The 576,716-nt window shown below is 36.6% G+C and overlaps 1 protein-coding gene across 3 annotated transcripts; it reads left to right on the top strand.

The window, feature by feature from the left end:
• The first annotated feature begins 23,014 nt into the window (after positions 1-23,014).
• FSTL4 (follistatin like 4) lies at positions 23,015-482,363 on the top strand. Of its 3 annotated transcripts, none has more exons than XM_087924399.1 (16): positions 23,016-23,402; positions 39,088-39,223; positions 57,691-57,721; positions 184,380-184,628; positions 284,994-285,181; positions 294,172-294,292; positions 399,890-400,056; positions 430,284-430,404; positions 460,386-460,547; positions 462,307-462,441; positions 464,273-464,299; positions 468,113-468,231; positions 469,055-469,204; positions 471,247-471,354; positions 473,740-473,849; positions 477,930-482,363. In XM_087924399.1, exons 2-16 carry the CDS (start codon positions 39,098-39,100, stop codon positions 478,630-478,632), a joined length of 2,517 nt encoding a protein of 838 aa, XP_087780525.1. In that variant the 5' UTR covers positions 23,016-23,402; positions 39,088-39,097; the 3' UTR covers positions 478,633-482,363. The 3 variants fall into 3 exon arrangements, with proteins under 3 accessions (XP_087780528.1, XP_087780525.1, XP_087780527.1); XM_087924401.1 differs by lacking the exon at positions 23,016-23,402 and adding an exon at positions 23,821-23,904; XM_087924402.1 differs by lacking the exon at positions 464,273-464,299 and having other exon boundaries at positions 23,015-23,402.
• The last annotated feature ends 94,353 nt before the right edge of the window (positions 482,364-576,716 follow it).

Here is a 576,716-nt window from a genome sequence, read left to right on the forward strand (position 1 = left end):
TCTGCAAGTAAAAAGGAGAACTGGGAAGCTGGGAGCAATGCAAATATAGACTGGTGAAGTCTATATACTTGCTATATAGACTAGTCTATATACTTGCTATTCCTGGGAAAATACTATAGATCAGCGATGGAGAACCTTTTCGGCACCAACTGCCAAAAAGGGAGCATGCATGCGCTCGTTGGGGCCACAACCCAGAAGAGGAGTGGCCCAGGGGACATGCACATGCTGGGAAATGAACTTCTGGTTTCCAGCACTCGCATGTGCACTGGCCAGCTGGTCTTCCAGTTTCTGGCATGCATGCATGCGCAACGATTAGTTGGCTGGCACTCGTGTGCACTCCAGAAACCAGAAGACCAGCTGTTCCTGTTTCTGGCACTGCTACATGCATGAAGGCCAGCTGATCATTGTGCATCTATGCATGCCAGAAACCCAGAAGAGAAATGGGCGACACCATGTGTGCCAGGGGACATGGCTCCATGTGCCACTTCTGGCACATGTGCCATAGGTTTGCCATCATGGCTATAGACCTTCAAACTAGGCATACAGAAACAAAAGAAATGGTACAATATTAGAAACTATTAGAAAGCGACAGGGTGCCTGGAGTCTAATTAACAAGGATTCCTCATCAATAGTATTTCTAGTATAGGGTTTTCATGAATATTACAAAGCAATCATTTTGTTTATGTGTTTTGGGAAAAGCCAATGGAAAGAGAGGGTATAGGACAGATTAAGGCATCTTTTTAGCCAATGCAAAGTTTCACAAATTTATACAACTTGTATTAAAGACAAAATATTATTAACTTATTGCATTAAAAATGGTGTGGCAATGGACTAAAGTGGTAATCTATGCTGAAATCAAGGTAGATCAACTCACTTTCATTTCTGCGCAGAAAGTATGGAAAATACTTAAAAATACTGCCTTTTCTCATGTCAAAATTATATACAATAAATTATGGCTTCTCTTCTGAATGTTGGAGGAGTTGTAATATATAGAGGACTTTGGTTTGTACATATTTTCATTGCCCAGTTGTTTTAAATCAAGAAGGGGAATAATTGAAATCCTTATCAGCAAATTTCTTCTTCCAGTCTGAAACACAGATGGCTGTAATACAAACTTGCAGGTAGTTTGAAAGAGAAAATCACTGAAGAGAATACCATAGATATAAAAATAAATTGAGAAAAGAAGATACAACTCATCCCTCAGAAACCAAAGAAGGCCTGGAACATCTGATCAAGAAAATCAAAGAAGAAACTCAGAATTTTGGTCTGTTTTTGGACAGCAAATAGACTAAGCTCAGGACCACTGCAAGGAATAGAAACGTGGAATGTGCTGAGATGAGTAGATTGACTTTTGAAATTAGAGAGCAAGAAGATAAAAAATTTTATATAATTTGGGATCTTTTCTACCAATGGCTGAATGATGAAATACAAAAATAGAATATTTGAAATGCTAGATAAAAAGGAATAATATTGAATTTATTTTTCTTTTCTCATTTTTAGTATTGGATATTATATTAATATCATGGTTTTCTTTTTTTTTTTTCTTTTACTTTAGGATGGAACTGGCATGTTTATATGATTTGTTTTAGAATAAATTACTTAAAATATAGTTATCTCACAAAGGCATGATCGAACAAAAGTGTAGTTAAACTTCTTTTTTTTTAATAATGATATGATGATTTATAAGTTGGTATTGATAATAAGAGCTATTATATAAGGTAATTGTAATTGTGACTATGAAGTGAACGCACAAAACTGATGAACCAACCGACTCACTGTTTGTATATAAATATGGGGGAGCTGATGTTTTTATGTTTTGTCTGTTTGTTTGTATGTTAAAAAACAATAAAAACTTTTATTAAAAAAAAAAGAAATTAATGCTGGAGAGATAAAATGCATGGAAAAAAACACTTTCCTAAGATTGCAGATGGCTCAGAGCAATGAATACAGCCCAGAAATGAAACATCAGATTACATTGGATCACACCACATTGATGAACATAAACCGAATACCAAAAGCAAGAACATCAGCCTTGAAACCAACTGTAAGTTAATTTGCTCTATCATGTTCCCTGTAGCTACCTATGATTGTGAAAGTTGGACTTTAAAAAGCAAGACATGACAAAAATCATCTTGTTTGTGCTATGATGCTAGAGAAGGCTCCTGCAAATTCTTTGAACAGCAAATGTGACCAAAAAGCAAGTACTGAAGTGCTTGATACCAGACATGCCACTAGAAGGCAAATCACAAAACTATTGCCCAAAATGATGCTAATTCCAGTGTAATTTGTACATACCAATGTTGATGTAAATTGAGAAATAATTACAAGAATGTTAATTGATACATAATACATCACACTAGAGAGAAGTCTAAATTTATTCAGTAGTCATTTTCCCAGCAGTGCCCTTATATCTGCGTATCATCTAGAGCAGTGGTCGCCAGTGGGCTGTGAGAAAATTTTGGTGGGCCACAGAGAAATGTCACCCCCAGAGCACCCCCCCAAAGCAATTAATCCAGGCTGCATGGGAACAGAAGGCTGCGCCGCCCACATGGCCCTCCCCACCCACTCACTCTTTACCCAGCAAACTTGCCTGCTAAATTGCTATTTTTCCTTTTTCCAACCATCATCTATTCTGCTGTGCCAGGAGATTTAGATTAGCTAGGAAGCAGGAAATGGTTGGATTGCTTGCTTTCTAGCTAATCTTTAGATCTTCGGCTCTGCTTTTAAGCGTAGCCAAACCTCCCTTAGGACTGAAGGTTCTGTTATTCAGTGCAAACTCGTGGCAAGCAAATTTTATGTGAGAGACTGAGCTAGCCAATGGCAGATCGATCGATCACTGAATGAATCTGTGAATCTGTGAGCAACTCAATCTGCCTGCCTGCTTTGCCTGATTTTGGGTAGTTGTTCTTTTTTATATAAAAAAATAAATATTTATATAAATATTTATAATATTTACATACAAGCCATGCCCAGCCAATCACATAACCATCAAGCCACACCCACAAATTAGGTCACACCCACAGAACCGGTTAGTGGTCCCTGGGATTTAAAATTATGAGTTTAGTGGTCCCTGAGGTCTAAAAAGTTGGCAACCCTGATCTAGAGTTATCCAACCAAGTTTATGCCAAAATAGTAGCAATGAGACTTGCTTTGTATCCTTAGCAATGTCTGCCACACTTTCAAGTATAGACAAACCATTACAAACACGCACTTTTAACATATATGGCATTAAGAGTCATCTTTCTTTAGTATAACCATATGTGTATTAGTTTTCCTTGTCAGATCCATAGCTATTTGAAAATTTTTAACTGCATAAGCAAATTGCATGATGACTTTGAAATAGAGGGAGTGAGGTTATTTTTTTTTCTCTTCTTTCTATTGAATGTCTCTATAATATTATGAATCTAATTTTCCCAACCCATAGTCATGCAAGATACTTATTAGGAGTTACTTCTCTTTTGCTTTATATCCCGTCATACTAAAATTTTGGTATTCAAATCTTCTTAGTAGAACTCTCTTGAGTATTTTATATTATTTTTAAGGCAAATGTTTGGAATGTTTGTATGCTTATTTTTTTTAATTTGTCAGCCTTTAAGCTTTTACATATTGAGAGAGCCCCCAAAATATAACCATCATTCACTCATTTTATGATGGTCCTGTTTTCCTTCCAGATATATATACATTTGGCAACTTAGGGTTACTATTAGAATAAACAATTTTAAAATCTTGTCGATTGTTAGTGTCGTTACATTGCCTGTTTATTATTACATAGTCATCAATTTGCATAACATTTTACAGAGTATCAAGAAGTATAAATATTGCCTTAAGAGGATTGTAATCTAAATTTCTGGAACTGGTCGATGCAATAGCTGCATTCATTTATTTTGGAATAAATGAAAAATCAAGCTGTACATGTTGCATTTGCGGGATCCAATCTGAGTCATTCACTGGGACCACTGGGACCACTTAGCCTTTGAAGCTTTTGGACTTGTGTTGGAGCTCATCCTCAGGGAATTTGTTTGTGTGTGTGTGTGTGTGTGTGTGTGTGTGTACAGACAAAGAGAGAAAAATTCCCTGATGATGGGCTCTGACTGGATGGTGGAAATGGAAGGATTTATACTCTTTCAATTTATATTCAAGGAGTATAAATTCTTCCATTCCCCACCATCCAGTCAGAACTGGAGAAGCTTCTTGGATGAGAACTGGAAGATCTTCAAACAAAAAACAGAAAGTCCAGTTGCCTCTTTAAAAAGCACCTTTTGGACAACCATGACCTAAATAACTGAAAATCTCCATAGACATACAGATTGGGTGATTTTACTCAAAAAAATCAATGGACAATTATAATGTTTTATTTAAGTTAGGTTCTTTTTATTTAGTTTTATGATTTGCATGAAGAACAGATCATATTTCTCTCACATATTTCTTTGTGAAGAAATATTGAAAAATCAAAAAGATTCATATACTTTTAAGTGTCACTATATCCCCTGACTGGGTTTGGTGGTGCTTTTTGACTTATTTCTTTCTGCTATCTATGTTCAAGTGTATGTTCTTCACTCAAGAATAAGTATATTCTTTTTTGTATATATACATTTCTTTTATTTTTACTATTGATAGAAACAGCAACAATTTCAATGGCTATATAAACAGTGTGTTGTCTGGTTACAATTAGGTAGTTTAAGAAATCATCATCATAATATGCATTCATAGTAATCGTATAATGACAGCGGTTTCTCATCGTAACATTAATACTTATTTATTATTAATACTGATTAGCATTAATAATGATATAGTAATAAGCCATTATAATAAAATTAACCCTACTCTTATGGTTTTGAAAGTTCTAACTTCTGTTTCTGTCAGCTATCCATTGATAAAACAAGTCCCATATTTCAAAAAATTCAGTGTCTTCCTTCTTTTTAATTTCAAGTGTTAATCTATCCATTTTTATACATTCTAGTATTTTTTAAATTATCTTCTCTTCTGTAGGGATCTCCACATTCTTCCAATGTTGTGCAAATACAATTCTACAATGTTGTGCAAATACAATTCTAATCCGTGGTTAACACACGTAATACTAAGTACATATTCCCTTTATCATATTTTTCTGGTATGATACCCAACAGAAATATTTCTGGTTTTAAATCTATATGTTCCTTCATCATTTTTTCTATCCAAGTATGTATTTTTGTCCAGTATGCTTTTGCCTTTGAGCATGTCTACCACATGTGATAGTATGAGCCTAGAATCTGATTACACTTCCAACACTTAGCAGACATACCTTTAAACATTTTAGCTAGTCTTGCTGATGGAAAGTGCCACCTGTAAAACATTTTGTATGTTTTCTTTGTATGCAGTAGACATTGTTAATTTATAATTTCTATAATTCTGTAGAATAATCAAAGTTTTTAGCCCACACTACCATTGTTTCTTTTATTTGCTCTTTTTCCATTCTAATACTCAGTAGATAGTTACAATTTTTTTTAATTAGTTTCTTATCAGTTCCTGTTAGGATCTGGTCCAATTCTGTTAGTTCTTTATAAAAACCATGTGTTTTAGCATCTTTTTCATATCTTGATTGTATTTGTACATGTGGCCATAATGCTAAATCTATCCCTTGACTATTCAATTCCTGTTTGCTTTATAATTCCCCTTTCTCATTCAAAATATCTTTATATCTTATGATTTTTTTTTCTGTATCAACCACATTTGAATGTATCAGTGCCTCCATCATGAAGAGGCAGACTGGTATTTTCAAGTAGTGTTTTTCCTTAATTTTTGCCCATACTTAAAACAAAGCATTTCTAATATAATGTCCTTGTAAATATTTGTGTATTTTATTTTTTCCATACCATAGAAAGGTATGCCATGCCAGTTGCAAATTGTGTCCCTCCAAAGTTAATAATTATCTATGTCTCAAAGTTATCCATTCTTTCAGCCTCATAAGTGCAGATGCCTGGTAGTATAATTCCCAATCTGGCAACTCAAACCCTCCTCTATTACTAGAGCATTGTAGCAGTTTCAAACTTGGAATAAATATATTCTTAATATTACCTATTTGGGGTTTGGTTGCCACTAACAGGAAGCACTGTCAGAGCAGAGAGATGCTATTATGCCATGTATGGGGATTTAAATGACTTCCATCACCTTCTTAAAATGGAGGAATGTCTTTATTTTACACTGGCCTGGATGAATCACCATTAAAATATGTTGGTGGCTATCTGCTAGCAAAATCATATAGAGTATTTGCCTCTTCTCTTTTGTTCTTTTTCACCACAAATCCTTCAGTCATTGAAGTTAATAAAATGTGACCCTTTTAGCCACTGTTGGCTCATATTCTCTTTCCAATGTTTGGAGCAGTAAAAAGGTTGAAGAGTGATCATAAAAAACAAAGAAGGCAATGACCTAATGATTAGTTCAGGGGAGCAGAACCTGGGGGACATGGGAAAAGCAAGCTGGCTAAATCAGGTCAGGAAGAGACTTATGAGAAGCTATAGGAAAAACAAAAATTGTATGGAAAGCGGCTGATAAGAAAAGCACTAACTCAGAACAATCTCAGAGTCCTGCCTATGAAACAACACATACAAGAGTCAAATTAATGAAAATATAAAAATATCAAACAAAAGGATTTTACCTTACCACATTATTGAAAGTTAAACTTATTTCTAAAAAATATGAATTCTTAAAGAGTAAGAGTGATTTTTGTAATGACTTAAAATTTTAGATAGAAAGGAAATCTTTCTGTAGTAATGTAGGAAAATAAGAATAACTTTCCAACATTATTCTACATCAATAGCCAATTATTTTCCTCTGGATGTTCCGGCTGCCTGCTAATGGATTGACAGTGAATTATCATTTAAAAGAACCCTCAATTCAAAGACCATTTAATTTTGAACTATTACAGGAATTACATTCTTCACTTTTAAGAATTGTATATTAGCTAAGTCATTTTATCTCTCCTTGGACAAAGGTACCTCCTATTTCTAGTTACATTTTATAAATGTGTATTTTATAAATTGAGAACTTGCTGGCAATCCCGAGAGTGAGCAGAGAGAGTAAGCGAAGAGGCCAGGACACCATCCTGAGCAGGAAGTCCAAGACTTCATTCCGTAGGACACCATTCCGAAAGGGTGAGACCTGAAAGAACTGGGACTGGCGGATAGCAAATAGGGTGATTCCATGCAGAGAGAGAACAGCGGAAGTGATAAGAGCTGGGACGAGCTGTGATTAAATTGGAGTGGAGAGTGGAGAGCAGATAGAGATAAGAGCCAGGACGATCTGCGATTAGATGAGAGTATGATTCGGACACTTACAGAGAGACTGATTCTGAGACAGAGCCATTCTGAGTGGCATAGATTGACTGGTGGAGAGTGTGATTCTGAACTGCAGAGAAAGAGATGGAACTGACAGAGGGTGATCATAAACACCTGAAAAAGTGTCAGGATTAGAGGAGAGCAAGAGAGTGTAATTCTAGATGGCCATGAATTGCGGAGAACTGAGGAGACTCACAGAGAATCGATAGTCTCCATTTAAATCACCCAGCTGATTAGTCAGCCTGCATTTAAATTCCCACTCAGCTGACTGGACAACTTCCACTTAACCCCCACCTAAATCTCATCCATTCCAAACTCCCAAGTAGATGATTGGTGAGTTCATTCAAATCTTCTCCATACAAATCTATCAAATAGCAATGCTCCCTCTTTAAAAACAAAAACAAAACAAAACAAAAACCAAACAATGTGGTTTTAAGGAAAAACAAAGAAACTTTCCACTACAAACCTCCAATACTTCATTACCTCCACTATTTCAGTACCTCAAGACCAAATATTGAAAGATAATGCTTTGTCTAAAATAATTGATTTATCATCTAATAGTATAATAATTAATTGTTAAATGACCATTAATTTACTGATTCATTGAATTGATAGAGATTTAATATCATTGATTATCTAGTCAAATGATTGATTAATTGATTTTTAGTAATAAGTAACCTTACTTTTGATTTGTTCTCTAACATATCAATTAACATTTATTAATTACCAATGTTCATTAAGTAACTGTCTACCTATCACATTAATTAGCTATTGTAATTGTTTAGTGTACTATTGTCACTGACCATGCCAGCCAAAAACTCCAAATCCTCCGCTACCAAACAACAGCAACAAAAGAATAATATCTCTACCAATGACCTCCCAGACTCCTGCACATGCTTCAGATGTCTTGAAACCATCAATGAAAGTGCAAATAACATCAAATGCCATCTATGTAACAATCAAGCCCACCTTGCCTGCTTAAACTTGAACAAAAGCCTGGGCCTATCTGATCTCCTAAAAGCATCAGATACATTCTCTTGTCTATGTCCATCATGTTTTCCTAAGCTAAACAAACTAAGTACTCTGCCTGACAGAGTTGAAAGCATAGAATCACTCATTCACTCATAGAAGAATGCCTAGCAACACGTTTTGAAACAACTATACAAGCAAGCCTAATCTCTCTTGAAAAAAAAATACACACAGATAAGCGAATACCTATCAGCTCAAAACCAAATCCCAACTCAACAACCACTACCACAACTACTACCTCAACTACAATCACAACTACAACCAAAAATAACCACCAAACCACAGCCACAAATAATTACTATCCCATCAAATAATTCCACAAATGATATCCCCTTATTCATCAGAGACATCATGGAATGTGATCAGAAATGTCCAAATGCCATCTTATTTGGTCTTGAAGACACCAACATCTCCAAAGTTTGCAATATTATAAGTAACTCAAATACAACAAACATCTCTCCTGAAGATATCATTGAAATAACCAGAGATGGCCTTGAGTTCGAATATAATGACAGCTCGGTGGCCCCAAGATTTTGTAGAGTTGTTTGCAAAAATGAGTCCAGCAAATGTATATTCATTCATACAATAAATGCCATTGCAAAAACCAATCCCAACCATAAAAATTTCTCTCAAGACTAGACTTATCCATACTGCAAAGAATCTGCTCCCGTAAACTCCGCACACAATTCAAAAGATATCTAGACAATAGAGAGAAGGACCTATACATTGACTAACGTACTGATTCTATCAAAAGTAAGTCACACAACCCACAACTCCACATCCAACCCACCATCACTCAAAACTAAGCACGCATGCCCCTAACTACCTCAATCCCAATTACAACTGGCCTTAAATGCAAACTACTCAATGCAAGAAGCCTTGTAAATAAAATACTTGAATTTCTCCTCTTATGAAATATGGCTAAATTCGAATCATAGTTGTCTGTGAAACATGGCTTAATGCATCTCTCCTTGACTCCATTACCACACCAAGAGACTATCATGCTTACTGATCAGATTGTGAAATCCGTAGAGGATGTGGTGTTACTATCTTCTATAAAAAGTCCCTACATCTAAAAAAACATCCAAATTACCCAGGAGCTTGCTCTTCCTGAGATCATTGTCTGTGAACTGTCCTTAAATATCACATTTCAATTCTTATTATGTTACAGGGCTCCTGATTATGACATCGAACATGTAAACAAGTTAAATTCACTACTAACATGGGCAATATCCTGCCCACACTTTTATCTTTCTTGGTGACTTCAATCTACCTCATATTAATTGGACCCTAAACGAATGTAAAGCTGACCCCATACATGCAACCTTCTATAATTCTGTAACAAGTCTGGGACTGGAACAACTAGTAATCAACAATACTAGACTTAACAACTGCCTCAATCTCATCTTCTGCAATACTTTGAATTCAATTTATGGAATACAAATTAAAAAACCCTTTTCCAACAGTGACCACAACATGATTGACTTTTGTCTCAATATACATTCACACAAAAATCATAATAATGATGGGATCCCCAATTATAACTTCAAAAAAGGCAACTATGATCTTATAGACAACGATGTCTCATCTCTTGATTGGCAATTTCTATTCACTGGGTGCAATACTGTTGAAGATCATTACAACATATTTTTACTTGAAGTCAAAAGAGTCATCAAACTATATGTACCAATAACAACTCCCAAAACCAGAAAAAGCAAATTACCCATAATAATAAGGAAGCTTCAATCCAAAAAGAGATCACTTTGGTGAAAAAACAAATCTGGTCATGTTGCCAACTTCAAAAGCTGATACAAAAATTTATGCCACCAGATAAAGATAGAATGCACCACTTATCACATTAAAGGAAAACTTTCTACACACCAATTCCACACACGCTTTTTACAATTTTGTAAACATCAAACTAAAAGACTCAAAGTCCATTCCACCCCTGAAAGGACTTAATGGTAAAGACTGCAACAATGACACCATGAAAGCCAACCTCTTTAATATTTTCTTTGTCTCAGTATTTGTACACAGCAATGGTTCATGCCCAGTATTTCCTAGTCAAATCACAGACAACTACAATGATCTAATACATATCGATTTTAAAGAAGGCAATGTTGAAAAAGCACTACGCAATCTAAAACCATCTCTATCTATTGGACCAAACGGAATATGTGCCTACTTTTTAGAAAAGCTATCCACTGCCATAGCTGAACCTCTAAGCACAATCTTTGAAAAATCTTTCAGGATCAGCTCCATGCCAAACCTATGGTCACTAGCCACGGTCATCCCCATCTTCAAAAAGGGAGAACCCAGCCTAGTTGAAAATTACAGACCAATTTCTTTATGCTGCATCACCTGTAAAGTCATGGAATCAATTATTAACCAATCCATTATCCTCCACTTAGAGACAAACAACCTACTCTCTAATAAACAATTTAGTTTCGGGGAAAAAAACTACCCTGTAATCTGCAACTCTTACACTGCAAAAGCATATGGACTACACAACTCGATCAAGGCAAAGCAATAGACGCAATCTACATAGACTTCTGTAAAGCCTTTGATTCAGTGGTACACGATAAACTACTCCTAAAACTAAACTCTTATGGTATCTCTGGACACCTGCATAACTGGATAGAAGTATTCCTGTCAAATAGACAACAAATGGTCAAAATTGGGAGCATCTTATTATATTCTGTACCTGTCAACAGTAGTGTCCCCCAAGGCAGTGTTCTAGGACCAACTCTCTTCATACTCTACATAAATGACCTCTGTGCTCACATTAAGAGCAACTGGGTTCTCTTCGCTGATGATGTAAAGCTATTCAACACTGCCGACAATGCTGCTACCCTTCAAAAAAACCTCGACTATGTATCAGAATGGTCAAACAAATGGCAACTCCAAATCTCAACAAATAAATGCTCTGCAAAAAAAATCAGAAAATGGCAAAAAAATTCAGAAAATAAAATACAAGCTGAATAGTCAAGACCTTGCTGATGATCCAAGCTCTGTAAAGGACCTTGGAATACTCATCTCTAACGATCTAAGTGCTCGAGCCCAATGTTAGCCAAAAAGGCATTAAGAGTTGTTAACCTAATCCTATGTAACTTTTTCTCTGGTAATATCACACTACTAACTAGAGCATACAAAACATTTGCTAGACTAATACTTGAATACAGCTCATCAGTCTGGAACCTGCATTATGTATCTGTTATTAATACAGTCGAGAAAGTCCAGAAATATTTCACAAGAAGAGTTCTCCACTCTTCTACTCGTTGCAGAATACCTTATGCCACCAGACTTCAAATTCTGGATCTAGAAAACCTAGAATGGTCTGATCTAAGTATAGTATATAAAATCATACATTGCAATGTCCTACCTGTCAATAAATACTTCAGCTTCAACCATAACAATACAAGAGCACACAATAGATACAAACTCAAGGTAAACCACACCAGACTTGATTACAGGAAATACAACTTCAGCAACAGAGTGGTCAATGTCTGGAATACTCTACCTGACTCTGTGGTTTCTTCCCCAAACCCCAAAAACTTTAACCTTAGACTGTCTACTCTTGATCTCACCCCTTTCCTAAGAAGTCCGTAGGGGGCGTGCATAAGCGCACCAACGTGCCTACTATCCCTATCCTATCGTTTCTTTTTATTTTTCTTATATGTATCCATTTCATGTTATACTTATACCTGTTATCTTATAATTGCTTGAGAAAATAAATAAATAAAATAAATAAATATATGTCTGACTAGTTGTTATGCTCAAATTATTACTTTTTTCACTGTTTCTTTATTCATCAGTATGAATACATGTAGACTATGTGTGATTATTTCATAGTAATTGAGGGAATGTATAACTGGTGGCATCCTCCTCTAGCTACAAAATAGACCATGCTTAGAAACATTAAAAAAGAACATGATACTGCCAACAAACTCTTAAGGCCAGTATTTTATAATACTGTTTGCAAGAACTAAAGCAGTAACCTATCATTTAATAGGATGGAATATAGCTCTGTGAAACTTTAAATGATTTGGAAGAAGTGCTTTGGTTTTTGTGTTTGAAAATTTTCTATTATTAAAGTAGACATCTATAATAGCTTGAAAAAAATGTGTGTTCTTTAAGAGCCTTGCTTAAAATAGAGCTCCTTAAAGTCAAAGCAACTTTTTTTTCCAGACTTCTGTAGAAGCCAGAGCAGTAGAAGCATGTAGATGTGAGACAGGGAAAGGGATTCTTTTTAATGAACAGTAGAGAGATGCTTAGTTCCTGCTCACATGAAGTCCAAACTGGATAGTCTTCTGAATTTTCTTTTTTTTAAAAAAAAATTAAAAACAATTTTATTTACAAATTTAAAAACATACAAATTCAAAAATACAGAAACAATAATATGTGAATAACACATAATTCTTTACATTGGTTAGTCCTAAAAATCAGTACTGGCTAGTACTAATCACATCTTCATTCATTATCACATCGTAAGTGCTAATTAATTTACAATATACTCTATTTTCACGTTGGTTTATAACTACTCTTCTTTTACGGATACATTCATGTTTTTTAACTAGTAAACAAAGAAATATTATAAATGGCTAATAATAATAATAGTGGTAACAAAGAAAAGAAGATTTAAACCCCTTAATTGTTTTTATATATTTAGTATAAACCGCTGAATATAATTTGTATCTTAGGTTCATTTACGTGTTTCCCCTTTTATTATCTACCCACTTATACCATTTATCCCATATCCGGTAGTAATCTGTATCCTCCTTCCCATTTATTTTAAGAGTAAGCCTCTCCAATTGGGCACACTCATATGTTTTCTGAATAGCAACCTGTCTCAGTGGTACATTTGGGTTCTTCCAATATTGTGCTAGTGAAATACGTGCCGCAGTAAATAAATGGATGGTCAGATATTTTACTTTAGCGGGGTAATCCCCTTTGATCATTCCCAACAAAAATAATTCTGGTTTCCACTCCAGCCCACACTCTATAATTTCTTCTATCCACGTTTTTATTTTTAACCAATATTTCTTTATCTCAGGACAAGTCCACCATGAATGAAAATATGTACCAAACTGGATGTGAGGGTGATCTGGCTGCAACATCTGTCACCTCATTGATCACCAGGGTTGATTCGGCTGATCTGGATGGCTAGGCAGGTGTCCCCTTCCTCCCTCACTGTTCCATGTGTGTCCCTCATGAAGCTGCGCACTCGGTGGAAGAGGATGACCATCCCAGATAGGAGTGTACCAATCTTCGGTCAAGGGTAAACGATAGCTGCGCTCCCCTGCTAGAACTTCCAAACAAGCTCAAAGTCTTCTGAATTTTCATTACAAGCCTTAAGAACAAATGCATATAAAGCCAGAATTGAGAAGACAGCAACAGATAGCAAGTGCCATCTATGCAAAGAAGCTGAAGAAACAGTGGATTACCTGCTGTAAGAAGATTACAGACTGACTACAAACAAAGGCATGACAAAGTAGCAGCAATGGTGCATTGGAAGACCAACACAAAATATCATTTGTCTGCAAGTCAGAACTGATAGGACCATAAAACAGAGAAAGTCACAGAAAATGAAGAAGCTAAAGTGTTCTGAGACTTTGTGTTCTGTCTCTATTCAAAGAGACAGGCACCTGCCACTTAACATTCCAGATTTAACCATTGTCAATTGTTAATAAGAAAGATAAAAACAAGTCTGGATGTGACAGTATCTGGAGACAGCACAACAGAAGAGAAAGAAGTGGAGCAGATAACAAAATGCAAAGACCTGCAAATAGAAATAGAATGACTGTGGCAAAATAAAGCAAAGGTAATATTGATAGTAATAGGCTCCTTGAGTGCAATCCCAAAACAACTGGAGCACCATATGATCACCATCAGCATTGACAAATTCACCATCAGTCAATTGCAAAAGGCAGCTTTACTTGGAACAGCTTACATCCTGCAACGATATGTGTAACATCATCAAACATTCACACATGCCCCTCCTATAGGAAGGACTCAAAAGGAAGATAAAAATGTAAAATCCATTCTGAACATCTGGCTGACTATGCAATAAACCAATAATATAATATATAATATAATATAATATAATATAATATAATATAATATAATATAATATAATATAATATAATATAATATAATACAATATTTCCAATATGTTTTAGAAAATGTAGTAAATTACAGCAACTGTTCTCTAAATTTTAATTTAACCAAGGAAGTATTAGGTAACCAATTTTCTCAAATACATTTCCCAATAATATATATCTGAAGAAAATATTTATCTCTTAAAATATAAATAAATTATGAAGTGATATTCATTTTAATTACTGTAATTTTACTCATCAATTTTAATTCATTCTTAATACAATCTTCTTTAAAAACTTTTAATATATGTATTTAGAAATATTTTATGAATATAAAATCTGAAACAATATCTGTAATCTGTATAATCTTTACATTATTATAATGATACAATATATTAGAACCTAGCAGAAGTAAAAAAAATGTACCCTAGTTAGTGTTATATTAATAATACATTATATACATATATTATGCCGATCACATTATTACATTTTATCAGCATATAAAACAATTTCTATTCAAAATTCATTAATGTAATGCCAGTACTATCATTACAATGCCTAGTAGAAATGTCTACAGATTCAAAATTAAATAAAAAAATAACAACGGAGGGCAGCTCTGACAGGTACTATGCTGTATTTCAGAGGCCTGGAAAATCAATCAGACTGCAACAACTCTTGCACAGGGGTGCTGATATTCAATAAAATACCCCTAATCTAGGAATATTTTGGAAGCAAGAGCTAAAATTAGCAGTCCTTTCCATTGAATAAGGAAGTAGTTTTCTTTATTTATTACAAATGATTAGCTTCATGGTATATAATTTGTTATGTAAATATTAGGATCAGTAGGAAAAAAATATCAAGTTTGATTCAGGTGATTCATTATGGAACTCTAGGCTTGTTTTGGATCAACAAGCAGCTTTCCTGATATGTTTAAGTATATAACAAATAAATATTGAATTTCCTAACACTTCATATTTCAAAAGTTGCCCAATGGCTGATGGGTTTTTTTCTCAGAAATACTAGCTGTAGGTACATGCAAGGTGAATATCACTGTGCTCAGTATTTTGAGCTTAACATCTGTTATCCCATTCATATTCTCATCCTAGGCCCAATCGTATCAAATTGGAAGCAGCAGTGTAGAAAATTACGAACAAATCAGAAAAGACTACAGCTGTGAAATGAATCAAGTCACTGTTTCCACATTTAGTATTTCCTTGCGAATAAAAGACTTTAAACATATTTTGGGAGCTTACAACTATTCAGACAAGAATGTGTTTCTTTAATTACAGACTAATGATGTTACACAGTAAAGCTCACTCGTATTTTAATAACAACAGATGCATAAACATTTTTAAAACAATATTGTACAAAAATTGAAAGATTACATTGTTGACATAACTTAACATACAACTGTATTATGCAAAAATTGTAGTAAAAGATATTTTGCTACAGATATTGAGACTTACTCTTTTAACAGATTCAATTGCTAATGTTCTTAGAAAATAAAATGGGTAGGGTTTGTTTTTACTCTACTTTAATACCAACTTCTTTCACTGGGGAACATACACACACAAAACACCTCTCTCCAGATTTTGATACTTTTCTCACTCTAACATATTGAAAAAATGTTTCTGTATGTATGTGTATGGTTAATGTGTATTCAAAAGTAACTTAAAAGAAAACTTATAGGAATTAGCATATATTGTGAGAAAAAATCGACTATCTACCTCTGTCAGGAAGACCTAAGAAACAAAAAACATTTCATTGTTTGAACTGGTTGTTATCCAATCATTATTTTGTGGTTTGTACAGCTAGGTGGCAGCATCAAACCAGCCTTGGCAACCTTGAAATCCTAAAAAGGCTTAGAACAAGTTTGAATAGGAAACCACCAGGAAATCTCAGGTCTGATGGCTGGACTGAGAAGTTAAAAAGAAAATCCAAGGAAAAACAACATTTGTATTGTTGTCAAGACAACTAAGAGGACATAGCCACCAATATGAACATATTCCCATTTGTATAGTGGAAGAAGATTAGTGAGAACCATAGAAGAGTTCTAGAACAGGGGTGTCAAACTCACGGCCCGCAGGCCGCATGCATCACACACTGGCCACGCCCACCCCCTTTTTAGTGAAGGAGAAAAAGGTCACGATACATCACGTGATGACAACATGACAACGTGAGTTTGACACCCCTGATCTAGCACCTTCTCAAAAATATGCAAGGGAATGGAGAACCAGATTAAATATTTCCCAGTGCGTAAATACTAAAATATATGCCCACCCTCTTCCCCTCTTTCTCCCTCTCTCCCTCTCTCTCCTATATCTTAGTTGATTATTGTTAGTTGGCTTAGCATATGGTATGAAATATGGTTGTTGTAAACCTTCCTTTCCTGGCTGAACTTCATGACAATTTTTTTTCCCCCACACCATATTTTTTCTGTCGCCAATTGTAATGGAAATTGGTGAAATGGCATTCGTTATATCATAGGTAGATCATATTGAAGTATTAAGCTTCTCTTCCCTGGATGCAGAAATCTTAATAAGAATTCTTCTCAAATACCTTTCCAGGAATAATTTTTAAACAATCTTTTGACACAACTCTGAATCATGAAATTAATGAAAGTCCTTAATTGAAGTCCTAGAATTCACAGTTTGCAGGGAGTGGCAACTTTTCTATATTTCTGAAAACAGAAACAAAAAGCAAAGATTTGAATGATGTCTTCTTCTTTCTATATTTCAGTCAGGGGCTTCACTATAATATAGCAAAATATTAAAGTGATTTCTTTCCTATAATTTTTAAAATATCTAATACAAAATTAGTAAATTTGGAGGGGAGAAGAATCCACCTTCCAAATTAGCAGATTAATGTCAACAATTAGCTTCAACATGTCTACTCACCTAGAGTGATAGAATTGTGTTTAGCCTCATTAGTTAGGAGTACTTTTACATACTGACACAATGTAAAGAATATTAGTTTTTACTGGTTAAAAATTCAGAAAAAAAATCCTATTGCTTGGCAATTCAGCATCCTTTCAGCGTAACATACAATGCTTTTGATTTTCCTTCATTTTTCCTTATTTAGGTCCGATTCCAATTCCCATTTATGATGGAACCTGACTTCTAAAAACTCACCCATAATGCAGGTATATGAAATTCCTCCATTATTACCACAATGAATTTTCAAGTTTGGAAATCTTGGTTGATGAATGATTTAAAGAGGGCATAAAAAAATCTGATACTATGGTAACTAAAATCACTGTTCTTAGTAATATAATTGAGGTAGGCAGTAGCCATTAATTACCTTCTAGTCTAAACAAGAACAACACAAGGCATCTGTAGAACACAAGATGTTGAATGATTGATCCAATGCAGCAGGATTCATATGAACTACAGTCACCTTCTTGTCTGTCTTAATCACCACATACACATTTCTGTTAGGTGTTGCATGATGATTAATGGTAGTTCTAAAAATGTAAGTTCAGGAGATCAGACTTAGTCTAGACTCGAAATTTTCTTTCTTTGTATTAAGTCCTCCCCCTTTACATCAATGAACACTCACTCAGCTTCAATTTATTTGCCCAGTTATCCCTGCTTTAAGTCACCTAGGCATTGGGTCCTTTTCCTTCTTTTGGTCAGATGAAATATGAGAATAGATATTAAAAGTCAATAACAAATAAATACCTCATCTCACTTCTTTAGATTAACTGTCATCACTGCTTTCTTAACATCAGTGACTAAAATGTGACATATTACTGAATCATTTGACATGATTCCCTAACAATTCCTCTTATTTTTTATTTTTGTTTTCATTTTGACATTTATATTGTAGCAAATAGCTTTGGTAGGATCAGTGTGATGGCAAATAAGGTCTCTTACATAATCTCACAAAGCACAGCAGTGATTTACTTTGATGATTTATGTAAGAAAAATGGCATACTTTACGTTGCAGCTGCTGAAGTAGATCTTGGCAGTTCTGCAAATATAATAATAATAGAGGAGAAATGAAAGGAGAAAGTGGCTAGATAAAATAATGCCTCTAACCTCTCTAAACATGCTAGAAAAAAAATGAATGATTCAGAATGGTGCTGTACAATTTTCAGCCAAATTATTATTTCACTGAAATTAAGGATTCAATGGAACATCAGAAATCTGCATGTCAAATACAGTATATTAAAATAATGGTCCTCTACATCCCAATCACTAATACTACTACTTCTAATGAGTGCCATGGTGAGCTAGACATCCCTGCCAAAGTGGAACAGCATGTATGGCAGGTAGATGTTTGAACCTGGCCAGCGAAATCTCTGGAGAAAGGAGACATCTTGGAATAGACCACATATATTCCAAACAGTTGCTCTTCATGAGTAGATTACAGAAACTGAGGTTTTGCAGTCAGCTTATAAATTGAGTAGTGGATATTAAGGGGTACTATCTAAGTTACAGCCATAACACACAGGCTTTTGTAGACAAAATGCACAGCCAAACCTTATTTCTAAAATCACATTTAGAATTATCACTTTGGAAACATTAAATCACAAATTTTACCATATTTCCCTGAAAATAAGACCCTGTCTTATTTTTTGCCACCAAAAAAGACACCAGGTCTTATTTTTAAGGGTGAGATGTCATCCACTGATTCACCTCATTTGCACACGTTGCCCCTGGCCTCCTTTTTGCTGTCAGAAGCCTTCAGGAACTTCTTCAGCTTCAGATAGTTGCAGCCAGGCCGGACGCACCTCAGCCCATTTCTTCTGCAGCCAGCAAGGCTTTCCTCTGGATCTATCTGGAGCTCTGTTATCGGCTAGAGAGGCCTTCAGGAAAGGCTTTTAGAAAAGGCCTCTTTAGCAGATAACAGAGCTCCAGATTGATCCAGCATTTGTTAATCAGCTACAGATGCCTTCAGGAAAGCCTTGCCTGCTGCAGCAAAATAAATGGGTTGAGGTGTACTAGGCCTGGCTGCAACTAAGTTCTAGGACATTATTTGAAGGGACTAAAAAAAAGGTTGTTAAAAGTATAGGGAAGAAATATAGAGTTGATTTATTTGATCAAGGCTAAAATAGATATATAATTATTTTTGGTAACTCTTAATAGGCTTTTGTTAATAAGGAATAAATAGCAATATGTTTAGATTTTGTTTATATGGTAGTTAACAGGGAGAAAAACTGGCTGAGGAACTCTGGGAGTTGAAGTCCACAAGTCTTGAAGTTGCCAAGGTTGGAGACCCCTGGTATAGATGACTAAAACTTTACAGCTATAATTTACAAGAAAAGAGACATTCCTAATTAAGTAGTAATAGTGTATTACTTGGATTTACTTGTACCCAGTTAAAAAAAAAGTTGCATTTAAAATCTTCCTGTTTTCAGTTCTAGGGTTTCTAAAAAATATGTTTTCTATGACATCCTTCCTGCTTTGAAAACTATTTGTCTTCTGTACACTGAACATTAATCAATATAGATTTTATCTAATAGCCATCTTTATTATAAGAGATAATGCTTCTTTAAGCTGAGTTGGAGTTTTCAAACAACCATATTTCTAATTTAAATGCAGTCTAAAGCTGATTTATTGGGGCATACATGTCATTGACCTTAATGGGATTTGTTCCTGAGTAAACATTTATGTATTTACTTAAAAGATTTATATACCTCTCAGCAACACAATTTTCAGGATGGTTTATATAAAATGATACTGTAATTACTTAAGCAGCTGTTCTGAAAACATTGAAATCATATTGTAGTGACCTCATATATGACGTATTGAAATGATACTTTTCAAATATGAATACTTATAGCAATTATCCATATAATTATTTTACTACGATGAATAAATATGGACTGCTGTACACATTATATCATCATATCTATATCTTATCATTCAATTACATATCCAAATGCCAATGATAATATTGTATATCTAACATTCCTACTTTGGCACTTTTTAAACATTTGATGTATTTGTTTACATTCTAAATTAAAATGAGTGGAAAGTTTTTGTTTTATTTAAAAAAAATATTTAGAATACATTACATATAAGTAATAATGATCTGCTGCAGTTTTCTTTCTTTCCTCTCTTTCCCACCCCCTCTTTCTCCCTTTCTTCTTCTTTGTCTCCCTCTCTCATTTCTCCCTCTTTCCCTCCCTTTCTTTCTCTCTTTTTTTTCTTTCTTTTTCTTTTTTTCTTTCTTTTCTCTCTCTCTTTTTCTTTTGGCAGAGTTCTGAATATGAGAATCTCTTAAAATGTAATTCAATGATCCCAATCTTCCATGTTGCACTTGTAACAAGTCTCTTGTCTGCTCATATATGATACAGTTCTAGGGATGAAAGTGGAGATTGCAAGGGTCAACTATAACATTAACATGTGCTCCCTGTAGGTGTCCGATCTCTTTGGTTGTGTAGCAATCAAGACGTTATTCAGCAGAGCAGAAGCAGGTCTTCTCCCCTGCTTTCTCAGTTGTCCTCTCTCTTTCTGAGTGATAGGCAATTCGGCTAGGGATTGGCTCCACTCCATTCCATCTAACAAGAGATTTCACACTCAAATGAGTATGACAAGTTAACAGTTGCTCTCTCCAGCTGAAATTCCTTGCTCAGCCTCTGCCTGTTAATAATAGGATCAGCCCTGGATTAACCATTAAGCAAACTAAGCTTAGGGCACCAAGGGAAAGGGGACAACATGGAGTTTTCCCCCTGGCTATCATGCCCATAACTCTTTCAATATCATACTTGCCTTTAGTTTATTAACCTTAATGTCTTGCCAGTAGACAAGACATGAACAATAGAAAAGATGAAGGGGCTGAGCTTAGGACATCAGTTGACCTTAAACATGTAGTGAACAGGATGGGATTATGAGTCCTCCCTGGTGCTAAAGGGACAAAGGAGTAGACTACCAAAAGTTGAGAAAATTTGCTTTATTTACTTTAATAATAGTTTTCCAGAAGTCATAAAGTTACACATTCAATTAAACCTATCTCAGAACAATGCTATCCAATCCTGTTGTTTTGATGTTTGCTATTTCATTTTTGTTTGAGCTATGCCAGAGTGTCAGCTTTCCTTTTAATAAGTTATGTCTAACAAATGTTGCTTCAAAATGCACAAAATGGTTTATAATCTCTTTGTATATTTTTCAATTTATGAATTAGATGAAGAAAATATATGAAGCTGTTTATATCTTTACTAAAGCTTCTGCAAGAAGAGAGTTTTCTTAGCCAGTTTGGTCCAGTGCTTAATGCACCAGGCTAGAAAACAAGAGACTATGAGTTCAAGTTCTGCCTCAGTCATGAAAGCCAACTGGGTGACTTTGGACTAGTCATTCTCTTTCAGCCCAATCCACCTATTTTTGTTTTGTTTTGCAAGACCTGGGGTCTTTCAGATTTGCTTTTAGTTGCTGTCAATTGTCATCAGTTTCACAGTCACTCTCAGGGGTCCCTAATCTTCATGGTTACCCTGCATAGAGAGATGAGGCTTTCAACTTGCTCTTCCAGTACTTTAACTACATTACTCTTGCTGGATAATTCAGCTATTATGAGTCCATCAGGTCCAGTCTGTGTTGCCCAGAAAAAAAGCAATTGTTCAATCAAGAAAAGGGAATTGCCCCTTTCTGATATCTTTCCATTGCTGAGGAGCGACCTCTCAAATGGTCTCCATAACTTTTTTGTTTTCAAAGACAAAACCAAAAATCACTTTCCTTTTAAACATTTCAGCAACAAACCTTCCATTGCTTGGTTCCCCCCCCCCCAACAAAAAAATGGTGTTTAAACTAGATTTAGTGTATTCTAAGAGGCAGTTTGGCATTAGGATTAAGGCAGGAGGCTATAAACTGGAAGCTGGTTGAATTCTACCTTAGCCACAAAGCCAGTTGGCTGACCTTGGGCCAGTTTGTTCTTTTTCAGCTTTAGGAAGGAGACAACGGCAAACTACTACTCAAAAATTTATCAAGAAAACAGGGACTACTAATTCAAACAGTTGCCAGGACTCAACACTGGGTTGTAAATATATTGCATTCTACAATGATTTATTAAAAACTGTAAAGCCCAGTTTAATAAGGATGCATTTTGATTATGCTGCCATTAAACTCATTGAAATCACAGGGGACAGTTATTAACACAGAGGGAGAGATGCAGCAACAGCTGGCTTCCCTCGGTCTCTGAGAGGCAGCCAGTCCACATCTGAGGGAGCTGGCACTGCTCTCTCTCTCTCTCTGTCTCTCTCTCTCCTGAGGAGCAGGAAGTAAAGAAATAATAATAATAATAATAAAAACTTTCCCTGGCCTTTCCTACTAGCATCCACCTCTGAGGCAGAGGGGTTTTAAGCAAGTTCGTCCAAGGAAAGGCCGAGAGCCAGGGTGCCACGAGTCACGCAGTATCGGGCTGGGGCCCTTTGGAAAGCTATCCGCCGCCGCCGCCGCCTTCTTTGCCCTTGGCCAACTGAGCCTCTTCTCCCGACTCCCCATCTTCCCATCTGCCTGGGACTGTCGCCCTTTTCCCTCGCCCTCGGCATTTCTCCGATGTCCGCACAGGTGTCAGCGATTGGGTAGAATATGTAAATGCGCCGGTGACGTCACGCAGCGCTGGTCCAGACAGCAGAAATAGGGCAGGAATTCAGCAAAGCAGCATTTACACACCTCTTCGCGCCTGGATTGCGACTGAAGCTGCCGCTGCCTCGTCTTTCTTTTCCGCCTTTTTTTTTTTTTGGTTTTTGGTTTTTGTTTCGCTTTTCTTCCTTCCTTCTCTCTCTCCCCCCTCCCTTCCATCCCTTCTCCCTCCTCCTCCTCCTCTCAATTGAGGCCACTACCACCCCTTCATGATCTCCCCTCGCCGCCCTTCCCAGCGCTCCCGCAGGCTTCGCGTTGCTTTCCTCGAGGACGTTTTTCTTTCGAGAGCAAAAGCACCCCCAACTCTGACGTCTCCTTCCCTTCAGTCGCGCCGGGCTCTTTTCGCTGGAGGTGCGCCTGCCGCTCTCGGGCTACTCCAGGTAAACCTTCATCTCTAGCGCTGGTGGGAGGAAGCTGGGCGAGAGCAAACACGCTTGCTGTTCTTCTCCCCACCCCCCGCCGCCCACCAGGGGAAGGAACGACCCAAGTGATGCGCTCATCTCCACCACCCCGTCCACCCGCATGAACGGAGCAATTCGGGGGGTTGGGTGGCTGGGTGGGGGATGCTCTGCTCTTCTGTCCTCCCCCCCCTTTTTTTTTTCTGCGGAGGAGGGAAGAGCTCTGCAAGCGAGACTTTCCAACTTAGGAGGCAGTTAAAGCAAGGGTCGCCCGGAGCAAGCTGCGCTCTCGGAATGCAGCGGGCGGCGGGTTGGGGGATTAGGTGTGAGTGTGTGTGTCCACGCGAGCGGGGGCGGGGGGGAGAGGAGGAATCCAGCGAGCAAAAAAGAGAGGGGCAAGCTGTGGGAGGAAAGAGTTGGCCCGAAAAGCAGAAGCCACAAGCTCCGGAGGGAGCTCGCTCTCCCTTTCTCACTTGCTGGGAAGGTAGGTGGATGGCTGGATCGGGGAGGGAGGGAAGGAAGAGGCCCCCGGCGTGGAAAGTCTCTTGCGGGTGGCTAGATAGAAGAGCTGCAATTCCGAAACCCATTTCTCTGGGCGCTTTTGCTTTGGGGAGGCGGGGGAGGCTGGTTGGAGAACTTTGAATTGAATGAGTAGCTTGAGTCCCGCGATTGCGCATTGCCAATGGCCCGTGGAAGAGACTCCAGGAATCGGAGCGGCAGGCTTGGCCGAGCGCTAGTTTGAGGAGACAGAGAGAGAGAGAGAGATGCTCTCCTTTAGGACGAGTGGGGTGAAGGATGCGGAGATGCTCGGCTCGCTTTTCGTTTCCAGTCCTGCCCTCTCCGTTAGAGACCTCCCTCGGAGTGGGAAAAGGGAAGCTTTTCCTGTCCCACGATTAACGTGGCGGGTTCTCGGCCGCCCATTTGTCAGAAGAAGCACAGGTTGTCCTGCGGTGGGAACCCGGAACCTTTGGGTAGTAGGATCTGTGAGCTTATATAAATGCCTGTCCATCGCATTGCGCCCCAGTTATGTAAATATGAGAAAGGAAGTTAAAAAAACAGTGAGCCAAAGAAAATGCAAAGGTGAAATAAAATGTAGTGAATATACCAGTAGTTAGTTATACTGGCAGCAGTCCCTATACCTCGCCACTCTTTTCTTTCTTTGCAAATCAGCTATGCTTTTCACCTTTTCCATGCTATGCTTTTCTATACCCAGCCTGTACTTTTCTCACTTTCTGATGGTCCCATCCATTACATCCAACCACAACTTTCTCCGACTCCTTGCTCTCCTCAGTTTCGTATATTTGATTTGCAGTTCCATCCTAGGGCATACATCTTCTGTACTTTCATGTTCAGGTCACATTTTTTTTAATACTTCCATTGATTCTTGACCTTATCTAGATTACCACAAAACACATTTAAGTATTCCATTCCCAGTGCATTAAACTTCTATGTTTCTCTTAATATACTCAATTCTCACATGTAACAAGAGAAGCATAAGTTATTGCATATGAAATCATATTGGCTTCTTTCAACAAATGCCTTTTTTGGCAGGGGGCAACAGACTCTAACTAGCAGCATTTATTTAAAAAATGTTTCCATTCTCTCTCTTTGGTGACCATTATACCAAGGTATAACAAATTCATCTATCTAAATAAAATACTAGTTTTTTGACGTTTATGTATTATCTTTCAATTATTCACTCTATTTTCCTTGTCAATACTGTATATTGTTGGCTGTGACATGAATTTCAGAAGCTTTGTCCCTGTTGTATCACATGTTGCATCATATAACCTATGGGAAATTCATTGCAAAACATTTGGATTCTCAGCCAACAATCTGAATATATACTTTATTCGATATACAAACCAATCCACCTTTAACATTGTTACAAACATTAGTTTTACATTTGTTCATAAATACATTACATAAGCAAAGGGTACATCTTATATTTTTAATTTCCTGCTAATTTATTATGTATTCTATTAATTTTCCAGGATAATCCAGTTAGGTCCATCTTTTAACAGTTCTCCAGTTATACCATCTACACCTGTAGCCTTACTTAATTTTTTTTTCAAGTATCTTTTAGTTCCCTTCTTTCCCCTTGAATGCTTATATTCTATAATGTGTTGCTAATGTGTAGCATTTGTTTTAATTCCACTTGTTGACATGTTGCTATAATGTCTATATAAATCTGTAAAATACTCTGTCCTGTTGTGTTGGCTTCATTTTGGATTATTTCATTCAGGTTTTGATTCCATTTATTCTTCTGGAGGCTTCTTGTTTAGTTCTTTTCATTCAGTCCAAAACAAGTACTTATTCCCCAAAATATTATCTGCATTTTTCTGTTCTTAAAATCTCAATCATTCATTATGACTCCAATTCATCCATTTTAACTCCAATTAGTTCATGGCATTGCAAATTCTTAGTGGTTTCCATATATTTCCTTTTCTAAAATATACTTCATTAAATTTCTTCAAAAATTAAAAACCCAAAGAAAAGCAAAAAGAAAAATGGGGAAGGAGAAAGTGCAAAGGCATAAAGAAAAAAACAGAGCAACTTCCAACTTTCTTCAGTACAGTTACAAATATAAGATGCATTAACTTTTTGGTCTAAATTCAATATTTCTGTAATAGCAAGCCATTATAATAAATCCAAAAATTAATAAAGCACTTCTTTCAGTTTCTAGCACAAAGTCCCAAAATGGTTTCTGTGTAAAAACAAAGCTGGTCAAAGTCCTTTAATCAAAGTAGTTAATTTTACCATCTCAGTGAGTGCCATTAACTTCACCATCCATTTTTCCTTTGTAGGAAGCTGTAAGTCTTTCCATATCTGCATACAAAAGTCTCATTACATTTATCATATAGAACAGTGGTTCCCAACCTTTTTTTTGCCCCGCACCCCTAAAGAAATTTCACTCGAACCTCACACCCCGTGAAATAAATAATAAATAAAAATGCCAACATATAGCCAATATCCTATTATTTACCTGGACTTTTCTCGCACCCCAGGTTGGGAACTCCTGATATAGAAGAACAAGACCCATTTTGTTTTCTTCAACTGCTTATTCATCAAATTCATATCATATTTCCATCCATTCATTCTTGGAGATAAATCTGCATTTTTCTTATATTCCATTCCTTCAGTTTTATTTTTATTTTTATTCTGATTTCTTTTGCTTGTATGTTCATTTTCCCTGAGGCCAACCTTGATGCTACCCAAAAATGATTTGTCCTACAGTTACAATTATTTATCTCTTTTGTACTCCAGACTAATTATCCCAGTCTTTCATCATAAGTACATCAGTTATGAATTTTGGATTCATTCCTTTGCTAGGTGCTTGTTTGAAGAAATTTATATCTAAACCACATATTCAAAACAATGTTTTTCTTAAAGAGACTCACCTGTTTAATTTAATCTTGCATCTTCAAATTATTCAATCCTTTTTTGCTTCTTTTTTGTCACCTAGCTAGATTATTTACTGTCACATCATATTCCTTCAAAACATTGCACTATTTTTCCCAATGGTTATCACATAAACCCAAGTTCATGGTTTTTGTTTGGCATATATGTATAAAATAGCTATACCAACCATCTAGAGACTTTTAAAGTGTGATTATATAATATTCCAGGTTATACAGAGTACAAAAGACTTGATGCAGTATAGAGAAGTTCTAAAATATTTCAAATTCTCATTTCCCTTTAAAGTTCTCCTTTTTATTATTAAAAAATTATGTAAGAGCCAAGTTTGAAATGATGCAGTCTGTGTGACTTATAGTATCAGAGACTAAATACCATTGGGTTCAGAAGAAACTTATTTCTAAGTAAAAACATATTGAAATATACTTTTTTTTCCCTTTTTAAAATGTTGGTAGACATTATATAACAAGTCACTATGAAATCTCTCTGACGTGTTGTCATGTAAGACATCTTGGTATTCATGGTAAAGTTGTTTCTTATCCTACTAGGTTACTTGGAACTTTTATAGCAAAGATGAGCTGTCCATCAGTTGTAGTTCTGAAATCCTTGGAATTGCTGCTCTGATTTTCTCTTTATTTTGCCCCTAGGTGTCGCCTGTGCTGATTTTAAAATTCTGGAGAAAATGTTGCTTTATATTTTTATATATGTAGGTGTGTGTGTGTGTGTATACATACATATATAATCTCAAGTTGATTAACAAGGATAGACACCTTTCAGTGTTTGTCTTGCCTTCCTTCCATTAGCATTTTTTTTTCTATTTTGCACTGATAATTCTAAACACGCTTAGTAATGAATATAGTTTAAAATCTTACAGATATTCATAGGGAAATCAGTGAAGAAAGATAGTAGGACTTCCTTTTAGAGGAATACCATGGCTTGTTTTTTTAATGGATACCTTGAAAAGATAGTCCTATTATGTTCGACTGCCATGTATTTAATGAATCATGATGATAACTATCATTCATGTGAGATAGCAGCTGATTGAAGTTTATGGCCTTGAAGTGTCAATTTTGCTTAAAACTGCATCTGCAAAAAAGTCCTCTAAAATCCCTTTCACCATATTTTGTAAATAATTAATAGAACTATTACAAAGATTAACATTGATAATTAGAGCAGATGAGATAAGGTCATATGAGAATAACATTGAGTCAATTAATAGTCTAAAAATCCTGATGAAACTTAAAAGGAAAAAAATTGGCTGCATTAATATATTAATAATTACTGTAACTTTTAAATATAATACATATATTCTAAATAAACTTCCCAGAAGAGATTGCTTCACAGATGGTACAAATGAAAACACTTCCTATAAATTGCATTCCCTAAATTCAAAGGACATCCAGAGAAAATGATTCAAATAGGAGATCATTTTATGTAATTATTATTTTTAGACAGATGTAGTATCTTCTAGAAGTGATTAAACATTACTTCTTTGTAATATGCTGCATTACGTTTAAGATCTGATGCTCAGTCCTAATATATCAGAAATGAGTGCATCAGTATGGTGAAATTCACATCTCCCAACTACCTCATTTTCTAATCTCTATTCTATTTTCTGTTCTTGGAAAGCATTTTATTTTCATTATAAACTAAGTATGGCTTATAGCTTTTTCTTCATAATTCCGGGAAGGCAAATCATGGATTTTTGTGCTAATATTTTCTTTTCCTTTGTCTTTTGCTATCTGTCCTGATCTATTAAGGAGATCATAAAGGTTCTTGCTGGTCCAACTAGTTGTAACCAGTGATTTTTCTAGCAGTTTTAAAATATGAAATGATTCAAAACAGTTTGCTCAAAACGGTCATGATGGCATCCATACCATAGTGTTGAAGAAAGTTTTGTTAAACGAAAGCTGCAGTTTTTAAAAGCAAGATTAGCTTGACCTTTTAAAGTAAGTCATTCCCAAATTTTCTGTAATACAGTTTTAATATAATTAGAACAGATTCTATGGACCTCCAAATTTGGGCAGTGAAAAGAAAAGCAAAAGTTAAAATGCAAAAATTAGGAGCTTTTATTGCTTCAAGGTCACTTTAATTATGCAAAATTATAAGGAAGAAATTATGAGGAACTATAATGTTCTGGCACAGAAATGTGTTTTATCCTTTGGTCCAACATGCATGCTGTCATGTAGATTCAGGTTTGCTATTTGACAGTAATAACTAAATGAAGCATAGTATAGGGTTTGTACCTGTGTTAGGTAGCCCAAGGAAAATAGAGAAATGATTGGACTGAAATTTTTAGGAATGTGCTAAATTAATTACAATGAAATCAATGTGTCTTCTGTTAATGTTCTTATATAAAGAAGGCAAGACAGAGAATTAAACAAGACAGAGATTCAAACATGAATATACAACTCCCATTGAATGCATAAATAAATGTTTTTTTATTTATTCAAAAGCTTTCCCTATGGCAAGCAAAGCCATGATTTGTGATCGTCTAGTTATCTGGTTCTACTCACCATTTGTAAGTACAATAATAGCTAAAATGGAAAACACACTTATACTGTAGAAGGGAAAGCTTACTGTATTTCTGTTCTCCTAGCATATCCCTGAAGTATTTTTTTCATGGTTTCAAGAAACGAACAGTCTGCTCTTAAATAGGTAAAATAGAAAACATGAATTGGACTGTTATAGGACAACTGAATCAAAATTTGTCATAAGAAAGAAAAATGGTTTTTTTTTTCTTTTGTTCCATTTAGTTTGCTAGAAGTTATTAAAGGTTACACCACCTGATCTACTGTACTTTTGTGCCAGCATGAAATATGCCTTCCTAATCTCTATAGTCTGGTTTGGCTGTAGTATAACTCACTCAATTCCTTTTAAGTTTTCTGTCCCTCTTTTTTTTTTTTCCTTTTCATACCACCACTGATGATTTTTCAACAATTTAATGCAGTTCAAATAACTTCACTGTTACAGTTCAGATGGCATGAAGTTTATAATTTTGTATTTAAATGTGAATTTATATTTCTTTAATAATGCGGTGACTCGGTGGCTAAGATGCTGAGCTTGTTGATCAGTAAGGTCGGCAGTTCAGCGGTTCGAACCCTAGCGCCATTTAGTGGAGTGAACTCCCGTTACTTGTCCCAGCTTCTGCCAACCTAGCAATTCAAAAGCTTGTAAAAATGCAAGTATAAAAATAGGGACCACTTTGGTGGGAAGGTAATAGCGTTCTGTGCGCCTTCGACATTTAGTCCTGACAGCCACATGATCACGGAGATGTCTCTGGACAGTGCTGGCTCTTTGTAACGGAGATGAGCACCGTCCCCTAGAGTCAGGAACAACTAGTACGTATGTGCAAGGGGAACCTTTATCTTTAATAACATATATGGGTTTTTTTCAGTTGATTTTATACTGTTTATCTTTCCACTTAATTCTTAGCTATAATTCAGGACAAAGAGGGGATAAAACTTAATTTATTAATTTTTTTTAACACATTGAGACTAGGTGCAGTTAAGGCAACTCATCAAAACTGAGATTAATCTGAGATTATATAGATAATTAAGTGCAGAACTAATGGTATTTTATAAAACCAACAGGCAGTAAAATTATTTTTGAAATTACCCAGCAATACAGCTGCTGCAGCAAAATGGCTTTTAGAAAATGTGCCACAGGCTGACTGTTTTTATGAAAAAATATAAAGAAACTATTTACTAGAATGGTAGATCATGGAAGGGATATTTGAGGCATCAAGTTCAATGTAAGGATCTACATTATAACGTGCCTTTCATTTAAATGCATCCAGTGAAGGAATGTGTATCATCATGCGTGTAAATTGTTTCTTTTATCCAACCGCTTTTACTGATAATAAGTTTCTTCTAAGATAGAAGTATCTACAGAATGTTAGCAGTGTCACACCACAAGCTCTGACTCTTTGGCGCATAGGTATGATGCAGATAGAAAGGGGGTGTGGGCTTGCATTACAGTGGCATGATAATGGCTTGCTTTCCTCATTCTGTCTTTTCTATTCCATGACTGCTGCCAATCCAATATTTAACTGGAATTTGCCTGCCTGTAAGTTAAATCCATTAATCTCTATCTGGCATTTGGGATAAGTCAAAAACATATCTTCATCTTCTGCTATGTAATGTCTTTTCAGGTCTTTGAAAACGTTGTTTATATAGACATTAAAACTGTTGCTCTTTCTTTATATAGTAAAAATTTAAAAAATATTTTTAAAAAAGAAAACTCTATTTTGTATGAACACACACAAAACACACAATATGGGTAGTCCTTGACCTACAACACTTCACTTAATGACAATTCAAAGTTACAGCGGCACTGAAAAGGGTGACATTTTTCACACGATCATTTCAGCATCCCCATGGTCACACATTTTACATTTGGCTGCTTGACACCTGGCTCACATTTATGATGGTTGCAGTGTTCCAGAATCATGCAACCATTTTGCAATCTTCTGACCGGCAAAGTCAAAGTGGAAACCGGATTTATTTAACCACCACGTTACTAATTTAACAACTGCGGGGATTTACTTAACAAATGTTGCAAGAAAAGTCATAAAATGGGGCAAAACTCACTAAACAAATTTCTCACTTAGCAACATAAATTTTGGGCTCAATTGGGTTTGTAAGATGAGAACTATCTGTAAAACCTCAATTCCTTGTGTTTCTTGTAAAAGGGTTTAGTTTCTTTTTCCAATCAACCACTTCATCCTTCTTAAAACTGTATCAAGTAATGAAACTTTTTAAAGTATGGCCCCATAGCTGCGTATGATATTAAGATAAGGTCTTACCCATATAAATTAATGTAGAACCTTTAATGCCTTTTCTTTTCTTTCTGCATCACACTGGTGACTCATGCTTGTTGTGTCATTAGCTACTATTCTGAAATCTTTTTCATAAATATTATTACTGGGTTAGGTATTCTTATTGTATATCTCTACCAAAATAAGAATTGAATATGCTTTTATATTTTCTTTATTATCTTATTTTCTTTTATATTCTTTATTATCTGTTAGCATTTGTAAGCAGCTGATATATTGACATTTTGTTTAAAGCAGCCCTTTTTGTTTTTCTTTTTGCTGAACTATCCTACAATTCTGGTATGCTTATCTGTACTTTCCGTGGGTCACTGTCCCTCTTTCTATCTCTGGACAGTCTCTCTCTCTCTCTCTCTCTCTCTCTCTCTGTCTTTGTAAAAGATTTTTGCAGTCCCATTAACAACTTCTTTTATTTTTTCACTGTTGGCAATTGTGGCTTTTGGGTTTTTTAAAGAAACTTTCTTTCACTTTGAACTCTCTCTTCTCCTTCCATGAACTCTTTATTCTGAATTTGCTAAAATTCTCTTTCTTTGAAGTCCAAGATATGTGTTTGATTATATTGTGTTGGCTACATTGCTTTTGTATTAAAATCTTGAAATAACTCCAATGTTACATGGGTTTTTTTCTTCCTCCCACCCCTCAGCCCAGTTTTTCTGCTATTCCCACTTCCCCATAAGAAATTTTGCCTATGGATTAGTTTCAGGTTAGAAAGAGTCAGGGATGGCTGATCTTGCTCTACCCACGAAGAAGAAAATTGTCAGCAAGTCAGGACAATAATTTATTGGAAAAATCATCCTTGGCAGTGTGTCTCCAACAGATATCAAGGCAATTAAAGTCCCCCATCAGTACTATTTCATGCCTATATGAAAGAACCACAATTTGCTTTAGGAAAGCATGAGCTATATGTTTTATTTCATTGGGCAACATACGAACAACAGCTTTTTTAAAAAAAAATCTGTCCTCTATTTTAATTCAGATGCTCTCTCTTGATGCCTATCCCATTCACTGGAATGCATGGTCGATATTTTTAACCTATTGTTGGACATATCCTTTCCTGTTTATTAATCACATTTATATGTCTGTCAATCTTACACAATGTGACTCTGGGCAGAAACTACTTTATTTTTTTTTTAACAAATTGCATTTTTCACTTACTATATTTAAAAAAATTAAGCTCTATTTACATTGATTCTGTAAAAATCACGATTTCAAAATAATAGAGTGAGAACAAATATTCTGATTTTTACTTTGTAAAAGTATGCATCTGCTAAAAAAAAGGGCAGTGATATATTATAAATAATAAGAAACAGTATTAAAAATAAAGATACAATAACTCCTTTATATAAATCAATAGTAAAACTATCTGGAATCTAGTGTACAGTCCTGAACATTTTTTAAGGGATATAGTGGAGCTAGATAAGATTCAGAGAAGGACAATTAAGATTATCAAGGGGCTGGAGCAATTTCCTGGACTTCTGGGGAAGAAATGATAATCGGAAGATGGTTCTGCGATAATCAAAGCCAATGATTGTAGTAGAATGAAGGGAAGACAATCTCTTTGTAATTCTTCTCTTTACAAGGAGAGGACTTGAAAGAAAGTGCTCCAGAGAGTTGCTGCTCATGAGGAATTGCAAGACAGCAGTTTCTGGTGGGTTAAATGCTCTGGAAGCTGAGGGAATAGCCATCTTTTTGCTCAAATCATGGCCAGCATTTTCTAAAGGACACTGGCTTCACATATTTCCTTTTCTAATCGCTTTGGGAAATTGCTTGTTAACTGCTTTTTTCCCTTTAATTTATTCTTTTATTTTTTGTTTTTGTTTCTATTTTTTCCTGTTCTGTACTTTTTATTAGTTCCTTTTGTAATACTTTTTATTGTGGCAATCTTAATTTTTAATAAAATTATTAAAATCCCATGAGGAAAAGTTGCAATATTTGGGCCTTTTTAGAGAAAGAGGAGAATGAGAAGGGACAGGATTGAAGTATGCAGAATTATGCATGGCAGTTTGACTACTCTGAAAGCCATTTGCTGGGAGACGAATAGGCTTCCTTGTGCGGTCGGTTGGCCACCATGAGAAGAGATGGGTAGAGTAGATGGGTCATCTGTCTGGTCTAGCAAGGCATTGCTTATAGTCTTATGATTTTAAAAGCTGACTCTTGTTAACACTATGCATCTATTCATGTTTTTTTGTACTTTCCCTATAGAATAAAATGAAACTGATTCTCATACTAGTTCCATAGCAGAACACTATCAAAAATATCTTTTTTAAAAATAAATGCCTTTAATCTTTCTTACAAAATCCTCAATTTTGAATAATAGTTGACAGCTTGTTTTCCTGTATTATGAAAAAAAATCAAGACTAAACTCACTTCTGTATCAGACTGTTAAAATATTCCTCTTAGAAGCATTTTACAAAGAGTGGATCTTGCAATTGTATCTTAGGCATAGGAGAGAAGAAACATAGTTGGTTCCAGGGCATGCATTGTAGTATAAGCTTAATACAAAATTAATACATGAAATGAAATCATGTATTATTCCCATTTCCTCCAGAAGTACAAAGTACGTATTCTCCTCCCGTTTTTAATCTAACAACCCTGTCTAATAAACAGGGTGGAAAGAAATCTGGTGAGTTTTGGTGGTTAAGGGCAGAGTTTAACCTGAGTTTCGGTTGAATTAGCCCAGGACTTTAACTACTACATTATACTGGCATAGTGTTTAGAATGAAATAATGAACTAAGTGTGGATAATTTAATACAAGTAGTAGAGGTTCTCTAATGGTTAATGGAGTGGAATAAAATTTGACAACCCCCCCCCCAATCATCGGAAGACTACGGAATAGTCATTTTCTCCCACCTTAGCCTGACTGACTTCAAATAGGAGGAGGAAGCAGTTTATATGCTTTTCTCTTGAATGAAAGGCAGGATATAAGCCATATAATATTTATTTTAAAATGGTAATGGAGTGTAGATTACTTACAAATTGGCAGTGGGAGAGATAACTACTGTATATTACATATTTATGTAATATATGTATCTATTATGTATGTATCTTATGGATTTTTTTTTGATCAGATGTAGCCCAAGAATTCTGTGCAAACCAAAAGACTGCATGCCTCACCAAGACAGAGCTTACACTATTTCTATAATTAACAACTGGGATTGCAATTGGCTAAGTACCTAGGAAAAACAGGGAGCTAGCTGTATTTTAAAAAATTAAGTAGCACATAACTGAAATAAAGAACTAAAATAATGATGTCTTAAGATCCACCCATGCCATGCAGGTCATACAATTTACTATAAAAACACCAAAAAAAAAAATCACACAAACAGCAGAAAAGCCAAAGAATTCCTGGAAGCCTGGCACTCAAATAAATGAGTTACCAACCAATCAATAGAACTGGATACATTCTACAACCTAGCCAGTTACCTGATTCAGGCCACACACAGCAAGCAGATGAGGCTATTCAATCAAAGTAGTAACAACACCATTCACAGCAATCAATTAATCAGCAACTTCCAGGAAAATTCCAATCATTCCACCACCTCAACCCGACCCCTCATGTTCCAAACTTAACATGTCTACAAACACTAAAAGGCAATCCCCATTTTTGAACTGTTGTGCTGAGGAAATCTTCATAGGATCAGGGCAGAATCTATGATAATCTCACTACTGATCTCCCAAAGACCAGGCAATCCAACTACTTAGTATGAATATTGTATCTCTGTGGAGACCTTAAGGATCTATGGACCTGGCATAGGGCAGCGGTACCACTATCTGTCAGGGCAAGCTGATTTTGTAGGAATAGAGATAAATAGCTTGTAAACATCGATGATGTTTCTAAAAAAAAAATCAAGAAAAATAGTACTTAAGTTATCAATGCATGCTTGAACAATGAACGCAAAATGATTTTGTTTTCAATTGCAGTTATTTACTGTATTTACTCTTGCCTATGTTGTAGGTGTACTTATGAATGTTGATCAGAATTTGGTTAAAGTATTAAATGTTTGTAAGCTGATTTTCTAAAGTTTCTCAGGGAGCCTTGCCAAATTTTGAAAATATTTTTTTTTCTGAAAGGGATTAAAATTATAAGTAAAGACAATAGAAATATGTTGCATAAAGGACTATTAGTACAAAATTAAATATTAGGGCAATATACTAAAATAGGGGTGTCAAACTAAAGGCCCACAGGCTGAATCCAGCCTGTGGTATGCTTAGATCTGGCCCACAGGGCTGTGCTGGAAACAGGGTCAACCAGCGGTGCTTCTGCCATAGAAAACGGGCTCCCCGAGCTCCGTTTTTCAGCTGTAACAGCCTCCTGCAACTCTCTGCCAGTGAAAATGGAGCTTGGGAGAGCTGTTTCCTTTCCAGCTGCTCTATCACAGTTTCTTTGCCTGTTCCTGAAGCACCAATAGTGAAGCAGTAACACCAGAGACAGAGCCCTGCTCAGCCTGGCTGACTCACCAAGGCTGCCTATGCAGGACACCCGATCTGCTTTTGGAACACTGGGCAGCCATGTTGAATCTGAAGGAGCATGACATTGCATCCCCAAAGGCTGCCAGTCTCTGCGTCAAAAGACTGCTGGGGAAAATGGAGGCCTGCAGAGGTGCGAGATCCTCTGCTCCAAAACCTTTTGCAAAGAGGATTGAAACTTTGGGGGTCACAATTTCATGCTACTTCAGGCCTCCATTCTCTGCAACAAAACTTTTGCAAAGGTCTGTGGAGACCCAGTAGAGTAGGATAAATGGGGGAAGTAATTGTGGGGACACCAGGGGAGCATGAGGAACCTCAGTGGGTTAGGAGAGGCTTTGAGTAGTCTGAAGCAGGTGGCCTGTTCCAGCATTGGACCCCCCTGGTCTTCCCCACCTGAGATAATTCAAGTGCACTTAACAATGCAGGGGAAAGTCACGTCAAATGAATATGATCCAATTAATGAATCCTCAAGTTAAGAATTGGCGGGCTCTATTACATTAGTAACTTGAGGATTATCTGTATAGAGAACAAGGCTGCTGCTGCAATAAGTGTTTAGCATTTGCAGAGCTAAATGTGTATTAGAAACCATACAGAGAAAAAAAGATAACTGATGAAGTGACAAATTAAAAGAGAAAAATAACAGATAGTTTACTGAATTTTTATCTAAAACGTTTATAGTAAAAGTAGAAGTGGGGAGGGAGAAAAGTTCAGTTACCTAGGAGAAGAATAGTGAAATATACTATTAGCAATCTTCTCTTATGTACTAATGCATTTTCAGAAAGGTTCCTGACCATTCTATAAATTAGTATAAATATTTGTGTATATAAATTGACCTGTTTAACAGTATCATTAATCCCATTTGCAGTTTAGTCTATTACTGCTTCGTACATGATGCTTTTATGTTGTTATGATCTTTAATATAAGAATAGTCCTTGTCTTAATGACCACAACTGAGCTGAAAATTTCTGTGGGTAAGCAAAGCAGTTGTTAAGTGAATTTTGCCTCATTTTATGGCCTTTCAAGTTGTTAAGTGAATCACTGAATTTATAAAGTTAGTAACATGGTTATTAAGTGAATCTGGATTCCCCATTGGCTTTGCTTGTTGGAAGGTCCCAAAAAGTGATTAAATGACCTTGGGACATGTTAACTGTCATAAATAAGAGTCGGTTGCCAAGTGTCTGAATGTTGATCAATGTGAACATGGGAAGGTTGAAATGGTTGTAAGCATGAAAAATGGAGGTTGTGTGAAAAATGTAAGTGTGAAAAATGGTCATAAGTCCCTTGTAAGTGTGAAAAATGGTCATAAGTCCCTTTTCCAGTGCTGCTGTGACTTCGAACGGTCACTAAAAGAACTGTTGTAAGTTGAGGACTAACCATACAGTCATTTTAATTACAATGGAGGCATGCATGCATCTGTAACTCGGAGGAGTTTTAAAAAGTTTGAAGCTTGTGTTTATTTGGGTTTGGGAGTGGGTTTTTAAAATTCCTCTTCAAATTGTGCTGTCCAGCATTATAGCCAGGTAAGCAGAATAATTCAGATCTTTCAGGCTGGTAAGCAAAAGACATTAGCTGAGTCTATGTTCAGTAAAAATAAGAAAATAAATCAAGACTTTTATGTTTTTGAGTGACTATAATGAAACAATAGCCCTTCTGACACAAATGATTAAGTATTAAAAATGACCTTTGAAACAGAATGAATCTCTGTTCATTAGACTAGCAGTTCAATGACCCCTGAAACATTCATCACTCCAACCAAAAATGTAGTTACTTCTTAGAAAAATGCCTATCCCATTTCTGTAAATTTCTTCCAAGAACAATACACAGTCCTATCGGAAACCAAGGAACTGGAACCTGCCTACTGTTCTGAGACTAAATTTCTGATTATTTTTTATGGATTGGATTCTAGAGATCATTATTTCTTTATTCTTCAATATTGATATCATAGATTTCCATAACATTTCCAAGGTGGTAAGAAATTATGGTGAAAAATGAATACATAACTATAAGGTGATTTTCAAAAACAAAGTGATGATTCTGGAGGAAGGTGATGATGGAAAATGTCATTCTGATCTTACGTATTATTGACAGTGTGATTATTTCAACAGATGTTATTTGAAAGATTCACCCTGTTAATAAAGCATTTGGATTTCGTTCTTGTAGAACATTCTCACAGTTCAAAATGTTGACAGTTGAATACTTTACTTCATACCTCAAAAAAGCATTAGTATCCAAATTACCTTAAGCTTTATGCATTCTAAATATGCAAAGATTAATTATTTTTTAAAACACCAAATGTATGTGCCTGTAACATGTGATTATGATGTATACCACTTGTTCTTCAGTGTTCATGTTTTCTCTCAGTGAAATGATTGTAAGAAAAATAGTGATAAAAGGAGACTTACACACACACACACACACACACACACACACACACATACACATATATATTTGTTTTCTGAGGTTTTCGCGGGTATTTGTATGTGGATCTTTGGTTATTTGGATTTTCTCCCACGTAAAATTGGAAGTATTTTGGTGACGTTTTGACGAAATCTCATTTGTCATTTTCAGGCTTGTGTCTTTGGCTTTGTGCTTCTTGGAGTAATGTAAATAAAAGAAAAAACAGCTGCAAGCTCACATTACTCCAAGAAGCACAAAGCCACCAAAAATTTAATATTGTTTCATAAATAATCATACCCAATAAAGCCAAGAAAGGGTGGTGGTAGGGAAGTCTTATCTACTTCTGTAGTGTGGCCCCAATCTGCAGTATTGCTAAGCCACATTGCTTGATTCTCTCTACTCCATTGCAATCTGCAGTGCTCTTCTCTGGTTTAATCATTTGACATGGAGTATAAGCATAATCAAATATGGCTTATTCAATAGGGAATAGAATATTAACACAAACCACCAAGTATTAATTCTTCATGAAAATGCTTTCTCACTTTCTCTAGAATTAGAGCAATGAAATCAAGGAGCATCTGGTTATTCCTCCTATTGCTGGAAGTCTTCATATCAGTGGCTTGTGGATGGATGGAATCAAACTGGAACGGACAATTTTATTCTGATTCTGGGAGATTAACACAAGAGGTAAGATAACATTTAAAATTTACATTTGGGCAGGAGGATGTTGTGCTTCAGTGTTCCCAATGTATATTTTCCACTTCAAATTGAGATTTTTTTAAAAAATTACAAGAATTTTAATAATGTCAACAATTATTAGCAATAATTGAAAACCTGAGTTTTCATATTTTTCAAAAACAAACTTCCATACTTTTAAACACAAAAGATCAACTTTGTATTCTACACATTCTTTCTTTTATTCTTTATTCCTATAGAAGTTGCTGAATGTAGCACGTAGTTAGCATGGCCAGTGGTGAGGGATGCAGAAATCTGCAATTCACCAAAATTTCCATCAGTGCTGTAAGAAATTAAGTGGAGCTTACACATGATTCAGTCTTGGCCTTTGTTTTACCAACCACAAATACACAAGGAAATGTTGCCTTCCACAATATTACATAGTATGGTTCTTAACTAAAAAATAATGACATTACATTTCCCATGTTTAACTCAGAAAAATCATAATATAGCATCTTCTAATCTTTGGTCCAGGACTGATTTTCTTACTTTTAAAAAAAGAAACCCAAATCCATAAATTCCCCAACTATAAATCTTGATTAGTAGTAGTGATAAACTGAGTTGGGAAATAATAAAATTCAGTTCAATATGCTGTTCTACAGTTTGGTGGAGTTCTCTCTGTTGTCCATTCAAGTATGCAGGGTATATGTATACATCTGGTTCACAAGTGATCCTTTATAACTATAATGTCACATTATAAACGTTTGTTAGGAAGTATCTTGTTGGGATAATGAATGTACTTATTGTACATATATGCAATACAGCTGCCAAATTAAATTCTCAGAAAAAAGGCCATCAGCTATTTTCCCCCTTTGTCACATGCATACATTTGTGCACACAAGCTAATATACTAATAAATTGTTTAAATATTAGTGAAGGCTTTTCCAAGCTGGAGATAAGTAAGATAAAGAAGTTTAAACATGTTAAACTTATTTTTTTAAATCCAGATTATAGAAGGAAAACATCATATTTTTCCTCTCCCATCTTCAATGTATTGTCCAGGACTCTAAACTAGCCATTCAGATTGGGTCACAGTCCTGAAACACATGTTCTCTTCACTTATGTTCTTACCAATTATTTATGCTTATTTTTAAAATGTTTAACAGATAACATATTGCAAAATCAGTCCTTTCGATGCTAATAAACAGAGTGAGAGAGTTCTCCACCTTCTCTTTTGTGCTTAAGTAGCCACATGCTGTAATCTAAAGGATTACTAAAAACTACATAGGGCTGATGGCTTAATTGGCCTAAGATGACTTTGCGTTCTCTCTCTCATTTAACAGAATAGATTAATAGAAATCCTAATGTATTAATTATGAATCTACTCCTAATAGCAGTAATAATACTACAGTAGTTAAAGCAGCTATATATATATATTAGCATAATATTTTAAATTCTGTGCCTTGTGAAGGTAAAGGTCTCCCCATTAACAACCTGACATTTGAAAAAGAACACTGTGACTTGAATGAAATCAGTGGCTTGAAATGCCTTGGTAAATGATTTAGCTATAGTTTTTCATATGAAAATTGCACAGAAATATTTATCCACTTGATCTTCTTCTGCAACCCTAAAGTTATTATACAAATTACTTGTTTTGGGTTTATTAAGCATGGATACACTAGTCCACACACTTAACTATTTAACAATTGGAAGTGTATGAAAATTTGCAGCTCTAAGTGACCAGTTTTATATTGGTATTGATAGAGAACTCCCCCAAAGCCAGCCAAATTCTTCTCAATCATAGGTAGTTAGCAAATGCCATCTAAATCAGATTTCTCCAATCAGTGTAAAATTTCTAGTCTATGTGACTAATATTTCTAGAGGATACCATAGTGGAGAAAATTAAATTACAGATTTATCTTTAACTTACTATATATGCTTTTTATCTACTTCACAATTTACCTTTATCTTTAACTGAGGCTTTCCTGGAGTGTATTATAGAAATAAATAAGTTTTAACTACCAGCTTTACAATTCAAAAGAGTGGAAAAGAAGGTGAGAACAGAGGCTTGAAAAAAGGAAAATAAGACTCCTTTGTTTAATAAAATGAGCAGTACAACTGTTCAGGGAGAGAAGGAACCATTCTTTCAGCAGTTCTTAAAATAATCCTGCTTTCCTTCTTGTCTGCTTTAATCTCATTAGATTTAATGGATGCCAGTATTCTAGAAAGCTGAAACAATTCAGGCAGCTATTGATCTGATTTTAGCCTTGTGCTTGATATTTACTTCTTCACAGTAAGAGTTGTAGAATGGAGCCCACATTAGTAAGAAAAACCTAATATACAAACTGGTGAAGAGGGAAGCAGTGCTCAAGATTGGTTTGATTTTGAGTAAGGGAAAAATTGCTGAGTTCATGTATAATGAGAAATATTTAACTGGTTCTTATGTATCAAGAAGGCAAAATTGGTAGGTTCATACATCTCCCTAATGGCCAACGATGAAGAGGTACAAACTGGCACTGCACACAATGATGCGAATAATCACATAGTCTTTGGGAATCATATAGCTGGATCTTGTTATGAACAAAGACATTTCAAAGGCCTTCACAATTCCAGACAAAATGAGAGAAGTGAGGCTCTAGTGGTAGATTCCACATCAGAGCTGATATGGAATCCATCGTGAGACACTGAGGCAGGCACTTGCATTCAGCCCAGATGGCCAGCAGCCCCAAGGATGACCAAAAAAGCAATGAATGGGTTGCCTGCATGACAGTATGCGAGCCATAGGCATATACCCTGCGGATACTGCAGACCAAACAAAGTGGCAGGCGAAATACAAAACTCTGGACCTGGTGATATAATGGAATAACACAAACAACAACAACAACAAGATATATCCCACTAATTAAAAAAAAAACTAGCCAATCAGGTTGTGTATGATTTAGGGTGCCTAAATTGATTCTTACCTGCTAATTCTCCATTAAATCTACCTGAGTTTATTTCTGCAGAATACAAAGTTACATATAGGTGGTTAGCATGGGGGGAAACATGTCTACAGTAGAATGGCAATAGATTGGTTTGGCAGGAAAAAATGTAGAAGTAGAAAGCAGAATATCTTTCCTGCTTTTAATTTCTCAAAACGGACTTTTATTTTCTGGTGAAAGCAGTCATTAGGCTTTGGTTCCCTTTTGACTGCTAGATAAGATCTACGGACTGAAAAATAAATCTCAAAGTCTTTGTGTGTTAAAATTCAGATTTGTGTTGTTTCCCCCCAAAAGTGGGAGTAGGATTTAGTTCCTGGTATCTCTGTGGAACTGGAATTGGATTATACCTGTTTACAACTTATTTAGGCTAATCTTAAAGAGGATTTAAGTACTTTGTGCCGCATAGCCCTATGCAGATCAAACAAATGTAATTATTGGAGATAAACAAAGAAAAAGTTGATTATCTTGTTAATTGCTGTAGAAAATCCTGATCCTTTTATTCTCCCTGTTTCTTTTCTCCGAAAAGAAAATATCTTCTATTCTGGTAAAACACAAAACAAGCGAAGGGTCTTTCTGTCCAAACTTTTTAATGCTTTTTAAAACTTAAGTAAGAGAAGGCATTAGTTATGTGTTTTGTTGGAGACTAGAGCTATTTATGTTTCAAAAATGATTTGGAAGAAAGCTTTGGAATCAATAGGGCAGGGTGACTTCTTTAAAAAGTCACATTTTTTCAGACTCATGCAGAAAACTGAAAAAAGATACATAAAAGAAGTGTTGCATTTGTCCTCAGGAGTTTCAGAGTACCATTTCCAAATACATTTTGAAGACTGAACAATCATTATAGAAACTGTCTTTAGAACCTAATAAAATGCATAGATAGTACAATGGATTTTAATTTGTAATGATTTTTGATTTTGGGAGATAGGACTAATGCTTTAATTGTTTAATTTAGAAAAAAGAAAGTAATAAATATGCTTACTGATTAAATAAGTGATTTATTAAGAGCCCCGGTGGCAAGTGGTTAAACTGCAGTATTGCAGGCAAACTCTGCTCACAACTTGGAGTATGATCCTGAACATGACTCAAGATTAACTCAGCCTTCCATCCTTCCAAGGTCAGTAAAATGAGGACTCAAATTGTTGGGGGCGATATGCAAATAATGCTTCTACATTGTAAACCGCCCAGAGAATACTGTAAAGTGCTACGGAATAGTATATACTTTATGCTTAAATGCTATGCTTATTCAGTGTGGGTATTCTGGAGCACTGTCTATATCTATTCTCTCTTTCTTGCCCACCATCATTAATGCTAAAAATAGTTTATCTTAAAATTTCTGCAATTATTTTTTTAAAGTTAGGCTTTTCTTATCAAATGGTTGTGAGTTTATATTAGGCAGAATTTAAAAGCAAGGCCCCAAGCAGAGGTGGTATTCAGCAGGTTCTGACGAGTTCTGGAGAACCGGTAGCGGAAATTTTGAGTAGTTCGAAGAACTGGCAAATACCACCTCTAACTGGAGATTTTACAGTATCCCTCCCCTGCCACGCCCACCAAGCCATGCCCACAGAACCAGTAATAAAAAAAAATGAATCCCACCACTGGCCCCAAGACCACATTAGTCTGTTATAGTAACAGTGCACAGATATTAGCTACATCAGGGTCCCTCAAACTTGGCAACTTTAAGACTTGTGGACTTCAATTCCAGGAATTTGGGGAATTGAAGTCCACAAGTCTTAAAGTTGCCAAGTTTGGAGACCTCTGGGCTACATTTATTTCCCAGAATTGAATGGGCAGAGAGGGGAAGTATTAACTTTAGATCTGAGATGGATAGTTGATATAAATAAAAAAAATAAGCTTGAATTTTAAAGTTTGCTGCTTGTTTCCTTCATACCAACCTTTTTCCAGTTTCTTTGCTTATGAATGTCTGCTTGGGAGTCCTATAATTTCAATATTGGTCTGAGCAAAGCCTGTCAGTTGACCCTTTGTAATGCCTTATATTTTTTTAGACAACAAACAAAAATGGGGATTTAATTATCATTGATCACCTCAAATTTACCAATAGTTTCTGTGTACCTCACTCTCTAAAACCCTAGCAACTCAACCTGCAGCTGTCACCATTTTGTTTGAGACTATCTTCTTTACCAGTCAGAATAAGTATATTGTCCTTGCAGAGGATATAGTTTTTAATCTGTTTTGTTCTTTGTTGACATTGAAACTGTCATATTCTTCATGATCTTGTCTAGATTTTTCCTCCCCTTCCTCTGTTAATCTCTTTATTTTTCCAGCAAACCATTAATCTTTATTTACTCTTGAGTCCAAGGAAGAAAAAGCTATCACTCGTACTTATTTGTATTCAGTGGTAATGTCGCAAAGCATATATCATCATTTTTCATTTTTTTTACTTACATAATGTCTATTTCTTCCTTATTTTCAGTTAATGGAGTGTGTAAACTACATGTCTCAAATTCTCAATATTTCTAAAAATAAATTAAAATTTCCAGCTGTTATTATTTCTTATGATTTAGAAATTGCATTCTGTGATGCTATTTTTTTTGAAGTTGCTTCACACTCTTGCCTTATATTCCAACTGCCATTCCAAGATCATTTTCACAAGTGCTGTTACCAAGCCAAGTATCCCTATTCTACAGTACATACATGCATTTTACTCTTTTTCATAGATGATGAAATATGGACTTTTCTCTGGCAATTCCATTCTATTTCTTATACTATGAAGCTATGAAGATCATTTTGAATTTTTCTGAATTCTGTGGATTGCATCATTTGATGAACATTCATTCTAGTTTTTTGCCTTGTTTAGGAATTCTTACTATCTTGAACAAGCTCTTTTCCCCATCACTCTCTCTTGCATGTAGCATTTTTCCAAATTTATTAAAATGTCCTTCCTTCCTTTCTTTGAAGTCCTAGCCATGTGTTTGATTCATTTAGGTCTAATTCCCCTTAAAATTAAGGATTATACACTAATTTTCTCCATGTTTCTACTGCTTTGAATGCTCAACTCTATCTACCTGATAGAATTAATTAGCATCAAATCAAAGATAATGCCTTCTATCCTATTCTCTACCTTCTGTAGACTGTCAGACTAGAATACTGGGCGGTATCTAACAAAATGAAATTCAATGTAGAGAAAAGTAAAGTCCTACACTTAGGCAAGAAAAACTAAAAGACATATAAACTGGGTGAAACCAGGCTCAATAGTAGTAACTGTGAGAGGGATCTTGGAGTCTTAGTGGACAACCAGCTAAATATGAGCCAGCAGTGTGCAGCAGCTGCCCAAAAAGCTAATGCAATCCAAAGTTGCATTAACAGAGGGATACAATCAAGATCAGGTGAGGTACTAATACCACTCTATAAAGCCTTAGTAACTAGAGTACTGCATTCAGTTTTGGTCACCACATTATAAAAAATATGTTGAGACTCCAGAAAAAGTACAGAGAAGATCAACCAGGATGATTAGGGGACTGGAGACTAAAACATATGAAGAACGGTTGCAGGAACTGGGCATGGCTAATCTAGTAAAGAAAAGGACCAGGGGAGACATGATAGCAGTCTTCCAATATTTGAGGGGCTGCCACAGAGATGAAGAGGTCAAGCTATTTTCTAAAGTGCCTATAGGCCAGACAAGGAATAATGGATGGAAACTGAACAAGGAGAGATTCAATCTGGAAATAAGGAGAAACTTTCTGACAGCGAGAATAATGGGAACAGTTTCCCCTCAGAAGTTGTGGGAGTGCCATCACTTGAGACCTTCAAGAAGAGATTGGACTGTCATTTGTCAGAAATGGTGTAGGATCACCCACTTGGGCGGGGGTTGGACTAGATGATCTATAAGATCCCTTCCAACTCTGATTATCTTTTATCTGAGAAAGTTATCAGAAAGTCAGCTCAGGAATTTCCTCAAAAGATTATGCTTCTCAGAGTCTGTCTCCCATTTGATGTTGTAGTAATGAAAGCCTTCTGTTATTATGACTTCACAAATCCCTGAAACAAAATTCAGATTGCTTTTGATTGGGAGAGCAATAGAAGACATCAACATCAGTATTATGTTTATTATTATTTTCCTCTTCATTTTCAATTTTTTTTTAGAGATACTGAATAGTTCTAGTATATAACTCCATCCCGTTTCTTAATGCTTTTATTTTCTTCATTTGCTATATTTCAGTCAAGGGAATAATTCCATCGTATTTCTGTTCTACCTATTAAATCTTATTACTATTCAGTACTGAAGGTTCAAATGCATATTTGTTTTCTAGTCTCTGAGCTTTAGTACTTAAATAGTTGATAGATATGAACTTTGTAGGTCAGCCTTCTTTTTGATTTTTCTTATGTTATTTAGGAGGCCCCATTTCATTGCCATACCTATTTTCTGCAAGATACAAATCTTTACATGAATCCTTCATTTTTTATTTGCACCTCTAACAAGATTTAGTTCACACACACATACATGCACTAACTTCACCATGATTTGTCCTAACACACTTTTAATGGTTTTTATGAGTGGAATTCATCAAGTGCCAGCATAATCTAGACACCCCAGACCATTAAGCCAGAAATTAAAGCTCTCTTGTTAACATAATTCCCATAGTCAGTCATTGATTTCAGTATTTTTCTTTCTCTTTTTGTGTCATTGACTTGCCGTATGGATAGAATACCACTTCAATACTCACGGTCTTGAGTTCTCTTTCAAAATTTTCAAAGACTCTAGTAGTAAGGTTGCAGTTGTTTTCTGCACTTATCTTCACATGTATCAACAGGAAGGAACAATTTTCATTGACAGGTCTTATGCATACGATCTTCTTCCTAGCAGAGAGCATGCATTTATTTCATTTGCTTATAATAATACTAATACTTTATGAAGTAAAGGTGAATGTGTTTGAGAAGAACATGAATGTAAAATACTATATATCAACAAAAAATAAGGGAGCGATATAATTCATACATATATGTATTTAAATGAAAAAATGCAAAATGTGTAATTGAAGTATGTACCAATCATTCTGAGTTAGCTTTCGGTAATTGACCCCCAAAATTCTATTGCTAAGCAAGGCAGTTGTTAAGGGAGTTTTGCCCCATTTTATGACCTTTTGCTGCAGTCATTAAATGTTCACTGTAGTTGTGAAGTGAATCATGCAGTTGTTAAGTGAACCTGGCTTCTATACTGATACTATGAAGGGTGGAATTGAAATGAATGTCATAAATATTAATATCTAGAAAAACCTGATGACTAAGATGTAGTAAGTGCTGAAAAATATGACTTAATGTGTGTAAAGAGTAGAAAAATGCCTGTTATTATTCTCCTATACAAAGAGAAAGATAGCTAGAGAATTCAAAGAATCAGCTTATTATATGTTCCCAGGAATCTGTTTGGTAGCATTCTGACTGGAAATGTAGAAGAGAGGACAATGAACAAGGTTAAGAAAGTGCAATTCAATTTTATGCTGGGCAGGATCTGTACAGTTTTTACTCTTCCAAAACTGATCATGAAATGTTTGAATTTGAAAAAGTTTATTGTATATCATGGATTTAAAAAGAAGTCTATGATATAGTGGATAGGTTTAAATTATGGGATATTTTACATGAATATGGAGAGTACGTGACTTTTAAATATGGAAAGAATGATACCAAATAGAAGTAAATCATGTGTGAGCATAAATGGAATGCTTAGTGAATGGTTCAACACTGAGGCTGAACACAAGGCTATGTGATATCTGCTTTACTGGTGTACTTATCGACAACTGTGTAAGAAATGATTGTGTTGATAGTAGAAGTATGTGTATTGGATATGTGTGAGTATGTGTATATTTTTATATGCAGACAGTGATATAGCCTGAATGATTTGCTCAACATGTTTTATTATATGATGCAAAGGGAATATAGATCCAAAAAATCAATAGGTCAAAAACCAAGGTAGTTGTGTTTGAAATGGAAAGTGGAGTAAGTGAGCAGGAGAGAGTGAGAGAGAGAAAAAGAGAGAGAGAGAGAGAGAGAGAGAGAGAGAGAGAGAGAGAGAAGGGGGGAGAAATTACAGCAATTAGAGATGGATACATTTTAAAATGCGGATGTTGCTGGAAAGTTAGTAAGTAGCAAGCAATCTGTTGTGTAGGATGAATGGTGAAAGGAAAGTGGCTGGAATATAAGAAGTATGCTTCTGCATGGTTTGTTTTGAAAGTTATAGATTAGTATATCAATTTTCAATAAGTTGAAATGGAAATGATGTACTTAAGCAATCTGTATGATAAAACAAGAGATAGGGTCAAAAAATGAATTGGTCAGAAATGAGTGTGAATTGATTAGAAAAGTGAATCACCAATATGGGTAGCCCTCAACATATAACCATAATTGAGTTTAGAATTAAAAGCTTCAAAAAAGTTCATAAGTAGCCTGAGGTAGCTCTCAATTTGAGTGGTTGTTTACTGACTGGTTGAGGACTACCTTTATGGAATAAGTATGCTGAGATGGCTTGGTCATTTAGAGAGAATGAATGAGAATCTAATCAAAAGGATCAAGAGAAATGGAGTATAGACTGCACAGCAGAAACTAGTTAAAGCTGTGATTGAATGGAATTGACAAGTTCTCAAAAGAGATGAGAACTTTAAAGGACAAAAAGAAAAGAATAGTTGCATGAATGTAGTGGAAGCAATGATGTTTTGCAAGGATAGAAAGATATAGAGATATATACAGTAGTAAATGGCATTGATGTAAACTAGATTTAATTAGATTCTTCTCCCCTGTCTTTAATTTATTTGGCTCATTATATAACAGAGCAAAGTTTATTGCTCTGAAAAGGAATAGTGCATAGTGTGCATGTATGTTTCTTTCATAATATCCTGTTTTGAAAGCAACTTAGATCTTTCCCTTTTTGAAATGCTGTCAATATTTTTCTTGCTTAGTTTTTACAGAACCTTCCCATTGCTATTCATTTTCTGTTTTGCATAAATTAATCTGAAGCTGAATGGCCTTCTTCCATTGATCTAATATGCTGATTGTCCAGGTTGTCTGCACCTACTCTCTTTACTTTTCTATATTTGATACTAATAATTCACAGTCTTCTCCACAATCTGCACTTGGAAATATGCTGATTGACTGTTGTACTTTTTCTGTTTCCTGTTTGTTTTTCTGTTTTCTATTTACTTCTGTTTCCATATTTGATTTCCTTCCTGTGTTGTTCAACAAGTGAGGTCCAAATTTAGAATCTCTGTTTAGGTTGCTTGAATCAATGTTGGCAACAAAGAAATAAATTCTCTTCACAAAACTCTATTAATGTCTCTCCTGCTACAAGCCATTCCTCTTTCAAACATATTGTATTGGTCTTCTTGGAATCCGGATAATTTAAGCCTCGATAATTTAAGGGGTTGTTTGCCAGAGATAGATGTAAAAGTATGTATTTGGGAGAACTGCAAACTAAAATGAAAGTTGTTAGGACAAATTGTGCATCAATAATGGTTTATAGTCTAGGGCTGTAATCATAAATGATAGGATAATGCTTAACTATTTTATACAGAATGTAATATCTGAGAAATGCCATTTATTCAAATAGTTGAAATGTCAAATCCCTTTAATGCTAAGAGGTATATATTCTTCCCTGAAAAATGTATTGGTTTCACTGATACTTTTTATAAAGTATAAAATGACCACAAATATAAGCAACATAGGAATTCCTGTTCATAGAAATGAAATGAATTACCGTTACACATTTAGTCTAGTATGCATGTTTAATACGATTGGTGAAATAGCCACTTTCCCCTCTAACTTACCTTTACATTTTAATTAATTTCATTATCATGGTGGAAGGTTTAAGTATGGTTTAAGTATGGTTCAAAAGCTTATATTTTCTTTTTATAAAAGAGGCATCTTAGAAAATACTGATTGCGAGTTGCAAGTTTTCCTGCATGCACTCATATTGGCATTTATTTTTCAATAAAAAGATTGAGATCCATAATTGTCTTCAAAGTAGACTAAATACATGCAAGAATCTGTAATATGTTCTAATTCACTTCTGTACAGACAGTCCTCGACTTACAACTACAATTTCTGTGGCTGAGTGAGACATTTGTTAAGTGAATTTTGTTCCACCTTTCTTGCCACGTTTGTTACCTAAATCACTGCAGTTGTTAAGTTTGTAGCAAGGTTATCCAGTGAATCTGGGTTCCCCATTGACTTTGCTTGTGAGAAGGTCACAAAAGGTGATCTCCTGACCTTGGGATGCTGCAAACATTGTAAATATCGGTCAGTTGCCAAGCGTCTGAATTTTGATCATGTCACCATTGGGATGCTGCAACAGTCATAAGTATGAAAAAAAGACCATAAGTCATTTTTCTCAGTGCCACTGCAAATTTGAATGGTCATTAAATGGACTATTGTAAATCATGGACCACCTGTAGTTTACTTATGTGAAAGGATAATGACAGGTGCTCTAAAATTAAAGGGTTATGAAGATTAGTTCTTTGCCATTGTGAGATTGTTCCTGATTGATTTTACACTCATTGATACTGAAACCCTCCAAAGAGTGGGAAGACCGATTTGGACAAGGGCTTAATGGATCTGGACAGATTCCAAAGGACACTTTGAAAATCTTTGATTTTCTGAGACACTCTGGCAGAAATAAATGATGTGGCAGAAATAAATGATGCCTAGGGCACTGGTGAAAGAAGGCCAGGAGTGAATTGGACTGGATGCAAGCAAGAACACATGTTCAGGCCTATAGTGAGGCAATCATCTATTTAAAGTTGCTGACTGATTACTATAGGCCCTCCTCTTCCTCAAAGTATATGTGTGGAGATTATACGACATGCTTTTTCTGTGGTGTCCCACACAGCACACCTTTTACCAGAAGTACAAATGGTTTCCACCCTTACCTGAATTTTTAAAAATATTTTATTTATACATTTTTCTTTAATATACATTGGTGCTTGGCAAACAGTATATTGTCTGGGTCAATTTACTTTATTCATTGTAATTGTAGTAGTAATATTGTTTATACATATTAATAATCTTTCAACTTTCAACTTCAGCCTCTATTATCCAACCATTGATAGAACAAATCTCATGTTAAAAAGTATTCTGTATCTTCTTTACCCTTATCTGATTTTTTTAAAACAATTAAACCTATATTTTGGATCTTAACTGAGTTTGGATGTCAGTCATAGGAAAGTTGATCAAAAGGATGTTTTAATGGAATTTGCATTTTTGTTTCTAAATTATACTGTTATTAATCTACTGTTCCCCTCTCAGAGTCCATGTAGGTAGGGTATAAATAGTGTTAAATAAACAATAAAGGCTGACCTTTTTATGTTTGTAGATTGTGTACCTCACTGCCTTATATAGTGTTATTTACACTTTTGTTGGAAGTGGGAAGCAGAAATATTTTTTACAAGGGCTCTGGTAAGACCCTGGGGTAGCATTTTATGAATACAAATTTTCTAATTCACTCTGGCCTGAATTCCATATGGGCAAAGGTGAAGGAAGTGATTGAGGAGTATCTTGTTATGCTGTATTCACCTAGATTTTTTGATTCTGAGGAAGTGGATAGGGTGAATTATGATATGAGTTCATACTTTTCCAAACTTAATAACAGTTGCAGTAAGAACCATGACATCAAAAATATTTACATAATAAGAACCCAAAATTGAAATAATGGTCAGTATTTGCAACATCAAAGGCAGAATCTGAAGTATTGCCTATTAACAAATATCTGGGCAAATAGCTTGTTACTAAATCTGCCTCTCCACTAAAACTAAAACTGCTTCAGAACAGGAAATATAAATTTAAGACTCCTTTTTATAATTGGTTCCAAGATCGTCTCAGATCTGTTCTGTTTTGTCCTCTACATCTTTATGATTCAGCAAGTCAGTCATGGGCTATTCCTAAAGTATGATTAAAGCTTATAGTATTATATCTTGAGGTATAGAAAATTTACAACAGCTGGTAAATATCACATCCTGCACGTGTGTAATAAATTTTAAACATTTCTAATCCCATCTACTTCCTAAGTGATAAAGATTTCTGGTTTCTGCTAAATAAGAACTGAACATGCATTACAGTTCAAAAACATAATTCTTGTTACAGTGTATCAGACAGTAAAATTAAGAAGATGGAAAGAAGTATAATCACTTTGACTTTGAGACAAACATCATTAAACAATTTATAAAAAGTTGTTCCAAGAGATGTCTGCATAAAAGAATTGAGGCTTCTGTTATTACATAATTAGTTTTCATTTTTGTTTAAGAAATGGTAGCTAGATTCTTGGACCTAAAGGTTTTTCTAAAGTCAACTTTGTTAAGTTTAAAAGAGAAATAAAATGCAAAATAACAAAAAAAAATGGGGGAAAGGATTAAAAATGGAAAAAGTTAAAAAGTCACAAAAAAATTACCTTCTGACTTTTTTCATTATAGGTGCAAACATATAACCTTTTACTCTAAATTAAAATAAAAACGCAATGACATCATATAAAAATATAAAAACTTGACAATCAAAATAACAGTTATATAGAATTACATATGGTGGAATCACTAGTTAAAGGAGAAGGGGGTGTAAAGAGTGGGAAGAAACATCACAGAACAGACTAGTAACGCCTTATCTACTGATTCCCAAGGAAATGCAGCCAGTCTGGTGAGATTCTTGTAATATAGGTGATCAACAACAAAGAAATTACTTTGGCTTATTTACAATGTTTTTCTGATACATTGTGTCTGATATTATTTAATGAAATGATCACTTACTCTAAATTTATAAACATAAATATACATATACACAGTCTGTCTAACAGTAGTAATAAAAATGCACAATATTTTTATAATCATAACAAATCTAATAAATCCTAAAATCAAAATGTCATTCTTTACCCTTCTCAAGCAAAAAGTTCAAAAGTAATCTCCAATTAGAAACAAAGCTAAATAAGTTCTTGTCTTTCACTGAAGTAGTCAATGTCAGTCTCTTATCAGTTCCATTAATTTTACAATCCACTCTTCAGTTATGTATTTTCACCTCTGTGCATATAAAAATCTAGCTCCTGTTCTCATATATAGAAGTAATTCCCATGTTTTGCTAATATATGACACCTAAAAGAAAAGATTTCTGGTTTCAATTTTGCATTCATTTTTAATATTTTCTGAATCAAATGAAATATATAATCCCAATATTTCTTGGCAATCTTACATATCCACCAAATATGTTAAAAGGTACGTTTACACTGATTACATTTCCAACACTTATTTGAATTAAAAACATCATTTTGAAAGTTTTTTTTTTTCAAATTATAGTTCAATGAAAATTTCAGTCCATTAATCCAGATATTTTCCCATTGATCAAGCATAATTTCCAAAGGTTTTTTACTCATTTAATTATATACTCTTTCAGATTTATACTCCTGATTCATTTTCAACAACAATTTATATACCTTGGCAATGAAGTGTTTATCATTTGTACATAATTTCCTTCCAAAACCTGTTTTTTTATCTGGAAAAACAAAATGTTTTTTGTCCAATTTAAATCTTTCTGCTCATTGAGCATAGGCAAATCATTAACAATGGGCAGAAATATTTCCTTTTCTAATTCATATCTTGTTTTAATTTAGATTCTCAATAAAAACAATATAATAGCATAACTCAATCAAGTTTATATAACTCTCAAAAAGGTTTCCTGGGAGTGACAGTGCTTTATCTGTTTCAAATGCTCAGTATGGCATGTTTAACAAAGTAATTTTTAAATTTAAATAGACTTAAGGTTAGGAAATGTTTTAAATTTTCTTAATCTTAAGCCTATCTTACCAAAGATAGCTGTTGTGGCACCCAGATCATGTCCCAATAGCCATTATGAAAGGCAATAAAGCAAGCTAAACAGCCAATGTAAAGGGCTGAAGACCTACTTTTAACCATAGTATGGGCTTTTTTTTTAACCTAAGCCAGGGCTGTCAAAGTCGTGGCCCGTGGCCAGATTCATCACGTGCTGGCCACGCCCATGCCCAGGTTAGCAAAGGGGAAAAAAGTCACGATATGTCACATGATGATGCTGTGATGACATGAGTTTAACATCCCTGATTTAAGATGTTTTCTGAATGAGGTACACCTGAAATTTTAATTTTTATTCTCTATCTTAAAACATTGATAAAGTAATATAGTATATGTGAGAAGTGTATGATTAATCAGTTTTAAATATCTACCATAACATTAGCATTCTTTGCGTTAGGCAAAAATCCAAAACTGCTGGATCTCGAAGGATAACAGTGGCATTTTAGAACAGCTTGACAGAGCTTCTACTGTTTTCCTTAACTGTTTTTCTTATAACAGCTGTCACTGCTAAGTGGCTAATGATAATTACAATATAGGTTGAGAATGATCAGGTGCTTAGATATGTAAAAATAAGATGTTGTGTTTTATAGTAAATACATTTAGTTCTTCAGTTGCTTTTTGTATTCGGACATCTCTGTGTTCTCACAGTAATAGTATTGATGGAGATGGTTGAAACTGCCATAAAACTAGGTTGTAGAGACCATTGTGAGATACAGTGTCTCCCATTATTACATTAGACTGGAGATATTTTTATGTATGTATGTATGTTTGTATTTAATTTTTATTTTGTCTTATCTGATCCCCCTGGCTTCTGAACTTTAAGAAACACAAGAGAAACATGAGAGAAACACAAGTTTGATGGCTTTGCAAGTTATCCTCAGTAGGCTATATAAAATTAACTAGGGTTAAATTGACAGATGGGTAAAGTGCCAGCCCCTGGAATGGTTTTCCCCATTTGTGTAGAAATAAGATTTCTCTTGCTGTAAAAGCACAGGCAAATAAGAATGAGATATTTTGCAAAAAAATTTCAAAGCAATCAGATTATCTGGGTCAAGTATTCATTTCAAGTCAGCAGAAGCGAAAGCAATTGTGGATAACTTTTTGAAAGTTTGGGGATTAAAGACAAAAAGAATATAACAATGCTTTATGTCTGCTTAAGTGTCGCATTATTATTTGATTTATACATTTGACAGCAAACTGGTAGCATTTCTATCTAGAATTCTCTAATAATTTTAAATTTTGGGTAGCATACTGGCCTCAACTTGTAAGCATATTATATCTGTATCAGAATCAATAATATAATTAGAATGATGGTCAATGTATGTAATTATTGTAATTGGTCTCAATTTAATTTTTTATAGAATCCAGAATAAATCAACATGTTAATGTTCTAAATGTCAGTGTTCCAACTAATCAACTCCAAACCAATAAACTCTGAGACAAACATTCCCTCAAAGTTCCATTTTATTAAAACCTGAATTTGAGAGTTCCAAGTTTTTCCTTCCCAAAAGAAAATCAAAGATCCATCTCCTGCATCCATCAGTCCATCACATTGCCCAATCAAATCTTTGTCCCAACTGGAGACATCCCTCCAGTCACTCCCATCCAGGTGCAGGGCAACATGTCCTTGACTCTCTGAGAAAGAATGTTGTTGTGTCTAGATTTGTAATGGATCAGCCCCTTCTTTTGGAATAAGTGTAATGTAAGCTTCTGACCATGTTTTAGGTATCTTCTTATTTGACATAACTTCATTCATGACTTCTAGCAATGGAATGTTCAACGATTCTTGTAATGTTTTATAAAATTCTGCCGGTAGCCCATCTGGACCTGGTGCTTTTCCATTATTCTGTCTGTTAAGTGCTTTGGTTAGTTCCATCATTGTTATAGTACTTTCAAAATGCTAACCTACCTAAGATACCTGATGAGACTGAAAAAATGCTAGAAAGTACTATAACGTTGTTGTGTCTAATCTTCTACCTCACTATGAAATCCCCCCTCCCAAATTCCCAGGTGCTGAATGTGGAAGCCTCGAAGCTCTCAAGAGAAAAATGGCTTCCAAGGCTGACACTAGAAAGTGTTATAGCTAAGGAGCTGTGCAGAAAATATAACACAGCTGTTCTTTTCAGTTTAATGCTTCGTGGGTCCAGATAGTCAGATAGGTGCTTTGTATCATTTTCTATCACCATCATTACAGACCTGTTACGTGTTCTGCACATAATAGGAGACCTATTATTCAAGAGCTTACATGCTTAAATATTTGCTTCACTAAGTGTAGGTACATTGAGACAAATTTTCTGTTATATATATTCAACAGCTTTTATGAATGTTTTAGTTATTATGATTATATAATTTTTACTGAAACCATTACTAAATATTTCAAAAAAAATATCATAAGGCAGGAGCAAGAGCTATAAAAAAAACTTGCAAGTTTATGACCAGTATTAATATGGTGCCAGGATATCTGAAGAATCACCTTTTTCTTATTTTGTCCACCAAGCCCCATCTGGACTGGCAGGAGATGCATGTCCTGACTTATAACTATTAAAATACATTATCTAGAAGAGAGGTCGCCAACCTTTCGGACCTCAGGGACCACCAAACTCATAATTTTAAATCCCATGGACCAGAGACCTTGGGAAACTCCCCCAAAAAGTCTGCAGGAAAATTCCCCACCTTGTTTTCTTAACAATCGATCATTCTTTATTTGGGATCGCAGGATACTGTCTCCAGCTCTATTCTCAGGGAGGGGGAAAGAGAGAGACTGAGACTGAGACTGAGGCTTTTGGCTTCATGCAAGGAAAGCAGCAGAAGCAGCAGATATCTTTCTTTCTTTCCCCCAAACTCCACCAGAAATGAGTCTTTGTGAGACTTGTCGTGCCGGCACAACCTCTTGGAGCAGGCTGCCTTGCAAGAAAGACTCATTTCTGGTGGAGTTTGGGGGAGAGAAAGAAAGACTTTTGCTGCTTTCCTTGCGTGCAGTCAAAAGCAGAAGAAGAAAGAAGCGGAAAGAAGCAGCCTGGTGGTCAGACAAGGCACATGGGGCGAGAGGGGCAAGTCCCCCCCTCTGCCTTTCCCCCCCTCCCCTCACTATCTCATGTTGTTCTCAATGCAAGTGACACAAGCCTTGTGTTTCTGCGCAGCCTGGATTAATTGCTTTTGGGGGGTGCTTTGGAGGTAACATTTCTCTGCAGACCACCAACATTTTCCCACGGACCACCAGTGGTCCCCAGCCCACTGGTTGGCGACCACTGATCTAGGAGATCCCAGGAAGGGTGTCTTCCATTGTTGCACCTGTCCTCTGAATCACTATTTCCACTGAGATTAGGTAGCACCTATCTAATTTTTAGCACCTATCTTATTGTTCTCCCAGATATGGGAGATAAGAGTTTAGGTGAGCCTGTGAAATGTTGTTAATTTATTGCTGATGGTTATTTTCCTTTCCTCCTCCTTCTTTTGCTTTCTTTCTGTTGTGTATCTTGTTTCATTTTCCTTTCTCTATATTGTTATTTTTAACTGTGTCTACTGCCCAGCCATTTTAATAAGATGGGCAGATATCTAAATCAAATCATATAAGTAATATTAATATATAGTAATTATAAACTTTAATTACAAATGTATTTTGAAGTGATTGTCAAAAGTTGTCTGTTTTTAAGCAAAATATATAATAAAATACATATGTATATAATTTTCCTTACAGGAATCAAGAAGGACTGAAGTCACAAGAAAAGGTAAGCAAATACAAATTGTTATTTTTTAAAAAAAATAAGTTTATGGTTCCATCAGGTACACAGTTCTTCAATGTGAGTAAACTTAATTTGTTGTTAAAGACTAAAATGAGTTATTTGGGTTTTCAATTATTGTTGGACAGTGTATTTTTTTTAAAAAAATGTTGAAATGGAAATGTTCCGCTGATGTTTGATTTCTTGGTATACCTTTATAGTATGCAGTAAATTCAGAACTTTGTTGTGGCATATAAAAGTCTTTAGAGTCTCTTGAAGACTGACATAATAGTAGTAAGTATTTTATATACTGATAAAACACAATCTTTTCAAAGTGCTCAAGAACGGTATAAAATGGTGTGTGCCTGATGTTTCTTTAAATAATCTTTATTGAGGTGTTATTTTTTTAACAATATTGCAATATATCTTTAAAGTATCCAGTTTTAATAAATAATCCATCTTTGTTTAGTGTAGCCTTCTCAAATCTGGCAGTTGGGGATAGATATTCTGAAAAAATTGTTACAGCACAGTCAGATAGAAAGGCTGGACTAATGTAAATGACTAGTAGGTATAATTTAATTGCGTAGTTCAGATAGAAGAACAGGCTTCGTATTTCAGTCACAGCCAAGCTTCATTTTAACCATTTGCTTCACTTATTTTAACTTCGGAGTGAAGGAAGCAAGTGAAACTAGTATAGTGTAGCAGCTGCTCTGATTCCTTTTGTCAGCTGCCTCTTGAGTTAAAGCCAAAAGGTTATTGGCAAAATATCAAGACTGTTGTGTGATTGGGTTTTGATTGATGGCTGTCTAAGAATGTGGAAAGAGTCTTGAAGTGCTGAAAAACAGAAGCCACCCCATTTTTTCCTATTCAATGTGCTTTTCTCCTCCTACAAGCAAGAGGTTGCAGTTGGTAGACTGAGAGTCTGTTATGGGGTTAGGGGAGACACAGTGTTTCAAATTTCCTTTGTACAAAACTATAGTCCTTTAATACTAATTGGTAATGGTCAGATGTTGGTTGAAAATCAGCAGAGAATTTAAGGTTAATTTTTCAGTTGTGTTTAACAGATGTTCTTGTCAAGTTACAGGTTGAACAATATGTCTGTTTTTAGCAACACTTGGTTCTCAGGGTCAGTCTATCCCATTATTTATTTGTGTCAGAAGCACTTTCAAATTATAGACATAAAATATTCAACATTTAAAAATAGGTCATAGATGTATAGCACATGTAAAATGCATGTAAAATAAATAGGGTAAAACTAAATTACATTCACCCAGTAGTGGGCCACATCAACAGCATTTTCTTTTGCCAGCATTAGATCTTCCTCCATACATGTTGAAGGACAACATAAGTACTATAGCATATGTAAGATGGATTGTTCTTCTCCACATTCATACAGAAAATATCCCATACTTTAATCTCACAGAATACAATTATTTCACATTAGAAGCTTCTTGTAGGGCCCTATGTGCTTAGTTTCTACTTTTTTGATAGTATGGAGTAGTTCATGTCTACAAAGTTGAGGTTCATAAGTAAGCCAGAAAACTAGCATAAAAATGACATACACTACAGTAATAGACAAGTTTTGATACCATAGTCTGTATCTGCTGCTTTACATAAGTACACATTTCCATTAAACCCTTTTCTTAGAAAACTAGCATTGAACAATACTGATACAATTATGTTTTACAATTGATCTCTTGGCATTCCTGAACTGCCTAATCTATCTCAATTCTTTATTAAATAGAGCAATACTATTTCCAGTTTTGTTTGCCTAGCATTTTGAATTAAACCACATAGTACAATATTCCTTATAATTGAAAGGTTCCATCATAAAAAAAAAAAAAAACATCATTTGCCTGTTCTTGTGAGAGGTACTAACAAGGAAGTGAAAAATAATAAACTGACTGTTGTTGATTAGGCTTTTATTAATTTCAAGGGAATTTTCCAATCTTTTTTTAGAATGCTTTGCTGTACAGGATAAAAATGAATACTCAATAAGTGAGAGCCAGTTTGATGTAATGGTTAAAATATCTAGTTCTGCCTTAGACACAAAGTCAGCTGGGAACCTGAGGAAATCGTTTTTGAAAATCTTGTCAAGAAAACTGCAGACTTATCCAGGCAGACTCCAGGAGTCAATATTAAATCAACAGTATACATACATGTATACACATACACATGAACATACATATAAATTATTCATTAATAAAAGCATTTTAATCTGACACACTCATTATTGAAAGTCTGAAAGCTTACATATAGTTATAAGAGCATGCCTTTAGTATTGAATAAAATAATGAATCAAAAGAGGATGCGACTAAGTAGCAGAAATATAGGCATCCCAACGGTGCTTTTTCAAGAGACAACTGTTGGTCTTTTTCCAAAGACATTTTGCTTCTCATCCAAGCAGCTTCTTCAGCTCTGAAATGTCTTCAAAGAAAAACAAAGAAAGTCCAGTTGCCTCTTGAAATAGCACCTTTGGGACAACTATGACCTGGATGACTGAGGCACTTTGAAAGTATAATTATGATATAGCCATGGTAGAGGCTATTGTGAGAAGGTACACTTTCATGTCTCTAGTATCATCCTTCATATATTTCTGTCAGGTTTTTGTTGAACAATTAAAATTATTGTTTTGACATGGATGTTTACAAAAAAAAAAGTTTCTTACCAATTCTTAAAAGCATTGGTATTATGCAGATGTCAGCCATATCTAGGTACTGGATAGTCTTGCAAACAAACCATGTTACTCACAGTTTTGTTGGTGGATATTATGGGTTTATTTTCACAAATCCACCCCTGATAGGCAACAATGGAGATCCCAAGTATCGCAGCACTCTTTATAGCAGCAGCCCACCCACCAAACCTAACATTCGCACATTAACCTAATCATCCCCTGCGCTTCCTCCTTGTGCCTACATACGCCTAATCACAGCTCCTAACAGCCGTCCATTAACCTAATCACCCCCTACACCTCCTCCCCGTGCCTACATATGCCTAATTATCACAGCTCCAAACTAGTCCACCTTCACCCCTCAGCAAACATGCCAGTGTCAAAAACTCAATGCCAAAAGTAAACATAGCTAACATGCCGTTCTCTGACCCCTGTTGGCTTTGAAAATGCTGCGGAGTAGCTAATTCATCCTCCGCCCATCAGCTGGCTATAGAAGAGGCATGTGGAGGACATCTAGCTCTCCGATAATGTCATGAACCTGGCATGCTGCTTGAGCCTGATAAGCATCCCCCTCTACCATGCAAAACAAGGAACAGTATTAGATGATGCAATATACCCTACTTCAGCCCTCCCACCTGCCTTTGTGGGATTTTTATGATGAAAGATTCATTGCAGCCGTGGAGCCATGACATCATCATACCGCACTCATGATGCTTCCACTATAGGTTAGCCATTCCACCTGACAAGGTATTGTAAAAAATCCCTCAGTCTATGGGAAACCATTATTTCCTCTGCTTCATAGTAATTGTCTCACCAGGGGCTTTGAACCATGGTTCCAACCATGTCATATCTGTGGGTTTTAGGAGGCTGTGAAACACAGGATGTATCTGCTTAAATTGTGATGGTAAATGAAGTCGGAGGGTAACAGGGTTAAGTACCTGGATAACTGGGAATGGACCAATATACTTTGGTCCCAATTTCTCATATGCCAAGCACAAGTTTATATATTTAGTTGACAGATACACCCAATCCCCAACTGCAAAGGAAGTTGGGTCAGACCGTTTCTTGTCGGCTTGTGGTTTATATGCCTCTGCTGCCTTGGTTAATGTCTTTCTTACTCCTGTTCATCTATTTTATCATCAGTCCATTTAATGACTGTGACAGGATCAACAGATGGATGAGGCCATTCAGGTACAGGAATGAATTCTATTCCATGTACTATGTTAAATGGAGTATACCCTATAAATGGAGTATACCCTATTAAATGGAGTATATGGTATTATTACATGTTACCTCAGCAAAAAGCAACATTTGCACCCAGTTGTTCTGCTGATATGATATGTAACACCTTAAGTATTGTTCTATGGCCTCATTAACTTGTTCAGCCATTCCGTTTGTACACAGATGATACTTAAGCCCTGAGATGATCCAATTAAATGAATGAATTCCTGCCAAAGCCAGGCAGTAAATTGTACTTCCCTATCTGAGATATTACATCTGGGGACTCCATGCAGTCTTAATAAATAGACTGGCTAATCGTCAGGCTGGTGGAAGACCCCTACATGGTATAAAATGGGCCTGCTTCGAAAATAGATCAATTACCATCCAAATGAACATATACCCATGGTTCTCTGGTAGGTCCGCTATGAAGTCCATCCCAATGTCCTGCCAGAGTTGAGTAGGTTCAGTCACAGTTTTTAATAAACCAAGTGGCTTCCCAACACATATCTTAGTGGTTGCACATATGGAACAATCCTTTACATATTTTTCAGTATCAACTCTCATGGAAGGCCACCAAAACTGTCTCTTAGCCAGATGTAAAGGTTTTAAAAGCCTATAATGCCCAGCTTGCTTCACATCGTGGAAGCATTTCTGTACCATCCCTCACAATGAACTAGGTACATATAGTTTCCACCCTCCTCAGGCAAATCCATTTTGCATGTCGAGTTGGGTTTTGTTTTCCACTAACCAGCTAATGCCGCTGATAGGTCTGTTGACATAATTCTCGTTCTCAAGAAATCAATATGATCTAAATGTGGTATGAGAGGTTGTATTACATCATTCCGATTACTTTTGACCATAAAGTTCTTCCCTGCTGGCACATACTTCAAAACAAACTTAAACTGACAAAAATATAATGCCCACCTAACCTGTTTTGGGGATAAGCATCATGGTGTTTGGAGGGCCTCCAAGTTCTTATGATCCATCCACACTTCAAAAGAGTGTGGACCACCCTCTAACAGATTTCTCCTGGTAATCAATGCCCATTGAATAGTGAATGCCTCTTACTCCCTAATAGCATTCTGCTGGGCTTAACTTTCATGAGGTATAAGTGCACAGTTGTAATGTACCTGTCTGATTCCTTTGTAATAGGACAGCCCCTACTGCCACATCACTCGAATCCACTTGTACAATAAAGGGTTGGTTGGGATCTGGATCTTGCCGGTTCTCTGGCAAATAATCCCTTTAATTCATCAAAAGCTTTTTGGCAATCAGATGACCATGGTAACATCTTACTCAGTTTTGGTTTTTCTTTTCCTAAGTGTTTGGTTCGAAGTAAATTAGTCAGTGGAAGTGCAATATCTGCAAATTGTGGAATGAACGACCAGTAAAAGTTGGCAACCCCTCAAAAAACTTTGTAACTGTTTTCGTGTTGTAGGGGCTTGCCATACCAATACCATTTTCACCTTATTCTGATCCATTTCTATTCCATTTGCTAAAATGTGATATCCCAAATAGTCCAATTGTATGCTATGAAACTCACATTTGGAGAGCTTTACCTACAATTGTGCATCTGACAACCTTTTGTGCACCTGTCTTACTAATTGACTGTGTTCCTCTTTGGTTTCTGAATATATTAAGATGTCATCAAGGTTGACTAGAACTTCCCTATACAGATGCTCATGTAATATTCCATTGATTAGCTGCATAAAATCATCTGGAGCCCTTTGCAGTCCAAATGGAAACAATATGGTGAAACAATAACTTCCTAGTGGGCAATTAAATGTTGTTTTCCATTCGTCACCAGGACAGATTTGTACAAGTTAATAAGCCTCTCTTAGTTCAAGTTTGGTAAAAAATTGTCCTTTCACCAGAGTAGCCAATAAGTCTTTTATTAATGGCAATGGGTATAATGACTCCACACATACTGCATTAAGACCCCTGAAATCAACACACAAATGCAAACCCCCATGGAATAACACTGGAGTTGCTATATGTGAACATCCTGGTGTAATGAATCCTTGTTCTAGATTCTTGTCAATATATTTTCTCATTTCCTCCATTTCTTTGCGGGTCATGGAATACAAGCATGGCTTAGGCAATTTCGCCCCAGGAACCAACTCAATAGCACAATCAGTCAGTCTATGTGGAGGTAAGCTATTGGTCTCCTCCTCATTGAATACCTCCACTAAATCATCATATTCACTTGGATATGCTGGTGTCATGAAAGATAGTTTATCAGTGTTCAATGCATTGACCAATCTTTTTCCTGGTTCATCCATTCTCAATGGGTTTGGTCCAATTGCCAACCGAATTTTACGAAAGCCTCCTTATTGTTGGCTCTCATTTATCAAGCCAGGCCAATCCCAAAATTAATGCTTCAGTCATATGAGACACCATTACAAATGATATCCACTCGCAATATTCACCCATTACCATTTTAGCATATTCCATCTGATGAGTAGCTGGGACTCCTCCCAATAAAGGCCATTAACCTGTTCAAATTTAATTGCAGTAATCAATTGTATAACCCATAGCCCAAGTTTATCTACCACCGTTTTGGTTATTAAAACCGTGTACAACCCAAATCAATTAATGCTCCCAGCTCAGCCTCTTGATTGGTACGGTTATTCCACAACATGATAGAGATAATAAATGGACAAATAGGTCTATTCACCTTCAAATCATCAATATCTGTTTCCTCCATTCCACATTCATCCATCAGAGGGACTGGAGCTGGAGCCTCTGTCGATCTATCCATTTCCGATCTACTGTGTAATTAGGCTATCCCTCTAGTATGTTCTGGAGTCCGCTAACTTCAGGGTCCAGATCCCCAACCTCTACTCACCATTGATGTAGCCTGTGATACCCTTGGCATCGTCACTGGTGGTATGGGACAGTCCAGTGCTTGATGTTCAGGTTAGTTACACCGGAAGCATCTAAATATACTTCTGCCTCCTTGTCCCTGGACTAAAGGAGGACATGGACCTCATACTCCAGACCGACCTACAGGTCCAGCAGTCTTACGGGTAACTGGAATATCCTTAGGCTTCAGTCTTCATAATCTCAAATCTATTTCCATAACAATTTGGTACCGTTCTTGAAGGTCTTTGGCAATCTCCTATATAGACATTCCTGACTTAAATCATGATCAAGCCCTTCTTTGAATAAGTGGATCATCAACCTTTCAGGTCAGGATGGGAGTTTGCCAGCAACACGACAAAAGTCATGAACATAATCATAAGCTGGTCGACTGTTTTGTTTTATCATTAACAAATCTTCTTCTGCTTGCTGTCCACTGGACTTATCCTCAAAATGTGTTCTTAAAGCAGCTAGGAAAAGTCCTATATCATCGAGCTCAGATGAACATTGACTGTGTAAATCAGCTGCCCATTCATTGGCCTCCCCAACCAACACACCTGTCACCACCACTACCATGGCCCAATGGGATGGATAGTATTATCCATATAAATCTAAATGATTAGTCACTTGTCCTAAGAAAACAGCCACCCAGTCCGCATTACCATCGAAGGATGCATTCAGAGGAGGGGGTCCCCAGCCCCCCTGTTGTGGCATAACCCAATAGGGCATAGGACTTGCATAATCTTGATCCAACTGTCATGATCCCACTGGGGTCTGACTCCGTTCTCCAGATGATTGGCCCAAAGACCACTCAGGTGTGTCAGATGGCCCACCAGGTTCCCTTTAGTGACCATCAGGACAAGAAGCAGTCATACCTCTCACTGTATCCAAAACCCTAGACATCAATTCAGATCTCTGCAACCCGCTTCCAACACCCAGATCTTGAAATCCTATGGGAATAGAGCTATGTAAAGGATCACGAGCTGTTACAGAACTATGCCTGCAGTCCATCCACTCCTTGGAAGGTGATTCCTTCAGCGTCACATCTCCAAACTGCCTGCACAACATATCCAACATCTCACTACCAGGAACTGTTCATTGACTATCTTCCAACCCAGGTCATCTTCGCACCCTCCAATCTTTGGTTTGTTCCTGGGGCTGTTATTGCAAATTCCACTCTTCCCTTTCAATGTCCTCTTGGGCAAAGGGTTCACTCATTCTAACCTTTTTCCTTGCTTTAGACATCTTTGGTTTGATTACGGCTGGGAAACTCTAGGCACTGAAGGGTCCTCTTCCCTCTTTATCTCTTGGTTTTCTGGCATCTTCAATCACTTCCTCCACCACCTCAGTTTCCTCCCTCCACCGCTCTGCCATCCTTTCTACTCTCAAATATCAAAAGAGACAAGGGTGAGTGCTAGCTTTCTGTCAGCCTCAGCTGGGTACTGGATAGTCTTGCAAACAAACCACATTACTCACAGTTTTGTTGGTGAATACTATGGGTTTATTTTCACAAATCCACTCCTGATAGACAACACTGGAGATCCCAAGTATCACAGCACTCTTTATAGTAGCAACCCACCCACCTTCACCAAACCTAACATCTTCCCATTAGCCTAATAATCCCCCGTGCTTCCTCCCTGTGCCTACTTACACCTAACCATCACAGCTGTCCATTAACCTAATCATCCCCTGCGCTCCTCCCCATGCTTATGTATGCCTAATCATCACAACTCCAAACTAGTCCACCTTCCCACCCTCAGCAAACATGCCAGTGTCAAAAACTCAATGCCAAAAGTAAACATAGATAACACATTGTTCTCCAACCCCTGTCAGCTTTGAAAATGCTATGGACAAGCTAATTCATCCTCCACCCATCAGCTGGCTGTAGAAGAGGCATGTAGAAGCTCTCTGATAAGGTGTCGGGCTGCAGGCATGTCCCACGGAACCGGCATACTGCCTGAGCTCGACAGCAGACCTTGTTCATGGTACTCAGCCATTATACATGCTATGCTGTGCTCTTGGTTTTCCTCCACCTACATTCATTTTATGTAAAGTATGAGCAGTACTGCCTCAACAATCTACAGTGAAAGTACATGATGATGTGAAAATTTTTTATATGTAATATAAAGTGCTTATCTGCTCATGTAATATATGAACAATAATAATTGGAGACCAACAGCTCCCTCAAACAATAGTCTTATTTCAGACAATTTTTTGTGTTAGCAGTGTTAAGCCTTACTTGCAAAAACAATTAATAATATGAATAAAATGATTTAAAATCAGCAGTGACTGCAGATGACTAACTATAGTGGCTAACTAGGTCTCTTTGGTTCTAAATTCTTTATAAAGGAACCCCAGGATCCAAAGAATTAAGAGATTTTTTTTAAATTTAACAACTTCCAGAGAAATGAAAACACAGATTGTGAGCCATCAATAATTTTAGAGTAGGAAGCTATAAATAATGCTGTCTTTCAGCATTGAATTTTAATGATAAATACTAGCAAGGAAAGGAAACAATTTTCCCCCATCCTCAACATTTGCAGTTGTAAGTCATATTTTGCTGCATTGTGTTTGCTTCCATAAATCACTTTTTCCCAATACAATCTGTCAAAGTAAGCACTTTTGAATTGTAGACAGCAACACAAACAGTAGATTTGAAGAAATTCTTCAGTGCCAGTCTGAACTTTGCCTCTCTGTAATCAGAAAGTGTTTGAGGATTTACAAGCACTGGCACTGAAGTCAAGATTGGTAAATATATGGTTGATCACAGCTAATATCCCAGGGAATTTGTTAAAAAGATCAGGAGATACATGTTATATTAATAGACTTGGGTCACTTGTCTGCCCCTCAACTCTTCCTATGACAATATCCTATCTAAAATAGTCTGCATTTAACAAAAAAAGCAATATAAACAAGTACAGGTAGTCCTTGACTTACAACAGTTGGTTTAGTGACTGTTCAAAGTTACAACTGTGCTGAAAAAAGTGACTTATGATCACTTTTCACATTTACAATCACTGTAGCATCCCCAAGGTCCTTTGATTAAAATTTGAAAATTTGAAAATGTAACTGACTCACATTTCTGATTGTTGCAGTGTTCCAGAATCATGTGATCACCTTTTGTGACAAGCAAAGTCAACCAGGAAGCCAGATTCACTTAACAACTGTAGTATTAACTTAACAACTGCAGTGATTCACTGAACAAATGTGGCAAGAAAGATCATAAAATGGGCAAAATTCACTTAACAACTGTCTCACTTAGCAACAGAAATTTTGAGGTCAATTGTGGTCGTAAGTTGAGGACTACCTGAACTTCATTTTTATATTGTTTCATATCTCAGGCTAACTTAAAATGTGGAGCATTCTTGGTTTAGTAAAATCAAGTCACTTTTCTATATAAACCATGATGTCAGACTCCAGTCCCGACAACGCCTTGAGGTGTGGCGCTCCGTCATCCTGCTGTGCCAAGTGGAGGTGGCATTGCAGCTGAATACTGGGCTGCCACATTGCGTTGCCTTCATATTGATGTCCTGCCTGCGTCCCCCTGGATGAAGTTCTGTGCTTCCCTGGTGGCTCCTGTCCTTCCCTGACAGCTCCATTCCTCCCCATGGCCGTAATGAACAGTGGTGGTGATGCGGCTGTGCTTATACGGCCGCCGTGCTCATCTTCTATGCTGGGGTCTTGCTGGTGGGGAGGAGCGAAACCAGATGCTGCAGACTGTTTAGAATGTAGACTTGTTTCTTTAAGGCAGAGTTCTTTAAGGCAGAATGTTTAGGTATGGGGTGGAGGCATGTAAGGATTATTGCAGGGCGCGTGGATGTAATGATAGGGTTGTTATATGTTTATTGGATCACCGGGTGTAATAGCAGGGTTATTGTAAATTACAGGGTTAAGCTGTGTTAATTGTTATAAAGTCATTGTGAGGAGGTGCTTGCTCTCAACTTTGAACAGATCATTGTTACTGTCAATACTGAATGTCATCTGGAGATTCTACATTAAACCTTTTTCATTGTGTTTCACTGACTTGTGAATAACGTGATTTGTGGTAAATGTATCCGGTGCTTAGCAGGCTATGACACATGACTTAGTTCAGTCACTAAGTCATGACTGACTCTTTGCAACCTCAGACCATAGCATGCCAAACCTCCTGTCCTCCACTGTGTCCCCAAGTCTGTTCAGACTCATGCCCACTGCCACCAATGACACTATCTAACCATCTAATCCTCTGCTGTCCCCTTCTCCTTTTGCCTCCAGTCCTTTCCAACATCAGGGTAGCTTGGTGTAAACACATTATGGTTAAAGAAAACATGACCTTTTCATGAGAACACAAGTTTCACGTGAAAGTAGCAGGTTTATTTTGTGTTGAATTTCAGGAGGTTTTGGGAATAGTAACAAAAAATGATATTAAGTTGTGGTTGTCACAAAATCTAGTGACACTAAGCTCTTTCCTAAACTCTAGCATTTCACCCCTATACTAGGACTTATTTGGAATTAAGTCAGCTGGAATTAAACTGGAAGTTCCACACACCTTTTCTCCTGGTGCCAATATTATTCTAGGAACTTGTTTTGCATGACCAATATCTTTCTGTAATGCTTACTAAGAAATAAAACCCATTTGGCAAATGTCTGTTCATGTGGGCATTGGCAAATAGAGGTGGGAGATATACTGTGCAGAAAAAGATAGTGATTTAAAGTCCTGGTTTGTCTGATAATCACTAATTGACTGAGTTGAACTGATTGAATAAAAGGAGAAATAGATACATGTGCTGAATATGACATAGATACATTCCAAGTTCATGAAAAGGCTTGGGGAGAGGAGTCAGTGATGTATAAGAGAAGAGCAAAAAATAGCTTAGACCTCAACCAAAAATTATATTCTTCCCCAATATTTTGCTTGTGGAATCAGGACAGACTCCTCTTTTCTTAAACAATTCTTTCTGTATCGTTGTCCAGGAAGTGATATAACTAATTTGGTATCAGTTTGGATGGCCTCTAATCTACTTGCTCAATGTAAATCATATGAAGAACCAACGTAGATACTTTTCAGAGTTTACTGAAATGTTAGATAACTGCAAGTTACCGCTTAGATGTACTTAAATGTATTTTAGCTTTTTTCAAGAGTGGCAGATGGTCACATTATCCAATCTAATTAGTATTACCTTTGTGTTCCTCTTGGTTGTCACAAAATCTAGTGACACTAAGCTCTTGACTCAGCAGTACCTGCTGCTATCCTGTCTACTGTTTATTCAAGTGATTTCTCCTTTTGGAACAGTCTTGCCCTTTTTATTTTCCTATATGCTGATTAGCAGTTTTGCCGGATTACTCATTATTATTCTGCCTTTAATGGGTGCTACACTTATGTTCTGATTTTACCCTATTTTTCAGCTAGTGAAATAATCATGTTTCAATTTTAGACTAGTCATTAATGTTCTTCAGAGTTCCATGGTTGCATAAAACTGAACCAGTTCCTCTTTGTGGTGTATCTGAGTCTAGGCTCATAGCCATCCAAGACATTTTATTGCTTCAGGGAGAAAAAAACCAAAAATCTCACCTTCAATAGATGGAATTCACTGGTATAATTCAAAGTATAGCATTCTTCATTGCACCTGGATGTTACAGGCTACCTTGGAGGCATAGGATGTCTTCTCTGCTTTCCATTCTTTAGTAGTTGCTGCCTAGTGAGTCTGCATAATAAACCTGTCTAATGATGGGATTGGTTCCCATAGTTCAAGTGGGTGCCATTTTCTACCAGGCTGTTTCTTAAACTCTAGCATCTCACTTATGTTCATTTTTAAAAAAAAAAAAGGAAATCAATGAAATATTGAAATAGACAGGAATCTTTAAAATATTCAATTTACTTTCTATTGGATGAATTAATGTTTTCTGCTAAATTTCATATTTTAGCTTTCTTTTCCATAGTGCTTTGCAAGACATAGTGAGCACAACATGCTATACCAATGGTGACCTATCAAAGCACCCATTCAGTTGACTTATTAACATTTTTAGTGTCCAGTCTGCATATTTATTGTGAATCTGAAAAAAAGTTACTGACTTTTTTTGCTGATTTCAATGGAGGGTATTTGGAATTCTAAAGGATGACCTGCACCTCAAACAAACACACAAACAAACAACATATGGCTGTATAATTGTACTCAGTTTCTCAGTCTCTGCAAATTGCAGTGGCTATTTGTCAGCGAAGCTGCTAGATGTGTGACTCAGAGTCTTTGGGCATAATTATTTATTTGTTCTTATTTTGCTTGCAGACATTCAAGAAATTGATGTCAGAAGATGATTTTTTTTTAAGCCAGTCAGCCAAGAAATGATCAAACCAATCTTTCTATTGCTACTTATCTAACTTTAACAAATGGTATTTATTTGTAGGTTTACCAGCAGCCCTTTTCAGACTGAACTGTGCTGCTGAATGTGTGGCTCACAGCTTCAAAGCCTGATTTCTTAAATATGTTTAAAGCCAGGAAAACATATGCTGCAATTTAACCGTTGAATATCTAAAATGAACACATGCCCATTTTAACAAGTATTTATAATAAAGTGTTATTTGTTTTCTGGATCGAGTCGAGGGGATATAGGATGCCACTTGACCTTGATATCTCTAGTTGGCCTTGATGTCTATGACAGGAGGCCTTCCTGTAAGCATCTGTTGTATGGTTATTTCATCAGAAATGATGTATGATACTCCCATAATACACACTAATTAAGATTTGAAAACACTGAGTCCAAAAGCTGACATGGTTAATTCCCTGCAACGGTTATGGGGTTGGTGATAGGGAATTAAAATGGGAAAGTTTTTTTTTTTTTTAGGTGAGGAGAAAGAAAGGTAATGTTCTTTCTTCCAACATTGGCTCTAATGTTGAATGGATTGGATATTCATTCTTTCTCTTCTAAAATACTTCTGAACATGTATCCTTGAAGCCATGCTACAAAATTGAAGCAAAATTAATAATAGAGTAGCTTAAATGGAATAGAACAATGAATTGATCCACTTTGTTCATAAAACTACACCATATGCAGTCATAAATATTTCTTTTATTGAAAATGATATGCCATGCCTATTAGATTTTTCATTCTTGCTTAGAAATAAACATTGATTTCATCAAACCAGGTTCTCTTTGTTCCTGATATGCTGACATCTGCATATGATAAAATTCCAAATAAAACTCTTTTGCTCCAAAGAAACTGAAAAAGTAAAAGAAAAGTTTCAATTTTACTGTAAACCTCTTAGAATAATTGAATCAGGGTGTTGAGAGAATCCATTAGGCCATCAAGTTCCAACTTCTGCACAATCCAAGAATTTAAATTAAACATTCTTAATGGCTGGCTAGCTTGCCCAAACACATTCAGTAAAGCAGAGCACACCACATCTCTGGGTAATTCGTTCCACTGTCAAATTATTCCTACTATTTCTCTTAATGTATAATTGGAATCAAATGTATATATTTTTTGTAAATTAAAATCATTATTCCATGTCCAGTCATTGACCCTCTACTGCATAATACTGCATCCATGCAGGGAAGAAATTTCATATAAAAAGGTAATTGTAGTTGTGTTAGGTTTTTACTTAACATGGTTGAAGGAGGGAACACACTGATACCTGCAGAGCATTCTGCGACCACAGGAATAGTAGGATTGATGACATTCTGAATGATGGGTTGTTCCCAAACATAGCCTTTGTCATACCTATTATTATTAACACATACATCTATTCACATTTTCATTTGTGCATACAATACATATACCAATGAAATTTCCTTGAGATTTCCTTTAGGGGTGACACTTATACTCCTCAGTAATCCTGAACAAGGTTATTGTTTTCCACAACTTGAGAGTGGCCAATTCTCCTCATAGGAAATCTGAAAAATCATAACAACATACTGTTATGATCATTTTAATTCATAGAATTTGTAGAATTCGGCAGGATAAGTTTGATATCTGTGGATCCGGAACATGAACTGACTGAATTGCTTTATCATGAAGCAGTTGCGCCTCCGTTTCTTTGTGGGCGGGGGGAGAGAAATCACTAATATTTTGTAAACAAGTTAGATTTGCTTAAATCATGATCAGAAGAGGTTTGCTGATTCACAGTACGGCTGCAGGAATGGCTAGCTTAACAAAATACCACTTTAAGCATTTTTTTTTTCTCAAAGTTTTTTAATTTTTTGTATTTCATAAATTGTCTCTTTTAGTGAACAGTTTGGTTCCAGATTTTTACATTTACATACAAATATGACCTTAGTTACATCTTCACCTTTCATATTCAGTTTTATATTATATTATGACATGTATTTTCTATTAATATTTTAATTTTTCCATTTTTCTTCAAATATTCTCTTCTTAATACAGATTCTTTATACAATATTTAAAATTATACATTCATTTCATATCATATTGTTACATTTATAAATTCTATAAATTTTCTCTAATATTCTTCACATTTATTCCATATATTTCTATTCATGTCTTAACCTTTTCTATTTTTCTTCCAATTATTCTCATTATCCTTGTAATACACATTTCTTTATACAATTTTTAAAATTCTTATTTCTATTTCCTTGTACTTATACTTATATCTGTCATATTTGTAAATTCATCACATATTCTTCATTCATTATTCAAAAAAATCCATTATAACTCCAATAATTAATAAATACAAAGCCCTCTCCCTTTAATTACTAATTTGTGCCACCCCTTTATTTTACACATCATTCAATTAGTTCCCCTTGTTCATAATATAGTCATTATTTTAATTATCACTTTAAATTAATAATAATCTCTTAGCTATTACATAATGTATATATACTTAAAAAGGATTCCGCATGGTATTTACCATCTTCTCATTCAGTTATTCTTCCAAATATCATATCATAAAAACTGGTCTTAATTTAATTTGGTTTTTATAACAATCTTCATAGTACTTACATATCTTCCCCTTTTCATTTTTATTCCAATTGTATCTATGTATAATTTAAAATAGCAAATAATCCAATAACAATACAAAAAAACCCCATCAGTATAGCCACTTTCTAAATCATTTAACATTTCAAACATATTAATATTACTACCGATTACCTTGCAGAATCCCTTTTTTAAGTCCCTAGCTACCCATTATCTTTGTGTCTCGTGACTAAACAATTTCTTTTCATTTTTATTCAATTCCCATATCCCCTTTTTCTCTGGTTCTTTTTCTTATTGCCTCTTTTCCCCTTTGTTTTCCCCTCCCATTTCTTATTCTGTCTTTTATCTCCCTTCCTCTTTAATGCTTTCTTCTGTAATTCCCTTTTTTGCTGTTTCCTTTTTCTTTGTTTGGCTTTCCAAACTTTCTCTTTTTAATTATCTCCTCAAACCTCCAGGGTTCCATTTTCCCCCTTCCACTTCAGTGTTTGTTGTTCCATTTGCTGATGGCAGCTGGCATTTTCTGTAACTCACTCCTCCCTTTCTGGCACTTCTTGTTGTTCTTTGTTCTCCAAAATAGCCATTTCTATACATTGTAAGGCAGTGCAGCACATTTCTTCTCTTTCCTGTAATATTTCCTTTATATTTCTTAGTTCCACTTTTATTTTTAAAAAAGTTCTACCATTTTATACACTTCTTTTAGTCTTCTTCATTCCTTTCCTTAGTAATTAAGTCCAACTCAGTTGTCCAGTAATTTAATTCCACCAGCGTCTTTGATGTTTATTTCCAACATTAACTGCTATTAAATCCTTTGTTTCAAAAATTTCCCCCAGGTTGTTAAATAGTCCAATGTCCATAAATTCCATTTTAACTATAATTGCCAAACAGTCCCAAAGTATTTTCCCCCACTCTTCTTTAAACTTAGTATTCTTTGTTTCCACTTTCACTTTGCAGGATTCTATTTTATTGTAACAAAGCTCCTCTTGTTTTGCAACAAATTTAACTTTTTCAAGAACCAGACCTCTTTTTTTTAAAAAGGATCACTAATTTTCCTGGGGTACCTTATGTCCATTTATTGTGATTCTTTGATCCAGTCTCCACACTTTTCTCTCCTTCTCTGCTCCTGCACACTCTTTGTCCCAGTCAGCTCTTCCTCTTCAGGGTGGCCATTTTGCCACCACTACTGCCATCTTTGGAGGGGAGTAAAATGCCTAGCCAGGGAGGGAAGATGCGGCTCCCCTCGACCCAGCTGGCAGTCTCCCCCTTCTTCATCACCCCTACCGGGTGGTTCCAGCCCCCAAAACAGATGGACTGGGCTCTCCAACGGGATAACATGGATCAAAGCCATGGATGATCGCAGTCTTCAGTCAGTCTTCGAGGATGGCGCAACCGGAAGGCCCACTTTAAGCATTGATGATGTTGTCCTTGTAATATAACCTATAGCCTCCAGCCACCTTCCTTACTTTTATATTTTTAATTGGACAGTTGTGCAAATGAAACATTGGAGTGCAATAGCTCATCATTTTTTATGTTTAAAGAATGTGAATGAAGCCTATATGGACTCCAAAGGCATTTATGTAAATGGATATGATTGTTTTTCATTTTTAGCATTCTATTCTTTTAATTTTGTTTAAAATTAAAGAAACCAAAGTGTATGATGCTGGTCTCTAATTAGCCATATAGGATCCACTTGGTAAAGTACTTACCTTTTTTTGTCTACTGCTTGCAAAAAAAAAAGGGTGGGGGGGAGAAACAGCCATTTGTCTGAAATGGTATAGGGTCTTCTTGAGCAGGTGGTTTGACTGGAAGGTATCAAAGGTCACTTCCAACTCTGTTGTTCTTTTAACAATTTATTTTTATGAATTTGGCATCACAAATGGTACCATCAGCAACCCAGGAAAATTGCTTAGTAATTCAGGAAAGTAGAGAAAGAGAAAAGGATTGTTGTCCTTTCCTTACTGTGAGTTTTGCTATTTCTGCCAGCAAACACAATATTGCTGGAAATCTGATAATGTTATGGTTGTAATGTAACCCATAGTGTGAAGTGTTCCTGAACAATATAGTCAAATTGTAGTATAGGAAGAAAAGGGGTGGGGATAAGATTGTGAATCCTATAGTCAATAGATTATCTGAATCTCTTCAAGTGAAAAGCACACTCTGTTGCTCTGTAAACCAGCCATTCTTTTGGATTAAGGAACAGTTTATGCCAGAGTGATACCAGCCTCCCCAAAGAGAGAATCAAAACGTTTAAGCATTTAACAAGACAAATAGTACTAATGCAAAACTTTGCCATATACTAATTAATGCATTAATCATTCTGCCCACAAGTCAGGAAACACACACAACCCAGTGCAGATTGCTTTATCAAAAGGAAAAGCAATCATTTTTCTCATTATTTTGCAGCTGCTGTCACATTACAGCCACCCTCTTGGAGTTACTATTTTAAAAAAAGAAAACAAAAGATTACAATTCAAAAAAGGGATATTTAACAATGACAAAATAGTAAGAAATAATTTTTACTATTTGAATGTGTAAAATATTGTAACTATTTTTAATACTCCTTATTTTATATTGGTTCATAACTCATAATTAGGCAATCTCATTAAAACCTGTCAAACCTCCTGTACAAGTAAGGTCAGGTGCGTCCATAAGTATTTTTTCATTATTTTTAACCTGAGATCATGATGTTGTGAACAGCTGTCGGTTTCTACCTAACCATCCATTCATGTAACCACCAACCAATGGCTTCTATTAGGTCTTTGAAGACTCCTGTTGTATAGGATAATAACTAAGAAACTGGACTATGAATAAAAAACATATTCTGCATGGGATTTTGTATCATTCATGGTTTCAGTAAACAGCTTTAGGCAAATTTATTCTTACTCTCAGATTCTCCAATTTGCAATAAATGAGATGATGATGAATATAATATAATTGTACATAATTGATACATACATTTTAGGTAGATTGTATGCAATCCATTACAAACTTTTCAAAACTTTATAGGAAAATAAATAGTTTTTACATTATAACATGTTAAGAGTGCTCAGTTGAATGAACATTTTGCTTTCCCTGGTGAGGACAACTTTATAGAATTCTAGGCATCACCACCACCACCATCATATCATCCAACTAAATTTCCTTTCTTGGTCATATAGAAATCTGATGTTTTTGTACCTTTTACAATTATGAAAATAGTGAGCTTCTTGACTTAAAAGTTATTAGAAAGGTTTTGAGAAAGACACTGAATGATACTTCTCTTCATGAGAATATTGTGTACTACTCTAGGTACAATACCAGGTTTGGGATGTAGGGGGCTCCTAGGACAATACTGGCTGATGGTGCCACCTTCTGCTGATGTAAAAAATTCACATTTTTAGAATGATTTGGAAGAAGGGAGGAAAGTGGTGCCCCCAGAAGGCCCAGCAACCTAGGCCAGTGCCGGCTTAGTCTTAGCCTAAAGCTGGCTGTGCCTGTTTGTATCAGGAACACTGTTTTGAAGATACCAGAGAGTCTGTTTAAAATCAGATTGTTCATACCTTTCCTTCATTTCAGATATTATGAGAAAAATTCATTTGGGATATTATGAGAAGATTTCATTTGCTTGATCAATAACAAGATGAATGCCTACAGCATAATACTTTCTTATACCTACACACCCTTATGAACAAGGAAGAAACGTTTTATTGCCTTTTTTCCTCGAGTGAATAGCTAACTTTTTGTTTCCACATTTCTTCTATCACTTCTAATCTTTTCAGGTCAGGTCTGGTCAGAGTTTCTTTTCTCTCGTTGTTTCAGTCTTGCAAAAGGCTCTCACTTCTAATCATCTGCAGCTGATTTATGCATATTATGGAGTCCTTGACTTATAACCACAGTTGAGCCCAAAATTTGTGTTGCTAAGTGAGATGGTGAGGTGAATTTTACCCCATTTTACCTGTTTTATGAAGATTCTGGCCACAGTTGTTAAGTGAATCACTGGAGTTTCTAAGTTAGTAATGTGGTTGTTAAGTGAATCTGGCTTCCAAATTGACTTTGCTGATCAGAAGGTTGCAGAAGGTTGACCCTGGGCTATTGCAACCATCATAAACATGAGTCAGTTGCTATGCATCTGAATTTTGATCACATGATTGTGGGGATGCTGCAACAGTTGTAAGTGTGAAAAACTCATGTCACTTTTTTTCAGTGCCATTGTAACCTCAATCACTAAACGAACTGTTGCAAGTGGAGAACTACCTGTATTGACTTCTTCAGAAAAACCTATACATTCCTTCCTTTTGAAAATGAATCCATCTCTTTAAATATTCTTTATTTCCTCAGTATTAAACATTTAAATGTCCTAAATTTGAAAGACCTTTCTGTTACTGCAAAATTGCTCTGACTTAAATGAGAAAAATTTAACCTACTTATTGGAACAATGCTACCATATTTTTGTACAGGGAAGAACATATAGTGTATTGCAGTTCTTACCTGATCTGCAAGATGATTTTTAGCATGAAGTTTTGATTCCCTAAGAGAAACCATGTTTGGATCTCAGCATAGAAATTTGAGGGGAGGGGGGAATTGTTCTTAAATTGAAGCTTACATTGCAAAAGTTAATGTCACTGCATGCTTACAATCAATTTAAATGCTATTTAAATTCATTACATAGCAGTAATAAATTTCCAAAAGCAAAACTGTCAAAGGAGCTTTCCAGACCACGAGCCCATCCATTTACCTGGCTTTTAAAATGCACATTTAAATGAATTAGGAATACTTCTGAATTGGTAGCCTTCTTCTCCACCTGATTCATTTATTTAAACAAACAAGTTTCAAGTTCAAATCTAACAATCTTAGTTTGCCCTTCTACCCTCAATTCCCATAGTCCTGGAGAGTAATGTAATTTTCCAAACATAGCCAGGAGGTTGGATAAATTCCTTATCTTGCATTGCAAGTTGTTCCAAAGAATAAAGATATATACTGAAAAGGCACACCAATGAGCCCCAGTATCCCACAGCTCTTGCACTGTAAATATCCTCATTTTTCCCTCAATCACAGAAAATCATGGATGTCATTTTCCTGAGGTACCTGTACACTAAGTCATGTAGAGATTTAAAGATAATACCCAGCACCTTTAAATCGACCTAGTAGCACATAGGTAATAAATGCAGTGATTAATAGCAATAGCACTTAGACGTATATACCACTTCATGGTGCTTTACAGCACTGTCAAAATGGTTTACAGAATTAGCATATTGCCCCCCAAAATCTGGGTCCTCATTTACCGACCTCTGAAGGATGGAAGGCTGAGTCAACCTTGAGACGGTCAGGGTTGAACTGCTAGCAGTCAGTAGAGTTAGCCTGCAATACTGCATTCTAACCACTGTGCCACCATGGCATAGGTGTCACATAGATGTTACAATATTGAATGTACTACTCCCAAGTAGCAGGTAGGCTTCTAAATATTGAGCCAGCTATATCTCCAAGAACAATCTTATATAGAACATGTTACAATACAAAAGACAGCAAACTTGTGCATCACTGTTGCTAAGGAACCTAGGTGAAAAAAGACCCACAGTTTGTAGTAGCTGAACTCCCAAATCTGGGATGATCCCCAAGTTGCATTTCTGCTGCTTTGAGGAACCCCGACTGAGACCTAAAGTTGGGGCTTTAGTCAAGCTGGATCCATCATTGGAAAATGACACTCATGTTTTGTGTTGCATGATTTAAAGTGAGCTTGTTTTGATCTTTACATCCATCAAGCACCAGGTTAGAATGTTTACAGCATTCCCTTTGTTACCCTGGGGGGAGATGTGTAGATGGTTATCATCACTCTGTATTGACAGATTTTATCCCCTATAAACTTCATGTAAATCTTAAACAACCTGTGGAAATCTACAATGAAGAATGATAATTCTTCTAATCCTAACCCAGTCTTCCCCAGTCCAATAGCAGTTGGAAGGATTAGTGTCATTGCAATATAGTGCCTCTAAGTTCTAATATTTGCATATTATCAAGAAGGCTGAGATGTCTGATAGGAGCAGGAAGGCCACCACTGTTGTTCAGGTACATCTAACAGAAGAACAAATATAACAGTCTGATTGTTATCTTTGCTACATATTTTTTCTCACATATAAGAGAGAAAGCATTTCTCTGCCCTGAGTATTGAACCAATGCATCTTAATAAAAAATTGATTTGATAAATACATAAACAGAATATAATATGCTTCTCTAGATGGTACTTTATAAGACCTTTTGTTAGCCATGTTTGTTCAAACATATCTGTTTCCTATGTAAATGCTCTCTCCAAGCTGTATAATTGCAAACAGGGTCCTGACTTAGTAATTAGAGTCTGTGTTTGTGAAGAAATTTTTAATAAGTTAAATCTGTAAATGGTCTAGTCATTTTTTGGAGCCAAGGAGTGAAAAAAGTGCTGCATATTTAGTAGTATAATTACTTTTTCAAATAAACTTCATGAGTATTTTATTGTATGCTTAAATACATATTTACTGCACCAAGGCAAACCTGGATGATGAATTCTTACTGTGTTGAATTAATACAAATATTGAAAAGTCCCAGAGTTGAACTCAATTCAATTTCATCATTTCCTTCACTTGTTCTACAAATATGCACTGCTCAAAAAAAAAATAAAGGGAACACTTAAACAACACAATGTAACTCCAAGTCAGTCACACTTCTGTGAAATCACACTGTCCACTTAGGCAACAACACTGATTGACAATCAATCACATGCTGTTGAGCAAATGGAATAGACAACAGGTGGAAAGCATAGGCAGTTAGCAAGACATCCCCAATAAAGGAGTGGTTCTGCAGGTGGTGACCACAGATCACTTCTCAGTTCCTATGCTTTCTGGATGGTGGTTTGGTCACTTTTGAATGCTGGTGGTGCTTCCACTCTAGTGGTAGCATGAGACGGAGTCTACAACCCACACAAGTGGCTCAGGTAGTGCAACTCACCCAGGATGGCACATCAATGTGAGCTGTGGCAAAGAAGGTTTGCTTTATCTGTCAGTGTAGTGTCCAAAGCATGCAGGTGCTACCAGGAGACAAGCCAGTACATCAGGAGATGTGGAGGAGGCCGTAGGAGGGCAACAATCCAGGATCAGGACCACTACCTCTGCCTTTGTACAAAGAGGGACAGGAGGAGCACTGCCAGAGCCCTGCAAAATGACCTCCAGTGGGCCACAAATGTGCATGGTCAGAAACAGAGTCCATGAGGGTGGTATGAGGGTCTGACATCCACAGGTAGGGGTTGTGCTTACAGCCCAACACCGTGCAGGACATTTGGCATTTGCCAGAGAACACCAAGATTGGCAAATTCGCCACTGGCGCCCTGTGCTTTTCACAGATGAAAACAGGTTTACACTGAGCACATGTGACAAATGTGACAGGGTCTGGAGACGCCGTGGAGAATGTTCTTCTGCCTGCAACATCCTCCAGCCTGACTGGTTTGGCAGTGGGCCAGTAATGGTGTGGGTTGGCATTTCTTTAGGGGGCCACACAGCCCTCCATGTGCTCGCCATTAGGTACTGAGATATCCCCAGACCCTTGTGAGACCATATGCTGGTGCGGTTGGCCCTGGGTTCCTCCTAATGCACAACAATGCTAGACCTCATGTGGCTGGAGTATGTCAGCAGTCCCTGCAAGATGAAGGCATTGATGCTATGGACTGGCCCGCCCGTTCCCCAGATCTGAATCCAATTGAGCACATCTGGAACATCATGTCTCACTCCATCCACCAACGCCGTATTGCACCACAGACTGTCCAGGAGTTGGGGGTGTGGGAGGAGATCCCTCAGAAGACCTTCCGCCACCTCATCAGGAGCATGCCCAGGCATTGTAAGGAGGTCGTACAGGCACGTGGAGGCCACACACACTACTGAGCCTCATTTTGACTTGTTTTAAGGGCATTACATCAAAGTTGGATCAGCCTGTGGTGTTTTTTTCCACTTTAACTTTGAGTGTAACTCCAAATCCAGACCTCCATGGGTTGCTAAATTTGATTTCCATTGATAATTTTTGTATGATTTTGTTGTCAGCACATTCATCTATGTAATGAACAAAGTATTTAATAAGAATATTTCATTCATTTGGATCTAGGATGTCTTATTTTTTTGTTCCCTTTATTTTTTTGAGCAGCGTATTTTTCCTAAGCTTACAGATACATATTTATAAAAATATTTCCTAATTTTCCCTAATCTTATGGAATACACAGATACATACTCACACACACATATAGACACAAATAAGCATAATTTTAATTGTATAAAGTACAAAATCAACTAAAATGTGATGAGAATACACCTGAGTAGGCCCAAGCTCACTTTTCAAAAAATTCCATAATAAAAATAAAACCCAAACTGGACAGGAAAAAAAGCCTGCCTTGGATTGGACAATGGACTGAAATCTTAAGTGGATGAGACTAAGCAAATATTTGTTTACTGCAATTCTGTGCTTATTTACCTGTCTTTAGTCAGGGCAATTAGGCAACAATTGCCTAATTTTTAGCATGAAAATATTCAAATTAAAATGTGTGTATGTATGTATATTTTTGGGAGAAGCTCATAGATACCTCTTGAATAGTTAAAGCCTGGCTTGACCAAAGATTTTAATCTACTTTTAATTCATTAAAAAAAAGTTAAAATACAAACTTCCAATCTCCTTCAATGGTCTTAGGGAAAACCAATTATCACTTTTCTACTCGGTCAGTTTTCTGCTGTTGTGAAGGATTACAAGCGTCAACTTTGGGAAGGCACATGCAATCCACTCAGTTAGTTCAACGTTTGTAAGATCCATATTTCTTTCAATCTTCTTTACCAAATCAGCCACTTTTAAATCAAATTCCTTTTGGGAATCTGATTTATCTACACTTACTAGCAGCTGAACATTTTTTTTAACCATTATAATTTCAGCAAACTTCTTTTTAAAAAGCTTTCAACTAAAGATTGCAAGTTACCAAATGGATTTTTTTTTAAATGCCAGCTACATTTGCTTGTCTGTAATCTGATAATTGTGCTCTGTGTAACTTAGCAACAATAGATAAGAGAACATAGGAAACAGAGACCATTGAATTAATATTCCTCAGAGTGAAAAAAATAGATAAAGAAGCAGGGAAGATATTTTCTGGATATTTCAGTGCAAAACTAAAAGAAAAAAAATAAGCTTCAAACTTTTTGCAAGTTAATAAAATGCAAAATTCCTATGGTGAGAGTCCAGTATAGATGTAAATCAAATGAAAACACTTTCATTATGCGGGAATATACAGTGATTTTTTTCCCTTTCTGCGGAAGCAAAAGTTATTCAAAACAACAACTTAAATCAAAAGGAAAGGGGGAAAAACAGATAAAGTCCAGCAGGGGGTTAAAATAGATCAACACTGAACCAGGCAGTCAATTTTTAGAGTTAAAGAGCAAAGTGAAACAGAAGATTGAAAAAGTGAAGTTAAAACCCACATATACTTAAGAAAACAAACTGCTGAGAGGAAAGATAGATGATTGGGGACTTTCTGACAGCTCCCCCTGCAGTCTTCAAGATTCATTTTTCCAGGTGGGTCGATGACTCTGGAAGCCATCTTGAGTCTTTCCTAAATGCTCTCATTCAGATCCAGGGAGCAGCACTGCCAAAGAACCAGCTTTGGTAGTAAAATCAGCAAAACTTCAGTAGGAAAAAAGGAAAGTTCCTACTGTTTAGCAGTCATTTTGGGGAGGAGTCCTGAAAGCTAAAAGTTCTGACAACTAAACAAAGCATCCCTCATTACTAGCCATTTGTCCTGTTATCATTCAAGATCATTTGGTATGTCTTAAGTTACCTACTCCTGAGATACAGAGACTGCTAGCCTATGATTAGCACTGGTAATGTTACCCAGTTGGTTAATGAAAAATCAGATAAAATCAGATGTGGATTGCTGCTTGTACTATAAATTTGTCTAAGATTGCATTCCCCACTAGAGAAAAAGGCATCTGTAGTCTGACTGCAGTACAGGTTTGATTTTTGTGTGGAGTATCTTCTCTCTTGCAGGCAGGTGTTAATCCGTGCTGGCACTGAGGCAAAATAAGGAATGATTCTGTGCCAGAAATGTTTGGGGAAAGAGAGCACAGCAGTTCATAAGTATTGGAAGGATGTATCAATTAGAAGGACTGCTGAGTGAATGCATAGTCCTCACTGAGTGAAAAGGAAGTTGACAGCATGGTTCTAGGGTGTGCAATAGAGGGCTGCAGAATTTTCCATTAATTGTGAATATTAATGCCTTCAGCAAGCTCTTCTTTTGTTCATTAACGTTGCTTTAAATATGATACTAAGAGCCCTTGCAGAGCAGAAGATGATATGTAAACGAGAAGCTTTTAGCCAGCTCCCAATGCAATCAAGTAGCCAAATAGTTTTGGCTTGAGCTGCAGATACTTGGTAATGAGGTTTACCGTTTTTGCATTATGTGTTTCATTCGGCAAATGGCAGGTAGAAATAGCAACGTGGACTAATCCAGTGGGATATTAAGTGCATTCTAGCAATAAGGAATCCTGGATTTCTCTGACTTCGAGCCTGTTGCCCAAAGTGGGCAATGAAGAAAGGTGAATTATGTTGTTTATTCTGTATGACATTAGCATATTATATTTTTGTTTCATTAATTTATATCTTTAGCCAGAGTTAGAGTAAGTATAATTCATCATGGTTGATACATTAGAAAGATTATTGTGTTTATTCGAATCCTCAGTAGATTTACCACATCCATGATTTAATAGCTAAAATTCTGTAGACCATCTTGCTAAACTTCCTGAATTTATGGGCATCAGAAAAAGGATGGTACTATATAAACTAAATGCATGTTCACAGTAGCTAAGAAGTTAAAAAATTAAAGAAATATGAGCAGGAGACAGGAAAGTTTTCAGAATTACTTTTAACCAGGTTCCTGTCTTACAATATACTTCAAGAATTTCTGTTTTTAATCTGAGCAGAGCAGAACGATTTTTCCATTAAAAAACAGCAGTAACTAAGTGCTCTTTTTCAATGATATCAATTCATTTTTATTTCTCACTATCTGCCTTCTGTAAGATCAATAAAACGATAATTCATTACCAAAGTAGAAATGCTGAAAAGACTGATCATATCATTTGCATGTGAAAGGAAGCTTTTCTGTCTTGGGAGGCATTGTTTATGGGGGAAAGGTATGTATGAAGAGGAGGTTATACAGTATGTACAGTGTATGAGAAGGTGTTTTTTTGTAACTGCGTATATACCTGAACCTCACTTGCATATATGTGTCAGGCTCCACGATGGAGATGTTTTGGGAGCCTGACAATCAGGCGTGCTTGTCCTTCATGTCTGCTCCTCGCTTGCCCACTGGGGGCTCCTCGTTGCTAGCTGGGGGAACAGCCATCAGCTGTTCAGCGCAGAGAGAGAGTGGACAACGTGCAGAGGATCGGTAGCAATGGACATGCCTGCTATTCTGCAATGTTAAAGCAATGAAACTTCTAACTGGGCTTTCAGGTTGGTGGGGGTTGTAGATGATGGGTTTGTTGACATTAGGTGTAAGTAGATGCGGAGTGGAGGCGAAGATAGTAATGGACGGGTGCAGGTCAGCTGGGTGGGGTTGACAAGCAACTATAATAAGCACTGAGAGGCAGTTGCTCTCAGTGCTAGCTTTACTTGGAATTGATCCAGTGTTGCCTTTTGGGACTGTTGTGAGCTTAACTGAGAAAATAAACCCTGATTACTGTGAGTTACCATCGTGAGTATTGTGGTTGTTCAGAACAAATCCTTATCTACCCAGCAGGGCTGACATAAAAGCTGGCGCTCCCATTTTACTTAATATTGCTCTTTGAAGTTTGCTCTTTGAAATTTTTTGCTCTTTGAAGTTTTGAAGGAGTGGAAGTCATGGCAGAAGGTAAAGACCCTGGATGGAATGTGGAAGGGGAGGAAACTGAAGTAGCAGGGGAGGTGGTGGAAGATGAAAAGCAACAGTATGAAATGGAAGAAGAGGAGACCATTGAGTCTAAGACTATGAGTAAACCATGGCAGAAGGAAGTTGATGGAATATGGCTAGCCACACAGGGAGGAGGATGGAGGAGTAATCCCTGTTACCTCCCAGCTTGTAGTGAAGCCAAAAAGGAAAGAGGTTAGGCTAAGTGAGCCATTAGGAAAAAAAGGTTTGCATAAAGAGGAATGAGGGTTGCAGAGACAACAAAAGGTACAAGCACAAGATTGGAAAGTAGAAAGGTGGCCTAATTTTGAAGAGGGTCAATGGACAGCCCCTGGGAGTGAAACCCTGGAAATTTTGAGAAGACAATTTGGGGATGTTACTTTAAGAGAGACGTTACCTCCAGCCAAAGAACAGTTGGACTATAGACATAGTTATCTATTAGTTGGGGATCTTCTATTCAGTTCTAGTCATATGGGGTTTCAAGACACAAAAGTAGGTAGAGGACTTAAACATTCTGAGTTAGGAGGTCGGATATGGGGAGGGGTACTAACGTTACTCGGGTGGAGAGTCGTGATAGGGACCGAGGGGATTATAAATTATATGACCCCTATGAGTGGACCCCAGGGCACTCTGTTGAGAGGAGTCAGACTTCCCTTTGGTTAGTCATGCCAGACCACAATAGCAGGAGTCCTGTGGCCCTCGGGGTTGCCACCTCAGGGTGGGTGGGGGAGCCTCCCCCTTAAACACAACTTTTGATAGAAGGGTGGATAGAGTGGTCATTTTCCTGCGGCAAATACTAAATCATTTAGACCTGTATGGACACTATTATCCATCTCATTGGGCCATGGTAGTGGCAATAACAAGTGTGCTAGTCGGTGAGGAAGATGAATGGGTGGCCGATGTACACCTGCAACGATCTGCTGAGCTGGGTGATGTTGGTCTCTTTCTCACTGCCTTATGAGTTAGATTTAAAGATAGGCTAAGTGGACAACAAGCTGAGGAAGACGTATTAAATATTAAGCAAAAAGGAAGACCGGCATGTGATTATGTACAAGAATTCTGATGTGTTGCTGGTAAACTATCTGCTTGGCCTGAGAGACTGCTGATACATTTGTTTAAAGAGGGTTTGGACTATGACTTGGGGCACGCATGTCTTTATCACGCTTTGGCTAAAACATTAAAGGATTGGTATCAGATAGCCATCCAACTTGATGCAGGATTAAGAAGATTAAATATTAAGAGAGGGGGGACCACAGGTATAAGGAAGACTACTAGTCTCATATGTCAACCAGGAATGAGGCGCTCTTCTTCTTTGCCAGTCCAAAGTAGACAAGGGGATTTCAGGTGTTTTTGTTGTAACATGTCTGGTCATAGAGCACTGGATTGTCATATACCATCATTGTCATTGCCACAAACACCACAAACAAGAACAGTTCTAGGTTGGGGTAGTGCCAGACCTTGGGTTTGGAAAACCCATGATGATTCGAGAGGTCTGACCCAGTTGCAAAGCAGTATTGAGACAGATGGATCGAAGGACTCTTCAGTCCCAACAGATGAGTGTGGACCAGAACCCCAACTAGAAGATCCGATGGTAAATAATCCTATATGCCCATTTATAATACTACCACCTCTTACAGTACTAAACAACACAGTATCAACAGTAGAGACCTTCAAATTTCTAGGTTCTAATATATCACATGACCTAAAATGGACACCTAACATCAAAAACATCCTCCAAAAAGCACAGCAAAGAATGTTCTTTCTGCGCCAACTCAGAAAGCTCAAACTGCCCAAGGAGCTGCTGATACAGTTCTATAGAGGAATTATTGACCCATCTACACCTCTATAACTGTCTGGTTTGGTTCTGCAACCCAACAGGGCAGACACAGACTTCAGAGGATAATTAGGACTGCAGAAAAAACAATTACTACCGACCTGCTTTCAATTGAGGACCTGTATACTACACGAGTCAAAAAAAGGGCTGTGAAAATATTTACAGACTCTTCACATCCTGGACATAAACTACTTCAACTCCTTCCCTCAAAATGAGGGAACTGCACTGCACACCAGAACAACTAGACACAAGAACAGTTTTTTTCCCAAAAGCCTTCACTCTGCTAAACAAATAATTCCCTCAACACTGTTCAACTATTTACAAAGTGTACACTACTATTACTGTTAATCTTCTCACCACTCCTTATCACCCATCCCCTCCCACTTGACTGTTTCCTAGTATGATTTGATTGTTGATTGTACTCTATGACTATCATTAAGTGTTGTATGTTATGATTCTTGATTCTTAACAAATGTACCTTTTTTTTATGTATACTGAGAGTATTTACGTCAAGTGTGTCCAATTACACTTGGCCAATAAAGCATTCTATTCTGTTCTGTTCTGTTCTGTTCTATTCTATTCTATTATTTCAATTGTGGTGTGGAATACACATACGAATATCCATCATGATTCAAGAAGATACACCCTGTATTTCATAGCAGCCTCTTGAAACCCATGGATATGACTAGATTAGAACCCAGGCTTAGAAACAGGCTGGGCGTTATGGATTCCTGAAAACCTTGCACTTAGTTAAGAGACAATTCTGGTGGCCTTCTATGAGAAATGTTATGGAGAAATATGTCAGAGGGTGTCCTATCTGTGCAACAACAAAAATATGTGTGGGGAAGTCCTTAGGGTTACTCCAACCAGTAGCTGAATTCACCCAACCTCGCCGAGAGAAAAAACTTCTGAAGAAAAGCTGTTCCACTGTTTAATTGTCCTCATTGTTAGGAAGTTTCTCCTTAGTTCTAGATTGCTTCTCTCCTTGATTAGTTTCCATCCATTGTTCCTTGCCTTGCCTTCTGGTGCTTTGGGAAATAAATTATCCCCTCCATTTTGTGGCAGCCCCTCAAATACAGAATACTGCTATCACCTACCCACCTCGTCCTTCATTTCTCTAGACTGGCCATATTCAATTCCTGCAACCATTCTTCATAGATTTTTGTCGCCATGCCCTTAATCGTCTTAGTTGCTCTTCTTTGCACTTTTCCCAAAGCTTCAAAATCTTTTTTGTAATGTGGTGACCAAAACTGGTGGTCTTACTAAGGATTTATAAAGTGATACTGATACTTCACGTGGTTTTGATTCTATGCCTGTTTATACAACCCAGGATTGTGTTAGCTTTTTTGGCTGCTGCTCCATACTGCTGGTTCATGTTTAAGTGATCGTCCACTAGGACATTGCCAACATTACATTACTGTCTTTGAGTGTATCAAATGATTTTTGTTATTGTTATTCATTTGAGCCAGAGTTACTCTAGATGTCTGCCTGGAGTAATCCCTGCAGTTTTCTTAGCAAGAATTTTGGAAGTGCTTTATCATTGCCTTCTTAGAATTGAGAGTGTGTGACTGGCCCACGATCAATCAACTGGCTTTGTGCCTAAGGCAGGACTGAAACTCATGTCTAATCTCCTGATTTCTAGGCACCTTTTATCTGGCACCTTAACCATTAAACCAAATTAGTTCCCATCAAGTGAATATTGATCCTTAATTAATTAATTTAATTAACTAATTAATCCATTGCTCTTTTGGCCCATCTGTAACAGACAAAAAAGTCCTGAATGGGTGTAAATAGAACAATTCTAAAAATGTATTCAGAAGAAACAGTTCTGCTACATGGTTCTTCCCTGTCTAGCACTTGAAATGACAATATATAAGTGAATGGAAATCTGAATAGCAGAACGTAATCTGGAAAAAGTGTTTCAGGCCCTTATCAGACTCAAGTGGGAGCAAATATCCTGGCCACTCAATAAAGCATGCTGCATTTTTCTGCTCCCATGGGTGTCTGAAAAATAGGTATTGCTGGTGTAATGAGAGTCTCCATTCTGTGTGAATCTCCAAACTCACACAGAAACAGAAAGAAGGACTGATTTAAAGAATTCCAAAGAGGTGCTGGGCTTACTTGCGTTCTGAACAATCTTCAACCCACCCATAGTCATATAAAGAACTATTTTGAACACTGAAATTAAATAGGAGCCAAGTGTCCCACTGCTGTCTTCTGACCTGCCTAATTACATTCTGATTGGCAACGGCTTTTTGTCTTTTTAAAATACCTATATCTGAAGTGGCCTCACAATTTGTCACTCTGAAGCACTGAATTAAGAGTGATGTTTCCAAACTTGGCAACTTTAAGACTTGTGGACTTCAACTCCCAGAATATTTTGTAGAAAATATTGCTACTTAGCATCTCAGGGACTAGTAAATTATGATATCTTTTGATGCTTTTGTGATTAACTTTATAAATAAGCTAATTGAAATGTAATTTCCTCATTTAAGAAAGAACTGCAACAAAGTGTTAATAGCATACAATTTGCTCTGTAGTATTTCATGTAAGGAATTAGATACAGCTGGGTATGATAATGATACATTTTCCATTCTGAATTTATTTTACTGTAATGTCTTTAGATCTTTTTAATAAGCTGCCTTCAGAGTGTATTCCCAATAATGTTGGGAACCATAATAGTATTGCATTCAGAAAAGAATATTCTTTTTTTTTCTTCCAAATGAGAGGTGTGGAGTTGACTAAAATTTCTTGCATTTATAAGATCAGAGGCATTCAGAGAAAAACATTTAACTGCTTCTACAAGTTTCAGGAAATGAAAAAAAAAAAAAGAAAGTTTGTTCATTATTATATTGTATTGGTGTAATGACCATCTTGGACACTTGCATTGTCAATGCTGAAGCGATGGCTGAGGGCATCTTTGAGGCTTTAAGGTTGCCACCAACCTTAGGAGCAAGGACATTCCAACAGGCGGCTGGAAAGAGGAGGAATGGGGTAATCAAACTCTCTGAGATTCTCTTGCTTCAAGCAGAATGAAATACAACCAATCTGTATTCATTTATTATTGTTTAGTCTCTAAGTTGTGTCTGGCATGCCAAGCCCCACTATCCTCCACTATTTCCTGGAGTTTGCCCAAATTCATGTTCATTGATGACACTATATAACCGTATCATTTTTCCAAATATCAGGGTCTTTTCCAATGAGTCATCTCTTCTTATTTGGTGGCCAAAATAGTTGAATTTCAGCTTTAATATCTGAAATATAAGAATCAGAATAGAGCTGGAAGAGACCATGGAGGTCTTCTTCCAGCCCCTTACTCAAGCAGGAGATCCTATATCATTTCAAACAAGTGACTGTCCAGACTCTTCTTCAAACTTCCAGTGATGAAGCACTCACAACATCTGATCAGGTTGATTATCTCCTTGATTAGTTTCCATCCATTGTTTCTTGTCCTGTCCTCTGGTGCTTTGGAAAATAAATTGACCCTTTCATCTTTGTGACAGCCTCAAATACTGGAATACTGCTATCGTGTCTTTTTTTTTCCTCTAGACTAGCCAAACCCAAATTCTGCAACTGTTTTTTCATGCTTTAGCCTCCAGGCCTTTAATCATCTTAGTTGCTCTTCTTTGCCCTTTTTCCAAAGTCTCAACATCTTTTTTGGAATGTGACCAAAACTGGAGCCAGTATTCCAGATGTGGTCTTACCAAGTTTTAAAGTGGTACTAATACTTCATGTGATTTTGATTTTATGTTTCGGTTTATATAACCAAGGATTGTATTAACTTTTTTGGCTGCTGCAGTACACTGCTGACTCATGTTTAAGTGATTGTCCACTAAAACTCTCACAATTACTATTTTGGAGCCAGGTTTTGCCTAATCTATACTTGTACCTTTGATTTTTTTTCAGCCTGGGTGTAAAACTTTGCTTTTCTTCATGTTAAATTTCATTTTGTTGGATAGGGCCCATTGTTCAAGTTTATCAAAATCCTTTTGGATCCTGAGCTTGTCTTCTGAGCTGTTGGCTATTCCTACGATTCAGTGTCATCTGCAAATGTGATGAGTTCTCCTACTATTCCCATCTGCAAATGTGATGAGTTCTCCTACTATTCCCATCTGCAAATGTGATGAGTTCTCCTACTATTCCCTCATCTAAGTCATTTATGAAGATATTGAAGAATACTGGGCCTAAGACAAAACCTTGTGGTCCCCACTGCTTACTTATTCCATGTGGATATGGTACCATTAAGGACTACTTGTTGAGTACAGTTTGTCAGCCAGTTACAAATCCATAACCACTGAGTGGTCATGCTGTCTATCCCACATTTTTATAGCTTATCAAGTAGTAGGTTGTGGTCTACTTTGTCAAATGCCTTGCTGAAATCTAAATATATTATGTCCACAGCATTTTGCTGGTTCACTAATTCAATCACTTTGTCAAAGAATGAAATAAAATTGGTTTGATATGATCTGTTTTTAACAAATCCATGCTGGCTACTAGTTATAACAAATAGCCAGCACAGATTTGTTAAAAACAGAAGATGCCAAACCAATCTTATTTCATTCTTTGACAAAGTGACTAAATTGAACAACACCAGATAGTTATAACTATCTAGTTATAACTATCTCGTGCATTCACAACAGAGTTTTTTATATGTTCTTTGTAGAATACACAAAATGCTGAACATCAGTGTAGCAAATTGCCTCAGCACAAAGCCAGCAGAGAGAATAGGCCAATGCAGAAAATAAGAAAAAGGAAGACCTTAATAGTGTATCTTCAAACAATGCAACCCCCTGCAGTTCTTAATGCCTTGCTACAACAATCAATTGGAATCCCCTTCGTCCATCATTACATTTCTCTTGCAAACCAAACCTATAAAAAAGGAGATTGAACAACAAACACTGAATTAGATGGGTTGACCTCCTGAATAATATGGATAATAATACAAAAGCTACCTTGAAGACTGGCAAGATTTAGTCTGTCATCCATCATTCTGCTTTCTATAATGTATATAATGATGGACGTCGTCTATTTGCAATGTGGTGTAACTTTTTACAATGTTTAGCCTTGTAATCACTAGGATTTTTTTTTATCAAGATCTAGGTCAAAAATATTACAGAAATTATCTCTTGCTTCTACCTTTACTTGTGGATACATAACAGCAATAGCACTTAGACTTATATACTGCTTTATAGTGCTTTACAGCCTTCTCTAAGCGGTTTACAGAGTCACCATATTGCCCCCAACAATTTGGGTCCTCATTTTACCCACCTCGGAAGGATGGAAGGCTGAGTACTGTATATACTACTCTCAAATCAGATTTATAGTGGAAGTCTGTATCTCTTTTTGTTTTTTTTTGAAGGAGGCAATGATAATTTCCTAAAAGGGAAACTTTTAAAAAGCAAACCCTTTTGCAGATAATATGCCAATCATTGTTAGGACTTTCATTCATTGCCTAAAAAGCAGGATTGGATAGCACTTTGTAAGACAGTTTACATATGATCTGGGAATTGCTTTTTCTTAAAATAAAAGCTGAGAATTTGAGGACTGTGACTCATCAAAGAGACTGCTTCTACTTAAGAAAAGACATGATATATTTGTATAACTCCTTCCATTCTGGCTATTTTCTTTTAGAATTTCTCTCTTGAGTACTCTCAGCTATTTACCCATTTAAGGGGAATTTGTGTACTGAATTCCATCCTTTGGATGGAATATAAACTTAATATTCTAATATGGTAGAAAAAAAAATCTACTATACTGAAAGAGAAACAAACTAAAAGGCCTCGAAGAGAATAAAATACCTCATTTTTCACTTAAATTCATATTATCAAAACCACATACCACTGGATTTTTCTCTCATAATTGATGCAGGTCAATAGTAAATACATACATGTGATTTATTTTGTGCATGATCTTCAATGTGGATGTCTCTCTCTGCCAAATTAAGGTGAGATACATGTATTATCTTGCATCTTGTGTAAGGTTAAATTGCAATGACGGTCTGAGGATGGGTTTTTTTTTGACACAGTTGAATTTAATATTAACTAAATTCTTCAAATATAAATTTAGCTTTGCTTATCATGGAAACTAACACAACTGGCAGTGTGGAAGTTGATGCATTTTTATTTGCAAAACTCTAAACTGAATAACATTAATTAGAATTGAATAATAGCTAATTTAGGAATCAAATTAGATAAGTCTGATGAGTGTCAATTCTTGACTTTTTTTCCACAGCAGAGTCTGCTGTAACTCTACCATAAATAATAACAAAACCTTAGAATAAATCCCAGATTTTCAAAGTTCCATGTGATGGTATGTATGGTGACCTGATATAAAAAGCCAATATACATTTGGTTCAATGAGTGAAAAACCATTCATATTTATACTCTATGCTAGTGGAATTGGAGCAAATTCAATTTGTAACATCCAAGAATATGACTAAATTGTGGAGAACACTGCTTATAACTTTCTCCTCTTGACCTTGACAGCTTAATTTATAATTTCTACCCAGGAGGTTGAAAGAGCTTAGATAATTTCACAAATGTTTAAGGGAACCTAAGAAGTTTCATGTTTCAAGGGAACAATTACTGGACTTTTGTTCTTACAAAGAATCCATTTGATTTTTTTTTTTTGAGTATGGGCAATTACAGTATTGGTCAGCTATTAATTACCTATGAATGGGAAAATTGACTGAGAGAGCATGACTTCTCAACTGCAGGCAGTCCTATAGGAACATAACATTTTCTCATTTCATATTGGCCTCAGAATAGATTAATGGATAGAAACTGAGAAGAGCCCTCCAGAATGAATAATTTTCAAACAGTGAACTGCTGGCTAGGAAGAGATTAGCTGCAATATCATTTTGCTTTAAAAATGAATTGAATACATTTTGAATTATCTTGTTTAAGAATCCTTAAGAATTAAATTATTCCTTGATGCCTTTATAAATATACGGGCTTATTGAGACATGTAATAATTCTACTTCTACTTAATATTTTTTTCCTGATAAATGTTTATGAATTTTGCTTTCCTCAAGAGCTTTTTGTTTGTTTCTGATAAATTTATGAGCCGGTTGAACTTTTCTATAGTACTTGCTCTTAAGTGAGTTTAACCTCTAGAAAGTGGTCCTTAATGAAATTGCATTTTAAAATGCAATATAACTATGTTTGGAAATTAAAAAAAATAGATAAATTACAAGTTAAGATAGAAGAAATATGTAAAGAACATGAGAAAGAATGAAAGCTGTACTGAGAACAGTATCTCAAGCCTATTTTTTAAATTATTGCTATAGAATCTTTGTGTGTGTGTGTGTAGATGTTCTGTCTCACCTTTCCTCTTTTCCAAAATATGAAAGAGTACAAACTCACACCAACACAGGCAGGCAAGCTGGCTCGGACTTCACAGAGTTAATTCTTTGGAACTGATAATATTCTTGGCATTCCCACATGTCCTGCCTGCCAAGTCCGAACTGATAAAGTTTTACTCACAGAAAATCACAAGGCAGTCCACCAAAATAATCATTCACGAAGAAAATCTGAAGTAAGGTTAAACTTTGTCCCGTACAAAGTTTCAGGAGAAAACACACCTACTTTTATCCCCTGTGGGGTGTGGCTCAATGACTCAGCTCACTCTCTGACCCTCCCATGCCTCCTACGTTGCTGCTCACGTTTCTCCTTATGACGCTGCTTAGGATCAAGCCAACACTCTTCCTCTTTACTCCCTGTCAGGGGCTGCTCCGATATGCCTTCCTCCTGATTAATCTCAGGCTGTTCCTCTCGGTTGTCTGATGGAACCTGAGGCATTATCAGGGAGGAAGGTCCTGGGGAGGAAGGCATTCCCAGTTCCTCCTCCTCATCGGGGCCACAACATGTAGGTGTGTGTGGCAATGTCAATAATTATTTAAATATTAGCTATCCCACAACAGCTTGAGATATTGGGCAAATCCACATTGACTTATTGCTTCCCCTCCTTAAGAAAACGTTGACAACCATTTCTGGAGGAGAGAAATTGCTGACGTTGCCTTCTGTGCATTCTCCTATCAAAGCAATCTCAAGGCCCATTTTTCTGTTTAACTTCTGAAGTACCCTTTTCTGTGTGATGTCAACCTTGAGCATATGAATTCATTTTGAGTGATATATTTCAGTTTGTTGCAGGTTAATCTTGGCACTTCATTGGCTATTTGGCAGAGAAGGAATACTCTTTCAGCTGTGTCAACTATGTCTCATAATTTTTAGAGCTATCTTCACTAGAAGAGTTGGATGTGGTCATACTTGCCTTTTGGCTTTGAAATCCAGTGAAATTTGTCAACTTTATTGTTTTTATTATTATTATTTTTCTTTCCTCGAGATTCTTGCTTTTCCCTGTGCTTTGTTTTAAGGGGAAAGGTCCAGTAGTGCACTCTTTGGCAACCCTAAAAAGACCATATTGAAAAGTTATTTTTCTAGTGTAAGCATTGTTAAAAGAGATATATTTTATTTTGATATTACATATTATAGTATCTCTAGATATGAGTCAACTACACACAAAGTTACTTGAGAGGTCATTACTTTATCATCATCAGTTGCCAGCAGAAATGAATCTAAAGACATAATATTATGTCTTGGGCTTGAGTTCAAGGTAGTGTCATATTTGGTCAAAATGACAGATTTTTCAAGTTGAGAATATTGTGTACTAGATACAGTTAAGTATACAGAGGAAAACCAAGGTTTTTCTACTAAAAAAAGCATTTATTTACTGAATATGTCACAAACCTTGAGAGTTTGGCAACACAGTTACAGAAAAAAAGATCTGAGATTTTTGTCACAAAGCCAAAAGAGCCAATTCTTTCTTTATTGCTATGCTTAATTTTCCAAATATCCAGGTTTTTCACACTGTAGAGCTAATAACTATCTTGGGTTATTAGCAAGGTGGAATCAAAGGCAAAAAATGATTAGATTTCACCAACCAGGATTCTCCATTGGAAAGTATATATACTAAGCCTGGACAAATTACTAATTTTGATCAGTCTCTGATTAAGCCCTATTGGAGAAGTTAGAGGAAACAGGAAATATTCCAATCTTATCAAAAGGAACAGAAGTGCCAACCTTATCTGGATGTAACATCACTGACAGTGATTCTCAGTGTTACTCAGCTACAAGTAATAGGGCCATTTATTATGTGTTTGGCAATGGTCATGTAATATGAAATCAAAGCATCTTTTCTAATTGAATTCTCTGTAGTTTTCAAGAGTCCTGCTGCACCTCAATTCTGAATGTGGACTGGATTTGAAATGAGATTCAGATCCGTCCCCAGTGTTATCCTTTCTCCCAGGCCCTGCTTCCTAAGCAAAATTAACTTTATTAGTATTGGAATTACTGACATTGAGAAAGCCTTGGTAGTGATAGGAATATTACAATTATCTAAGTAATGGGATTTCAAGGGATTCAGTGCTACTTCTGGGCTTTGCTTTCCTGTGATTGAGGTCACTCGAGAAGGCTTATGGCATTTTTATGACATACCATTCTTTACCTATTTAAACATTTGAATAAAGATAGAGATTAATACTTTAAATCCTCTGGCAAATATTGCTTTTCAATCAGATGTTGGGGAGGGGAGCAGAGGTACTAATTGTTGTAGTGTCACTTAGCTTTCTTATCTGCAGCTTGACTCTTTGGTCAGATTTCCCACAATTGCAATGAGCTATGCTGCCCGTTCTTTCTATTCTTACCTGAACTATTTAGGGAATTTTTATGGAAACAGAAATTTGTGGGGAAACTATCTCTTAATTTAGAACTCAGCCTACAGTAGTGGATTGCAGCTTTTTCTTCACATATGAGAGCAGAGTCACAATGTGACTCATATCTCTTGTTCACTTCCTGCATTGATTGTTAGAAGGCTAGGACTTTCCATTATAACCGTGACTGAACAGGAACTTTCCAAGCAGAGGATTCCATGTAGCCTAGGGATGATGGGAGCTCTAGTGCAGCATATCTAGACAATATCATATTGTGGATGATACTCTAAAATACCATTTTATTTTATGCAGTATGAAGACTCAGTCCGCTGAGTTTTCTCATCCCTTGAATGGTGAATATACTCTGGAATATGGTTTACACCAGGGGTGTCAAACTGGATTTCTTGGAGTGCTGGATCAGCATTGTAGTTGTCTTCCCCAGGCTGTGGGGAGTGGGGGAGGAGACAGGACAGAAGCCCTCCTGCAGCACCCTGCTGGCCAAAATAGTGTGCAAGGGGGACACGGGCTGCTGCAGGAGGCTGTCCAGGCTGAAAATGGGCTGTATGTGGGGCTACCTGTGGCCCTCCCACACCCCATTTTAATTAGAAGAGGCACCATGGGCCGGCCCTTTACTATTTCCAGGCTAGCCTTGCAGGCTGGATCTAAGCACCCCATGGGTTGTATTCAGTCCATGGGCTTTAAGTTTTTGCACCATGAAGAAGGGAAGATGAAGTGCTGAGGAGATCTGAACAAGTAGGGTGATAATCTACTGAGGAAGAAGGGAGAGAGGATGCTATATGTAACAGCGTCACCTCCCTACCCCTCCACTGAGCCTCCCTTGACCGTTTCCTTAGCTGCTATCACTGCTGATATTCTTGGCTCTCTATCATACTATTTTCCCTAAACTGTTTCTTCCTGATCATCCCCATTTTGTTATGCACACAATTCTGTTCAATAAGCCAGCTATTTACAGAAGTCCCAGGAGAATGAAGAACCGATGATCCTATTCATTTATAATGTTAAACTTAAAATTCAGTCAATAAATTATACTGTACTGTGAATTAGTTATGGTTTGACCCACATGCTGTCATGTTCTGCTTCTCTTTCTCTCTTAGGCAAGGAAACAGGCTGCTTTTATGTGATATCCAAATCCAGAATGTTGGCTAACATCTTTTGTCATGCTCACTCATAATTTTTGTTTTTATATTTTATAATTTGGGAGAGTAGTTCTTATACTTTTTCTTGGTTTTTGTTTTTATCTCCATTGGTTGTTTCTTTTAAAATTCATATTGTATTCTAATTTGTCTGTTCTACTATAAGCCACCCAGAATTGTTCTGGAATTGTATGATGTCTAAACTGAATAAATTATTATTACTGATTTTTCAAAAACTGTTAAAAAACCTGGTTGTTCTACTGTGCTTGGGATAGAATGGTGGTTGAGCCCCTTTGGATTTTGTTTTTCTTTGGTATTTTTTCATATCCCTTTGATCTTTTGGGTTACAGGCTGATCTTCTGGTTCTATTAGAGGGTAATAGTTGTAATTCAAGGTTGAAATAAGGGTTCCTAGGCGCTCTCTTCCTTCGCTATTTTCTCTCAGTCATTTCATTGCCCAAACTAGGTAACATCGTCAGTGCTGGTAGGGACTGGAGTTTGGTCTCAATTTATATTCTAATGGCTTGCCCCTGTCTGGGTGTTTTTTTGGTTGGGTTGCTTACTCTTAATTTGTTTGACAATTCCTTGATTGGGATATTGTTCACTTCTTGATTGTTGGTCTGATGTTAATTTTGGTGTTAATCTGTTCATCTGGGTGTTGATTACTGGTGGGGAGGTGTTTTGGTCCTTTTGTCCCATTTTGGCATGTTGATTTGAATGGTATATAAATATTGCTTTATCTTTATGTGCTTATTGAGTGCTGGTTTGCTAGAGTAGCAGGCTTCCAGGAATTTTCTAGTGGATTTATAGCTTCTGTATTAAAAGCAAACAACAACAATGCAAATATGACAAGTGTGACATTGGTGAAATCACAAAAATCCTACTTTTACATACTTATGCCCTTATGAATACAAGTATGTAAGTCATCGTATTTGCATCATAATGTCATGACATGCATTCTATCATTTCCCCATTCTTGCTATCCACAAAGATGCCCATGGTTTATTTGTTATGTACAAGGTTAAGTCCTATCAATCCCAAATCCTACTAATTGCATGAACTAATTACTAATTTAGGAACTAAATAATGTAACATGTATGATGAGACAGGACATAAATGGGATAATTGATAATGGAAGGACAAGTTTTAAGTCATAAAGAAAAATCAGAAATGAAAAATAGTATTTCCAGCCTATTTTCAGTATGTAGCCTTATCTGTTAACTAGATAAGATAAGATAGGAGCTGATACAAAATGATGAGAGACATTCCAGTTCTTATAATAGGCTGCTGTTTAAACAGGATAGCTATAGTATGCTCTAAGTTTGTATTAGCCTCCACTGACTTTCTCTTTGATTTATGGTGATATTTTACCTAATAGTTTCTTTCAATATGTCTCATAGAAAGACAACTCTTTAAGTTAAACTAGTGATAAGATCACAGGATTTATGGCTTCTTCCATTACTTTTTCCCATGATTGCCGAAACTAAGTAAACAGCGTTATCATGCTATTTCATGCTATTTCCTAAAGATTTTCTGGATCAAATATCATCCCATTGCAATAGCAGGGTTTATTTTTGTATCCTGCTCTCTAAATTTACACTATAAAGTTTGAAGGAACACTTAAAAACTCTCAACCGTGTAGCTGAATCTCCATTTGAAGCTGTCCTTTAGTGTTCCAGTCATAAGTAGATTTTATTAGCTCAATTCTGAGGGGTGATTTGAAATGTTATAGAATATTTACTCAAATTCAGCTATGCCTTCACAAAGCACCATTCCATTATTATATTTTAAATGGATACCAATCAGGCTCCGAGACATAAATCTTTCCCACGCTGAAAAATAGCAAAGAGAAAAATAAAGTCAAATTGCAATTTTATTAAAAGATCTAGGGCAGGGTTCTCAAACTCGCATTTCTTGGGCCAGATACATCACAGTCTGGCCATGGCCATGGCTGGTTTAGCAAAGGGGGAAAATGTCCTGATACGTCATGTGACGCTGCCATGATAATGTGAGTTTAACACCCCTGATCTATAGAGTCCGCAAAGAACCATATTTTTATGATGCAAAAATCTTTTCTGTAACTTTTTTTCAAAATGCTTTTTCTTTTGAAATTCAATTGTTATTGCACTGGGCATGCAATTTACAGGGAGTAAAGTATTTTACATAAAGTTTTTTTAATAACACAAATCTGCAGGTGCTTGGAAAAGCTCCCTTGGAAAGATCTGATAATTTGATGCCACACTAGTATGGTCATGGACTTCAGAAAGATGCAGGTTTATTGTTAGGAAAATTGCATTTGAAAATTGTAAAACATGCAGATTTCAAGATACGCCTCAATTTCCTAGAAAAAAGAAAAATATTTTCCTGCTGATGTTCACATTGTGATTTTTGATGGCAAGCTTAATTTTGACTGCCACATGCAAGTAGGCATTAAATAATACAGAGGAAAGCTGCAATTTTGGGATCTTGATGCATTTTAAATGACACAGTTTGGCAGAGAGCAATTCTGGAAAATCAATCTGTAGAGGGAAAAACGCTTTTCCCTTGGATGAGAGCATTAGTTTTTGGTCCAAATTAGAAATTTGCCAAATTGCTAGTACATGCAATCTAACTTAGTAAAATTCACTTCTTCTAGTACTGAATGGATTTTTTATATGATTTGTGCAATCAGAATACATATTTCTATGGAGATTCCTCTACTTAAAAACATAATTCATTACATCTTATAGACTTTTAAAAAATTGCTATTCAATAAATATGGGGGGAAACCATGTAAGCAAAACTAATGGTATAGCATCACCCATTATGGGATGAAGTTGGAATAGGAAGGAAATCTATCAGCACTTCTGTGGGCATAGTGCCTTCAAATAAACATTATATGAGCTTTCTGGAAGGAGCCCAAGAGAAAGCAGAGTTGACATTACTGTAGCAAGTATGAATTGTGCATAGCATTGAAACATGGCATTGTATTTTCTTTGACTAAGCTAGTTGTGCTTACAGGGAAAAGGAATGATTACAAATTATACACAATGGCCCAAAAAGTAGAAGAAATTCATGAATGTGTGTGCCTTTATAGAATGTTTACTAAAGATAGGTAAATGGATGGAGAATTTCCTTAAGATCTGCAAATGTTATGGGAAGTAGCGAGCAGTATTTTCTCTTGTGCAAGAAATAAACATTTATCAAAAGAAGTCAAAATAGCTGAGAGCATGTATCTGCCAACTTTGCTATATGGATGTGAGAGCTTGGTATGTCAGGAGAAACATAAAAGTGAGCTGAATGTAGTAAAAATGGAATCTCAAAACAAGGACAGATAGGATCAAGAGATAGGGTCAATTCAGTTATTCCTTTTCAAGCCACCATTCCATGATAATATGTTATATGAAAACCAATCAGGCTCCAAGATATAAATCTTGACACAGCTTCCATTCCCACACTGAAGAATAGCAAAGAGAATAATAAAGTCAAATGTCAACTTTATTAAAAAAAAATCTATGCAAAAAGCCATATTTTTATGTTGCAAAATCTACTGGATGATTATGGACTCAATGAATAAAAGTTGAGTGACTGGTACTAAAGAAATACCTTGAGTTGGTTAGGACATTTTATTCATTCATTCAAATACATATGGGTGTAACTCACAGCGTGTCACATACAGATGGTGTGAATGAAAATCAAATTCTAAAACAAATGGATGAAAGAATGGATGCAGAAGGAGGGGAATATCAATAAAGCCATGGTTGCTTGAGGTTGCTAAGATTGTGAAAAAAAAGAGTGGTGAGACCTTTATGAAAGACAACCCTTGAATCAAGGTTAGACTTGCAAGATGCTGTTAATGTTGCATTACAATAAAGTAGAATTAGCCTGTCCTGTCTATTGGGAGGTTGGCATAACCATGCAAGTCTGTACTTTGTATCTCTTTCAAGAGACTGAGAAGAGAAATAAGAGACTGGACTGCCATCTGTCAGAAATGGTGTAGGGTCTCCTGCTTGGGTGGGGAGTTGGATTAGATGATCTTCAAGGTCCCTTCCAACTCTTTTAATCTGTTAAATCTCCTGCCATCACTTTTTATACCTCAATAAGTTAGGATAGATCCTTTCTAAGTTTTTTTTTCCTCTGCCCATTTTTCAGGCTCCTTCTCCTCTTATCTGATTGTTCCCTAAGTAGCATTTCTTCCCCTCATTTTCCAAGGATTTTCCCACATGCCATTACATGGGCCTTCCCTCTTCAGCTCAGGCCATCACACATCCCCACATGCACTCCTTGTCTGTCTGCTGAGGTTCCACAAACTGACTGTAGCTCACTGTCTCTTACCTCCTGCGAAGCCTGCTATGGCTTGCGGCATCTTTCCAACATGCTGAAGCTCACAGACAAGTTTTCCAGGAGCGCTTCCAGCATACATTGTGCAGCTCATATTGGAAGTGCTTCTGGACATCTACCCCATGGGAACCTCAGCAAAGGTCCAACATGAATGAAGCCTACCTTCAGGCTTTCTGCTTGCTCTCTTTCATACCAGTGGCTTCATGGCATGAAGTTGCAGCTGCCCTAGTCCAACTCTGCAATGCAAAGCCCCAGCTGCCCCAACCCAGCCAAGAGTACAAAGCCGCAGCCATCCCAGTCCAGCAGTGCAATGTAAAGCCATAGTTGCCTCAGCGCAGCACAGCACTCCAGCATGATATGGAGCCATAATTGCCTGCACTCGCCCTGCAGTCCCTCACTGGAGCTGATTCACTGTCTTGCTCCTTTTGCTTGATGAGACCACTCAGTCTGGCCCTCTGTGAGACAACTGCTGGCCAGATGAGATCCTTTTTCTGAGGTATTGAGTTAAAAGTACACATGGGACCATGGGAAGAGGGCCTTGCATGTCCAGTAACTGCTCACAAAGGGCCAGGCCATGAGCAATTTGTCAGCAGTATGAGCAGGAAATGACTGGGCCATCAGAGCACCAGGCAGCAAAGGGATTGAAATGCAGGGGGGGTGGGGGGCAAAAGGCAGAGATGAGAGAGAAGAAAGACAGATGGGATAGTTGAGGTGCCCCTGTGGTTGTAAATGCAGATGGTTGCCAAGCATCTGAATTTTGATCACATGACATAAGGGCATTGCACTAGTTATAACTTTGAGGAGTGGGCATAGATAGCTACCATTAATTCAATGCCACTGCAACTTTGAACAGTTGCCGAATGAATGAATGGTTATTAACCAAGGACTACTTATACTCTATAAATATTTAAATTTGTCTTATTTCATAATTATTTTGGTTCAATGTGACACTTGAAGGACTCTACACCAAGATGAAATTAATCGGGCTATCCTTGAGTAGGTAGTATTTAGCAGTATATAGAACAGGGGTGGGTTTCTACTGGTTCTGTCCACCTCTGTACAACCAGTAGCTCTGAAGAGCAGCAGACATAGAACTGGTTCCATGTCTGCTGATGTTTTTGCCAACCTGCCTGCCCGGGCTCTTACCTGATCTTTATTTCCTGATTTTTCAACTTCAGCTGCCCAGCGAGGCACAGCTGCAGTTAAAAAAGCAAGAAAAGAGGGCTGTTTCAAAGGCTGCTTCTCTGCAGGCAGCTGCTGAAGACGATTTACAGGCATGCAGCTTGCAGCCTGCAGGGAAGCTCATAAATCCCGAACCGGTAGTTAACCCTGTCGTATCCCACCCCTGATATAGAGCCAGTGAGGTGTTGTGGTTAGAGGTTGAATTAGCATCAGAGAGACCCAGTTATAGTTCACTCTTAGCAATAAATGTTTATTTGGATAATTTGGGACCAATCTCAAATTAGCCCAACCTATCCCACAGGATTTCTGTGGGGAAAATGGGAAGAGGGATCATTATGAACCGCTTTAAAGTTCTGAGGGAGCATTAGGCTTTCAGTTTAAGAAATAATAAGCATGAAATAGAACAATGCTTCTCTGGATTCATGTTTGTAACCACCTTTAGTACAGATTTTGCAATTAAGGTGATTAGTGCTAAAACTGTGTGAAGGAAGTTATTAATACATGCAAAAAAGATAGAATCAAAGAATAATTGATTGACAGGCTGATTGCTTATGTGCCATCAAGTGGGTGTCAACTCTTAGCAACACACAGCTAGATTTTGTCCATAGCAATCTGTTCATCTGATTCTGATCCTTTTCCAAAAATGCACTTATTGCCACTATAACTGAGTCCAGCCATTTTGTTGCTTCACCTTCATTCCCAAAGAATTATAGCTGGAAAAAAGGTGCAAGAAATACTGTTGTTAGGTTCAGAGTTTCATGAGATCCACCAAAAATTCCTTTTTGAAGCTTCTTCAATAAAAAGGATTATATAGCAACTTACACAATATATTTTTTCCTGTCATGTTTCAACCTAGAGGCAACAGCTACAAAGTGTGTTAGTGTGGAAAACTCAAACCTCTCCCCATCCATTCCTCAGGGAAAAAAATGGCCTGTAGAAAATGAGATTATCAGTCATCATAAACATAGACAAACACAACATTCGTAATTTTAAACCTTCAAAGAAGATATTTTATCTGGCAATAATGAGAGATTTGCCTTTGAATTATTATATTTTAAAGAGCGAAAAACATCTGCTGTCTAAAGGATTGGAGGATTAATAGCCCTTGTAACCAAATTTTCTCTTCCTTGTTTTGTAAACATAAATTTAATTACTTATACTTGAAAACATTTTACTTTGCAACACTTCTTTGTGTAATACCCTCCAGTATTTCAGATAGCCTTTTAAGCAAACAAGTAAATGAATAAAGAGAGATTTATGTGAAAGATTTTTCATTAAATAGCCAAGGAAACTAATATGCTCAGTTGCAATCAATGTAATATTTTGCAAAATAATACTATTTGAAAGCTTTAACTCAAGTATGAGAAATCCATTTAATAAATTGTGACAGAACTCTGCAGCACAGTTTTAAATTGAATGCATTACATTAAGTAGTATTTTGGTATAATATATATATTCTGACAAATCAAAAGTTTGATAAAAGACTATTTGATTTTATTTTCTTTAAATAGTTCTGCAGAGACAGAAACAATTCTCGTAATGCAAAAGAACCAGAATGGTATAGTTGCTAGCTCTCAGTCTAATCTACCTCAGAGGGTTGGACATGATTCATAGAATTAAAAAAAATTTTTTAACAGTAGCAGCTTCAGTAGAAGGCAGGTGAGAAAAGACCAAAGAGAACAGTTGTAATTCTCCCTGGCTATACATCTACAGACTTGGCTTATTCATTGATTTCCACAATAGCCACCTCCAACCTGGGGTCTTCCAAATGCTTTGGGACTACATTTTTCAGATCTTTCCATCCAACAGGAGAGGTGAAAAAGATATCCTATGAAATATTTAAATTATCCTAAAATCCATCTTGTTCTCCTAAAGAGTTTGCTATGAAGTAGGAAATGCTGCAATAAAATTGTTCTGATTATGACTGGGGATCTTAAACCAAGGAGGCTTTTCTATTACAATTTTCTATTACAATTCTATTTAACAATTTTCTGTGACTTATATTTTCCCATTTCAAGCTTTCTTGAATTACTGGAAAAATCAATAACATCAGTAATGTTTTTATGCTGAATATATGTTGAAGAGGAAAAACTGCTAAAAATGAAATGGTGCCTGCAGTCATTCTCTCTTATTTTAGTCCTCCCTCTGTTAGTTTTTTCATAGGATGCAGACAGTTAAAAAAGGAATACATTTAAAACAACCCCAGGCTAGTTGCTTATGAAATTTAGCTATATAAACTAAATTGCAATAGATCTGGGAAGTCCTGAAATTCATTTTGCTTTACCACTGTCACCTCAGAGATTATGTTTATTTTGTCATTTATAGTTTATTTCCCCGAATTCGTCCTGTAGGCTGAGGTGGGACCACAACTGAAATTATTTGGGAGGATTATTTTTTGCTTAGAAATAAGAAAGAAATTCAGTACTGTAGTAGCTTTTTAAAAAAGAGTTTTACCATATAACTATAATTGATATGGAACTATATATTAAACATATCCTTTCCTTCTTTGAAAGCCAAGTGAATGAACTTGGCAATGCACAGACAAAAACATCTGGATGAAAACAGTAGCAGCAACAACACATTTTGCTGTGTATCATTACCATCCCACTCAAGCCATCTTCTAAATGCAAACTAGTTGGAGAGCTGGTAACAAGAAAGCGTAAGTTCAGAATGAGGCTAGCAAAGGTTATTAATAAAAATGAAAAAAGGTTTACTTAGATACATGCAAAGTTAAAGGGAAGGAAAAATCATTATGCCTTCTGCTCCATGAAGAAAACACAATTCTAACAGAGAGGAAAGAAAAGGAAGATCTTATTTAACTGCTGTTTTGGTTCAGTTTTTAAAAAAGAAGAAAAAAAGCAGAAAATGTGTGTACCACCAGGAAATGATAAAGGCAAAAGTGAAGCTTGAAATGGATAGAAACAATGCAGGCAAAATTACTCATTTCAGAATAACAGAATAACAAAGGTGGAAGGGGCCTTGGAGGTCGTCTAGGCCAACTGCTTGCTCAGACAGGAAACCCTATATTATTTCAGACAAATGGTTGTCAGTCTCTTCTTAAAAACCTCTAGTGTTGGAGCATCCACAGCTTCTGAAGGCAAGCCTTTCCACTGATTAATTGTTCCGACTATTAGCAAATTTCTCCTAGGTTGCTTCTCTCCTTGATTATTTTCCTTCCATTGCTTCTTGTCCTGCCTTCAGATGCCCCTCTTCTTTCTGGCAATCCCTTAGCGTCAAATCTGTTAAATTTTCAGGACTGGATGAATTGCATACAGGGTGCTGAAAGAACTAGTAAATGATCTGGTTAAACACTTGTATAATATCTTTGAGAAATCCTGGTGAGTTGCTTGATGATAGGAACAAAGTAAATATTGTCTGTATTTTCAAAAGACAGAACATCAAACAAACGGAAACACCAGTGTCAGGCTATTTGGTCTGAACTCAGTAGAAGCTATCTAGACAGTCAGCATGACATGGTTGAACATGGAACTTCATTGTGTGTTAGCCAGAAGAAACCCAAAGCAATTATTCTCCTTCTGTCAACATGAGGGTACAGTTCTGACTTATGCCAGCTGCAGTTTCAGCTGCTGGTCCCTTCCTCCTTTCCCATGGTTTAAAGAAGCTCTTGGATTGCATTTTTCAAAGTTAGTACTAGGTAGTTCTTGTGGACATAATTGGCATTCCTGCTCTGGGGAACTCTGACCATGTTTTCAAAATGTTGTTCCTCAATCTAGGGGAAAAATCTAGACAACAAAAAGCTGAAATCAATAAGCTTGCCTTGAATTGCTCACGCCTTTCTTCCCAGATTCACTATAATTTTGTTTATTTGTTCCCCCTATCCTCCCCCAGACATGCTTATTTGAGCATGGCAAAGACATTCCGAGTGAATCTGCATGCAGTTTGAGAGCTTAACTATCTGCATGCAATAAATTATGAATGTGTTTTTTCTGACAATATTTTGTGTTTAAGTAAATGGTCAGAAAAGAAGACACAGGGGGAAAGAAACTGTTGATCTTTTTCTAAAGTTGTTACGAGTTTGTTGTGAGCATCTGCTAACTCAGTTTGTGTTGTTTACTTCTGTTTAAGGCAGGTGTGATTCCAGCAACCTCTAACTTCATAGTAAATCCCACTGAATCTAGACGAACATAGGATCCTATGCCACACAGTGGATGGGTTGGTATGACCTCCTCCCCACCACCCTGCCAAATGGCAGTCTGGAAGAACCAACTATTTTATTATTTGTGGGAGATTTTTTTGCTGAATGCTCTTTAAAGAGGCTACCTTTGTAGGCATGTTTATTTAGTATGGAAGAGTATACACTTGTATATACACAAGTTTAATTGGAGTTATCTGGTCTTGCACTCTCACCTGGGTATCCTAAAGAATAGTGTAGTCACTTGCTTCCCTTTGTTTGCTCAAGTCAGTAATCCTTGTGTAGATAAAGGAACAAGTTTAAATATCTAAAATATTTGACAGAGGAGCATAGGATTAGCCATCTAAACTAAAACATTTCTCTGGATTTTTAAACTACCTAATAGCTGAAGTTCTCTGGGAAATTTACAATACTTCTCTAGTTGCCTACATGAAGAGCATCAGGCTTGTACTACGTACTTTGTCTATTGAACATGAATTTTGATCTGGGTTAATTATATAGCTAGGAAGGGTGTGAAGTTCAAGAAACGTTTTATGCTATGCTATGTGAGTTAGATTAAAATAACTATTTCCTTATTTCTGATTCTGCAGTGTTAGAGGATACATAGGTTCATATGATACCACAAGGCAGTTCTGTTTTTTTTGAGGCTAAGGAAGTGCCTGATATTTGAACTGAGGAAAAGAAATGGGAAGATTATTATCAGAACAATAGATAATCCTTGAGTCAGTCTTAAAAGTTGTTTTGGCTTTAGAAACATCAAATAAAAAGTGTGCAGGATTTATAAGAAGCACTTCTGAGGATTGTGGTGGAAGAAACATCACACAGCTTTCATGAAGGAAGAGATTTGTATGTACAAAAGTTCCCCCCAAGAAAATAAAGGTTTGTAGAATTGAAAACTTGTGGGATTTAAAAGGAAATATTTCACAGTTTAGGCCTGGATAGGGTATGTTAGGAAAGTTGGCAGTCAGGATTGCTAGGCTGTTCCCTAAACAGGGATAGACTTTGCTGAAGCTTCCCAAAAATTTTACACAGCTAGATCTTTATTTTATCTCAGGACTGAAAACCATCACAAATAACTGAAAGTTGCTGAGTTGTTAAACTGATACTAGAATTTATATCTCCTTTGGATTGTAACTGAACACCATGGTTTCTTGTGTTTCCCTCTGTGTAATGGTAATTGAGCCTTTTATTTCCCATACTTTCTTATAAGTAGCAGTTGCATGTTTATATTTTCTACATTCTGCTTCAGAAAATTTCTAGCAGCTGATAGTGACTTTAGAGTGATGAACTAAAGCAGAGGTCTTCAAACTTGGCACTTTAAGACTTGTGGACTTAAACTCCCAGAATTCTACAGCCAGCATAACTGGCTGGAGAATTCTGGGAGTTTAAGTCCAAAAGTCTTAAAGTTGCCAAGTTTGGGAACCCCTGAACTAAAGGGTAGAAATCCTGATAGAAATAGAGCATCTCCTAAGATATTGAGGGCAACATATATCCATAGATATTGGCTAACCAGAGCTATGGCAGTTCTGTCTAATTGTCACCTTATGCAGTGCTGTAAGAGGAAAAACAGAAACCGGCAGCAGACATCATGCTGCAAATGATTGAAATATCCATTACAATCAATGAGATTTGTGGCAACATAAAGCTCCATGCTGGTCAATTCTTCTTGCTATCTCCTGTACTGGTAAAAGCAACACCCAAAACACCAAAAACATGGTAGCAGGAGTAGTAGTGAAGAACAAAAGGCAATGTTTTAAGTGGTTTAAGGAGCAAAGATTAAAAAAATAAAGGAGCTTGGTTAATGTGTTCCTGATACATCTCTGTAAGGTATAATGCTGCCCCAAAATTTCACTGGGTGATTGTTCAGCATAGTTCCACAGCCCATTTCTAATCAGTTTGTAGAGGTACTTCAGATGACTTTCTGCAAAAAGTGGTATTGTATGAACTAGCAGTAAAAGTGTAAAAACATTTTAAAGAGACCCATAATTGATTACTAGCGATTTAGTTCCAAAGCTTTCCTCCATAATTCACTAGAATGTGACACAGTGGCAATATAGAGCAGAATATACAAAAACGTTGATTCAGAAAGTTAAAAGGTGAAATAGCATCACTTAACAATATTATACTGTGTCTTTTGACATCCGTCATTTCAATTTGTTGAAGTTTAGCATGAACTGTCAGCTCGCAAGATTTTGGAAAGAGTACTGGGCATGCGTTAGTTAAGAAACTCAGCACACTTTTCTACCAAAACAGGCTGTACATAAAAGACAGTGGGGGCTGAAACAATTTCTGTTCCAGTTTTTTCCAGTGTTCCGGAAACAATTTTCTTCCTCCCTAATACAAAAGGACACAGTGATCAGTTTGGTTAGTTTCTTAGTCTGCCTCTTTCTTTCTAGATTATTGCTTCTTTATCTCTTAATAACATGTTCACTCCTATGAGAACTCTCAACCTTCTTTTGGTTTGGTTGAGATAGGCAATCATGCAAGTGGAAAGGTCAACAAGATGCATTAACAGAAAGAGGTGGTAATGATATTTGTTTCCTAATGAGCAGCCACTTCTAATTAGAGATTTTGGAAACACTATATTATGCCAACGAATTTGTTTATTTATCTTCAAAGCTGTACACAAAAACATCTTCAGTGTAGTGGCATTTTTATTATGTAACATTTATTGACAACCCACAGACCCTGTAGGTGGAAATGTTCCGTTACTTGATTGAATCACCATGCCCAGATTTCCAGCTTTCCAACAAATACCTTCTTGCACATACCATCAACTATTTGCTTTCAGACAGCCAATCGTATGAAGCACTGAAAATGAGGGGAAAATATAAGCAAAAGGAAAACTCTATATAGCTTCTTCAAACACCATTCTCTAGGACCCACTATTATTTTCTATCTTTGCTCCTACCATATCCTTAAACCACTTAAAATATTACCTTTTGTTCTTTCAACTTTTCACTGCTCTCTTTTTGTGGTTTCCATTTATTTTCCTTTCTTCTTGATCAATTCATTTTTGTGGTTTTGTGGTTCAGTTTTCATTCATTCCCTCTAAATTACCAAACTACTTCGCTATAGTTTTTTGTACTTGTCACACACTTCTGATTTTGGTCTATTATTCATTCCACACTCATATATTTTTGACCATGTTTCTTTTGCTTTACCACACACACTTCTTATCCCAGTCTTGTTGCATTCAAAAAGGAACTCCATTGGGGAAAATATATATATTTAATAAGGACAATGCTCAACATTTCAAGCCAGTGGCTGGGGAAACCGCACTAATTAAATATCTGTTCAAAGAAATCATTTACCAGAATTCCAAAGATAGTCTGAAAGGCTAATGGAAAATAGAGCCAGGGATGGTGTAATCCCATGTTAGGATGCTATTGTGCTATTTACACACAGTTTCTTTACCTCATATCATTTATTCCTGATTTATCTTAATTCCAACCTTATGTAAATTCTGCCTTTACCTATAATTTTCTAAGAGCTTAGATTTTTTTAAAGAGAACTAAATCCAGAGACAAACCCATAATCTCAACTCAGCATCAGTATTTAGGCCTATCTATTCTGGCTGCAGTTCCAGAATCATCTACATTGCACCTTGGCCTTTAGCTTGCTCTGATTGCCACTCAGCCTTTCTACTTCCTTAAACACCCAGCTTGCTGGTACCTGAGCTGGACCAAGGCCACTTGCTGATGCTTCTCAGTGCTGGAGAGGGAGCAGAGAGGAAGAGAAAACAGAAAACTGCTTTCCTTCCTGTTTTATCTAGGCTGCTTATGAGGGGCCACTGATGCTGCTCTCTGATGTGCCTTATCTCTTCAGTGTTTCCTGCTTCTTGTTCTTAACATTAAGCAATTATTTGTTGCAAGCTCCTAAAACTCTCAATCTCATGCTAAGACTTGTTTTGACATCTGACATTTTTCAAAGGGATTGGAGTGGTGTTTGTTTGTTCAAGTGAGGAGAGAACAGAAAAATGATAGGATTTGTGCTGCAAACTTTATCATTGGCTAGGTACAATTATCAACTGTTGGACCAAGAAAAATGTTTTATTTGGCCATGTACAGCTGAAATTTATCAGTACTGTGTATCATAAAGCCCCAATTTCACTGTTTTACTGGAATGGAGTTCCGAATGATATCACGAAAGATTAACTAGTAACATAGTTATTATCTTATGTAGAGCTCAAAAGGATAAATTACATGCCCTACCTCAACTTCATTATTTTTATTGCAAGTTGGCTCTTTATCAAGATGGGATGCATGGATATAGATTTTTTATTTTCTTCTTATTATCCAAAGTTCTAGCTTTTTGTAACTCTTCACTGATAATTATATATGTTCTTGAATGCAAATTAATCTCTTTTGTTAATTGTTTTAACCATCTCACAATATTTTATCTGCTTTCTTTTTTCTTTTTCCTGTGGTGCCTGATGATTTATGTACTGTTCTTGCATGGTACTCATCCACAATCCATTATGAGCTGTTATTTGCTAGCATGGTCAATGATCAGGTCTAAATTGAACTGTAAAGTTTATTTGCTCAGACATGATAACAGTAATCCTCAATCATTAATAACACAGAAGTCTGAGAAAAGATCCTCTGGAATGAGGTTGCACTGAAATTTCACATTGACATAAATTTTTAGGGTCACAAATCTAAAATGGGTACTAAGCTCCAAATAAGAAGTGAGTGGAATAATGATGATAAGACATTGTTAATTAAATGATTTGTGAGATGCCATGAATGCTGGAAATGAAATGATGTTTATTCGGACAGCCATTATGTTCTGAAATCGCAAATGCATATATGACAACATGTCCATGACAAATGCCTCAAGATTTCTGTGAGTCAGTTCAAATGATTTGAGGATATCTCAAGTGCTGTGGCCTCTTTTTCTAACTTCTCTGTCAAGATTGCAACACATTTTAATTTACAAGGAAAACATTGCCAGTGCAGCCTATATTTCATAAATATTAAATCAGCTGCTACAAGCATTGCTCATAGCTCAAAATGGAATTTGCATTTGGATGATTGATGACTGCATTGTCACAGATTAATTGCCTGTATTGTCACAGGTAAACAATTTCTAGGTGAGGGACAAATACGTACCTCATTTCATGTAGCAAAGCAAGACTGTCACATGCAAGAGGGGAACAGATAACAGAATAAAGATTAAGAACTAGAAATTAAAAGAAGATTCTAGTTTGATGTCTAGAAAAATGCCCTGACAGTAAAGCTGTTAAGTTCTAAAATCTTCTTAGAACAGTTGTCACTCCCTTTCACTAGAACTTTTCAAATAATGACCAAATGGTTGTATGTTGGGGATGAATGTGTGGACTGAGACATGTTCAATAAGATCCCATTCTATTGATACATCTGTTTTATAATACTTGCAAAAGGGATATAAAAGATGTTAATAAGGATTCCTGAAGAATGGAGAAAGTTATGGAGTGGAGAAATATAGCTATATTTTTATTCTTTTTTAAAACATTAAGTTCAAGTTAAAATCAACAATGGAAAGCAGTGTATCTTTAATGGAAAACCATACTTGCTGCAGAGAAGAGAAACAAAAAGATAACTACAGTAGTCAAAATTGTTAAAAACATCCCAGTGTATATGTCTCAATATATGTCTTGAAAATATGTTTTTAATGAAAGCATTAAAAACTTCAACTTCACTTTGCAATGAGCCTATTTTGTGCCATAGCACTGCTTTTTCACATATCCATGGAAAAACAGTTTGCGTTTGTTTTTGGATTAAGAGTTGAGAGTAGGGGGTTAGTTTCGATTCTTACAGTATTAGAAAATGTAATAGAGTCTGTTTACTTTCTGATTATTGATTACAATATGTGCTTAAGTTGGCTCAACTGTTATTCACTACCTAGATAGAACTTCTCTAGGATAATTTTTCCCCATATCTATCCATGTGCTTATACCTTCAACTCAGCCTTGACACTTGATGACTGCCTGGGCAAGTCTTTACAATTTTGTTGACAAAATGTCAAAAGTGGCTTGCCATTGCCTTATTTCTGGGGCTGAGAAAGTGACTGGCTCAACATCATCCTAAAGCTCATAGACTCCTGGTTTTTAACCTGGTGCTTTAACCATTACCCCAAACTGGCTCCCTAATAGAATATAGTATTTTTTTTATTCCTTCTCACTAGCTATATGGATAATGTCTGAGTATCATCAATGATCATCTGGTTCCAACTTTTTTTCTGTATTACTTCTACTTGATATAGGTGGCTTCATGTATTGGGTCACACTGATTGATACTCCTAATGTTCATTTCTCCTATCATCAACATTACTACTACCACTATGAGGCAGAAAAACAGTGTATTTGGCTTTGCTACATAATGCTAGAGAAGAGTAGAGAAATGAAAAGAGTGAAATCTCTTTAGCAATGCTGAAAAGTGGAAGAGCTGATTGCTGTAACAAGGTTTGGCTGATTACCCAAAACAATTATTTCACTCTGTGAAAACTAAATAAAATTTGTTGCAGAGAAGGGGGGAGAAAACTGGAACCTGTGTGGCCTTTGTCTGTTTCAATCAGATTCTTAAACCTGTGTACATACCCTACAACCCACCTGCCATCAATGCTGAAATAATGAAGCTTGTTGGGCAGGGATATAATTATTAAATTAAAAGAGAAACACTATTCCAATGGAGGAAATGCTCAAGATCTATGAGGCAGTAGAATAATGTTTATAGTCTGAAAGATTGGAATCAATTGTTCAGCAGGCTGTGAGGAGCAAGATTATTCTAGGGAAGAAATGCCTAAGGAAAGTTGCTGGTGTGTACTTTCTTTTACAATATAGTCACTACAAAGCAACTGGAAAGCTTGAAGGGACAGCAAGGGTGGAAAGATAGGGATGTTCATGGCAAGCTACATTGCCATATATGCTTTACACTGTATTTTTATTAAATATTGTACATATTACAAGTTACAAAACTGAGCTATCACATCAAATTAGCAAAACAATTGATTCCTTGAATGACTTCCATACTTTGCTGTCTGGGATTATAAATTCCCAAATGGTTATAGGAATGAAGTTAATGAGGTAGAAACCAACAATTCCCAGAGAAAACTTTTCTGCCAACATAATCAAGCTTCCAGTTCTTTGAAGAGAACCATAATCTGTTGACTTTGAAAAGTGGTAGGAAAGAGCTAGGATTTAACTCTGGGAGCATACACAGCAATAGCAGCCACATAACCCTAACCTTTTCTTCATCTTATTTTGTAGGAGCAAGGTAGAAACCCTAATTCATATTGCAGACCTGTAATGGATCTTCTATTATTATTATTATTATTATTATTATTATTATTATTATTATTATTATTATTATTATTATTATTATTATTAAAACTGAATTGTCAAACACCGATAACTTAAAGTAATTGGGGCTTCCTACTTTGATTTTTTTTAATAAAAGTTTTATTGGTTTATAAAGACAAACAAAAACAAACAAAACATAAAAACATCCAACTTTCTTTCATAAGTGTACAAGCTTCCTGCTTTGATTTTATTATAGTCACAATGTCATCTATTAGGATGATATGTCCATTACAGGCAGTCCTTGACCTACAACAGTTCATTTAGTGCCCGTTCAAAGTTACAATGGTACTGAAAAAAAGTGACTTATGACCATTTTTCACAATTATGACCATTGCAGCATCCCCTATGATCAGAATTTGAATGCTTGGTAACCGACTCATATTTATGACAGTTATAGTGGCCGGAGGCTATATAACCATCTTTTCAACCTTTTGACAAGCAAAGTCAATGGGGAAGCCAGATTCACTTAACAGCCATGTCACTAATGACTGGAGTGATTCACTTAACTGTGGCAAGAAATGTCATAAAATGGGGCAAACCTCAACAACTGTCTCACTTAGCAGCAGAAATTTTAGGCTCAACTGTGGTCTACAAGGACTACCTGTACTTGTATTTTGTCCCTTTGTATTCATTTTTAGATCCAGAAAATATTCATGTTTACAAAGCATCCTTCCTCCCTTTGTGGTAATCAGATGAACAGAAGAAACATCTATTTCATTTCCTTCTCTTTCTCCCATGTGCAGTTGCCATTGCAGTGTTCAGCACTCAAGGGTGTGATGCTTATTCAACCATATGTTTTCATTTTCCACATTACCAGAAGCAAAAATATGAAACTCACATGTTGTATTTATTAGATATCGGTTGTGTTTGAATAATTTTTAACCAGCCAACACCATATGTCTGTTTTCAGACTGTTATTTCCTACACTTTTCGGGATGGGTGGGTGGGGTGTTTTTCTTTAGAATAATGATTAAAAAGTAGAACTCTGCCAAATGATTTCTGCCTTTTTGACAAAAAAATATATTAAATGGATGGAATAATGAAAGAAACCAAACTCCTTTTTGTTTCTGACCGTTTACCAAGGTAGCCTAGTCAATTATGTAAGAAGAATTTCTCTGCTAATAAGCTCAGAGCCAAGGAAATAGATTCTAGATCCTAGTCTAGATTTGCAATTGCAATTGTAGGTGGAAAGGATGTAGGGGGATAGTTGGAAGACCTGCAGCCTAGGCAATGTTCTGATAAGGCAAGGGTCCCCAGCATGTGGTCCGTAGCCTGGTACCAGACCGCAGGTCAGTTTGATAGACGTCAATTGTAAATACCAAATATTTTGTTCAGTCTCAGTATTGAATAATTTTTTTAAAAATGTAGCTTTGATGGACTCAATTTATGTATTAAATCTGTGCTTTTGATGTCTGCTTTTACTTGGATGGGGCTTACTTGTTTGCCCCTACAGTTCTTTGATTAGTTTGTGGTACCTGCTTTTCTTTATTCTTCTTGTATCTGCACTTTTTTCTCCCTGGATTATTCAGCAACTTTTCTGGTGATTTCCCCCTTTTTTGCATTCAGTTTGTAGCAGCTTGTCCAACTTGAATTTTCTTGTTGAATTGCAAAGTTCTGGGTTTTTAATGGGTTTTCCCCCTTAAACTTTTCTTTAGTTTATTTCCCATTTCATTAGCCTTTGTTTTTAGTTTAACGCCTCCCTTGAGTACTTTTGTTTTTTGTTTCCTAGTTATTATTCCTATTTGCCCTTGGGAATATGGCCTACTGTAGGCGATGAATATTCCAATGGGATATCTTTTAGTGTACTTTTCCAATTATTGTTTTAAGCATCAATTCCATCGTTGTTTGTAGTAGGTCTTTGCACTCTGCTAAAAAGAATTTCATCATGGAAATGTCCTGGGCCCAAGTGTAGGTTAGGCCAGGAGTGGGATGCTACCGGTTCTGCCAGTTCTAAAGAACCGGTAGTTCTGAAGAGTAGCAGTAGTAACACTGGTTGAATCCCACCCCTGGGTTAGGCTATTTAGATCCTGTTGTTGTTTGATAAATATGTCCGTTAATGTTAGCAAACTTAATTTTAATGATTCACTAAAGCAGAATTCTGGGAGTTGAAGTCCACAAGTCTTAAAATTGCCAAGTTTGGAGACCTCTGCACAAGCTTGGAGTTCCAGGGTCACTTATATTCTCAGTCTCCTCATCTCCCAGCACAGTCCAATTCTTTTTTTTAATATAAATTTTATTTGAGTTTTCACACACAAAAAAAGACATAATACAAATAAAACATCTTTTTTTTGAGAGTAGCATGATCATGGATTGTCACTTCTTCATACAGACACAAACTCAATTTCATGTTCATCTTTGTGTTCTATTCCATGTCTTATTACTGTTTAACATTTTCTACATAGTTTTTCCCCACCTTTGATTTTCTCAATTTTATTTTAATTATCTCATATCTCAATTCAAATCATTATATTTGTACTTTTGTCTGTCCTGTTTCAATTTCATATTATCTTTTCTCATTAAACAAAATTTTCCCCTGTAGTTACTAATTGGAGTATGACACCTTTATATCTTTTGTTTTTTTCCATTCAATTCTTATTTAAACTTCAATTTATACCTTTAAGATTATAACATTCAATATAATACATAGCTTCCAATCAAATTCTGCTTGGTACATTCTTAAAATACACACTATATCCTTAATATATATATGTGTGTGTATAAATAAAACACTCATTCCATTCCAATTCAATTCTATCATTAATATTCATTAAAATCTTAACATCTTTTTCTTTTCAATTGAATATCATACTTCCTTGTGAACACTTATAAACTTTCCATAATTAATTCTTTTTTTTCATATTTCTCTTCACTTATATTTTTATAAATCATTAATAATAATTAAAATGTTCCCATCCTTTCCTAATTTCATTCTCATTCACTTTCTTTCATTTATTTATTAACAAACATTCCACTATATTACAATAAATATTTTATCCATCATTTTAGTCATCATATTTTCGAAAATTATTTCTTTCTAATATAACGATACTATCTTATGAACCTTTGCAAAATCCCCTTTTCAATTAAATTTTCACCCATTATCTCTGAACAGGTTTGTACTTTCAATCCTTATACCTTTTCCCTGTTTCTCCATATCTTGTTTCTATCTTTTATAACTTTTTTTCCTTTCCTTCTTCCCCCTCTTCTTCTCCGTCCCCTTTTTATCCCCTTGTCTCTCTACTTCTAATTCTCTCTTCTGTAATCCCCTCTTCTGTTGCTTTCTAATATTGTAATTATTTTTCAAACTATTCTTTTTTGGGGTGTTTTTTCAAATCTTAAACTTTTCACTTTTTTTCCCCCTTTCCTTTTTTTTCCCCACATAAAATTACTTGATCATTAAAGATGGCTTCTTCTTTGTCCAGGTCTTCTTGTTCTAGAAGGGTTTCTTGTTGTTTCTCATAGTTCCAGATCTCCATTTCTAAAAATTGAAATACGAAGCCAAAAGAACCTCTTCCTTCTTGTGCATCTTCTTTCTGTTTTTTAAGTTCCATTTTCAGTTCTTCTAGAAGTGATGCCATTTTAAACACTTTTAAACAACCACCTGATTGATTTTAGTCATTTAAATGCAATAGCCAAAAATCCAAAAATCAGCAAGTAATCCAAATAATCCAAAGCTGTTTCTTCTTGCTTCTTTTTTCACTTTCTCTTCCTGGGGTTCTATTATTTTGTTGCCAGGTTTCAGTTCAAATGTATCTTTTAGGAATCTTGTTAAAGTTTCACTGTAAATTCCTTTTAGTTCCAGGCAGTCTCCTCCATTTTGCCAGATCCTGCCCTTTTATTCTTTTTTCTCCTTTCCTGCTTTTAAAAGTTTTTAAATATCCAAAAATCTTTATTATCCCTTTGACATTTTATTTTCAGCTTAAATGCCTATTAATGTCAAAGTGGATTTTTATCAATGTCTTACTTAAGTCTCTTAGCTGTCATATAAGGAAGGGAGGAGAAAAAAAGCCAAATCTTTTCTCTTTCCTCTCTCCTTCGCCGCTTCAAAATCTTCTTTGGGAACAATATTATTTTTATAGTTTAAATTCCAGGGTACCTTATGTTGTTGCTTTTTCAATTTAACCCGGTCAACCAAAACTTTTTTTTCTTATCTTCCTCCTGCACTTTCTTTTCTGGTCGAGTTCTTCTTTGAGGTGGCCATTTCTGACCACCACTGCAACCACCTTCAGGAAAGGGAGTAATGGCCAGCTGGGGAGGAGAGATGCGGCTCTCCTCGACCCTGCTGGAGGTCTCCCCCACTCTTCACCACCTCTATGGGGTGGCTTAGCCCCGAAACCAGCTGGCTCGGGTCACTCCAGCAGTGAGCACAGATCAAAACCACGCATGATTGCGGATTTCAGTCAGTCACCGAAGGAGCTCAAACCGGAAGACCAGTCCAATTCTTCTTTATGGGAGTGTCATTTGTTGTTAATTCATAAGATTGATGTTCCTTGCGGGGGAAATACTATACTTAGGTTTACTCCAGTTTCAACAGGCTCTATTGTAAACATAGAGTGAGGCCCTAATGACCACTCATGGGATGACTTCACCACAGTGCCTTCATTTGGGATAATTGAGCCATTGTCTAAAGAAGAGTTAGGTGATGGTCTTGTTGAAAAGAAAAAAAAACAATCTGTAATCTTGGCTTGGCTTCCTTCTCTTATTCATGTTCTGCTACTCCAGGCTCTGGCTCTAATCCTAGTTTAGAGTAGCAACCTCTTGTGAGAGCCATTATACATAGTTAAATAATAATGGCCTCTCTTCTCATTTTGTTCTCAATCATTTGTCCATCTTCTTGCAGTACGTAATCATCTTTTCTAATTGTCTGCCTATATTATATTTCAGAGAATTAAAATAAATTTTGTGAGCTAAGATGCTTGGAATTCCACCTTTTAGTTAACATTTTTGTTATCAGCATACTGCACTTCTACAATAAACTTAGCTTGACACAGTCAAACCACAGCTCATATTGATGCTCTGTGCTTCAATTGAAAAAATTCCTAAAGTGTATCAGATGGTGCTCAGGTTGGAATATAAGTCTAAATGGTTTTTGCTACTTACAGCCCCCTGTGTAGCCTTCTCACCAGAAATACTGAATGTTGTAGGTTGTGGAGCTCATGATACAAAAGTAGATCAACTTCCAGCTCACCTGCTTTTATCTTGCCTTCCTTTGGTCTTTATCTATGTATGAGAATTAAGCCTGATAATTGAGTAAGATTGAATAAGAGTTTCTTACCAGTCTGGTTTGCTGTGAGAAGAGGCTTTTAAAACTCATTATTGTTCCTTTGAAACTATAGTTTTATTGCATGAAAAGCACTGATTAAATAGATCAGGAGAAAAAAAGCATCTAGCGCATGGGTGTCAAACTCAATCCCATCACATGACATATTGTGTTGTATCATGAAGTTTTTGCCTTTGCGGAGCCGGGGTGGGTGTGGCCCATGCTTGATGCATCCAGCCTGTAGGCTGCTAGTTTGACAGGCCTGATCTAGAGTCAGTGGGAGTATTTGCATAGCAGAAGGAAGGAAGAACCTGGGGGCTTGGAGTGAAAAGAATACCTACGTAGCTACACATACTTGACTGTTTACCCTTCTCTAATTCTAACCAGGTACTGACCATTAGTTGAGATGATTCCTGTGCATAGGTTTTACTAATAAATCAGCTAATCTGAACCTAGTCTTTCATGCCTGACAGATTGAATCACTATTAAAGTGACTAGGGGTTACTTAAAATAAATTCAAGATAAAATCCTTGTTGGAACTGATTGAAATCACACAGACTAAACTTGTCATCTTTAGCATGAATTTGGAGAGGCCTGTTGAAGGAATCCCTCAATGCCTGATGGTTCAAACTTATTAGGATGGAAAGGGGGAAGTTTATGACAGTTCTTACTTCAGTCATGTCACTGAATTGTTGGTCTCTTAATTTTTAATAAAGCATTTCCTTGTTAAACGTTTTATTGAAGAGCTTAACAATACTAAAGTAGAATACAGATTGAAATCGGAAAGAAAAAAGAATGAAAAGAAATACAAAGAATAAAATGCAAAAAAGGAAAAAGAAAAGAAAAGAAAAGAAAAAGGCACTTGTCTCTTGTCTCTCAGGCCCACAGATCAGCCACTACACTCCCCTGAGCAGGAGCAACCATCTGTAGCACAAATTTATTTATTTTTATTCATTTATTTATTTTTGTCAATTGCTTACAAGATAATAGGTATAAGTAAAAACATAGTTATGAATACATGGATACATATAAGAAAAATAAAAAATAAAAATAAAGGGAAACAATAGGACAGGGACGGTAGGCACATTGATGTGCTTATGCACGCCCCCTACAGACCTCTTAGGAAAGGGGTGAGGTCAATAGTAGACAGTCTAAGGTTAAAGTTTTGTGGGGGGGGGGGGAGAAACCACAGAGTCAGGAAGAGTATTCCAGACACTGACCACTCTGTTGCTGAAGTCGTATTTCCTGTAATCAAGTTTGGTGCGATTAACCTTGAGTTTGTATCTATTGTTTGCTCTTGTGTTGTTATGGTTGAAGCTGAAGTATTCATTGACAGGTAGGACATTGCAATGTATGATTTTATATACTATACTTAGATCGGACAGAAGGCGGTGTAGTTCTAGGTTTTCTAGGTCTAGAATTTCGAGTCTGGTGGCATAAGGTATTCTGCATGGATGATCTCTCATCCCATCCTTGCATGGAGAGGCTCTGTTGGATCAAATATATTGCTAGGTCATTAGTTTGGGCCACAGCATGATTTCCATCTCTGCTGTGACATCTTACTCACCATTGCCTACAGTGATAAAAGCAAAAAGTTCTTTAGGTCAAATCCGTTATAACAATTGTGAGATGGACGTACTTTCTTGGTAATAAATAAGCTTGAGTTATTTGTAAAAATAATAACAGTGGGATACTAATTAATTAATAAAAAATAACAATGTATCCTACTTTCATTATCATCTCTGAATTAAAATATAAATTCCTGAGTTGCATTGGCATCAGCTACATCCTTTTAGTTTTATTCTTTACATTTCCTTTTTGTCAATTTACATTAAAATTTCAGTTCGCTGATTTTACTATAAAAAAGACCACTAAATAGGTTAATAATTTCTTGCCATATTCAGCCAAGGCTAAAATATTTGTAAGGTGGTTCATATTTTAGCCAATCTGGCAGAGAAGAGATGAAAATGCATCTGCAGGAGCTCTTAAATTATCCCAATCCTTTTCTCTCTGAGGTTAGACCTGGGATTTGACATGTGATAAGATATTCTTGGTGACAAAGAGAAAAGCAAACCCTCATTAATGATTTTATAAACCTTGACACCTTCCTAATTATCAGTTACTCTATGAATGAGTCAGTTAATGCCACATCTAAATTATGTCATTCTTTGGTTCTATAAGCCATCCCTCAAAGAATAAAATTGAAGCAGTCTAGTGTAATTGTAATGTACACTCTGCATAGATTCATCCAGCAAGGATTTTTTTTGCTTTCGTCATTTTAAATTCATAGTACTTTTCTTCTGCCCTTGGCAAAATAATATCTAATCATTATTTTGAAACATTTTAATGTCAGTTCTGCTAACTAAGCTTTAATCAAAACCCCTCTACTGTATGTCTTTCTTTCTCTCTAATCACTTTTATCTAGTTTTCACTTACTAACATTTATTGATACTGGGGTTTTTATTTATTTCAGCATCATACATATGAGAAGTGTGTAACTTAAATGAAAACAGGCAGAGAGTGGTATAGATATACAGTATTTCCCTTTCATGGTCAATTGGAAGGCTCAATATAGGGAGCTTAAAACTGGTAAAATCTCATCAGCTCATACTGCAGCTGTGATTTTCAAAGTAACTGTTATAGATTTTATATCTTTTCAGTATAACTTATAGGACTGGGGTATTCAATTCCTTAGATTAGCAGAACACCAAAATTTAGAAAGAATAACTTTTTAAATGTCTGACACAAAACACTGATCTGAAACAATTTCTTGTAAGGAAAGATAATAAATCTTGTACCTCTAAGAAAATATCCTTGTCTTTTAACTATTCTGTACTGTTCCAGCCATGGGTAATACCAGCACTTTTTAATGTCACTATTTGTAAATATTAACCCACACCTTTTCTCTCTTGTTCAGCCCATCCATCTCTGTTTGGTCTCCTTATTTGCAATACACAGTTTGCAATACACATGTATACCTTATTTTGTACATTAAACAAGCACAATTTTGAATTGGAGAATGGCATGATACAATTTAGACAAAGTGTGAATGCTAAATTATGATTGTTGGTTTAACAACTGTGAATTAGGTAGTTTCTCATTAATATGTTAACATGTCTTTCTATTCCCAAACCAAGGTTTTTCTACATGGACATTCAAATATTTGTCTGTAATTCTTATTATAGATTATGATATCCAGGGAGTCTTTGGTAAATTGTAAGATGTAAGATATTCTGTTAACTAGTACAAGCCAAAATTGATGCTAATAACTAAAGACTTGTTTATTATAATTTTCACTATATTTATCAGTTATTCCAAACAATATTTCTATAATAATAACACTGGATATGAATAACTTATATAGTGAGGTTTCTATGGACATTGATCAATGGAAGTTATTAAACTTTACCTTCTAAAGTAGGATAAATAATCTTAAAATAAATGCAATGCCCATGATAGTTTATATTTTACATGGAATTCCTATATACATATCCAGAACATATTTTGAACACTATATGTACTCCTTTTACATTCCTTTAGGGTTTCTGAATTCCAAAGTTATATGTGGAAAAGATACTATTAATCTGAACTATATAGAATGCAAAGTTAATAGAATAAACATTGAGAGAATTCTTTAAGGGACATAAACATTTTACTTTTTAACCCCTGCTTTGCAAGTTGTTTTGTTTTGAAAGCAAAATATCCTATAGAGTAAAACTGATCTAATGTATTACAAACAGCTGGTAGAGAAAGACAAACAATGTGAAATGTATTAGGCTGGTCATATCTTTGAAGGGGTACTTTGATTCACTGAGGCACTTTCTCAAAGAAATCACAGAATAAAATGGTGGTGCAATTCTGGAGACTGGAGTGTAGTGGCTACATTACTTAGCTTCTTCACATGCTCAGATAGATGGAATCATAGCAGAGTGGTTCTGCTTTAACCTTTGTCAGGATGGAAAAATAAACCCCCATAAAGCATTTTCTTCATGAAAAATACAACATTCACATAAAAGAAGAAAAAGGCTAACACCTGAAGTTTTATCTAAGAAATACAGGATGCAGATGAAAGAGAAAGATGGGAAGATTTTTTCTAAATATTCCATTTACCATCTCTATCCTCCATTTATCCTCCTCTAGAATAACTTCTTAATTTAACTTTCTTTACTTTAATTAACTTATACACTAGATAGAAAGAAGCATCATTAAATTCAGTGAAATCATGTAAATAGCCTACATTAATTGAATGCAGGTTTGATCCTTGGTTGCTTAAAGCAGATCAGTGTTAAATGTAACCTATTTCCATCCCAACAATATAGAGACCATGGAGATTGTGTTCCAACAGCAACATTAATTATTTTATATCTATGAATTGGGGAAATAATTATAAAAAGCAGGTGAAATAATTTATTTTCTAGCCCTTTTTGTTCTCAGTGTAGTCCTATAGCAGAAAATAGAGAATTAGCCACTTTAAAAAGGCTGATATGTATCTGAAAAATATTTTGCCTTTTACACCTACATAATATAGATTTAAACTGGTAAAAATATTTTGCCTTTTACACCAACGTAATATAGATTTAAACTAGAGCAATGAAATAATAGTGTTTTGAGAGCTCTTACTACATAATTCCTAGAATGTTTGGGGAAGCTTTGCTGGTTGTACAAAGTCAATATAGATTGGAAAGGTAAATATGTCTCTTGTACAGGGGTTTGTGTCTTAGTCTGCAAACACTATGCCATGTGAAATTGCAAAATAGGTATTGATTAAACTAAGATTTGAAATTTACTCTCAATAGTCATATTAGTTAAGCACCATTAATTTAGAAGCAGTATTAATGATATGGCCCTGTTCCTTTTGGAACAATCTTCATTCTGCAGCGGGATGATTAAACCCAAATTGGAGGGGCAAAACACTTTGTTTTGGTTGTGCAATTGATGATAATCATTGAGCTGCCTGAGGTTTTAGTTAAGTCATTATTATTTTTTTTAACATGGGGTTTATCAGAAAGTCAATTCTTCAGTAGACATGGAAATTATTTTTTAAAATAATTACTTAGGCAATATATGCAGCCAAACATTTAAATCTATTTTAGTCTTTCTTCAGATGACTCTATGAAAGACATCCATGCATGTTCCACCACTATTTATATCTTCTAAATGTTTGCAACTTCTGAGCTTGTTTGTTTTTAAATATTTAAACTATGGAAAATGTAGCAAAGAGACCAACATAAATTTCATATTTATTCCATTATAAATGTGTATTCTAAGATAGGTTGAGCCAAAATTACTGGTGTTGGAGATTTTAAAGAGCAGGAACTAATTTTTAAGTGCTTCACTTAATTTATATTAAAGTAAGCTGTTCTTGAAATGCATCTTAAGTATTCTGAAAATTGCTACCTTATCATTTGAAGTCCAAAATACGTATGATATCAGTTGGTCCAGGAACTTATTTAAAGGGGATGGGTTCTAAGAAATCGATCCGGGCTGTATGGAATATGGAAAAGATAAGGAAGATCCAACCCTTTCCCTCCATGTTGTTCTCACATTTATAAAGACCTCACCACCACCTGGGAACCCACAGAATAATGTGGTTTATTAAAAGGGAAATATTTAATGACATGTTTTAATTGTTTTAACTGTGTGTGTGTGTGTGTATATATATATATATATATATATATATATATAATTTGTTTTCATAGATTTTCACGGGTACAGGTATGTAGGTCTTGGCGTGTTCAGGTCTTTTCCCATGTAAGATTGAGAGCATCTTGGCAACATTTCGATGAGGTCCCACTTGCCATCTTCAGGCTGGTGCTTTCGGCTTCATGCTTCATGCTCGCACAAGTAAGATACTACACAGGCATCACATCAAGACTGCCTTCAAAACAGACAGAAATATAGCAGCCATTCTAAGAAACCCCAAAGATAAAATTAACCTGGAAAACCAAGGCATATACGAAGTCCCCTGCACATCATGCCCTGCCACATACATCGGACAGACCAATAGAAGAACAAGTACCCGCCTGGATGAACACAAAAATGCAGTAAAAAAGCTGGATGAACACTTCCTCATTAGTCCAACACATGAAAGCTACAGGTCATAGCATCAACTTCAATAGTATCAAAACCCTAGCCACTAGAGAAAACCCCAGCTACAGAATTATCAGAGAAGCCATAGAGATCGAAAAAAGACCTGAAAGCATGAATAGAAGAGATGACTCCACCCGACTGTCAATTATCTGGAAGCCTGCACTCACAAACAAAAAAATCTCCACACCACAAGCCAAGCAAACACCTGGGCACAAACAGACCCCCACCCATACCTCCAGCTGAAACACACCCCAAACAGGCATCCAGATGAAACCTAGCTTCCTAATAAATGATAGCTGTCCATTTACTCGAAGCCAAGCCGCACTAAAAGCCTCCAATATAGAAAACACAATGTTGCCAGCCAATCAAGACAAAAAAATGCTACAAAACAGACAGAAGATATTAGAAACACCAATCAAGCAGAACACAGCAAACTCCAAGACCAATAAACACAGTCCAAGACTCCCAACCAATCAGGATGAAGAAAAAACCATTCTAACACAGCAGTAGGCTAGCACCAAATTTAAAACAGAAACGGCTGTGAAAGCCTGACTCACAGACAAACACAATACAGAAGCCTGATGATGGCAGATGAGATTCTGCTGAAACGTTGTTACAACTTTAAAAGTACAACTATAATGATGTGGGAAAATACCGAAACAAAGCTGAATACCATACATATAGATACCCGCAAAAACTTACATATATATGAATAGTTGTGTAGCAAAGTGCCTTGTAGTCAGAGAGGTGGGGAGCTGACTCATGAGTAACAACAAATACTATACTTCAAAGATGCAGAAAACTTGCCGCCATTTCTTCTTCCCAGACCCTTAAGCATTCAGGGTTAGGTGCTGAAAACAAAGCAGTTTCTTTGGAGTGTCAGGAGTCCAAACCATAACAAAAGAAATATTATCAAACATAAAATATCAAACCAAGAAAGAAACTGGAACAGGCAGCAGCAGCAGTTTGAGGCTTGTTATGTAAATGAACATATTAGCAGCAAACTCAAGGGAACAGACAAAAAGGTTTCCTCCTTGTTATCCTCCTCCTCACCAGCCTTAGCACACAAGCAAACAGATAATTTCCTACTTGTGAAGACTCTGGCCTCTTCCTTATCTCCCATAAGGAATTCCAATAGAGGAATCAGTTCTATTTAATGAAAATGAGCTTGGACCCAACTAGGTAGTATAGACAGCCCGGGAGTCTGTTTAAAGAGGCCTTGTCAAAGAAATTTCTAGCACTTTTTCAGCAGGTTTCTCTTTGTCATGATGTTCAGGTATCTGGCGTCTTTCTCCCCTTTCTTCTCCGACTCCATTTGTGCTCTTTCATCAGAGCAACCTTTAAGCTTAACCAGCCTGAATTCACAGGCACAGTTAAGAGCTGTGGCAATTCACTCCCTTCTATCCAAGACATAGCATAAAATTGTTGCTTGACCAGGATCCTCAGTATTGTCTGGGACACTCTGTATCCTCTTCACAACCTTTTAAACTTGTTACCTTCTGGAGGAGGCTTGTGATATCTGAAGCAGAACATCCAGATTCAGCCACAGTTTTGTAAAGTATCAATCTTATAAACTCTCAAGCTTATCTTTTTGCTATGTATTCAAGATAGTTGAATACCATCTTGATAGATAGATAGATAGATAGATAGATAGATAGATAGATAGATAGATAGATAGATAGATAGATAGATAGATAGACAGACAGACAGAGAGATATGTAGGTACAGTATTAAAATGTAAGGGTGTAGATATTTACATTTGTATGTATATAGCATGTATATATGTGTGTTATGTATGTGTACACTTGAGAGCAAGAAACAGATTTTCATTTTTAATCTGTGCCCACAGTAAAAAAAAAAAAAGACAATAAAGGTTCTCTTACATACAAAAAGTATTTTCCTTTTTCCCACCACCCTTCAGTTTCTTCTTCTGCTTTCCCAAACCTCAGACAACTGCTTGTTTAGAATTTAATATGCTCAGCACAGGATTCATAAAAGATGCTGGAAGTGCTTTTGCTGATTTAGACATCCTTACAAAATCCCATGAGGAAGGTCTGATTTAGTTGGTGGGATTTAAGGAAGTTGCATCCTCTCTACCATGCACTTCACCTCAGTTATTCTGATTGCTTGGAGATCACAGGGAAACAAGTGATCTGATTTTAAATTTAATTTTCTGGGTTTCATTTGATCTAGTTGATGCAAAACCTTGGAAGAAAAATGTAGCCAACATATTTTTGCATTGTTCTGATAGTCAGTGTCATTTTTAATCCACATTCATTCTATGAAAACAAGATTTTAAACTTTCTTCAACTGATAGCTTCTTCACTAATTCCTGAACATTATGTATTAATAGCATGATTTGACCATTAATGAAAGAGTATAGACAAGGTGAATGAGGTTATTAGCCTCATCATTTTCCCACCATCTCTTAGAGAATTAAAACAGAATTTGAATCACATTGGATAGGACAGTGTGCACAGATCTGCAGATTAGTAATAATGAATAGGATGAATTCAATTAGAGAGTTGATTATCTGCTATTATTTTATGAGATAGAATTATTTCTTCCAAAAATTATTCCACAGAAAATTCTTAATATCTAATTAGTATTAACTAATTTGCTCGTATCATTCTGATGAAGTCTCTTGTAATATCATTGCTTCATAATGAAGTTATATGAATTTCCCTGCTAAATAATAAGAAAAAAAATTAATAGCTCCTGTTTTCACAGATTTCATTCCAGATCTTGAAGTACAGTAAAATTCTCTGCTTCACTTAACAGAGCAGAACGAATGACCAATTAACCAAGTTTTTATGTGAACAAAGTAAATTACCACTTACAGTACTAAATAATTGTCTCCATTTATCCCAATGACGGTTAAATTGATTTAATACTATAGAGCAATCTTATGCTGTACTTTCTTAACTTGGTGCCCTCTAGATAAATTAGATTTTGACTTCCACAAAATCCCTAGTCATTATAGGCAGAGTCTAAAGATTATCGGATTGACACTTGATATATCCCCACAGAATCAGGTTAGAGAACAGCATTAGAAAGGATAGACTGAAATATTTGTATGACTTGATCTTAAGTCATCACAACAATTGTAATTCAGTCTTTAAGTATGTGAATTTTTGATATGGAGTTTACCTTAAAGAAATTTTTTTAAAATCAGCATTTAGGTACAATGAAAATCACAATATAACATCTGAAAGTGTGAAATATCAGGTATAGTATTTAAAGTTAATTCAGTGCTACTATAAATCTGTTGTGAAAGTGAATGGCCAAATCTAGTTGCAGTTCATGTTTTCCAATACATGTTTCAAAAGGAAACTTTAATATCTCCTCTGCTCCTTCTAGAATAGATCAATGGTTTTAAATTTGAGATACCCAACAAATCCTTCTCTATGTAAACAATTGGTGCAGAATCTGTTAATAAATACATTTTATGCAATACATTTTATTTGAACAAAATGTTACAATTAAAATTGTGATCATGCATTTTATATAATATAAATGGAAGTTGTCTTTGGCAATCTCTGGATGATTCTCACAGAACCTGGAGGTTCCTGGAAACACAGTATTGTGCTTGGGACTAATAAACAACATGATTGGCATATAATTTTCTTTAAAATACATTTTAAAGATATTTGCTATCATCTGAAGTAAATTGTGTTCACTGTCATCTGTAGTTAGATTATGGTTAGTTTTCAGAAATAAAATTGGATGAAATGAGGAATTATAAAGATGCATAATGAAAACAATTTTCCTCCAGAAAAGTTAATGAGTATTAAAGTTGATATTTTAAAAAATGCAATTAACTGTATAACGAAGTATTAAAGTTCCTCAAAAGGTCTTCAGTTAATAAGTAAAATGTCATACATCCATAAATAAAAGGTGTTCTGCATTTTCTTTTACTGATAACTTTCCCTTGTACAAAAATGAATATGCCAAGATCACTTTACTAAATGTTGTGATATTTTTGTTCTTAGCATCAGAGATAGTACCTAGGATCAAACACATATATGAAGAAATAACTAATCTGTGTATCCTTGAAGCTAAAGCTGATAGACTCCCACATCTGTTTTAGGAGTTATATTAAACTGACTACTGTATTGGATTCAAGTTTTAATGTTCATTTCTATTCCCAGATTTCACTCTCTTAAAATAACCAGAAAAATCAATCATGTTAATTCTTCATTGAGAGGTAGGAAAATTGGGGAAGGAACTTTAATGAAATGTTTTAATTACTAGTCTGTTCTCCAATATGATTCCTACAGCTTATCTCTCTCTTTTTCTGTCTTGCACACTCACTCTCATTTTTATAAGCTTGAAATAGATTTTTTTTAATGAATTTCTGCTTTGAACATTATTTATAGAATAATGGAAGAGGCTCTAATAAAAGCCATCTGCTTATAAATTGCCTACTTATGAATATCAGAGTGTAATATAAAATACTCAACTTTTGGATTCTGTAACTTATTGAAAGTGATTTGGCTGAAAAAAATCCAAACAGGAAATGGGTTGAATGATAGGTGATTCTCCATTGTGGTGGAGATAGCATCCAGGACTGGGTAATCAGTCACCGCTTGCTGATTGGACTGAGTCTGTCAAATGTTTGAGGACACTCCCCCCCTGTTGCTAAGGGTGTCCCAGAAATTGACTCAGTCAGCTAGCTGGGCGACGTGTTAATTTCTGCTCGTAAAAGAATCCAATTCAAATCAAATCAATTGGAAAATTAGGAAAAAAAAATAATCCTGGATACTATCTCATCTGAGAACCAGGCAACCCATTTGACAGCTGTCAAAGACAGAGCGGTTGGGGCTTCGGCCAGCAGATCGCCTGAGGGCCGATCTACAATGTATAGAGGTATTACAGCAGCAGGTGTGTAGAAATACCATCCACACCTTCTCTGCGTAGTTGGCTTGGGAGAGCTCTTAAAATGGCCATCACAGATGCCTTTTTACTGCGGCAGTGGTTAACGGGGGCTGAAGACATCAACAAAGGCAAGAAAATCCCTTTTGCAGCCTAGTAGAATAGTTGGAGTAGCATTCTGACTAGCGTAGAGCTAGGGAAGCTGCAGTAGTATTTTAGTGAAGATCCCAGTTTACAGCGTCGGGGAGGAAAATGGCACAATTGCCACAGAACGCTACCTGCGCAATCAGGAGAGTGGAGGAGATGGTTCATAGGCTGTCAGGCTATCTCAGCCCAGAGCCCCAGATCAGTTGTCTTCCTCTAACAGCCCCAAGTCAAGGGATAAGGCTGCAGGGGCTCAAAAGAACTCCAAGGCAGCTGAGCAGCACCAAAGAGATAAAGCTCTGGAGAAGTTGTGGACTAAGGGACATGAAACAGCCCAAAAGAGTTCAGAAATGTCACCCAACACAGTTTCCCGTCTAAATGAGGAGCGACCGTTACTGAGAGGAGACAGGCATCTGCAATCCGACAGGAGAGTAGTAACAGAAATGGCCACAGGGGGAGCAGAAGAGCAGGATTTGCTGCGGGAAGCCTCTGTGAAGCCTCTCTTTTCAGTCTGCCCAGCAACAGGGCAACTTCCAGTTACAGCCCAGAGAACCAGACTGGCCCCTGAGGCCACGTTTACTCCCATGTCAGCTGGACTTAGACCAGTGGGGGACAAGGGCCTGAATTCCAAATTAATATGCAGGCTCTTTTAGCTGAGGCAGTAAAGCAAGGTGTATCAGCAGTCTTGAAACAGACCAGGAGTTCGCCTTCAGAGGCTTCAATTTCATCTTCAATACGTAGTAGGAGACACAGGTCTCATTATGAGGATGATCTTTCCCTGCATTCAGGGTCAGGTTCTTATGCTCATGCTGAAAGCTCCCACTCCATCCCATCTGACAGTGGCCAACTGATGGACAGAAATTACTCTGATGATGACGGCCTGAACGATTCTGACCAAATCTCTATGCCAGGCCTATTCCAGCTGGCCATATTCAAGTCTCTCCTCTTCAAGGCTAAGAAGGCCACAGGGCAAGGCTTGGTTCTGAACCACAGGAGCCTACAGACCAGTGATGGGATTCAAATATTTTTGCCACCGGTTTGGTGAGCGTGGCTTGGTGGGCATGCTTTGCACGTATGCACACACTTTGCGTGCAGGCACACACCAAACACGCACTTTGTGCAGGTGCAGAGGCATTTGCACAGGAGCAGAGGCGTTCTAACTCACCTCTTGCAAGCCTGCATGATCTCAGTCACTTCAGCAGCTGCCACACAGCACTCTTTTGTGCTGCGCAAAGCAGCTGTGCTTCAAATTCAGCGGATAAAGGTGAGTATGGGAGCCCAGGCGGGTGGGTGGGTGGGCCCAACAGCAGAGCAGCAGAGAACCAGTTCAGTCTCCGCTGCTCATCACTACTTCTGGCTCACCTGAACCAGGCCGAATCAGTAGAATTCCACCACTGCTACAGACCCTTTGGAAGACCCCAATGACTCATTGTTTTCTGAGAAAATAGTTACAGCAGATGTCATCCCTGCACCGAAGATGTTCACCACAGTCATCCAAAGACAGTGGACATCTCTTGGGTTGGGTCCCAAGCCCTTCTTCCCTGGGCAGAAAGATGTTCAACATGGGAGCTGATCTCTCCGAGGCCCTGGAAGTGCCCGCTGTGGACGCCCGAGTTGTGGCCCTATAAGCCAACACTGATATTCCTGGGGAGCCCGAGGACTCACTGAAGACAAAGGACAAGAGGGCAGAACAAATGTTGCAGAGAACGCACCTGTCAGCAGAATGGGCAGTGAGGCCCTCCACGGCTGCATCCTTTTTTAACAGGGCCTCTCTCATCTGGCTTCAAGAGCTGCAAGAGAGAACTCCACTGGATGATGTCAGGTCACACCTGCATATAAACAAACTCTTAGCAGCAGTGGAGTTTTCTGCTGATGCCACCCTCATTACAGCCAGATTTGCATCTAGGGCAATAGTGGGGGCTGTAACTTCTCGCCTCCTGCTCTGGCTCAGGCAATGGCCATAAGTGGAGGTTGGCCATTGCCCCCTTCAAAGGGGAGAAATTGTTTGGAGAAGGCCTGGACAAGTTGCTGGTGGGCTCCAAAAACAAGGGGAAGATCTTACCCTCCAGATCCAGAAGGGGTAAATTCAGATCGACGCCCTATTTCAGACACTATATGACTATATACTATATGACTCCCAAAGCAGCAGGAGGTTTTTCTAGGCCCCAGAGGCCTTTTGTCCCCAGGCAGGATCAACCCCAGGACAGGACAGGTAGAATCGCCCATTCAGCAATAAGCAGCCCTTTCGAGGGGCTGGAGGTTGTTCCTTCCAACACCCCAGATAAATCTGATGTCAACCCTCCCATTGGGGGATATCTGGCCTTGTTTTCCAGACATTGGGAGAAAGTAACCACAGACACCTAAGTCCTGGAGACAGTCTGTTTGGGCCTTTCTCTAGAATTCCTCTCTATACCTCCGAGGTTTTTCATTCGTTATCCTGTTTCTAAAATCAGAGAGAGAAAGGTCCTTATGGAAACAGCTATTCAGCACCTGTTAGAAATCCAGGCTATTCAGCCAGTGCCTGAGGACAACAGGGCATGGGATTTTGTTCCATCTTGTTTGTAATCCCTAAAGCCTCAGGGGGATGGAGGGCAATTCTGGACTTGAAGACTCTTAACTGCTGGGTGAAATACAGGCAGTTTAAGATGCAGTCAATTCTGGAGGGAATTAGGGAGAGGGATTTCCTGACCTCCATAGATTTAATTGAGGCCTACCTTCATGTCTCCATTCTTCCGGCCCATAGACAATTCCTCAGGTTCTGCTATAATGGGAGGCATTATCAATACAAGACCTTACCCTTTGGGCTTTCATCTGCCCCCAGGACATTTACAAAGCTATTGGCAGCCCTAGCTGCCCATCTCAGGGCCATCCCAGTTAGAGTCCAGTGTTATCTGGATGACATTCTGGTCCAATCATCCTCCCCATCTAGAGCAACAGAGGACTTGGAGATCACCATTCAGGTGATCCAGGAGCATGGCTTCTCTGTCAATGAGGCCAAGAGCCACTTCACAAATAGTCTGTTCCATCTGGGAGCTTTAATAGATACCATTTCCTGCAAGGTGTCCTTATCCCAGGAATGTCAGAATAATATCAGGGAGTTAATTGGGCAAGTAAAATCTAAACATAGAGTATCCTTGGCTATGCTTTCTAAGCTCATGGACAAAATGATATCATGCATTAATATAGTTCCGTGGGCTAGATTGCATGCAAGGGCACTCCAATGGTTTCTTCTCCCTTATCAGAAGGCAGGTTGGAGTTGCTCCCTTTCACAGGTCAGATTAACTCTGCAGGTCTTTAAATCCTTGTGATGGTGGTCATCTGAGGCTCTTTCCCCGGGGCTCTTATTCAAGGACCATGGAAAGATTAGAACTGACCACCGATGCCAGTCTTTATGGCTGGGGAACCCATATCCAATCCAGGGTGGTCCGGGGACAATGGTCCCAGGGAAATTTGAGCTATAATATTAATTGGCTAGAGCTTAGGGCGGTCCATCTGGCCCTAAGGCACTTAGAGGACACAGTCTCAGATAAAGACATCCTGGTTTTGACTGACAATGTGTCAACCAAGACACATATTAACTCCCAAGGTGGGACACATTCATGGCCATTGATGCTGGAGGCAGAACAACTCTGCTTATAGGCAGAGAGACACCATAAGTGAGAGAGAGTTCTTTGCAGGTGTGGCCAATGGCTGACTGGCTTAGCAGAGCCACCATAGACCACACAGAGTGGCATTTGCATCTTGCTTTGTTTCAGGAGCTGTCGGAGCGTTTCGGAGTGCCAGCAATGGACCTCTTTGCTTCCAAGAACAACACACAACTCCTGAGATTCTACTCCAGGTTTGTGGTTCTGGGGATGCCTTACACAGCCCTTGGCCCAGGGAGCTTCTTAATGCCTTTCCTCCTCTGCCCCTGATCCTGAGGGTGATTCAGAAACTGTTGGGGGAAAGAGCAGAACTTATTCTTGTAGCCCCTCATTGGCCAAGAAGGCCATGGTTTGTGCACTTTGTAAACCTATCTGTGTCCCACCCTTGGAGGATGCCGGAGGACAGAGTGTCTCTCAGCCAGGGACCAGTATTAGATCTGGAGCCCCAGTGCCTTCAGTTGGCCACTTGGAGATTGAGCGGAGATCTCTGATCCAGGACCATTACTCCTCCAAGGTGATAAGAACCATCCAAGCCTCTAGGAGACCCTCCACCAATTGCATCTATGATGCAACCTGCAAGGCTTTCAGTGAATGGTGCTCTAGAGCTGACAGGGATCCTACTGGGGCCTCGATCACCCAGGTGATGGATTTTCTCCAAGATGGCCTAGACAAAGGACTTTCACCCAACACAGGAAGGTGGCAGCCTTGTCGTCAGTTCTCTCCTTGGGGGGAGTAGAATCATTATCTAGGCATCCCACTGACCACAGGTTTCTGAAGGGAGCTACAAACTTGAGACCTCCAGTGGTTCAGAGCTATCCGACATGGGACCTCTCTAAAGTATTCCATTCACTGACTGAGGCCCCATTTGAACCATTGAGATCTACTTCCCTGCAATTTTTATCTTGCAAGGTGGCCTTCCTAGTAGCAATTACTTCTGCTAGAAGGATTTTGGACTTGGCAGCCTTATCCATCAGGAAGGACCTTTGTGTGTTTCACACCAACCAAGTTGTGTTAAGACACTTTGTTCATGCCAAAGGTGAACTTGTGGTTCCACAGAGCCCAGGAGCTAATCTTGCCTGATTTTTGTCCACATCCTATACATTCCTTAGAAAAAAGATGGCACACTCTGGATGTTTGAAGGGCCCTATGTTAAGAGGACATCTCCCTTCCGGAGGTCTGAATCCCTCTTTATTTCTTTCCAAGCTTCTACTATGAGCTGCAAGGTTACTCTAACAACTGTGGGGAAATGGATAAGACTGTGCATATCCAAAGCCTACCAAGCCCAAGGACATCCTGTTCCTCCAAGAATAACATCCCATTTGACAAGAAGTACAGCCACATCAGTGGCATGGGCCACTCAGGCCTCTCTGGAGGAGGTTTTCAGGGTGGCAATCTGGGCCTCACCTTCTCCGTTAAGCTGGACTCTTTTGCTTATGCAGAGGCAGCATTTGGACGGAGAGTTCTTCAAAAGGTCCACCCTGTCTAGAGGATTCGGACAGCACCAGCCCCACCCATAGGATGGCCAGTTTTGGTATGTCACAATCCTGGATGCTATCTCCACCACAATGGAGAAGGGTCATTGGTTCTTACCTGATATGACCTTTCTCTTTGGGTGGAGATAGCATCCAGTCCCATCCTAATGTAGGTCTCTTCCGAACCTAATGGAGCATGTTATTGTTACAGGAGAGCATGTCAGTCCGTCATTATTCCTTTGCCAATTTCTGGGACACCCTTAGCAACAGGGGGGAGTGTACTCAAACATTTGACAGATAAAGTCTAATCAGCAAGCGGTGATTGATTACCCAATCCTAGATGCTATCTCCACCTAAAGAGACCTACCAATGTGGCTTGACTTCAGAATATCCAGCAGAAACTGGACTGAAACCATGACAACAAATGACTTTCTGTACCCAATCATATCCAGTGTACAAGTTTGTTTAGCAACATGTACTTCCTGTTCCAAAATGTCTTCTTAGTAAGTAGTAACTGTTTCTAGAAACCACAGGTGACTGTGAATGAATCCTATGCTTTTTTTAAAAAAAGAAATTGTTTTACTCATAAATAGCAATAGCACTTAGACTTATATATCGCTTTACATTGCTTTATAGCCCTTTCTAAGCAGTTCAACATATTAACAAATAACAGATAATCAGAGTTGGAAGGGACCTTATAGGTCATCTAGTCCAACCCCTTGCCCAAGCAGGAAACCCTACACCATTTCTGACAAATGGCAATCCAATCTCTTCTTGAGAGTCTCAAGTGATGATGCTCCCACAACTTCCGAGGGCAAGCTGTCCCATTGGTTGATTGTTCTCACTGACAGAAAGTTTCTCCTTATTTCTGGGTTAAATCTCTCCTTGTTCAGTTTCCATCCATTATTCCTTGTCTGGCCTACAGGTGCTTTAGAAAATAGCTTGACCCCTTCCTCTCTCCGGCAGCCCCTCACATATTGGAACACTGTTATCATGCCTCCCCTGGTCTTTCTCTTCACTAGTGATGCCCAGTTCCTGTAACCGTTCCTCATATGTTTTAGTCTCTAGTCCCCTAATCATCCTTGTTGCTCTTCTCTGTACTTTTTCTAGAGTCTCAATGTCTAACAAAATTTCATTTTGTTAGATATGGCCCAGTGTTCTAGTCTGTTCCAAATGGATCTTGAGCCTATCTTCTTGGGTGTTAGGTATTCCTGCCAGCTTAGTATCGTCTGCAAATGTGATGAGTTCTCCTTCTATTCCCTCATCTAAGTCATTTATGAAGATATTGAAGAGCACTGGGCCTAAGACAGAAGCTTGGGACACTCCACTGCTTACTTCCCTCCATGTAGACTTAGACCCATTAAGGACTACTCATTGAGTATGGTTTGTCAGCCAGTTGTGAGTCCATCTAGTGGTGATGCTATTTATTCCACTTTTTTCTAGCTTACCAAGAAGTAGGTTGTGGTCTACTTTGTTGAATGCTTTGCTGAAATCTAAATATATTATGTCCACAGTATTTCACTGGTCTACTAATTTAGTCACTATGTTGAAGATTGGTTTGGCATGATCTGTTTTTAAGAAACCTGTGCTGACTGCTAGTTATTACTCTATTTGTTTCAGTTGGCAGATCTGTTTTTATTGCCCCCAACGATCTGGGTTCTCATTTTACCCACCTCAGAAGGATGGAAGGCTGAGTCAACCTTGAGCCTGGTGAGATTTGAACTGTCAAATTGCAGACAGCTGGCAGGAAGCAGAAGTAGCCTGCAGCACTGCATTCTAACCACTGCACCACCATGGCTCAAATATTTGTAGATCCAGTAGAGCTTAGTTTTGAAATACCGGAAATACCGGAAGTGATGAAACAGGCCCATTTTTCGGCCTCCAAAAGGCTTCCCACAAGCCTTTAGGATGCTGAAAAAGGTCTCAAATGGGCCAAAAATCATCTGGGAGGCACGCACATGCACAGTGCAGGGATGGTGGTGGTGGTGGTGGGGAATCATGCATGCATGCCCAGGGGGGATAGGGGGCACACATTGCCTTCTGGGTGCTGGCACATGAGCACAGAAGCCCAAAAAGGTTAGCCATCACTGACCTAGGCTTTAGAGTGGCATAATTACTATTGATGTGTTCTTTACATAGGTATTTTGGTGAACTACTTTTGGTGAACATATATTTTATGTATGCTTCCATTGTAGATTTGTCTGTGTAATAATGTGAATGTGTGCTACTTTTGTACATCTGGATCTTGATTAAAAATCACAAATTAAATGACGAAACATTTTGTTCTGTTTTGAATCCTACTGCATTCTGTTGAATAGAAAATCAGCTTGAAAAGTCAAGATACGCTGCACAGTATATACTGTATATATGATTCATCCTTTCAACCAGTCTTGCTGAAGGAATTCTTACAGCTAAGGCACTTTGTGCTGTGATCTTGTCAGGTCCAATAAGCAACATGAGGTTGAAAGCACAAAGTATTTTGAGAGAAGACACTGCAACAAAATTAAAATGCCCTATATGAAGGAATATAGATTTCAAAGCTAGGGACAACTATCTCCAAGCCTCCCTATTTGTCCTTTGATATACATGCAAATAAATTGTTGCATTCATAAGAGTTTCTTTTAGTATAAAATGAATTCAATTTGTGCTTATGGTAACATCTGCAAGTAGACACCTGAAGGCTTTCACATCAAAAACATCATTAGCACTTTGAAAGATTCTCTGTAGTATGTTGGTACTATCCAACCTGAGGGGGGCCATCATTCAGCACTATATTATCAATCATTTCATATTTTCTATCAATGTGGTTTTAATGGTAAAACTACTGGAGTAGTTTGCCATTGCCTTCTCCCACCCAGTATGAATTGATGTCTTTACAATTCTTGCTGAAATGATTGTCTGCCTTTGGCATTTTCTTATATTGCTTCTGCCCAATATGAGTGCTGCTTGCTTTAGACCACAAATGCACACACACCTGCCAGGATGAGGCAGCCCAGCATAATTTGTGGGTTTGGGTGTGTGGTTGTGGATCTTTCAATTAACTTCCCATAAACTACTGGATTCAGAGAACCTCTCAAGGGAATTATGTGAGAATTTGCAGCATAAATTCAAATCCAGAAAACAGACCTATGACTGATTTTTCAGGATTCATTAACTTCTTTATATACATAATAACATATTGAAGTAAAGTTTACAATACCAGCAAAACACAAACAGCAGTTTCAGGAGCTCAGAACAGATTACTAGTTTCACTTTCAGAATTGAGAGCATGGAGCTAAGCCACGCCCAAACTCTCAGTCCCCAATTCAGCTCCTATTGGCTGACTTTGTTAACCATGTCTCTGCCTGTTCATGAATATTCTGCAAAATTGTCCTTGGTGTCAATATTTACATAAATCCTAAGGGTGTCAGCCCTTCAAAGTGATTCAGATAGGACTTTTATCCATTTCATAGTGGCCAGAGTTTCATGTATTCCAGATACCAGCTTGAAGGATTACATAATCACTACAGTAGGTGCAGATAAGCAATTCATTTTAATGAAATGTCAAATAGGATGCCCGTGAAGATGAATTTTCTTATGTTTTATCCCTCAGCAAAAGAATTGACAAGATCAGAAAGTTATGACAGAGATCTATGATTTAAATTCTTCTGCAACTATTGAAGAGAATAGGTAAATCATAGGTAAACCTAAATGACATGTTTACTGATTTCTATCCCCATCTTGCTCTTCTGTTTTAGAAAAATATAAATTTCTCAATATTTTTGGTGCTGAAGTTGATGTAGTTATATTTTAAAAGATCCACAGAATTGTATTTTAAGGTACCTTTTTTGTTTTTGTTTTTAATTCATTTCCTATTCTACCTTTCTTAGTATAAATGAGAAAAACAGAACTAATATAGAAATCAGAACCTAATCACTATAGATTCAGACTTGTTTACTATAACCTGGATAAATTAGAATCTGTTCTGAAGTAGCATCTTTCATGTAACCTAGGCTTTGGCAAAAATCTGATAGTAATGTATATTATGATACCAATAATAATGGGTGTTATGTGCACTATTAAATTGTTCCAGATTTAGTTGCTTTTGGTGTGTTAACTTTTCCACAACAAAAGTTATTTCTGAAGAGAAAAAACTGCAAAAGTCAGTACGACTAATTCATGGGATAAAATCACTTTAGAAAATGCTTCTTACATTACATATAAAATGCTTCTTATATTTGGCCAAAGCCAAAAATGATCTCTCTCTCTCTCTCTCTCTGTTACAAATAAGCTCCTTTACTGTTTCAGAAACTGCTTTGGAAAATACCCTCAGATCTAATAGCAGTTTGACATTTGGTATTTGCATTTTTAAAATTCTAATCAGTATTTTTGTATTAAAAAATATCTTGCCTTAACACATTTACAGTTCCATAGTTTGAAACATGTAAAATAATGAGGTAAGAAATTACATAGTTCTTTTTTTTTAAACTATAATTTGAATTTGCATGCACTAACCCAAATGAAAGAAATATAGTACACATATACAAAAATATCAATCCTGATATGTTGAGCAGAAAAACCTTTTCATAACATTTACAGTAGGTACAATATTAGTAAGTTATAATATACAATTGTGCTGAGCAGGGAAGGTTAAAATTCTTAATAACAACCAAGGGAATATACAGATCTAACAATGGTTCTGCTAATGCTTCTGCTCTGCTTTTTCTCCAAAGTATTCTTTTACTCCATGTATAGAAGTGTAAGATCACATCTAAAGATTTAATATAGAGTAAATGAGTCCAAGCAGAATGGAATATCAAAACTATTCTAAAAATCATAAGAGGAACTCAACCAAGCAAGACATATTACTTCCTTAATAGCTAATTAGGATTACTTTGTGCTAAAATAACAACAGGCGCAGTAAAAACTCTAGCACAATTATTTATCTCTTTATTTAAATATATCTGATTGCCCATCTTATATACAGGTGGCTAATAATTACAAAACAGAATAAAAGCATAATAAGAAACAAGTTTAAAAACAACAAAAATAACACAGTAGCCAAGAAGCTCAGTCAATACAATGTTAATGACAAACAAGAAAGGGGCTCTACATGCTATCAGAGACACGGGCTTGATGACAAAGCCAAATTATCAATGCCTAGGAAAAGGCCAGCTAGGTCTTAACAAGGCTCTGGGGGAATGATGTTCCAGAGGACAGGTGAGCACCATGACAGAAAATACTCTCTTCCTGGGTCCCACTAGATGGCACTCTCACAGTCAGGAATCAGAACCTTCCCCTGTGTCTCACGTGATAGGAAGACACCATTGAGAGAGAAAGTCCTATATTAGTCCATACCAAGCCATGAAGCACCTTAAAGGTAACCACCAGCACCTTGAATTGTACCCAGAAGCATACTAGTAGCCAATGCAGCCCACAGAGCAGATATATCACATGTGCCAGGCAACTAGCATCCGCAACTGCTCACACGACTGCATTTTGCACCAGCTTTTGAATATTCTTCAAAGACAGTCCCATGTAGATCACATTTCAATAATCCAAGCAGGAGTAAGGCATGACTGACTGTGAGCAAGACCACTTGGTCCAGGAATGGTTGCAACTGGCACAACATATTTATTTATTATTTTTATTTGTCAATTGCTTACAAGATAATAGGTATAAGTAAAAACATAGTTATGAATACATGGATACATATAAGAAAAATAAAAAATAAAAATAAAAGAAACAATAGGACAGGGACGGTAGGCACATTGATGTGCTTATGCACGCCCCCTACAGACCTCTTAGGAAAGACGTGAGGTCAATAGTAGACAGTCTAAGGTTAAAGTTTTTGGGGTTTGGGGAAAAAACCACAGAGTCAGGTAGAGTATTCCAGTCATTGACCACTCTGTTGCTGAAGTCGTATTTCCTGCAATCAAGTTTGGTGCAATTAACCTTGAGTTTGTATCTATTGTTTGCTCTAATGTTGTAATGGTTGAAGCTGAAGTATTCATTGACAAGTAGGACATTGCAATGTATGATTTTATAAACTATACTTATACATAAAGCTATGCAAAAGCCCTGTTGACCACAGTTATCACCAACCTTTGAGCAGGACCCACAAGTATCCCCAAATTGTATATAGAATCTGTCTGGAGTAGTGCAAGAGGTGGAATGTTCCCAAGCTAGATGTCCCCAAACCCAAATCTACTTAGTCTTACTAGAGTTGAACCAAAGACTGTTTTTCTCCATCCAAATCCTCATTGTTCAAGGCAATGAGACAGGACCTCAATGACAGTGATTTATAGCTGGGAATCATTAGTATATGTACTGATTATATCTCCCTCCAAACTGTCAGATGATTTCACCTAGAAGCTCCAGGTAGATGTTAAACAGGAGAGGAAATAGCATCAAACCCTGTGGAATGCAACATAACAGAAACTGCAGGCTGGACTTTCTTCCCCTATCAACATTGATTGGAAACAGCCACAAAAGAAGTAAAAAACCAGCACAACAACATGCTACCCACCCCCAATTCAAAACTGGTTCAGAAGGATATCATGATCAAAAGTCCCTGGGAGGTCAGGAAGATCAAGAACAGACACATCACTTCCATCCTGCTCTTGTCAGGAGTCACCCCAAAGTGCAATCAATGCTGTCTTAATCCTATATGTGGACTTGAATCCTGACTGAAAGAGTTAATTCATTAAGACCAGGGTTTGTACCTCTTCCCTTAAATGTAAGATTGTCTATGTCCTAGTTAAGACTTGAAGTATCAATATACTCAAAATAAAGTTTTGACATCAGGATCCAGAACAGTGTCAAAAAAGTCAAGATGCTAATCACAGCAGTGCAAGAAAATCTTGTTCCTTTTTTGTATATGCATCGATTCACATATCAAGGGAGTAGGTCTTCAATTGCACTGCTGCAACCACCATCTTGACTTTTTGGCCTCTCCCTGAAAATATTGCTGTTTGACATACACCAATTTCTTCCCCAGAAAGCTTTTCTACAAAAAACAAAAGCACATTTAATTGTGCAATTAGAAAGCAGGATATTTTTTCACTTGTTGCAGGATTGTTAGGCACTGATACCTTCACTGAGAGCATAATTCCTCAGCCATAAGGGCTGCAAAGGACTGTTATTACTATATCATATAATATGTACCTGTATCATGATAGATAGAGGTATATATATTACAACGTTGTATTGAAATGTTGTGCTGAAAGTACTACTTTAGTGAGAAAATAGCATAATTAGATACACGTGAACAGTCATAATGTACTGTATATATCACTCAGTCTTATTGGGGACCATATGTCTAGAACGTATAGCCAAAGTAATTTTTCCCTTAAGAGGTTGGTTGCTTTGTTGGGTTTTAAGTTGCCACCTTCACGTTTAGCCCTCTCAAGACAACAGTGAGGCTGATAAGTTGAAATCTTACTTTAGGGCATCTGTTAAGTCAAGCAGACAGGTGTGATGTTTTCATGGAGATGCTGAAGTCAGGAAAGGATTACTTCATGCTGTAATGGAGCTAATGGTGTTATGCTCAGGACAGCTGTGGGTACATCTGGTGTTAAGCTACCCTTATTTAAACTTTATGATGTGAGAGACTGCCAGCTCTTCTACTTGCAGCATATAAATTATGTTGATTGCTCATACACTTTTCCTAACCTCATTTCTCTTGAATTATGAATGATAGCAGGGCAAAAGCTTGCTTTTAACATTCCCATGTGTGGTCTGAGTGCAGTGAACAGCCATCATCTCACTGTACTCAACCAAAAGATGCATAAAATTGTGCAGGCTATGACCATGTAATGTGTATTTGAACCATGATGGTTCTTTTTCATTTCCAAACTGACACGACGTTTGGAGATACTGTGTGTTTATTTTCTCAAAAGAAAATAAGTCAGGGCCTTAGTTTTGTAGAAAACACCTTCACGTAGGATAAGAAATTCAGCTTTATGAATACCACGTATAATAATAATAATTTATTTAACTTCTTTGCCACCAAACTCCCAACAACTCTTTTGGCCTTGAATGCATCCATTTCTGAAAACAGAGATATTCCTTTCCTTGAAAGGAAAAATATACATGACCGGAAACAAAGCAGATAATTCAGAAGCTCCCACCAATGAGTTTTAGAACTGTACCAAATACAGAGATGCCCAGAATATTTTATATATTTTGTGGATATTTAATGATTATAATCATTGGAACGTATTATGTTCTGGGAAGATGCCATTATTGTTATGATCCTCCTCCTCCTGATGATGATGATGATGATGATGCTTCCTAATATTAAATTCTACCATTCTTAGCTTCATGACCAAAACAGGACCTGAGAGCAGTTTTATGACAGAAAGAGTAGTGAACTTACTGGGATTTATTTTTGACTTAATAATAAGTTACTGTAGAAGACATGCATTCAAACTTCATCCCATATAAAAACATGTCAGCATAGATACCAATTTAAAAATTGTAGTCAATTTAACTACAATCTTATACAGTGTACATCTTATAGATGCACTGTTGCTTAAAAGAAGATAACAAATCTTATAATTTAGTAAATTACAATCCTAAGAAACAAAGAGTATTCATTATCATATTTTATACGGTATTTTAGTAGCTCATCTTGATAAAGTAAGTATATGCTTTTTAACCAACTTTCAGTAATAGTGTACTAATATTTCAGTGTTCTGAGTCAGAGCTTTTGAAGAAAGATGAATAGTTAAGGGAAAAGCTGATATATTTTACATATACTTTTATCAGCCTGCTGCCTTGGAAATTATACCTGAGTGTGTGCTTTGTAATGACTGAAGGAAGAATAGCACTCTGCTATTTCAGAACTTTTTAGTTACTTAAACTGGCTATATTTGACTGCTCTTTGTTAGCTATTGGAGACATAATCATCACTTTTCCTGACTGAGGGAAAATTTACACCTGCGTGCATATCATTTGAACTATCGTTGCAATATATCTTGCAGATGAATATGTAGACTGCCTTTGTTCAAGCTTATTATCTCTGTGAATCAGTGCAGATGTTGATTAACCTTTCTAAAATAACTAGAGAGGCTGGTAAAGTTCATTTAAGCTGGCACCCCCCAAAATGGGGGTTATAAATGCTCACACAACCGAGAGATGAATGTGTAAAATCCTTCTTCCTCTCATGTCACAATTCAGGCTAATAATCAATTCCCTGTTCACCACCATTGCCCATTTCTGTCCCTGTCTCCCCCCACCCCCACCCGCTTTCAAATCCCCCAAATCCAAGTCTCAAATTCCCCTTCTCATTCTTTTAGAGCAGTGAAGTTGTTCACTCAGGCAGAAAGGAAGTGCTCCTCCTTCATTTCAAGCTATTTATTTACTCAAGTTCACTTGAAAAGTTGTAGAAAAGGCTGCAGAGACTGGCAGTTAATTTTCTTGTTCCTTCACTTTGACTTGGGGGGAAAATGGCAAGAGTTGTGATTTCTTTTCTTCTTTGCAAATTATCGAATGAGGAAGAATATTCCATGGCTTGTTTCTTCCCACGTTATATTACTCATACGCTGCCACTACAAGCACTTGTTTTGCTTGAATAACAGCTGCCTTGTTCTCACTTGAGTGGAGGTGAGATGAGCATTTTACAATACAATTTGATGTCTAGGGACATCATAATTCATAAACCAATTCTTAAGCTATTTTTCAGGATGGAATGTGAATTAGTTTGAAAGAAAAAAGATCAGGGACCTATGCTTTAGTTCCAAATATAAATGCTACTAAATGTTGTGTGTTGTGTCTGCAAACATGTCCAGTTGTATTGTGTATTGCATAAAAGAAAGCCAATTTGTACAATGGTTAAAAGGACCAGGATAGAAACTGGGAAACCATGAGTTTTAGTCCTGTCTTAGGCACAAAGCAAGTTGGGGGACCTTGAGCCAGTTACCATCTTTCAGCCTAGTAAGCAGGCAATGGGAAAGCACTTCTGAAGTCATGTGAAGAAAACTGCAGGAACTTCTCCAGGCAGTCGCAAGGACTCAACACTAACTTGAAGGCACAAAAAACAAACAAACAAAAATGAAACCATAAAAAAATGAAAATGATTGTAAAATATAAGCAAACAGTTAATGATAGATTTTTACATTATTCAGGATTAATTTTAGTTAAGCTTCTTTGGAGTACAGTCTAATTAATCAATATATCAATATATAACTTTAACAAGCTGAAAACATGCATAGTATCTCTATCCACAATGATATAGATTTAAAACCTGCAATCTAGAAGTTTATTGGTAATTTAGCAAAGATGAAGGTGCTCTAATAAAACCATACTTTTCTTTAAATGGGAAACCTTTTTCTTTTTTGGTATTGCAGCAAATCAGATTTACCTGACCAGCCCAGAAACTCCCATTCAAGTAAAAACTACTAAATAAAAAGTCTGCACTAAATTTTAAAGGTTACACTGGTGAGTTTAATATAAAATGCCTTGAAAAATGAATAATCAATTTTCCATTTTTTTGCAATGACTCATCAGTTTCAGTTTTCATTTCCTTATACCGTTTGGTACATTTGCAACTACGCCCAATTCTACCACCCAAAAGTGATGACATTATGAGTTGAATAAACCTATCTAATGTTATTAACTGATAACAAAAGAAAATAAATTCTGCAATGTCAGGAACAGTGAGTACATGACCTTGTTATTTAGTGCAGAGGTACTGTACCCCCTATGGCAATCAGTTTAAGTGCAGAATGTAGCAGGATCTTTCCAAGAGAAAGTCTTCTATTTCAACTCTTATCACCCTGTAACTCATTTCTTGATAGAAAATTTCCTTTCTATGATCTGTATACAAAAGATGTGGCAGCTAGGCCAAAGAAATTCATTTCTATCTTTTATAACACTTGTAGGAGCTTGCTGATTTCCTATAGCTCTGTGGTCTCTTTTGCTACTTAGCACATCAGCAAAGGTCATTCCTGCATTTAAAGCAGTAGAGAGAAATAGATTTTTTTTTCCCTACATAATTTAAAAAAAAAAACCTAGTTCACATGCAGTTAAGCGAAGATTGACTTGTATGAGAATGCAGAGGAACTTGGCAAAGCTTCTATATATTATAAAGCCATGCTCTCTCTGTCAACATCACAGCAACACATGTTTGGCTTAAGGCATGCCCACCTCTTTCAATTTGAAAATGTTGTCCCCTTTCCAGCTATGTGAGAAGCCAGTGCAGTACAATGCATTGCCTTTTTATGACTTGGGGAGGCTTAGATGGATATAAATTTAAACTTCCATGTGCCCCTCACTGCACATTCATCCTATATTATTTTTATGTGTGTATTATTACTTGCCCATTGAACTCAGTGAACAAGCAAACCTTATGATTTCATTTTAATAAGTAACTTCTTTTCCAGCCCCTCTGCTGTGAGTCCTGAAGAGGGCAAAGATTAAGGGATATTTTCCTCACCCTCCAGCTCCAATAAGACCCAGGGCACTTCTAGCTGGGAATGCATCTTTATTTATTTTTTTTATTTTTTTCCCATAACTGAAGATTGCATTAAGCAATATTAGCTATTGAACTCAGTAGAAAGGAATCCTTTCCTCTGCCCCCTGGTCTCAAAAGATTTGCTTGGATTATGTCTCTGTCTTTTTGTCATCCAAGACCCAAGTAGAGTGTTTTTTAAAATAATAAACGCCACATTGTAGAATTATTGGTGCCCTCTGGCCTTGGTTATTGCTGGCAAATATTTCATTACCTGATTCATCATTGCCAGGACTAATAATGACTTGCATTGATGATGTTTTCTGGCAGTGAAACATCTGTAAGCAAACAACCAAGCTCAGAGAGAATCAAGGGCTTCACAATTCAGTCCTGAGCTACATCTATTATCTTCTATTGCAGGGGTGTCAAACTCATGTTGTCATGGTGTCGTCATGTGATGTATCCTGACTTTTTTCCTCTTTGCTAAACCGGGCATGGGCATGGCCAGCACGTGATACATCTGGCTCACAGGCCGCAAGTTTGACAGCCCTGTTCTATTGGAATCATGTTCACATAATTTGACAACCTTATCTGTATTGCAAAAACCCTATGGGACAGTTTCCTCTCCCCTCTGTTGGCTGTTGAACCAATTCTGCTTGCATTTTCTTTCACAGACCCCAATCCCATCAGCTGATCATTGTTTTGTTTTTTCAATCCCAATCCACTCCCCAACTGTCAAACCCTGACAGTTCCTTACTAGCCATCCTCCCTACAGTGGACATATTAGACTGATTCCCTTCATGGGTGGAATTTCATCTAATTTCCTTGTACTCAGATCGTAGGCAAGCAACTCCTATGGGGCACACAGCAAAGATAAAACTTTTGGTGTCCTCCCTTAGTTCTTTTCATGAATAATCTTTGTTATATTTACTCTCTTAAGTGAAAGGCTTTGTCTATTATCTTCCTCTTGTCATATTAAACTGCCTAACCCATGAATAAGGCTGTATCTATCCTTTCTCCCTTATTTTCAAGTTTTAAAAAAACTCACTTCAAACCCTGGAATGCTAGCCACATACAGGTCATCCTTCATTTACAACAGTTCTCTTAGTGACCGTTCATAGGTTACTGAGAAAAGTAACCTATGACTATTTTTCACACTTATGACTGTTGCAGCATCTCCATAGTTGTATGATTTACATTTGGATGCTTAACAACTGACTCACATTTATGATGGTTGTAGTGTCCCAGGATTATGCAATCACCCTTGCAACCTTCTGATAAGCAAAGTCAATGGGTAAACCTGATTCATTTAACAACTGTGTTACTAATTTAACAACTGCAGTGATTCACTTAGCAAATGTGGCAAGAAAATTCATATAATAGGACAAGACTCACTTAACAAATTTCTCATTTAGCAACATAAATTTTGGGCTCAATTGTGGTCATAAATTGAGGAGTACCTGTATTTTCTTTTTCCCTAGTCATGGTTTCTAGGCTTGGTCATTTTCTGCTTAAACTTTTTTTGCATTAAATCCCTAGGTCTTTCTGTGTGCCTATTCGTCTCCTGCATGTGTATTTTTGATACATTTTTTTTTCTGGCCCCTTTCATTCTTTCACCTTCATGGGTGCCCTCTCACTCTTATCAGAAAGACCCAATTCATATTTCTTGGCAGGATCCCAACAGTCTGATCATAATTTCTTTGTATTATCCTGTAATAATCTGTGAAATTTACATTGTTTACCTCTGCATTCTCTGTTCACTATTCTGCTTCTTGGTAGTAACAATCCCTGTTCATCCAGGTTCTTAGCAGTCAGATGATTTCCTTGCTTAGCATAGTACATCCCTACCGGTTCACATCAGTTTCATTCATTTCTCCAACTATGCTTCAATCCTTTAGGTTACAACTACTTTTATGTTTATAGCCAGATAAAGGATCACCAGAATTTTTGTAATTAAAATACTGAATGTAGACAATTTCCTGACTCGTAAGTGTCAGAAAAATTATATTACATTATATAATATATAATAAAATTATATTATCTTGGTCAAGGGTATAATTAAAAATGCAAAGCATGAAGGACCAAAGCAAAGGTGAACAATAGTTACTGGCTCAAACCCAATGAGTTTAAACAAAGTGAATAACCAGATGAACTGGATGGCTGGATTTGACTGATTTCTAAACAAATATTAACATGCTTTTCTTCTTAGGAAAGTCTTCTGAGATATATTCAGATTCAACTACATGGAAGACAAAGGCTCATATTGTGAATTTTTATCCTTTTTTTCACTGGTAATTTTTTCATGCTTTTTTCTTTTGTTTTCATCCATCTGGAATTCTTGCAAGATATACAATTATACCCTCTTTGTTTCTCCAATGGCATTGCTGGCTGTGATTCTTGTTTGCATCAGTATGCTTGTTATGCAAACAATGTGTTCAAGGTAATATAATGCATTCTGATTTTAGTATATTAGGTGGTAAATGCATGTTGGGAATCCATTATTGTGATTAAATCCCAAGGACCTTGTATCATGTAAAATGATGTATGCTGCTGAGATTAATTAGTGGATAAATAAAACCAAGTTGTTTCATCTGACACAAAAGATGCATTGCCTATTTCAATCACAGCCATAAAGAATACTCTAAAATTATATACTATTATTTAGATAGGAAGATATTCTTCTACATTATTTCAAAATCTCATGCTGCTGTTTGCTCCTCGGGTAATTTATTCCTGAGAGATAGATGGTTTATTCTGACCCAGATTTAATCATCTTTACAATGTGTGAAAAGTGTATGGATTGAATGATTTTTCATAAATTCCTTTGTTTTCCAGGATTTAGAGCCATAAGGTTTACTTCACAAATCACTTTGATTTCTAAATATGTAGAATGAAACTGCCAGAATTTTCAACAATCATCATGCTGTCTGAATAAATTCCGAGTATTGAATTCCACTTAAGCAAGGGAAAATAATCAAGAATTCACAGATTCTTATAGGAGGATCTGTGTGTGAGAGGAGTGAGAGGAGAAGTGTGAGAGGAATTTTCATTGTGGTGTGAGTTCAATATGAGGGTGCAAAATGCAGGGAGGCTGTAGTAAAGAAGGTATGGGATACATGTGTGCAATTGCATGAGTGCGGGGTGCATGTATCCATTTGTGCAAGTGCATGGAAGCCGGGGACAGAAGATACAGGGTGTATGTGACTGAAGGAAGGGACATTTGGGGGGAGGGGGAGACTTACCTCCATGATTTGTCACCTTCCTTACCATCTTCCTCATTGACTTTGTGGGAAGCTGCCAGGAAAGGTCAGAATTGGTGATCCCATGACTGCATGGCATTGCAGTTGGTCCTAAGTACAAACTGGTTGCCACATGGTTTTCTTCATGTGACCATGGGGGGATTGTAAGAGCAAGAACTTTGAGTATGGGTCATAAGCTCCTTCATTCAGTGCTGTCGTAACTTGAATGATCATACTTTGAAGACTACCTGGTGGCTTGAATAAAAAGAAGCTTGGGAAAATGAAAAAAAAAAACTTGGGAAATTGATAGAGTTTTAGCCTACAACAAGAAGGCACTTCAGAGGGAAAGCCAACAAATGTAAACTATTATCATGAGAAATCCTACATAAGATGTATTTCATTCCAGTGGAAAGTGACAACATAAACTACCTATTAGCCTCACAGGGACAGATCACATAAAATCATTCTAAAATTTCCAGATTTCTCAGTCATTGTTGCTCAAGTTCCCAGGCAAGCTTCAGAACTAAATAGCAATTTGAATCCTGGTTACTTGGCTTTAAATTCAATCCTCTGACTACTATATGAAACTGTATAAATTTAGAATTGTTATTATAAATAAAATTGAAGAGCAAACAAAACTGTTGAATGTAAACAGTTAGACAACCTAACAGGAGTTTTTCTGTTCTGCAAATGTCTGCCCGAAACAAGACAGTCAGCAGAAAGACATTAATCTAATAGGTCCCCTGTTCCTAAAGTGCATTAACAGATTGATTTGATTGTGCATTAGAACTAAAAATCTACCATTCTCCCCCTCCCGTCTTGCCCCCCCCCCAAGAATTATATGGAGGACAACAAAAGTGCAACAGCATCCTAAGAAAGAGCAGGAACAGGTCAGTATAAGTGTGTGGCATGCCAAGCCAAATCAAAGCAGTCAGGCAAATATGGAAGAAATAGACTTTCAGTCCCTAGGCTCTTCATGAATTTAAGTTTCCTTGAAGTGAAGTCAACCACTTAATACCTGAATGAACAAATGTGATGCTAATGCCCTGTGCTTTGTTGTGTGTGATGATCTAATTGAGAATTGATGCATTCTCTTTTGTCCCTTGAATGAACTTGCCTGCACACTCCCTTTGGACAATGCAATACAACTTTATAACAGCAATTTGCTTTTTTAGAACCTTTTCCCCTCCAGCTCAATTTCCCCACCTAGATAGACATATAAACTCTTGTGACTTGAAGTACAAGCTGGGGGTGGGTGGGGACGACAGATAATGGTCTATCGGACAAAAGATTTTAGATTTGAAATAGGGATTGCTAAAATCACATTTATTTTAAAATAGTTCATTTAGCTGTGAAAGTTGTGTTGTTGCATGTTTTGCATTTAGGTTATCTAAGTAGCGACATTCATTAACTGTGCCACTGTTTAGTGTACTGCCTTCTCCTTTTTAATAGTTTTTTTTTTTAAAAAATGTGAATGTTCTTATATATTTTTATTTAAATCAGTGCTGTATGCCACCCAGGGCCACTTTCAAATGAAATGGGCAACAAATATAATAAATAAGCTCCAATGTGTGGATGAAAGAATGAGAGTTAAGCAAGACAAAGTTAAGTTTCTGGAAGTCTAAAAACACTCAAAACAAGGATGTTGAATAAGAAGCACAAGATAAAAAAGTTGCAATCTGGAACATTAAAATATGGATATATTAAGATATAAGATCTATATCTTATTTTAAGATATAAGATCTACTGAGGAAAACAAGGTCTTGGAAATGTGCTGCTTAGCTCCTAGAACCAATAAGAAGCAAGGAAACAGAATATGAACTCAAAATGTGATAGGCATAGCCTATAGTATGGGCAGGGAACCATAGTCTAGTGGAAGAATATAAGCAAAATAATTGCATGGATGTTGGATAAAGGAAAATGGATGCATCAACCCTGGAATGGGGTCTCTTCTGGTCTGTTTTGAAGGGAATAGAGCCTATTGCTTTGTAAAGAATTGTCTTAGGCTATTGCAGAAAGAGGGAACAGTAAAACAATAAAACATAATATTGGAAGGCTTTAAAAATTTGGCTATGTACCTGGGCCAGGTACATAACCAAAGTTTTAAAGCCTTCCAATGTTATGTTTTATTGTTTTACTGTTCCCTCTTTCTGCAATATTTGGCTATGTACCTGGGCTAAGCAGCACATTAAGGGCCCCATTTCTTGGTTTTACTGTTAGTTGTTTAATAATCTTGGCTGCTGTTTGTATTTATTTTGTTAATGTTTTTACTGTTTTAATGTTTTTAATTGCTTTAATTGTTTTGTAATTTTAGATTTGTAAGCTTCCCATAGTCACTTGGTTGAGTTGGGTGGCTATAGAAATTGAATAAATAAATAAAAGAAAAAAATAAATATAATGTAGCAAAACAACAGTAACTTGCCTTGGACAACAACCCCAAAATGTGAAACAGTGCTCATTTTCAGACCGTACTCACTTAATTGAACATAATTGCAACTGACAACCCAATACCTAAGTGATTTGGTCATTAAGCAAAATGTCTCATAATTGTTCTGCTTAGTGATGGACATTTTTGGCAATCCCAGTTACAGTCATTGAGTTAACAGCAGTCATTAGCTGAGGACGTAAGCCGTTCTTGAAAGTTAGATAGTGAAGTGTCTCACTTCAACTCTCCTCATACACATAACACCCTCCCCATCTCCCCACCTTTTTGGCTGCCCACCTACCCACTGTTTCCAGCTATCTTTCTACCTGGTCCTGCCTACCACCACTGAACCCACTGTTCCATGCACCACTATTGTACTGGCTGGAGCCTGCACTCACGAAAGGAAGACCTGATCAGCATGTGAGAGAAGGCCCTTGCATGAGAAAAGTTGACATGGAAAAGGGCTCCAGTCAGTAATGATGCACAATGCAGTGCAGCAGATCCAGGCAACTGGCAGCAGTGAGTAGGTGGGCAGCCGAAAAGCAGTCATAAATGTGGGTGGGCCTGAATTTTGTTTACGGGGCAAGGCATAATGTTACAGGGGCAAGGCAACAGTTGAACCCTTTGTTCACTGCTGTTGTAACTTCAAATGGTCGAATGGACTTTAATCAAGGACTATATGTACAGTATAAACAGTGAATATTTCTTGATAACTCTTGATAGAGTTATCTTTCTTGATAACTCAAGAAAGAATCATAGGGAAGCTTGTGTACCAATGCATCTTTTTTGTCCTGCCTCTTCTTTCTTCACCCAAAATGTTATTTATATGAAAGATTATGTTACTTAATCAAATGAGATAGGAATCAGAATATTGTAACTTCTGATCCATACAGATAGGTAAGTAGGTATTTAGATAATAGGTAGGTAGAAGATAGATAGATGGTAGATAGATAGATAGATAAACAGACACATATATACTATAAAATAGTGTGGTACGTTTGTATGTAGTTGTTTTTATATGTTACTCTATCATGCAGAACAGACTTTATCATTCTTCTTTATTTGAGAAACACAATCAGCTGATTAAAAATGCACTCACCAGGGTTGCCCCTGGTTGTTCAGTGAAGAGTAAATGGGGGACAGAAATCCATGCATTGACAACCTAATTGGATTTCTGACTTAGGGAGAGAATTTGATGCAGCTGAAATGGCTTAGTTAAGGATGAAGAGAGATCAGCACGCATTGTATTCTTCCTTATTCTGGCATAATGCCCAAACCAAATGATAATAAATCCTAATTATCCTATTATAAATTTATGAAATCAGAAGACTAATGGATATATGAAAGAAAAAGAGAAATTACTACCCTGGTTTCAGAAATTAGGAATAAATGGAAGTTTCATTACCATGTCTTTGCTGTCTCAAACGTTATAAACAGAGGTGCTTTCTGTAAATGTAAAATCAATATCTTGAGTGTATATGTAGCAATGATAGAGTTAATAATTACAGTTTTCATTTCCTAAGCAAATAATGAGTCTTCACTGTCACAAATAATTCTGTTTTTTGTTAAGACAGAAACATTTACTTTTTAAGGCTATCTTGCAAATAAAAGGCATACTGATAAAATCAAGGGCATATTTTCTTCCCAAAGGAACAGAGTTTTCTAATCCACATACATTTTCAAATGCATCTATTTACAGTAAATATCAGTGTGTCCAAATAATGGACTACAAACCTGGTCAGTTATTTATTTATTTAAAAACCACAGAAACTTAATTTTTTTCATTGACCAATATAAGCGATGCTTGAGCAGGGTACACTACACATGGGACGCTACACATTCTCTTCACAACTTGTTTTCCATGTTACCTTCTGGGAGGAGGCTTTATTTATTTATTTATTTGTTTTATTTTGTCAAATGCTTACAGTATAATAGAAATAAGAATAAACATAAGTTTAAATACATGAAATAGGAACTCATAATTGGGGACAATAGGACAGGGATGGTAGGCATGATTGTGCTCTTATGCACGCCCCTTATAGACCTCTTAGGAATCGGGTGAGGTCAATAGAGATTAGTTTGAGGGTAAAGGAATGGGGGTTTGAGCAGATGACAACAGAATCAGGTAGTGAGTTCCAGACCTTGACCACTCTGTTGCTGAAATTGTACTTCCTGCAATCAAGTTTGGAGTGGTTTACATTTAGTTTATATCTGTTGTGTGCTCTTGTGTTGTTGCGGTTAAAGCTGAAATATTCATTAACTGGAAAGACATTGTAACATATGATTTTATGTAACTATGCTTAAGTCCAATGTTAGCCGGCATAGTTCAAGGTTGTCTAAATCTAGAATCTCAATCTGGTGGTATAGGGTATTCTGTTGTGAACAGAGTAGTGTAGTACTCTTCTTGTAAAATACTTCTGGACTCGCTCAATTGTATTGATGTCTGATATACAGTGCGGATTCCAGACAGTGGAGCTGTATTCAGATATTGGTCTAGCAAAGGTTGCATATGCCCTAGTTTGCAAATCAGTATTATAAGAGGAGAAGCTGCATAAGATCAGATTTACAACTCTTAAAGCCTTTTTTGTGATGTTGCTGTGAGCTCTGGTGCTTGGGTCATTTGATATGAGAACTCCAAGGTCTTTGACAGAGTGAGGGTCATCAACGAGGTCATATCTGCCTAGCTTGTATTTGGTATATTGATTTTTTTTACCAATGTGTAGGACAGAGCATTGGTTGGTCGAGATTTGGAGTTGCCAACTGTTTGGCCATTCAGACACATAATCAAGGTCACTTTAAAGGATGGTAGCATTGTTGGTGGTGTTGAATAGTTTTACATCATCAGCAAAGAGGATGCAGTTACTTATAAGGTGATCACAAAGGTCATTTATAGAGTGCAAAGAGTGTGAGTCCTATAACGGTCTCATGGGGGACACTGCTGTTAACTGGTACAGAGTTTGATAAGGCATTTCCTATTTTTACTAATTGTTGCCTGCTTGACAGGAAGGCAGTAATCTACTTTTGAAGGGATCCGGAAATGCCATAAGATTTTAATTTTAATAGTAGTTTGTCATGTACCACTGAGTCAAAGGTTTTGCAGAAGTCTATTACAGAAGTCTATTACATCTATTGCTTTGCCCTGGTCAAGTAATGTTGTCCATATGTTTTTGCAGTGTAGAAGTTGCAAATTGCAGGACAATTTTCTTCTGAAACCAAATTGTTTTTTGGGGAATAGGTTGTTTGACTCTAAGTGGAAGGTAATGCATTGATTAATAATTGATTCCATAACTTTGCACATGACACAAGACAATGAGATTGGTCTGTAGTTTTTAACCAGGCAGGGGTCACCTTTTTTTGAAAATAAGGTGGTGCTAAAGACCATAGGTTTGTTAATGAGCTGGTTCTGAATAATATCTCATATATTATGCTTAGGGGTTATGCTATGGCAGTGGAGAGCTTTTTAAAGAAGTATGCACATAAACCATCAGGGCCAATAGTTAAGGATGGTTTTAGGTGACATAGTGCATTTTCTACATTATCTTCAGTAAAGTTAATATCATTGCAGATAGTTGTGGTATGATGAGGAAAAGTGGGGCATGAGCCATTACTGTTTACAAAGACTGAACTGAAGAACGTGTTGAAGAGGTTTCCCTTAACGGCTTTGTGGTATCTGAAGCAGAACATCCAGATTCAGTCACAGTTTTGTTCCATACAGCATCATTCTTGTGAACTCTCAAATTTCTTCTTTCTGCTATGCATTCAAAATGGACAAAAGTGATTTATATTTGTGTGTGTTTGTGTGTGTGGATGGATGGATGGATAGGTAGGTAGGTAGATAGATAGGTAGAAAGAAAGATAAAATGTGTATATGTGTGATATATATGTGAATGGGGTAGATATATACTTTCTTTTGAGAGCAGGCAACAGAATGGCATTTTTAATGTAGATTAGTGTGCTCACAGTAAAAAAAATGGACAATAAAGGTTACCCTATCCTATCTCTTATATCTTATTATTATCTATTATCTTATTATATCTTATTTATCTATTATCATCTTATCTTCTTATCTTGTACATTTAGTAAAGAAACAGCCCAAAACTATTTCCTAAGAATAAGAACTATTAGCAGCCATTTGTGGCTTCTATTTTGTTATTTCTACAGGTACACTCATCACTACTTGATTGCTTCTCTTTTTTTCCCTAAAATTTCTGAGGCACTCTAATAATTATTATTTGCTTTGTCTGCTAAAAATCAAGATACACTTACTTATCTAAAATTTGCAAGTTTTGCTCATTATGTTTAAGCTTCACCTACAAAATGTACTAAAATATGTTTACCAGAGTATTTTGCAGTAATAACATAGAAAATTGCTTTTCCATCCTTTTTTAGGATATTTGAAATGTTCTTTTTGACTAGGTAAATTAACTTTATGTGAAATAGTCATAAACAAATTCTCTTTTTAATGAGTCACAGTTTGGATATTAATTATGAACTAGCTTCATTAATAAATCACAAAATGGCATTTATTAAACTAGTCCATAACATTTCCTGTATGCATGTCCTCTTAGAGCAGTGTTGGTTAACCTTGGCAGCTTTCAGATATGTCGACTTCAACTCCCAGAATTCCCCAGTCAGCCATACACGTGAAAGCTGCCAAGGTTAAGAAACACCGTCTTAGAGCAACTTGGGAATTGAAGCAGGCAATAAAATAGCATGCCATTTTGTGCTACTGTAACCCTGTCCCTGATTGGCTAGAATCAGAATTAGAATGTGTTTATGAATGTGGCTTCAGTTGTTTTTCCATCTTGTGACTGTCACCCCCAAGCATCCACATCACTCACTGCTGTACCTTCAAATGTATTCTCGTACATTGAACTGGAACGGATGCCAGTAGATAGCACCTTCAATGCAGGATAGAAGGGAAATACTGAGGGTGACTGAATCATAGGGCTTAGTGGGTGAGGGAGCATAATGACTCAGATAATATAATGCTCTTTGCCTGAATTATAAATGTTTTACTTTTCGAAAATCATGGTTTATGTAGGGGAAGGCTCAACCTTTTCTTGTGCTTTACAGAGTTGAACCTTTCAGCAACTGGAACAGAGGCACCATAATTAGATTTAGAATTGAGAGGCTCATTTAGTATTATCTTTGAAGTAGCCTCCCAAAAAGGTTAATTTCCTCTCTGGAGTGTGATGTCTTAGTAAGCGAGTCTGATTAGTATCCATCATGTCTTTGTTCTCTCCACCATAACTAGCAAAAATTCCCATATTCTTAACATTTATAGTTCTCTTTAGTCATTTCTCCTTTCTTTGCTCTTCATCATTCATTCATTGATTTGAATGCCAGTTCTATCACTCTCAGATGCCAACCCTCCCACACTATCCCCTTTCTTGATGCAGTATATTTTCCTCAAAAGGCATTCTCCTTTTATAGAACTATTCCCTATCCTAGTTGCCCCATTGCCAACTACTTGACTGATATTTCTTCCTTCAGATCTGATTCAGAACCTATAGTATATTTTCTATGGAACCATTATCTTTATATAAATTTCTCAACTCTTGTCATGTCCATCTCTGTGTTGTTGCTGCCTCCTCCTCAACCATGTTTCAATTCCTTCCAACCCAATGGACCATAGAAAAGAAATTATGTTAAAGAGTTTTGAAATGTATCTGTCCTATAGCAGATAACTCTAATTTGGCAGGGCAGGAGAACCCAACAAATGAAATATTTTGTTAAAACTTTCCTGTGGGAAAAATATTCAAAAGAAATTTTTCTAATGCATCCCTATGGAAAAAGCATATGTCGTTGGAATTGGAAAGAATTTGAGAAACTGAATTATCTTATTCTAAACTATCTAATTTCTTCTATTTTTTTGAGACAAGAATTTCTTAAGAGTTTTTCAGACAATCAATTCAAATGCCATGCATGGAAAAACAAGTTAGTTCATATATGTATTGTGATGATTCAGTGAGCCACTGAGTGAACTTGTTGCATGCTTGTTTGTTTGTTTGTTTGTTGCTGCCCATCTTGTACCAACAACTCTGGTACAACATCAAAGCATTAAACATTAAAATAATCAGTCCTAGAAACACAGCCGATAAAATCATTAACAAATAAAATAATGGACATTGGATGGCAAAGGGGTTGCAACAATGATTACTGGCAATTTTTAAAAGTTTGCATAGATACAAGATGGGTATTAAATGACTCAGACTGACTGGTTCCTTCTGTTGGGATCCCAGTCCTTCCTAAACAGGTGTTTTAGAATTCTAAGTAAATATTAGGGCTGATTAGGGAACGTGAAATTTCGAAGAATTTGAAAAACAGTTCATCAACAGCACAATGAACACCATGGCAAAGCACCAATTAAAGCAGCCATCTCCTCAAGAAGATTTGCACAAGCTACTTCAAAGGCTGTCGCCAGGTGTCAGCAAGGTGCACTATACAGATTACATTATCCATTAAACCATCACCGAAGCAAAGCTTTCCAAGGGGAAGTGGCTGCGTTAACCTTTTGAAGACAGTTGTGAAGCGGCTCTTTCAAGTGCTTTGCACAGTCCAGCTAAATATTCTAGCAGCTAATGAAAAAGAAATGAATGTCACAAAATTGCTTCTAAAAATAGCCTAATAATAATAATAATGTCTATATTTAAATGTATGAAATTTGGCTTCTTTTGTGCAGAAAACAGATTGTGATGCTTAGCACCATCTCCACAGTGCTTCATTATATTAATTAGTTTTAATCATTTAAAATATTTTGTAGATTTTTTTTTAATACTTAAAACCAAAACAGGAATATAATCATTTGCTGCTTTTCTATTATAGTAAATGTATTATAACTATGACTCTTCTTCCTTGAAGTCTGCTGGCATATTATATATACATATTTATTTACACACACACACACACACACACACACACATTACTCATTGTAAATATACAATAATCAGGATGACAAGCTAATAGAAGCCTTGTTGGTGATATAGACATTATTGGCTTGGAGAACCAGTGGTCAGTGAGTTTGTAGTGACCCTTTGTAATGAGTGCTCTTTTGGCAACTGTAATGTGGTTTGGCATTCATGCAATGAAAGGAGAATCCAGGTAGAAATAAAAGTCAAATGGACATTTGTACATTATAAATACTGCAAAAGTCAGATAATCTTTTGAAGTGGTAACAGGTATTATAGCAAAATGCAGCATTCTAGAGCATTACTCTGAGGCTCTGTCTGCAAAACAAGTGCTCCCCAGGTTGCCACGTTTTTAGCAGCTTGAAGCCTTTTGGTGAACCAGCACAAGATTTTGATACAACAAACATCAACAGGCATTTACAAGAGCATGAAGAAGCCCTGAGATTTCTTGAGCTTGTTTCTTTTAGTATTCATAAGTATGTTTTTACAGCTTCAATCTAATCCAGGCTCAGTAAAATTATGTCGGCAGGTTGGGATGAGGTTGTCAAACTCAAACAAAACTTTGTGTAGTGACCACGTTGACTATGATTTACCATTGATTTGTTAATTAACAGAAATCAGTTCCACATCGTTAGTCTTATTTGAGATTCTGGGTGATTCCATACATTTAGTGGAAGTGTCTTGTGCAGACGTATGTTGCCCAGAAAATCTGTTTATTCTCACTACACCAAATTTATATTCAGATCATATCTCCCATTCTTAAAAGTATTTGAGAACTGGATAAATGATTTGTAGCCAAAAGTAGCCCATCTCTCCATGCTTTCCTATGATATTCCAGCCTTTCCTAGCATGATACTTGTCCAGAATTCCTAGCTGTTAGAAGGCTAGCTGATTTGGGTAAAATGTTACAGTGAAATTATAATTCAATTTTCTAAAATAGGTTATATTTAACCAAAACAAGTACAGCTGAATACAAAAGTCAATTACCAGCAAGCTGAGCATAAGATCGAATTTTGCAAAAGTTACGGCAGATGTAAAGACAATTGTCCCCTCAGAACAGTCTTTTTCACTGGCCATCAGTCTTCTGTTCATGTTTTCATTAGCTAGTATCTACCAAATGAAACTGTAACTTTTAAGAACCAGCCTATTTATTCAGTGACTCTTTGAACACCTACCTGAGAAGGAAGAGTATTGGATAATTTGCTATTCTAGACTCCTCTAAATGATAGATCAGGAAGGTGGGGAGGTGTCTTATTTTGATTTCTTCTCAAAAATCAACTTGAGGTTTGAGTATGGAATGTGTGATTTTACCTAGAGTTTTTCAACTCCTAAAGCATATGCTAAATTTAGGAATGATGTTCTGTTAAACAAATATTTGTGTTGCTTTCTAATGTAAAAATATATATATCCCTGAGATATTGATTCTGTAGAGTCCAGAATTCTGCATAGGAATTAGTATGCCATAAGTGATTTTTTTTCATAACAGGAACATCTGTATGGATAATCTGACTTACCTATTGTGTATAAGCTATAAATGGAAAATATGAGATATAATCATGATTGATAATTTGTCACACCAGGTTTCTTTTTTCAGCTATAATCATTATTGCTCCCAGGATTACTCCTCCGAATATAGGAATAGCTGTTTTAGACACAGAGGAATTTTAACTCTCTTCCAAAATGGTTAGTTTTAAATGTCAAATGAAGGCGGGAGAATGAGGAGATTTCTAGGCTGGTCTATGATACTACTATCCTATTTTCCATAATTTCTTATGACATGTTCCAAAAATGAGAAGTACAGATGGCTCTACTTTTGAAGATCTTGTCTTGCCACAATGTTCCTCTGCTGTGCATTTTTTGATCAGGCTATGAAAAGGAGAGTAAGAAATGTGATTCTTGCATCCTAGATTTAGCATTAGGAAATACACATGATATTTGAAGGGAAAAGTATCTACATTGTGCATGGCAATGGATATGAATTATATATTACCAAAAAAAATTAAATAATTTATTTGTATTTTCAATATTACCTTTTGGGGGACATCGTTAACGTTAATAGATTCTGCAAACTTTATAGCAAAACTGAGTTGTTAAGAGACAAGTGTAGATCAGAAATCCCCCTCTTTCCCTCTTTTCTATTGACATGAATTCACTGAGTGTTCTATCTCAATCATCTAATGTTGTATAGTTTGCCTGTAATAAAGTTGGAAAACATTTTATTCTGGGCTGAACAAATCCTTTCAAAAAGTTTTTTATTTCAAAAGTATACTTCCTAATAAATTATCTCTATAACAGGGGTGTCAAACTCATGTCAGCACGTCATCACGTGATGTATCAGGACTTTTTTCCCCTTCGGGTGTGGGTGTGGCCAGTGTGTGATGCATCCAGCCCATGGGCCAGGAGTTTGACAGCCCTGCTCTATAATATACAGTTTCATTTTTTCTTTTTTTATTCCCAGGAATTATTCTTACTTTTTCTCTGTGTTGTTCGATTCCACTCTCCATCCAATTCTACTCTATTTACCATTTATTGTCTATCTGTTTATTACAGTGGTGTATTCCAAAGTACACTAATATTTATCAATATAGTGATATATTGAAAGCATCCCAATCAACATTCCCTTTTTAACTTCTTCAAATTCTTCATTCCCTTCCCCCCACCCGCCCCACACAATCTTTTACCATAGCTTCTCACATGGTGTTCGTAGATTGAGCATCAACTAGAGTTAATGTCTCCTTCCTTCCTTCCTTCCTTCCTTCCTTCCTTCCTTCCTTCCTTCCTTCCTTCCTTCCTTCCTTCCTTCCTTCCCTGTGGATTTAGAATTCTCTATGCTTTTCAGTGGGGTCTTTTTCAATGGGTTTCTCTGCTTACATTACTAGAGCCAAACTGTATCTACTGCCATTCCCTCTTTCCCTCCTGCTCCCCAAGACTGAGGAAGACTAGCAGAAGAGAGACAAAGGAGGGAGCAGAGAAGCCATTCTTCCCAGAGTATAAGCAAGGCAGGGGATGAAATATCTACCATGGTATTAAGATCCATGATAGCAGGATGCATGTATGTAATGACATCCCAGCTTTTATTCAGGATCTTATGTGCAGATTTCCTTTCCTTTACTGCTCCAACATCCCTGGGAGCTGGATTAGGCTGAGAAAGAATGACTGGCCCAAAGTCAGGCAATCTTTTTTCATGGCTGAAGGTAGACCCAAGTATAGATTTCCTTAGAACTTTTTCACTATACCACATTAGTGGCTGTCTTATTTATTTATATTATTTACTAGCCAGTTCAAATGACAATTTACAGTAATAGCATTTTAAAATATCATCAACAATCAGGCCATTATATTTTTTCTCCATAGATGTAGGCTGCATTGACATTACTTAATTGAGAGTTGCCTTGTTCCTCACCTTATCTCTGAGCACTAGCAGCTCACATTTAGAAATGTCTCAGTCTGTCACCTGGTATCATAGAGTCTTTTCAGTTCTGGCAAAGGGGATTGTCATTTTCCTTCCAACTTCCTGGCTTATTTGTCTTGCTCCAGAAAAAAAAAGTGCCTGTCTAGAAATTAAACTTGGTGGCATAATGTAGATTAACCCTCTGTTTATCTATTAAGACACATTAATATTCATATGGCACATTAACCCCCTTTCCTTCCTCCTAGCTCAGCTGATATAAAAAGGGCCATAATAAATGTATGAATTGCAGAAGCAGAACTAATCAACTATATAAGCAGAAGTAGACACCATTGTATCCCTGGTTATTTCCTTTAATGCTTGACAGGTTTCCCACCTCACTTTACTTGAATTTAAATCTGTTCTGTTAAATCAAATGCTACAACGCACCATCCAGTGTCATGATATTTATTTATAAGAATGGTCCTAGGTTGTTATTGGTTCTGTAGACACTCCTATAGGAAAGGGCCCTGTCTGAAACCTGTGCTTTGTTCAATGGCTTTTTAACAGATATTCCAAGCCAACAAAAGAAGACTCTTCCCTTGCATGAGTCTCAGTGAATTCTGATTAGGAAGATTTATTAAATAGAATGGGATAAGATTATGACAATTCCAGCAACTGAATTGCTTTTCACTTAGCAGCAATTTACCCCTTGCACCATTCACATTAGGTTGGAGACTTTATATTATTTCTAACAACCTGTCTATGATACAGTGAAGAAATATCTTTATTGGTTTTGGAAAAGCTTGTAGCTGGCTATATACAAAACAATCTCCTGAAATGCTATCAGTCTGAGAATCAGCTGGGCAACAATCTACTCACTGAGACTGGTAAAAGAAAACAACCTCAGTATAAAGATTAGATGGCAGAGACTGCATTTTGTTGTTAAAATGGCATTTCTGTGACCAGTCTTGCCTGATGGGTCAGCCATTTTTATGAATGATTATTCTTCTGTGGTAACCATTTTTAAGAACATTTGAAATGCTTTCATATGTGTTCATTGACCCCACCCCAAAGGAATGCTTGCTACTGTTCTGGAGAAATCAAAGGCAGATAATAGTTTTATGAAATGATTTTATTATTGGTAAGTAGAAAGAGACCATCTGAACTTAAAACTATTAAAGATTTGGATAAAGAAGACATTTCTGAAGATTTGCTTGCTAATTTAAATCTTTTATATGTTTAAGCATTTTGGCATAAGTTCTTGCCAGAACAGTTTATAGATATGTTTCCTTTTTTAGATGTGGAATGTCAGACACATCAACAGGCAGATTAGATGCTTGGTCCCCCATTCTTTTTCTCATGATAATGTGTGTATGTGTGTAGAGAGTGGGGGGAAAGAGAGAGGGATGAGGGAATCAGTAAATGGTATATAAATGACAAACTAGATTTAAACTCCCCCCAAATATAACTGAACAATTATTAACAGATCAAAGGAGTTTTATTATCCGAAATAAAATATTCAGGGATGCAGAATTGGAAGATATTCATAAAAATTGTAAAAAACGGAATACCCAAAATAATACTAGAATAATAGAAGAAGCTCAGATAACAATAATTGGAAATAGAAAGGAAAAAGTTTAATTGTGGTTGAAAAAAAGACATTATAGATAATTAATATGGTAATATGGAATAGTAGAATAGAAGACAAAAAATTGAAGGCCACAGTGTATCAAAATTGAAGTTGTAAGATTATGACATAAAGTAGCCATGGTGGTTCCAGTGATTATTGACACACTGGGTGCCCTACCAAAACTTCTTGAATGGCAATTTCCATCTGTCAGTTACAAGAGGCCAAATTACCTCTATGTGTACCTGCACATATTACAACTTCCTAGGTTGGGAAGAACTTGATTCATAGGAATACCTACTAAAGAACTGGCAGCTATGATTTTCACATTATTGTGCATATAATAAACAGCAGGAGCAACCTTTGAATACCATTGTCTTTGACAAAATCACCATCAGTCAATTGCAAGAGGTAACTTTATTTGGAACAGCGTATGTTGTGTGAAAATACCTTTAGCAACATCAAACAACATCTCCCTATCCAAAATTATTGGGGAAAACTCAATAGGTAAATAAAAATATTAAATCAAGTCTAAACATCTGGCTGACTGTGTATGAACTGTAAAAATAATAAACCACCTCGCTTGGAACAGTCTGTATTCTTAGTCTACCTTAATATTATTAGGTCTTTGGTTAGGACTTGAATTACTGAGTTTTTCCACTCATCTTAGACTGTGGATCTAACTGTGGACTATCCTCAAATGCTAATAATAAAAATATGTAATCACATGACACTTTCTTTACTGTCCAATAGATCCTACCATGTAAAATGCAGTATCATATAGCTTTATATATGTGAAGGAAGGATTCCTCTAGATAACTTAGATGAGGAGAGAGGGGGGACTCACATAAGATGCAATTTATGTATCTGAATCAGAAATAAAATATGCTTTAGTTTTTGTACTAAAAAATACAACATTTGGGAAGAAACTCTGCTGTTGGAACAGTAAACATTATGAAAATTTCCCTTAGATAAATTACAGAAATTAGAATTTATTATATAGGTGTCTCCATACTATTTTTATATATTACCTTTCTGCCCCATGCCACTTTAAGAAAATGATTTGCTATCAGACATAATAAAAGAAGGAAAACTGATCTGCAGATATAATGCTTAGAAGGTTTCTGGCACAATCAAGAGCCCTGGAAAAAATCCAACATTTAAAAAATACGGCTACAAAACAATTAAGCCAGTGTCATTGAAAGAGAGCTCAACTCTCATTATCAGGAAGCATGAGAGGCACATCTGCATCTTATCAGATACTTGGCATATTAAATCCTAGGAGCAGGAAAACAAACTCTTGTGATTAGAAAACAGTATGTGAATCAGCCCAGCAAGACCTGAAACAAATGATTGAAGCAGAGCTTCTCCATCAGGAGAGCTGATCTCTATTCTCTTGAGCTTAGCACTCGATCAGCTGCCAGAGCCAGATGAATGTATAAAGGAATGAATGCATGAGTGAAAAGTGAGGACAACAAAATGTTCTGTTTTATTAACACTATCATAACCTATGGAATTTGTTGTGCTTTTGCTATTAAAAAGGTGCTTTTGCTTCTTTTTTAATAGTGTCAATAGGTAAAGGAATCCCATTGGCCATTGCATGGATTTTCTCTCTTCATGAATTCCCACGAGCCTTATCATTTTTAGCAGGGGAGGGGTAGACTGAGCAGTGTCTTCTTCTCAATTTTGATTCATGGGAACTGTCTGGACAAGCCCACACACTTTCCTTGGAAATATTTTTGGAAGTGGTTTGCTCTTGCCTCCTTTGAAGTAGGACTGGAACTCAGAGTGACTCAATTTTGTAGTCTAGTGCCTTTAACCCTACACCAAATTGGCTGTTCCTGCTTAGCACCATAACTGCACGGTTTTACCACTTTTAATAGTCATTGTCACTTGTGAACAGTTGATCAAAGTTAATAGGATATTGAACACCTGCTGAAAAAGCAAACAAAAGGGAGAGAGCTTACAAGACATGTGTAATTCATAAAACTATGGGATAAGTCAGAATTTTAAAGGAACAACTATGCAGCATTTCTCAGTGCTGTAACATCTAGGAAAAAAATGGGGAGAAGAAAGCAGCTCTAGCATCTACTTTCCTGGTTCTGTATTAGCCCAAAGTGAGAGAATCTAAAATCTAAAACTAGTGAGGGTACAGAACTTTAACGTGAACACTAGAAGCTGTTAAAATTAATGTAATAACCAAGAAATCAAAGCATCATATTTGATTTCATTAGAACCAGCAATGATTAGGTGTAGCAAAATACCTTTTTGTCCTCAGCATCTCACTTTGCCTTTATTCAAAATAAACTTCTTTCTTTCTTTCTTTCTTTCTTTCTTTCTTTCTTTCTTTCTTTCTTTCTTTCTTTCTTTCTTTCTTTCTTTCTTTATTATTATTATTTTTATACATTACTTATTTTTATTAACTCTGGAATGGCTCAAGCAATTTCAACCAAACTGATGACTTACCCTCTGGAAACAAATACTGTGAGGGTAGCCACCCCAACACCCCTTGAGTGTATGTGTGTGTGCCTTAAAATGGCTTCTGCCATGGTAACAGATTCACAGGGCTCCCTCTTGTGGAGGAATAGCAGAATTGCATGACAGGGAGTACAACAGTGTGAGTCCTGACTACTGGATTTTCTTGTCTAATACAGGATTGGGATAAATAAATACCCAGGCAACGTTGGATTATTAGCTAGTACATAATATTAAAGGTAAAGGTTCCCCTCCCACATACATGCTAATCATTCCTGACTCTAGGAGGTAGTGCTCATCTCCATTTCTAAGCTGAAGAGACAACACTATCTGATGACAATTCCGTGGTCATGTGGCCGGCATGACTAAATGCCAAAGGTGCACGGAACACCAAAGATGGTCCCTATTTTTCTACTTGCATTTTTACATGCTTTCGAACTGCTAGGTTGGCAGAAGCTGAGCCAAGTAACAGGAGCTCACTTTGTTACACAGTGCTAGGGATTTGAACTGCCGAACTGCCGACCTTTCTGAATCGACAAACTCAGAATCTTAGCCTCTGAGCCACTGCGTCGCCTCTATTAATACATAATATTACTCAAACCCAAAATGAATTCCAGGCCTGTAAAATAGGGTACTATTATGATAATTAGCTTTCAGAAAGCAAGCAGAATTTAGGGGAAGTGATCTTACAAAGATTAATATAAACCTCTGTATAAAGTAGTCTGAAGAGGGTATTTTTTCTTTTCTCTCCCTGCTAATTGACGTTATTATTCCAGCTCAGAATAATAGTGAAGGATGATCAGATTTCTTCTAGTATATATGTGTTAAATGTAAGAATAAATGAGCCTTCAAAATATTGAATTTGTGTTTGGAAAGGAAGGAAATCTATATGAGTAATGAAGTTAAATTGATACAATATATGTGGTGATTAATTAAATGTTGGTCTTGTTGACTGAGCTAATAAAACTATATCTGATAATTTCTACCAGCATCCAGATTAAATGATTTTTTTTTAAAAAAACACCTTTATTATCATACCACCAATGTTGTGCTATCTGCTCAGGATGCTAACAGTAAAGCAAATGAACTATTGATATCACACATTTTTAGAATAGCCCTTAATGTATAAGTACTCACTGAAATTGTCAAAGGGTAAAATATACCTGAAAAATAAGAGAAAAGAATGGATGGCCTTAGGGTTAAAAATGAAAGATATAAAATCAAGTCAAGCTTTGAGCAATCAGCTACAGAGATATTATATGCTTTTAGAAACATTTAGCTCTAACAGTTTAATTCCCAACTTTACCATGATCTATATATCCTGCTGCACAGCTAGATTTTTTTATATATGGGTAATCTCTATTTTTGTGATAAGGAGAAAAATAAATTGCATATATTAAATAATATGCTAACTTAATTGACTCACTGAGTTGCTGATTAAGCTTTACATTTATATATTTGGTAGTCAATTGAGTTCTGAAAAGACTTTCTGAGAAAAGTCAGTCAGCTGTAATTTTTCAATCCTGCCAGTAAGTCAATAATAATAGGGTTCTTTTTGGATTTAATTTAATAACATCTTCCTCTTTTGGGACTGAAGTCACAAGTGGAATTCTTCTTTTAGGACTTTTAGTGAACAGCTTGATTATTGTCCTATCTTTTATCAGTAAACCTTATTAAGTTGTTATATTTATCTTCATGGTGTAAATAACCCCAATTGCTTTTTTCTCCTGTTCTATTTACATTGAAAATCATAGAAACTAGATGGCTCATTTTGTGAGTTGGTTTGAGTTCTTCCCTTGGTCTTCAGATAGAATAATTCTATGCAAGGACTGTAGAAATTAACTTTATAATACAACGCTGTACATACTTCGCCCATAATACTGAGCAGCCATATATAGATATGCTCTGGTAGATGGCATTGCTCTATGTATTGCAATTGATATCCAATTCCACGTAACAGAAAAGAAATGATTCTTTCCCTTCCTTGTGTTTGCTCTATTGTATTTGTTTTGTAAGATCTAACAAATAGAACAGCTGTACATAATAGCCAATGAAAATAACAAAATAATACATGAAGTATATTAGGAACTCTCTTGGACTCAATTGGTTTGAGCATTTAAAATTATTCCCTGAGCATTGAGGATCGGAAAAAATAATTTGTGGCGTCCTTGTTTTCGCTGAACTTTGATGTTTTCTTGTAGATGTTTAATTACCAAACTAGGTAGCATCATTGGGACTAGCAAATATTATTTTTTATTAGTAAAAATATAGTAACCTAGTTCTCATTTTGTTTAATAGGAATGATTCTAATTTGACCATGGCAATGGTTTTCTTGTAGATGTTTGATTGCCAAACTAGGTAGCATCATTGGGACTAGCAAAATATATTATTTTTTATTAGTAAAAATATAGTAACCTAGTTCTCATTTTGTTTAATAGGAATGATTCTAATTTGACCATGGCAAACTGTCTGTCTAACTAATGGACATAAAAGAAGTAAACATTCTTGGGAGCTTTAAATTCCTAGAAGTAAAACTTTATTGGATACACCATTTCAACACTGAAGAATTAAAACCAGCTCTGCTTTTTCTGTGAAAAGGTTTGCTTAGTTCAGCTCCCCTTTCTCCCCACCCCTGGGTATTCACATTGGCCAATTATGAGACTTCCTTTTGTTATGGAAAAAATCTACCTCCTTCTCAGGCACCTGCAGTCATGACCTTGATGGTTTCCAGGTTCTCATGATTTGTGCACAAAACCTCAGCATTCCATTCTACTCTTCCCCCCCACAATTCAATAGCAAGTTGAATAGTGATAAGATTCAAAAGGAGCCAAGCAGTTCAATCTTGACACCTAGAGGAAAAATATGAAAGAAAATCATATACAAATGAAACAATTGATTAAAGATATCTCACAAATTCAAAAGATATTTGTTAAAAAAATCCTTTTCTTCTACAGGGTTTTGTGAGCGAATGCTAAATACAACAGCTGCTATCAGTTGCTGTTAGGTTTCACTAAGGTTGCTTTCCAGGCAGAAGAAAGCATTATTTTTGAATGACGCCTCAATAAATACTGAATCTGTAATCAAGAATTTCCTTAGCTATATTTACTGTATTGGAGAGATTCTTAGCCAAGTTTTAAAAGATTTGCAATTATTCCTACTATAATTCTGGGATGCTGGACATAAATTATTCTGCATGCAAATTCTACCTCACAATGTTGAAGTGACTTAATTTACTGGTTCTTATTTTTTTTTAAAAATAATGTAGCTATTAATAATGCTGGCCCTAGCAATAATAAATCTTCACCTGGATATGTACAAAAGATATGATGTGAAATTAATCAAAATTGCTTGCAAAATATTTTCTTGTTAACCAAATGAAGTTCTTGTTTGCAAAATTTGAAATTAATGCTAGGAAAGAAATTGTCTTACCATTTCTGTAAATTTAGGAAAGAAGCGGGAACTTCAGGGAGATGGAGCCAATTCAATCAACCTGCCCGAGGCATCTGATGGACCCAATGTGGTTTCAGAAGGTGCTTAGAGTTTTCTAAAACTCTGTTACATGGTTCAGTCAAGGCTCTTGTTGCAGCTTGTGCCTATGCAGATTCTGTGTGTATGGATCTCATAAAGCCTCATGGTTTACCAAGGGACTCAGAAAGATGAAGCGATATAAGACATGCTTAGATAGCCACTAGAGGAATACAAAGAGTGAAGGTGACTGGACACAGGTAAGAGCCTACATTAACTTCAATTTTGAGGCAATAAGAGCAGCAAAGCATAATTATTTCTATGCCCTTATGGTAGGTAGCCAACTGGCAGGCCTGTTTTGAGTAACCAGAGCTCTCCTGGGTAAGAAGAAACTAGGGGAATGTTTGCAGGGTTACTGTGAGGAATATTTTTGACAACTATCAGGTAAAGACACTCAACTTTTCTCAGCATTGGAACTGGCTGGGCAAATCTCTTGTAGGTGAAAAATTAAGATGTCATCATATAATGCCATTATGGTTTGCCTATAACTGAAGTACTGTGTCTAGCTCTGGTCCCCATATTTGAAAAAGAATTTATTCAGAATTGGAAAAGTACAGAAGACAGCAACGAAAAAGAGCAGGCACTCTAACATCCTCCATATGTGCAAAGATTTTTACTGAGGTTGCAAAATCATATATGACATGAAGAAAGTTGACAGTATTAGGACCAGGCATAAGCAGTGAACCTGACTGAAAGCATATTTTTAATAGACAAATGTCAGACAGTACATAATTAATTTATACTAACATTCATTGCCACAAAATATGATGATGGCCACTGACCTGGATGGCTTTAAAAAGGGTATTAAATAAATTCTAGCCCCATTAAGTCTATTAAGGAGGATAGGCTTGATGTGGACTGGACAATTCACTGTTACCATGGGTTGAGGACAGTACACCTCCAAATATCAGTTCAGTTTTCTTCACAGTATGAAAGAATATGTTACTGTTTTCTGCTTATGAGCATCTCAAAGATATCTCAAGAGGTCCTCTTCCAGATCTACTTAGAAAATAAAAATGGCAGGTGGCACTTTATTTTGAAGCTATATTCAGAAAAGAGAAAAAATAGATAGCGTATGCTAGCGGATGATGAGATGAAAATATGGAGTGTGTATATGTATAGAACCCTTGATATTACCTGAAATACTTTTGATATTTTACTTATGCCTATGTTGCAATTTTGAAGTCAGGGTAGAGTTTTCTGAGCCTCACCTTTTGTGTCCTCTTGGAAGGTCTGTATAGGATTGATATTTGGGTCTCTCACTTTACCCTTGCCTTGTATTCAGTATCTTGGCTCAGTTATTTGTCTTTGAGGCTCAACTATTTGCCTGCTGATAATTCGGGTTTTCCTGTTTTTATTCTATTTGGTTATTATGAGCCACTTTGGATCAACATGTGAGAAAGGCATCCATATAGGTTCTATGAATAAACCAACTATGTAATCTATCAGAGAACAATGCTTCTGAGTTTGGAATTCAGATATTACTTTTAATTTTTATTTTAGTTTTTAAGTATTTGTTTTAGTTTCCAGGTGTTGTGTGTGTGTGTGTAAATGTATGATTTGTGTCAGTATCAGTTATCATGATGGCTACATTATAAGTGTCATGATAATTTTCTTTTAACATTCTAGATGTACCCATTGATTCAAAAACTTTGGAAATTCTTGATCTAGGCAATGTAGAGAAACACGTATGCATTTTTGTGTACAATCTTCAAATTTGTGAACATATAATATAGATAGTTCTTTGAGTTCAAAGAAGATATACTGTTGTGCAATTCATCTGTGGACAGTTTTAGTCTGGAAGCAAAAAGGCTAGTACAATGGTGGAACTGGAAGTAATTGTTGTGATAACTGTGAGTATCTTTCTATAATGCCACTCGTGTTTTTTGTCAGCTTTTATCAGTGCCTGTCTTCAAATTCAATGGATGCTTCAAAGTACAAAGTTTGCCAGGGGCTTCTCTCATCAGCCACAGCTTCTACCATCCTCTTCTGGATGTCACAGTGGCATAGAATTTCCTTCACAGTGTTTTTTTAGTTCTACATGGACAATTTCAAGTTCTTTTCCCAGTCTCTACTATATTTGGAAGTAACTGGCAAGGAATAAAGTGGACATTCTGATTATATGTCCCACCTACTGCATCTGGGCTCTGACATTTAGGGACTCAATGCTGATAGACTTCATGCAATCTAGGACATCCATGTTGGAGACATGGTCCTGCCAACAAATGCCAAGGATGGAACAGAGAGGGTGCATGTGAAATTTCTTTAGTTGTTTGATGTGTCATCAGTACAGAGCCTGGGATTCACATCCATGTAGGAGAGGAGGGTTAACCACAGCTTTGTAGGTTTTAGTTTTGTGTAGATACAGATGTTGTTTGCAGTCACCCTAGAAAACTGGCTGGCCTTCTGATCCTGGACTCTGTTTCTTTGTCCAAAATCCCATTGCTCGAGAGTATACATCCCAAGTATTTGAAACTGTTTTATTTGTCAGCTGGGTGTCATGAATAATAATGATTGGTTCAACGAGGATGGTATTTGGCATGTGTTGGTAAAATACTTCAGTCTTATTCAGGCTAGTAGTCAGGCCAAAGAGCATAGCAGCATCTGAAATTTTGTTAAGCATCAACTGTAGATCATTATCTTTGTGTGCCAGGAATGCACAGTCATCAGGAAAGATGTTTCTTGAATAGACATAGATATGGAGGCATTTTATCTGTGCATTCAAGTAGCAAAGGTCAAAGTAAGAGAAGTCCAATCCATATCTGATGTATGTTCCCTTCATCAGACCCTGAACAGCATATGACGAGATGTAAGCAAAGAACAGATTGAACAGGACTGCTTCATCCTACTGGAAATGGCAAATGCAGCTTTGATATATCACCATTGTAAAGGTCCTGTCTTGTCATTCCATTGTGCAGTAGATGAATCATCTTCACAAATTTCCTGGGGCATTCATAATGTCACAGGATGGTTCAGAGAGCCTCCCTGTATACAATGTCAAATATCTTTGTCGGGTGAGGGAAGATAGAGGAAAGAAGTCTGTGCTGCTTTATGTACTTTTCCTTGATTTGTCTCATGGCAGATCCCATTTCTGCTGTACTACACTCTAGATGAAAGTCACACTGCTCCTCTGAGAGGTTCCTTTCTGAGACAATGGCAAGTCTGTTCAGAAGAATGCAGGAAAAAATCTTGCCTAAAATGGACAGCAATGAAATGCTGTAGTTTCCACAATCTGATTTGTTTCTCTTATTTTTATGAAGAGCCATGGTGGGGAGAACCATTACAGAAGTCACCAGGCATCTCATGTGTGAGACATGTGTCTTCTAAGATACTTAAGAATGCCTGAATCTAGTCATTGGATCTAGTGCTTTGTAGATATCAGCAGGAATGCCATCCTGCCCTGTTGCTTTGAGTTCATCTGCAATATTGCTTTCTTGATCTCATCAGTAGAGGGAGGCAAGTCTAGGACAGGCAAGACTTAGAGATGAGGAATATGCTGTATGACAGGGGTCTCCAAACTTGGCACTTTAAGAGTTGTGACCTTCAACTCCCAGAATTCCCCAGACAGCATGGCTGGCTGAGGAATTCTGGAGTTGAAGTCCACAAGTCCTAAAATTGCCAGGTTTGGAGACCCCTGCTCTACGACATCAAGGTTAACTCTGCATGGCCTATTGAGTAGATTGGAAAAGCCCAGCAGTTTTTCACTCCTTCATGTCTTTGATGAGATTTGCCCCATCAGGTGATGGCAAGGGGGAGATCATCCTAATTTAGAAGGACCTTAATCTGTCTTTATGGCATCAAAGAAGCCTTTGATGGCATGCATAACTGCATAGTGCTACATCTGCTCAACATTCTCTGATGCCATTTGTTTTGTGTTGCTTGCAATTCTGCATGTACTTTGGACTGCAGGTATTAAACTTGTCATTCTTTAAGACAGAATGGATCATTTTGCCAATCTGTATAGGAGTTGCTCTTGGCCTGGAGAATTGCTGAAATGTTTTTCTGGCTTTCATTAAATCAGCTTTAGGGCATCTGGGTTTTCAGTCCAAGTACAGTTGTTTGCAGGCTGCATGATGATACCTTTAAACTGCATCCACTTTTCAGAACAGATTCCTACAAGTGGTAAACTTGACAACATGTTTTTCATTAAGTACATCTTGAAAACGTTGGAAATGGCCCCAGTCTTTCATTGTGCCACTGCTGAATGATGTTCTGAGAATCCTTGGTTACTTGCAGTACATGCAGGTTGATGACCAAATGGATCAGGCTGCAGTCAGACCAGCACTCAACACTTCACTCAACATCACATGGGCTGGGTGATGGGGACATTTTTAAGGTTGTGCTGATATAGTATGACATGGTCAACTAGGTGCCAATGTTTGCACCTGGGGTGCATCTAGGTTGTTCTGTATTTATTTGGAAGACTGTTCGTTGTATTTGTGATGCACAGGTTGTGCTCAGCATATTTGCTCAGAAGTAAAAGGGCATTACTGTTTAGTTTTCCTACCCCATGTTTCCCAAGAACTTCATTCCAGTTGTTGCTATCTGTCCCCACCCTGAGTGAGCATATACCCCATTAGATCAAAGCTTGAAAATTACTGATCTAGGCAGTTTGTATATCTCTCTAAGCACCTATGTGTTTCATCCTCAGATTTGTTAACATAATCCTATAAATTATAGTTGAAAGTTTCTTAGTTCCTCATATAGCTTGTCATGTAATGTACACTGGTTCTAAATAATCTGTTCCCCTATTTCAATTCCCAGACAAGTCTTAAATTTTAAACAAAGCAGATAACATTCTGTTATTACCTCTGAGATTTCTATTATCGCTGTCCTGTATAATATTATTTAATTTATATATCAAATTTAGTGCCCATGTCACTTAGGGAAGGACATGTTGTTATCCTTTTCTGTATCTGATGTAGATAATATGCCTGAATGCATGTGACTTCCAAATTTCCTCACCACATGAAAGATTAGGCTGTACTTGTTAAACTAAAATCCTGTTGAACTATATAGAAGTGCAATATCATTGAACATGGAATGCTGGCTACTACTTTGTAAGTTTGCATAGTATAAAGCAAGAATTGCATTTGGTATGGATGTATTCTCCTTCTAAATTGGTATGTGATTGTTGCAAAGAAGAGTCATCCTGGATTTTTTTTGTTCCATTTGTATAATAATTGTATGTATTAGCATGATTTGCCTCTAATGTTAGACCTGAGGCACTTTTCAGAAATTATGTCTTTCTTTTCCTATGGCAGTGACAAAAAGGCATACTTTGGTTTGCTCCTTGAAAAGAAACAAGTTAAATTTACATATGACTAAATTTATAGTGTTCCAAAGCATCATTTTACCTGAGGAACAATTGTAAATATGCATTGCAAAGGAAACCAGAGAAGAAAGTTCCCTTATCAGAATCACTGGTTTGTTATCTTTATAAGCAAAGTAAATTATACAAGGCGAATACAATAGAGACATGCAAGATATTTAAATTTACTTTATCAGTAATTACTCTTTACAAGTAATTAATATGTAATGCATGCATGAGAAGCTTTCCTGCAATTAATGTTGTAATGCACACTGGTCTAGAGAAGATTGGTATTCCCAGTTGCCTTCTCTTCACCTTTTTCAAACAGGATACATCAGCCTGTTCTTACTGAAAATATATTTTCAAATGGGAGCTTTCCACAATTTCCTCATTTCTATCTAAGGACACTTCAGCGTCCCTCTAGTTTTAATGACAAGACTATCACTGTTCTATATGTTAGATTAGCCACTTGGTTATTATTTGAATAAAAATTTGGGGGATGCTTTTCCTAACTGGTGTTGGTGCTGTCTTTTAAATTCCTTTTTCATGATGGCTATCAAGAGGCTTCTGTATTAGTTGTTACTCAGTACAGATGTGTAAATCTTATTTATCTCTTGGATAATCAAATGAAGTACATTTTTGAAGCAGTGCCTGCAAAGCAGACTTCTAACCAATTGTTCAGTTTTTTTAAAAAAATAGTCAAATAAATATACATTTATTTATTTAACTTATATGCTGCCCATGTCACCAAAGAAAGCTATTATTTCTAGATTTAACAAATGGAGTTTTGCTAGTGTAAGCATATTAGGTTTATGAAGTTGTGCTATTAGAGAAATGAATAATGAGAAACTAAGCATATTGTTTATGTTCCTATAAAAAGCAATTAGAACAAATTATGGCTTCATTTGGGCTGGCTCATGCCAATTGAATTTAAACATACTTGTTACTAAAATCCAGATATAGTTAACCAGCATTAATCTGAAAACAAATATTTAATGGTACTTGATGAGGGAGGCAAAAGTTGCTTCCTATCATATGACAGAGAAACTCCTATCTTAGGCCATACTTCCTAAATTTAATTAGTGTTAAAAAGTGGCTTGTTTTGTAAGATGATCCATTTTTAACCCTAGAAAATTGCTTTCCTTATGACTAATAAATTAAACAAATTATATCTTTTTCATACACTGTGGTGGGCTCATAAATCCTTCAAGCAGTTAGCTACTAGTTCCACTTGATTACCTTTTTCATTACTGTTTTTTATAATCCTTGCAGGAGTGGGAAATTCATTCCGTTTTAATAACAAGAGAGAAAAATTGATGAGAGGCTTGTTTAATTAGTGAACTACATCCTGGGTTTTTTCATTGTCTCAGAAGCTGAGAAGTAAACTGATAGACAGATCATTTTTGTGTTTTGGCTGATAAGCTTACTCATCTCTTTTTCAACTATTCAAGTGTACTTCAGGAGGCACTATGCCTTTAAAGAGATGCATTCTGCTATAAACAGGCATCACCTGGGAGAGCAGGGCTTCTGAGACACTTTACCTAATAGAAGACTGAAGTCAAAAGTTAATTGAGAGCTGTTGCTCACCACTTCATTAACTAAGAATGCTTTTGAAAATCCTCTTCTGGAGCTTTTTGTAACAGGACCTTCCTGTTGTGAGACACAGCTAAAATAATTCTTATTGCCTGAGTAACATCTTCAAACCAAAGCTAGTTTTGTTTAGATATATATAAATATGTATGGTGTTTTTTTTTCGTACTAGGGTGTTCATTGTGTTACTTCATAAGGTACATATTTCTAAATTTCTTCTGTGTCTGAATATCTAGTTTTTTGTTTTTTTTTAATTAGAAGAGCCCATGACTTGAACATGCTTATATCTAACACAAAAATGGTGGCCGATAGAGACATCCAGGTGATTTCCTCCCATCATCCTTTCCCTCTCTGGGATTCATTTTCTTGCTTAAAATCTTACACTCTACTAAATTTGTGTACTGTTTTTTGCTGATCTGTTGGAGAAAGTCCATAAGTAGCCATCTCATTTCCCACTCCTTGTCCGTATGAATACAGAAGTGGTTGAGGGATTGTTAGAATTGTAATAAACCGAAGAGAAGCAAGCCAAAAGCGATTAGCTAAACACTGACTGAGGGTGACATTAGATAAGAGAAGTAAATTCTAAGTTAGCTTGGAAAAGAGAAAAAACAAACACTATATGGTTCAAAGTCTCCAAATTCTCATTTTATCATTTATTAGGTTTTTGGTCAGCTCAAAGTATCATGCATATCTGATGTTCCTGCCTATGTTCCACACAATAAGAATGTAATCAGGCAGGCTAAGAGAGGGTAACTTGGCCAAAGTCCCTCAGATATATTTCATGCCTAAGGGAGAACCAGAACTAGGAGAACCTGGTTTCTAAGTGAATATTTTAATCATTACACCAAACTGATTATCTATAACCTCTCTAAATCATTGGTCCTGGCTAGCAGCTGAAAGTAAAAGGACTTAGCTCCAAGTGGAACTATGTCTCACGCCACTTGCAGGAAGACAGCAAATGTTTCCTCTAGAACAGGGGTGTCAAACTCGCATCGTCACTGCGGCATCATATGACATATCAAGATTTTTTTCTCCCTTTCCTAAACCAGGCCAACGCATGACACATTCAGCCCATGGGCTACGAGTTTGACAGCCCTGCTCTAGAAGAATATGTTAGTTTGAGTTTATTCCTAATGGCAAAGTATGTGGACCATAAATGATTAAGTTAGGCTTTCTGCCTGTATGCTAATAAAATTCCAGAAGCATGTTTGGACTTCTGTAGAGACATGGTCATATGATCCATCAGCCCATTGTGGATGTATTATAATGATGCTTAACATTCTGGATTAGAGTTGGGTGGCAGAAAAGATTTAGGAAATTTTTGGTTGCTGTCTTATAATAGTTTAAAATAGTATTTCTCCACCTTAGCAACTTTAAGATGTGTGGACTTCAACTCCCAGAGTTCCGCAGAATGCCAATTTCAGAACTGATGTTAGAACTGAGCTGAAATTAAATATTTTCAAAGTAAAAAACCGAGAAAGTCCAGATGCCTTTTGGAAAAAAACACCTTGGTACAATGAACATACTAGTGCTTTATTGAAGTTACATTTTGCCCAACATTTTGCCTGTGGTCTACTTCATTTAACTAATAATTGAACCAGTATTTCTAGACCTGACTAGAGAAATATAAAGGATACCATTATTTCTTCAATATTTTTAAATGAGGAACATGATGTGTCTATGCAGATTTCTCCACAGCAATAAAAATAGAGTTATTTATGGACAGTCCCATAACAAACACTGAATTCTGGGCATTAGAAAAGATTTGGAAATCTTCCAACTTTCCAGTTTCTTATCTTTCTTTAACTCTCATCACCTGCAGGTGCTGTTTTTGAATGTTGTAGGTGACATTTTTTGATATGGGAAAATGCAGTAAGTTTATGCAAAATGTTCAAATGTGGAAATTTTCACCTGCATTTTCAAGGCCTCTCTAAAAAAATGGAACAGATGAGATGGATTAAAGTTCCTACCAGAGCATTTGTTTACTGAAATATTATATTGTGGCTCAGATATTTTCCAATATGGACTGGCATCTTGTTTTTGTCTTTTATTCTATCATTAATTTCCAGTGTGATGATACAAATTAATATGGCCTTGGGATTAGCAATGCTACATTTTTTCCCAATTAGCCAGTTGGCTGGTCTATTGGTTAAGGCTACAGGCTAGAAAGTAGGATACTGTGAATTCAAGTTCCTCCTTAAGTCATGAAAACCAGCTGGGTGATTTTTGAGCCAGTCACACACTCTCAATCCAATTCACCTCTCAGACTTGTTGTGGGAAAAATAGTAGGAGGAAGATGTATTGAGTAGGTTTGCTGCCTTGAGTTATCTGTAAAAATAATAAAAGTGGGATTCAAATAGAAAACAGAGTACAGGTCTCCCTAGATTCACAAACATTTGTTTAGTGGCTGTTCGGAGTTAGAATGTCACTGAAAAATGTGGTTTATGACTGTTTTTCACGCAGCTGTTGCATCCTGTGTTCATATGATCAGAATTTGCTTGGCAATTAGCATGTATAAATGATGGCTGCAGTGTCCAGGGGTCATGTTATCACTTTTTGCAACCTTCTGACAATTTTCTGACAAGCAAAGTCAATGGGAAAGCTAGATTCACCTACCAAACATGTTATTAACTTAACAACTGAAGTGATTCACTTAACAATGGTGGCAAGAAAGGTAGTTAGATAGGGCAAAATTAATCACTGTCTTGCTTCACAATGGAAATCTTGGGCTCAATTGTAGCTGTACGTTGAGGACTACCTATACATTGTAGGTAGACTTTTGCTGTTAAGTTGTAACTTCTTTTAAAAGTTAAGACCCTAAAGGTTAATTCCTTCATCTGTTGCTTCTTTTAAATATTCATTTCTTTCATTAAGCAGTGACATTCATTTCTTGTCATTAAGCAATGACCAAAATATTTTGATGAATCATGCAATTCTTCCTGAACACATATTTTTGAGGGGCTTCTGGAGAGATTTGGCAAGCAGCCCTCTCTCATCCTCCCTTCTCCAAGAAGATACTTTAGAGTTTCCCAAAGTCTATATTAGTCAAGAAACCAGCTTGAATGCATGTGCTGATTTTTTATTTAAAAAAAAATCTTCAGAAGTAATTATCATTTTTTTAGCATAATGATGAATTTGATGATTAATGCTGTGTTCATTTTCTTCTGAAGGGCTTCTGTATTCAGTACTGAACAATGTGTTTAAGCATTGTATATCCTGTAATTGGAAGTGACCTTGGCAAGTCAGATTGTATATAGGTTACTATTAGCATTTCCATGAATATTGTTTCAGGGGCACATTGAACAATTAGTAAAGCGAATAAAGGATATTCAGATATGCCACTCAGGGACTGTAATTTTCGTGCCACTTGGACACTTTGACCTTCTAGTTTATTATGATTCAGGAAAAATGTCAATACTCCTCAGCATCTCCAAGCCTTGTGGAATTTTAATGAGTTATTGAGTGAAGCAGTTAAGCCTCCAATACCAGATACCTTTCCTTTCAGTCCACAGTGATGAAAATAAATGTTTAACTATACTTGTCAGAAAAATATATACATTTTTCATTTTTAAACATGTAAAGCTATTGATCTATGTAATTTGATATATCAAATCAATATGGGCTTCAGTTAGATTAGAATCTCTGTCTTCTGCACTGAAGCTTTTTGAAACGACGACGTTAAAGCAAACAATATACTGAAAATCAACCATTGTTTTGTTTTTTACATCATCCTTTGTGATGCTCTAACACTTATTATAATTAGCAGTACACAATAATCTTCTAATTGTCAGAAATTATGCTAATGATTGGAGACTGACAATGTCAGTCAACTCAGTTGTATATTTAAAACAAAGCTGTTCAGGAACAACCCAATAGCTTTGTCAAATTCTTACTTTAAAATATTGATTTGGGGAGTGTGTCACCCCAATTTATTCCATCTGCATGAGCATTATTCAGAAACACTGTACATCCACTGCTCATAATATGCCACCAGTATAAAAATACATAAATGCTATAATAAAGCCGAATACCTCCTTTACTAGTCAGCATTTCCCATGTTGATCTGGAATGGCTGAAAATGAATTTCAGCCAAATTTGGCTAAACAGTTGCAACCTGCTTCCAGACCTTTTAGTTTGACATAATAAGTTCCAGAAATGGACTTCTGATTGTGTCAGGCAGTCCTTCCATGTTCCTTCCATGATGGATATTTGAATGCCTCATCGAAGCTTGATTATGGCAAATATTGTATTTGCTTAACATTTTCTGCAATAACTGCTGTTAATTGTTTGCTCCTTAAAAAGACTTGCAGTGCGCTATTATGGATTCCTGTTTTTTTTAAAAAAGCCCCACTTCTAAACTGAATGAACAAAAGATAATCTTTACTGTGTATGCTAGCATTGCAACTTTAAATATCCATAGGCTTATGGGTTTGTGTTTTGCTAATTAATTATTGATGACAATGAAAAAAAATAGTAACTATGTTGGAAGAAGGATACAAAAATACCAGGCCAATGGCCTGCCATTATTAATAAGAATAAGATGAAATAACAGATTAAATAGCATGGTAGGTTGCATAAGAAACTTAAAAAATACTATATTGTTATCTAAAGCCTGATGATATGGAATCTTTTCAAAAAGCCTCTTGTGTGATTTCACTGTTGAGTTTTCATATATATAGAAGCCTGAAGATGATGAATGAGACTTCATCGAAACGTTGCCTAGATACTTTGAATCTTACGCGGGAGAAAACCCGAACAACCAAAGATCCACATACAAATACCCTGAGAACCTCAGAAAACAAATATAATATATATATATATATATATATATATATATATATATATATATATATGGATCTTTGGTTGTTCGGGTTTTCTCCGCGTAAGATTCAAGTATCTAGGCAACGTTCGATGAAGTCTCATTCATCATCTTCAGGCTTCTGTCTTCGGCTCTTGCTTCTCAGAGTGATGTGAGATTGCAGCTGCTTCTTCCTTTTAACTGCTAGTGGGGGTGGGACTTGATTGGGTGGGGCTTGGCTGTCTTCTGATTGGGTGGGGGTGTGTTCTCATTGTAGGGGTTTGGCTGTGTTCTGATTGGTTGGGGGTTGGCCGTGTTCTGATTGGTTGGGCGTGTTCTGTTCAGGTGGGGGCTTGGTTGTGCTCAGGTTAGTCTTAGTTGCTGGGGGATTTGAGTTGGTGAGCTGTGATCTTGCTGTTTGGCTTCGAGTTTGTGGTCGTGCTACATCTTCATAGTGGGTGTCGGTTATGCAACACGACCACGAACTCGAAGCCAAACAGCAAGATCACAGCTCACCAACTCAAATCCCCCAGCAACTAAGACTAACCTGAGCACAACCAAGCCCCCACCTGAACAGAACACGCTCCAACCAATCAGAACATGGCCAACCCCCAACCAATCAGAACACAGCCAAACCCCTACCAATGAGAACACACCCCCACCCAATCAGAACACAGCCAAGCCCCCACCCAATCAAGTCCCACCCCACTAGCAGTTAAAAGGAAGAAGCAGCTGCAATCTCACATCACTCTGAGAAGCACAGAGCCGGAGACAGAAGCCTGAAGATGATGAATGAGACTTCATCGAAACGTTGCCTAGATACTTGAATCTTACGCGGGAGAAAACCCGAACAACCAAAGATCCACATACAAATACCCATCGAGAACCTCAGAAAACATACATATATATATATATATATATATATATATATATATATATATATATATCCTTATATATTAATATATACCTAATATAGATACCTTATTTATTAAGATGAAATCAACAGATGTGGTCTTGCATGTTACATGGATGCCACACTGTGGAACATGTCTGCATTCAATACATCTTCCTTGACATTAGCTCATCAATGCCTGTTGGATATACTATGATGCTCCGTTGCCATACAAGAAAAGTTTCCTCCAGTGATTCTGCTTGATTATTCATGCTGGAATTTTTTTCCTTCTTTTTAAGTGCTTTATGGGCAAGATGGGCTCCATGCGTCATGTGAAAAAAAGTATTGTGAACGGGGAAGTCAATGTATTGTGAACAAGGAGACTAATCAACCTGACTGTAGATGCATAGATGATTGCAAGCCCAGTTACATGCCAGTGTGTGGATCAGATGGCAAATTCTATGAAAATCATTGTGAACTGCATCGAGCTTCATGCTTGCAAAAGAAGAAAATTTACATTATTCACAACAAAGACTGTTTCTTCAAAGGTAAAGTACCTTTCTGTTTAGAAAATTTCTGCCGTTTTTTTCTTTTTTTTACATTTTATATCATATGGTGCATGATTCTGTCCATGATTAAGCCCAAAAAATATTAACTCATAAGAATTAGATGGTATTCGAATTAGTAGTTAACTTACTTGCATATATTGTATAGTAAAAATATTAACAATAAAAACAAGTGTTTTTATTATTTTTCTATAAAGTACTAAAGAAAAGCAGAAGAAATGTAGTATAATCAATTCCTATACATATATTTTGTATATGTAATATATATATATATATATATATATATATATATTAGCAGAATATAGCACAGAATATTATTTATATAACAGAGAATATGAAAGTATATGTATTTACATAGAATATAAAAGTATATGTATATTTCCTTTGAAATTAACCATGAAGATATTCTTATTTTTCCTGTAATCATGTCAACTTTTAGAACTCTATTCTTTTCTCCAATTATGATGCTCAGAATAAATCAGTTACTTTTTTCTATATTTAGTCTAGGAATGCATTTATAAGAGAAGCTGGACAAAGGCAAGTTTTTTTTTTCTGTTTTATAGGATTATGAGTTTAATTTGGCTGAATTCTGGTTCAAACTGGGACAGTTGAAGCTATTCTATCTTTGTGTGTGCACGGGTGTGTATGTATGAGTGAAAAGTAGTTCCCTCTGAAATATTGACAAATCCCAAGTTCACGAGCAATTTGTTGCTTTGGAGGAATCCAGAAGGATAAGTCTCTCTAGGAAATAAGGCTGTGTTGCTTTCACCTTTTCATATACAAGGGTAGACAACAAAAATTAACTAGACTACTTTATAGTCTCAGTGGGATTTTAGTTCCAGTGTTTTGGAGCTAAGTATTTAATTTTGCTGCAATCTGTTTTCTGCACAATGTGTTGGAACATTCAGAGAACTTTGACAGTGTTGGAGACAGGGAACAGTTGTTTAAAATCTATGAATTTTTCTTTATAGCTGAATGCAGTTTAGGAATATGCCTAAAAAATTGGATGCATAGTTACTATTAACATGCAGTTGTTTAAAAAGCTGAAATATGAAAACAGTGAATATGGTAATTAGAGAAATTTGGAAAGCCTTCCAGTTGACTCTGCTATTTTTTCCTTGCTGCAAACTTATTAATAAGTCCCCAAAATGATGGACTTATTAGATTTACAATTAAGCAAGGGAAGACAATCGTCTAACATTTTTACCTGCTTATGTTGTAAATGTTATAGCTTTTCAGCCATCATGGGCTTCTCTAAACCACTCTTTGAGCATTTGAAAATGAAAAGAATTCACTCTTACAGAGCAGAGGAAGTCTATATATAATCTCTAAATGTATCCAATTTCAGCTGGCAATTTCAGCTGTGTGAAAAAGTATTAAGAACTGTTGAAGTCAAAGGAAGTTCTGGAAAATCATGAAAAACCTTTGCTAGAACTGCCTGAAAGGTCAGATCTGCAAAATGATCACTACAAATTACCTACTCAGACCTTTAGCACTGGTGTAGTAGTAGTTTACAGTACAATGTTGCTTATACAATAATGGCTGTAATGGGAAAGTCACCACAAGGAATGTTTTTCCACTATTATGAGTTATTATCAAACATATGTCAACAACCCAACCAACAACCTCCCACCCACCCCCAATGCACGCATGCATGTCCATAAGTGCGCGTGCACACACCCACCCACACACCCCTTGATAAAATCAGCATCTTGATCATCCTGAAAAGTTTTGGAACAAAGTATTTGGGCCTAATGAAACTAAACTGAACTGTCCAGCGATAACAGATAGAATACATTTGTGGAAAAAAGGGTGACACATTTAAAGAAAGTATTATTAAATTCAGGGATAGCTCTACTGTGCTTTGGGATAGTGTGGCAACCAGTGGCCTAAGAAATATTGTATGGATAGAGGGAAGAATGGATCCAACTAATTATAAAACTTAATGTTCCACAATCATTGAAGAAATTGATGCTGAAAAAGATTGACTTAGTTCAGCAAGTCTTAAATATACCTTCAGCTCAACCATGAGGAATTTACAGAAAAGGGAAGTTAGAGGTTTTGGAAAGGGCTTCCCTGACTGATTAAAAGTTTTAGAATCCAAAATATCTTGTATGGTTCAATATCTCTAATATCCTTATGGTTGGATTCATTAACCCATACAATTGCTGGCACTTACAAACATTTATTTCAAATATTATAGCCTGTGTCTGCATGATCTAATTGAATGTAGTATTTGTTGATTTGGGAATGCTGAAAAATAATAAGACAAAAGAAAACAACTCAGATTGAAATAATAATTCCCAAAATCCTTGAAGGAAATACTTCAGGATCTAAACAGAGACCAGGCACATGCAAAATAGACTAAACAAAGATAATTAAAAGAACAAAGAATTAATAGCTTATTAGAATCCAATATGCAGTTTTACAACTTCATTTGGAAATTTCACTAATTGGAATTTTAAAAAAATATCAAATCCTGTAATTCTTCTTGATTGACTTATTTTGGAAAGAAATTGATGGAAGTTCTGATCAGATATCACACCCCATAGAAATAAATGATAGGTAATAGACAATAGATAATGATGATTGATGATAGATAGATGATAGACATACATACATACATACTTACATACGTACATACATACATACATTTTTGTATCTTTGATAAGCTAATGGATATTTAAACAAGGATATTTAATTTGCTTATGTGTATCAGAGAAAATTGTTTCATTTTGATCCTGTCTTCTCATCTTTAAATGTTTTGTTGAGTGTTGCAAGAGTGCCTTCCATATCTTACTTCAACTGAAACAATGGATTTGTAATTATAGGTGTGCAATGTAATTATAATTATTTTAGTAATTAAATATAGGCACTCATTTCTTTGTGTATTGTAATGAGATGTCATGGGAATACTGGAGATTCAAGTTGTACTCTAGTGATAAAAGGTACTTCAATTAGTTCTACTAAACCTATTTCCATAAATGTATAATCAATGCAAAACTCATTGAGATTTAGCTTCTTATAATAAGATATATGAATGAATATTATTCATTAAAATGTCTACCTACTTATTATAGCCTGAACTTGCTAAATATAACTGATTGATTTAAATTATGAAAAAGTGCCCAAAATTAAGGTTAGAGCTGCATTTCCTTGTTAACCTTCAGCCATATTCTGTGGATCCATAATGGTCAGCAGTTTGTGCACCAGTTCTTTTTCCTGTTAGAGCCAAGTAACCATTAGTCAGTGAGAATATATCAGAATAAGTGCAGTCAGAGCCAAAGGAATTTACAATAGTGTAGGGCAGTTTAAAGTAATTGAATTTTAATCTGGGGAATGGAATCATATGGTGCCTCTCACTCTTAAGCAGTTTGTCATAAATATGCATTTGCATAGTAATAATTGTTCAAGCTATATTTGTATATAAAATTATAGTTGTCAAATGTCTAAGAAACCTAATTCTGAAAGCCTATTAATTTCACTTCTTACACCTTCCCTATTTTGCATATCTATTGGGTCTATTTAAAATGCCTTTAATTGGAGAGTATTCCTGAGAGAGATATTGGCAATTGAAAAGACTGAGATAAGAATGAGTTAAGAGTTAATCTTGGAGTGTGTTGGTTTATATCAAGTAATTATATTCCACCAGCCCATCATCAACTTTGAAAGAACTCATAATAAATATAATATTTATTGTTCTGGAAGGAAAAAATGCAAAGTATTAGCAGAAGAAAAATCACCTTGTTACAACAATAAGAAAATATCTTAAAATTGAGAAACAGCTGTCAATTTCTATAGCAAGTAAACATTCCACACCAAAATCTTTCCCCAATTTTAGAGAAATTGCTATTGAGAATGGGAAATGAGCTTCTAAAAAAAAAAAAAGTTTAAGAATAAAGGTCTCAATGAAATGGCTTGGGGGAGGTTGAGGGTTACACAAGATCATCTTCAAATATCAACAGATGAGTTCATTTTTCCAGAAAAAGCAAAGTTCAAATATCTTCTTCCCAAACAATTTGAAGATTTAAAAGCCATCATTTGTGTTTTGAATCTATCAAAAAAGAATTGGAAGCCAGTGCAGATGTTCCACAGGAAATAATGTTCAACTCTTAATGATTTTACCTTTTACAACTATATAATCGTACAATTATACAGTTAATCGGGGGTGAGTAGCAAAGGATTGGTACACTAGGTATCCAAATCTTGTCTCTGTATCCCAATATTAAATATATGAAGTCACATTCCAATACCTCAGGAACATAATCCCTGACCACAGATAAAGTATTCCTTAGGATCCAAACCATGCCCCCAACCTAGGCATTGAGACAGCATCCAAATCAAAAATCTAGATGGACTTGCAGCAAAACAATATTGTCATCATCACCTAGCCACATTTTCATAATATATGCCAGATCTGCTGCCCTATTCACACCAGATCATAGATGAATATCATTTTGTTGCAGACAGATCTAGCATTAAAGCACCTGAGGCCAAGGCAGGGGTGGGATTCTACCGGTTCTGTCCACTTCTGTAGAACTGGTTGCTCTGAAGAGCAGCAGACACAGAACCGGTTCTATGTCTGCTGCTGTTTTGGCCCACCCACCCTCCCGGGCTCTTACCTGACTTTTATTTCCTGCGTTTTCAACTGCAGCTTCTTTGCGCGACAAAGAAAAAGCAGGAAAAAAGGGCTTTTCCAACTGCTGCACACTTGCACACAGCGCTGTTCAGCTGTCCGGGCAGCTCAGCAGGTCGTAAATTGCACTTGTGTGACTCAGGCGATGTAAGCGCACATCTGTGCGGGACGCAGAGTGACAGAACTGTTATATTGGTCGGATCCCATCCCTGGGCCAAGGACACTAACAATACAGCAACTGGGCTCCCAGAATATTCAAACTAGGTTGGAAGTTGAGATTACCATCAACTCAAAGTCTTCTCTTCCCCTAAATTACCATACTCACATAACGATTTCACACACCCTTTCTATATAATTGCAGTGCAAGTTCTTTACCCTTCAAGTGGCCTCTTGCTAATTCCTGAGCAGCTCAAGTTTCATCCCTATTTACCTTTCACCTCAAAACCTTCTCTCTGACTCTTCTTACCTGCAGTCAAGATCTCAGATTTGCAAATCAGTGCAGAAAATTTGACTGATAATAATACCAAGTAGACTCTGTTGGCCTCTATCTCCCAAATGAGCAGTTTGTTTTTATAATGTTTTATTACAGTAAAACATTGGATCTGAAGAGTAGATAATATACAAACTATATTATTATGGACTGAGATATATACATACATTTCAAGTCATATTTTTTTTAGACTTTTGAACTGTAATGCATGAATAAATGTAAGACCTCACAGTAATAAGTATCTAATTCAGTCATAATCCTTTCTTAGATGGTATTTTGGCTTGCCTGAGATTAAAATTGATGGTGTATCCTTTAATCAGAAAAGTGTACTATTTTAATTATTAAAATGCAGTTAAATATGATGGTTGTTGAAGGATTTCAGGTTGATGAAATAAACCTTCAATTTGTCCAAATAAGGCTGGAATTTTGATCATGTGACCATGGGGATCAGTGGTGGGCATGGCTTGGTGGGCATGGCAGGGGAAGGATACTGCAAAATCTCCATTCCCCCACCCCAGGGGAAAGGTTACTGCAAAATCCCATTCCCTCCCCACCCCATTAACCAGCTTTTCAGCTCCATTCTCCTGTGCAGGGCAACAAAAGAAGACCCAGCCAATCAGCTGGGACTCGGGAGGCAGAGAATAGATGGGAGTGGGGCCAGCCAGAGGTGATATTTGCCGGTTCTCTGAACTACTCAAAATTTCCACTACCAGTTCTCCAGAACTGGTCAGAGCTTGCTGAATACCATCTCTGGTGGGGATACTGTTACTGTTAGAATAGAATAGAATAGAATAGAATAGAATACTTTATTGGCCAAGTGTGATTGGACACACAAGGAATTTGTCTTGGTGTAAATACAGTCATTAAGTGTAGTAAGTGTAGTCATAAGTCACTTTTTTCAATATTGCTGTAACTTTGAATGGTCTCAAAACAAATGGTTATAACTTGAGAACTACTTGCATCTGGGACCAGGGGTGTGCAAAACATCTTGAATTCACACCGTTTAAAATTACCCCGTTTTGAGTTCCAAACAATTGTTTCATGATTCCTTGTGCCATTTTGAAAATGTTTTGTATTTGAGATAAGTTGTTCCAAGATTTGAAACATTTCTAAAACAATTTTGCCAAACTCAAGATTCAAGATAGAATGAATACAAAGTGTTTTGAATGCCACTTGTTGCGACTTTATTTTGTTGATACTGAAAACACTGGAGCCATGATTTAAAAGAGAAAAAAAAATCAATGCATTGGTTTCTTCTTATGTATTTGTTTGCATTGTTACTGAAATAATTGATTTCCATTTGAAAAGGAATTCAAAACTAGAAAGGGAAATCAGAAAGGATTAGTTTATCCACATCTCTATAATCCTGCATTATACAGGATTAACTAAATTGTTGTTCAGGATGAATGGTGTTAATTCTTAATGCTCACGCACACTCAGCCTAGTCAGACATTTTGAAAGACTTGAAGCCACTAAAATAAACATTGATAGGTGATAATGAATGTTTTCTTCATGTATTGCATTAACACTTGCAATGAGAGATGAAACTTACTACAGGGAAAGTGGGGAAATCAAAGCAGAAAATGTTAGTTGAGGTAGGCACTAACTGGTGTTCCTTTGAGAATACTTGTCTTATTATTCAGCACCCTCATGAAATGCAAGACTTGTAATTTACAAGGAAGGATAACATTCTGACAGTATACTAGACATTAAACCAAAGCCTGGCACATTTAATTACTTATTAGAACACTACTAAAATCTTTCAGTCACTTCACTCCTGTAATGTGATTTATATGGGCCTGCTATTGAAAGCAAAGCAGAAGTGACAATTGATGCACACTGCCGCCTTTGAAATATTATAGCAGCGCCCCAACCTTTTGGGCACCAGGGATCAGTTCCGTGGAGAGAGATTTTTCCATGGCTCAGAGGGGGTGTGGTTTTGTATACTGCCTGCATCCTGCAGATGGAGCTTTCCTTGTTTGTGGCAGGCCATGGCCTGGTGTTGGTCCATGGACTGGGGGTTGGGGACCCCTGTGTTATAGGGCTTAATATTCCCTTTCCATTAAATTTAATTGGCATCATTTGTACTGATGTCTCATTTGTTTCCAAGTCCAGTTTAAGATACACTGCTGGCATTAGGCTTTAACATACAAACAGCTTGGGATCAAACTATCTGAAGGGCCTCCCCTTCAGATAGCTTAATAGGTGGCTATTGATAGTCACTATAATAGCCCACCACACTTTAAGCTGAACAAGTGAGGTCCTGTTGTCTGGTTTCTGATAAATTAGAAAGAGATGGGCAAGCAGGTGGCCTATAACTAACGTTTTGTTAACTTAAAAAGAAGTTACCGCAGACTACAATAAAAATAATTAAATGCAGACTAAAATAAGGATTTTGGCATATTCAGCTGTTTATATTTCTTTCTTATATTGCTTCCTTAGTTGAGAACTAGTTCCTCAGCTTACTTATGCATTACATATTTGTTGCTTTCATGGTCTAATCATTCATCTTATCAATAAAGACTGTGAATCATTTCACAATCATGGCTGACAGGCTGAACCCTCTAAAAATTTTTTTGTTTATCTTCCATAGGAAGCTGAGAATAAAGAATTTTGCATGCATTTTGGTACTTCATGGAATCAAGTATTGCTGGTTGTTTAGCAGTTTTGTCTTATGTACTGAACAGGTTACTTATTCACGATACAATTTTATTTTTGTTCTTCCTGCAATGTTTATGTCAATTAGCACTATTGGTATAACAACTTACATTATAATTAACTTATTCTAACTATGGAAATTTATACCTATAAGTATCTCCCTGTGACTTAGTCATATATTCATGCAAGTGAGTTTGGTTAAAGTTGGGCTTATTGCCAAGTAAATATATTTTGGTTTCCTCTGTTAGTCATTGGACAGATTTTAAAATGTATTCTTACTTGTGCTGTATGGGTATATGCACAAACCATTACAGATCAAATAATGTCAAAGAGTTTTGTGATTATGTCATAGCAGTTCAAACAAAAATTGTTAGAAATCATCAGAAAGGTGCAAGCTGTGGTCGCATATATTAATGAGAGAGACTGCAAATATAATTGGTTTCTACCACCACTTCATTCAGGTAAAGTTCTCTTGTACAATGTTCTGTGAGTGATCCTCTCCCCACTTTTGTGCCTCCTCACAGGGCAAAGAAATTGCTTAAAATTATATCTTCCTGAGCAGTTTTTCTCCATAACCCCAGTGCTCCTCAAAAAATGTTAATTGCAAGTTAAGAAGCTCAGCTTGATGACCTTAATTAAATGATTAGAATCTGCTGCCTGAAACTGGCCAGACCTTAATCAGTTTCACATTGAAGGCTGAGAAGGTTTTTTGGCTGGGGGAGGGCAGCCACCAAGTACATTAGGCAAACAGCCAGTATCCATTCCACAAATCTTAATTTAAGTGTCAATACACAAATTATCAACATACAGCTGTGCCAGATTACACTCAATATTGTATGTGTTGTTAGGTGTACAAAATTTGGTTGTAAATGCATGCTTGGGTTAGAAAATTATTTTTATTATTTATTACCATCATATTGGATCACTAACTGAGGTAGTCGCTAAAGGAGGAGTGACTTTATTAGTGTTTAGATAGTGGCATTTTAGACATTAGGAATTATTTAGACATTAGGAATTATTTACAACTTATGAACACTGGCACATGGTGCTCACAGTTTAGTCACAGCTTTTTGAAGATTTCTAGCAAGTGGGTTGAAGGTATTCAGTAGTCAATTGTTAGTTATTTTGCTCACTTTATTTTTTAAAAAATGCATTTAGAGTACAGCATGAAATAGGCATTCTGTTTGGAGAAATGTGGAAAGAGTTATCTGATCAGTGAGTGGTTTTAGCAAATACCAAGTTGCATTGTATCTGTGGGGGAACAAAACTTTTTCTATGAGGTGTCCTGATTATTGGATATTCTTTCTCTCAATAATAGTAGCAAAGAACATTTTGAAGGGAGAAAAATGATGAACGACTCCAGCACTGCAATTGCAGTCAGTTGGAAAAGGTCAGGAAGCACATCAGAGTTCAATTATCCCCAAATTATCTGGTGCAGAACTTTTGATATCCTCATCTTCTCACAAAGGCTGGTCCAGGCACTAAAAATAGTGATGCTGTTATCATGTTCTATATAAATGAACAGATTCATCACAAAAAGAAGCAATATATTTGGCTGTACCTAGGGTGGCTGCTATCAAGATTTTAAAAATTTTCCTCTTTAGAAATTACAAAGCACATTGAAGTTTCTGCTATGCACCTTTTTTCCCCCTAAAGTAGCATTGCTTCAATGTGATATTGACTGTGCTGCTTAAGAGGGGAAGCTTTAAAAAAAATGATCAGTTTACTATTTGTGCATCGCAGTCCTGAAATCACATCTTGTATAATTCTTCACATTTATCCAAATTCAAGGTCTGACCTTGGCAGAAACACTAGTTTCAGGAATAAAAAAATTGTAAAAGTTGGGTATAGGTTCTGGAAGATGCTAATTTAAGTCATTGTCCTATGAAGATGTCATTGGAAGTAAAAAGGATCAGCTTCCTTTTATCATCATCATCATCATCATCATCATCATCATCATCATCATTTTAGCCATTGTCTATCCATTGCAGGATGAAAGCCTCTTCCACATGTTTCCAACCTACATGGTCCTGAGCCTTTTTTTTTTTTTTTTTTTGGCCAATTGGGCCGGCAATACATTGTCGATCCTAAAAACCATTGCTTTAGGTCTTTTTTGTGGACACTTTTTATCTTTTATTCTCTTGATGATATTGTATACTTTTGTTTATTCTCTAATCCATGTACAGGTCTGTCTATCTTGTCTTGTAATACTGAGCATGTGTCTTTCCATGGCTGTTTGTGCCACTCTTAGCTTTTGTATCGATCGTGACTTTAATGTCCATTTTTCACTAGCATATGTTAGAGCAGTTAGCACACTATTTGAAAACTTTTCTCTTCAAGCATAGGGTGGAATTGTTCTTGAAAATTATGCTTAGCTTGTTGAATGCCAGTCAACCACATTTAACTCACCTTTCAATTTCCTTTATTGTATCACCTTCCACTGAGATCCATTGGCCAAAGTATGTATAGTGGTCTTCTTCTCCAGATATTTTTCTTTCTTTCTTTGGTGAATTTATTAAATGTAACCTGGCTCCTTTTCAGGTTTATTTTAAATGAAATGGTTCTCCTGCTTTGTTCAGCTCTTGTATGTGCCTCTGTAGCTCTTTTGGGTCTTGTGAGACCATATCAGCTATATAAATGGTAAATGCTGATGATTTCCTGAGTGGAGGTATGTATGTGATATTTTTCACTGGAGTGAGAAAGTTATCTGAAAATTACCTTACAGTTTAATTTTTACTTACACAAACACCTTCATGTATTTATCTGTATGTAAGGTTTCATCCCTCCATAAGTGGCTGTCATGTCTGAAAATAGGATGCCAGAGTTTCTTAAACAAGCAAGCAGAAAATTAGAAATTAGTCACAAAGTACCCCAGAACAAAGTTTTAATTCAGAACAGAATCAGATGGGGGTTGAGGAGGGAGGTACTGTTTAAACTAAATAGGCCTCCTATTCACTAAAGTCAACTCAAAATTACAATTTGCAGTCACTGTAGAGTGCTGTGAGAAGTATTTTCTCCAAAATTGTATGGTCTCTTTTTGTATGGTTTATAATATGTCTGCATGAGAGGTTGTTCATAAAAGAAAATGGTCTAGTTATCAAGGGACTACAGGTAGTCCTTGGGTCGTGTTCATTTTTTCAGTGTTTTTCCAAAGTTACACAGTACTGAAAAAAATGGATGTACAACCAGTCCCCAAATTTCCAGCCATCGTAGCAACCCTGTTCTAATACTGACACTTGAGTCCTCAAATCATAATTATGAAATCTCAAGAAGCCGTGACCATATGATTCCCACAAGAACCAAGTTAATAAGGAAGCAAGAAGGGAAGGTTGCAGGTCACTCCAATAAATTGCTCCTTCCTGTAGGGTCTTGCCCACCCACCCTCCTCCAGCCTCTGCTGTCCCTTCCAGTGGTGGGATTCAATTTTTTTTACTACCGGTTCTGTGAGTGTGGCTTGGTGGGCCTGGCAGGGGAAGGATACTGTAAAATCTCCAGTCAGAGGTGGTATTTGCTGGTTCTCTGAACAACTCAAAATTTCTGCTACCAGTTCTCCAGAACCTGCTGAATACCACCTCTGACTGACTGAGAGATACATATGGGTGCCTCACTTAATGACTGCAATGTCTTGCAACCAAATTCTGGATCCAATTGCAGTCGTAAATCAAGGACTATCTTACTTCATTCCAGCAAACCCAGACCAAACTTTTCAGTTACCAAGGACTACTTGTACAGCACTCTGATATTCACAATGAAGATAGGGCATCCAGAAAAGTTTAAGCTGAAATTGTCTCCTATATGAGTGAGATTCAGTTTTTATAAACTACCATTTATCAAAAAAACCATGAAGCAGTCAGTGAGAGCTTAAATGGACTCTTGGGATGGTAGAGGACAGGAAGGCCTGGAAGAACATTGTCCATGGGGTCATGATGGGTCAGACATGACTTCGTAACTAACAACAACAATCAAAAAACAATTTATCATCCTGGGAATATAAATTAAAAGGGAGCACATATTCACAGAATGTCTAAATTCATATTGAGCAAGATTTTTGTAAATGTGCCTTCTAAAGCAGGGGTCGCCAACCTTTTGGACTTCAGGGACCATCAAACTCATAATTTGAAATTCCAGGGACCACTAATATAAATTTTGACTGACGGTGCATTCTGACGTTGGTGGGGGAGAGAGAGAGAGATCTGATCTAACCCCCCTTTCTCTCTCTCTCACACACACACACACAGAGGCAAGGGTGAGATTCAAATTTCTTAACAACTGGTTCTGTGGGCATGGCCTAATTTGTGGGTGTGGCTTGGTGGTCATGTGACTGGCTTGGCATGGTATATCTTATAAATATTTATATAAATATTGAATTTTTTTTATAAAAAAGAACAACTTTTACCCAAAATCAAGCAAAGCAGGCAGGCAGATTGAGTTACTCACATAATCACAGATTCATTCAGAGATCTGTGAAATCAGCTACCTGAGCCTGTCACATAAAATTTGCTTGCAAGCAAACCCATAAAATTAACTCATAACACGCCATGTATGTAAATATTGATTTTTTAATAAAAAAAATAGCAACTTCTACCCAAAATCAGGCAGAGCAGGCAGGCACATTGAATTGCTCACAGAATCACAGATTCACTTAGAGATCTGTCTTTCGGCCATCAACTAGATAAGTCTGCATTGCTTCAGTCCTAGGGAAGGTTTGGTTCTGCTAAAAAGCAGAGCCAAAGATCTAAAGATTAGCTAGAAAGCAAGAAATCTAACAATTTTCTGCTTTCTAGCTAATCTAAATCTCCCGGCACAGCAGACCAGCTGATGGTCAAGGAAAATAAAAAGGGAAAATGACAACTTAGCAGGCAAGTTTGCCAGGTAAGGAGTCAGTGGGCAGAGAGGGTTCCCACGGCCATGTGGGTGGCATAGCCTTGTGTTCCTGCACAGCCTGGATTAATTGCTTTGGGGAGGGGGTGCTCTGGGGGGGTGCTCTGCGGACTCTGCGGCCCACAGGTTGGCAACCACTGTTGTAAAGTGATTGGGAAATTAGAAGCTGATAAACTTTTAATTATGTGGAAGGAAGCTATGAATAATCTTATCAACACATGGCTTTGTACCAAGTGCGGCATGTTCCTGCTAATTAAACAAGCATCTGTTTTCTTCCTAACTTACTCTCTTAATGTTCATGCTGAAATCATGATTGTTACATGTGTCATGATGTGTGTCATAAATAATATATGTTGTTACCAACAAGGAGTCTTGTGGTAGAAATGGTACTTTAAAATAATCCTCTACTCCCAGCTAAATATTTTGAGGTTTTGAATAATTTAGTAGTCAGGAGACATAAACCAAGGTAGAAGAGAGAAAACCATTATTTAATTTTCAGAAAAAGAAGTATGGTCAAGAATTGAAAAGATAGAAGAAGAGGAGGAAGAAGAAGAGGAAGAGGAAAGGAGACTATTTGTCTAAAATCTGTGTTAATGGCAAGTGTTTAAAAAGCAAATAGGCAATCCTGATAAAGAAGCTATTACATCCTACAGTTCTCAAAAAAAAAAAAGACTATGTAGTTCTGTAGTTCACATGAAATATTCATGTTATCAGCTATGATATTGTCTGTGTTGTATCTGCTCCTTGGTTTAAACTGTACAGTAATCTCAAAACCTTTTGTTTCTTCATTAAATTGTATAACAATTTATGAACGAAGTAAAGATTAAGATTGTTAGTAGTAAAAGGAAGAAATTTTATATGGGTTTGTTTGTCCAAGATTAAAATAAGACATGTTTCCATAAAGTTCTGGGAATCCTTTACAGACTTTACAGGGAATCCTTTACAGACAAACCCAAAGGAAGATGCTAAGCTTGTTTTAAAAAGGAACCTGAGAATAACAACAGGAATAAAACGAATAGACTTCTGTGATTAGTCTGTGATTGAAGAGAAAGGAAACTAAACAAAGGAAAACTGAAAGCCTAGTTTGAATCTTGGAACTAAGTGGGCATAAAGTGGGAAAGCCTTAAAATATATATTTTAAAGATGCTGATTAAAAGCTATACAACACAAATGCTAATTTTCAAGGAGCATGCAAAGTGGAAATCTGAGGAGCAAATTTAAATTTTAAATACTGGGGAATACCGAAAGCCTCAGAGCTGCTGATGAAATTACTGGCTTAGAAACAAATTGTCTATCTCCTGTCTGAGTGCATTTAATTTCCAACTTTATAGATGTTTGACTTATTTTACTGTATTTGGTGGGAAGGGATGTTGAGTCAATGTACATTCAGAGGAAACAATCCTAGAGATGTCTGGGAATCAGAAAGATACTGTTTAAAATCAGTTCCCAACTAGAAATCTGCCTCATCAGCTGGTAAAATTCAAGGGCTGCCCTTCCTCTGTCTGTCTGCATATTGCATTAAAGTCATATTTTATTCAGAGGTACATTAAGCCCTCATGTTTAAGATGATCTGTCTGAAGGCTTCTTTTCTGATGTACAGAAAAATAATCTGACATGCTGATGCTTGACATATGGAATTAATAAATACTTCATGAGTTTCACATATCAGAAGCTTGGCTTCTGACAAATACCTTTGCTAGAGGACAGTTAAAAGTGTGCAGAATTTCAATTTAAAGCTGTGGGTTTTGGAAAGGATGACAATTAGGACCTTTGCATAGAGGATCTCTCCAAGAAGAAAACCTTGAGTCATCGTGCAGAGAGCCCAGGCTGTGTTTAAAGAGTGGTAAAACTGAAGAACCAATAGTAGCAGTCAATTCACACAGACAGGATGCAATTCTCAGTGATATTCACTGATGATAGTATACTCTTAAGAAAGAATAGCTGATTGGGTAGTTAATATACATATACATACATACATACATACATACACATACATACATACATACATATTCATATTCATACATCTTCAGTGGTAAAAGGAAAAGATTATTAGCACCTTTCTCTCTCTGCTCTGTTCTGTGAAAGCAGACATACAAATCCATTTACACTAATTTAGGGGAAATCAATCATCCATTCAAGCTGATGGCTTCCAAGTGAGACTTCAAAATAATGGCTTACCTTAATACATAATTATAGTTTATATTTTAGGTACTTTACTCATTAGCTGAGATCATATATTTCCCCGTATTTTACCAGAAAAGGAATCACAAAGGGGTTTTTAATGGAAAATGTATGGACTTCCACATTCTTCTTCATACTATCATGAACTATTTTATACACTATAAAATTGTAATGATCAATAATAATGTATTTTGTTTTCATTTTATGTAAAACTTTTTATATATGTATGCTGGGTTTCCACAACACACACAGACACACACACACACACTTACTGGGATCCCAAAGGTGCTTTTTCAAGAGGCAACTTAAAAAAGAGGCCTCTTGAAAAAGCACCTTTGGGACAACCATGACTTGGATGACTGAGAATATCCATAGACATTTTACTTCCTGCCATGTCAACAAAGTCCATCCATTCATCCATCTATCATCTTCTTAGCTGTTCATCTCCCTCATAGAGGGAGGACTAAAATCTACTGGTTAATTAGGTTCTTCCTTATGGGGACTTTATCACTGGATATGTTTCCTTTGCAGGAACCATTTCTGAGAACATTGTGGGGCATTTGGGATTTCCTGGGGAAAGTCACATTACTAAAAGTCACACAAGCAAAAGCTGTTCTGGGACCAGTAATGGGACTGCGTTATGAATGACCCATTATGCTGAAGTAGATCGAAAAGCTTTCTGCCATTATGTATGTTGTCTGCTGTTAAAATCAGCACCTAGGCTTTCCTACATCCTACTTGGAAGCAGCATTGCAGTGAAATGGCATTGCCATAAACCGTTCTAAAATTGGAAGAAGATATCCAAAAATCAAAAGGACTCACATTTCGTCAGTGTTAAGTGTGTGAATATTTATGAGTATTTATTGAGTATTTATGTATGCGACACTGTCCGTTCTGTTATTTTATTGAATTTGCTCTGCCTTCTGGTTTAATATATAGAATGTCTAACATCATTTATACCAGGAATATAAATACTGTAAATTTAGTTTATTTAAATACATCGTTGGTCTATATACGAACATGAAGCTTATTATTGAAATGTATATGCCACCTGACTCACAGCGACACTGTGGGCAGGCAGATACTTAAGCAGTTACATAAAGAATTTTCTTTGTGTTTTGATGTATTGGTATGGTATATTATAACCTAACACAAAGAAAAATAATGTGGATAAATGTCAAAATAAGTATATTTGTCTTTTCAGGAGTCTGAAAGTGGAGCTTAGATACTTAGCTTAGAATTTTGACAGGAATTTCTTGTTTTGGGATGTCAGTGTCAAGTTTTTAAAGTTTGCAAAATTCATTTGGAAATAATTCAAGTTAACAAGCAGAAAAAAAATTGTTTCCATATTCTGCTGAGAATCCTCTGTAAACAAGTGATTAAACATCTAAAAGTTTCACTTCTGATGTTTATAGTTATTTTAAGCATTTTTTTTTAAATGCAGTTTCACAACCCAGAGTGTCTGATTGCATAAACAATTGGCTGTCAGTCTTAGGAGGTAAAGGTGACAAATGTCTTAGCTGTTTCTATCTCAGAATCATTTTCTTTGATTTGGGAGTTTGTTGAAGAGTCTGTTTTCTTTCTGTCAAATCTCCTTTGGTAAGAAAACTGAAATGACATATTCAGGTATGACTGGAATACTATTGTAGGGCAAATGTTTACAGGAAAATGTCCCATTGAATGCAATGGAACTCACTTCTGAATTATCATTCTGAAGATTGTTATCAAATAAACTTTGTCAAAGTAAAACAAAAATTCAGTAAGAGACCAAAGAAAATGGGATACATTTTTCTTACAGTTCCTAAATGAAAATAAAGTTATGGGTACAGAAGAAGCTGCTTGCAATATATAGATATATTGCAGATATATCTGCTAGATTTTAACAGCAATAGTTCTAGTAGGCATGATCAAGCTAAATCAAGAGTAAACATTGAATATAAACAGCATTTTTGCATTGATTTCTTCCCTGACTTCTATTTAAGTTCTTACTGCAAATAGCCTGATGAGAAAATCTAAGATTAACCTGTTCATGGTAATCTGATTTTCCCAGAAAAATAATCTGATTGTATCTTCTTTCCTTTTATTTATATTCTTATATTTCTAAAAATGCCTTTGGACAGAATACTAAATAGTACTAGCAAAGATGAAGGGTTATTTTCTTCCATCTCAGCAGAGGAATGACAGGTGGGCAAAGTTTGAAGGAAAGAGTCTTCAAGCCTACCTCAACTTTCATTTGTTGTAGAATTGGATGGATGAGAAGAACCATTAGCAAAGGTTACAGATTATTTCACTAATTAAATAATTCGGTATTATACTATAGAAATATGTTTCCATGTTACTTACTTTTACTCCTAGAGACTTAAAACAGAAGTTCCTAGTAAAGTGCCATCAATATTTGCTCTTACCTCCACATAGAAACTTCCACATTCTCTTAGTATTTATAGTGATTGTAAATTTTCATAGCTGTAATCAATCAACCAACGATGAGCTTTTGAGTTGAATAACCATGGTCTTTTGTCCTGTTTCACCAGCATCTTCAGAGGCAAAGTGAACTACTTTGTGGTTTACCTTGTGCTGTACCCTCAAAGACACTTAAACTGTGTGGGCTGTTCTATTTGAACTTAACAGGCTGATTTCTGATTGGTCCACATCATGGGAATCCAGAAAACTGGTTTCTGATGGGTTCCTTATTTAGGTAGATGTCCAGTTGACAAGGAAGCAGTTCTCTTAGGGTTTCTTCAAAATGGACTAATTAGAGATGCCAGCCAGAGCTGCTGGAGAAATGTCAAGACAAAAGAAAACTAAGACTGTGGGCGTTCAGCCCAAAAGCCTATCATTGATTTATCCTTAACTTGGTTAAACGACAGAGTCAGTGTTGAATGTAGCATTGGATACTCACACCATCTAAAAATTGGGATTTTGGTCAATTGTGAAACATAAAATCAAATACTGCACTATTTCTATCACAGTGTGTTGAGCCCCTGCTCAGCTCCAAATATACAAAGTAGCCCCAGCATGCCATTATCTTTCCATCCACTTCCCAATATTCTAATGACAACTTGTTTTTCTTTTTATTAACCCCAAGTTTTGGTAACATATTTTATTTTTGGATTGGATCAAAGGGTGACCTAGCCTTTTCTCAGCCTCTTCCTCAGAATTGTGGAAAGGAGAGAGTTTCCCCTCCCCACTTCCTCTCATCCTTAGGTGATTTAGAGACAGGGCTGGCTTGTATAGTTAGCAGTCAGAGTCTTCTTTATCTTTCTTTACAACTCGTTTATAAGCATTTTCCTCCGACTGATTGATTTTCCCTTTTTTCCCCTAAAGTGCTTTTATAATAGATAATGCTGAAGGAATGCTGCTGTTCGAAAAGCTCCTGAGAGAACTTCAAAGTACTTTACTTTTATTACAGATTTCTGAAGTCCAGCTAAATTTATAAAAGATATAAAACCATATATGCTGAGAAAGGACCTTCCTTTGCTGCTACTGGGTCACCTACTCCAAGACTTGAGGCTTATATTTTGAGCTGCTTGTATCTTTCCTTTTCCTGTTTCCCTTCCTCAGTTCTCTGTCCTTCTCATTCTGTTCTTCTTGAGGCTTTTGTCTTCTTTCCCCTCCAATTGCTTGATGCCTCAGTCTGTCCTTTCTGCTCTTTGTTTTGTCTCTAGGTCATGAAAAGTAAATAATAACCCTTCCGTTTAATTTATACTAATATTTGCCTGTGTCAATATATGCAGAGGGATATGGACAGCAATATGGAATAATAAATTATATAATTACCTATAACATAAAACATAAATAAAATATAAAATAATAATATAAGCAATTGTTAAAAACAGTTCATTACAAATAAAATTTAGTGTCTGGGAAGTTTCATATAAATAGATTTTCAAGAGATACTTGGATTATAGCATTCTTGAGCCCTGACATACCTTCCATTACATCCCCATATAAGGTCCTGGAGAAGTTTGAATTCCTCCTTCTCACCCATTAATTCCTATTGTATGGTGTCTGTTATCTATGAATTAAGAAAAACAGGGACTTCCTACATTCAGGTCTTCAGTTTATCCTTCAAACACTTTCTCAGCTTCAGTGGCCTGAGAAAGAGCTATTGGGATTTGCAGAGGGTGGATGAATATGGTGTCCCTCAACTGTAAAAGAAGGAGAGAAAACTGTACCAGCATCCCTATTTTAACACAACATACAAGATATTTCTAAAGATGTAATATCTTTGAGCATGTATGGAGTGTATTTTCCCCTCAACATCATATGCTCACTATAATTTCAACTACACTAAGTCACTAAAACGAACATAAATCCTCACAGTGCTTTTAACAATCGGACCACATACATAAGTGATAGTAAAAGTAATGCTGAGTTGAATCTGATTCACCAAACCATTTAAAAGTGAAAGAGTAAAACATTGAGTAGGTGAGAAATAACTTACAGGTGAAGTTTGTATGGTGAAGGGTAGCCCAATTCATTCAGTACCTCTGTTTCAAAAAGTCTACAGAAAACTTTTCTCTGGATGGCATAATGCTGGCATTAACCTGTAAACAGGTTTCTTTTCAATTCTGCTCCAGCATTTATTGTTGCTGTGACAGGCTCCATAACAAACCACTTGGGTCTGAAATGCCTGGCTGAATAATTGTTTCTTGATCTAAAGGAGATGATAGCCTGCCCTGATCTTTAGGATAAGCCTTTTTATAGGGATGACACAAATATAGAAATGGCCTATTTGCAGCCTTTTCCCTCTGGAATTCAAAATATATCTTGGTCACACAGCACAGGTAGATGCCTTTTGGAGAAGACAGTCAGGCTATATAGAAGGGCGTCAGGCCAGGTAGAGTTTTTAGGTTAATAGCAACTGTCTGAATTTTACCCTGAAACCTAATGACCACCAGTGCAATGTACAGATAATGATTGTCATGCTGCTAAAATAGCTCTCCCCCACCAGCCAGTGGGCAGCTACTTTCTATATTTGGTTTTAAAGGAGACCCTCTTGGAGTATGTAACAATGGTCTAATCTCAAGATAATAAAGGCATGTGTCATTGTCCTCAAGGCATCCTACTTCAAAAAGGACTATAACTGGCACACCAGGCACTTTTAGACAAAAGTTTATCTGGCCATTGTCCCTATCTGCTGATCAGTTGTTGCTGTTTACATTTCTTGATTTTGTCCTCTACAAAAAATGGGAGGGAAGGAGGGGAAGGAAGGAAGGAAAGAAGGAAGGAAACTTTGTATGTCATCTAGAGGCTCTGGAGTGAGACAGTTTATAAATGTTATAAATATATAAGCAGATACTTATAAATATATAGTGGGAACCAGACAACTTTTAAATATAGGCTTCAAGAGAAGGCAAGATATGGGACTGGAACAACTAGTAACCAACAATACTAGACTTAACAACTGCCTCAATCTCATCTTCTACAATAATTTGAATTCAATTTGTGGAATACAAATTAAAGAACCCTTTTCCAACAGTGACCACAACATGATTGACTTTTGACTCAACATACGTCCACACAAAAATCAACACAACGATGTGATCCCCAATTATAACTTGAAAAAAGGCAACTATGACCTCATAGACAATGATCTCTCATCTCTTGATTGGCAATTTCTATTCACTGGATGCAATACTGTTGAAGACCATTACAACATATTTTTATTTGAAATCAAAAGAGTCATCAAACTATATGTATCAATAACAACTCCAAAAATGAGAAAAAACAAATTACCCATAACAATAAGGAAGCTTCAATCCAAAAAGAGATCACTTTGGCGGAAAAACAAATCTGGGCACGTTGCCAGCTTCAAAGCTGATACAAAAATTTATGCCACCAGATAAAGACTAAATGCACCAATTATCACATTAAACAAGAGGAAAACCTACGCAATTCCACCCACGCTTTCTACAATTTTGTAAACAACAAACTAAAAGACTCAAGGTCCATCCCACCCCTGAAAGAACCTAATGGTAAAGACTGCAATGATGACACCATTAAAGCCAACCTCTTTAACACATTCTTTGGCTCAGTATTTGTAAACAGCAATGGATCGTGCCCAGTATTTCCTAGTCAAACCACAGACGACTACAATGATCTAATGCATATCGATTTTACAGAAGACAATGTTGAAAAAGCACTACGCAATCTAAAACCATCTCTATCTATTGGACCAGACGGATATGTGCCTACTTTTTAAAAAAGCTGTCCACTGCCATAGCCAAATCTCTAAGCATAATCTTTGAAAAATCTTTCAGGACCAGCTCCTTGCCAAAACTATGGTCACAAGCCACGGTCATCCCCATCTTCAAAAGAGGAGACCCCAGCCTAGTTGAAAATTACAGACCAATCTCTTTATGCTGCATCACCTGTAAAGTCATGGAATCAATTATTAACCAATCCATTACCCTCCACTTAGAGACAAACAACCTACTCTCTAATAAACAATTTGGTTTCAGAAAAAAAAAACTATCCTGTAATCTGCAACTCTTATACTGCAAAAATATATGGACTACACAACTCGATCAGGGCAAAGCAATAGACACAATCTACATAGACTTCCGTTAAGCCTTTGATTCAGTGATACATGACAAACTACTCCTAAAACTAAAATCTTACGGTATCTCTGGACACCTGCATAAATGGATAGAAGCATTCCTGTCAAACAGACAACAAATGGTCAAAATTGAGAGCATCCTATCAAATTCTGTACTTGTCAACAGTGGTGTCCCCAAGGCAGTGTTCTAGGACCAACTCTCTTCATACTCTACATAAATGACCTCTGTGATCATATTAAGAGCAACTGCATTCTCTTTGCTGATGATGTAAAGCTATTCAATACCACAGACAATACTGCTACCCTTCAAAAAGACCTCGACTATCAGAATGGTTAAACAAATGCTCTGTCTTACATATTGGCAAAAAAAATCAGAAAATAAAATACAGGCTGAATAGTCAAGACCTTGTTGATGATCCAAACTCTGTCAAGGACTTTGGAGTACTCATCTCTAATGATCTAAGTGCTCGAGCCCGATGTAACTACATAGCCAAAAAGGCATTAAGAGTTGTTAACCTAATCTTACATAGCTTTTTCTCTGGTGATATCACACTACTAACTAGAGCATTCAAAACATTGGTTAGACCAATACTCGAATACAGGTCATCAGTCTGGGACCCACATTATGTATCTGATATTAACACAGTTCAGAAAGTCCAGAAATATTTCACAAGAAGAGTTCTCCACTCCTCTACTCATTGCAGAATACCTTATGCCACCAGACTTGAAATTCAAGACCTAGAAAACCTAGAACTAGACCGCCTTCGGTCCGATCTAAGTGTAGTATAAAAATCATACATTGCAATATTCTATCTGTCAATGAATACTTCAGCTTCAACCATAACAATACAAGAGCAAACAATAGATACAAACACAAGGTTAATTGCACCAAACTTGATTGCAGGAAATACGACTTCAGCAACAAAGTGATCAATACTCTACCTGACTCTGTGGTTTCTTCCCCAAACCCCCAAAACTTTAAACTTACACTGTCTACTATTGACCTCACCCCTTTCCTAAGAGGTCTGTAGGGGGTGTGCATAAGCGCACCAACGTGCCTACCGTCCCTGTCCTATTGTTTCTTTTATTTTTCTTATATGTATCCATGTATTCATAACTATGTTTTTACTTATACCTATTATCTTGTAAGCAATTGGCAAACCAAATAAAATAAATAAAGTAGCTCAAGGTTTAGGCTAAAGTTGAACTGTGGAATCCTTGGTGCTCTCTGATCTGCATGGTCAGTTCACTGATTATGTAACCCAGCTTGCAAGCAAACAACCAAGCTTAGAGAGTACCAAAGACTCCACAAATGCAGTTTTAGATTAGTCCTTGCTATCCCTTTGAAGTCAAGTTTGTGATGCTCAGAACAGTGTCATGCATGGAGTATTTTTAGTAGTTTCCACCGAAGTCAGTTCTTCCAAGGAAGCATATACAGGATTGCAAATTAGTTTTCTCCATGGTGGGTGGGAAAGTTCATTAAAAATAATTATGTAAATATTATGGCAGTTGAATGGAAGCTCTTGTTACTATGGGAACATTATGATCAATTACGAAGAGAAAATCTTTCCTTGATTAATAATGTTAATGAATAAGAGTGCTAGTTTACATTTCAACATGTTGCTTTGGTTCCTCACTGACAAATGAAGAAATGTTTCTGTACAAATAAAAATGAATAAGGCTATTTACATAAATAGTTTTATGCTTTTTAACCATCATTGGTTCTGTAGAAGAATTGAATTTTGATTCTTTGTTATTAAAGACCCTTCTGTGGTTCTTTCTTTTTCTTGGCAAATATATCACAAGCTGGCTTGGTCTTATAGTATGAGTGTTCCAAGAACACAGACTTCGAAATCATTCTATTTATTTCATCGAAACATACCATTCTTTGGCTAGGAAATTATCACTTTGTGATTGCTCAGCTATTATGTTTAGCAAATGCAAATTAGTGTTTTGAAAACTTTTCAAAGAAAAAACAATCCCTTTAAAAAAAGAACCTCATTGTTTTGAAGAATTATAATTCCAGAAGTTTTGGTCTCAGTCCTCAGCTAAAGATGAAAATGTCTCTATCCCACCTCAGGCCGAACTGGGAAAGGGGCAAGTCTAGAAAGCGAGAATTTCTTGCTGGACTCCCTTTTTGCTTGCTGGCATCCTACCTTCTATTCTAATAGTATGAATGCATTGAAATCACTATGAACTCTATGGCTACCTCCTCCATGTCAAGCTTCCATTTATTTATTGATACTTGTGTGGAATGGAACTCCAGTAAGTAGTAATTTAACATTATTCATTCACTCAACAAGTTAATATTAGATATTGTTGTAAGGTAAAGTTTACAGAAGAAAAAAATATAGGGTTTAAGTAGGTGTTCTATAACAATCAATGAAAATAAACAAAAATATTCTTGACTGAAAATACAAAATTGTCAGTGAATAGCTAAAACTGTTCTTTGGGCTATTAATACAATACTAACCTTTACATGAAATAAAACCACTGTATATGTGGATCTTTTATGTTCCGTTTTTGTTCTGCAGTTAAAGTGGTGGGTATTTATCTTCAGTGAAATCTATATATGTTAGGACTCACTTGTTTTCTTTGGTTTTGCCCATTTTAGCTGAGCCTCTGTCCCGAGAAAGCAAATCAGCAAAGCTGAGTTATTTTGTTTTGCTTTCCTTTGTTTCTCCTTTTCATTCCCTTAGTAGAACTGCTGAAGTCTGCAAAATCTATTAGGAAGATGACATGCATTTTGACTGCAGAGTTTCTGATATCCAAAAGAAGAAAACACTGCCAAGGTTTTGATAGCCAAGTTTTAGTAACTTTGATTAACTGCTTGTAGTCTAAGCTGTGTAGTGGTGTTCCTTTGGACAAGAGATACAGTAGATCTAAGAATCAGTTCAAAACCAAAAGCAGCACAGAGCCAGAATACCTGTTCATCCTCTAAGCAGCTACCTACTGATTCCATATTAAAATGTTCTAGACAATTGGAAGAATAATATAGCAATTTGTTTATTTTCAAAGGAAAGCACAATGCAACAATGCCTCTCAGTTTTCTCACTGCTTTCTACCAGATCAAATCCCACTTTCTAGACCTCCCTCCTTTTTCATTCTTCATGCCATTTTTCTTCACATAATCAAAAATATGTGAGACTGGGAAAATGGCACATTTTACCCCTGAATCCAAAAAAGACTGGATGTTCCAATCAATGTGAGTGTGACAGTTTAACACAGTTGAGGTTTTGCCATTATATTTTCTCCTAATGTCCTCTCTCTCACTCAATTGCACCTAATCTCTCCTTTTTAGTTATGTCAGTTTCTATTCTTTCCATTTGTCATCTCATCTAACCACTTAGAAAATCAGCACAATTGTGCCAATGTCACTGTCAAATCCAAGGCATGCTTTTATTCCTAGAGATCAGCTGAGGAACAAAAGATCACTTGTACCTAATGTAGGTCCTAAGAAGCTAGATTGAGATGCAGGTTATTTGGTGATTAAGCAAGTAGATAGCAACTTATCAAACATTTAACTAAACATATATGGTCTGAATTATTGACCCAAATAGCTGAAGCCAGTGTTCCCTTGATCTTGCTGTCAACTGGTCAGTCAATTCAAATGCTTCTTTGAAGATAAGTGAAGAAGGTAAACTGTTAAACTATGATTTGCTGCTTGAAGTCCCGGATCTGCAAAAACAGTCAAACAGAATAAACCTTGAAGGTCTTCTAGTCCAACCCACTCAAGAAGGAGACCCTATACCATTTCAGATAGGTGACTATCCAGTCTTTCCTTAAAAACCTCCAGTAATGAAGCCCCAACAACTTTTGAAGGCAAGCTGTTCCACTGGTTAATTGCCCCCACTGTTAAGAAGTTTCTTCTTAATTTCAGGTTGCGTCTCTCCTTGATTACTTTCCATCCATTGTTTCTTGTTTTGCCTTCTGATGCTTTGGAACATAAATTATTTGAGACAGCCACTCAAATACTGGAATGCCGATATCATGTCATCCCTAGTCCTTCTTTGCTTTAGAGTGGCCATACCCAATTCCTGCAATGTTGCTAGTCATCAAATTATTGTAATACCTTGAATAAAAACAAACAAACTTACTTTAATCAAGATGAGCAACCTCATTGGTACACAATGTAATTTGCTCTAGGAGTTGTTCTCCATGTTTCATCCATTTATTCATTTGCATCTCCCTATTAAAATACAGAACTTATATAACCCTATGAGAGAGTTGTGGGGGGAGGGAGGGAAGACTTTGGGGATCTCATAGATCAGTTAGGGTGCCACTAACCAATGCTACTGGAAATGTTCCAAACTTGTTCAGAAAGCCATCATTTGGTTGGGTTGGACCATTTTTGATATTTATATTGGCCATCAATCTAAAACTGACCAAGATTTGTCAATAACAATGGAATCACAAAAGGTCCCACCATCTCCAGTATCTCAAATTTTTTGCTGTTAGATATCATTTGGAACAGGTCTGTATTCATCTTAAGAGGACATTGAAGTCCGGAGCCGCTCTTGGTATGACAGTCTCAAAATCAATACTGAAATTCCTCAGGAAAAGTAAACTAGTGCACTTCAATAATATACCTAAGAGCCTCCCAGCTAGCTCAGAAATAAAGGCTATGTGAAGTTTGAAGGTGAACAGTTCATTAACAATGCCCTGCCCATCCAATACTTTCAGAATTAGAGAACTTCTATATGGAATGTCTAGTCAATGAGATGGGATTCTTATTTTTTTTCCTATTCTATTTATCTAAATAGGATGGGACAAAAGGATACGCACAGAAATCTTCGCATGCTTTATGTTGCCTGCTATATATTATGATATATACCACTTTGGGTTTAAATGAAACAAAATCAGCATCTTTTAAAGATCTCTGTCTGTTCTTCCTCTTGGAAATACATGTTCCTTCTTACTATTGGATTTCCTGGCCAGCAAGGCACCAGAAAATTAAATGTATGTATATAGTATGGATGTACTGTGTGACAAACTGACCAAAGGAAATGAAGACATTTATTTATAAAATTTATTGACAATAGTGTAACCCTGGGCAGGTTGCAGTCATAAAAATATATCTACATTAAAACATAAATAAATTAAAACCAAAGATTAAAATCTAAGGAAATGCGGTGAGGGTGGGGGCTGAATGGGAAAAGTAAGATCTGTTATTACTTGATCAACCATTTCCACTGGGCTATTCCCTCACTGAGCCCCCAGGTCAACTGGTAAAGCCAGGTCTTTCGGCCCTTACAAAAGGATAGGAAGATTGGGGCAATCCTCACATTAAGATGTTCCAGAGGGCAGGAGCCACAGAGCAGAAGGCCCTCCTCCTAGATCCTGCCAGCCAATAATCGGGCTGACTGGATCTGCAGCATAGCTCCTCTTCCAGCACGAGTGGGATGAACCAATCACAATGGGGTGAGATGTTCCCTCAAATAACCTGGACCCATGCCAAGAAGAGCTTTAATGGTGATCACAACACCTTGAATTGCACCTGGAAGCAGACTGGCAACCAATGCATAGAGCAGTGGTGTTACAGGGGCCATTCTTTGAGCCCCCAAAACTGCTCATGCTGCCATTTTCTGCATACCTATATCCTGCGAACGTTCTTCAAGGATAGCCCCATGTAGAGCGCATTACAATGGTCTGTGAGATGACTAGGGGCTAAATGACTGAGTGCAGGGATTCCTGAATCAAGAAAGGCTGCAACTGGTGCACAGTACAAAATTATGCAAAATCTCTCTAGGAGAACCTGCTACATTCTAGCAGAGACAGATATCAACATATTGCTCACTCCAAAAGGATAGTATCGGGTAGTCCAGGATGAAAAATCAGGCATCGTGTTAGGCCCAAACCAATAAAAACACACAGGGTTTTTTCTAAGCAGTTTTCTTTATTGTTCATCACCTACAATATAGTATAATCAAAAACCTTGCAAAACTAAAGGAAATTACATCATTAAATATATACTCTGAAAACTTCCAGGGAGGAGCTGCCTTGACTTTCTTCCTCCCAATCAAACTTTGCTGTCTCTTGTTTCTCTGAAATGCACTAATTCAGACTACATTCCACTATAAATGGTAACCTTGGGAATTTGGAGAGCCATGAATTAATCATTATTGGGGAAATTATTACAAATTTACTGGGCAATCTATGGTACAAATGTTATAAAGAAATAGACAAACATGCTATTATCACATGGACAAAATAATGCAGTGTTGTATAGCATGTTTGCAATATTTATTCGGTAACCTGACTATTCAAGCTACAGAAGAAAAATATATACTTAAATAATCAAAAAGTATTAATTAAGTTGTCATCAAGCCCACTATCTACACCTGGCTTATTGGAGCAGCTGCAATGAAGTCTTCTCTGGCTGAGGTTCCTGGCAACCTGATTGTTGACAGCTGCTTCCCCATCCCTACCCATTTAGATATTCCCATGAAGTCTCAAAATGAGCTGGCATTTCATTTGTGCAGATATATTTTCCATCTTTCCATCTAAATTGGACCCAGATTTTATCAATTATATGCAGTCTACATTGTATCTTACTTTACCTTGAAGTTATCTTCAAAGGCTGCTGTTGATTGATCAAGTGAAGTAAGCAGGTATTTCAATGGATTTCAGCTACAGGATTTCAAGGAATTTCAGGCAATATTTTCACTTTCCTTAAATGCACTTGGGTAATTCTAACAAGTATGCAACTGTACATTTTGAAACCTGCCTGGCAAATGACCCAAATTAAGTTTAATTTTGCACGGGGAACACCATTCCTTTCCAAACAAGCATTTTACTTCAACAAAAGTTTAATTTTGCAGTAGTACTTGGATGCTAGTCCAGCTGTCAGTCTTTAGGAATGAGAGTCTGAGAATTCCAAAGATTAAATCATGCTGATTTACAATGGCTTATGAAGTCTGCATGGAAGTCAGGAAAGCTGATCTTAGATGATCTTATAGAGTATATCTTAGTACAAAATAGGTACTTGGATATTTGAGTGGTCTTTAGGAATCATGTACATTGAAGAATTCTTAAAGAATGGCAGATCAACCATAAATGATGTCATCAGAAGCAACCTTTCTTAAATCAAAAGCATCTATAATTATCTTGCATCTTCTTTAATAAAATGAAGCCCCTTCTTTAATTTTAAAACCAAACTAATAACTATCCACCCATGGTCATTCTCTGTTTAGGTAAGAAAATATCTCTGAAACGATGACCTAATGGGTCACGTTTGCCTAGTGAGATACATTAGTGAAAATAACTTTCAGATATGCATTTGAATACAAAGGTCTTTTCAAATGTGTACAATAGGAGAAATGCTTGCAACAAAATTGTTTGTGTAGATTTTAATAAAATTCCATATTTATGTGGAAATAAAATGAAGACGGGGGAAAAGGAGACTTGGAGCAAACAAAAAGTGACAGATTCATTTACTCTTAGGCAAAACATTCACTTTATACCTAGTGAATATATTACAGAGTAGTTTCATTACATTTAAGACTCACCTAAATGGGGAATAAGTGGAAACTGATATTTAAAGTAAAGCCACCTTCTAGCATATAAAAACATCTTTGTTTGGGTATATTTTACAATATGAATAAATATTCCCCTGCCTTCCAACGAAGTAATCCAATATGTTGTCTTTTATAACCTTCTTACTAAAGAGATGGATGATATATTTTAAGAGCCATGAGGGGAACAACATATAACATTTTAGTGCCTTAACGATTGATCCAAAGTGAGAAAGGCCAGTTCTTCTAGAGTATTGGGGAATTTTTTTTAATATAAATTTAATTTGGGTTTTCACAAAAACATAATACAAATAAAACATCTTTTTTTGAGAATAGCATGATCCAGGGTTATCACTTCTTCATACAGACACAAACTCAATTTCATATTCATCTTTGTATTCTATTCCATATCTTATTACTATTTTAATATTTCCTCCATAATTTTCCCCTCCCTTGGTTTTCTCAACTTTATTTTTAATTATCTCATATCTAAATTCAAGTATATATCTTTTTCTAAGTTTCAATGTCTTTCCAATCATGATATTTATACTTTTGTCTGTCCTGTTTCAATTTCATATTATCTTTTCTCATTAAACAAATTTTCCCCTGTAGTTACTAATTGGAGTATAACACCTTTATATCTTTTAATTTTAACCATTCAATTCTTATTTAAAGTTCAATTTATGCCTTTAAAATTATAACATTCAATATAGTACATAACTTCCAATCGAATTCTGCTTGATACATTCTTAAAATACACACTATATCCATATATATATATATATGGATCTTTGGTTATATATATATATTTCTTAAGTTTTCGCGGGTACTTACATGTATGGCATTCAGCTTTGTTCGGGTATTTTCCCACGTCATTGTAGTAGCGCTTTTAAAGTTGTAGCGATGTTTCAGCAGAATCTCATCTGGCAGATGAGATTCTGCTGAAACGTCGCTACAACTTTAAAAGCGCTACTATAATGACGTGGGAAAATACCCTAACAAAGCTGAATGCCATACATACATACATACATACATACATACATATATATATATATACTGAGGTTTTTGCAGGTATTTGTATGTGGATCTTTGGTTATTCGGGTTTTCTCCCACATAAAATTGGAAGTATCTAGGCGACGTTTCGATGAAGTCTCATTCATCATCTTCAGGTTTGTGTCTTTGGCTTTGTGCTTCTCGGAGTAATGTGAGCTTGCAGCTGCTTCTTCCTTTTAACTTCTAGTGGGGGTGTGACTTGATTGGGTGGGGGCTTGGCTGTGTTCTGATTGGCTGGGGGTGTGTTCTGTTCAGGTGGGGGCTTGGTTGTGCTCAGGTTAATCTTAGTTGCTGGGGGATTTGAGCTGGTGAGCTGTGATCCTGTTGTTTGGCTTTGCGTTCGTGGTCGTGCCACATCTTCATGGTGGGCATCCGTTCACTTCATATATGGGTCAGAGGGGTTTGAAGTGGGTAGTGATGTAGCTGCGGTACGGCTTCTGCTCCGTGGTCATGTCTCATCATCTGTGTGGGTGTGAGTCTGCTTTCTACGTGGAAGTGTGGTAGTATCTTATGTGGCCCTCGTGGGTGTGGGTCTGGTGTCATTCTTTATGTTAGGTACTTGTTTGTTAATGAGGGCAGGTCCAAACAGCTGGTAGGCGGGAAGTATCATCTCATTTATTCATGCTGTGTGGGTGTTTTTCAATCTCTATGGCTTCTCTGATTATTCTGTTGTTGAAGTGTTCAGTTTTGGCGATAGTTCTGGTATTTTTAAAGTCAATCTCATTTCCTGTGGCTTTGAGGTGTTGGACCAGGGAAGAGGTCGGTTCTTCTTTTTGGATTGAGTTCTTGTGTTCCTCAATGCGTGCACTTATTCTTCTGTTGATTTGTCCGATGTATGTGGTGGGACAGGCGGTGCAAAGGCTTTCATATACTCCTTGGTTTTCTAACTCGATTTTGTCTTTAGGGTTTCTTAGGATGGTGGATATTTTTCTGTTTGTGCAGAATGCTGTCTTAATGTTGTGTTTTGGGAGGATCTTGCTGATTTTGTCTGTAGTGCCTTTTATATATGGGAGGAGGGCTTTGCCGTTCTCTTGTCCTCTGGGTTGGATTTTGGTTGGGGTTTCTTTTTGGATTAGGTGGGTAATCTTTCTTTGGAATCCATTGGCTGTTAGTATATTAGTGAGAGTGTGTAGTTTGGTTTTTAGGTGTTGTTCGTCGGCTAAGCATTTTGTTCTGGAGATGAGTGTCTCGGCTATGGAATTGATCTGTGCTGGGTGGTGGTGTGAGAGTGCGTATAGATAGCAGTTTGTATGTGTTTTCTTCTGCTAGATGGTGTGTCCTAGGGAGCCATTGGATTTTTTGTATACTAAGACATCTTGGATTGTCTGATTGTTAGCTTCTGTTTCCATGGTGAATTGTATTTTGGGGTGTAGGCTGTTGAGGTGTGTGAGGAAATTGTTCAGTTTTTCTTTCCTGTGTGACCAGATTATGAAGGTGTCATCTATGTATCTGAGCCAGAGTTTGGGTTTGTGATTATATTTTTCTAGAGCTTGTGTTTCAAAGTGTTCCATGTAGAGGTTTGCGATGACAGGTGAGAGGGTGATCCTTCTATTTGTTTGTATTTTTGTCCGTTGTAGGTGAAGTATGTATTGGATAGGCAGTGGTTGGTCAGATCTAGGATGTTCTTGGGGGGGTTGTATTTGTTTTGGATGGCTGTCAAAGCTTCTTTTATAGGCAGCCATCCAAAATAAATACAACCCCCCCTGCTGGTGGTCTCCCCCCTCTTCACCTCTACGGGATGGCTTAGCCCTGAGTCCAGGCAGTTCGGGGCACTCCAGCGGCGAGCACAGAACAAAAGCGTGCATGATCGCGGATTTCAGTCCGTCACCAAAGAAGCTCAAACCAGAAGTTTGGTATTTGGGAATTTTATAGTTGACATTATTGTATATGAACTCAGTTGTAGGATTTACATTGTAGTTTTTGTTGGTTCCTTCCTCAGTATGATGAAGTTCCACCAATTTCAGCCATTGTAGTTGAGAACTTTGAACTCCCCCAAATCCCTACTCAGGACTGTAGATTGCTACCCATGAGTTTATAGTTTCCATTCTGGGAGTTAAAGTTCACACATCTTAAAGTTGCTGAGGTTGACAAATGCTGTTTTATACATTGTATTAACACCAGTTTGTGATAATGCACATCAGAAATAAAAACCCATATTAAGACAAAGTGTGATTTAATTTATTCTTTAATGCAAATAATCAATTAAAGTCAAGTTAAAAATTACCAAGGAACCATTGTATTAGTAAGTAACAATGGTAAAGGGGGCCTTATATGTGTCATAGAAATTAATCCCTATTGGGAGTGAAAGTAGACCAAATGTTATGTTGTAAGATGATCCATATAGGATTACTTGCGCTATTGAGGCACTATTGACCTCACTCCATTCCTAAGAGGTCTGTAAGGGGCACCATCGTGCACCATCGTGCTTTCCGTCCCTGTCCTATTGTCTCCATTTATTCGTACCTATTTCCTGTATTCTTACTCATGTTTATACTTATACCTATTATCTTGTAAATGATTGACAAATCAAATCAAATAAATAAATAAATGAGAAAGAAAATAGCTATTTATCATATTCTCAAGTGCTTACTCTCTAGAGTTCTAACCTAGGAAAATATTTATTTTCTATACTTACACTGCACCATCAGCCTAAGAATGTTACATTTGTTCATGAATAGGTGAGCAGGGATGTGGTGCTCACATTGTACTAAACTGTAGTATTTTTCCATTGGGTTGCCATTGTGGGTTGTACTGTGCAAGTCATGATTTATAGTTTAGGATGCGTGACCAGGTTTTTACTGCTTTTTCAACCAATAGTGGTTACAACAAATCATGATTAAGAATCATGTCTAAACCCAGTCAGTTTGTACATGTTAATAGCACAGGGTAGATCTCCTGCAGATCAGGAAAGTCTACTTACTTTAGTTACTAGGAAGGAAAAAAAACAGTTTCTTTTTCAGTTCATGATGGCAGCACTGATATTGCTGATCCAGAAAAGTGATGGAATAAGCCATACAATTTAGACTGGGAGGAACTAAGGGAGGGGAAAAGAACAAAAGGCTAATTAAATGAATGGATTCCATGCTTATCAATTATATTTGGAAACTTTTTAAGATGAACTACAAGAGAAAGAGAAATTGGTAGCATGTTCACAGTATAATAAAAACAAACAATAAAGTTGAAAATTCCTGTGGACTATTTCTGGATAACAATCCCAGCAGATGGCATTATGAACCTTGGCTATGCTTGAAGAACACTTAGCAAGATTGAACTTGATTAATACTTAGAGGAAATTGTATCAGGGAATTTCAGAGGTGTAGGTTTCACTTACAATTTATAAAAAATACAATCGCAAAAGGAAATGCAAGCCTCTTCCATGATGTTACCAGGAAAATATTATGGAAGCAACCAACATAGATTTAATTTGTGAATGTTAATAGAAAGTAATGGCTGGTGTGTGGTATGTTGCAAGGATTGAATTTGGTTGAAGGAACTGAAAACAGTTGTGTATAAAAGTATGAGTATGGCAGGAGAAATATAAAAATAAGTTGAATATAGTAGGGATGCGGGACTTAAAAAATGTGTGTGATGAAAAACAAGAAGGCATAGAGCCAAGAATGAATGGGCAGTGAATTAAGGTAAATTGGACAGAAAAATGAATGATTAATCCATCCAGTGTCCATTCTAATAATTTTGTTCAGAAGTTTCATATGATGAGCTGACTATCTAATTTTCTATTGTGAAAGCATGGGCATTTTATTTGAAAATTTTTCATCTAAAAATGTGGTGATTATACTTACTAAAATCAAAGCCACTTTCAAAATATAGTCCTTTGATGCACTGCATTTCTAACAGATAATTTAATTGTTGAAATACAACTCTTTGCTGCTTCAACTTGGCAAATGTATTATATGGACAAGTCACTGGGACAGAATATGTCTTCCCTTTTGGCAAGAAAGTTGCTCAAACCCATCTCAAATTAGCACATTGTCTATCCAAATAAAAATGGTAGGCTTGATATTCATTCAAATTTTCTAAACTCGATTCTCTGTCATTTCAATATCACGGCAAATTGAAAATAGCACTTCACCTCAGTGCAATAAATTACTGAGGTTTTTCAAGCAGAGAGAAAGAAAGAAGAAACAATCAAGTCCTCTGTATCTTGTAGTCACTCCTTGATCTTCCACAAACTCTTTTTAGTTTGTGGAAAAACACAGGCACTGGGGCAGTTCTCAGCACAAACTGAGTTAGCCCTCAAGTACTACTAATACAAGAGCTGAGATAGAGCATTACCAAGGTAACTATAAACTGCAACAACTATGGCCTAGAGAGTGAATGTTTCTTACTCTTTATGTTAGTCAGGGTTTGTACAGCCTTTGGCTGCCAGAAACAAATCAGCCCTTTTAAAATGGTATAATGAACATATATCTGTACGTACACATTCCCTGCTTGTAAGTTCTGACTCACATTTGAAAGCCACTGAGAGAGCACTTTGTGGAAATAGGACCATAGTTAGCAGTGTAACATGCTGTCAGCTTCCTTCCAGCATCATTAAAGAGGATAGCAGCTATATTTGTTATTACTTCTGTTTTTTGTTTCCCTGCCCAAAAGCTTTTCATTGGTTGCCATGCAATGGACTGTAGCAACCATCAGGACAATAAAGCATCCCCCTTCCATAAAGAAATCTTATCGTTCTTCTTCAAAGGCACTATTGTCTGTTTCTTTCTTCTGCCCCCTCTCCCTTGTGAAAAGCTATTTAGGAAATAAATAAATAGTACAAATCAAGGAGTCATGATGGGAATCAAGTTGCACTTGCCTATTAGTAAAATATGAAAACATACAATATGTTGCTTTGTGGCTGGAATTGACCTCTTGCCATTTAAGTCTGAATAGGGCTTCTTGTGCGTTGAGAATTCAAGGGAGAGAAGAGATTCTAAAGTAAACAGCACAATAGATTTAGATGTTTGTCTCTTGTATTTTTGTGGATTGTAGTAAGCATGTCAGCATTTTGACTACTTCAGAAACAGAGGTTCAACATGTCACTGGCTTGGCAAAATCCATGTAGTCAAACCTTTGGGCCATTTATTGATCTGCTAGTTTGTTCCAGCAGTGAACTTTTTGGAGGTTCATAATATATCTACTCTACTTTATATAGACATCTCGGTCATGGCTTCTATCCATTTTAATATACAATAGAAATGTTGGGGATTTATCATCATCTTTATTTTTTTTTTTATTTTCCTTCCTCTTGTTTCTTTACTTAATCCTCCTTCAGAAATGTTTTGGAAAATTTGACAACTATTTTGTTGATTTGCTTGCCAAGACTATAGATATTGGACTCAGAAACTAAAGTGAAGGGGTAGGAATAAAAGAAAAACCATCTAAAAAGACAATGTGTATTCTATAACTCTGGCCTTTCCTGCTCAAATCACAGTCCAGGTGGAACAGGAATTCTTTGCCTTGACGCTCCACTGAGCAATCACCAGCACCAATTGCTGAATAAAGTAGGGTTCATTTCAAAGTAAGCATGCATAGAGGAAGGAAAATATATTGTTTGCTAGTCTTTAATCTGCATAAATGTTTATCATACCAGTAAAAATCATCTTTATCAGTTAATCAGAAACTACCTAAGCCATTCTCACTTACTTGCATAGTTAATAATTCTTATATCCCTTATTGTATGTCTTAAATATTTGTTATAGAGTTTACATTAGAATTTATCAGTTGTGCTGCAAGAGCATTTGTTTATATATTTAGTTCTTATAATAGTACTGGAATAAACTGTTTCACCTCAACAACAGTCATATGTGTTAATTGGTGAGAGAGAGAGAGAGGGAGAGAGAGGGGGGCAGGCAGGCAGCCAGGCAGCCAGGCTTAAAATGTTCAGAATGTCCATATCTGTCTGTCTGTCTGTCTATCTAGATAGACTGGCATGAAGCTGAAAGCACCAGCCTGAGGATGGCGAGTGGGACCTCGCTGAAACGTTGCCAAGATACTCTTATTCTTACACGGGAAAAGACCCGAACACACATAGACCTACATACCTGTACCCGTGAAAATCTACGAAAATATCATCAGGCTTCTGTATTGTGTTCGTCTGTGAGTCAGACTTTTACAGTTGTTTCAGTTTTAAATTTGGGGCTAGCCTACTGCTGTGTCAGAATGGTTTTTTCTTCATCCTGATTGGTTGGAGTCTTGGTCTGTGTTTATTGGTCTTGGAGTTTGCTGTGTTTTGCTTGATTGGTGTTTCTAATATCTTCTATTTCTTTTGTGGCTTTTTTTGTGTCTTGTTTGGCTGGCAACATTGTGTTTCTGTATTGGAGGCTTTTAGTACAGCTTGGCTCCGAGTAAATGGACAGCTATCATTTGTTAGGAAGCTAGGTTTCATCTGGGTGCCTGGTTGGGGTGTGTTTGAGCTGGAGGTATCAGGGGGATCTGTTTGTGCCCAGGTGTTTGCCTGGCTTGCCAAGACTCCCAACCAATCAGGATGAAGAAAAAACCATTCTGACACAGCAGTAGGCTAGCCCCAAATTTAAAACTGAAACAACTGTAAAAGTCTGACTCACAGATGAACACAATACAGAAGCCTGATGATGGCAGATGAGATTCTGCCGAAATGTTGCTACAACTTTAAAAGCACAACTATAATGAAGTGGGAAATACCCGAACAAAGCCAAATACCATACATGTAAGTACCTGCGAAAACTTAAGATATATATATATATATTTATATTTATATTTATATTTATATTTATATTTATATTTATATTTATATTTATATTTATATTTATATTTATATTTATATTTATATTTATATTTATATTTATATTTATATTTATATTTATTCATATTCTGAGGTCTTCGTGGGTGTTTGCATGTGGATCTTTGGTTATTTGGTTATTCTCCCACGTAAAATTGGAAGTATCTAGGTGACGTTTTGATGAAGTCTCACTCATCATCTTCAGGCTTGTGTCTTCAGCTTTGTGCTTCTCGTAGTAATGTGAGCTTGCAGCTGCTTCTTGCTTTTAACTGCTAGTGGGGTGTGTGACTTGATTGGGTGGGGGCTTGGCTGTGTTCTGATTGGCTGGGGGTGTGTTCTGTTCAGGTGGGGGCTTGGTTGTGCTCAGGTTAGTCTTAGTTGCTGGGGGATTTGAGCTGGTGAGCTGTGATCCTGTTATTTGGCTTCGCGTCCGTGGTTGTGCCACATCTTCATGGTGGGTGTCCATTCTCTTCATGTATGGGTCAGAGGGGTTTGAAGTGGGTAGTGATGCAGCTGCGGTACGACCACAGACCACACCCCCACTAGCAGTTAAAAGGAAGAAGCAGCTGCAAGCTCACATTACTCCGAGAAGCACAAAGCCGAAGACACAACCCTGAAGATGATGAATGAGACTTCATCGAAACGTCACCTAGATACTTCCAATTTTATGTGGGAGAAAACCCGAATAACCAAAGAGATACACACACACACTTTAAGTCTTTTTAAAAAATCACACCTTGTATTATTTTTATAAATAACTCAAGATAGTGAACATATCTAATACCCCTTCCTCCTTCTATTTTTCCCCACAACAATAACTATGAGATGCATTGGGCTGAGAGAGAGGGACTGGCCCTAGTTACCCAGCCACAGCTTTCATGACTAAAGTAAGACTAGAACTCACTGTCTCCTAGTTTTAGGCCAGCATCTTATTCACTATACCAAACTGAGCGAATTGAACATGTATTGTAATAACTGGGTTCCCAAGATCATTTTGTTTTGTAGGCTTGATCCTTTGATAATTGAAAATTAAATATTTATGATCACTGGCTCTATTATCTGTTCCCAACTATAAAGGTTAACATGGATAAAAACAGAGAATCTCTCAACCCTTCTCTTTTTGTGAGACTGCTGCTGGCTGAGGCAGCTGCAGTTTGGATTCTGAAGAAGGAATGGAAAAGAAGCACTAGAATCCAATTAGCAACTAAATCCAATTAGCAAAACTTGTTTTGAATCTCTATTTATACATAAGAGAATTCCTTTCCCAATCAGCTGCAATGAGTGCAAACAGCATGAGATGTCAGCCATGGCAAAACCATCCATAATGGGCTTCCTTTACTGGGCAACTTTTATAATCCTCCAACTTCCTCCACCCCCATCACCCCTTATCTTCAGGAGTTGTTTAGATTATTTTGGGGGAAATAAATCAGGAAATAGTTACGCAGTTTAGGCCACAGAAAAGAAAGATTGCATATTAGTGAAAATTAAATACACTCAGGTGGGATTCTACTGGTTTTGCCCAGCTCTGTAGAGCCAGTAGCTCTGAAGAGCAGCAGACACAGATCCGGTTCTGTGTCTGCTGCTGTTTGGCCCGCCCACCTGCCCGCACTTTTACCTGACCTTTCTTTCCTAGTTTTTCAACCTCAGCTGCTTTGTGTGGCACAGCTGAGGCTGAAAAATCAGTAAAAAAAGGCTTTTTTCAAATGCTGTGCGCCCACACGCAGTGCTTATCAGCTGTCCAGGAGGCACAGCTTCTATTATATTACACACATGCATAACACGCATCTGGCGCACATGTACACAAAGTGCACATGTACACGCAAAACGTAAGTACTGAACTGGTAGTAACACCGGTTGAATCCCACCCCTGGATGCACTGTTAATCTGGGATCTGGCAGTTAGATTAAAAAGCAAGAAAAACAACCAGCATCACAGTAGGAAAATGCTTATCACTAGTCTGGGACAAAGCAAAGAGTGTTTCTATGGGTTCGTGTAGAAAATAAGAAGAGACTAGGAAAGTCTTAGTGCACTAATTAAAGGTAAGGTTCATTCACAGTACACTGCCACAATCCAACTCTGTGGTAATGCAGTGTTGAGCTCCTGATAAATGGAGAAATGCATAACTCTTGAAGGAGGTCCAGCAAGAGGATAGAAATGCAAACCTTTGCACTTTTCCTTAAGTAAATTAAAATTTATTTCAAATTATGCCCTGTTGCTCTTCACCCTCTGGGTTCTAGACAAATCTATTCGATGCCACTAAAAATAATTTTATAGATTTATGGACTAAATTTATAGACTACTACATTGTCTATTCAACATAGACCTTATTAGATATTTGTAAGGCATAGTTATTGTAAGAAAAGTGTGTCAGTTCATGGAAGTAAAAACAAAACAGACATTTTGAAGCATCTTTTCACACTAATAATTTTTAGCAAAAAAGTCATTAAGTCATTAAGCTGCACCTCACTTCATCAGATGCCTAGAATGATTGTGCTGATGTAGGATTTGAATTTGGGAAAGATGTTGATGGGGGAATGAGGCACAGTTACAGGGAAGCAGATTGCACAAGAGATGAATTACAAGAAACTTTTAAATGAACTGTTGTAATATAGAAAAATACCATTGTTGCTAACCCAGGATTAGTAATTTATCAAAATCCTATTTTATCATGAGAACTACTATATAGGATTGGGTATGTCTATGTAATCATTTCTTTATAAATTTCTTTCTACAACATTCAAACTTTCTTACTTCAGACAATTTGCCATGTCTTTCAGTTAAATTTTCAGATTTTACTTAAATTCTATATTTATTCCCTTCTCACTGTGTTTATGATTTTTGATCTCATTTACAAATGGCTTTTTGATCCAAATTACAAATGCACACAAATTACACACACACACACACACACCCCTTATGATTTTTTTTAAAAAAGTGGGAATGCATCAAGTTTGCTATTTTGTGCTAGACTTCATTTATTTTGTGCTTCAATTATTTTATGCTACATTACATTACAGTATTTGTATGTACCTGCACATCTGAAACTTATGGGCGATTGTATATGCCATCCTAGAAAAAGATTAGAAATATTTACATTAAATCAGACTGTAGGCAGAATATAAAATCTCTGAACAATAAGGAAATGGATAGTAGGCTTCTCTTCACATAATACCTACTCCCCCGCCCACAGCCTCCAAATGCTGTTCACCATCAAGCACCATAAACAGATACTGCAATCTTAGACCCCGATGATTCAAATTTGGGAGAGGTTTGTGGGTTTTTTTGACAGCTTTTGTGTGGGTTCTATAATGTGTAAATAACCCCTAAATTGGGGCAAATTATATCACACAATTTGCAGTTGCAAACTGTAGCTTCACTTCAGTGAGCTGCTCCGCAGTGGACACTTTAAAATGCACTGCTAATTTGAGATCTGGAATATGCTGTTCCCAGAAACTCATTCATAAAATCCATACCTGGCTTTCATTTTGCTTGCCAATCTTCTTTCTGCAGCCATCTGAAAAGTAGCCAATTTCATCTCTGTATAAGTTCATGAACCTATATAATGAGCTGAAATTTATAATGCAGTTCCACAGCCCAGATAAAACATTTTAAGAAATCATGCTGCTCTGAGAAGCTGCTTGAGTGACACAAAGCAATATCCCAGGTTGTTTATTCTTTTTGTTACAAATAACAGAACAACAGAATGAGTAACTGAATGAATAATAGAATGACAGAAGAGTTGGAAGGGACCTTGGAGGTCTTCTAGTCCAACCCCTTGCTCAAGCAGGAGACCCTATACCATTTCAGACAAATGGCTGTCTAATCGCTTCTTAAAGATCTCCAGCGACAGAGCATCCACAACCTCTGAAGGCAAGCTCTTCCACTGGTTAATTGTTCTTACTGCTAGGTTACTCTTTAGTTGCATTACACTACAGCCTTTCTACAGACATCCCACTGTGTCTGAATATCAAAACCACAAGGATGCTTGTCATATGAACCTTCTTTTTCTTCTTCTCTGTGGAATGGTAAAAGTAGCAACCATGCAAATTGAACTTTATGTAAAAGACAACAGGTATAGCTTCTTTTCAAACTGAATGGCCTTCAGTCTGTTTCAGCTGTTCAACACAATATGTTTATGACTACGCCTGAGACATTTGCGTCTAAATACAAAATGTCTACAGTTACAAGGTCAAATCACTCTTTATTTAAATGTCTTTATTGTGCACCGGACCCAACATTTTTATTTTAAAATGTCACAAAGCAACAACAGCATTTAAACATCCCCTCCCCCGCCCCCCCCCAAAAAATTTCAGTCCAAGTCATTTCTCTGGATCTTGCTATTTCTATGGCCATTCATTAAAATGCATTCATTTTTTCCCCTTTCTCTCTAACAATGTAGATGGCAGATAAAAAGATCTCACTGTTCTTAACTGAAATTGCTCCCATAGTTTCAGGATGCAGTGCAAGCTTAAGACATATGTAGTTCCAGATCCAAATATTTCAGACTGAGTTAAACTATCTCAAAAGAGACCACAAAGATCTTGTATGCATGTTCAGGACTAGATTGAACATCAGTCTGATTACTAAATATGATCTCTCCAGTACTAACTTCATTTGCAAGTAATTTTGGATATTCTGGAAAAAAATATCTATGGATTCTATACCACTTCTTCAAATAGGTACAACTCACATGAAATACAATTATGATTTTTACATGCACTCCACATACTGCTATTCCAGAAACTAATGATAAACATTTATGAAACAGCAGACTAACTAAATAACTATTACCACTATTTAATGTAAACTTGATAAAAAAATAATCTGAACTTGAAGACTTTGAATAAAATAGGAATAGTGACTATAAAACATTAAGAACTTGTAATGCAGTAGGTGTAAAATATCCTAGTCACTCAGAAGAATTATGAAGTAGTATATTCTTTACAAGTTAAGAATGCCTAAATGTTAAAGTTATTGGAATACTCAGTTACTATGTTACTGGCATGGATAACCACTGATTTCATTTCTGAACACTGATATCACTAACCTGATATATCTGTCTCTCAGAATATCTTTCCAAATTGGCTTTTGATTTTTAAATAAATAAATCCCTTGCTTTATTTAAGCTTGTGTTAACAAAGCAGGAGTGTGATTAAAGCATTAATTATAATGAATAGAATAAATATGAGCTAGGTGAATAAAAATTTCCTTTAAAAGCTTTCTATGTTCTATTTTTTTCTTTTTCTTTCCCTCTTACTTATTACAGTATTATAATCTTGATGCATTATATTGTTTCAATGATGTTTTTATTATTATTAATTAAAATTATTAACAGTCTATTGTTAGATAATTTGGAATATCAAGAACAGAGAAAGAGAAAATGTATTAGTGTATCAATATCAATTACAGTTTAGGGTATTCATATTATAAGTATAAATTTATTTGCCTTTTTTCATACAAAATATGAAAGAAGGGTATAAATTTGTAGAAAAAAACTGCTGCAGATTACCTCAAAAATTTTGTTAGCTATCTAATACTAAAACACTTGTTGTCATGACCATTAACTAGGTGAAACAATGGAACATAGTAAACAATTTTTGAACAAAGATCTGAAATGGACTAATTCTAAAATCTAGAATCCATTAAATTCCAAGGAAATAAAATTTGGAAAAGCTTGGTTGCTTCAGTGCTATTGGCTGCTGCTGCAGTGATGTAATTTTTCATGTTGAATGCTCCATGACAGTTTCCCAGCCAGTCTTCACAATCCCCTGCTTTCTCCCCCAACTACCAACAGCCCTGTTAGTTTTTTAACTGGCCTCTTTTTGTACATCTTTTAATTTGCTATATTGTAAATACCTACGCCTCCTTAGAAGTCAAGCTGATTATATTTATCCTGTTGCATAATGTGCTTATTGTATGGGAATCATAGTTGCTTAAATTTGATTGGAATTATATATATGTGAATTTTTTCTTCATGGGTGTGTATTCTTCAAAGCTCCCAGTCAAACATTGCCTGAACTATATCTTCTAATGTGGAACAAAATTTATATTTGCTGCGGTAAGCATATAGCTCATTTAGCTATAATGTTTCTATTCAATTTTTTTTCTAAAATTATACCTAATAAAGAAACATTGTGGTTTCATTTCAAATTTAAATTTCAAAATTTTCTGCCTTGTACTAGGAATATCTTTTCAGGGTCCACCACATGTGATAAAACATTTCTTTTCTTTCACAGCATTTGCAACATTTATTACTGTATGATTAATTATTTCTTATTGTTTCACCTATAGAACACTTTGTACTAATCTTCCTTTAAGTTATGTGTAACTTTTGCAGATTTAGTTGAGATTTCTTTCCATTATTGTGTTGTAATAGTTTCTTTAAAGTTTTGATTCCTTTTGCCATACAGGTTTTTTTTAAAAAAATTCTTCTGCTCTGTATCAAGTCTAAGTAAAAGTTCATACATGTAGCCTAATGGGTGGTCTTGGTACTGTATGAGTGTTTCAATTTTTTTCTTAATATTTCTCCTTCCTTCTTGAAATCTGATTTTCTCCTTCCACCAGTTTGTAAGTACATCATCCTTGGTATCTTCCAGCCTCCAGTGAGTAGTTCTTACTGTGTTTTAATCTATTTGTAGAGTCTGAGTGAACCATATCTGCATATGTAATTGCATTTTTCTTGCTGTAATTGTCTCCAACATGAAAAGCATTTGAAGGGGAAGCTAAGGATGGAATTGTTGAGATTAGTATTCCCTTTTGCAGAATGCAATTGATCAAACTTAGTCTAATAATATATTCTTTTATATTTTTGTCCTTCTTTGTATCTATAGTACAAATATCTATGAACTCCATTAGCTATACTGGCTCTTTCCAAAATTGCCAAATACAAACATTTGTCTTCCTATCATTTGCTAACCTAACACTAATATCCAAACGTATCTCCTAATTTATAATGCTCCATTTCATATGGTCAAACACAAATAGCTCTCAAAAATTATCAAATGTTAACATTACAATGTGACTTTTATGGGCTTGTTTCTCTCCAGCCATGTAAGTATGTCATAAAAGGGAAAAGGAAATATCACATCAGTATTTGTGTAACTCTAATTCAAGGAGTGCAACCTGTGGCTCTAGGTCAATCTTTAATCCAGAAAATCTCAGAATGACCCCTAACCATAATCACTGAAAATTGGTGATACAGCTTCTTGTTATTTTGAACTAGGGAATGAATAAAAACTACATAAAAATCTTAAAATACTTACATCAATTAATGAAGCCTGCCTATCCCAACTCCAGTCCTTTTCATATTCACTTATGGCAATTTCTCTTTAAAGCATAGACTTCAGTGGCCATTTTTTGCTCCCAATATAGATTATTTTTACATTCTACATCTCCTATGTGAAAATTCTACATCTCCTATGTGTACAGTAGAGTCTATTTCAGCCTCTGTTGACTTTCCAGAAGCAGATAATCTGGAAAAGGCTTGGACACAACCATAAAAGATAATAAGTTCAAATGACATGCTTTCTCATTCCTGAGTCTCATCTTCATTCTGCTGTGATGAGACAGCTCCAGAAAATGGTTTGTAAAAGATCATCCAACTTTTAAAGAAATATTTCTTTCAGTCTCCTTTTCCCTTCATTCTTCTTCGCATCAAGAATGTCGTTTTCATTTTTCTACTTTACTGTCATGGAATCATCACTTTCTCTTATCAAATATAATCATCTCTCTCACAAGAGATTCTTGAATAAAAGTATGACAGTTAATGAATGAGTTATCCTATCCAAATACCCAATTGCTTTCCCATAATTGAAAACCAGTTGTCATTAGAGCTCTTCTTACCCACAGCCAAAGACAGGTAAACAACTTATAACACCATGTTCATGAACTTGAAAATTGAGAAGCTATTTTCACATTTTGGAAGCTTCCTTAGCTCAAATAGGAGAACAAATTAATGACTGTGAAATTGCTTTTCTGCTGTCATCAGCTCTTCCTTGTTACAACGGACCAGTAACTTTAAACTGAAGTTCTGTCGTCAAAGAAAGTGAAGTTGTCATTTATGAATCTTCTTGGTTCTTGAGTTATTTCATAATAAAATCCTGTCTTTTTTGCAACATAAATGTGATGTCTTTCCTCAATTTATAGTTGGGCATATAACAAGCAAGTGCTATTGGTTAGACTTGAAAGTATAAAGGAAGAACATTACTCTCCAGGGATCAGTGTATACAATTAGACTTCCACATGTAGAAAATTCAATTTAAGTAAACCAAAATAGCTTAAAAAACAAACAATGATTAGAAAATTATGGCACTCTATTTTAAAACCCTACTTGCTCATAAAAAGCTTTTATGACTTTATATAGCTCCAGGGAATGGTCAGGTCCTGGGCATTGTTTGAAAATAGAGACAACTTGCTATTTAATCAAAGCTGTGGAAAGTGCTTGGATGTAACAACAAATGTCTATTATTTTATAGTTTGTGTTTTATATTTTAGTGTATGTGTTGAGCATAAATTGAGAGATCAACTGTTATAAGGTCCAGTGCAACTCAGCGATGTATTGGGTATATCATTTATTTATATTCAATATTTTTTACAGAGCTGAAAGCATTGTATTCAGTCTATTTGTTTGATCTTCACAAGATTGCAGTCAGGTATTGTAGATAAATTTGCAAAATTGGCAAAGAAATTTGTCATTTGTCCAAGTTCACTCTGCAACTTTCTTTGACTGAATCACGATTTGAACCAGCATATCTTCTCGTGAGGAATTGTTGCTGAGAGCCTGCATTAAACTGCTTTTCTTTCTTCTCCTTCCCTGAGAAGTTGACTTTTTAAAAGATATTTTAGATTTCCTTTTTATGTTTTATAATCCTCATGTTCAGGAAAATGAATTGAAACATTTTAGCCATATTTGTGGAAGTTATATTGAAAGCAACTGTCCCCAGCTTCAAGCTCAAGAAGTACAAGACAAATTTATTAGTATGGCATGAAAACAAGTCAGGAAGAAAGAAAGAAGGGAGAGATTTAAATGGCAGTAGTTATAAGAGATTAGATGTTGATTTAGGGTCATTCATACTCTTAAAATGTCTGTGGCTGAGAAAGCAGTGGAGAGAAAATAATTCTCCTTAAAATGGGACATAATCAGTGTAATCCACAGATTAGGAGATTCCACAAATTATAGGGCCTGTTATGGAGAATTGATCTTCATAAAAACAATTGCAGAGACAAAGAACTTTAAGAGATACTGTGAACTAATGCAACAAAAGTCTTCAAAGCAATCTTAAATCTTGTTGCCCAACTTGTTAACATAACACAACTCCTTGTAAATACAATATCTTACCTATTGCTTGTCGTTGTGTTTTAGTAGCCTTATCCTATAAAATTAGTACTGGTAAAGTCTATTGCATAGACAGTGCTTCAGTTTCAAGAAAACACATTTTTCTAATGTTCCTATAGCTATACTTCAGAATCAGGATACTTAGAAAATTTGTTTCCAATCAGCCTAACATCAATACCTGGGAAGATACTGGAAAAAATAATAAAAAACCAGATCTGTCAACATCTAGAAACAAGTAAACTAATAAGTAGCAGTCAGCACGGGTTTGTTAAAAACAGATCATGCCAAACCAATCTTATTTCATTCTTCAACACAGTGACTAAATTAATAGACCAGCAAAATACCATGGACATAATATATTTAGATTTCAGCAAGGCATTCAATAAAGTAGACCACAACCTACTTCTTAGTAAGCTAGAAAAAAGTGGAACATTAGATGGATTCGCAACTGGCTGGTAAACCGTACTCAGCAAGTAGTCCTTAATGGGTCTAAGTCTACATGGAGGGAAGTAAGCAGTGGGGTGCCACAAGGTTTCATCTTAGGGCCAGTACTCTTCAATATCTTCATTAATGACTTAGATGAGGGAATAGAAGGGGAACTTACCAAATTTGGAGATGATACTAAGCTGGCAGGAATAGCTAACACCCAAGAAGATCCAGATGGATATTGACAGACTAGAACACTGGGCTGTATCTAACAAAATGAAATTCAATGTAGAGAAAAGTAAAGTCCTACACTTAGACAAGAAAAACCAAAAGTACACATATAGACTGGGTGAAACCAGGCTCAATAACAGTAACTGTGAGAGGGATCTTAGAGTCTTAGTGGACTACCAGCTAAATATGAGCCAGCAGTGTACAGCAGCCGTCAAAAAAGCTAATGCAATCCTAAGTTTCATTAACAGAGAGATACAATTGATATTAAGTGAGGTACTAATACCACTCTATAAAGCATTAGTAAGAACACACCTAGAGTACTGCATCCAGTTTTGTTCACCACATTATAAAAAAGATGTTGAGAGTCTAGAAAAAATAGAGAAGAGCAACCAGGATGATTAGAGGACTGGAGACTAAAACGAAGAACGGTTACAGGAACTGAGCTTGGCTAGTCTAGTAAAGAGAAGGACCAGGGAAGACATAATAGCAGTTTTCCAATATTTGAGAGACTGCCACAGAGAGGAAGGGGTCAAGCTATTTTCTAAAGCACCTGTAGGGCAGACAAGGAATAATGGATGGAAACTGAACAAGGAGAGGTTTAACCTGGAAATAAGGAGAAACTTTCTGTCAGTGAGAACAATCAACCAACGGAACACCTTGCCGTCGGATTGTGGGAGCACCATCACTTGAGACTTTCAAGAAGAGATTGCACTGCCATTTGTCAGAAATGGTGTAGAGTCTCTCGCTTGGGCGGGGGGTTGGACTAGATGACCTACAAGGTCCCTTCCAACTCTGATTATCTGTTATTTGTTACTTCAGAATCAGGATCCTTAGAAAATTTGTTTCCCTGATATCTTTATATTAGGGATGCTTTCTAAATTAGGTAATGACTGGTTTTGACAGCAGTAACCTGTTTCACCCAGATTTGACCAGTATACTAGTTTCTCATTGTGGATCTTTTCCAATAAGGAAAATATGCTTTATTCATGAGCCACAGCAGTGCATGCACTAACAGGACTATGGATGCAGATGAAGCAGTCATGTAGACAATAAAGGGAATGCAACCAACTAATAGATAGTAAGAGTGCAGGCTGCGAGCATGGAGGGTATGGAAGCAAACAGCCTGTGCCAGCTGCTGGAGATGGTGAGCTTTCTCTAGTTGGTCCCCTGTCTCTTACTCAGAGGAAGTAGAAGAACTTAAAAACCAATTTGCAAGAACCAGATGTAACTGGCTAGATAAGGCCGCTGGCTGAGATTTGAATGTAACACATTGGTGAAATAAGTACTTCTAGTCCTGCTGTTCAGTTTGTTATTTGGAAGAAAGTAAGGGATGAAAGACAAATCATGTGGACTTGCTTGTAGGTAGTGGATTAAAATGGAATAAAGTCCAGTTTTAAAGCAAATTAGCTCAAGTCTTATTCTGAACAGTTATATCTTTTTATTAAGGGACTTTGAAATTCTGGCTGATCATGACAGACTTTGCAATTCAGGGATATCATGACTGATGATAATGTTTCTCCCTGGTTCCCAGTGTATGTAACTAATAATGAGAAGATTATATGAATGCAGCTATTCTGTTTGTATGGGAACAATTTTCTATTGGCTTTACTTGCACTTTTATCCTGACATCTGTATATACACAGGGATATTAACACTTATGTATGAACCAAGCAAATAATTTATTAGATCTGTGATTGCTTTCAGCAAAACCTAGCAATTTATTTCGCTTCACACCTTGCATTTCTGTAAAAAAAATTTTTTCTGAAGGCTATGCAAGAAATAGTTCATGATGATGTGTGCATTGAATATATTCCAAACTGAGCAGCAAAGGGGTAAAAATAGATCAAGGACTCATAGTAACAGATTGGATTTTCTTTGCAGCACAGCAGATGGATGACAAATGACATATGTTATCATATGCCTTTGGTGGCAGTTTACAGCATATGTTAAGTACAAGATGGCATGAATTCAAATCACAGCTTAAAAAATGACCCTGTAAAGCAATTCCCAATCTTTCAAGGTTTCCATGAAGTAGAAGTAGGAGAAACAATCTCCAAGCGGAGAACCCAAATGGCAACATTATCTCTGTGAGTGCCTTCTCATAATTGGTGATTCAGAGAAGGACCATTTCAACACTATACCTTGAATATAACTCCTGATTATATTCAATATAACTCAAATACAGGAAATTACCCAGAAATAAAGAGTAGATTTTTTTTCTATGACATCATTATAATTCAAGACTTGCTAATGGGCTTGTAACAGATGAGAAGCGTACTGGCTATGCAACTATGTTTTCCAAAGCTTTGTTTCACCAGCATGAAAAGTAATCATTTTGGTTGTGTGTGTCACTTGTAGGGTAAATACTGTTATATCCATTTAGGTGTAGAATTGAATTATTATCAGCATTGTCTTTTGATAATAAAATTGTGTTTTGAATATGCAAATTACAACTGTCTTCTGTTATTGTGGAATATTGTGAGGAAACTTTAATGAGGAATCTCTGCAGTTTAGCTGTTTGTAAATGTTTTCAGTCCAAGTCTTTCCCGATAATTCAAAATTTGCCAATTTTGGCACGTCCCTTAAGAACAGTTTAACAAATTTATATTTTAGCACTTTAATTTTTTGTAATAAACTATTTTTTCTGCATGTAGTATGGTTGAAATTCAATTTTTCCCCCTCGTGGCAATTGAAGTTTATGTATAAATATGAAGCATTCAGGCAGTATCAGTAAATTATCTAAACATCAAGCTGGCCACACCCACCACATCCATGCCCATCCACCCCCCTGACATCAAATACAATCCTGATGTGGCCCTCAATGAAATTGAGTTTGCTTTATAATGTACTATAGCAGCGTCACCTTCTTTTTCTGCTGATCATTCCCAGCATGATTAACTTTTTGAGTGAGTCAGTTCTCATGACATGACCTAAGTATGACAACCTCTGTTTGGCTTCAAATTGTATTTAATAGTAAATATAAAAGCAGAGATATAAACCCTAGATGAAGAGGAAATAAAGAAGTCATCTAAGCATGTCTACTGTTCTTTCAGAACCCCAGGTCTGATGACAAAAAGAAGGTTTTTAGGGCCTTCATGAATGTCAAGCATTTTAATCATATTAAAAATATAAAAGAAAGATTGGGATCTTGTAAAAAGCTTCTAACATTTTTTTGCCATAGACGAAAGTTACAGTATACGCCACTGTCATGCAATTCCAGGAAAAAGTGTAGATGCTTTAAAGGCTTCAGGGCTGTATATTACCCTGAAGCAATATATTTTTGGGAATAGAATCTAGCACATTCCATAGTCTAATTAATTAATTAATTAATTAATTAATTGTCTTGGTTTTAACCAACATGTATTCAAACAACTTCAGTTGTAATAAATTTGTATAAACATTATTTTCCTTTTTTTTTTTTTACTCAGATTGGTACTGATCTCTGAGATCCGATTGTGGATGGAATTTCTTTTTTTATCCAATCAGACAATCTGGCATTAAAACACAAAGTTGATTTGCTTTTAATGTTATTGCTACCTTTGTGGTACATGGACATTATCAAGTTATTATGTCATTTTTGAAGAAATGTCCATAAGTGTGACAAAAGTAAAATGAAGTTATAGCAAATTTCATATGTTCATTAATTTCTTCCTAATTTAGGTTTCTTTAGCTAGGAATTTAGAAAATGTCTTGTATTTAATTAGTATTATTTAAAGCAACTGATCCATGAAAATTACCTCAAGAGATTAATTAACAGTTTCACTTTGCCCCTCATATTTTCCCACAAAGTAGGATCCTTTGAGCAATGAAAATTACTTGATAGTTTCTTACTATACACTATATAACTTAAAGCTTTTGTATATTGCTCAGATTTTTTTCACAGAATTCTCTTTACATTCATTCCATTGTATTTTGTTGTCTTTTATGTTGATGTTTAAGCAATTTATATTATGCTCATGACTGAATCTGATTTAACTGAGAGAATAAATCCTCATGTTCACTGAAATAAATTGGGAGCCTATCTTTTATTAACTGAGCACGAAGTGTACAGTATTAGAATTCAAAACTTTGGATCTGGTGTGGTTTCTCCTTTAATATGCTTCATATGAGCTCATGGGCACAGAGATACTGGAATGTAAATTTGAGTTAAGGAGATTTATTTATTTGTTTGTTTGTTTATTTTTATTTTTTATTTTTTTATTTATTTTGTCAAGTGATTATAAGATAACAGGTATAAGTATAAACATAGTTATGAATACATGAAATGGATACATATAAGAAAAATAAAAAGAAACAATAGGACAGGGATGGTAGGCACATTGGTGCACTTATGCACGACCCCCTACAGACCTCTTAGGAAAGGGGTGAGATCAATAGTAGACAGTCTAAGGTTAAAGTTTTTGGGGTTTGGAGAAGAAACCACAGAGTCAGGTAGCATATTCCAGACATTGACCACTTTGTGGCTGAAGTCGTATTATTATGATTATGATCATGAGGCAGCAGAAAGGTTTTGGCCTTACTCACTAAAACTTTGGCTCTGACTTCCATTGGAATATGAACAATGGGGCTCCATATAAAAAAATGGACAAAAAGTAGCAATTTTGCCATTCCTGTATTTCTTTTGATTTCTGATTCTGATTATTGTGCTGTTTTGTGTTTCTCATCGGTTGCCCTTATTCCTATTAAAAAACAGAAATATTAGGTGTGATAAGATGGCATACCTTATCCATCTCCAGTACAGAGGGAATACAAATCTCACTGTTTTTAAACTGCAAAGTTTAGTTACACTGTGAAAAAACTATTTTCACCTGTTACTCAAAATATTGGATTTTTTTCTGCTCCAGTCTTACTTCAGATTTAACTCCAGCTCTTCAGTCGCATACAGATTTCATATTAAATGTATCTATGTACTTACTTGCTATGTACTGTAATTAAGCATCTAATGTGGACAGGGGTAAATCTTTTATTAGGTAGGTTATATCACATATGGTTTACATTTTAGTCTCAAGCTTGTTTTTGCATGCAATGGAGTTGAGGTTAAGATTGGATTCTCCCTGGATAAACAGAGATAGTAAAAGTACTCTAGCCTCCTCACACCCATGTTTTTGCCCTTGCCATTGAAGTAGATCCCATCTGCCATTAGAGCCCATACTTAGGAATAACAGCTTGGGTGCAATGCTCTGGAAAAAAAAATTAAACTACCAAAAGATTTATTGTGCCAGTTAGGGCAATGTTATTGTCATTCCATTAGAAAAGGGGTGTCAAACTCACATCCTCACAGCACTGTCATGTGATGTATTGGGAGTTATTTCCCCTTCTCTAAACTGGGTGTGGGTATGGCCAGCATGTGACACATCTGGCTGGGAGTTTGACAACCCTGCATTAGAAAGTAGCTCAGGGTTGAAATGTGGAGTTCTTGTTGCTCTCTGCGCTTGGTTATTTGCACTATCACATTGATGATATTACCTAGCTGGGCAGTGAAACATCTCCAACCAAACAACCAAGCTCTGAGAGCATCAGGAATTCCACTGTGATTATCACTGCTAAGACGACAGTGACAAGGAAAATCTGCTGCCTTTCTACTGCACCCAACTACAGTACTTTGGATAGTTCATACTTGCTGTAGTTAAAGATTGCCTGAAGACAGCTCTCTGGCTAATCTGGAGCCTAAGGCTAATTTTAAGAGAATGTGAAAAATTGGCTTATTGTCACGATGCAAAAAGGTAGATTACATTTGTTCAACAATAAATTGATGTCTTTCTCAGCTTTGTATTAAGCAGGTCAGGATGGGGGTGGGTGGGGGTGGCAGGACCATGAGGCTTCATTCTGAAAGTAATACTAAATTCAGAGCTCATGAGCAACATGATTGATAATAGTCAAACAGCAATATTCAACTTCTTGCTTGAGGCTCCAGTATGGCAAGAAAAATTTACAAAGTTATATGACAATGCCAACAAAACATCTACATAAATAACCACCATATATGAGGGACGGGATTTGTACACTGGCTGGTTATAATTGCATCTTGACCAGAATAAACAAATTGTTTGCATTGAAAAGGGGCAGAAGGGAGGAATTTGTTATTCTGTACTTGATAACATGGCTGTCAGTAGTGCAGGATAAGAAAAGGATGGAAATAATGTAGCAATAATTGAGGACTAGGAGTAGCAGTAATGTTTCTTCAATAAGTGACCAGCAGCATTTACAAAATATACAACACAAAAGTCAGACCAAATGGATGAAATTAGATACCAACATAACAAGGAGTCTCTATAATAAAAGCGTCTCTAATAAAAGTGTAACATGAGCTGCTATAATCATATTCCAAGGAAGGTATACAATTACATCCTTACTGTATTGATAACAGATGAGTACTAGGATTTTAACTTGGCTTCACTTACAAAGAAGAAATGTGCAAGGAACATTGCCAAGGATTCTCCACCATATTTTTCTTTCCTACTTTGTTGTGTGAATGTACATATTTCTGGCACACACATTGTCTGTTACTTCAAGAATATGCAGTTTTGATCCATGAAACATCTGCAGATATTACCATGTTTAGTTTTCAAGAATCATTGCTATGTGTGCTTAATAGGCAGAATTTTTAGAACATTTTCTTTCTCACATTAGAGCAGGGGTGTCAAATTCATGACCTGTGGGCCGAATGCATCATGTGCTAGCCACACCCACCCCATTTTAGCAAAGGGGGAAAAAGTTACAATGCATCATTTGACAACAACTTGATACCACAATTTTGACACCCCTGCATTAGAGCATTGGAAATCAGACAATATTGATTTAATTTCAACACAGACTCCAACTAACTCCTATTGACATTCAGCAATTTACTCCATAAAAACAAGACAACTGTATACAAAAAAAGTATTTAATGGTTACAAGATGGCAAATCTGGTCAATAAGGTAAACATGTGAAACTTTCACAAGGCGCTCCAATTCATCTAACAAAAAACCTGGGAGAACAGTCAGTCTTTAAGTTCTTCCAGAACAGTCAGTCAGTCTTTAAGGAGTGACTATGAGAGGGAGAACCTCATCCAATGGTCAGGGATTGTAACAGAAAAGTCATGGTTCCAGAATCCTGATGAGTACCCTGTTTAATCAAAGGATCCCAGACTACACCAATCTGATGGGCTCAACCAATAAGGCTGACACTAGAAAAGACAGCAATCATGCCTTATGCCATGTAACGCTTAATTATAACCAGCATCTTATGTACCTGGAGCCAAATGGATACCCAAACCCAACGTGGTGAATAACAATACCCAATAGTTTCCGGAAGACCTTAAATAAGATGGAAGAGCAGAGCCCTGTTGCACCCCAGAAGGGACTTAAGTAGTGACTTTCCCTTGCCCACCAACTTTAACTGAAACCATAAAAGGAGGAAGGAGGTGAATCATTGTAAAACAGTGCCTCATATTCTCAACTTCAAAGGTGGCACAGAAGACTACTATGATTGATGTTATGGTAAGCCATTGAGAGATCAAGCAACACAAGGATGTAAGAAGCATCTCTAACCTGGTTGTGCCATTGATCATTTACAAGGAAAACCAATTTCCCACAATTTAAAAGCTACACTTCTAAAAGTAGAGCCTAAAATTGTATTTGTGTGGTGGGGGCAGCCATTTCACACATATCGTACTTCCATCTTATTTTCAGTTTGAAATAGGAACATCAGCAAACTAGCACAAAAAAGTCAGCAAAGTAGTAGCAACAGAACTATTGTTCACCTGAAGATTATACGACCATGAGCAGCATTTTCATCTTCTCTATACATTCCTTTGAGGATGCTACTGGTTTGTAACCAAACATTATTCCAAGATCATTTTTACAGTACAGTTGCTCAACCAGGGTTGACCCTGCTTTATACTACACTATATATTTGATTTCCAAGTCCTAAGTGAAGAACTTTGCAGTTGATTGATGGAATGTACATTTCTTTTGTCTCTATGAAATCTTATTTGCAGTCTATTATTATGAATCAATATTAAGATTCACTCTAGACTCTTAGTCCCTTATACAGTATAAAATGCAATAAAATATCTACAATAAATAAAACCAGATGCAATATATCATAAAAGAAAAAAAACAACTGTCTTATATCAAGACCATAACACAAAACATATTTATATCATAACAAAATGTAAAATTACTATAAAGAAAAACATATCAAGAGGACATAAAAGGACATTTAAGAAATGTCCTCTGGAAGGAGTTCATCTTCAGGAATAAGCCATTCTAGCTTTTATGGTGATATTGGTCCAGAGTTCTGAGCTATAATACAAAAACAATGCTTTCTGAATTTAGCAAGTCTCCCTTCACAGTTTAGGGGCATTTCTCCTAAACTGACAGATCATACAAATTTTATTTTTGCCTTCTATGAATTAATAATTGGGGTTAATTCACTGTGAAATATTTCAAATATTTTTTGGAGAGGGGGTGGAAGCTCAGACTGCTGGAGCACATACATCATACTTATAGAGAACCTAGTTCTATCTTTTCCTGGACTGCAACAACTAAAGCCACATGCAAACTAGACAAAAGATGTTTTTCATGTGCAAATAGCCCATTAAAGTACATTAAGATAACTGCATTTCCTGTTAAGGAATTTTGTCTCTTTAACAACAACTGAATGTAATGTTTGACAGTTATAAATCTGAGTTATGCATGCAATCACTTCTTAGATGCTCCAAAATAAATTTGTGTTTGTTTGTTTATGGGTCATTCTCAAACGTTGACAAATTTAAATTAAACTATCATCTGATGGCTGCTGTGGTTTTAAAATGATATATATATACATATCTTATAGCACAAAATAAATTTGTTTGACAGCCATAAAAACATTTCCTACTTGACTGAATATAGCTCAAAATTATGTGTAATATTATAGACTCTTGTCACATAAAGCATGACATTATATACTTTTTAAAGATTTCAAATGATTGAAGAGTATAATTTTGTTTGAAAGACATCTAGAAAATGTTTTACTTACCTGACTAAAAATTTATCTTCAACATTTTACATGCCTTTTTGAACAAAGAAAATAAATATTTATTTATTATATATATTATATTTATCTTGGGAATTGGTTATATCCAATGTGGCTTGCCATTCTTCATCAGAGAATAGATTTTGTATTCAAAATGTAATAGTTGTTTTGCTCTTCCCCTGTGCTTATTTTGTTTCCTATCCATGTATTATCTGCTAATCTATGGAAGCAATCTAGGTGACATTTATTATTTATCCTTCAATGAAAAATACAGGAAATATTAGAATCACATAAAATCTTTATCCCAACAGATTAGAAAAAGTTCATCCTGGATTGCATGTTATAGTTTCCCACTGGACAATTTCTTTGCTGCCCTCCCACTTTTCTGTTCCAGGAAAGAAATAGCCAATTGCTTTCCTTATTTTGGGAAGGAAGGGAGGGAGGAAAACACATTCTCACTTAATGTGGATAAATATGTTGAAACAAATTCAAATTATATTTATACATGTAAAATTAAAACAATAAATGCATATATGTGCAGGCACAACTGTTCTGTTTTAAGCTGTTTCATACATACACCAACTTGATTTGCAAATAATTTACTGGTGAGTAATTATGCATGGACACTTCAGAAATATATACAGAAGAATTATGTTTGCCTAAGACCTGGGTAGTTAAACAGTTCAGTCCAGAGTCAAAACATAGCCTGGCTTTACATATATAAGCATAGTTTATAAGAGTCCAAAAATCCATTCACCAAGGAATTTAGCTAGTTTAGGTCAAAGAATAAAGGTTCATGATGCAAGCAGAAATTAAAAACACAGGAACATGGATACCAGATCATCATAGTCAAAAGGCCAGATGCTGGTGATTGTTGTAAAATAGCTTAGTTGCAGGCATAGCTAAATTAAGGACATTTGCACTTTGCTTCTTAAGGAGCCAAGCAGAGCATCTCTGCTCAACACTATGTGATCCTAATACAACCACTGCATCCATTGGGCTATTAGTCACCAAAGATCAAGACCCTTTGCACCTGCCTCTTCACCGGCTGCCCTGATGATTGCTACCTGAATCAGCCTCAGGTAGTTCTTTGCTCTATGAAATCTGAGGCTGATAATCTACTAGACCACATCCCTTAACAGTTAACCCCTTTGAGTCAGAGGGCACCATAACACAGTTTGCTTTAAAATACAAATTCCTCTTTCTTGCATTCTGCTTTTCCTGAATAATGTATATCTGGCATAGTAATTGAACACCTGAAAGACCAGGTTATCACTGGAAAAAATCTATATGGTTACTAAAAGTTGATATTGACTTCATGGCATGTAGTCATCATAATCATTATAATACTTGCCTGATATGCAAGTAATTCTCTTGAATTATTGTTTATTTTTTCCCTAAGCTTCTTACTTTTCTGTTGGGCTTTTTTAATAAAAGAAAATAATTCCACCACTGCTATAAGTCCAGCACTTTTCCACCAGTGATTGGTTCAGATATGCAAAACTAGGTAAGTTTGCATGGAACCCAATAAATCTTTTCCACATGCCACAGCTCTGAATAATTATTTTAAACTAAATGACTTGGGCAGATATTTGCCTTGATTTGTCAGTTGAAACATTAAATTGGTTGTTGTTTTTTTTAAAAAAAGAAATAAATGTACAACATTTTAAACTATGTTTTCCATAGGAAACAGAGTTTCTCTTAAATTTAAAGAATTTAAACATTCCTTAAATTCATGCATGGACAGCAGATGTGGAATGCAGCATCCAAATAGTGAACAGCTCTAAGAAACGTTCCAATTATAAAATGTTTTGCTGATTTACATTTTCCTTTCATTTTGTTAGTCTTTGTCCTTAGTTATTAAAGATATTTCCAACAAACTGTAAAGGTTTTGTTTTTGAGTGAGTTCATATTTTAATTTCTCGGAGGCCTACATATTCTAAGTCATTGTGTAGCAAACAGTGGTAGTCTATCAGCTGACTATATTATGAAAAGACCAATAACATTCTGTCATTAACAAAATTTTGTGATGGATTTTAATGCTTGTGATTGTGATTATATCAACTTTTTTTATTTGAGTCATTATATAATGCTATTTTACATAAGCACCCATTTAGCCAGATCAGAAACAAAAAAACTACAAAGCAATGCCAAATTTTTCATGGGGGTCAAATTGACTTTAAAATTTCTCCTGCTGGATTTCTTTACAGAATTTGAAATTCTGCATGTCAGGTCTAATTTTAGAAATGAAAGCTATACATGGGGCACCCTCCATTCCCTTTTGAAAAGGTTTTGAAGTTTGCATTAGAAATGATTCTATAGAAATTTTCAGTGATTTCTGTTTCCATGCCCATTGACAATCAGAATCTGAAATTATACTGGTTAAGACTTGGGTGTTTGTTTGTTTTTTGAAATCTATTCTTCTTTTGTTTTCAAATTTGAAATAATATTCACTTTTATCCTTGCACTTTACACTATGTACTTCTTTCTCATCTCTCAGAGACAAAAGCTTCATCTTGGAAAAAGGGACTAAGGTAATAAATATTGGAGAACTTCAGAATGTAATCCTTAAAAGAAAAATAAGGAGACAATAAGTATTACGTCATAAAAGATATAACAAAGACAAAGTATAACAAATGCACAATCATAATTGCAACACAGAAAACACATAGGTCTAAACCCTATCCTAACATCTTACATTCCACACCAATAATGAATAATTTTAGGTAAAATTATCTGAACGTTATTGATCTCTAAATCATAATAGCAACATTTTAGATAGTAATTGCTACAATTTGTATTTTAGCAAAATTTAAATAAATTATATGTCAGTTCCTTGGTTTCCTTTGAATAGTGCACACACACACACACACACAGAGAGAGAGAGAGAGAGAGAGAGAGAGAGAGAGAGGCAAACTTCAAAAATCTTTTGTATTCTGTCATAACATAGTACTTGTGAATAATTTAATACTTATTGTGTTTTCTCCTCCTTTGGGAGATAACAGACTGATACTATCAGATTCATCGTCTCCAGAAGAAACATACTAAGAACGTAAGAGTAGTTTCCTACCAACAGAGAAACCCAATAAATCTCTTCTGTCTTCAGTATAATGTTTTCTCACATGCTATCATATGCATTTACCTAAGTGGAGGCATTTTTCCTCATAGAAAGGTGAATATAAAGATGAGCGAGGAAAACTGCTTAGCCATTGCTCTTAATTACAATATAATTTTTGGAGTAGCTCCACTAATTTTTTTAAATCAGTTAATGCCACCTCCTACCTCCGCAAGCTGGTATAGTTCTTTTATTTCCTACTCTGGCTTGAACTACCCAGTTTTGGTCCATCTGTGGTATGCTATTGTTATGGAGCCACATTGTGTCTTAATAATTGTAACCTTAATAACAATTGTTGAATCTAATGGACTTTCCACTTGCTTGCTAACCTAAAATAAACTTCAAAGCTCAACTGATGAACATTGATGAATAGATGCGCTTTAGGTGAAAATTCAAGAAAACTAATCAATGATAACCTGAACTTCAGCTGTCTAAGCTAGCCATGTTAACACTGGTGACACAGGTACTTTGGTACACTGAAAGCATATTGTCTCTACATGCAATATTGAAAGTTGAATTATATTGAATCAGGTCATTGGTCCTTCTTGACAAGTACTGTTAGTATATTTGGGGACCAGAGTTTCAAGGGGGATTTTTTGAAAACTGGATTGGAAGTACCTGGGAGTGAACTTTGGACTTTCTGCTTTTAACACATGTGATCAACCACACATCCATCTGCTTCCTTCTCACTAATCCATTCTAATACCACAAAAGGCCATCTAGGGAATAAAGTGTCTTTTATAGGTCTTGATAAATATTCTAATTTTGAACAAGTAATTTGGTTTCTTCGCAAATAGGAGTGAACCAAACTAATCAACACTGGCTAATAAAATGTTAATGAATTCCACATAACCTATTTCTGAGTTCCATATGGATAGAGACCATTCTGTACAAATAACATGATAAAGTTTTAAAAAATAAGGTACAATCCACAAGAGCAGCAGACATCAGGGATTGAAGATTAAATCACAGATAGAGAGCATCGTGCTTAATAGAGATGTCAGTGTTGCACAGTAGGGTTTCCTTAAACTAATTACATGTGATTTGCTGAAGCAAGGAGATAGAATCCCAAAACTCAGCTTATACAAATAACTTACTTGCAGCTTTCAGGATCTACAGAAGCATTTTCCTCTTGGTAAACAATCTGCTTTGTATGGAGAATATATTAAGAAATATTTAGAAAAGAATATTCTAGGGGCAGTAATTAGCATCCACATAAATAACATTGTGCAATGTCTGAGATGCTCTTTGGGTTTCACAGTTTTGAAATTGGAGGTTGTTGAAATCAGAGTTTGTCATTTTTTTAAGAGAATAGCTAACCAACATGAGATTTTGTTGGGCTCTCAACTTCGTTTCTGCAAAATTTATGGTGGGTTCTGTGACAAATAATTTCTATGAAAAAAGGACATTCCACAAGAAAACTCCTTACTATATATATAAAAAGACTTTCTTCCATAACACATGACTATTAATGACATGAAGCCCAGTATGAAAAACTGATATGTACTGAATACTAATTTGCCCACTCCTCAAGTAGTATCATATTTCATAAATGTGGCTCACAATTTTCTTGATATGAAGGACTTGAAACATCTGGGAAAGGGTAATAAAATTCATATTTAAATTAAGTTTATATAAATACAAGTGTAGAACCTTGAACTAATTCCAAGGATTATTTGAAGTAGATTTTATTCCTTCATTCATTCATTTAAAACATTTATGTGGCCATTCATCTTATACCAAACTGTGATATATTTTCGTTCTGTGAAGCAGAATGAATGCCTCTAACATTCGTGTCCCCATTGAAGACTTTCCATAAAACTTCAGTTTGCTATGGCATTGCCGAGCACTGACATGTTACTCAAAAGAGAAAAAAGAAATCATCATGGCACTTGGTACTCATCATTAATTGACTCTGGGAAGCGTTTTTGATAAGTACCAAAAATGATGAGTACCAATCAATTTTTTTGCAAAAGGAATAATGTAAATAATGTAATTCCAAATCAAAGACAATGCACATTTTAAGGCAATATGTAAAAAGATATGGTTGCATTTCATCACTTTACAGGAGAAATAAAGTAAAAGATAATACTTAGATTAAATAAAATAAAACTTCACTTTATGTATACCGATGAGAGAAAAAGATGAAAAATACACACAATGTCCACAGAAGCTAAGACAAGACTTCAAGGGGATGTCCACAGGGCAAGAGCTACCACATAACTAACATGTCACCCTTTTGGCTATAAGGCTATAAGTGAGTCATGAGGCAACTGACACCAACAAGTTCTAGCTTACATGTTGAATGCCAAACAAATGACAAGAACCAGGACAAAATTTTCTCATTAAAATGAGGATTACCAAATTCAATGAGTTTCAAAGGAAATGAGTACCAAGATACCACTGTATGAGTAAAAAGCCACGCAGGTTGGAAGGAAAGAACACTTTCTAAAGTGTTTCTTGCAATAAGAGAACCATCAGTCAACTTAATCAAAATATATTGAAGTATGATAAGTTTCATGGAGAAAGAGAGCATCGCTTATCTTAGACTTAATATAGAATTTTATTTTAATAAAAAAAAAATTGCAATCGAACTTCATGATTCTGGACTTTTCCTTTTTATGTTTAATTTAAACATGGACTTCTCATAAAGGATATCTTCTCCAAGACCTTTCAAAAAACAAACAAACCCTGTTCTTTGATAAAATAGGACTGATTTCTATTCTATGCTCACATGACCAGAACTGGAATCTGAGAATGATAGTAGTCCTTTCTTTTTGGAATGAGTTTTCTGTGTGAATGTTAGCATCATACTAAATTTCCCACTATCATTTGGTTTATCTTATTTTTCTTCTAAAATAATAATTAAATGCCTTCTGAGTTGACATTTAGTTTTTATAGGTTATACATTTCTACTTTTTAATATCATTTAAATCATTTCTATTTCACTAATTTATTCAGACTCTGCTGTCTGTTTGATATGAAACATGATATGAAAATGTGTACCACCCTAAGTGAAATATTTTTAAGCAAAGCAACTTCATTTTGGCATGTATTGTTAATTGAAATTTGTTATTAAGTATCAGTTGTATGCCTTTTAATGCTCATGGATTTACATTAAGCATCTGCTGCTGTTCAGCACAATTTTGATAAACTTACAGCAAGCTCATAAATTTAAAGCTGGAGTACAAGAGGTTTCAAATTCATAGGGGTTTAATGTTCTGAAAAATGGGATGGAAGATGACATGCTCCACTGAGAAAATCTGAAGTCACTGCATTTTGCCTAAATTTCAGGAACAGACAATTTTATTATAAAGTTCAGAGCAGCTTTACCTAACTGTGGAAGCAATGTATTAAGTTATTTTCCACACACTTCTAAAAAGAAAAGAATATATCAGAAATATGTCCTGCTCATTTATGCAGAATATCTTGTATGGCTGTGGTAAAGTATACTCTTCCTGCATAGTGAATAGTTAAATGATTTGATGTTCCTTGTCATTTTTAAATTTGAGATTTTTTTAAATTTCACTGGTTTTCTGTGATTAAGGAGTTTAGACTTTTAATTGTAGGACCTCAGGCTATAAAAAGGAGCATCATATGCAAGGAAGTAGATCAAAATTTACAAAATGGCAGGTGTGACATCGCAAACAAAGCCTCTTTTGACGTACAATAGCAATAGTACTTAGATGTGTATACCACTTTATAGTGCTTTACAACCCTCTCTAAGTGGTTTTACAGAGTTAGCATATTGTCCCCAACAATCTGGGGCTTCATTTTATCCACCTCAGAAGGATGGGAGACTGCGTCAACCTTGAGCCTGGTGAGATTCAACCGCCAAATTGCAGGCAGCCGGCTGTAAGCAGAAGTAGCCTGCAGTACTGCACTCTAATCACTGCGCCACCAAGGCTCTTATGCATCTGATGTTAACACACGTACAAAATGACCAGAGCTTGCAGAATTTGACCTCACTCCTGCCCCTCACTGCTGCTGATTTCATTGATATTTTGATCATTTAATAAAATATCATCCTGATCTTTTTTTAAAAAATAGCATCTCAGTTTAAAATGTTTGCATAAGCTAAGTACTTAACACAATAACACAAAGAGACATTTGCAGTGCATATGATCTGTTAGACAGGCTCTTTATTAGATATATAATAAGTATGAACAGATGCCATCATATGTACTGGGCTTGGTTGAGATTAGAGATAGAAGAGAAATTAATTGTGTTTACATATTAATGCTGATTCACCTAATTTACACTTGCCAAGCAATATCCACACAGACAGTTAATTATCCTTTGCTATTTGCTCTTTGGTCAAATTTGGCATTGTGATTTACAGTTTAAACATGGATATAAAATTATACTAGGAAATAGTGTAATTAAGAAATTGTATGCATTGGCAAAACAATGTGTGCTACCTTGTAACTGCAAAAATGATTATGGAAATATATATAGAAGGATATAAAGAAATGCATGCACTAAGAGAAATGCATGCAAAATGCATATGAATTCTCATACATATATCTTTTTAAAAGAACATTTCAAAGAAAAATGTGGAAAGATGAGAAACTGAACTTGACTGAGTCATCTGCTTATCATTTTATCTGCCCTGGCAATAAGAAGAGGATCAGACCACTGGTGCTGGATTTGTTGTGACTGTTTTCACTTGGTTACAAACTGATACCATACTTCCATCATTTTACCCTGGTGGAACAAAAATAAAATAAGTATGTTCAGTCAGTCAGACTCAACTGTCATTCGATACAGCACTGCTGCTGAACCATCTGCCTTTGCACCATCTGCTAAGCCCAACTGGTCAGTCCCATATAGGGCTTTAGTCTAAAGGTTCCTCAAATGTCACAGACCTGCCTCCTTTCTTCCCCAAAATATTGTACAGGTGAGATTTCACCATCTCAGCAGGCAGATAGCGATTATTTCCTACACCAAACATCTAACTCTGCAGATGCTGCAGTGTATCAGACAGACGTGGGATCTGACCAGCATAACAACTGGTTCGGGGAGCACGCGCATTTACCTTCTCCAACTGACGAGCAGCACTCAGCTGTGCCACGCAAAGCAGCTAAGGAGGAAAATGCAGCCACTAAAGGACAGCTTGAGCCCGGGCGGGCGGGCGGGCCAAACAGCAGACCAAAACCACATCCCATCAAACTGGTTCGATGCCAGCTGCTCTTCGGAGCTACTGGTTCTATAGAACCAGTCCGAACTGGTAGGATCCCACCCATGTTATCATATATGGCAGTCTTAACAGAAAGAGAGGTAGACAATATGTAGATATGGTATGAGCAGTTAGGAAACTAAGAATCAAGTGAAGACTTTAACTATCACCTCTTCTATCATGTGTGATAGGAGAAACATTTATCTTTTCAGAAACCAATGCGCAGTAAATAAAACAGATTGTATATTTGCAGAATGTGTATTTTTGGCTGCTGCTCCACAGTAATTTATTTTCTTATTTCTTATTTATTTATTTTTGTCAATTGTTTACAAGATAATAGGTATAAGTAAAAACATATTTATGAATACATGGATACATATAAGAAAAATAAAAAAAAATAAAAACAATAGGACAGGGACGGTAGGCACTTTGGTGCGCTTATGCACACCCCCTACAGACCTCTTAGGAAAGGGTTGAGGTCAATAGTAGACAATCTAAAGTTAAATTTTTTGGGGTTTGGGGAAGAAACCACAGTCAGGTAAAGTATTCCAGACATTGACCACTCTGTTGCTGAAGTCGTATTTTCTGCAATCAAGTTTGGTGCGATTAACATTGAGTTTGTATCTATTGTTTGCTCTTGTGTTGTTATGGTTGAAGCTGAAATATTCATTGACAGGTAGGACATTGCAATGTATAATTTTATATACTATACTTAGATCGGACCAGAGCGGCATAGTTGTAGGTTTTCTAGGTCTAGAATTTCGAGTCTGGTGGCATAAGGTATTCTGCAACGAGTAGAGGAGTGGAGAACTCTTCTTGTGAAATATTTCTGGACTTTCTCAACTGTGTTAATATCAGATACGTAATGTGGGTTCCAGACTGATGAGCTGTATTCGAGTATTGGTCTAGCAAATGTTTTGTATGCTCTAGTTATTAGTGTACTATTACCAGAGAAAAAGCTACGTAAGATTAGGTTAACAACTCTTAATGCCTTTTTGGCTATGTAGTTACAGTGGGCTCTAGCATTTAGATCATTAGAGATGAGCACTCCAAGATCCTTGACATAGTTTGGATCATCAACAAGGTCTTGACTATTCAGCTTGTATTTTATTTTCTGATATTTTTTTTGCCAATATGTAGGACAGAGCATTTATTTGTTGAGATTTGAAGTTGCCATTTGTTTGACCATTCTGATAACATAGTCAAGGTCTTTTTGAGGGGTAGCAGTATTGTCTGTGGTGTTGAATAGCTTTACATCATCAGCGAAGAGAACGCAGTTGCTCTTGATATGATCACAGAGGTCATTTATGTAGAGTATGAAAAGAGTTGGTCCTAGAACACTGCCTTGGGGTATACCACTGTTGACAGATACAGAATTTGAAAGGACGCTCCCAATTTTAATTCAAAATAAAGTTTATTTAAGATTCATATATTTAAAATATTTAAAAAGAAACAAAGAAACATATAAACAAATATATATACATATATACATTTTGCAGGAGGTATTGAGCATTGGTTACATTTTTTCTTTTCTTTTTTCTTTTACGCCATAACATTGACGTGATCTACCTTGTTACAATACCTTCCTCGTTCTTTTAATGTTTTAATTTCACAGAATACTTTATGATTAAACACATGTCCTTCATAGTTTCATAACTTATTCAGTTGTCAAATGTTGCTTTTTCTTTAATCATGCGTACCAATAGTTCCAGACTTTATAGTATTCACTATCTTTGTTGTTTTTTAGTAATTTGGTTAGGCTGTCCATCTCTGCACACTCGTAAATTTTTTTAATGACCATCTCATCTGAAGGGACAATAGATAGTTTCTAATTTTGAGCATAACTTATTATGGCTGCCGTTATATTGTGCAAGATTAAATATTGATTTTTTTTCCTATTTTTGAGTCTATCATACCCAGCAAAAAGGTTTCGGGTTCAAGCTTTACTTCTTATATTTAGAACTCAATTTTTGATATTTTTCCAAAACTTCTGAGCATATGGACAGGTCCACCACATATAGAAGTATGTTCCCTGGACAAAGTTACACTTCCAACAGTTTGGGGGGAGGTTCAGGAACATCTTAGCCAGTCTTGTGGGTGGCAAGTGCCAATGATACACCATTTTATAGATTCTCTTTGTATGAGGCTGACATAGTTAGTTTGTAATTTATTTCCCAAATATGTTCCCACTTGTCTAATTCAATTCTGTGGCCCACATTTTTTGCCCAAATTATCATACACTCCTTGACTGTTTCTTCTTTTAATTTATAATCCAATAGATATTTATATATTTTACTAATCAACTTCCTTTCCTCTCCATGCCAAATTTTATCTAATTCTTGGTAGGTCATGTTGAAACCAAATTGTTCTTTGTCTTTTTTGTAATGCGTTTGTATCTACACATAGGGCCACCATGCTATCTCTTTTCCTTGAATTTGTATTTGATTCCTACCCTTTAACTCTCTGGTTTGATGTAATAAATCTTTATATCTTACAATATTATCAAAATCTAGAACGTTTGGATGTGTAACTGCCTCCATTGTAGATAACCACAGTGGGACCTTACAGTAATGTACTTTTTTTTATCTTTTCCCAAATAGTTAGTAACACACTCCTTATATAATGCCTTTGAAAGTACAAGTGGTGTTTACTCTTTCCATCCCACATAAATGCGTGCCATCCAAATTGGAGATCGAAGCCCTCTAATGTTAAGATCCTTTTATTTATCAAATTAACCCAACCTTTGAGCCAGGTAGCTATTGCAGCATAGTAGTATGTTTCAAAATCTGGAAGACCAAAGCCTCCTTTCTTTCTATCATCCTGTAATAATTTATATTTTATTCTGGGTTTTTTGCCCGGCCATATAAATTTGGATATGTGTTTATTTAATTCTTCAAAAAAGAACTAAAGTTTTTCCAACTTGACTGGCACCGTCTGAAATAAGAACAACAATTTTGGTAAAATATTCATTTTTACTATTGCAATACGGCCTAATAGAGATATTTGTAATTTAGCTCAATTATCTAAGTCTTTAAATATTTGGATTGTTAATTTATCATAATTATCTTTTTTAATTGATGAGCACTTAGCTGTCAGCCATATCCCCTGATATTTTATTTTATTTACCACCTGTATCCCTAATCTCTTTGTTAGTTCTTCCTTTTGTTCATTTGTACAGTTTTTTGTTATCACTTTTGTTTTTTCTTTATTAATTTTTAACCCTGCCACCTTTCCATATTGTTCTATTTCTTAAATCAAAATAGGTGTCATTTCCAGGGGATCTTCCAGTATAAAGGCCATATCATCAGCAAATACTTGAAGTTTGTACTCCTCTTTTTTAGCTTTTAACCCCCTGATCTCTTGATTTTGTCAGATTTGTACCAGTAGTGTCTCTTCTGCTAATATATAAAGTAGGGGAGCCAAGGGTCCTTGTCTTACACCCTTATTTACCCTTATATTATCGGTATTTTCCCCATTTACTAATATTTTTGCAGTTTGGGTATTATATATTGTTTTATTGAATCCCCAAAAATTTTTTTGCCAAATTTCATGCCTGTCAGTTGTTCAATAAGAAATTCAAATTCAAATTGTCAAAAGCCTTCGGAGTGTCTAAAAACATCAATGCCATTGTTTTAGTTGTGTGTACTTCATAGAATTCTAAAACATCCATAATTATTCTTACATTTGTCTGAAGTATGAATAATCCTACTTTAATCTTTAATCTTTCTGCCAATATTGTGGCCAAAATCTTGTAATCTATGTTTAAAAGTGATATTGGCCTATAATCTTGACTTTTTTGTGGGTCTGATTGTTCTTTGTGAATAAGGGGTTATATATGCTTCAGTCCATGACTGGTATATGTTTGGAATATAAGTCACCTAATAGGTATTTGGGTTGGAAATATATAAACGAGGATAGAAATTTTAATACTGTCTCTTTAAGGGAATGCAAAAACTGCAAAACTGGTGTGATTCTGCAAATGGCCATAAGATGGAGCCAGAAACCTGGGTTGTTTAGTCTCACTTAGTCTCAGAAGAGAGTGAATCTCTGTTTCCTTCTGTTGGAAAGTATTGCCGTTCCTCCATTTTTTCTAATCGACTGGTATTCCTGGATTTGATGTAAGTCTGATACTGAACTGTTTTTGACACTGGACTTTGTTATTGGATTATCCCTGAATTGAAAACTGACTGATTTACCTGTGAATGACTTTGGACTGTGTTTGAACTTTGCTTAAACTTCTGGAAGTAAAAACCTACATTTACTGTACAGTGTATCTGTGTGCTGTGTGTGTGTATTATTCAAACACTGCTCTCAAATATGTCTCCCTGTATGCGCTCATTCTCCTAATGGGAAATTACCTCAACAGTATATTAGCACTATCCAAGGCTTCATTATATAGGTCTGTCATTAACTCCTCCAATAACTCTTGAACTCCTTATAGAATTCAGATGGAATTCCATCCAGGCCCCAGGTTTCTAATTTCTTCTGTGGATATTTTATTATTTAAAATACATTTCTCTTCATCCATAATTTCCGGTAATTTTTTTTCCTTCAAATATTGATTGATAAGTTTTTCTGGTACTTCTTGATTGTATAGATTTGTAAAAAAGTCCTTGGCAATATCTTTCTTTTCCTTAGCCTGAGTACACATTTTCCCTTCTTGGTCTTGGAGAACTACAATCATTCTTTTTCCTTGTTCTTTTTTTACTTTATGGGCTAACCATCTCCCTGCCTTATTTGCATTTTCAAAATAATTTTGTTTTACTAATTTAACTTTTTGGGCCAGGTCTTGCTGCATACTTAAATTTATCTTATGTTTTACCAAATCTATTTCTTTACTACCGTGTTTCTCCAACAATACGGCCTCTACCAATAGGAAGCCCCAGCATGATTTATTGGCATAAAATCAAATTAAGCCCCTCCCCCAAAATTAAGGCCCTTTTTAAACATGTGAAATGGGGGGGAGAAATGGCGGGGGGGCTTGCCGTTAGGAAGTACTTTGTTGCATGCCTGGATATGGTGCTGCCTGAGTTGTTGGGGCACTTCATATCGGGAGACTCAGTGCTCACGCTTTGCTCGGACGAGTGAATTGGAACATTTTGGGCGCCTCTGCCACCTCCTCCTCGCCTATTGCAGGTGGCGGCGGCAAGCAGTGGCTCTTCGCTGAGGGAAAAAAGAAGACAGCGCAGCCGCCTTGCTTGCTTTCCCATCTGCCTACCCCAGCTGGCCTCAGGAGCAGTGGTGGTGGCAGCAGGCGCGCATGCTCCTGCCAGGAAAGGGAGGAGAGGCGAGGAAAGAGAAGGGAGCGTGGCAATGGCGGCTGTCACGGTATCATCTCATAGTGGGGCAATGCTGGCAAGCTGAGGTGGCCGCACCAGAGAGCATCGCTGCCGACCCCGTCATGAGGATAAAGGAGCAGGATAGAGATTCAGTCAGACGTCAGCCTTGGCTAGAGAAAAGAGCCAGCCTCTCGGAGCACGCTGGCATCTTTCTCTGTGTGTGTGTGTGTATGAAAGAGCCCGCCTCGCTCAGAGCATTTGGCGAAGCACACGAGTTTCGCAGTGGGAGAGGGAGGCGGTGGTGAAAAGGACGCAGTGGCAATGGCAGGATGCTGCAATTGGGCAAGGTCAGGACCTTGCATTGAAGTAGCCCGGGGGGTGCAGCCACCTCCCTCCAACCCATCTTGAGGATTTGCCTTTTTTTGTTGGTATACTTGGCTTCAGGAGCTCCTGTTGCCGCCTTCCCTTTGCCTTCAAAGGCAAAGCGAATTATTTTAGAAACCTCCGCTCATCTCACCAGGGCCGCACCAGAGCTGTGCGGGCTGGGCAGAGCCAGGAAACACCCGCGGCTCGCTTTCCCGGCTCTGCCCAGCCAGCACGGCTCCGGTGCAGCCCTGGTGGGATGAGCAGAGGTTTTTAAAATAATTCACTTTGCCTTCGAAGGCAAAGGGAAGGTGGCGACAGGAGTGCCTGAAGCCAAGTGTCTCCTCGGGGCTCCGGTTGCAGGAAGGAGCCCTGACTGGCCGCACGTGGCTGCGCCAAATGCTCATCTCACCAGGGCCATGCCAGAGCTGGGCAGGCTGGGCAGAGCCAGGAAACACCTGCGGCTCACACGTGGCTGCGCCAAATGCTGCGGCATTGCTCTAACGCCATGGCAGCAAGGGAGAAGGGAAAGCAACGGTGGCAAAGGTCTCCCAAACATCCAAGCTGTCGCCACCCGCCCACCCGAGGATGCAAAGGGGGGGGGGGTTAAGTCACCCCTGAAAAGACAGCCTAGCTGTTTTTGCGGGGGTCAAAAAAAAAAAAGGCCCGGCCTTATTATGTGAGAAACACGGTAGTATTTTGATTATTCAGATCAATTTGTCTGCTTACTTCTAAATCTTTAAGTTTCTCTCTCCACTCATTTTGTTGTTGCCTTTTTTCTTTATTCTTTTTAATATGATAGCCAATAGTTAAACCTCTCATGTAAGCTTTTGTTGTATCCCAGAGATTTTGAAGGGATGTATGCTCTCTCTTATTTATTTCAAGAAATATTTTCATTTTTTTTCTCACCATTTCAATATATTCATTATCTTTTAGTGTACTATTATTAAATGTTCATCTTCCAATCATTCTCTTTCCTTTCCACTTAATTTGAATAGGGTTATGATCAGCCCATACATTTGGCAAAATCTCTATTTTCAGTGTTTTCCATTAAGCCTGGGTCCATCCAAATCTGATCTATTCTAGACTAAGAGCAATGGGGATTGGAAAAGTATATTGCTTTTTAGTTGGATATAGTTCTCTCCACACATCCTTCAAATTTAATTCCCTCACCATGTTATTAAAAGAAGATGGGAATAATCTCCTTTTATTTTTTTTTATTTTTTTAGAGCTTTTATAGTCCTTGTCCTTGTCTGAAACAGCATTTAAATCTCCTACAATACATACACTTGTATATTCAGTTTCTACTATCTTGTGATGGAGTTTATTATAGAATTCTTTTTGACTTACATTAGGGGCATATACTGTAACTAACAGAATCTTTTTCTGGTTTAATATTATTTCTATAAAAAACATTCTTCCTTCATCATCCTTATATACTTGTTTGTGTTGCAGCCAATCTTTTATATAGACTATGATGCCCCTTGTTCTTTGATTTGAAAGAGCCCAATACATTTTTCCCAAATTGGTATCTTTTAGGAGGTCTGCCTCTTTATCTATGATGTGTACTTCTTGTATACAAGTTATGTCTGCATTTTGTTTTTTAAGTTTTTCAAATGATTGTTTTCTTTTTAATGTTGAGTTTAAACTATTGATATTAACTGAAAATAAGGTGATTTCTCTGTTTGTGTTACTGTCTGCGTAGAGCGTTTTTTGTTTCTTTTCTTGTTCTGGGTTCTCTTGTACTTGGTCCTCTCTAAGTTTCTGAGATTCTGACTGTGGTGCAAATTCTTTCTCTTCGGAGAGTTGTTCTTCCTGACTTCTTGTATTTAAATCTCCACTTTCACGTTCTCCCTCAGGTCCCAGATATTGTTCGCGAAATTTCTCTATTGTATCAATTTTATACTTTTTATCCTGCCATGTTACTAGGAGCCCTTCTGGGGTGAACCATTTGAACGATATACCATTCTTAATTAACTGAGATGACAAAAACTGGTAGCCCCTTCTTTGCTCCCTAACTCTCCTAGATATTTGCTTCAATGTTACCACTTCATGATCTTTATATATCAGTGGCTCGTCTCTGGTCTTGCTGTATAACATGTCTCGTATCGTCTTTCTCGCAAATCTGATGTTGATTTCTCGGGGTAGTCTGTGTCTTCGGGTGTAATGGTTATATACTCTGTAGACCTCATCGATGTCATTCTCAATTTCTTGTTTGTCTTTCTATAGGGCTGTTGCTATCAAATTCGCCATTATTTCACATAGATCTTCCTTTTTATCTTCAACAACATTCTGGAATCTCAAATAAAATGATGCTTTTTCTAATTCTATATGCACCACAGAATCCCAAAGTTCACAATATAAGACTTTCCAATTTTGTTCCGATTCCTCTAATCTCTTTTCCACCACCTCTGTTCTTGCCTCTACTGTGTTTAATTTTTGTTCATTTTTTGTCCTTGTCTCCTGCATCTTTTCGATTTTGCTATCCAAATTTTTTATCTTGTTCTTCACTCCTCCTATTTCCGTTCTTATTTCTTTAAAAAAAAATGAACTTTATTGATTACAAAACCAAAATATAAACACAACACACAGAAGAAGAAAGAAAAGAAATAGAAAAAAAAAAAGAAAATGATTTAAAAAAACTAACAGTTCTACTATTGACAGTCTATGGTTCCTTGTTTGTTATCAATATTGGTGATACATGTACAAATACATCTTATTGAGAATATATAATTATGATTTACATTTTATGTTATTTATTAATATATTTTCTATTTTTGTTCTATCCAATCATACCAGCATTCCCAGCTTCTGTAATATTCTGATGTTTCTTTTTCCTTAAGTGCTAAGGTTAACTTGTCCTTCTCTGCACAGGCTGTTATCTTCTGTATAACCATCTCCTCTGTTGGAATATCGGCTTGTTTCCAACACTGTGCAAAGGTTATTCTGGCTGCAATAAGAATATGCAGTATTATATATTTGACATTTTAGGAATTTGTCTATTAAATATCCCCAATAGGAAGAATTCTGGTTTTAATTCAATTTGTTCCGCCATTATTTCCTCTAACCATTTTTTTATTCTATGCCAGTATCTTTGGGCTTCAGTGCAGGACCACCACATATGAAAAACTGTTCCCTGTTTCTTTTTACATTTCCAGCAATTCGGATTCATGTTAGGAGACATTTTCGCTATTCTCAAGGGTGAGAGATGCCATCTATAAAAAATTTTATAGGCATTTTCTTTATATGCTGCTGATCTTGTAATTTTATTATTCCTTGTCCAAACCTTTGCCCATTCTAATAATGTAATGCTACGTCCTATGTTTTTGCTCCAAGCTATCATGTTGCCTTTGACTACTTCCTCTTCTAATTCCATCTCTAGTAAATAATTATAAAATTTAATTATATCTTTTTTATCTGGACCTAATAAAATTTTATCCATTTGTTGTGACTTAGTATAAATTTCAAAATTTTTCTTGTCCTGGCTATATCTATTTTGAATTTGCAAATAAGCCCACCGGTCTACTTGTAGCCCCTGTTCTTGGAGATCTTGCCATGATTTTAAAGTTCCTTGCGCATCAAGAAGGTCTTTGTAATTTAGCATTTTATTAAGATCTAGATTGTTTGGATATATCATCGCCTCCATTGTTGAGATCCAAATTGGGATTTTTAAATAATGTTTTTTTTTTTGTACCAATTAGCCAATAAGGAATCTCTAATTATATGTCTGTGGAAATACTTCTGCTTAATTTTCCCAATGTCCCATAAAAATGCATGCCATCCCCTCTGTAAATCATGGCCTTCTAAAAATAAGATCCTTTTATTCGACAGATTTACCCACTCTTTCAACCAGAGTAAGGAGGCTGCACATAATTCCCAATTTGGGAGTGCCATACCTCTCCTGCTCTTCATATCTTGCATTGCCTTTAGGTTTATCCTCGGTTTTTTCCCTTGCCAGATAAATTTGGTGATTATCTTGTTAAGTTCCATGAAATAATTTTTATGTATTTTTATTGGTATTGTTTGGAATAAGTAAATAAATTTGGGCAGAATATTCATTTTTATAGTGGCCATCCTCCCTAATAAGGAGATTTGCAATTTAACCAAAATCTCTAAATCTTTTTAACTTGTTGTAATAATTTATTATAATTATTTTCCATTAGAATTTTGCATTGAGCCATCAACCAAATTCCTAGGTATTTAACTTTTTTTACAATTTGTAATCCCATCATCCTTTCCAATTTTAGTTTTTGCTTTTCTGTTAAATTTTTAGTCATTAATTTCATTTTTTCCCTATTAATTTGAAGTCCTGCAACTTCCCCAAATTGATCTAACTCTTTCAGTAATTCTTGATCTGTTTCAATTGGTTCCTCCATGAAAAATACCATATCATCCGCAAATGACTGGAGTTTATATTCTTCTTTTTTATTTTTTAGTCATTTTATTCCTGGGTTCTGTCTAATTCGTGTATAAGCAATGTTTCCAAAGATAATATGAAGAGCAGGGGGGATAATGGACATCCCTGCCTGACTCCTTTCTCTGTTTTTATTGAGCACATGTACTTTCCATTAATTATAATATTCGCCTTTTGTGAATCATAAATTGTAGTCACGATGTTTTCAAACTTAGTGCCTACATTCATATTGTAAATTTGTTGAATTAGGAATTTAAATTGTCAAAGGCCTTCTGTGCATCCAAGAATACAAGGGCTATTTGTTTTTCCGAGTGGGCTTCATAGTATTCCAAAGCATTTAATATTATCCTTAAATTATTCCTTATTTGTCTATTAGGAAGAAATCCATTTTGATCTTTATGTATATATTCATTCAATATTTTTTCAATCTATTTGCTATAACTGTAGTAAATATTTTATAATCAGTATTTAACAGGGAAATTGGTCTAGAATTTTGTATATGTCATGAATCTGAATCTTCTTTTGGAATCAACGATATCAGTGTCTCCTTTCATGAATCCGGCATTCTTGCTGCTAGTAGGACCTCATTATATACTTCCACCTTATTTGTTCTCCTATTTTTTTATAAAGTTCCCCTGGTATCTCGTCGGGTCCTGGGGTTTATTGTTCTTTTGGTTTTCTATTGCTGCTTTTAACTCGGGGCACGTAATATCTCTAATTAACATTTCCTTCATCTCCTCCTTAATTATTTTATCTTTAGTAATACCCAAATAGTTTCTTATCATATCCTCATTTACCTCCTTCTTTTTATAAAGATCTTCAAAAAATTTACATGCAATTTCTTTTTTCTGTTCTATCCCTTGTTGGGCATCCCCATTCTCATCTATTAATTGGTAGATCAATCTTTTTTGTTTTTCTTTTTTAAGTTTATAGGCCAACCACCTTCCTGGTTTATTGGCCTGTTCAAAAAATATCTGTCTGGCTGTATTTAACTTTGAGACTATTCCTTCTTTTTTTTTCCAAGCAAATTTTATTAATTTTACAAAACAATATACAAACAAAACATAAAATATAATAACGTAAGAAATCTTTTTCTAAAAAAACCAATACAACATCTTATTTAAGGACAGAATTATTCCAAATTATCACATTTCCATATAAACACAATTTAGTATATATATTTACCTTATCTATTCAACTTCATATCTTATCCCAACTTCTCTTTATTACTCCCTTTCCTTCTATTTATTCGAATTATAACTCTTTAACCTTAGATTGTATACATTTTTTATATCCATCTGTCTTATACAATTTCATTGTTCTCTTCCAATACACAAACAGACAAAACTTAAAACATAGAAACATAAAACATCTTCCGGTTTGTGGCGCTTCAGTGCAGGCAGGAATCTGCCACTGTGTGTGGTCCCTGCCTGTGTTCACTGCCTGAGTGTCCCAAGCCATTTGGCTTTGGGGCTAAGCCACCTTTGCAGAAGGTGGTGAAGACTGGGGTGCTCTGGCAGGGACGAGAGACATCGCATCTCTCTTCCTAGCCGGCTAAATCTCCCTCTCCAAAGGCAGCTGAGCGGCGGTCTGTAATGGCCGCCACATAGAAGAGCTCAGCCAGAAAAAGAAAGTGCTGCAGGAGCTGTGAAGAAGTGAAAGTGATCTTTGCTGACCGGGACAAAGTAACAGTGAAAATATCCTGATATTTAATACTTATTAAAGATACATCGTTCCCAGACTGAGTAAGCAGCAAATGGATATTAAAGGGAATACCTTTTTTCTTTTCACTCTCCTTCCAAACAGAACAGCTTTGAGAGAAATCAGAAAACCCGCATTGGAGGTATGCTAAATGCTAAAGACTAGGCTAATGCCAAAGGGATATGGATTTCTAAATATTTAAAGAAAATTTTTTCTTTTGCTGTGAGTGGGAAGGGAGAGGAAAAAAATTGAAGTAGAATTTGAAAATAAGGAGCAGACTGCCTAGAATTTTAAAGAGCCATTTGAACATTAATAAGACTTCAAAAAACATATTTCAATTGGAACTTTGTGATTTAATAGTAACCCCAGAAAAAGAAACAGAAGAAAGGAAAAAGTGCTAAAAGAAATAGTTTATCTGGATTGTTTGGTGACTTTGGATCTTTTGGGAAATCTTTTTTTTTCTTTGCTTAAAAACATTTGGGTGGTTGTTTTGGGAAAAACTTTTCCTCTTTATAATGGCATTATCCTTGGATGAATCCAAAACTGAATATCAAAAATACAAAAAGGAAGAACAAGACTGGAAAGATACTTTGGGCATTCTTTTTCAATCTCTAGAAATGGCGGTACGTTCTTATGGAGAATCGATTGTGCAGCAGGATAATTGGGACAAAGAAGAAATCATCTTTGATGAACATGTGATCCTATCTGGGGAGGAGAAGAAAGAGGAAAAGAAAAAAGGGATTTTAAGACCTAAAAAAACAGCCAAAAAAGATAAAAATGAGTTGAAAGGTGGATATAAGGTTAGAAAACAACAGAAAGGGGGAAAGCAGAAGAAGAAAAGGGAGGTGGAGAGACAAAGGGGTAAAAAGGGTAAGGAGAAGAACAAGCAAGGGAGAAAGGAAGGGGTGAGAAGTCTTAATGATGGGAAGCAAGATTTAAAGAAACAAAATTTATTTAGAGACAATGGGTAAATCTAATTGAAAAAGGGATTCTGTAAGGTACATAAGATTGTGTTATTATAGGCGTTTTAGAATAAAATGTTTAAGATATAAATGAGTATTAATATGTATGATTAAAATGGTATTGACAGGGGTACTAGCTAGATATCTATAAATCTGTCCTTTTGTTGTTGCTGTTCTTTCTTTTTTTTCCCCTTTTTTTTCCTATATAATACATTGTGTAATTTTAGGATGTGCTAAACAGAATCCCAATACAAGTTATATGTGATATTAAGTATTATTAGGTTAGGGGAAAAAGTTAAAGGCGTCATACTCCAATCAGTGTACAGGAGAAGTTTTATTTAAAGAGAAAAGATGAATGGATAGTTGAGAACAGACAAAGAATGACAAGTATTATGATTTGAACTGAGATGAGATAAGTAGAATAAAACTAAGAGAGTTAAAAGAAGGAAGAAGCTATATAGAAAATGGAAAACGGTAATAAGATATGGAATGGTATATAAAAGGAACATGATTTTTGAAGTTGTGTCTGTACGATGAGTTTTAATCCAGGATCAAGCAACTTTCAGAAGAGACTATTCCTTCTTGTTCAATTAAATTTAATTTATGTTTAGTTATTATCATCTGTTTTTTCAATTTGCAATCTTGTGGGGTGTTTTGCAGCTGAATTTCTAATTCTTTGATTCTTTGTTCTAATTTATTTTGTTGGGCATATTTTTCTTTATTTCTTTTAGCAGTATATGATATCATTATGCCTCTTATTACTGCCTTCATTGTATCCCAAATATTCTGTTTCGTAGTTGCCTCATTATTATTTTCTTTTAAAAAATAGTCTAATTCCTCATCAAGTTTATTCATAAATTCTTTCACTTTAATTAACTGTGTATTTAAGGTCTACCTTTTCCTTGGTTTGTTCCTGCCTTTCCACACAATCTGAATTGGGTTGTGATCTGCCCATTCGTTTGGTAAGATTTCAATCTCTTTTAATTCATTTACTAATTCACCATTCATCCACACCATATGAATTCGTTTCCATGATTGGCGAGGGTTGGAGCAAAATGTAAATTGCTTTTTCTCAGGATTTAATCTCCTCCACATGTCTATCAAATTTAGTTTAATCATCATTTCTTCACATGTTTTTGGTAGTTCTCTTTTTTTCTTCTCCCCCCCTACTATGATCTTTCTGGTGGTCCACAATAGCATTGAAATCTCCCAAGATACAAATATTCCTTTTATCTAATTCCACTAATTTCTCATGTAATTGTTTAAAAAATTCCTTTTGGTTATTGTTAGGGGCATAGATTACCACTAGTAGAATTAGAATTGAGTTAATCCAGACTTGTAACATCAGAATTCTTCCATTGGGATCTATCCAAATTGGTTCTGCTTTCATATCATCTTTCACATATACTGCTATCCCTTTCTTTTTCCTAAAATCTGCTGGCGACGTATACAACTTCCCTAGCTTGGGGCATTCTAAATATTTTTCTTCTTCCTTCCTTATATGAGTTTCCTGTAAACATATTATATCTGCACTTTGTTTAATTAATTTGGTTAATATTCTTTTCCTTTTTATCTTAGAGTTTAGGCCATTTATGTTAATTGATAGTATTTTTTTTCTTCATCCATCACCTAATTGACTCTTGCTCTTTGTCTTGTAGTTACTTCTGTCTCTCTTTGTGGCTGATTGTGCATCTTCTGTTCTTTTCTCTCTTGATGTTGTTTATTTTTTGAATTCCTACAATTTCCATCTCTATTTTTTTGGTCGTCTTGGTCATCTTGCGAATTTATTTCTAACTCGTCTCTACTATTCGATTCTTCATGGCCTATCAATTGTTCGTAGAATTCTTGGGCTTTTTCCACGGAGTCTACTTTAATTTTTCTTTCTTCCCAAGTGATTAGCATTCCATCTGGGATTAGCCATCTAAATATGATACCTTTTTGGTTTAATTGGTTCTCCAAGAATTTATAATCTCGCCTCTGCTCTCTCACTCTTCTTGGGATTTGTTTAAGCACCAAGATTTCTTTCCCTTTGTATGTAATTGTTTCTTCTCTAGAAATTTTATATATAATATCTCGAACTTTCCTTCTGGCAAATCTCACATGGACCTCTTTTGGATGTTTATGTCGTCTTGCATAATTTGTGCTCACTTCGTCTAACTCTTTCAGAATATCGTCCTTATCTTTTTCCAATAGGTCTGCTAATATTCCTGCCATCACTTGTTCTAAGTCCTCTTCTTTAGATTCCATTATATTTTGGAATCTTAGATATGCTGCGGCTTTATCCATTTCCAAATATACCAAGGAGTCGTCCATTTCTTTACTCACATTTCTTAATTGCTGACCAAGCATTTCCAGCTTCTTTTCCATTTTTTCCGTTTTTTTCTCAACCTCCTTTATTGTTGATTCATTCCTTTCTAGTGCTTGCTGTATTATTTCAATTTTTTGATCCAGGTTTAGAATGTCAAGTTTCATTTCTGTCTATAAGTTTCCCATCTCTTCTTTTAGTTCATTTGTGTCAGCTCTTGATTCAATATGATTTTTTATGGACTCTTGTAAAATAAGAAGGGTCGATTGAATATTGGCATTGATGATGATAGGTTGTTTTTCTCCAGATAAAGTTTCTTCAATTGTCTTTTGTGCCATCACTGAGGTTGAGGTCATTGAAATTGTTTGCATTGAAGAAGTCTTCTTTTCAGTTTTAAGCGTTGTATTAGTGACGGAAGTCATTTCTTGTAAAATTTGTTTTTGTTTTTGTATTATATTAAATACATTGTCCCAAATTAACATTCACTATTAAGAAATATAAACTATAAATGGCCACTACGCTAAATAATAAGATATGTTACAGGATTAACCTCTCTTATCAATATATGTATATTTTCCAGAACACATTTACAGCTAATTTCTAAATCAAATATCTGGATTTGTAATTCTTAATAATATATCAAATTCCTCTATTTAAATTTAAATAATATTAACCTGTATATCTATAAATACTATAGAATCCCAAATCTCAAAATAGTGTTATAAAATAATATTTCAAATATTTACAAATCTAAATATAGATATATCAACCTTACTATACAATAATTAATTAGTTAATTCATAATAATCACAATCACAATTAATTATTTAATTCAATCTACTCAATGCCTATAATCAAATATCTACACCTAAATAATTAATTAATTATCACCTCCCTTTTTTATGTGTGTTATAACCAAATATAAACTACAATATTACCAACTACAATATTACCAGTATCAATTAAATATATATAAATTACATTTACCACATTCAAAAATCAGTTAAGTTGGTGTCAAGGAATAATTGTTGCAATCCGCAAATTTAAATGCTTAAAGTGTCTTAATATAATTGTTCAGTTCTTCAAGATTCCTTCACCAAGCGCACCGGAAGTACAGAGTTGCTGAGTAATGTCTCTGATTTCACTATCTCACCACACTTTCCACTGTAGTCGTTTCTCCTTTCGTTTGAAAGTTTAACAAGTCAATTTTTAGATTCAAATAGTCTCTTTCTTTAATAAATCTTCTCCACTTACTACAGCTCCAGTCTAACAATCCAAAAGGAGACTAGTAAATTATTCAATTTTGTTTGTGGAATATTTAAAGTTGTAATTTAATTCCTTACTTCAAGTCTCCCCCCATCTCAAGTTCATCCTTCCAATTTTCCCCAAAGTCCACAATTCAAATCCTTCAAAGTTCCCTTAAATTAAATTATTGTTCTTTCTTTCTTCTTTTTTTCTCTCCCCCAATTATTATCAGTCTCTCAGATACCTCCGATTCTCTTATCTTCTCTGTCCGATCGCTCGCGTCCTTACCCTCTTCCATCTCACGAGCCCTTTCGCTTTCACGGCCGCTTGTATCTGCTTTGGCCGCTGTTTTCGGGATTCACTCCGACTAAGATACTCCAATATTCAATGCTCAATCAGGATCACAAATTCTTTAACTCACACTCTTTGTTCACCACAGTCTGTCACTCACTCACTTCCTCTTTAGGACTGCCATTGCTGACAGTCTCTTGTTGTCAGTCTCCACAGGGTTTCTCTACATCGCGATGAGAATTGCCTTTTCCACAACACGACTTGAGTCTCCCCACACTGGCACACTTTTCTACAAGATGCGTGCACTCCTAAGGGTCACTCCAACAGCAAGAAGAGATAGCATGAAACCCAGAGTGAGCTTCAGCACCTCCGTTCACCCATATCTCATCACCCTCCATTCTTATTTCTAATTTCATGTCTTTGTGATTCCTCGCTATCTGTTCATGGGTTTTTACCATCATTTCCTGCATCATAGCAAGGGTTGACTGTACTGCCTGAAAACTTTGGGTGGAACTTGTCTTTTCCGCCAGTAACATTGCGTCAATCGATCTCTGTCCCAGTGGTGAAGATGTCACTGTTGTAGGTTTCTTCCCTGATTTTACATTTGTAGTTATTGTTGCCATATTAATTATTTGTAGAAGTTCTCTCCAATCCACCATCAACTATCCCTAGTAGAGTTACATTGTCTTCTCCTTTAAATACAGTATACATATTTATACATATATTGTTAAATAAGAGTTTTCTATTATATATAGTCCCAGACAAATCTTATTTCTATTTCTTAACTGGTCAAATATTCTAAGGTTTAGAGAGTTAAATATTAATCCAATATATATATGTAGTTAATCCACTATAAATACAGTTAAATAGATACAAGTATGCTTAACCAGAAAACACCAAACCTATATAATCACGCAATTAATGTAAATAGTTAACACACCCAGCTCATTAATATATTTAAATATATGAATTTATTTCCTTGAGGATATATATTTAATCGAAGTAAATAAGTCTAATTACTTTTTTTCCCCCTAGATTTCTTATATAGTACTTTCAAACAAAAATTGATTGGTGTAATTGATCAGTAGAACAATAGAATGAAAATAATAATACTATATAATTATTCTTTGACCATCTAATTCATATGCTTATAGAATCACTTTCCAACAATTATTCAATTAATCCAAAAAGTTCAATCAGTATTAAGCAATATTCTGTATACAAATTTCTAATATATTTACCTCTATCAAATTAGTTTTCTACCAATGTCACTTAAATAGGTTTGTATCTTACCAAGATCTATTAAATCAGGTCCAGAGGTTGTTTTTTTTTTGTTAATTGTCTTACAACAACTCTTAATTCCAAATGTCCTCATTCCAAGTTGCACAGTCACTTTCTCCGTTTGTGTATTTTCTTGTTACTCTTTTGTTCTTTTATTCCCACACAGTCACAGTTCCACTTATGAACCTTAAACAAATATTTCTTATTTTGTTGTCAGAATTGTCTATTAATATTTATCCAATTAAAGTTTCTTTTCCCCAGTCCTTTCTTCTGATCTTTCAATGCGTCAAAAGTTCATTTCCAAGTTTTACATTCTTAATTGTCCTTTAGTTTTCCTATACCACTTAATCACTTTCACTTCTTCTTTCTTTCCCCACTTCTCAAATAAATGGACAATAAGGTTCTGTAGTTCACTCCTCCACTCGCAAAGCAAATGTTATTATCTCACTCTTCATATCCTCAGGTTTCACGATGCCATTAGTCAGAATAAATTTCTGCCATTGTTTCAGTAAGTGCTCCTATCATTAACTCCACCACTTCATCACATCACTCAATTCGGAGCTTCCTTTACAATATACACCAATATTCTGAAAATCTTCTTTAAATACACCTTTCCAGCACTCAGCCTGCTGTTTCCCTCTTTTCTCTTCTTTTAATTGGCTGGGCTGCTGTGGATGCTCCCAATTTTAACCATTTGTTGTCTGTTTGACAGGAATGCTTCTATCCAGTTATGCAGGTGTCCAGAGATACCATAATATTTTAGTTTTAGGAGTAGTTTGTCATGTACCACTGAATCAAAGGCTTTACAATTCCAGCATCCAACCTGTGAGCTAATTATAAAACCTGTTTTCAGTCTAAATGAGACTTTGAACCAAATACTGTAAGATACATATAGTAGCAGTAGTAATAGTAATAGTAGTAGAAGAAGAAGAAGAAGAAGAAGAAGAAGAAGAAGAAGAAGAAGAAGAAGAAGAAGAAGAAGAAGAAGAAGAAGAAGAAGAAGAAGAAGAAGAAGAAGAAGAAGAAACATTAAAATGCTATGATGTTGTGTTTCTGAAACCATTTTAAAACTCCGTGCTGATTTACGGGATTCAAGTTGTCCATTAGAGCAAGGGTCCCCAACCTCAGGATACTACCAGGCCGCAGCCTTGTCAAAACTGGGTTGTGTAGGCAGCAGGTGATCAAGTGTGCACATGCGAAGCTCCCCTCATACAAGCAGCAACCATCTTGTTCTTGCACAAAGTTTCCCTTGCACCACTGGCAGCTGTTTTGTGCTCGTGCACAAAACTTGCCTTATGCGAGTGGCAGCTGCTTGCACTCATGAGCGAAGCTCTCTTTACCTGTCTACCACTCACAAGCAACTATCCCCTCTTCCTCTCCCCCTCAGCCAGGCCTCCAAGCCAGAAAGGTTGGGGCCCACAGCATTAGAGATATTGGAAACCTTTAGACTCTAGAAGCAAAATCTACAAAGGATTTGATGGCTTGTCTTCAAATTTCTGAAGGGTTATTATGTAGAACATAGGCAATATTTGTTGAGTTGTACCAGAAGATAGGACAAGAAGCAATGGGTTTAAATTTACAAGGATTTAAATTTTGGTTGAACATCAGGAGCAATGGTAATGGGAAGAGCTACTCAACAGTGAAACAGATTGTTTCAGAAGATAGTTGACTTCCATTCATTGGAAGTGTTTTTGCAAAGACCGGATGGCTATCTGTCTTGGATTCTTTAGTTGTGGATTTTGGTACTTGATATTGAAGGCCCCAAATATAAGAAACTTAAACATTTTAGCTGCCTTTCCACTCAGTTAAATAACTTCCATATTTAAGTAAACTTGTGGTCCAACAAATATAGCAAGCAAAAATAGCTATAGTATAGTAGTGTGATCTGACAAAGAAATGATACATTAAAGGCAACACTTTTCATGCTGTTGAAAATATTCATCTTTAATGTTATTTGATATGCCAGGGATTCTAACTCAAACTCAGCATTAGAGGAGAGTCCAAGTATTATAGAAAAGCTGATGTTACGATAACTTCTCTCAAAAGGATAGCCTCCCTGCAATGAAGCCACGCAGAGCCCTCCCAATTCCTTTACAGCTGAGTATGCAGACAGATAATCCTGGATAATTTAGCAAGCAGGCTGGAGGTTGACAGCTTCTAATGCAATTCCCAGTCATGACATTCTAACTTAACAGTTTCAGAATACAATAAAAATGTGCTGAATTACCAAACTACAAATACGTAGAAATTGCACTGAAACTTCAAGAAAGATATATGTTTGCAAATGCCATTTAAAGGGATGTAGTATTTACATCCCACTAAGGTAGGTTATCCTTACATAAGTCTTTTAAAATGGGTCATCCTATAGAATATTTCCAAATGAAAATGAATTATTTTATTTAGAATTTGAATTGGTTCATACTTGTGTATCTATATGGAGGTGGGGGGGGGATGTTACATTTAATTTCTTCTGTGGTTGTAATATACAAATTCATCCAAAATAATGTGATAATAGGTGAATGGTGTCTGTGCAGATTTCTGAAATCGCCAAAGCATTTGGGGAAGTTCCTACAACCACTGGAAATGTTGCATTAAGATTGAGCCATGGTGGCACAGTGGTTAGAGTGCAATACTGCAGGCTACTTCTGCTGATTGCCAGCAGCCTGCAATTTGGCAGTTCAAATCTCACCAGGCTCAAGGTTGACTCAGCCTTCCATCCTTCCGAGGTGGGTAAAATGAGGACCCAAATTGTTGGGGGTAATATGCTAATTCTGTAAACAGCTTAGAGAGAGCTGTAAAGCACTGTGAAGTCGTATATAAGTCTAAGTGCTATTGCTATTTCCTTGCTATTGCCATGTTGCTTCATACAATCCTGCTAATTGAGAGAATTCCTTTAAATAATTAGCATAAAATGCCTCCCTATACAGTTATTTAATTCAATAACCAGTTGCTGGATAACAGTAATTATTCAAAATGCCAAAGGTCCCACATAAAGGATAATTCAGTAATGATTTAGTAGTAATGTTTTGATAACAACATTCTTCTTCCCCTGCCTAAATCAGATTGGAAAGTTTTACAATTGAAAACCTTGAAAACTAACTATGACTATGTTAAATGAAACATTGTGCTGATGAAGCTAGATTGATCAGCACTGAGCAAATAAACAGGAAACTAAGAGGAGTTTGCTAGGGAGTTCAACGGGAGGAGAAGAGAGTGGCCACAATAGTTCAAAAAAATTGTGTACTGAGCTGTGAAGCATAAAAATATCATATTCTGAATAGCTGCTGATTATAGGGAGTGAGTCTTGCGGAAATGAACAGAGATGTTCAACAGGATAGGAAGAGTTCCTTGTAATTTTTAAGGCTTTATACTTGGAAAATTTGAGAATAGACTGAGAGAAAGGGGAATAAAAGTCTTTTTTCATTGGTGATGCCCTAGGAAGAAAAAGGGAAGATGAATAACCAGAATTCTCTAGTTATGATCTGAAAAGTTTGTGAAATGTATGTTTCCTATCTGAAAGCAACCTGACATATATTTGCCATAAATGGAAGATTACAAAAGTCCTTGAGGAAGAAAAACAAAAAATGAAAGGATTGGAAAAGCAAATGGCTATCTTTCATCTGATGAGAAACAAAGATTTTATCAGTTCAAGAAATCAGCAACCATAAGAAATAAGAGAAGTTGAAGATCTTCTGCATGACTAGAAACTGGAAATGGTTTTTCTGGTGTAGGGTAAATGGAACCTGTTGATGTTTAACTATGAAGAGGAACCAATGTTAGACAGAGAGTAGTGAAGGACATATTTTGAGGTGATGCAATATGAAGGAACCGGAAGGGAGGAGTTAAGAAAAATAAAGCATTTTGTGTGCAGAGAACTCACGTGTTAGGAGTATTATTACAAAATATGACAGTTTTCAGCCCCTTGTAGATGAAATAGATTTTAAATTTTCAGATACTGCAGAACAAAAATTAGAAAACTGAATCCCTAAAGGGTAGAGATTATGCAACTATTCCCCATAAGAAAAGCAAAGAAAAACGTTCTCAGTTAAAAAAGCGACTGGTTATTACAAGGACTGAAATAAATATACATACCAACCAGACTAATCGGTATGTGAGTTATGCTGATTGCTAGAAAAATGATCACAAAAGTGACAAATTAACTTCCACTGACAATAGTTCCTTCTTGCTAATACATGTGGGAACAAGTATAATAATACTGTAATGGAACTTGAAAATCTTAAGAAGAATTTTAAGAACTTCAGTCTGGTAGTTTTCTCATCCCTCATTCCAGGCCATGGAAGAAGACTGAGAAGACAAACACTGAAAATCAGTGACTCACAAATAAATGGGTAAATATCTGGGACAAATCATTTTTATCAGTCCTGGTAACATGCCTGGAAAACTCCACAGCCAACCTGGCCACAGTGTCAAATAACCTAGGTAAGGAAGCTTCCAGGCAGCAGAGAGGCTGGTATAAAGCAGAAATTACATCTGATTCCTGGTATCCCACCTAATCAACAGAGTCTCACTTCTGATGTTCTTAGATGACAATTCCCTCGGGTCATGGCTGGTGCCATATCTGAAATCTGGGAGGGGACATTTCCAACTCTTGAGCTACCTCAGACTTCAGAGAAGCAGGTTGAAATCCCAGGCCATAAGCCTAGGGAACTCCACTGGCAATCAGCCAGAGAGTCAAGAACCCCAGGTAGAAATACTACTAGAAGTACTGAGGAAGATAAGCAAGCAGCAATCCCAACTCACCTCTACAGCTCAGATTCACAAAGAGAATCTCATATCTGGTTATATCTGGAGCAGGGCCCTGAAAGACAACTAGATGCCTAACTTACAATAGCTATTTCCCCATCCCTAACCCAGACTCATGGCTGGTATCATGCTTAATACCAGGGAAGTCACATTTCAGAGAGAACAACAATGTCTTCCCTTCCCAACCAAATTTCAGTGATGCAAACTAAGAGGAAAAATAACTTCTACTTTCAAGTGCTTCTTTGCTGTTATAGAAATAAAAACTTGATGTTGTAGTTTGGCAATTAAATCTATTGAGTAGTGGCTATGCTGGAAGGCTAGAATTTAAATTTACTAACATCTGTGCAATTAATCTTTGCAAGATGTTTAAAAAATATTCTGAACTCAATAATATTTTCACAGACTTCTGAATCCAAGAATGCAACAAAGGCTAAAAAAAAAGAATATATACAGTGTTTTAAAAAAAACCTTGTATGTGTCATGTTAAGCACAGGAAACAGCTCAGCAAACAAAACACCAAACTGGGCGGAGTGGGGGGAATGAAAAGAGATATGCCACATATTGAGAAGGCGCTGAATTCTTCCCTCTCTCCATTCCATTACAATGCTTTCCTGGGGAAAAACCTGTCATGAGCATTGTGTAGACTAGTTGTTGTCATGTTTTGATGATATTTAAATAATTGTGACTGTAACCCTTCATCCTGCTACTGAGAAGAAGCCCTGCTGAATTCAGAAAGTCTTGCTCCTGGCTCAGTTTGTTAAATCTGCCAGGACTGTGTCATATCCTGAAACTGATACTCATATATCTTTGAATGTTGAGATTAAAAAGAAAATCCTACCAGTTTTGGGTTTTCCACTCTTGGCATTCTGTTGGGGGCCGGGAAACGCAGTGGGTAAATAGTTTTTGTATTGTGATGGAATTTACTGTGTCTTCTGCAAATACAGAACCCTTAGCACCTATTGATTGATATTTGAATACGGTCAAAAGATTGGTGTGACTTGATTACAAAAAAAAAATCATTCCAAACATAGAAAAAAACCTGAAAAATACATGAATACAAAAAAAATGCAGGTTCTATAGGAACGTATTTGTTTAGCTTACTTCACATGAATCTTTTGGAGAGGAGGAAAATGTAACACATAGGAAGTTTCCACTCCAAGACAGATCATTGGCCAGAATGTTCAAGTTGAGATTTCCATTCATTTTTTGTCCCTTTAGGTTACTCTCATATTCTAGACACCAATAGTCAGGCATTTTGCTAAATGAAGTTTTGTAGAAAAGTTGATTGATTACATGAAAAAAAACATTTTGAATCCTGATTATTTGAGACAATATCAGGAGATTCTCTGTATTTGTAAAAATGATGCATTAAAGGCTTTAGTTATTAAAACTGAATTACAGAGAGAACTGAGGAAAAGAGATGTAAAGATAATGAAACTGTTTAATCTTTGCCTTAGATATCAAGTATAGCAAAAGATGGAGCAAATGAATATGAAACATGCAAAAGGCTTTGTAAATAAGCAGCAAACCTCGAGTTCATTCAGTAATTAGATGTTTCTCACTTTTCTTTTCTTTTTCTCAGAAAAATAAACATCTTTATTGCACAACAAAGGGGTGGAAGAGACCCAGAAGGCCGGGTGGAGGGGATAAAGGGCACCCCCAGACCATGGGATGAGGACCCCCATTAAGTTCCAAATGGGGTCCAAGAGGCAGATCCCAGGCCAGACCAAGAGAGATCTGTCTTTCTTCTTCTCCAGTGGCCAGAAAGGGAACCTACAGGCCCATAATCCAAATCCCTTCCCCCTTCAAGTCAAGGATATGGCTTCCTGCTCTGGACAACCTTCCATTAACTGACCACCGGAGGTCCAGAGATTGGATGGTCAGGGGCTGTACTACCTGCACAGCAGCTGCAGGGACTTCAGGCAGACCCCTCCTCCTTTTTTGGCTCTCCGGAACAGGACAGAACAAGGTTATCCACAACATCCCCCCCCAGGGCTGCAGCCCACTACTGTGTCTTGACCCTTTCTCACTTTTCTAATGGCATTGACTATACCTGCCCTTGATATTATTGCACACTGGGGCCATGATCTGGTTTTATGAGAAATGTATAAAAGGTGCTCAGAAAAGATATTTTAATAATTTGCATAGAAAAATCACAGCTCCTGGATTCTTCCTGTATTAATATGCTTTCAAATAGAAAATAAAAAAGCACATAGGTGGGTCTCCCTTCTCAACCTTAATGTTCACCTACATTCTTATTGATATAGAAGATGTTTCAGATGATGGGTTTAAGCTGAGCATCTCATTTAGTCGGGTCCACAGACTGCTGAACACTACTACCCCATAGAAGCCACAGCTGAAAATAAAGATTAAGATTAGCAGGGTAGAGTTTTTTTCTATTACTTCTCCCACAAATGAGAATAATGTTAAAACATGAAGAAAAATGATTTTAGCCTTGACAGTACCAACTATATAATTACAGTATAGCAAAATTTCAACAAGTACATTTTTATTGTTACCACTAATCAATATTCCTATGGCATAAACTCTATAATAGGAACAATCAAGTGGAGAGCAGTACGTGCAAATAAATAACGTTTAAAACATCAGCAGAATTTCTAAATCATCTCAAGCATAATAAAGAGAGAAAAATACTTCATTTTGGACAATGACCAGCCTGTAGAAAGATAAAATACCATCTTCTTGTTCTTTGTGTTATTCCAGCCATATTGTAGGGTCTGTGTTTTAGCTTCTTGTTGGCCACTTTGTCCAATCTGCACCATCCCGCATGTCTGCATCTCAAAAGTTGTGTCAGGTTTGGTGCACAATGATGTGACTTTGAAATCACAGCTGACTTGTCACAAATTCTGATGCCTCTTTTCTCATTTGGGCATGGGACCAGCCATGACAGAGTTGGGACTGGTAGTGACAGAGTTTATCTAGTAGAATATAGTAAAGGATTCATGCAAATATGAATAAAATGAACAAAATATGTAATTTCAAACATTACATTTATAAAATAAAATACATATTTATAAAATCTAAATAACAAAAATAATCAGTTAACTTGGTATATAAAAACCAACATTCATACTTAGGTGCTATAATATATGGTGTGTACATTATAATACCCAATAAAACAATATCTAACAGAGATGCCATTCTATACAGATTCTATAAAGATAAATGAATGCTTCCTTTTCATATCTGCAGACAACATAAAATTTATTTATTTATGTATTTATTTGATTTGTCAATTGTTTACAAGATAATAAGTATAAGTGTATACATAGTTTTGAATACATGAAATGGGTACATATAAGAAAAATAAAAGAAAAATAAAAGAAACAATAGGACAGGGACGGTAGGCACGTTGGTGCACTTATGCATGCATTTAGAGAGATTTGGAGAGACTGTATTGCTTCTCCTAGACAGTAGATACCAAATTTGAATGCATGTTATTTGAGGCACATCATGATACTTGGAAGATAATTCTCAGAAATGTAGACTGAAAGATCTCCACCAGTGAAATATATTTATAGGATCCTGTTGCTACAACATACTGAAGTTAGGTTTTAGAAATAAATAGTTAATTTATTATACATGCATTATTTATTATACATGCTGAGAACTTATGCACCGGAGAAAAATTCCTTGTGTGTTCCAATCATACTTAACCAATAAAGAATTCTATTCTATTCTGTTAGAAATAAATACTTTAATTTATTGTGGGGCATATGCTTCTCCGCAGGATCTATCAGATATTTGAATATCCAAAGTTTATCTTGGTTCATACGGTAGAACATATTCCAGCTTTCTATAGCATGGAAGACTCTTCACAAGGGTTGGATAATTGGATCTCATGTCCATTTAGCTTATATCTATGAATTTAAAGCACTTTGCAAAAACTGCAATTTTGGTTTTATAATAATTAATCTATGTGCATTATTCTACAAGGGAACATAACATCTCAGGCCAATCTGGATCAGTGCCACTATAATTACGGTGCATAGAAAGGATTAAAACATATTTATATGCCATTTTAGGAGGGATGATATGCCAAATTATACAAAGCTGAAATCAGACTTATATAAATGTTAACAGTTTAGGAGCCATGATATAGTTCTGTGAAGCTCCTTTAGTGATCAGGTTTTTCTTAATATAATGGGTCTGCATAGATTATTAAACTTTACCTTAGATGTATCTTTAGAGTTATAACATTTTTTTGTGTAATAATAGAAGCTAGCATCTACTGATGGAGGATTATTTCATTTGTGGCTGTTATAAATTAAGTTAAAGGATATTTAACACCTACAAAGGTAGTATATAACAGTGAATTAGGATTAACGATATATTTTTCAATCAAGTATCAAAACTTGGTTTATATGGGAGAAACCTTCCCCAAAGCCAGCATGCTCATCTGCCAATATGTGTTCTACTTCAACTTAATCCAATAGTTTCTCTCTTAATTGGATAGCATACATCTTGCTAATAACATTGAGCAAGCTAATAGATCAATAATTAGAAGGAACATTTTTTTTACCTTTTTATAAACAGAGAGTATTATTGCAAAACCACATCCCCAAGAGAATCTTGCAGTACTATCTTTATGTGTAAAAAAGAAAAGCTAATACAGGACTCCACCAATCTAATTTCCTATGTATAATTTCTGTAGTAATAAAATCATTTATCTACTGCTTGTGTTTGGCTTGAGATGAACTTCTTGCCTTTGGAAGAGCCATTATATTCTACAGATGTCAGATGAGTTTGGCTTCCAGCTACTGGGGTACAAGAAGCCATGTTTTGAACACAAATATTTATATGTGGGTATATATTGATATGTGTAGCATTATCTGATTCCTCACTAAAATATGGATTGGATCCAGAAATTTATTCAGTCCTAGAAATGGCCTTGAGTATAATTACTCAAAGAATACCCCTATTTGGTAGTCTTCACTGTCACATCCAGGGGTGGGATTCTACCAGTTCGCACCTATTCACTAGAACCGGTTGTTAACATTCTAAGCAGCTCACAGAACCGGTTGTTAGAAGGAATACCAGGCCTAATCCTGTAAGGAAGGCAGGAAGGAAACATTCTGGTGTTGCTTACATAAACTGCCTCTCCATTAACCCTTATTACATTCTTGGCAGGACTAGACTTCCTGTCTCAGGAACTTCTCTGGAGTTTTTTTTCTCCTCCTTTGCTGGTACCTTGCTTGTGTGGAGTGACCATTCAAAGTTACAATGGCACTGAAAAAAGTGACTTATGACCATTTTTTACACTTATGACTGTTGTAGCATCCCCACAGACATGAGAGGCCAGGCGAGGAGATGCATGCCTTGATGATATTGAGTTGACCATGCCCAGCCAATAATATGACCACCAAGCCACGCCCACCAACTAAGCCACACCCACCAACTAAGCCATGCCCACAGAACTGGTTGTTAAAAAATTTGAATCCCACCCCATCCCTAAGTTTTGCCTAAACCTCCCCAAAGGACATTTGGGTTCAAATAATACTACAGGGAATACAGGGCTGAAGGTTGCCTCCTTCCCTATTTATCTGTAAAATCATTCAAATTATGTGAAAGGCTGTCTGTCAAAAAAAGAGACAAAGCTCTCTGTCTAGGTAGGAAAAGAGAAAAAAGTTTCAATTCTGTCTCTGTTTAGGATGCCAGGTGGCAAACTTCAAAGATATACCCTAAAGATACAGCTTGTGGTGCTTCGGTGCAGGCAGGATTCCGTGACTCTGCACGGGTTCTGCCTGTGTTCACTGCCTGAGTGCCTCGAGCCATTTGGCTTCGGGGCTAAGCCACCTTTGTAGAAGGTGGTGAAGACTGGGGGGTTCTGGCAGGGACGAGAGACATCGCATCTCTCTTCCCTAGCCGGCTAAATCTCCCTCTCCGACGGCAACTGAACGGCGGTCTCATGGCCGCCATTTAGAAGAGCCCAGCCGGGAAAAGGAATGTGCTGGAGGGGTTTGTGAAGAAATGAAACTGATTTTGCTGACCGGGACAAAGGAACAGTGAAAGTATCCTGGTATTTAACACCTACTAAAGACACATTGCTCCCAGACTGAGTAAGCAGCGAATGGATATCAAAGGGAAAACTATTTTTTCTTTTCACTCTCCTTCCAAACGGAACAGCTTTGAGAGAAATCGGAAACCCGCATTGAAGGTATGCTAAATGCTAAAGACTATGCTAATGCCAAAGGGATATGGATTTCTAAATATTTAAAGAAAATTTTTTCTTTTGCTGTGAGTGGGAAGGGAGAGGAAAAAAACTGAAGTAGAAATTGAAAATAAGGAGCAGACTGCCTAGAATTTTAAAGAGCCATTTGAACATTAATAAGACTTCAAAAGACATACTATAATTGGAATTTTGTGATTTAATAGCAACTCCAGAAAAAGAAATGGAAGAAGAGAAAAAGTGCTAAATGAAATAGTCTATCTGGATTGTTTGGTGACTTTGCATCTTTTGGGAAACTTTTTTTTTCTTTGTTTAAAAACACTCGGGTGGTTGTTTTGGGAAAAATTTCTCCTCTTTATAATGGCACCACTTTTGGATGAATTTAAAACTGAATATCTAAAATATAAAAAGGAAGAACAAGACTGGAAAGATACCTTGGACATTCTTTTTCAATCTCTAGAAATGGCGGTGTATTCCTATGGAGAATTGATTGTGCAGCAGGATAACTGGGACAAAGAAGGAACCATTTTTGATGAACATGTGACCCTATTGTGGGAGAAGAAGGAGGAAGAGGAAAAGGAAAAAGGGATTTTAAAACCTAAAAAACCAACCAAAAAAGATAAAAATGAGTTGAAGGGTAGATATAAGGTTAGAAAACAATAAGAAGGGGGAAAGCACAAGGAGAAAAGGGAGGTGGAAAGGCAAAGGGGTAAAAAGGGTAAGGAAAAGAATAAGCAAGGGAGAAAGGAAGGGGTGAGAAGTCTCAATGATGGGAAGCAAGATCTGAAGAAACAAAATTTATTCAGAGACAATGGGTAAACTTAATTGAAAAAGGGATTCTGTAAAGTACATAAGATTGTGTTATTATAGGCATTTATAGAATAAAATGTTTAAGATATAAATATAAAAATAAGTATCAATAGGTACGATTAAAATGGTTTTGACAGGGGTACTACCTATATTATATATCTATAAATTTCTTTGTTGTTGTCGTTCTTTCTTTTTTCTTTTTATATAATATATGGTGTGACTTTAGGATGTGCTAAACAGAATCCCAATATAAGTTATGTGTGATATTAAGTATTATTAGGTTAGGGGAAAGAGTTAAAGGCGTCATACTCTAATTAGTCTACAGGAGAGGTTTTGTTTAAAGAGAAAAAATGAATGGATAGCTGAGAACAGACAAAGAATGTTAAATATTATGACTTGAACTGAGATAAGTAGAATAAAACTAAGAGAGTTAAAAAAAGGAAGAAGCTATATAGAAAATGGGAAATGGTAATAAGATATGGAATGATATATAAAAGGAACATGATTTTTGAAGAGGTGTCTGTACGATGAGTTTTAACCCGGGATCAAGCAACTTTCAGAAAAGATGTTTATGTTTTTATGTTTTATGTCTTGTTTGTTTGTTTTTATTGGAAGAGTAATGAAAATGTATAAGACAGATGGATATAAAAAATGTACACAATCTAAAGTTAAAGAGATATAATTTGAATAAATAGAAGGAAAGGAAGTAATAAAGAGAAGTTTGGGATAAGATATGAAGATGAACAGATAAGGTAAATATATATATCAAATTGTGCTTGTTTGGAAATGTGATAACTTGGAATAATTCTGTCTTTAAATAAGATGTTGTATTGGCTTTTTAAGGAAAAAAAAACTCTTATGTCATTATATTCTATGTTTTGTTTGTCTGTGTATTGTTTTGGAAAATCAATAAAATTTGTTCAAAAAAAAAAAAGATATACCCTAAAGATACAAAGTGAGTTAAGGTGTAGCTTCTGGGAGGGACTCCAAATATGAAATAATCTGGAGTCTCCAGAAGCTGTTAACAAGGTAAGCCAGCTGTGAGCTATCTATTAATAAGATATACCAATGAGGATTTTTTTTTTAATGAAATAAATTGTTAATAATGGCTTTCTGTTCTACACGGAAAAAAATGCTTGAGGGTAGTTAACAAAGCAGCTCCACAATGGAAACAAATGAGAGTACATGCAGTTGGTATTCCATTGTTTCCTTTATTTTAACCATCAGGACGAGAGTGCTAGAAAAATGTGCATGTGTTTAAACATGTTCCTACTAAATAAGATCTGGAAAAACCAGAATCTTTAGCAGATAAGATTTATGGGCTCCAACAGATTAAGAGAATTGCAAGTGCCTCTGATAATGGTAATGGCAAAGGGTCAAGGCAAATGATATGGCAAGAATAGTTTGCTAAACCCTGTACACACTCTTCAAATAGGATATTAGGAAGATTCATGTGAAGAAAAAGAAAGCTAAAAAAATCAAAGGAATCCATCTGACTGAATAATGGAAAGATACATTATTTCAATTTTAGAAATTAGGATAATGTTTTTGATGAAATTGAAGCTGGTTGATAAAATTGATACTAGGGCTATGCACACTTTGCAAATGATTCAGAAGTCATTTTAGGAAAAAAATGTTTTTATTCTCATGTGAATTTGTTCTGAAAATCTTGGATGAATATGTTAAAAATACGACATGATAGATGAATTACTGCTTCTTTTTTTGACAAAGTGACTAAATTAGGAGATCAAGTACAATGAGAATTCCTGAGGTTTTCAAAAAAATTCACCATAGCTTCTTTCTTTATAAAATAGAAAGATATGAGATAAATGTTCCCACTACCAGATTTGGAGTTGGTTGAATAATCATATCTGAGAAGGATATGGGTCTTCTGGTAATCTACAGATTAAATATGAGCCATCAGTATGCTGTAGCTCTAAAAGATATAGTGCAATCTTGGACAGATCAACATAGGTTTTGCAATAGTGATGAATATTCTAAATAGAATATCTATCAATCCATCTATATCTATATATTATAATTTCTATTTTCACACAAATCAATAAACAAAAACATTTAATGTGAGATATCAACCATCAAACTCTTCATACATTTTTTTTAAAGTGCTCAGTAAAAGAGAAGTATTATTGCACCCAGTGTGGTTAAAATATTATAATGTTTATCTGGAATCCCTCTCTCAAATAAAAAAATGAAGGTGAAAAATGATAGAACTCCAAATTAGGTTTGTGATGGATGCTGAAGTGATGTGGGGCCAGAATAGTTGACTTGTTCCATTCCAAAAATATCTCTTGTAAGTATATTTGTCATATCATAATCTACTAATTCATGATGCTTCTCATGAATTAGGTACTGATATATCTAATGTTCTTGCTGAAATATTCATAGGCCTGACCGCTATTAATCTCCAACTGTCTTATTCTCTCAGTGTGTGACTTTCAGGTAAATCAGTGGTCTGTGATCTGTGACTGCCACAGTAAATGAATGAAAACTGTTGACTTCCCTGGATCATAGGTTTGCATCATTTATTAAAAATAGCCAAGCCAAATTCAACCCACCAGTTCTAGTGTACTGATTGCCCTGATTGCATACTTTGGCATATAGCAAAAATGGACCACTGCATTTGATTTGTATGCAGGAGCAAGATGAGCCCATAGTTGATTTCTGTCTGCTTTTAAAATATTGGTTGACATTCCATATTCTATCACCATTGCTAGCCAATTGAAAAAACTTTGAGCAAAAAATTTGTCATAAATGCGACAGAGATAACCAGAGTTAGAAGTAGCAATGCATATTAACATGTAATGTGCAGAAATCTTGAGTTACCACATTTGGGCTGCAAAAATTCAAACAATTATTAAGTGGCAATAAGAAGTTAGAATTTTGTTCATCACTGTTCCAATATAGTACTTGTCTGGCAATCATAGAAAGTACCATGAAGACTAAAATTGCCTAAATTCACTGAAGATTTGGGGAAGAATGAGGCTGTGGTTTCTAGGCTAAGAACATGTAATTCTATGAGTTGGTGGTACATGATAGAAATATCATGTGTGCTTTCTTCTGTTTTGGTTGTCTCTTAGATACCAGGAGAAAACATTATTCTCTGTTATATATATACCATGGTGCCTTGGAGTACCACAAAAATGTTTCTACTTATTTTGACTTCTTTCCTATCAGTGCTATTCTTATTGTTACTTTTTGTTCTATTTTTAATTACCTTCTTACATTTATAAGACCACTGGCAGAGAAGGCCAGGTTGGATAAATTTCCAGCTCTGTCTAAACAACACATAAGTATTTTTTCCAAATCTGTAACTTTGTGGGGACATAAGTTTTAAATTCTTCTTGTAGCACGACTGGAAACAATCATAATCCTAGATCATCTCTCCTGGACATTCCCAATAATGACATAGTAGTTCACAGACAGACAGATACACAAATACACACATACACATACACACACACACAATTTGTCCAGAACAACCTCTCCACCTGGGTACTTTCCAGATGAGTGGGATGCAGTTCACTGATAATTGAATCCCAATCTTCTGGATAGTACCCAGTTGAGGAAACTGTTCTAGGCAAATTTAGTTTAAAACAGCTTTATGTGTGTGTGTATTCTACCATGTCTGTTGTTTCTCTTGCTTATTGCTATTTAGTTGAACAGTGAAGGGACAATTTCCCTCTTTTATTATCTCCTATGTTAATAATGATATATATTTTTTTTGCCATGGCCACACAAACAGTTCATGGCTAAAGTTTGACTGCCCTCAAATCCCAAAGCTAATTTGACCACTTTGTTTAAAAAACCCCATATTGATAATTCTCACAGCACTTCCGGGTTTATGTCATTTCTCAATACCAGCACTCTCATTGGATTGAGATACAATCCACCGCATATTTAATCAGTAATAAGCCTTGCTGAATTCAGTGCAGAATTCAGTGAATACAGTGTTTACTCCTTAGTAAGTATGTTTAGGAAGATAGCCTAAATGGTAATATGGCTGCCATTAGTCATGTGACTTGCAACCAATTAATGAAATTGTTAAGCAATTAGATTTAAATGGCTGAAATTATAGTTGCAAATTGCAACCATCTCAATAAATTTTGAGGTACTGTATATTGAAGGGTATAGTAATTTACAGCCTGATAAATCAATGCATATTTTAAATGATGGTTAGAGTATAAAGGGTGCCTTTTAATATTTTCTTTTTTTAATTCCCTATCAGTGACAAACTAGAGCTAAAATGGCATGTGTGCTGTTAATTCATGTTCACGCTGATGAAAATTGGAACTTACTGATTAGAAGTGGTGTCCTTTGATTAATCGCCTAAAGCTTTAGCTGATTAAGAAGCCAATTATAGCTTATAGCTCTACTTATTGTTGGAGTAGAGTTTATAAAGGAAGTGTTTTAGCTAACTTGGTATTCTTATGTACTCATGAATGGAATTTTACCAAGTGCAACCTGGAGGAGAATTCCATAACCAATATATCTCCCATAATGGGGAACCTGTAGCTATAAGTTTTAGGTATAAGCTTTAGCTACTATATAAGAAAAGAAATGGCACTCACTGATGCTTTCAAAGAATCTTATGCTGACTTTTTTTGTTCAAAAGCTCTTTTTCCTGTTGTAGTGAAATATATGGCTTATCTCTTAAACATGCAGATTTTGTATTCTTCTCATCTTTTGTCCTTTTCCCCTAAATCTCAGAGAAATGATATTTACAGATCTTATATATGGTAATAAGGCCATGTTTCTCATACTGAAGCTCAGAGTATCAGTGATAGATTTTATATCTATTACAGCAAGGAATACAATAGAATTTCATTCTCAAGACCAGGTATCTTAAAACAAAATAAGTTTACCCTCCAAACCTTTACACCAGATATTCACTAGAGAGTCAGTGAAACAGTGAAAATGGAAGGGAAGAAGCCTGAATGAAATCTAAATGAATCATAGAAGTAAATCTAAATAACAGAATTCTATGGTCTTTTAATCATTCTGGATATTAGATATGTTTTCAGTGGCCATTTCTCCAACCTCCATTGATGGGAGAAAGACAAAAGATTAACAATAGTCTAATATGAGTTTTCTAGGTAATAAAGAGCTGTGGTTGTACAGACGTTAAAATGCAATATTGCAGGCTGATTCTGCTTACTGTCAGGAGTTCAATCCTTACTCAAGGTTGACTCAGCCTTCCATCCTTCCAAGGTCAATAAAATAAGCACCCAGATTGTTGGGGGCAATATGCTGACTCTGTAAACTGCTTAGAGAGGACTGTAAATCACTGTGAAGGGGTTATATAAGCCTAAGTGCTATTGCTAGTAAATTATACTTGAGGTGACTGGTCATACAATTTTAATGCTGTGTTCTTGTATTCTAATCCTGAATTCATTCAGAAAATGTCTAGATAAAGCAAAGTGAGATGTTCAGATTGATGCATTGTGTTACCAGCTTTTATAGGAGGAAGTTGTTTTTGAAGCAATTACAATGTTCATCACCCAAAAAAGCCATTAGAACTTGTACTATACTGAATAGTCAAAATATATATCTTAACCCATCAGAAAATATGGAAAGTATGCTATGCCTTACAAAACAGGTCAGTGGAGATTTAAGTGTATGCTGGGTTGATTCAAATTATGACAATACTCTTCTCGCAAATACCAGCCGATTCCCACCCTTCTAGCCTTCAGAAAATCATGACAAACTGATTGTTTCTCCTGTTGCTGGGATAGGATGAGACTGGAGTCCAAGAATTATTTGATTTGAAAATTTGGATATTATGGGCTAGGTGTCTGGTTTTCTAGGTTTCTTGTCTTTGGTCTTATTATTTTATTTTTATTTATTATTTATTAAAATTTAATACCACCCATCTCCCCCATTAGGTGACTCTGGGAGTCTATTATTGCTGTGAGCCATTCAAAGATACAAGATATGCAGCCAATAAAGTCTTTTCAATAATAAAGAAAAAAGCACAGGCACCATAAAAAGTTGCAATGTATCGAAAGCATTCTCGTATTTTAAAATAAATTATTATTCCATAATAGCACGTGTCTGGAAAATTAAGGATTTTTCATTTGGAAATCTGAAGCCCAGCATTCAAGTTGTATTTTCAAAGGTGAACATAGAACTTGATAACTTAGTATTTACTTTTGATAATCACTGCTTCCTGCCTGAAGACCTAGAGCTCATTTTACTGATGTAAAAAAAAAAAGAAGCCATTCAGTAAGTCAGGAACATGAGTTCAAAGCCGTTGTAATTTTATTTTATTTTTTTGCAATACAGGGGGGTGGGAGTTGGATTGTGCCATGGTAATGCAGAAGTGCATTAAAACTGAATTTACTTAGGGGTGGGGGAATAAGGACAATCATCCTGAATCATATAATTTTGTTTTTGTCCTTCAGTCACACAATCTGTGTATTTACTTTTCAGAAATATCTACAGCAAATGTAATGCAACTTGCAGATTACTCTGTTTTAAATCTGTCTGCTGAGTACAGTTCTATAATTTGATGAACTTTCTTGGAAGCAGGGTTTAGAAGGGGGATTTTTTTTAAAAAAAAACACCTCATCTTTAAAGGAATGGATTTCTCACGGACAATCTTGAAATCTCATAGCAGCTCGTTTTATTTCTTGGGATCATAGCCTTGGAATTTGTCACACAGAAGCACATAGACAGGTAATGATGTCTTGTCTTTTAGGTGATGCTTGTACAATGGCAGACTACAGTCAACTAAAGGGGATCCTCCTGGATCTTCAGTCACATCGCCAGAGACAGCAAAACCAGCCAGGAGAAGACAGAACCCAAAAGCGCTTCTTAGTCGAAGATATGTTTAATTACTTGGATATAAATGGTGATGGGCACCTCAGCAGCTCTGAATTGGCTCAGGTTAGTTGCTGTTTGATGAAAACTGAATTAGGAAGTGGAATCGCCTTTTCCACCCAAGATGTAAACTGAATGTAAACTATTTCGATAATAGCCTTTTGTTAAATGCTGTTCAAAAATTAGCAACAAAATGCTCTCATTATTGCTGAAAGCTTTTTCTTGATTTTGTAGTAGTAGTAGTTTTTTATTTGATATTCATAGTTACAGGTAGTCCTCAACTTACTCTGAAAATTCCAGTCCCAGTTATGGCTGTAAGTCGTTGTGATCATGAGTCAAATAGGACCAGATTTTATGACCATTTTTACAGTGACATTAAGCAAATCACTGCAGTTGTTAAATGAATCAATCACCTGATCTTCAGGTAAATCCAGCTTCCTCAGTTTTTTGCCAGAACTCAGCCAAAAGGTGGCAACTAACAATTGTGTGACTGCAGGATGTTGCAATCAGTTGTAAATGTGAGTCAGTTGCCAAACATCCATATTGTGCTTATGTGACCATGAAGGTGTGTGACAGTTGGAAGTGGAAGTTCAGGTCTTAAATAATTTTTTCCAAGACTGTCCTAATTTTGAGCCATTGTTAAACACATGGTCATAACTCTAGGACTACATGTATACTATAAAATATGGAGTAGAATGTGACATTTTTCCTCTTTAGCAACAATTGATTGGTACCGGATTTTTTTTTCAAACATGTCTTCCTTCTTGAGAAATGTGTGTGTGTGTGTCTTTGCATGAAATTATATCAAAACTAGAACATAAGCTAATGTAAGAATTTCATCCTTTTCTAAAATAATTTAATATATAAACTTTACAACACTATTATTTATCATCTATATATACAATATCATTTTATGGTTAGAAAAGTGTTAATTAACTATAAAAAGAAAGCAGTGTTTCCAGAAATATTGTTTTTATACTGATCATGATTATACTGTGGCTCTAGCACTCTGAGCAATATCTGGTTATAGTCAGAAAGAGCATGATGGATTGCCCAGACCAGTTATCTTAACCATGTATTTATATACTATAATGAGATGACATCAGACACAAATCTTCACTACTACATGTGTGTCACATAGCAGATAATCCTTGTTGTTCCTAATTTTCCTCCTTATGCTATTATTATAATTATTGCTTCCTCCCTAACATATGAGAAAGCATATATGTTACAAAGTATTAGATCATCAAAACGTATTTTGAAGAATTAGCATTCCTTGATTTGAAGTTCAAACTTTGTTGAATTATAATAATTAATTACAAAATAAAGTCCTTTCCTGTTCCATATTTCAGATCCACTCATTTGCTTTCCATCCTCGTCCCTCCAATGATCTGTAGCTCTTCAATCATGCCACTTCTCACTTTGCTGCTACAAACTTCAAAAATAATCTCTGTGCTGAAAAAAAAAATCCATTCCATTCCATTCCATTCTTCCTTAATCTGGAGCAGAAAAGCTTTAAAAAAAATAGTGGATTTGGAATTGAACAATAGGTGGGAGACAAAGAAAAAGATTAGAAATTCATCGGGGGAAAGGATTAAATTATTTTGCAATCCTGATTGACAGAATAAGGAGGTCCAATTTTTTTGTCTCCCTGAATTTTTTTAAAATAATTTTATAATTTTAATTCTAAAATTTTACCTTTAACATTTTAATTTGTATATATTGTTTAGATTTTGATGCTGTAATGTATACCATGCAGAGTCCCTCAGAAATATGCTGACAAATTGAACAGATGTTGACACATGCAATAGAAATAAATAGAAATAAACAATGTACTCATACTTTGAATAAACCAATCTATAGCTCAATTGGGGGAGATGAACTGGTTTCCTTCGGTTCAAGAGAAATGAAAGGAGGGCCGATCATAATGAAGGCCTTAATGTATATGCAGAGTCTTGGAAGTAAAAATTAAAATCAGAATATTATCAAACAGTAAATTGGTTTTAACAGTATCCAAAGCAACACGTTCATTCTAGATCACAAAAGTAGTAGTAGTGTGAGCCGTGGTGGCACACTGGTTAGAATGCAGTACTGCAGACTACTTCTGCTGATTGTTGGCTGCCAGAAGTTTAGCAGTTCGAATCTCACCAGGCTCAAGGTTGACTCAGCCTTCCATCCTTTCGTGGTCAGTAGAATTAGGATTGTTGGGGGCAATAGACTGACTCTGTAAACCGCTTAGAGAAGGCTGTAAAGCACTGTGAAGGGGTATATAAATCTAAGTACTAAGTGCTATTGCTACTACTAGTAGCAGCAGCAGTGATATAATTTCTCATCTTTCATTCTATATCAAGATTTCATTACTAGTAGTATTTATAGAATTATTATGTATGAAAAAGAATAAAGCCTCAGGCAGGCATCCAAGAGTACAACCCCAGTGGAAAGTAAAGCAAAAGATTTGCAGATCATTCCAAACTCAGGCTTACACAGCCAAGTCATGATTATACCACATTTGGGACAATCAGATCATACGTCACTGCTTTTAGCACCAGCATACATCTCTCTTAAGAGACAGGCTCTGCCTATAATAAAGACAGTGAAATCTTGGCTAGAAGATGCTTCCCAACAACTTCAGGATTCTTTTGAGAACACAAATTGGGACATTTTTTACTACCCTGACCTAGAGGAACACACTGCAACTGCTCTGTGCTATATCAAACACTGCACAGATACTGTCACTGTGGATAAACGTATTAGGATCTATCCCAATCAGAAACCCTGGATGACAGGACCAAGGCCTTAGGTCCAGTGATGGGGCAAGATACAGTGTAGCCAGAGCTAATCTGAAGAAAGGTATTCGAAAAACCAAGACTGATTATAAGAAGAAGATTGAGGATAATTTTTATAGCAATAACATGAGGCAGCGGTGGCGAGGGATTCAACAAATTACCAACCATCAACCGACCAGTGTCATCCCTGCTCAGGGGAATGCTTCATTGGCAGAGGAACTGAATCATTTATTTGCTCGCTTTGAAGTGGAGACATCAGAGACAGCTAAAATACAATCATCAGCCAATTGTAGCCCCCACCTCATTGTGGAGGAACAGGAGGTAAGAAGTATTCTGAGAGCTGTGGACTCTAGAAAGGCTGCCGGTCCTAACGGTATCTCTGGCTGAGTGCTTAAAGGCTGATCAGTTGCTGCAGTCTTTACCAGGATCTTCAATCGGTCTTTATCCCAGTCCACTATTCCATCTTGTTTGAAGGCTTCCACCATTGTTCCACTGCGAAAGAAGTTCCCTATCAATAACCTCAACGATTACAGACCAGTGGCACTCACTCCTATCATCACGAAGTGCTTTGAGAAATTGGTCTGCTGGCACATCATTTCTGGTTTTCCACATACATTTGATAAACACCAGTTTGCATACAGAAGAAATAGATCTACAGAGGACGCTATAGTTATCACTCTTCATGCTGCTCTGATTCATCTAGAACAGCAGGGGGGCTATGTGAGGATGCTTTTTGTAGATTTTAGTTCTGCATTTAACACAATTCTTCCACATAGGCTAGTATCTAAACATCTGGAACTTGGATTTTCTTATTCAATCTGCCTTTGGATTATGAATTTCCTGCTGGACACTCACAGAGGGTCAGATTAGGTAATCATACCTCTTCAGCCCTTATTCTTAACACTGGTATGCCACAGGGGTTGCATGTTGAGTCCCTTACTCTATACTCTTTATGTGCATGACTGCATTCCCATTCATGTTAGTAATACCATTGCTAAATTTTCAGATGATACAACAGTGGTGGGACTTATCTCCAGGGGGGATGAGTCTGTCTACCGAGATGAGGTGGACCAGTTGCTTGCATGGTGTTGAGACAATAACATGGTCCTCAACACCAATAAGATCAAGAAACTTACAGTGGACTATAGAAGGAACAGATCAGACATCCAGCCTTTCCTTATCAATGGAGACCGAGTGAAGCAAGCAGCCAGTTTTACGTTTCTGGGTGTTACCATAAAAGAGGACCTGACCTGGGGTGCTTATATTGCAGCACTGGTCAAAAGGGCCCAGCAGAGATAATACTACCTGAGACTTCTCAGAAAACAACAACGGAAAGAAAAACTGCTGGTGACCTTCTACCGCTGCACCATAGAGTGTATCTTAACATACTGCACCTCTGTATAGCTTGCCAGTTGCACAGTGGTGGATAGGACAGCACTCCAGAAGGTTAACGTCCTTGCCCAGAAGATCATTGGTTGCCCTCTCCCCTCTTTGGAAGAGCTTTATAGCTCCCGTTGCCTTAAGAAAGTTCAAAACATTCTTAAAGATCCATCTCATCCTGTTTTTGAACTATTACCATCTCGCAGATGGTACAGAATAATAAAAACAAGGACAAATAGGCTGAAAAACAGCTTCTATCCCAGGGCAGTAGCTCTTTTGAATTCTGCTGTATAGTGCAGTGTTGGTGTGGTGTCGGGGGTTTCCAGTTCAATGTGTGAGGGGTGAAGGATGTCTGTTTGTGTTTATTATTTCATGGTCATGATGTGCACTGAAGATGGTGTTTGATTTCATTGTACGAGGTACAATGACAATAAAGTAAATTAAACTAAATTATATCTATGTACTTGAGGAAATGTGATCATATTTGTTCTTTCTGAGCAGTAAGCATTCTAGAAGTTGCACTACAGTGTTCATTTCCATTAGAATGAGGGAGTTTTAGGAGCATTATGGTAATATTTGTTATGTTTATAAATATTCAAGCAGCAGATCAGTTGGAAACAAATGTGTACTATTAAAAAGATCAGTAAATCATAACTAATTAATAATATGTCACTGTGTATTGGCACATTTACCAGGACTAAACAAATTCTGGAAAAGGAGTTTTAGAACTCAAACAAGTCTCTCTTGCTTGGTTTTTTTTTTTTTTTTTGAGGGGGGGGCGTAGCATATGGGATGTGTTAGCCAGGGATCACTGAGGTGGCTGACTACTTCTATGAAAGGAATTTTTCAAGTGGTGTTATCTTTACCTGTGGGACACCTGAATGCCAGTAAGCAATCGAGGGAGGCTCCTTGTCCCTACATGGTATTTTTGCTCATAGGAATTGAGCCACCAACATCTGTGGTGCGCAGGCCCAATGTGAGCCACCACAGCTCCCTAAGTAGTAATATTATTATTACTCTTGCTTGTGTCTCTCATTTATTCATTACAAGAGCCTTGTATATATGAGCCCATGTAAAATATTCCACTGCCTTAAAAGTCAAAAGCTTCCTTAAAGCAATGGCATCTTTTTTTTCAGGTTCGTGTGGTAACCTGAAGAAAGTCAGGTTACTAGAATGAATACCAGAGAAATGCTAAGTTTATTAAGGACATAAATCACACAAGCAAATATTTATACAAGCAAGCCAGACTTGGACAAGGTTCAAAGCTTTCTTTGGAGCTATTTTCAAAAGCCATGATATGACCCAACATGATCACCAGAAGCTCTGAAGACTCTCTGTAACAGCCAGAGGTTGACTTTGACAAAGTTCTCGTCAGATCTGACCTTCTAATTATGGAATGAGCTCCTGGAAAAGATTGTCCGGCATTTACATTAATGACTTTGCCTGTCATGTGAGGCAATAGGTTCATCACCCCTCATAATACCAAGTTAATGTCATTTTAACAATATTTTAATATATTTTAGAATCATTTAAAATGTAATACTTTTGGTATAATAATAAATAATAATTCTTTATTGTCATTGTACGTATATACACAATAAATTAATTGTGTATGTATATACACGATAAATTAACTAAAAGATACTGGTCTCTGGAGTGTCAAGCCACTGCACATACATGTGCCACCATCTTACTCATTTAACCCTGGTTAGGGCACTTAGCGCTTTTACCTTTAGTTAGTTTTCTCTAATGTGTTATTGTTTTATTCTTTACAAAATGTTGAAAAAATACTCTGTAAAGAGAATTAGGATTTGGTTTGTCTGTTTATTCACCTGTGCATCAGCAGGAAAAAGTCTCTGAAAACAGAACTTATTGGGGCCAAATTTGGTAGGGAAAGATAGAGTTCAAAATGGTTAACATTGAGTACTTTTAAGTGCTCTACAGAATATCAGAAGCAATTAGGGTCTCTTTTTTTGCTTCTTTTTCTATTCTTGCACTTTTTGCTTTCTCTTTATTTCTCTTATTTTTCTTTTTTCTTTACTGGTCTATTTGTGTCAGTTTCTAATTAAAAACTATACTTAAAATGATTAAAACGGAGCTATTTTTCCAAAATTCACCCTTGGCGGAAGGTAATTGGACAATGGATGGGACTCTTTCCAGCTGCTGCAGAAGTCCTGGTTCTACCTCTAATCTGATCATTTGTTCCAGAGCAAAGTTGCTATTGAAGGGTTGGGGATGGGAATTCCATGTTCTGCTGTGCAGGATGTCTGTACCTGGATTTATTATTATGGCAGTCATCCAGATGATTAGACTGGATTTGGCATTTTATCTACCTATTGAATTTTTCGCAAGAAGCTGGGATAGGCAGATGTTGTTTGATGTTATATTAAAAATACATTACTAATATTATTTATAATAGTATAGTTTGTTTTGTGGTTTGGGGTACATGTTATTTATGTTGTATGTTGATTTCACTCCTATCTAAACATCATACTTACATACAAAACTACCATGCTAAAGTCAAAAATCTATAACTGAGAATAAGTTTTATTATAAAGATGACCATAGTTGCTTTGCAACTTGTACACAAATGTTGGCAGTTTTATGTTAAATCTTTGAATTGAGAATGAAAGACACCAGAAAATTCTGTGTATTCCTAGCTTCAGTATTGGGAGATCGAAAGAAAACTGTTGGAAGACAGTAAAAATGAACTTTCATGATTGCCATTATATTTTTGCAAGAAATAGCAGCCAACTATTATGATTCCTCTCAGAAGCAATATATTTTTGTCTGCTATCTTTGGAAGGGATGGCAGGTCATCATTAGGAATTAGCCTCTGGTTAGGCCTATTCTGTTTAACTTTCCTGTTTAATTTCCCAATCCAGTGAATATACTTCCAAACTTTAATCATACACCCAGAGGATGATTTGTCAGACTGAACGTTATTGCTACAAACTTTGAGAAATCTTATTTTATTTTTAACAGTTAAAAAGGCCAGCATATTTACAGTAATGCTGAGATCTTTGAAAACAAGATATTTCTTTTGTTGGGCTTTCAGGCTGGTCTTTTAAACCACTTAGCAGTCATATAAATGTTTTAAATCTGTAAGTCAACACTTGCAGACTATCTCATGAAAATATTCTCATCAAAGTTAATTCTGCATCCTATGATCATGATGAATATTATTTGTCACAATGAGTACTGCAATATCATAATAAAACAGCAGCTCAAAGAATAAAGAATATGAATAGTCCATAGTAAAATGATAATTGACTCTAATAGACAGATAAATAGCTAGATATCAGCTGCTTTATGGTCTGAAAGTACTCATTTCAATCCTATCCAACTAGCTTTGGAAAGACAAGCTGCCCATCTTAATTATTATAGTAGCATGGCATACTTTGAGATGTTTTTAATGGGTTGTAGCAAAATCAGCTCCTTGGCTGAATCATTGTGATAGATCAAAGCAGGGCAAACTAACAGCCAATATGCCTTTTAACTCTTGACTGAACACTAATTGGTTGAACATATATGTGATAATATTTGTCTGGCTTAGAATACCACAAAATGACCTTGTACTGTGCGATTGAATTATAAAGCAAAGTGTAAATGTATTCTTACATTATGACCAACTATTATATAGTATAACTATACTAATAGAAAAATTGATCTTCATTATTTTATTGGCAAAATGCCCATCATTATAGTTAGAGTGTGTTAGTGGGTGCATTTGGAGAGAAGTTTATATATTGCTAGGCTGTTCTTTCATTCATTGTGATGGAGAGTGAGACAATCAGTGTCTTGACTATGAAGCTACACAATTTTACCTTTCCCCCCCTTATATAAGCCATTAATTAGAACTGAGGAAAGTAAAGTGGCACTAGTAAGCCAGATATAGTCCCTGGAGCTTCTCATTTCTGCTGTTGAGAATTCAACTTCCTTATATTTTGACGGCTAACTCCAGGTCTTTTCTTTCTCATCATTGTAGAGTAGTCTTCTCCAACTTGCCATTCTTCATATTTGTGCCCTATGGATTCCTGAGTTTGTTGCTCCAAATTATCTAAGAAACACCAGGCTAATGAATATCATACAATCTAATTTGAATCACAAATTATTTATGAGAAATGGAGAGAGAGAAGGGGAGAGAGAGAGAGAGGAGGAGGAGGAGTTGGATGTGTCATATTCATAATCTGTCAATATAAGTGCTGGGATGTGCTATGTGTCTAGTAAGGCCTTACAAGTATATATGTGTCATAGAACTTTCCTCTCTATGTGTACAACATGTTAAATGAATACATATGAGAGTTCCTGAGAGCAGGAATCTTGACTTAAGCAAGGATTAGCAAAGTAGATTTTATAACCACAACAAACAGTGGAAATATTTGCAAAAATACATTATAGGGGATAGGGAAAGCTATATACACTTAGCTAACTATTGGGAAGAAAGACATAAGGAAGTTATCTAAGATCAGCAGATAAGTAGGAAAAAAACAAAAAAGGACTCAAAGTAACTATCCCTCTATTTTCCGTCTTTCTCTTCTGCTCAATAAATCATGAGATGCTAAAGAATTGCATGACCAACAAGCTTATGGAACTTCTTAGCTCATCTCTCAATGACCTATTTTGAATATTTTTAATATTTTTAATTTTTCATGCATTTCCCATTCAGAGTTTTCCTTCCCTTTTCCTTCTTTCCTTCCTTCCTTTTCTTTCTTTCTTTCATTCTTTCTTTCTTCCTTCCCAATTCCATAAATGCTCTGCATGGATTAAAATATTTAAAATAGCAATAAATATTTAAATAATTTTAAGGAACATGACCCCCTGCCAATCATATAATTAAAATGATAGCCAAATGTGAATAATTATATTGCTATCTTTTTTTATTGATAGTTGAAAAAAAAGGAAGATCTGGAAGACGATTTCTTGAATTGTACTCCGGAAGATCTTCTTCGTTTTGATGATTACAACCATGATGGTTACCTAACCCTGCAGGAACTTTATACTGCATTCCGTAAGTAATAACTTATCTCTGTGTGTATCTTTCTCTTTCGCTGTTGCAGAATGCAGGGAGGATAGAAAATGGTCTTCTTTTCTTGTAGGGAGTCAGTAATATTTGTCTTCGTTGAACTTTCCCAGATCTTCCTAGGCAATGGTTAATGCATGTTTTGTGTGCCACCATTTTTAGTAGCAAATGGCTACCAGCAGTGAAGATCTGAGAAGGAGAGAGGATATTTGATTAGTGGAAGTAGATTAATACAATCAGTTCAAGGAGCTGTATGCTCACTTCCTGCCTTTGCTTTAGGGGCAAAGGGATGTTAAGAGATCATGCAGGGGAGAGGAAATCTGATCATCACTTTTTATTAATCAGTGAAGGCAAGCCAAATGTTCACTGTGGTTCAGAATTTCTTCTATAATTTTACTCAGTTCATATTCTTATTCTAATCTTATTTATTTATCTGTTTGTTTGTAGTAGCATATTTGGTAAGGTATACATTCTTCTTAAAGAATTATCGTATTTTTTATTGCCATTGCAAATGCAATTTGGCTTCTTTATGAATAAATAGCCATTTAAACATAGAGATATGGGAGTGATTTCAATAGTAAAATAGTAAAAATATATAGGACTCCTTTTTTTGTCAGCAGATGTATTGTTAATAATAATTTATGGAAACAGATGTCCATGGAAAATTGTTTTAGCAATAGCTTTGATTGTTATTGTTCACTGTTATTTGCAATATTTGCAATATTATGTAGAAAGTTATTTCTTGTTATACACATGGAAAAAACAATTTGCTGGTGTTAATGTTCAATTCTTCTTTGTCTACTAATATAAAGAATCTTTGTGGCACTTGGTTTGTTTTAGCACTGAAAAATATGAAAGTTTGCCAGGAGGTTTATGGGTTTTCTTTTAATATCTATCAGAGAATTGTGTCAATATAATTCTTTACTTGTCTATATTGTGAATAAGTAACAGTATTTCAAGAGCCCCTTAAACATGACTTTTTAAACAATTTTTATCCAATAAAAAAGCCATATTATTTTTATGTCAAAAGATCATTTTAATGTGATATTTAATGCTACAATGATGATGATTGAATCACTCTCCAGGGTTCACATCAACTTCAACTCTCATAAAATCCAAGTGTATTTCATAATAGATTTGTCCCTTTCCTAGTTACTGTGATCTGCACTCAATTAATTTCAGTTTTGAACTCTGATATTTTTGAATTATAGCTTCTATGGCCTCCTGGTTCACTTAATCTGGATCACATAATTACAGTGGAAAGTGCATTTAGACCTCACAGACAGCAAGAGTCTATTATTGTCACCCTGCTTCTATTCTGAATCCCTAGCATTACTGTATAAATTTGTTTTAGAAGAAGAATGGAGCATGGAAGGTTTACAGATACTTCCTCCCTTTGACTCTTCTTGGCAAATTCCCAGAAATATCACAACATTTTTGATAGTTCTTTAAGGAAGCAGAGAAATAAAACAAGATGAGTTCAGCCAGGCACAGTTATTTATCACTAGTTCAAATATTGCTTTGTAGAATTTAGGTCCCTAGAGAACTTAGTCAACTGTACCCAGAAGTATTTTCTGTAAGATTCTGATGTTAAGAATATATATATCTCAGGAAGACAATATTAATTTCTTTGAGATGTTTCTGCTTTAGGAGTTATGAAGACATACATTGATTTAGTCTCCCTTTGATGTTTGGAATTTGAAAATGAAAGTTCTACTTTTGCCCTGGGACTTATGTAACTAATGGTATTTTATATCATGAATACCTTCCTGTTCCAGATTTACCACGTAACCATGGAAAAGACTGTGATTTTAATCTTTTTTCCAATGCTTTGTGTTTTGTTCCAAATTATTCTCAGACAAAAAGAAAAGAGAAGCCTTTTGTTGTTATAAAGCCATTTAGAGGGGTTGTTTAAGGATCTGGAAAACTGTCGTGTTTAATTATCATACAGGATTTGTTTCATGTTTTTACGTGTTTTTATTACTGGAAATAATACACTGCCAGGTTTCTAGAATAAAAGCTATGGCACAAAAAAGGTTTTGTGATAAGGTGATATAAGAAAACACTTTGAATTGGAAATATTCTTTAAATGCTCTAAGTATGAATCAAAACACATCTTTTGAAAGTTTTATTTCAGGGTGCAAAAAGAACCCCACAGGGTGAGTAAAAAAATTGTGTGTTTTGAATCTTCTGGCTACTCTGAAGACTGTTGTAGTTGGGCTGTAGTTTTAGAGCTTGCAAGAGGCAACTCTTTTTCCATCCCAAACAGCAGCACTTGTCACATCACTGCTGCTATTGGCTTAGATTGGATAGGATGATGTGTTGGTAGGTCACTTAGAGGAAAAAGCACAACCAGACCAAAGAAAGCTGCTTGTAATTGCATGATTGCCAGCTTTTCTTGCAAGTGGTTGGATTTCTTTTTAATGCTGCAGGAAAGTTAAAATTCATATGAGTATATATCATGTATACATGCATGTATGAATGTGTTCCCCAGGTCAGTCTTGACTTCTGGCAACTGCCTGAACATATCTCAGGCAGTTTTCTTGGGAAGATTTTGTATCGGCTTCTTCTTTCTAGGGCTGAGAGGGATTGACTGATCCAAGATTACCCAGCTAGCTTTGTGCCTCAGACAGGAATAAAACTCATATAAAGCTAGCTTCGTACCTTAACCAGGCTAACACCAGACTGGCTCTCTTGTTGCTTATGTGATTATTGTTCTGTGTTGTGTTGTGTTGTGCTTTATTTTGCAGATAATGCAAATATGTCTCTACATTCTACTTTATTTCACATAGAAGGCTTGCTAATAACTGCAATGGTTTTGTAAAGATGATGCATTTTGGTTTGGTTGGTTAAAAAACCCTTTTCCATATTTTTGCAATAGGTGTGTACTTAGGAAGCACCAGCGGTATCTCCCACCCCCGCTTTTCTTTTATTATTTTGTTTACAGCCAGCAGCCATCCCTATGTGCAAAACAAAAAAAACAAAACATCAGGGAAAACAACACAACTCTTTTTGCTGGGCTTGTACATGGCAGGTAAACAGCAAAGCAAAACTATCTGTGCTTACAAAAAAAAATTGGCCAAAGACCTGGATTTTAAAAAATGATATAAAAAGCACACACATATTTAAAGATGTGTCAATTAAAAATGAATATTATTTAAAAAATTATCTGCTCCCTGTTATGGATTCCTCTCATTCTATCGTCAAGTGGGGGAAACTAGTGGATTCTCAGCATTGGGGTGGGAATGAACAGTTGTCAGTCTGCTGGGAGTTAGTTCAAACCCAGAACAAATGGCTGCTGATTCCGACAGTGAAGAGTTAAATCCTGCCTCAAGAAAGTCTTGCCAATGGAGATCTGAACAACTTCTGTAGGGAAAATGGCATAAAATTTCCTAACTAAGCAAACTGAGAAACATTGACTATATAAAAAAAATACTCCAGATACTCTCCCATTGTTGCAAAGGTCTCTTCCTGATTTCTGTTCATGTGTTCTCACTTTCCAAGTTGGTCCAGTTCTTTGTGAATGGACCTGTGGTTTGATAGTGACATGGCTTCTGTGGCTTTCTCTAGCTTGTTTCTCAAAGTTTGCTTCTCAGATCACTTTTCACTGCCCTCAAACCTTTCCAGTCCATATTCATTGTTATCTAAGTAAGAATTCTGTTGTGCCCTAAACAGATCTCTGCCTCATTTATGATTCTTTGAAATACATTATCTCTTCTCAGCTACTCTGAGTAATTTATGGTAACCCAATTAAAGCTAACAGAATTGTAAAGCACCTTTTTTTGGCCTGTTTTTAGCCAAAGCTTTGCACAGGACACTGCCCTTGTCCTATAATCTGTTGAATTAATGATTAAGAGGATTTATTTAAAGAAAATGAAATTATTTTTCTCTGTTCTTTCTGTTTGGAGGTGGAGTTTTTCTAATATCAGATTCAAAATCAAATAAATTTTTAGGTAAATATGATATAATTGTCTTGCCATTATTTTCTATAGGGATTTATTTTATTGTTTTCAAAAATATTTTAAAATTCATGCCCTCAGTCAGTCTTATGCAATTTTGATGTTAGGTAGCAGTACTATCTATGCTTATGGTATTGGAGTATATTTATATCAATAGTTCTCAAAGGGAAGGATAGGGTAGAGTGAGTTAAATTGCAACATTTTCAGTTTGTCTAGAAATAGGCAATGAAATCCGAACAAAAGTTCAAAAAGTTATGTAGAGCTAAAGTCTTAACATTATAAGTTAAACATAAAATGAACTGCAGTACCCTATTATGAGCTGTGATGGCACAGTGATTAGAGTGCAGTACTGCAGGCTACTTCTGCTGACTGCTTACTGACTAGTCTCATTGGCTCAAAGTTGACTCAGCCTTCCATCTTTCCGAGGTGGGTGAAATGAGGACTCAAATTGTTGGGGGCAGTAGGCTGACTCTGTAAACCACTTAGAGAAGGCTGTAAAGGGGTATATAAGCCTAAATGCTATTGCTGTTGCTAATAAATAATACTTGAGGTGATTAAATTAAATAAATAGTGCAACATTTAATGGAATCTCCAAACCCCCAAAGTCAAATAGAATAGCCACATTTTTATCACATTCCCAAACACTAAAAGTATAGAAGACATCTGGACTTCAGGAGTTAGACTATTTCAGAATAATGGAGCTATGACAGGAAAGCCTTGTTGCTGAGCTCATGTCCCTCTAAAATCTCCTGGTAAAGGGACTCAAAGCAATGATTCCCAGCCTAATACCATATAGCAGGCTGACTGTATTTGGCAAAGATAGTCAGTCCCCTAGGTGACATGGATCCAAGCCATATGATTTCATAAATCAAAACAAGAAATATATGTTCATGTAATGCAACATCTATCATATAAGAGCTGTGGTGTTGCAGTGGTTAGAATGAAGTATTGCAGGCCAATTCTGCCAAATGCCAGCAGTTCGAATCTCATCAGGCTCAAGGTTGACTCAGCCTTCCATCCTTTATGTTAAAGACTGCACTGAAAACTTTCACAGGACTATAGCAATAGGAATAGCACTTAGACTTATATACCACTTCACACTGCATATTACTATCATAGGACTATAGCATATCATATGACTATACCTTCTGAACTGATGGGATAGGGACAGAAGGATTGTCAAATATTTCTCTCCCAAATCTCTCTGTTTCTTTATCATCTGACTCCACCCTTGAGATATAGGCTAGCTAATTTTTATTTCCATCATCTATCTTCAGGGTGGGTGGGTACTCCATTTGGCATCTACCAAACCTACTTTTTAAAATTCTCATCACCTTTGTCTAGGGAGATTCTGAATCTTTCCCCATCATTCAGTCAGAACTGAAGAAACTTCTTGGATGAGAAGCTAAACATTTTCAAAGAAAAAAACCAAGAAAGTTGTGGAACTATGCTCTATATTGCAATCCACATGTTACATTATGTAACTTAAGAGTTATATGACTCAAGATTTCAGCATGTCTGCCCTATCCTTCAAGAGGTAGACTACACAGCCAGAAATAACTTTATATATATATACATACATATATACATATACATATACATATATATATATATATATACACACACACACACACATTTATATACATATATATATGGGGGGGAGACTGTAAAAATCATTTTAAATGTTAAATATTCAAAATGTTAACATTCAGCAGTGAAGTAGATACAGTAAATTAAAGTTCTATTCAAATTATGAGGGAAAACATGATTTAAAAAGAAAATTTTATTAGAGAAGATTGAATACTCCTAGGAGATCATACGATATCACTGCTCTTCCAATAAATGAGCATTCTCACAGGATCTATATAAAGATACGGGATGAAAATTTTAAATTAATTAAATATCAGAAAAGATTATAAAGAGAATTTATTTTTTCATGCACATCCTGTGGCTCTACATAAAAGCCTGAAATAAATCCAATTACTAAACTTGTTTGGAGAAATAAAAACAACAGGAAATGTTAGCACAGCACAGTAAAAGAAATTATTAGCACAGATTTCTGTCTAAACTTATTATCTATTTCTTAGAACTAACATATCCCTGAAACAGATGTCATTTCTATCTTTATTTACTGGGTATTCTCCAGTTCCCTGGCAAGTTCAAACTTTAACCAGAAGCTGTATTTTTTTGTAGCTTACAGCTTCTTTTTTCCCTTCCCTTCCCTAGTTCTGTCTTTGTCTCTCTGTTGTTGTTTTTTTAAGGATTTAAAGTTTCTATGTCCATCAGGAGCTGGGTAGCATCTCTCTCTGGCTACAAGACCAAAAAAGAAAAAGGCAAAAACAACAGGTCTCTTCAAGGCATTGTGCTGCAGGAGATGTTGATTAGGATTGTCTCTCTTTTGGAATGGAACTGTTATATGTTGACAACGTGGATGTTATGGTTCAGTGAATAGTAATAGTGGAACATAATTTGGAGATCAAAGGGGGAATCTTCTCTAGCAACAAAATCCTTCCCATTGGCAGGCAAGTTCTGTTGGATTTTATCCTGTTTTTCTTGCCCCATTACTCCACCAATCTTTCTTATAGCAGTTCCGCCTCCTATCTTTCCAACTAACCCCTTCCCTTCCACTCAAAGTCATCTTTTCATTCCTGATTAACTCAGTGGTAGAAATTCAAAAATAGCAGTTGGGATTTATCTCTACTTTTTCCTGTTCTTTTTCTTTTGGAGTGGAATGCAGTGCAGGTGACTGCCAACAGACTAGTAACAAGGAGTTGTTCCTAAGAACTTTCATGATGATATTGATGCAGAATAGAGAGAAGATAATAATAAAAAAAATGTGTATCAAGTTTGCTAGGTGTCAAATAAAGGAGGAAGCCTTCTATTTTTTAAAATATTTATACTGGAAAAGTATTTAGAAATCAGTGTCATATTTGAGACAAGAATTACAGCCTTAAGACACAAATATTCAAGTTCAGAAATGAAGTCTTGGAGACATGACAAAAATTGTTTTGGAAACTATTATCAGGAGAAAAACATTGCATAGTAAGTATCAGTGTTCAGCTCTATAATCTGTTTAATTCACTTGGAACAGAAATACAGTTGTCCAAAAGCTGTTCTTTCTGATTGTTTAGTTAGCATTATTTATGCTGTCGTCTCTTCCAGTTTTTAAAAAGGATAGTAAAGTATGCATTTTTTCCCACTACATTTCCGTGGTAGGCACAGGCCAGTTGAGAGCTATCATTGTTCATATGCATAAGGAAAGAAGTTGGCTTTACTTTTTTAAACATTGGCAAGTGCATTAAAAATAATTGCTCAGCAGTCGTTGAAATCTAATCTCAGTGACATCACCAATTTTCAAGGTTTCTCAAAGTTGCAGTCTTACACTTCTTTCCACCTGTTAACCTTTGTTACACTGCTATTCTTTGAAGGAAAAATGAAACTGGCCTTGTGGATTTGATGAGCAATATTATTCTTTTCCCCCCCACTACACTTGGTTTCTGAAATTTCCATTGTCTCTATTTGCAGATGAAATTGTGAGACTATACCTTAAAATGCCCTTTTGTTGTTTCCATTTTGGTATGAATCACTGTAAAAATTTTAAACAAAAGATGCGGCTTTGAAACACATCCACACTTGTTCCTAAACTGAGATACCAATTATCAACTTTAATGCCATAGTACCACTTAATAGCATCTACCAAAGAAGATGTTGTAAAGTGTATTTGTACTTTAGTTGCCTTCTCATGAGCTAATTGTCTGTGGAGATTCTCATTCATCCATGTCATGATTGTCCCAAAGGTGCTTTTTAATGAGGAAACTGGAAAAAACAAGAATTTTTTCTTTCACAACATTTTGCTTCTCATCCAAGAAGCTTTTTCAGCTCTGATTGAAGAAGTCAGAGCTGAAGAACGTTCTTGGATGAGAAGCAAAATGTTTTCAAAGAAAAAACAAGGAAATCCAGTTGCCTCTTAAAAAGTCATCTTTGGGTCATGACCTAATCTTTGAACAGACTTCCTGAATAAAAAAAAATAGATTATAATTCTTATTTTACTTAGATAATAATCATTATAAAAAACACTTAAATAGAAAGATAATGTAATAAACTGGCAGTGGTGGTCCCAGCAGTTACTGGCACACTGGATGCTACAAAAAGCCTTGGATAACATTTAGAAAATCTGCACATTGACAAAAATTCCTTCTGTCAATTGTAATGCCACACTGCTTGGATCTATGCATGTACTACGCCACTAGATTATGACATCCAATGTTCTTGGAAAGAACTTGATGAGTATGAAGACTAACACCAGCTAAAGAACTGGGAGCTGTGATTTCACAATTTTATGTATAGAATAGAGTAGAATTCTTTATTGGCCAAGTGTGATTGGACACACAAGGAATTTGTCCTGATGTAAATACTCTCAGTATACATAAAAGAAAACATAGTATATAATAATAATAAAAACAATAAAACATTTTTATACCACTAGACTCTCAGAAATTTTCATGGTTAGCATGACTATGAGTATTCTGCCTGGAAATGATACAAATTCTAATTCAGTATATCTGGAAGTCATCAGATTGATTGCCTGTTTATTGCACGATTTGCAAGCAGCATGGAGTTAGGGAATCCCTGGGTAGATAAAGGAAATCACCATAATCACCACCAGCCACCATAAAGAAAATCTATCACTCTCTGAGGCAATCTGTGCAACTTCTGAATAATCCACCATTATTCTGCTTCCCTTACTAGATAGGTGACACATATTTCTTGGTCATTGATTTTATTATTTTATTATTATGTCAAATATAACATAAAATGTTTGTGGTGTTTGGTTTTCAGACGTGCAAATCATTACTTTAGCTTGCAATCACAATATGATGACTGTGCATACATCAAACAACCTTTGTAGGTAGGCTGGTGATATAAAGTTGCCTTTTTCCATATTGGACCTAACAATGAAGAACAGCTAATAATAAATTAGAGCACAGAATAATCATAACTAACTGGCTTGGTAACAATGTAGTAATTTGAAAAGCTCATGGCTCAGCTGAGATAGACTTTAAATATGCTCAAATGACTGCTTTTGAATAAAGCTATTCCGATTAAATTTGACTGAGGGTCATTAAAATTAACCAAGTCACTTTTGACTTTAATTTTATATCAGTCTCTGATGAAATGAAGAGGGAAAATTTTTGGCAGATGGGATGTTCTGGCTGAAGAAATAATAATGCTGTCTTCCAATGCTAATCAATGTGGGCAGGTCAATTAGCAATACAAATGTGTCAGAAAGAAGGAAAACGTGTATTCAGTCACAATGATTCCATCTTGTCAACATAGTGGGAATTAATAACATATCATTAACTTGAAGTTAAAGTCTGCGTAAATTGTAACTCACTGCTCATTAGAATTCTCAAAAATGGCATTCACTTCTACCAGCCTGGGCCAAGCAACAGAATATTTACAGGAATTCAGAAGCTCATTAGAGTATATGATGACCTCCAATACATTTTAAAAGAAAACATTTTTCTTAATTGTAGCCACTGGTAACACAGTAAAGTAATCCATAGTTACAATATATTCCAGTTTACTTTTTTAAAAAAAAACAATGAATATGAACAGATTCAAATATAGTGTCGAATATATAGTTCAGGAGTGTCAAACTCACATTGTCATGGCATCATCATGTGACGTATCGTGACTTCGCTAAACTGGGCATGGGTATGGCCAGTGCGTAATGCAGCCGGGCTGCAGGCCGTGAGTTTGACACCCCTGATATAGTTCCTACAGAACATTTTACAGCTAGCTAGCTAGCTAGCTAGCTACTTATTTACTTACTTGCTTACTTACTTACTTTTGCAATTCCCTTCCCAACTAGTAATACTGTCAATTGATCATTTACCATCAGGCTGTTATCTACTCTTAGTGGCCACATGGGTAGATTTTCTCCATTATGTTCTGCCCTTAACTTGCTCCTTTAGATTTTTCAATGGTGCACTCATCACCATTGTAATCCATACAAGTGATCCTTTTCATCCCCTTCCTTCTATCTTTTCCAACACTGGAGTCGTCACCATAATGTATTCTAAAGTAGCATAATTTGAACCTGATCAGTTGCCTCAAATGAGAGTTCTGAATTAACTTGTTTGATGATCCATCTATTAGTTTTCATGGCTCTCCGTGATATTATCAAGAGTTTTCTGTAATACCAAAACTTTAAATACTTTTCCCACCTCTGATGATTTTAGAAAAGGATGTGTGAGGTCAAAATATCAGAAATAATAGGCCCAGAAAGAGTAATTCCTTCTTTCTTGAAAGCCTGCACTGAATGATTAGTCCCCATCTTCACCTGGATCTTTAATAAATCACTGGAGATGTATTATGTCCCATCTTACTTCAAACACTCTATCATCATCCTAAGAACTCCCCCCCTCCCCCCGCAATATGGGAGCTGAATGATTATAGGCCAGTTGCACTGACATCTGTAGTTACGAAGATCTTTGAGAGATCATTGCTGGGCCACTAAAAATCATCATGGAAAACCCTTGCAGTTTGCCTACTGAGCAAATAGGTTGGCAAATGATGCTGTCAATATGGCACTGCACTACATCTTTCAACATTTTGAATCCCTGGGGACCTATGCATGGGTCATTTTTGTAGACTTTAGCTTAGTATTTAATGCCATCATTCCAGAAATTCCACTCTAAACTGATTCAGCTAGCTGTGTCTCTTCACGCTTGTAGGTAAATTATTTGGAAGCAACAGGTAAAGCTAGGAAAAAATACTCAGCCAATTAGCACAAGCGCCACTCAGGGCTGTGTGTTCTCTCTATTGCACTTCTTTCTATATACCAATGATTATATCTGTAGGGAACCCTCTGTTACAGTACTGAAGTTTGTATTCAAGAATGATGGCCTCATTCAAGACTGTAATGTGTCTGCATATAGAGGCAAGGTTGAACAAATGACTGTGGTACAGCTGGAACAATGTGGAGCTGAACGTGTTTTAAACTGCAGAGATGAGACTGGATTTTAGAAGTAGCCTTTCTATTCTACCACCTCTTACTATATTAAACAGCACAGTATCAGCAATAGGTTCTTCAATGAGATCTTCTGAGATTCCATTGTTTTCTAAGCAGTTTGCATGGCTTGACGTAATCAACACCATGAAAAGGCCTTTCTATAATCAATGAAGAACATGCTACCTTCTCTTTGTATTCTTGGCTTTCTCAATTATGCAGCAGGCATCAGTAATGTCTTCTGTTCCTTGTGTCATCTTGAACATCTGGAATCTCATTTTCCTTGTAGAGTTCTAATCTTTGTTAGGTCACCTTAAAGATTAGAAATGGTCCAAAATATGTATAGCTTGAGTGGTAGATGTTGGTGGTGGTTTGTTCTGTTTTACGCATGGCTATTTTGAAGTTATATTCATTAAGTTAAATGGACTTCTTTCCAAGCAAATGTTTAACATCTTCAAAATATTTTATTTTCCAAATTATTCTGATAAAAGAATAAAAGGAGAACAATTTATACTATACACACATTCTTAATAGCTTTTGCAGCAAAATTGCCTGGTTGAAATTCTGACTGGGAAGATTTAGTTTCGGTGACTCTACCTGGCTAGGGGACTGGATTTTTTAACCCAGACTGTTTCATGCTTCATAATTTTACAACTTTGATGCATGAATAGAAAATTCTGATTTTCCTCTAGCAACCATAAAGTCATAGACACTACCATTCATCATCCAGATCCAATATTAATGAATGCCTAGGAAATATTTATGGAACTGTGGATTTGTGTGAAACACATTTGTCATTGCTGGTTACTGTGTTGTCTTTTTGTCCTTAAAAAGGCTGATTCTTTTATTTATCTTTTAGCACATAGTGGAGAGAATATGTATTCCAATTCTAATAACGATCCAGATGTTACAGCTAATGAAAACTGTAGGTGCTGTTTTTCTTAGAGAAAAAAGCTAAAGGGTTTATTAAAAATGATTTGGGAAAACATAAAACTCCTTCCTGATATTGGCTACCTAAATATTACTATTTATTTCATAAGCTCTAGAGAACGAAGTGAATAAAAGAGCTCATGACTAGTGGAATGAATTGTGTTTGCAAGCTAATCACTATTATGTGCATTTATTATAATTATTTGATATTATCATAGCACAATACACTGAAACATTATGTAAATGTTTCCAACACATGATTATCTGAATCAGGCCATTACATTCAAGAAATTAAGTTGGAATAATCATTAAACTCTGTACCTTTATATATATATAAACATAAAATATTATCACGGTTTACAGTGATTATATCTAATCTGTAGTAAGAAAAGTAAAAGTGTTTCATTAAACATTTTTAAAATAGATTCATCTATTTTAAACAGAGTTATAAGTCTTTTAATTTTCTTCACATGATTTTTATTAAGCAAAATGGATCAAAAAGATCTTTTTCCCCATGATTTTGGCTATTTACAAAACTGTTTCCTTGTCATGGCATAAATCACAGTATTTTGTTAAATGCAGTATTGTGACATGTGACACCACATAGATCAATTGCTACCAAATGAATTAGGCCAAAAATGGCAATGGCTTTAAGTACTTTTAGCACACTCATATCAGGAACAGAACAATTCATTCTTGACAGATCATTTGTTTATCCCACAACCCCACTAACATTGAAAAATAAAATGCTGAAAATTGAAGAAACAATTTTCCAGTTTTTCAATAAGTTATGTCAGTCTTTTGATGGACTGAAGACAACTATATTAATCTTAAAGCCAACACACTAAAAATTAAAGTAATAATTAATAATAAAAATCTAACCCATATTTTACTCTTGAAATTTTTTTTAAAAAAGCTTCTCCTTTGGGAATTAAAAGTGGTGTGTGCATAGCTCACTCTGTATAGATTAAGCTACCCCCACCCTCAGCAACAACATTGTGGTGGAAGTGGGGAGGTTAGGCAGACTGGCTGCCCCAAATCATCCAGTAAATTTCTATTGCTAACAGTAGGTTTAAATCTGAGACTTCGTGATCCTAGTTTACTTTAGCACTAGGCTGACCATCTCTGCTATGGGCAATCATAATTGTTTCAAGTGTTGCAATGCAAACTGCACTCATAGAAATAGGAAATAGCTTAGACTGCAGGAGTCTCCAACCTTGGCAACTTTAAGACTTGTGGGTTTCAACTCCCAGAGTTCTTAATGTTGCCAAGGTTGGAGACCCCTGGCTTAGAGCTTTATGATTGTATCAAATTAGCATTTGCCTATTAATGAAAAGGTTTTTTTGAAATCTGTTCTAAAAGTCTAGGAAAGTACAAGAGAAAGTCACATTTCATTTCATAAGCAACAACCTTTTTAAAAAAAAATAGGGTATCTCATCATCAAGGTATAGCAGAAAGGAATCGTTTGCCTTATCCAAAGTCTATCTGTGAACTCATCCAGACATCTTTAACATGCTTCTCTCCATTTCCTTTAGTTGGGAGAACACTGTGTCATAAATTGCACTGTTGTCACAGCCTTTTACCACACCTCACCAATGAGATTGTTGCTGACTTCACCCAACATAATGTAGGAGATTCAGGGCAGCAATGATAGATTCTCAACCAATCTTGCACATTCTACTTGTTGACCACTCCTGATAGAAAACCAGTCACCAATCACTGTACTGACTGATTGTGGTAGTGCAAAATTGAAGTACCTGGAATAATCCCATGCCCCCCTTATGGTTTACAGTCCAATTTGCCAGAATATTTTTCTAGAAACTAGTGGGTTGATTAGAGTGTAGATTGCACAAGCTCTTGATGATATGGAAGATAAAGAAGGTGAGAGTAGTGGCAGATAGGCTGATGACAGCAGCAGTATGATGTCATAGGAGATCATTTCCCAGATACCTAAAATTAGTATTGCTGCTGGAATTCCTGAAAAACAGTCAGGCCAAATCAATTCAAGCCTCTTCATGTCTTCCAATCAGCACTTATGAAAGAAGAGCAATATCAACCTTCTACAAGACTGATATCCCAATGTGAAAAGAAAGGACAACAGAGAAAAGAAAAGACCAGTCATTCTTGGAAAACCTCTTTGTCTTATTTGCCATCCAAAATTGACGGATGATCTGTTGACCTTTCCAGAATTGTAGGTAGAGGTGGGTATCATTTGATACTCCTGTTCTTCCTTGGAAAGAGGAAATGCCTCATCCAACCTGATTTCAAAGCTGTTGAATGATAGTGGCAATCACTATCAGAAAACTTGAATGAGACAGAATACTGTTTGGTCTTCCCATTTTAACACCAAAGTTTGAATTATCTATTTTCAATCTTTTAACAATAACTGGAATTTCAATTATGGAAGTTGGGGGGTGAATGCATGCTACGGGGAGCCTTTCCTACCATACCCTCCCACTCCAGAGCAAAAGCTCTGCTTCATGCAAGAATAAAATGTAAGCCAAACATTCCCTCTGCCAAGAAAGAAATATCAGGAATCAGGCCAGGAATCTGGTCTTTCTTACAGATAAAGCCAAAAAGGCCAAGGAGGACAGTGCACAAGGACAGTATCTTTTTCCATGCTGAGCAAACCAATCATTCTGAAAAAGATGCTTGAAGATCACTGCCCTATATTAACATAAATTGTCCAACTGAAAAATAAACTGTGTTATCTACTCTGTATTTCTTCAGTTTTATAAACTAAAGAGTTGGATTTGCTCAGATGTCTTTAATTCACCATCTTCTTTTGAAGAGAGGAAAAACCTGTTATTGGTTAGCCATGAAATAGGAAAGAAAAAGCTGTGGAAAGGAATGATCATCTGCCAGTCTGTTCTAGCATATGATTCTCCATTTCCAAAGCCAATTCTTCAATTTGAGCCAGTACATTTACTATTTGAATGCATGAATTGTGTATCTCTTATGTTCAGGCAGCCTGACAAATGCCATAATAAAGAGACTGATATTTCAAATCAAGTCCAATTCTGTACCTTTTGCAGTAAAAAGGGCCAACACATGTTCTTGCTATTTGAAGAATAGATATTTCTTTGGGGGAGGTGGGGGGAATAGTAAAACAACTTGTAGGCTTGAGGTGAGTTGAAGAACACTTGGGGGAAGGTTGTCATTCACATTGCTCACTAGCTCATGTAATCATTTGTTGGAAAAGAACTTAGTCTACTTCATAATGATGATGATAAGCATGAGATCAGCTGCCTAATGACTTACAGGTATTACCAAGTACATTAATCAAATATCACAAAGGAACTTAAAGAAGAAAAAACAAAAACCTGCTAAAAAGAACCTAAGAAAATATCAAAATATTGTTATTGTTGTTGATGATGATAATGCTTAACTATCAGAGAAAAGGTGCAAAATATATTCAGATGGATGCAAACTATAAAGAAGACGAAGAACAAAGCAAAAACAAAATAATTGAGATTTAATCTTTCTGTATTTCGTTTTGTTATATTATCTTCTTACCACCTTTCTTTTGTCTCTGAATCACATGAACTGTAAACTTGGCTTTAACATATCTTGCTTACTTAATTGGAACCCTAGCTCAGAGTTCAGATGCGTCACAACAGAATGATTTTACTAGTCTGAAAAACAGCCTCACGGATCTAAATGTGATTCTTCCCCTCCCCTTTTAGCTCAACTTCCACAAAATAAGGTCTCATTCAAAACATTATTCAATTCATGGGGATTGCCTGATTTGGAGTCATCTGTGGCAGCAGCTATATTTCTAGCTGGCAGTTGTGGCTTTCCACGGGTGAAGTATTGGTGGTTGAGCTCATCATACGATTACCATTTATTTATTTCATTATATTTTTGCAATTTATACAGCTGTCCAAATCACAAGAATTCACAGTGGCTTACAACAAATTCAGATGAATAATAAAACAATGAACAAATTCAAATGAATAATAAAACAATGAACAAATTCAAATGAATAATAAAACAATGTGTATCAAAATAAAGAACAACAATGCAATCCTGATTATTAATCTTAGAGTGGAAGAGGGGCAGAAATTGCAAGCTAGTATTCCGGAAACCGCAGCCCACTACAAAACTTGAAATGGAGGAACTTTTGCCCTGCTAGCTGTTGCTCTAATATCTGCCACCAGTGCCACAAGGGTGCAAGAGTGAGAAGGAGGGAGGCAGGGGAGAAATCCAGAATGTCTCCAATAACACAATTACTTTCTGTGGATGACCTTGATGTGACCTAGATTTTGAATCAGTTGTAGCTTCTCTTTGGTCTTCAAAGACCACCCAGAATGCTTTAATGCACTAATCCAAGCAGTAGGTGACTAAGGCATAAGTGATTCTGAGCAAGGAGTTCCATTGCAGAAATGGACATAATCAACATACATGATGAAGTTGTGCAAAGGCTCTCCTGGCCATGCATGCCATCTTCATTTTGATTAACTGCCACCTGCTCTTCCATGCTCCAAATTGTTCACTAGTTCTGCCTGAGGGAAAACCTCCAGAACTAATAATTGAAAATCCCTGGCATTAGAAGGACTTAATACCCAGAGAATGTACTAGCACTGAGCCAAATATATTCTTCTCCACGGCTTCCTGACTGAGAGAGAAACTTGATCACATCACTTGATCAACCAAGACTACAGATCAGGGCTACATCACGTGATGTATCAGGACCTTTCCCCCGCTTCACTAAACTAGGCATGGGTGTGGCCATCCAGCTGATGGGCTGGGAGTTTGACAGCCCTGCTATAGATGCATTACTGACTATGATCAGCATGTTGATGATACTGTTGTTCAACCAGGAAAAAAGTGTGGGGCCCATATCAGTTTTCCCACTTAACCAATCCAGGAGGTTGTGGAGGAGTAAACTAAGTCTCCAGTAAAATGTAATAGAAAAGTAGACTCCCGCAGGAAAGCTAAAAAAAAGGCAGCAGTTTTTTAACCCATATTATTTTTAGGTTACAATATGATGTACGTGTGTGTGAAAAAAGAGAAGTGAGGTTGTGTGTACTATCCCCCACACTCATGTTGGGGGAGGAGAAAAAGTAAGAATGTGATAATACCAGCTCACAGTTTTCATTTCCACCAAAAGCATATTTTGGGGTAAATGAATGGGTTCTAGTTGCCCATTAAAACCTAAGCTATCAGAAAATACTTTATATTTCAACAAGGATAGCGCAGAACAACAAATTGCAGCTGAAGAATTTATGTTTCCCAAGCACTATGAGGGAATAGGGAACATGAGGAGACATATGGATAATAAATAATATAATTGTCCTTGTTAATTAAATGGCCTGGGATCCTGTCAATATGAATCCTGATTCTAATACAGTGGAAGCAGTGCTAGTACTTAATCATTATGTGACTAAAGACCTAGCAAGTTGAAAATATATGGCTTCCTGGAATGAATGTTCTCTGAAAATAGTAGGCGATAATGAATTCCATTCTATTTTATGGAATAAATCAGTTAGGCAGAGTTGGCAGTACAATTGGGGGGCCCTTATTGAAAAGTTGCCAGGCCTTACCCAGCATCAACCATTACCAACTAAAATTTAAGATGTTCACTAATTGAATTGGCCTGTTAATTCACAGTCACTAGCACCTAATGGGGTCCAAAATCACTGGATGCTGTTGCACCCCAGTAGCTGCCAATCTTCTTTCTATTAAGGCTTATTAAATTTGAATGTGGCAGTTGTACAGTGTTCCCTGGCATTCATTTTCCTTTGTTTTTATTATTTTTAATTTTTATTATTTGAATTTATATGGTTATTCATCTTAAATTCATGACTCTAGGTGACTAACAGCAACTAAAACCTATGTGAAAAACAAAAAACAATATAAATATCATACAAATACAGTTAACAGCTGGAGTACAAAACCAAGAACATGGCCACTGCCGCAAATCCAGATTACCACCATGCCCAGTGACAGAACCATGTATTAGAAATGAAATTTATGAAAAACCAGTAGGGTATCTTCCTTTCTTTATGGAAAACCTCTGGATTAACAGATAATAGATATTCAGAGTTGGAAGGAACCTTGTAGGTCATCTAGTCCAACACCTTATCCAAGTAGGAGACCCTACACAATTTCTGACAGGCGGCAGTCCAATCTCTTTTTGAAAGTCTCAAGTGATGGTGTTTCCACAACTTCCGAGGGCAAGCTGTGCCATTGGTTGATAGTTCTCACTGTCAGAAAGTTTCTCCTTATTTCCAGGTTAAATCTCTCCTGGTTCAGTTTCCATCCATTATTCCATGTCTGGCCTTCTGGTGCTTTAGAAAATAGCTTGATCCCTTCCTCTCTGTGGCAGCCCCTCAAACACTGCTATCATGTCCCTGGTCCTTCTCTTCACTAGACTAGTCATGCCCAGTTTCTTCATATATTTTAGTCTCCAGTCCCCTAACCATCCTGGTTGCTCTTCTCTGTACTTTTTCTAGAGTCTCAACATCTTTTTTTCATAATGTGGTGAACAAAACTGGATGCAGTACTCTAGGTGTGGTCTTACTAAGGCTTTATAGAGTGGTATTAGTACCTCACTTGATCTTGATTATATCCCTCTGTTAATGCAACTTAGGCTTGCATTAGTTTTTTTTTTGGCGGCTGCTGCACACTGCTGGCTCATATTTAGCTGGTTGTCCACTAAGACTCCAAGATCCCTCTCACAGTTACTGCTATTGAGCCTGGTTTCACCCAGTCTATATGTGTACTTCGGTTATTTTTGTTGCCTAAGTGTAGGACTTTACTTTTCTCTATATTGAATTTCATTTTTTTAGATATGGCCCAGTGTATATATCTGTGTGTTTGTCTCTCTCTGTGTGTATGTGTGCATCAGCATAATCATCTGTTCCCTATTCTAGTGACCCTCATGTTTCCTGTGCATTCAATTGCCCTTGTTCCACAATGAGCAACCATGCTCTAAGGATTTTACTACCTAAGGTAATTCCATTACTTCTCATCCACTAGCAAATGTCTGCAAATGCCAATTCTCTATAGAGAATATACTATTATGGGAGTGAGACTTTTGCCTTTTCCTCCCATCCCCTTTCCTGGCTGAGAGAAAAGTGTTGATGTAATGCAAAAAATAGGATAACATTTCCATTCCACTTCTTGTGGAACCCATGGCTTTTAATAAGGCTAACATTCTGGGGGGAGGGAAGGAAATAAGGTCAATTCCTTAGAAATTTATAAGCTCATTTGTGACTATTGTTCTGGATACAAGCAGAGTGTAATTGCCCATAGAGCCTGGGTAATTGAACATTCATCTGAGCAGCTAGTTGTTTCACTGGGCAGTGGCAAATTGATAATGGTCTTTGCCTGTGGGAACACCTGCAGTTCTTTCTTTTCTAGGATGATGATATGTCCTTACTTATTCTGATTTACAAATAATGATTTCATCTCTATGTAATGTCCCATTATTTCTTTCAGATACACAACCACAGGTACACCCAGAAAGCAGCAAATTGTGCACTTTCGCTTTCTGTTTATAATGCTGTGATTTTTTTTTTGGGGGGGGGAGTCCTTTAAGGATATGTTCTTAACTATAAAGAAGTGTTACAATAAAAGAGCAATCTAGCCAGTATTAAAGAAAAGATAAAGTGGGAAATAAGCCATTAAAAAGAGGATAGGTTTGGTTGAGATAGTGTGAGCATGGTACATATTTCCTCACTGCATTAGCAAAAGAGGGGACAATATATCGCCTCTTTTATTAAAGGAAGATTCAAAGAAGACTTGTATCTTTTCTTTGTCCAAGTCCCTAGATGTCATTCCAAGTGTAGCTATGGCCTATATAAGCTGCCTCAAGGTATAAATCCATTTTTCTTGTACTTGCATACTTCAATAAAACCATGGACCTTTCAGATTTCATTGTTTTCAGAATATGTTAACTCTTATTGAGGTAGAAGTATGGTTTTTCCTTCCATTGCTGTGATCTTCAGGGGCAATCTTGTTCAAATATTGAAACTCTGTGTTGAGTTTTGTGCCTGAAAAGCTCAGAACAGTCAATACACTATGCCATTTTCTTTCCTTGCTGAAAGTCCACATTGGTAAGACAATTATATTTTAAAATTTCTTTTTAAAATGCCACTCACATTAATAAGTATTTGTTCTCATAACCACCCTTATGTGAATGGAAGGAGATGACTTCACAGTTGTATATAAATCAATGGATATGATCCTATAGTCATTTACTTTGTTCTGTCACTTCTATCTTGAAAGGCAAGATATAAATAGGATATTTTTTTTAAGTGACTCAGTATTGACACTTAAGGATGGTTATTGTTGTTACTGCTGTAAAATAGTTTATTATTTGAACATATCAGTAATGCAGTACTGATGGAGACACCCTTAATCAGAGCTGTGTGAATGCATCAGAGATAGGCTGTAATCTTATCCCATTCATTTTTGTGATCCCCCTGTTCTGGAAGAATCCCACGTGCTTAATAACAACAATAAATCTTTTTTGATGCCTAAAAAGAAAAGAGGTACCCTTGTGAATACAAATTGATAATGACAATAAAATGTTGCTTCCCTGTATAGAAAGTCAACAAACAAAGCCATCCAGAAAACAAATAAAAGCAGTTGAGGGCGGAAAAATAGAAAATAGAAAAAGGCATATGCAAACAGATACATTTTCAGGTATTTCTTTTTCAAAAAAGAATAAAGAGAAACTGGGTTATTTATTTAAGTCTGCAGATCATAATAAACAGCTCAGAAAATCTGAATAATTAAATGAAAGAAGGCATTCCCTTCCATTTACATGCTTTTTATGTTTTGCGGGGAACTGGTATATTTACCTTATATGCACCTCAAACCTGCCAAATCGTGAAGTCTGCATATTTCAGTCATGGCTTTTCTCAGCAGAAATGCCACACCCAGAAAATAAGATATATGTTTTTTTTGTTCATCATTGATATGTAGTTGGTATATTTTTTGCTGTAGTATCTTTATTCTGAAGAGCTCATCTACATCTATGAAAAATGTACCAGATATAAGATTACGTTGAAAATGTCAGAATGATTGCCTTACTGATCTGCAATCTACTTCCAAAACTTGTGTTTCAAAATTGATTATGCTCACGTTTCTACCTTCCCTGCCATCTTTAATAAATTAACCTATTAAGAAATTAAAATCATACCATAGAGCTGGAATATTCCTTTGGTAGAGACTTTGTTTGCATGTACTTACAGTCATTTCCATCATTGCAATCAAACATTTAAGAAAATAGTAGATGATGGTAGAGAAGCATCTGTTGCCATCAGAATTTTACCTCATGTTAGACAAAGGGAAGAAGGCAGTGTGCTATCATCTCATCTGCAGCTCTAGCAGTGGCTTGCCATTACTTTCTTCCTAGGATTGAGAGAGAGTGACTTGTCCAGGATCCCCCAGCTGTCTTTGTGCCTAAAACAGAATTAGAACTTAAAATTTTCTGGTTTTTAGCCCTGCTGTTTTTACCATCATTGCTCTTCTACTATGATCCTAATAAAACTTAGATCACTGTAACTGTTGCACTTAGAATTCTGTTCTAATGGTTGAACTAAGGGCACAAAATGAAAAAGAGTAGTTTGTCACAATACCACTGAGAAAGAAAAACAAAAAATCCAAGAAAAAACCAGCATGGCTACACAAGTCTCTTTGGTCTCTTTGGCAAATTGAAAGAAAAAAAGGACAAATAAGAAAAAATGAAAAAAAAAGACATACAACTAAGGCAGAATATCAGCAGATAGCCAGAATCTGCAAAGACAAAGTCAGGATAGCAAAGGCTCAGAACGAACAAAGACTTGCAACAAAAGTCAAAGATAATAAAAAAAAGTTTCTTCCAACATATAAATAACAAGAAAAAAAGCAAGGAAACAGTCGATCAACTAAAGAGAGAAGATGGCAAGGAAGTAACAGGCAACAGAGAGAAAGCAGAACTCATTCTTTGCCTCTGTCTTCATACACACACACACAAATTTGCTCAACCCATCAAAAACATAACTGTAAAAGACAGACCAGAAATAAAAGTTAAAATAAGCAAAAAAAAATAGTAAGAGAACACCTGTCTGATCTTGATGAAAACTAATCACCAAAAGTACAAAAACCAAAAGTACACATATAGACTGGGTGAAACCAGGCTCAATAGCAGTAACTGTGAGAGGGATCTTGGAGTCTTAGTGGACAACCAGCTAAATATGAGCCAGCAGTGTGCAGCAGCTGCCAAAAAAGCTAATGCAAGCCTAAGTTGTATTAACAGAGGGATACAGTCAAGATCAAGGGAAGTACTAATACCACTCTATAAAGCCTTAGTAAGACCACACCTAGAGTACTGCATCCAGTTTTGTTCACCACATTATAAAAAAGATGTTGAGTCTCTAGAAAAAGTACAGAGAAGAGCAACCAGGATGATTAGGGGACTGGAGGCTAAAACATACAATGAACAGTTGCAGGAACTGGGCTTGGCTAGTCTAGTAAAGAAATGGACTAGGGGAGACATGATAGCGGTCTTCCAATATTTGAGAGGCTGCCACAGGGAGGAAGGGGTCAAGCTATTTTCTAAAGCACCTGTAGACCAGACAAGGAATAATGGATGGAAACTGAACAAGGAGAGTTTTAACCTGGAAATAAGGAGAAACTTTCTGACAGTGAGAACAATCAACCAATGGAACTTTTAAAAGCTTTTGGTCAGGATTCTTCCCCATCCAGCATGCATTCTTTTTCCTCAGCTTCATTCTAGAAAACTAGATGTGCAAGTAGGATTCCTTTCCTAAGTAAAAGACCACATTCAATTTTCAGTTCCATGATTCTTGACCTAATTATGATTTTCAATGTTGCTACAGCTGAAGACAACCAAAGTGACTAAAATCATAATGAATTGGGAATAAAGTATGCCCTGCTCTTTATAGAAACCAAATCAGGACCCAATAGCCATAAAAATGACAAAAAGTGCAACAATACCTTGAACTTCTAGTTAAATCAAAATGACATGAGCATTTCTGAAGATGACCTTCCATTCAGAATAATTGACTTGGAGTGTTGGGATTCATTTATAAATGAGGCATATTGTTATATGAGCAATTCTAGGAGGACTTAGAATAATAGAGGTACTGAAAGGCACTTTTTAAAGAGTTTTGTTCTTTTTCTACCTATATGTTCAAATCATTTCAAATTACATTTCTCTGCTGAGCTGCCAATAAAAATATTGATTATTATGTATTCATAGCTCTGCATGAATCAAGACCATTAATACTTGCTTTCAAAATTTAAAGCCAACATTGCTTATCTTTTAAAATGTTAGTTGAAGCGCTGCTCATAGCAGTATCTAGCTGAAGTAAAAGAGCTTCTTTATTTCAAGGACTGGATTAAATTTCATTGTCACTTAGAATTAGGGAGTGTGAACGTTATTCAGCATAGGAATATTAAGTTAGACAGTAGCTCTGCTTTTTTTTGGAAGGTAAACAGTAGTCCATCAAGCATTAAACAAGCATTTTGTTAGGGACCAAAAAGAGAGAAGACAGAGAGGTTAACCTGAATTTTGAAAAAGCTGCATTTGACTGCTGTAGGAGATATTCTAGTGGAACCATAGAGGCAACAAATGATATATCTCATCCATCAAGATCAGGATGCCTAGTAGGACTTCACATACCAGCTGTGTTTTAGTTCAAAATGTTATTTCAGTTCAGTGATTCTTTCCAAAATAGTATTTGGATTAGAAAATAATGGGTGACACCATTTTTAAGCTTCAAACTTTTGAAGTGGTTTAAGTTGTATTATTCATCTTCATGATTTGGAGGTGAAGTGCACAAAATGCCCTACTGAGAGAATTGGACATGAAAATTCTATACTAGGTGATGCATTCAGTTCTGATGATCTGATAACTTATTAGGGAATCTTATTTTGGTTTTGATTTGTTTTGTACTTTTTTCACCAATCATTGTGGGTTTTTTGTCTATGGGAAAAAACTAGCCTTTTTATAAATTATTTCTAAAAAGGTAAGAAAATAAACAGTGGTATCTGCAATCACAAAGCAACTCTGATCTAAGCTGTTTTGTTATATTGAAGATGAAGGGTTAGACTTATATACTACTGATATTCTCATATCTGACTGTTTGTAACTTTCAGTTGGGTAAAAGAGGGCATCATAAGCAACAATTTTCCAACCAAGGTACCTCAAATGGATTAACTTACAGAATGCCTGGACCAATTATTCCCATGGGAATGAAATTTGGGAGAAGCTCTGACTGTTTCAGTGCCACCACACTGTTGCTGCTTACGTACTACCAAGCTACCACAGTCATCCACGGTCACCCAATTGTCATTTCTAATATTCACTCCCACAAAGGGAAAAAACAAAAAGTATAAACTTGTCTAAGATTGCCAGCTTGTCTTGCTTTGGGAAGCTCTGTTGCATTTAGCAACAGAGAAACTGGCAGGGAAGGTCACAATACTCAAATAAGTCTGCCTTACCTGTGCAACATCCCCAGCCTCTCAGTGCTCACACCATGGTGGCTACTCATACATCCCCATGCACCCTTGCTGACTGCACACTCTCTCCAATTTCTATGGCACCTCTCGCGTACTCTGATACACCTTTCCCAAACTGTGCTTCATGCCTGCATGCCCTCTCCAATCCACACTGTACCACTTGTGAACCTTGTTCGCTCTTTCAGACCCACGCTGCATTCCCATGCACCTTTTTGATCCAGGTGACATCTCTTACACACCCCCACTTATCTGTTCATCCCCCTTGACTTGCACAGCTTCTCTTATTCTTTATTGTCAATGGGGAAACTAACAGGAAATCCAAACTCAGTGTGGGTGGAAGGAGGAGGCAGGGAGAAAAAAGGGGTGACAGGAGAGGACAGGACAGGACAGCAGAGGACAGGGAGGTTTCCAATGTTCCATGCCAACTTCCCACTTGGAAACTTAATGGGAAAGTTGACCAGAAGTCAGAAGTTACTTCATTTCCACTTATTTTTCGCCCACCTGTGGTCATTCAGTTTCTCTGTTTAAGTTAGAAAATGTCTCTGAAACAATGATCCAGTGGGTCACAGGTTGTCTAGTATATCACTAGTGATAAACAGGAAATAAATTACAGAGTTAGGAAGATTTTGTTAAAGACTTTAACCTAAAATAAATAAAACTGTGACATCCTTTATATCACAATATAAAGGATGTCACATTCTATTTATTTTAAAATTTAAAAGGTGAAATACAGGTACACAAATATCCAAAACATTTTAAATCTACCTTCTTATTTTTTTAATATATAAATTAACTTGTCAATGAGTCTCAATCTTTTTCCTTTACTTTCCTTGATTTTCCAGATTTGAAAAAGTGAATTTTCCCCAACAAATGTTCCTTATATGGCAGCTGACAAAATCATATTTTACAATTTTCAAATTATCAAACACTAGATGTTTCCTCCCACACAGAGAGAGAGACAGAGACAAATAATAGTTGTTGAAGATATAACATCTTTTTGTCTTTGATCTTGACTTTTAAAAATTGACATTGCAAATGATAGGTTTCTAGGTAATTGTCATTTTGCATAAGTTTTGCATTCCTTTGTTCAAACTTATAGTTCGCAATTCTTTGTATCTTGTAAGAGTATTGGTGATTCAGAGGGGAGTTCCGGTTTGAAGTTTCTTCGGCGACAGACAGAAATCGTGATTGTGCGCGGTTTCGGTCTGGGCTTGCCGCTGGAGCGCCCCAAGCTGGCTGGTTTCGGGGCTAAGCCACCCCATAGAGGTGGCGAAGAGGGGGGAGACCGCCAGCAGGGTTGAGGAGAGCTGCATCTCTCCTCCTCAGCTGGCCATTACTCCCTTTCCCAAAGGCGTTTGCAGCGGTGGTCAGAAATGGCCACCACAAAGAAGAACTCAACCGGAAAAGAATGTGCAGGAGGAAGATAAGAAGTGAAAGTTTTGGCTGACTGAGTTAAATTGTAAAAGCAACAACTAAGGTACCCTGGAATTTAAACTTACAAAAAAATAACATCGCTCCCAAAGAAGAGTCAGAAGCAACGAAGGAAAGTGAAAAGGGAAAGGTTTGGCTTTTTTTTTCTCTTCTCTCTCCTTCCCTATACTAACAACTAAGAGACTTAAATAAGAAATTGGAAAAATCCTCTTTGACATCAATAGGCAATTAAGCTGAAAATAAAACAAAATGCCAAAGGGATAATAAAGATTTCTGGACACTAAAATTTTCTTTTTCATAAGCAGGAAGGGAGAGAAAAAGAATAAGGGCAGGATCTGGAAGCGGGAGGAGATTGCCTGGAATTAAAAAGAATCTACAGTAAAACTTCAACAAGACTTCTAAAAGATACATTTTAACTGAAACTTTGTAACTAAACAGTCACCCCAGGAAGAGAAAGTGAAAAAAAAGAGCAAAAAGAAACAGCTTGCATGTATTTGGATTATTTGGTGATCTTTGGATTCCTGGTTATTACATTTGAATGACTAAAATTAATTGGGTGGTTGTTTTAAAATTTATACAATGGCACCACTTCTGGATGAATTGAAAATGGAACTTAAAATGTACAAAGAAGATGCACAAGAAGGGAAGGGTTCTTTTGGCTTCATTTTTCAATTCTTAGAAATGGAGATTTGGAACTATGAGAAACAACAAGAAACGTCTGCAAAACAAGAAGGCTGGGACAAAGAAGAAGCCATCTTTAATGAACAAGTAATTTTATGTGGGGAAGAAAAAGGAAAGGGAGGAAAGAGAATGGAGAATTTAAGACTTAAAAAAACAACCAAAGAAAAATAATTCGAAAAATAAGTATAATACTGGAAAGCAACAGAAAAGGGCAATACAGAAGAGAGAAATAGAGGTAGAGAGACAAGGGGATAAAAAGGGGAGGGAGAAGAAGACAGGGAAGAAGGAAAGGAAAAGAAGTTGCAAAGGACCGGAACAAGATATAGGGAAACAGGACCTATTTAGAGATAAAGGGTGAAAATCTAACTGAAAAGGGGATTCTGTAAAGGTACATAAGATTGTATTGTTATATTAGTAATAGAAATAACTTTAGAAAATTGGAAACAACGTATGATTAAAATGAGGGATAAAATAGTTAGTGTAATTTAGTGAAATGTTTCTGAATAAAATAAGTAAAATAAAATAAATGAGAAAATTGAATTAGGAAGGAACAGGAACATTTTAATTAGTGTTTTATAAAATATAAGTGAAGAGGGGCGGAATTAATTATGGAAAGCTTATAATTGTTCCCATAGAAGTATGATATTTAATTGAAAAGTAATGTTAAAGAAGTTAAGACTTTAATGAATATTAATATTAATAATAGAATTGAATTGGAATGGAATGTGTTGTTTTAATTACATACATTTATAATTTTTTCTTTTTTAAAGAATATAGTGTGTATTTAAGAATGTACCAAGCAGAATCTGAATGGAAGTTATGTATTATATTGAATGTTATAACTTTAGGGTATACATTGAAGCCTAAATAAGAGTTAAATGGATAAACTTAAAAGATATAAAGGCATCATACTCCAATCAGTAACTACAGGAGAAATTTTGTTTAATGAGAAAAGATAATAGATAATTGAAACAGGACAGACAAAAAATATAAATACAATGATTTGAATTGAGATGAGATAATTAAAATTAAAAGAGGGGAGAAGCTATGCAGAAAATGTAAAATAGTAATAATATATGGAATAAAATATAAAAATGAGCATGAACCTGAATTTGTGTCTGTGCGAAGAAATGTAACCCGGGATTACGCTACTTTCAAAAAAGATGTTTTATTTGTATTTTTTTTTCTCTTTGTGAAAACTCAAATAAAATTTACAAAAAAAAAAAGAGTATTGGTGATTCAGTGGTTAAAGTGCAGTATTGCAGGCTAGCTCAGCCCACATCCTGTAGCTCAATCCATATGGGGCTTAATGTTGACTCAGTCTTCCACCCTTCCTAGGAATGAATGTTCTCTCTATAGTAATACTTCAGATTTTATCTGATACATTGATGATGTTAATAGAGTATTTATGATATAGATTATTTAAGTTATAATTGGAAATAGTATTGCTTAACCTGTTGACTCAACCTTCCATCCTTCCGAGGTTAGTAAAATGAGGGCCCAGATTGTTGAGAGCAATATGCAAATAAGGCTTTGACATTGTAAATCATCCAGAGCAGCAATCGCCAACCAGTGGGCTGTGGCTGTGGCTGTGGCCGACTGGTGGGCCATGAGAAAATTTTGGTGGGCCGCAGAGAAATCTCACTCCCAGAGCACCCCCCTAAAGCAACTAATTCAGGCTGTGCAGAAACACAAGGCTGCACTGCCCAGATGGCCCGCGGGAACCCTCCCCGCCCACTCACTCCTTACCCGGCAAACTTGCCTGCTAAATTGCTATTTTTCCTTTTTCCAACCATCACCTGTTCTGTTCTGCTGAGAGATTTAGATTAGCTAGGAAGCAGGAAATGGTTGGATTTCTTGCTTTCTAGCTAGTCTTTAGATTTTAAGCACAGCCGAACCTCCCTTAGAACTGAAGGTTTGCTTGCAAGCAAACACAGACTCACGGCAAGCAAATTTGAGAGACTGAGCTAGCCGATGGCAGATAGATAGATAGATAGATCACTGAAAGAAACTAATTCTGTGAGCAACTCAATCTGCCTGCTTTGCCTGATTTTGGGTGAAAGTTACTCTTTTGTTAAAATAAAAAATTCAGTATTTACATGCATGGTGTATTGTGAGTTAATTTTGTGAGCTTGCTTGCAAGCAAATTTTATGTGATAGATGGAGCTAGTCGATGGCAGATAGATAGATCTCTGAATGAAACTGTAATTCTGTAAGCAACTCAATCTGCCTGCTTTGCCTGATTTGGGGTGAAAGTTACTCTTTTTTAAAAATAAAAAATTCAGTATTTACATGCATGGTGTGTTGTGAGTTAATTTTGTGAGTTTGCTTGCAAGCAAATTTTATGTGAAAGACTGAGCTAGCCAATGGCAGATAGGTAGATCTCTGAATGAATCTGTGATTCTGTGAGAAACTCAATCGGCCTGCCTGCTTTGCCTGATTTTGGGGTAAAAGTTGCTCTTTTTTATAAAAAAATCAATATTTATATAAATATTTATAATATTTACATACAAGCCATGCCCAGCCAGTCAAATGACCACCAAGCCACACCCACAAATTAGGCCATGCCCACAGAACTAGTTAGTGGTCCCTGGGATCTAAAATTATGAGTTTGGTGGTCCCTGGGGTCTAAAAGTTTGGCGACCCCTGATCCAGAGAGTGCCGTAAAGCACTATGGGTGGTATATAAGCTTAAATGCTATTACTATCTATTAAAATTCAAATTAGAGATTGTCTGATAATTTCTAATAAATTCATTCTTTGGAATCAGGGCACTGATTGTGCAGGGACATGTTTTTCTTATAAATTCTAAATAACTCTCATCCACACTCCCTAATATGACTTCTTTTCACAATTCTGTTTCCTTCTAAAACTCTCATATAGTTGATAGTTATTTTCTGTTGACTTACAGGGAAGGTTCCCTCTGTTTGAAAGTTTTGGGGGCAAGGGAATTAACATTTGATAGCATATCTTGATACTCTTTCTTAGTGAGAAGTTGCAGAGTATATATTGCTATTTAAATGTTGTAGATATGTCAGTGTGCATTTCTCAAAATATGAACATGGAAGGAAAAAGGAAAAATGAGCATGGTTTGGCATATGACAGACCACTAAACCAAAGCCATAAAAACAGAGCAATAAAACAAAGTCTTTGCTTTATGTACAGAATGTACAAATTGGCATAAGTGAGTGTGTCTTAGATACATTCCTTGCTTGATCATGGGACTTACTGCTTTCTTTGGGATTAAGCCAGTTTGTTCATGAAACTCAGTGTTGCCTGTACATCAGTATCTCTTGTTTAATATCACATTGCATTAAAAGGTCAGATGTTATGTTTCCGTTTTTGCATCTGAGATAGTGAAACAGATTGCTTCTGTCTGGCCAAAGAGTAGAGATTCTTAGGAACAGCATAGATTCCAAGAGAGATTTGCCCTATTCTTAGATTTCTTCGTGAGATAGTAGCCACCAAAGGAAGGAAATGGCTGAGTGAGAATGCCCTATATGTCTGCCTTAAGATGAAGGACAGGATTACTGTATGTGCCTATTCCCTTTCTTGTACTGAAGTTATTGAATCTACCTGGAGGATTAAAAATTAGTGGTTGTCTGTTTTGCTCCCTAGGTAAGATAGAAGAGGGAGGGAGAGAGGGAGAGAGAGAGAGAGAGAATATGATCCTAGTGTCTTTTTAGCTTCTAAATTATTTGATATGCTTAATTTAAGCTTGTAATCTTGTTGGAAGAAATATCCTTCTGGGTTCAGTTCCAAGTGGGGAAGAAAGACACTGGAAACATGGTGACTGCTTGGAAAGATGCTTTGGAGCTCCTGGGTGAAAAGAGAAGAGATGCTGAGAATCCTTTGGTTATATAACTTCTGTGGGGCCCCACCTTAATATTTCCTGTTCCTGTGCAGGAAATATATCCCATTGGCTGTCAGACTCCCAGGGGTTAGCTAACTTTGTAGGCTTTGTCTGGACCACATGGCTTCACCTGAGTTCTGGCTGATGCAATCTTCCAGGCCAGGTGGTGAGATAGCCAGAGGCCTTATTATGTAGAAAACTCTGGCCTACAGGCCTTAATGGGCCACCCATTAACAAAGGTGGGGATGAGCTTCTGCTTCTGAGTTTCTACTTCTCTTTTTAGAGGAAATACTCCGCCTTTTTAATATTTCATTTTCCTAGGAGAGGGGCGGGTTTTAACTTCCAACAATCTGAATACTCATCTTTATAAGCAAGCATGTTAGAATTGCATTCAGATTGAACCTAGAGAAATATCTTGTTAATTGGAGGAGACTTTTTCAGGCCACAAATCACTTATATTGGAAAAAATTAGTAATGGATTACTGATTTCTCAGGCTAAGTAACTAATCAGGCTGATAGAAATATGTTTTTTCAAGAATGCTTCATAAATTGGTTGCTTAAAAATTAAAGTGCAGCCAACTATTTAGAAGGGCTGCATGATTATTATAACTTGAAAGTGCACACTTATGAGTACTGGTTGGGAACTTCTCAGGGGTTCCTGGTTGGTTACTGCAAAATCCTCAGTGCCGGACTAGTAAACTATGATGACTCATTATGACATTAGTTTACTGTTCTCTTCTTTCTCACCATTTCTGCTTTATGAGCAAATATGCATAGGTATGTGACAATGGAATGATTTATAGTGATAGATTTATTTACCAGTTATCCTCTCTTATCCTCATCCTCTTAATCCCTTGCAGGGTGGAGTCTGTCTGGGCAACTGAATGGAGTTGAGTGTTTACTGGATGGGTGCCCTTCCTATTGCCAATGCAGATATTTTTTTCAACAGATATATTTTCAGTGTGCCCAGGGAGAGAGATATCTGCCTCTACCTAGGATCAAACTCACAAACTCCTAATTGTGAGGGGAGAGCTCCAACCTCTAGGCCACCACACATCTCCCATTATCCTCTCTTATAAAATAAATAAATCCATGTCTAATTCAGCAGAAGGCACTTGGATGTAGATATTCCTCTCTCCCTTTGTGAGAACACTGAAGAATGTAAAAACAAAAACAAATGTATGTTTTGTTTCTTCAATAAAGCCCTCTTTATAATAGAATCAGTGATATTGTTACCATTGTTACATTTGTCCTTCATTGCCTTTTACATGAAGTTTGGCTTGGAAAGTTTCTGGAAATTGCATTACTGCAAAATTCAAGGGCCAGCCTGCTGATCTATGCAAAGTATAGGGATCATCTGTGTCTCCTCAAAAATCTGCACTTGCTGCCAATTACTTACAGTCAATTACTTAAGCACAATTTACTTAAGCACAATTTAAGGTTCTGATGTTCACCTTTATAGCCCCAAAGGCTGATGGCCGAGTTATATTAGAGAACGGCTGTTCTCTCACTATAAATCTGTTAGGTACTTTCTATCGGCTAGAAAGGTTATTTGAGTTTTGAGTATGTGGGAAGGAGCTTTTCTGTTCTCAGTAATGGAATGCATGTCCTAAGAAGGTACATTTGGTTCTTGCTGTTTAAGAAGATAGTAAAAGTTATCTATTTCCTCAAACTCTGAGTTGTTAATTTCAGTTATCAATTTGACTTGCATTAATTTATATTTATGTGGAAAGAAGACTGATTTCCAGACAATTATTTCTTTTTTCTGATGCCTATGATTCACACAAGAGAATCTTGAAAGCTACCAGGAGATGACTAAAAACACACGTGCTCTCATATGATGGCTGAAGCCATGATGTCAAAAACTCAGTTATGAAAAATGGCTATATGATTTGTTTTTGTTTTGAAAGCTGGCATGCAACAGACATTTAGGAACAATAAACCACACTCAAGATGCATGAAACCCTTTAACTAAACACGTGTTAAAGAAAGCCTTGGGCAAGCATGGGCTTCCACAAGAGGAACAAGTCGCTGGAAGAGGAATGATGAAATATGCACAGCAAGATTATTGTGCAAATGCCATGGCTTATGTATGCAAATATACTGGAAGAAAAATGTGCAAATATTTATTATTCTAAAGGAAAATTTCCATTCAAGCTTAAAAGAAATTCTGAGCTGATGTAGAAATGGGATAGAATCAGCTTAAAAGTGGGTGAACTGACTGATGAATCAATCTGCTCAATGCTGATATCAGCACTTGGCATCCCATGTTCTGGACAAGTGCATTACTGACAGCAGCCGGAGCAGTGCTGGGACTAATCACTACTTTAATTGTCTACAGTGCTTTCAATCTAGTATCATTCTGTTTCTTCCCGGCAGGAAAACTTTCCTGCTAACACAAAGGGTTAGACTAAACAGAAAGATGGTCGGGTCAGTTTTAAACTGGAAGTTGCTCCAGAAACTTAGTCTTTCTGACTCAGTTGCTGTAGAAGTATGACTCAGCATTTTCAAGTTACATCTCCAATCTCTGAGAAGAGTGGTGCGGTGGCCTAAAGGTGCAGCTTTTGCCTCACAATCAGGAGGCTACGAGTTCGATCCTAGGTAGTGGCAGATATTTCTCTCTCTGGGCACACTGAGAATATATCTGCTGAACAACACTCCGCATTGGCAACAGTAAGAGCATCTGGCCATTAAAACACTCTGCTAGCTCCATTCAGTTACCCAGACTCCACCTGAAAGGGATTTATTGGGTTGTTAAATGAAGATTATCTCCAGTCTCTGAGCAAACATATGCTATTAATCTGAAATTGCAAAAATAAAATCTGAAACTTAATCTTTACTCAACTTTACCTCTGGAAATGTAGGTAACAGGCAGGCAGGGATCTAGGTACAAAAGGAGCAAGAGAGTTCAAAAGCCACAGCTGGATAAGCTTAATTGCTGCTGCATCAAATTCCTTTATGTTCTATTAAACCAATTAGCAATGAGAAATTTGTAAAACAACAACCCAATAACCTGCAGAATCAGTTTGAAAATCAAACCCAGCTGAGTATGCTGCCTAGAGTAATATTTCAGATCAGATACATTGATGGACATTAATGGAATATTTACAGTATAGATTATTGAAGTTATAATTGGGAACAGCACTATTTAACATGTTTGCCTTTTTATTAAAAAACCTCACTTTTTTACTATGCTTGTTTATATTTGGCAGCAAATTATACTGACACTTCTATAAAGCAGTTTTTACAAACTTAACCACAAGCTTTTGGCTGTTCACAACTGATTATAGAACATTGTCAAGATAAAATGAAGTTTCTTCAGAACATCAGTATCCACAGGTGAGAATCCAAAGTTCCAAAGTTCAAATGCTCAAACAGGCAAACACAGACAGGGCAGAGTTAACTGCTTCTGTTTACACAGTCCTTGGCAGTCTTCCTGGAATCTGTCTGGCAAGTCCGAGATAACTATAAATCAAGACGCTGCAGCCAAAAGAGTCAGACGCATACTTCAATCAAAAGACGCTTTGCTTGGAACAAGGATTGAGAGCCAGCACGCCCCCTTATATCCCCTGGAGGGGCGTGTCAGTTTCTCTAATTAATCTCTGGCTTGATGTCTCCTTTCAGATTGTGATTGACGTTTCAATCTTCTTCTAGTCTTAGCATCAAGCCAGCATCCGTCAGTCTCGTCAGTCTCGTCATCACTCGAAGCCTCTGGCACGTTCTGTGGATCAGTTGCTGACACCTGAGGTATGAAGGAAGTAGAAGGTTCTGGAGATGATCGTGTCTCCAACACACTCTCATCCTCCTGGCTCACATCTGTGTCCTCTGATACATCAGACTCCAAACTCACAGCAGACTCAAACCTTCAGTCTTCAGATGCATCAGATTCAAAACTCACAGCAGGCTCAACCCTTCCAGTCACAACACAGTATTATAAAGAATTTTGTTTTACCTCTAACATTGTAAGGCCAACTACATACATCTCTGAAATGAGCACAAGGTTGAATTTATCCTTTATAAAAGTAAGATGAGGATTTGTCCCCAAGATAATATATTGATCTTTGATATTGTACATTGTTTTTGAGCAATGCTGAAAAATTTCAGCCTGGAATTATAGAACAGATTTGTTGATGTTAACTGGGGTTTTCCATTGAGAGAAAAATTTAAATATATGCTGCCTCACCCCAGAAAAACAGGTGTTTTGATTTATGATTCTACCATAAATGTTTCATTCTTGTTGGGCTTATCATTCAGGATTTAGCTTGGAAGAGGTTAAATTGTTATAAGAGAAAGAGCACAACTGACTTGATAGATTAATCTATAACTTGCTGTTCATTTGCAGTAGTAAATAGACTCAACAAGCTTCTTGTCTGGCCAACTGCTGAGATAAAACTCTGTTTCATTCATTTAGCGTATTCACATTCACACAGGGTAATACCAAATAATTAATCTATGGGTGGCTTTTGTGGCATATACAAACTCTTTGCCTCAAACACAAGAAATTTGTGTGGTTGCTTTACAAATTGACTGCTGGGGATTTGTTCCAAACACTCATTTTTCATTTTTGACTCTCTCTCTCTTTCACCCCTTTGAGGGGTAAAAGGCTTTATGTGTACTTTCATGTACTGCATAGTAAAGTCAGAAACAATATATTAACAAAGGATGGAGAAAGTTACTTTTGCAGCTTTGGCATACCAAATCCCATTATGAAAATGGCTCTTATCAATAGCAGTGCATTGTTTGTTTACTTTCTTGCTTTAAAAAGAAAAAAAAATGGAAGTAGAAATGCAAAATTTCCCATTTTGCTTAGTTAAAGCAAACCTTTTTATGAAGCATCCAGTAAGCAGGTGTATGTCTACTTACTTTAGAACACATATTTGTGATTCCATGCATGAATGTGAATTCTGTGGAAATCCTGTTAGAATTGGTTTAAGATGGAATGTAATAACTGTTAATATCCCCTGCCCAAATGTTTGTGGAAAGGATGTGAAAAAAAATTCATTTGGATTGCTTTTTAATATTCAGGCTTTAAAGGGAAAGCAAAGCTACTGGAAGAATGACAGCTCTTATAAGGCAAGCTTGACATTAAAAACTCACTGCTGTATTGTTAAACGGCCATTAAGTTGAATTAAGACAATTAGCTACTTTCTTTCATAATAAGGGAGAGAGGGAAATTGGGAAGTGTGAAATAGATTGTCTGATATTTAAATGGAAAACAAAGCACATTCTGTTCAGCAAACTTTCTAAATATTACAAGAACATGCATTCAGTAAGCTTAGACCTGTGTTCCATTTAAAGCCCGAAGGTATGTTAGCCAAATGGCAAATACATTCACAAAACAAATGGATGGTGATACTGACATCTAAAAATGCAGGCACGTAAACACACACAAAAGCTAGTGAACTGCACTCAAAAGGGTTAGAAATATTACAATTTATGTGAGTCTGGAGAAAGGAATCAAAATCAGTTTAAGAGACACAGAACTATCATTAGGATTCTTATTTCTATATTGACAGAAAGCCTACAAAGGAACCAGATAAAGTCCTCTGGTGTTGATTTATTCCATCAGTGCAAACTCTGAAAAATACCTTTGCCAATAGAAGAGAATATTTATAGTTCAGGGTTGAACTGCAGAGTCCTTGGTGCTCTCTGAGCTTGGTTGCAGACATTTCATTACCCAGTGAGGTAACATCTTCAGTGCTAAAACAGAATAGAGTTTACTGTCTATTTTTACAGTATATAGTGGCTTTCCTTTTCGATATTTGTGGGAGTGTTGTTTTCTCCTTGGTTAAGCTGTTTTTTATGGTTGGACTGTTTGTCTTAGTTGGTAGTTCCTTGATCAGGGTATTGTTTACTGCTTCTCTGTTGTTCTGGTTTTAATTCTGGTGTTTAAACTAGTATTTGTCTGGGTATTGATTGCTGGTGTTTTGGTGTTTTTGTTTCCTTTTTAGATTTTTGATTGTCTCTTTTGAACAGTATGTAAATATTGTTTATCTCTAGGTGCCAGCTGATGGCTGATTGTCTGAGTGCCAGGCTTCCAGGAGTTCTCAAGTGTTTTTTGGACTTGGCTTGGTCTAGGATGCTCACACTTTCCCAGTTGAAACTATGGTTAAGTCTTTTGATGTGTTGTACAGTTAAAGGGTTTTCATCATTTCTTTGGACTGCTAGTTGTTATTTATGGATGCACTCTGCTAGCCTCCTGCTATCTGTCCTCCATAGTGACTGGTACAGTCCTTACACTGTATGTTGAAGGTGATTCCTGTTTTTATTGCTGGGTCTTTTTGGTTTACTTATGATGTTTTGGAAGGCTTTAGTTGGTTTATGTGCAACAGTCATGGCATATAAATTCCATTATGAAAATGGCTCTTATCAATGTCAATGCCATCTATAAGGACCCTGGAAGTGTAGCTCCTGTATACCAGTGTATGCTTCTGGATGAGGTCTCTGATCTGGATGGCTCCCACCCTACTGATATTTCAGAGGGCCTTGCAGTCTTGGTTGTTCATATAGGTCTTTGGCTGAGCTAGTTGCAGCTTCTTCTGAGTAAAGTGAATATAACTCTCATTGCTGCCCATTTTCTTACCAACTTTTGTTCTTCTGTATTTGTTATTGTATTGTTTGTTCTTTTTCTGTATTTTTACTTTTTGAACCAATCAGAATTATTTGGAGCTAGGTGCTGTACAAATCAAATAAATATTTCAGATGGAAGAATGGAAAAACCTATTGTGACAAAGACTAATATATTATTATTGTGATGTAAGATTTTGTGGAACAACGACTAGCTAATCAGAATTCAACCTTTAAGATGCCCTTTAAAACAAACTAAAGTAACTAACCTCTAGGAATGTTTATCACCATGAACTTGTTATGACATATAAAACTCTGTCTTGCCTTTATACAATATGTACGTATTGTGAGATAAAGGCCTCATTATACACTAGGCTTCAACAAACTGAAGGTTTGCCCTGGAAATATTTTGACAGTGCCCCACTGGTAGCATCATCCAAGGAGAGCTTCAAAGAGAATTGCTTCCAGGAGAATCTCGGGTGGGCAGGAAGTAATTGCCTGGACTGAGAAAACAGGAGTGCAGAGTTTATAAGCATCCAGCTACTTTCTACAGATGAGACTGAGATAGGTAAGAAAAGAAAAGCTAGGAGTTTTATGGATACATAAATGTGGCTGAACATTTTCAAAGGGTGAAAAAGGTGCTGAGTTTTATTCCTGTTCTGATAAGAGCTAAATTAGAATTGGGCTTGTCCTCAAATTCAAACCCTATATTTTGATGGATGTGATTGTTCATAGTTTTTGAAGAAATTGTGGTAGATTTTTTCCTTTTCTGTTGTTGTGGGAATATCTGTGGAACATAAGATGTCTACCTATATTAAAGAGTCTGGATAATGAGACCCTCAACTCTTCTCATTACTTAAGGATGAGGACATCCAAAAGCCATCAACCTCTCTTTTCTCTTGTCCCCTCACCACATATCTGGTGGCATGGCTTCTGATCTACAGCTCCTTCATATTATTCCTGTTAAGTTCTGAGTTACAATAAGACCCCACTCATCAATGACTTGATGTGGATTAATATATATCATGTATTATATATGAAATTGATCTGCTCGGTTGTGTTTACTTGGTGTCACAGGGCAGCATTGACCCAAACAAGGTTTAGAGAAGTGAAATTATCATTGCAGAAAACTGTTTTGAGGGCTTTTAATTGGCATTGGACTAATGACTAGTTTGGGATACTCTTGGTCTAGTATATATCCTGCTACCTAAAGCCTTCTTGACTAAGTGAATTGATGTTATATCAAATTAAATGTTGGATGATTCCAAAATTATGGCTTTGAAGGCCTTAACATTCATAGTAATATTCTTTTAGGAAGGCCAGATTACAGTTTCATGGCCTCTCAAAAATCCTGGATCATGGATTTTGGAAGGCGTAGTTTTCAAAAGTCAGAACTGAAGAATCCACTGAAGTACTTCTTGACTAATGAAATGAAATTGAATAATCCATTAACAACATCCTCAATTCAGTTCCATTTCTAGCACTGTGAAATTGGCATTGTCCCTGGGTTTAGTGGAGCCTTAGTCTATAAAACAGGCTGGAAGGTAGGTTAAAAAATAAATTGTTTAAGTTGAAATCTATTGTGTGGTTGTGATGGCCACAAAATCTATTCATTTATAGAGAGCCATGAAGGTGAGCTTGGAGAAATTGCTAGAATGATGGCAGGTGCAGAGGAGAAAGCATACTGTATGTTAAGATTCAGAGAGTATGACAAAGACATTCAAACATGAAAAGTATAAGAGGGAGAGGAGGAGGGGAAAACACATGAACGCTTGCCTGATTCTGTCAACTCTCAATGAAGGAGAGTTCTATTCTAGTGAAATTAGTTTCCTGATCTGGTCCACTTCATAGGACTGACATTACTAGAGTTCTTTAAAAATGGTCAAAGCCTTCTTGTCATCTTGTAGATTCCTACAATGGGAATTTCATGAAAAGCATTGTAGAGAATAGGACATATTTCAAAAACAATATGTCATGCTGATTGGTTTCTACAGTAATTGTTGTATAAGAACTTTATCTGTTTATTTGTTGATTAAATTAGGACTTGAGCCAGACATTGTGGTCTGTTTTCAGGGTTTGCCATCCACTATCAGATAATTGGGAGAGTGTTTACTGTTATTTTGCTGCTAATAAACAAGTCAATTAATGTTTGTAGCAAGAGACAAAAAAAAGTTGTGTGCAATTTGCTTTTCACCTACAGAGTTTTTGTCCCCATTTTAATTGTAATTAAGCAATAGTCATTAATCCTGGAATTAATGTTACTGAAATAGCTCTCTTCCAAACAAGAAGTATAAATACAAGAACCAAAAAACAGAACCACTCCTTTTCACTTTTAATAATAGAGAATAGAATGTTTGTTGTAACATTGTATTATTCTTGATAGAAGCCCTTGATTCCTGATTCTAATCAATTTCCAACAATGTTGTCAATACCTATTCATTATTATAAAAAGTCATATTCTCATGTTTTTGTAATCATATTTGTTGGCTTCTGATGTTGTAAAACACCATTGATAAAAGATATCTTGCAAACTGGATCAAAAACAATTAATTTAATTTTAAAGAATTATATTCCATCTTCCTTAGAAACTAACCAAGATAAAAAACATTATCTACATTTTTTGCTGACCAGAAACCTCTTATGGACTTTTTGTATAAAAATGAACTTGTGAATTATGTTTTTGATTATTAGATGAGATAGACTATAGAAACAAGAATAATACAATGTTGTAACTTTAGCAAAAGGTCAAAATATGTACTTATAACTACTGTGAATATCAGAAAGCACATTCTTTTTTCTCTATTTTTCTTTAACTATTTTTCTTTTCTTGCACTTTTTCCTTTTTCTTTGATTTCTTTTTCCTTTCGTATTTTCTGTTATGTTTTATCTTCTTGTTTAACAGTTTCAATGAAATAATTTAATTAAACTGAACAACATCAAGAAGAAATTAAGGTTTAATTTAAAATTCATGAAATGGACAAACATAACACCATAATTTCATATTTTTCACACTTGTGGCAGAAGAATTTTTTATCATATTTCTGCAATTATTAAAGATCAGATATTTGAGATAGTGAAAAACAGCCCATTCAAGAGTACAATGTATAATTACAGAAGCTGGGGCTTCTGACATAATTTATATTATATTCTTGATAAGGCCTAATAGATTTCTAATTGCTATATATATCCAAAGTTATAGCCAGCAGCTCTTTCAAACTTGAATCTTTCCTTGGTCTCTAAAATATCATTACAAAAGAGGACTGATACCCAGTGTTCATTAACCTAATGTTATGATTTTTCATTTAAATAACTCATGATTGTTTCTACTGAACCTGGAAACTTCAGTTGAGTAGCAAAGTAAATAGATCAAGATAACACATTGAAGTAGACAACTAAATGACTGTATCAATTTTGATAAATCATAGACAAATTGTTGTGATTGTTATACTCCATTGCAGCACCTAAAGAAATTGAAATAATGAAACAAAACGGTCTGAATGTTTTATAGGGAACATATATATAAATGTAAAAGAAACTAAACACTGATATTGATCATGGTATGAAAGTATGGAAGTTGCCTATAAATTTTCTGTTTATATGAGTACCTGGATCGTGCACTGGAGAGAGTGAAAGAAAAAAGAAAAAAACTAGGTATTTGCAGCAAACAGTTAAAGAAGAAATTTACTGCCTCCAATCTCATGGTTTTAAAGATTATTAAATAATTGCAGAAATATAAGATTATTAATAACCTGTTAGTCTTTACAGGTAGATAGATATATTACTATGTCCAGAATCCAAAATTGTTGATTTAAATAATCAACATTTAAATGTTGATTTGGTGTTTTTGAACTATAGACAATTTGAATCATAAAGAGATTTCTTAAATAACTGGTTCTGTTCTTGTTCAAGTATTGCTTAAACCAGCTTGATTGGTTATGTGCCATAAAGTCATTTTCATCTCCTAATGACCACATAGATTTTCTCCATGACTTAAAATGGAATATCCAAAAAACTTAATTTTGGATGTTTAGAGATCTAAAATCTTGAAAATCAATTTCTGATTGGCAAATGGAAAAAATACATTGGGAGTTAGAATGCAGTAAGTTTTGTGTCCTTATAATTGGCCTTATCTGGTCAAAATATTCTTGTTCTGCTATCTCCCAAAAAATATCCATCTTTCAAAACACTACTTCAAAAATATTGCAAAACAATTTTTCAGGACTGCTTTTTAAAAATAGTTATATTGTTGTTTTTCAAATAATACTGTTAGCAAAAGTATGCCGAAATTATACTGAAGCTAGGAACACATTTATAGTTTACTTGTTTTAAGTATAGAGGACACAAGTGATCTTCCAAGTCAATATTAAGTAAAATGGCTTCTCTTTCATGAGATAGATTCAAATGGCTCAGAAATAAAGATGTTTGGCAGAATTCTGTATGAAATAATCTGCCTTTAAAATACAGTATAAAATGCCTGTTTCAAAGACTGGATTCAATTTTTAAAAAATATGTTTTGATTGACTAGTTATGTGTTGTCAAATTTGTGTTTACATAACTAAACCTGTTCTAGGATGATGTCCTTAACCTTGCCATTAAAAGATGCCATATTATTTTACTATTAAAATGAGTAATCAATTTCTTTCAATGAAGGCACTAAAATAATTTTATTGTTATATAGTACATGATAAATTCTGAAACCTGATATCCTCCTGAGGTATTGCTACTACAGTGGTAAGTAATCTCAGCACTATTAATATTGGAAAAACTGAAAGTCTTGGAGTTCACCAGTTTCACTATACTTTAAAGCTTTTTACACTATATTATGAATCAAAAATCTGTAAAAAAAAAAAAAAAGTAAACAATTCAGGATTTTCTTATTAATATGATGAAGGTAGTACTAGTCAGTTTTTATGACTTCTCTGTTTCCTGAGTTACCTCTCAATGAGTGGAGCAAAATGGATTTTTGTGATTTTCTCCTATTGCAATGCAAAGTACTTGTAGGTGACTTACAGTAATCTCTAACAGCAACTAAAACCTCACAGTTTTACAAAGGCCCTGCTCCTGGCAAAGAAAAATCTGCTAGAACTAGATATGTTGATCCTTTTCTTTCCCTTTCTCATACATATTTCTTTCACCAATAAAGAAAATGTAATTCCATTAAGGACATGGATTTAACTTTTTTCTCTTTTGGGCCATGAGTTTTGCAGTGTTATTACTGTAGCCAACAAGGTTAATACAAGGCATGATTATTGCTAACTGAAAATTGACCCATGGAGATAGACTTTTTTTCCCCCAATATGGGTCCAGTGAGCTTTTAGAAGACTTTTGCATATGTGTAAAAATAATGAAGGCGAGATACAAATAAACAAACAAGGCAGTCTTTTAGAATATCACTTAATGCACATACTCCCACCATTCTGTAGCTTCAATGATCCAAGCTTCAAGGAATGTGAGAGATGCACCTCTAATCAGGTTGGGTTCAGATAGATAAGTGTGTTGGGAGATTGCTATGCTTTCTCCAATATAAATATCAGTAATCATGTATAACTAATTATTTAAAGTCCTACAACTTTTAATTGAAGAGCTTCATAAGCTTAAAATGGAACTATTTTTACAAATGATACTGGTTATGATGATGATTTGATCCTAACACTTAAGTTCAAAGTTGATAATGATACTTTCATTCTCAATGCAGATAAAACCCATTTTTAATTCTTCTTCATAATTCTATTGACTTTAAAGGTTGACCATTACACAACCTCACTTCTACGTACATTTTAAAACTTGAATCACAGTATATTCTTTAAGATAAAATAATGTGATGCTTTTACCTGTTATCTGCTTAATTTAGTTTACATTGTAAGTAGAGATGTGTGAATTGATTGTTTATAAATGATTGTGTGCATGTATATGTTCTGTATTTTTGACAAGTGGGGGAGAGAGAAAGAGAGACATCTTTGACACTTGATATCATCAACACATTTCACATCATTATTATAGATAGGAACACATTTAATAAATTCATTTAAAATAGTTTTGTTTCTATGACTTGGGTAGTAACATTTTTAAAAAGTCATGGTCAATTTCTTTCCAAATCTCTATTAACCATTTTAAAAAATTATCAAAAAATTATTAGCCTTACTAGGCAGCCCAAAGCAGGAAATTTACTCCAGAGGAAGGCTAAAAGTATTTTAGAGACAGGGTGTGGTACAGAATTTAGCTAGTTTGATTGTGCTTTTATGCTTTCTTATACATAAGTGATTAGGGAGGTATCTTTTGAGACACATCCAAATTAATATACCAATATTAATTAATATTGAACTGGAAGATATGTACTTTAAAATGTTTCAATCCTTTTACCTAAGCAACAGCTTTTGCATATTTTCACCAAGGTCATTTTTCTTACCCTCTATAAATTAATTTAAACTATAGTAAGCCAGGATTTAATAAAAGATGGGGAAAGTTTTTTTTACTGAAAATCCAAACTAAAGTCAGCTCTATCTCTGACCTGCAAATCTGATAACTGAAAATATTACAGCATTGCTGCTAGCTAACTTCTTTCAGGAAGATTTAAAGTACTATAGAAGTGGCATACTTAATATATTATAAAACATACAGTAGTATAAATAAAAGAAGAAATAAAAGAAATCTTCTTCCCTGTAATTTTTGCTAAGTAGTTTTAGTCTTACCTCATAGAAAAATGACTATCATCTGCTATACAGCAATTTTTCAAATGTTTGTAGAGTACTATTGCGTATCCACTTAATATTTTTAAATACAAAGTAAACACATCTTTTGGAGATTCCTCGTGTGATTTGTTTGCTTATCAGCCTCACTCATTCTTCTCTTGATGCACAGTTTAACACTCAGAACTGAACATAGCAGTTTGAGTGTAGCAATGCAGCAAAGAATAAAGCCATTATTTTCAATGGGAAGGACATAGTATATCTATTAATATAACATACAATTATATTCAATTTTTTGCAGCTACATTTCAATACAAGATTAATGTCAGGACTCCAACAAATCCACCTCCATTCAAATCATATCATATCATTGCATCTCAGAGAAAAGAAAATTGATTTATTAGGAGCGGACATGTTGGTGTTGGCTGGATGCAGCTGATACGAACATGTCCACTTCTAATAAATCAATTTTCTTTTCTCTGAGATGCGGCTAGAGACTTATGATTGGGGGTGGATTTGTTGGAGTCCTGACAGCCAGCCGATACTAAATGACACCATTCATTTCCCCTTTAACCCTGGTCTTCCCCCACCCTCTGGATGCGTATTCTCCAATGGGATACATCCATCTCCAAGAGTCATCAATCATGCTCTCTAGTAATTTTCTTGCGCTCTGGGTGATTATCTAGGCACTTAAGGAATGCACTGTTTTCCCCCCATTCCCTTTTTCTGGCAGCTAAAAAGACCAAAGGAGTATCTTTTTAGTTGACAATTAATTTTTAGTGTGTGATTCACTACAAAATCTATTTTCTCTAGCATGATGAGATTAAATTCACTTGAATTTTCAGTATAATTCAATGCTAGCTTCATGTTCAATCTCACATAATGCATCCATGTTCAATCTCACATAAAAGTGGAAATACTTCCAGCAAAGAAACAAGATAAATAATAGCAAAAGACAGATTATTTATTTCTGTATTTTCATTCATTCAATTTATATAATCATCCAAAATCACAAATTGACTCAAGGTAGCTAACATAAAAATTAAAAGCAACAAAGGAAAATCACAAACCAAGATTCTAAAAAACACATCAAAGCTATTTTCCTTAGGAACAGACTCACCTAGTGTCTTGGCCCAGTTTCTGAATGAAAAGTACAAATCTTCAACTCCTTGGAAAAGGCCAGCAGGGTCAGCACCATCTGCTTCTCAACCAGTACACTTTTCTATATGACAGATGCCAGACAGAGAAGGCACGTCATTTGGTGACTTTGTTTAACAGAAGAGAACCAGAGAATACTCACCTTGCTGAATCTTGTGGAATAGGCCACAGTAAGAGTAATTACAGTAATAACCTGATCCTATGAAAGAGTATATAGATGATAATCAGTATATTATATTGTGCCCAAAAGCTTACCGAGATCCAGTACAGCTTATAAAGCAGTGGTGTTACATGGACTCATTGTGGTGTGTCCATAACTACATGCTCTACTGTAATCTGGACCATTTGCAGCTTCCAATTGGTATTCAAGGAGACCGTGTAGAGCATAATACAAATGGAACAAGTGGCACTCAAGATGCAAACAAAGGCCATCCTGGCCACAATTGTCACATACTCTTCAAGATGGAAATGAGAGTCCTGGAGGAACCTCAAATTGTACACTAATTCTACTTGGACAACTTGATTTCCTCTCTGGAATTAATGAAAAGGAAAATGGTCATACCTGGGATGCTGTAAACTTCTTGGCCATTTAGTCATGTTAAATTTGAGCCTAAGTCTGTTCTTCCCTGTCAGGTCTCCAGAAGCTCCTGACACTGAGAAAGAACATTTATAGTACATTTGGCTAGCCAGGGATCAAGATTTATAACTGACTATACCTTACCCCCTGTTCAGTGCCTTCAAACACATTTTAAATATGAACACAGAAAGAGTAGAGCCTGGAAAAAACCTGTAAATCAGGGACTTTGGTCTACACTTCTCCAGCTCCTCATCAACCAGATTAGAATTGATCCTGGAAGAAAGAAGAAAATCATTACAATACCGTGCATGTGCTTTCAATCATTCCAGAAACGTGCTATGATTGATAACATCAAAGATTACAGCAAGATCAAGAAGAGCCAGGATAGATGTAGCACCACCATTCTGTTCCATTGGATATCATCTGCAACCATGATCAATGCCATATTCAAGGCCTGAAATACAGTAGAAAAAGGTCTTGATTATTTGCTTCTTCCAGGATCTTCCAAACTACAGTGGGATGAAAATTGTATAGTAGTGGGACATATAGCAGTGGATTCTTAAATAGTGACAAAAACTATATTCTTAAGTGCAAGATATACCAACACCTTCCCTCAGAGATAAATTGACCAACACCTAAACCCAACCACACATCATTGCCTAGAAAACTTTAACCATTGAGGATTGATCTAGATATAATACATAGGTGGCTGCACTGATAGGTCTGAATTACTATCCACTGTTTGTTATGATATGTACAGAATAACCCTTGAATAACAAGGATATGCACATGGAAATGTTTATGAGAATAATTATCCAGCCACACACAGATACACTAAATTGAGTTAAAGTTTACTTTAAGAAATAGCAGAGTCCAATAAACAGTCCAGGTCACATATGTTATCAGTCCAAAGAATATCCAATTACAAAGTCTTCTTACCAGTTGCCTTTGTCATTTACAGTAAACAAAGATATCAAAGTATAAACACAGCAACAGAATGTCAGAGAGACAGAATGTCAGAGAGATAGAGCATGTCAGAGAGAGCAAGTCATGATCTTTAGCTCCCTCTTATGACAATTCACAATACAATCAACCAGTCGGAACATGGTACAAATCAATACAGTGACTCTGTCTTAAAGCTTCAAACATACATTGTTGGTTTATATATTGCCAACCCAACTAATTGGTGGACAAATTTCTAACACAGTTCCTCAGGGCTAACTGACTCAAACTCTTCCCAGATATGAGTTAATTCCTCTGTTAATTTCATAAGACTGGGCACTACCTCAGAGCTGACTTAATCTTTAGGATACTTCAAGTAATTCTCACAGCTCTTCTGTAAATATTCTTCTGATCCCCCTTTCCCTTGGAAGCTCTAGATTGTCTTAAACATAGAACTCTCCTCTATCTACCGGTACCTGTGGATGTGATAAGTGTTATATATGACCAAATATGGCCAAGGAGTGGAGTTGGCTAACAGACTCCACTCATTGGCCCAGCCACTGGCGGGAGAAATGAAGTCCCATCAGTGGCTGAAGCTTTGGACAGCACCGGCTTTAAAAAGCCAGCACCTGCCACGACTGAGCGGCTTTTTGGATTTAACTTCAATAAATACTAATTACCAGTTCCTGCAGTGCCCTGCCTCTCATTCATGCGTGGATCCATCTAACACTGGCAATGAAGGTGGGATCCTGAACTGCAAAGAGAACAAAGGACACCTTGTGGGATTTGGACGCCATTTCTGCTGACCTGTGAAATGATTGCAACCCACCAACCGACATGGCACAATGTGCAACCAGCCTGGCCCACCATCTGATGGCAATCCCTTATGATTCAGCAAATGAGAAATGGTCATCCTACATGGGCCATTTCAACCTGCACCTGGAAGTAACAGACTTCAAACAGCCCCCGATGCACAGAAGAAAGCACGATTTCTGACTTACTGCGACATCAAAATCTATGAAATGGCAGACGCCCTGGTCATGGACGACCTACAGACTGTATCCTGGGACAAGCACCAGCACGCTCTCCAGGGACACTATGGCACTTCTCCCTCCTACCTGGCCAGTCATTACGATTTCTATACACAGAGCCAGAGAGAGGGAGAGACAATCAACATATTTGTGGCAGATTTGCAGAGAATCGCAAAAAACTGCAGATTCCCAGACACCGAGAGGATGATCCTGGACCAGATCATCCTGGGGACAAAGGAACCTGCACCCCAAAAGAAACTTCTGGCCCACAAGGATGGCTCGTTTAAAGAAGTGGTCGATGAGGCAAGAGCCGCAGATTCGTCCCGATAATTCGGCGGTGCGGATCCAAGGGATAGAGAAGATCCATGCGACATGACCGATCTCCACCCTCACCCAAATGAATCCACCTCCAAGACCAGCGATGACAATGATGGAGACGTGCACAAGCTGAAATCCAGTAAGCCAGGCAGGAAACCAGGAAGCAGAGAGTGTGGGGGTTGCAGTGGAAACTACCACCATTTGGCATGCTGATTCAGGGACACTATGTGCCGGAGATGTTAGTGTTAGTGGCAGAGGCCACATCGCGGAAGTAGGCCATGCAGCACAACCGACTAAGCAAGGCAGACGAACAGCATCACCAGCAAAACAATATGGCCACCAAGGGGGGGGGGGCAGAAGACCCTGGTGGGAAATTCAAAAAGAGGGAAGACACCAGGGAAGAAGAAGCCCATTTCATGTTCATAGGCTATGCGCAGACCCAGGTGAGACACACCAATGTCTTCGAGTCCAACAAGGTAATGGCTACTGTCACAATTGAGGGCAAGCCCTGCCACATGGAGTTGGACTCGGGGTCCTATATATCTATGATATTGTGGGACACCCTTAAAAAACTCCAACCCAAGCAGTGGCGTGACCAGATGGAACCACAGACCATCACCTTAAGAGACTACCAGGGCTGCTACATACCAATCCTGGGAAAGAAGACAGCCCACATAGAGTAGGGCACATTCCTGGGAGACCAGCTACTCACAATAGTAGACCGGAACCTGCCCAGTCTGCTAAGAAGAGAATGGTTCCAGCCACTCCAAATAAACGTCACCAGCATCCACGCAATGGGGACCATCACCCCAGCCCAACAGCAGATATCACAGAATTAGAGTGGGAATTTAGTGATGTCTTCAACAACAAACTGGGCAAGTACACAAGGACCCCCATATCATTTAACCGAGACCCCAATATTGCTCCGGTCCACCTCAAACTGTAGCGAGTCACATTCGCCCTCCAACCAAAAGTCGAAGAGCAACTAATAGCCCAAGAAGTTCTAGAACCAGTGGACCATGCCAAATGGGAGACCCCAATTGTGATCCCAGTTAAACCAGTTGGATCTATAAGAATCTGTGCTGAATATAAAACAACCCTGAACAAGATCCTCCAGCAAAGCACTATTATATAGTTTAGCACCTCTGCACTCCATGGGCCAAGGGACTATATTCACCAAATTAGACTTGGCCCAGGCCTATCAGCAACTGCCTGTCAACAAGGCAACCATTGAGGCTCAGACCATCATCACACATCATGTCGGCATTCAAATGCAAGAGACTCCAGTTCGGAGTAAGCATAGCACCAGGCGTGTTCCAGAGCATCATAGAATGGCTGCTGCAAAATATCCCAGGGTTCATACCCTACTTCGATGATGTAATCATCTCAGCTGGTAACAGGGGTCAACTAATGGAGTGGCTAAGGGCAGTCCTGGGGAGATTCCAGGAGGCGGGGTTGAAATTGAAGAGGAATAAATGCCATATAGCAGTCGCACACGTGGAATTTTTGGGGTTCCTAATTGACACCACAGGCATTCAACCCATAAATGGGAAGCTTAAGGCAATACGAGAAGCCCCCACACCACAAAAAAAAGTGGAACTGCAAGCGTTCCTAGGATTACTTAACTTTTACAGTGTCTTTCTGCCATAGAAAACAACCATTGCAGAACTGCTCCACAGACTGCTCAATTAGATGAGTTGGACGTGGGGACAACGCGAGGCCAACACATTCAAAAAAGTGAAAAACACATTAACATCCTATACATCTTATAATACCAAGGTCAGGAATCTCACACAGTTGCCTTGCTGTCCAATTGGACCACTGACATTTCTGGCTCTTAGTCCTCTAGTCACCCAGGAAGTTGCTCTGAAAACTTTGTACCTCTTCTTCTTCTTCAGCTTTGATGAAGCCCCCAAATACCTGGTTGTGATTTGGGTGCATCCATTGGCCCTCCAAACCTTTCTCACCCTTCCATAATGTCCACACATCATCTTCAATATTATCACCAGTCTTCTGTATCCCATCACTAATTTCCACCCAGCATCACTGTCATTACAGGAAAAACATATTAGTACTTGGCAGCAAAAAAATAATCTGCAAATGATTAAAAGGTGTAATAAAATTACTGTAGCATGAACTTTTTATACATTTACTGGTTCATCAAATGCTATTAAATTAAGTTACTTTTCTTGTGATAATTCTAAGTGATTGGTGATTAGGTACAGGACCAAATGCTGATGCAAACAACAACAACAACCAGCTGCTAACTTTTAACATTTGGCTGAAAATGTAGGCAAATATTTCCTTTATATTAATTGATAAGATACTTTAGGTTGACTTTACAAATACCAGGATTCTAAATAACAGTGAAGCAAGTTAGTGGTTTCCTCAAGTGCCTCAGAAATTTCAGACCACTAAAAATAAAACCAAGAAATCCAAGAAGAAACCAGCATAGTTGCACAAAGATCTCATTGATAAACTGAAAGACAATAAGGATAAGTACAAAAAATGGAAAAGAGGGACACATAACTAATGCAGAATATCAGCAGATAGCCTGAATCTGCAAAGATGAAGTCAGGAAAGCAAAGTTTCAAAATGCTACAAAAGTCCAAGACAATTTAAAAAAAGTTTCTTTCAACATATAAATAAGAAGAAAAAAGTCAAGAAAACAGTTGGTCCACTAAAGAGTGAAGATAGCAAAGAAGTAACAAGCAATAGAGAGATTCTAGAGTTACTTAACTCATTCTTTGCATTAGTCTTCACACAAAAAGAGACTTTTGAGACTTTGGAAAAAGTGGAGCAACTAAGATAAGTAAAGGCCTGGAAATGAAAACATGAAGAATGGTTGCAGGATTTGGTTAGGTAGTCTAGAGAAAAGAAGGGGTAGGTCATGATACCAGTATTCCAGTATTTGAGAAGCTGCCACAAAGAGGAGGGTGTCAATGTATTTTCCAAAACACCAGAGAGCAGGACAAGAAACCACGGAAAGAAACTGATCAAGGAGAGATGCAACCTGGAATTCAGGAGAAACTTCCTAACAGTGAGGACAATTACTAGTGGAACAGCTTGCCTTCAGACATTGTGACTTCTTCATCACTGGAGATTTTTAAGAAACTGGATAGTCACTTGTCTGAAATGGTATAGGGTCTCCTGCTTGAGCAAGGGGCTGGACTAGAAGACCTCCAAGGTCCCCTCCAGCTCTATTCTGATTCCGATTTTATATTAGATATTGAGAGAAAGAAAAAAGAAAGAGATGAGGCAAAATGTCAAAAAAATATCATCATTTGTACTAAGATTGTTATATATCCATAGTGCATTTTAAAAAGCTTACAATTATTTATTTTTGTGTTTATTAAGCTAAGAGAAATTTCTAATAAATTAAAACAGGTTTTTTAAAAAGCCATAGATGGCATCTTAACTATTTTAAAATGTCAGTGTTTGTCATATTATAATTTCTTTTTAGCATTTATTTGATTTGTCAATCGCTTACAAGATGCAGGTATAAGAATAAACATAGTTTTGAATACATGAGATAGATACTTATAAGAAAAATAAAAAGAAACAATAGGACAGGGACGGTAGGCACGATTGGTGCTCTTATGCACGCCCCCAACAGGCCTCTTAGGAAGGGGATGAGGTCAATGGTAGACAGTCTAAGGTTAAAGTTTTTGGGGTTTGGGGAAGAAACCACAGAGTCAAGTAGAGTATTCCAGACATTGACTACTCTGTTGCTGAAGTCATATTTTCTGCAGTCAAGTTTGGTTCGGTTAACCTTGAGTTTGTATCTATTGTGTGCTTTTGTATTGTTATGACTGAAGCTAAAGTATTCATTTGCAGGTAGGACATTGCAATGTATGATTTTATATACTATATTTAGATCAGACCGGAGGCAGCATAGTTCTAGAGTTTCAAGTCTGGTGGCATTAGGTATTCTGCAAGGAGTAGAGGAGCGGAGAACTCTTCTTGTGAAATATTTCTGGACTTTCTCAACTGTGTTAATATCAGATACGGAACGTGGGTTCTAGACTGATGAGCTGTATTCAAGTATAGGTAGGGGTGGGTTTCTACCAGTTCTGTCAACCTCTGTAGAACTGGTAGCTCTGAAGAGCAGCAGACATAGAACCAATTCTATGTTGGCTGATGTTTTTGCCCACCCACCCACCTACCCGAGCGCTTACCTGATCTTAATTTCCTGATTTTTCAACTTCAGCTGCCGAACGAGGCACAGCTGCAGTTAAAAAAAACAAGAAAAGAGGGCTGTTTCAAAGGCTGCTTCTCGGCTCACAGCCTGCTAATGATGATTAACAGGCTCATGGCTCATAGCGGGCAGGGAAGCTCGTAAATCCCGAACCAGTAGTTAACCCTGTCATATCCCACCCCTGAGTATAGGTCTAGGAAAAGTTTTGTTAGTAGTGTGATATTACCAGAGAAGAAGCTACATAGGATTAATGCCTTTTTGGCTATGTAGTTACAGTGAGCTCTAGCACTTAGATCATTAGAGATGAGTACTCCAAGGTCCTTGACAAAGTTTGGATCTTCAGCAAGGTCTTGATTATTTAGCTTGTATTTTATTTTCTGATTTATTTTTTTTTGCCAATATGTAGACAGAGCATTTATTTGTTGAGATTTGAAATTGCCATTTGCTTGTCCGTTCTGATACATAGTCAAGGTCTTTTTGGAGGGTAGTAGTATTGTCTGTGGTGTTGATAATGTAAGAAGCAGCTTATATTATAATGTAAGAAGCAGTTAATACATACAGTATTTGTACTGTATGTATTAGCAGGAATTCAAAAGTAAAACAGTTTATTAGAAATTGCCTGAATGCAATGGCTAAATAGGTGCTTTTCTATCTCCATCTTGGATGAATTCATAAGTGTAATATATATATATATATATATATATATATTTGTTTTCTGAGGTTCTCGCGGGTATTTATATGTAGATCTTTGGTTGTTCGGGTTTTCTCCCGCGTAAGATTTGAAGTATCTAGGCAACGTTTCGATGAAGAGATAGAAAAACGCCCACACAGCATGAACAAACGAGATGACACCTCCCGCCTTCCAGCCATTTGGAAACCCGCCCTCATGAACAGACGAGTACCTAACATGAAGAAGGACACTGGACCCACACCCATGAGAGCCACACAAGATGCCACCACCACACTTCCATGTAGAAAACAGACTCCCACCCATTCAGAAAATGAGAAACGACCATGGACCAGAAGCTGCACTGCAGCTGCATCACTACCCACTTCAAACCCTCTGAGCCATACATGAAGCAAACCAACACCCACTATGAAGATGCAGCAGGACCACGAACTAGAAGCCAAACAGCAAGATCACAACTCTCCAGCTCAAATCCCCAGCAACTAAAACTAACCTGAGCACAACCAAGCCCCTCCTGAACAGAACACGCTCCAACCAATCAGAACACGGCTAACCCCCAACCAATCAGAACACAGCCAAACCCCTACCAATGAGAACACACCCCACCCAATCAGACACAGCCAAGCCCCACCCAATCAAGTTCCACCCCACTGGCAGTTAAAGGAAGAAGCAGCTGCAATCTCCATTACTCTGAGAAGCACAGAGCTGGAGACAGAAGCCTGAGGATGATGAATGAGACTTCATAAACGTTCCAGACACTTCAAATCTTACGCGGAAAACCGAACAACCAAAGATCTACATATATATATATATATATATATATATATATATATATATATATATATATATATATATATATATATATATATGAGTAAACTATATATATATATATGGTTTACTCATCATTAGATGAGTAAACAGTCATTAGACTGTTTAGGAAGCTTACCATATCCCCTAGTAATAACACATGGTTCTGATCACATATTACAGTAAATCATAATATGGCTTGTTTTCCCAGACATTAATTTATAGTACCTTATGGCAACATTCCCCAACTTTGATGGTCTCCAAACATGCAGATTTGAATCCGCAGATTTCTTAACAATGACCAGGCTGACTACAGAACTCTAGGAGTTAGTTTAAACACCTGGAGATTCCTAGGCTGGGGGAGTCTAGTTTATAGCTTAACATTAGTTGTGAGTCCACAATAAACCTTAGCTAAATCAGGTAATGATTAGAGTTTATTTGAACATGCTGTGATACTAATAAAAGCAATCTGGTAGTGCATTGGTTTGCTTTGAACAGTCATTAATTGTAGATGGTTGATCTTTATAGCCTTTAGTTATGGTTTGTATGAAAATAGTAAACATTAGTCCTTTTAGGAAGATAATGAAAGTGTGTTTGTGTGTTTTTTTTAAAAAAAAAATCTGGTTTAAAGGAGGTTTTTAAGGGGAAAACACCTTTAATTATTGTATCAAGGTTTGAAAAGGGTTAAGGATCAAGAAACCAGATTATATGCTGCTTATTATGAATCTGATAAAAAAAATCACCTTCAGGAGATAGATATCAAGAAAGGCTAATGAAGAAAGTAGGTTGCATTTTTCCTAACTATGGCTGTTTTGGGCTTTGGAAAAAAAGACAGATTTAGGGAAATTTTTTAAATTAGATTGACTGCACTTGTCTTTGTTGCTTTCTTAGGATAAGAGCTCCTGTGTTGTGGATATTGATCATCATGATTCAGTACAGACCACGGTGTGTTATTTATAATGGAATTGCTATGTGTTTGTCTTACTCTGTTTGTGTGGAGACAAGTCTTTGAGAGCTCACTGCAATTTACATGGCTTTTCCATCTCAAAGGGGGGATTGCATCAGAATTATCAGGGGAGGGTGGAACAAATTTGCAGAATCTGAATTCAGACTCATAACAGGCCAAATTCCCCATAAAGATGTTCACGGGACTCTGGGGCTACAAGTTGTCCAGCTCTGACTTAAAATAAGGAGTTAGGTCAGAGTTCCCTAACATTTCTGGCTTTGAGAACTGGTGGGGCGGGGTGGGGGAGAAGGGATGGTTCCATGAGAGGCCAGCAAGTACACACATATACACACAGCTCCATTTGTGTGAGCAGTGTGCACGTGCACCTGCCACTCACACAAATGGATCACACACACTCACCTGTTGCCCATTCAAATGAGGATGCCTGTGTGCACACACACACCAGGCATTTTGTGGCCTGGTTATAATGTCCTCACAGGCCACAGGTTGGGGACCCCTTAACTGTCACCAAGTAATATGATGTTTTGGTACAGACAATTGCACATTGTTTTCCAAATTTAATATGCAGTATATGACCAGAATCCCCTTTCCATCTAAGCACATTTCCATCAATAACACACCCAGAGGTTGCAGAAGATGCTCCAGTATATCACAATGCACAGCTTCTGAATCCTTTTGAGTTCTGTTGGGTTCCCAGCACTGAAGCAATCACTTTGCCCAGTTTCCCAAGTCTTCAGTGAGGGATTTCTTCTTTAAAAATTCAACATTACCTCATGGTAACTTTATTCAACTTAATTACCTGTAACTTTATTCACTATAAGTGGCTGCAGTGACTTCAGCAAACTGATTTAATAGGTGTTGGTTCAGCACTTCACAAGGATCACTTGATGTGTAGCTGCACATTAAAACATTGCTGTGTGTTCAATTCACATAAAAGGAAGATTTTGTGCAGGGCATACAATCAAGTCAACTGCAAATAATCAGGTAAACTGCTACAAATTAATTTTCACTTTAGAAATGAATAGTTTTTACATGTGGTATATTCCTTCTTTTTATTCAGTGCTAATACAGTTGCATGGCAAGGGGTACTGGGAATTTTACAGAAATCTTTAGCAATAAGACTAGTTCAACAAGCAGTGGCAATTACTTGAGGAAATACAGTGAACCCTGCATTGACAGGTGATTATAGCCTAGGACTTAGCAAAGGAATATAATGTTCTGTTATAACAGAATAGACCTGTTCCCCTAATGGAGATGAGAAGCTTTTCCTTTTTCATTGCATTTCTGCTCTATGATCACTTACCCAGAATAAAGAGGTAGGGACCATAGAAACTCTACCTTGGATAATGAAGGCAATTTGTTATAATTTCCCTTGTCACTGAAGGCATGCATAAGTGTTTGTATCATTTGCATCCATACCTCACCACTTCTACAAAGCTTCCCTTTCTGCAAAATAGAATCCACAAGAAGGTGCATTATGAAAGAAAGAGGAAGGGAGGGAGGGAGGGAGGGAGGGAGGGAGGAAGGAAGGAAGGAAGGAAGGAAGGAAGGAAGGAAGGAAGGAAGGAAGGAAGGAAAGTTCAGAAAGAGTAGAAAGATGAAACCAGGTGCCTTCATGAACCCACAGTCTTCCACCTGCTCTTTCATGTATAAAGGGATATAGTATGTACATTTTCCTGATAAGATGTTTGTTCTGTCTTTTATATACACTGATTGATTTAAATAAGAAAGTATTACTTCCTCCAACTGCTTTATTTTTATTTTTTAAGGAAACATGTTTTCATGCTTTACGCATTTAATAGTTTGGAAAACCTAGACTGGTTCAGGTTCATGTCAACTTCTGAAAAAGCATAAACTCTCAATGAAACCAGTCTTAAAATATGCATATACCATAATGCCAAGTCTTAGTGCAAGTCTTTACAGTGGAGGAAATCGGCTCCCTTTTAAATGTAAAGATTGTTAAATTGCTTCCTTCCCTGTTGTTTTGGGTTTTGTTTGTCTTTTTCCTCAGTAGGACTGAAATTACTCAACTACTTACTTTGTATGTCTTTCTCTTATTCCTGACCTCACTGCTTGAATTTTCTTTCAGCCTCTCTCATTCATTATAAGCAGCAGGAGCCAGTGCTCAGTGAAGCTGGCAACTCCTGTAGCCTGACAATCAAAGGATGGGAAAGGCGTGCCTGTATGACCTTTCAGGTCTAGAAGAGGGAGATATATGTGATGTTGCAGTACAATTGTCCAGGAAGTAGGTCACTCCTGCTGACTCAACAGCCTGTTCTTCTCAGAAAAACCATCAATTAAGCAAATATGTGGTTGCTTGATGCACTACAAAGCTGTCCTCACCACTACCTTATGTAACCTCCCCACACTGAAAAACAAGGGCAGAAATTTGTCTCCCAAAACTCTATTCAGCTGTCACCATTATACCCTAGAGTCAGCTGGAAGTGTTGGGCATAGATATGGTTTAAATTGTTCTAGAGACGCACAACCATATCCTCATTCACCTTTCTTTCATGGTTATAAGTGATGTTTTGTCATCTTTGTTCTTTGCATTCCAACAGAGCAGTGGAAGGACATTATATAAAGAAGCATGAAATTCTGCCTGCCCATCTGTCTTTCTGTCAGCAGGTTGGCTCTCCAAAAACAGGAGCAAACAGGAGAGGAAAGATTAGATTTAAAACAAAAAATCTGCCACATCAGGCTGGGGAAATTCAGAAGAAAATTCTAGAAAAATCTCCCATTGAGTCTCTATGGGAGAGCTGCTGGACAGCCATCTAGAATGTGGCAGGCTATTCCAATTTAAACAAACCCCCTTCCCTCCTGGACAAATGTCCTAGACTGTAGCATATGCAGTCTTTAAAAACATACCATGCATACATCATAACTTTTTTTCTTTTAGAAAAGACATATTCCGTTGTTCAGAAAGTTAAAACGATACTTTTGAGTTTGATCTACATGATGTAGAGGATTACTCTCAGCAGTGTTCTAAATTGGGAATAGACTGCTTAAAATCTGGGCAAGATACAGCACTTTAAAAATTCAGCAGCACGCCACATGGGAAAATGATATTGTTTTGACAAGCGAAACAATCCTGCCCTGTTATTTCAGGCTAGTGAATGTAGATTTTCGAAATTAAGACCAGCAGGGAGTTTCTAGCCACTCAGTTTGGTAAAATCAAAATAAATCCTCAAGAACATTGTGATAATTGCAGAATAAGCTCTCCATTGAAACTGATGTGAAAGATGGGCACGATTACTAGCTCTGGTTGTGTAGGAAGAAATCCGCCTACATTTGGCAGCTCCAGATGCATTGACACAGTGGCCTGCTTACACATAGAAGAGGAGGGTTGGCATTTGAGGGGAAGACAAGGAACTGTATTCGCTGATGCTGCCATTCTCTTCCTGGCCGTCCCGTTTCTTCATTGGCCTAAGACCAAATCACAGCTATAATTTAACAATCTTACCTTCTTTTCTTCTTCAGAACAGGCTAATAGATACTGTTGTCTTCACCATTTTTTCCCTTTTCCTTTTCAAGATTTCTTGATTTCCACTGTGGCAGCTTTTTTTTTAATTTTTGCCTCTTGAAGTTTGACGCCCCATCTCTTTTCAAGGCTATTTCACCTCCATAAGCCCTTTCCAGTTTCTCTTAGGTTCTCCCCATTGTGCTTCAGCTCTTCCTTTGTACTTCTACCAATATTTTCAAACCTTCCCACCTTGTGTCTCATTTTCTATCCTAGCATTTCTTTAGGCCCTCTTTCTTCCTGCTTCATGTCATCTGCTATTCCTTTTTTATTTTTTATCTCCATAGATTCTTGTTTTTCTGTTTGCATGGGCAACAGATATTCTGATTGCTTAATTGTGAATTATTACAGCTATTATTAGAAAGTGCTGAATGCCTCAGCTAGTAAGAATAATTTTATAATTCCCAAAAGCTTACATTTTTGATAAAAGTAGTAACATAGAAATTCAATTTGTTATTGGATGTCTTGGCCAATACAACTGTCTTCCACTTTTCTGAAAGAAGCTGTCGGTGTAAGGGAAGATACAGAGGAAATTACATTAGAGCTAAATTAGAAAGCACTGGAAGAAAAGGAAGCGGAGAAAGGAAATTTGTTTTGAAAATGTGTTGCAAATTTGTTTTGAAAATGTGTTTACAACCAGCCATTTTAAGAGAAAATATTTTAGTGCAAAGGCTTCACCTCTGAGCTATTCTTTAGCCAAGCCCTTTTAAATTTATCTTATTTATGAAACTTTAATGGGAAAAGCTGATATAGAAAATAAGAAAACTGCCTTCAGCATTAGTCCGAAGGCTCGCTTGTCCAGACTTGAATAAAAATTTTGATTGCCCTTCAACTATTCATTTAAAGGGAAGTGCTGATAAATGCCTGTTTTCCTTGTTGTATAATGTACCTATCCAGTGTCTCTTAGCCTCTATTTTCTCAGCTTCTACTTTGTTTATTTTTTAATCCTGTTTTTAGCCAATTTTTCAGCATGATCTGAAAGGAGAAAAGAATAGATTCTGCATTTGATCCTTGACAAGCTCTGTTGGATTAGATAAGTCCTGTTGGATTGGACCACCATATAAGCCACCATATATAAATAAAAATAATACATAAATCAATAAAGTCTGAAAAACCAGCAATGTGTAACATATTTACTTGGAAGAATGAATCATTGAAGGTACTGGGACTTACTCCTGAAGAGAGAGAGAGATGCCACTCTTTAATAACTACACCAAACTATTTCTCAGACATATATTGCAGAATATAAATTCCAAAGCAAAATTATTGCCAAAGCTCTTTTTGATTATAGTAGGTTTGTGTGTGTGTATGATTAATTGTGTGTGTGTGTATAGTAATTTGTGTATGTATATGAGGGAAAGAGTAATGTGAATGAATGAATCAAAAATAGACTTTTGTTTTGGAGATTTTGAATTTGTGCTTAGAAGAAAGGTCATTATATGGATTTGAAGTTTTCTTTATAAAAGTTGGATCCAAGTAGATCTTTATAATATAATAACAATTTAAAATCATTGTGTATTCATAATTCTGATTGGGCTCCAGAGAATGACCATTATGATCACAGATATGAAGTTTTCTAATATTACCATGTTGCATAGATGAATCCAAAGAAAGTATTCCCAATACTTACCTTGATTTTTTCCATGGGATCTAACCAAAACACCCACTGATCTGACACTTTTCAAGCATAAACCATGGATTCAAAGCACAGCTCCTCATCAATCTTCTTTATTCTTGAGATTACTTGAAAACTTAATTAAATTATATTTCACAACCAGATGCATGGAATGAGCCTCAACAATCATATTATAGATACAGCTTTAAAAATAAAAAGGATCTATACAGTTCTATTCTGCTTTTGTGTATGAGAAAATAAATTTTGTGTCAGGGAATTTTATGTATTTGTCATATTTGTATTTATTACACCATAAAAAGATAAAGAAATTACAATAACAAAAATTGCAAATGGCAACTACTAGAAGGAAACAAAGGATTATCAAAGATATATAGAAAATCCTGATTTATTTGCTTCCATATTATGGTTGTCAAGTTTTTGATTGATATTGTCAACCCTGAAGCTGACCTGGCTACGTCCATTTTCTTTTCTGTGGATTTCTTTTTTCTATTGGGATTTCTTTTCACATGGTTTCAGGTTTGACATAGTCTGAACTGAAGAGGGGTAGAGATAGATGGGGTTTTGTAGCCAAAACAAAATAGTTCTCTTATGAGTCAGGGACATTCCAACTGCTTGCTGGCCAGAGGAGGAGGAGAGAAGTAACAGACAACCAACCAGTACCCAGATTGAACAATGTGACTTATTGTTTGGAGGAAAAGGGAGCTTTCACTTTTTAATGAGGTGGAAAGCATGGGAGCTCTTAGAATAGGCTTTCCACCAGTTTGTGCCAAGATGATATCTCCTAATAAAACTGTTCTTTGAGGAACCAACTTGCCTTGGAGTTCTGTTTGCGATGGGTATATTACTTGGAACCTTGCCTACCAAATATAGATAGCCTTTCCACATTTAAGCACTATATTAATAATAAACTATCGTAGTTATAAAAAGTATGCAAATTCAATAATGTAAAACTCAGGTTGAGAATACAGCTTGTTCCAGTTTCTACTCATGCTTCAAAACCCAAAGAAACTGAAATGTAATAACAAAACCATCCATTCTGTTTAATATAAGATGTGATGACTTTATTCTATCCTAAATATTATGATGAATTTACAAGTCAGAGTTCCTGCGCCCAGTTTTTATTTAGGACAATCTTTGATTGAGAGTGAATGCATTTAGACAAAATTTGTGAAGGTAAAGCATCTTCATTCACTTGTTCATCCATAGAGTTTCTGTTGAGGTAATTCCCCATTAGGAGAATGAGCGCATACAGGGAGACGTGTTTGAGAGTAGTGTTTAAATAATACACTCACAGTACACAGATACACTGTACAGTAAATGTAGGTTTTTACTTCCAGAAAGTTTAAGCAAAATTCAAAATACAGTCCAAAGTCATTCACAGGTAAGATCAGTCAGTTTTTAGTCCAGGGATAATCCAATAACAAAGTCCAATATCATAAACAGTTCAGTATCAGACTTACATCAAATCCAGGAATAGCAGTCAATTAGAAAAAATGGAGGAACGGCAATACTCTCCAACGGAAGGAAACAGAGACTCACTTCTTCTGAGACTAAGACAAGAACTCTCTGAGACTCAACAACCCAGGTTTCTGGCTCCATCTTATGGTCAAATGCGGAACCACACCCAATTGCATGCTCTTAAAGATACATTATTAAAATGTCTATGCTGGTTTATATATTTCCATCCCAAATAGCTGTTAGGTGACTCACATTCCTAACAGTTTCCCTTAATAAAATTATGACCATTTTATCTGTACAAGACCTTTCCCAAAATTCTGCTTACTCATGATAATTATCCCAACAAAAATTCAACAGATCACCATCCAACTAAATTAAATAATGGAGTTAATATATGAATGTGTGGAAAGGAGGTCAATTTAATTAACCTATATATTAACTATCAAGGAGAATTTAATTTTCCATAAAATATTAGTTTGTCCTTTCACACTTCCCTTAGTCAATGTGTCAGAAAAAAATAAGTCCTAATCTTTTATGCAGATTTTGGATCTTAAAGATAGAAATTGCAGTAGCACTTAGATTTATATACAGTTTCACAGTGTTTTATAGCCCTTCCTAAGCGGTTTATAGAATCAGCATATTGCCACCAACAATCTGGGTCCTCATTTTACTTATCTGGGAAGGATGGAAAGCTGAGTCAGTCTTGAGCCATTCAAAATCAAACTCCTGGATGACACAAGATTTCTTTTTTTTGTGCTGTTTGTATATATGTATGTTGCTGCAACAAATGAATCTCTCTCTCAGGAAAATGTTGTTAAATTGACAAAGATTGAATAATTGTTCTATATTTCTAATCTGGCTAAAGCATTCTGACAAACTGTAGTGTTTAATAGATTTTAGAGGCAATTCCTCATTACATGGGCCCACATAATAACCCAAGTTATTATGAGCATGACAATTTTAAAACTTCTGCCACATTTTCTTAGATGAGCCTGCAGTTTCAGTTGCTAAGGCAGGCTCTTAAAATTAAATAAACTGCCTGCTTTATTATCAAGTTATAAATTATGATTTGCAGAATTATTTGGGGTAACCAACACATACAAAATGCCACCATTTCAGTTTGCGTTAATCATCTTCATATAAATTGTGGGTCCAGAAATTGCTTTTGTTCATTCATTTGGAAGTATAACACATTTTTAGTTAATGACTATTCATTTTATAGCAATGCCTATGGCAAAGATACCTGTAATGTCTGTTGTTTTGCAAAGATTCAGCATAATAATTTAAGGAAAACATCCTACTGTAATGGGTTTGAAACGCATCTCAAATAGTTTTTAACTTAAGTATTCCATTTATTTTATTAATGTTAAATGAAATTGTAGAAAGCTATAATGTTGTTTGGTACTTGTCCCAAAAAACATAGTTCATTTCACTTCTCCAAATTGTCTCAGAGGGTTTTGGTCTTTCTGTCTCTCAGTATCTACCTAACATTTTAGATAATCATTTTGCATATAGAAGTGACTATATTTCTCTGTTCCAGTATATTGAATTTTATTACATTCACCTACATAGTCATGTTCCTTCCCGATCCAGCTAATTATGTGCTAAGCTAATGTAGTTGCAAATCATTTATATTACTAAGAAAGACTTTTGTTATAGGAATACTCCATTGGCTTTGAGTTAGCCTATGCTCAAGAATTTGCTTAATCCATAGTTTCACTTTGTTGTTCTTCTTAGTAATCAAACCTATTTACCTCATTCCACATTAATTATTTCTTGTAACTATTAATTTAGAGAGGAAATCCAACATTAAATGATGTACACATTATTTTCTAATTCAGAAACAACGCAACATTTACATAATATACCACATCAGTCCTCAATGACCCTTTTAAACTCTGTGATTCTGAACTATTTACCAGGGGAATTCGTCAGGTGTGCATTTGAACTTTGCCACAGCATTGTTGGGTAAATAGTCATTATAAAACTATAGTTATGGAGATGTAGCTCAGTGAAAAATGCATGCTATGTGCAACAAGAGTACCCCAGGTTCAGTGGTGGTATGCTATTGGTTTGGCCCGGTTCTGCCAAGCCGGCAGTGGTGATGAGCTGCGGAGACCAAACCGGTTCTCTCCGCTGCTCTGCTGCTGGGCCCGCTCACCCATCTAGGCTCCCATACTCACCTTTATCGTCTACTTTTGAAGCACAGCTGCTTTGCGCAGCACAGAAGAGCGGTGTGCGGCAGCTGCTGAAGCAACCGGGACAGTGCAGGCTTGCAGGAGGTGAGTTGGAACGCCTCTGTGCCTGAGCAAACGCCTCTGCACCTGCGGAAAGTGCATGTTTGGTGTGCATGCACGCAAAGTGTGTGCACCACATGCAAAGCTTGCCCACCAAGTCACACCCACCAAACTGGTGGTAAAAGGTTTTGAATCCCACCACTGTCCAGGTTCAATCCTTTACATCTTTAATAATGGGTGGACAAAACTTGTGTGGAAAGTTTTGGAAAACTGCTACAAGAGTGGGCTAAAGGCCTGTCTCACTGTAAGGCAATTGATACCACACAATGACATCTGGCAGAGAGAAAACCAGAGATATTCATAAGATTCAGATGAATAAAAGTGAGAGGATTCAGAAGAGGTTATGGTCCTCCAATGCAAATAGGATTTCTTTTGATGTGATGAGAACTGACTTGACTTTCATAAAGTATCATTTTCTTTGCTTTTCTTTATATGGTGAATGCCAGAGTGACAGACAGAAGAAGGAGAGAAGATATTATTAAACCATATGGAATTGCTTTCTAGGGTCAGTCAATTAATAATGAATTGGAAGATGGAAGTGAATCTTATACAATCATTTCCATGGTCCTTTCAGTTCTATTGGCTTTTCTGCCTTTGTTGAGGTATTTTAGCAGTTTCAAGAATAGAGGAGATGGGTTGCTTCTGGTTCCTGCTGTTCCCTGATTTCTTTTGTGAGGTGACACCACAATTTGCATTGTTGTGTTGAAGACTTTTCCACTATTCTTTAAAGTGAATATTAATGTGACAAACCATGTGACGTCCCTATGGATAAAAAAGCGAAACTTTTGCATACAGAAGAAACAGATCTACAGAGGACGCTATAGCCATCACTCTTCACACTGCTCTGACTCATCTAGAACGGTGGGGGGGGGCTATATGAGGATGCTTTTTTTAGATTTTAGTTTTGCATTCAACACAATTCTTCCACATAGACTGGTGTCTAAACTTCTGGACCTTGGATTTTCTTATTGAACCTGCCTTTGGATAACAGATTTCCTGTCTGGCCACTCACAGAAGGTCAGATTAGGTAATCATACCTCTTCAGCCTTTATTCTTAACATTGGTACACCACAGGGTTGTGTGTTGAGTTCCTTACTCTATACTCTTTACGTGCATGACTGCATTCCCACTCACGCTAGTAATACTATTACTAAATTTTCAGATGATACAACAGTGGTGGGACTCATCTCTCGGGGAGGATGAGTCTGCCTAGCAAGATGAGGTGGACTGGTTGCTTTCATGGTGTAGAGACAATAACTTGGTCCTCAACACCAATAAAACCAAGGAGCTTATAGTGGAATATAGAAGGAACAGATCATATATCCAGCCCTTATAACAAGGGAGAGTGTGAGCAGGAGATGGGAATGATTCCAATAGGTAGGCTTTATCAATTTATATTTCCAGATAAATAATTACCTTATATTATCTTAAATGTCCTTGACCTATGACCATAATTGAGCCTGATATTAGAATTGTAAGTTGTACCAATTTACAATTTATGTCAGCCATGTTTGCATATTGCTTGACTATTTGGAAAGATTTTAGGTTGAAAACTTATCAAATTTTGCATGCTCAGGCTATCATACACTAGAATTACCTAACAGCATTTAACAGATTTTCCCAATTTATTTCCAATAGGCCTGGAGTAAGAGAACATCCTGTGTCTGCTGAACAGAAATATTAAAGATTCCCAATACATGATTGTTTAGAAATAGGTCTTTCAGGATCATGGACAGATCCCAACATGAATGCAGCTTAAAAAGTACTTTAAAAATTTAGTGCTGTTCTTTACTCTCCATATCTTTCTTTTATTGTTTTAAAAGATGCAACATTTCACCAGAACTTTTTGCCAGATGCAGATGATGGCACCCGCATGACACTATGTAGAGAGGCTGCAAAGTCTAAGCTCATATTCACAAGGTCTCTTCTTTTCCAGGCATTTTCAACTATACTGTGTTTTTCACCTCTAATTATGTCCTGTGGATAGTGGACAATGAAGTCATAATAAAACTATATCATAAAGATAGCTTGAGTGAATGAAATCTTTCATTTTAACTAAGGCTACCTACCCTGCATTATCACAGTGGGTTCATGTACAAAGACAACTGAACATTAACAGATTTAATTACATAACCAACTAATTAAACTACTAAAGAAGACCTTAGGCTAACAGTAGGCAATTGTGTAAGCAGAAATCTTAACATTGTTTTTCTGGGAAATATATTATTTCTTTGGATTTTTTTTTCTTGAAATTTTATAAGCAAAATTACATGGTATCATGAGAAATATAATGAGGAATATTTTAGGTATCACATAAAATATTATAACTATATGAAAAAAAATTGTATGAAATTTTGTATGAAAAATTCTACATGAAAAATATGGTGTTGAGCTCATGAAGAATCCTCATTTGAAAAAAAAATAATGAAGTCTATCAAAGGGCTCCTATTACTAGCATTTAATTATTACAAAATATTCTGACAAAGATTAAAAATCACACAACTGATTAGAAAGACATTTTCATCAATGTTCTATTAAGCCATTTCTTTGCATTCAACAGTTTTTAAATTAAAAACACCATAATGGTTTTAAATTTTATTATATTTACTTAATTTCTTTAGAAATGATAACTTTCCTTTAAAAACCATAGACCTTGCTCAAATATCTTGCCTAAATCTTTTAAAGGAAAACAGTCTGTCTCATGATTCTAAATGTTTGGATAAAGTTATTTTTAGTTAATATTATTACTTCACATGGTTTTAGTAACTCCTTCCCTTCCCCCTTCCTACATTAAAGCTTATAACTTTTGTCAACTTTTGAAAGATTCTGCAAGGCAATACCTGAAGCGGGTTGACATCTTTCCCTTAGCTGGTGATGACGCTCATTCCTCCATTCAGTTAAAGAGCACAGATGGCATCACAGAAAAGTTAATGTCACAATTTTTTTAATTAGATTTTTTAAAGATGAGAATAGATTCGGGAATTTTGAGTGTTAGAGGGGGAACTGATACCTGGGTATATCTACTTCTGTTTCCATTTTTATTTTTGAAGGAGGAAAATGTGCTGTCAAAAATCAGTAATATTTTATAATGTACAATTAATTGTAAAAGCAGTGAATTATAGGGAAAGATTTGTAATACTTCAGCAGTTGGTCAGAGATGTCATTACAATCACATTTTTTTACATTAGCAGCAGTACTGGTGTTAGAATGTGTGGCAATGGCAATAGCAGCAGCAAAAGTTACTATGCTTATAAAGATTTGATACTTTAAGACTGTCACTTTAAGCACACATACTTGTGCCACAGTTCTTTTTAAACAAAATGGGTGATAGGGTAGGAATGATAATTTTCCTTCCTCTTTCCTTGTTGCTGACTAGCTTTTTTTATGCATCATTGAAATTTATTTATCTATGGTTACACAGCTGAAGAAACAAAATTACCTGTCAGTTCCAATGATCAAATTCTTTAAATCTTGGGGGGGAGGGAAGCAAACTGTTCTCTTGAGTTTGCAGAACATTATTAACTTTTACATTGTCCTGGGAGCTTGTCTTTTTGCCTTCAACACTGGAGCTGAACTACTTTGCATCTTGAAAGTAAAGTGTTCCCATTAGGCCTCTTAAGTGTTTAAGATTTTAAAAATATTACTTTAGTCTTTCTTATTTTCCCCAAGATGGGGTGCAAAAAAGCATATAAAATATAATTTTCAAAAAGGAAAGTGCTAATACTATAGCATGAGTTCCTGTCCATAGAGGAGGTGAAAAATATATTTTTGCTAAGAATTGTGGTTGGTGTGTTCCATGACTTCCATTAAAAACCTTGTCAATTACTTTGGCCTTTCCTATACAATTAAAGGGGCTCACTACCAACTGCTAACACTTTCTCCAGATCCAAGATAGAGCTTTTTATTGTGAGATGATGACAACTGATGGGGAACCAGGAAAAAGAGGAATGTATGATTCCCCCTACTTCATGTTCTGTGTTTTATTTTTGTGCTATCCCTGGTTTACTCTAAACTGAGCCTCGCCATAGAATGTAAATGAATCTTGATCCTGAGATAGAGCAATGTGAATTGGAAGGAATACAATGCCTTTTCATTATATTTGCATTAAAAAAATCTGTTACTAGGACCCAGCCTGTCTACACTCTTCTATTAGGTTTTCTTTTTATTCAAATTCCTTAGCTTTAGGAACAAATAAAAAGAAAGTTAGAATGCAAGGTGCATGCTGACTTTATAAATGAGCATTCAAAGTGCTAAACTTTTGCTACTTTATAAATGAGCATTCAAAGCGTTGGACTTCCAGTTTGGGCTTCTTCAGCGACAGACCGAAATCACGATCATCCGCAGTTTTGATCCGTGCTTGCCGCTGGAGCGCCCCGAGCTGCCTGGATTCGGGGCTGAAGCCACCCCATAGAGGTGGTGAAGAAGGGGGAGCCATCATCGGGGTTGAGGAAAACCACACCACTCCTCTTCAGCTGGCCATTACTCCCTTTCCCAAAGGCAGTTGCAGCGGTGGTCAGAAATGGCCACCTCAAAGAAGAACCCAACCAGACAAGATTATGCAGAAGAAAGTTTAAGGGAGAAAGTTTGACTGACGAGGTTGAATGGAGAACATCTATTTAAGATATCTGGAACCTGGATTTTAAAGACTAATACTATTCCTAAAAAAGATTTTAAGCTGCGAAAGAGAAAGGGAAAGGAAACGGAATTGGCTTTTTTCCCTCTAACATCGACAGTTTTAACTGACTTGGAACATTAAGAAGAAGAGATTTGAATAAGAAATTGATACTAATACACTATGACATTAATAGGCTATTTCTAGCTGAAAATAAAGTGCCAAAAGGATAAAGATTCTTGGATAATTTAAAAACTTTAAAACAAAGAAAGAAAGCAGTGGAGGGAAAAAGGAAAAAAGAGGGTGGAATCTGGAAAATGGAGGAGACCACCTGGAACTTAAAAAAAATTGATAGTGGAATTTTAACAAGGCTTGCAAAAGATACATCGTCACTGAAACTTTGTTACAAGAAAACAAGCCCCTGGAAAGAGAAAGTGAGAAAAGAAGCAAGAAACGGTTTTGGATTATTGAATGATTCCTGGAACTTTAGATGGAGGATCCTAATGAAATTTTTAAAAATGGCATCACTCCTTGAAGAGTTAAAAATGAGACTTAAAGAACAAAAAGAAGAAGCACAAGACAGAAGAGGATCTTTTGGCTTCGTATTTCAATTTTTAGAAATGGAGAACTTGAACTATGAAAAACAACAAAAAACGCTGGCAGAACAAAAAGGGTGGGATGACGAAGAAGCCATCTTCAATGACCAAGCAATTTTAAGTGGGGTAAAAAAGGGAAAGGGGGGAAAGGGAGTTAAAAACTTAAGTACTGAAGCAACAAAAAAAAGAGTAATTTGAAAAGTAATCATAACATCAGGAAGAAGCAGAAGGGAGGATCACAGAAGGGAGAATCAGATAGAAAAGGGAATTAAAAGGGGAGTGAGAAGAAGAGAGGGAAGAGGGAAAGGAAAAGAAGCTACAAAAGACAGAAACAAGATATAGAGGTACAGGAAAAACGTACAAGAATTAAAGGTATAAACCTATTTAAAAGACACAGAGACAATGGTTAAAATTTAATTTAAGGATAGGATTCTGCAAAGGTGCATGAGATAGCATTGTTATATAATATGTTAGATGATTAAAGTGATAGAAAAAATTTCTATTGATGTGTAGTGGAATATTTGTAAAGAGAATAAGGCTCTCAATGATTTAAAAAGAACGTTTAAAAAAACTGAAAAGAAACATGGAAGATTTTTATCAGTTGATAAGATGAATTTGAATAAGAATAATAACTTTATTGACTACAGTTAATAACTATTGTTTGGTTTTTTATTTAAAGACAGTAATAAATAAAATATGAAATATAGATGATTAAAGTGAAAGACAACTGATATTACTAGGTAATGTTTGTTAAAAGAAATAGAAACGTAAAAGATTGTTATTAATATTAATGGCAGAGCTGTACTTGAATAGAATAATTGTTCCATTTACTATTGTTATACACACACACACACACACACACACACACACACACATATATATATATATATATATATATATATATATATATATACATACATATATACATACATACATACATACATACATATATACTTTTTTCTTTTAAGAATTTAGTGTGTATTTTAAGGGAATGTACCAGGCAGAATTCGATTGAAAATAGGTATGTGTTATAAAAATAGAGGTTAGAAAATGAATGTTATAACTGTAAAGATGTAACTTAAATTTTTAAATAAGATTTGAAAAAAGATACAAATGTGTTACACTCCAGTCCAGTAATTACAGGGGAAAAGTTGTTCTTTGAGAAAAGATAATATGAAATTGTAAACAGGACAGACAAAAGTATAAAAACATTGGTTAGAAAGATTTTAAAAATTAGAAAAAGATATGTAATTGAATTAAGAAAGGAATGAGATAATTTAAGATAAGGCTATAGGAAGTAAAGAAAGGGAAAAGCTATTGAAAAAATTATGAAAATAGTTATAAGATATGGATTAGAATGTATAAGTATTTATTGAGTTTTTGTCTGTATGGAGAAGTGATAACCCGGGGCCACACTGTTCTCAAAAAAATATATTTTATTTGTATTTGTATGTTTTGTGAAAACTTAAAACTTTTATTAAAAAAACCAAAGTGTTAAACTTTTGCTACTTTTTTCATGCTAAATAAAGGGAGAAGAAAGTCTAGTTTAGTAAATATTTCCCAGGTCTGGACAGCAAATTGACTATTACTCTCCTAAGGTTGGCCCAGATCAACCACAACGTGGCTAGAGCAGTTCTGGTCACATAGAGGAGATTTGGTGGTCTGTAATCAGTTCTAATTGTTTTCTTCTTGTCTGAATTAAATGTATAACTAAAGGCTATGGCGTATAGGGTTTTTGGAAAGGGTTCATACATTATATTATACCAAAATTGAGTCATTCACATTACAACTTTGTTATTCATGAGAACCTGGTATTTTTCTGGATGAGTCATTTTTTGGCTATTACTCTGCCGGTAGTCTAAAAGTGAGAGACTAAAAGTTTGTGAGAATTGGAAAACAATTAATTCACTCTGAAAGTTTTTAATGGAATACAAATGTTCATGATGTGTTAGATTGTTTCAACACTGTTAATAGACTAGGAGCAATATTTCTGCTTTACACTGTTAATGAAACAACGTGCTTATATACTCTGGCATATTTGTAATATTCCTGATACTCGCACCTTGACAAAATATCATTTCCACTAGAGCAGAGAATAGTCCATGCATAACATATAATTTGGCATTTTTAAAGATTATTTTAATTATATTACCTTTCTTGGCACATTATGCACTTGCAGGTTTGAAGAGAAAGCAATGTGCCTGTGTTTTATCATGTTCAACACTTGAGGTGTGACCACAGCAAGCTTTATATGTTCATAACTTAAAGGGAATTAATTTTCTAAATGCAAATTGTAATTTTAATAGTTATTCATGGTCTTTGAAAAAATCCAAATTGTGTTTATTGTTTTAAATTACATCTTTGTTTCATTTCTAAATGCTGTTGATTTCACTTGGTTGGCTGTACAAATAACCATAAATAGCACTTTATTGTTCTAGGGAGAATAGGTAAGCAAGGCTTTTAAATAAACATGGTGGAAAGGTCATCTCTGTGAAATATATGGAGGGATGTTCAGAGAGGAAAATGTTGCTGTAGAAATAAAAGGACAGCCAGAAACATTACCCTCTCATGTTCCATATGGCTGAGTATGCGCAGGCACATCCTTTCTCAACCAGATAAGTAAGTCAAAAGTGTTTTTCCCCTGTCTCTCGTTGTCTGACAAGGATGGCTTTTTGAAGTACAGCAGATAAAGTGGAATGTAACTTCCCCTCCCCTCCCTTTTCTACCCAAGATTGCTTCTAAGTGGCAATTTAATTTCATAACAAATGGACCCACTGATTTCTCTGCATGGAGAGAAGTTGATGTTTTTGTACATTTTTTTCATTTCAATATTTGTAAGGTGACCCAACTCAGACCTGATTCTGGCCAATCAAGAAAAATCATGGAGAAAAAGCCTAGGACAAAGAGAAAGAGAAAATATGGGGAGAAAATGGAAGGGGATAATAAAGGGAGAAAAACAGAGAAAGGAGGGGAAAACACAGAGAAATGTGAGAAATAAATAAAGGATAGAATAGCAAAGAAAAAAAGTAGATATCAATTTTTTAAAAAAACAATCTTATTTCCCTTCTAATTTGGACTTTCTCTTCCCTTATCATTAGGACCATTATATATATAATTCTGCTTGGCCTGAATCAGTAGCTGACTGGTACTGCAGGATTTTAGAGCTACATCCCCAAAGTAGACAGGTTAAAACAAAGACCAAAGTGGGTTCAATTTAAAGTAGAATGTAATGAACATTTAATGAATGTAAGTAATGAATGTAATGAACAAAGACCAAAGTGGGTTCAATTTAAAGTAGAATGTAATGAACATTTAGACATTTAAGTCAAAAGAGTTTGCCTCTTTTGCTTCCCACATATTTGAGATAATCCTCACTTCTCTGGCACTAACCATTACAATTGGGTGGCAATTTTGGGATGGGTTCTTGGCTCACACTCCACCCTTTTGGAAACCACAGGAAGCTTTCAACCCATCTTTTAGTGTATATGATGCACCTGAAACATCTGTGAAACAAGGATGGAATCCTGCCTCCAGTGTGAGAAAACTTCCTAACCGTTTTTCATATATCCATCTCCCTTATCAACCACTATAGAGAAGGTGTTTATTGTGCATAAAGATAAAACTTTATTTAAGCATTGGGAGTATTATATATTTTGGACCTTCCAACCAATGCTTCTCAGGACCTAATCATTTGTATGCTTAAGACTGTGATGTGTAATTTTAGGCACACCAATCAAAGAATGAGCCCCACCAAACATAATGAGACTTATTTCTAAGTAAATAGAGGTTGGATTGTGATATTAGTATGCATGCAGAACTCCAGAATGGAACTAAATAAAACACAAGCGATACATTTCTAATGACATGCAGTTTTAACTGCGTGGTGCTTCATGTAGATAATACAACATACGCATTAAAGTAATTGTATTTATTCAGCTGCAGGAACATATTAGGAAACCTGATTAGAAACATGATGTATATTTATGTAAACCAAGCCCAATATAATCTTCAGGGGCACAATATTTGCACAATGTCCTTTCTGAAACAATTGTTACTTTTTCTAATGGTGATTTTTATTTCCTCAATTTTAGATGGCCCACCTTATATGTTTTAGTAATTAGGAATGTTTAAATGATATTAAGTGATAGTTCCAAGATATTATGTATTGATTAAATAATCTGATAATACTTTAGTCTTTTCATGTAGTGCAGTTATCTAAATGAGATTTTAATATTTCACAGGCATATACTGTTTAACAAATTCATTTTCATGTTTTTATTACATATTCTAAAAGAACATACGTTCTCCTCCCCCACACACAATAAATGTGACATTCATAATAAAACTCAAGTGAGAAGGGAATTAAGGTTTTATGTGATTTTTCTATTAATCCTTCATTAGGCATTTTCAAGACTCTATAGCCAGCACAGATGGAAGCCATGGATACAGGAAATTAACTGCTCAAAGTTCTGTGAAATGAAAATTGCATTTAGCACTGTAACATTGGAAGGGAGACAGACAAACCTCCCTGTCTTCTCAGGGGACTAATGCTAGGAATGATAGTCACCTAACAGTTGGGTTGGAAATATATAAACCAGGATAGTTAATTTAATATTGTATCTTTAAGAAAATGCTGTACTTGTGATTGGCTGAGGTTCCTCCAACGGCCATAAGATGGAGCCAGAAACCTGGTTTGTTCTTTTTTTGCATTTTTCCTGTTGCCTTTTGTCTGAATGTCATTCTGCTTGGATTGCTGTGAGTCTTGCAACTGTTAGCAAACTCCGTTTACTGAACTTTGTTTATGATACTAGACTTCATTTTTGGATTATCCCTGGATTGATACTAACTGCTTTAACCGCATATGATTTGGTCTGTTTGTTGGACTTTGTTTATCCATTTACTGGAAGTAAAACCTACATTTTACTATTCAGTGTATCTGTATGCTGGTCATGTGTTATTCCCTGATTGCACTCATTCTCCTAACAGGGAATACCTCAACAACTAATACATGACCTTTGTCCTGAATAAAATGATAAATTAATCATTTAATCATCACTCTGCTGTAATTTCACTATTTTCCTAATGAAGTGTTTGTAAAGTGCAGACTTTTGCTCAGAAATTCAAAACTTTTAATCCAAATGACAATTAAGCCTCTTACAGTTGAATGGGGAAATATAGAAAGCTTCATGTGAAATAGCTTGTATTTTACTTGGAAAATATAGTGTTTCTAATAGGGAAGATTTCAGATAGACTCAAACCAGCAGGTATATCACATATGAACATTTTCTTAGATTTGGAATATTGTACTTTTTTATTTTATCTCTCCAGATAGCTGTCAATCTCAGAGCATGGCCTTAGCAATCTGTCTTACCTTTAGGCACCTCACAAGATGGATGCATGGATGAAATGTTCTACTGAGCCTGTTGGTGAATGGGTGACAGTCCATGTAACAGATGGACTGCTGTTTGCTGTGATCCATAGTCAATGGTTCATGCAAACACACTAATTCCCTCCTCTCTTTGCAGGACAATCTATAAAACAACAATTTTGTGTTCTCTTTCAGAGTAAATGTGTCCTGCATCTGCTACTTTTTGGGTCACACTATTTACAGAGCTACAACTCAAAACAGATTATAGATTTAATCTGGCTAGCACAAATTAGTAATAACTATTGCACATCATGCTTACCCTTAAACAAAGCCTGGAAAAATATGCATTATATGGATTGTATACATATAAAAAGGAGTATTCCTTTTAATATGTATGCAATCCATACAATGCACATTTTCTTAAAAAAAGATAGGGCCTCAATCAATTGGTTGCACTTTCCATTTTGAAGTCAGTGACCATCACAAGTCTATAGACAGTATTGATGTACCAATGTTTCTAAAACTTCTCTCAGGGAATTCTTCCCATTTTTAAAAGTAACAGAGGATCTCAAATGAGTTTTTATTTGTATGATTTGTGTTTACTGACATTTGCTATGTTAAAAATTTTAATTGATGCATTTATTGCCACTATCGCTTGTCACAATTGTTTGAAGGGGTTTTAATATTGTATTATTTTTCAGCGCAGGCTGACAATAATTTTGATGTCACAGACCCCTGAGAGGGTTTTGAGGGACTCTCCCCCAGGGCCTGGGACCACACTTTAAGAAATACTGTTATAGACAGTAATCTTCATGAAAGGAAGATCCATTGTCACCTAAATAATTTAAAACATGAGGATCTTTTTTGAGATTATGTTAATAGCGATCCTTGGAAAGGAAGAGGTCTATTTAATTTCATTTTTGAGAATCACTTTAAATTCACTGTCATCTTTCTTTCAGGAAAATCATTTTGTTTTCCCTTTTATTCAACAATTCTCTGAATTTCAGTAATATAATTAAGATGTTATAGTTGAGAAAGTGAAGCAAAGAAAAAACAAAATGGAGACAATTATGAATCCAGATCTTGTGTGCTTCTTGGATATCAGGTCAAAATGTTGCTCCTATAATCACAAAACACACGTTACCTTGTAGTTGTATCTTTGAGAAAGAATATGATGGAGAGGTGAAAAAAATATTATGTTTCACAGACAGCCATATTTTCTTATGGTAATCTGTGTCAAGACACATTTTTAATTTTTGGTATAAATCTAAAAATAATGAATGAAACAATAATATCAGCAAACCCAATAATAACATAATTAGATGCTGGCAGTTGTATTGCTGTGCTAATCCATTTCCCTATCGTGAGTGAACTAAAAAAAAAATTGTATCTGCACTACATTTGTTATTTTGTAATATTATCAAATTACACAATCAGTTCTTCTGGAAAGCCCTCCTATTTATTGTGTTTACAACCCAGCCAAAGAAGATCAAGTATTCACTTTCCACTATTGTAACTTGTCCATGTTTTCCTTGAATTCACACAAATTAAATGAATTTTCAAGGAAAGCAAACAAATGCTGTTATTTCCTTTCATTTAATCAATATTTATGTAATGTGCTTTTTAATATGACTACAGGTAGTTCTTGATTAATGACCATGTTCAGTGACTGTTTTGCAATATAGCTGTTGCAACACCCCAATTCAGGGGTCCTTAACCCCTAGTCCATAGTCCAATACTGGACCATGGCATGCTAGAAACCGGGCCATGCAAACAAGCAAAGATCCATCCATGGGATGCAAGCAGAAAAGCCCTCTCCACAGAACTGGTCCCTGGTGCTCAAAAAGTTGAGGACCACTGCCCAAGTGGTTATGTGATGCCCAAGTGGTTATGTGATAAAAAAACTCGGCACTTGGCAGTCTGCCTGCCTTTACAACCAACTGCAGTGGCATTGCAACTTCCCCCACCAACTTGTCTCTCCTCCCAATCTTAGCCACCCACACAGCTCACCACTGTATACAAAGCTGTTGTGATCCTAGAAATCAGGAACTCCTCCCCACCCCACCATGACCAGGATACCTGAGCCAGTTATAGGGCCTAGCAGGACACATAATGGTATCATGTATCACTACTTAAACTTACTTCTCCATGGAATATTTTGAAAGATTATTCATTTACTCACCCACCCCACCCCAAGATCATAACTCTAACTCAAAATGGTTGGTGTTTCTTAATATTGCAATCAGGACTGTTGATGGGATAGGGGTTATAAAGATATCAAAACAATCAAGATGGCAGATGTGAAAACAGTTCTGTTTTGATATGCATCTTTGTGAAATATGACATAATTCCCATTTCCTAGATGACTGTGCAAATAGAATAGGAATAGGAATAGGAATAGGAATGGAATAGAATAGAATAGAATAGAATAGAATAGAATAGAATAGAATAGAATAGAATAGAATAGAATAGAAGCTGGAAGGGACTTTGGACATTTTCTAGTCCAGCCCCCTGCTCAAGTAGGAGAACCTATGATATTTCAGATAAGTGGCCGTCTAGTCGCTTCTTAAAAACTTCCAATGATGAAATGCCCACAATTTCTGAAGGCAAGCTATTCCACTGGTTAATAGTCCTCACTGTTAGGAAGTTTCTCCCTAATTCCAGGTTGCTTCTCTCTTTGATTAGTTTCCAACCATTGTTTCTTGTCCTGCCCTCTGGTACTTTGGAGAATAATTTGACCCTCTCTTTTGTGTCAGCCCCTCAAATACTGGAATATTGCTATCATATCTTCTTTTCCTTAAATTAGCCACACCCAAATCCTGCGGCCATTCTTCATAAATTTTAGTCTCCAGGTCTTTGATTATCTTAGTCTTCTCTGAAATTTTTCCAAAGTCTCAATATTTTTGCAGTATGGTGACCCAAATTGGTTGCAGTATTCCAGGTGTGGTCTTACTAGGGTTTTATAAAGTGGTACTAATACTTCATGTGGTCTTGATTCTGTGCTTCTGTTTATACAACCCAGGATTATATTACCTTTTTTGGCAGCTGCTCCACACTGCTGGCTCATATTCAAGTGATCATCCACGAGGATTCCAAGGTCCCTTTCACAGTTACTGTTTTTGAGCCAGGTCTCGCCTAAATGTAAAACTATGCTTTTCTCCACCTTCAAATTTATTTTGTGGATAGGGCCCATTGTTCAAGTTTCTCAAGATTTTTATGGATCCTGAGCTTGTTTTCAGGGGTGTTGGCTATTCCTGCCAGTTTGATGTCATCAGCAAATTTGATTCTATTCCCTCATCTAAGTCATTTATGAAGATAATGAGTACTGGGCCTAGGATGGAGTCTTGTGGTACCCCACTGCTTACTTCTCTCAGTGTGGATGTAGTAGCATTAAGGACTACTTTTTGAGTATGGTCTGTCAGCCCGCTACAAATCCATCTGGTGATGATGTTGTCTATTCCACATTTTTCTAGCTTACCAAGAATTAGGTTATCATCTACTTTGTCAAATGCCTTATCCTTTGTCAAATGCCTTAGTCATACTTTTCTGGATTTGCAATGTAATTCTTGGCTTAAAACTACCTCTGTTTGTGTGTGTGTGTTGTATACAGTATATATTATATGATGTTTTCTATGTATATTGCAGACACTTGTATATAAAAACCAACACATTTTTTATCTCTGAGCTTGACTGTTTTTTTGAAGATGTTTCATTGCCCAAACTAGGTAACACCATCAGTGCTAGTGTTATCTAGTTACTTAGAATTACCTAGATGTCACCTAGTTTGGATAGTGAAACATCTGTAAGAAAAAAACCCAAGCTTAGAGAGCACCAAGGATTCTTCATTTGAGTCCTGAGCTACAAATATTCTCCTTTGTTGACATTTTTCTTGTTGTTTTTTTTAACATTCACAGTAAATATAGATATTTAACTAAAAGAAGGATTGTGATTTCCCTATCCTTAGATATCCTCTGTGCAATGTAAAACTTTTCCATGTCATTGTGTTAAGATCTTTCATTATTATTCTGAGTTGGGTCTCCATTGATATCCATAGCCATGGGATATAAATGGAGGGTAGAGAGAAGGGACCCAAGTGACAGAATTTTCATCTGGGCTACTACTTCATTTGATATTGATATAAGAAAGTCCCATTATGTTTATGTTGTACAGTTTGTGCATTCTTACAGCCACTTTGCCTCATGCCTGCCATTCTGACACACACCTTGTGGGATTTCTGAAAGGTATCATAATAGGCTGCACCAATTAGCATGTTTGGAAGCACACAATCAACTAAGTTCTGTGACTGCAGCTGACAGCCCTTTGAGAGCCTACCAAATGGATAAAAGTATCTCATGCAGGGTTGTCTCAAACATTGTCCTACTAGGTAGCCAATTTCAAAGTCTCAAAAATATGAAATGAATGGAATAGATAGATGCAGAGGAGAGATTTCTTTTGCAATGAAAACTCGTCTTAACTGTTTAAGTCATAAGACTATTTTATGCTGCTTAAAATATAATCAATACAACTTGTTTTGAATTATAATTCTTTTAAGACTAAGATTCCTAGTCCTGTTTTAATCAGTTTTCTGTAGCTGGTACCTGGCACCTTGCAAGTGTCAGGGGAATGGCAGACAGATTTATTGCAAAAGCATAATTTCTGTTGGCATGTTGGATGAAAGGTTAACTAGTTACTCTCAATTGTCTTGTATCTTAGAGATGATAGATTTCCTGGCAGCTTTCTAATTGGTGGAAGATAATTATTGTGGCAAGGATAAATGTTATTGCTTATATTAAATCCAATAATACAAATAGTCTAACTTGGAATTACAGCAGTCAAAGTTCCTTGCCATGAGCTTGGCACCCTGATTAGAAGGACACATTTTCAAAGAGTTGCCTCTGTAAAATCATTTTCAAAACCCAACCAAAATTATTTCAAAGCTCAGAGATGTAATTAGCAGTTGATTGCAGGTATCTGGAGTTGGGTGGGGGTGTTGTTTCAAGGAAGAAGAAACTTAATTCCAGCAGCTCAATATTCCTCAAATTTCAATTCTGCCGACCGTTCAACATCAGTACAGGCCTTGGTAAGCAGTTTCAGAATTACCAGTAAAGGAAAATATTTGTAGCTCAGGGTTGAAATGTGGGATCCTTGTTTTCTTGCAGATGTTTCATTACCCTAATTAGGTAACATCATCAATCCTAGTAAGAAGCAGAGGTGGTATTCAACAGGTTCTGACCAGTTCTGGAGAACCAGTAGTGGAAATTTGAGTAGTTCGGAGAACCAGCAAATACCACCTCTGACTGGAGATTTTACAGTATCCTTCCCCTGCCACATCCACCAAGCCACTCTCACAGAACTGGTAGTAAAAAAAATTCGAATCCCACCACTGGTAAGAAGTGCTGTTTGCTATAAGTTTATATTCTGGTGTCTTGCTTCTGGGATGAGAAGCAAAACAACTTCAAGGAAAAACAAAGTCCAGTCCCTTTTATATACACTGCTCAAAAAAATAAAGGGAACACAAAAATAAGACATTATAGATATGAATGAAATATTCTTATTAAATACTTTGTTCATTACATAGTTAAATGTGCTGACAACAAAATCACCCCAAAATTATCAATGGAAATCAAATTTAGCAACCCATGGAGGTCTGGATTTGGAGTTATACTCAAAATTAAAGTAGAAAAAAAACACTACAGGCTGATCCAATGTTGATGTAATGTCCTTAAAACAAGTCAAAATGAGGCTCAGTAGTGTGTGTGGCCTCCACGTGCCTGTATGACCTCCCTACAATGCCTGGGCATGCTCCTGATGAGGTGGCGGATGGTTTCCCCAGGGATCTCCTCCCACACCTGGACTAAAGCATCCCCCAACTCCTGGACAGTCTGTGGTGCAACATGGTGTTGGTGGATGGAGCGAGACATGATGTCCCAGATATGCTCAATTGGATTCAGGTCTGGGGAACGGGCAGGCCAGTCCATAGCATCAATGCCTTCATCTTTCAGGAACTGCTGATACACTCCAGCCACATGAAGTCTAGCATTGTCTTGCATTAGGAGGAACCCAGGACCAACCGCACCAGCATATGGTCTCACAAGGGGCCTGAGGATCTCATCTCGGCACCTAATGGCAGTCAGGCTACCTCTGTTGAGCACATGGAGGGCTGTGAGGCCCCCTAAAGCCACCTCACACCATTACTGACCCACTGCCAAACCGGTCATGCTGGGCGCAAGCATTTCAGCTCGTTATTGTATATTTCTGGTATAATTCCCAATAAAAAAATCTCTGGTTTAAAGTCTGTGTGTTATTTTATCATTTTTTTCCAACCATGTGTAGAATTTAGTCCAATATCTTTTTACATCCGAGCATGTCCACCACATATGGTAATATGAACCAGATATCTGATGACATTTCCAACATTTATCCAATTTGTTCTTAAACATTCTTGCAATTCTCGACAGGGGTAGGTGCCACTTGTAAAACATCTTATACAAATTTTCTTTATATGCAGTAAAGTCCAGTCACTTTTTGAAAAAGCACCTTTGGGCAACCATGACCTGGATGCTTGAGAATCTCCATAGACACTTGTTACAACCTTGATTTATAGTAATATCAAGACCCCCCCCCCCAAAAAAAAAATCCGCATCATCTTTATAAGAGATAGCTTTTTCCAGAAAATGTGTATTTGGACAAAAAATATAGCACCATGACAAATGAGAAGAAAAGAGCACCTTAAGCTGGTTTTAAATTGGAAGGCCAGTTCATATAGAATGCTCTGAATAAAACACCCAACATTCAATAAAATATGTCCTGGGGCTATAGAGTCTGGACAATTTATTGTGTATTCAAAAACTAAAGATTTTTTTCTTTTAAGATTTCTACATCACAACAACTAAGGTCGAAATCTTACAATGCAGTGTAAACTTAATGTGCCATCCTCCAATGTGTTTTGGATTGTAATAAATCATAGTGGCAAAATTTGATAAGCTTCCTATATTTATAATGCATGAAACTGATTGCAATTGCAGCTTTGAAAAGAACAAACCAATCAGCATCATAAAACAAACATGGGTGGGGGTGGGAGAATGTCTAAAGCTAGACAAAATGTGTAAATATTTGCAGCAGGGCTTCTTTTCAGGGGCACCATTACCCTTTATTGTTTCAGGAGCAATGACTTATCAATGGGCAACAAGTGGTTGAAGCCATTTCGTCCAGCTTCATGCTCCATTAAAACATCCCCATCAGTTGATTGTTCCTTTAAGGATATTAAATACAATGAAACTCATCACAGGAATTATCTACTGCTTCCTAGTTTTACCACTAGGAAGATTTATTATAATGTTCAATCAGAATCTGCCTTCCTACAGCTTAAGTCCAATGTCCTGTGGCTTGAAATGCCCAAATAAGGTCGAAATCTTCCTATGGAAATCCTTCCAGTATTTAAAGATTGCTATTCTATTGCCCCTGAAGGCTTTTCTCATAACTTAATAGATTGAGAGGCCTCAGTCTCTGCTTGGTAGTGTTTTATTGGCTCTACTTATAATGCAATAAACTGGTACACTCTAAATATGAGAAAAGTGGGAAATGTACACTATGTTCTCCATTCTTGGCATCCTCCAATATTTTGGGTTTCTACTTAAAAAAATCCCTATCAAAATTCTCTATGTTGTAATTTACACACATCTGTAGTGCACCAAGCTTGAGAAAGGGTGTTTTTTAAAACTAAATCTTTTCAGAATATAGATAACCAATAAATGGTGGTAGAACGAGTTTTTTTATTGTTATTAACTCTTTCCTGCCACCTTAGCAAAACCATGGTGGCACAGTGGTTAGAATGCAGTATTGCAGGCTAATTCTGCCAACTGCTAGCAGTTCGATCCTAATCGGCTGAAGATTGACTCAGCCTTCCATCCTTCCGAGGTCAGTAAAACGAGGAGCCAGATTGTTGGGGGCAATATGCTGACTCTGTAAACCACTTAGACAGTCCTGTAAAGTACTGTGAAGTGGTATATAAGTCTAAGGGCTATTGCTATTATAATTCTGTGTTTTTGCAAATTTGGTAACCCTATTAAAGAATCATATGCATGTAATCATATGCATGCAATAAATAATACATGCATGTCATCACTGATCTTTCTCTATAGAACAAGTGTAGATGCAGACTACAACTACAGCACAGGTAGGTTGCCATTTCAGTCATTATATTTCTCTTTCTCTCTCTTTAAGTACAGTAACCACATGCACACTTGCCTAGAAATGCAGCTTTAAAAATAAAGATTATGTGGTGTAACAAGTCAGAAAGGGAGAATAATAGCATTTGGCTTCCAGTCGACAACAGCTGTAGGAAATAAAGCTCAGATAATGGGGTGGGAGATAAGACACCTGGTGAGCGGAAAAAGAAGCTTAAACTATATCAAAGGCAATGATATTTGAAAAGGAGGGTGAGATGGAATGATTGCTGAATGCAATGAAAAAGAAGACAAAAACTGGTATCAGTAATAAGAAAATTCAAGAACTGGTTAGTAACGGGGAGGCAGTTTCAATCCAGAGTATCCTCCCTCATGATGAGTCTGGGCTCACCAGGATAAGTTAGTATATGATTTTCCCATTGAAATAATTGCAAGTCCTTCAAATCAGAATTGTGGTCAGTAATTCACTTCTGTGGTACAGATATTTTATAGCCTTTTGAAGGCAGTATCTTTGCCATTGTGAAATGCAAGCTTGATTCTAGAATAGTATTTTGTATTTTTGTGTATCTTCAGAGGCTGCAGTTTCTAAATGCTCTTTTACTCTATATTTTTAATAACTTCTAACAAACATGAAGCTACAACTCTAAGTACCCTGCCTATCTTGTTTGATGGATATCACTGGTGAATATATCATGAAAATCTTAAAAATTAAATGGGTTTGTAGGTTTGGAAAATTATGGAAAATCTTTCAAATAACTATCGGGCCATGGCCTGTTCGGAATTGGACCACGCAAGCGATTTGTGCGAGCAGTGGGCTGGTGTGTATATGCAGCTCAATTTGCACGCTGGTGTAGTAGATACAGGAAACTTAAAATATGCACATTTTGTAGAACAGCAATTTTATCTGCCTCTTACTGATTGTTCCTACTATATTAATATTTGAGAGGATAGTTTCCTTTTCCAGAAGTGGCTGCAAATGGCTTTGTAAGTTGTGTTTGTACAGATGCCAAATACAGGAGCACTCTCAAGATCATATGAAAACCATTCTTCAGGGAACTATAATTATAAACATCCATTTAAACTGGCTAGTTACTGCCTTTCTTATGTGGATCAATTTCAGCCTGAAATAAATACTTAGGAAAAAGTCTCCCTAGCCTCATTACTCCCCGCCCCTCCCTGTCCAAATGACCACTGTTGGTCTCACAAGATTTTGCCATTTTGGCTTCAAAGAGTTTGGCATTAGCTAGACGTGTATTTTGCTTTTTCTGAACCAAGTTTTGGAGCAATTAATATTTTGTAATTACTGCTACACTGAAAAGAGCGATTTCTTAAGAAATTTTAGTATTTGGGGATGATAGTGTCATTTGTTTCCGATAAATATAGTAGGCAAGTCATTGTGCTTACACACACACACACACAGACACACACACAGACACACACACACACAGAGAGAGAGAGAGAGAGAGAGGGAGGGAGAGAGAGGGAGAGAGAGAGAGGTCTTCATAACGGCAGTGATACTTAATGTTTATCTCCATACAATATAGGTAATCAACATAATTATGCCAAATGCCTGTTTTCATTTCTTCAGAAAACCATTGGATGCTATCACATTTAAAATTATTGAACAGCCAGAGTCACTCATATGGGACTGCCCCATGTGTCCAATGCAATGACTCTTAAGCTATTCTTCTGCTTTGAAGCCCTTCATCCACTCTGGGACCAATTACTTACATTTACTTAAAATGTTGACACGCCTCTATCTTGACTCAGCGAGAAGTTCCATTTCTTCCTTAAGGGTATGAGTTGGCAAAGTTTCCTGGGTTTAATAATACTTGAGAACATTGCAAAACTCCCACCATTCTCACCAGGCTACTAAATGAGCCCTCACTGAAGGAGAGGGCAGAGATGGGGATAAATAATGAGCACATCCAAGTGAATGAGCAACTAGGCTAGAATAAGACAGCTTCAACATTTTTCTGTGGAACATTCTGAACTTGATTTGCCTGAACTTCAGCTCAGCTGAATGCCATGATGGAAAGGCACAAAAATTCTAGGCAATCCCAGGTATTAATCACTCCCTCAAGATTGACTTACCCAGAAGAAATGGATCCAAAATCAAGCATGTTAATGTTGTTATTTATTAGCTTTATTGATTAGCTAATATGGATGCTTATTAACTTTAAAAAAGGACCATTCAATCACATATCAGAAGAGCATATATTGCAACTATCCTTTGAGAATAATCAGAAAACAGTTTGGTGTAATCCTAGAAGAGTTGCCAAAAACTTCCTGCTTCTGACTTGATCGCCTTTTTGCTAAAGCTTTTCAAACTGTCATTGAACTTTCTACATAGAAGTGGGGCTGATAAGCTTAAATTTATGTATAGAGTATTATGTCTCTGTATGACAAAATTACAGATTTTACAGCATTTCATTCTTCAATAGTTCATGACATAATCCCCTTTCTACATACTTTAATTCAAAGATTATGTCTGGTTTTCTGTGCTATGTTCATGTTGTAAAAGTAACAAAACTAAGTCTGTGACCTTAAGGTGAAATTTTCCTCACTTTTTGACTAATTTTAGAAGACTCTAAATAGTTTTTTTTTTCAATATTAACAAGATTGTGACTAAGTGGCAGAAGGAAGCTAACACAATACTGAAAAATTAGTTTTTATTTTTTTATTTCAGATAGTGGCAATTTCATTCACAATTCTTTGCTGAAAATTAATGGTGCTGAAGAGTATTCAACTCTTACTGAGATGAAAACTTTAGCTTTTATCACTGTATTTTCATTCCCATCACAAATGGAAAGTCTATTTAGGATTTTGAAATCAAGGTAATTGAAACCAATTATTTTTACTATTAAAACAAATTGAGAAATATATGCTTAGTCTCCTTAGATGCATTTCAAAATAGCCACATTTATTAAAATTATATCTTTATGAAATCCTTTAATCATTATTATGTTCCTTTAATCATTAATTATGCCAGCATATTTCACAGAATCATTTTGCCCAAAGTGTTTACTCCACCATGAAATAATTTTCCTAAATTTAGCAAATTGGAAAGGTTTTTGTCTTGGAAATAATCAAGATTAAATTTAACAGGTTATTTAATACATGAACCTTCAAAACCAATCCAGCTCTTTGTGATTTTAGGAGATTTTCCATAAGGCTTGTAAAAAGAAACAAAAAGGATTACTCAATAGGCAGTTAGCATTCCTGTATCTTTGTCAAATAAAAGATAATTATATCAGATTAGGGATAATAAATAATTTATTAAATCTTGAAAGCAAATGGAAAACCAATATTTAGATCTAGGTTTAAGGACCATGAAGTTAACTGTAGTAAGAATTTCCACAATTATATTATTTTTCAAAAAGTGATATAAAGTAGATCATAAACAATCTTTACAGCAGTATGAATTCAAATGCTCAAAATTCTATAAAATTCTGCTGGATCCTTTTCTAATAGTGATTTCTTCAAAAATATCTTCTAACTCAAACTCTGCTAACTCTGTTTTTTCATTCATTCTTATATGGAGGCAACAGAATAGAAATTTCTGAGGAACAGCCACAGCCTGCATATATCTCAATATCAGTTTGTTTTTTATTATTATTATTATTTACAGAGCATTATATTCCATCTTGAAGCAGTCACAGATAGCATTTCACAATTTGCAAAATTTTGCAATTAGAGTTTATTGTCACTTGTTGTGGTTGAAAAAGAAATGCAATATAATTTAATATTGTAACACATCACTTCTAATTAATTGTATTTTCCCACAGGATGCATCAGAGCTAAGTTGTTTTAGAGGATGAATTTGCAGTCCAATTATGTTAGCACTGAAGGATTATTTATTTATTATTAAATGTATGTGCCACCCATCTTGTCCAGGGATGATTCTAAAAAAAGAGAGAGTTATAAAAAACTAAGAACTAATTTCTTGATATTATGTTTTTATGTCCTCTATAAAAGGACATAATTTATGATACATTTCTTAAACTAGTTTAGTGTTTGCACATGGAACAAAGCCAGTAAACTAAACAATTAAATTATCTAAAATATGTTCAGACACTTCTTTCCAAACTCTCATGTCCAATCAAAAATATAATGAACTGTAACAATGAATAAATGATCACATTATACCAATCATGTTTTATTAGTTCCACAAATATTGTTTTGGGTCATTCAATGAAGTACTAAAACACACACATGCATGTGCGCACGTGCGCACACGCACACACACACACACACATACACACACACAAATGAAACAGTGAGTACTGTTTCTAATAGGGTACAAGGTCCATCAGTTTTAATATCTTGAAAATGTTCTTTTCTTCATGCAACCAATTTTACTGTATTCAGGGCATTTTAAACTAATAGAAATGAAAGCCAAATGGCTGTAAGCTTTGAGGTTAGGTCTTAAATTATATTATAGAAAAAAATGTCATCATGAGAAGATCACTGAAAATCTAGATCACTGAAATTAGTTCAAATGCAACACGCAAGCTTATTATTTTGGTACATGAGAAGCATAAAGATAGGCCTGCCTCCTAGTGACAATCTAGGCCAAAGTGATCAGATTAATTAAGAATATTAAAATTGGATGTTTAAAATCCATACTGGTCTCATTATATAGCAATGTTAAAATATTTAGCATCTTACTGGTTTCAAGCACAATTTATATTGAAATTTATGTGGATTTTGATTTTCAGTGTAGGCATTATATTGAAAATATAATTACTCTCTGGTTGACTGAAGGAAGAAAACTGTAGCTTATAGTTTTGGAAAGCAAGCACTACCCTCTATTTCTTAATAATATAATTTTAACTTATAGTTTTGCAAACAGCTGCAGTTAGTGACAGTGGGATTTTTTGAAGTGAAAGAATAAAGGCTTAACCCTGGCCCAACTCATATCACCAAACTCTCCACTTATAATTATGTGTAGTTCTTCTGAAGATTCATCTCCATGTTGCTTTTTTCCCCACAGTGTGCCACAATATGGAAATGGTGGAAGGAAAAAAAAAAAGCTCAGAAGACAGGTTGCAAGGTTAAATGTTAGGGTTTCTCACCTTCTCCCGTTCAACATATTAAATGCAGAGAAGATTGTCAGGTGGCAAGAGTAGCATCTCCAAAATATTTATTTTTAAAAGGCAAGTGGGTTTCAAGTCTCAGACATCGCATTTATTTCTAAGACTATGCCTGGGTTTTATAAATATTACTGCAAAATAAAGATGGTGACAGGCTCTGTGGTCCAGGGTTCAACAGTGTGGCTCATTGCTCAGAAAAAAACAAAACAGGTGAAGAGAGCACTTTGGACTGGAATAATGTGGATAGGATTACCACCACCCATTTGTTTTCTGTTCAATAGGTATTTTAGATTATAAAGTCATATATGGGCTCTATAGGCATATTGCTGTGTATTGTGATGTATTTCACAGCTGCACTGAATCTGTTACTCTACCCTTACGCCAAAACAGGATGAAAAAGAAATGATCAAATGAAAAATAATATTTTTTGACAAATATATTTTTGTCATGATGTCCCTAACTTTCTGAAGTATTTGCAAATATCTTTTATATGGTATTTATTTTATTCCAGGAGTTGTATAATAATTCTACTCTGTGACAGCCATTGTCAGAAATGCACTGACCTATACAGCGATTTGTGTCTTCAACACAAATATAATGAGACTGGTATGGATTTGTTGAGCTTCCCAAGTGGTGGCGTAGAGTTGAGTTGAAACAGTAATCAGTGCTTCATTGCAGGAGAGATTGTTCCACCTGCTTCAAAGGACACAGTGATGCAGCCCCTTCTCACGAGGCTATCCTTGGACCCAAAAGCATTGGATAACTTTTGTTCCCTCTCCAGGTTTCCCTTTTTAGAGAAGGTTGTGGAAGAGGTGATAGGTATTTAACTTCTGAGAGCCATCAATGAAGTGGATTACCCTGAGACTGTTCATTCAGGCTTCAGGTCCATTTACCATTTTCTGAAAACATTGGTCACCCTTTTGAGGACTGGGGATGGAGATGATGCAACCATCTTGGTCCTCCTGAATTTCTGAGGCATTCAATACCACTGACCATTGTATCTTTCTGAGCCAGTTTCTGGTGGGTGACGCCATTGTTTTGAAGCTTATTCATATCTATCCATCTAATCTTTATCATAGTATACTCCTAGTATTAGGAGGGGAAGAATACATCAACTGAAGTGTTTCATAATATGCTTTACTAAAAGTCTAGTAGATGTATATATTATCTATTAAAATATAGCTATTTTACTAGGAAATTAAATACCACATTACATAATACGTATATAGATTAGAGACAAACCCATCTCCCAATTAAACACTAAAGCTTTGAAAAGCTTTTACACTCAGTGATAAAATTATAGATAATAAATATTTTGCTTTGGTTTCCCTATAGTTAGGAAAAATCAGTTTGGCTTTCCATATTCAAAGAGTTTATTTTTTTCAAACTATACTCATCATAACCTGTTATTATATTTTGTGCAAAATAATCATTTCCTATTCCTCCTATGTTTTAAAATGGGGGGAAGAAGAGAGGAAGTCAATGTGTCTCACTTGGCATTGTTTTACAACTCTGAGATAGGGAAAATGATGAAAGAATAGTAATAATAAAAATAATTAATATCCTAATTCATAATATAAACCAAGCAATTTGCAAATGCTTGACTGATATATAAATTAAAAATTGTTTTCTTCTAAAGTATGACTTGAAATAGATCTGAACATCCATGCATTTTCTGTGTTCAGCTCTGAAAGTCAACTGCCTTTATTTTATAACAAGGGCAACAGGAGGAATAACATTCTGTGTTAAGGTATTACAAAGGAAAAAGATGTAAAGAAATCAATCATTGGATAAAGTAAATGGCAGTAATCAAAATGAGACACAAGGCAAGAAATTAGTGTAATGTGGTATTGAATAGGGAAATGTCCCCTTAATACATGCTTTCCTTTCTTAGCGTTTTAATCTTCAGTTTCCTGCATTCACCACAGTTAGTATATGCTTATTCCATAGTTTTCTCTCTCTCTTATTTTACTTCTGTTGCATACAAAAGCAGTACAAGCATTTCACCTGAATGAGCATATTTACTTCTACCATATGACCTCTGTTAGCTTTTGTGTCTCTTTCCAGAACAAGAACAATATAGATCAGTCATATTATAATGGCAGTAAGCATACTAACCCAGCATCCAGTTTGATCTAATGATGAAGGCACAAGGCTAGAAAGTAAGAAACCATGAACTCAAATTCCACCTTTGCCATGAAAGCTCTCTGGATTATTTGAGGCCATTCATACTCTCTCTCTCAGCCCAACCCACCTCAAAGATGATTGTTATGGGGGAATTAGGAGGAGTGTATGTGTATATATACACATACATATATAAACACATACACGTGTGTATGTGTACTAATATAGACTTCAAAACTTAAGAATCCCCAATTGGAATGTAATGATGTTATATGTTACATTAATTCTATCCAAAGAATTTCATCTAAAACTCCAGTAAAGCCTCCCTGAATCTTAATTTTCAAGAATGCGTTTAGATTCCAGTTTTATAGAAAAAGAAGCTGGCGGGAAATGGTTGCAACTTGATTTGCTTGACAATAGCATCTCTATTCTGTGTGAATTTTAAAAATAAAGACATTAATGCAGCACTGTGATCCTTAGTGAAAGAGCTTGGTTTATAGAAGACTCAAACCAGGGATAACATCTTTTTATTTTTATTTTTGTAGCTCACTCAATAATTATATCTAACAAAAATTACATCTAACAAAGCTTCCAAATGTTCAAAGGAAGATCAAAGCACTTCCAAACACGGCAGGGCTTTTGAAATAATTATACTGCATGCATCTTTCTGTAAGCTACTTCCAATATCTAAATAGGATAGCCACTTATTCGTATGAAATAAGCCAACATGTCAAAAAAGAAGGCATCCATTTACAGAAAGTATTTAAATAGTAATGCACATTTAGAAATAATTTTTGAATTTAAATTTCATAGCAGCCAAGCCAATTTCCCATCTATGCCATCACACTTAATGTGTACACCACTTTCAGTGTAATTTCCCCAAACAATGGGTATGCATCTCCATCCAATTGATTTATTTCTTGGGATTCCTGACAGCATCTCTATTCTCCCCTTAATGTTATCAGAAGCTGAGGGCCTTTTGATATAAATAGTGTGCTACTGTTCCTTTTCCTGAAATTAAACCTTTGTGATTTGGGAACTGGAGCTAATGGATGAACTACAGAGGTGTTGCCACAAGTAGCCTCAGTTTCTGCTGTCTTTTCATGTGATGTTGGAAGAAAGATGCCACATTATTTGATGATCTTTGGGTCTGTTAACAAAAAGACCATTAGTATCAGGACTATTCCTATCCCTTGACTGTCAAAGTTAAGTGGACGAAAGACAATTAAATCTTTTCAGTGTTTCATATAAAGGAAGATATCTGGCCATTACAGTCACAGCCTAGTTCACTAATTGTTGGTCTTTACCAACTGCTTCCTTGGCCATTTACAACACAAAAATACATATTAAGAGTTGATCAGCAAAGAAACTGGCTTAATTACCCATCCTTAGGCCCATATTTGACAAGCAAGATTTGTCAAAAAGTTATCTTCTTGGCACTTCTACTAATCTTGCCTCTTATACTAAGAAATATTAATTTAGCTTTTCAAATCTTTGTCAAAATTATCAGTCTCATCTGAGTCTTTTTTTCACTGAGAATTCACTGAAAATTCCAGCATTCTCCATGGGGACTTAACCCACTGAAAGCAATGATCACTTTGAAATGCTGATCCAAAATTTTATTTACAGCTCTGGGTGTCTGCCAAGAATCAAATATAAAATCTAATAAATTTTCTCTTCACTTTATGAAATAATGTCAAAAGTTCTTAACTTCAGGGGTTTGAAAAGATTTAATAGTAGCAAAACTGTGATTCAACATCAGATGTGCTGATAAAACGAATCCCATGAATTTCCTTGGGAATTATTGCTTTTTCATCTGTTGCCCCTCCTGCTTTAGGTTTATTTATTTATTTTGCAGTGATGTAAGACTTACCCCTCTGCTCTCTCTTTCCTTTCTTCTTACTTTTTTATCTGTCTTGTTTTAGTCATGCTACTTCAAATATGCAAGCCATTCTTGCATATATTGGTAAGTATATGAGCTATGCAATTTAAATACATGTTTGTAGCACATGCCAATTTCTAATTAGAGTAAATGGCATCATTGCCTACTTACTACAAAGAGACTTGTAATCCAGCAGTTAAGATATGAGGCTAGGATTGGGGAGCCCAAAGGTCCAGTCCATCTTCAGCCATAAAGTCTCACAGTGAGTGATTGAATATTGGGCCAATTACTCTGTCTCAACCTAATCTGCCCAAATTTATGAGGCTATTTGTGGGGAAAATTGAGGAGTACTATGGGACTCCCTGGAGGAAAGGTGGAATAGAAATCAAATAAATAAAGGGATCACTGCTTTCAACAAAACCTCAAAGTAAACCGTCCTAGGATTTTTTAAAAGTGGGGGGAGGGAAGCGCTAGGAAAACATTGTTAAATATTCAGAAGGCAATGGAAATGGTATAGAGGTGTGAGAGTTTGCAGATTTAACCAAATGAACTGGATCAAAATGTATTGCTGGTGCAGTCAGTGTTTTGCATTTGCTGAAAAGTTACTGAACTGTGAAGTGGAAATATTTAATAAAAGAGGAAAGTCATGAAAGCTATATTTTTCATGAGGTAACTGTCACATCTTATCATAAATTGGCAATATGAAACGTCCATCATATGCTAGTTGAACACAGGTGACATTGGTTTACAATGTATGGGGGGGAGTAGTGTAAATTATGGATTAGAAATTTCCCTTATTTAATACATGAATTGTGCCCCTCAATAATATAATCAAATGTTATTCTTCAAACAACAAACCATAGACTAGTATCAGACTATTCTAAATGATGGTTGTGTTGGAACTAATAGAGGATTTTTTTCATCTTGTGCTCTTCCAACACCTTGTAACTTCTTGTCTCCCTTTTTTCAAAATAATTGATTTTTCTGTCACACTGACATCTGGTTAATGGGATGTCAATATATTTATGACAAAGCATATGGGTTTATGGAGTAGCCATATAAACTAACTCAGGGATTAATGAAGCCCCACAATCAAGTGTGGTAAACTAATTTTTTTAAATAAACCAATATAATCACAAACCTAAATATTAGTTATATTTGGCCAACTCTGCCCAAACTGTCTGATATTATGTCATTATCTTTAGCAGAAAGTGTGGAATAAAAATATTTTGGGGGATATATGTATGCAGAGTAAAAACATATGCAAGTTTTTCTTCCTCTCTCCCTCCCTCTGTCTCTCTCCCTTTCTCTCTTTTCATTCCACAGGAAAGGGGAGCAAATGGCAGGAAATGAGAATTTTCTGATCAGTAAATACTGATTAGTATTTAAAGTTAGTAGTAGCTCTCCAAATATGTTGAGTAGTCATATAATTTCTACTTTTATGTACCAGAATTTGCTCCTACTCTTTTATCTTTTCATTCTCATGCTGATCCAATGAATTACATAGTAACAATCTCTTCTGGAAATCATAGAGAAGTCTGCCATTTGGTTGTAATGGTGAGTGGTAGGAGGAGAATTGTGTGAAGCCATTCGATAGACAGACATACTTTTTCTCTAAACAAGTTCTTCCAATCTGAAAGAAAATCCTTTTCACGTCAGCTGAATATTTCAAAGAGACATCATTTACAATTGTGAAATGTGAGAACTCAACTAAACTTTAATTCCTAAATTTTATATGCTTTACTTGTATCTGGAATACTGTGTGTATTTTTTCTTAACAACTGAACTTACTGAACACAGAAGTACAGTGTTGTGTATCTAATCCACAGAACTATTGTAGGTCAACAATGCTCTGGCAAAATTAGGATGTACAAATGAAATAGAAGTTTTGGAAGTTGTTTAACCATTAGCAGCCTTATATTATCATGGTTGTGATCAAACTGAGGTGATTTGCAGAGATTAAGTTTTCAAGGAAGGCAGCTGTATTGTCATGGAAACAACCAAAACATAACTACAGGCTAGGTGGTGATAAAGAAGGCAGACAGAGTAGGAGGAAGACAGTTTGTAAAAACAATTCAATATAAAACTGCCTTCTTGGTAAAGAAGAAACAATGGAAGACTAAATCCTTCAACAACTGAACCTCCATCTAAGCTAAGTGGTACTGGCTATGTGTTGCTCTGTGATTCAAATAGTGGCATAATTGGTTGCGGTAACCCTGACAAGAGTTCTCAGCAACAAAAAACAGCCATCCAGTACCCTGTTAGGATTCTACTATTTGTAGCTAAACAGCTAGAGCAGGGGTGTCAAACTCACTGCCTGTGGGCCAGATGCGTCATGTGTTGACCTCAGCCACTCCCGATTTAGTGAAGGAAAAAGTTGTAATACATCATGTGACAACAACATGCCATTACAAGTTTGACACCCCTGACCTAGAGACTTGGTGGCTCAGTGACTTGATGACACTGGAGATGGTCCCAGCATAGGGTGAGCTCCTATCATTCTCCTCAGTTTCTGTCCACTTAAGTGTTTGAAAGCATTTTCTATGCAAGTAGATATATGGATATCACTTCAGTGGGTAGATGTGCTCTGTGCAGACAGTCAGATTCCTGGCAGTTCTGAACCTTCCCAGTTGCAATGTCCATTTGCAAAGCAACTCCAGGAAGGACGGGGGCCTTAGGTGACACTGCAGGAAGAGTCACTCATCTTTCTCTCTGGTGCAAAGCCAGCTCACCCTCCTGGTGACACATCTTGGAAAGCATGTAAGTGTTCCCTATAACATGGCTAGTTATTTGACAAGCCAAACTACTAAACTGCTCAGAGATCATAGACACTGATGAATAAACAATTGAATACATTGTCAGATTTTTATATCCTAGCACAATTAAACCTCAAGGACAGTAAAATGACACATACCTGATCTGCATGCATATTGGCATTTATACTTATAACAACTGTATAATCATGCAGATGCCATCATTGCTTCTCCCATCTCCCCCTCCCCACCAATACTCTTGTGTTCTTACTATATTGTACATTGAATAATGATGGCTTGTAAAAAGAAGACTATGATTCAAGATTTGAGGAAAGGAAAAGAAAAACATGCGCATGTTATTATTTGGCATAGTTATCTGGTCATGCAAGTGACAGACAAAGAGAATTAAAATTAAAATCTTAATTATCTAGTGGTGGTGCAATCTATTCCACTTTTTTCTAGCTTACTAAGAAGTAGGTTGTGGTCTACTTTGTTAAATGCCTTGCTGAAATCTAAATATATTATGCCACAGTATTTTGTTATATTAGTAGACCAGCAAAATACTGTGGACATAATATATTTAGATTTCAGCAAGGCATTCAACAAAGTAGACCACAACCTACTTCTTAGTAAGCTAGAAAAAAGTGGAATAGATTGCACCACCACTAGATGGACTCGCAACTGGCTGGCAAACCATACTCAACGAGTAGTCCTTAATGGGTCTAAGTCTACATGGAGGGAAGTTAGCAGTGGGGTGCCACAAGGTTCCGTCTTAGGCCCAGTACTCTTTAATATCTTCATTAACGACTTAGATGAGGGAATAGAAGGGGAACTTACTATATTTGCAGATGATACTAAGCTGGCAGGAATAGCTAACACCCAAGAAGATAGGCTCAAAATCCAGATGGATCTTGACAGACTAGAACACTGGGCCGTATCTAACAAAATGAAATTCAATATAGAGAAAAGTAAAGTCCTACACTTAGGCAAGAAAAACCAAAAGTACACATGTAGACTGGGTGAAACCAGGCTCAATAGCAGTAACTATGAGAGGGATCTTGGAGTCTTAGTGGACAACCTAAATATGAGCTAAATATGAGCCAGCAGTGTTCAGCAGCAGCCAAAAAAGCTAATGCAATCCTAAGTTGTATTAACAGAGGGATACAATCAAGATCAAGGGAAGTACTAATACCACTCTATAAAGCCTTAGTAAGACCACACCTAGAGTACTGCATCCAGTTTTGTTCACATTACAAAAAAGACGTTGAGACACCAGAAAAAGTGCAAAGAAGAGCAACCAGGATGATTAGGGGACTGGAGACTAAAACATATGAAGAATGGTTACAGGAACTGAGCTTGGCTAGTCTAGTGAAGAGAAGGACCAAGGGTGACATGATGGCAATCTTCCAATATTTGAGGGGCTGCCACAGAGAGGAAAGGATCAAGCTATTTTCTAAAGCTCCTGTAGGCCAGATAAGGAATAATGAATGGAAACTGAACAAGGAGAGATTTAACCTGGAAATAAGGGGAAGTTTTCTGACAGTGAGAACAATCAACCAATGGAGCACCTTGCCTTCAGAAGTTGTGGGAGCGCCATCACTTGAGACTTTCAAGAAGAGATTGGACTGCCATCTGTCAGAAATGGTGTAGGGTCTCCTGCTTGGGCGGGGGGTTGGACCAGATGATTTACAAGGTCCCTTCCAACTCTGATTATCTGTTATCTGTTAAAATGCTGGTGGTGTTATTTATTAAGGATATACTGCACAACATTCAGTTTATAGGCATTTTGACTGAATCACCCCTTTAATCTTAATCTTCCTATCAAATAATTGATTCCATATTTTGGATCAGATGCTTTTGAACTGATCTGATGATATGCAAACATACTCATTTCTCCTGAATTGAATCATTATTCAGTTCAGGTTGATAGCCTCAGTATGATTTGGAGTGACTCACAGAACCCCTAATTTTTATTTCATGAGCCTATAGATGAAAGTCCAAGACCATTGTCCCACCTCCTTTATCTTTTGAATGTAGAGATGTTTGTCGAGGAGGTCGCAAAAGCTACAAAGTTGACATTTTTTTAAAGAAGCACGTAGGTGTGAATGTTGAGAGATCCTGAGCTGGACTTATTTTATGGAGGGAAAGTTGACAGAATAAATTGTATACTTTTTAGTGAAAGATTAAGCATAACTCAAAAAGTCATAGCCTATAGCCTATATCATTTATTTACAAATAAATGATAAACAGAAAAGTCTTAAGATGATAAATTCTTTGTCATGGTTAGAAATAGTCATGCTTTTCTATGACTCAGAAAATACTGTGACTAATTTAGTGCAGAATTTACTATAAAACATTATTTGAAACAGCATGCCTATGGGAGGCAGAGTGTACATTACAGTAATAGTTTGAATTATGGCAATTACAAAATATAGCTTAGATGAGCATATTTTCTTAGGATTTAAAAATAATCTTATTTCAGACACATATGGGCTCATTTATGTTCCTGCACTTAGAATGCCTGATGGAAATAATAAAATGGGGAAGATTTTTAATTGACTCTGACCTGGGCCTCTGAAATACCTTTCAGGGTCTATAAAAAAAAATCAATATGCTGATATATAAATACACAGAAAAACAAAAATAGATTTTTTCATTACGTGAATTTCATGCCTATAACAAAAACTTCTGAACCTATTATTATTGATGGTAGTAGTTTTCTTGTTCCCTATTTAATCATTTCCTCAGATTCATTGCACGAATTATGCTAACAAACCCGCAGTGAGTTGAAATGTTAGAAAGCTAAGCCAATTCTTCCTGAAACAAGAATTTGAAGCATTAGAGCACTAGTACTGATTCCTTGCTACCTTCAGGGATTATTTTTTAAAATGGAGAAAAAATGATAATGTGAACAAATGAAGTTTGACAGAACAGGATACATAAATTCCTTTTCACTGGATCAATGTTAGTTTTCATATTTATTATTAATAATTCAGTCAGATGCAGTCTACTTTATGAGTCACTTTCATGAGTGGAAAGGGCCGTCATCATGGCACTGAATCCAAAGAGATTCCTGAATTTACTGCAGCCCTTGAATGGTAAAACAGTGGGAGCCATAGATCCCACTGTTTCTAATGGAGTAGGTTTTTTTCAGCATTCTATCTGGATATTTGATTAGCATAAAATAGTCCCAAATATTTAATTTGCTTTCCAATATAATTCAGTGTGGATATATTTATAGATTTGCATACTGTAGAATTTACATTTAGCCATGGAAACTCACTGAGAAGTTCTAGTTGTTGGCCCCCAAACCAATAATCTCTTTGGGTTGCTCTTTTTGGGGTGTGGGTGGGGGAGGAATACACTGCCATAAATTTCTAGAGAAAGGTGGAATATAAATCTAATATGTAAAATGTAACCTCACTTCCCCCCCCCACCCCACACACATATACACACACTGACAGACAGAAAGACATCAAACGTGTACTGTATATACATCACAGAGTTGAATGGGATTGCACAGATTTCTTTGGCTCAGTAAAAAGGCAGAGAACAAATAAAGATTGGTTCAAGCATCCCTAATTAGAAATGTTTTACTGATTGATAAAGCAGATGCTGAGAGAAAAGTCTTGGCTTGCATATGCCCTAAATTAGGATAGAACCTATTTATTGAGACTAAAATCTAATGCAAAGTTCATGCTCCTTTACTAATTGGAGACAGAATACATTAAGAGCCTGTGCCAATCAATGTAATAAATAAATGCTGTGGAATAACCTACATTCTTTAATAAGATGCACATCTGCTGAAACCTAGAAAAAAATACTACATTATTTCATGCATAGGAAAATATCTGTGAGGAAATGGGAAAAATAATTAAAAAGCAGTAAAAACATACTGCAAAATGTTATATCAGGAGTTTAAAGTCAAAGAAAAAATCTAATTAGAGATACAAAAATCATTTTCCAAATCAAATGGAATTCTGCATGCAATGTACTCCTCTTGCTGAAGGAAAGATGACCCGTACTTGCTATGTAAATTATCTCTGAGCTATGCTAAATCAATGAGTTTTGTTCTGTAGATGCTCATTCCAGATTGCTCCCTGTAATGACCTCAATTATATATGTCTTCATTGTGAAATTATGATTGCCGTTGCTTGGCTTCAGATGACAGCAGAGGAAAGATTTCCATGATAAAGAAGTATAAATGGTACTATCTAACCAAATTAGCATGCAGGACTTGCTATTAAAGATTATTGCTATTAAAATCAGTGTAGTTCATAAAGACCATGTGATTGAGTAGTAATAACAATAATGACAAAGTAGGAACAGTGGTACATTGGGATATCGCTAAGAAAAAAACATTTGCCTGCAAGCAAGAACTGGCAGGACCACAAAATAGACAAAAGTTATAGAAAAAGAAGAAGCTAAATTGTTCTAGGACTTTACAATATAGACAGGTCTCGCCACATAAAACCCCTAACTTAACCATTGTCAATAAGAAAGACAAAAAAATCTGGCATGTATTTTTTATTTTATTTATTTATTTTTGTCAATTGCTTACAAGATAATAGGTATAAGTAAAAACATAGTTATGAACAAGTGGATATATATAAGCAAAATAAAAAAATAAAAGAAACAATAGGACAGGGACAGTAGGCACGTTGGTGCGCTTATGCACACCCCTTGTACTTGGAGACTACAGGAGAGAAGTGAAAGAATTGGAGAAAAGTAGAATTTTTCTGCAAATAGAAGCAGAATGACTGTGGCAAAGTAAACTAAAGGTAGAACCAATAGTGATAGGTACCCAGAGTGCAATCCCAAAAGATCTAGAAGTCCACTTGAATACCATTGGCATTGAAAATACCAGTCAATCAACTGCAAATGGCAGTTTTTCATGGAATGCTTTACATCTTGCGATGCTACGTTTAACACCATCAAACAACAAACATCTGCCTTTCCCACATCCTTGGGAAAGATTCAACAGGTAGATAAAAATAGCAAATCCAGTTTAAACATCTGGCTGATTGCATGATAAACCACAATAATACAATTGGGAGGCAATATTATATCATGGTTATAAATTAACGTAAAATGCTTAATAGTTTATACCAAGTATATATGACTTGAGATGCTTACTTGCAACAGATATCCTGCCTGTATGATTTCTTTCTTAACCCCCAAATTAAGAAAATTATCCCACGAGTCAAGTTTGACTTCTGGTGACTTCATGCATTAAACCCATTTAGTTTTTGCAGCTAAATGTAGAGGCAATTTGTTATTGATTTCTTGAAGAATACTTTTAAACTTCTCAGTCTATCCTCCAGCCCTGATGCTCCCTGTAGGTCTGTTTCCTAGATGAAATCTGAGCAGACTTGGTTTCTAAACCCATGTAAAATCAGCTAGTTGTTGCCATCTGCTCAGATACTACTGACTCACACAGGATTGCAATTAGGATCTATGCTGGTGAAATTCTAACAGCATTTGTTTGATCTTCTCACTCATCTTTAACATCTGTGAGTTTGTGTTCTCCAAAAGCACTTGCAATAAATAAAAGAATGATTGCGATTTTGTTAGCTTATATCTCTGTGTGAACACATGAGAATGGTCAGCCGATTGTGAAAGACTAATCGTATCATACACAATTTTTCTAAGAAATATTTTTCCTTATTCTTCTGTGAAACTCAATATTTGTCATGTTTTAAAAGGAAATGTTACAACAATGCACTTGAAAGAAAAACTATGAGGTAATGTTAAAAGTGTTTCATAGAAACCAAATCATTTCAAAAAAGCTATGATTAAGGAAACACCATGAAAAAACAAAGCCAATATAATTCCCTCTTCTGTCTTATCTTTTTAAACAAAAAGGATCTTCATTAAAGAGACTAAATTTTATGTGATTTGCTAATTGTTTTTTATCCTATCAGGTGCATGTATAATATAATTATTTTCATCAAAAGAAGAAAATGTGCCTCAACTTTAAACATGGACTGATGTTACATTTATTAGTGTTAGAAATCACTGAAATATGTGTTGTGAATATTTAGAAATAATTGAAACAAAATGTTATAAACTATCAATGCAATCAAATCTCATATATGTGTGAAAAACAATAGGCAGAAGAAAATCATAATCTGGCCAGATTATAGGAATCTAACACAATAATAATAATATCTATTTCCAGAGCAAAAGTTTGCATAGAGTCTCATAGCTGACCCTAAGTATTTTATACCTGGTAATTGGCTTAACTGTACAATTTTCTGCTCTTTTTAACTCATTATAAGAGAGCTACCTTCTGGTGCTTTACATATTCAGCACTTAATATTCCCCAATAAAAAGTGCACAGCTTCAGTAAATTGGACACTTGTTTTTAAATGGTGGGCTGCAGTGAGAATCACTTTGGGTTTGGCCTTCAATAAGGTGTGCAGAAATAGAACAAAAATAATAGAAAGGAGCTCTCTGCAAACTATAAGCAATTTAGAACAAAATGTGCATTGGATAGAAACTGTGAAGTGTTCAGAATATAAGAACATGAACAGTGCCTTGCTGGATCAGACTCCTGGCCCTTTTAATCCACCATGGCCAACCAACTACACAGAGAAGACCATTGGTCTCTTAGCCTTCAGAGGCAGCCATGCTGCCATCAAGAATAATATGCATTGGTCCCCAGGACTTCCTTAAATTGGAGCCAGGAAAGCTGGTAGCCAGCACCACATGTCATGATTATGAATTCTAAATTTGAGTTATTCAATGTATTTTTTAAAATTGTCCATATTTCATTTCTCTGGGTGACCTCTGGTTCTTGTATTTGGGGAGAGGAAAATATCTTCTTATCCACTTTATTCACACCATACCTAGTTTTGTGTACTTCAGTCATGTGCCCACTCCATCATCTCTTTTCTAGACTAAAAAGCCCCCAATACTATTATCTTTCATTACAGGGAAACTTTTCTAGCCCCAAAGAAAGTTGCCCCACTCTGAACCTTCTCTATCTCTTCTCTGTCTATTTTAAGATGCAGCAACCAGAACTGCACATAATATTCCAGATGTTATCACACTATTGATTTATATAAAAAGCATTATGCTATTGGCACCTCTAGTTTCAATATTGTTTCTTATGATCCCTATTATCAGTTTTTTTCCAGTGGGTGCATGCTGTATCAAATCAGCATCTTCACTGAACTGTTCACCATGACTCCAAGATCTCCTTTCTCATCTAGCTCTGCTAGCTCTGATCCCATTAGTTTGTGTGACTGGTTAAGACTTTTGGCACCAGTCTGCATCATTTTCCACTTGCTCATCTTGAATGATACCCTGCCATTTTGACACCTACTGCCCTAATGCAAAGTGTAGAGATCTCTTTGGATTTCTTTACAGTCCCTTCTTGTTTTTAGTGCTAATTTTTGCACAATTTAATGTTATCAGCAAACTTGGCTATTCTACTAGTCACACTTGATTCCAGATCATTTAAAAATATGTTTTAAAAAATATCAGTCCCAGAGTACCTCCATTAATTACATTCCTCCATTTGAAAAATGTCCACGAACTCCCATGAACTGTTTGTTTTCTATTCTTTAGCTGGTCATTTATTCACAACTGGGCCTGTCCTTATATTTCATAACTGTTAAAAATTACTGATAAATCTTTGATAAGATATTTTATCAAAAGTTGTTTTTGAAAATTTAATAGATGATACCTACTGACTTGCCTTGTCCACATGTTTATCCACACCCTCAAGAACTAATAGATTAGTTAGACAAGACATTCACTTCATGGAGCCATATTGTGTGTCCTTGAGCAAAGTGAATGTCTCCAAATGTTTGGTAAAATTATCTGAGGTAAAATTATCCAAGCATGAGGTTAATGAAGGTGCCTGTCTCACAATACATGTATAGATTTTTTTGAGAAAAGGCTAATCAAGGTTGCTTTAAAATTGAAGGTGGTATCCTTTCAATTAATTTAATAAAACTACAGAAACAATTTTCTATTATTACATCTATATTTAAAAAGCTTTCAAACAGAAATGATAACTGAAGGGAGATATTGATTACAGGTCATTGAAAACAAAATGAAAAACTAATATACTTAGCTTTTTTCTTTTAGCAAAGTTGTTGGAGTAAAATAGTTTAAAGTTTGATTGTGTGTGTGGATTTTTAAAAAAAATCATCCCTCCTATTTGGTAAAATGCCCTATAAGACAGTTATTTTAAGTATATTCTATATGTCTATAATACCTACTGAAATTTGATACAATTTTAATGGAACTGAATATTCATACCAACTTGCACATTGATGCTTGAAGGAAAGAAAAAAGGAATTATATCTCTGGATAGTCTGATCAGGCTACTGCCATTCTGAAGAGCAAATGTCAATTACCTGGTCTATCTTTTCTTTACATCAACCAGAACATTGATAAAGTATTTTGCTACTCAGGTAAGCCCAGGCTGTGTCAGGTTCGCTGATCAGTATTTCAAGGTGGATTCTTAATTTCTCTGCTCATCAATAAAGGGGAAAGGAACTGAAACAGTAAAGAGTATATGACTGGATTAGTTTCAGACAGCGTCTTTTAAAGGTTAATCGGCCCTGACACTTATAAAGAAAATTAGGTATGTACTCACAGTTACTTTCCAAGATAGTCTGAAACTTATGTTTTGGTGTCACAGAAAAGTTGGGCATGTGTGATTAATGGTTCTTCACCCAACTTAAAGTCTAAGATGCTTGTTTGCTTGAACCATGACAACAGTTTTGCTTTCTTGTGTCTTTGTGGGTGCATGCCTTCAAATCAGTTTGGACTCTTGGTGATTGTCTTGACAAGTCCTTGTAGTTTGGGGGGAAAGATTTCAGAAGTGGTTTGCTATTGCCTGCTTCCTAGTGCTGAGATAAAATGGCTAGCCCAAGATCATCCAGGTGGAATTTTGCCTAAGGTGGACCTATAACTCACAATCTCTTGGTTTCTACCCTGGTACCGTAACCACTACAAACCAACTCTCAAAGCACTGTTACTGCTGTCAAAAAGACTTATTCTTTCAAACAGTTCCTTTTAATCATGATAAAGCTTTCGTAAATTCCAGCCAAAATCTTATTTCAGGAATGTTAATCACCAGTGTCTTTCTTCTTCTCTATCACATGATAGTTGTTTTTCACTTAGCAATATCCACCCAACATCTCTCTGTTCAGTACAGGTAGTACTTGACCTACAACCGCATTTGAGCCCCAAAATATCTATTGATATCTATTGATAAGTGAGTCTTGATCCCTTTTACGACCTTTCTTGCTATAGTTGTTAAGTGAATCACTGCCGTTGTTAAGTGAATCATTTGGTCATCTAGCAAATCTAGCTTCCTTCATTGATTTGTTTGTCGTAAGCTAGATGGGAAGGTTACAAATGATGATCACATGACCCCAGGACACTGCAACTGTTATAAACGCATGCTAGTTGTCAAGCATCTGAATTTTGATCATGTGCAACGGTGTAAGTATGTATGAAAAGTATGAAAAGTGCCTGGTCAACAGGGTGTGGGTTGGACTAGAAGATCTACAAGGTCCCTTCCAATTCTGTTAATCTGTAAATCTGTAAATAGTGATGGACTGTCCCACTAGCACAGGGGTCAGCAACTTGCAGTTCTGGAGCTGCATGTGGCTCTTTCATCCCTCTGTTGCAACTCCCTGTCGCTCAAAAAATACGTCACAACTGTCAATGTACAACACCTGCTGGCACATGATTTATTGAGCTTTTCGACCCTCAGTAGACCGACCATAGATAAATCCAAGAAAAGTAGATGCTGTGTGCTAAGATTCAGGAGCAAAAATCACATTAACCCTCCAGTACATATGATAAAAGGATGACGGCACACAGAAGCCAATATTTGTTCTTCTGAATGTCTCTCTACACTTTTTTTTTTTCATTCTTTACGTTGTTTTCTGCAATACAATCTTCTTTCAATTCCATTTCAGGGTCAGGGTCTTCATGTTCTGAGCCTGTAGGGACTTATCCTCAATTCCATTTTCTGTGGACACTGATCAATTTAATGTGGTTCGAGCTACCACAGTTATTCTGTACACTTCTAGGTGATGACAAAATAGCTTCATGTCTTAAGAATTTTCTGTATCTCTTGACTTCCCTCTATTGGACAAGTGAAAATTTGCAGCTTAATTGGCTGCTGTGATATGCATGATTTTTAGATGTATCTTCCTCCTGAATTCCAGGTTTTTGCTATATTGTTTGTTTGCCAACCACAGACTAGATCAGTATTGCATCAGATGGTATGTGATAATAAGTTATCCTCTTAAATATCAATTTAATGGGCTAGTAATGTGAAAGTTCCACTTGGATCATTTAACTGTTGCATAGTCTGGAGTTAAGAACAGATATCTAGGGAATGATAGAGCTATAAATGATTTGACAATGTTGCCACATTACTTCATCACTTCTCATTCTATTTAGTTTAAATGCTTAATAATCATTCTCTTCCACTGACAGTAATTCCACCATCAATAACTTACCTGTTCATGCATCAAAGCAAAGTGTGGTTGGCATATTATACAACAGTTACCTATGCAAATAATGCTATTATTGTGGAGTTTTGAGGGGATAAAATGTACAGATATCACAATTTTGGCTATATTATTTTTCTCTTTGGTAGTATTAATCAGAATGCAGTGCCAAGTAAATAATAAAAAAAACCCTAAAGCCAGTTCATACAAAGACGTTTAGAATGGAATAGAATACCATGTAATTAGAATAGAATGGAATGAAATTAGAAAAGAATCATGGTGAAAAATATCATTTTCTGATGTAAGAAGTCATTTGGATGACTGTTTACTCATAAGCATAGCACTATCTATCTTAATAAAACTATCTTATACACATATGGATAAACCAAACCATAGAGAAACCAACCTTCAACATTTTAATCAAAATACCATGAGAGATATGCAACCTGCAGAAAAGCCAACCTGCTTTTTTCATGGTATTTTGGTTAAAATTTTGAAGAACAGTTTATCTATGGATGAGTTCAACTGCAAGTATAAATGGGAAATACAGTACATTAAAAATATTATCATATTATTGTAAATACAAGTCTTTTCCCCATGGATGAATTGGAACCCAATTTTGGATTTAATTTGGGACCTCTGGATGTACAACTGAGCATACAATATACAATATTTTTTCAGGTTATTAGATTATTTGTTTGTTTGTTTGTATTCAGATCATATATGCTATATATGGCTTTTCCACCAAGGGGTTTAGTCCGGTTAAGAAAGAGTATCTTTGGATGGTTTTAAGATTGTGTTTGATTATCATTTTATATTTTACATATTGGGTATGTTTTAAATATTAGGTGGGAGGTCTTTGCTTTATTGCAAGTTTGTGCCAATCAGACAGATGAAATAGATAGATAGATAGATAGATAGATAGATAGATAGATAGATAGATAGATAGATAGATAGATGATAGATAGACAGATAGATAGATAGATAAGAGGGGGGTTTCACATTTCTTCATGAGAAACGATTAGTCCAAACAAATTTGCCTCTCAAAAATGTGAAAGAAAAGTATATGCTAATCTCTTTAATATGAATCTGATGTCAGCAAGCTAGCAAGATTTATATTATCTTATGTCTGATAACCTTGAGGATTATCTAATGGGCAGGGAGTATTTGGGTTTATATTTGGGGCAGCCAACATTTTAGCTATTCCTGAAAATCCCTTAATCGTTTTTATTTAGAAGATAGTAAAAAGAATAAATTGCCTTTTGTGATTATTTTCACAGAGGTGGTTCAACTCATACTCCCCGAAGAGCAGAAAGTCAGCATTACCACAGTAACTGTTGGACTAAGCACTGTATTGACTTGTGCCATTCACGGACCTCTGAGGCCTCCAATCATCTGGAAACACAATGGGATTGTGTTGAACTTCTTGGATTTGGAAGATATCAACGTAAGTCTTCAGTCGTAATCATGACTACACATTGGAGATCTCACATACTGTACTGTGGATGAACATTCAAGTTTTTGGAGAAGTTAGTTGTTCTTTATTCTCATCAGTTTGCATGGATGTTATATACCCTCCAAGAGAAGTCCTTTTGTGAACAAGTGTCTCTCTCCTACCAGCCACCCTGTGACAGTACACTTCATTTTCTCCTTGTTTAGAATGTGCAAATGAGCCCTGCTACAAGTCTGTGCTTTAAGCAAGTGTGGGAGATCCAGATTTTAGTATGGTGACAATCAGATTAAAAACTTTGCCCAGTTTTGATCCAGATTCAGCCCTTTCCTCGGGCTATTCATTAGATCAAACCATTCTACTATTTATTTTTTGATGAAATCAATGGTAGGATACATCTGCTTTACATATTTGTAAAGAGTGGACATGTACAGGCTGTTGTACACCATGAAGTTCCTCCTACTCACCTCTGTTAACTCTTCTAAATTCTCTTTTCTAAATTGGGCTAAAATCACATTGGACAATCCAGCAGTTGGAAATAGTGCTTTATTTCTCTTCTGCTAAAGTCCAATTCTGCATTACTCCATGATATATTTAAAGGCATAAGGGGAAACTATGCTTCTTAATGCAGTTGAAGTCACTTAATTACATTGTTTCTATTCCCAGTCTTTTAGGATGCCCCAAGCAGCAACTCAATTGCTTATTTTTATTTTTCACAATAAGGCTAGCAATTTAGTTAATTGGAAGTATAACAGTAGATTAATTGTACCTTATAACTTCAAGAACATCTTCCCTGCTTCTGGCACGACTTAATCACATGCAAGTTTAGAGGCATTCTCGGACATTTTTTAAACAATCATACATTATGTTCCAATTGAAATAATGCCCTGTCAAAATTTAACAGACAGCCACCAAAAAATATCAAAATAAATGATGTTGTTATGCCCCACATCCATGTCTGTCCTGAATAGAGACAGGCAAGTATGTGACATGCATCAAAATAAATATCAGTAATACTTGACAATAAATCACCAATTCTAAGTGTGAACAAAAATTAAAATTAGGAGAGTAATTTATTTTTGGGTGGCCTGCTGCTTTTGTGCACTGTTTTGACTGGCAATTAAAATTAATCATTTCTCTCGACTATTTAATGAGAGACTTATAAGCTGCACAGTAATTTCTCTTATCTACCAAGACCTGAATATTTTCATCACATAACTCTTCCGAAAGTACCATCTGAATGACTCATATAATTAATTCATTTTATCCTTGTCCCTAATATTCAAGGTTGCCTAAATTAACAAAATAATATTTAATACTAATGAATACCTTAGCTATTTGGGATGCATTTTAAGAGAAACCACTTTTAGTCATGTATTCATTTTATTACACTTACAACTCACATTTTCTTCAGCCATACAGTGTTTAATGCAATAGTTATACATATAGTAGTCTGCCTAACAATCAAAAATAATAAGGATGATTTTAAAAATAAATAATGGAAAAATCTTGTAATTTTATGTGTTTCTTATTTTCCTGAAAGGAAAATTTAAAATATCTTTTAAACATGTATAGTTTACTAAGAAAATATCTAACACCTAGAGAAGGATGGATCAAATTATTTCAGGTCCATCTCAATTTCATACGTGTTTACTCATAGATTAATTCTTCATTTTCAACATTTCAACATTTCCTATCTGTGATGAAGGAGCCCAGGTTTAAAAAAAAATGGATCTCTTGATAATTGAAATCATAAGCTGCATGTTTTTAAATAAGTCTTGCATCTCTCAGGAGGTAGAATAGGATCACTGGAGAGGGAAAAAAAGCAATTTCATGAGATAAATGGATCTCATGAAGGGCATTCAGCTCCTTTGAATAAACTTTTCAAGATTATTTCTAATGTTTCAACTTCAGCTTTTGTTTAACAGGTTTACCACTGGTTGGCCTGGCCTGCTCCTTGGGCCTATGTTGCTATCCTCCCTCCCTTCCCATTTACATTTTCCTCATTTTGGATAGCACTGTTGCCTTCAGTCTAAATGGCAAATTACCTTCTATGTTCTTCTCTCAAGGTATCATACTGGAGATTGTGTCACATATAGAAGGTAAGCAACTGGCTGATACTAATTAGAAGATTTATGATGTAGTAGGGAAACAAATGGAATTGGAAGCTCACAATCTGGGTCTCCTTGTCGGTGGGTCTGGATTGCTTCTCCAAAGGAACTCCTTATGTATTTATGTTCACAAGGCTAGCTACAGTTTCATGTTCCACATTTTCTCACAAATCCATATTTTGTTATTACTTAAAAACATTGTTATCTTAATTTATTCATCTGATATTATCTAGCTGTCCAACTGACACATAACTCAGGGTGGAACTCAGGGCGAAATTGAATTGTGAGCTGAATTGTGACCCAGAGTCATTTGCTGAGATGGATGGTTACAGAAATCAAATAAATAAATAAATAAAATAAAACAAACAATATATAAAATAAATAAATAAATAAATAAACAAACTAACAATAATGATTCAATAAAAACAGCACAATAAAACTGTAAAAAAACTCAAGTAGAAACACATGAACACGTTGGGTATTTTATTATCTGTGGTATGCTTTCTTCTCTTTACCTCCATCACTTACAGACATCTCTTCCTGCAGCTGGTTTGAGGAATTCTACACTCAGACTGTTGCCCACAGCATATACTTCCTTCAGCCCCTTCTTTGGAAACACTGGTTGGCCTCTTCCCCCCATCTTTGGCTCTATCCCATCAGGTCTTTTCTTTGAAGCAGTTGCTCCAAAGCTTGGATTATGTTTGCTTTCCTTTGGCTTCACGTCTTTTAAAAAGAGGCAACTATGATCTTATAAACAATGATCTCTCATCCCTTGATTGGCAATTTCTATTCACTGTATACAATACTGTTGAAGACCATTACAACATATTTTTACTTGAAGTCAAAAGAGTCATCAAACTATATGTACCAATAACAACTCCCAAAACCAGAAAAAATGAATTACCCATAACAATAAGGAAGCTTCAATCCAAACAGAAATCACTTTGGCGGAAAAACAAATCTGGTCATGTTGCCAACTTCAAAAGCCAGTACAAAAATTTAAGCCACCAGATAAAGACTGAATGCACCAATTATCACATTAAACAAGAGGAAAACCTTCTACGCACCAATTCCACCCGCACTTTCTATAATTTTGTAAACAACAAACTAAAAGACTCAAGGTCCATCCCACCCCTGAAAAGACCAAATGGTAAAGACTGCAACAATGACACCATTAAAGCCAACCTCTTTAATACATTCTTTGGCTCAGTATTTGTAAACAGCAATGGATCATGCCCTGTATTTCCTAGTTGAATCACAGATGACTACAATGATCCAATACATATCGATTTCACAGATGACAATGTTGAAAAAGCACTACGCAATCTAAAACCATCTCTATCTATTGGACCAGACAGAATATGTGCCTACTTCTTAAAAAAGCTATCCACTGCCATAGCCGAACCTCTAAGCATAATCTTTGAAAACTCTTTCTGGACCAGCTCCTTGCCAAACCTATGATCTCAAGCCACGGTCATCCCCATCTTCAAAAAGGGAGACCCCAGCTTAGTTGAAAATTACTGACCAATCTCTTTATGCTGCATCACCTGTAAAGTCATGGAATCAATTATTAACCAATCCATTATCCTCCACTTAGAGACAAATAACCTACTCTCCAATAAACAATTTGGTTTCAGGAAAAAACTATCCTGTAATCTGCAACTCTTACACTGCAAAAACATATGGACTACACAACTTGATCAGGGCAAAGTAATCGACGCAACCTACATAGATTTCTGTAAATCCTTTGATTCAGTGGTAAAAGACAAACTACTCCTAAAACTAAAATCTTTTGATATCTCTGGACATCTGCATAACTGGATAGAAGCATTGTTGTCAAACGGGCAACAAATGGTCAAAATTGAGAGCGTCCTATCAAATTCTGTACCTGTCAACAGTGGTGTCCCCCAGGGCAGTGTTCTAGGACCAACTCTCTTCATACTCTACATAAATGATCTCTGTGATCATATTAAGAGCAACTGCATTCTCTTCACTGATAATGTAAAGCTATTCAACACCTAGACAATACTGCTACCCTTCAAAAAGACCTCGACTATGTATCAGAATGGTCAAACAAATGGCAACTTCAAATCTCAACAAATAAATGCTCTGTCTTACATATTGGCAAAAAAAAAATCAGAAAATAAAATACAGGCTGAATAGTCAAGACCTTGTTGATGATCCAAACTCTGACAAGGACCTTGAAGTTCTTATCTCTAATGATCTAAGTGCTAGAGCCCACTGTAACTACATAGCCAAAAAGGCATTAAGAGTTGTTAACCTAATCCTACATAGCTTTTTCTCTGGTAATATCACACTACTAACGAGAGCATACAAAACATTTGCTAGACCAACACTCGAATACAGCTCATCAGTCTGGAATCCGCATTATGTATCTGATATTAACACAGTTGAGAAAGTCCAGAAATATTTCACAAGAAGAGTTCTCCACTCCTCTACTCGTTGCAGAATACCTTATGCCACCAGACCTGAAATTCTAGACCTAGAAAACCTAGAACTACACCGCCTTCGGTCTGATCTTAGTATAGTATATAAAATTATACATTGCAATGTCCTACCTGTCAATGAATACTTCAGCTTCAACCATAACAATACAAGAGCACACAACAGATACAAACTCAAGGTAAACTGCACCAAACTTGATTGCAGGAAATACGACTTCAGTAACAGAGTGGTAAATGTCTGGAATACTCTACCTGACTCTGTAGTTTCTTCCCCAAACCCCAAAAACTTTAACCTTAGACTGTCTACTATTGACCTCACCCTTTCTTAGGAGGTCTGTAGGGGGCATGCATAAGCGCATCAACGTGCCTACCATCCCTTTCCTATTGTTTTTTTTTATTTCTTTATGTTTTGTATATGTATCCATTTCATGTATCCATAACTATGTTTATACTTATACCTGTTATCTTATAATTGTATAGATAGATAGATAGATAGATAGATAGATAGATAGATACAAGTCTTTGTGACTGAACTACTTTCTCACCATACACTGAGCTTCTGGTCTGGGAACATTCTCCAATTAAAGAGAAAATAGGGCTGTTTTAAATCTCTTTGCTAGGTAACATCTCTAAATCTTAGGAAAGAAGAAGAAATGCCTGCTCATTTGAGACTGTGAATTTATCTTTTCATACTCACATTTCAATTTTCTCTAAAAGAAAGATATATATATATTTAAAAAATCCCATTTAAAATGTATTGAAATAATAATGAAAAATAGTGAAGTCTTAAATATTCAGGAAATGTGATGAACATATGACATCAGATAAACTAATAATAATGACATAATGATGACTTTATAGGAAGTATACTACCGTCCGAAAAATACATTTAGTTTTAAGTGATTTTCAGCTTTAAAATGTTTAAAAAAAAAAAAAAAGGAATGCCAAATAAAAACATTAAAAATAACAATCCACCAAAGGGGAGAGAATCAAGCAAAGAAAAAGTGACAAAAAGCTTGCCTAGTAAAAATATTAAGCTTCGAAAGCATGTCAAGAGAAGCAACTACCAGACTATCTCAATAAAGAAATTTTACACAGCAGTGCCAAATACAGCATCAGAGGAGGAGATGAAGAGGCATCTCTAAGACACAAAATGTATATTTCAGAAATAAGTTTTTTCCACCAATAGAGGTTTTTCCTGTTTACCCTCAACATGTAATAAGATTATTGTAATGACTGTAGAATATAAGGTGAGATCAGATGAGAATGCAACCCACACAGAAATTAAATAGTACAAAAACCTGTGTTACAATTCAAACTATAAAAAAATATTTCTGGGTTTAAAGGAGAGTATAGCAGAAATAGCAACTAAATGGTAAAAAAGAATTGTATTCACAATTCAGAAATAAATTCAATCATTCTGTATTTCATCCCTTATGTATATCTATCACCAGGGTCTCATAAAGAACATGGTGGATGATGACCTCCACTTGGCCACCCTAGAAGGACAAAAGTTTGATTCCATTGGGACTTTTTAGAAGCTCCCTAGTAATCTGATAAAAGCCTGGCCTGAAAGAGAGCTATGTAAAAGCCTTCCTTATGGAGCACTGGTAATCTAAACCAGACAATGGAGATACATTTTTGTTTCTTAAAATAGAGTGAAGACTTTGATGACTGTATTACAAGGGCATCTCTACTAGCATCCTATTGAGGGAAATGATATCTAATATTTTCTCTTATTCAAGAACTAAGCTCCCCGTGGAAGAAAAGAGTACAGTATATTTTGGGCAGCTACTAAAATAGTGGATAGATATGTCCCACATTCAAATGTCTTATAAAAGAGATGTATAGCTATTTGAAAGAGATGCATTGTACTATTTGTTGGGCATCAATTGAGCACCCACAAAGACAATTGCTAGGACAAATCATAAAGTATTTTGTTTGCTCTTCTTTTCACAATAATCAACAATCCATCCAATACTCTCTAAGGCAATCTTGATTAATGATGTGTGCATGTCATTAATATCAGTTAGAATTGAGATTTTATGTCCATTAGTAAATGTTGTGGTTCGCTGGCAGCCTGTGCAGACAGCAGCGGAATCAGACAATGGGGAAGAAAGGGGATCAGTCTGGGAGTCTGGAGAGGACTCAGACAAGGGTCCTGCACCCGATGCAGAAATGGGACCAGGACCATCTGGAGTGGGGTGCTGCCTCTGGTGCCTTCGGAGTCTGGAAGCAGCCAGGCAGAGGACCCAAGGGAACCTGTTCCCAGTGTGCGTGTGTGCAGAGCTACTAGAAGCAAGAGCAGCTGAAACAAAATGGGCAACTCGGGAGTAAGGCTAGGAGGTGATTGCCCCTCCCATAAGGTATAAAGGACAGGCAAAGATGATGAAACCTTTGCAGGAAGCAAAGTCATTCGTTCAGTTCAGATTTATTCTTGAAGCTCTTTGTACTTCGGTTGTTTTTTTTTTTTTCTCGTTCAGTGGACATTTCTGTTATTGGCAGCACTTCACAGGAAAGAAAGGTGGGTGCTTATCTCAAGGGATTGTTTGAGATTCATTACTGGCTGGGAATGAAAATAATTCCCAGTGTTGCAATAAAACAAGACTTGTTTTTAAAATAAGTGCATGTAATTACGGTCTCGGAAGCCTTGGTCAGAACAGTAAGTGGAAGAGAAGACTTTGGCACTCCATAGCCAATACAATATAACATATGTAAAAACTGAATAAAAAAGGAATGAGTAAATAGCCACAGTGAGGCCTGAAGCAGGATATATTTTCGGGTGGCAATCACATATTTATTGACTTTTAAATCTTGCTGATGGATTACACAAGGCTGCTTGGCAGGCTGCATGTTGTGTTGTATGGGCCTGTTTTGAGGTTTTTCAGTATCCTTCTACAACCTTGGTTAACTAAATAATGTGTCATTTTGGGAATGCATCTTTAGTTCTCAAAGGTTAGTTGTATTAACAGTACTATTATCTTGATCACTGAGCTGGCTCTGTTAATGTTTACCACTGAATATGCAGTGCATCAGATGAAGCAGTAATTGCCCAACCCAAAGTAGCATTTAATTCCACAATTTACTGCATTTTCTTACCAACAGCACATGAGCTTTCCTCAGGCCAACCTTCATATGTTGGCCTTTGGAGGCAGTCCAGGCAGAAAATCAGCATCATGGCTACAAACACTGCCTTTATTGTATGGTTACAGTAATTGAATCTTCTAGTCTGCCTCCCCCTGCCTTTACTTTCCAAAAAACTAGGGAGGGTCCCTTCTGAGTTGCTCCCCCCGCCCCCCCCCCATCTCTTCTTTGGCCTCAGATTTCTTTCATCAGACCCTTACTTAGGCTGTGGTTCTTTCTTCTGTCTCTCAATGTTATTCTCACATCCCATTACATCCATAATAATTTACCCGAGGCTCACAAATCTATGACTACATACAGAGACCTACAAACAGAACCTTCTATTGAACAGAATTAAAATAAGTTAGCATTGGATGGCTGAAATGGGCCTTATAAATGAGTTGTATGTTCTGCACCAATATTTCCCTAAAGTCTTCCTGCAGCTGTCTGCTATTGCTATATGGATTTAGAAATAGCTGCACCAGCTCTGGAAGCAGCTGCCAATTTGCTTTGGCGTAACCTTTACTTAAAGCCATTGACTGCTCTACTTGCTAACAAAAATGAGCTTGGTGGGTAGGATCTCTGTTATATTCTGAGTGAAAGGGATTTGGAAGGCCTGCAGGGAGATTTGGCCACCTGAAAATACTGCATTCTTACAGCAAGTTGTGTTGAGATAGTGAGAAATTCACCTAGTTCTTTGTTGCTCACTCTAGGAATGTACTAAATTCTAAAAAACCTTTGCATGCAATCAAACATCCAGGGATTTTATTTTGTTTATATATCAGGCTCCCTCTGATTTGAAACACAGATGGCTAAAGTACAGTTGGTAGATTGGCAGCAGCTTAAGTGCTGACTCAAATTATAGGATTCAAATATGATGGTTTTACACTCATGTAACAAATTAACTAATCTCAGACTGACATAATAAATTATATGTGTGGTTAATTTATTCCAGGCAAGATATAGCTTCACTTACTGAAGAGCCATGGTGGTGCAGTAGTTAGATTGCCATATTGCAGGCTAATTCTGCTAACTGCTAGCAGTTCGAGTCTTACTGGCTCAGGATTGATTCAGTCTTCCATCCTTCCAAGGTTAGTAAAATGAGGACCCAGATTGTTGGGGACAATGTGCTGACTCTGTAAACTACTTAGAGAGAGTATAGCACTGTGAAGCAGTATATAAGTCTAAGGGCTAAGCACTATTGCTATCTTTTGGATATGCTGAATAATAGCTTGTTAATTGTTTAGGGAACTTCTTTGGGACAAGAAGAAAACTCAGGTTATCTGCAAGTGGAACTTTGAACAACCTCACTACTTTTCTCATGGTGCTTTCTCAATATTCTTAGCTATCATTTCTAGCATCTCTAATATTGATTTACAAGTAGTTAGTTCAGTAGGTCAGCACTATCCTATGCAGTGGACCTGAAAACCACTTTCAAAGCCAACTTATAGGTTCCCAAGGCTGTCTTCTTGTTAAAATAGCATTTAATAATGACTTGAAGATTATTTGGCATACCAGGAATGGCAGTGAGTCCTAGATTTTAGTAGCCCAAGTCAAGATAATAGTTTCTTGTTGACTGCTGTCCTGCCTAATGGGTTGTAGAATTCACTGGATGTGGAGTTGGCTTTCCTGGTGGAAAGTCACCTGGAAATTGGTGATGTGCAAACTGTGGTCTACCATATTTTCCTTAGACATATTCTCTATCTAGGAATTGCTTTTGTTTTAGTTTAACCAGTGTATGATTCTTTCCCACTTTCTTCTCGTTTGTATGACCACCTTCAACCTACGTAGTCAGGGAGAAGGATCCCTTGACAGCATAGTTATTCTGTGGTCTTATTCTGTTTAATAATTTCACAGGTGGCAGACAAAATTACTATGCAAAGGTTTCTTACCCACTCTGCCAGTTACTGAAACACTGGAATAAGCTTTGTTTTCTTTTTCTGTCCTGTTTATCCTCCAGTTGCCTTCTTCATACATAATCAGAAAGAAGTATCAGCAAAAGTGCCTGTATGCATTGTCACCACTGCAAAAAGCAAAACTAAATACTCTGTGAAGGCAATGGTTTGGTCATTGCTTACACGAACAGAGTATGAAGAGGGGCATTTGAAAATTAGCTTACCTATCAAGGCATAGAGTATAAATATCCAAAAAGAAAATTGCCTAGTACTCCTATTGAAAACAAAGATAAATGTCCTTCCTCTGTATTTTGATAGGAAACAATCACACTAAAAAGATTATCATATCCATCAACGGACCATCTACACCCGGGATGTCAAAGTCGTTTTCAATGAGGGCTGCATTGTTCGACCTCAGGGGGCTAGGTGAGCATGACTGGGGTGGGCATGGCCAACTTGACATGACTCGTGCTGGGGCAGGGCTGGGGGGATCCAGTGTCTCCATCGGAGGAAGGCAAGACCAGGGAGAACACCAAACCCTTGTCCTCCAAAGGAGCCTTGCTGTTAAGTTCGAGCAATGAGAGGCTAGACCAGAGCATTAACAAGAACTGCTTTATTCAAACGAATAAAGGGCTGTTGCGTCTGCTGGCTAACTAGCAGACATGCCCAGCGAACAGCAGCTGGCTCAACCCAGCAGCCGGCTTTTATAGCCGGCTGTCGAAGGGAGCCAACCAATGGGAGCAGCAAACGCCCCTGCAACATGAACGGACCTGGTTGGGGACTTTGGTCAGTCCCAAGGACATAACACCCCTACCCCCCAGATGTGAACACGTATAGTCTTTTAAATACGCTGGAGGTCTGTGCGGGCGCCCGGAGCGGCGTAGCTCAGGCGAGCCACTGTGAGGCACAGAGTTCGGGGAGCCAGGACTGGCTGTCATTGGAGAGCGGTTTTGTTCTGGTGCCGGACCTGGCACCAGTGGACAGTCTCTGCCCTCGGGTTGGTTCGTCACATAGTCTCTGTCCAACAACCCGGGGGCTTCACTGGTCGGCAACGTTGGAGACTCTGGCTGGCAGTCCCGGTCTACTGCCCGCTCCCTCAGTTCGGATGGTGGCGCCAGGTCTCTCTGCTGGTCCCCGGTTGGGCCCGGCTGTGGCGATTGAAGATTGACCGGAGACCAGGGCTCTGCGTTGGTGTGACCGCTCCGGCGATTCCTAATCTGGTCCAGGTGCCTCCGCCAAACGCGACCGTCTTCCAACTGAACTCGATATGATCTCGGACCGGTGATGGCCACGATCTTCCCTGGTACCCACAGTGGATCCCCGGCGTAATTCCTGACAAATACAGGATCCTGCAAAACAAAATCTCTGACCCAACTATCAGAACCAAGAGGGGTGTCAGGGCAATAGTGGGGGTGCAGCCTGTCCAACACAGTTCTTAGGCGTCTGCCCATTAGGAGCTCGGCCGGGGACTTGTTTGTGACCGTACAGGGGGTCGTGTGTTGGCTTAAGAGGAAACGGGAGAGTCTCGAATGCCAGTCCTCTTGGTTGAACCTGGCCAATGCCTCCTTCGTTGATCTAACAGCTCTCTCTGCCAACCCGTTGCTGGCAGGGTGAAAAGGGGCCGTGAGGATGTGTCGGATGCCCAGGTTGGTGACATACCGGCTGAACTCCGTTGATGTAAATTGGGGGCCATTGTCTGAGACCAGGGTGTCTGGCAGGCCGTGTGTCACAAATAAACGGGTCAGGGCTTTGGCAACGGCTTGGGTGGTGGTCGTGGGGAGAAGAGCCACATCGATCCACTTGGAATATGAATCCACGAACACCAGGAAAGTCTTGCCGTGCATTGGTCCGGCCAAGTCAATGTGGAGCCGTGACCAAGGTGCGTTGGCACTCTCCCATTTAGTTGGTGTGGTGACTGGTGGTGATGGCCTGGATTCCTGACAGGGACGGCACGAGCTTACCCACTTGACGATCTCGTCATCCATGCCGGGCCACCAGACATAACTTCGGGCCAACGCTTTCATCCGGACGACACCCGGGTGGCCCTCGTGCAGTGCTTTGAGGACGGATGTGTGAAGCGAGGTTGGAACGACGATTCTGGTACCCCACAACAGGCAACCCTGTAAACTAGAAAGCTCCAATTGGCGAGTTTTAAATGGTGTGAACTCAGGTGCAAAGTTAGTGACCGGCCACCCCCTCCTTACCCAGTCCAGAACCTGGGCGATTGTTTTATCTTTCTTCGAGTGAGTGGCGATGTCGTCAGCGGTGATGGGTAGGTTGAGCTCGCTGACATCGAAGATGGCGTGGACAGGGGCTGGGTCCTCCACAGGGGCTGGCAGGGGGCAGCGGCTGAGGGCATCGGTGTGGCTTAGGGTTTTCCCTGGGCAGTGGATGAGTTTGTACGAGTAAGCCGCCAGGAACAAGGTCCATCTCGTCATCCTGGGTGACAAAACTTGGGGGGTTTGTTTGTCCCCGGACAGGAGTCCCAGAAGTGGTTTATGGTCTGTGATGAGCTCGAATTTGTGACCGAAAAGGAATTCGTGAAATTTTTTTACCGCGGCAACTGCGGCAAGGGCCTCTTTATCAATTTGGCTATAATTACGCTCGGTTGTTGAAAAGGTTCTGGAAAAGAAAGCGATAGGTGCCTCGGAGCCATTGGGTAGTCTGTGGCTTAAGACGGCTCCAATCCCGAAAGGAGATGCATCTGCGGCTAAGACTAAAGGAAGGCGTTGGTCGAATTGTATTAGGACAGCGTCTGAGGTAAGCAGATATTTGACTGCTTTAAAAGCATAATCTTCTTTGGGTCCCCAGTGCCACGGTGTATTTTTGTCTAGGAGTCTGTGCAGGGATTCGGCTACTGACGCTTTGTGGGGTAGGAACGATGCGTAGAAATTTAATAAGCCCAGGAAAGCTTGTAACTCAGATTTTGTAGATGGGGTGGGTGCCTCGTGGATCGCTTTGACTTTAGATTCCACCAGGTGGATGCCAGAGGCGTCTATTCTATACCCTAGAAAGTCCACCTGCTTAGTGGCGATGGCACACTTCTCCCTTTTTAGTTTGAGACCATGCTGCATGAACTTGTCTAATACCGCTCTGACTCTTTGGAAAAGTTGGGGTCAGTCCCTGGCTGAGACCAATATGTCGTCAAAGTAAGGAACTATGCCAGGGAGGCCTTGGAGTATTCGTTCCATTAATGACTGAAAAATACCTGGGGCCACACTTACGCCAAATTGGAGACGTTTGCACCTGAATGCCCCTCTGTGAGTAACAATAGTTTGTTAGTCGGCCGTTTGACTGTCAACAGGGAACTGCTGATATGCCTGTGACATGTCCAATTTGGCGAAAATGGTGCCAGGTTCGAATGTGTGCAACAGGTGCTGAATGACTGGGACTGGGTAAGCGCTAACCTGTAGGTAGCGGTTAATTGTGGTCTTATAATCAGAACAAATTCTTAAACTGCCATCTTTCTTAAGGGGCGTGACAATCGGGGTCTCCCACTTGGCAAAATCCGTGGGTTCTATCACCCCTTGCTTGAGTAATTTGTCCAGTTCCGCGTCCAGTTTTGGGCAAATGGCAAAAGGTACTCTACGTGGTTTTAAACGGACGGGAACTGCCTGAGGGTCTACCGAAAAAGAAATGGGCATGCCATTGTAACATCCTAATTCACTACTGAATACATCAGAGTAGTCTGCAAATAACGAGTCAGTATCAGAAGCTGAGACAGCATGGATTCCCGTTATACTAAGGCCGAGAGAGGGGAACCAATCCAACCCCAAAAGACTAGGGAGGGCACCGTCAACGACCACTAAAGGCAAATGGCCTTTGAAGGTTTTAAATTTAACGAGGAACTTGCCTTTGCCGAGTACTGGAATGTTCTTTCCTTGATAGTCCCTCAAGGTGAGATGGCACTTTTGAAGTTGGTTCCTCGATAGACTGGGCTGGAGTTTCTTGAGTGTGTTCCATGAGATGATTGAGAGCGCTGACCCCGTGTCTACTTCCATGCGGCAAGGCTTACCTTCTAAATAGATAGAAAGTGTGATTTTATTAGAGGTATGAAAAGTGTGGTTAGCGTGATAGCACGTGTAACAGTTTTCTACTTGCCTTTGAGGCCCAGGAGAAGAATAAGAAGGAGAGTTTTGAGCCCCACTGTGTGCTGCCTGGCAGACCCTGGCGATGTGGCCTTTCTTGTGGCAGTTGTTGCAGGTAGCGTTCCTGAACCTGCAAGCTGCCCGGAAATGGGGTCCTCCACAGGATAGGCACAAGAGAATGTGCTTGGGCGCGTTGCCGTTTCCCTGCCTCACCCCTACCTGTGGTCGTCTAGATGGTTTGAGACGATGAACATCTGAGTGTTCAGTAGGGTCGTCCTCACTCACCACCTCCTCAGAATGTACGGAAGTAGAGCTGGGTTTGGGTGTGGTGCCCTGGATCTCAGCGGCTGACTGGGTTGCTAGTTCTGCAGCTAAGGCTTCTTCGATGGCTTGGGAGAGGTTAAGATCCTTTCTGGCCAGTAAACGTCTCTGGAGCCTCAAGTCTTTGACCCCGCAGACGAGTTGGTCGAGTAACATGTCGTTCAAGTAATTTTTGAACTCGCAGTGGAGAGCTGCTGTCCTCAGGGCGGCCATGTATTGATTGATGGATTCCCCCTCGGCTTGCTTCCTTATCCGAAAGGCAAAACGTCTAGCAATCTGCGATGGTTTTGGAGAGTAATGGTTGGAAAGCGTTTCCAACAGCTCGGCCCATGGGATGTTCTTGAGTTCCCGTGGCGCGAAAAGTGCTGTGGCTGTATCGAAGACTGCGGCCCCACAGCAGATAAGAAAGTAAGATTTCTTCCTGTGCTCCGCAGCATCAGCCAGACCGATGGCATCGATGTAGTGATTGAAGCGGTTTCTATAAGAGTCCCACTTCTCTTCGTCCGGCTTAAATGGTGGGAAAGCCGGGTTGGAGTTCATCTTGGAGTTTCAGTCTGTTAGCTGACTGATCTGTCTCTCTGGGAACACGTGGCCCTGAATGTGTTACCGTGAGCGTGGCGGCTGTGGCTGCAGCGCCTCACCTTGCTCAGTGACTTCAGCTCTCGAGAGGTTTTTTTTGTATTTCACGCTCCCTGTTAGCGCTTAGCGGCTGTGGTTATAGCGCTGTAACTGACAGCGATTTGAATTTCGCGCTCCTGGAGAGCGTAGGCGGCTAATAGCTGTAGCGCCGTAACTGTCAGTGATTCAATTGCGCGCTCCCTGGAGAGCGTAGCGACTGTGGACACAGTGCTGACTTCACTAAAGGCTTGGATTCAAACGGCAGCGGTTTGAATCTCGCGCTCTTTTACGAGCTGGGCGGCTGCGGCTCTCAGCGCCCTACTTTCGCTTCTGTAGCTTTCTAACCGAGCAGCTACAGACGCTCTGCTTTCACTTCCTGCTCTTAGCGAGCTGGCCGAGCTCTCAGCGGCGCGGCTGCGGCTCAGCGCTGGGTGTGATTTCAACTCGATTTGTTGGTTGCTTCTGGTTAGCCTGATCCCATCCTCGTCGCCAGTGTTAAGTTCGAGCAATGAGAGGCTAGACCAGAGCATTAACAAGAACTGCTTTATTCAAACGAATAAAGGGCTGTCGCGTCTGCTGGCTAACTAGCAGACATGCCCAGCGAACAGCAGCTGGCTCAACCCAGCAGCCGGCTTTTATAGCCGGCTGTCGAAGGGAGCCAACCAATGGGAGCAGCAAACGCCCCTGCAACATGAACGGACCTGGTTGGGGACTTCGGTCAGTCCCAAGGACATAACACTTGCCATCTGCTGGTGTTCACTGATAAGATAGGACTTCCCTTCCTTCCTTCCTTCCTTCCTTCCTTCCATCCATCCCCTTTCTTCTCCCCCCCCTTCCTTCTTTTTCTTTCCTCTTTTCCTTTCTCCTTTCATGTCCCTTCTTGGATGTTCAAATTCAAAAGAGGAAATATTTCTCCTTTTGTTTTTCTTTTAGTTTGTTTTGATAGCCCTCTGCTAGCAAAAACAGAGCTTGAGAGGGCACATGCAACCCCCTAGGCCCCGTTTTTGGCCTGGATGGCCTCCTGAAGCCCCCTGACAGTCCCATTTTTAGCCTGGATGGCCTTCTGAAGCCCTCTGCCAGCAAAAATTGAGCCTAGGGGGGCTGTGCATGGCCCCACAGGCTCTATTTTTGCTGGCAGGAGGCCGCAGGAGTCCACCCAGGCTAAAAAACAGGGCCTGGGAGGGCCATGCATGGCCCTCTCAAGCTCCATTTTCATTGTCAGAGGCACTGCAGGCCAGTCCTTCGTCATTTCCATGGTTGCCCCATGGGCCAGAGTTAAGCACCCCGCAGACCAGATACAGACCACAGGCCTTGAGTTTGACATCCCTGATCTACACACTTTTTAATCTGATTTTTAAAACTACTAGTAGCAATGCTTGTTATCTTTGTTAGACAGAATGTAGTGGAATTTGCTGTAGTGGAATGAATCCTACCATAAGGCAAATTCTCTGGTAAATTTCATTATGATGGCAAGGAATAATAAGGCACTTTTTATTATGTGGAACTGATTGTTGAGAATAGGGTGGGAAGTACAAGAAATTAATTTTGTTCTTTCCCGTTAAAATAAACAAGCCAGACTTTTCCATAAAAAAAGTTTATGAGCTTTCCATAAAAGAAATTGCACAAAACATAATCAACCAACTGCTGCAAATGAGGTGAAACAGACAGCAAATTTGAAATTCTCTCTTTTGAAATCTCTCTCCCTTCCAAGAAATTTGGATAAAGTGATTTGCACACTTTATAGCCTCATCACAAGGTCAGCCTGACATTACCCCAAACCAGTTAGTCATTTAACCTAATATTCTCTTCCTTCCTTCCCTGTCATTTAACAAACACAAGCTTTTCTCCTTGTTTTTAGTTGGGCTCCAGTTAAGCATGAATCCTGCACATAATGCAGAATAGGGCAATTTCTAATATTCTAATAAAACTCACTTAAATCTCTAATTTGACTTGTATCCAATTCTCTACCTCATTGTGCTGGAAAGGGCAAGATGTTCTTTCCAAAAAAGAGGCATTTTTAACAAACATGTTTCATGTTTGTTTATGCAACATATTGGTAAGGATAGTTAGAGTAGACACAGTGATCCTTATTAGTTGTCCCAATTATACTTTTTGGACAGCTGGTTATATTTCAGGAAATACAGTAACTTGATACCTACTTACTTCCATTGCAATAACAACTTGTTCTTTGTGATAAAGTATGTGACATCCTTTGTAAACTTCAACAGATTTCTTTTCAGTTCATCATCCTCATTCCCATTTTTGTACTAGTGCTTTTCAGTGAGTTTCTTTCTCTAACTTTCCATTTCTCTCTTTTCTCATCCCATTGTTTCCCTTTCATTCCCATCATAAAGTAGTCCAGTATTCAAGCAATTCCACCTAACCTTTTCTCTGTGCTCATGGTTTCCCTTGTGGGTCAGGAATAAGGAGAACTGTGTAACACAATGCCCCCACTCCCAAATCTTGCAATTGGCTTTAAAGGGTACCATAATTGAAAACAAGGCACTCAGAATTCAAGGAGCACTAGGATGGATACATGATCTTCATCTTGCTTCTACCAAAAGAGCTTAACAAGCACAACTAAAATGCCATTTCACTGTTATATGTGAAACCTTACTGGAATAGAATCAGTCTGGTATAGGGTCCCCTAACCAATATGTTGTTCAAGCAAAGGATTGAATCTCCTGCTCAAGCAGAGGATTGGACTAGAAGAACTCCAAGATCCCTTCCAATTGTGTTATTCTGTATTATGAGACCCAGATGATCCATTTCCTCCGGGATCATCTGGAGCTATTGTCTGTCCATCTTCTCAACAGCCTTTGTTCAAAAGAGAGGGTTGACAGGACAAAAATGGTCCAGAATCTAACATCATTGTTCTAGTCAGGACTAAGAAAAAGACACATTAATGTCTCCTTCAGGACCAAAAGAATCACTCTCTCAAATATACTGTTTTATTTGACTCTTATTATTATATAAAATTTACAATAGCATATAGATTTTAGGCTTCTATACTTATTTGTAGTTTAGACTTATGTCTAAATGCAATGTATAGGTATACCATGCTAACCTTACTTAAATCTATTAACAATTAGCACTCCAGATATAAAACGACTGAATTGATTTTGTTTTATCTGTTTTACATGTTTTGCTGGACCACATTTTTTTAAAAAACCAATGCATAAATATCAACCATCCAGCTGATTAAGAAATGAGTAACCCTCAGGCCACTAGGGCATATATAGGTGGAAGAAAAGTATGTAAGATTTGAAACTATGGCTTCTTATGTATGGGTACAGAGTTATAGTTGGTAACTGCTGATTTTGTGTTTCAATTATGGTGCTGTTTTTAAACATGGGCAATAAAACTAGGTTATCAAATAGCTTTGTCTTTAATCTCTCCCCACTGGCCTTCCAGTTCAAGCAAAAGCTGCTTTCACCTTGATATGTTCTTTGCCAATTATAAGGCTGGTTGTTTTACCTGTTGTCATTAGTTCAGTTGTCTTTAGATTTAATTTTAGTCTCATTTTTTCACTTTGCTCCTTAACATTTTTTACTAGAGCTTGAAGATCCCTTGCAGTTTTGGCTATCAGCGTAGTATCATTAGCATGGTTATTTATATTACTTTATTCAGTTTTGAAATTACATTCATCTCCTTCCAATCTTCTACTCTTAATATATACATATTCAGCGTACAGGTTGAATAAATCAGAGGTGGATATGCAGCCTTGTCACACTCCTTTGCCAACCTGGAGCCAGTCTGTTTTACCATATTCTGTTCATACTGTGGCTCCTTAATTCTTGTATAAGTTTCTCATGAGAGATTTTATGGAATTCCTAATTTTCTGATGTAGTCAGCTGGGTGCAGTCAACAAAATTGAAATCCTTTCTATACTGAGTAAAGCCTGTAGTGACTTTCTTTTGGTATTATTATTTTCTTTGCTTCTACTATAATGTCTTCTGTTCCTTGGCCTTTTCTAAAACCAAAGAGTATTCTGCATCTTACCGTCTATGTAGAGCTCTAATCTGTGTTGGAAGATCTTAAAAGCATTATTTTGCTTAAATATGTGATTCAAACCCATACCTTTTCCAAAATGGAAATAGTTCACTTGAACTAACTTTATTATACAATGAAATGCAGTAGGTTAGATCTCTGATTCAGTCCCTATTAGAAAAGGAGTTAAACAAGGCTATATTATAGATGCTCTTTAATGTCTATATTAATGCTATTGTCCATCATCTAGCTAAAAGAGAATTATATTGCAGCTAGGCCCATAACGATGCTGTTATAAACAGATGATGCATTGATCTTAAACATTTCAAGTTTTACCTCCTTTTGGAGGCAACAGGAGCTACTGTCAATTAATAATTAATAATTGTTTGTATTCTTCAAAAGATGCTAGAAACTGATTTGGATCATTAAATGGAATTAATATTGTACAGATGACATCAGAGGTGGGATTCAAAATTTTTAACAACCAGTTCTGTGGGCGTGGCTTAATTGGTGAGTGTGACTTGGTGGTCTTGTGACTGGGTGGGTGTGGCCAACTCAATGTCACTCATGTCAATGGGCTCTTCTTCTCGCCTGGCCTCTCATGACAGTGGGGATGCTGCAATGGTCATAAGTGTGAAAAACAGTTGTAAGTCACTTTTTTCAGTGCCATTGTAACTTTAAATGGTTACTAAATGAACTGCTGTAAGAAAAAGATTACCTGTACAAAAATACAAAAAGCTTCTTTGTTTGCAAAAAACTGCCCTAAATACCAATCATTAGATTAAAAATACCTGCAAGCCAGAGTTACAAATCAGGCAGGGTGCCAGAGCACCTTGAGGAATGAAAATAGTTAAAATGCAATGATAACTATCAGCAGCCAACTCTTGCTCATAAAGTGAAAGCCTTTAGCAGAGAGGTCATTTAAGCTCTCCAGAAAGAGCACACCCAGGAAAAGCAATCCTTAGATCCATTTGCACCACTTAAAGATACCAGCTGGTCTCATTCACTTCACAAAATATCCTAAGGAAATCATCCAGATTTAAGGAAAGATCACATGCCGCCCAGAAAGGCAGTAAAAAATATCAGTGCCAAGCTTGCATTCTGCCTCTTAGAAGTACACCCCAAAAGGGCAGTGCCAGATACCACTAAAGCTTCGCCCAGGGGACGAAGTGTTTCATGTTTCCTCCCTTCATGAAAAGCCCAATGCCACTTTCTCCTTTGGTCACAGTGAGACCCCACAGCCCAGTTCCCTTCCCCGGTCAAGAGGAGAGCCTTCTGTTGTTTGCAGCCCTACTGACTCCCAAAAAATGGGTTGTTCCGATCCAGCACAGGAAGCCAGGAAAGCCAGTAACCTCCAAGGATGATTCAGGCAATGGAGGCCGGAGCATACTGCAGCTGTGCCTTTATTCCTTTTCCCCTGGGAGAAGGAGGATGTGGGTAGTGGCGGTCCCGGGGACAAAAGGAAGAAAGTGAATGTCTGCAGCAGTGGTATTCCGGGAGGGCGGGGTGGGCAGAAGTACCAGAGCTGCTGCACATGGGCACCTCTGCTACCCCTCAGCCCCAGCACAGTAGAGATGCCCGCCAAGGGCTGACTGCCCGCCCACCCACTGGCCAGGCCAGGCTGGAAGCGTGTCCCCTGGGAGAAGGAAGAAAACAAACAGCACTGTTGATCCAGCCTCCATTGCCCATGTCCTCCTTTTCCCGGGGTGAAAGGAGGACATGGGCAATGGAGGCCGCAGCATGCTCCAGCCTCCATTGCCCATGACCTCCTTCTCCCAAGGGGAAAGGAAGAAAGGCACAGCTGCAGCAAATTGCACATGTGCAGCCCAGGACACCTGCCTTCCTGGTCCCACCAAGTGAGCCTGGGGATGGGGGAACAGCTAGCTAGGCTGCCAGCACTCCCACCTGAGATGGGGCCACACCAGCAATGAAGCGAGACAAACAACCCCGGAAATGGGGTGGGGGGCTTGGCATGCTTGGGAGATGGTGGGGGAGGGGGAGACAAGCCGGGGATGCTAGGGTGGGGCTAATGTGACTCGCAGGCTTACCTGTGAGCAGGAAGATCAGAGCTGCTCAGTTGGGGCACAGGGCCAAGGACCCAGTGTGGAGAGAGGAGTAACTGGGCGGCGCGAGCTTCAAGCAGGGTAAACAAGAATTGGATGGGCAGGGCAAGTGAGTGAGCTGCGACCGGGTGACAGGGGCATGGCCAGCCAGAAGTCACTACCAGTTTGGCGACCCATGCCAAATTATCACTACCGGTTCTCCCAATCCAGTGTGAACTGGCTGAATACCATCTCTGGTATATAAACTCACATTTGAATGTCAAGCTTTCTAGCTAGCCAAGAAGCCTTGCTGAATGTCACTGATCTTGGTTCCTTGTCATTAAAAAGCTTCTTTCTGCAGCTCTGATTCCTTATTCAATTATTTCTTCAAAGTGCTGATCATTGCATGCCAGCTGGAAGTATTTCCAGGGGAGTATTTCCTCCCAAAAGCAGTGTAAAAAGCTTAAAACAACCCTTCCCCTTTAAGACAGTATCAGGAAAGAAAAAAAACCTCCTTCAGAGACAGTAAGTCTAGGCATACTGCCAAGAATATAAGGGCGGAAAAAACCAAAAGATTTCTTCTAACTACTCTCCGAACTGCTTAGAAAGTTAACAAAGGGTTCTATAGTACCCATCAGAACCAGTAGAATCCCACCCCTGGATGATATATATTTAGACCTCCTACTCATTTGGAAATAAAAATCGTACTTTTCCTAGGTGGCCCAAAAAGCTCAAAGAAAAATTATATATATTTTCTCTTCCATCGATTCAAGGCAAGTTCAGTATATTCCAACTTGTATCAAGCCTTTTGGGACTAAACCCCTAGCATTACTGCATGTAGTTGAATCAGATGTAGAAGACAAATCCCCTTCTATTTGAGATTATGAAAACCAGCTTTTTCCAGGAAAGAGGTCAGGATATTTAATTTTAAGTTTCAATTTCTCATTCCTGCCCCTCTTAATTCAATTCCATGCATTCTAGAAACTGAAGATAGAGCAGAAAATTCTGCAGAGCGATACTGGTGTGAATTGGTTTTAACCAAGCTGAAGTGGGAAGAGGAAAGTTGAGTCTGTGAAAGGGATCTGGTTGCACAGTTCTCCAGACAACACAGTATCTCTGCACAATCACTCTTGTATATTTTGTATCTCCACTTCAGCAATTATTAAGGAAAAAAGAAATGCCACCAGTGAAAGGCTTTGACTGCATGGAGAAATTGCAGTGTAATTGGTACTCTATATCATTCTGTATGCTCAGTGCTATGAGAACACTTGTAGCACTATGATTACCCTCCTAATAAAAAAAAACATGTCTCCCGTTATTTCTGCTTGACCTGTAAGTTTTGGCAGGATGGGTACAGTTTATGTCCCATTGATTAATTCAGGGCTGTCAAACTCGCAGCCCACCAGCCAGATGCATCATGAACTGGTCATGCCCATGTCAGGTTTAGCGAAGGAGAAAAAAGTCCCAATTTGTCATGTGATACTGCCGTGACAACGTGAGTTTGATACCCCTGGATTAGGAAACTCACATTCTCTTTTTCAAAAAAATAGTTTATTTATATATTTTCTTTAACATACATAGGTGCTTTATGAACAGCATACTGTCTGGGTTAATTTTCTTACATAATAGTACCTAATATAATAATATATTAAACATAAGACATACAGAATAGTATTTTTCAAATTTCTAATTCTATTGTCCAATCATTGATAAAATAAGTCCCATGTATGAAAATATTCTGCCTTTTCTGCACAATCTGGTATTCTTTTTAATTAAATCACCTTCTATGGGTGGTTCCTCATTTTTCCAGTGTTGTGCATATACAATTCTTGCTGCCGTCAAGACATGTAACATTAAATATATATTCCCTTTATCATATAAACGAGAAATATTTATGTTAGGCATAGTACCAGAAACTCACATTCTCTATTGTATCACTTGCCGTCCCCTACTTACAAGCCTTTAGATATTCTGGGGGGAAAACTCTGCTGTTTTCCCCAAGCTCCATGTTAAGTTGGTACTGTGCACGCTTGAAATCTTTTGGTTATGATATGAGTTTCCTCCATTACATTCTGTTCTTCTGGAATTGTTTTCTTATTTTTAGGTATTGTACTAATTTTAATTACATGCCAATCATTTTTCAGTAAGATCAACGTTATAAATTGAAATAATTTTTCCAGATTACTTTTAATTAAACTGTCTACTGGCAGATTAAAAAAAATTCATAGCAAGTAGCAAAATACAAGTTACCCGGTACAGTACTTTTGTAAGGTGAAGTAAAAAGTGTAGGAAGGTAGTAATTAGTTGCTTTCATTTTATTGTGAATTGTATTTTATATTGATTTTATGAAATGTTAGTGTGTGTGTGTGTGTGTGTGTGTGTGCGTGTGTGTGTATCTTTTATCTTGTATTACCTTCTGGAATGATGTGCAAAACCTTTTATATTTGTCTGTGACACTAATAAATTTTAATGAATCTAATGCAAAAAAAAAGATTACCTTTAACTTCTTTTTTAAAACTTCAAGGAAGCATTTTTTATTTGAAATGGTTCAGATTTAAAACATTCAGCATACTATTTCTAGTCACATCACAGAATAGTTAATAAGTGATCAACACAGTTAATTTATGGTGGAAATGCAGTTTAGAAATTGGAACATTAACAAAATGGACTGGTTTGCATTTGTCCTATTATTGTCTCATTTGGTACTTAAATCCCCCTGTTTCTTATAATGCCTTTAGAGTGATCATTGCTGATTAAGGATGCATATGTTCTCCTTATCTATATCCCACAATTTGGAATTTGTAGGATAGTAATAACTATGAATCCTTAGTATATGGATTGATCAAAGGAGTTCATATACAGATAAAAGAGAACATATGCATTCATAATCACTCTAAAGGCATCATAAGAAACATGAATATGAATTCCTTTGGTCACTCCATATACTAAGGATCCATAGTTCTTAATAACCTACAATAATGGAATATAATATAACATAACATAACATAACAATATAATATATAATTAGAAGGATGTATCTACACCCTGATTTGCAGTAAAGAACTGTCAACATCTGAATTAAAGTTCTTTTGACAAGGGCTAAAGGGGAGGACTTTACAACAAGTCAAACACATTTTTGGTAGTTGTAATTTAATCAATTTCTGCATGGTTTCCTTTTTTTTTTTTTTTGTTAATTGTAGTTGGATCTCATTTTTAGGTTAGTGCTTTTACACACACGCACACACACACACACACACACACACTTTATTATTTATATAACTAGTGTAAGGTGGCGAACTCCTTCTCTTATTTTTTCCCATAACAATTCAGTGAGGTGATTTGGGCAAAGAAATAGAGTGACTGGCTGGCCCAAAGTCACTGACCTGGCTTTCATGCCTAAGGCAGGACTAGAACTCGATTTCCTGATTTCTAGTCTGCTGCCTTAATCACTAGACCAAACTGGCTCTGTGTTATATATTATTTTTTTTAAAAAAAATAAAGAACTATTTATTTATAAAGAGCTGTGGTAATATCAAAGAAGAAAATGTAAGCTCTCTTAATCTCTCTTGATAGTTTAAATGGATGTGAAAAGATTTTACTTTGATAAAGTAATATTTTTGTATAACTGTAAACTTCATTATACTTTTTCTTTGTATTATTTTATTTATTTTCATGTGTATTTTTTCTTTCTCTTGCTTTGTTTTTCAACTAAAAACATACAAAAAAACCATACAAAAATGGTTTCAGTGTACAAAGGTCCTTCTCCAAGTTTTGCTAATTATTTTCTAAAATAATTTCAGACAAAGAACATTCCTAGTTGAAATGTATATTTATTAGCTCAGCAAACCATATCACTTTCTTCCTCCTTTGCATGCCATGTTTCCTATCAAATGAGCTCTGATGCTCTTAAAATTTCAGCCATTAACTTGGCAATTATTGGTAATTACTGTTAATAGAAACATTTGACCATAAATATATTTATAATCTGACAAAACTTTTCATGTCACCCTTCAAATATGCATTTAAAAGCCAATTTTATTAAGAAAGATATTAAGGAGACATATAATGTGGGACAGCGGGGTATAATTTAGATGAAATCTCTACTTCTATGAAGGAGATATAACCCATACTATGAAACAAAAGACTCATGCAGACTCATCCATGATAATTCCAAGGAAGGGTAGTGGGAAAATACATGAATGCTTTAATTTTTCTTTGTTCAGGCTAATAATGTCCACTTTTCCTCTTCTAATAGGAGTATTCTCCATTAGCAGCTTCGTTACAAAACAGCATTCAGAATAATGTAGAAACACAATAGTATGAGGTATCTTTGGTTGATGCCAACTTCATCAAACTTTTATAGATTTGGAAAGTTCTTTGGAGGTCTTCTAATCTAACTCCCTTTTCAAGCAGAAGACCAGCCTATATTATTTCAGACAAATGGCTGTCAAATCTTTTCTTAAAAACCTCCAGTGTTTGAATACCTACAGTGGAGACAAGCTATTCCACTGATTAATCGTTCTGTCAGAAAATTTCTCCGTAGTTCTAGGTTGGTTCTCTTGTTGATTAGTTTCCATCCATTGCTTGTTGTTCTGTTTTCAGGTGCTTTCGAGAATAGGCTGACTCCTTCTTTGTGGCAGCTCTTTAGATATTGGAACACTTCTATCATATCACCCTAATCCTTCTTTTCATTAAACTAGACATATCCAATTCCACAACCTTTCTTCATATATTAATCTCCAGTCCCATGATCATCTTTGTTGCTTTTCTCTACACTCTTTCTAAAGTTTCAACATCTTTTTTATATCATGGCAACCAAAACTGAATGTAATATGCCAGGTGCAGTTGTACAAAGACATTATAACGTGGTACTAACCCTTCACATGATCTTGATTCTATCCTCTGTTAATGCAGCCTAGGACTGGGTTAGCTTTTTTGGTGGCTACAGACATTACTGTCTCATATTTAAGTGATTGTCCACCAGGGCTTCAAGATCCTTCTCACAGTTACCAAGTGAGTCCAAGTGTCACCTAGTCTAAACCGGTATATTTGATTCCATCTCTTTCTTTTACCTACATTTATCCCCCAATCTTCTCAGTGTCACTTGAACTAAATATCATTGCCACAGCTTCTGCTGTTTTGAGAATGAAATAATGAACAGATGTAATGCAAAATCTAAACAAGGTTTTGCATACAAGTGTCATTTACAGTATTTCCATTCTCAAAACCTAAAATAGCTTTTGCATAGTTTTAAAAATAAATCACCAGTTCAGGTTGTTGGGTTGAAAGCACAGTCTCTAGTCCATTCTTGGCTATGCGGGGCAATTATTCTCTATCAAATCTACCTTGCAGGTATGTTTCCACAGAGAAAACATAGGTGAAGGAAGCTCTGTGCTTGCTAACCTGAGCTCCTGTATGAAAAAATGCTACTACTAGTAGTGATATCATCATTGCCCAGGAGATGCCCACTTAGGAGTTCCTTTCATGCCCCCATTAAGCTGCCCACCAAAATGGTACCCATCTATCTACTCACAATTGTCCACTTTCAAACTGCTGGATTAGCAGGAGCTGAAGCAGATACAGGAGAGTCACTGTTCTCAAAGCAAGGCAGGTTGATCCCACTGGCACCAACTGAGATCCACTTATTTTGTGGCATAAAGTGGCATCTCACCATGAAAACCCCCTTTGTTTTGTAGTCTATGTATAATTTGGGAGGGTGAACCAGTAAAAAGCACTTAAATCTCCAGTTAAAGACCATTGGCCCCTCCCCCCCAAAATGATCCAAAAATAAAGCATTGGGCAACCTTATATGCTGAAGGTCCACCAATTGGTAAAATCAGATACCTGATCCATTCTTGAAGTAAATATCCTGAAGTTTAAAAAAAGAGAGTGCCCCAAATAGAAAAGACTGTTCTTGAAAAACAAATATCTGCAAGGAATCATGAAAGGAAATGTGATATGGAAAAGATATCTGACAGCCAGCCAGATATAGTTTTGTTTCTTAAATTGTCTGTGGATTGCAGAGGTTTAAAGGATTACAGAATACAAAAACGAGCTGAGATAAATCTGGAACACCAGTTTTTAAACCAACAAAGCTTGAAAGCGTTTTGGGATCATTTCAGCAATATTTTTTCCAAAGGAATTTGTAAAAAGCAATTCACCAGAGGATACAAGCTTTTATTTCAGAGAAGAAAAAGTGAACCAAACCAAAGAAAGAAGCAGTTTGCCATATGACACTATATGAATATGTCATTAAAGAGAGCGTGATTTTATTTTACTGTAAGACATAGCATGTAATGCTAGAGAGGCCAGACTTTGCGTAGGCTTATGAATGGATAAAAATGTGAAGAGTTCTTTCCCATTTCCTAGGATTCCTTATCTAGAACTTTAATGTTTATAAGTATCTCAAAAGCAGCAGTCCCCAACTTTTGCAGCTTGGAAGCTCGGCTGGGGGCTAGGGGAGGGAACCTGGCCATGTGAGCAGTGGGCTGACATGCATGAGTAGCTGGCTGGCTGGAACGCATGCATGTATCTGCCAGCCCATTGCTCGTGTGAGTTGAACTGTGATGTGTGTGTGCACCAGCCTTCTGCTCACATGAGTTGAGCTGTGTGCATTTACACCAACCCACTGGTCAGTCAAGTTGAGCTGCCTGCATGCAGGTGTGTACACCAGCCCACTGCTCATGCGAGTTGAGCTACACATGCACATGCACACCAGCCCACCACTCGCATGTCTCAGTTGCGAATAGGCCAGGAGTGGGCTGCAGCCCAGGAATTGGGACCCCCGACTAAAAGGACACTTGCATATATGCAAACCTTCGGAATTGGAACACAATTAATATGTGATGTGTTGTATAATCATGCAAGGATTCAAAATCAAACTATTTTTAATTTATCTGAGCTAGGATACATTTTGATCTTGTTCAAAAGCAATGAAGAAGCCACACAGATTCTGATTAAAATTGAATGTAGGATATTTCCTACCTATTTCCTACCTACCTACATATTTAATGAAGAATATTCCACATGCTATCTCAAACTTGTAGAATTGAATTGTTTCCCTTATGAAAAAAAATCTTGTTCTTGCAAAACTACAGCAGTAAGGAGGCTGGGATACTGGCCTACAAATAGGAAAAAAAAGTTACATACATACATACATACATACATACATACATACATACATACATACCTGGCAGATCCAAACATCAACCCATGTTAACAATGTGGGGAGGGAGATTCCGGAACAGTGGAAGGACCAGTGTACATTAATCTGAAGATTTAGGGAAAAGATTTAACAGAAGATTTAGGGGACAGCAAGAGAGAGTTACCTTCCAATATTGGAAGGCCTATCATACAGAGGAATGAATAGACTTATTTGTTTGCTTATCAAATTTGGAAAGCTGCCTATTTATCTGGGCATTGAAAACATCAGTCATAAAATAAAACAAAACCCAGGTCAAGGTCCTCTTATTAAAAAACATAAAACATCTTCATATATCACCAAAACTAATGCCTGGAAGAAATACCAAGTTTCTATGGCTTCCTGAGAGGTCACTAAGGTTGAGATCGTCCATATTTGGAGAGGGCTGTTTGATAGGACAGGCAACATGACAAATTAAGCATGCTTCCTAATACCCCAAAGGTGACATTGTCTCATCCAGAGGACCTAAAGCTTGTTCACTGCCACATCAGATGATACAGGTTGAAGCCATAGGCTGAGGTGTTCCCACAAATAACCTGGGCCCATAAATGTAGATCTTTAAGGATGTCAACCAGCAACTTGAATTGCATTTGGAAGTCTACTATTATATGTGCATACTATGTTTTGTTTTTCCAGAGATTAGGACTGGAATTGGTGGAAAGGTGGAAAGGACATAAAATGGATGTTGCCAAAAAAACATAATAATAAGCAAGCAAACAAGCAAAATAAATAAATAGGGAATAACTGCAGGGAAACTATTTGGCAGACTATATCTGAAAATCAGCCAACCACACATGACTTAGGTGATCCATTTCAAATTGCACATGCAATTCTGGGAAGTCGGGTACAAGCATGATACAGAAAGTTGCCTAATACAGCCCTATTTCAAAAGACTTTACTCCACCTGGAATTTGGTGATACATATGGCATAAGAATACAATAAATAAAAAAATATGAAAACAGCTTCACAACATGATAAGACTACTTATATGAGAACCCTGGTGACGCAGGGGTTAAAATGCAGTATTACAGGCAAAATCTGTCCACAGCCTGGAGTTTGATCCTGATGGGACTCAACCTCTTTCCTAGGTCAATAAAATGAGGAGCCATTTGTTGGGGGCAATATGCAAATAATGCTGACATTGTAAACCACCCAGAGATTGCTGCTAAGTACTATTGCTATGTAAGATCATTGATGACATCAACTGACTATATCAGCTTTGGGAGGTGATGGAGTTTGATTTAGGGAGATGTTTAAAGAAAGGTTGACCTTTTTTCAGATATAATGGAATTGCAGGATTCTGTCCTTGACCAAGGAGGTAGAATTAAATGTCTACTAAGACCCTTTTCAGCTCTAACATCCTATAATTTTATGTATCAGTTCTGGAACTCCCGAATTTCTTTTTTGAAACTGAGAAGTAAAAACAGTGTTATTATTTTGTGTCTGATATATAGGAGAACATTTTCTTTTTCAGCATGAAAGCTTTGTATGTAAAAGGGTACATTTTGCACATGTCATCTCTAAGCTAATTAAAACCAGAATATAATTCTTTAAGCTAATTAAGTATGGTTTTTAAATGTATTGTTGTGGGTGGTGTATAAAAGTATAAGCAATTCAGCACAGCAAATTTTGCATACTAATGAAAATAGAAAAACAGCTGCTGCCTGTGTTTATTCATCAATATACAAGCTCGTATAGAATCATTTGGAACAATGTGATAAGGCCAGCACACTCGTATTTGGAAATCTCACAAATATTTCAATTTCTCAAGCAGAATTATCATTCTGAATTATACAATAAGCAACCAAAGTAAGGAGGAAGGGGTTTTTCCCAAATGAGATAATCCATAATATAGGTAATTAAAAATCAGAAGGTTTTGTTTAAAAGAGAAACAACCTTCTTATCCCTATTTAATTACTAGCCTTGGCGGGAGAAAGGGATGGAAAAATCCATTTACAAAAGTATTTCTTCAGATAACTGAAGGCCAGTTCAAGTATTTCATTTAATAGATAATGCATGGAGCTTTCATTTCCAGTCTCTGTATACTAAAGCCATCCCCCAGAGTAGTTTGCCTTGTAATTTGTCAAATCTTCCATTATAGACTCAGCGTATTGAATTTTATGTGTGTATGCTTTTTCTAGAAATCAGAAGCTGATACTCAGTTGCAATCTTTTTTCTCATTTTGGCATTTGCATGTGGCCTCTTATTCATTTCACCAGCGAATCTACACGTATTAAAAATGCAATTCAGAGGGGAAAGCAATGGTCAAATGCAACCAGTGTTAGCTTAGCTTCTTGCAGCATTTCAAACACATTTGCTAAATGAGAGGTTTCTCCTTCCCCCCCACCCTCTTTTTTGTTTATTTACAGGATTTCGGAGAAGATGACTCTCTCTACATAACCAAGGTAACAACTATTCACATGGGCAATTACACGTGTCATGCTTATGGCTATGAAGAATTGTATCAGACCCACATTCTTCAGGTGAATGGTTAGTAAATGGCACATATGACAATTCGCTGAACATTACTATTTTTCATACAAAAGTAGCAAAAACGCCCACCATATTGTATCATTTCAGTATTAGTTGTATATGGAAAGATATCTCTCAGTTAATTTCTCTAGAATAGAAAACAAATACACCAGAAGAAATATATGTGAATGTGTGTTTGTGTGTGTTGATTTGTTAGTCTTTAAAAATATTATTTTGTTACTGTAATAAAAATATTAGGAAGTGAGAGTTATGAAAATATGGAATACAGATTGTAAATAAACAAATGGTTGCACAACAAGGTTTTTCAGTGAGACACTTTACTCAGTGAGGGAAGGCATGTAATACACACAGATCACTTGGTCTGTTGTGTGAGGGTGTGAAGTAGCCACAACTGCTGGCGGGCTCAGCATAGCTATGTTCTGTGCATTAATCCAACAGAATAATTGAAGAGAGAGGTAAAGGAACATCACAAGTTTTCTTAGAGTATTTCATGCTTTGTACTCTATATCCAAAGGAGGACCAGATAAAAAAATCTTGCCCTGTTTCTAGCTAGCAGAGAATAATATCAGCATTCTTAGAGTAAAGCTTGGTTTTAATTGCAGTTGTGGCAAACTGGACAAAATATGTGTTAACTTATCTATATTGTTTCCATACTGTTGGCAAAGGTATCACTAAGGCTGATTAGTCTACATTTCTGTATATTATGAAAAGGTATAACATAGAAGACCTAATTGATTAAAGTGAAGGTGGGCATAAGAAGTCAATATCTATTGGCCCGCCTGTTGATGATAGTGGCATAAAGACCATGACTTGAAGTGTAAAAAGAGTAAGAGGTAGAACAGGATGAATTACTACATTATTAAATGAATAAAATAAAAAAGAAAGCTATATTAGATCTGAATGAAGGTGCTCTGAGTGAGTTAAATGAATATATGCATAGGGTATGAAGACTTGGACTTGAATTGAGAAAGTAAATCTCTAGAAGCATGAAGAGACATCATCTGTTGTACTGATAGTTGTAAGTGTATGGAAGTAGGACTGTATAGGTTGGTGATAGCCATATGATACTCCTGTGAATGATGAAAATGAAATAATTAAATATGAGTTCTGAGGAGAAATTGGGCATGTTCTGAAAAATGTGATTCAAAAGAAGAAAAATGTCTATGGAGATTCTCAATCATGGTTGCCCCAAAGGTGCTTTTTTCAAGAGACAACTGGATTTTCTTGTTTTTCTTTGAAAACATTTCAATTCTCATCCATAAACTTCTCCAGCTCTGACTGGATGGTGGGAAATGGGAGGGTTTACATTCCTTGCAGATAGCTGGTCATATAGATTCTTTCAGAGAATTGTTGAGGCCATTTGGAAGTTTGTCTGTGTTCTTAGGGTTACATGAGTAGTGGAAATGGGTGTGGAGCCTTCTTGGAACTGTTGAAAGAACTGTGTTGTGGAGCTGTGCTTTTCTGCAGAATGTTTTCTGCCCTGTGTCCCTTCACTGTTGAAGGGACAGGCTGTTGGGAATAAGTGTGTGCAGGGGTGGGATTCAAACTTTTAACAACCAGTTCTGTGGGCGTGGCTTAGTTGGCCGGCATGGCTTGGTGGTCATGTGACTGGGTGGACATGGCTTGGTGGTCATGTTATTGGCTGGACGTGGCCAACTCAATACCACTCACATCGAGGCACACATCTCCTTGCCTGGCCTCTCATGACTGTGAAGATGCTGCAACAGTCATAAGTGTGAAAAATGGTCATAACTCACTTTTTTCAGTGCCACTGTAACTTTGAATGGTCACTCCACACAAGCAAAGTACCAGCAAAGGAGGGGGAAAAAACTCTAGAGAAGTTCCAGAGACCAGAAGTCTAGTCCTGCCAAGAATGTAATAAAGGTTAACGGAGAGGCTGTTTCTGTAAGCAACACCAGAATGTTCCCTTCTTGCCTTCCTTACAGGATTAGGCCAGCAATTTCTTCTAACAACCGGTTCTAGTGAATAGGTGCAAACTGGTAGAATCCTACCTCTGAGTGTGTTTTGTCTGCATCTCAAACCGAAGCGGAAATGGTTCCTGTAGTCTGCAATTTTTCTGGAAATCTGTTTATACTTCCTCACCATTTAAAGGTTGTTTATCCCAATGTGCATAACTAAATGTCTGTGGAGATTTTCAGTCATCCAGGTCATGGTTGTCTCAAAGGTGATTTTGGCTCCGATCAGAGCTGAAAAAGCTTTTTGGATGACAAGCAAAACATCTTCAAAAAAAAACAAGAAAGTCCAGTTGCTTCTTGAAAAAGCACCTTGGGGAAAAAGGAAGGAAATTTGACTAGTTGATAAGAATGAAGGCTGGGAACAAAATGAAATTGTTTTGCCTTTTTCACAAAGACACCAGAGTCAGGATTACACTTTTCTGCTTTTTGTTTTACTCCACTCTCCAGAATTAACTCCAGTCTTAAATCTTAATTCACATTTATGTTTATGAAAAAAACGCTGAGAGCGAATTAGTGTAGGATACAAGAATCATGAAAATGATGAATTTACTACAGCTCATTTTTCATAAAGCCTATCTGGTATAGTGAATGAAATAAAAGGAAGGAAGTAAAAGAAAGTAGGTCTCTAGACCTCTGCCCCACACTCCTAGACTAAATTCAGGGGCTTCATTAACATTAGGTAACATTAGAGTACAAACACAATCTGTCATGTTATCTTCAAAATGAGAAATACTCAAGTAGTCAGTAATCAATATGTACCAATGTCTTAAAATAGTTCTATGTTCTACCTTAAAATAGAACAACACCACCAATAAGACAAGAACTCTGAAACTGTGGTACCATGATATTCTAAAGGTTTCAAATGAGATTAACATTTCTCTTCACCTGGATGTGACAAATTCAGATATCTGCCCTAAGTAATATAATTTACCTAAAGTTAAATTGGTACCTTGAGAAGTGCAATGGTTTGGAATGTAAGACTGACAGAGCAAATCTTCCATATAAAGAATTCCTTTGAGATGAATGACATTCTTGGTAATAAAATGTTAGAGAATTTGGTCCTGGCTTTTGTACTCAAAAAAGTAAATACATAAAAAGAAATAACATGGTAATCCTCCTGAGTATGTGTGGTGAAAGGATGAAAAAGTGAGGAGATTTTTTTTTGCTGCATTTAACTGCCTCTTTAAAATATTGTTGAGTTAGTGCATAATTATATAATTAAACCTATTTAAGGCTTTATTAGTCAAGAGGAATCAACTGCAGTCCTAAAGTCACAGGCCATGCATCTCTTTAGAATTGGTTTGATGTAGTATAATTTTGTGCCCACTCACTTATGTTCACATAAAAATGTGGAACAACTTTTCATACCAAAACCATAATGATGGTTAATTCTATTAAAAGGGAATCAATAAAAATATTCAGTTATGTGATTAAGTCCTAGTATTTTCAATGCAATTAGAATTAAGCCAACATGTCAGAACAGAATAACAAAGTTGGAAGGGATCTTGGAGGTCTTCTAGTCCAACCCCCTGCTCAATCAGGAGACTTGATAACATTCCAGACAAGTGGCTCTCCAGTCTCTTCTTAAAAGCCCCAGTGATCATCCACATAGAAAGAAGTAAGCAGTGGGATACCACAAGGCTTCGTCTTAGGCCCAGTACTCTTCAATATCTTCATAAATGACTTAGATGAGGGAGTAGAAGGGGAACTCATCAAATTTGCTGGCAGGAATAGCCAATGCTCCAGAAGACAAGCTCAGGATCCAAAAGGATCTAGAGAAACTTGAACAATGGGCCTTATCCAGCAAAATGAATTTTAACATGGAGAAAACCAAAGTTTTACATTTAGGCAATAAAAACCAAAGGTATAAGTACAGATTAGGTGAGACCTGGCTCAAAAACAGTAACTGTGAGAGGGATCTTTGAGTCCTAGTGGATGATCACTTGAATATGAGCTAGCAGTGTGTAGCAGCTGCCAAAAAAGCTGATACAACCATGGGTTATACTGTATAAACAGAGGCATAGATTCAAGATCGCATAAAGAATTAGTTACACTTTATAAAACCCTAGTAAGACCACACCTGGAATATTGCAACCAATTTTGGTCACCACACTACAAAAAAGATGTTAACACTTTGGAAAAAGTTAAGAGAAGAGCAACTAAGATGATCAAAGGCCTGGAGACTAAAACATATGAAAAACAGCTGCAGGATTTGGGTTTGGCCAGTCTAAAGAAAAGAAGAATTAGGGGTTACATGATATCAGTATCCCAGTATTTGAGAGGCTGTCACAAAGAAGAGGGGGTCAAGTTATTCTCCAAAGCACCGGAAGGCAGGACAAGAAACCATGTTTGAAAACTAATCAAAGAGAGAAGCAACTTGGTATTAAGGAGAAACTTCCTAACAGTGAGAACAATTAACCAATGGAATAGCTTACCTTCAGAAATTGTGGGATTTCCATCACTGGATTATTTTTTTAATTTTTATTGTTTTTAAGACAAATATAAACAAACACAACATAAAAACATTGAACCATCTTCCATATATGTACATACAGTGTGTTGGTTGGTTTACAAATTGTTTTGTGCTTCCACTTCGTAGTCTTCAATGACAATTACATTGTATATGTTCTCATATTGTCAATCAAATATTCCTAAATACATTAATATCATTGTTAATCGATCATTTGACTATACTATTATTCATTCATGTTTTACAAGATAATCCATATTTTACTTAATTTGTTTTATGACAGTTCATATTATCATCTCAAATCTATCCTACAATCATTTTGTAGATATAATAAAATAATACATCTTTATATATTCATTATGGTCTAAAAATCTACATATTTCATTACCATGTTTTATTGTCTAACCATTGATAGAATAGATCCCAAATTTTATAAAATTGTTTATCTTCTTGTTCTCTGATTTCAAATGTCAATCTACTCATTTCAGCACATTCCAATATTTTCTTAATAACTTCCTCCTGTGTTGGTATTTTCTCATTTTTCCAGTTTTTAGCAAATACGATCCTAGCCGCTAGTACATTTACAATCAAATATTTCAATTCTTTACTATATATTTCAGGTAAAATTCCCAATAAAAATATCTCTGGTTTCAAGTCTATATGCTTTTTTGTCATTTTTTCCAACCATGTCCAATATTTTTTGGCAACTGCACATGTCCACCACACGTGAGCCAGGTACCTGATGACATTTCCAACATTTTTCAGATTTGTTCTTGAACATTCTTGTTATTCTTATTGGGGGGAAATGCCACCTGTAAAACATCTTATACAAATTTTCTTTATATGCTCTTGACATTGTCATTTTATAATTTTGAGACCACAATTTTTGCCATTTCTCTAGATCAATCCCATATCCAAAATTCTTCCCCCAAGCAATCATTGTTTCTTTAACTTGTTCTTCTAGTTTAATTTCTAATAATTATCCATACAATTTTTTAAACACCTTTTCATCAGTACCTGTCAAAATCTTATCTAAATCAGTCAATTTATCATAGAAATCTTCTGTTTTAGAATCTTTATCATACCTTGAATGTATTTGCGCATATGAAAACCAATTCATCTTTATACCGTGTTCCTCTAGTTTTTGCATAGATTTAAGTTCACCCTTTTCATTCAATATTTCACCATATCTAACTGTTTGTTCCTTTTGTATATTATAGGATAAGAAAATGCTTCAATAGTCGATAGCCAGACTAGAATTTTCAAATAACATTGCCTTTTAGTCTTCTCCCAGTTTAACCACAGAATCACTCATATATAATGTCTTCTAAAGTACCCCTGTGTTTTAGCTCCCTTGTACCATAAGAAGGCATGACACCCCAACAACAAATCATGTCCTTCTAATGTCAGCAATCTAGTATTTCTTAATGTTATCCATTCCTTAACCCACATCAAATTTGTAGCTTGATAATACAACTCCCAATTAAGCAAACCAAATCCTCCTCTTATTCTAGCATCTTGCAAAAGTTTTAATTTTATTCTCGCTTTCTTACCTTGCCATATATATTTCAAGACAATTTTATTTAAATCTTCAAAATTATCTTTTCCAAGCCTAATTGGAATTGTTTGAAACAAATATAAAATTCTGGGTAACATATTCATCATGATTGTTGATATTCTCCCTATTAATGACAGTTGTAAATTTTCCCATTTTGCCAAATCTAGCACTATCTGCTGCTTAAGTTTGATATAATTATTTTCTTTTAGTGTACTACATCTTGTTGTCAAATGTATCCCCAAGTTCTTGATCTTATTTGTGACCTGGATTTTCAATATATCTGCCAGTTCTTCCTTTTGTCTTGATAACATATTCTTTGTCAAAATCTTTGTTTTGTCTTTATTTATTTTCAAACCAGCCACCTTCCCATATACCTCTATCTTTTCTATCAATTTTGATGCTGTTTCTAGTGGGTCTTCTAAAATGAAAACCAGATCATCTGCGAATGCCTGCAATTTAAATTCTTCCTTTTTAATTTTCATCCCTTTTATATCCTTTTCTTCTCTAATATTTCTGTTTAGCACTTCCAATGTTAACACAAACAACAAAGGTGACAGTGGGCACCCTTGTCTTGTTCCTTTTCTTATATCAATAGAGTCCGTCTATAATAGAGTCTCTTTCTATCATTACCTTTGCCATTTGCTTATGATATATAGCTTCTATTGCTTGGATGAATTTTTTACCAAAGCCCATCTGTTCCAGCTCTAATAACATAAATCACCAATTCACATTGTCAAATGCTTTCTGTGCATCTAAGAATGTCAAAGCCATTTGTTTTTCAAGGTGTGCCTTGTAGTATTCCAAAGTGTCCAAAATTACTTTCATATTGTCTTTAATTTGTCTCTTTGGCAGAAATCCATTTTGATCAGGGTGAATAAAATTATTTAGGTATTTTTTAAGTCTTTCTGCCAATATTGAAGCAAAAAAATTATAATCAGCATTTAGTAAAAAGATAGGTCTATAGTTCTTGATTTGTAATGGATCAGCCTCCTCTTTTGGGACAAGTGTAATCTAAGCTTCTGACCATGATTTAGGTATCTTCTTCTTTAACATAACTTCATTCATAACTTCTAGCAATGGAAGATTCAATGATTCTTGTAGTGTTTTGTAAAATTCCACCGGAAGTCCATCTGGGCCTGGTGCCGTTCCATTGTTTTGCTTCTTAAGTGCTTCAGTTAACTCCATCTTTCTTATATTGCTTTCTAACATTATTTCAACCTCTTTAGGAATATGGGGTAGATTAGCATTCTGTAAGTACTGTTTTTAACACTTTCCTTGTCAATATTCTCTTGTGTGTATAGTTTCCCATAATAGTCTTGTATAATTTCCTTTTTCTCTTTACTTCCATAGCAAACTTGGCCTTGATCATCTATTAATGGCAATATTTTCCTTGATTCTTTCTCCTTTCTCAGTTTATATGCTAACCATCTACCTGGTTTATTTGCATCTTCAAAATAGTTCTGTTTCGCACCTCTGATTTTCTGGGCTAATTTTTCCTTTTCTATTAATCCCATTTTATGTTTAATTATATCCATTTTTAACTTAATGTCCTTTTTCTGTGGTATTTTCTGTAACTCTTTTTCAAGTCCTTTATACTCACACTCTAATGTTTTAGGGGCTAGTCTTTTCATGGTATTTCTTTTCCTTGTATAGTCTATTATCAAGCCTCTGGCATATGCCTTCATTGTATCCCATACATTCTGCATTGATGTGTCTTTTTTATTTTCTTTAAAGAAAAATGCGAGTTCTTTCTCCATCCTCTGTATGAAGTCTTTTTCTTTTACTATAGTATTATTTAACGTCCATTTAGATCTTCTTTGTCCTTTCCATTTAATTATCATTGGATTATAATCTGCCCAAGTACTTATTTATTTCTTGGATATTAGCTAACGATTCTTTTGACATCCATATCATATCTATTCTGGACCATGATAAATGTCTGTTTGAATAGAAGGTGTATTGTTTAGTCTTAGCATTTCTTTCTCTCCATGTATCTTTTAGATTTATTTCATCTGTCATTTTAAAGAAGGATTTAGGTAGAGTCTTTCTGTTTTGCTTTGTTGTTTTCTGTGTTGTATAGTCCAATTTATTGTCTACAATTCCATTAAAGTCTCCCATCATAACAATATTAGTATAGTCCAGTTCAATTATTTTCATATGTAGTTTTCTATAAAATTCTTCTTGATTGTCATTCGGGGCATAGATTGCAATCAGGAGTGCTTTCATATTATTGTCCATTATTTCCACCATTAATAATCTTCCATCATCATCCGTATGGATCAATTTCGCTGGGATAATATCTTTAATGTATAAAACCACTCCTCTTTTCTTGCATTGTGTCAAAGAAGTAAATATTTTCCCTAACTTTGGCTTTATCAACAGTTGTTCATGTTGCTTTTTAATATGTACTTCTTGTAGGCAGATTATATCAAATTTTAATTTCTCTAATTTATGAAAAGTTTTCCTTCTGAGTTAAGTCCATTTATGTTAATTGTAATCAGTTTTTTCTCTTCCATGATTATACTTTATAGGTAGGTTTGGCAGCTCTCATACATCTTGGTTCACGTTGTTCTTTAACTTCCACCTTTCCACCTACTGCACCTTCTTCTTTTTTAGTCGCTATTTGGCAGTCCTCTTGGAATTCAATTAATGTCATTTCTTTTTCAGTCTCCTCCTCTTTCCCTCCAAAGTATTCTGTATAAAATAATTCAGTTTTCTCAATTGAGTCAATTCTGTGTCTCTGTTCTTGCCATGTGAACATTAAACCTTCTGGAATCAACCATCTATAATTCACATCTTTTTAAAGTAGAATTTTAGTCAGGAATTGGTATTCTCTTCTCATCTCTCTCACTCTTCTGGGTACTTGTTTCATGACCACAATCTCCTTATCTTTATATTTCAATGTTTTCTCTCTTGCCACCTGCAATATTTGAGTTTTAATGGCTTTTTTTGTAAATCTGATGTGAACTTCTCTTAGTAAACTATTTCTCATTGCATATCTTGTGAAGACTTGAAAAACCTCATATATTCCGTCCATCATCTTCTCTTTGGTTATTTCCAGAGCTTCAGCCAAGATTTCTATCATTATCTTAGCAAAGTTTTGTCCCTTTTCTTCCTCTGTGTTTTGGAATCTGAGATAAAATTCTGATCTGTCCATCTCCTATCTCAGTGTCCCACTTTTATTCAACCACAGTTAATCTGTCATCAATGTCTCCAATCTTCTTATCTCTTTGTTTATCTTCTTCAATTTTTGGGAATCTCTCAACATACTTCATCATCATTTGTTGAATATTCTCCACCTTTTCATCAGTTTTTTCTATTCTCTTTTCAATATTCTCTGTTCTTGCTTGTATGCTTTGAATTCCTTGCATTAACATCTGCAGTGTCACCTTTTCCTCTTCTTTTTCTTGTTGTAACATCGTCTGTATTGAGCGTTGTCCTACAGATGGTGAAGAGGAAGAAGTAGGAATTGAAGAACCAGCTGCTATTAATTTCCTGCTCATTTCAGACGATTCAAAATCTTCAGGTTCTTCTAGACGTTAATCCGCTTGTGAAATAACCAATTGTAATTCCAAGTAAAAAATAGTGGGGAAAAAAGAAGCAAGATAAAAAAAAAATTCTTCAAGTTCTTGTATACCTTAATCCAATCGATTAGTTAAGTAGCGGTAAAAGCTCAAACAAGGAAGAAAAAACCATAAACAGAAAAAGGGGAAAAAATGTTAAATCTTGTAGGAGGTAGAAAAATAAAAAGTAAAAAAATGAAGAAGAAGAAAAAAAAGAAGTTCTTCAGGTTCTTCAACATCTTAATCCAATTAAAAAGACTCAGGTATGAAAAGGTGTACAAAAAAAGGAAGCCACAAAAGAAAAACCAATATGGAAAGTAAATAAAAAATGCAGGAGAGGGAGAGAGAAAAAAGAAAAAAGACTATTCCCTTTAAAAAAAGAAGAAGAAGAAGGAAAACATTAATACTAAGACTTTTCCTTTAAAATAAAATGCAAAAGTAAAAATTAGGCTCCAAAAGCAAAAAGAAAGACAAAAGCAACTTCCAAAAAGGCCAAAGATCCAAATGACTATTACAAATAATAAGCTGATAAGGACTGGGTTTGTTAAAGTGAGGAACAGCCCAGCTTAAAAAAGAGAAAAAGAACACACTGCACCTATTTAATTATCCAAGGCTTTTGTTAAGTTTTATAGCTCTCTTCTTATCATCTTTTTTCTGTATACTTCAACACCAGACTCTAGCTATTGATAGAAACCCAGAAGAGTACCTGCAGTAATACTCTCCCATGCTCTTCCCTCTATCTTATCAGACAGGCTCAAAGTCCTTGAAAAGAAGTCTGAATTCTTTCTCAGCTTTGTCTGGTCGAGAGAGAAAAAAAGAGAAACAATATTTCTAAGCCTCTAGTTGGCAGTGTTACAAAGTTTCCTCTGTTTTCCCTTTCCCCCTCCTTTTCCAAACAAATTATTATAAAAATTAATTAAAAAGGAAAAAGGGTTTATAGGGGGAAAAAAAGCTAAAAGGGAATCTCTAGCCTAAAATATTATAAAGACAAAAAGGAGAAGAGACAAAAAAGAAAAAATAAGGTAGAAAAAAAGACCAGTCCAGTTCAAAGTAAAAAAATCATATATGAAGCAAAAGAAAAAAATAATTTGACTTCCCATTTAAAATGGCCACTTAATCACTTCTGTCTGAGATTTTACAGATTCTTTCTTTTCCTTAGGGTGTCCTTTTAAATCTTAAAGTAAAGAAAAAATTCTCACCAAACTGGCACACTTTCTCTTTCTGTTCTCTTTCGTTTCGGAGCTGTCCCAACTTCAGCAGCTTCAATGGCTGCCTCTTTGCTGCTGGCAAAAAGAGCTTCTCCTGGATCTACCAGGGACTTTGCGGTATCCCTGGGATCGACAGGATGCGCTCTTTACCTTCACTGTCTCTTCGGGACGGTTTAGTTCCGTTTGGACTGTCCAGGAGCAAAGTTATTGGCAGCGATCTCAGACGTTTAAGATCGCGTGCTGTATCGTCGCGACGCCAGCTCCGCCCTCACTGGATATTTTTAAGAAGAGTCTAGACAGTCACTTATCTGAAATGGTATAGGTTCTCCTGCTTGAGCAGGCGGCTGAACTAGAAGTTTGATCAGGGGATTGGACTAGAATGTTTCTTCCAGCTCATTCTGTTCTATTATGTTCTTAAGGCAAGCCATTCCACTAGTTAATTGTTCTCATGGTTAGGAAATTTCTCCTTAGTTCTAAGTTGCCTCTCTCCTTGATTAGTTTCCATCCATTGTTTCTTGTCTTGCCTTACGCTGCTTTGGAAAATAGGTTGACCCTTCTTCTTTGTGGCAGCCCCTCAAATATAGTAGTACTGCTATCATGTTACCCCTAGTCTTTCTTTTCACTATTCTAGACATATCCAATTCCTGCAACGTTCTTCATATGTTTTAGCCTCCAGCACTCTGTATCATCTTTGTTGCTCTTTTCTGCATTCTTTCCAGAGTTTCTACATCTTTTTAATAATATGGTGAACAAAACTGGATGCAGTATTCTGAGTATGATCTTAAAAAGGCTTTATAAAATGGTATTAGTACTTCATGTGATCTTAATTCTACCCCCTGTTAATGCAGTTCTAAGATTGCATTGACTTTTTTGGCTGTTGCCATGCACAGCTGGTTCGTATTTAAGAGATTGTGTACTAGGACTCCAAGATCCCTCTCACAGTTACTGATATTGAGCCAGGTTTCACCTAATCTGTACCTGTACATTTAATTTTTCTTGCCTAAGTGTAAAACCTTAGTTTTCTCTACATTGAATTTTATTTTGTTAAATAAGGTCCAGTGTTCAAGTCTGTCAAGATCCATCTGGATTTTGAGCCTATCTTCTGAGGTGTTGGCTATTCCTGCCAGTTTAGTATCATCTGCAAATATGATGAATTCCCCTTCTATTTCCTCATCTAAATCGTTTATGAAGATGTTGAACAGTATTGATCCTAAAATGATACTTGCGGTGCCCCATTGCTTATTTTTCTCCATGTAAATGTGGTTCCATTAAGGAGCACATGCTGAATGCAATTTGTCAGCCAGTTGCAAATCCATCTGGTAGTGATGCTGTCTATCTCCATTTTTTTTAGCTTATCAAGAAGTAGATTGTGATTTACTTTGTCAAATGCCTTACTGAACTCCAAGTACATTATGTCCACTGAATTTCATTGGTCTACTAATTTAATTGCTTTGTCAAAGAATGAAATAAGATCTGTTTGGCGTGATCTGTTTTTGACAAACCCATGTGGGTTCTAGTTATAACTTTGCATGTTTCTAGGTGCTCACAGATCTGTTGCTTGATTATCTTTTCCAGGATCTTCCTGGGCATTGATGTCAGACTGATTGGTCTGTTATTTCCTGGATTTGTTTTTTTTTCCCCTTTTTTTGAAGATGAAAATCACATCAGCTCTTTTACATTCTTAATGTAGTTTCTTGGAACTCCAGGGTCTAACAAAGATATGCTTCATATTTCTCTTGCTATGAAAGATATACGTGACATTTCTCTTGTTCTTCCTAAACAAGCTAATTGGCTAGAAAACTCCAAGTATAGTCCTGTCGGATTTTACAAAACCTACTTCTCTCTCAGGATCTTTGTCCTTCAACTTTGTCTGGTTCTTGAGCCTGGAAATTTATGTTCAGGTTCTTGGTATTTTACCCATCAATCATACTTTGAGCTTCTCCTAGACTTTCACCTGTTTTTCCAAGCAGCTCTGCATTCAGACAGGCTGTATGTACTTAATAGTATAAGTATTCATTATACAGTTTATCATATATCCCACTGAGCTCATTATACAACATGATCACTAGAAAAGAGAATGTGCTGGGAAATCCTGCAGAGAGGTTACATTAAATTTAAATCAGGATTATTTCTAGTATGGTGAGATCTTGATTTCTCTACTTTCAATAATAACTTTCCAAAGTCAGGGGTTTGGCTTTGTAGATGAAAAGGAAAGTGAGTTCTCTGAAGCATCTTCTTATCAAAAGAAACCATTACAATGTACACTCAGTTTCATGGACCTCAGTTTAGCAGAGTTTGCACGATGTATAATATCGATTTATGCATGCATAAATTCACACTTTCCATTTGAGGTATTTTTAAAATTCAGTTTGTTATTTAAAATCGAATAGTGGTTATTAAATTGAGGACTTACCGCATCCACATTTATTTCATTTATTTGTTTAATTGGCCACCTATCTTACCACAGGGCAACTCTGAGCAGCTTGCAATGTTAAAAAGATAAAATTATACATACCCTATGAACAATACAGATAAAATACTATGAAAATACAAATACTCAGTCTTAACTAAAAGATGGAGAGGGAGGACGTAGGATGAGCTAGGGAAGAGGGGGGAATCTGTTATTAATCTATCCACCACCACCCCCATTGGGAAGCCCACCATTAAAATCCCACACCAACTATCAGAACCAAATCTTTAAGCTCTTGCAGAAGATCACTGACCTCCCTTGGGAGGAGCGGGAGCAAGGCATTTCAAAGGGCAGGAATGTCTTCATTTGCCTTCTAGTATGCCCAAATAACCACAAAGTGCTAGCAAATGTATCAAGCGAGTGGACATCCTTTCTGACAGAATGCTGTAGGCTGTGAAAGATATTTGCCTTATGCTGAATTGAGGGTTTCTCTGTTTCCTCTTGAGGTCTCCTCTTAAAGTAGCTTCTTGCGGCTCTTAATGTGCTTCACCATATTCTACATCTCTCCCTTTTTTCACTTCAGTGATAACATATTCTGGCAACCAGTTTTGGGGAAAATAGATCAAAGTGTAATGGATAAGGAAAAACTGTTTCACCTACAAAAGCCTCGTAGTACAAGATAAATTCTTCTGGGATCTCTTGTAATTTATGTTTTAGCAATTATGGGATAAAGGCTCTGATGTTTCTCTGGAATGAAAGATCATGAGCTAAATAGCCAAGTAAAATGCTAAACAAGATGATAAGATTCTCTGACTAACTGGACCAGGATAGTTTGCATAAAAAATTCATGAGACCATTAAAATAACTTTTAAATATATTACAATGGATGATACTTTTAAAAAGAGCATTAGGATCCCAAATCTCCTCTTTTTTTCCTACATTTATAAATTGAAAACTGGCAGAAGAACCCAAAGCATCAGTACTTAGGAAAGCTGCCAAAAGCTGCCCCTTCTAGAAACCCTTTTGTGGAATTGATGGTATGTTAGGGTCCCTCCTTACAAAAGACAAAATAAATACAATTCATATAAAAATGATAATATTTTAATTAGAATAGCAATCCATTAACTGAGCATTGTCTACAGTGACTAGTGGTGCTTCTCCATGTTTGCAGACCAGAATGTTTTATGCTCTGTATCCTTGTATTTGTGATCCTCAAATGGTGGGTGCTAAATGCTAACAACAATTAAATACAATGGCCATTCTTTGGACCCTAGGTTTGTAAACTCCATAATTCTAGGGAAATTCTTTTCTGTCACAGAATCTAATACACAAATAATAAACTACCTTGAGGACTTCTGACTTGCCCTAGGTATATAAGATTTGTAATCCTTGATTTAACACCATTCATTTAGTGACTGATATTGCAACAACCTCTCCAGGACTTTTTATGACCTGGATTTGAAGTTCTCACAACCACACACACACACACACACACACACACACACAGTGATCATGTGATCACATTTTTGGGTGCTTGGCAACCAGCCCACATTTACAGTATCACAATGCCACAATGTAAGATATATTTTTGCCAGAAACAGACTTTTACTTCTGGTTTCCAGCAAAAGAATGGCCCATTTCAAACAGTTGACTGGCTTAATAACCACAATGTTCACTTAAGGTTCCCCACAAAAAAAGGTTGTAAAATTAAGCATGATCACATGATAACCCACTTAATAACCAGCATGACTTATGGTCATAATTCCTGGTTCAATTACAGAAGTAAATCAAGGATTTTCTGTAGTGTCACCCAATACAAGACAATTTAGAAGTCCCATATAATTTAATGTATCTTTTCCCCAATCGTGGCATATAGGATGAAAACATCAATCATACCATCAGTGGTGGGATTCAAAAAATTGTACTACTGGTTCTGTGGGAGTGGCTTGGTGGGCATGGTGGGGCTTGGTGGGCATGGCGTGGCTTGGTGGGCGTGGCTTGGTGGGCATCGCAGGGGAAGGATACTGCAAAATCCCCATTCTCTCCCCACCCCACTAATCAGCTTTCCAGCTCCATTCTCCTGTGCAGGGCAACAAAAGCAGACCCAGCCAATCAGCTGGGACTCGAGAGGCAAAGAATAGATGGGGGCAGGGCCAGTCAGAGATGGTATTTGCCAATTCTCCGAACTACTCAAAATTTCCACTACTGCTTCTCCAGAACTGGTCAGAACCTGCTGAATACCAACTTTGCATAACATATATCACTATGTATTATGAACCATATGTCCAGGCAGTTCTCTTTCTTTGTTAAAACTTTTTTGAAAGAATAGTGTAATCCTTTCTGCCCCACAACTTGGAAATAGTATAAAGCTGGCTGGTTAAGTGTCCATGCCAGCTTTTCTCTTAGGAGAAATACATAGACCATAAGACACAAGACACATCCCTTGTTAGCCTAGAACTCACAATGTCACTGTACTTTCAGCTTACAATTTGCTCTTTGACTCAGACAGCACTATTTCTTTTTTATATTTGGATGTTTATGTGAATTTGGGTATGAGTGAGACTGGCAGGCTACCTTTTTTTAAATCTAATAACGTTTCCATTAAAACACTCAGGACAAATCATTTCATCATTAACTTCACTTGAAGAAATATCTATCTGTCATCTTGAGTTTTAGCCAATATTTTCCACCTAACAAAGAAAATTTGTCTAGCAACCATATTTCTATTAAGATTAAGGGCCAGTATAATAGAATAAACATATCATAGAGCATAATTGTGTCATAAATCATAAAAAAAACATTTTAGAAGACAAAATGTATCATCCTAAGGTCTTTTCCCTGATCTTAGCTATAGTACATGAAAACTGGCACAATAAATGTATTTCCAAGGTTGTTTCATCAATATTAGAATATTTGAATCATGAGGGACAGATCTCATCCACTGTCTTTCTTAGAAGACTTTTCTGAGGGGCATGATGGCCTCTATCTGTTTGATCAAGGCTAATAACATAGCCAGAAGGAAAAATCACATGCTGCAAATATTCTGTAGTATAATGTCGAAAAGATATAAGCATTTTAGAAACTGGGTGTGAAATGAAATACAGGAAATCTTGCTTACTGCAATTTTAACCAATAAATAACAGTAAATAGTAAAATTGAATTCAGCAGTCTCTCATACTATTTTTGTTAGAGAAAATTGATTTAATTCAATGTGCCCAGCTTCCCTGCCTGCTTAATCAAAGTCAAAGTCAGAAAGAAAAGTAACATTCTTTTCCTCCAACAGATTATGTGATCATATCACACTAGAGGTTTGCATTTTAAACATCATGTTTAGTGAAAGAAAAGCCATTTATCTTTTCTAACACAATGTTCTTTCTTGGTAAAGATTTTCATAAAACAATAATCGGCTATGAAAATGGATAGTTTGCAAACAAAAGACTCCTTAATGCAAGGAATCATTTTCTTTGGTTGCTGCATTTTACAATAAGCTGACATAAACCATCACATTTTCTTTGAAAATGGTTGCCATTGGCTCCTCAATCCAATTTCACAGATTCCCTTGAAGTATTTTCTAGTAATAGGTATCTATTTTGAACACTATAATATACAACAGTCTAGAGTTTAGAATAGCAGTAAGCTGAAAAACACCCTCAATTTCTCCCCCCCTAAAAAAAATCACAACATTAAAGGCAAATGATTGATCTGTCAATATAAATAACATAGAAAAGTGATTCAGTTGGCTTTAAAGCTGCGTCAGTGGTCTCGATCTTATCTATCCATTCTGGATGGCAATTCTTTAGTCTTCCTAAAATATCTCCTAATGCAAAAATCTTTCATCCTTGTTTACTATGTTATCTATATATTAGCGCTAATAATATACTAATTATTGTAAATTCAAATCGGTCCTGATTCCTGGTGATTGTTTGGGCAAGTCCTGGCCGATTTTTGGCAACTTTTTGAAAAGTGGCTTGTCATTGCCTCCTTCCTAGGGCTAAGAGAGAGTGCATCGCCCATGGTCACCCAGCTAGCTTTATGCCTAAGGTGGGACTAGAACACACAGTCTCCTGGTTTCTAGTCTGATGTCTTAAACATGGCACCAAACTGGGTCTGGTAGATACTGAAACCAATGCAAAAGAGTTCTTGTATTGCCCTTAATTCAAATCCCACCAGACTCAAGGTTGATTCAGCTTTCCATCCTTCCAAGGTGGGTAAAATGAGGACCCAGATTGTTGGGGGAAATATGCTGACTCTGTAAAAAAAAAACATTTAGAGAGGATTGTAAAGTGGTATATAAGTCTAACTGCTATTGCTATTGCTTAGCTATAAGTATGTACCAATAAAAACAATAAGTACTTTACTATATATATCACAACTCTTCAAGTCCTCGATCTTATAGAGGAAAAATAAGTCTCAACACAAGCAACCTTGATGAGATTAAATATTTATGGTTCCATTAAGATTTTTTTGTTCATTGCTTTGTATAATATATATATAATAACAACTGTATTGTGAAAATGTAAGCACAACTTAAATTCCATGTTGGATAACCTCTTTATTGCAATGAAATAGTGCAGGTGATCCTTGCTGTTCAACAACTGTTCAGAGTTACAACAGCACTGAATGAATGATAGTTAGGACCAATTCTTAGAGTTACATGATCAGTATTTGAGTACTTGGCAGCCTACCCATATTTATAACTGTAGCATTTGCTTCTACTTCCCTCCATCTGCCTATCTCCCTGCCTACCTCCATCTCTGCCTTTTATAGGATTAGCAGTCTACTTATGAATTTCTATGTACTCTTTTAATGCAAAGTATAAGAGGGAAAAAGAGGAGTGGAAGGAGTGTAAAAGCCTACCATTTAAGCCACGTGGTTGGGTCAGGTTATTACTAACATTCAATTATGAAGAATGCTTGTTGGTGCCAAATAAGTTTTAAATGCAAACTTGAACAAGATTAATATGACAAACTGTCTGGTCTATATTGTGTAGAAACATATATGGCTAACTAAACTTCATTAATCCTAAACCAATAATATCACACTTAGAATTGCCTACTTATACCACTGATGAGGGTTCTTAACATTTGCCGTGGTGGTGCAGTGGTTAGAATGCAATAATATAGGTGACTTCTGCTGACTGCCGGCTGCCAGCAGTTCAGCAGTTTAAGTCTCACCAACTCATGGTTGACTCAGCCTTCCATCTTTCTGAGGTCAGTAAAATGAGGACCCAGATTGTTGGGGGCAATATGCTGACACTGTAAACTGCTTAGAGAGGGCTACAAAGCACTTTAAGTGGTATATAAGTTTAAGTGCTATTGCTATGGCTTTGGAACAGTTCCTTCAGAAATAATATGGATAATTCAAAATGCCAAATTCTCAGTGTTGGAAGAAACTAAACCTTGGATCATATTCCCAAAGGCTTTATATTGTCAGGTGTCAACAGCTCTTGTGGTCTTATAGGTGTGTCCCCAAATATGGACTGTTTGTATTTATTCCTAATTACATTCATTGCTCATTTTAACTATTTTCCTTAATAAATACATCTAAAACTGTAAACCATATGCATTAGAATGGAGAAAACACTGTTAGTACATTGAGAATTAATCACTAAGCACAAGCTCTAGTTTGTTCTTTTATTAAAAATATTTTTTCAGAGTTTCCAAATAGAGAATAAATAAAGAATACAGAATCAAGTGTTGATATGTAGGAGGTAGTTTTAATGCTTTTAAGATAACTTCTTCTGCATTGTGTTCATGAAAACTTACCAAATATACAGGCATGTACAAATTCAAATCTATTCAGATTTCAGATAGTTTGAAGGAGGAAAAGTGTAGGATAAAGTTAGTTCCAAAATAATCATCACCTTAAAGACTGTCAGGAGATATTAAACCTATGTTCATCTAATAACTCCTAACCAAATAGTGTGTTTAACATCTCACATGAGTAATGGTTTTCTTTAAAACTGCAAAGACAAGCAGTGTTAAAATTTCCTGAAATTACATTGTAATTATATAAGGGCACTTGCAGAGAGCATGTTAGAAATTGGATCTATTTAGCCTCAGACACAGTTCTCAGAAATTTAGATTGTATTGCTTCAATTGGGGTTAAGCTATGATAGTAACAAATCTATACTCTGAGACAAGTGATTAATTGTGGAGAGTAAGGAAGATCACCTTGACAGAAATATGCAAGAATTGTAACAAAGGCAATGGTTGAAACATTTTTAAAGTCTGAAGCAATGAGATAACATTCAGGTGCCTCCCTGATTCATTGGAATTTTCGTCTTCCTATGGAGTTGATCTTCCTGTCCTGGGGAAGACATTAATTAATGAATATATGATATGTGAATGTAACATTCAATTAATGAAAAAAATATATGTAAAAGAAATTTGATTCATACTCCCAAGGCAAGAATTGGACAGTTTGACATCAGGACCTAAGGGATAAAGTCAAGCATGGATAACAATACAAAATATGGTACTCACCCCCTAGTGTCTAGTTCTTGTTTATGTTTCCCTTCACACCAATGCACCCCTACGTACAATATCAACTTTATTATTGTTGTTGCAATGATTACATCATAAGTAACATGTTTTTGCAGATTTCCTGCATGATTCTTGGGCATAGGAAAGGTATTGTATTGTTTATATAAATAATCAGGAAAAAATATTCAAGTAACTCTGAATTCTGTTTTTCAACTTATGATCTTGTAAATGTGTTTGTCTACAATTTATTTTTAATTGTTTTTTTTAAATTACCCATTCCAAGTTGTTAGAAAGTCATTGCTGCCACTGCTGCCTTGACCTTCTTATGCTCGTGCATTTGATTTTTCTTACCCAAATATTCTTACCCAAATATTAGGTTTGTAATTGCCTATGCTGAAATTCATCTTGTATGGGGAATTCTGGGAAATGAAGTCCATACTTAAAGTTGTTGAAGGTTGAGGAATACTTCTCTAAAGTGTTTTCCCACACACACACCCATCTTTGGGTCATCTTCAAATGTGATAATTATTTTCTACTCTTCATTTAAGTCACATATACTGTAAATATGTTGAACAGAACAGGAGTTAGAGTCCTTTGCTATCCCACACACCACTAGTGCTACTGATGAACTAGTATAGCTCACAGCAGCACTAAAAATGTATCAGCCTTCAAACTCCAGTATCATTCAAAATATCTGTAGACTCAGGGCTCAAATATGTGAATGAGTATATTTTATTCTAACAGTGAATTACTTGAAGAAATTAATTAGCTCTTTAGCAATTTCCAAGCTACCTGTATTTATTCTATATTAAGAACTGTTACAATTTGACCTCAGTATGTTACCATCCATGTATAATTTTGCAATCCTAATAATATTGTTCATATGAACAAAATTCTGGAAGAGTTTATCCATTTTTATAGAGGTCTTCCATAAAAAAGTTGATTTAATTCACATGCTATTAGAAAATATAATATGTCCTGAAATTAATTACTTATTGGGTGTATTAGGAATCATTCCTGAGCATAATGCCATTAATATATTGAATTCCATTCATATTAATTTACCAAGTAATTGAATCTTTTTTTCTTCAGGGAAAAAAACCTCTGTTTAACTAATCTGGCATATATTCTTTCAGACAGTTCTTGATTATTGACTTGCCAAGGTCAATATGCATATTGCCAGCCTGGTTAGTAAAATTCTGTACACATAAAGCATTCTTTAATGAATGACAAAATATATCTTAGCTGTGCAGTTGCAGCTGATAATTTCACAGATAAAATAAATCCAAATGTCCAGTAGGTTGAACTACCCACATGATCAGCTCCCAATTCAGATTTTCTATACATGTATGAGATCATTTCAGTTCCAGATGAACTGGGTTTTACTCTCTGAAATCAAAAGGACCAGAAATTTCACTATTATTTCCAAATAATTTGCAGGATGAAATGGATTTGTTAAACTGAGGAACATTCTAGAAATCACTCTAAGAGAATGCATTCTACAACTGTCTGTGGAGATTCTCAGTCATCCAAGCCATAGTCTTAAAGGTGCTTTTTTTCTTCAAAAGGAAAAAAGAGGGGTAAAAGAATCCATCTATGTTAGAATTGAACACCACTCTGGAGTGAGAGGAATAAAATCCCACCTATCTCCAGTTTACAACACAGCTCTTGCAGAAGTTCCAAGAAGATTCTACAACTAATTGTACCCTGATTCAGGTGACTCTGAGGGCACAGATAAACTCCCAAGTCCCCTCCACAACTCTCAGAGAGTGCAAACAACCAGATGACTGCAAATACATACAATCCTTCCATTTCCTCCCACTCCCCCCATCCTAAGAAAACTTATCTTTTCATCTCCTCATCATCAGAACTGAGGAAACTTCTTGGGTGAGAAATGAAACATTTTCTTTTTCCTCCTCAAGGGAAAAAAAAAAGTCCAGTTACTTTTTAAAGAAAAAAGCACCTATGAGATTCTACAACTCTGAGAATTTCTAGTCGGAATGACTAAATGAGATCTTTCAATCATGTTTAAAGATCAACTCAGTTATTTTAGAATATCCATGCCATTTAAATTAAATTTCTGCTGTTTATAATTTTGCCTTCTCTCCGAACAGGCTTTTCTTTAACCAGAACAGGTCAGAACCACTTTCAAAGTCGAGACTCATTAGGGAATATCAATCAGATTGAGAATACTACTTCTGCAAAATCTACCTAGCTCCAAGTAAACTGCTACTTCAGTCATTTTTGAAATAGTGCTATCTCAAAAAACTTTAAATGTGTTGTGTTCGGAGATGCCAAGGCAGTTCTTTTTTTATTTTGTTTACTGTTTTTATGAACCCTAGCCCAATCCTCTGGAAAATCGTATGCCCTGTTAAATTGGAAAGCATTTGAAAAGTCATAAACCTCTTTTGTCTTTCATGAGTTCAGCCTGCTTTTCAAATTTACTGAAACCTACAATATGTAAAACTCAAAATGGTAAATAACATTTTCACAATGCTTGTCAACAGAAGGGAAGCCTATTTTTATTTTAATATAAAATGGAAAGGCAGAATATTTTAACAGCAGCTATAATCTTACATAGTCTTAGCTGATCAATAAATGTGTACTTTCTGAAATGGCTTATTAGACCAACCTTGTAGCCCCTTAGAGAAAAATGAATTAACATGATGGCTTTTATTGGACTTCTCCCATTTTCAGAAACACATAAGCTTTTGATCTTTTCAGAAATGCACTACAACAAGGAAAACAATACATTTTTCAGCACATTCCTTCAGGACAGATATAATTCTACTGAAGTTAACAAGGTTAATTTGTGTGTGTGATCAAAGATTAAACTCAGATTGTAAATGTGTCTCGTATATATTTAGCTGACTAATTACACAGTGCAGACATCCTATGTTTTTTCACTTTTTCTTTTTAAAACATTCTGTAGTGCTGGTAGTTTTAGCTTTAATTTAAATTAACAAATTGGATTTAGATAGATGTTGTGTGCCTTTTTCTCTTGTATGCATGGTGCACGTTCCTATGCAAAGCTTAAACACATAATACAGGATTACATTAGAATTGTAACCAACCCAGACTCACTTGGTTGAGATGGATGGCTATAAACACTGAATATATAAATCGTTTAATTTTAATTATTAAAGGGTATACTTAGGTTGTACTAGGTTTTGCCCCATGCTGCATAGAGTACAGTGATGCTTTTTCAGTGTCAATCTATGTCGCTTGGAAAATAAACATATCTTAACTTTGAAATGGTACCATTGTTGCTAGACATAAAAAATAGTTTTAATTTAATGGTCTCATTTTGGCAGAATTAGATAATACATTTGAAGCAACATATAAGATGACCTTGTTTCTGGCAAACTCCAGTGAGATGGGACCATTGAAAACAGGTGTGAGCGATGATGGTTTGGAACAGGGGTAACCAACCTTTTGGACCTCAGAGACCACCAAACTCATAATTTTAAATCCCACAGACCACTAATATGAATTTTGACTGATGGTGGCTTGCTAATGTTGGTGCTCCTCCAACCAGGTGCACCGGCCTGCCATGGACTGGAGGAGCTGCTCTGGGATGACCAAAGGGCCAGTCTTGTGACTACTGCAGCTCTGGAATATGGGACCAACTTTCCCTTCCCTGCCATTGGTCTTACCTTCCAGTTTTAGCTCACATGGCTCTACTCTGCAGACCACCACAATTTTCTTATGGCCCACCAGTGGTCCCCGGCCCACCAGTTAGTGACCACTGGTCTGCAGCTCAAATAAGCTATTCAAAAACTTCAACACAGACCTAACTGGTTTAAGGGATTTGAAGATTCAATCCGGTATAATCTCTTGAGAAGTTCCTGAATAGCAGAAGTTTAAAGTCTTCATTTGTCTTATTATATTCTTGAATATTAGAATAGTATACAATAAAGACTTGGAAGGGATCTTGGACACCATCTAATCCACATACCCTGACCAAGCAGGAGACACTATACCATCCCAGATAAGTGGTTGTTTAGTCTATTTTTGAAAACTTCCAGGGATGGAGTACCTGGAGAGAAGCTGTTCCACTGATTAATTGTTCTCACTGTCAGAAAACTTCTCCTTAGTTCTACATTGGATCTCTCCTTGATTAAGGAAGCTTTTGCTGGTCCAACTTGTTTAAGGCACTTGTCAAGGAGCAGTGTCTATAGTTCATGTCCTGTGCTAAGCACATTGAGCTACAAGCATATTCCACAGTTCTCAATCCACAGCTACTATAGTGACAGGACAAATAATAACAGAATATTGCTTGCAGTATTCCAAGTGTGGTCTTACCAAGGCATTATAAAGCAGTATTAACATTTCATGTGGCCTTGATTCTATCCCTCTTTTAATGCAGACTAGGACTGTCTTGGCTTTTTTTAAAAAAATGCCATTGCTGTCACATATGATGTGATGATGTTATGTTTTTATATTGCCTTGGACTAAAGCCTTAAGTACTCATGTTTTACTCTGTAGGCATTGCTTCCAAATCCTAAAGAATATGATTCAGTCCCCAATGGACTTTTATATGTCAAGAGAAGTATAAAGATATACAAAAAGATCTGGTGAATCTGATTAAAACCTAGTTTGTTAGATATTCTGTCCCTAACAGTGGGGACACATGCAAAATGTTTAATAGTGGAGGGTATAACATCCACTGGAATTGGGCTGCCAATAAATTTAGATAAATAAATAATTCTCTATAAATTGACTAAACCTCAAGTTTCCTAAACTGGAGAATATCACAACATACATTGCAATATTATCACTGTGCAAAAAATATCTTCATTGGTCTTGAGTCTCTTGCTATTCAACTTAACTGGCTGAGTTGGGCTCTGCATAATGTTGCTTATGCCAAAGGAAATATTGTGATACTCAAAGTCTTAGTACAGTTTGAAATATGTTATGGAGTTAAATTACTCCATAGCATATCTCAAACTATACTAAGACTTTGCCAATTACTGTGAGAGACATAAAATGTTTAAGGTGAAACCACTATGATAGGCTATCTCAGGGTTTTATGGTTGTAAGATATTTATTGATTCTAACTCCAATCAGTTATAATTGAAAATAAAAAGACACTACTTTTTTAGTGTAAATATATTTATTATTTATTTGAATCAATCTGTTTTTGTTTCTAAAATATAGAGTAGGGGTATCAAACTCAAGGCCTGGATCTGGCCCGCAGGGTGATTAGATCTGGTGTACAGGACCACCCTGGAAACAGAGAAGGACCAGCACTTGGTGCCTCTGCCAGAGAAAATGAAGCTTGAAAAGGCTGCGTGCAGCCCTCCCTAGCTCTATTTTTGCTGGCATAAGGTTGCAGGAGACCATCCCAGCAAAAATTGTGCTCATGAGGGCTGCACATGGCCCTTTTGACCTCCATTTTCGCTGGCAAAGAATTGCAGGAGACCATCACAGCCAAAAACTGAGATCAGGAGCCCGTTTTCTTTGGCAGAACACTTGGGCCATCTCAGGCACCCCCAGCACAAGTGATATCAAGTTGGCCATGCTTACCCTGGCCATGCCGACCCCCCTCAAGGTCAAACACAACCCTGGTGTGGCCCTCAATGAAATTGAATTTGACACCCCTGGTTGAGATGTATTGTATCTGTGAATATTAGATATAACATTTTATGCTAAATAGATCAACTTCTAAATGGTTTTTTTCTGTGTAAGAGCACAGATATTAGGCCATTCAAGAATATTTAAGGTCTGAATAGAAAAATATATCATATAATTAATCTATTTGCAGATAATGTACTTACAATGTCTTAGAGATCAAAATAGAGATATATGTCAATGACAGTTTGAATTTAATTCGGTGGCAGATTTAGAAGTTCAGCTTTAGTAAATCATCTGCTACGTTAATTAATACTGAGAAAAATTCACAGAAAAAACTTGAATAAGACATGAAACTTTACATCAATCCAGGTAGATTTATATATCTAGGAATACTTATCACAAAGAACCAGCACCGATTAAAAATATTATTATGATTCCTTTCCCTGCAAAATAGGAAGAAAATTTAAGTTTTCTTTTGAACAGCTTTTGTATTCATTTCCTGGAATTTAAAATGAGTCCTTCCAAATAGCTATTCTTAAAAAAATCTTCATTCTCTTGTCTTGTACTTATCTTTGCATAGGGCAAAGAATTATTACCCCATTATCATTTTGGTAAGCAAGTTGTATATTTGTTTCACTAAATAACAAGAGAATATCACTGATATTTTGTGAAGGTTCTGTATTGAACACAAAGGTTATTGGTGCAGTTTTTGCTAATAGATTTCCCATGTTTACACAAATTTCATTATGGATAGAAATACTGAATATGTTTTAAACATTTTAAACATCCCAAAGATTATATGTGGAAAGTGAAAGTGGGTGGATATTTCAATTCTTTTGGTTTTTTCTCAGGTTACTTTTCAGTTTCTATTATTATCAGTTTGGGGTTGAGAAGGGAGAGTTCTTCAGCATAATCAATTTTTGAAGAAACAAAAGTATGAGTTGCATAGAATGAATGAACAAGCATAATTCTCACCCTTTTACTTTATATCTTTGTTTCCCTTGAAGTACATGTCCAGACTGAGCAAAGATAAAATTTTCAGACTGATTTTTTTTCCCCTACTGGAGAAAGTTTGGGTTTTTTAAGGAGTAAAATGGATGCCTTCTCAGAAGTTCAAGATACCATTTTGAATCTTAAATTTCCCGTAGTGAGAAAATGGCCTGTGGTTTTAGATTTTGGTGTTTTTTTCAAAAAAAGAGCTATATCTTTCTTTTTAAACTTTCCTTAAAAAATGGGAATGGAAGATTCAGGCTGCACATTCTGAGGTTATGAGGCCATAAAGAGGATGATGTGGAGTTGTATGTGGCTCCTCAGATGTCACACCTACTCTTCACAGTCTGTAACATTTGCTCTGGACTTGATCCCAGCTGATCAGACAGGAAGTTTGGAATTAGGATGGCAACTGTATCTGAGACTCCATTGCCATGTTCGCTTCAGTTCTCATTAAAGTTCCTTCCCCAAACCCCCAAAACTTTAACCTTAGACTGTCTACTATTGACCTCACCCCTTTCCTAAGAGGTCTGTAGGGCCATGCATAAGCGCACCAATGTGCCTACCGTCTTTGTCCTATTGTTTCTTTTATTTTCTTTTATTTTTCTTATATCCATGTATTCATAACTATGTTTTTTTTTACTTATACCTATTATCTTGTAAGCAATTGACAAAGTTTAGAAGCTGCCATTCTTTTATGAAGGAGACCTGGACCTATTCAGTTGATTCCTGCAATGGCTCGTGAATGAAACAGTCCTTCAATATTTTTAGAGAATTTCCAGTTGAGAATGTTGAAATCTTGGGCTTACTCTGAAATTCTGAGCTTGAACAGGCCATAGATTGTTAATCCCAACTCTCCATCCTCATGTTGTACAGCATAACTTGCTCTGTATGTAGGGTTTAGCTGCAGTAAGATAAACAAAACAAAAAAGACTGAACAAGATTTGTTCACATCCCACACTGGGTTTGAGTCATAGTAGATGATTCTGCAGCTTTTCACCAGAAAGCAGGATTGAAATAGACAAGAGGGATATAAGAATGCGCAAACTTTTAGTTATTGTAGAAAAGCAAAGAAGCTATATTGAAAGAATTCCAATCACCGCTGTGTATGAAATCTGATTTCTGTTTATACTATAATCAATGATAATATTCTTTTTCCTCTTTCTGTTGCCCAGACTATAAACAGCTACAGGAAAGTCTCTTTGGTTTTATGTTGTGGTAAATCAGCTGTCAAGCTGTTTTCTTTTCACCGTGTAAAAACTAGGTCCCACTATAAATTCAGGTGGAAGATAATTACTATATAGGGTCAAGTTTGTGGCAGTGTCCAATGGCCATTGTTGCATCTTTGAATTGCTATCCAGTAGAGTTGTTTAGATAAAATATTTACTAATAGTTAAATACTGGAAATCAGATATTTGTTATGAACAATTTTCAGTACAATTCCAAAATATTTTCCATATCTACTTCGACCTTGATAACCCCATAAGAACATGTCCTATATATATGTATCCAGAATTTTTCTGTTCTGGTTGCCTGATACTGGTTTCAATTAATTCAGCCTGAGGATGCATATAATTAATTCAATTAATTCAGCCTGAGGATACATCTATTAGAAGTACCATCCATTTCAGCTAATTAAAAGATAGATAGCTTGGGGGTACATTAGATCCGGGGTTTTTTTTTCCATTAGAAAGTAAGTGACCTCAAAATCAGTTATTTTCTTACTTTGGGCACAAATATGTCAAAACGATGACAACAGAGATTCATACTTTGCCAATTGTATTAATATGATATGTTATACACAGGACAGCCCTTAAAACATTGAAAGAAATGCCAACTTGGTTAACAATACACTAAGCAGAATATACCAAGGTTTAAATGAATTTGAGGTATTTAATTCAAAATGCTTGTACTTATATTGAATTCCTAAACAGTCTGGACCCGGCATATATTCCTGTGATTAAAAATATGACTTGTTATGTTTTGTGCATATGTAATCATAAATAGGATGAATAGATTTATAAAAAGACTAATTTGGAAGTAAACAGGAAAGGAGATATCTGAGATCAGAAAAGAGCTAGAACTTGGGGATGACTCACTAAGAAAAATCCTAGATAGAGCTTGACACAAGTCCAAATTAATGGTTTTTCATCCAAAAGTACTAGGACTTTTGGAAACTAGGAGTGAGATTAAGCAGCTTCTGAAGTTTCACAGCTCTATTTGATGAACAAGGAAAAGCAATTTACTAAACACGATGGGGCAGCAAAAATTTCTGTCCAGTTTGGCAAGTGTTACCTTTAGCAGTGAAGCAGTAGGACCTTCCTTCCTTCCTTCCTTCTTTCCTTCCTTCCTTCCTTCCTTCCTTCCTTCCTTCCTTCCTTCCTTCCTTCCTTCCTTCCTTCCTTCCTTCCTTCAGCACAGTGATTGTGAATTAATATTCCCCTCCATGAAATGTTTCAGAATGATTCCCCCTCTAAAATAAGCAAAATAGTTGGACTGACAAAGTAATTGGGTTACCAGGTTTGAGTTGCATTTAGGTGGTTTCTGTGTGGTTGTTAAGTGTTGACAAAGACTTGATGGCACATAATGGAAAAAAATCAATCAATTAAATAGTGGGAAAATGGTACAAAACTCAAATACTTTGCTGCCATCCAATAGCCATTCAGATTTTTGAAGCCTGGATATGTTAAATACTCATATACGGGATTTAACGGTTGATAATATCTCATGTTAGACTTTGCAACCAGCAACAAAATGTAGAATATTCTAATGTTTTGACAGATAGCTTGTTTTTATTTTTCATTTCATTACATTATGCTGATTTGAACAATAATAGCATTTGCTTCCAGTTTTTAATACCAGAACTCAGGATGGTTTAATTCCATCTGGCAAGAGGTAGGTTCTTTTCAAGTCTTTGAGGTAAAACATAATTAGATTTATATTAAGTGTGCTGCCCAGAAAAGAATTATTTTTTAAACACCAGCTTCATAATTTAATAATGTCCAAATATACTATGTATAATATATTAATTTAAACTGTCTTAGCATTGATTATTGGCTTATTTTTATTACAAAGGCATCTGCACTTGCAATCAAAAGCACAAAACTGGTGAAAAGAGAGCTTTCATTTGTTCAGACAGTGATTTCATTTAAAATTAGGAGAGAGAGAGAAAGAAAAGAGAAACAGAGGGAGAGAGGGAGGGAGGAAGAGAGAGAGAAAAAAGAAACCACAATTGAGCCCACATTTCCATTGCTAAGCAAGTCAGTTGTTAAGTGAGTTATGAGTTGTGAGTTATGATATTTTTGTAACACTTCTCAGGCAATTACTACAGTTATTAAGTGAATCATGTGGTTGTTAATCCTAGAGTCATTTGTTTTCTGTAACCGGTGATAATATAAATTGGATGGGTGGATGGATAGATGAATGGATGTGAGTGGGTGATGGATGGATGATCAGGTGAGTGGATGGGTGGGTGGATGATTAAGTTAATACAAAAACAGTGTGCTCCATGTGCGTGGAACTTTAAAATATAAATCACAAGAAATGAAGAGCTTCACATCCAGTGCTTAGTTTTTTTACTCATCATTGCCCAGGTTAGAAGCAACCCATCCCTTGGAAAAAAACATGCAATTATACAAATCACTTGAATTGGCTTTGCATACAGTAGCTGATGTTCTAAGAGCTGCAAAGCTTAATTTAATGTAATTTGAAGTCATCAGTTCCTATTTTTTCTTCTCATAGTGCCACCAGTGATTCGTGTCTATCCTGAAAGTCAGGCACAAGAACCAGGAGTATCAGCAAGCCTCAAATGCCATGCAGAAGGCATTCCAAATCCCAAAATGTCCTGGCTAAAGAATGGCATGGCTATCACATCAAAATTATCCAAGCAGCTTCTTATTTTAGGTAAGGGTAAAAAGAATGTGAGTTTTATCTATCATTGGCAGAGTCTCAAGAATTTTTCTTTAAATTATTTTTACTAATATGTGATCTTACATCATTTAGATATTACTTTGCCTTTGTGCTATTCATATAACCTATACCTGGGCCAATATTGTTGGTTGATTTATTGAAGCTCTTTTTTAAATGGTTCTATGTATATTAGGCACTTCTCTTTTGCTAGAGAATGAAGACAGTATTCAATTCTTTTCATCCATTATCAGTTGAGTGATTCTGTTGCTGATCATTGCAAATTAACCATTTTGAATAGAGTCAGTAGAGTTTTCAGCAATATACTAAAGAGCAGTAGAATGTTTCCACTGATGGACACACCTAGCTATCCTTTTCAGAAGTCAATCATTTTATTTGGATCGGAAACCATTAAGGAATACCTGATTTCTAAACATCATTGGGAAGTTGGGAAAAAATCTGGAAGAACAACATAGCAAACCCCTTGCATAACAGTACAAAGAAAACTACACGGATATCAGAGGTGGTATTCAGCAGGTTCAGACCAGTTCTGGAGAACCGGTAGTGAAAATTTTGAGTAGTTTGGAGAACCAATAAATACTTCCTCTGACTGGCCCTGACTCCATCTATTCTCTGCCTCCTGAGTCCCACTGATTGGCTGGGTCTCGTTTTGTTCCCCTGCACAGGACAATGGACCTGGAAAGTAGGTTAGTGGGGTGGGGAGGGAATGGGGAATTTGAAGTGTCCTTCCCTGCCATGCCCACCAAGCCACACCACACCCAACAAGCCATGCCCACAGAACCAGTAGTAAAAAAATTTGAATCCCACCACTGATGGGTATGCTCAGGAGATCAATCTTAACCAAAGAAAGAGGTATAAGTAGTTGGAAAGTAGTAACCTAAAGCAAAAGAGAAATGACATAGCATTAGAATATTACATCTAGAATCAATTCCAATATCAGCTTTGACTGATTGTGAACAAGCATTCTTATTATATTAGGTTTTTCTTGCTGTATTTTTGTAAGCAGTTTTTTTAACTTGCCTGTATATCATTCACAAACTTGCAGGATTGAGATGATTTACAAATATTGTAATATAAAGAAAGCAAAGAATAAATGAGGGGAGGAGGACTTTCCATTGCCAGAGGTGCTATTATAGTGGAACATGGTACTGCCCTAATATCTTCCTCTAGCAATTTCAATTTCTTGAATACTTTCAAGCAAAGTCTGCTCATTAAACAGTTGGAGAATTACCAGGAGGTTCAGGGATGGAGCTGTAGTATCTACAACAGGCCTCTGTGGTCTGCATATTACTTGAGGGCCAAAGATTGCCCATAAAAGGGAAAAATAAAATACAAAGTATATTTCAATCAAATTTCACAATTCCCCCATAATTGCCATTTTTACACATACTCAAAATGACAGCATACCTGTAAAAATGCAATTTAAAAAAAAGGATTCATAGAAGTTCAGAAATGTTAACTCTATAGATAGATTTTTCAATTGTCCTTTCCTTATTCTGACAAAAGATATCAGTGTGGATATCTGCAGGATATTCAGAATTTTCCTTCTGTAGGCCATCTCACCTCAAAAAATATTGGACAACCGAATCATTTTGAGACCGGTCTATAATCTCTTTGATTTCATCAGAGCTCTCCAGCAAAGTAATATGCTCAGGAGAGGATCCTGGCAATTGTTCAGGTTCTGCAACCTTTTGCATTTCCAACTCTTTATGCATTTCTTTTGGTGGTGCTGCAGCAAATGGAAGTGAACTTCATATCAAAAGTGTTCGATATGAAGATACAGGTGCCTATACTTGCATTGCTAAAAATGAAGTGGGGGTAGATGAGGACATTTCATCTCTCTTCATTGAAGATTCAGCAAGAAAAACCCGTAAGTTTAATTTATGTATCTACTTTCTAATTATATATCCTCTTTTGATGGACTTGAGTGATTTGAGCCAAACTGGATTTTGCCTGCATAAAGGACCACATACTGAGGTCTAATTTCAGAATGACTTTCTAGTTCACATTGACCACTAGAAAAAAGAATTATTTACAAAATGTGATAGTTTCTTATCTGTAGATTTCTAAGTTATGGAAGTTTATATTGTATTCATTAGTAAGGTAAAAAATCCAGGAGTCCTTGAACTTAATGCTTTCAAATTTATTTCCAAAATTGTTTATGGTATATGAAGAGTACAGTGTTGGGAAACCCTCCCCAAGGATCAATTAAAAATGGATTGATCCAGCAGATTGTCTTTGGAGATCTTTCCAAGCTATTCTTTCTGAATTACCAGCTAGCATTGGTTTTTGGCCAAAGTGCTTCAAATTTATGAAAATTGTAATTTCAGCCCCTTTAGGTATCAGGCTAAACAGTGCTGCATTAAATTAAATTAAATCTAAATTAATTGAATTAATTAAATCCAATAATAATAGTTAACGTCATCAGGATTGCATTAGCCTCAGTTGTCTTCCCAGCAGCCTTTGCTCTTTTCAGCTCATGACTATGAAGCCCTTTGCTTTGCTTCACATTCACTAATTAAACTACAATTCATGATTTGAAGAATTGTCCCATTCAGGTTGGAAAGACAATAAGATATAATAAACCCTCTACTTCATAATTATATATCCTAAGTCATAAATTATCTGCAAAACTGTGTTTTGGAATGTGAAACTATGAGATTCAATATACAGGGTAGGAAATAATAGCTCCAACTACATTTCTTAAGGCATTAATCAGGTTAGCATTCATTTTCTTTAGATAAAATTAACGATGGCAGTTGAAGCTGTCTGTCTTAGTTGGATTGCTTTAGTTACCTTCATCATTCATGCACATTGCTAGGTGACGTTGCCTGTGACAAATTCCTTAAAGGTCAATTTACACATAACTTTTTAAAAAATCTACCTGTGAGATATTTTACAGATAAGTGCAAAAATGTATGGCGTTAATTCCAGTGTGTATATCACAACAAAATAAACAGGAGAGAATTGGAATTGAATATATCTGCCTAAATAATTTGTTTTCAGCAACAAACAGAATGTTGCCATCTTATGTTAGATGGCAGAATAGCCCTAAAGTCTACAACTGGAAGAAGCCAGGAGTGCATTGGCTATAAGGTAGCTACTATATTAGATATTCCAGTTTACATAAAATAGTGTGATTGTGCTTGGAGGAAAACAGATTATGCTTGTAACATGCTGGCCAACATGCACCAAGCTAACCAAGGCTATTTTGAAGAGCATCTTGGTTCCAAAGACTGTATTAGATCTTCCACATTTAAAAAATCATTATAGAGTTTAAACATATTATCATCACTATTAGCAGAGTAATATTTTGACCTGTATGGCGTTATATATAGCCTAGACATGATTGTGTTTGATACACATGCTCTATGTGATTACAGTGAGTTGTCTCAAAGATTACCACCCTTTTTGCAGGCAAACAATCCAAGATACTTTGGTGAATTTAATGGTTTTCCTATGTACAAATACTTTGACTGGGAGGGGAGGTGGGGTCTGGTATTCTAACACAAAAATTCCAAATTGGTGAGGTTCTCTCCAACAACCTCATTTCTCTGGAAAAATGCAATCGCTTACTATAGAAATTGCTATTGTGTAAGAAAAGAGAAAAAGAGTATTAACATCATTTAACTGCTACAATGAAATGTTGACAATGTTTTTTGTTTCCATTTTCTGGCTCTCCCATTTCTCTGATACTGCAGTTGCAAACATACTGTGGCGAGAGGAAGGTACTGCAGTAACATTGTCTTGTTGTAGTGATAATGTGCTTGTCTGCTTTAATAAATCCATAAGAAACCATTCTCTACTGATTTTACACTCATGTTAGCAATGTTGGCCAGTGTCAGTTTAAGGCACAGGCAACCAATTGCATAATTGGGACAATATGAATATAGTAATATACATTTTCAAAAGGGCGCCTAAGACATAATAGGCCAGGCAAGTATTGTGCCACCTGGACATTTTCTACCCATATGGACTTCTACCCCCAGAATTCTTCAACTACATAGTCATTATTAAATATTCTGGAACTTGAAATTCACCCCTCTGAAAAACATCCTGTTTGGGAAGACTGTATTAGATCTTCCATATGTTAAAAAAAACATTATTGAGAGTTTAAACGTTACCATCATCATTAGCAGAATAATATTTATTTTTGACCTATATGAAATATATTGGTAACCAGTCCCTGTCATTTTTACTTCACAATTGTATTTGTACAGATTGTTCAATTAAGCCACATTCTTCAATGCCATTTTTCCTCAATATCCTGTACATATTGGGGGCGTGGAATCATTTCTTTAAGCAAAATAGAACATTGCTTACTATCCATGCCTGTTTATTTGGCAATTATGCATTCAGTTTTTGTACACAGCTTTAAACAATCAAACATTTTCAAAATTCAAATATTCTTTCTATCTCACAATAGGGTTGGAAGGCATACATCCCTGGCCTTATTCCATACTATCATACTTGAAAAATATATGGGGTTACAAAATGAAACAGTCACTATGAAATGTTTCTTTGGAAAGCAAATTTTTTAGATTTAAAGATATTATATGAAAATATAAAATATATATTCATCCATGTATCAAAAGTATAATTTTATGGAGTATAACTGTTCTTATATATTTGCACATGCAAAAAAAAAAATCAGCATGGGAATTCTTGTTTAACTTTTTGAACTTAACAAATGCTGATTACGACCAAATGTGTTCACGGCTAACTTTCTAGGCCTTTGGCAGACCTATAAACAGCTTGACATCCTGCTAAATTACTGAAATAATCCATATTGATGGCACCCTGTGATGAAAGGCTGTATCCTTTAGCCCTTAGCATCATAAGGCTTCTTAGAGTGTTGAGAACTCTTATTAAAGACATCAGTAATAGTGATATAATAGTGAAATGAATTTTGCAATAAAGTAAACATAAGGTATTACACTTTCAGGATCTCCTGCAGTCTTCAGCTTGGGCTCAGAATGCCCCCCTTCCTTTCTTCCTTCAATTCTCTAATGTCCTCATTCATCTCTCATGATATGAAAGTAGAAATAATCACATAGTATTAAGTAGAGAAATAGCAAACAGACAAGTAGACATATAAAATGTCTATTACAAAATGCTGAGAAAATCAGAAAGGCAGTTTTAAGATTAATTTCAAATACGGTAAATGTAACATCATAGATGATGGCAATGAATGTTGCACTGCCTTCTGAGTTGTTATGTCAGTTATTCCTGAATTTTTAAATTTGCTCTACTGGATATTTCAGAAAGAGGACAAGACAATCAGACTGCAAATAATGAAAACACAGCCCGATTACAGATATAATGATAAGACAAAATTAAATTTTGCTCATCTGCAAAAAGATTGTGAGAACCATTCTTTGTTTATAACACTCTGCTGTATTGCAAGTTAATATCCCTGAGAGAAAACTTATTCAGTCATGGGGTTACATTGTCTTTATTTGAAATAAATTCAATAGGATAATTCAAATGGGAAAAAGAAAAAAGAAACAAGCATGTGCCTTGGAAGAAAATGCTATGTGAAATGAAGAATTCTAAAAGCCCATTTGGAGTTAAACTCTGTTCAAAATAAAAATAATTGAAACAGAATACTGTACTTTGTAAAAGTAGATGTAATTTTTAGCAGTTGAAATACTGGTTCTAGTGGAATTCAGAGCACAACATACAGTATTCTAATAGAAAATGTATTATGAATGTGTGTTTGCATCACTAATCCATAAACAACATTAAATACATTATTGTTTTAAGAGTATGACATATAAAAATCTAGAATGTGGATCATGTGTTTTTATCAAAACAGTCATGTACAATAGGAAATCAGTGTGCATGAACTATTCATAATTCACAATTATACATAAATCACTGCATGATTGTTACAATTTGATTAAAAATCTCCCAATTTTATATATCTGCAGAAATGTGCACTCATTTCATCAGAGGCCAAACTCTACCTTCCAAATGTGCATATTTAAATCCCTGTTGAAAAGGTTCTCAGTAATGAACTGTTACGTAAGAAACTTTGAGCCAAAGACTTTAACTGATCCACAGCAATTAAAGCTGTCAGGCATTAGCTATGCTTTCAGAAATGCATGGTTCCTCACTCCAGCATCATATTTAAGCTTCATTCTTCTAGATCCATTCTGATTCCTTAACTGGGGTATTTCTGTGGTATAACTAGGAGGCTAAACATCATAGGCTAAAACATATTAAGATTGAATAATCCAGGTACCATTGTGTTTCTTTGCTCTATTTTTCTGCAAGTTCACATCCATCAACCAAGAAAATAAGTATTATCTGGAACTGTTCTTTTTATAAAAAAAGCAATTATCCCAAAGACATTAAATTATTAAATTATTAAACTGTCTCTGATTCTGACAATGCACCCTCAGTTGTAGTAATAGCATGAATTGAATTATCTCTCCTTGAAATAAGTGGGAGTGAAAGTGGTTAACCTAAACTGGATTAATTTCTAGTCCTGGAAGCATGTGATCTTCTCCAGAACATTTCTAGTCTGAACAGGACTTGGAATCACTAGCTGAAGCAGAATTGCTATCTACAACAGCTGATATTTTAAATTAATATATATGTATATTCCATGCAAAACCAAAAAAAAGTAGTAAAACAAAATTTGACCACAACAGAACTATGGATGTTGGGCAGATAAGTACACTATCAATATCACTTGGAATGACAGTAGCCATTACAAAATACCCAGTATAAATCTGTACTCTGATCATATAAATTGATTGGATTGCTGAAAAATGATGGAAAAGCTGCTCAATACAGCATACAACATATTTATTACTGCTTCTGCATGTAATGGAAAATGAAGTCCTCTGCCTAAGTCATGGGACATTCTGATTAAGCACAAATGTAGAATGCAATCTTTTACTAGCAGCTCATTGACAAATTATTTTTCTCAAACTTCTGGAATGCCCCAGTTTTCACAGATGAGTGCTGTTGCAATGCTAAAAGGTTCCATATTTGTGAATTAGAGTTTGCAAAATTTCAAAAATGTCTTTGCTTTGGTGGCTATGATAACTGACCAATCCCCAAAGTCTATTGGACATCAAACAAAATATTCCCTGAAAGCCATAGATAACATGTGCTGCTTCAGTTTGGAACTATGCACGTTATAGGATTCCTGCATTTGAGGTGTTTTCCTGAAAAACCAAAATGGTTAGCGGTCTCTTTTTTCCTGTAACGGAAGGAAGCCTGCTTGTCTGATCAACAGATCCACTGACCCCAGTTTCTTATTTGAAGTTTTTACTGCTACCACCAAGGCAAAACATTTTTGGGTCTATCTGTACCTCTTTTCCCACACCTTGAAGCCGTACTTGTGATATGAACTTTAATTTTGTGAATGCACCAAAAGCATCCTAATTTTTAGGTGTTTTTCCTTTTCCTTCCAGCTTTTCCTTGTTAGTACTTTCCTTTTCTGGTTTAGCTTTCATTTTGCTTTTAGACATGGGAAATGTGACTTTTCTTCCTTTGCTCTTTTTGTTCCGCTTTTTTTTTTGAAGGGCTCAGTGTGGGAAGTATGTTCTATGTCTTTTCTGAGGATGGAATCACAATAATTCAGCCAACTGACTGTGAGATCCAGAGACATATTAAACCAAACGAGAAAGTGTTCACCAGTTATGTAAGTCTGGGGTCATGATTAATATCCAGAGTATTGATAATGTTGATCTAACACAAGGATTCTTAAACTCTGTAGATATGGTGGCTTCTGATGTAAGTGATATCTCTCCTATAAACAAAATTTCCTTGATGATATGTTGAGGAAATAAATACACTTCTTAGTTTTAATAATTAAATCTTAATCTATATACTACATGGATTTGCAAATTTTGGGGTAGTGTAATGGATTTACAAAGGGAGCAAGCACAAATGTATTTTTAACAGTGTCCCTTCTTGCCTGTGCAAGGCACATCGGGGGATTAAGAAAAAAAGTATTGTGACAACCTTCCCCCAATTATCTCTAAGGTAGGATCCCTCTGGAGGCCTAAACTATCGGGTTTCGAGCCACAGACTGAGAAACATGAGCCTAATTTGAACCTCACTTAATTGAGAAACCTGAGCCTAATTAAATCATGAAAAGAGAGAACAAGTTACACAAATGTGTATGAATAAAAAAATACAAAGATGAGTTTGGTGCTTGTTTGTTGATATGGTACATTGCACTTGGCTATAGAAATGCAATTTTGAATGCAGAACAATAGATCCAATCTGAAAGTTCATGTTCCTGCTGGAGAGAGATGCTTTGAGTTTTGTTTTAAATAAAATAAATAAAATTTATTAATAAATTCAAAGTATTGCATACTAAAGAGCACAAGACTGTTTCTAGTACAAGTAAGAAAATCCCTGTACTTTAGTGCATAAATAAGTGCATAATTTTTACTTAACATCCTCAGGTTTTGGGCTTTGTGAATATGGTTGACAGAGATTCTTTTTTTTTATTTCAGGCAGATATCTGTCCTACTCTTGAAGGTGAAGTTGTTCAGTCTTGCCTTTGGGCTTCTGCTGTCAATGTTAGAGACAAATATATCTATGTTACTCAGCCTAAGTGGAATAAAATAATGATCCTTGATATTCAGACACAGAAAATCATTCAGGTAATCTTACAGTGACAAGTAGTTGTTTTAAGATGGCAAAAAATAGCCCTGACAATGCAAAGAATTTTGCTGTTTCCCTGTGGAGATTCTATCTACTGCCTTAACCATGGCTTGCAGTCTACTGTTTGGTCTGTTTGTTGAGGGGGGAAACCTCTATTTGCAGCTTGTTATAAATATGGCAAGGTTTCTATTACAAGCAAAATAAAATGGCCAGTAGAAAAAGAGTCATTATTACATGAACACTTCTAATGGGTTCTAAAAAAAATAAGTGAACATATGCATGTATAATTCTAAGGATTTGCTAAGACTAAGATCATTTTGTTATACCAATATTCAATATAACATTGCATGTATGTGACCAGATCCAATGTATAAGTACATCAAGATCCTATCCTATTGCAAGAATATATGTAATACATGAAGCCTGCTCTTTGCACATCATCCTTACTTAAAATAGATCCTATTGAGTACAATGGAAACCAATAATAAGGTTTTCTACAGTGATGACTTCATATGCATGAACTTCCAAGTAGTCATTCCATTCCATTGACTTCCACCATGACACGGTGTAATATGTGATGTGTTCTTCTTCATCTGAGATTGTATTTACCTACTTTTAAAAACTCCTAAGGACCAGATGATTTTTACTGTGTCCTGATGCATTAAACCATAGAACTCAAAGAAGGCGTACTTTCTTTTTCACATGAGACACACTCTCTCTCTCTCTCTCTCTCTGTGTGTGTGTGTGTATGTATGTATGTATGGTATTCAGCTTTGTTTGGGTATTTTCCCACGTCATTATAGTTGTGCTTTTAAAGTTGTAGCGACGTTTCTGCAGAATCTCAGCTGCCATCATCAGGCTTCTGTATTGTGTTTGTATACATATACATATACATATACATATACATATACATAGAGAGAGGGGAAGAGGAAGAGGAAGAGGAAGAAGAAGAGGAGGAGGAGGAGGAGGAGGAGGAGGAGGAGGAGGAGGAGGAGGAGGAGGAGGAAGGAAGGAAGGAAGGAAGGAAGGAAGGAAGGAAGAAGGAAGGAAGGAAGGAAGGAAGGAAGGAAGGAAGGAAGGAAGGAAGGAAGGAAGGAAAGTTCAGAAAGAGTAGAAAGATGAAACAAGGTGCCTTCATGAACCCACAGCCTTCCATCTGCTCTTTCATGTATAAAGGGATACAGTATGTACACTTCCCTAATAAGATGCTTATTCTGTCTTTTATATACACTGATTGATTTAAATAATAAAGTATTACTTCCTCTAACTGCTTTATTTTTATTTTTTAAGGAAACATGTTTTCATCTTTATCCATTTAATAGTTTGGAAAATCTAGACTGGCTCAGGTTCATGTCAACTGCTGAAAAAGGATAAACTCCCAATGAAACCAGTCTTAAAATATGCATATACCATAATGCCAAGTCTTAGTGCAAATTTTTACAGTGGGGGAAATCAGCTCTCTTTTAAATGTAAAGATTGTTAAGTTGTTTCCTTCCCTGATGTTTTGGGTTTTGTTTTGTTTTTCCCTCAGGAGAAAGAGAGAGAAAGAGAGGGAAGGAGGGAGGGAGGGAGAGAGGGAGAGGGAGAGGGAGAAAAGCTTTTGGAAATGGCAAGCACTTTACAGTGCAGGGGAATGTTCCAAAGTTCCTCATAGCTGGATGTAATGAACACTCTATGGAGAAAAGCCACTAGACTTAGGTCTTTTGTTGATGTCAATGGCATGAATGTGGAGACAAATTGTGTATGTAATAAGGATGTTGGGGGACCATCTGCAGGATGATATCATAGATGACATTAGTACTACTAATATAAGGAATGGGTCTCAGTAGACTATGAGGTCTTCTACAGGGCATTTATGATAGAAATGGCAGGCTATGTTGTCTCATTTTAATAGAAAATGGAAAGCATATCCAGCAATTCTCATTAGCAGTTTGTTAACTGTGTTAGTTTCCATATTCAGAAATTGCATTCCCTCTTCATGAAAAAAAAAAAAAAAACTAATGCAACTGGTTTTTGTCGTTGTTTTGTTGTTTCTTTGAAGTCTCTGGATGTTGATCCTCTGCCGGTGAAGTTACATTATGATAAATCACATGACCAAATATGGATACTTAGTTGGGGAGATATGAAGAAATCCCATCCAACACTACAGGTAAATTTCTAATGAGTTTAATAACTAAATGTGTATTTATAGTTTTCTATAAACAGGATTTTAAAAATAGAAATATTATTGTTCATTTCCATACCAATTTTCCCCCTCCTCTGCTCCTCTGTTTAGAGTAGTTCCATCTTTTGTTTTATTTTGAGCTGTCTGAAAACAGAACTGACAGTCAGAAATCTGCGTGTTGAAAGGTACTGACAATTTGAGTGTCACTGGGTGAAGATATTCCAACATCATTGAGCAGTTTTTGATCTCCAAGAATTATCACCTAATGAAAGAACAAGAGAATATACTTTCTGTTGATTTGTCCTCTTCTGCAGCCTCTTGCTTCATCCTCCTTAGTTTTGGAGTAGATCATCCCTCAGAATAGATTCTGGAAATGTGGTCAAGGAGAAGATGAAGGAAAGAACTAGCAACCTCTTTCCTTCTCTTGTTTGCAAGATCTCCACTAGATCAAAAGCTATCTCTCAAGCATAACAGGATTGTAGAAGTCTACCACCAATTTTTCTTATCATCATAGAAGTCCACCACCCATTCTTCTTATCATTTAAGCAGACATCACTTTTAATTATTTGCAGTTAATTTTAGAGTTACCTTAAATGCTAGCTCTCTCCTTTTATTTCTTTTATTTTGCATTATTTTCTTTCTCTTCATTTTTCTCCATCCAGAACACCCATCATCCTTCTCTTAATGTACCACAATGCAGTTGTGAATTGCAAGCCACCACAAAAGGCATCAAATTTAAAGAATTTGGAGCTGTGGAATTGATTCCCCCCTCCAAAAAATTGATGGGTCTCATGGACAATCTTAAATAAGCTTGAATCCTTGAACCAAACTATTTTTCCTTTGCTACAAAGAACATGCTTTGTATGAACGCTCTTATTTTGCCAGTTTCCTAGGTATTGTAATTTGCATTATTGAAATAAACAAAAACAATGATTTTTAGAAAGACAAGATTCTGTTAGTGTAGATTACCTTCCAGCACTGTGGAGACAAAAAAAAGATGTCTCTACACAATTCTAGCATTAGCCCTACTCATAGCCTGCCATTTATGCTCATAAAAACCTATGGATTTGTGCTGCTTTTGTATGATAAATGATAGCTTCAATATCATTTTCTGTCTACCCATTGTAATAGTGGGAAAGCCATCTCTATATGCAAATGATCATGGCACAAAAAGTAAATCACTGTGTCCACTATACAAGCTCCTAATTGTCTGAACTGTAACACTTTGCAAATTATTTCACACAAATTGTAGAATTCCTAGGATTTTGTTACATGCACTGCATTACTCTAATTTTGCTTATGTTGTATTAGGAAGGAAGGATAAAATATACTGTATTTTCCTGATTATGTTAAATCAGCTCATCAAGAAATATAATATTTTTAGCAGTATAATGAAGAAAACTTTAAATGTACCAAACAAAATATTTGAAGCAATTTTTTTAAATGCTTTAGCAGTTTTGATTGTGAATTCTTTAGCTGGACATTCTAAAGCATCGGTCCCAACTTTTTTGGCACCAGGGGCCAGTTTTATGGAAGACAATTTTTATGTGGACTGGGGAGGTAGTTTTGGCTTTGCTCACTTGTCCACCATACACCTCTAGCTGTGCAGCCCAGTTCCTAATTGTCGATAGACCGGTACTGTGGCCCAGAGATTGCAAACTCCTGCTCTAAAGCATTCCTGTTCAACAATAGATTTCTAATGAGTTTACTGATGAGTAGCTATGCTGAATCAAAAACACCTTCCTACAAAAGAATCTCAGAATGTAAACACTTTCTTTAAGATTTCATCTTTATGTTTTGCTGATTTTAATGTAGGAAAGGAGTTTCCATAAAACTAAAGAATTTCATGTTTAAAGTTTAGACTTTTTAAAAAAATAGAATAGTAAAAATAATTTTCTTATTTCCATACCTCATCTTCTAATAGCTATATTACATATACTTTTATAGAAATGATTACATACTATAACTTTGCTGTAGACATTCAACACAATGAATTGGTCTTGTGTATTTTCATTAGATTAAATAAACATGAATATAGCATCTGTGTTCATTTAGCTAGTGTGGAAAAATTATTGCAGGGTTTGATGTGGGACAGTTTCAAGTCCTGCATGACTGCATTGTATACAATATAAACATCTTGAAAATAAATTGAAATTATTCTCTGATCTTACAAACCTACACAGAGATGCCATTTCATTAACATACTTATTTTTAGGAACTGATATAACCACCGTTTTGGCTTATGGAATACTATTATGCAGATGATCACAATCTTGTTGGCCTTGTATGCATTGTAGGCCTTCTAGATATTTATTTCAGTACTTTTTTTCTTGCTCCTATCAGTGGCCAATGTTTGTTTATTCATGGTAGGTAATATCAGAAGCAAGTACAGGAGAGAACCAGCAGGTCATTGGTACCCACCTGACTGGAATGGATGATTATTTTATTCCATCTACAAATCTGATTATCAATCACATCAGGTAAGAGTTCACTAACAGTTGTACCTTCAGTCTAACAATTCTTCTGAATTATTATCTGAATCACAGATAATACTAGTTTAATTTTGTACTCTTGCCAAAAAAAAAAAGATCCCACATGAAGACATAAAATCTTTTGTAAAACCCCTTGTGAGTCTAGAAATGGGATATGATATCAGATGGACAGAATGGACTCCAAGAAGCAATGGAGCATGACTAGCCTGATAGAATTATCCATTAGTTCATCCATTCTCAAGATTGTTACTGAGTTTTAATTTAATTGAATGAAAACTTCAACCAATGATTCTTATTTTAAGTTTTGTTATAGCAGCAGTCTAATAAATTTATTTCAACTTTTACAGTCTGACGCATATTCAGGATGTTCTCAAGAAGAAAATTAGTAATGCAATTAAGTTGGAATACCTCCCCCTGTGTTAGAACATGATTCAAGGAATTCTTATCTACATCTTTTTACTCTTGGCTTAGAGCCACTGCAAATGTACCATCTAGTCCAGGGGTCCCCAACCTTTGGTCCATGGCCCACTACCAGGTCTTGAGCTGTTCTGAATCAGCCCATGGAAGTGGTGGGCAAGCACACATGTGCACATCCACACTTGTATGAGCAGCAGGCAAGCAGGCATGCACGTGTGCTCCATTTGCACAAACAGCAGGTCCACATTCCTGCTATTTGCACAGAACCATCCCCGCCCATCTGCAAAGCCAAAAAGGTCGAGGAACCCTGATCGAGTCATAAAGCAGTATCATCAATATTTATGAAGCCAGTTGATTGTACAATATCCAGAATCACTTCCAGTGAGTTGCCAAAAGTTTGCCATGACAAAGCTTTTTTAATTTCAGAAATTGTATATGTTTTCTTTATACATTTGCACAGCCAATGGTAACATACAAATTATTATCATTCATACAAGTATACACATACAAATATGTATACTAATATTCCAATTCCAAATGTTTATTTTAATTCTAATTATGGCATCTACAGAGGTCATGCAGATATACAAATTCAGATTAAATAAAGCATCAGCAAATATATATATACATGTGTGTGTGTACACACACATACACACTCATGTTTATATATGTACATATACATGCACACACAGAGAGAGTATATGTGTGTGTGTATAAAATATGTGGACAATACAATATAGGTCATAAAATATTAAATTAAGATAAAAGCATAATAAAATCACCATAATATGGATCTATAGAATTGCAATGGGATTCCAGGTGTAATCTAAGTGAAGTAGGGTTTTTCAGTTAAATTAAATTGTTGAACTAATGGTCAGGAAGCCCAGGTTTAAGTCATGCAAATTGCTAGATAACTTTGACCTGCCTTCCCCCCCATCCAAATCATATAACAGGTTTGCTACAGTGGCGATAACCTGAAATGGAATCCCTATGTCAATTACTCTGAGGTCTTGGAGAAAAAGAGTAATATAAGTGTAATAAATGGAGTTTGATCATGATTAGACTTGTGATCTGACATGACAAAGGTAGCTTTCCCTTCTTGCCACTGCTCTGATGAAAAAAATATGTCTGGCATGTTTCAAGTCAGACCATAAATGACTTGAAATAGGCCCATCACTACCATGGTGGCCATGAACTCCCAGGTTGTTGCCAAGGCCAGGCCCCAGGGAGAGCAAATTGAAGTCCTCCAGGATTATAAACCTGGAGAATTCCACAGCCAACCCTGAGATGGCATCCAGCAGTTTAGGCAGGGAGATTACGATAGAATGCTGTTACAGTAACACCAATCCCAAGTGATCTTGCAAGCCTATCTTCAGTTTTGCAATTTAGATTTCAAGTAAGAAGTTCACACACATTTGCGTGTCAACTCAAACAATGATTTAGCACAAGTTCCAAAAATGGAGTGAGCTATAGTCAGCTAAGACAGGAGGTGGAGTTTGGAAGAATCCCTGTTTGTCTCATATGGAATGACAAAAGTATTGATGTGAATATAAATTAATGATCTTTAAAGCTGCCTCCTTGAGGAAATCATAATTAGTATTGTTCAAACTCTGGGTTTGAACAACAACAATGAAATCTAGCCACCAAGAGGAAAGAAATGGAGGGAATGTACAGTAAATGCTTGAGTGCTTATTTAATAACAGCAGGTGTATCATTGATCTGTTTCATTCAACTGTCAATGTAACCCTGATTATGTCTCCTAAGAAATCTCCTTGAGCATATAAATCCGACTACCAGATGTCTGTTTAGACCTGTGTTTCTCAAACTTGGCAGCTTTTAGGTATATAAACTTCAACTCCCAGAATTCCCCAGCCAGCCATGGCGAAGGGAGTTGAAGTCTTTATTTCTTAAAGTTACCACTGGTTTATATGCAACCTTACATTTATTGTAAGCAAAGAAGAGCTTAAAGTATTTTTTTAAAATGCATTTCAATGCATCCTGATACAAAGGAACAGCAGGCATAATCTTATTATTCCTTAGTCACACACCATTTTCATTTTCTGCACGAGATTTCTTTTTTAATTTGTAATTGATGCAAAAAGAACTAAATTCCAGGGTTATTTACAAGATCAAAGAATATAAAACCTTTTTTCTTAAGAAATGAATTTCTATGCATGATATTGTGCAGCTTTCAACTCTATTTTTTTCTGTTTACATAATTATGCACTATCCACCACAATCCCAAAACACTTTGTGGTTTACAATAATGATTATTATTTGGAGAAAGAATGAGTTTCTGTGTACTAGAACAGTCAGAAATATGGTTTTCAATCAAAGGAATTGAAATATTAGGACCATGGTTTTTGTGGGAGAAAAAATCACAAACTGTATAGATTGGGTTTGAGAAATTACAAAAACCCATTCCAAATTCATGCTGCTATATATCTGGATTACCAGATTTGGTAATCCAAATACCATAATCTTGTTATTTTAATCTCTCCAGGTGGAGGAACCATCCATGTAGAACATTTCCTATTAATTCTTTTGAATTAAAAACACAATGGGAGATACCATCTTTTTAGTTCAAGAAAGATTGCACCACTTAGTGTGTCTTCATCTTTTCTAGCACTCTTCCACCTCATTCTGTTTAATAAGCATTTTCTGCAAAGGAAGGAAAGGTTTAAAGGGTATCAGGATATACTGTCGTCTGTCCCCCCAAAAATCTACCATCATATGTGTCCCCAGCTAGTTCTTCTATATAGACATTTATATTTTGCAATGGGTGAAGATTTAGTAAACCCTTTGATTTCAAATGTCTATGCTACCAATGGCTAAAAACAACTCAATGAGAAAAGACTTGCATATCTTGAAAAAGTAGCTTTCTGTATCACTTATTGAGGTCAGGTTTATGTTAGTCTAATATATTTAAAAATCTTTATGCAATGTAAACATACATTAAGACACTGAAAAGCAATAACCAGAAGGATAATGCTAATTTTTTTGCAGCAAGAGACTTAAAGCAAATGCTAGAAGCAATGATCTTCTGCTATTACCCAAAAATGTCCATGGTACAAAACTTGACAGTGTGTTGTTTTACCTTTAATGTCTTTTCCCTGAATATCTCTGTGTCCAACTAAATATATTCTATTGCAGCTCAGAATTAAGCTCTAAGGTGGCATTAAACAAGGTAAAATATATTTGCCTAATTCCTTCCCATGATCAAAATATAGTGCGACATTTGATCTAAGCAAGGTTGGGTAAGATGGGGCTCCAGAATTGGTAGCTGCCTAAAGCTTCTTCAGGGTTTTCATCAAACTGTAATTTTCACTGTGACAGATGAGACGTCATTAAAGATGTGGCAGTGGTCATGTTAAATATTTGAAATTAATTTATAGTTCATGGTATCTAATTTCTGTTCTCACTTCACTCATTGTTTATGATGGTCACTCCTAGTTTTTTGAAGGTGTGTTGCAGTATCTCATACCTGAGACTGAACTTTGGCATTTCACCTGAAAATTGTGTGCTCTTGCATGTCCTTACTTAAATAAGGTTTTGAGCACTCGGGCACCATAAACTTGCTCACTCATGAATGGAACCCACATTTCTTAAAGTGCATAGTTAGTTATACCATGTTTTTCTTTTCGTTTACAGGTTTGGTTTCATCTTCAATAAGTCAAAGGCTGCAGTTCACAAAATTGATCTGGAAACCATGGCTCATATCAAGACTATCAGCTTCGGAAACTACTGCTGCCTGCCCCAGGCCATGGCCTACACTCACTTGGGAGGTTATTTCTTTGTGCAGTGCAAAGCAAACATGTCCATACCAAGAATTCCACAACTTATAATTGACAGTGTTACAGATTCTGTTATTGGTCCCAATGATGATGTATCAGGTACTCCCTACATCTCTCCAGATGGACGTTATTTGGTCAGTGCAGATGAAGAGAGTAGGAGGATCAAAGTCCAGGCCATAACAGTCCAAGGAAAAATCAAGTTGATTTATGATTTACAAACCTCTATGCACATATCCCATCTGACATTCCAATCCTCTTTCACCGAAGCCAATCAGTATTATATTTATGCTTCTTCACATTTGCAAACAGATGTGCTTTTTATTGAGTTGTCGACAGGGAAAATGGACCTCTTGAAGAACTTAAAAGACCCTATCAGATCTAAAGACTGGCCCTGGAACAGCTTCAACAGAATTATCCAAGACAGTGGATTATTTGGTCAATACCTTCTAACACCTGCAAAGAATTCACTCTTTATAATCAATGGCAGACAAAATAAATTACGCTGTGAAGTTTCAGGAATCAAGAAGGGCAACACAGTAGTCTGGGTAGGAGATGTATGAAAAATATACGAAAGGAAAAAGAAACCAGAACTTTCAGGAAAAAAGAAGGACTGATTGAACATTTAACTGCAGCAAAAAAAAAAAAAAAATATGCAGTAGCATTGTATATTTTTACACTGAGGGGGGAAACTGGTATACATTTCACAGTAGAAGACTGGCCTATTGCAAATAGGGTATGACCTGCTAATTGGAATTGGTTGTATTAGGAATCTAAGTTGAGTCCAATTTAATGACTTAATGTATGGAATATACCCTGGGAAAGGAATGATTCACCTGAGATGCTATAAGTAACATCCTATAGAGCCTCACTTTTGACTTGAAAGGCTGATCAATCTTTCAGTTCTCTCTGGGCAATCAGTTTTAATTCTGTTATTCCAACATAACATTTTGTATACAACATTGTGCCATGTGGCATGAGATCAACCCTGTCACTTAGATATTTTATTTTTACAAGGATGGAAGAGCTGGAAGGAATTTAGACTTTATAGAGCCATTCATGTCAAAGATTTCCGGAATCATTCTATATAACAGATAATATCAAGGCAAAAGGTTTGCATATTTTAAAAGGCAATATTTCCCCTCATCTAAAAACAGGTGAAAAACTGGACTGTGTTGCTTCAACTTCTGCTATCCCTACATATTTCAGGGGTGGCAGCCTTTCCCCAGTCCCTCTCTTCCAGCGAGAGTACTGAAGACACTGCAGTTAATACTAAAGGCAACACTTAAGAAGTGACAAATCGAGGATAGAGAGGGAAGTATGAAATTGATTCAGAAAAAACAGGAAAAAAATTAATACGGGATTTAGTCCAGATGTAATCATGCTTGGAACAGACCAACCAAAATTGTTAGGAATAGGATTTCCATTGTAAGCCATGGTTTTCTCTTTTGATAATACAGTTCCTTCAAAGGCTAAAATTTATATGCGCACACACGCACGCACATACACATGTATATCCAAATGATATTGTATTAGATTTTTTTCTCTCAGACATAATCCACACACGTGTATCTGATGTAGTTGGAGTTGCAGAACCTCCCGATCTAGGAAACTTTGTTTAAGGTGTCAATAAATGAACAAATATGCAAATATCTTCTATGTAAGCCACAAAGAGATATATTAGTTTATTTTTTGAACAGCATCAGCCATACAAAGTGTACAAAAATAAGCTGCTATTTTAGCATTAGAGAAGAGAAGCAGTACTGTTTCCAGTGCAGAAACATTTTTCAGAAAGCATTTATTCCCCTTCATTTAAAATTTACCATTAGTCAAAGAAATTGGGCCCTTTGTAGAAACAATAGATACATCTTCAAAAACACTCTTTTTAATAGCATATTTTTGTGCAGAAAACTTTTAGCTTTTATATAAATCAGACATATCTGTCATCTAGGATTTTAGGAAGAAAAGCCTTTTAAAAGAAATCTATCTATTCCATTTTGCTGTTCTTCTTCACATTCTTCTTTCATTCACAATGTCCTCATTTATAGTCAATTAGCATTTAGTTATAAAACACAGAATAAAGTAACACTCAATTGAATGAACTAAAAGGGGAAGGGGATGCCTGTAAAAGTAAACCATCCATTTAATCAGAATGGGATTTTATATCGGCAGATTTTACACATCTATACATGCATAAAATGGGAATAGGGATTTACACATGCATAATTGTTTGCATGGATAAAATAGTGCATGAGATTGTTATGCATGTGTAAATGGAAAATGGGCTTTTATACATGCACAGAACCATACAATATTTTGGCAGATTTTGTTTATTGCATCTGAAGTCCATTAAAGCAAAATTTTACTGCAATTTAGCAGAAATTAAGATATACCAGTAATGCGATGACACTAAGGCTTGTGCATTGACTCAACATATAATACGAATACACTTGCCCATTTAAAAAGCTATAACGTAAATGCATCTTTTTAGGAATGGAAACTCTAAATAATTACATTTGGAATATAGTTGCACAAATACAAAGTCCCAGTGTACTTTAAGTCAGGAGAACTTAGATCCCTTTATCTGATGGTTTTATTCTTGATGCATTTTAAAATACAACTTCAATTGGGTTTAATTTATTTTCCATCAGATTTGGTGAGTTTTCCATAATGTTGGTGAGTTTCCTCCCACCCCACCTCCAAAGGGATTTTGTTTACTGGGTTTAATATTTATTCAATATATATGGTAATAACTAGAAAAGTACCGTCTTTAATCATTTTTGCAAGAAATGAAACCACTGTGTTTTAGAAGCACAACATTATTTCTGCCAAGCAGACAGTAATCATCTTTAATTTGATTGATGATTATGTGCCAAGGGCTTTAAAGTATATATCTATGTGCGCTATGATATTCTGTTCCAAAGGGGATCCCTGCTTCTATGGACTAAATATGCAGAACATAATACCATGGATGCCCCATAATCCTTCACCTGTTCTAAGGCAGTCTTATCCATTCTTGATGACTGATGATTTCTAGGAGTTGAAGTCCACGCACTGGGGGACTGAGGAGACAGATTGGGCAATATTGATAAAGTCAGGTATTTGAACTTCTAAGTGGTTTGATATGCTTAGTATCAAGAACCCAAATCCACTTTTTCAACTTGATGGAATAAGACAAATATTTCTCTATTACTTACCAGCCTTTCCTGAGAGATTTCTATCTCTGGCCTCTACTGCTGGATATCTCAGGTAGACTGAATCCATACTATAAATATAAGCCACTTCATTCTATTAAAAAGCTTTGAGAACCATAATCATACTTGGAGATCTACAAATTGTTGACTAAGAATTCTTAGTGTAGCCTTCCCTCTACTCATCATACTTCCATTTTCATTATTCACTCATGGGAGCGCCTAAAGGTAGAAACCAAATTCTGAAGTATTGATACAACTTAAAAACAAATTATTAAATTTTTGACAGAAACAGGAGAAGAATGAGATCTTCTAAATTGATGAATAACAGAATTCTTGCAATCCATTGCTTAACTTTCCAGAAATAAAGTAGGATATGAGAGCTATTATAAAAAAAGTACAATAGTAGGGGTTGTGCCCTCTCTTGTCCCAATGTGATCAGTGGTAAAATACACTTTTTCCCCAAAAGCCATTTTTTTTCCTATGAGTCATAGGAGGTTAGAATTCAGACATTAAATATTGGATGTATGCTCCATTTGGAAATATTGTAAAGTAAAGCTGCATCCGATTTATAGTCAAGGTGACACATTGAGTGCTGCTTTATTATTCCGTTATTATTTTTGAATACGTTGAGTTGCCCATCAATTAAAACTTTTGTGACATAGATGCAGAAAAAAATGTTTATCTTCTTTTTAAAAAAATCTTGTAAATATCTGTTGAGGTTAATATTCTTGAAATTCAGATATGAAGGGTGTGTAATAAGCTTCACTGCTTTCTGTTTACTTTAATACACTGGACTAGAGTGAATTCAAATGTTAATTTTCCAAAGATGCCTCTGTGACTTTCTTCTTTCGCCCTCAAGTTCTATTGATGTGTTTTCTAAATATCCAAATGACCTCATCCTACTTAGAAAATGATAATTAATTTAGGTGCATCACATAACTTGTGAACAGTTCCAATGATGTTTGATCTAACTGATAAGTGTGCACATTTCATAATCATAATTCTGAGATCACAATTTCTCTGTACCACAAAAGGTGAACATTGAGTTTGTTTCCTTACGATTCTTGTTTCTCAAGCTTATTAAATCTCATTTGGTTGCATTTCCTGATTTATTTCTTTTGTCTGCCAGCACATGACATCTGGGTACCACTTCCTATTCTTTCTCAGCCAAGAAATTAATAGTCACGGTTATTAAGGGGAAATAATTGAAATTGAAATAGCATGTAATTAGCTACCCTAACATGCTTATATATCATTAAAAGTTTTATTGGATGGATGATGATTTCGATGAACAAAGTAACTGATTTAAGATAAGGATCAAAATAAAGGACAGTATGAAAGAGATGTCATGATTTACTTTGCTATTAATAGTTCCTTTTTCTTTTTAAAGAGGAAATTGCTAAAACAATTTAGTAATATTAACCTAGCAATTTATCTGTTATCTTACTTTGTGCCATTCAGAATTAAACAGACTACTTTGACATTTTGGTACAGAAGACAAGGATTAAGCTCTAGTGTGTGTGTCGATGTGAACATACCCATTTCATAGTGCTCCACAATACTTTTTTTTTCTTGATATGCACGCAGAAAGCGGGGAGTCATTGTAAACAACAGGAAGTTAGAACTGTGAGCAATGATTTTATTGTTTTATTGTTACTCTTTTATTATATTTACTTTATGTTTCTATCTCTTTAATTTGGTTTGGGAGCAGGGGTGGGATTCACGCTGCATGCGCATGTAAAAAACCTTATACTGTGCCGCCTGGACACCTGAAAAGTGCTGCACACGGGTGTGCAGCATTCAAAAAGCCCCCTTTTCCCTGTTTTTTCAACCTCAGCTGTGCTGTGCAAAACAGCTGAGTTTGAAAAAGCAGGAAATAAAGGACAGGTAAGAGCCTGGGTGGGCAGGTGGGCCAAACAGCAGCAAACACAGAACCAGTTCTGTTTTCTTCTGCTCTTCAGAGCTACTGATTCTATAGAGCCGGGCAGAATCCCACCCCTGTTTGGGAGGGTGTTTGCCCTGAGAAACGTCTTGGAAATATTATTTTAAATCAGTGGTTCCCAATCTTTTTCAATCCACCACCCCCTTGGTGCTACAAACTCATCCTTGGTGCCCCCCACCCAGGGGTGGGATTCAAATTTCTGTAGGCATGGCCTAATTTGATGGCGTGGCTTGCTGGTCATGTGACTTGGCTGGTGCAGCTTGCTGGTCATGTGACTGGCTGGCGTGGCTTGCTGGCTGGGTGTGGCTTGCTGGTCACATGACCGGGTATGTGTGGTTTGGTTGTCATGTGACTGTGGGTATGGCCAGGTGACTGACAAACCAAATGGCTAGTTATTTAGCAAGTGTTCTAATTTATGACTGGCCTCCCTAAAGCTACTTGACCTGTTTTTGGAGTTTGACAGCCATGCACACACACACACACACACACACACACACACACACACACACACCCTTCTAATCCTGCTGGAGCAGGTCATTGGACTAGAATCGGCAAGCATCTCTGATTAGATTCTAGTAGTGAATAAAATCTAATCAGAGAGTCTTGTTGATTTGTTTTATTTTATTTCTTTATTTTATGTTGCTGAATTGCATTGACATGTGTCCCTTCTTGTGCACAACCGAGAAGCTTTTGTGATTCTTTGCAGCAAAAATTACCGACCTCTGGCTTTGCTCGACTTTTCAAATGTACCACCACTGCTGCGTTTTAGGTGCCAGCCCCGCAGGTCCACCCCATTGAGCCCCTGCACTGGAGGGACCTGCCCAAGCAAGACCGAGTGAAGGGATGCACCAAATCAATGGGGTGAGCCTGGGAGAAGGAAAGAGAGAGAGAGAGAAAAGAAAGAGAAAAGGGAAAGAAAGAAAAAGGGACAAAGAGCGGGGAATGGAAGGAACAGACAGAAAGAAAAAGACATAAAGAGGGAGGGAGGGAGGAGAAAGATAATGAGATATCTATTCTTGTGTGTTTGTGTGTGTTCTTGTAATTTACCAGTACATTTTGGTTTTGCCTTCTTCAGAATTGGCACTGTAATACATTGGAGAAAAGTATTCTTTTAGGGTGGTGGTCTGGTCCAATAGATTCTGTTTAAAGCCTCAACAAAATGTGAGAGCTTCCTGATAGTCTTGACCATGTTTCATCTACAAAACCTTTAATAGAAGCCAAAGATGTTTCAATATGGAAAAGGGCCTCAGTCTAAACTAGGCCTCATTTCAATCTGATGCATCAGCTCTCTCTCTCCCTTCCTCCCTCCCTCCCAGACTGGCTTTGCTCTACTTTCCCGATGTGCCTGCTGGGTCGGCACTTCGAACATGGATGGATGGATGGATAGATAGAGAGAGACACAGGTAGGTAGGTAGGTAAGTGGGTAAGTAAGTAGGTAGATAGGTTGTTAGATATATTGGTAGGTAGATAGATAGGCAGGCAGGCAGACAAGCAGGCAGGAAGACAGACCTTTTGGATGGATGGATACATAGGTAGGCAGATAGGTAGGTAGGTAGGTAGGTAGGTAGGTAGAAAAATAGATGATAGATAGATAGATAGATAGATAGATAGATAGATAGATAGATAGATAGATCTATATTGGTAGATAGCTAGGTAGGTAGCTAGGTAGACAGAAAGACAGGCAGGCAGGTAGGTAGGTGGATAGGCAGGAAGGCAGGCATACAGACAGACAAACCTTTTGGATGGATGGATGGATGGATGGATGGATGGATGGATGGACAGACAGACAGAATGCGACAGCTAAGGCACTTTGGGAATGTCAAGCAAAGCCGCCGCCACCACATTTGAAGCTCCAGCTCTGGAGTGTTGCAACAGTCAATGGGGTGAGCCTGCAGTGCTGGCGCCTCGAGCCTGTAGTACTGCCGCCTTTTAGCACCCCTTTTAGCGGCCCCCTTGGGGGCACTAAGAGGCAGCAGGGGGGCACTCAAGGCTCCGGCACCGCAAGCTCACCCCATTGACTGTTGCACCGGAGCGGTGCAAGGGGCTTAATGGGGTAGGCCTGCGGAGCCAGCTTGTCGAACGCAGCAATGGCACATTGTAAAAGTACAGCAAAGCTGCCTGACCCGGGCTTCCTCAATCCTGCCCTGCTCCAGGAAGGAGGGAACAGCACCACCCTCTACGACATGAGTGCCCTGGGAGGGGGGCAGATTGGGAGGCTGATCCCTGGTGGGAAGGACAGCCTGTGAACTTTCTGTCAGGCACAGCAACTACAAAGAGGGGCGGGCTTGGCTGAGCGGGATCCTGGATATTGGGCATGTGGTCAAAGCCCTCCTTCCTCTGCCTCACCCTAGGTGATCCATGGATGCCATTGACTGTTGCACAGGAGCGGTGCATCAGAGCTACCGCATTTGAGGCGCTGGCTCCGGAGCAGTGCAACAATCAATGGGGTGACCCTATGGGGCCGGCGCCTCAAACACCACCCTGCCACCTCTTAGCGCCCTCTGCTGGCCCCCTTGCCTCTTAGCGCCCCCCTAAGGCATCCCACCACCCCCAGGGGGCAGTACTGCCCACTTTGGGAACCACTGTTTTAAATTAACAACTGCAAGAACAAGACATCCCTCTTCCTTGATAATTACTCCTGTTCTGAGGGTCAAATGAAACAATGGTAGGATCAAATCATTGGAAAAATAATTAAAACATTTTTCTTTCCCATTCAGGTAATAAATCTTGATCATAAATCAAGGACTAAATTAAATAGTTGCTTGCTAGTGGCTAAAAGCTGTGCATTATGGGTTCACATTCTTTCTTTTGGAGTATTAGGATAATGGGCATTTTCTGTTCATCATCAGTTTAGATAAGGGTAGAACTGGTATACACTGTCTCTCATGCATCATAACATTCCCATATTCTTACAATATTGAATTTCTCATTGCTTACAATATATTTGTAAAAGTAATTTGCTACCAGGCAGGACAGGAAAACAGACTTCTATCAGAGGATTGTTGTCATGAAATCCTGATTCACCTTGAAGTAGGTAAATTGAGTTATGATCCAAATTAAAGGACTGAATGAACCATCTGTTGCCCATAACATCTTAGGCTACATCTTGGAAAAAACAGATGGTGTCATTGTAGCCTAAGGAAGGCTTGGAATGACCTTCAAACAGACTTATTTTTCTTCAAGGCTAGTTTAATTAAGTACTTCAGCACACAGGCTACTGCCCTGCGTGTTGTCTTCACTTCAGCACTTGTCATCCCAGTCAGATACAGTCAGTCAACACAAAATGACAGACAGAAAGCTAGAATGAGCTCAGTGAGCAAAGCAAAGTGCGTTTAACCTTTACTAAACAAGTCCAGGCAGAGCTTGACAAATTACATCAAATTCCAATGGACTTTATCCTTGGAGGGTTGCTATTTGTTGAAACTCAAGGTAAATGAATTGTTTCAAAACTGTTACAGGCATTCCTCCTGATTTGTTTTTCCAGCAACATCGGCAATCCAAAACTTATCCATAAAAATTGACCAAATTACATTACAAGCTCTTTTGTTAAAGGTTGCTAGTGAAAATGCAATTATTTTTTTGAGTAGCTCCAACAATTAGCATTCCTGGATTATAGCAACCAAGCAACAAAGATGAGTGTCTCTGGTGAGACATCTGCCCACTTCAGTCAAGAAAAGACTATGAGGAAATATTGTGACATACTGGTATCCCTGGATTGAGATGTATTTGTGATATTTCTAACATTTCTTGGAAAATATCTGGACAAAAGCTTATGAAACTTTGGTTCAATGTATCCTTGGAAAGGCAAAATGTGGTGAAAGTTAAAGTACTTCATATCTGCATTAAGCAGACTCTGTATTGTTCCTGAAGTTTCTTTCCCCCCCTTTTTTTAGTGCAAATGCATGGCCAGGGACAGGGAACCAACCAAATGTATATGCCTCAAGGAAAGATGTAGGTTTCTTTCAATGTATCATTTTATTTGTTTATTTATTCGTTTATTCATTCATTCATTCAAATTCTTTTTTTTAAATAAAATTTTATTAATTTTCAATAAACAAACATACACAAATGAAACACAAAACATGAAAACATAAAACTTCTTTTTGGAAAGTGGCTTAGTCCCAGGTTACATCTTTTTGTACAGACATAAATCAAATTCATGCTCACTTTATAGACCATTTCATATCTTATTTACTATTCTATATTTTCTATATGGCTTCTCCCCTCTTTTCACTCTCTTAATTCTACTTTATTTATTTCATCTCGATTTAAATCATTATACTTGTATCTTTTGTCCGTTCTGTTTCAATTATCTATTTATCTTTGCTCTTTAAGACAAAATTTCTCCTGTAATCACTGATTGAAGTATGATGCTTTTATATCTTTCCCCTAAATTTAACATTTAAAATAATATATAGTTTTTATTATGATTCTGCTTAGTACATTCTAAGGCTACGTAGTACATTTTAAAATAAGAAAATATAATATAATTAAAACAATAATCCATATCAAATTAAACTCTATCATTAAATCTTAAGCATTTTTCACATTCCCTTTATTAAATCATATAATATTCCAATTTTCTAACTTTATTTCAAATACAGATACAACAATACAGTCTTATGTACTTTTGCAGAATCTCTTTTTAATTATGTTTTTACCCTTCATCTCTGAAAAAAAACTGTTTCTTTACATTTTGTTTCAAACCTTTGTAACTACTCTTCCCTTTTTCCCTTCCTTTCTTCTCCAATCTAGCCTTTTTACCCCCCCGTCTCTTGATCTCCACCCTCTTAATCTCCACTCTCTTCTGCATTCCTCTTTTCTGTTGCTTTCTGATCAGTTTTTCACCTTATTTTTCCCTTTTTTGATTGTTCTTTTAAGTCTTAAATTCTCCATTCTCTTTCTCCTCTTTCCCTTTTCTTCCCCACTTAAAGTTGTTTGTTCATTAAAGGTGGCTTCTTCTTCTTCATCCCAACCTTCTTGTTCTTGTAATTCCTGATAGGTAGATATCGCCATTTTTAAGAAATGAAAAACAGATCCAGAAGAGCCCTTCCCTTCTTGTTCCTCTTCTTTTAGCTTTTTAAATTCCATTTTCAGTTGTTCAACAGATAATGCCATTATGAAAAATGTTTAAACAACCCAAATGTTTTTACTCTTTCAAATAATAATTTCCAAAGGTCCCCAAATCACCAAGCAATCCAAGTAGAGACAAACTGTTTCATTTAGCACTTTCTTCTTTTTATACTTTCTCTTCCTGGGGTACAGTTCAATTGCAAAGTTCCAAAATGTATCTTTTAGAAGTCTTATTACAGTTTAAACTCTGATCTTATAAGCTCCAAGCAGCCTCCTCCAGCAAAATCTTAATATTAATTCTTTACCTTTCCCTTCCCACTTATAGCAAAAAAAGAATTTTTTTTTAAATTCCAATGTTCAGAAATCTTTAATGTCCCCTTGGCTTTAATTTTCAAATTTAATTACCTGATGGTGCCAAAATGGGTTTTTCCGATTTCCAACTGCTATCTCTGTGGGGAAGGAGAGTGAGAAAAAACAAAACTTTCCCTTTTAACTTTCATCCGCCGCTTTTTACGATCTTTGGGAACAATGTATCTTTGATGAAGTTAAGTCTCCAGGGTATTTAGATATTACTTGTTATCCCGGTTCAGCCAAAAACTTTCACTTTCTCAGCTTCCTCCTGCACATTTATGTCTGGATGAAAGCTTCTTTGTGGCGGCCATTGCTGACCGCTGCTCCACCACTTTTGGAAAAGAAGTTAAGCCAGCTGAGGAGGGGGGTTGTGATTCCCCCAGACCCCTGCTGGATCTCCCCTGCCTTCAGTCACCCCTACGGGGTAACTATTAGCCCCCAAATCCTGCTGGATCGGGAGCACTCCAGCGGTGAGCGCAGCAGGAACCACGCACAATTGCGGATTCCTGCCACCGCCGAAGCCTTGCAACCCGGAAGTCCATTCATTCAAATTCTATAGCTGCCCATCTCAATCCAATTGATCCAAATTCTGCCCATGAAAGTTACATTAATAATCACAATATATTCTGCAATGTATGTGTCTGTGTATGCATATGTGCACATAAGCTCACCTTAGTATACCGGGGGTGGGTGGGGGTGGAATCCAGCATCCAGAATTTTCATAAAACCAAGTTTCTAGTTCTTAAAAACTGAAAAAAAGATACATGTGGCTATAGTTTCATTAGCTCGAATTTCACTCAGGGAGGATAAAATTTGTATTACAATCCTAAATTCTCAGTCCCAGCAACATCAGTATATACATTAATTTAATCAAACTCATGCAGCTTTACTAGCACATAAAGTTCCATGGTTCAGAAACAAAGAGCTGGAAAAAATGTTGTTGTGCCAGTGGTAGGTGTATGAATAAGTTCACTCTTATATTCTAAGTTATTCCACTGAGTAAACCTTAGTATGTAGACTTTCTGCTTTCTCAACAATGTTTAAAATATTAAAATGCCTTATATCATTTTTATTCTTTTTCTCAGGCTCCTCAAATCCTTTATATTTTTCTTCCTGGTGTTGTTTGAATTTTCATAGTATTCTTGGTATGTGGCCATATTCTATTTGAATGATACATAAAATCCAGCAAGCACTTGTTTGCATCTTTTATGGACTGGATCAGCTATTTCCATTTTACCATTTCAAAACAAAATCTTGGTAGAACATTTTCCTTCTTTTCTCCCTATTCTTTGATGATGAATGCACATAGCATTTCTCTGTATGTGCTGACATGCATTATAGGTTGTCCTCTACTTAACAACAGTTCATTTAGTGGTCATTCAAATTTACAATGGCACTGAAAAAAGTGACTGTTTTTCACAGTTACCGTTTTTGAAACAGACCTACCAAAACTTATCCCAAACCCTTAGAACTCAGTAGCCCCAAACATATAAGAAACGGTTGCTGGAATTGGGTATGTCTAGTTTAATGAAAAGAATGGCTGGGGAAGACATGATAGCAGTGTTCCAATGTCTTAAGGGGCTGCCACAAAGAAGAGGGAGTCAAGCTATTCTCCAAAGCACCTGAGGTTAGAACAAGAAACAATGGGTGGGAAATAATCAAGGAAAGAAGCAACCAAGAACTAAAGAGAAATTTCCTGACAGTGAGAACAATTAATCAGTGGAACAACTTGCCTCCACTGGAAGTTTTTAAGAAGAGATTGGATAGCCATTTGTCTGAAATGGTATACGGTTTCCTGCCTAAGCGGGAGATTGGACTAAAAGACCTCCCATTCTGTTTATTCTATTCTATTCTATTCTATTCTATTCTATTCTGTTCTGTTCTGTTCTGTTCTGTTCTGTTCTGTTCTGTTCTGCTCTGCTCTGCTCTGCTCTGCTCTGCTCTGCTCTGCTCTGCTCTATTCTAAAACAGAGGCTTCTAGTTGATAACGCATGGTTGCACTTTAATAAATACTGTTAATAATGACTGGTGGTGGTTCTCCAGGAATGCCAATACCATGTCCAAGAGGACTTGTTCTTCGTCCTATGGCTGAATTGTGTCCATTCATTGGCTAGAAAGCAAAGTTTAGCAGGCTTTTCCAACATTTGGGGGAGAAAACAAAAAGGGAAATTCTGCAATTCTGCATTTAGTTTGAGTGTATTATACAAAACTATGGTGATTTTGACACAGTGATTGTAAAATGCAGTAAGCTTCCATTCTGTTTCAAATATGTCTTTTTTTCATAATGTTAATTATTTTCAAAACCCCAGGCTTCTTTTTTGCAAGTCACAAGGTCTAATCATTGTATTAAGAATATAATTTTCACAATACTCTTCAAACAACAATGAAGAAAATTTGTCATTAATCCATAACAATAACTTACAGTCAGCAACAGATATGACTGCCAGTATTTATTGACAATTAAAATACAGACCTGTTTTAGTAACACATTCAACCTGAAAATAGAAACATTATGACAGACTATATCAAACAATGAGACATGACTTCTGGTTCTTGGTTCTCCTCAAAAAAATTTGAGGGCAGCCCTCATCATATACTGTGAAACTGGTCACCTTGGATTTAGGAGAGCTGGTCATAAATCCATCCTTCAATTTCTTGTCTAACTATCTGAGAAGCTATCCACTAAAGCTATCCACTAAAGTTTGTAACTACCCAGATTTTCAGATTTTCCTGGGCAAGGACAATGATATATGCTGTCAACTCTTTCTCTTTTTGGTGATCCTTTTGCCAGCTTCTCCAGCCATTTTTGCGTATTTCTCCACAGATGCTAAGTGAAAGAACCAAATAAATAATATTTATATGCTATTAGAATGCAAATGGCCTAATTCATCACCAGTTGCATTGCTAGTTGTTTTAACAATACAAGATACATGAAAAGGTACAGAAAATAAAACAAATTAAGCTTCTGTTTCTTTGTAGATATTTATACTTACAATCATGAACAGAGTAAGGAGAAAGATGGAAGACCATACTGGTGATGGATTACTGACCTTAATACTGAATTTGAGGGCTGATGGTCAGAGAAGGACCAATTGCTGCCTGGAAGGCATTTTTAAATGTGTGCTGGATTTTTCCTTCTTCATAAAAATAAACAAAAGGGGTCACAAAGGCAATACAAAGTCATGTTTGTAAATCAGAATATGGGAAGAAAATGCCTCCCCTAAGAATAGGTTGGTGGTAGTTTTAGATGTTGTTTTGAGTTTTTTGTCAAGGAAAATGTTCACTGAGTGAGAGAAAATATAGTGAAATGGTTGTAGTTAATCTCTCTCCCCTGCTCCCTCTCTCTGGCTCAAAGGCACAAATCATCCTCACTTTTCCCCTTGCATAGCTTTGAGAATATTAAAATAGGCTTGTTCCAGCATCAGTGGAATAGAGTTGTTTAGGCTTCTTTCAAGAAGAGCAGCTGAATATTAGTCTAAAGTCAGGATGATCAAAACAACCTCCCCTGCCCTCCAGACTGGATTGTTAACTGTTACTCAACCAAACCAGGCTGAAAAGTCCAGATAGCTAAGAAGTCTCCAAATTCTTGGATCTTGTTCCTTATCAAGCAGTTTGGTGCAATCAGCATTAAATATCAATGATCCAAAGGTATAGATTGGAAGAAATATTGCCAAAGCTGTCAGAATCTCATGTGTTTCCACTTGTGTTTGGTGCATCTGCAATGCTTGATATCAATCCAGTCTTAATGCAAACATTTGACAAAAACAAGGACACGTGACCATCTCTGAAATATTATCATGCATCCTTCACAAGTGTAGTCATTTTATTTCTGTTTCTATTGTATGTAGAGTCAAAAAAAGACCAGTTTTTCCACATGGAAAGTTGCTACACAAACAACAATTTAGAAAACTTCCATGTGAATTGAGAATGGACAATATGTAAATGGACTTTCAAGTACTAGCAGCACTGACAGATCTAGGCCACAGCCAACTCACCACAGGACAACTTGCCACCTGGTGTGTTTTTAAGTTTGACAAACTGAAAAAAACAAGCTGGAAGAAAACAGCAGCACAATTTTGTATTATTGCCAAGAAAACTACATGAACAATCGAGTGTATTCGGTTGTCAGCCTAACACCAAAGATGGAAACCAAAGACATTCAAAGTAACGCTACTTTTATTATTAGATTATAGGAGCAGAATCTTGGAATTCTGAATGTATTCCTCTTTCCCACCATTTCCTGTTTTCTCTCTTACTATCAGAACCAGAGAGGGTCATGGGTGAGATGCTTTCTTATATTGCATTTCGTCCCCGAAGTCAGATTTTTTTCACCTGACCATTGTTTTGGTTGCAGCTCTTACTTCTGTTCATCAAGGTTATTCCTTCTGTCTATTACATCAGCCTGAGATAGCCTTTAGATGTTGCTTGTTTCTGTTTGCATTTGTATACATGTGTATGCATGTGTATGTGAGTGTGCGTGTGTGTGTGCATGTACGTCAGTAGATTCAAGTGCAGCTTCTTTCTGAATAAAATGTTTCCAAAATAAAATATACATTGGAGCAACCTCCCACAGTGATGAATGGGCCTGCTGTAATAATCCGTATCTAAGATGTCTACTCGAAGGTCTACATTTACAACTTAGCTCAAAAAGAATTCCCCCAGGATCTATGAGGCAACCAGACAGGCACTGATGTCCAGTTGATAAGTGGGAATCCCATATTCATAGATTTAATAAGAAAGCACTGAATGACAAAAACCTGAAAAAAAGCCTCTGTTTCACAGACTGATTCTGTGTCATATGAGCTAACTACATACCACAGCTGTTCCTCCATTCAGTAGCATAGTATAGATCAGGGGTCCCCAACCACCGGGCCCTGGACCGGTACTGGTCTGTGGATCATTTTGTACCGGGCCGCCTACTTTGCTTGGGCGCCGCCATCTTGTTTCAACAGCGCTTGAGAAAGTGCTTCTGGGTGAGCTTGTCAGTCATCGGTTGGAAAGCGGCGTTTGGGTGCTGAAGGAATCCTCGCGCCTTAGTTTCGTCAAAGAGGGGGGGCGGCTTTGAATGAAGAGCCGTCCTGATGGCGGTGGAGTCTCGCGTTACTCAGGAGAAGATTAAGAAAGAGCCCGAAAAGCCCATCAACTGCAAGAAGGTACAAAGGAGGAGTTGAAGGTGGCAGGGAGAAGCGGGGGGCGGCTGGCTGGCCAGTCTCTCGGCTTGCCTTTCCTTGGTCGTGCGTGCTAATGCCGGTACTGGGCCATGGGTCATTTTGTGATGCCAGTACCGGGCCATGGTACAAAAAAGGTTGGGGACCACTGTTATAGATGCTAATGGTTTTGGACAGATATTCAGGTAGAAAATCATTTCATCTTTCTTTCTAACTCCCTGCCATCCCCTTTTCAGGCCCCTGTGTTGTATTTATGGGTAAGCAACCATTCTGAAGGTTAAGATATGTGCCAGCCATTATTCTGGATCCAAACTTTTTTTATTGGTTCATCAAAATATAAAAGACAAAGACAAATTCAAAAAAGGAATAGAAAACTAAAACTAAGGAGGAGTGGGGAGAGAAAAGAAAAAAAATATGGTGTAAAGATGGAAAAGGAAAGAAAAAGGCATCGACTTCCGAGTCCCTTTAGCATAATAGAAGAAAACATTACAACCTAACTTTTTACTTTTATACAAATATGTACAAGCCATTTCTATAACAATAAGCCTATCTAGTTAGCAAAAACAAAATCAAACTTTTAATATTTTTTATGCATTGTAAGCACAGAAGCAATTTCAAAATAGAAACAAGGTTAAATATGTTCTCTTCTTTGGATAAAAGAATCAGTGTTACCATCTCTACTTCCCTTTGCTGTTGGGTATTATTATATGTTTCTGTTAACTCATTGATCTTTATCATAATTCATATTAAGAGAATCATCTCTATTATTTCAGTTTTTTAACCTAAAGAGAAAAATGCTTTTCTACTTTTGATATTTTACTAACTTTAAAAAATATTCAAGTATTATATATATAAAGGAAGAGCCACTATTGAGGTTATCTTTTGAGAGGTGTGGTTCAGAATTTCATCTTTTAGAAACTACTCAAAAGGTAGGCAGTATCCTCATGCAAACTTTGATTTTAGATGTGATTTAAGTAATACGGATGTCCTTGCAATGTTTCCTTCCTGTGGATGGATCACTGACTGTGAAATGTTGGGCTTTTGTAGCAAATTCAGAGGAAGAGACCAGATAAATTGTTTCCAGCCCCAGAGGCTAAGGAATCTAATTTGCTTAGAAATACAAATAAATTAATCTGGCAATGCTGTAGAGGGCACAAGTTAAAATAAGTGGACAAACAAAAACAATTCTTGTGTCTGCATCCACCCAAGGGAAAAAAAAACTGTGAAAGATACCTATCAGAAGCAAATTGTAGCTCTTTCAAAGTGGCCCTAAAAGGTAATGATGGGAGATTTTACTTTATACATCTATTGGGATAAGAATGGTTCTTCCAAGAATGGTTCTTCCAGGAAATTTCTTCTCAGAGGATGAAGGAATCCACATAAAGAACCACTATTCCATAATACATAGTACTTATCTTTAAAAAAAACCCAAATAATTATTTTTTTTAAAAAAAAATGAAGGTAAAACATATTTAAGGCAACAGGCTAGAAAGTGGGTAAGCATGAGTCCAAGTCCACCTTAGTCATGAAAGCCACTGGATGATGTTGAGCCAGTCACTCTCTCTCAGCACAACCCACCCCCCAAGGATTGCTGTTGTATAGACCATAGGAAAAAGAAGATGTGTTGGATAGTCAGCACCTAGAGTTATTTGTTAAAATAATAAAGGCAGGATATAAATAAATAAACAAACATATCAGAAATATAGAGTCGGGTCCCAAGGGAAGGCCACAGAAGACAGCCAAGAACTGGAGAGCTGATATTGAGAAAATAAGTGGAAGTAAACCAAGGATGTTAAGCATATAAAAGAATAATTCTATATTAAAAAAATGGCTTATTAAGTTATTTCAAAATAAGAAGAAAAGTAAAAGGAATTGGTGTATCAGTTGTTCAATGAAGATGACAACATGGGAATATGGAGCAAAACAATATTGAACTCCTATTTTGTCTTCTCTGCATTCTGCCAGGTGATTCTAAGGACAGAATAAAAACTTGAAATCAACAGAAAACTACTCAAGAAAACCCTCTTTACTTTGAATAAGCTTAAATCTCCAGGACCAGATGAATTGAAACCTATGATAATGATGGTCAGGCTGGACCTTTATGTACAGCAGTTAGTCTCATTTTAGCAACTGGTTTATCTAGCAACCATTTGCAGTTACAATGGTGATTTTTAAAAGTAACTTTGCAATCAGCCCTGACATTTACAACCCTTGTACATCTGTAAAGCAAAGCTGAAATAAGATTGTAAGATCAGTTGCCACTTTACTTAGCCACCACTTCATTTAACAACTGAGTTACAAATCTTAATTGTGGTCATTAAACAAGGATTAGCTATATCTTTAAGTCGTCCTGGAGAACTGAGAAAAGATCAAATGATTAGAGTGGAGTAAAGGTCCTTATTGTCAAAAAAGAAGAAAAGGATATTTCCATAAGATATTTATCTTGTGGGTTATATGTAAAGGATCGTCCAGTTATTTGCATAATTTGATTGCAGTTTATGTTTCTGATTTTCAGTTTGATTGTACAACCAGAGTCACCTCTTTTCCCATATGTGAGAAGGGTTACATTCTCCCATTTAGTATCTAGTCTTTAGAAACAACTTTTCTTCAAATGATTTCTGAAGCTTCCGCATGTCCTGAGGGTTTTAAAAAAGCCCTTTAAAGTGCTTCATTTTCAGTACTGTATGTTTATGAAACTGAATTATTTTTCAGATGAGTACTTAATATCAGCTTAAGTTATGATACTGCTAGTATTAAATGATGCTATATTTATGTACATATTACAGGTAGTCCTCAAGGACAGGTTGCTTAGCAACCATTCATAGTTATGATGGTTCCCCCCAAAAGGTACTTATGACCTGGTTCTAAAGTTAAGATAAACTTATAAATAGAAATTTTAGTAGGATGAAATTTAAATAACACTGAACCTCAATAGATAAATAACATTTCTTCACTTAGGAAGCAAACTCAGATTCACACATATGGGTGGAGAATAATAGTTTAAAAACAGTACTTGTGTAAAAAGATCTTGGAATATTAGTGAATGTGAACTGAATATAATCCCAACAATGTTGTATAGTTCCAAAGCATTCAAATTTTAGGCTTCATAATTTCCAAATCACAGGAGGCAATCATTTCATTTTGTTCTGCGTTGATCAGAACAAGAGTTGTGTCCAGTTCTGAACATCACACTTTAAGAATTTTTTTAAAAATGGAACTTATTAGAAGAACACAAAGATGATTGGGAGACTAGACACCATGTTTTAGGAAGAGAGATGAATAGGATAATTTTAGCTTCAAGAGTAACTGCCTAAGGAGGTTATAATAGCATTATTTAAATATCTGAAAGGATGTCACATGCTTAGCTCCTGATTTAATAAAGAAATTATAATGGGTTCATGAGGTTGGCTCTCAGAGAAATTACCGAAGCAGGATCCTTCTAGCTCTTAGCCGATTTATTTAAAATAATTCTACTGAAAATCTTTCTGCCAATACAATTGTGTATAGTTTTCCATATGTCAGACAGAAAGAGACTGAGAAAAAGAGAAAGATATTCCTACAAACATGAATTTTGAGAAATCTTCTTTACTGCTTGAAGTCTTTAAAAAAAATAGCAAAACAGATCTATACAGAAGCTCAAGAATCACTTTAAACAACAGTAAACTAATGAATTCAGACAGAATGTTCTAGTATCTCGCAGACAGGCTTTCTAGAGCTACCAGAACATGCATCACATTCTCATTAGGAGCAGAATCAAAATTCTTCTTCTTCCTCCATTGTAGCAGGTGTTACCAAGCCAAAAATTATAAACTGAAGCTCCATCCTTAACCTTCTTAACACCATCATGCACATGAGTGCATAAGCACACAAGCACACATTTGTCGTCATAAAAGTTCAGCACCAAACAAAATCTGGCCATCCTGTTTTTCTCAAAAAAAAAAAAAAGAAACCCAATAAAATAACACATTCAGTACTGCATAATCAGGGGTGGGGATGTCTTCGCGATGCTGGGTGTTGTTGTTTTTCTCCTTCTATCCAATCCCTATTGACTTCCTGGGAAACTGGAGAAGATCCATATATCCCTCTGTGTGCAAAACGCACAAAACAAAATAGCCTTCACTGCAGAAATAAATTCAGGGCTTTCAGGTTCATCTCTTTTTTAGCATCCAAAAGTTATGAAAACTTATTTGTTAAATTCTCCATCCCAACCCAAAATCAAGGTATTACAGATCAATGTTTCATGGTAAGAATTCCAATACAGAACTGTAAAAGAGATCCCCTGGGTGTGAACATTTGTTTTGGACCGTGCAACTGTTTAAGGTGCCTCTTATCATTGCCCCTTAAGTTACTGAAACCAATTCCATTGCAGTTGCTATGGCAGAATAAAGTATGAATTAAGCTACACTCTTTTCTTTTGTCATTGATGTATGTGGACCAATCTGCTTTAGGGGAAAAACTTCCTGCGATTCCTTTATGTCTTTTTGTTTGATAGCTTTCATTCTGTTACCTGCAGGCCTTTTATGGATCTTCATAAAAGGTGCTAAAACTGACACTAAAATGCATGTGGTGAAAGGACAGGAAAATAATTACTATTAGTTGTCTCACTAAAGGGATCTGCCACAATAGCTAAAAATGGCTTTAGGCTTAGTTCACTATCGTTGGCTTAGAAGAGACAGAATTAGCAACAGTTTTGGAATTGTGCGCTACCAGCTCTTAAAAATGTTCTGCCTCTCAAGCACCAAAAATATTCCAAGCTGCAGTCAAAACATGAATTAACTACAGTGTCTCTCCTTGTTCCATTTTTAGGAACAATCTGGCAAAAAAACCCAGGAATTATGAAAAACAACATACACTTATGCTTAGATATCTAATAATAGATGATGGTGGTGATGATAATTGTTCTATCGGCAGAACAAAGCAGACTCGAGACCGGAGTTGAATTCAGCTCTTTATTAACTGTTAGTAACTTCAACTAAAGTCGAGCCGCGGCAGCCCTTTTTATAGCGGCTGCTCGCAGCTTGCAACCAATGGCATTTATGTAAAACTCCCGCCCCTTAGGCGGCCAATCAGAACTTGTTGTTATCTACCAATCGCTAGGCAGCAGTATCTGTCCAATAGGAATGCAGTATTACGAGTATGTGAAACAAGTACATAACACCCCTCCCCTCTTGGTTTGATCCAAGGTTACATGATGTAGTCACGTAAGTAGGCGCGGCTTTTGTGGGTCCTAGTTGACCTGCGCAGTTCAGTCTCTGTGTTGACTTCAGTTGGTTCGGACGGGCCCACCATCTCCCCTGTCCTTCTCTCTGGAACCTCCTGGAAGGGCGAGTCAACCAGGCCACTCTCGCCATGCTTTGTTGGTTTGGTTGGGCGGATGCGGTCGCTCCCTGCTGGCATGTTCGGGCAGGTAGAGTCGGCTCGGCTGCTTCTTTCCTGGTTCTCCTCCAGCTCTCTTCTTTCAAACTCTCCTAATGGTGAGTAGTTTTTATTTGTTCTTGGGTTTTCTGTTGCTGGTTGGTGACCTGTTTTTAATTGGGTTAAGAGAGGGTCTTCCTTTTCTTTATTATTTAAGGGCTCCCCCCTCTAGTTTTATTATTAATTATTGATTGTTTTGTGTGACTTTGCTCTATGTTTCGGTTTGTGTCGATGTTGTGTTCAAGGTATCGAGATCATAGTTGGTCTATGTGCCTTTTCCAGGTTTGGCCATCCATCATTTCTAATCGGTACGACCGGGGGCCTGTTATTTGTGTTATCGTTGCCGGTAACCTCAATGGTTCTCCAGTAAGATTTTTCGTGTATACCAGGTCACGTGGTATGAACGTGCAGTACTTACTGGAGGAGTCTGGTGGCTTCTTGGGATTGTAGGTGGGGTGTAGTCTGTCCAAATATGAGTGCAATTTTCTGCCCATTAAAAGTTCAGCTGGGCTCTTGTTTGTTGATGTGTACGGCGTTATATGTTGAATGGTGAGCATGGTGTTGATTTTGTCTTGCATGTCGCCTCCTTCAAGTTGTTCTAATGCTTCTTTCATGTACTGAACCATGCGTCCTGCCCTTCCATTTGCCACCAGATGAGCTGGCACTGTCAGAGCATGTTGTATGCCTTGTTCTGTGAGGAATTGTTCAAACGCTAAAGCTGTGAACTGTGGGCCATTGTCCGATACTACCACATCTGGTAGACCATGAGTGGCAAAGAGTTTCTTTAGTTGTTTAGTGACGGCTTCAGTCATTGTTGAACTCATGATGCTGACCTCTAACCAGTTCGAGTAGGCATCGATGATGATTAAATAAGTATATCCCTTTGTGGGTCCGGCGAAGTCTATGTGGATCCTTGACCAGGGGCCTCTGGGTGTTTCCCAGTCAAGGACAAGTGCTAAAGGGGGGGTAGGTCTGGACGATTGGAATTTATTACATGTTCTGACCCAGGTTTCAATGTCTTTGTCTATTCCTGGCCACCAGACATAGCTTCTGGCCAGGGACTTCATTTTTACCATGCCCGGGTATCCTTCATGTAACATGTTCAGCACGTCTTCTTGTAATTTTCATGGAACAACAACCCTATCCCCCCACAAAATGCATCCTTTTTCAATTGACAGCTCAGTTTGCCAGTTTTTGAACAGTTTAAAAGTCTCTTTTTTGTCATTTTCTGGCCAGCCCCTCCCCACCCAGTTCAGGAGTCAGGCCAGTAGTGCATCTTTTGCGGTTTCTCTTGTGATGTCCGATGCGGTGATGGGCAAGTTCAATATCGTTTCAATTTGCAGGGTGTGTGTGGTGGAGGCTGGGTCATCGTCGTGGTCTGGTAGAGGTGAACAGCTCAATGCGTCGTCATGGGATATGGCTTTTCCTGGTCGATAGATGAGTTTGTAATTGTAGGCTGCAAGGAATTCCGACCATCTTGTCATCCTTGGAGACAGGATGTTGGGGGTGGCCCTGTCTCTGGCCAGGATTCCTAGCAGTGGCTTGTGGTCGGTAATCAAAGAAAATGTCCTACCATAAAGATATTCGTGAAAATGTTTTACCCCCGAGATAGCGGGCCAGGCTTCTCTATCCAGTTGGCTGTAGTTTCTTTCAGCTTTGGACACTGTTTTGGAATAAAAGGCAATCAGTGCCTCCCTGCCATCTGGTAGTATGTGGCTAAGTATTGCGCCTACGTCGAATGGTGAAGTGTCACAGGTGACAGTCAGTGGTAGCGTGTCGCTGTATTGGATCAATACAGTTTTGGATATAATCAAGTCCTTAATTCTTTGGAATGCAGCTTCTTCTTGTCGGCCCCATTTCCAGATGGCTTTTTTATCGAGTAGTCTATGCAGTGGTTCCGCTATTGTTGCCTTCTGCAGCAAAAAGACATTATAAAAATTAATGAGTCCCAAGAATGCCTGCAAATCCGTTTTGTTTTTGGGTCTGGGTGCTTCTTTTATCACTCATATTTTTTTCTTGGTGGGGTGGATTCCTGCTTCATCAATAAGATATCCTAGGAACTCGACTTGATTTGTGGCAAGTTGACATTTTTCTTTTTTGACCTTGAGTCCTGCTTCTCTAAACTTTTGCAAGACTGCCCTTAGCCAGTCCTTTAATTTTTTTTTATTTCCGGCTGATATTAATACATCATCAAAATAGGGAACCACCCCTTTTAGTCCTTGGAGGAGGCGTTCCATCAGGCTTTGGAAAACACCGGGGGCCAGGCTGACACCAAATTGTAATCTGTTGCATTTAAATGCCCCCCCTATGTGTTATGATAGTTTGTGCCTCTGCCCTCTCGGAATCAACCATCAACTGTTGATATGCCTGCGTGAGATCGAGCTTTGCAAAAAATTTTCCTCCCCCCAATGAGTGCAAGAGGTGCTGGACTACTGGAACAGGGTATGCGCTCTGCTGTAATGCGTGGTTCAGGGTGGCCTTATAGTTACCACAGATGCGCACGGACCCATATGGTTTCACAGGAGTCACAATCGGGGTTTCCCATCTTGCATGGTCGATTGGCTCTAGCACCCCTTGTGCGATGAGTTTGTTCAACTGTTCATCGATTTTTGGCTTTAACGCAAAGGGGACGCATCTGGCCTTTAGCCTGATGGGGGCTATGTTCAGGTTTAGGCTAAATTAAATAGGGGTCCCACGGTACTTGTCTAACGTCCCGTCGAATACATCATGGAACTCCTCCAGAAGGTCTTTCTCCCAGTCTGTCATGGTGATGCTGTTGATTCCTGTCACTTCGATTCTCAGGGGCGCGAACCATTCTAAACCCAGCAGGCTGGGACAGTCTTGGTCAACAATGGTCAATGGAAGAATTTCAGTGTGTTTCTTGAATTTTACCTTGAAATGTCCCAATCCAACTACAGGAATCTTGTTTCCTTGGTCGTCTTTTATCGTTAGGCTTTGCTCTTCGAGTTCTTTTCGTCATGTGTCTGGTATCAAATTTTTTATTGTGTTCCATGATACCATTGACAGATATGAGCTGGAGTCTACTTCCATCTCGCATGGCTCTTCTTCTATCTTGACACTTATTCGAACCTTCTTAGGATCAGTTGCTCTGGCATTCCCAATCATAATCGTCTGATGTGTTTCTTCCTTCTTGTTGAGTCACTAGCTTCTATTTTCCCGGCTCCAATGACTTCCGCTTGGCTTCTCCTTAGTTCTGGGGGTGGGGGTACTGCCTCGTCTTTTTGGACTATAGCTCTTTTTGTTTTGGTAGACCCTTGCAATGTGCCCCCATTTTTCTCAGTGTCTGCAGATGGCATCCAGAAAATGGCACTCAGAACGCGGATGATTTCCTCTGCATCCAGCACACTGAAACTCAGGTTTTCTCCCTCTTCTTTCTTGCCGATTCCACGCTGACTGGAATCTGTTTACCTCTTCGTCTTCTCCCTCAGCGTCAGTTGATGACTCAATGTCTTCATGGTGGGTGGTTGCGGTAGTATGTTTCTGGGTATCTTCCGCTTTCTTTTCTCTGCTCTGGCTTGGACTGTTGACCATATTCATTTGCTTCATTTTGGCACAGATTTTTTTGCTGCCTCAGCTGCGGTTGCTTCAGTGACGGCTTCATTTACAGTAATGTTGGGTCGATTTAGCAGTTTGCTCTGCAGGGTAGCATCTCTCAATCCGAGGACTATGCAATCCCTCATGGCTTCATCCATGTTGAGGAACTCACATGCTCCTCCAATGTCCCTTAATGCTGCTACGAAGTCTCCAATACTCTCGCCTTCTCGTTGATCCTGTTTATAAAATTCATGTCTTCGAATGAGGTTGGACACAACGGGCATGTAATGGTTTCTCAGCATTTGGTTCAGGTCTGGCCATGCCATCTGTTTGACATCGTTCGGTTTCGCCAATGCCTTCGCCATTTTAAAGATGGTCGGACTGCAATGTGTCAGGAATACGGCTCTCTTCCTCTGGTCAGTGATTCCTTGTAGTTCGTTGCTTTCCAAGAACATCAGGAACCTGTCAATATATGATTCCCAGTCTTCTTTGGCTGGGTTGAATGGTGCGGGTGGCGAGTTGTTGCCGGCCATCTCGTTGATTTTTCAGCTGTCGTTGCCACATGCTACGGTCTTTGTTCGTTCGATCCCACCTTCATCACCAGTGTTCTATCAGCAGAACAAAGTAGACTCGAGACCGGAGTTGAATTCAGCTTTTTATTAACTGTTAGTAACTTCAACTAAAGTCAAGCCACGGCAGCCCTTTTTATAGCGGCTGCTCGCGGCTCACAACCAATGGCATTTATTTTAAACTCCTGCCGCTTAGGTGGCCAATCAAAACTTGTTGTTATCTACCAATCACTAGGCGGCAGTATCTGTCCAATAGGAATGCAGTATTACAAGTATGCGAAACAAGTAATAACAACAATAATGATAATAGATAATGATGATGACACATAAAGATAAGACAGATACTGTAGATGAGAGAGCGAGATGATAGATGATAGATAGATAGATATGATAGATAGAGATAGAGATAGATAGATAGATAGATAGATAGATAGATAGATAGATAGATAGATAGATAGAAAGAAAGAAAGAAAGAAAGAAAGATAGATGATAGAGAATTTGTGTTTTCTAGTCCATCTTGACTCCTGGCAATTGTATGGACAAGACCCTGTAGTTTTCTTGGCAAAATTTTCCTCCTTGCCAGGGCAGAAAGAAAGTGAATGTCTAGCTAGCTTTGTGCCTAAGAATTCAGTTTCCCAATTTCTAGCCTGGTGCCTTACCCAAGACACCAAATTGGATTTCGCCCTTACGTACAGTGTTACTTTTTTCTATAACAAAATTACAAAAGAAATACAAAAATGTAATAAAAAGCAGAAGCAACAAACAAACATCTAAACAGACCAAAAGAAAATAGAAGGAACAGAAACATGTTACTGAAAGGGGTAACTTAGGTTAAATCCCCAATTCAGCAATCCATTTCAAAGCATCATTGTTGTGAATATCCCAAATATTTTAAAATTGAAGGAAATAAATCAGGTTTACTATTTTCCCCTCCTATTCCAAAGATTAGACTACCAAAGAGCTTCCCTAGCCTAATTCACTTCCTTTACACAGATTTCAGGTTTTTATTTAGAAATTTGGTAGTGCACTTTTATTTTAAAAGAGTATCCTGTCAACTCAGAAATGGTCAAGACATGAACAGTATTTTTTGAGATGAGGAATTATGGAGTCCTTAATGCTCTCTGAAGTTAATTGTTTTTTGGCAGATGTTTCATTACCCAATTAGATAACATCATCACTATGATGATGATGACACCTAGACAGATAATGAACATCTGCAAACAATCAAGCTCTGAAAGCATCAAAGACTCCATAGTTCAACCCTAAGCTACATGTATTCTCTTCTATTGATGTGAAGAATTATGTTGTAAATATACTTGCTAAATTTAATACTGCTTACTTATTTAACAAGAGAGACTCTTGATAAACTTGTTTAACTTGAACCACTCATTTATCAGGTATTTAAATAAAGAAGGAAGAACACATTATTTCTGTTTATATTTTCAAAGATAAAAGGTACCATGGTGTAGCTAACACATATGATTATACAACTTAAATCTTTAAAACAGGCTGAATTGAAAATTATTGAACAATGCTATGCTTTCTCAACTTAATGAAGCAAATTATTGGAGTATCTTTTTTCATTCTCATTGATTTTCTAGGTCTAACTCATTTTTTTCTTTCTTTTCTTTTTTCCTTTTTGTAGCTTTGCAGTATGTATTTGTCTAAAGTAACCTTGCCAAGAACTGGGAGCTGTCTGCTCATCCAACAGGAAAGATATTGAAAATGCCAAATGACCCATAAGAAGCAATTAAATAGAGTTTCAGTTGATAAAAGAAAAGGAGCTATGGAACCCATTGATACGTTCCTTTTCATCTCAGTTGTTTATTCTGTCAGTATCTTCTGTCATCAGGCACGGTCCTAGAATTTTCACAATCCTTCCAGAAACTTCACTGAGATCCTTAGACATATTAATACCTGTCCCAAACTTAATTTACATAATTACTACATTTTATTGCTTAAGTCTTTAGTTCAATTTTAACTGATGTCAGACTCGCTTAGATACCGGACAAACCACTTTTCACAATCCATACATCTGTGGTCAGGCCTTCCAGACACTACTGGGTATTTAAAACAAAGAGATGTCCCCATAAGGACCTAAACTGAAAAACAGTAAAATGCATACCAGAATAACAGAATAGGAAGGGACCTTGGAGGTCTTCTATACAATCCCCTGGTATAGGGGACCTTATAGCATTCCAGATAAGTGTATGTCCAGTGTCTTTTTAACAAGCCTCCAGTGATAGAGCACCCACAACTTCTGAAGGCAACCCATTCCACTTGTTAATTGCTCTCACTGTTAAGAAATTTCTCCTTATTTCCTAGTTGTTTCTCCCCTTAATTAGTTTCCATCTATTGTTTCTTGTCTTGCCTTCTGGTGTTTTGGAAAATAGGTGACCCTCTTTTCTTTTTAACAGCCCCTCAAATATTGGAACAGTGCTGTCATGTCACTCCTAGTCCTTCTTTTCACTTGATAAACCCAATTCTTCATATGTTTGAGTCTCCAGCCCCCTAACCATCTTTGTTGCTCTTTTCCATCATGTAACCAGAAAATGTAGGAAGCAGGACTAGACTCAACCTATAACTTCCACTCAGATGATTGGAGCATATAAAGTATAAGTTTTATCATTCTTTCAAACACTGACAATGAAATGCAAGAGACAGCACATAGCATTCTTGTCAAATTACTGTGCTGTGACCAATTGCCCTATGACCTGGGATACACACACAAGAACAAGAACAACAACAGTAACAACAACAACTGCAGAATCTTGACAACCATTAGATGGCAGAAAGGACTCACCATTTTATGTATTTCTTTGCTCCCATTTTGTCATGGTCTTCATTTCAGCAGTGCAAATCTGTTAGCCTTTATTTTCAATGATTTGTTCAGGACAGGCAGGAAAAAAATTAGTTCTGAAAGAAATTACACTTCACCTTAGTGTTATGCTAACACTAAAACAATTGGCTACAATTGTTAAGTATGGTCGGCGGGTCCCATAAGAACGAGGCTTGAGTAGTGAACAAACAAATCTTTATTTAACAGGAAGAATTCTGAGACAAAAACCCTAGCGCGCAGCAGCTCTTCTTATAGAGCTGGCCGCGGCTAGGCAGCCAATGACAATTCTTTGAGTTTGCCGCGCTTGGTTTTAGCCAATCACGGCAAACCCGATACAAGCCAATCAGGGGTGTTTAAGACGTCCAATCACAGTCTGGCTTTTCTGGACCAATAGGAATGCAGGTCTTCAAGCCGGCTAATATGGAACAACAATAGTTTAAAAATACAGACTATAACAACATACTGATAAACTCAATGAAATAAATGTAAGTATTGTTACAATCAGAGTAGCAGGCGTTTTGCTCCTTTTGGTTTATCTCCTCTCTCATATTTATGATTACAGATGAACCTATATCAGAATCTGAGCGGTACTGTAAGCTTCAGAAATCTGGATGGCCATTTAAGGCATCAGAGTTACAGATTTTATAAAAACTCATATCGGTATACCCCTAGGCTATGTCTGGGAGATCATTACACTCATTCACTATAGCAAAAGTAACTATACCTGATACTGAACTTTTTCATCTCTGTGTAGGGAACTGTAGCCCAAGAAGTTACAAAATATTAAAAGGTTAATATAAAAGGTCAGATATGGGGTGCTCATGTCTTTCAAATAAATTTAATAAATACATAAATTGGACCAGAATCTTTTTTGCATTGTAGCAGCAGAATAATTTTAAAATATTGTCCTTTTAAGAGTACCTAAGTCTTTCCTGAATAATAGCCATAATTTAGGCTGAGTTGGGCACTTTCTTCAGCCTACTAAGGTTATGTACTTTAGCAGAGAGGAATCAAATATTGGTATATGTGTGCTCTTTAAAAAAAAATCTTATAATAAAAAATCTTATAATAATTTAATTCTTTATGGCTAAAAGTTCTCCAGGAATGCTATTTTCCTGCTATGCTTTTTTTCCACAATTCAACAGTAGAGCTGGGCAGAAGGCCAGGGAGCTATTGCATTTTGATGAAGTTTCAAGCAAAACATTCTCTCAAAAACCATTCAAGATTATGAAGCTAATCTTTTTCCCGAACAAGACATTTTTTTCAGTCCTGGAGTCAGTTTTCAGAATCAGTACAATTCCTTCTTGTCTGTGTTGAGCTGCAGTTGACTTCCCACATACAATGCTTTACCACCTAAAAATATGAAGAGACTGTGGAGACATGCAACCCAAAGCTTGCAGGAAAGAGTATTACAATATAATCAACATAAAGATGGGAAGTGAATAAATTTTCATGAATCTTTTTATAACTAGTAAAAAAATCTTTAAAACCTTGTGTGCAAAGGTTTAATTCTTTGTCCACAACATAACAGAGACACGTCTTCACAATAACTGAAGACATGTGCAAAGCACCTCTTGCAAGAAGATTATTGTTACATGACTGGACATGTCTCTGTCCAGGAGCAGGGTTCTACACGAACACAAAACATACCCAAAACTAATATTGTAGGCATACACTGAGAGGACAGGGCACAGTTAAGTATCCAAACATATCTAATTAATCTAAGCAGCACTAAGCCAGATAAACATCTGTCACTTGGTAAAAGTGGTGGTGGATGTTGGTTAGATGTCCTGACACATTTAGGCAAAAACAATAGGCCTTTTTCCAAGCATCACAAAGGCTCGTTTGTTTGATGTAAAATCTTATAAAGTGAAAGCCTAGAACAGTATTTCTCAACCTCAGCAACATCAAGATGTGCAGACTTCAACTCTGGCAGTTGAAGTCCACACACGTTACTGTTGTTGAGATTGAGAAAGTCTGGACTAGAAAAAGAGACACTCCTGAACACACTCCTTAACTATGCAGCCCTTAGAAAAAAAATCACAGGATTCACAGTAAAGGATCAAAAGAAAAATTAAGAAATATATAGTACTGCTTCAGGTTAGTTCTAAAGCCACTACTTTATTATTTTGTGCTGCTTTTAGAAACTGTGAGTCTCACGAATGAGCATGACACAAATTCCGAAAGCCTTTATCATAAAAATCCTTCAGCACTGTATGATGGGCTGTCTATCTCAGAAGGAAGAACAGGTTGATGGCTGCACTGAATCAGAGCTTATTAAAAACATTTTGCTCTAGTCTTTTCAAAACTCAAGGTCCTTTGGCTCATCATAAATATTTCTACCAAACTAGATAAATTATATTTTATGAAAGACAGTTTCATTGAACTGGCAACCTTCATATGTTGCACTAAGGAGGACGCTAATCCACTTTCAATGCTGTCAATTGCTGGGGCCAAATTGTCCATTTATCTGAAAAGGCTGGTATGTCAAGCTATTGCCCCTGCCAAGATGTTAACATTCCTCCATTGAATTTTATAATAAAAATATTTAGTAAGAGGAAAGAAAATATGTTTTATTCCATTTGCTAATCCTGTTTAACTCTATTACACTGTAAAATAGGCAGACACAATTTAATCAAAGCAAAGCAAAATATTACCCAAATCAGTCTTCTTGGGTCCAATTGGTTTTACAAAAGTGACAGGAATTTAAGTCAAATGCAATTAGTTTGTGATAGCAGCCTGAGGCATAAAGGTAGGACCATCCATACATGAATGTTTCAAGCGCATGAGGATTAGCCACTATATGTTTGTACTACTTTCATAGCTAAGAAGACCTTTTTTTTAAAGAATATATACAATTCATATAAATAGTTCATATGGCGGCTTTTCTGAGAAATAACCTTGCCAAAGGCAAAACAGTATTTATGAACTTTTTTCTTTTAATAGACAGTAATCTCAGATTTACAATGTCTGAAAGCAGATGAAGGTAATCAATTTTCATAGAAATAAGTATCAGTAAATTGTCTGAGCATTTCTTTGATTTTGGCAGGTCACTTTCCTTTTTCTTAGTTTTTTTCTGGTAGAATGAAGTTTGCTGTTTTCTCAATGCCCTTTAATGCACAATAGATTCTTAGAGGGAGTTGCAGATTTTTACAACTTTACACAGCACATGGAAGATTACTACATAAAAATGTCTGCTGCCTTTTGTTGAGCTTCAAAAACAGGTTTAATGAATGAGATATTCAAATGTGCTATTGTGATTTTGCTGAAGTTTGATGTTATGGAATTATTTATGATCTCTTGAGCTTGGTTGTTTCTTTTTGTAGACATTACATTATCCAACTAAGTAACATCATGAGTGCAAGTGAGTATGGGGTGGGGAGGGGTAGGGTTTCTGCTTGGTATTTACTGCTTTAGGAAAAGAAAAGACTGGATCACATCTCCTCTAGAAGCCAACATTCAGACAAGCAGAATCAACACCAGACAAATAATGAGACAGAAAACAATATTCTAATTGAAGAACCACCAAGAAAAAAACCACTGCCCCGCTAACTCTGGCAGGGAACCTACTGTAAACTTCATAGACACTTGCACTGAAGATATCATGTAACTGGGTAATCAAATGTCTGCAAGCAAACAACTAAACTCAAGACAACCAAGAATTCCACAGTTCAGTTGCTGAACTGCATCCTTTTTCCTTCATTAGCACTCAATTTATTGCCACTATGTCATAATGCAAAAATGTAAGTAGAGGATTTCCTAGAAGATGTGGAAAGTACAAAATATGGTAATTGTTTTGCCATACTACATTCAAAGATCATACCATTAGCAAAGGAGGAGAAAACTATTTGTAAAGATAATCACTGGAGATTTAAAAAAAAAAGATTGTCCAATATGGAATAAGAACTCCTGCCTTGGGAGGGAATTGGAGTAGAAGACCTCAAAGGTCCCTTTTAATTCTATGATTCTGTAAAATATGGAATGACACATGTGGGATCTATGTTTTTAGCCCTGAAAAAAAAAACTTACAAAAGAAAATATAGGCAGTGCTATCAAAAGGTTGAGTATGGGAGATATTTATGTTTTCTGACTCCATTACCTATAAACATGAGATGCTTATTTTGAATGTTATCAGGAAACAGGAGTCTACTTACCAAATTGTGTCTATGTATTCATTAATTCAACATATATAGCTGCCCCTCTCACAAAAATGACCCTGAGTGACTCACACATCTATGCAATGAATATGCTGGAAAAAGAAGATGTGGTGAGCTGCTATGATGTTGAGTGCCTGGTTCAGTTGGTGAATAGACACATGCGCACCACATAATCAATCAATCAAATCAATAAATAAATATCCTATCATTGTGTGATGTATTTTCCTCTCCCACAACTCCAAGGGATATGATGGCTATCTAGAGACAGATGATTTGTGAACAGATCCAAATCGAACTCTTGACTCAGGTAGTAAACTGCTCTGAATTTTACAGCCGCAAACTGTATTAAGATTTGGTTTATTGATAGTCTCTGTTTCTTGCCTCTTAAACTAATTTTTCAAAGGTGTGGTCTTTCGGAGTATCAAGGAGTTGTTCCCTTATTAGTTCTAACCACTTTGCCGCTATGGCTCCTGCATTTTAAACAAATGAAAATGATAATATTCTTAAAATGCCTGAAAGGAAATCATGCAGAGCACTGCAGAAAATCAAGGTTTAATACCTTGAGTAGAAACAATCTACTATCTAGCCATGGTGGCACAGTGGTTAGAATGTAGTATTGCATTCTAATTCTGCTGACTGCCATTTGCCAGCAGTTTGGCAGTTTGAGCCTCACTGATTCAAGTTTGATTCATCCTTCTGAGGCTGGTAAAATGAGGACCCAGATTGTTGGAGGACACATGCTGACTCTGTAAACTGCTTAGAGTAAATCACTGGGAAGTGGTATATAAGTCTATTGTAAGTGCTACTACTACTGCTATCTACAATATATAAATAAGAACACTTTATGGGGGATTCCATTATCCAGAATGTTAGGTATTTCTTTCTTGGGTTATATTCAAGCCAATCTGATCTGCTGAGGATCCTTTAAACCAAATGCTTGCACTTGAGAGTCAAAAGCAAAAAAAAGCCAGAGAATGAGAAGACGGCTTTTAGGAAACAAAGTTCACTGCTGCTGATCCCCAAAACAAAGGAACATCTCTACTCAGAGAAACTGTGGTTCTCCAATTATCTCCCATAACAAGTATGCTAAATCAGATGTTCCACTGTTATAAACAAAGAACTACAACACATTGTCTAGGTCAGTGTTGGTGAAACTTTTGGGTACTGAGTGCCGAAACGGGAGTGCACGCATGCGGCAGAACACTGGAAGAGCAGTTCCCAGCGCGCATGAGTGGGAGTGCCGGAAACTGGAAGAGCAGTTCCCCAATGCACATCTGTGCAGTGGGAAGCTGAGCTTCCAGTTTCCTGGTGTACACATGCGTACCAGGCACCTGGTTTCTTCTGGTTTCTGGCACGCATGCATGTGCAGAAGACCAGCTGGCCGGCATGCATGTGCATGCTGGAACCTGGAAGAGCAACGGGTGACAGCTGGCATGCCCAGAAAGATGGCTGTGCAACACATTCCGGCAACACATTCCGGCACACGTGCCATAAGTTCGCCATGGCGGGTCTAAGTGGAAATGAGCACCTCACTTGGATGCTTCCGGATTGAAAAGATTAGCCAGCTATAAACTGTTGTCCAGGAAATTGCTTGAATGTGTTAATAGCATACATTCTTCATTTTTATTGTTTTTGCAATTGTGGTGACATGCAGAAAACACTTATGCATGTGTACCCCGATTAGTGTACATTTGTGGGCCTTATGGCAGTCCAACAAAATGCAATTAATGTTGCTGGTTTCTGGTCAAGATCTGTTTTATTTGTACATATCTGTACATATTTTAATCTTTTGTACTTTAAATTTTATGTCATATAGTATGCCTTTTTTAAATTGTGATGCACCTGGCATGAATAAACAAATTCATTGTCTAGAATCACGATTTCTCTAGTACAAACTCTGCAATACAAGAAAATGAAGAAGTATTCAAAAAGAGATATATATTCTGGAAATTGGGCATGAATTAACATATAACTTCAGTTGTGTGGTTAGAGATGTTGTTTATATGAAAAAGAAGTATATCAGGAAAATTTCCATAAAAACATATCCTGAAGAAATTTACTTTGGAAATAATGCATATTGGGAAGTTGTACAGAGAAGTTCCAAGGAAAAGTAAAAATCAGATGTGGATATTTTATAGATTTCAATTTAAAACAATTAAAATGCATTGCCTTCCTGAGAAGAAGAATAAAATAAACCAATTCTATACTGAATTCTAATGATAAGCAACAGAAATAAACACCAATAAGTAAAAATTGTGAACATTCGGCATTAACTCTGCCTACCTTCATTTTTTTAATCCTGCCACTAAAAACTATAATTGCCATTATTTGAATCTGGGTCTATCTCATTTTTATCAGCCAAATGGAGTGTTTCCAAAATTCCTAGCCATAAGCAACACAAAATTCATTGCTCTATACATGCCATGTCTTTTTTCTTTATTCTTTGCAAACACTACACAAATGTGTCTCTTCTTAATAGTTTAAAAATACAAATATGCTGCACACTGTCTTAATTATAGCTTGATTTGAACGAAATTAATAATGTTTAGAATAGTTTCATTAACACCAGAATGACTCATTTTCAACATTGCTTCAGCTTCTTCTTTTACTACAATGTTTCACCAAAGGTGCACAGAAGGACACAGTCAAAAGACAGCCTGATACAAACAGACCATTTAATGTTTCTGGTACCCCACACTATGGCAAAACACTTAAAAATAATGGACTGAGTCAATGTGTTAAGGTTGACACAAATGATGCAGGGAGAAAAAAACAGTATAAGGTCATTTTCAGCTATGAGAACTTGGGTCTGAGTTTGGTTTATTTGTTTGTGTTTTTGTCTGTTATGGAGACCTGGGAGCATGTAATTAGCACTAAGGTATTGGTAGTAGAAAACCAAATGTCAAAAGCAATAGAAGTTTGCAAGTTAGCTTTATTGTGCACCTGTTGTTATAAACACTAGAGACAAAGCTTGTCAAAAACATCAGGTGTGGCAGATACCACATCAATTTTCAAAGGATACATACAAATAGAAAACAATTTCACAATAGGAATAGGCACAGGAATGAAACAGAACAGAATGTGAGGAGAAAAGTACATTGGATATACAGTATTATCAAGGTCCTCATATCATAGTTACTTTTGTAGTCAATTATTGTTATAAACTTCAGAATATAAGCAGTGCCTTGCTAGATCTGAGCACTAGCCCATCTGTTTGGGCAATGAGTTTTCACAGTGGCCAAGTACACAAGGAAGCTCACCAGTGGTGGGATTCAAGTTGTTTTACCACCAGTTCAGTGGACGTGGCTTGGTGGACGTGGCTTGGTGGATGTGCTTTGCCTAAGACCAGCACGCAGCTTTCCCCACACCAGCTGAGACTTGCAACCCCAATCAGCTGAGAGGATAAAGAAGACAAAAGCGCAGAGGCAGGTGGGAGGGCCAATCCTGCACTTTTCTTTTTCCTCTCAGCTGATTGTAGAGGACTTTTTTTCCTCCTCTCAGCTGATCTTTGGCTTTATTTACTACCAATTCAACCGAACCAGTCTGAACTGGTAGCATTCCACCACTAAAGCTCACTAGTGTTCAAGAAGATGGCCTTCAGAGGCAGTTGGATAGCCATCAGGGCTGATAGCCATTGATCCCCATGACTTACATAAATTGGTCTAACCCCTTTTTGAAACCATCCAAGCTAGTCGCCAGCACCACATCTCATAGAAGCAATATCTCAACATTTCTACAATTGCTACATTTGGGGAGCGGGGGATCAAAATAAAGTTAAAGTAATGAGATTTCAGAAACAGGAACCAAACCTGTTGGGATTTTATGATGTACTTTAATAGCGATGTGTAAAGACTTCCCAAAATCTGAGGCCATTTGCATAATCTCATGAGTCCTATGTACTCTAGGAATTTTTGCCCCTGCCCCTCAGTTTGCCTCCAGAGCCCTTCATTGATTGGCCCAGTTTTTTTTCCAGCCAGCAAGGTGACTCACATCCCACTAGGAGAACCAGACCAAATACACTTGTTTTAATGTCCTACAAAGCAGCAGAAAACTAAAGTCCAAGAGAGCAAGGTTCTGAAACTTGTTTTGTCCAAAGAAAGGAACAGTTCTTAAAGCTACACACTAACACTGAAGAATCGCTTTCTTAAATGTATTTCCTTTAAAAACAGTATCTTTTTCCTGCATTTCCAATATTACCTTCAATCATTCCTTTGAATGTACTGACAGATGGTTTTCATTTGTACTTAAATCTCTTTGGTCAGGTTGGCCAGCTGTTACTAGCAGCAGTGACAACTAATTCACGAACCATAAACAATTAATTGTGAATGTGGAGATATGTTTGTATGCTCCTAATCATTAGATATCAGAGGGCATCTACTATTTCACATGTTCAATCATGCAGACAAATCTCTAATTAACACTGACAATGTGCTAAAGCCCAAACCACATTATTAGGTCCTATTATCAAAGGAGAAGTATGCTTCAGGAATTATGGGAAAGCATCATATTGGAAAAGCTAGAATACATTACCAAGAAAAATCAACAGCTTTGTAATGTTACCTTGTTTTTTGGAAGAAATTCAACAATATAAGCAAGTTTAAATGAAACTATGGCTAGCATAAATTTTGCATTAAAAAGGGAGAGCTACTTTGTAAGGATTCCATTGCAAGAGAAGTACTACAGTATGGTTGGCAACAGACAGCTCCAAAAGACTGATAGCTATGAGTTGAATTACATGACTTGAACTTTATATATTTCAAACTAGCTTCCCTATCATGTTGAAAATTTTCATCCAAGTCTCCTGCCTTGGCACAGCAATCTTGTTTGGCTGCCATCTTCTCTGGTGGCATGAAATTTTTTGAACTAAAATGATATAGCACAAATGGAACATTTTTCTTTAAAATTACATCCAACGCTCAGAAGGGAAAACTTTCATCCAACAATTTCAGTCTGCCATATTCAATTCAAGCTCATTTCTCCAGGTTTTTTCCAGTTCTGCCAGGACATGTTTATCATAGCACTTTACTTAGGAAATCTTCATTGCCAGGCATTTAGGCCAATTTCAATTAATCAATCTGAGAGCAGCTACAACAGTAGAGAAGGGCAGATCCCCAAGAAAGGGAAATGTACAAACCATATGATCCCAATTTACTGTAAGGGTGGGAAGGAGTAACCAGAAAAAAATTTTTTCCAGTTGATACATACAGGTAAAACTCAAAAAAATTAGAATATCATGCAAAAGTTCATTTATTTCAGGAATGCAACATAAAAGATGAAACTAATATATGAGATACACTCATTACATGCAAAGCAAGATAATTCAAGCCATGATTTGTCATAATTGTGATGATTATGGCTTACAGCTCATGAAAACCCCAAATCCACAATCTCAAAAGATTAGAATATTGTGAAAAGGCTCTATATTCTAGGCTCAAAGTGTCCCACTCTAATCAGCTAATTAAGCCATAACACTTGCAAAGGGTTCCTGAGCCTTTAAATGGTCTCTCAGTCTGGTTCAGTAGGAATCACAATCATGGGAAAGACTGCTGACCTGACAGTTGTGCAGAAAACCATCAAAGACACCTTCCCTAAGGAGGGAAAGCCTCAAAAGGTAATTGCCAAAGAAGTTGGATGTTCCCAAAGTGCTGTATCAAAGCCCATTAATAGAAAGTTATGTGGAAGGGAAAAGTGTGGAAGAAAAAAGTGCATAAGCAGCAGGGATGACCGCAGCCTGGAGAGGACTGTCAGGAAAAGGCCATTTAAAAATGTTGGGGACTTTCACAAGGAGTGGATGGAGGCTGGAGTCAGTGCATCAAGAGCCACCACACACAGACAGATCCTGGACATAGGCTTCAAATGTCGTATTCCTCTTGTCAAGCCGCTCCTGAACAACAAACAACATCAGAAGTGTCTTACCTGAGCTAGAGAAAAACAGAACTGGTCTGTTGCTCAGTGGTCCAAAGTCCATCAGTTGTTCTGATGAGAACAACTTTTACATCTCATTTGGAAACCAAAGACCCAGAGTCTGGAGGAAGAATGGAGAGGCACACATTGCAAGATGCTTGAAGTCCAGTGTGAAGTTTCCACAGTCTGTGTTGATTTGGGGAACCATGTCATCTGCTGGTGTTGGTCCACTGTGCTTCATTAAGTCCAGGGTCAATGGAACCATCTACCAGGAGATTTTGGAGCACATCATGCTTCCTTTCACAGATGAGCTTTATGGGGATGCTGACTTCATTTTCCAGCAGGACTTGGCACCTGCCCACACTGCCAAAAGCACCAAAACCTGGTTCAATGACCGTGGGATTACTGTGCTTGATTGGCCAGCAAACTCACCTGACCTGAACTCCATAGAGAATCTATGGGGCATTGCCAAGAGAAAGATGAGAGACATGAGAGCGAACAATGCAGAAGAGCTGAAGGCTGCTATTGAAGCACCCTGGTCTTCCATAACACCTCAGCAGTGCCACAGGCTGATAGCTTCCATGCCAAGCCGCACTGAGGCATTAATTGCTGCAAAAGGGGCCCAAACCAAGTACTGACTACATATGCATGCTTCTACTTTTCAGAGGTCTGATACTGTTCTATGTACAATCCTTGTTTTATTGATTGCATGTAATATTGTAATTTTCTGAGATTGTGGATTTGGGGTTTTCATGAGCTGTAAGCCATAATCATCACAATTATGACAAATCACAGCTTGAACTATCTTGCTTTGCATGTAATGAGTCTATCTCATATATTAGTTTCACCTTTTAAGTTGCATTCCTGAAATAAATGAACTTTTGCACGATATTCTAATTTTTCAAGTTTCACCTGTATTGCTCCCTCTCCTCAATCCTTGCTTTTTAGACCCTCAGTTGGATTTGCTTTGGAAGTTATCCCCAAATACTTGCCAATGTTGCTCTCAGAAGGAAGAAAACAAATTGCTTTGTGAGGAACAGAAGATAATTTGTTTGGTTGTTTGCTTTGGGAAAACAGGATGACTGAGCACCTGACTCTTTGATAGCAAGGGTTGTGAACAGAATTGGTTTATCATCTGACATTTGTGCGCTTCAATTCAGTTTATTTGAAAGGTGAGAGAGTGACTGCCTGCAACTGTGAAAGAAAATGGCTTGTCAGAAGGATTGCTCAAAACCTATGAAGCCGTCAGTAGCACCTGACGGTTTTGTTAATTCCCACAAGTGTTATATAGTGAAGCTAAATCTTCAATGTACTGTGGTTACCATGCTAAGGACATTGAAGTTCATTGCTTAAAGGTATTAAGCTGGGTTGAATTGTAGAAATTTACACGGCAATAATGTTACATAGAAAATCAGTGTACATTAGTTTGGATCAAAATGTGAAAAAGAATTTTATGGCAGAGTATGGCAGGGAAATCATTTCTAAAACTCCTAATGTTCCCTCAACCTTGGTAATGTAAAGATGCGTAGACTTCACCTCTCAAAATTCCCTAATCAGAAACCTGGGAATAAATTTTGGGAATTCTTGGAGTTGAAGTCCATGCATCTTAATGTTATGAAGGTTGAGGAAACACTGTTCTAGAGAAATAATTCCCAATTACGATGCATCTACTGGATAATAATAACCCCTAACCCATGATAATTGAAAATCCCACGTACATTCCAATATTTTCTTAATGATTTTCTCCTGTGATGGTATTTTCTCATTTTTCCAGTTTTTAGCAAATACAATCCTAGCCGCTGTTAATACATTTACGATCAAGTATTTCAGTTCTTTATTATATATTTCAGGTAAAATTCCCAGTAAAAATATCTCTGGTTTCAAATCTATACTCTTTTTTGTCATTTTTTCCAACCACGTGTGGATTTTAGTCCAATATTTTTTAGCATCCGCACATGTCCACCACATATGGTAATATGAGCCAGGTATCTGATGACATTTCCAACATTTTTCAGATTTATTCTTGAACATTCTTGCTATTCTTGTTGGGGGAAATCTTATACAGATTTTCTTTATATGCTCTTGACATTGTCATTTTATAATTTTGAGATGACAATTTTTGCCATTTCTCTAGATCAATTCCATATCCAAAATTCTTCCCCCAAGCAATCATTGTTTCTTTAACTTGTTCCTCTTCTAGTTTAATTTCTAATAAATATCCATACAATTTTTTAATCACCTTTTAATCAGTACCTGTCAAAATCTTATCTAAATCAGTCAATTTATCATAGAAACCTTCTGCTTTAGAGTCTTTATCATATCTAGAGTGTATTTGTGCATATGAAAACCAATTCATCTTTATACCTTGTTCCTCTAATTTTTGTATAGATTTAAATTCACCCTTTTCATTCAATATTTCACCATATCTAACTGTTTGTTCCTTTTTATATATTATAGTGTAAGAAAATGCTTCAATAATCAATAGCCAGACTGGAATTTTCAAATAACATTGTCTTTTAGTCTTCTCCCAGTTTAACCACAGAGACTCCCGTATATAATGTCTTCTAAAATACCCCTGTGTTTTAGTTCCTTTATACCATAGAAAAGCATGCCACCCCAACAACAGATCATGTCCTTCTAATGTCAACATTCTAGTATTTCTTAATGTTATCCATTCCTTAACCCACATCAAATTTGTAGCTTGGTAATACAACTCCCAATTAGGCAAATCAAATCTTCCTCTCATTCTAGCATCTTGCAAAAGTTTTAATTTTATTCTCGCTTTCTTACCTTTTCATATATATTTCAAGACAATTTTATTTAGATCTTCAAAGTAGTCTTTTCCAAGTCTAATTGGAATTGTTTGGAACAAATATAAAATTCTGGGTAATATATTCATCTTGATTGTTGATATTCTCCCTATTAATGACAGTTGTAAATTTTCCCATTTCACCAAGTCTAGCTCTATCTGCTGATAGAATTATTCTCTTTTAGTGTGCTTCATCTTGCTGTCAAATGTATCCCCAAGTACTTGATCTTATTCGTGACCTGAATGTTCAATAGATCTGTCAGTTCTTCCTTTTGTCTTGATAGCATATTCTTTGTCAAGATCTTTGTCTTATCTTTATTTATTTTCAAACCAGCCATCTTTCCATATGCCTCTATCTTTTCTATCAATTTTGATGCTGTTTCTAGTGGTCTTCTAAAATGAAAACCAGATCATCTGCAAATGCTTGCAATTTAAATTCTTCCTTTTTGATTTTCATTCCTTTTATATTCTTTTCTTCTCTAATATTTCTGTTTAGCACTTCCAAGGTTAACACAAACAACAGAGGTGATAGTGGGCACCCTTGTCTTGTTCCTTTTCTTATGTCAATAGAGTCTGTCAGTTCTCCCTCTATTATTACCTTTGCCATTTGCTTATGATATATAGCTTCTATTGCTTGAATAATTTTTTTAGCAAAGCCCATCTGTTCCAGCTCTAATAACATAAATCCACCAATTCACATTATCAAATGCCTTGTGTGCATCTAGAAATATCAACGCCATTTGTTTTTCAGGATGTGCCTCATAGTATTCCAAAGTGTCCAAGATTCCTCTCATATTGTCTTTAATTTGTCTCTTTGGTAGAAACCCATTTTGATCAGGATGGATAAAATTGTTTAAGTATTTTTTAAGTCTTTCTGCCTGTATTGAAGCAAAAATTTTATAATCTGCATTTAGTAAAGAGATAGGTCTATAGTTCTTGATTTGTAATGGATCAGCCTCCTCTTTTGAGACAAGTGTAATCTAAGCTTCTGACCATGATTTAGGTATCCTCTTCTTTAACATAACTTCATTCATAACTTCTAGCAATGGAAGGTTCAACGATTCTTGTAATGTTTTATAAAATTCTGCCGGAAGTCCATCTGGGCCTGGAGCCTTTCCATTGTTTTGCTTTTTGAGTGCTTCAGTAAACTCCATCATCATTATATTGCTTTCTAACATTGTTTCAATCTCTTTAGGTATCTGAGGTAAATTCGCATTCTGTAAATACTGTTTAACTCTTTCCTCATCAATATTCTCTTGTGTGTATAGTTTCCCATAATAGTCTCATATGATTTCCTTCTTCTCTTTACTACCATAGCAAACTTGGCCTCGGTCATCTATTAATTGCAATATTTTCCTTGATTCTTTCTCCTTTCTCAATTTATATGCTAACCATCTACCTGGTTTATTTGCATCTTCAAAGTAGTTCTGTTTAGCGCCTCTGATTTTCTGTGCTAGTTCTTCTTTTTTCTATTAAACCCATTTTATGTTTAATTATATCCATTTTTAACTTAATGTCCTTTTTAATGTCTGTAACTCTTTTTCAAGTCCTTTATACTCATCCTCTAATGCCTTAGAGACTAATCTTTTCATGATATTTCTTTTCCTTGTATAGTCTATTATTAAACCTCTGACATATGCCTTCATTCTATCCCATACGTTCTAGATTGATGTATCTTCTTTTTTTGTTTTCTCTAAAGAAAGCCAGTTCTTTCTCCATCCACTGTGTGAAGTCTTTTTCCTTTAATATAGTATTATTTAACGTCCATATAGATCTTCTTCTTTGTCCTTTCCATTTAATTGTCATTGTATTGTGATCTGCCCAAGTACTTGTTTCAGTATTTGTTTCTTGAATATTAGTTAACAATTCTGTTGACATCCATATCATATCTATTCTGTACCATGATAAATGTCTATTTGAAGAGAATGTGTATTGTTTAGTTTTAGCATTTCTTTCTCTCCATGTATCTTTTAAATTTATTTCATCTATCATTTTAAAAAAGGATTTAGGGAGAGTCTGTTTTGCTTTATTGTTTTCTGTGCTGTATAGTCCAGTTTGTTGTCTACAATTCCATTAAAATCTCCCATCATAACTATATTAGCATAGTCCAGTTCAATTATTTTCATATGTAATTTTTTATAAAATTCTTCTTGATTGTCATTCGGGGCATAGATTGCAATCAGGAGTGTTTTTGTATTATTGTCCATTATTTCCACCATTAGTATTCTTCCATCATCATCAGTATAAATCAAGTTTGCTGGGATGGTCTCTTTAATGTATAAAACCACTCCTCTTTTCTTACATTGCGTCAAAGAAGTAAATATTTTCCCTAGTTTTGGCTGTATCAACAATTGTTCATATTGCTTTTTAATATGTACTTCTTGTAGGCAGATTATATCAAATTTTAATTTCTCTAATTTATGGAAGGTTTTCCTTCTTTTAACAGCTGAGTTAAGTCCATTAATATTAATTGTAATCATTTTTTTCTCTTCCATGGTTATATTTTGTAGTCAGGCTTGGCAGCTCTCACAGATCTTGGTTCATGTTGTTCTTTGGCTTCCTCCTTTCCACCTACTGCACCTTCTTCTTTTTCAGTCGTCATTTCGCAGTCCTCTTGGAATTCGATTAGTGAAATTTCTTTTTCTGCCTCTTCCTCTTTCCCTCCAAAAAATTCTGTGTAAAATGATTCAGCTTTCTCAATTGAGTCAATTCTATATCTCTGTTCTTGCCATGTGAACATTAAACCTTGTGGAATCAGCCAACTATAATTCACCTCCTTTTAAAGTAGCATTTTGGTCAGGAATCGGTATTCTCTTCTCATCTCTCTCACTCTTCTGGGTACTTGTTTCAAGACCACAATCTCCTTGTCTTCATATTTCAATGTTTTTTCTCTTGCCATTTGCAATATTTGCATTTTAATGGCTTTCTTTGTAAATCTGATGTGAGCTTCTCTTGGTAAGCTATTTCTCATTGCATATCTTGGGAAGATTCGATAAACCTCATCTATTCCATCCATCAGCTTCTCTTAAGTTATTTCAAGTCTTCAGCCAATATTTCTATCATTATCTCAGCTAGGTTTTGTCCCTTTTCTTCCTCTATGTTTTGAAATCTAAGATAAAAGTCTGATCTGTCCATCTCCCATCTCAGAATACCACTTTTCTCTTGTTCAACCACAGTTAATCTACTATCAATATCTGCAATCTTCTTGTCTCTTTGTTTATCTTCTTCTTCAATTTTTTGAAATCTCTCATCATACTTCATCATCGTTTGTTGAATGTTCTCCACCTTTTCATCAGTTTTACCTGTTCTTTGTTCAATGTTCTCTGTTCTCTTTTCAATATTCTCTGTTCTTGTTTGAATATTTTGAATTCCTTGCATAATCATCTGCAGGGTCACTTTTTCCTGTTCTTTTTCTTGCCGTAACATTATCTGTATTGAACATTGTCCTCCAGATGGTGGAGAGGAAGAAGTAGAAGTTGAGGAACCAGGGGCTGTTAGTTTCCTACTCATTTCAAGCAATTCAAAATCTTCAGGTTCTTCTAGACCTTAATCTAATTGTGAAATAACCAATTGCAATTCCAAATGAAAATAGTAGGAAAAAAGAAGCCAAATAGTAGTAGTAGTAGTAGTAGTAGTAGTAGTAGTAGTAGTAATAATAATAATAATAATGGAAAAAATTCCTTCAGGTTCTTGTATACCTTAATCCAATCAATTGGTTAAATAGCAATAAAAACTCAAAAATGGAGGAAAAGACCATAAACACACACAAAAAAGAAAAAGTTATTAAATCCTGAAAAACGCGGAAAAGTGAAAAATAAAAAGCTAAAAAAGAGAAAAGAAAAATTCTTCAGGTTCTTCAACACCTTAATCCAATTAAGAGGTCTCAGATATAAAAGGATGCATAAGAAAAAAAAGAAGGCCAGAAAAATAAAAAACAACCAATATGGAAGGCAAATGGAAAGAAAAAAAAAATACCAGGGAGGGAGAGAAAAAGAAAAGAAAAAAGACTACTCCCTTAAAAAGAAAAGGAAGGAAATCATTAATACTAAAGCTTTTTCTTTAAAATAAAAAGCAAGCGTAAAAATTTAACTTCAAAAGACAAGAAAAAAAAACAAAGACAAGTTCCAAAGGGCCAAAAATCCAAATAGCTATTACAAAAAGTAAACAGATGAGGAGGGCTAGTGCAGCTTAGAAGAAATAAAAAGAGCACACTGCACTTTGTTTAATTATCCAAGGCTCTTGTTATAACTCTCTTCTCCAGAGACTTATCACCTTTTCCTTTCCTATAAGCTTCAACGCCAGACTCCAGCTGCTGAAATGACATTTGAAACCAGAGAACAAGATGATAAACAATTTTATAAAATTTGGGATTTATTTTATCAATGGTTATACAATAAAACATGGTAATGAAATATGTAGATTCTTAGAAAATAATAAATATATAAAGATGTATTCTTTTCTTATTATATCTACAAAATGATTCTAGGATAGATTTGAGATGATAATATGAACTTTCATAATAACAAATTAAGTAGAATATGATTATTTCATAAAACATGAATGAATAACAGTTATAGTCAAATGACTGATTAATAATGATATTAATGTATTTAATACTTGATTGAAAATGCGAGAATATATATAATGTAATTGTAATTGAAGACTACGAAATGGAAGCACAAAACAATTTTTAAACCAACCGGCACACTGTATGTATATATATGGAAGATGGCTTGATGTTTTTATGTTTTGTTTGTCTATGTTTGTTTTAAAAACCAATAAAAAAATTTTAAAAAGAAAAGAAAATCCCATGTGAAAATTATATGAGTTGGGCTTCAGAAAGCCATTCTCAGTTGCTGCAATTAAAACTGAGCTAAATGGATCAATAAGCTGATGAGTTATAATAGAACTCTTAGTATGTTCCTAGATGGAGCAACACTATGTAATAATAAACAGTGATTCTCATTTTGAAAAGGAGAATTTCCATACTCAAAAAGCAACAAGATTATATTTTAAAGACTGCCAGGTTTCTAATAATCATTTACTCCTGCATTCTATTGTTTTTTTTTTTACCATCAAACATTTCAATTTTGTAGTATCATTTCTCAATTGAAATATTATTCAATTGTCTCAACTGAAATATTACAGTTTTATAAAATGAGTTGAGGATTTCCTTTGCAAGTGGTATTTAAATATATAAATACTATAACTATTTTAGTCATTATTTCCATTTTAAAAATTGATTTAAGAAAGAAAAAACCAGGTCTAGTAATAGTTTTAATAACTTATTTCATAGAACATTTATGTTTATATGTTATCATCTATCTTTAATTGTAGATGTTCATCCATACAAATGGATTGGTATCAATTTGTACCTCATACATTAATCCTTTTCATATCTTTGAAGTATAATGTTTTAATAAAATTAAGCTAAGAAGAAAAGATCTATTTGTGTGCTTGTGTTCTCTGCATGATCCTTTTTTATTTCTTGCGAAAGATTTTTTTCAGGAAATAAAATTAGCTTTTCCCTTTGGCAACGCACCTCTTGTCATAGTGAAAGAAGAAAAGAGAAGTGCAATTAAGAATTACGATTAATTTGGAAGGTATTATCAACGTAGCTATAATTCATCTCTACATGTCTTCAATATCACGTAGTGTCAGCTCATACTAAATAAAAATGAACTACACTCTTCTAAGCTCTATAAGGTAAGTCTATTTGTTTATTTTTCACTCACTCACTGCAGTCTTTACTCACTAGAGAGAAGACTGAGCATTAAAGTGTTATATTAATTGATAGACTCAGTAACCAGAATTCCATTTTTTAGTCAGTCAGGTGTTACACGAAAAAAGGTGTCCTCATGAGTACAATGAGATTGAAAACCTTGACCTTTGGTTCCACTTTACCAAAGCAAGTCACACTACATTGATTTGATGTATGAGCACAGAATAGGGTATTAGGAAAAGCAAGGAAATTTTAAAAGAGATAAATAGTACCTCCAACGCTCTCATATTTAACAACTTGCTTTAAAAAAAAAAACTCCTTGGAAATCCAGATAAATAAGATGTTTGGATTAATCCATTTCTTTCCTTATTTTTCTTCCATTTATCATTCTGCTCTCTGTTCCTGTGCTTAGAGAAGTTATTGCTGTGAAAAATAAAAAGAATGGTAAACTTCATATAAAGGCCCTATTCTAAACTAAACTTTTCCAGGTGTGCAATGTTATTATTAGTAGCTTATTACAAAGTAGAAAGGTTTATTTGAAATTGTATGTGTCCATCTCACACACATTTTGTAGCCTCCATTGAAAGCTACCAACTTATAGGTTAAACATGTAAACACCCTATGATTATTCAGAATGATTAAATTTACATTAAAATATAATCCTTGACTTACAACCACAAAATTTCTGTTGCCCAGAGAGACATTTGCTAAGTGAGTTTTCCCCCATTTTATGACTTTTCTTGCCACAGTTGTTAAGGAAATCACTGCAGTTGTTAAGTTAGTAATGCAGTTGTTAAGTGAATATGGTTCTCCCCATTGATTTTTCTTGTCAGAGGTTGCAAAGAGGGGGTCATGTGATCCAGGACACTGCAACCGTCATAAATATGAACCAGTTGCCAAGTGTCTGAATTTTGAATTTTGATCACATGACCGACGGGGTGCTGCAATAGTTGTAAGTGCGAAAAACAGTCGTAAGCAGGGGTGGGATATTACTGGCTCTTCCTGGCTCTATCGAACTGGTAGTTCTAAAGAGCAGCAGACTCTGAACTGTTTCTGTGTTTGCTGCTGTTTGGCCCACCCACCTGCCCGGGCTCTTACCTGTCTTTTATTTCCTGCTTTTTCAACCTCAGCTGCTTTGCGCAGCACAGCTGAGGTTGAAAAAGCAGGAAAAAAGAGGCTTTTCAAACACTGTGCACCTATGTGCAGCACTTTTTAGATGTCCAGGCAGCACAGCTTAAAGTTTTTTTACATGCGTGCGCAGTGTAATCATCGAACTGGTAGTAACACCGGTTGAATTCCACTCCTGGTCATAAGTTCCTTTTTTCAGTGCCATTGTATCTTCAAACAGTCACTAAATAAACTGTTTTAAGTCGAGGACTACCTGTAATTCCTGCTTCAAGAATTGTATTATTTTAGTAGAAGAAACTAGGGCTGTTACCTAGCCACTTCAGTTCAACTTATGCAACCCAATCTTAGTTTTTCCTCTTCCCTTCATAAAGAGGCATAGACCCAGCAGGATGGGAGTTGAGTAAGCATGCTAAGCTGGAGAAATAAGGTGGTGTCACCAGATGGAAAGGGAACTAGAGTCAAGTGGAATACAGTCAGCTAAGGATGTGAGGAATGCAAGAAAGGACTAGCGCTAAACGATTGTGTTATTGAAAGGGGATGTATTTGTTTTCAGATTCAGAATATAATTCAACTTTGCAAGTTCTATTATTACAGCCATATATGCTCATTTATAAATGCATGGTTCCATACATTGATAAGTCCTGGTTATTAAATATTTAGATAATTCTCATTCTTAAGGGCAAAATATTACAACATTTATTTATTTGCAACCATGGGTTTTAACAAAATTCATATAAAATTGCAACAATCTGCGTCAGTTAAGTGTATCCCCTCCCTAAAATTATCCATACTGTCTGTCAACAACTGAATCCATACCTTTCTGGAAGGCTTTACAAAGAATGGAACTTTTTTGTGATATTTCCATCTATACTAGCACACAAGAAATAGATATTTTTTTTCCTTCTATATTGAATTGATTCAGTTGTATTAAACAAAGGAATAATAAATCTAGTTCTGGGTTCGTGATATGATTTGCAAGAAAGTAATGGATCGGATCTTCTACCTGTGAATAATCACAAATGCATAAATGTGTAAAAGTGTGTGTAATTGGAAATCTTCTATAACCTCTATCCAAGTAGTTTATTGGCTTTGTTTGAAAATTAAGTTCTGTGCAAACTTGTCTCCGGGAATGAGATAAAAGGCATTGTAAATAAGATGACATTCCTTTTCCATCTTTAAGTTATTGATACCACGTGGCCAACTTAAACATGTGTAAATGCTGTATTTTGTCTAAAATAGTTTTAAAAATAAATAATATCTCAATTACATGTGGCAATTTAGGGCATTCAACAGATCCTGAACCAGTGAAAATAGTGACAATTAATTTAGATTTAAATTCATTCATCCACTACTATTAAATTGTTCACGGGAGCTTTGTTTTACCAAATAAGTGTCGGGCATGAGAACTAATAACCTATAATATAAATGTATTGCTTCCTTTATCTGTATATACGTTTGTGAAAGGCCCGCTTTTGATCTCAACATCACTGCCAGTGTACATGGGGGTGAAGCTAGAACCGATCTCATGAATTTGTTCTGCATCATCAGTAATTCTTGTAGTTTACTTAAATCCTAAATGGGAACCTCATATGACAACTGTGAGATTGTTTCCCCCTGGAAGATCAAGAGATCTGGCTGTACTGAACAATGTCCTTTGAAATAGACAGACAAGGGGACAAATGGCTCTCATTGATCTCATAGCCATTGTTATTGAGATACAATACAAGTTTTTCATAGTACTGTTTCAATAAAATGGACACCCCAACACTTGAAAGATAAGATGAATTATTATCTGAACTGTTTGTAAACTAATGCAGATAATACCTCTGAAATAACTCCCACACATTTCTGCAGAAGTGTCCAACAGATCAAAGGAGATTTTATTTATTTATTTATTTTTATTTGATTTGTCAATTGCTAACTCATAAACATGAGTAAGAATACAGGAAATAGGTACGGATAAATGGGGGCAATAGGACAGGGATGCTAGGCACGATTGTGCACTTATGCATGCCCCTTACAGACCTCTTGGGAATGGGGTGAAGTCAATAGTGGATAGTTTGGGGTTAGAGGAGTGGGGGTTAGAGGATGTAACAACAGACTCAGGTAGTGCATTCCAGGTATTGACCACTCTATTGCTGAAGTTGTACTTTCTGCAATCAAGTTTGGAGCGGTTTACATTGAATTTGTATCTGTTGTGTGTTCTTGTATTGTTGTGGTTGAAGCTGAAGTAGCCATTGACTGGTAGGACATTGTAGCAGATAATTTTGTGTGCTACACTTAAGTCTAACTGTAGGCAGCATAGTTCAAGGTTGTCCAAGCCCAAAATCTCAAGCCTGATTATATAGGGTATTCTGTTGCAAGCAGAAGAGTGTAGTAGTCTTCTCGTGAACTATTTCTGGACTCGCACAATTGTATTAATGTCCGATATACAGTGCAGATTCCAGACTGATGAGCTGTATTGAAATATTGGTCTAGCAAAAGTTTTGTATGCTCTAGTTAGCAATTCAATATTTCCAGAGGAGAAGCTTCGTAAGATTAGATTTACAACTCTTAATGCCTTTTTGCAATAATGTTACATTGAGCTCTAGAGCTTAGGTAATTCGATTTGAGTACTCCAGTCCTTGACAGAGTGAGGATCATCAATGAGGTCATATCTGTCTGGTTTGTATTTGATGTACTGATTTTTTTTTTTACCAATATGTAGGACAGAGCATTTGCTGGTCAAGATTTGGAGTTGCCAATTGTTTGACTATTCAGACATATAATCAAGGTTTCTTTGAAGGAGAGTAGCATTGTCAGTGGTGTGGAATAGTTTTATGTCATCCGCAAAGAGGATGCAGTTGTTTATAAGCTGATTGAAAAGGTCATTTAAATAGAGTATAAAGAGTGTGGGTCTTAGAACGCTGCCTTGGGAGACACCACTGTTAACTGGAGAAGGGTTTGATATAGTGCTCCCTATTTTACTATTTGTTGCCTGTCTGACAGGAACACAGTAATCCATTTATGAAGGGATCCAGAAATGCTGTAAGAGTTTAGTTTTAACAGTAGTTTGTCATGTACTGCTGAATCAAAGGCTTTGCAGAAGTCTATGTAAATTGTGTCCATAGCTTTACCCTGGTCAAGGAGAGTAGTCCATATGTTTTTGCAGTGTAGGAGTTGAAGATTTTCCTCTCTTGGGATGGTTATGTTGGAGCCAGCCCATAGCATTTCATTGTAATTTATTTCTGTGAATAAATATGGATATGATTCAAATAGTCTGTTTATATGGTAACAATAGGTCACTGCTGAAAAACTACCAACCATTCTCACGTCAGTGGACTAGAATATCCCTTCAGAAAACCATTTTTTGTGCCAAATTTTCCATCTGTTGTCTGTGTGAGAAACAATCAGTAGGGAACTTGCCATGTGTTGCAATTTTATTTCTGCCTCTAATCCAGGTTTCCTCCTTCTTTCCCACCCCCTTCGGTTTATGAAATTGAAGTTCTTTTTCCAAGTAGCACTTGCAACCTGCTACATGCTGACTTGGGAAGTAAGAGGTCTATGGGAAAAATAAGTGCCAGCATAAGCAATTCAGGGCCAGAACAAGTCAGACAAAATTGTGTTATCATCAGCACTGCAATGTGCTCTTGGGCTAATGACTGCAATCATAATTCTTTTGAGAAAATATTCTATTTCTTCAGGTCTCTAGTCACAGCAAATACAAGTATTCTTATGATAATAATACCTAGTGACATTAACAAAAAGTTTACTACCCAAATTGTTTGATCCAAGTTCATTCCCAGAGGTTTTTGAAGGGCTCTTGGTTGGATGGTCATGATGAAATCCCCCACCCGCCCAAAAAAGGCCCAGTTCCTCCATAATAGACAAAGAAGGGAACAACAAACAAAGTAACATTGTCATTTCATACATTGCCAGAATATCTTAAAAGCTCAAGAGGATTTTCAACCAACACCCAAGATGGTATTCAGCAGGTTCTGACCAGCTCTGGAGAATCAGTAGCAGAAATTTTGAGTAGTTTGGAGAACCAGCAAATTCCACCTCTGACTGGCCCCACCCCCATCTATTCTCTGCCTCCCGAGTCCCAGATGATTGGCTGGGTCTTCTTTTGTTGCTCTGCACAGGAGAACAGAGCTAGAAAGCAGGTTAGTGGGATGGGGAGGGAATGGTGATTTTGCAATAGACTTCCCCTGCCATGCCCACCAAGCCATGCCCACAGAGCCAGTAGTAAAAAAAATTGAGTCCCACCACTGACCAACACAATATGCATACACACCTTAAACACCCCAAAACACTAAAGCAGAAATTTGTCAGTCACAAATTGTCAAATTTGTCAGGCACAAATTGAGCAATGTAATATATGCAGTACAATGCAGTGAGACATGTGCAGATTTGTATATTGGAGAAACAAAACAAACATTTCATAGGTGCATTTCACAACAGCATAGGAGATCAAACCTATCAGGACAAGATTCAGAAGTCCATCTGCATTTGAAAGACAAAAGTCACTCTTTAGAACAGGGGTCTCCAACCTTGGCAACTTTAAGGCTAGTGGACCAATTCCCAGAGTTCCCCAGCAAAGCTGGCTGAGAAACTCTGGGAGTTGAAGTCCACAAGTCTTAAAGTTGCCAAAGTTGGAGACCACTGCTTTAGAAGACAGCAAAGTCCACATTCTGGACAAAGGGGATCACTGTTTGAAATAGGTGTCAAAAGGGCAGCTTATGTTAATATTGAATAGCCTTTCCTCAAGAGAGGGATCTGGCATCACCTATCTCCTGTTACAACTGAACTCCTTTCAGCAGTTCCAAGAAGGTTCCATAACCATTTGCATTATTCAGATGACCCTGAGGGCACAGATAAATCTCCAAGTGGCTTTAACGACTCTCAGAAAGAATGCAGAATTCTCCACCATTCTGTCAGAACTGAAGAAGCTTCTTGGATAAGAAGCAACATGTCTTCAGAGAAAAACATAGAAAGTCCAGTTACCTTTTGAAAAAGCATCTTTGGGACAACCATGACCTGGATGTCTGAGAATCTCAACTGACTTGTTTGAGGGAGAGAAACTTTTTTTGGATCTAAGTAATGGGCTTCATTCACTGAACTTGCTAAGTTGCTGGTTAGTAGAATTTCTACTTTTAGATTGCACTCAGCTTAACTCAAAAATGCTGCAAGATGTCTCTGTAATTAACATGACTTAAAAGTAGCCACTGCATGATTCTTAAACAAACCATGTCTGAGTAATTTTGTAGCTGTATCAGAGGGAAGAGTATATGTGGTTCCTCAATTCATTACTTTAATAGGTATGGGTAAGGTAAGATCAAGATAAACATAATCAAAACATTTGCTTATTTCACAAGATTGCTAGGCTAAAGCAGAAGATAAATTAAGCTTTTGGAGAACATCAGAAAGCTATTTCAAGAAATACTGATAAATTCTATGGAATAATTAGAAATGTCTCCACTCTCCAAACTATTTGTAAAAGTGCATATTCTACTAATAGAAATGCCAGATTAGGACTGGAAAGAACCCAATCAAATTAATACTTACTGTCAACTCTGAAGCTGGCCTGATTGAGGCCATATTGGAGGCTTCAGTGTTACCACAATGGCGCTGAGGGATAGGAATGGGGGAATAGAGATAGCTGGAGTTTTGTAGCCAAAATAAAATAGTTTCCCCTAAAAACCAAGAACATTCCCAAAGGTGGCTGAAAAGAGGAGTGAAATTTCCAAGCAACCAGACAGCACCTTGATTGGACCAATTGTTTGGGAAAGGGGGGGAAACTTAATTAGGTGAAAACCAACTCAACCTTTAGAGTCAGTTTTCACCAATCTGTACCAATATGTTATGTGCAATAAACCTGTTCTTTGAGAAACCTGCTTGCCTCGGAGTTCTGTTTGCTATGGACTTATTACTTGGAACCCCGGCACCTTTTTGTGATGGGCTAGAAGCAAGTAGAAGCTTTCCAGAAATAGTTGCAAATATGCCATTGATTAACTTCTACCCTTAAAACAACTCTATAAGGCACTGCACACCAGAACAACTAGACACAAGGACAGGGTTTTTTTCCGAATGCCATTACTCTGCTAAACAAACAATTCCTACAACACTGTCAACTTATTAAATAAGAGTGTATTGCTATTATTCCTCTACGACTAGATTATAATAACACTTCCTAGTACCTATCTCTTCCCACTTATGACTATAACCATGTTGCTTGTATCTTTACAATTTAAATTGTTGGGGTTTTTTTTGTTTCCTGGTATGATTGATTGCTTATTAGTAACCTATGATTATCACTAGATGTTGTATCTTATGGTTCTTGGTGAATGTAGTTTTTCCTTTATGTACTGAGAGCATATGCATTAAAGACAAATTCCTTGTGTGTCCAATCACACTTGGCCAATAAAGAATTCTATTCTACTATATTCTATTACAATATCCAATTAGATTTTTTTTTATTTATTTGCCAAATTTATAGGGTCACCCATCTCACATAAGGTGACTCTGAGAAGCATACGATAAAACAATATTCTTAGACCAGTCTTTGAATTAGAGCCCAAGTTAAGAGCTAGTATGGAGGAGAAGGTTGATGCACTGCTTCCTCTGCTTCTTTAATAAAGGACAGTATGAGAAAAACAACAATGGGATGTATTAAAATAAGAAAAATGTGTTTGCTTGACTACATGAACTGCAATGTTATCTGTGATGAACTGAATTATCATATACTAAAATCTGATTACTGGTATTAACCACATGGACATTGAAAAATTGACTCATCTTTGGTACAACTCATCATTTTGGGTATGATTTGAAGCCTTTTTCCTAAGATGTTGAAGACAAAATAAGACTTAGTCACTGTCCTTTCAAATGGGAGACAATAAAGAAAAGCAGGAGATTCAGTATCTACAGACTTTGGACTGGGTGAGGATAGGGTAAAATTGTAAAGATGGGGGCTACAGTCATGCAATCAAAGCTTGTCCCTTTATGTGCTTTGCATGCGTGATGTGGTGAGCCTTCAATACTACAGTCATGTGCCACTATCTTAATTTTTTCTAACCAGTCTTCTGAATGCCCCGATACTGTGATCTCATTGTTGGTCTTCTTCTTGCCAATATAAAACTGAAAAAAGGATTCTACCCTCCATGAATACTTGTTTCATGTTTTGCTTCAAATGGAAACAAATGAACAAAAAAGGAATAATGGCAGAAGGCATATCGGAAAAACCAAATGCCTTTTTCAGAGTTTTGTGAAGTGCCCTGCCTCTTTCTTATCATCAGTAACTGTCTCCTACTCTATTATTGTTAATATAAGCATTATAAATAGGAGACTAATCTTTTACCATAAAAATGACACCGAATATAATTAAGCTCTTACCCAGGCAATTTCACTTTAATTTCAAATAAAAATGAGAGGCTTGGCCTGCTAGTAATTAAAATACATCAAAATTTTCTAATCCACCAGCTTTGCAGACTCTAATCTACCATTTTAAAAACAGTTGATCACTTCTCCTCTATAGCAAATAGCAGTGGTACAGTTCTTTTGAATTACAGGGTGAGAAATATGAATGCTGAGTTGGATTTTTGTTTGAACAGAAGTGCAGTCAAACCTTTCTTACTCTTTGTTTGCCTAATAATCTAGACATTTTATTCTATCATACAAAGACAGTATAAAACATTACATGCAATCCTTATATTGCATACAGCTCGAGCTGACCTTGACTGATTTCAAACTGCTAAATAGCAACAGATCAGATTAAGACTTTGATGGGAGAACAGCAGGAATTCTCAAGATTGCTTGCTAGACTGAAAAAGAAAAAAGAAATATTGGAAAAAGGTTTATCAAGCCATTTCCATATTGTTACCAAATAAACTACTTACCTATTCACATAGTCACTAGTCAAGACACAGAAATCTGATTGACCATCATATGAAGAGGTGCCCAAAACTCTATACTATTCATAGTTTTGCGATTCACATTTGGTACCCTTGATACAACTCTACTCCAAGATCAGCTTACATTTACAAGGTCAAGATAAATGGGACATGGGATAATGATGTCAACATTCTGCAGCACATCTGGATACAGAAAATAAATAAGAAAGATGTTATATGTTGTGTCAGGCCAAATATAATGAAGATCCCACCAAGTGAGCCAGGAACACAATCAGTTGCTTTTTGGCTATTTTATATCAGTTCATATTCTGTAAATTTACACCTGCATACATTTCCATACATACTGTATACATATCCTACAGGAAGAAAAATAGAAAGAGAACCTACTCTTCTGTCCACTAGTCAAGTAGTTGAAAGGAAGTTGGGAGTTGCTGAGAGTTCAGTTTCTCCAATGTCCAGCTCCCATCTCTTATAGCTGATGGCATCTGTGCTGATTCCCACAGCAAGTTTTCACACTTTGTTCTGGTCTCAGACCTTTCCTCCTTGTTTTGATGTGCCAGTTCCTTTTCAAGAAAAAGCTTGTTTATACTATGCAATCATGATGGATAAATAGTTTCTACATCTCACTACACAAACCATTCAGAGAGTATGAAGGTATTTCAAATCTGTGGTGGAAATGTGAACAGTACAAGGAGACATTTCCTCATGTTTGGTGGATGTGCAAAAAAACTAGAAAATTTGGATTCAAATATATACTAATTCAAAAGATTGTAAAGGTTAATATACAATTGAAACCAGAGACTTTTCTTTTGGTACTAACCAAATAGTTAGAAAAAGGTTATAGAACCTTATCTTTATGCGTGATAACTGCAATGAGATTATTATATGCATAAAGGTGGAAAGATTCAACATCAATTACAATGGAGGAATAGATGGTGAAGATATAGAAAATGACTTCTTTGATCAGAGAAAAGGCATTATCTAAGTTTATTGTTGACTGGAAATCCATTATAGACTTTTTTGCATGAAACAGAAAAAAAGCAACTTTTGATAAATGGTTTTGATGATTAGAAAAAAAGATAATAGAAAAAAATGAAAATTATGATGTAACCATACAGTTAGATGTACAGTAAATGTGTATATTTATCACTGCTGTAAACTATTTCTTTATATTTTGGGGGGATGCACTTTTGCTTTGTCTTTTTTTCCTTTCCATTCTTTATTCTGTACACTACTTTCTGTTAGTTTTAATCTTTATTAAAATTGCAATGAAGTGATGGAGGAGGTGATAGATAGATAGATAGATAGATAGATAGATAGATAGATAGATAGATAGATAGATAGATAGATAGATAGATAGATAGATAGATAAATAGAGGATGGATGGACTTCTTACTTTATCACCTTACTGCTGTCAATTTATTCTTCAGCAGTCTTATTTCATTCTTCTTTTGTTCCACTTTTCCTTTCATTTCTGTGTGCTTTTGAGTCAGTCTTGACTCCAGGCAACTGCCTGAACAAGTCCCTGCCATTTTCCTAGCAAGATTTCAGAAATGGCTTGCACTTGCCTTCTTCTTCCGAGGGGTGAGTGAGAATGGCTGACCCAAGGCTCTTCAGCTTGCATTGTGCCTAAAGCCAAATTAGAACAACTGAGCAACTCTCAGTTGCTAATCTGATGCCTTAATCACTACACCAAACTGGCTTTCTCCCTTTCTCTGAATGGTACCATATAAGGAGAATTTGAGATTCAGGGGGTATGTAATAAAAAAAAGTCTACAGAAACAGAATAAAGAATAGAGATATAGATATAGATAATAAAGGTGTATATTTTATATCATTTGGGGTTATAGGTTCTCTGTCCTTGCTGTAGATTTTATAAATGTTCATTTGAAACTATGGCGTCTCAAATCATGAGTTGAAATGATATAATTCAAACCACCTCTTCAACATTCCTTGGGCATCCAATACCTCCATTCTCAATTTCATATTCCAGAGTTTCCATGTGACACAAAGGACACTACAACAGCAAGAAAAGAAAAATGTGGTTAGGTAAAACTGGTGGGAAGATGGCATCCTAGATTTAACTCTTCCCCACATTGCCCCCGGTAAAGTTTGGACTTTATGGATGGAGAAATCCATCACCATTTATTTTATGCAACTCTGTTCTATTATTATTATTATTTATTAAAATGCAATAATTTTTCCATTGTTCCACCTCATCCACCACCACTACCCCATCTACCCATTCTGAGGGAAAATATTATTACCCCAGAAACCAATATTCCAGCATTACTTTTAGAATAAAACAAAACTGTGCTCAGTTGCCTTTTTTTAAACAAAACAAACAATTTGACTGCATTTTCTAAATAAATGATATTGACTCTAACATAGGTCCAGGTTTCATTCCACCAAGGACAATAACCAGCTGTCCCTACATTCATTTTCACAAACTCCAAAAGGAATTGATTATCATCCAACACTTCTTGGTAGCACCAACTGGATACTGTGAAACCTGGCAGCCGTCTTATGACAGCATTGAAGAGATAAATAGTCTCTCCTTCCAATAAAGCTTTTTAACCTTCCAGAATCAAGTGCAGGTCTTTATTTAACTTTTTCCAGAATTATGGTGGCATCCAAGAACCTTAATGGTATAAGCCCATTCTTTACATGATTTAAGCAAGCAAGATATATTTACGAAGGCAAATATATGTGTCCCAGGATATGCCTTGGATCTTGCAAAATATATTTAATTGGCTTTAGGCAGGAGAGGGGGAAAATAACATTGGAATATAGCTGATATACCTACAGCATATTGCTTACAAAATACTGATTTCTTCCTTTTTTATGAATCACATTAAATAGTTACTGTTTTTTAAAAAAAATAGGTTTGTTTTCTTTTAGATACGACTGATAAGGCAAATATTTATTTTATTGTATTTATTTGATTTGTCAATTGCTTACAAGATAATAAGTATAAGTATAAACATAGTTATGAATACATGGATACATATAAGAAAAATAAAAGAAACGATAGGACAGGGATGGTAGGCACATTGGTGCGCTTATGCACGTCCCCGACAGACCTCTTAGGAAAAGGGTGAGGTCAACCGTAAACAGTCTAAGGTTAAAGTTTTTGGGGTTTGGGGAAGAAATCACAGAGTCAGGTAGAGTATTCCAGACATTGACCACTCTGTTGCTGAAGTCGTATTTCCTGCAATCTAAATTTCCTGAAAAATATATTCTTACTGTCACAGAGCTAGAGGCTGCTCTGCCCTTTCTTATAAATAAAACCTGCCTCCCTCTTATAAATTATATGACAATTAGAACCCAGCTCAACAGAGAGCGTTTGGAGTTCAAACAGCTTTTAGATCTCTCTCAGCTACAAAGCATTTCAAAGCAGAAATGTTATATTAGAGATCGAACATGCTGACAGAAAATATGTTCAGAATATTGGAAAAGCTCGCCTGTGCTTCAGATCTGTTTTTAACTCAAAGGGAAACATAGACTGTGTACTTGATCTGGTAGCAGAAATTTTGAGTAGTTTGGAGAACTGGCAAATATCACCTCTGACTGATCCTGGCCCCATCTATTCTCTGCCTCCCAAGTCTCAGCTGATCGGCTGGTTCTTCTTCTGTTGCCCTGCACAGAAGAACAGAGCTGGAAAGTAGATTAGTGGGGTGGGGAGGGAATGAGGATTTTGCAGTATCCTCCCCTGGAGTGGCATGGGAATGGAGATTTTGCAGTCTCCTTCCCCTGCCACACCCACCAAGCCGTGCCCACAGAACTTCTAAAAAAATTAGAATCCCACCACTGTCTAAGGATGTTGGCAACCTGGTTTATATGTGGAATAAGTTGGAAGCCTTCTTGTCTTAAGACAGTTCTGAAATAGGTAAGCCTCCGTCAAACTAGTTGTGTTGAGAGGAAGATGTAGTGGAATTGTGAGGATAAGGAGGGCACCCTTTTTGCTGTATGTATGCTTGTTTTCTTTTTTCTTTTTTTCCTTTTAAGTGATAAGGGCATCTAAGCTGCAAACTCTACCTAATGGATTAAACTTAATTCTTCTGCCTTTGCTTTTAGGGGACATTATAATATGACAGCAGGATGCAAGTATTTATCTCAAAACTCCAATCAATGATAGCAACATAAATGATCTCAGAACTTTGTGATCACAAGGTTAGCCTCCAAGGGTAGGAAATTAAGCAGTATGGTTGAGTGTGTTTTATTTTTCAAGACATATAATTGAATGTCTATGATACATATACCAGCATCTGGGAATATATTTTTCTTAAACCAACAGAAGCAAGTAATTAAGAAGTAAAGCAAAACATTCTCTAAACCATAAGAGACTATTCTAGCTATATTGATCTGGGGAATCGGCCTTAGTCGAAGATTGTAGGATTCTAGCTACTATAGGAATGTGAATCCTGTGTTTACACTCCTCTATTCAACATTTTGTTTTATTCTTTTCTTTGTGGATCTTTCCAGGAGATATCATGCTTTTGCAGTTAAAGGTCTTTTTCTACGCTTTGCTGAATATTTTTTTTTCAGTTTCTACTTCATTTGTGCACCTATTGCTTTGAATCCACAAACTGTATTTCTGTTTGACAAAACCGAAGAGAGGGTAGCTGCAGTTTCCACTGTTTGTGCAGACTATTTATGCAGACACCCAAGCTTTGTAGTAAGTAACTAGTTGATAAGAGTAGCTAAGACAAATGAAAGTTGAGTTTCAACATTCTCATTGGAAGAAGAACTCTTGAGTTAGCATCATATCTGGAGCCTTAAAATTATCCCAGGACTTTCTGGAACTGGAAAGAACTTGAATAGAGTTGAAGATAGGCAATATAGCTTATTCCATCAGCTGGATGGGGCATATATGGCTGGATTCAGGAAGTGATTAATGTCTTCTTAAGGAAGAGGTTGCAACATGGTTGGATTCAGTTACAATGGCAATGAATGCATCATTGGAAAGCCTTAAAAATGAGGTTAGGGACAGCTTGTCATGGAGAAAACCTATGTAGTTGCTAGGAGTTAACAGTTTCTTGATCAGAGATGGTATTCAGCAGGTTCTGACCAGTTCTGGAGAACCAGTAACGGAAATTATGAGTATTTCGGAGAACTGGCAAATATCACCTCTGACTGGAGATTTTACAGTATCCTTGCCCTGCCACACCTACCAAGTCATGCCTACAGAACGGTTGTAAAAAAAAATTGAATCCCATCACTGGTCTTGATGTCACATAATCAATCAAAAACAAAGGGGATGTTGCTATCTGCCTTAAAAGAAACAGGAGTTTTGCCTCCTTCTAAGAACACCAATTCTTGATCCTACCAACCAGCCTCCAGCCTTCCATCTTTCAAGAGAGTCCTGGCTGATCCTGTCCCTAGCAGGGATATAAATATAGACAATGGGGACAACAACCTTTACATTGATATTTTTTCTGATTCAAGGATGGGTGCATGGAAATTTATGTCAACAGCAGAGAAAGCCCTAAGAAATAAGCAGTATGCAACCTATATATAATCTGTATCCCATGTATACCACCTGAATTTTCTTCTAGAATTCTGGCCTAATCATTTAAATTCTGGGCTGATATAAACATGCCTTTAGTACTTTGGGACACTTTTATGAAACTTTAAATCAAAATATATATTTTTGAATGGGAGAAAGCAATAGCCACCGGCCAAATATCCGAGATAAATCTGGCAATTTATCTGCAAGATTCCCTCTTATATTTCACTTTATTAATAGCTATTTAAACATTAGTGCTCAAGAGTGGGTAGGAATCATATTGAAATATATCACTAATTGAAAGTTAATTAAATATTGTCTATTGAATCTTTCCTAATGGAATAGGGCTTTAGAAAAGGGAAGCTATCCATTATAAAATTATTTTGTCATGTACTGTTTGCCACATCAGTAATTCTAGATGCAACTGTTGGGATACAGATATTAATGTTTTTAAAATTCAGTTTAAATTCATTCTAATTTAAAATGTTATGTGACTCACCAACAAATTGACAAGAACCCTGCCTTTAACATCTGTTCCTAACAGAAAACAAGGTGAGTTAAAAACAACAATAACTAAGGAATTGAAAATGCATACAGTGCCATTATGAGCCACTCAAGTTTCCATATCTCCTTCTCTCTTGTCAGCTGGCCTGTGGATAGGAAATCTAAAATATACTGAATATAGATTAATTGTCAGAATGCCTAAGTAACAAGAGTGGAATAGAAAATATTTTCACTAACTCAAATCAGATGTATCTGGGCAATCTTGCTAATAAAAACATCTCTCTTAAAAGATTGAAAAACAAAAGGCATTGAATTAATATCTTGATTTGGTACTTTACTACATTAGTTCTTTTTGAAAAAATAAGTTCACATAGTTATTGTGGAAAGCAGAAGTTGCTGAAATGACCAAGCTAGGAGATGAAGATGCCAGCCAAACAATAAACAACCCGCATTCACAGCTTTCAGCTCATCTTTAGTTTCTTCAAATGACTTTATCTTTACTTTAGCATATTTTCCATAGTGCTACTTGTGCCCCTCTTGTGTCTTATCACAAAGCCAATGCAAAGCCCCGATCCACAAAAGGCCAAATGTCAAAACAGAGGACCAAGAAGAGCATCCATTTGGATGGAATTTGCATGCCAGAATTTTGGAACAGATGCAAATGCAGCTATATTACAATTTCAATAGAAATACACAGTATCCCACTATATTAGAAAGGACCTGGCTGTGAATGGTTAAACTTCATGTTTAACAGGGGTGTTTTTAAAATTGCTTTCTAAGGCCATATCTGTACTTGGTTCCTAAGATTCATTATACTGATCTTTTAATATCGTGCAGTCTTTTGTAATGTCAAGGAATGGAAGTCAGCTGCCTATGCACTGCATTTAATTCCATATGCCAATGCAATAGTATTGCAACTGCAATAGGAATAGATATTTATTATTTTGCAGCTGATTCACCCTTGTCCTAAGTATTGCAAAAGTCAGGCTGGGACCCACGTGCATACAGAACAGAGCTTTGATGTTGGCACCTAAAGTGAGGCTCTATATTTGGCCTAAATAATTGTACTGTAATAAAGAATAAGGTATGGGTGATTGGTGTGGCAATGCCAATAGAGAGTAGAATAAAAGTCAAAGAATTGGATGAGATCAAGAAGAATAGGATCTGAAAATTGAAACTGAAACATTATGTCATAAACAAACTGTTTGTGGTCCCAGCAGTTATTGGCACACTAGATACCATACCAAAAAAAACATGAACACCAAGAAGAAAACTATCAATTACAAATCCAATCTCAACATTTGTCTAACTGTGTTACCAAACATAATTCATTGATTTTATATGCCACTCGGATCCCAGCAACTCTGCACAGATATCAAACGTATCAATCCTTTTTCTTCAAAGGAGTAGTTACTCATTTACAATAGCATTTCAATAGATTGGTATTTTGGGTTTCACCACAAGATTTCATCCCAAGATAAATTCAATGGAGAGAGGGAACTATGAAGAAAAACTACATGAAGAAAGGATGGAAGAAGAAAATGTAAAAAGTAGGGCTGTCTCAAATGAACCTTCTGCTTCTAGGTTCTCACAGATTTTGCATGTTATCCAGAGGCAAACTCAAGAATGATTTTTAAAAAATAATGGCAGTCACAATGGTTGCCACAACCATATGACCATAGCCCACACAACACACATAAAAGGGGTGTGGCTTTGATCACAGAAATGCATCATCTTGATTTTCATCCTCCTCTGGATGCTCTAATACATCTATGCCAGACTAATTTTATATTCCATTCCCAAACAGATAAACTCATTTGCAACAGACCTCAACAGAAGTTAATGGATACATGGACCACAAATCAGAGTAGCTGTTTCTCTGTTGTAAATGTCCCCTACCTGCACACAAGGATATAAAATCATCATTCAATATGGCTTCCACATTCTTCTTCTCACAAATGAGAAGAGAAGGGAAGAGAAGAGAAGAGAAGAACTTTCTGTCACTTTAAATGTACACTAATCAGCATACATTAAAATGATATTTCATTGCATACAGCTCTCAAAGGGTCACCACCTCCAATATACACTACATGAACATGACAAGAAAGTAAATAAATAAATATGAATATACCCACATTTATGACACAGAGAAACAATATAGTCTAGTTCAGATGTATACATGTACAGTGCATGGCGAGAAAAATGAATCTTGTGAGTTGACCAGGCAGATGGCATAGGGAACAATGCTGTTACAGTATCTGGTAGTCCTGCTAGAAATATTTCAAAACCTCCTCCCAGAGCGGGGGCAACAGAAAGAGGCGGTAAAGTGGGCGTGTGGGGTCTTAACGATGTTTCGAGCTCTAAGCACATAGTGCTTATAAGCAGTATCCTGAATAAAAGGAAGCGAACTTCCAATAATCTTCTTGGCTGTCCTTACCACTCTCTGTATAGACTTTCTATCTGAGGAACTGCTGCCACCAAACCAAATAGTGATGCAGTTTGTTCAAATGCTCTCAATCAGAGAGTGCCTCTGTAAAAAGTGGCTCTGTAAAACATGGTCAGGACAGAAGGAGAAAGATGTGCTCTTCTCATCCAATGCAGGAAATGCAAATGCTGGTTTGAATGCTTCATTAACATGACGTGTGGAAAGACCAATTCAGATTGTTAGTTATCTGCACCCCCATTTTGCAATTTGTTCCCCACTATCTGAATGGGAAAACAGGCTCTACTGATAATAGGATCTACATTTGTTTTCAGGTCAGCCCCTTATGCCTCATTTAGTAGCATCTAATCCTTGGTTTTGATTGCCTGGCATCTCTCCTTGAAGAGTTTGATTTCTGAACAAAGTTGTTTAGAACGTTGGGCCATCTGCCCTCAGAGTAGACATGGTAAAGTCCACTCTCATTGAAAATCACCAAAATTGTCATCAGAGGTAAATTGACTTGCTGGCTGAAACTCTGAAACTCTATTGAACTTTAGTCATGAAAATCATCTGGCTATTTGCAAAGCTCTCTGTTTGACATACAAAACTATCTTTAACATGGTGTGTTTATTCTCTCCTGAACCACTGATTGCAGAGGATATGAGAATGCAATAGACATAACCCAGGGAAAGTCTTTGGCATTCATGTCACTTTATGTATTGTTTTAACAAGCAGCTCTCTCTGCCAGGGCAGGCAGCATTTTAATGCTGGACTGTGTTTCACAGAGCTGGAGAAGCAAGGTATAATCCTACCAGATTATTTACCTTTCCAAGTGTTTCTTACCCTAAGTGGATTATTGGCGACTAGGATTTTCCCATGTATATGTAGATAACACAGCCTCAAGAAGGATGCACCCTCCATTTTGAATCCGTTTTGCACTCTGAATTCATAGAGACTTACCTCTAAGTGGATTTTTGGCGAATGGAATTTTCCCATGGGTTGTACCAGAAAATGTAGATAAAGCAGACTTGAATAGGATGCACCATCCTAACCATACTAGTGAACTCCGAATCCAATGGTGATGTCCATTTTGCTTTCTGAATTCATTGATACCTAACTTTAACCCTAAGTGGATTTTCTGTGAATGGCATTTTCCCATGTATTTTGCCAAGAAATGTATTTAAGGCAGACTCGAAAAGTATGCAACCTCCTAACCATACTAACAATTTCTGAATCCAATGATGATGTCCATTTTGCTCTACAAATTGATAGAGACCTAACCAACCATAACTATAAGGGGATTTTTGGTGAATTGGATTTTCCTATGTATTTTGCCAAGAAATATATTTAAGGCAGATGCCAAAAGTATGCAGCCTCCTAACCATACTAGTGGTCTCCGAATCCAATGATGATGTCCATTTTGCTCTCCGAATTCATGGAGACCAAACCTGAAACCTAAGTGAATTTTCTGTGAATGGGATTTTCACCTGTATCTTTTTCAGGGAACATAAATAAGGCAGGCTTGAAAGGTATACACCCTCCTAAGCACAGTAATGGACTGTGAATCCAACGGTGATGTCCATTTTTCTCTCTGAATTCATAGAGACATAATCCTAACCCTAAGTGGATTTTCCACAAATGGCATTTTCCCATGTATTTTGCAAGGAAACATAGACAAGGCAGATTCAAGTACAATGCTAATGGGCTTTGAATCCAATGGTGCTGTCCATTTTCCTTTCTGATTTCATGCAGACCTAACCCTAAGTGGATTTTCCATGAATGGGATTTTCCCATGTATTTTGCTAGGGAACATAGATAAGGCCAGCTTGAAAAGTATGCACCCTCCTAACCATACTAATGATCACTAAATCCATTGGTAATGTCCATTTTGATGGACAAAATACATGGGAAAAATCACATTCACGGAAAATCCATTTAGGGTTATGGTTAGGCCTCTATGAATTCAGAGAGAAAACTGGACATCACCATTGGATTGGGAACCCATAAGTATAGCTAGGAGGGTGCATATTTGTCGAACCTGCCTTATCTACGTTTTCCGGAAAAATGCTTTGGAAAATCCCATTATCTGAAAATCCATTTAGGGTTAGGGTTAGGTCTCCATGAATTTGGAGAGAAAAATGGATATCATCATCGGATTCGGAGCCCATTAGTATTCCTTATCTATGTTTTCTGGCAAAATACATGGGAAAATCCCATTCACGGAAAATCCACTTATGGTTAGTGTTAGATCACTATGAATTCAGAGATAAAAAATGGACATTACATTGGATTCAGAGTCCATTGCAATTGTTAGGAAGGTCCATACTTTTTGAGTCTGCCTTAAATAAGTTATGTGGCAAAATATATGGGGAAAATCCCATTTGTGTATAATCCATTTAAGGTTAGGACTACGTCTCTCTGAATTCAGACAACAAAATGGACATCACCATTGGATTCAGAGCCCAGTAGTTAGATTAGGAGGGTGCATCCTTCTCAAATCTGACTTATCTACTTTTCCTGGCAAAATACATGGGAAAATACCATTCTTGTAAAATCCACTTAGGGTTAGGTTTAGGTCTCCATGAATTGACACAGGAAAATGGACGTCACCATTGGCTTCAGAGCCCATCAGAGACCTAACCCTAACCCTAAGTGGATTTTCTGCAAATGATTTTCCAAAGTATTTTGCCAAGAAATATATTTAAGGCAGACTCGAAAAGTATGCACCCTCCTAATCATACTAACGATCTCTGAATCCATCAGTAATGTCCATATTGCTCTCTGAATTCATGGAGACCTAACCCTAACCCTGTGTGGATTTTCCACAAAAGGAATTTTCCCATGTACTTTGACAGGAGATCTAGATAAGGCAGACTTGACAAGGATGCACACTGCTAAGGTTATTAGTGGGCTCTGAATCCAAAGGTGATGTCCAATTTGCTCTCCAAATTCATGGAGACCTAACCCTAACCCTATTTTCATTTTCCATGAATAGGATTTCCCTGTGTATTTTGCCAGGAAACCTAGACAATGCAGACTCGAGTATGATGCACCTCATAACATGCTAATAGGCTTTGAATCCAATGGTGCTGTCCATTTTCCTCTCTGAATTCATGCAGACCTACCCCTAAGTGGATTTTGCATGAATGTGATTTTCCTATGTATTTTGCCAGAAAACAAACATAAGGCAGGATCAAAAAAGTATGCCTCCTCCTAACCATACTAACGATCTCTGAATCCATCAGCGATGTCTATTTTAATCTCTGAATTCATGGAGGCCTAAACCTAACCCTAAGTGGATTTCCTACAAATGAGGTTTTCCCATGTGTTTTATCAGGAAACAGATGAAGCAGGTTAAAATCTAAAATTTAAATCTTTCTTAAATATATTTCTTGGCAAAATACATAAGAAAATATATTTTCACCTCAAATTTTGGGCAGTAAATGGAGAGCTAATTAAAATGTTTACTTATGAGCATTTGTGTGAGTGTATCTGTGTACTGCATACACACTGTGTATATGTACATATACATATTTACATGCACAAAAAGGGAAATTGGAAGAAATGGAAATGACAAAGGCCCCAGACAACAGATACAATAAGAGACAGAAGAGAACACTGCAAAGTTAGGGACAGCAGGTATTGACTTTAAAGTTTTTGGAATAAATATGGATTTTAATGCCTAATGTGGAATATAAATGAAGCAGCTTCTAGAAAGAAAGAAAGAAAGAAAGAAAGAAAGAAAGAAAGAAAGAAAGAAAGAAAGAAAGAAAGAAAGAAAGAAAGAAAGAAAGAAAGAAAGAAGGAAGGAAGGAAGGAAGGAAGGAAGGAAGGAAGGAAGAAAGAAAGAAAGAAAGAAGGAAGGAAGGAAAGGAAGAAAGAAAGAAAGAAAGAAAGAAAGAAAGAAAGAAAATTATTTCACTATTTGAAAAAAATTAAAACAGGTAGTTTGTTTACAAGAAGCTTATATTGGAAAAAGGGATACAAAATATTTGATCTGCAAAAATTTGGTTGGACAGCTTATCTCAACAGGAACAGAAAAGGAAATGGAATTATTTTGTACATAGTTTTGTACTGGACTTTCTGGTTTTTCTTTGAAGATGTTTCAATTCTCATCCAAGAACAACCCAATTACAACCAGAACTGATATTGACTAATGATTATGACAGATAACTACTCTGAATGGCAATGGCAATTTATGCTTCCAAATGAGGATAAAGTAAGATTTTATAAAAGTCCTATGGATAAATTAATTAACTTACTACATGAAAAGTAGTGTTTAATGGGAAAGATTGGAATGAGTAATTTGTCCACAAAAAAATAGGACTTCTGAGAAAATCATTAAGTACTACAATATAAATTATCAAAAGTTTTTATTTTATATATTTTATAATATATATAAAGTATTTTATATATCACTTATTTTTCTAAAAGACATAAATTTTCCTGAAGAGTTGATATGTCTTGGCTACTAGTGCTTATGAAACTAGAGCTCCTGCCAAAGAGCTTTTCAGATCACAACCCAGTGACTTTAGCATTTAAAAAGGAAAATTATTTCCTTCACAATGAAATGAAACACTGAAGGAAACCAAAATGATTTTTTTTGTAACTATCTTAATAAAGATATAGACACAAGGATGAATTGGGACAGGAGTAAAGTTTTCATGAGGTGCCATTTCATACAACATAATGGCAGGATTCAAGAAAGAGACAAGAGAAACTAGAAAATTTCTAAAGATTTAGAAAAGATAAAAACAAGGAGAATTAAAGAAAACCCCAGTAAATTAAATTAATTTATTCTTATAACAGCTATTGTCCATGTTAACAGTAAGAAAAATTGAAGTAAAGATGAACTACAGGTAGTACTTGACAACTACAACTGGAAACAGAAATTCTGTTGCTAAGCAAGGTGATTATTAAGTGAACCATTTCCAATTTTATAACAGTTTGTGTCACTGTATTAAGCGAACCATTGTGCTTGTTAAAGGAATGTTGGGAACTTTCTCCACTAACTGCTTGTTGGAAGCTGTTTTGGAATGTTGTAAATGATAATAGAATAGAATAGAATAGAATAGAATAGAATAGAATAGAATAGAATAGAATAGAATAGAATAGAATAGAATAGAATAGAATAGAATACCTTATTGGCCAAGTGTGATTGGACACACAAGGTATTTGTCTTGGTGTAAATACTCTCAGTATACATAAAGAAAAGGTACATTCATTAAGAATCAAGAATCATAACATACAACATTTAATGATAGTCATAGGGTACAATCAACAATCAAATCATAATAGGAAACAGTCAATATAAATTGTATGGATACAAGCAACAAAGTTACAGTCTTACAATCACAAGTGGGAGGGGATGGGTGATAAGGAGTGATGAGAAGATTAACAGTAATAGTAGTGTACACTTTGTAAATAGTGTGATCACATGACTAGAAATACATCCAGGTTACAAGCACCTGCATTTTGATCTTGTAACCATGGAGTTGCTGTGAAGGTCTTAAGTGTGAGGACCAATTGTTAGGAATGTGAGTCACCTAACAGTTGGGTTGGAAATATATAAACCAGGATAGACATTTTAATACTGTCTCTTTAAGGGAATGCTAAAATTGTAATTGGGTGTGGTTCCTCAAATGGCCATAAGATGGAGCCAGAAACCTGGCTTGTTAGTTCTGTTCTGTTGCTAGATGTCCTGATGTTCGATGTTGGTTGGTTTGCATTTCCCTATTGACTGTTGCTGATCATCGTTATTCTTGGATTTGATGTGAGTCTTTTATGAACTGTTTATGATACTGGACTTTGTTATTGGATTATCCCTGGACTGAAAACTAACTGCTATAATTGTGTATGACTTGGACTACTTGTTGGACTTTGCTTAATTGTTTACTGGAAGTAAAAACCTACATTTTACTATACAGTGTATCTGTGTGCTGGTTGTATGTTATTCTCACCACTCTCACTACATCTCCCTGTGTGCACTTATTCTCCTAACAAGGAATTACCTCAACACCTATCATAAATCACTTTTTTCAGTATCATTATAATTTCAAATAGTTGCTAAACAAATGGCTTTAAATCAAATCATTTTGTAAAATGAAAGAAAATTGAAATTGCAAATAAGCCAGGAAAATGGTTAGTGTATAAATTGTGGAAAGAAAAAGAAAGAAAAGAATAATATTAACAATTATAAGATGGAAACAACACAATAATGGACACTTGAAAGATGAAAAAGGTATTTCAATATTATTCTAAATTAAATAAGGGAGAAAAAGTTTTCCTGGCAAAGTTGATGAATACTTGAGGAAGTAAAACCTATCAAAGATTACAGAGAAGTAAAATCAATGAACCTACAATAATAAGGAACATTTGTAGTCATAAAACAGGCAAAAATAAAACCAGTTGGTTTACATTTACATTTTACATTTTTACATTTTATTTGATTTGTCAATCGCTTACAAGATACAGGTATAAGAATAAATATAGTTTTGAATATCTAGAGATAGATACTTATAAGAAAAATAAAAAAACAATAGGACAGGGGCAGTAGGCACGATTGGTGCGCTTATGCATGCCCCCTACAGGCCTCTTAGGAAGGGGGTGAGGCCAATAGTAGACAGTCTAAGGTTAAAGTTTTTGGAGTTTGGGGAAGAAATCACTGAATCAGGTAGAGTATTCCAAACATTGACCACTCTGTTGCTGAAGTCGTATTTTCTGCAGTCAAGTTTGGTGCGGTTAACCGTGAGTTTGTATCTATTGTGTGCTCTTGTATTGTTATGATTGTTATGATTTACCAGCCTTTTATTAGAAATATTTTGAAGGTAAATTATTACAAATTACAAAAAAAAAAAAATCTGTTCTATTTTATTGAACTGAAAGATACTAGATAGTAAAATAGAGACTAGTATAGCATTTACACCTAAGGTCTACATTTGACTTTACCTAAAAATTATCACCCAATATTATTGAATAATGATAATATTATTAAAATAATGATTGAAATGATGATTAGTTTACTCCCCTCCAAAAATATTTGAGAGTTAATATCAAAATTGGGTTGGACATTTTGAAATATCTAGAACAACTTTCAGAAAAGGCCTTTGATCACTGACTTTTTGTTTAAAAATTTGGAAAATTTGAAGACTTTGGTGGAACAAAAAGCTATTATTCAATTTCTGCCAATATATTCAGATTTTCCCAAAGATATTACTGTTACTATGAGGTCAAAAAACCCAGGTCTTCTCCACTCTTATACAAAAGGAAAAGGAAAAGGCCTTCCCTGACTGATCCTCAGCCCAAGTATTAGCTTTTAAGTAGGCAAAATATATTATCTGCAACATAATGAAGAGCACTAATAAAATTCACACCATCATGATGCAGTCTATACCTTTGTCTGGAACCATAACTGTGCATATGAGAAATCCAGCTATAGAAAAAATGCAGAAAGTGGTTTTATTGTACATAAAACATAAGTCCAGGAATAAAAGTGCTAAAGTGACATAGTGACATAGCACTTAAAACAAGCCTCTGAATATTTATGAGCATTCTAGTCAATGCATTTGGGTTATAAAAACTTGACACTCTTTTTCTCTTAGGTTTTGCTTCATGTGAATTAACTTTGTGTTAACTTTGAGGAACATAGACCTAACATAAACCAAGGAAAGCCTTGTGTGTTTCTCTTTTATATCTATATCTATCTATCTACATCTATCATCTATATCATCTATCTATCTATCCTGTTCACACATACAGAGAGAGAGAGAGAGAGAGAATGCATGATAGATATAGATGATATAGATGTAGATGATATAGATGATATAGACAGATAGTAGATAGATGATGAGGCGGGAGATAGAATACAAATCGATGCTAGAATTCAGCATTATAGTTAATGCTACTAAATACTCCAAAGCATCATTGGAAAATTAAAAATAATAGCTGGCTGCAACTGAGTTTCTTGCTTTGAAAAATGCCATGAGGGGCAGGGGGGGAGTTAACTTTTCTGCTATTTCTTGATTTCCATATTTGCTGGGTCAAGCATTTAAGTGTGTAATTTTTGATCTTGACTGTCCAGAAATAATGGTTTGGTTCATTTTAATGCATGTGTGCATTTAATTTGAAACACTTCAGAAAATTCTCTCTGAGGTGCTATTACCAGAAGATGAAATAGAATGAAAACAATTGGTTTGTACTATGCATGTTGATATTTTTCCCAGATTTAGCTGCATGTGAATTTCTTGAATATGTTAAAAGAACTCTTGTGGAACCAATCAGTGAAATATTATCTCAGGATGACTGAATGAAACAGCAGGTTTGTTCATAAAGTCTGCAATGTATGTTCAATAGAATCTTTCATGTTTGCATTCTGTTACAATACTAGTGTCTGTGCTTAATTGGGATCAGAGAAAAAGAAGAAGGTTTGCTAATACTGACCTTTTCCTCATCATCACCACACAATGTGCTCCGGGAAGGTGTCAGAAATGACTCTAGGCCCTTGGTAGTTTAGAGCAGGTTGGCTTGGATTGAAATAATGGGATCAGGCTACTCTCTCTTAAGAATATTAATTTAGTGATGAGAAAAATAGATTAAAGTTATTAAAGGATATTTTACATCCATCACTTTAATACAGATTGCAAAGGTAATGTTAGATGAACCATATTCCACAGATAAATCCTTATAAATCCCACCCAGGTTCCCTTTCGCATAGTACATGTTAAGGCTTCCATCTGCTAATACATCAAGAAAAAAAACCACACACAGTAATTAATTTTCATAATGTGCGGAGATGCATACAGATTACCAGAGAGCACGATAACTCTCTAAAGGCACATAAATATTTGACAGAATTGTGTGATCAAAGCAGAAGTCATTGAGAACTTCATTCAGGACCATTATTTTGTTTGTAAAAGATAAGCATCTTAATTACTCTGATCTCCTTTGCAGAAAGCAAAAGCAAAAAAAGTAAGCTATATTAATTTGTGAAGTAGGGATCATAGGAATGTCAAGGCTTGCTAGATATTCACATTACATTCTATTTGAAACAAGCAAGATTAAACATCATTGTCAGATGTCTCTTGAGGCTCCTGCTACTTGCTACTATTTTAAATCAAACTGATTTGCAGATAGGACATAGGAAATTATATTATGATAATTTGGATTTCTGGTGTTTTTGGTTCAGTACTGGCAATTTTGACTGGCAATGGCTCTCCAGAATGTCATAGTGTCCATTATTAATCCATTATTCAGCACACAAACCCAAATTAAATATTTCCAACAGACATTTATTTAGAACTACTTGAGTCCATCTAGTGAAGAGAAGACATCTACTTCTGAATAAGTGGTTCCATCATCAACTGCTTTTGCTCTTATGAATATTACAACATTCACTTGGAACCTGCTTTCCAATTACTTAAGTCCATTTTCCATGTCTTTCATTTTGAAATGATAATGAAAAGGTCTTGATCTTCTGTATGATATCCTTTCAGATATTTGAAGAATGCTATCATATTCCCATTCAGTCTTTTCCTCTCAAAGCTAAATATATCAGTTCCTTCAGTCTCTCCTTATGAGTCTATTTTTACTCCCCTCATTGTTGTCACTGTAGTTTTCTCAACTGGTTGCAGTTTTGCTGAATCTTTTTTAAATTGTAGCATCCCAAATTGGACAAAATTCTCCATGTGGCATCTAATCAATCCTATCTAAACATACCAATGAACCCAAATGGAACTTTTATAGAATTGATTCCTACAATCAGAATCAACTCAGAATCAACTCACCCAAGCATTGTCTATGGAGATTCTCAGTCATCCAGGTCATGGTTGCCCCAAAGGTGCTTTTTCAAGAGACAGAAGAAGAAAGAAGAGAGAAGAAGCTTCTTGGATGAGAAGCAAAAGGTCTTCAAAGAAAAAACAGAAAGACCAGTTGCCTCTTGAAAAAGCACCTTTGGGACACCCAAGCATTCATTCCTAAGGAAATTGCTGGTGAACCCCACCACTACAAAGTATATTAAAATGAGGCTCATGGACACTATTGTTTTGGCAGCAGATATATTTGGGGAAAGCACACACACACACACACAAATGAACACAAACTAGGAAATCAGGCTGTTCCCACATTGATTACTTTCTAGTGGGGGAATCAAACTGCTAAGAATCCAGTTCACTTCAGCAGGATTGGATTGGACTGGACTGGACTGAATTGGATTTCAATAAACTAATTTCTAGTACAATTAAGCTATCCCTTTCTGCTTTCTGTATATTTTTATTTTTCAAATATTTTTCAGAGTCCATTTTCATTCCCTGGATGTATACAAGCAGTCATCTATAAAGCCTTCCAAAGGACAACAAACTCCAGATAATAAAGAAGTTATCATGGAACGTCTCTATCATCCTGTCAGGGATATTGTAAAAGGTAAACAGAAAAAAAGACTTTTTAACTTCAGAGCAGTACAAACAGCTTTATCTAAAAATCCATAAATAGGTCAAGCTATTGGATGCAGGAAAATTCAGCAGCAGTTTACATATGTAAGAAAAGCCAAATTTTGCTGAACATTAGGATCCTTTAGTGCTAGGTAGTCCTTTCTCTAACATCAAACCAGGGAATTGATCTTTAGCTGTCTGATTTGCCTTAGTATAGGATACATCAACTTGTTTTCATCCAAAATATAGATACTCCTAAGTTGAATAAAATTACCAAAAAGAAAATGTAGGACAGAACGTATCACCTTCATGCTGTTCACTGAAGTCTGCACATAAAGGGATTTATCTGCTGGCAATATTTGCTTTATTATTACATAAATATCCTCAGCCTCATCCCATATCTTCACAAGATGTACACAATTTGTTTGTTTACTATGCTCGTTTACCCCCAGATTTAAATAGTACAGCTAATCTTTGACTTACAACCACAACTGAGCCCAACATTTCTGTTGTTAAATGAGACATTTGTTGAATTAATTTTGCCCCATTTTGCAACCTTTGCCACAGCCCTGAATCACTGCAGTTATCAATAATACGGTTAAGTGAATCTGGCTTCCCCATTGACTTTGCTTGTTAGAAGGTCGCAAAAAGTGATCACATGATCCCAGGACACTGCAACCATCATGAATATGAACCAGTTGCCAAGCATCCCAATTTCAATCATGTGACCATGGGGATGCTGTGACAATTGTAAATGTGAAAAATGAACATAAGTCACTTTTTCCAGTGTCATTGTAACTTTGAATGATCACTAAAGGAACTGTGGTAAGTCAAGGACTACCTGTATAAGATCCAGCATAAATGTCATAAAACATAAAATCACTATTAAAAAATGTTTAAAAATCCAATTTAAAAATACACAACAAAAAATATAACGCAGCAAGATATGTGTTGGCTTCAGCACCATCTAACCAGGCAACACTAACTCCCAAAAGACCATATAATGGTATTCTGTCTTAGCAGCCTAATGGAAGAGCATCAAGGTCACTACAAGATGGATGTCTCTGTAGGAAGCTGTTCCCAAGGAAAAGGGTTACCATAAAAAAGATCTATTGTTCATCTTCCAAACACAGCAGAAATCTTCTCTATACAGGACATGCAGACAGAACAATGTTGAACCTAGAGGAAACAGTCCTAATGACACTTACATACAGCCATACAGGGTTTTATAGAGTAGCATCCATACTTTCAATTGTACCCCAAAACCTATCCAAAAACTCATATAGTGTCCCAGTATAGATATTACATGGGTAAAGAGAGTGTCATTTACATCAACTGTTGCATTTTGCACCACTTTTCCCAGCATCTTCAAAAGCATCTTCATAAAAGCACATTGCAGTCAACTAAGTTTAGAGAACTAAATATAGGAGTCTAGTAAATTATTATGTCAGCCAACTGATTTCCCTTTTTTGTTCTCTTCATGGCCTGCATTCATGAAACAGAACATCTATTTTAAAATGTGCAGAATAATTATGTAGTTCTTTTTTTGTTCACATGGAAACTTGGGAAAATTAGATCTGTCTTCAGGCCAAAAACATACATCTTTCTCCTGTAAATTGGACAAACTTCACAAAACCAAAGTAGACAACTGGGAGATACAGGAATACTAGTCTTGAGATGTTTATAAATCCAAAACAAATAACAATTCTAAGACCAAAAAAAAAGTTGTGAAGATACCCGTTCCCAAGCAATTTTGTGAGTTTATTTTCAGAGGATTTGGTTTCTCTCCAGTCAGTATCATGCATTTCTAAAGTTATTTGCTGGATCCTTTTGTCTTAAAGTGCATAAGTAATAGGCTTGGTCCAAATTAGGACATTTGGGTCAACCCAAAAGTATCCTTCATCTTTTATCATTATAAGGGTTTTTTAAATGTATTTATTATAGTGGACCAATATTATATTCTGCATACAATCTTGTACAAACCCAACCCATTAACAGAATGACAGAGTTGGAAAGGACTTTGGAAGTGTTCTAGTCCAACCCACTGCTCAAGCAGGAAAACCTTGTTTAATATTTCGAAGTATATGGAGCATGATGTACAATTTGATCCTCCTAGCCATTACTCAGAATTGCAGGTGGAGAAATAAGTCAAAGGATGTATATTCAAATTAATTAAAACCCTCCAAAATGTCTTAAGTAAACAAAAATATCCAGGAGCCAATTATGAAATCTCCTTAATTTTACAACACATGAACAGTCTTAACCTTAGCTGGGAAACTGTGAATATTGTAGACCAAGCTAAAGCCAAAAATTCTAAAGAATTCCTGGAAGCCTCAGGAAACGCAGACAACTCAGCAATCAACAGGCACATAAACATCATTTACACACCATTCAGAACAGAATAAAATGGTTAAGAAAGCTAAAAAGACCAGAACATTTTTTGCTATCACTCAGCTCTTAGGTAAGCAAGGATTTACACCAGGATTAACATCAGATAAACAATCAACAATAAACAACAACCCAATCAAAGAGCTACCAAGGAGAGAAAAAACCCACCAACTCTGACTGGCCTAGCTATTTTTTTTATAAACAGGGAGCACACCCTATTTCCTTCAAACACTAAAGATGTTAGCTACAGCAGAAGAGCAGGCACAGCTGGGGGTGGTGGAGTTAAGTACATCATCAGTTTACAGTCATTGCATTCCCCCAAGCATTCCAAGTCCAACCCCTCCTGAATTCTGTTGACCCTTATCTGGAATCAATTTAGCTTTTTATTGACCTGATTCTTGTGTATAAGCTGGAATAAATCTTCTATGCTGCAACCTTATGAATGATTCTTTGCTCCTGATTCTTTGCTCCTGACAGCTAGTCAAGTAACACAAATGTCTGCAAGAAAAACAAAAGGAGCTCAGAAACCACCAAAGGCTCCACATTTTGAAATAAATATGTTTTTGTCAAGGTGAGATCTTGAAACTTGTTTGGCAAAATGGCATCCATACTAAAACAAAACCAACAGATTTCATTCATTAGAAAATTCCAGTTACCTTGTCAGCTACAATTCAGGATACATTTCTGATTTTAAAAAAGCATTTTTTAAGTCTGTAAAACTACTGCATTAAGGATAAATATATATCTAGCAAATCAAGCCATTATGTTGTATATCATTAAGGCAGAAATATTATTGAATATAAATATGATAAACATGTTGCTCTAGGAAAATAATGTATGTAAGCCATTGTACATCAAAGTGTACCAACTCTTCAATGATTTACACGGCTTATTTAGATACATTTGAATAATTTTTCCCATATTATAGAAACCCTAGTTTTTATACCACTGTGCTTTCTTTCAAACTGTTACTAATGCAATGTGTACTATTTCTTGTTCAACATAAAAACAATATCCTATGCATAATGCCTCCTGCACCATAACACAGCATTCCTTTAATTTTATGTTCATCTAGAAAAAACAAGAAAACATCATGTGCAAATATTTTTCATTCTCTATATAATTTCAACAAATCACTTAAGAAGAGAAGGAAAGATCAATATTAACAATGAGAGAACCATGTATCACCATCTGCACACACCATGATGGCAGACAGCTCCATAAAGGAGAGTCATAAAAATTGTGGTTTTCAACCCTAGCGTTGGAAATAAAATTGAAAAAAAGAAAAGATCCAATTAAACTGACAGTCTGGCTGATCATCTGAATGCAATTTAACAAAATGAGTTCAAACCCAAAACAATATACTAAGATAATGCTGTCAGGCAGATGACTGCTTCTATATATTTTTATGGCTACAGATTAGTGAAAAGAAAACTTTTCTCTATCATCAGTTTGTCTGTCTGTCAAATTTCTATCTTGCCACAGTCTAAACAACACTCTCTCAGCAGTTTACCATAACAATAAAAAGAAAATATTTAATTATACACAATCTAAGATGGTAAAATCCATTAATCACAATGAAACAACATTGTACCCCAAATATCATTCCAAAGTGTTCTATTTCCCGTTCTATTTTTGGAAAGCAAATCAAGTCTGAGGTAAATGAGCCTCCAATAGGAGGCCATTCCAACAGGCCAGCCCTGTTATGGAACCCCATTCCACCCATGACCTCCCCAAAATAGAGAATAACCAGTTGTCTCTCTCGGAACAATCAAATCAACAAGTCCAACTCCAAATGTGGCCAAGCTATAAGAGAACTTTAAAGATTAAAACCAGCACTTCAATTTTCACAGTTTGGAACATTTTTTAGAAGATTGTTGGTCAAGAGTTCCAAAGGCTTCTGAGGAAATAAATTATCTGGATATATTTCATTTGAGCTTCAGGCCACAATACAGTCCAATATTGGCTGCATTTATTGATGACTTTTGGCAGATCCAGGATCAGGGTAGTGTATCCATCTTTTTGTGCTCCTTGATCTCTCAGCAGCTTTCAATACTTTTAATAACTGTATCCTTCTGGATTGACTGCAGGATTTGGAAGTGGGAGTAATGTTATTGTAGTGGTTCTCCTCCTTCCTCTTTGGTTGGTTCCAGTTTGTGTTGATGTGGGAAGAAGTCAGATTTTTTTTTCAGAATAACAAAGTTGGAAGGGACCTTAGAGGTCTTCTAGTCCAACTCCCTGTTCAAGGAAACTCTACACTATTTCAGACAAGTGGCTATCCAATCTCTTCTTAAAAACTGTCGAACTGGAACATCCACAACCTTTGGAGGCAAAGATTATTACTCAAGATTTTCAAATATTTCTCCTAGGCCACAATAAGAATTTAGTGTGATTTTAATTCTTTTTCAGAACCATAGCTAGTTTGGGGCCATGTCCAGGACTGTAATTCCAGCTTTATTCCCTTACAATATCATCTTCTACTCTTGATGGCATATGCAGAATTCCATTTCCTTGGCAGAATCAAAAGCCTCCATTTACCAAATGATAATAACTGGAGAAGTTGCCCCAATAGAAATGCCCTGTATTTATAGAATAAGAGTCACATTCTGTCCTGTGTCTGTAAGTGTTCTGGTTCTTTATCCAAATAGCAGCAATCAGCACTCTGATCATGGTTTTTGACTGTTTAAAATGGTTATGTACCCTAGTCTTTGCAGAAACGTCATAACATACGTCAATGGTGTTGAGATAATAGCAATAGCACTTAGACGTATATACTGCTTCATAGTGCTTTACGCCCTTTCTTAGCAGTTTACAGAGTCAGCATATTGTCCTCAACAATTTGGGTCCTCATTTTACCAACCTTGGAAGGCTTAGTTGAGTTTGAGTTAGTGAGAATCAAATTGCCAAACTGCTGGCAGTCACCAGTCAGCAGAATTTGCCTGCAATGCTGCGCCACCATGACTCATAATAATGTCATGTCATGTCTATAGTTCCTCACGTGGAGCATATCAGGACTTGGCACATTAACTCATTTGGTTTAACAATTACATTAAGCTCCTGATTATGGTAATGTGTTGGTTTAGTATCTAATTTCATCATATATTGATATAGTAGATCACAATCCCCGATTGCTGAGGTGACATTTTCCACATCCTGACCAGTGTCTGGAGGCCGTACAAGTCTGGATGGAGAGAAGCAAACTCAGGCTTAATCCCTGCCAAGACTAAGTGGATGTTACAGGTTGCCCTACTCCAATCACTACTCCAGTTCTGATCAGGAGATTGTGAAGGCCATCTTTTTTGCCACTCAACTCTGCTTCTTCACCCACTATCTGAACAGACTCCATGAGGCTCCATATTCATCCAGCATTACAACAATAGGTCCAGTGCTGTAGTGGGATTCAATTTTTTTTACTACTGATTCTGTGGGTGTGGCTTGCTGGGCGTGGCAGGGGAAGGATACTGTAAAATCTCCAGTCAGAGGTGGTATTTGCCAGTTCTTCAAACTACTCAAAATTTCCACTACCAGTTCTCCAGAACTGGCCAGAATCTGCTGAATACCACCTCTGGTCCAGTAAGCTCAGTCTCAGTGGTGCTGTGCTAAGGTGCTTCACTGTTGAAGCCAGCACAAGTGCCACTATTAGATCCCCTCTGAGACACACTTTGGACTAATCTTACTTGTAAAAAAGTATTCTGAGATCTTTTTCATTGACAAAATCTTATGGAATGTTGCCACCAACTGGATTGAATGACACAAATGTGCTTGGACACATGCCTCTCATGTTATACTACTGTATTATACCTCTTTCTGTCTGTCTGTCTGTCTGTATATCTCTTTCTCTCTGCCTGTCTCTCTTTCTGTCAGTGTATCTGTGTGTCTCTATGTGTGTTATAATAGGTAGAACCAATTTGGTACAAAGTTTGTCACTGTAATCATATCACCAGGCTATGACAGAATACCTGAGAGTTGTTCAAACCCTCTTTGAAAAGAGAGAGCTAAGCACTATGTTTGGCTGTTTCTATCATCAGTATTCTTACATTTGTTTGTGTAGTCCCCTATTAATAATAATCAGATGCACAAGGTCCCGTGCATGAAACCTTGTCCTGATACAAAAGGGATTGGGAAATTTTTTGTACAGACATTGTCTGCCCTTCGCAGAGCCACTACAGAGGTGTAAAGTGGATTACTAGGCTCTGATGACTGAAAGCGAGAAGGGACCATTAAGTGCTCGAAATAAGATTAAATGCTTGTGATGGGATTCCCTTCCAAGTAATTTAACATAAGCTTTATTGTCTGCCTTACAACATAGATGGCATCATGGTGCAGATTTCAGATGGACTTGATTACAATACAGATGCTACCTAATCTGAGAAAACAACAGGTTTATGCTAGGAAATAGAAAGACAAAGAAAACTCTCAGCTTCAAATTCTACTGCAAAAACTTCCAAAAAAACAACAACCCATAATTCACGTTTCACTCCTGAGAAAGCATTGCTGCAACTAGGCAAGAAAACTTCTAGTTTTACATGGTGGTGGTAGTGGTGGCGGTGGTGTGTGTGTATGTGTGAGTGTGTGAGTGGTGGGATTCAAATTTTTTTACTACCAGTTCTGTGGGCATGGCTTGGTGGAAGGGGAAGGATACTGTAAAATCTCTAGTCAGAAGTAGTATTTGCTGGTTCTCCAAACTACTCAAAATTTCCACTGCCGGTTCTCCAAAACTGGTTAGAACCTGCTGAATACCACCTCTGGTGTGTGTGTGTGTGTGTGTGTGTGTGTGTGTGTGTGTGTTTTAAGCAATGATGCCAGTTCTGTGGTTTGCAGATTGTAATCTGTTGGGATGACCCTTTAGTTAAAAAAAATGCATTGCTTAAATAGGATGGCTTGGCTTGTTGCAGGTGCAACTTTCAATTATTTTTTCAGAGATATCCTCTGCCCAACATTACTACCAATGCTGCCAGTTAACTACACCTCTTTATAAGATGTCGTGATACATTTTTAAAGGGAAAAAAGCCATGTTCTAACCATACACTGGATTTCAATCATTTGCAAATCTGTATTTAGAAGGAAACTTCATTGAACTGGTATGCTCCTGTCAATCTCATCAAAGTAGGCCAAACCAGCCAATGATTAGGAGGTTAAAAATACTTTCTTATGGCAGAGCGGACAAAATTTAACATTCTGGAAGAGTTTATGTCTCACTTTCTCTTTTCTAAACCAGACATGTCCCCCCAAAAGTGCTTAGTATTCTGCTTAAAGCAATGGACTCACTATCAATCTTTAAAGGAGAGGCTATAAGCTTAGCCCTGTATCTTGGACTCTGCAATTTACAGAAATGTTACCCTTTAAAGTTTTTTTTTCTTTTAATTGTAAAGTATGTCAGCCATTGTTTGGCCCTTGCAGGCTGGAAGATACAGCTTCATTCCTTAAAGAGAAACTCACCCAAACCAGCTCGCCTACCCTATTCTTTTGTGTAGTAAGTAATTAGGCTTGTATGCCTATATATATATGGGTATTTTCCCACATCATTATAGTTGTGCTTTTAAAGTTGTAGCAACGTTTCAGCAGAATCTCACCTGCCATCATCAGGCTTCTGTATAGTGTTCGTCTGTGAGTCAGACTTTCACAGCCGTTTCTGTTTTAAATTTAGGGCTAGCCTACTGCTATGCCAGAATGGTTTTTTTCTTCATCCTGATTGGTTGGGAGTCTTGGTCTGTGTTTATTGGTTTTGGAGTTTGCTGTATTCTGCTTGATTGGTGTTTCTAATATCTTCTGTCTGTTTTGAAGCTTTTTTTGTCTTGATTGGCTGGCAACATATATTTATATATTTTCTTAAGTTTTTGCGGGTATTTATATGTATGGTATTCAGCTTTGTTCAGGTATTTTCCCACGTCATTATAGTTGTGCTTTTAAAGTTGTAGCAACGTTTTGGCAGAATCTCATCTGCCATCATCAGGCTTCTGCATAGTGTTCATCTGTGAGTCAGACTGTAAGTCAGACTAATAGTTCATTAGACAGACTTCCATACGTTGTCAGTGAATAACATAAAGGAGATAGCCTTTATACTAAGTTGATAACATAAATATGTTAGATTGATAATAAAATATGGTGTGTGTGTGTGTGTCTAGGAGTAATGCATCTAGTAACTGCTCCAGAAAATATTTCTGAAATAGGTTTATATGCCATGCATTTTCAAACCATCAAGGCAATATTGATATTAGAGCCAATCATAAAATCATAAGAAATCTATTCTTTTTTTTTTTTGTAAATTTTATTTGAGTTTTCCCAAAGAGAAAAAAAATACAAATAAAACAACTTTTTTGAAAGCAGCATAATCCTGGGTTACATTTCTTTGTACAGACACAAATTCAGGTTCATGCTCATTTTTATATTCTATTCCATATCTTATTACTATTTTACATTTTCTGCATAGCTTCTCCCCTCTTTTAATTTTCTCAATTTTATTTTAATTATCTCATCTCAATTCAAATCATTGTATTTATATTTTTTGTCTGTCCTGTTTCAATTATCTATTATCTTTTCTCATTCAACAAAATTTCTCCTGTAGTTACTGATTGGAGTATGACGCCTTTATATCTTTTCCCTAAAGTTGTAACATTCAATATAATACATAACTTCCATTCGGATTCTGCTTGGTACATTCTTAAAATACACACTGTATTCTTAAAAAAAGAAAAAAATTATAAATGTATATAATTAAAACAACATTCCATTCCAATTCAATTCAATCATTAATATTAGTATTCATTAAAGTCTTAACATCTTTAACATTACTTTTCAATTAAATATCATACTTCTATGGGAACAATTATAAGCTTTCCATAGTTAATTCCCCCCTTTCACTTATATTTTATAAAACACTAATTAAAATGTTCCTGTTCCTTCCTAATTCAATTTTCTCATTTATTTTATTTCACTTACTTTATTCACAAACATTTCACTAAATTACACTAACTATTTTATCCCTCATTTTAATCATACGTTGTTTCTAATTTTCTAAAGTTATTTCTATTACTAATATAACAGTACAATCTTACGTACCTTTACAGAATCCCTTTTTCAGTTAGATTTTCACCCATTATCTCTAAATAGGTCCTGTTTCTCTATATCTTGCTCCAGTCCTTTGTAACTTCTTTTCTTTTTCTTCTTCCCTCTCTTCTTCTGTCTCCCCTTTTTACCCCCTTGTCTCTCTACCTCTATTTCTCTCTTCTGTACTCCCCTTTTCTGTTGCTTTCCAATATTATACTTATTTTTCAAATTATTTTTCTTTTCTTTGGTTGTTTTTTTAAGTCTTAAATTCTCCATTCTCTTTCCCCCCTTTCCTTTTTCTTCCCCACATAGAATTACTTGTTCATCAAAGATGGCTTCTTCTTTGTCCCAGTCTTCTTGTTTTGCAGTCATTTCTTATTGTTTCTCATAGTTCCAAATCTCCATTTCTAAAAATTGAAAAACAAAGCCAAAAGAACCCTTCCCTTCTTGTGCATCTTCTTTGTACTTTTTAAGTTCCATTTTCAATTCATCCAGAAGTGGTGCCATTGTATAAATTTTTAAACAACCACCCAATTGATTTTAGTCATTCAAATATAATAACCAAAAATCCAAAGATCACCAAATAATCCAAATACACGCAAGCTGTTTCGTTTTTGCTCTTTTTTTCACTTTCTCTTCCTGGGGTTACTATTTAGTTGCAAAGTTTCAGTTAAAATGTATCTTTTAGAAGTCTCATTGAAGTTTTACTTTAGATTCTTTTTAATTCCAGGCAGTTTCCTCCCTCTTCCAGATCCTGCCCTTCTTCTTTTTCTTTCCCTTCCTGCTTATGAAAAAGAACGTTTTTAACGTCCAGAAATCTTTATTATCCCTTTGGCATTTTGTTTTATTTTCAGCTTAATTGCCTATTGATGTCAAAGCAGATTTTTCTGATTTCTTATTTAAGTCTCTTAATTGTCAGTATAGGGAAGGAGAGAGAGGGGGGGGGAAGCCAAACCTTTCCCTTTTCACTTTCCTTCGCTGCTTCCGACTCTTCTTTGGGAGCGATGTTATTTTTTGTAAGTTTAAATTCCAGGCTACCTTAGTTGTTGTTTTTACAATTTAACCCAGTCAGCCAAAACTTTCACTTCTTATCTTCCTCCTGCACATTCTTTTCCGGTCGAGTTCTTCTTTGTGGTGGCCTTTTCTGACCACCGCTGCAATCGCCTTTGGGAAAGGGAGTAATGGCCAGCTGAGGAGGAGAGATGTGGCTCTCCTCAACCCTGCTGGTGGTCTCCCCCCTCTTCACCACCTCTACGGGGTGGCTTAGCCCGCAAACCAGCCAGTTCGGGGCACTCCAGCGGCGAGCCCAGACAGAAACTGCGCACAATCGCAGATTTCTGTCTGTCATTGAAGCTCTTCAAACCGGAAGTCCTCTGATAAGAAATCTATTATTTATCTGGCTCAAAAAAACTCAGGATCAAACAAGTATGACAACAATCAATGATCCCAATATATGTTCATCATAATGTGAATAAATAACAAGTTTTTAGGTGATTTGCAGCACCCAATTAATGCAATCAATAAGAAATGCACAGGCCTTACTCTTAATTTAATTATTGATCCATAGGTACAGGTATACCCATATGTACAGGTATACCCAAATTTGAAGCAGGATGGACATGAGACCTGTTTTTTCCCTATCAGGTTCATCAAATTGGCTGGTCTAGTAATCCATGCCATAAAATTAATCCAACTATCTGCTTACCAGTAGGTACTTTTGAAATGAAAGGCAGCTATTCCAACTTCACTTCTCACAATCGTAAAGGAACAAGGTTGCACAAGTTCTTTGGGGAAGGACAGAGAGAGAAGAATAAATTCTGGATCAATGACTGACACAAGGGAAAATCATAGTAATAAAATTACAATTACAGTATATTATAATTGTATAATATATTTGTCTGAAGTGGTGTAGGCTTTCCTCCCTAAGCTGGGGTTGGACTAGAAGACGTCCAAGGTCCCTTCCAACTCTGTTTATTCTATTCCATTCTATTCTATTCTAATTATATATACAATGTAATAACAAGGTTGGCATAGTTCATAAGTGAAGGACTCCCAGCTTACTTAGATCAGCAGGAGAGAGCCTTTTGAAGATAGTTCCTTCCCCTCCCAGATACACACACAAACACAGCACACATACTGCTCCCAGAAGCTCAGCTATTAGAAACACAAAACTTTTCTTGTAGGGTTCCCAAGATCTGGAAGTGCATTTGGCTTTATTCTTCCATATTTAGGAAAATGGGGAAAAAACATAGTTTTGTCAATGATCTATTAATGGGTGTTATTCATTTTAATGCTTGGTTTTTATTTTAATCACAGTAATTTTATGGTTATCTTTGGTTTGTCTTTATAGGTTATATGTTTAAATTTTGCTTTAAAGCAGAAGCAAAGTAAGTTAAAAAAAATAATAAAATCAGGATCTCCAAAAGCAAAAACAAAAACATGATTCAGTCTTATTTCTAAACAAATCACTAAGCCTTGAGCATACAAATAAATTAAATAAGTCCTCTCATTATACTGATAAATAACCAGCTCAAAAATAGAAAGTGAACACATATTTGTATTCCAAGGGTTATATATTCTTGCTTTTTCATTGTATATCTCCTTGAGTCTTTGAATAAATTAAAAAGGCATGGTAACAATGCAATAATTAATAATAAATCAATAGAGTACATATTTTTTATTATATAAAATCACATAAACCATATCATAATCAGGAAATCTTCAAACAAGATACATATGTAGGTTATGTTATGTTCTAATGTTGCTTATTGTTTTTGACTTAGCATGAACTAGTTATTGTAGTTTGTAATCTATAATTGATAGCATAATATTTAAACCAGGCTACTATGAAGTGTCTAGAAGCCATGAAAACAATAACCTATGATTTAACAGAATGTGTGACTTCCAACCACATGTGGTATTCCAAGGTAATTTAACTTGAGGATTAAATTTCACCTGAAGCATTAGATCAGGACTGTCAAACTCATGGCCCATAGGCCAGTTGCGTCACATGCTGGCCCCGCCCCTGCCCAGTTTAGTGAAGAGGAAAACAGTCCCGATACATCATGTGATGCCACGATGACAATGCGAATTGGACAACCCCTAATCTAGATTGCTGTGGAAATGGATGTTCTGCCTTTCTTTCCTTCAATTTTGTCAACATATTTTCCATTTTCATTTCAGGAGACTTGGCCTTGAGAAACTATCATGAATTAATCTGGACTCCCACTTTCAGAAACCTCTCTAAATAAATTTTATCCTGGTTTCTTCTGTGCTTTATTTCTTTTTAAAGGAAATATATTGCTGAGTTGAAGAAATCTATCGGTCCTAATTCATCCTATATATTATTTACCAGTATCTTATTGCATTTTCTAAGAAGTTTTTCAGTAGCCAACAACTTTCCATTTTTTAGCTATGATCAGAAACTGCCTGCCCTGTTAGAATAACAAAGTTCCATTTATTGAAGCTTTGACAGAGTAGAGTGTTTTTATATATCTAGGATACTAGGATTAAAAATGAGGAAACTGCTGATCATATGTTTCTTCACATAGCTATTTCCTTGTTTGAAATTCACCCGAGCTCAAATTTATTAAGTTTTTTGTGGGAATGTGAAAAATATGAAGGGTAATTTTATCATGCTTGGTGGACTAGTAAAAAGCTAGAAAATTTTGGTTTCAAATACACACAGTGATACAAAGAATTTTAATGATCCTTTGTACTGAAATATAAAACAAGATTTTTTTTTTTCTGGGACCAATAGATAGACAATTGAAAAGGAGTCCTGGAGATTGTTTTTGTATATGGTAACTTCAATGAGATTATTATATTGTAAGGGTAGAAATATCCCCAGTATTACTTGGTAAAGACAACACAATAGGAAAGAGTATATGTAGCTCTTTATGCAATAATGATGTTACCTAGTTGGGTAATGAAATGTCTGCCAGCAGAAAACCAAGTTCATTGAGCACCAAGGACTCCACAGAAGATGACACAATTTGCAAAGAGGGAGAAATTAACTTGCTTGGTTAGGAGAAAGACAACAATTACATTATCTAATGACTAGAAACGCTTGGAAAAAATAAGTTTGTGATGTATTTGTCAATTAGAAAAGGTAAAATATGGAAAGAAGGGAGCCACACTATAACTATGAAGAGAGGCAGGATAAAATATAAATGCATTTATAATCGTTGCAAAGAAGATTGAAAGCTTTATATCTTTATATCTTCTTTTTTTCTTTTTCATTCTTTTCCTTTTTCTTTCTCTTTTATTTACTCATCACTTTTCTTCTTTAAAATTATGTTGTTTTTACTCTGTAAAAGAATTCAATGAAAATTAATTAAAAACAAAAATGTGATGCAAGTCTTATTATCTGTGTGAGAGGAATAAACCATTTATCATGTGGCAATAAAATATAAGTATATTGCATATTTCCAGGCTGATAAAGATTCAGGACACAGTTATATAAAGGACTACTGCAAGCTTTTCCATTATGAATGAAAAGACCCACCACTTCACCTGATTATAGGAAGGCTGTTAAAAAGAAAATTAAAAAATTATTTTCCATAATGACGACATGCTTAAAGGGCTACACTGCTATTTTTATCCTCTCTTTGCCTCTTCTTTTTATATAATACAGTGTGTGTGTGTGTGTGTGTGTGTGTGTGTGTAAAAGTGTGTGTGTGTGTGTGTGTGTATCTATGCATTTTTTGGTATGTAGTTTTACACAAGTTGGACATCACTTTCGATGAGATGGATGACTATCTAAGATAGCTAGCTCACTATTTAGCAACAGATAGCTACGGTAGAGAGAGAAAGAGAGAGAGACATAGAGATAAATGATAGATGATAGATAGATAGATAGATAGATAGATAGATAGATAGATAGATAGATAGATAGATGATAGCATGGGGATGAATTGGTTCTAAATGTTAAGTGTCTGAAATTCTTTTAACTCTAATCTTTGTATCTCATTCTTCGTCAGAAAGAACATTTCAGGCTAAGGCAACAGTCAAAGATGGCACTTGGCCTATCACTAAAAGGTTAGTGGAGATAATCCATTTTTATGTTCCAGCAAACTTAATCTTTGATCTGGGGGATCCTAAAGATAATTGGCAAAGGTGCTCCTTCCCTAAGAAATTTTATCCTTGCCGTTTGAATTTAAAATAAAAATATTCTTGATGAAATTTCTGTTGATTTCTTGGATATCTCTGCCTACTTTTTCTGGCCAATCAAATTTTGGAAATGGATTCCCACTGAATTCTTCTGGCTGTTTTTTTGGGGGGTGGGGTGGGGTTTGTTCCAGAATAGTGTACACCCCTGTTGTTCTCTGGAGCCTTCCCAATTAAACCTTACCCAAGCCTGATCATGCTTTGTTTCCAAAGGAGATTCATCAGGTGCTGACCTTCAGAATCCAGTGCCTGAAACACAGCTGCATTACCTAACAGTGAGTATAGACAAACTCTCTCTCTCCAATGTTCAAAGGCTGTAAGGTGAACAGTGACATAATGACATCACTGAAGAGTTTAAATAGGATTTCCAGCTCATGGTTTTCCCTCTTAGGGGTTTTCTTCTTGCCCAACTTTTATATTGGTGTACTAAAATTAAGTGGTGAACTCGAGAATCCGATATTCTCATATGAGCGAATAGGCAGAATTGGCTTAATCTTTCACAGAAAACCAATAAAATAAGCCATCATAAATGGATTTATTCAAGCTCCACTGACTTAGGAGGGAAGACATACGACTCATGGGGTAAGGATACATGTTCTACATCAAAATGACCCTCTTCCTGTATTCTAACAGATAGGACACCTCTATCATTTTATAACCGGGAATCATAAGTTGTTAAAATATTTCAAAGTATGCATCACAACATGCTGCATACAAAACTACTTTGTTTCATTCTCCCTCATCCCAAGTGTATGTGTGGCACATGTGTGCAGAGATAGTTTGGAGCAGCTCCTACAGTAGCAATGCAAGCCTGGGAAAGGATGTGACTGCTTTAATGCTTTTAAAAGAGGAGCTGCATTTATAGTACTATGAGTTCCAAACAGAGGGGATATTCAGCAGGTTCTGATCAGTTCTGGAGAACCGGTAGCGGAAATTTTGAATAATTCAGAGAACCAGCAAATACCACCTTTGACTGGCCCCGCCTCCATCTATTCTCTGCCTCCTGATGGCTGGGTCTTCTTTTGTTGCCCTGCACAGGAGAATGGAGCTGGAAAGCAAATTAGTGGGATGAGGAGGGAATGGGATTTTGCAGTAACCTTCCCTGGGAATGGAGATTTTACAGTATCGTTCCCCTGCCACACCCAACAAGCCATGCCCAACAAGCCATGCCCACAGAACCGGTAGTAAAAAAAAAAAGTTGAATCCCACCATTGGTTCCAAAGCATCTATTTTGAAGATTATGCATAGCCCTAATAGGAATGTCTAGGTAGAGATAGTAATAGTACCCAGGAGACTAAGGGAAATAACCAAATCAGGATGGATTACCTTTCAGGTGTTCTTGGGAAAAAAGATTGAATTCTGTTGAAGACCACTAAATAGGAAAGCACAAAAATCTGAAATAATACCAATTGACATGAATCTTTACAGTGTTGTGATGGTATGGAGGATTCTATCCGAAGCCACCAAAGGAACTTAGTTATCAAGATCATTCCGAGAGGCATTCCAATGAGAAGAATATTTGCAAAGATGTTTTGATGACTTACAGCAGGGCTATCAAACTCCTGGCCCAGGGGCCAGATGTGTCATGCACTGGTCATGCCCATGCCCAGCTTAGCAAAGGGGGAGGGGAAAGTCCCGATACGTCACGTGACACCACCGTGAAGACATGAGTTTGACACCCCTGATTTACAGTATGTTTCAGAGATGTAAGAGGAGGAGGAGGAAGAAAAGATATAATACCAGTGTGTTTCGGGGTGCAATTCAAGGTGCTGGTGGTTACTTTAAAGCCCTACATGGCTTGAGATGGGATACCTGAGGGATTGCCTTTTTCAAAGAGTCTCTAACTATCCAATCCGATCTAGCAGAATGGGCAAATCTCATCAGCCAAAGAATGTCAATTGGCAGGAACTAGAAGGCAAGCTTTTTCTGTAGTCTCCCCTACTTTATGGAACAAGCTCTCTTCAGAGATTAGAATGGCCCTAACCCTGTTAGCCTTTCATCAGATCTGAAAACCTGGCTATGAGTCACTGTGGGCAAATAGGCGGCAATATAAATTCAATAAATAAATAAAATGGGATGGTGACTGTGTTAAGGGCTCCTTTACCTGGCTACATTGCTAACTGATCAAATATCTCAGCTGCTATGTATATTTAATTTGGATATTTTTATTGTTTTTAATTATTTTTATTGTTTTAAAGTGTTTTTATATTTTAATAATATATTTTTGAATTGTGATATGCCCAGAGTCATTGAGATGGGTGGCTATAGAAATTAAATAAGTAAATAACACATTTAGTTGGCTCGATTCGTATCCTTTCTCCAAAAGCAATGCTACGACTTATGTCGAGCTGAGAGAGGATGATTGATCCAATTGTACTCTATTTTTAGCTGATTTCATATCCCAATTTAGGATTCATTGACAACTTTTCTTTTACTAAATCATTATCTGAAGCATACAAGTCTCTTCCCTGGTATTGTGACTGACTATAAAACCTAATGTTAACATCCACAATATAAACCCCAGCTCCATAGTACATTTTAGAAAAGTGTAAAGGGTTTCCATTCTACTGGAGAAGCAAAGATGCATAAAGCCTCTGTGTGTACTAGATTAGGCAGTAAATTCAATACATTTACAACCTGAGAGATATGGAGGACTATCAGGAGTGAGAATCTGAACTAGCCTCGTATCTAACCTGTAATACTAACAATGGATTAGATTGCAGTGTTCTAAATATGACTGTATATATTCTTTTTGCTTACCCATGAAACTTTTTCTATTATGAATCTATCAGAATGGTATCTACAGTCCTGCTTCCCTTAAGTCCTCAGAGCAAAGAGATAGGGTTGTTATATGATGTGCTTCACACACATCCAACCTTTATGATGAATAACTGTTATTTATCCAAAAAAAACACACAATGGATCTATTAAGGTTCCTTGTGAACTGTGACTCACATACTTAATTATGTTACTTTGGCCATGGCAGCACATTCTAGTACTTCCAAACCAGCTTGCACCACACTAGAAGCACTACTTCCCCTGGCATCTTGCTTCAGAAATTTGCTAACGCAGTAAAACAGTGCTAGAGAGTAATCATTTTATGCTGACTGCATGTTTGGGTAGGGAACAAGAGTCAGTGATATATTAGTCATATAATTAGAAACGGGAAAATACAGAAAGCAGCATTTTCTCCAAGTACATTAATCAGCCAGATGTTCCAGACCAGTCAAATTCTAGAGCAGTTTATAACATATTAAAGCTGCCTGGCCAGCCAACATTCTTATAAGTTTTCTGCCTCATCCTTACAATGTGCCTTTAACTACCATTGAAAAGACCTGGGAAGTTTGATGGTATCTCTGAAGTTTTACATTGTTGACAAGATATGTTCCTTGCATTTCTTATTTACTTATTTAAACTCTGGAGGTATCAAATCAAATAAGTCTTTTTTTCCACAAGAGAACAAAAGGCAATTTGCATAGGCTACCTCTTCTCATCAAGCCAAACTAGGATATCTCATGATTTCTTTAACTCAATTCTGTGGAAGTTCTATGCAAATGAATTCCCCTAATCTTCACAGGAGAAATTTTGAAGTGCCTGTTGAAACTGAAGGGTAGTTCTAAAGGTATGAGAATCAGCTCCTAGACCAATAAAAGGATGAGCAGTGATGAAATAATGAGATGCACATCTTTCCACTTTTACAAAAGAGGCTTTAGCCTTCTCTTCCCTTTGCAGCCCTCCTCCATGCGAGAACCAGAGGTGGTATTTAGCAGGTTCTGACCAGTTCTGGAGAAGTGGTAGTGGAAATTTTGAATAGTTCAGAAAACTGGCAAATACCACCTCTGACTGGAGATTTTACAGTATCCTTCCCCTGCTACACCCACCAAGCCACACCCACAAAACCAGTAATTTTAAAAAATTTGAATTCCACCAGTGCCAAGAACAGAAGAAAACAACTGTTTTCTTACAGTAATAGTCTCTTATTCATACACTATCAACCATGCATAGAGGCTTCATCTGAAAGTAAAGCACTGGCTGGAATGTTTATATCTTTAAAGCTTTCTTCTTAATACATCTAAGTATTATGGGCTTTTGATTAACTGTTTCTGGTCTGTGTTGCTACCATAGAAGAGTGACACCAAATTCTTAAATTTCAAAAGCCATGCATTGAAAAAATGCTCTCTTCAAATCAATGAACCCAGATCTAGTTATTCCCCTGCAGTAGTGGTTCTTTGAGTGCTCATCTAAAATGAGTGGGAGATAAGCTCTTCGAACATTCATAATGAACATTTTGGAAGCAGCACGAGAAATCTGTAGGAAGACTGCAAATGTAAAATTGCCACCATTGCCTTGTCAGGCCACCCATGGCTACTCTGAAGTATCAAGCTGAGGTGACACATTCTCCATTTTCAGTATCAGAATGGGTGATTTGTGCAAGTTCACAAATTATGCTAGACAAACTAAAATTGCAGATCATTGCAGATCACTCTAGATGAGTAATCAACTAACTTATCTAGAGAAGGGACAAAAATTTATGAGAACATGAAGCAAAGTTGTTTCAACCTAATATGTCAAGATCTCAGCTCTAACCTCTAAGACTGCGATAAATATATACAGCAAGAGAAGAATCCAGTAAGTGTGCAGACATAAAGGTTAGTGCCAAGATGGGATACAATTCCAATGACTGTAGCCATTTCTTTTGTGAGAACACAATGCCTATGTTTCCCAAGGCATCTGAAGCAAGCCACAATTTCATCACAATGTTAAATATGGATGATGACATCATAACACATGGTCTTCTCTTGCTTGTGACTTTGCAATGCATACTCAATCATCTATTTTCTTTTTCCCTTCCCTTGTGAATACTTAACTATGCTGCTGACAAAATATTTGACAATGCCATTAAATTTTTACCCTCCTGCAGACATGTCAAATGGTGGGGTGAAAATTCAAATGTTCCATTTGCTGGTTATACACACCGAATAGTTCTGATCAAACTGTAGAATGAGTTCCTGCATCCAAAGAAGGCGGAGAACATTAGGTGATACAATGGTACTGTGTGTACTTTGCTATGTCCCTGAAGAGTGATGGGTATATGACCCATTCAAATATCTGAGATGTGCCTGCTTTCCTTACATTTCTGTGATTCCATATGGTGTCCACAGTGTCTCTTTTCTTTTTTGAAACACACGTTGTTACACAAAGGGAGGGCCGGCTCTTTGTTCCTTCTTTTTAAAAAAGTTTTGTCATCCTATAGGACTGATGAAATATGCCTTGTTCTGTGGTTGCTCCTGCTCTGTGGGACAATCTCTTCTCTGCCATATGATAGGCCTCCTTGCCATTTCAACAGCCCTTAAGACCTGTCACTTCCACCTAGGCTCTAGGGGTTGACTGAGTGGGCCTTTTCTTCTCAGATTTGTTTGTTCTATGCTTATTTGCCATTTTATATTTTGGTAATTTATTATTTGTATCCTGCCTTTATTAATTTTACAAATAACTCAAGGCCTCAAATGTATCCTACACACCTTCCTCTTCCTATTTTCCTCACAAGAACAACCCTGTGAGGTGAGTTGGGCTGAGAGAGAATGACTAGTCCAAAAGCACCAAGGGTGGGATTCAAATTTCTTAATAACCGGTTCTGTGGGCGTGGCCTAATTTGTGGGTGTAACTTGGTGGTCATGTGACTGGAGTGGGCATAGCTAGATCACTCTCTCTCTCTCTCTCTCTCTCTCTCATCACTCACTTTTTTCTTTCTCATCTTTTTCTTTCTCCCTCTCCCTCTTTCTCGTCTCTCTGTTTCTCATCTCTTTCTCTCTCTCATCTCTCCCTCTCCCTGTCTCTTGTCTCTTTCTCTTTCCCTCCCCCCTCCCTCTCCTTCTCCCTCTCCCTCTCTCTGTCCCGGGGAGGGTGGGGGAAGGTGTTATGTCCTGAGAACTCTAGGAGTTCTCACTCAGGTCCACTCACTTTGAGTGGGCGTTCTTTCCCCTTTCCTCATTGGTTGGTTCCCCCCAGCAGCCAGCTATAAAAGCAGGCTGCGGGGTCCAACCAGTGCTGATTGCTGCGAGCCAGTTCCAGGCGTGGCAAGCACGGTCAGCCCTTTATTGCTATAATAAAGTATTGTTGCACTCATGCTCTGGTTCAGCCTCTCATTGCTCAAACTTAACACTGGCGACGAGGATGGGATGGCTACCAGAAGCACCATGCAACCGCTGAGTAACTAGCCGCCGATCCGCAGCCCAGAGAGAGCGATCGGCCGGCGATAAGGGAAACGCTGATCCGCAGCCAGAGAGAGCGGTCAGAATCGAAAGTTAGAAGCGTCTGTAGCCGCTTGTTAGCCCAGCTACAGGGAAAGTGAAGCGCTGCGAGCCGCAGCCGCTCAGTATCAGGCGCGAAATTCAAACGGTTGTCATTTGAATTTCAAACCTAAAAGGTACAGCACAGCGCTGTAGCCAGTCACTGACGCCCACCAGGCGCGAATCCAAACGCCATCAACGGCTAACAGCCTAACGTGGTTAACCCAGAGAGAAAGAGAGGATTTAAAACAGCCTCTCCTGAGCTGAAATCACTTGCCCACCACGGGCACTAAAACATTGTCTGCTGCCCCAGAGAGATTTTTTCCTCAGGTTGTTCAACCGGTCCCAGCACCATGACTTCCAATCCAGTCTTCCCGGCGTTTAAACCAGACGAGGAGAAGTGGGAATCGTATAAGAACCGCTTCAATCATTATATCGATGCAGTTGGCCTGGCGGATGCGGGGAGCATCGGAAGAAATCGTATTTCCTAATCTACTGTGGAGCCACCGTCTACGATACTGCCGCAGCGCCGTGGCTCCTCGTGAGTTGAAAACGTTCCGTGGTCTGAGTTACTTGAAATTCTCACTAACCACTATTCCCCCAGGCCCTCACAGATTGCCAGGAGATTCACCTTCCGTATGAGGAAGCAATCGAGCAAGGAGACCATCAATCAATATATGGCCGCTCTCAGAACAGCAGCACTGCATTGTGGGTTTGGAACCTACCTGGAGGACATGCTCCTCGATCAATTAGTCTGCGGGGTCAAGGACCTCCACCTACAAAGGCGACTTCTCGCAAAAAGACCTCAACCTCGCACAAGCAGTCGAGGAAGCCTTGGCAGCTGAGCTGGCAACAAACTCAGCCACCGAAATCCAGGGCCCAAGTGCCAAGCTGACATCACTTCCAGTCCACTCTGAGGAGGTGGTAGCAGAGGAACCCATCAGTGATGAAAACGAAGTCCACCGCCTATCCAATGACAGACGGCCGCAGGTAGGAGCCAAACAAGAAAACATTGGTCCACCCAAGCACATCACCCTGTGCCTAGCCTGTGGGGGATCTCATCAGAGGGCCACCTGCAAGTTTAAAGGAGCCACCTGCAATAACTGCCATAAAAGGGGACACATCGCGAGAGTCTGCCAAGCCCCCAAAGCGCAGCACAAAGGCACCCTCCCTCGCACTCGGGACCACAGAGGCAAGTATTGAACTGTCGCACGCATCACCTTGCCAAGCACACTTGCCACACTGTTAGTAAAATTTCTCTCTCCGTTTCCCTAGAAGGTAAACCGTGCCGCATGGAGGTTGACACAGGGTCAGCGCTCTCAATTATCTCGTGGAACACCCTTAAGAGGCTCCAACCAAGCCTATCCACTAGCCGGCTCCAGAGATGCCAGTTTGGCCTGAAGGACTACCAGGGGAAGACCATTCCTGTAATCGGCAGAGGCAAGTTTCTTGTCAGTTTTAAAGCTTTTAAAGGTCACCTACCTCTAGTGGTAGTTAACGGCAATCTACCCACCTTATTGGGGCTTGATTGGTTTCCCCATCTCGGCCTAGGGCTAACAGGAGTCCATGCTGTCTCAACCTCAGACACTGACTCCTTATTCGCTGATTACTCAGATGTATTCAGCGAAGAGCTGGGGTGTTATAACGGTACCCCATCTCATTCTCAGTTGACCCCCAAGCAGTCCCAATCAGGCTAAAACTGCGTAGGGTCCCATTTGCTATTCGGCCAAAACTAGATGCAGAATTGGATAAACTATTAAAACAAGGGGTCATTTGAGCCAACAGATTTCGCCAAGTGGGAGACGCCATTGTCACACCCCTCAAAAAGACGGTAGCCTGAGAATTTGCTCGGACTACAAGACGACAATCAATAAATTTCTACAAGTTAGCACTTATCCTGTGCCCGCTCATCCAGCACTTATTACACACATTCGAACCAGGCAGCATTTTTGCTAAATTGGACATGTCTCAAGCATATCAGCAGTTCCTGTAGATAACCAAACAGCGGAACTCCAGACAATTGTCACTCACAGGGGTGCCTTCCGATGCAAGCGTCTCCAATTTGGCGTAAGTGTTGCCTCGGGTATTTTTCAATCCCTCATGGAGCGGATTTTGCAGGGCCTCCCTGGTATAGTACCCTACTTCGACAACATCTTAGTCTCGGCCAGGGACAGACCCCAACTCTTCCAAAGAGTTCGAGCTGTGTTAGAGAGGTTCAGACAGCATGGCCTCAAGTTGAAAAAAGAAAAATGTGCCATTGCCACTAGACAGGTGGACTTTCTGGGTTATAAAATTGACGCCTCTGGCATTCACCCCCTGGAGTCCAAGGTTAAGGCAATCCACGAGGCACCCACTCCAACCTCCAAAACTGAACTACAGGCGTTCTTGGGGCTATTGAACTTTTACGCATCCTTTCTGCCCCATAAAGCATCAGTAGCTGAACCCCTACACAGATTACTGGATAAAAAGTCACCATGGCACTGGGGGCACAAGGAAGACCATGCCTTTAACGCCGTCAAATCACTACTCACGTCAGAGGCGGTACTTATTCAATTCGACCCTAACCTCCCTTTAGTACTGGCAGCAGACGCCTCCCTTTTGGAATTGGGGCGGTACTAAGTCACAGGCTTCCCAATGGCGCCGAGGCTCCCATCGCTTTTTTCTCAAGGACGCTCTCTGCTACGGAGCGCAATTACAGCCAGATCGATAGGAAGCCCTAGCAGCTGTTGCAGCCGTGAAAAAATTTCACGAATTCCTTTTGGCCATTTTTTCGAGCTGGTCACGGACCACAAACCCCTCCTGGGCCTCCTAGCCGGGACAAGCAGACCCCTCAAGTCCTCTCCCCTAGGATGACAAGGTGGACTCTCTTCTTAGCAGCCTACTCCTACAGACTTATACACCGCCCGGGTAAAACACTGTCCCACGCTGACGCCCTCAGTCGCTGCCCCTTGCCTGCCCCGGCTGAAGACCCTGCTCCTGTCCACGCTATTTTCGAGATCACCCAGTTGGACCCACCCATCACTGCCCTGGACATTGCTGCTAAAACCAAGACAGACCGAACACTCGCCCAGGTGCTCGACTGGGTGAGGAGGGGGTGGCCGGGTGGCAATGTTGATAACAAATTCACACCTTTTAAGACTCGCATGCAGGAATTGTCAAGTCTGCAGGGCTGTCTG

The sequence above is a fragment of the Pseudonaja textilis genome, chromosome 2 (genome assembly GCF_049901715.1).
Source record: "Pseudonaja textilis isolate UNSWEBS1 chromosome 2, rPseTex1.2, whole genome shotgun sequence".
In the NCBI taxonomy this organism is placed as follows: domain Eukaryota; kingdom Metazoa; phylum Chordata; class Lepidosauria; order Squamata; family Elapidae; genus Pseudonaja; species Pseudonaja textilis.

Excerpts from the sequence above, each read along its gene's own strand:
- FSTL4 (XM_087924399.1), top strand. The coding sequence starts at position 39,098 with ATGAAATCAAGGAGCATCTGGTTATTCCTCCTATTGCTGGAAGTCTTC. Across the intron at positions 460,548-462,306 it reads CAAGCAGCTTCTTATTTTAG|CAAATGGAAGTGAACTTCAT; the intron begins GTAAGGGTAAAA and ends GTGGTGCTGCAG. Across the intron at positions 473,850-477,929 it reads CTGATTATCAATCACATCAG|GTTTGGTTTCATCTTCAATA; the intron begins GTAAGAGTTCAC and ends TTTCGTTTACAG.